At 36.7% G+C, this 576,716-nt stretch overlaps 4 protein-coding genes and 1 long non-coding RNA gene across 26 annotated transcripts; 3 read left to right on the forward strand and 2 right to left on the reverse strand.

Annotated features, from left to right (window-relative positions):
• The first annotated feature begins 9,025 nt into the window (after positions 1-9,025).
• On the forward strand, positions 9,026-9,238 carry LOC112133139 (small ribosomal subunit protein eS21-like). The gene has a single exon (XM_054554112.1). The coding sequence runs from the start codon at positions 9,026-9,028 to the stop codon at positions 9,236-9,238; it is 213 nt and encodes a 70-aa protein (XP_054410087.1).
• A 7,685-nt stretch (positions 9,239-16,923) lies between these two features.
• Positions 16,924-157,115, forward strand: BMP2K (BMP2 inducible kinase). 3 transcript variants are annotated; one of them, XM_002814909.6, is made up of 16 exons: positions 16,924-17,237; positions 67,017-67,135; positions 74,686-74,791; positions 83,474-83,616; positions 86,010-86,131; positions 88,261-88,342; positions 92,009-92,141; positions 100,679-100,782; positions 102,477-102,556; positions 106,629-106,792; positions 111,832-112,067; positions 112,906-113,004; positions 113,671-113,855; positions 119,827-119,984; positions 128,256-128,366; positions 151,544-157,115. In XM_002814909.6, the coding sequence occupies exons 1-16, from the start codon at positions 17,060-17,062 to the stop codon at positions 152,965-152,967; spliced, it is 3,444 nt and encodes a 1,147-aa protein (XP_002814955.1). In that variant the 5' UTR covers positions 16,924-17,059; the 3' UTR covers positions 152,968-157,115. The 3 variants fall into 3 exon arrangements, with proteins under 3 accessions (XP_002814955.1, XP_009238400.1, XP_054410084.1); XM_054554109.1 differs by lacking the exon at positions 16,924-17,237 and adding an exon at positions 57,603-57,654; XM_009240125.4 differs by lacking the exon at positions 128,256-128,366 and having other exon boundaries at positions 16,925-17,237.
• PAQR3 (progestin and adipoQ receptor family member 3) lies at positions 152,812-180,001 on the reverse strand. Of its 11 annotated transcripts, none has more exons than XR_008524578.1 (10): positions 179,666-180,001; positions 175,751-175,913; positions 170,895-171,050; positions 167,252-167,449; positions 164,596-164,686; positions 161,277-161,424; positions 159,107-159,198; positions 158,523-158,642; positions 157,055-157,231; positions 152,812-152,997 (listed from the first exon to the last, which is right to left on the reverse strand). XR_008524578.1 is itself a non-coding variant. In XM_009240128.3 (7 exons), exons 1-6 carry the CDS (start codon positions 179,848-179,850, stop codon positions 158,557-158,559), a joined length of 879 nt encoding a protein of 292 aa, XP_009238403.1. In that variant the 5' UTR covers positions 179,851-180,001; the 3' UTR covers positions 152,812-152,997; positions 158,523-158,556. The 11 variants fall into 11 exon arrangements, 3 of the variants coding, with proteins under 3 accessions (XP_009238403.1, XP_063579542.1, XP_063579543.1); XR_008524582.1 differs by lacking the exon at positions 157,055-157,231 and adding an exon at positions 163,571-163,725; XR_008524577.1 differs by lacking the exon at positions 157,055-157,231.
• A 33-nt stretch (positions 180,002-180,034) lies between these two features.
• Positions 180,035-359,054, forward strand: LOC129059015 (uncharacterized). 4 transcript variants are annotated; one of them, XR_010139734.1, is made up of 7 exons: positions 180,035-180,362; positions 189,142-189,255; positions 189,366-189,458; positions 204,763-204,864; positions 243,697-243,787; positions 284,794-284,947; positions 358,073-359,054. It is a non-coding gene; the product is annotated as an uncharacterized LOC129059015 (long non-coding RNA). The 4 variants fall into 4 exon arrangements; XR_008524591.2 differs by lacking the exon at positions 243,697-243,787 and having other exon boundaries at positions 358,073-358,516; XR_008524593.1 differs by lacking the exons at positions 243,697-243,787; positions 358,073-359,054 and adding an exon at positions 351,445-352,070.
• Positions 359,055-466,602: 107,548 nt separating this feature from the next.
• Positions 466,603-562,642, reverse strand: NAA11 (N-alpha-acetyltransferase 11, NatA catalytic subunit). Of its 7 annotated transcripts, none has more exons than XR_008524586.2 (4): positions 561,616-562,512; positions 530,471-530,571; positions 498,324-498,415; positions 466,603-467,418 (listed from the first exon to the last, which is right to left on the reverse strand). XR_008524586.2 is itself a non-coding variant. In XM_002814911.4 (2 exons), the coding sequence occupies exon 1, from the start codon at positions 562,315-562,317 to the stop codon at positions 561,628-561,630; it is 690 nt and encodes a 229-aa protein (XP_002814957.1). In that variant the 5' UTR covers positions 562,318-562,531; the 3' UTR covers positions 553,355-554,241; positions 561,616-561,627. The 7 variants fall into 7 exon arrangements, 2 of the variants coding, with proteins under 2 accessions (XP_002814957.1, XP_054410086.1); XR_008524588.2 differs by having other exon boundaries at positions 530,463-530,571; XR_010139733.1 differs by lacking the exon at positions 561,616-562,512 and adding an exon at positions 532,952-536,116.
• Between the last annotated feature and the right edge of the window lie 14,074 nt (positions 562,643-576,716).

The raw sequence follows: 576,716 nt of genomic DNA on the forward strand, positions 1-576,716 counted from the left end.
ATGAACTCAGACAAATTTACAAGAAAAAAACAAACAACCCCATCAAAAAGTGGGCAAAGGACATGAACAGACACTTCTCAAAAAAGAAGACATTTATGCAGCCAAAAGACACATGAAAAAATGCTCATCATCACTGGCCATCAGAGAAATGCAAATCAAAACCACAATGAGATACCATCTCACACCAGTTAGAATGGCGATCATTAAAAAGTCAGGAAACAACAGGTGCTGGAGAGGATATGGAGAAATAGGAACACTTTTACACTGTTGGTGGGACTGTAAGCTAGTTTCAACCATTGTGGAATTCAGTGTGGTGATTCCTCAGGGATCTAGAACTAGAAATACCATTTGACCCAGCCATCCCATTACTGGGTATATACCCAAAGGACTATAAATCATGCTGCTATAAAGACACATGCACACGTATGTTTATTGCAGCACTATTCACAATAGCAAAGACTTGGAACCAAGCTAAATGTCCAACAATGATAGACTTAATTAAGAAAATGTGGCACATATACACCATGGAATACTATGCAGCCATAAAAAATGTTGAGTTCATTTTTTTATGAACTCATGTCCCTTCGTAGGGACATGGATGAAGCTGGAAACCATCATTCCCAGCAAACTATCGCAAGGACAAAAAACCAAACACCGCATGTTATCACTCTTAGGTGGGGATTGAACAATGAGAACACATGGACACAGGAAGGGGAACATCACACACCAGGGCCTGTTGTGGGGTGGCAGGAGGGGGGAGGGATAGCATTAGGAGATATACCTAATGTTAAACGACAAGTTAATGGGTGCAACACACCAACATGGCACATGTATACATATGTAACAAACCTGCACGTTGTGCACATGTACCCTAAAACTTAAAGTATAATAAAAATAAATAAATAAAATAAAAAAATAAAATTGAACAAAAGAAAAAATCCAGTTCTTTAGTTATACTAGCAATATTTTGAGTGCTCAATGTAATGGTAGTCTAGTGGCTACCATATTGGACTGTGCAGATACAGAACATTTTGAGCATATGTGAAAGTCTTTTGGACAAAGCTGACTTACTAATGAACAAACATAGTTCATGATACCACTAAATATTGATCTGCCACAAAAAAATATGGGAAGAACCCAAGCGTGGTGGTGTGCACCTCTAGTTCTAGCTACTTGGGATGCTGATGTGGGAGGATCACTTGAGTCTAGGTGTTTTAGGTTGTAGTGAGCTTTGATCAATCAAGCCACAGCACTCCAGCCTGGGTGACAGAGCCAGACCTTGTCTCTAAAAAAACAAAACAAACAGTTAAATAATACTATAAGACAGATGAGTGAATAAATGACACTGTGAAGGACAGAAATAGGAGGGATGTGAATTTATTCACAATGCAAATTTCCAAAATGAACACCTAACCCACTAACATACCATAAATTATATTTTTAGTGATTATAGCTTGCTTAGGTCTGTCTCTAAGACCATCCCTTTTCCCATAGGTTGATGCAATTTGGAACAATAAAAACTGATGTAGCAGCTGAGAGTAGCCTGTATTTACTTTGACATTGCATGTCATGTTCTGGTGTCATCTGACTTCAGCAAATGTTGGACATATTCAGTCAACATCATTTTATTTGATAGAGGGGATTCATACACTTTATAGACTTCAGTATTTTTAAAAAAGAAACTGAAGCGATATAGCGGCAACTTTAGCGAGACAGGACAATTTCAGAGCAGCAAAACCAAAATACAAGGAAAATACATGCAAATAAAATAAGAGATGGTAAAAAATCACAAAGATGTCAGAACTGGAGGTTCTTATTTAACTTATTCAATAACTATTTATAAAATGCATGGTATTATAGTTGAATAATCAATTGCTCAAATGAGAAATTGAGCTACAGAGAAATTGGCTTCGTTGTTTAGTGGAAAAGTAAGGAAAAGCATTTAGGCCACTCCCTTCTACATCAAGCACTCTTCCCACTTGTACTATATGGCCATCAAAAGGTCTTTCCTAGTCTTAACAGCCACACTGGATCCTTTATTATTTGAAAAAAATCTGCATTTCCTGCCTCAATGGTTTACTTATGTTTTCCTCTCATTAACTCATTCCACATATATTTGTCAAGCATCTACAATGAGCAGGAATTAGTAGGCACCAGTGTACATCAGTGAACAAAATGAAAGTGTCTGTCAGAATATTCTAGTGGGGGTAGGCAGACAATAAATACGATACATTGTAAAATATGTTAGAAGATGAGTGCTATGGAATAAAGATGAACCAGAACAGGTTATATGGCGATCAGATGTGAGGTATGGGCCAGATGGAGTCAGTCATATAGAATTGACCCATCATCACCATTTGTTGACATCTTAGCTCTTCTTCATTCTTCATCTCAAATGCCACCTCCTCCATAAAATCCTGCTCAATACCTTATTAAAATTAATCCTTCCCTCTATGCTCCTATCATACTTCCCACCTCCACTGCAGCACTCAGCACCTGCTTTGTGTTAGACGTGAATGCATTAAACTCTTCATCAGAGTATAATTCCTTAATAAAGAGAATGTGCCTTATTAGTCATTTAATCAATGTGCAGAGTCACATATATGGGCTAGCTTAATAAGTGTGTGCTGAATAATGAATCCTAAATTAAACACGAATTGACAAAGTGCTCAACTGTTTATAAAAGAGAATCTTGATATTAGGATTCAAAAATATAAAGTCAGTATGTAGATACTGAATGCCAATCTTCCATTCACACTTACATTGGTCCCTTCTGCTAACATTTATATGGCCAGAGAGATAATAAATGCTTGTTGGAGAAAGTTTTTATTTTCTGCTCTTCCTGGATTTCTAATAACAAATACCAGATATTAACATGCCAAACAGATCAAGCAAAATAATGGCATAATCAAGAACTTAAATTTGTCTTCAGAGCTAAAATGCATTATTCATACAGCCTACTAAATTAACCATTAAACATTAGAATTTAGGCACCCTAAATAACACCATTGCCTTTTTATAGTATCATGCTTTTATTCAAGAAAATATGACTTATGTTAAATTGTCAACCTTTATTTTTCTCTTTGCCAATGAATAAAAACCACAGAAATAATCAAGTTATATTCTTCTCTGTTTCTTTCACAAAATATATTGCTTTACATGCACTACAACCAGTAAAACTTGTTGGCCAAGAAATTGTATTTTTTACAAGATGATAACATACTATCTTGAAAGCGCTGTCACAAACAATATCCATATACTCATACTACCAGATAAAGCATAATATAAAACTGAGTTTGATTACACACTCTGTAGGTATGCTGATGAATAGGTATGAACAAAAGCCTTCCCCTAAACAATCATATAACTAAAAGTACAATGTAGTTTTTGCATTTTAGTTCTTTTTAAAAAATCAGTTTTAGAATTTAAAGATTTAATTAGTACCTAATTAGAATGTGTTTATAAATTCTTAGTAATTCAGTAGATTGAATTGGTTGAATTAGTGATTAATGTTGCTTTTTTGAAGAGAGATGTGACAATATGAAATATTAATGAATGTTCTACTAGAATTGCTGATGATGGATTCTTCTGATGAAAAAGAATTTAAAGCAAACCTCTTTTAAATAAGGAAATGTGTTCGCATTCTTATTTTATTAAGCTGAAACATTGATGTTTCTCTTAAAGCTACTTATTTTTTATCCAAAATGTACATACAGTATATATCTTAATTAAATTTTATTCCTGATACGCAGGGCATTACTATAGAGTACAATCAGGAGGAGTTTAATTGCTAAGGTTAGCATTCTCATTATTAGACAAACATTATTATAATTATAGGGAAGCAAAATAGTTAAGTCATAAGTGGGAAACATAGCAATGGTGAATGAAAGAAAGAATGTATGGTCAGAGGCAGAACAAATGCAAAAAAGGTACAGGATGACAACTAACACAAGAGATCATGCCTCTACTCACTAGATTCAATGTTTGGCAAAGAATATGGCTATGTCTTATTTCTATTTTCCTACTGTGACTAGTACAATGCTGTGTGTGTGTGTTGTGTGTGTGTGTGTGTGTGTGTATAGACCTGCATTAAGTACATATTTAACTAATTTAATTATGTACATAGGGCCAGCCAAGTAGCTGGCCCTAGTTACTCTATGTCTTTGAGGCTGTAGGTCAATCTTATCAAAACAAGTGATAAATTCAACGAAAATTAAATTGTTGTGTAAAATTATTTGAAACAATTTTAGTTGTTTGACTTAATTTTTAAATGTTTTGATCACCTGTTTGTTGTCATATTATTATGAGAAAGTTCAAAGTTTAAGTGGGCCAAATCTATGATTAATCCTCTTTGGCACAAAATATTGACATTAATTTTTCTCATAATAATTATTTTGATTTAAATGTATTGTTAGGCACATTTTCAATGATGAAGTGTGTTCATATATGTACATAAAATTTGAATTTAGTATCTGTGAATACAGAATGTGCTTTTTAATGCATTGCTGCCTAAATACACTCATATACACAGACATACATATATCTATATTAAGTTTATAAGTTTGGTCAGGCACAGTGGCTCATGCTTGTAATCCCAGCACTTTGCAAGCCTGAGGCATTAAGATTGCTTGAGGACAGGAGTTTCAGAACAGCCTGGACAACATGGCAAGAACTTCATCTCTATAAAAAAATTAAAAAATTAGCTGGGCATGGTGGCATACACCTGTAATCCAGCTACTAAGGAGGCTGAGGAAGGAGGATTGCTTGAGGCCAGGAGTTCAAGGCTGCAGTGAGCTATGATTGCACCACTGTACTTCTGCCTGGGTGACACAGTGAGATCCTGTCTCTAAAAAAGAAAAAAAAGTTTATAAGTTTAGAAATTACAAACATGCTTGTCTATAACATGGATACGGTATAGGGACTCAACAGAGAATATTTTATTTGTGTAAAAGTGACAAGAATTTTTGTAAAATATTTACATTATATGAGTTTATTTTAGCTACACAATTTCACGTTTGAATTAAAGTTAACTCAGGAGTGCAAATTCCCCTTACATTTTGTAGATGCTCTGACTTGCTGCTGCTAGTTTATCAGTAAACATTAGTTGGGTGTTGTCACAGCAAATGGAAAAAATGTTATCTGTCAGTATAAGTAGGCCCACTAGTGTCAGCAGATAACAGAGAGAAGAGAAATAAGGTGTCATGTTGAAGTATGAAAAACTAAAAGACTTTTAAAAAGTATATAATAGTCCCCTCCTTATCCTCAGGGGCTATGTTCCAGGACTCCCAGAGGATACCTGAAACCAAGGATAGTATCAAATCCTATTATATACTATGTTTTTTCAATCTGATAACCAAAAAGCCTGTTAAGTGACTAATGGGTGGGTAGCATATAGAGCATGGATATGTTGGACAAAGGGATGATTCACAGTGGTGTGGGATCACGTGAGATTTCATCAGGCTACTCAGAATGGTGTGCAACTTAAAACATATGAATTGTTTATTTATGAAATTTTCCATTTAATATTTTTGGCCTGAGATTGACCACGGGTCAATTAAACCTCAGAAAGTAAGACCACCTATAAGGGGGAACTACTGTACTTATCCTTTTAAGAGTGACTCCTTTAAATATTATTTTTAGGGCAATACACAAATAGCATAATTGAAAACATTCAATAAAAAGCAATTTGCAAGTAATATAATTTAAGAAGTGGGTACATATAGTTTCCATTGTAACTGGTAATATACACTAAGGTGGTATATGATCTTCATCAAGATGAAAACAAATAATAAAAATCGTTTTTAGGTAATATCTGCTCATACTTCATGGAGATTTTTTCAAGAAAAGATCTACAATAGGAACTTCTTTTTTACCTTTAAACACCAGTGCAGAGAAATTTATCTCTGCTTATCTAGACTCTGTTCAGTTGTAAATCTCCCTTCAAAGTATTTGTCTTTAATTCATTTTATTCCTGTTAATCCAAAATGCAATTAAAAAACCCCACATATCTCAAAATGTCAATTCAAAGTGGCATTTACTATCCAGGCACTTAAGTATTTAGCACCTGCAATATCCCTAGTATTGGGCTACATACGCAATGGGATTACTTAAAAATAAAAACCATGCATTTTGTTTCATAGTCAAACAAAAAGCATGCATTTTGTTTCATAGTTAAGACTTATGCATAGTGACCAATTAAAGCACACAGTATGCCAGGCTTTGTATGCAGACAAAAGTGCTATGGTAATTCTGAGAATTGTTGTGTGACTATGAAGTGAGGAAGTTGGGAAAAAACTTGGAGAAGGTAAAGCAAATTAGGAATGCTGTAAATGCCTAAAGTGGATGGTGAGGAGGAAAAGACAGTGTTCAAGGTTAGGGAAACAGCAACAACAAAAAGAGTGAAAAGGGTGAGATATTTTAGGCAGGGGAAAATTAATCATCATCTTAAAGCAGATTTGTGTGTTTGGAGTGGTGGGGACCAGGCTTTTTTTATATCCCCAAGCTTTGCTTTCAAATTTACAACTGTCAAGTTTCAGAGTTTCTCACCTATCTTTATCTTGTTGATGACTTTACTTATAGCATTCTCTTGGTCATGCTGTCCTGATTTTACCTTATTGCATAAGCTTTTCACTCTAGAATCAGAATATCCTTTCTTATATAGTTCCATACACTGAACAGTTGCCCATTTCCTGATTTTTGTTTTTTTTCTTTTTTCCTAGCTGCCAGCATTTTTTCTCTTAAGACTAGCATCAAAGATTCGGGAAATGATCCAGGCTTAAGTTGGCCAATGCACTTCACTCCGCAAACGTTTATTAAGCCCTTACTGGGAACAGACATATACACAGATGGAAAAGCCATGGTTCTTGCCCTTTGGAAGCTTTTAGCCAGGGCAAAGCCTCTTTCCTGCCTCCAGTCTGCCTATATTGTTTTCAACTACAATCGCAATTTTAAGTTCACCAAAACAGGAAAAAATAAAATGAAATGATAAATGTTAAGAAGGCTAAAAACTCACCAAAAATAAGAATGAATAGCTTATATCTGTGAGGCACCTGTGATGAAAGGGTAGCATGGTAGAGTAGTTTGGGTCTTTACTCTGTCACTTCAAGTATAACTTTGAACAAGATGATACAGGGAAAGCAGAGGGGAACTGACATTTCTTGATTATCTATGATGTGTCCAGAACTGTGACTGGTATTAATTATATATTATTATTTAATATTCACAGATCGTACCACCTCCAAACCCCCTTAGAAAACCACACCACCACCACCAAAAACAAAAACTAGATTCTTCCTCTTTTAAAGATGACCGAAACTTAGGTGCAGATAGGCTAACCTTGGAGTTTCAGACAGACCTGAGATTTCACCCTGGTCTCAACTCCTTAGCTCTACCACTTATTAGATTTTTGGCTAAGTCATTCATTCATTTATTCAATGCCTAGTATATGTCAAGCATGCTGCTTGACACTGGGTTTTTTGTTGTTGTTTGTTTGTTGGAGACGGAGTCTCACTGTTTTGCCCAGGCTGGAGTGCAGTGGCACGAACTTGGCTCACTGCAACCTCCGCCTCCCAGGTTCAAGCAATTCTCCTGCCTCAGCCTCCTGAGTAGCTGAGATTACAGGCGCAGGCCACCATGTCCGGCTAATTTTTGTATTTTAGTAGAGACGGGGTTTCCCCATGTTGGCCAGGTTGGTCTCGAACTCCTGACCTCAGGTCATCCACCCACCTCGGCCTCCCAAAGTGTTGGGATTACAGGCGTGAGCCACTGCGCCTGACCGACACTGGGTTTTAAGGCAACATTGTGGCATGCTCCCTTTCCTCAAAGCTCTTACAGTTCAGTAGAGGCACACAGGCATGTAAGGAAGCCCCTGTAGTTAAGTGACAGATGTAGTTCTGAGGGTCTGTAAACTGTATAGGGGGTACAAATTAGAACCTAGTCCATTCTAACCCTGGATTAGCAGGTGGCAGAGCTCAGGAAAGCTCTCAGAGGGGAGGTTGCCCTGAGATCCACATAGTCACCCATTGAATCAGGTGATCATGAGAAAGAACAAGACATTCTAACCTAAGTGAGCAGTAGGGGCTGAAACAGCTTGGTAAGAAATGTAAGTGTTTCAGGTCTGGCTGGAATAGAGAGCTGCAAGGTAGGGGTAATAAAATCTACTTCCCTTGTTAGAGGATTAAAGAGGTAACATATAGAAAGTGCTAACTGTAATGTTTGAGACATACAAGGTGCTCAATAAGTGTTTCTATTCTGCTTCCTTTCAGTTTCTCCAATTGATTATATCATTTTCCACCTCTGAAATTCCATAATTTTTATCACACTGTATGGGTTCTTATTGTGAATTGGTTCACACACTACTTGGCACACTGTTCATGTTCAGTTAATAGTCTCTACCACATTTGATAGAAGGCTGGGTAAAACAAGATGTAAATTTTAATACATGATTGAAGCAAAAGCTGAATTGAACTTCAATACTTTCTTCTTCTCTGTCCCTCCACAGTAACTACAGTAACTTGAATCGATTATTTTGCATGTGTATATGTGTGTCATGGATGTATAGAGCTTCAGTATCAGTTCAACACATTGGGGCAGAATTTAATATGTTTCCAGGGGGATTTTTCATTCGCTTCCAAACCGACAAGAGCTGCTTTTCTGTCTCCAGAAGTTTGTAAGATCACAACATCAACCATACTGCCAGGAGGAGACTTGAAGGCAACGCACCATAATAATATGACCTTAGAGCCCATCATTTATATATAACTTAGAGTCAGCCTTATCTCCACTCCCAATTTGACTCCGTCTCTTTTATCTGGTCCTGTACATACTCTTATCCACTCCAAAAGTGTATAAACTTTGAAGCCACAATTTGTTTTATTCAACTTGTTCAGCTGCTCCTAGCTGCCCCAATCTACAGTACTTTACACTTTTTAGATACTTAGCAAATATTTGTTAAATTTTACAGATACCCAGTTGTTTTCTTTTCTCTGCTCACATGCAGTGTCGTGGCCGCAGGCGCGGTCTTGAGATGCAGAAGGACAGCGGTGAGCTTGTGGACCTGTACATGTGGCAGAAAGTCTCTGCTAGTAACCCCATCACTGGTGCCAAGAACCATGCATCCATCCAGATGAACGTGGTGGAGGCTGACAAGGTCACAGGCAGGTTTAATGGCCAGTTTAAAACGTATGCTGTCTGCAAGGTCATTTGCAGGATGGGTGAGTCAGATGTCTACATTCTCTGATTGGCCAAGGCCAGTGGCATCATCTGAAAAAATGTTTGACAGGAGAGAATCATGGATATGGAATATTTGTCATAAATAAACAGTATAAACCTAAAAATAAAATTAAAAAAATTTTTTAAATACCCAGTTAATCAGAAATTAAACATAATCCCACTTATTATAGCACGGTTCCCTGAGCTGTGGTGGCACACATCTAAGATAAGTAGACGGAGGGTACAGCAGGAGGTACCTTCTCATTTCAGACTGTAGCTATCATGTCATTTATTACGTATTTTCAAAGAATCCATACGGTGTGGTTAAAAGCATGAGCCATAAAGTCATAACGTGTTTTTGAACACTGTTTAAAGTTGAGACCTTGGGCTTGTGACCTAATCTTTCCGTGCATCAGTATTCTCTTCTGCAAAGTAAGAGAAATCATAGAAGCTATTGTATAGTGTTGTCATAAAGATTTACTGAGTTAATACATGTAAAGCACTTTAGAGTAGCACGGGCACATTGCAAGTGCCCAATAAGAATTACTTCTTACTTTATACTCTGCTTAAGTTTTATATAAATGTTAACAGGAGAAAAGTAGTAGCTTGTCTACAGGAAGGAAATGCAGGGCTATAAAGAAGAGGGAGGGCTGGGTGCTGCGGCTCGTGCCTGTAATCCCAGCACTTTGGGAGGCCAAGGCAAGTGGATCACTAGGTCAGAAGATCGAGACCATCCTGGCCAACATGGTGAAACCCTGTCTCTACTAAAAATACAAAAATTAGCTGGGTATGGTGGCACACACCTGTAATCCCAGCTACTTGGGAGGCTGTGGCAGGAGAATCGCTTGAACCCAGGAGGCAGAGGCTGCAGTGAGATGAGATCATGCCACTGCACTCCAGCCTGGTGACAGAGCAAGTTCTACCTCAAAAAAAAAAAAAAAAAAAAAAAAGAAGAAGAGTGAGGGTGGGAACATATCCAGAAATGTGTTTGTAATCCTACTCTCTAGGACAGATACTTCTCTAGGGAGAAAGATATCCCTGTCATGAGGTGTGAGGACAAGGTGCAGAACTCCCCTATCCGCCACTCCATTTGCTGGGTAAGGAAGAAAGCACCTCTCTTGGTGGTGAAGATGCCTATATCCTGCAGTCTTTTTTAAAAGCATGGTCAAGCTTTTTTAAAAGCATAGTCAAAACTCTATCATAGAATTGTATTTCATGTCAAATGAGTCATATTTCCTGTTAAGAATATTTGTGAGTATCTTGGTATTTTGCACTATACAATCAGATTTTTTTTTAGGTATATATGAATTTTTACAAGGTATAGGGATGATATTGAGTAGTTTTAACAGAGGATTTAAATATTACTGATATCTTAAAAACATTTGTTTTGATAATGGAGGCATATATATTCTTTTAATAGACCTTAGAACGTTTACTTTTTTGGAAAGCAAAGACATGAACATTTAACTTGGTATAATGTAATAATGTTAGGCAGGAAAAATATTCTTTTAAAAAAGTTAAGAAAATGTTTTGTAGAGACAGAGTCTCACTGTGTTGCCGCCCAGGTTTGTCTCAAATTCCTGGCCTCGAATGATCCTCCTGACTCTGCCTCTCTAAGTGCCGGGATTATAGGTATGAAACATCATGCCTGGCCGAGGAAAAATATTATTCTTAACAGTAAAACACAGTGAGGCTAATGATGATAGAAGACATGTTATCAAAGGAAAACATTGACTTATAAGGAAAAATGATTCATCAGGTATTGGGAGACATGACTTATGAAGGTCACTGTGGCAGTGCAATAAGCCTTTTGGGATAAGCACATTTATTTAATCTGTGTTAGTCTTTCTCACTTCTCATAGGTCTTTGAGAGCCACCTTAATGCAAAATACATGGGGGTTAGGTTATATTTTTCCAGTAGAAAACAAAATGTAACAATCATTCTTTCTTCCCTCATTGTCAAAATTCTTCCTGTTTAAGGATCTCAGAATCCTGTAGTTAGCTACGATGATGTATTGACTTTATCAGAAATGTATAATGTGAAATGTGTAAAGGGAAGCAATCTATTTTTAAAAATAAGAGTCTTCATTATGTGGCAACTTTCCAATTATTTTTATAGTCATACAGCTATAAATATATGATTGATATATCTAAAACAAATTGAAATAAAATTATAATTCTTTTTTTTATTAAACTATCTATATCTGTGTTTTGACTGTAAGTCACCTCAATGCCATTGTTTAAGATGGCCAGAATCTACATTTTTTTTTTTTTGGTAGAGATTTCATTTTCCGACAGGAAGCCACATCTGATGTTCTTCCATGGTCTAATAATGAGTGTAGAACTGGAAGATGGCGCTTTTGTGTTGGTGAACACATCGAGGTGGTGGGAGGGTGGTGCACCTGGAGAAGGTATGGATGCTTTGTGCACTACCACTTCCTGTACCTTGCCCTATGCATCTCATCTAGGCAGCTGTCTCTGAGTTGTATATCTTTTATGATAAACCACAAAACTGGATATGACGTGAGATGGTGACACAGTAATAATCTCATCACTTCTGATGATCTGAAGAATGCCCAATGTGGAAGTATCAGACAAAAGCTGAAAAAGTGCACCGAAAGATTAGTTTGTGCACTGGGCTCATCTTGGTTCACCTGGTCAGTACTACTGGCAGGTGGTTGGGAACATGCAAAGAATGGCATCTGGACATTTGCAAAAAAAAAAAAAAAAAAAAAAACAAGAAAGGTTGCAACTGTTTATAGAACTTGGAATTTGGACTGTAAGTAAGAGAAACAGAAGCTACGTCTCCACCAAAACAATGCCTGAGACTGCCTTCTGCATGGAACTCCAAATACACAAGAGAGTTTTCCTGGATATAGACATTAGAAACATTTCACTTTTCAACATTAGCAATGGTGCCGTGGTGTGATCTCGGCTCCCTGCAACCTCCACCCTCTGGGCTTAAGAGATCCACCTCAGCCTCCCGGGTAGCTGGGACTGCAGGCATGCACCACCACACTCAGCTAATTTTTAAATGTTCTTTTGTAGAGATGGGTTTCATTATATTGCCCAGGCTTATCTTGAACTCCTGGGCTCAAGCAATCCTCCTGCCTTGGCCTCCCAAAGTGCTGGGATTACAGGCATAAGCTACCAGGCCTGGCCTTCCCACATCTTTGTATTCACTAAAATTTCTGCTTCAGAACCACTGAGCCCATTCTTTTTGGCTTCAAATCCAAATAATGGTGATTGGGGCACTCTGAGTATACATACTGTGATGCAACTAGGTTCAGTAATCCTTCCAATATATGCTGGGGAAGATCATCAAACTGTAACCACACACCCACCAACCCAGACACACACACACATACACACACACACAAGAATATTTGGAAAAGATCTATTTACTTAAAGAAATATTCACTATGTTGACTCATTCAAAATGCTAAAGGTTAAAACGTATGGAACCTCTTAAAATCATAAGCACAGATTTTAATAGTCTAATATTAATTAGGAAAGATACTACATGTTTAATATTGCATGTTGATAAAAAAGTTTGCTTTAGGGTCTGCGATTTGACTTCTGTATTTGTACCTCTTGAAATTTCAGATCACGTCATAGCATTTTAGTTTGTTCCAAACACTAGCTAGTGCATTACAAAGGTTTTTAACTCCTGAAGAGGATTTTATGTCCAAGAATTGCATGATTCATTAAAATGAAAGTCTTTACAATACTTAATCTACTATAAGCCAGTAAATAAATTTAAGGTGCAGGAGTGAGAAATTAATATATGGATATAAGATTTTCTCAAAAAAATATGAAAGACTAGAAATTTCAATACAGTTTTTCTGCTGGTTACAGTCTGCCCTTAATATCTCAATTTCTGCCTAAAAATTGATTTCAGGTTACACATTCTTACTTCACAAATTTGTTAGAAGAATATGATTTAACAATAGATGTTAATATCTTTTGGTAATAAAAGTGTTTTTAAATGTTTGGCCTTCTTGTTATTAGTAATATAGTAATCCCCCATCCCCACAGTTTCGCCTTCCTCAGTTTCAGTTACCTGTGGTTAACAATGGTCTGAAAATATTAAATGGAAAATTCCAGAAAAACGAATTGGTAAATTTTAAATTGCACGCTGTTCTGAGTAGCCCGACTGGTAGGTGAATCATCCCTTTGCCCAGTATATCTGTCTATACTCTCTGCCTGTCACTTAGTAGCCTTGCCAGTTTTCAGATCCACTGTCACAGTGCTTGTGTTCAAGGAACCTTATTTTACTTACTAATGGCTCCAAGTGCAAGCATAATGATGCTAGCAATTCGAATATGCCAAGGAGAAGCCATAAAGTGCTTTCCTTAAATGAAAAGGTGAAGTTCTCATCTTAATTAAAAAAAATCATATGCTGAGGTTGCTAAGATCTGCAGTAAAAATGAATCTTCCATCCATGAAATTGTTATAATTGTTCTAATTTATTATTGTTGTTAACCTCTTACTGTACCTAATTTAAACCCTGAACCTTACCAAAGGTATGTATATATAGGAAAAAACATTATATATAGATGATTTGGTTACTATCCTCACTTTCAGGTGTTTACTGGGAGTCTTGGAATGTATCCTTCCTGGATAAGGGGGGAAATACTCTACAACATTTTTGCTTTGTTTTGAGAGAGGGTCTTGCTCTGTCACCCAAGCTGGAGTGCAGTGGTGCGATCACAGCTCACTGCAGTCTCAACCTCCTGGGCTCAAACGATCCTCCTGCCTAAGCATCTTGAGTAGCTGGGACCATAGGTGTGCACTACCACACCTTTCTAATGTTTTTGATTGTTAGTAGCCTTTGCATTTTTAAGTTATATGTTTGTTATTGGGTGTTACAGAATATTGTGACGTTAACGTACTATAAAGATGGAAGGATATCCAAATTTTGTCACATGCTTGGTGAGAAAAATCAAAGAACATATTGCTTGGTGTTACCCTCGTCTTTCAGAGGGGGTCTATACATTATTACACATTTAATTATACATTTATTATAATTATACATTTCAATATCAAAAGTCAAGTTACATTGGTACATACAAGTGATCTTTACCACATTAATTGTAAATTGACTTACTTATTTACTTAGAGACAGGGTCTTCCTCTGTTGTTCAGGCTGGAGTGCAGCTGGTGCTATCATGGCTCACTGCAGCCTCGACTTCCTTGGCTCCAGTGATCCACCGACCTCAGCTTCCCAAGTAGCAGGGACCACAGGCCTGTGCCACCCCACCACGCCCAGTTAATTTTTGTATTTTTGATAGAGATGGAAGGTCTCACCATATTGACCAGGTTGGTCTTGAACTTCTGAGTTCAAGCAATCCACCCACCTCGGCTTCCCAAAGTGCTGGGATTATAGGTGCAAGCCACTTCGACTGGTCAAACTTTTTTTTTGTTTTTAAGAGACACCCAGCCTGGAGTGCAGCAGTGCCATCATACCGCACTGCAGCCTTGAACTCCTTGGTTCAAGCGATCCTCCTGCCTCAGCCTCCTGAGTAGCTGGGATTACAGGTGCACCACCCCCATGCCTGGCTAATTTTTAATTTTTTTTTTTTTTAAAGAGATGAGGTCTTGTTATGTTGACCATGCTGGTTTTGAACTCCTGGCCCCAAGTGATCCTCGTAAACTAACTCTGAAACTTATTATAGCAGGCTTGTTGTGATCAGATGAAGTTATATCAGGTCCAAACTTTGTATGTTTGTCTGACTCCAGTTTTGAATTGCATGAAATGACTTAATCTTTCCATTATTCTGCTTAAAAAACAATTCAAAACAATTCAAATTTAGGAATGAGACTCCACAATGAAGCCCCACAGCAACGAAAGTGGTCAGCTTGTTTCTAAACGGAAATCCCCAACTGCCACACCACATCAATCATCTGACATATAATCTCACTTCCACTAAGCTGGAATCTACTTTAAACATCAGGTCTCTGGATGAAGAATTTTAGTTTAGTGGGTTATGTAGCAGAAATGCCTAAATCCAGAGCACTATTTTAGTGTTGGCAGAAATTGCTTCTCTTCAAACAGCAGAGAAGAACAAGGATTTTAAGTTCAAAGTTTTTGTCTAAGCACAGTTTCTAATGTTTCTACCCGTTATCTCATTAAAAAGAATAAAGAAATAGGGGTGGGGATAGAATCACATTCATCTACTTTCATAGAAGGTGCACACTGGAGTCCTGCAGATACCATTTATTTGATCTATATTTTAAAAATTAGGGAAATGCCACATTAGAAAAAAGTTCCGGGTTTTTGGTTCTCCTAAGAAACTGGAACCTCTGGGCGCAGTGTGTGTGCCTATCTTCTTTTGCGGAAAAGTAGGCTGGAGCTGAGAATTGGCTGCTCTCTTTACACAGGCTCTACAGTTTACCATTCCCTACCACTCCTGAAGGTTTTACACCCATATTTATTTTGCTGCTTCACCCTGCAGTCAGGAGACTCCTGTAGTTTATGAAACTGATGCAACGGGGCTTTTTTTTTTTTTTTTTTTTTTGGTAGGGGGTGCAAATCTCTTTGATTTGAGGGAGACACAGTGGTCGCTTTTGCTTCCAAACAGCCTTAAATCTGCCCGTTTTTCAACGATCTGACCCTACTTTTTCAGGGTGGCCAAAAGCACAAAATTATGAATCAAAGAATAGTCCCCAATTACCACGAGCCAGCTGTGACCTTGGGCGACTCCGTTACGTTCTTTTAGCCAAGAGTGATGAATGGTCTGCAAAACGGCCTTAATACCTGCTCTGAATACCCCCACATGGCTGTGGTACAGCAGGCGTGAGATGTTTAAAGTACTCCTAAATAATTAATAAACTGCAAAACACTTCCCAGCACAGGCGTCCGCTACAGAGCGCGACGACACCGAGACGGTTTAGAAGTCCAGTTACTGGAATCCACTCCAGTTCCGTCCTGCTCCCACCTCCCACGCTCAGGGTGGGCGAGCGGAAGGAGATTCTCAAGGGAGAAGGCCTGGAAAACTGGCTAAGAAACGAAGCGAGAAGTTCCTCAGCAGGGGTAAAGTTGTTGGCGGCATTTTTAAGCCCCTAGAATGGCACAGCGACTCCCGGTCGAGATGACGGACCCCGGTGCGTGACTAGCGCGGGAGCCAGTCCCGGGCCACCTCCCTGCTTGAAGTCGGGCCTGGCCATTACCCTCCCGGCGCAACCCCGGACCCGGGACCCCTGACTTTGCCCTAGTCCCCAACCCCCACAATCACCTCCCCTGGTCCCTCTCCACGTGACAAGAGCCGGAACCGTCACTTCCGGCGGCGCGGGCAGCGCGCCTGCGCGGGGCGCCCGGCCTCAATGAGCGGTTGGCAGCAGCGCCCCCCCCGCCAACGGCCACGAGTGGCAGGCGGCTCGGGTCCGGCCGGGGCGGCGGCGGCGCGACGGGCTGCGGTCCTGCGGGTTTGCGGCCTGAGACGTCTAGCCCACTCCCTGGAGGGGCCGGCCGCCCAGCCTCCTTCGCTCTCTCCCTCTACCCCGGCTCGCGCTCCAGGCGCTTAGTGAGGCGGCGGGGCGCCCGGGGCACTGGCAGAGGCGGCTGTGTCGACCCTGCATTCGGACCCGCCCCCTCGCGCCCCGCCCCGTCCCCGCCCTCCCCACCGCCCTCTGCGGGAGCCGGGCAGCTGCAGCGGAGCCGCGGAGCGGGCGGCGGGGCCCGGGCTGTGCGGTTGGGGAGCGCGGAATGTGAGGCTTGGCGGGCCGCAGCGCGCACGGACGCTCGGAGGGGCCAGGAGCGGCTACCCCTCGCGGACGCCCGGCTGCGCGCCGGGCCGGGGACTTGCCCTTGCACGCTCCCTGCGCCCTCCAGTTCGCCGGCGGGACCATGAAGAAGTTCTCTCGGATGCCCAAGTCGGAGGGCGGCAGCGGCGGCGGAGCGGCGGGTGGCGGGGCTGGCGGGGCCGGGGCCGGCGCCAGCTGCGGCTCCGGCGGCTCGTCCGTGGGGGTCCGGGTGTTCGCGGTCGGCCGCCACCAGGTCACCCTGGAAGAGTCGCTGGCCGAAGGTACGGGCGCCCGGGGAGGCTCGGACAGGCAGGTGAGGGAGGGTTGGGGTGTGGCGGTGGCTTCTCCGGGTCCTCGCCCTCCGGACTGACTCTTATACCCCGTTCTTCCTCTGCTGCCGGGCCGGCGGGGGCTCTTAGAGTGGCTCGGGCTTTCTCTCTTAAGCTGGCTTTTCTTGCCGCTGGCTGCTCCGGCCGGTGCACAGTTCTCTCATGCCTAGTTTAAATCATTTTCTGTGCTTTTTGACGCGAGAAAATAGGTAGTAGACGCGCTAGGAAGTGGGTTGGTGTTACGATTGGGCCAGTGACTCATTAGAGGGTCAGATCGAGCAGGATTGAAGCTCTGTTCTGCCAGCTGTGGCTCAGACGAGTGTCATGCGTTGGCCTTTTCATCTAAGCCTCCACCCGCGCTGCAGGGCATAGGACCCTGCAGCCCCTGGTGTCAAGCTGGGGTTTGCTGCAGCTCAGTCATCTGTTGAAAAACAATGTATTTGTGTGCATGTGTGCGTGTTGGAGGTGATCCTTTGCTCTAAATTCAGTTAGTAGGTTGCACTGAGGAGCAGGTAAACTTGAAGCCCATTTATCTTTGTTATTTAGAATCTTCTGTGTTGGACAAGGTGCTATTCATGCCCTCCCAGTATGTCTCTTTGATAGTAGTTTAAAAGGTAATATAAAAGCAGGTTAACTTTCACTTACGAGGTTTTGTGGTCGGTCCTTCATGACCTGGAACAGGTTATGACGGCAGGTAGAAGTCTACTTACAAAAAAAGTTTACTTCATTTTAAAAGAAGTACTTAGAATTTAGTTTTGTATTTCTGGCATAATTGCCTTGTAGAAAATACTTGCCCTGTGTGCTGCATGCTTCATTGGCCTTTGAGTTTTTAATTGCAAAATGATACTACAAAATAAACACTTTAAAAGAAATACTTTTTGTTGATAAATGGCCCTTTTAAGTTCTATGGTTAAGATAAAAGAAATCGAAGAGTAGATTCAGTTCTCCGAGCGTTAGACGTTGATGTGGTTTGAAAACAGTAGACTGAGATTCTGCTTGTATTTTTTGAAATGCTATAAACAACAGTAAATTAGCACAAGGGAAAAAACCTGAAGATTTTTGTATAAAATATTTGAAAGAGAAAGAAATCGTGAATTATTCAGGTGTACATATCATTGTTTCGTGAATCATTGCTCAGAATAATGATCTTGGCCGAAACTTGGAGAGGTGGGAGAAGGAGGATCCTTAGTTTTTCAGAAGAATGAATATGTGGTGAGTGGTCTTTATAAAAGATTTACTATACTATAAAGTTTTCTAGCTCTTTATTACACATGAATTTCAATTATTGGTTTAGATTGTGTTGTAGGTTTTAAAAGCACATGGCTATTCACTCAAATGCCATATTCTGTCTTTGAATTGTTTTAGTAACTAATTGAAGTGTAGCTTGAGTAGTGTTACACTCACTCATTCCACTAAATTCCAGATGGGTCTTTTATTTAATAGAAAAAAAATACTGACATTTCACAAACTAGATTTTGAATTTGTAACTTGTATTACTCACTACCCTAAGCATATCTTATCACTACCCTAAGCAAGCCATTTTCAATAAAAAAAAAATTTTGGAAAATAATAAAGATGAATTTCAAAAGGAGAGTTCGTTCAACCACAGCGAAGAATAAAAGTTTATTTCAAGCGCTAATGTCACTGTTAGAGTATTCCACTGACTTTTGCCATAAATGTATCATTTCTCTTGAAAAATCAATAATCAAATGCTAGGAGGAAGCAAGGACTGAAGAAATCCTTTTGGAAGATGAAACTTCTCCATCCTGCACCCCAACTTTAATTTCCTGGAAGGGAGGCCAAGGCCTAGGTTTTCTTTCCTTGTATATTTTTTCTGTTTCCATCACCCACACAACTGGAATTGTCTATGTATAATCAGTTTAATTTTGATCCTGGCCGGTCTGTTCTTATTTCAGATGCTTAATACTCCCTTCCTAATAAATAGTGCCACAATTTAGACAAGATGTTTAAGCACAAGTCTAGTTCGCATTTAAGCGTGATTGATCAATAATTGATGGGTCTCCCTAATCATAAGATTGGGTCATGTACTTGTGAAAATGCATTCAAGTTTAGAGTACTTGATTTGGGGAGAGGCATACCACTGAGTAGGCAAAGCGGTAGAAGCTAAGACAGACCAAAGCACAAACTTGGTAGATTTTGCATTTTGTGTTTTGGCCCAAAGTTGTTTAAACAGAGCCAGGAAGACTCAGTAGATACTGTGCCCTGAAGTGTTTTTGCCATGCTCCTGCAAACATTGGTAGTTTACTCATAATGACCTCTGCAGTGTTTTTTTAAAAAATCAGTCTGTCTCTCTGTTGTTATTTGTATATAATTAGTTATGTTCCAAAAAGTCACCGTGAAAACTGGATTAGCAAACACTGAACCACTGCTCCTACTATAGTGTTAGATTCCCGAAAGCTGCTGTTCACAACATCTTTGTCAACTGATCAAGATACAACGTTGTTTTATGTGTGTTGCAGTTTAAACACACCTTATTTAATATATTTGGTTGATTTATTAACATTGAAATCATGGCCAACAGCTCTGTAAATCATGCCTCAATGAAGATTATCTAACACTTGTATTTTCTCTGTAGTCTTTGCTCCTTGAACACTAGACAGCACTTTAGCGCTATGCTTAGGGACTGTTTTCAACAGTGAAATCACCAATAGCAAGCACAAAAATGAGAAAAACATGGCACTAAATAGACCATGAAAAGGACACTTGTTTACGCTATGTAAGCTGAAACAAGAATGTGCACGTCAGTAGACTCACATTTTTCACCATTGTGCACATGTCTGCAAATGACAGTGGAAGTGCTATGAGTAATGATTTTGGGGATACAAATAAATGTTAGTGAGTAGATGAATTTGTAAATATAATATCCCCAACTAATGAGGAGCAACCTTTGTTATAGGTAGATATGTATATGCACATATTATGTCTATAATTTAAAAAGCACATTCTCAGGGGTAGGTTGTATGTTATAACTAAACTGTTAAAGTTTTCTCTCTGAAACATTATATACTTTGTATCATAATGTCTTTGTAGTCAAGCACGTAAGTGTTTGAAAATAGAACCTGTACCTTTTTAATTCCTCCTCAAAGTTTAAAGGACTAATAGCGTAGTGAGGCAGTTCATGTTTTTTTCTCGAAAACTGTTTAGGAGTCTGTACTAAGCAGATCCCAACTTTGGTCTGTAGAAATGAGGGAGAGCTGTATGTTGGTTTTAGCTTCAAACAGTGACAAATTGTCAGGCTCATATAATTAATTCAATGTAACCTTCCAAGTTTTTACTAAAACCTAGGATTGGCTTGTTGACCACATGCATCACCATAACGAGCCTTTGGTCGTCTGAGGAATTTAATACTGATTGATAATAAGTTGGTTTTTGAGTAGGGGACATTGTTTTCCCTAAATGTCCTTGGTACAAAATGGACCTAAAATGGGGTGTTGAGACTGGGAGAGCAGAGATAACTTGTTGAGATAATGTAATCACGAGGTTATGGGGGCTGGGTAGGAATGATAGTGTGAATATGGTGATGTGGGTAAGATTTACTGAGATGGGTGTTGGGGGTTATTGGATTGTTAGTAATTGGAGGCCAGGAATTTACTACAGGGTTCTTTAAAAATAGCTCAGTATTTCTCTTAGAGTTAAATGCTTAGATAAGCTAAGTATTAGCCAGTTCTCGTTGTTAATTTTTCAGAAAGGTTGTACTATACATCTGATTTTGCACTATAAATTAGTAGGGAAATGATAGATTTAAGCATTATATCTCATTTGCAGAAACCACCTGTGGCTGCCCAGTAACTTGTAAGTTCACATTCCCAAGAGAAGATAAGAGAGGATAGAAAAAAGGGAAGGATCGAATAAAAATATCAACAACTGTTACTACTACACAACTTCATTAAATGCCTTTTGTGTGCTAAGCACTGCTAGGTGCTACTTAACATAGTAGAGGACAATAGTGGAGGTATTCTTCTGGCCTATGAAACTTACAGATTAGTGTGGAAGGTAAAAGCTAAACAAGCCAACAAAAATCATCACTATAGTTAAAATTTTTGATATGTGTCGTGAAGACAATGCTCAGGGTTTTATGAGAGAATTCAGTTTAGACTGGGGGGGCGTCAAGGAAGGCCTTTTTGATCTTTTAGCAGAAACCTGAAGGATGAAGAAAGTTAGGTAAAAACAGAGGTGTGAGGTCGGGGTGATTTGAAGTATGTCATGAAGACTGAAGTCTCTATGTGAGGGAAGGAAGTTTCAGAAACTGAAATACGCTCAGAGCTGTGGACTACAATGAATGAATCACATGTAAGAGAGATCCAAGATGATGTTGGCAAGGTGACCAGGGTCCGGGGCTGAGTATACCATGCTGAGGAGTTTAGGTTTTATCTGAAATGCAACAGGAAGCTATTGAAGGGTTTGAATTGGGACAGTGACATGCTCTGATTTGTATTTTTATAAGATCATGCTGATTGCTGTGTAGAGAGGTGTACAAATTATAAGGTTAAAATGATGACAGTGGGGATGAAGATGATAATGCTTAAATGGGAAGACCTTGTGGTGGTCATAGGAAGTGTTAGGAATTACTTGCTTATGTATCTCTCAGGTGAAAGTACCGTTTGGGAACATAATGAAGGAACAGATTTTTTTTTTTTTTTTTTTTTGAGATGTTTGGAGGACAGCCAGTAGTTCCAGACATGTTTAGAGATGTGTTTGGATGAGATATCTGAGAGGAAATATCAAATGGGAAGTTGGGTATGTGGTCTGGAACTCAGCAAAGGTGTTTGGGTTTAGAGATGGTACTTCTGATTGATTAGTGAGCCTTGGCTGTTATTTAAAGCCCTGGGAGAGGATGGATGTAGGGAGAGTGTAGAATGAGAAGGTGCTCACTGAAGGACTCCTATAGTGCATTGGTCTCAGACATTAGTGTTCATTATAAACATTCAGAGGATTTGGTAAAACACAAAGTGCTGAGCCTGGTCCCCAACTTTTGATTATGTCTGAGTGAGGCCCACTCTTCCAGTGATACAGATGCTGCCGGTTCAGGAACCACACCTTGAGTACCGAGTACCACTGATTTCGAGCGGGCGAAGAAGACTAAGAAGAAGGTGCTAGAGAGGTATGAGGAATACCAGGACTCTGATACCTGGAAACTTGAGAGTATTTCGAGAAGGGGAGGGAGTGAGCAGTTGTGTTGCTGCAAAGTCATCTTACTTGATCACATTTTTTCACCTGGCATTCACAGTTATTCATGCTCACTTCTTATCTTTAAAAGTTTACCTGTAATTATTTGCTGGGTGAATACTCTTTGCGCCTGGTGCAATGTGCTCCACTCCCTGTTGGTCCGTGACTGAATCTTGTACTTGCCTAGCACTCTGCCTTTGTCTCTGTAATCCCTGTTTCCTAAGTACTGGTTATGATCACTTCCTCCTTTCTGTGGACACTTGTAACTATTTGCTTTTTTCCCTCTTGTCACATTTAATCTGTCTTGAGATGGAATTATGTAAGCACCTAGAAACACTAAGGTTGTTAACTACTGTTCCTCTGTCATCTCCACTACCAGATAGTAAAATTCTTAAGGCTAGAGAGACTCTGTTTTAATTGATGTTGTATCACACAAGTTGGCCATACCATGAACATTCATCTACTTCTCAAAGGAAATGATGCTTGACTTTTTTATTTTTGATCAGATGATGATCTTCAGTAGAATTTAAGGCCTAATTTGCAAATTGAAGAGCACCAGTGGAGGGCTCTTTACTGGACCATCAAAGGTTTTGTACTTAGGCCAGAGGACTCTGAGTTTTCTAGTTTGGTGAAGACAAACAACAGTTAAGGCAGTGTCATTTCATTTAACAACTTGAAACAGGAAAGAAAAAAAATAACCCAGATGCCCCCTTGTAGTTATCTTGCTTTATTGACATTATATTTTTATTTATTCTACAAAGGTGGCCGAGTTTTTAAAAAGTATGTTACATGCAATTGTGAAATTGTTTTACATTTTTTGGTTGATTTTGACAGCTTTTTTTGGATGCTGAGCTTTTTGGGGGTAGAACCAAGGTCTGTTCACCTGTGCATTCAGTTGTCCAGTAGTACTTACTCAGCATCTTTTTTTGTTGTTGTTTAATTAAGCTCTTAGAAAACATTGTTTCCTCTTCTGAATCTCTATGAAGATTAGAGAAGATAATGTGTGACAGTACCTGACAGTGCATTGCCAAATGTCTTCATAAATATGAGTGAACTTTTAAGTTCCGATTTGGTTATAAGCTTTCAGTGAAATCTGATTTGGAAATTATAGTGACTTTATTATATATTTGGTGTCACATTTGTCCTGAATAAGTATCACATTTGTGTTTGAAAAATATCTGAATAGTTTGTTAGATAATTGTGTGTCCCTCAGCCATATTGAATTTTCAAGTTTCAATCAGCTATATAAAATTTTGACCTATATAGTAGCATATGATTTCACTATAAAATGGAAATTATTTGCAACAAAGGACACTATATACAATATTATTAACAAATGGTTCTCTTTTGGGTTGTTTATGTTATTATTGTAGTGATAGCTCCTAGGATGTAGTTTTGATTGTCCGTTAATGTATTTCCTCTAGAGGTAGTAGTTTTATTCAAGGACAAGCTATTGACACTAAAACAATTATTCTAAATTTTCAGTATTCCAAAACAACAGTGGAAATTTGTAATGCATTTATCTCCAGTAAAGGTGCTAAATTGTACAGGATGGGCATGGTGGCTCACGCTTGTAATCCCAGCACTTTGGGAGGCTGAGACAGGTAGATCACTTGAGGCCAGGAGTTCGAGACCAGCCTGGCCAACAGGGTGAAACCCCGTCTCTACTAAAAATACAAATATTAGCCGGGCATAGTGGCACGTGCCTATAATAACAGCTACTCATGAAGCTGAGGCAGAGAATCCCTTGAGCCCAGAAGGCAGAGGTCGCAGTGAGGTGAGATAGAGCCATTGCACTCCAGCCTGGGTGACACAGCAAGATGCTGTCTCAAAATAAATAAATAAATAAATAAATAAAAATAAAAGTGCTAAATTGTACAAACATGCCAAATATCTTTGCTTTTAGGCTGTAGTCAACTATTGTGGTTAATACTGACATTCTCATGCTGGGCATATTGAAAAGGCTATGTCTTTGATATTTTAAAAATAATGAAAATGAATTAATATTTGTTAGTATGTTTCATCATGGGATGCACAGGAGGGAAACTTGGAAAAGGTCCTTGATGTTGTTAATGTTAGAGAACATACTAGAAAGTGAGACAGATGTCCTTGTGTTGATCCTGGGTCTTTTATAGTGTTCTTTCTGATCTTGTATATTATCTTGGTTTTCTTTCACCATTTCCCTCCTATTTTTTTGTCAGAACTTGAAGTAGTTTCATATACATCCAATAGAGCTCATTTGGTAGCTATCAAAATGATTAAAGCCTTGACTTGGGATTCCAAAATTAAGAGTCCTGAACTACCATTTCAAAGCTGCCACACTTTTCTAGTGGTCGGGTATAATATTTCATCTCCAAAGGATTGGGACTGTTTATTCCTTGGTTTTATCTTGTATGCATCTGGTGAACCATTCATCTACCCACAGCCTGCTATTTTTAGGGGACTAAGTTGGGAAGTTGAGTGGTTAATGACTGAGCTGTTTTAAATAGCTGGGCACTTAGTTAATTTGGAGATTCTTTGTCTATGTGTATCAGCTTTACAAATGAGGTCAGTCAGCACATGTCTGCTAACTGTTTCAAAAGTCTCTCTCTGCAGGAAAGTGGTTGTAAGGCCTTTTCTACAGAGAGACTTTGTTTTTGGTTTATCCTAGTCTTGTAGAATTTCAGTAACATTAGAGGCATTTTGCAGTAAGTATTATTTTAAAATATGGAATGATTGTTGCTACTAGTTTGCCCATTTTAACATTTTTAATTATCTTTGAAATAGTGCCTTCTTGGACGCATCTATCAGGGGGAAAAATACCAGCTGGTAATCCCTGTTCTGTATCTAACTTGCATTGTGACGTTTTGACTTCAGTTTCCTCAAGAAAAAAATGAAGTGGAAAAAATGAATTTGTAACATCTTTTTCCATTTTAGTATTCTTGGATTCTGTCTATGTAACGATTTTTACTGCTCTTTTCGATAAATGAGGAGCATGGGATAGGGAGGAATAGCAATGAACAATTTCAGGATTGAGACCGTAATGAAAGGATTGTGTTTGATCGTTACACAGTTTGAGTTCTTTGACAGACTTCACAATGGAATGGCAATTTATTTTTTAATCCTAAAGTATGAAATTATTTTTATTTTATTATATTTTATTTTATTTTTTCAAGACGCAGTCTTGCTCTGTTGCCCAGGCCGGAGTGCAGTGGTGCAGTTGTGGTTCACTGCAGCCTCTGTCTCCTGGGTTCAAATGATTCTCCTGCCTCAGCTCCCAAGTAGCTGGGATTACAGGTTCTTGCCACCACACCTGGCTAATTTTTGTATTTTTAATAGAGACGGGGCTTCACCATGTTGGCCAGGCTGGTCTCTTAACTTCTGACCTCAGGTGATCTGCCCACCTTGGCTTCCCAAATTGCTGGGATTACAGGCATGAGCCACTGCGCCCGGCCTAAAATTATTTTTTAATCATTGGAAAAAGGTCTTTTCTAAGAAGTTACCTTACATGCTACTCCTTGAGATCTGGGTAGAAGCTCAAATTAAATTGTGGGACATTTCAGAATGCTATTTAGTATCAGTGGGCGTGCCACCTTAATTGCTTATTTTACTATCTTGATTGTGTTCTCTAAGAGACTCATGCACAATATATGTATTTTAGAGAGTATTAGAAAGTAACAAAACAAAATCTTTTTATTCAAAAAGAATATATGAGGAGGAGGTATGACAGTACTTTCTCCGATTAAGTTTACAGATACAAAGTTTACCCATGATATGTGTGGGAAATTGGGTACTTTTTGTTTCCAATGCTGTCAGCCCTAATTTGGATCCTTAATACATCTCATTTAGAGAATTACGTTAGCATTTGGACTGTTCTTTCAGACTCTTTCCTTGACAAACCAATTCTTGTATTCCTTCCAGTTTATTCTTCCTAAAATGGACTTATGCTCATGTCACTCTCTTACTTGCCTAACCAAGTAAAGTACAAACTCGTTCCTCTAGGATTCAGGACCCCCTGCAGTATGACCTCCAACCTATCTCTCTAGCCTTAATCTCTTACTCTTACTCCCTACTTATATTACACTCATGTGCTTGGTATTTTCTGCGCTTCTCTCAAGCTTTCTGCTATCGTCTGAATGTTTGTGACTCCTCCCCCAATTCATATGTTGAAATCCCAACCCCCAAGGTGATGCTATTTAGTGATGGGGCCCTTGGGAAGTGATTAGGTCAGAGAGCCCTCATGAATGGAATTAATGCCCTTATAAAAGAGGCCCCAAAGAGATCCCTCATCCCTTCCACTACATAAGGTTAGAGTGAGAAGATGGCCATCTGTGAGGAAACAAGCCCTCATCAGGCACTAAATTTCCCAGCACCTTGCTCTTGGACTTTCTAGTCTCCATAACAGTAAGAAATTCTGTTGCTTATAAGCCACCTAATGTGTGTGTGTGTGTGTTTTGAGACAAGGTCTCTATTGGCTAGGCTGGAGTGATCATAGCTCACTGCAGCTTTGAGCTACTGGCCTCAAGCAGTCCTCTTGCCTTAGCCTCCCGACAGTTGGGACAATAGGCATGTGCCACCTTGCCACACTTTCCCATTTCTATTTTTTAGCTTATGTTTTTATGTTTGCCCAGAATGCAAATACTGGCCTCCACCACTCTGTTAAAAATTGGGTCTTGTAGGATATATTTAAAATAGTTACTTTTTTGCGATCTTTATTTTTTCCCGAAACCCTATCTACAACCAGATAAGTGTAATTATGTTTTCCTTTGCTCTGCGTAGCAACTGTTACTCATATAGCACTTATCTTAAATAGCTTTGTTCTATTCTAATAAAATGTGTAATTTTCTCTACTTTAAAATTTAATTCTTTTAAGGCTTATCTTGTATTCATTCTTTTTTTCTCTCTCATTGTTTTTAAAATATTTGGTAGAGATGGGATCTTGTTATGTAATCCAGGCTGGTTTTGAACTCCTGGCCTCAAGTGGTCCTCCTGCTTTGGCCTCCCAAAGTGCTGGGATTACAGGTGTGAGGCACCATGCTTGGCCTTGTATTCGTCTTTTATCTCTTGCAGTGCTGTACTCATGATAGTATTAAGTACCTCTGTAAGAGGTTGAGTTTTGGTATTCAAAAGTGATCAGAAGGCTTGCTGCAAATTACTATGAAACAATTGGATAGCAGCCATATTTGACATATCAAACTGTTCAGTTGATATTTAGGAGAAAGCTGACTGTGTTTTTGAAGTTCTGTCCATTTTAAAATAAGGAGATAGAGATATTTGTTAATAATGTAGTTCTAGCATTAAATAGATGGATAAAAAAAATACTACCAGATTTATTTTTGGACTCCTAGCCTGTTTTATTTCTGTTATGGTTATATGTATAGTACATCTTTGTTTTGTGGGTACTGCATTGCTTGTATTTGATGTGACTCTCAAAATATTCTAGCCTGAATTCCCTTGAGCCACTACTGTTAGACACAGTGGGAGCTGGGTAGTCTAAAGTATGTGCTTTGGATAACTGATCTTAAGAAGAAACAGTTTTGGGGATGGTCAGCTGTGTATGGCTTTATCTTGAGTGGCGGATAGTACCACTCAATGGGATGAATGGTGGCTTAAGAGGATGAGGGTATTAGGAAGAAGAAGGGGATCTCATCTCCTTAAGCCTCCTGGGGAGGGAAACAAATGAGAATTAACTTTGGGGATTCCTTTAACTGGGCTGTATGATATTGAAGGTACTTATTTTCTAGGTGGAAAGACATTTAGTTTGCTTTTAGATTAGGAAATTTGTAAGCCTGGCCCCAAAGGTCAGAGGGTAGCAAACCACCCTTGACTATCCTTTCTTTCATTTTCTGGAAGAGAGGGTTCTAGTACACTACTTCCCCTTGCCTAAATGCTGTATTTACTTATTTTGCTTTATTTTTGCTGGTTGGACCATTGTTAGGGCTGCCTGGAGCTTTATACATAAGTATTCTCTTTTGAATGAGATTGTCAGTGGTTAGTTTAGGTTTTACTATTCTTTCTGAATCATAAAGATACTACTACTAAAGTAATTTTTTTTTTTCCTGAATCTTGTCAGGACTATTTTTCTAGGGAGTGGGATTATGCATCACTGGCAATTACTCATTTTTTCATTCTCTTGCCTGCATCACAGACTCTCTTCCGTTGAATGTTAATGGTCTATTTTTTTATACAGGCATAGAAAAAAAAAGTTGCTACTGACTCATGATCAGTAGGACATGTATTCTGAAATATTTCTTCAGAGGTTGGGTATATATATGCTCAGCTGTGCGTAGGCTTTTGATGGTGTCTTCTATGATCACTAACAGGAGTATGTAAGATAGTTAATTGTTATGTGCAGTAATGTGGATCTAAGGATTTTTTTTTTTTTTTTTTTTGTCTACCTAATGGGCCTAAATTGAAATTGGAATAGATCCTTAGTTTCATTAGCACAGTATTATGGTTAACTCATCCAGACAGCACAGTTTAAATCCTAGTGAATAGTTAACTGGATTGCTAAATCTTTGGTAAATTTTCATCTTTTAGCAAAATGTTTATACAACCGAAAGGAGAAATTCTAAGGATCTCAACCCATATTGGTACTTGTTTTTATTTTTAAACAAGTGAAGGTAGCTGTTATGGGTTTTATAGTTTTTCACCTTAGTGCAGTGGGAACTTTAGAAATATTGCAAACTCATGAGTTTTATTTTTTTAAAATATGTGTTTGTGTATGGTATTTTTTGCCTATCCATAGGGAATGTTAGAAGTGCATTTGTAAGGGCTGTATGAATCCATAGTGTTCAAGGTTGGATGTAACTAATGCCCATAAATTCCTAGCTTGAGAAACCCTTATATACAGATTCAAGGTTCAGATTTGCTTTCATCTTAGAATAGTGGCTGTTTTTTTTTAAATTTTTTAAAAATACACTAAAGGTATTTCAAAAAGTTGTAGTGGGCCATTATGGATAGTATAAGGTCAATTTCACTGATTTTTTTCTTTTTTTCTTTTGCTTTGGAAGACAAAATATAGGAAACAATGTGTAAGAACCTGAATTAAAAACAGGACCTTCTCAGAGCCTCTTACAGAAAGTATCCTGAGTATTATGTTAACTGTAATTGGTATTGTTGGACTAATAGTCTTTCTTTGAAAATGCTAGTGCTTCGTTAAATTTCCCATAATTGTAGTAATTATCCAAATTTAGTTCCCTCATTTAACCATGAGAAAATGGAGTAATGAATGAACCCAGAGTCACATTATTAGTGTTGATTGTGGAGAGTAGAACTTAGTTCTCGTGACCAGCACTCTTTCTAGTAGTTATGGCCTCTTTCTTTTATTTTTATTTTTCATTTTGTTTCCTTACGCCTAAGTACTTTTACTTATGGCCTGTTTAATTGGCTCCTATGCTGTATAGGCATTGGCCTGTAGCTATAGGCATAGCTCCTGTATGTATGGGCATTGTCCTTTGATTGGGGTGGGGACTTGGAACTGGTTTAAGGGACCTGGGGACTTTTAATAGTCTGAAGGCAGCTGGAGTATTACTGGGTGTGTGAGGAGTATGAGGTGGAAGAAGTATTCTCAAACATTTTTGCTTGAGTTTCAAAGTTAAAGCTTTTCTGCTTTGTATTTTCCTAAGGCAGTCAAACCATGTGCTGCAGTTACTTGAGCTAAGATGTCACGATTAATTTTAAAAGTTTAAATTCCAGCTTTTCTCCCAGGTTAGTCTGTTCTCTCAGTTTAGAGAGGACAAGTCATTCATGAAATAGTGTATTTGTGAACTGTAAAGTATGTAGCGTAAAGGTGCAATACTTCAGCTTCTTCAGTTGAATTTAGCATAGCAACACGGAGGACCTCCTGTGGGGGGAAGGTAAAAGAGAGAAATAGCTAAGTTCTTATCCTCTGCTTTTCTTCTGAGTTCAAGGTTATGGCACGTGGAGTCTGAAGTGCTGTAATATCAGATCCTTATTTGCATTTTACCTGATAAATTTGTGTGGTGTTCAAAGTAAAAAGAAAACACGATTCTTTTAAATTTCTGTTTATTAGATGACAGCACAAATGCTTTAGACTTAAACTTGGAATACAACACATCTGAATCTTTACAGTGATATAAATTCCTATGATATTATAAAACAGTTTCCTTAAAAATGACATGACATTACTTTTATGATACATTTGGCATATTTTTATACACAGGCAAGTAAAAAGTTGAAATAGAATGGTGCTTGATTTATGATTTTAAAACATTAAAAGATAATGTTTCTAAACTAAACTTACTTCGAAATGGCATTATTGTTTGGGTATAAAACTCAAAAGGATATTGAAAAGCAACTAGGATTTATAAGAAATATTTGTAGAGTAGTAATTACAAAATAAGTAAAGCTTATTGTTTTCTTACATCCCAGTAATAATTAGAAAATAAATTACATTCGTAATAGCAAAACAATGTATATCACCTAAGAGCTAAACTCATGAGAAATGTGCAGAACCTCTGTGAAAAAAAATTATATTGTTTAGTAGAACATAAAATAAAACTTGTCTAAATGGAGAACTATGTCGTGTTACCAGCTAAGAAGACTCAATATTGTCAATATGTTATTTCTTCCTAAATAAACTCAGTACAAAAAAAAGATAATTTTTCTAATATTTTTCAAACTATGGAAGTATCACCATCATTATCAAGAAGAATTCATCTAGTGTCTATACGTTTTTCTGAGTAAAATGAGCTTTTTCATAAGTCAAAATATAGAGCCTGGCATGGTGGCCCACACCTCAGGAGGCCGAGATGGAGTTCGAGACTGCAATGAGCTGTGATTGTGCCACTGCACTCTGTCTTGGGTGATAGACTAAGACCTTGTGTCTAAATAACAATAATAATAATCATAAAAATAATAAATTTTAAAAAATGTAACCTATTCCCCCCTCCCATCTGCCTCTAATAATTGTCTCTCTTTCCAACTTTAGATAGAGGCTGAGCCCCTGGCCATCTTTTCTCTCCCATTCTTTTTTCCATCAGTTATCTGATTTTTCTCTTATTTTTACTTGTTCCTTAATATTTTTTTATACCTGTTGAGGTATACCAGTTTATACCCTTAACAGTTTATATCCTGTTTGGTGTATAAGCCTGTTTAATTTCAAAAGACAAAACAAACACAAATAAAACTTGTGATCTTTCCTACTCTTTCCTTCCTTCATTAATTGACTTTTCTGAAAAATAGATTTTGGTAATGGTTCTCAAAGTGTGGTATGTGGACCCCAAGGGAAAGGGTCCTCAAGACCCTTTGATAGGGGGTCTATCAGGTAAAAAATATTTTCATAATAATGCTAAGACATATTTGCCACTTACACTGTATTGGCATTCACACTGCAAGCACCTTAACACTAATCAAGGGTAGTGAAAAGCATTTCATTACTGTTGGCCCTTGAGTACGTGTCTTTTCTTTTTTGCAAAATATACGTAAGATTCACCATAATAACCATTTTTAAGTGTACAGTTTAGTGGCATCAAGTACATTCAAATTGTTGTGCATTCATCATCATTATTTCCAGAAAATTTTCATCATTTTAAACAAACTTTGTACCCATCAAACACCAACTTTCCACTTCCCCTATTCCTTTAGACCCTGATAACCATGATTTACTTTCCATTTCTGTGAATTTGACTATTCTAGGTATCTTATAGAAGTGGAATCATAACAATATTTAGCATTTTGTGTCTGGCTTATTTTACTTAAAAATGCCTTTAAGGTATTCATCCTTCTTGTAGCCTACATCAGAATTTCATTCCTTTTTAAGACTGAATAATATTCAGTTGTATGTATGTATCACATTTTGTCTGTCTGTGGGCATTTGGGTTGTTTCTACCTTTTGGCTGTTGTGAATAATGCTGCTGTACATATGGTGTACAAATATGTATATGTTTGAGTCCCTGCTTTCATGCCTTTTTGGTATATATCCAGAAGGGAATTATTGGATCATATGATAATTCTATGTTTAATGTTTTTGAGGAACTGCCCTACTGTTGTTCACAGTTCCTGTACCATTTTACATTCCCAACGGCATTGCACATGGGCTCCAGTTTCTCTACATCCTTGTCTCACCAACACTTGCAATTTTTTTTAATAGCCATCCTAATGAAGTGTTATCTATCTCATGAGAAATGTGCAGAACCTCTGTGAAGAAAATCACAATATTGTTATAGAAGAACATAAAAGATGTACGTTTTCCTAATGATTAGTGATTTTGAGCATCTTTTCATGTGCTTATTGGCCATTTTTAAGTATATGCCTTTTTAATATATTATGTGAAAAAATGGGAAATACACACAAAGCACTTTTGCTGCATAAGGAAGCAGTATGGTGTAATTGAGGAAGAGCACTTGGGTGATGGGGTTGTTTGCTGAAGTAGCTGCCTTTTTCATAGAATATCATCTTTACTGGAAACAGTGACAAACTATGATTGTTCATTTAGACTTGGATATTTGGCAGACATTTTCTTAAAAGATGAGCCTGTCACTTCAAGGAAAACAAATTACACATCTTATTAATGTAGGAATTTGAACTTTCAAAGAAAATCAGAATTTTAGAAAACTTGTCTCAGCCATTCTGAGCTTACAGTTCCCTATTACTTTAAAAGCCTTTCTGAGGAGACAGGTGATAATATTAACAAATGTGATTTTTTTTTTTAAATTCTGTAATGGAATATCTGTATAACCTATATTTTCCAAACACATGATCTTACAAAGTACAAGATTGACCACTGGATTTTAATTGTAACGCAAAAAATTCAGTGATGTGGTTTTAGATTCCTTATTACAACTAACCTTTAAGAAAGTACTAATTATCATGTTTTGCTACAATAGCAAAGAAGAATAGGCTATATTCATAGTTATCTGAAAAGATAACTTTTCCTCTACTTACCTGTGTGAGGCTGAATTATCTTTATGTACTTCATTTAACCAAAACAACATATTATAGATTTACTGTCAAAGTAGGTATGAGAATCCAACAGTCTTCTATTAAGCCAAATGTTAGAGTTTTGCAAACATATTAAACAGTGCCACTGTAGTCTCCAAGTTTTTCTTTTGAAAAATGTAGCTATTTTTTATTAAATTGTTATGTAGGCTGGGCGCGGTGGCTCAAGCCTGTAATCCCAGCACTTTGGGAGGCTGAGGCGGGTGGATCACGAGATCAGGAGATCGAGACCATGCTGGCTAACACGGTGAAACCCCATCTCTACTAAAAATACAAAAATTAGCTGGGTGTAGTGGCGGGTACCTGTAGTCCCAGCTACTCAGGAGGCTGAGGCAGGAGAATGGCGTGAACCCGGGAGGCAGAGTTTGCAGTGAGCCGAGATTGCACCACTGCACTCCAGCCTGGGTGACAGAGTGAGACTCCGTCTCAAAAAAAAAAAAAAAAAAAAAAAAATTAAAAAAAAAAGTTATGCACCGAGTTTATAATTTTAAATGAATTAATAAAGGTTTAAAAATTTTCAGATTTAATTTCTAATATAATATGGATTTATGTAACCCATGTAAGCAGAAGCACTCTGTGGTTTTTGATAGTTTTTAGGAATGTAAAGGGATCCTGAGGCCAAAAGACTTTGAGGCCAAAAGACTTTGAGAATCTCTGGGTCTACAATGTATAGTGTAATAAAACTGTCTGATAATAGTAGCTAGTAGCCACGTGTGGCTATAGAGTACTTAAAATGTTGCTACACTGAATTGAGATATGCAGTATGTATAAAATGCACTTGGATATAAAAGCCTTAATGTAAAAAAACATAGAAGACCTTATTAATATTTTTATAGTATTGATTACATGTTGAAATAATATTTTGGATATATTGGGTCAAAAATGTATTAAAACTAATTTTACAGTTTTTTTTTTACCTTGTTAATGTAGTTACTAGAACATTTAAAATTTTATATGTGGCTTACATTATATTGGACATACTGGACAGTGCTGATCTATAGTGTACAGTTTACAGTGTTTAGTGTGCACTTTGCAGTTGGGGTTATTTGCCTGGGGTTCATAAACATCCATGTGCATTTTTCTTGGGAGAGGGCTTATGGCTTTCATCATATTCCCAAAAGGCCATGTGACCAAAGAAAAGTGAGAAACTGCTGTAAAATGTGTAGACTCCTCCCCTGACCTCTGCTTGTAGTTACTTGGGTACTGCTTGTGTCTTGGATCTGAGGGGGGAATCCCTTTCTGACAATTTGGTAGGCTGAGTGAAATCTGTGTTGCTGGGTACAATGAGATGCATCCTTGGCCTCTCATGTTGGAACCTTGAATGAATGTTTTCATAGAAAAGTTTGAACAGACCGTCATTAGGTATTACAGTACTGTTAGTATTAAACTGTAAATGGACCCTAGAACCTAAGAATCACATATAAGACTGTTTCTGTGGGACAATATTCTGAATACCGAAAGTAGACTTAGAAACTGTCAGAACACAATCTACTAGTACATTGGAGATTCATACACTTCATGCTGGGAACCTGATCGAAAGAGTTAATTTTTTTAAACTTGAGCGTTAATAGTGTTTGAAAAGATTAAGCATGTGTTAAAGTGGTAATCATTCTGTTTATTTTTTCTTTATTTTTGAGATGTCCTTGCTCTGTCATGGTAGTAGCATGATCTTGGCTCACTGCAGCTTTGACCTCCCGGGCTCCAGCGATCTTCCCACCTCTGCTTCCTGAGTGGCTGGGACCACAGGCATGTGCCACTGCGCCTGGCTAATTTTTAAAATTTTTATAGCGACGAGGTCTCACTATGTTTTCCAGGTTGGTCTTGAACCCCTGGGCTCAAGTAATTCTCCCACCTGGGCCTCCCAAAGTGCTGGGATTACAGGTGTGAGCCACCATGCCAGCTGTCATAAAGTTATGGGATATTTGCTTACTATATATCTCTAATCATAAGAGGGATTATATAAATAAGCCACTGAATTGGAGGGTATGTAAATTAAGTGTTTGCCTGTTTAGTTTGAATAGGTTGGTGATGCTATGTATGCAGTAGATTCTTGGCTTATGTAATCAGTTCTCATCAAAAAAGACTTCCTAAAACAATGAAATTTCAGGGCTTGTTGAAGTGAAGAGAGAATGCTGGATTGAGGGTATTCCAAACATAATTTCTTCATTATAACCCTTTGTACTTCCGTTATATTTGCTCACATTTATCGCAGTGTGCCATAATAACTTTTTTGTCTTTCTCTCTCAATAGACTACAAACTCACACATACGGTGTCCCATTTAAAACGTGTTCCAGAGACTTTCACAGACACTTATTAAAGTTTATTGACAAAATGAACATGAGAAGAACTCTCTAATTATCTAACTGTTGTAAGATAATTGCAGTTTAGGTGAGATGACCGAGTGTGGTCATTGGGTGAAGGGAACATTGAAGGCGATCTGAGAAAGCAGATGATGGGTTAAAGAGTTGCAGATGCTGTTTAGGAAATCTAGTGGAAGAGGTGAGGTAGTTTTGTACTTAATAGTTATAAGGCCACTTAAAGGAGTCCCAAGGAGAGGCTGGCATAATGCTGAATTTGAACAGCAATATATAAGAGTTCACTAAAATTTAATGCTTTTTTGGGGCCTGATATTCTGATGAGAAGGAAGTTGTGTAATGGATGATTGTGATCTATATCCAGGCTTTGTATTTATGAATGGAGGAGTTTTGATACATAAAAAGGGAGAAGTAATATTAGAGAACTAAATCTGTAGTCTTTTTCAGTTCTGCTAAAAAAAGTTATTACTTCTAAAATGTGACTGTGTTGTAGGAAAAAGTGGATATAAAGTAGGGGAAAGGATGTTGTGACTGGGAATAAAGAAAAGTCAAAAGGTAGTGGCTTCATTTCAGCCTTCATTTCAGCTTTATGCATGGGAGTTGTGATGAGGGGCCCTAGAGACTAGTGATATAGCAGGAAGTTCAAGAGTACTATGAATACCTCTGGCCTGTTTTAAATGTATGAATTTTTTAAAACATTGTAATCTTGGGGAGTCTTAGTCCTTAATACAGTGCTTCTTAAACTCTCATAAGTATATGAATCACCTGGGATTTTTTAAACTGCTTACATTTAGTACATCTGGGTAGGGTTGGAGTTCCTGCATTATCTGCAAGCTCTCAGGTGATGCCAGTTCTGTTGTTTCCACAGGTCGCGTTCTTCCTTAGCCAGTCTCCTAAAAGAAAGGAGAAAAACTTACCCCCAAAGTGATCAAATCAGTCCATTATGAATATCTGCTTTGTTAATGGCCTTCAGATGGATTATTAGTAGCTAACAGGAGTAATGCAAAGATTCTTAAATTTCATCTAGGGTGCTTTATTGAACAGATTCCTTGACTTGAATCCCAGAGATTCAATTCCAGGTTTAGGAAAAGGTCCAGAAAACTTCAGGTTTAATAAATACTCTAGGTAATTCGGTAGTATTGGGATTTTGGTTGGCATTGTATGAAAACTACATATTAATTTGGAGGGATTGGCATATTGAAAGTATTAAGTAGTGCTTTCCAGAAATGTTGTGTGTCTTATCATTTTTATTAAGTTTTAAAAGTTTCTCTCAGTAAAGTTATTCTTCATTTAGGTCTTGCAGCTTTATGAGCTTGTCACATATGTTTTATATTTTTTTGTACATGGGTTGACCTTTCAGCAATGTGAGAAAGTTTTCTGTTGATTATCTTGAAGATAATTTGTCTTTGATTAGGAATGTATTTTTTATTTTAGAGATAGGGTCTTACTCTTGCCTAGGCTGGAGTGCATTGGCATGATCATAGCTCTCTGCAGCCTCAAACTCCTGGGCTCAATTGAGGGATACTTCCTCCTCATTTGGGACCACAGGTGTGTGCCACCACGCCTGACTAATTTTAAAAATTTTTGTAGCGATGGGGGGTCTCACTTCATTGCCCAGACAGGCCTCGAACTCCTGGCTTCAAGCAGTCCTCCTCCCTTGGCCTCCCAAAGTGTTGGTATTACAGTCATGAGCCACTGCATTTGGTGGGAATGCATTATAATAAGCTTATCACTTAGGCCTAAGAATCAAAAAGACAGATCCTACCTAGGAAGGTCTTGGAGTTTGGTATGTTTTTAATGAACTAGTTTCCTCAAGTGCCAGTAAGTCAGGTCCGTAGAGAAAGCCATATTCAAGTCATAAAGGTGAATGTTGCAAGAAATTGTATAAGATTTTGGTTGAAAGAAGCGGGAAATGGAGATACCTGCTGGATGCCTGTGAGAAACTTAAGTGTTTCAAAGGTGGGTCGAAGGGGACAGCCCGATTAGGAAAAGTTATAGAAATACATATGTAGTCTCATCAAGGGAGAACATAACTGGTTTTCTTTCCTTAGCTTCCTTTCTGTAGCATAAAAACAAATTATTTTACTCTGAAAACAATTTGTTCTTAGAAAAACTATGATCATGTGTTCTCAAAGGAATGGCTGTTAACGATAGTCTTCCAGCATATCACTTTAGGATGGGCAGTATTCTTTAGGGAAACTCCAATGAATACTTGGAATTCTGACTTGAGAATTTCACTGTAATCATCATTAACCCAAAAGTACACATAACTACTGTTCTTTTAAGTGAAGTATATTTTAATATAAACCTAAATGTTTGTAAAGCTTTACAATATCACTGCCTTCTTCCTTTTGCTGTTGAGAAGTTGATAGTTACTCCAATTGCTTTTGTGGGTGATTTCCCATTGAGGCTAAGTGCTGAATGAGAGAATACAAGCTGAGAGAATTAAAATCTGGGTATCAGTGCTTTTAAGACAAACTTTGTTCTTTTTGTGGCACTTACTTTGTCTGAAATTTTAAATGTCTTTCTAGACCGTGCTGACACACATGGAAATATCCATAATAGCATTATCAAGTTATTTTATTTTGAGATTTTATTAGAAACCTCTAATTGTCTGGAGAACTTTCTACTCCACAGACAAAGTAATATGCTCAACATTTCTGGAAAAGACAGGGCAACAGTGCCGTTCTAATTTTTACAAGAAGGAATCTGAGGCCAGGTTCCCTTAGAAGCCAATTTACATCAACAGTTTAAAGAAGTGGATATACAAACATATATAGGACCAGAATTAGGAAAAAGTTCTGTTTGCTACATATTTCAATAAAGATACTAAAAAATAACTTGTCTGTTTTTTTTTTTTTTGAGAATATCATGAAAGTTCTGTAGACTGTTTCCCGAGAAAAATTTGCATGTAAAACCTACATATGATTTCAGATAGTGCATAGACTTTATGTAAATACTCTTGCATTATATTCTTTGATTTCTTATAATGTTTACAATTTGAAATTGGCATACAGGTTTTGTATTTTAGTTACTTAGATGTTTTTCATAGTGGTTATAGGTATTTATAATCAGCATGAAAATATTAGAAAGTGAAAGTGTATAAGAATTGTGTTTTTAGCTTACATACAAATGGAGATCCTGGTGCTGATTCAAATGTATGTATTTGTGTATGTAATTAGAGTTTTACATCCAAGTTTTATCTTAGTATGATTTGGCTTTTGTATCAAAAGTACATAAGATGTTTGTAAGGCTGTGTCTAGACTTATCTCTGAGTATCAGAATAATTTGACTAAATCTTGCCTACTCATGTGCTGGGGTTACAGTGATATGCTGTAAATGGGTTATAGGTGTGCCAAGATGATGATTTTCCTTTCACCCCTCAAAGTAGCCTGGTTGTGGTTGAAGGTCCCTGCCTGCCAACTCAGGTTGAAAGTAGACTTCATTTACCCAGTGGGCTGGCCAAGTTATTGGAAAACAACAATAATAACTAGGTGGTTTTTCATTAGTAGGATAAATACAGATTTAGTCGATGGAATATTAAGTGCGGGGAATAGTGAAAGTCGGTGAGAAGGATATGCTGTACTCTGACAAGGTTGAGCTCTCTTTGCAAAGGAGAAATTATACAAACTTTTACTCTTTCAATTTGAAAGTCTTGTTTGTCTTCAGTAACATCAAGATAAACCTATCTGAATAATTGTAGAGTGTGCTTTTCTTTGGGCTCAGGCAGAATGTATAAATATGTATCTGTTTTCTGGGCCATGGTTTGGGTATCAGGTCTTGAAGTAATAGATAGTGGCTCTATGCTGATACTTTGGCTCTGTGATGAGACTTTTCTCAGTAGTCCTCTCCTCCCCTTCTGAAGTAATTACAGAAGGCTGTGTTTACTTGGCACTTGAGATAGTTATACAAAGTGCATGCATAAGCATCAACATGTTAGGGCTAGTATAGTGATACAGGATAGTGTCAGGAGGAGTTAACAAAGCCCATATGGCACATTATCTTCTGTGACTTAATTACCATGTTTCCTAACCTACCCATACACATTCAGTAATACAAATTTTGGTGGTCTTTGTTTGCTAATCTTAGACTGTCCTGTATAGTTTTAATTCTACTTTAATGAGCTGTATACTGGAATGTAGTTATGTCTGTAACTTGTTTAGTGTCAGGTTAATTTCTAGATGTTCCAAAAAATAAATTTTTTTATTTTATATTCTTCTGTAATAATTTCATGTTAATACTTTAAATTGGAATAGTTTAAACTATAGCTGTCTTTAAAGCTTGGAAATAGAGCTCTTTTTAATAAAATTAGAATGTGTATTATAAACATCTAAAAAATGGCAAACTCATGTTAATGGTTTTAGATTGAATTGCTTTGTATACAAGTGTCTAAATACAATAAATGTAATATTACATTTATTAAGTGTCAAATGTAAATACTGAAATTGTATTTCATATAGAGAAATTTTTAGAGGATGAATACATTTAAACATTTAATAGACCTTTCCTTTCAGTGTATTTCAAAAGTTTTTAACAAAGATTTTCTGTTCACCCTAATAGCAGTTGTCTAAAATATTTTAAGATGGAGGTAGCTTATTCCATAATGCTCAATGAACTTGTCTTCCTTTACTTCTTGTTGGTGTTTTACGTGTTGGTTATTCCCCTGCAGTCTCTCTGTGTAATGGATCTATGCACAAATTACCCATAGCTCTATTTCTGTAAACCAGGCTTCCTTGCTTCTATTGTAGACATGATATCTAACTATTAAAATATATTTTTAGATTTTTACAAACCTGAATTTCTCACCAAGTCAGCTTCTCTTGTTTGAATAGGTGGCCCAATCCTAGATACTCAAGTGAGAAATGAATTCACTTGCCATGTCTTTTCTGTGAATTATCTTTATTGCCTGGACGGTTGAAGTAGCTGTGTGTGTGTGTGTGAGTGTCATAAGTAACAGAGAAATAACTTTTCACTGTAAGATAAACAGTGTAAGGCAAAAGTTCTTTACCCTTCCCTACCCCTACTCCCCTCTTAACAGTCGCTATGTATTGTTTTGAGACCTTTTTACTTTATACTGAAATAGCTTTCTAATTTGTCTCCCAATTCTGATCTTGACTCCTTGTCAATCTCTTCAAACGGTGCTTTCTCATTATCGGTTTAATTCTTTTTCTTGCTTTGTTTTGGAATGCTTAAAGTTCTCTTTTCTCCATTTTATTTCTTGCCCTCTGCTATCTGGAAGACATGTATACTTTTTCTGTTGTTTTAGTGGTGATTTATTCCAGTAAAACTAAAGTTATAACTGTGTGCCTCACCTGTGTAAGAACCTTAGAATGCTCTAACTCCTATCACTGTCATTCTCTCCTGCTGAGAGGATATGCCATTGTTCTTAATGATATGGCATTGTTTGTGATTTTACATCTATCATCACTTTTTAAAAAATCTACAGATTAGAAATTAGGCTTATTTTACAAGTCAGTGTTTAACAGCTATGATCTTTGTGACTCTGTTGTATGTTGAGAAAGAAGGTCTTGTATGATCTTCGTCTAGGCTCAATTACTTTCAGTCTGACACTCTCTCCTTTAGTGAAGGCCATTTTTTGTTAGCTTGAGAAGTCTTTATTTTAACTTCATTCTAGAAAGAGTTTTGCTCGATATAGACTTCTCTGCAGATAGTTATTTTCTTTTAGCATTTGAAGGTGTCATTTCACGGCCTTCTTCGTTTTGCTGTTGAGAAGTTGGTAGTTACTCCAGTTGCTTTTGTGGGCGATTTCACATTGAGGCTAAAGTGCTTTGTGGGTCTAGACTTTATGTGGTGATCCCAGTGTGACCTTCTTACTCTTATGTTGGCCTTTGGCTGCCATCCAGTTTATGGATTGATGCTTCTTGTTTTTGTCTTGAAAGAATTCTCTTGATCTGCTTCCATGATTATTTTATCCAGAATTTTAAACACTGCTTTTCCAGGAAAGCTTTTTCTGAACCTGTAATCTACCAAGTTTCTAGGAGCAGAAATTGCAATTTAAATTTTAACATGGTCAAACTTATAAGTTTTCATCTTTTTGATGTTTTTATACCTAAATAAGAAATTATTTTCTACCCTGCAGTTATACATAGTCTCCTAAATATATGTATTAAGACCTGGAATGTTTGTCTTTTAATAGTTATTGTGCACATGTACCCTAAAACCTAAAGTATAATAATAATAATAAATAAAATAAAAATCTAAAAAAAAACTAGTTATATCTTTAAGTCATCTGAAATTTGTATTTGATATATTATGAGGTAAAGATCAAATCCCTCTGTCTACCCCAGTTGTTATAGCCAAATGTTTACTGGTTCCTTCCCCAGTGATCTCTGATGTCATTTATCAACTTTTTGTAGTTTTTATGTATGCAGAACTCTGTTTTTGAGCTTGCTCTATTATATTCTGTAGTACTTTGTTTATCTCTGCACCATTATTATGTAATCTTATCAGCATTTATAATCTTTTGTTTTTTTGTTCTGTTTTTTGTTTTTTTGAGGCAGAGTCTTGCCCTGTTGCCCAGGCTGAAGTGCAATGGCACATTCCTGGCTCACTGCAACCTCTGCCTCCCAGGTTTATGCAATTCTCCTGCCTCAGCCTCCCGAGTTGCTGGGGTTTCAGACGTGAGCCACCACACTGGGCCAGAGTTTACAATCTTGATAATTGTTAAAGTGACTAACCCCAGTTCATCTTATTCCTTTAACATTCCTTTATATTTTATATAAAAATATACATACCCCCCTCCTTTTTTGGTAACTTCTTTAATGTCTTTTATTAAAGTTTTATAATTCCCTCATAAAGCTCTCAAGTGTCTTCTATTTGATTTAATTCTTGATTTTTAAAAATTGCTATTAAAAATAGTAGCTTATTTTTGTTTCAGTGTCTCTTGGTTACTTTTTTTGGGGGGGATCAGAGTCTTGCTCTGTCACCCAGGGTGTAGTGCAGTGGTGCAACCTCAGCTTACTGCAACCTCTGATTCCCATGCCTCAGCCACCTGAGTAGCTGGGATTACAGATGTGTACCACCACTCCCTGCACATTTTTGTATTTTTAGTAGAGATGGGGTTTCACCATGTTGTCCAGGCTGGTCTTGAACTCCTGGCTTCCAGTGATCCACCCACCTCAGCCTCCCAAATCGCTGGGATTACAGGTGTGAGCCACCATGCCTGGCTGTTTACTTTTTAATAGGAATGCCATTACTAGAGAATTACTTTCCTGAGCAAATCTGATGAATATCAACCTTTGATTAACATTTTTCTGTTGTTTTCTAATCTCCTGCAGGGTGAATTATGAACCTAAGAGCATAATATATGATGATCCTTCATGATTAGAATCATGTGTACCTCTTTATCATGCCTCATCTCCCATAACTTCATATTCTGAGATCTGTGCTTCAGCTATATAGAACTAGTTTCAGTCTGGAACTGAATCTCTTATACTCTGATTTTTTAAATTATTGAGACATAATTAATATATCATAAACTTTACCCTTTTAAAGTATAAAACTTAGTGATTTTAGTGTATTTGCTTTGTTGTGAAACACCACCACTAATTCTAGAACATTTTCATCAACCCCCAAAGAAACCCGGTAATCATTAGAAATTACTTTCCATTCCTCCCTCCCCACCCCAAACTCTTGTAGTCACTAGTCTATTTTCTGTCTCTATGGATTTGTCTATTCTGGGCATTGCATGTAAATGGAATCATATGATAATGTGGCCTTTTGTGCCTGGCTTCTTTCATTTAGCATGTTTTAAGTTTCATTCATGTTTTAACATGCATTCATTCTTTTTTATGGCTGAATATTCCTTTATATGAATAATACATTTTGTTTATTAATCAGTTAGTGGACATTTAGCTTGTTTTTGCTTTTTGGCTATTATGAACATTTACATAAAATTTTTTGCATGGATATATATTTTAGATTGTTCTACACTTGATACCTAGGAGTAGATTTTCTGAGTCATATGGTAGCTCTATGTTTAACTTTTTGAGGACCTACCATACTTTTCCATAATGGTTGCACAATTTTAATTTCCCACCAGCAATTTATGAGGTTTTCCAATTTCTTCATATCCTTGCCAACATGTCTTCTGTCATTTTGATCAGAGCCATCTTAGTGAGTATGAAGTGGTATCTCATTATGGTTTTGATTCACCAGTCAGGTTCCTAATGACTGATGTTGAGCATCTTTTCATGTGCTTATTGGCCATGTGTGTATCTTTTTTTTTTGGAAAAATTTCTATTCTGCTTTTTGTAAAATTGGGTTGTCTTTTTATTGTTCAGGGATAAGCGTTCTTCATAGATTCTGGATACTAGATTTTTATTAGATATAGAATTTGCAAATATCTTCTCCCATTATTTGGATTATCTTTTTGCTTTCTTCATAGTGTCTTCAAAAATTTTAAATTTTGATGAATTTTAATTTATTATTTTTTGGTTGCATATGCTTTTGATATGTTAATGTCAAAAAATCATTGCCTAATCCAAGGTTTGAACCTAATCCAAGGTTGAAAACATAGGAAAACCTATGTTTTCCTCCAAGAGTTTTATAATTTTAGCTCCTATTTAGGTCTTTGTTCCATCTGGAGTTAGTTTTTGTATATGATGTGAGTTATAGGTCAAACTTCATTCATTTGCATGTTAATAGCCAGTTGTTCCAGCACCATTTATTGAAAAGGTTAGTCTTTCCTCATTGAATTCTTTTGGTACCCTTGTTGAAAATCAATTGATCATAAATGTATGGGCGAATATCTAGGCTCTCAGTTCTTTTCCATGATCTACGTAAGTGTTACCTTCTACCAGTACCACACTGTCTTGATTGCTGTAGCTTTGCAGTACACTTTGAAATTGGGAAGTGTGAGTCCTCTAACTTTGCTTTTTCTCAGATTGTTTTGGCTGTTTTTGGTCCTTTGAATTTTCATATGTATTTTTGGTTGAGTTTGTCCAGTTCTGAAAGACAGGGATTTGATAAATAATTTCTGAAATATTTCAATCCAGTCTTTCAGTCTATGAGTGAGGAATGTCTGTTTATTTAATAGGTCCTTAATTTCTTTCAATGATGTTTTATAGTTTTCAGCATACAAATTTTTTTAAGTTTATTACTAAATATTTTATTATTTCTGATACCTTTGTCAGTAGAAGTGTTTTCTTAATTTATTTCAGATTGTCCATTGCTAGTGTATAGAAATACAATTCCTTTAGGCTGGGTGCGGTGGCTCACGCCTGTAACCCCAGCACTTTGGGAGGCTGAGGCGGGTGGATCACAAGGTCAGGAGTTCGAGACCAGCCTAGCCAACATAGTGAAACCTCGTCTCTACTAAAAATACAAAAAATTAGCTGGGCGTGGTGGCGGGTGTTTGTAGTTCCAGCTACTTGGGAGGCTGAGGCAGGAGAATCGCTTGAACCTGTGAGGTGGAGGTTGCAGTGAGCTGAGATTGCACCACTGCACTCTAGCCTGGGCAACAGAGTGAGACTCCATCTCACAAAAAAGAAAAAGAAATCCAGTTGCTTTAAATTTTTTTTTTTCATTTTTTATGGCCTGTGACACATCCCCTAGAGATCCTGAGAACATGTGCTCCTACAAATTGCTTATATCCTGCAACCTGCTGAACTTGTTTATTAGCTCTGATAGGGTGTGTGTGTGTGTTTTCTTTAGGTTTTCCTATGTATATATTTAAATTTTTAGGATAATTTTTTTTTTTTGGAGGCAGGATCTTACTCTGTTGCCCAGGCTGAAGTGCAGTGGCACAACCTAGAACTCCTGGACTCATGCATTCCTCCAGCCTCAGCCTTCTAAATAGCTGGGACTACAGGCACATGTTACTATGCCCAGTGAATTTTACATTTTTTTTGTAGAGGTAGAGTCTTGCTATGTTGTACAGGCTGGTCTTGAACTCCTGGCTTCAAGCAGTCCTTCTGCCTTGGCCTACTAAAGCACTGGGATTATAGGTATGAGGTATCGTGCCCGGTCTGTATATATAAGATGACATCTACAAATATAGAGACAGATTCAGTTCTTTTCAATCTGGATGACCTTTTAAAGTTTTTCCTACCTAAATTGCCTGGGCTAGAATCTTCTCCACAATATTGAATAGAAGTGGTGAGACATAAATATATACACCTGCTGTGTATCAACCAAAATTAAAAAAAAAAAGTGGTGAGAAAAGACATCCTTGTCTTGTTCCTGATCACAGGGAGAAAGCTTTGAGTCTTTCACCATTAAGTATAATGTTAGCTGTGGGATTTTTGTAGATTTCCTTTATCATGTTGAGAAGGTTGCCTTCTATTCCTAGTTTGTTGACTGTTGTTATCATGAAGTGGTGGTGGATCTCATCTTTTTTTTTTTTTTTAATATTTTTGAGACAGCGTCTCACTCTTTTTCTCAGGCTGGAGTGCAGTGGCATGTCCTCGGCTCACTGCAACCTCCACCTCCCGGGTTCAAGCAGTTCTTCCTGCCTCAGCCTCCCGAGTAGCTGGGATTACAGGTGCCTGCTACCACCCCCAGCTAATTTTCGTATTTTTTTAGTAGAGATGGGGTTTAGCCATGTTGGCCAGGCTGGTCTTGAACTCCTGACCTCAGGTGATCCTCCTGCCTTGGCCTCCCAAAGTGCTGGGATTATAGGCATGAACCACCGTGCCTGGCTGGGTGGTGGATTATTTTCAAATTTTTTCCCTGCATTTATTGAGATGATCATGTGATTTTCTTCCTTTATTCTGTTAATATGTTTTATTACATTGGTTGATTTTTGGATGCTGAACCAACCTTGCATTTCTGGGGTAAATCTCACTTGGTCATGGAATGTAATCTTTTTTTAATGTATGCTGGATTTGGTTTGCTAGTATTTTGTTGGATTTTAACATCTATACTCAAGGGATGTTGGTCTGTATTTTTTTTTCTTGTGATGTATTTTTCTGGCTTTCATAGAATTTAAGTGACAAAATGTTTCCTTCTCTTCTATTTTTTTGGAGAATTTTTTGAGGATTGGTGTTAATTCATCTTTATACATTTGATAGAATTTATTAGTAAAGCCATTTAGTCTTGGGCTTTTCTTTTTTTCTTTTTTTTAATTACTAACTCAGTCTCTTGTTATAGGTCTGTTTAAATGTTCTATTTCTTGTATCAAATTGATAATTTGTATCTTTTTAGGAATTTATCGGTTTCACCCAAGATACCTAATTTGTTGGCATAAAATTATTAACCCTGTAATTGCCTTATAATCCTTTTGATTTCTTTAATGTCAATAGTAATATCCCCTTTTATATCTAATTTGTTGGCATAAAATTATTTAACCTATAATTGCCTTATAATCCTTTTGCTTTCTTTAATGTCAATAGTAATATCCCCTTTTTATTCCTGATTATATTAATTTGTTTTTCTAGTTTTTTCTTGGCCAGTTTAGCTAATGGTTTGCCAGTTTCAGTTTTGATTTCGCTATAATTTTTTTAAAAATCTCTGTTTCACTTATTTCCACCCTAATTTTTGTTATTTCCTTTCTTCTTCTTTGGGAATAGTATGTCTTGCTTTTTCTAGGTTTTATTTTTTTTTCGAGATGGAGTCTCGCTCTGTTGCTCAGGTTGGAGTGCAGTGGTGTGATCTTGGCTCACTGCAACCTCTGCCTCCTGGGTTCAAGCCATTCTCCTGTCTCAGCCTCCCGAGTAGCTGGGACTACAGGTGCCTGCCACCACTTTTTCTAGTTTTTAACATCAGAAGTTACATTATTGATTTGAGATCTTGCTTCCTTTTTTTTTTTTTTTTGAGACGGAGTCTCGCTCTGTTGCCCAGACTGGAGTGCAGTGATGCAATCTCGGCTCACTGCAAGCTTTGCCTCCTGGGTTCACACCAGTCTCCCGCCTCAGCCTGCTGAGTAGCTGGGACTACAGGCACCTGCCACCGTGCCTGGCTAATTTTTTGTATTTTTAGTAGAGACGGGGATTTCACCATATTAGCCAGGATGGTCTCGATCTCCTGACCTCGTGATCTGCCCACCTCGGCCTCCCAAAGTGCTGGGATTACGGGTGTGAGCCACCGTGCCCGGCTGCTTCCTTTTTTAATACAGGTGTTTTATAGCTATAAAATTCCCTCTAGGAACTACTTTAACTGCATTTTGTTAAGTTTTGGTATGCTGTTTTTTAAATTTTGATTCACCTAAAAGTTTTCTCATTTCCCTTGTGATTGCTTCTTTGATGCATTGGTTATTTGAGCATTTTCTTTAATATCTGTATGCACGTGAATTTCTCAAATTTCTTTTTGTTATTGATTTCTAATTTACTTTTATTGTGGTTGGAACATACTGCATATGATTTCAGTCTTTTTAAATTTATGGAGGCCAGTTCTATGTTCTAACATGCTGTATCCTGGAGAATGTTCTGTGTGGACTTGATAAATGTGCCTTTTGCTGTTGTTGAGGGGAATGTTCTATAAATGTCTGTTAGGTCTAGTTGGTTTATAGTGTTCTTCAAGTCTTATTTTCTTGTTCATCTTCTGTCTCCTTGTTCCATTCATTATTGAAAGAGGAGTATTGAATTCTCCAACTACTATTGTATAATTATCTGTTTCTCTCTTCAATTCTGTCAGTTTTTGCCTCATGCATTTTGGGGCTTTGTTGTTAGTGTATATATGTTTGTAATATATCTTTCTGATGGATTGGCTCTTTTGTCATTTCTTTTATTTCTAATGCATTTCCTTGTCTTTCGTCACAATTTTTGTCTGAAAGTCTAATTTGTCTGATATTAGTATAGCTACTCTAGCCCTTTCTTTGGTTATTATATGCATGGTGTTACCATCCTTTTAGTTTTAATCTACCTGTGCCTTTTAATCTAAAGTGTTTTTTTTGTTGTTGTTTGTTTGTTTTTTGTTTTGTTTTTTCTTGAGACAGGGTCTGGCTCTGTCACCCAGGCTGGAGTGCAGTGGTATGATCTTGGCTCACTGCAGCCTTGACCTCCTGAACTTAAGCAGTCCTCCCATCTCTGCCTCCTGAGTAGCTGGGACCACAGACATGCACCACCACACCTGGCTAATTATTTTTATTGTCTTGTAGAGATGAGGTTTCACTGTGTTGCCCAGTCTGTACTTGAACTCCTGAGCTCATGTGACTTTTCTGCCTTGGTCTCCCAGGGTGTTGGAATTATAAATGTGAGCCACTGTGCCTGGTTTGAAGTGTTTTTTTTTTTTAAATAATTTCTGACTCTTTATTAATATTCTCTACTTGGTGAGCCATCATTTTCATGCCTTACTTTAGTTCTTTAGACATGGTTTTTATTAGTTCTTTGAACATATTTGTTGTAGCTGATTTAAAGTCTTTGTCTAATAAGTCTAACATGGGTTTTCTCAGAGACAGTTTCTGTTGACTTGCTTTCTCTCTATATGGACTATACTTTTCTGTTTCTTTGCATGTCTTATAATTTTTTGTTGAAAATTGTACGTTTGAAATAATTGTGATGTGGCAACTCTGGAAACTGGATTCCTCTACTCCCAGGATTTTTTGTTGTTGTTGCTCTTTGTTTACTGACTTTCCTGTACTAATTCTGTGAAGTCTGATTCCCTACTCTGTGGGTTGCCACTGAAGTCTGCTCAGATTAGTGGTCAGCTAATGATTGGACAGAGGTTTCCTTAAACACCTAGGACTAATAAGTCTTCTAGCTTTTGCTGAGGGTGTGTGTTGGGGCATGAATTCAATACTCCAATGCAGTTTATAGCTCCTCGTTAGCCTTCTTTCTTTTGCAGAGCCTTAAAGACATCCAGAGGTAAGAGGCTAGGTCCTTCTCAGTTCTTTCCTGGGTGTGCACACTCTACTGTACATGTGTGTGGCCTCTAGATTACTAGGAGCTACAGCTTTTCAAAGAGTTTCGAAGCCCCTGTAGATATCTCATTCCTACTTCGATTTAAGTTTTTTGGTCAACCTCTTTTTATCTGTAGCTATTATCACTGCCTATGACAGCTACAATATTATACAATTGCTGCTGATTGTTTTAAACAGATGCCCTGGTGATAGGGCTTTTTGCACAGAGTGCCGGGTCAGGTCACATAAAGACAAACCTAGAGAATGGAGCTTTTCCGGGTGGCTGCCTGACAGGTCTAACAGTGACAAGTCTTGGGCTTTTTGGTGAGCTCTAAACCTGTTTTGTTTCCTCCAGTGGCTGCTAGGTTGGTAGTTTTCACAGCTACTGTGGTTGTGAGCTGTATGGCTTGAAGGCTATCATGGAGCTGGAGAGAGAAGGATGGGAATAAAGCAAGTTAAAATGTTGCAAAGCTTGCTGTTTTTACTGAGATTCACCCAATATTCTTGAATAAAAACATATTGTTACAAGGCTTTAGCTAATTTCTAAGGTTGTGAAAAAGTTGATTTTGACAATTTTTGCCAGTATCCTCATTGCTTTTTTTAATAAAGGAGCAAATTTTTGGAGGTCGTTACTTTTCCATTGTGTAAGTGCTTCACTTCTGATATTTTTATACTTGTCTTTCCTTTCAAGCTTTACCTCTTTGGAAAGTACTATATACTCTTCTGTGATTCAGCTCACATATTAGTACTACTTTTTCAGTGATACCTTTTCTAATTTCCCTGCATGTACCTCACTTTTTGTTTTTGTGTGCCTTAAACATAACTTTTTTACTGCACTTGTGGTATTTCATTTGTTTATCCTTATTGCCTGTTAGATTGTGGGATACTTTAGAATACTTTCTGTCTCTCATTCCTAAAAGCTGAAGAATCCTTGGAGTTTATCTGTAGTTGTTAACATGAATTACAAATGAGGAGGCTGAAGCCTAGAGAGGGTAGGACAGTAAACCCTTGACTGAGTATTTTGTGGCAGGTGTGTCTCAAAAATATGCTTTCTACTAATTGTGTAGTACACAATAATTTTATATTCATTAATGCTATTAATTTATATTAAAGTTATGGTTATATGTACTGCTAGATATTTGTAAATGAAAACAAGTCTGTCTTATTAGAATTTCACATATATACATATGCAGGAAAGACCACGCGATTACAAATGCAAGGCTAGTTAATTTTAAACATATTAGGAGCTTCTCCCTTTTCTTCTTCTTTCTGAATTTTATAAAAGTAACAACAAAATTGATGTATATGTGTGTATAAGGTAATAAGCTTAATCTTTTAGCTAAATGTACAAACAAATGAGTGATGTTTTACCAAGTAATTGTTAGCAAGCAGGTCTATTTTTATCCATTTATAAAGATATTTCTTACAAAACATTTTGGAAGTCATTTAAGACATTTCTCTTGGCCAGTTTATAAAATACACAGCTTAATTTGTTGACTTGTCATGTATTGGCTTACAAAGACCCATATTTCCCCTCCTCCATCAAAAACTATCTCTCCTCATTTAACTGACTCGGTTAGGGATTACTTACAACTGTTACTGAAGTTCCATCAAAAACTATCTCTCCTCATTTAACTGACTCGGTTAGGGATTACTTATAACTGTTACTGAAGTTCTATCTAGTCTCAAGAAGTGGGAAATTTCCCACACTGAAGTTATTTTTTAAAAAGTTGTTTTTTTTTTTTTTTTTTTTTTTTTTAAAGAGTCTCGCTCTATCACCCAGGCTAGAGTGGAGTGGCATGATCTCGGCTCACTGCAACCTCCATCTCCCAGGTTCAAGTGATTCTCTTGTCTCAGCCTCCCGAGTAGCCGCAGGTGTGCACCACCATGCCTGGCTAATTTTTGTATTTTTGGTAGAGACAGGGTTTCACCATGTTAGGCCAGGCTGGTCTCAAACTCCTGACCTCACGTGATCTACCCACCTCGGCCTCCCAAAGTATTAGGACTACAGGCGTGAGCCACCGTGCCTGGCCTTTAATGGGAATTTTTTTTTTTTTTTAAGATGCAGGAATATAACAGTTCCCCTTCTCTCAGCTGTAAATGATGATAGATCTTAAAAACTAAGCTACAAATAAGGATAATGCCCAAATATATATCTCTTATTTTTATCTCTTTTGTGAACTTTACTCTTGGAATTCTAATCACCAATTTCACATCTCCTATTGGATGTCCAGTAGGCATCTCTAACTTGGTATGTCCAAAACTGTGCTATTGATATTCTGCCTACACCTTCTCTGTTGTCTGTCAAGACCTGTTAAAAGTCTGAGATTTTACCCTACTAAGTCTCCTTCCCCAGGGAAGACTTATTACCCATTAAAGATTCTGATTCTCTAAACTCAGGGTTGTTTTCATGTAATGCAACCCACCTTATATGAAGGTATCACCTGGCCCTTTCCCATAACCCTGTGGGAATTAAGGCTCTGAGAAGTATAGCAAAGTGCTGTTAATCTGGCTAAGACTATTATGGCTGTGGTGGCTCATGCCTGTGATCACAGCACTTTGGGAGGCCAAGGCAGGAGGATCACTTGAGCCTAGGAGTTGGAGACCAGCCTGGGCAACATAGTGAGACCCCCCACACCCCCATCTCTACCAAAAAATTAAAAAACTTAGCCGGCATGGTGTTGCGTGCCTGTAGTTCCAGCTATTTGGGAGGCTGAGGTGGGAGGATCGCTTGAGCTTGGAGGATCAAGGCTGCAGTTAGCTATGATCATGCCACAGCACTCCAGCTTGGGCAACAGAGTGAGACCTTTTCTCAAAAGGAAAAAAAAAAAGATATGCAGAAACACATGAGACCCATTTTAAATAAGTCAGCAGTCTTCTCCATCTCATTTAATGACTTTGTTCTTCTGTTTCCTCAGTCCAAAAGCCCTGAAACCTTGCAGTTATTTTAAACTGTTTTTCTCTCATATCCAGTCGTTCAGGAAATCCTATCAGGTCTGCCTTCAAAATGTATCTAGAATTCTTTCATTTCTCACTAATTCCCACTGCCCTGATCAAAACCACTATTAAATTGCAACAAAATTATTGCAGATTTACTGATTTCCCTGCTTCTGATCTTGTCTATCTTCACTCTGTTCTTCACACAGTGGTCATATTAAAATTCTAGTCCAGTCATGTCAGTCCTTTGCTGAGAACCCTCTAGTAGCTTTCCATTTCTCTTGGAGCAAAAGCCAGTGACATTACCCTCATCCATAATAAGACCTTGCATGATCTGGCTTTCTGTTTACTCTGACCTCTCTTATTTTACTCCCCATTATTTATTCTGCTCTAGGCTTTCTGATCCCTTTGCTGTTCCTCAAACTTATCAACCATGCCTCCTGCCTTAGGGCCTTTGCACTTCTGTTCTCTTTACCTGGAATGTACTTGCCTCGAGGTCTGCATGGCCCATTCCCTCACTTTCTTCCTATCTTTACTCAAAGTCACCTCAGGTCTTCCCTATGTACCTTGATTAAACATTTCAGCCTCCTCCATCCTTCTCCCAACACAATTTTCCAAAGGACCATCTAGTCTTGCTTTAATTTTTTTCTTCTCAGGACTTACCGTTGTCTTCTATGTACTGTATATTTTACTTGTTTATTTTGTTTCAGTCACTCTAGAATGTAAGCTCACAAGGGCAGTTCTCTGATTTGCTTGTAGTTAGTTTTGTTCATAGCCTGTAGATCAGTATTTGGCACATTTTGAGCATTTAATATATATTGTTGAATGAATAAATGAATTACTAAATGGTGTAGTTTCTTTGACTTGAAGCAGATGCTCCAGCAGTGTAAGAATGAGTCTAGGGGAGTGTGAAAAAGCAAAATGGGGACTTGGAATGAGAGAAAAATAGTGTTTTGTAGTGGGTGAAGGTAGGGAAATGTTCCTTGGCAGTGGTGACATGGTGTAGACATCTGTTTCCCTCTGTCCTCAAGAATTACTCCTTTTTGAGTTAAAAATGGCATTTTCTTTTTCTCATCTCATGCCATTGCAAATGCTATTTTCTGCCCTGTGCTTGAGCTCTTCCTCCCTTACTGTCCTATTATTATCCATCTTTCAGGTTCTACCTTCTTTAATTGATTCTTTAATTGTGTCATATATTTGTGTTCTTTTTAAAACGTTAGCCTGTTGGTATGGTTTGACTGTGTCCACACCCAAATCCCATCTTGAATTGTAGTCCCTATGATCCCCACATGTCATGGGAGGGACCCGTTGGGAAGTAATTTAATCAGGGGGGCAGTTTCCTCCATGCTTTTCTCATGATAGTGAGTGAGTTCTCACAAGATCTGATGGTTTTATAAGGGGCTTTCCCCCCTTTTGCTTAGCACTTCTTCTTGCTGCTGCCATGTGAAGAAGGACGTGTTTGCTTCCCCTTCTGCCATGATTGTAAGTTTCCTGAGGCCTCTCCAGCCATGATGAACTGTGAGTCAATTAAACTTTTCCTTTATCAATTACCCAGCCTTGGGTATGTCTTTATTAGCAGTGTGAGAACAGACTAATACACTTGTCAAGGGCAAAAAAAAATGATATATTACAGATTTTTCCCTTTCATAACTTTTTAAAAAAAATATAGTTCACTGCTCTTGATGCCTTTACTACATTTGATATTATTATATTCACATCTAGAGACTGGCACTTTAATTTTGTAGTGGTTTAATTCTAAGATTCTTTCATTTGGCTGATTGATAAAGGAGCTTAACTAATTTTTCAATGTTTTTTTCCCCCAATTTGGGAAATTGGATGAACACTCCAACTTTAAGAGCAATGAATGAAATTAGATGAGGACTCCAATTTTCAGGGTAATGATAAGAAAGGATGTATTTCCTGAAAATAAAGGTCATTCCTTTTCTCCTGTTACTACTTTATCTTTAGGCCTCATATTGTTTCATTTTTAGACCACTAAGGTTAGTCGAAACCATATACTTTGGTGTGAAATTGATATTTTAATTCTGGCTCTGCTATTGATAGTCATGATCTTGAAGAACTTGCTAAAATCCTCAGAGCTTATTATCATTTCTATTTTTAAAAAGTAGAGGAATAAAGTTAATACGAAAAATATGTGTGAAGAATTAAATGAGGTAATTATGTGAAGGTATAGCATGAAGCCCGGTACATGAAAACCCATAAAATATTTTGATTTACTTCTTTATAAGTATAAAGAGGTAATTTATCTTCAGGAGGAAAAGAGATAATAGCCTAATTTGAAGTAATATTAAGAATTAATTGGTAAATATGAAGTATTTTTTAAAGGATGGAATCAAAAGGATTTTAATATTACAGTTTGTCATGTAATAATTAGACTAAACATGATATATGTGGTAAAGAAATTAAATTCTGTTTTCAGAATTTGAATAGTATATTAGAAATGTGGTAAATGTCAAGGGAAAATAATGAATCAGAAATTAATTGCTTTTTATTCATAAATGATCAATGTAGCAATTATAGCTTATCAATTAGAAGAACTTCCCAGGAGAAGTAGTTCATTGATTTTAAGTTATTCACTCAACAGATATTTGAATGTCTGACAAAGTGGTAAGCATCGATGATACTGTGATAAACAAGGTGTATGCAGTCTTTCCCCTTATGGAACTTACTTCCTAGTGGACAAGAGAGGCATTGAATAAGTATTTCAAGCCTAAATATTGTTGTGTGTAAATTATTAGAAGTTCTTGTTGTAGGGCCTGCAAACTCAGATGCCTGTAAAGGCCAGGCACATAATGTAAAAGAGTAAACTGGGACAGTGCCCTGAGACAATGGAGGGTAGAGGAGGCCGTGATGAACTGCATACATGCCCTGTGTAAAGGGTTCAGCAACTGATGCCATTTGGTTGATGTCATGTAAGAATGAGGGCCCACTGCTTCTCTATTTCTAAGTTTTTCAAGAAAAATCTAGATTGTCATCTGATACAGTGCAGTCTTTTTTAAGGCACCGAATAATCTAAAGCAAACATGGTTTTTGGCCTGCAGGCCTTTTTTATATAAGGAGTGCTGCCTATTAAGTAAGGTTCTATTTAGAATAAAATTTTAGAGACTCTATTGTTCTCTCTTGATTACTTCATTTTCTTTTTGTTCCTCCTAAATTCTGTTATTCCTACGTCTTCCCATTTGTAATTATGTACCTAGATTTTTCTTCTGGCATAACTCTAATGAGGGTAGTTGTGGACTGTAAAAATCATTAAACTATGAGATTTGTATGGGAAAAGACCTAAAGTCCTTCTGTCTCCATCATATCTGGTTTGTGTTTGGCTAGCTCTTTTCCTTCATTTTCACTGTTTGGTTTATTCTTCATCTGTAAAATGGGGATAACAAGATAAATGCCTCACATGTGTTGAGAATAAAATAAGACAATATATTTTTTGTTTCTTCTCCTTCTCTTCCTGTTCTTGGCCCAGTCAAATGTACCAACTCGTTCCTTCATTGCCTTGTGGGAGATAGCACTTACTGATGTAGTAAGTTTGGTAAGAATTTAAGTTAATAATTACTCTTTAGGAATATTTCCACTTTTAAAAGAAACTCCTGGAGTCATTGCCTTAATCTAAAGTAACAAGGCTCTGATGTGTCACAGGCCAGTGGCCACTGGGTAGGAGGAACTTTCCTTTGGCTCAGACCCCACAGGCAAATAAGTGCTTGTTCCACTTATCTTGAAGATTGTTTTCAAATGACATTGTTTTCTTTGGCAGTGGTTGAAACCAGAAGTTGTGAGACAGCTTGGTATTTCCTCTGTTTTACTGATTTGCATGATGTTTGATGATTAATACAGTGCAGAAAGACCATGTGTAATTTTATCCCTTCATCTATCTCTCTTCTTCAAGTCCCTAGGAAAACAAACTTGATAGGAGTAAATATCACTAACAGCCCAATCTTTAATAAACATACAGTGCTGGCATGTTTTGGGATGTTGGACCTAGGATATAGGAACTATATCCTAGGGATGTAGGAACTATATCCTAGTGATGTAGGTCCCTAGGATACCATAAACATTTTCTGTGGCAAGAGACTTCTGGTGCCTTTGGGGACGTTTCAAGTCTGGATAATCAGCAGATAATTCTCAGTGGTGATAGTGAAGTTGTTGCATGGCAAGAGAGAAATCGCCTGGGGAAAAACATACTTTGTTTCTTGTTCTTTTTCTTCCAACTTTGTTGTGAAAAAAATTAAAATATACAGAAGTTGAAAGAGTGGTACAGTGAATATGTCCATCACATACATTCAATTACTAATAACATTTTACCACATTTCCTTTATACATTTTTACAACATTTGGGTAATTTTGAATAGGGACTATACAAGATAATAATTATTTTCTTAGGTAGGACAGAGGGTACTATAGTTATATAGAATAATATATGGACTTTTAGGATGTATATGTATTTAAGTACTCATTAAGCATTAATGGGTAAATTACAAGAAGTTCATGGAGGATGGAAACTTAAAAAAAAATTGACGAGTAAAGTGACATGATGTGTACAGATTGCTTTCAAATAGTTGAGCACCAACAACAAACATGTTTTACAGTTGTTTCTTTGAAACTGGAATTCAGTCAAGGATTACATATTGCATAGAATGACCTTCAGTTGCTCTAAAAAATGGGTCACATTGACTCTTTTCTAGTTATCTTGTATAGTGTTCCACGTCTAGCTTTGTCTGATATCTTCTTTCTGTAATCATTTTCCTCTTTCTGGCTCCTGTATGTTTTTGGTAATGTGATGTTAAACCTTAAGGTTTTTTCAGGCTAAAGATTTTTTGGCAAGGGTACTTCATAGGTGATGCTGTTTACTTTATACTGCATCACATTAAGAAACGTATAATGTCAGGTTGTCCCAGTGTTAGTGACTACCAGATCTCTGCCTTGTAAAGTGATGTTTTTCCTTTCATACTTGGGTACTATATGAATATCCTGTTTATTAACCTTTCATCTATGATTTTAGCATACATTGATGATCCTTGGTGAATCAATTTTTAAATATTCTACTCATTTTTTTCTACTCACTTTGATACTTTTTCTCCCAATTTCACTAACAGTGTCTTGTCATTTTTGGGAATGAGTAATTGGGCAAGAAAATGCATGGAAAACTACAGTTACAGAAAACATTTAATGGTATCTACTTTTATTTGACTTCTTCCAAGATGGATTTTCAGTTCTTTGTAAATAAAGTACTGGTTAAGACCTGAGAGATGTTCACTAAGTGCAAATTATGCTGGACTAAATTAATTTCTTGTAGTGAATCGATCACTTTTACTTGTCATGTCAAAGAAATTAGTGTATGTTAGTTATAATAAAGCATTTAAAAAATTCCCTCTTATGGGAAATCAGAGGAGCTTGGTTAATTCATAGGTAACTGGACACATTGATTATTCATCGTGTATTTACTATTGTATGAAGCCTTTCTCAAGTTGCTTAATGCATAGCAGAAGAGACATATTGATAGTCAGCTTATGGTCTGGACAGGAATTTGTGTTTTCAAGAAATGCAGTACAACCTGAAAGGAAGTTTAATTGTATGGACAAATATATATTTAAAAATTTATCAAGTACTCATTAATTCATATTACATGTCTCTGAAATATTTGGTATTGATTTTGAGGACCGTTTGGCTTCTTGACAATCAGTTTTGAATATTGGATAGATTTAAAGCTTCTTAATTGTTAGTTGAATGCATACTTCTCATCTTCCTAAGCAGAAGATAAAATACATCCATAACTATTATTCCTGAGTAAATAGCTGTGTTCCAAAAGCAATTCTCTGACACCAACTGGGTATCCAACAATTCCATTCAATTCTGACACTTAACTGTTCAGAGTTAGCACAGACTCCACAGGTTAAGGGACATAGTCCAACAAGACTACCCCCACTTCAAACCACCAGCTCTAAGTCTTGGGGGTCATCTGTACTTCTGATAAACTTAATTGACTACAAATTTGGGGATTCCCTTTGGGTTTGATAATTTGCTACAGTGACTCACAGAACTCAGGAAAGTGCTATGCTTACAATTACTCTTCTATCAGAAGGGACACGAATGAACAAGATGAACAGGTACGTAGCACAAGAAGGTCTGGAAGGGTGCTGAGTGCAGAAGTTTTTATCCCCGTGCTAGGTACACCACTCTGCCAGTACAGCCGTATGTTCACCAGCCAGGAAACTCTGAACCTCATATTCAGAGCTTTTATTGAGATCTCACAAAAGAAGCACGACTGATTAAATCATTGGCCATATGATTGAACTCGACCTCTAGTCTCTCTCCTATCCGCAGAGGTGGGGGGTGGGGGGAAAGGGAAGGGAGGGGCTGAAAGTTCCAACCCTCTCATCTAATCTGTCTAACCTCTAGTTGGTTTTCTGGTGATCAGCCCCATTCTGAAGCTATGTAGGGGGCCCATGATGACTTAACCTCTTAGCATAATAAAGAAATGTCTACCAGGGAATTCTAAGTGGTTCTGAAGCTCTGTACCAGAAACTAGGAACAAAGAACAGACATATATTTTTTCTTATATTATGGTAATAGAGTCAGAGTGTTGCTTAATAAACATAATACAATTTTAAGGCTTTTTCTCCCTAAAATGGATGGGGGAGGCATTCATTTAGATCTTATTTTGAGTAGCTATATTGAATTGCTGTTCCATTAGGCAAACTAAGCCAAAACATAGAGGTGAATTATGATGTTTAAAAAGATGATTTTTTTTTTTTTTAATTTAAGTTCTGGGGTACATGTGCATAACATGCAGGTTTGTTACATAGGTATACATGTGCCATGGTGGTTTGCTGCACCCATCAACCCTTTGGATATATACCCATTGTAATAACCTATAATCCTTCAGGTATATACCCAATCATGGGATTGCTGGGTTGAATGGCATTTCTAGTTCTAGATCCTTGAGGAATCGCCACACTGTCTTCCACAATGGTTGAACTAATTTACACTCCCACCAAAAGTGTAAAAGCGTTCCTATTTCTCCACATCCTCTCCAGCATCTGTTGTTTCCTGACTTTTTAATGATCGCCATTCTAACTGGCGTGAGATGGTATCTCATTGTGGTTTTGATTTGCATTTCTTAAATGATGTTGGAAAAAAGAGATGATCTTGCCTTCATTTAACACCTCACATTTCCAGTTCTTTAAAAAAGTATTTTATAAGCTGATTTTAGGTTTGAATAACTTATTTTGTACTTCTGTTTACACTTTTATCCACATATGCGTTGGGCATGGTTAAGCAGGTAAGTATAGTCTCCTTGAATTTTACTGTGTTTATATTAGCTTGTTTATCAAGCCATGTATTAATTTCCAGTCTTCTTTTTTAGAATGTGTAGTTTAACCTTCGTAAGATGAAGCAGTGTTTTGTGTTTTTTTTGTTTTTTGTTTTTTTTGTTTTCTTCCTGAGACAGTCTTGCTCTGTCGCCCAGGCTGGAGTGCAGTGGTGTGATGTCAGCTCACAGCAACCTCTGTCTCCTAGGATCAAGCGATTCTTGTGCTTCCGCCTCCTGAGTTGTTGGGATTACAAGTGCATGCCACCATGCCTGGCTAATTTTTTGTATTTCTATTAGAGACAAGGTTTTACCATGTTGCCCAGGCTGGTCAGGTTTTGAAGCAATAAGCACTTCTATGTATAATGCCTGGTAAATGAGTAGGCATACAATATTATTTATTGAATGAATGAATCAATGAAAGATGGAAAAAAATGTTCCGCTAAATTTCTTCTTGGAATCTAGCATATCAAGGGAAAGGCGGAAGCAAGGCTTTTGGAGTCAGACATAAAAGTAATAGTAAGAATATCCAGAAAATGGATATTGAGCTCAGGCCATCCACCCTTCTTGGCCTCCCAAAGTGTTGGGATTACAGGTGTGATCTCAGGCGATCCGCCTTCCTTGGCCTCGCAAAGTGCTGGGATTACAGGTGTGAGCCACCGTGCCTGGCCAAGTAGTAATAGCAGCAGCCTAATACTACTAATTGTATTAGTAGTAGTTACAAAAGCTACCATTTATGGAATGAATTGTATTAATGCTTTGCATACAGAATCTCATTTATTCTTTAGAATAGTCCTATGAGGAGACCTTATTATCTCTGCTGAAAGTATAAGGAAACTGGGGCTCATACATAATCTCATTTATTCTTTAGAATAGTCCTATGAGGAGATCTTATTATCTCTGCTGAATGTATGAGGAAACTGGGGCTCAGAAATTAATTTGCATTTGGTCACACAATTAGTAATGGTGGAGTTAGTATTCACTTTTATGTCTGACTCTGAAAGCCTTGCTTCCGCCTTCCCCTTGATATGCTAGATTCCAAGAAGAAATTTAGCGGAACATTTTTTTCCATCTTTCATTGATTCATTCATTCAATAAATAATATTGTATGCCTACTCACTTACCAGGCATTATGCATAGAAGTGCTTATTGCTTCAAAACCTCCAGCCCCCATAATATTCATTGTTAATATAAAGGACAAAATCCTTTCATTTCTTGTTGGGCACTTTGAAATGATTTTGCAATACTCAGTCTTGCTCAGTATATAATATCTAGGTCTTTTTTGTCATCTAATAGTAGGGTGTGGATTCTAATGTATTTTCTGGATATTCTTACTATTACTTACTGGCATTATTAATATTATTGTACAATTATGTTGGTTATCTTACTATAATAACTGAAAATGGAGAAATCTTGAAGCAACTTTAAAAGTTTTTAGGCTAATTTTAGTCTAACTGAAATTTAGAAATTTAGCAGGAAGTATTTGGTAAAATGCCATCAGTATATAATATCCCCATTTAATAATAGTATTAGCTTACTTGTACTTACACATTCATCTATTGCTATGTGAGATGACTGGATATGGATATAGGGCTGAAGCCATTCTAAGGCAAATATGCAACCATTTTCTTCTTCTGGTAATTTTTAGGATTTTCTTTTTGTCTTGAGCCTTCTGAAATTTCATGATGATGAGACTTGATGTGGATCTTTTTGTTCTATGTGCTGGGTATTTGCTTGGTGAGCCCTTTTCATATGGAAACCGATGTACTTCAAGTTTGATGTGTGTGTGAATGTGTGTGTTATATCTTTGATACATTTTTTTCTCCCCTCATTTTCTCTTTTCTTTTTCTGGAGAGTCTGTTGTTTAGATACTGGATCTGGTGGACTGTTTTTTTTCTGAGACGGAGTTTCACTCTTGTTGCCCAGGCTGGAGTGCAATGGCATGATCGTGGCTCACTGCAACCTCTGCCTCCTGGGTTCGAGCAATTCTTCTGCCTCAGCCTCCCAAGTAGCTGGGATTACAGGCATATGCCACCACACCCAGTTAATTTTTGTATTTTTAGTAGAGGTGGGGTTTCACCATGTTGGTCAGGCTGGTCTCGAACTCCTGACCTCAGGTGACCCGTCCACCTCGGCCTCCCAAAGTGCTGGGATTACAGGCGTGAGCCACCAAACCCGGCCTGAACTGTTTTTTAATATTCCAGTCTTTTATCCTCCGAAAACATTGTGGAATATTTCCCTAATTTTATCTTCTAGCTCCTCTGTTGAAGCTTTAACTTTTGATTTCTTTATTCTATTTTGTAAAAGTAATTTCTCATTCTCCAAATATCCCTTTTATAGAACTCTGCTCTTATTTCATGACTGCAATGTCTTTCTTCTACTCTTAAGAATATTTATAGGTTCTTTGGATGATTTCTTTAGCTCCCAGCACCTCTTCAAAGTTCTTTTTTTCTGTTTGCTTGTTTTACTCTCTTGTCATATTAAAGGGTTTCTTTGAACGTCTGATCATCTTTTTATGTCTGTTCTTTTTAAAGAGTGAAGTTCCAAAGTGATGATGCGCTTTGTGTAAATGGGACAAGTTTCTTGACTTGGGGCTTCACTTTAGCGTGACGATGCAGAAAGCCACTTTTAAATTGTGTGACTCCCACATTTCATTATCTGTATGTTTTTTCCAGTTTCCCAGAAAAAAAAAAAATTGTCTCCAATTTCCATTTGTGACTAACCCTGTATGTCTGGCTGCCAGTGTTATTGTAGCTGAACAGTGGTCTTGAGTTGAGGTGGGGGACTTCTCTTTTCAGTAGGCATTTACTTAATTCTTTGTTTTTTTAGGACTACACTCACCTTTCTTCTATTCCCATGCTCCAAAATGTTTCCTATGTCCCATATATACTGCTGGTTTAATTAATACTGCATAGGGGCGAGTGTTGGCCTGGCTGTGGGGAATGGGGTAGCGAATCAAGAGGTCTGACTGACTTTAAGTCAGTTTTCCTATTTGCCAGTGAACTACTTAGCCCTGTTTTAAGGATTATTTTGTTATTGATCAATTTCTACTCCTTTGGGTACCTCTAGTTGATCAATTAATAACTATGCCGAGGAACTGTGGGAAAGATATGAAGGATAGATACATTGGCTTTATCACTTTTCATTCTTTTGCGTTATCTTTTTAAGTGAATTTGAGGGGAGTTACAAATATGTACAGCATCAGTACATTAAAAATGATTTAATTAAAGCATGGAAATGACAAATTAAAGCATGGAAAAATAATTGCTTAATAGAAGGAATAAATAATGGCTTACCAGAAGGAGAAGTTAGTCTGTAGCGGTATATGCCCTATGTTCATATGTAGTTATTACAGAGACCTGGCATCTCTAGAGCAGTGGTTTCCAAGTGAGTGTAAACTATGTTGTCATTATTTTATTACTACTGTACTACAGTGTATAACAATTGAGAGATATCCTGGGTGGGCTGGCACTTGAGATTAGATGGAGGATTGTCCATTATGATTTTTCTTAGTTGAAACAAATTTAGATTGGCTTAACAAAGCTACTCTTTCATTTTAATCTGGTTACCTTTTTTGTATGTGTGTGGAGACCAGAGGTAAGATTTCCATTAGGTGTCCTATGAAATTATTTCATGTGTAAATGTTATATCCTACCCTTGAAAAAAGCTGGAGGAGGCTGAAAATTACTGCTCTTTAAAGAATACGCCTATGAATGAAACTTCTATATTTAGTTATACAATTTTTATAGTTTATAGAGTGCAAAAGATACCAATTATTTTTCTTATTTACTTTTATAAGTACACATTTATTTCCCATTTTATTTCATCAGATCAATATCCCAATTTATTTCATCAGATCAATTTCATCAGATCAATATCTGTCACAGTTTTGCTTTTATGGGATTTTGAGAACATTTAGAATGCTTTATAATACTCTCATAATTTCATGTTTGGAATTATAAAATTTAGCAGTAATATAACAACTATGCTTTACAGTATTAAATTGGACATATATATGTAGAGTCTGTGGTTACTGCCAATAATCTTATGATTTATGTACAGAAATTTGTGGAAAACTGAGGTACATGATAATATAGTCAAATTCTAGATAGAAGTACCTAAGTGAGTGATGAACGTGAAATTGGGTTGGTCATAAAAGAGTTCTGTGAGGAAAAATAAATACTTAAGAATTTGATAAGCTATAGATTGGTGGCAAGTATTACACTCCTCTCTTGGGCTACTATAGTGTCCTAACTAGTTACCTCCCTGTAAGTGCATTCTTCAAACAAATAATATTAGCTTATCAGAAAATTATTGAAAAGATAGTACTGGGGAAAACATAAACATTTATTACATTTTATTCTCAAAGCAGATACAGTTAATGATCACTATTTACCACGTTTAGGTAGAATTTCTTTCTTGAAGTTCAATGTGTCTTCTGTGTTCAGAAAACTTAACATTTGATAAGATCTGTCTAAATTAAGGTTAGAATTGGAAAACTTTCATTTTGGGAATGGTTTTTATGAAGAAAACCTACTTGATACTTTTTTTTTTTCATTTCTCTAATTCATAGGGATAAAATCACATTGTTCTGTGGGTGGGTAAGAATAGGTATATAGGATCCATGGTTCCTCTGGGAACTTAACTTCAGTGACTACGTAACTTGGTTGTGCATCAGAACCATTTGGGGGACTCTTTTCCCTCTTCCGTCTAATAAACAATTTAAAACATATACAAGAGTAAAATAGTATAACAAGTAGGGAGATTTTTAGTGCTCTCTCTCTCTCTCTCTCTCATATATATATTTTATATATATATAGTTAAATCTGTATATCTATATAAATATATAAATGGGGTCCCCATTATAGACCTACTGATTCAGACTTGGGGCCAGAATTTGGAAACTGTTCAAGATAAATTCATACACAGACCACCTCAGGCAATTCTGATGCAAAGCTATGTTTGGGAAAGCATTGTTATAGAGGAATAATCTAGACCTAGATAGATAAATGTCTCAAAACAAATGCTATTTAAATGATTTCTCTCAGCTGTACTCGTACCACCTCCTTATCTAGATAAATTCTTTCTTTCCACATTTTCCTTAGTTTTTGTAACCAAATAAAATTATGGTAGTTTAAGTGGCCCTTTCTATTAGGTCTTTTACTTTCTGGCTTGTTAATATTTACATATGAAATTAGTGCTAAATGAGTTTCTTTTAAAGTAATGCCCTGCATTGTTAGAGATTTTACGTAAAATACCTTTCCCAAACATCATCATCATCTGATTTATTCCTAGAACTGCCTTGTGGGGTGGTTGATTTGATTTCCCTAACACTATATATGTGGAAATCTAGATCTACAAAAGGGAAGTTGTGCAGTTTCTTATAACTGGAAATGGAAGTTGTAGAGAATCTGGAAAGAGTATGTACTGATTCTGGAGTTTCCTAGAAGCTTGTGTTAGTCTGTTCTCATGCTGCTAATAAAGACATACCCACAACTGGGTAATTTATAAAGGAAAGAGATTTAATTAACTCACAGTTCCATGTGGCTGGGGAGGCCTCACAATCATGGCAGAAGATGAATGAGGAGCAGAGTTACAACTTACATGGTGGCAGGCAAGAGAGCTTATGCAGGGCAAATCCCATTTATAAAACCATTAGATCTTGTGAGAGTTATTCACTACCACAGGAACAGTCTGAGGGAATCTGCCCCCGTGTTTCAATTATCTCCACCAGGCTCTGCCCTTGACATGTGGGGATTATTGCAATTCAAAGTGAGATTTCGGTGGGGACACAGCCAAATCATATCAGAACTCTTTTCCCCTATTATGTATTCCTAATAGTTTTTTTCCTTTTACAACTTTGTATTGATCTGAGTGCAGGTGACTTATTATTGCTCAGGATGCTGCTTTTTAAAGGCTATTAAATTAATGCAAGTGACACACCATTTTAAAAAAAAGTAATTGAGCTATAGCATATTCTGTGTCAAGATAAATTTTAAAAACTTCATGTAGAAATCTTTGTTTAGATATGACAGAATTGTTCTTTAGAATACCTACCTAGTGCTTCAGATAAGATGCTTTCTCAGCTGCAGTTAACAGAATTCCCAGCCAGGCACTGTGGCTTACGCCTGTAATCCCAGCACTTTGGGAGGACAAGGCGGGCGGATTATGAAATCAGGAGTTCAAGACCAGCAGCCTGGCCAACATAGTGAAGCCTCGTCTCTACTAAAAATACAAAAAATTAGCCAGGTATGGTGGCAGGCGCCTATTGACCCAGCGACTTGGGAGGCTGAGGCAGGAAAGTTGCTTGAACCTGGGAGGTGGAGGTTGCGGTGAGCCGAGATTGTGCCACCGCACTCCAGCCTGGGCAACAAGGGTGAAACTCCATCTCAAAAACAAAAACAAAAAAACCCAAAAAACAGGATTTCCATATAAACCATGGCTTAAGTAATGAAGACATTTACTGTGTGAGTTCTAGAGGGAGGTGGTTCCAGAGTTGGCTGATTCAATAGGCCAAATGTCTGTGTTTTGGATCATTTTCTTTCTGATTCTTTGTTGCATTATGGCCATAGATGACTGCATTAGGGCTAAACATCATAGGCAACAAAATCAGAAAGCAAAAGAGCAGGGCCTTCTCTACCAGTCTCTTTTACCTATGGAAAATCATTCCCTGCAACTCGGACTGACTTTACATGTTCAATTAGCAAGAACTAGTTACATACCCAATCCTAAATCAGTTACTGATAAGGGGAAATGAGATTCCTGTGATGGGCTTAGAACAATATTGGTTCATCTTCTGGAACTGGAGGAGGGAAGCACCTATCTGATCCCATTGATGTCTCATATTAAATAACGTCAGTGTTTTGTCATCCAAGAGGGAGATTCTGATATGTAGGCAGTCATTTGTATATACCAAACTTTAGTAACATAATTGTGACATTTTTCACTATACTACATAAAAGGTATTCTAGTGCAAAAGGTGAAATTTTAGCCTTTAAGAGAGAAGTGTCTTCATTCAAGAAGCATATTTTCCTCTAAGTACTACTTCATGATTGACTTAGGAAGCCAGTGTTTTGGCATTTAATCTGCTAGTGGCTTATTGCACTTATTTTTGTCTTGGGTACAATCATTCTTTATTTTCCTCCAATATGCTCTACGATTATATTACATAATTTTGGCATTTGTTTCTGTTTCTTTTAAATTAATTGGTGCTTTGTTTTTCTAGGTGGATTCTCCACAGTTTTCCTTGTGCGTACTCACGGTGGAATCCGATGTGCATTGAAGCGAATGTATGTCAATAACATGCCAGACCTCAGTGTTTGTAAAAGGGAAATTACAATTATGGTAAGTGAAGGAGTAGTTCTCTTTCAGAAATTTTGCAAGTTTTTATTTTTTATTTTTCTTGGGATGGAGTCTTGCTTTGTCATCCAGGCTGGAGTGCAGTGGCATGATCTCAGCTCACTGCAACCTCCATCTCCCAGGTTCAAGCAATTCTCATGCCTCAGACTCCCAAGTAGCCAGGATTACAGATGTCCATCACCATACCTGGCTAATTTTTTGTATTTTTAGTAGAGACAGGGTTTCACCATGTTGGGCAGGCTGGTCTTGAACTCCTGACCTCAGGTGATCTGCTTGCCTTGGCCTCCCAAACTGTTGGGATTACAGGTGTGAGCCACCGTGCCTGGCCTGTTTTGTTTTCTATAACATTAACCAGCTTTTAGGCAAGCTGCTTATTTATAATAATCTTTGAAGATCATTAAATTAGAAGATAATCTGGTAATTTGCAGTATAGTCATCCCTTGGTCTTCTATGGGGATTTGGTTCTAGGACCCACTACAGATACTAAACTCTGCAGATGCTGAAATCTGAGAATGCTCAAGGCCCGTATGTAAAATGTAGTATTTGCATGTAACCTACAAACATCATCCTGTATACTTTAAAGCTACTCTGCTTTCTTTCTTTTTTTTTCTTAAATACTTTTTCATTGTGGAGTATTTTCAGGATAGAAATATTTACTGAGTTATATAGTAAACACCAAGCTTATTCATCATCCAGCTTAAGAAATTAAACCCTACAAATACTATCGGAGCCTTCTTTGTGTTCCTTCTCAACTGTATCCCTGTATAGGCATACCTTGAAGATACGAGTTTGGTTCCAGACCACTGCAATAAAGTGAATGTTGCAAGAAAGCAAGTCACACAGTTTTTTTGGCTTCCCAGTGCATACAAAAGTTATGGTTACAGTTTTTATCTTCCCATTTTAGACCAATATTTCAGTTGCCTATTCTACTTCTATATCAAACTATTACTCTGTGGAGGACCTTTCTCTGCCCCATTGTTGAACATTATGGACTGTACATTGTGTTCCTTGGTCTGAAGAAATGATAGTTGGCCCTCTAATTCCATACACTGTCTTATCTTTCTTTCTTTTCTTTTTTTTTATGGCACTCTGAGCATTTTTGTATTCCATTGCATAAGCAAAGCCCAGTCCAGAGTCAATGTCTATTCCTCTCAAGACCTATTCATAGCCCCCTGAGGGCTACCAGCATCAGTCTCACTTGCCAGGTATGTTCAGGGCCTTCCTATCAGGGAATCTCATCCATAGCCATCGGTAGTCTCTGTCTGTCTTGCTGACACTTAGAACAGTTCTCACTGGCATTACGTGCCTGTGAGGGTGTAAAAGGAACGTGTCTTTATTCATCCTATGTCTGCACTGCTGCAATACCCCTATGTGCGCTCATTTCAGATGGCCACCTCCAGGGAGCACACAGACAGACCTGCTTGCTGATTCCAGTCACCTTCCCAGTCTGGAAGGGAGTTCTTCTGATGGGCACTGACTTGTTCTACTTTAATGCACCCCTCAAATTTCCATAGGTTGTGTGGCCAGGCCATTGATTACTGCCTGTCAGTCAGTAAAAAAAACTCAAACACAGGGGCTTCCACCACTGTTCAGTTCTGCCATTACTGTAAAAACAAAACAAAACAAAACAAAAAAACTGCATGCAATTCAGCGCACCTTGCTGATATGTTTTACTTTCTTTGATCAAAGTAGCAGCCGTCCAAACAGAATGTTGTCCATTCACTTTGGAACTGTCGTCTGTAAACCATGTAACTCCTTGTTGGTCAATTAAGAGCTGTTCATAGTGCAAGTGTCCAGTAGAATCCAGCAGCACCTCACACCTCACACAGTTCCAGAGTCACCCTAGGGGTAAAGAGACTCCCTGCTTAAGAGTATCTCCTTCTTGCATTCCCCAGGTAGCACGAGAGCAGACCTATCCTCAATCTGGGTGGGCACCATCTAATCAGCTGCCAGCATGGCTAGAATAAAGCAGGAAGGAGAAGATGGAAGAGCAGACTTGCTGAGTCTTCCAGCCTTCACCTTCTAACTTAAAGTTGCAGTTCCCACCACCGGCTCTTTAGGTTCTATTAATTGGCTGAAGTGGCTCACAGAACTCAGGGAAACACTTATGGTTAGTGGCATATTTTAAAGGATATTGCAAAGGGTACAAATGAAGTGATGCATAGGGTATGAGGTATGGGGGAAGGGGTACAGAGCTTCCTTGCCTCCGTGGGCACACCTTCCCCCAGGAACCCTCACATATTCAGCTATCTGGAAGCTCCCTGAACCCAGTCCTCCTGGGTTTTTATAGAAGCTTTGTGAGGTCGGCATTCCTTCCCCCAGGGTGTAGTGCAGGACTCTTTCTGGGGAGAGTTTTAAGACCCACAATCAGAAAGGTAGGGAAAGATTAGAGTCCTGCCTTGGGGCAGGTGAAAGGAGGGCAGGAGAGATTCTGTTTCCTGAGGCCTAAGACACCCAACATTATAACAAAAGACTATGACTAGGGCTTTGGGAGTTATGAACCAGGAACTGTGGACAAAAACCAATATAGTATCACAACACCACAACACTACACTGTAGTCTATAAAATGTACAATAGCATTATGCCTAAAAAAATTGTATATACCTTAATTTAAAAATATTGTTAAGAAACAACTGATGATCACCAGAGCCTTCAGCAAAGTGCAGTCTTGTTGCTGGTAGAGGGTCTTGCTTTGATGTTGAAGGCTGCTGACTGATCAGGGTAGTGGTTGCTGAAGGAAGGGGCGGGGTAGCTGTGGAAGTTTCTTAACCCATTTATGCTGGAGGTTGCAATTTTTTGAATTTTTGCATGAGTGAAAAATCAGACCTTGGCGATGACCTTGAACAGTAGGATATAAATAACTCCCACATGCTTAGCGTTCCAATAATGGAACACTGGGTAGAAGTGGGTTTTAAACAGCAGTGAAGTTTGCCACATCAGTTGACTTTTCCTTTCATGAAAGCTTTTTCTGTAGCATGCAATACTGTTTGATAGCACTTTATCCACAGTAGGACTTCTTTCAGAATTGGAGGCAATCATGTCAAATCTTGTCACTGCTTTATCAACCATGTTTGTGTAATATTCTTAAATCCTTTGGTATTATTTCAACAATGTTCTCAGCCTCTTCACCAGGAAGTAGATTCCATCTCAAGAGACCACTATCTTTGCTCATTCATAAGAAGCAACTCCTCATTTCACAGCAATTCAGTCAGATCTTCAGACTCCACTTAATTCTAGTTTTTTTTTTTTTTTTTTTTTTCTGTTTCTACCATGTCTGCAGTTACTTCCTTCACTGAAGTCATGAATTCCTCAGCATCATCCGTGAGGATGGGAATCAGCCTCTTCCAAACTCTTGTTGATGTTAATATTTTGACTTCCTCCTATGAATCACAAATGTTTTTAATGGCATCTAGAATGGTGAATCCTTTCCACAAGATTTGTAATTTACTTTGCCCAGATCCATCAGAGAAGTCATTATTTGTGGCAGCTATAGTCTTAAGAAATATATTTTTTAAATAATAAGACTTGAAAGTTAAAATTACTCCTTGACTCATGGGCTGAAGAATGGATGTTGTGTTAGCAGGCATGAAAACAATATTAATTTCTTTCTTTCTTTCTTTTTTTGAGATGATGTCTTGCTCTGTTGCCCAGGGCTGGAGTGTGGTGGTGTGATCTTGGCTCACTGCAACCTTGGCCTCCTGGGTGCAAGTGATTCTAATGCCCCAGCCTCCCGAGGAGCTGGGACTATAGGCAGGTGCCACCATACCTGGCTAATTTTTTTGTATTTTTAGTAGAGATGGGGTTTCACCATGTTGCCCAGGCTGGTCGTGAACTCCTGAGCTTGTTATCTGCCCTCCTTGGATTCCCAAAATGCTAGGATTATAGGCAAGAGCCACCACACCCAGCCATCAGTATTAATTTTTTTGTACATTTCCGTCAGAGCTCATGGGTGACTAGGTACATTGTCAATGAGCAGTAATATTTTGAAAGGAATCTCTTTTTCTGAGCAGTAGATTTCAACAGTGGGCTTAAAATATTCAGTAAACCATGCTGGAAACAGATGTAATGTCATTCAGGCTTTGTTGTTTTATTTATAGAGCACAAACAGAGTATGTTTAGCATAGTTCTTAAGGGCTTAACAGTTTTGGAATGGCAAGTAAGCATTGATTTCAACTTAAAGTCACCAGTAGCATTTGCCCTTAACAAGAGAGTTAGCCTATCCTTTGAAATTTTGAATACAGCATCAACTTCTTCTCTTTAGCTCTAAAAATCCTAGATGGCATCTTCTTGCAATAGAAGGCTGTTTTGTCTATATTGAAAATCTGTTGTTTAGTGCAGCCACCTTCATCAGTTATCTTAGTTAAATCTTCTGAATAACTTGCTGCATTTCCTGCTTTACTTTGTACTTAATATGTGCTGGAAATGGCTTTTTTCCTTAAACCTCATGAACCAACCTCTGCTAGCTTCAAACTACTCTTCTGCAGCTTTCCTCACTTCTTCAGCCTTCATAGAATTGAAGGCAGTTGGGGCTTTGCTCTGGATTAAAGCTTTGGCTTTAGGGAATGTAGTGGTTGGCTTGATCTTCTGTCTAGACCGTTAAAACTTTCTCCATGTCAGCAATAAGGCTGTTTTGCTTTTTTACCATTTGTGTGTCCATGGGAGTAGCACTTTTAACTTCCTTCAAGAATTTTTCCTTTGCATTCAAAATTTGGCTGACTGGTGTAATAAAAGGCTTAGGTGTCGCGCTTCTTTGGCTTTCCATGTGCCTTTCTCATTAAGCTTAACTATTTCTAGCTTTTGATTAAAAAGAGAATTGTGGGACTCTTCAGTATTGTTGTGTTTTATGATGGAGGGAACCCCAAGGAGAGGGAGCCTGAGGAATGGCTAGCCGGTGGAACAGTTAGAACACATATAACATTTATTAAGTTCACTGTGTTATATGGACACAGTTTGTGTTGCCATGAAACAATTAGAATAATAACATCAACCATCACTGATTACAGATTATCATAACTGTTGTTATAATAATGGCAAAGTTTGAAATAGTATGAGAATTACCAAAATATGACAGAGACACAAACTGAGCACATGCTATTGGAAAAAATGGTGCCTATAAACTTGCTCTATGCAGGATTGCCACAAACCTTTAATTTGTGTAAAATGCAGTATCTGCAGAGCATAATAAAGCAAAGTACCACTTTTTAAAAATGCAGCACAATAAAATGAGGTACACCTTTGCTATTCTCCTTATCCAAAAAAATCCTACTGTCTGAATTCTGTTTACTGTTCCTGTGCATTCACTGTATGTGTTTTTATTCACAAACAACAATTAGTTTTGTTTTTCACTTTTAATATCACGCTCTAACGTTGATTGTTTTTCTGTGACCTTTGTAATTAATGGCAAGGCATCTTTAAACAAGGGAAAACTTATTTTTAAATATTAAGAAAAGTGAAAAATATTTTAATAGGCCATTAAAAACTTCAGTGACTCTAACTTAACTAGCCTAAGTAGTTAAAAAAAATGTAGAATAAAAATTTCCTCCTTTTCTAGGGTTGCATATGCTCAGTGCTCTGGATGGCTTCTTATTCTTGTTCTTATTCCTTGTCCTCCCATTTCTCCCCTCCTCTTCATCCTCTTTTCTCTTTCTCCATGGTTTTTTGAGTGCTTACACACAAACACACACACAGGTGCATATATATATTTGAAGATTGTTTTGTTGAGGTGAAATTCACATAATTATAGCATCTTTATTTTTTGTGGCTGAATAATATCCCGTTATATGTCTGTAACACAATTTATTTATCATTCATCTGTTGATGCAGTTTAAGAAATTATTTGATGAGCATTTGGGCTGTTTCTGTCTTTTGGGTATTATAATTAATACTGGCATGAATATGTGCATGCATCTATTTGCTTGAGTACCTGGTTTCAGTTGTTTTGGGTATATACCTAGGAGTGGAATTGCTGGGTTATATGTACTTTTATGTTGAGTATTTTCCGTAGCAGCTGAACCATTTTATGTTCTAAGGAAAGTATTTTTCCGCGTTCTTGCCAACACTTGTTATTAATGTCAGTCCTACTTATCCACCTGCTAAGAGGGGGATTTCTTATTTTGTATCAACGTCTTTACTAACACACATATTACAATCCCTTTTGTTAGCAAATAAGTGCATTTGCACCATCTGACTTTTTTAAATTCTGCTTTTATTTTCTGTATTCCTTAGCTAGATTAGAGATGATTAGGCTTTGGCATTTACTTTTGTACAGGTAAGGCTATTAGCTAGAAGGGTGAAAAGATTTACCTCAAGATGATGGAGAAGCTTAGACTAAGTTCTCTAACTAACTTGAGTCAAGATATTATAGTTTTGTACTATTGTACAAGACTTCTTTCTTCCTCTCAATAGAATTTGTATGATTTTTGAGAGATATATGAGGAGCAGCACACTCAAATCTTACGCTTTTGAACATTTTTTAGGGAGATTAGGTCTTTAGAATGGTGGTCTGTCAACTTTTTTGATGATTCGTCCCCATTATGTATATTTACTTAAAATAATTCCCATGTTCAGTGGCCTTTAGCCCCTTATTTCAAATTACATTGCATAGTTAAAACTAGGTTTATTGGTAACGATAGTTGATGTAAATTTATTTTAAATAATATTTTTAATAGTTGTTTTTAAATTTCCCAGTGGAACAGAGTAGATTATTATTCTTAACCTCATTGTATGCTGATGACTATTTTGTAAAAGATGCAAAAGTTTCAGATTTTTCATTTTCTTAATTTCCTTATATTTGTATTAGCATTATCTTTATGGTTTCTTTTTAGAAATCTTTTTAGCCACTTGTTCATTTTTTTAGGTTATTTAGTTAGAAGTGCATGTATCTATAAATTCATGTAATAGCTACACGTAAATTGCAATACGTTGCAGGCAAAATAAATGAGAATATAATTGTTAATAAATATTGGAGCTTAGTTATTTTATTTTTTAGATAAAAACAAATATAATAAAAGTTATAATATTTTATTCTCAAGTTCTTTGTACACTTTTGGGAGCTATTCCTTTTGAGTGAACCATTTTCACAGTTCAATTTAAAAATAATTTTGATATTTGCTGTTAGAAAATTACAGTCATAGCATTGGGAGATATACCTAATGCTAGATGACGAGTTGGTGGGTGCAGTGCACCAGCATGGCACATGTATACATATGTAACTTACCTGCACGTTGCGCACATGTACCATGGAGCCTAAAGTATAATAATAATAATAGTAATAATAATAAAAAAAAGAAAAAATAAATAAAATAATAATAATAATAAAAAAAAGATAAAAAAAAAAGAAAATTACAGTCACATGCAGGTAAACTTTTTATTGAACCCATAGAAACCTTTGCTTGCTTGAAATATGTTAGATTCTGTACTCATGCTTAATTCTTACCTTTTGAAATTCTTTACATTAATTTAGGCTTCAACCCGTTACTAATTCTATACCTCTAAAATGTACATTTTCTAGTTTTCATTTTTTTTTTCTTTCCAGAAAGAGCTATCTGGTCACAAAAATATTGTGGGTTATTTGGACTGTGCTGTTAATTCAATTAGTGATAATGTATGGGAAGTCCTTATCTTAATGGAATATTGTCGAGGTAAGTATTTTTTTGCATTTGTACTGTAATAAAAAGTTTCTCCTTAAGTGGGTTACTAGGTATATTTTTTATTTCCAGGGTAGCTGCTAACTAATTCTAGTCACTTACTGTAATCTTACCTTTCATTATGTAGTTAGGAATATTGTTAAAACATTATTTAAAACCTAGTCATAGTTGCTGCAGTTATGATATGAGCATGTAAATGCAGAATGAGAAAAGTGATATTGAGTTTAAAATAGGAAATCTAAGCAGGTACAGAGTTACAGTTCTTGCTCTCCATAGAATTCTTTTGTAATCCAACCAAGAAGAGTATAATATGTCAATATTAATGTTGTAAGATTTTTCCAGCACTCTACTACGTTAAATTTGGAGGATGCATTTTGATCTATAGACTTTATAAACCTGTTTTATGTAGTCTCTTGGTGGTGTTTGTAAACATTAGAATATAGAAAATCACATTTTATTTGGATCTAATGTGATGTTTTAAAATAAATATTTACTTGTATAGCATACCTTAATCATCATCATCATAAAAAAATTCCTGACATTTAATTTTGGTTTTTTTTTTTTTGAGACAGAGTCTCTCTCTGTCACCCAGGCTAGAGTGCAGTGGTGCGATCTTGGCTCACTACCAGCTCCGCCTCCTGGGTTCACGCCTTTCTCCTGCCTCAGCCTCCCGAGTAGCTGGGACTACAGGTGCCCGCCACGAGGCTCGGCTAATTTTTTGTATTTTTAGTAGAGATGGGGTTTCACCATGTTCACCAGGATGGTCTCGATCTCCTGACCTCGTGATCCGCCCACCTCGGCCTCCCAAAGTGCTGGGATTACAGGCATGAGCCACCATGTCTGGCCTTAAAAATTTTAATGTGTGGAAAGGTGGAGGCAAATATTCTATTTCCTACAAACTTGCAAGCCATATTTGGCACTTGTGGTTCTAGGGAGCCCTGGTTTACATTTACATTCTCTTCAGACAGTAATGATTGCTAATTATTATCCCAGAAACTCTTACAGTTTCCTGAAGGTTGTGGAAGAAGAGGGAGATGATGGTGATGTTGGAGAAAATATGATCTTGTTTACTGCAGTATTTTAAGGAGGGAAGGATGGGGGAAATGAAGTGAATCAATGTTACAATACCTACTGTGATATATTTGTAACTTATTTCCATACACAATATTTAACAAACACATGTTTCTCGATTGTTTTTTCTTTATGTCTTATCTTCTCTACTATAAAGTACTGTACTGTGATCTCTTTTAGGAGAAGATGCTGATTTTTTTCTACCCCATTTTCCTGAATTCTAGTATTTATAGTGCTAATTCGTAGAGTTTACTCATAGCCCTTGACTACTTGTAACTTTTAAAAGATACTTGAATCAAGCATAATCGTAACCTTGGATAAATTTAATTGTCACTTAGAAGACATCTTAAAAGGGGAATCAAATGACCTTCAAGTTTTAGGGGCAAATTTTATTTTAAAGTAGAAGAATGATCATATCTGTTTTTTGAGGAATGCATTGTTTTATTTTAAAAATTTTTTAGAAATAGTTATCTGGTATTCAAATCATCAAGCTCTGTGGTATATGAAATTTAAAATTTTTATCAAAGTAATTTATGTATATGGTTTAAAAAGTCAAATAGTTGGCCATGCGCAGTGGCTCATGCCTGTAATCTCAGCACTTTGGAAGGCAGAGGCGGGTTGATCACGAGGTCAGGAGATCGAGACCATCCTGGCTAACACGGTGAAACCCTGTCTCTACTAAAAATACAAAAAAAAAAGTTAGCCGAGCGTGGTGGCGGGTGCCTGGAGTCCCAGCTCCTTGGGAGGCTGAGGCAGGAGAATGGCATGAACCCGGGAGGTGGAGCTTGCAATGAACCGAGATCGCACCACTGCACTCCAGCCTGGGCACATAGCAAGACTCCGTGTCAAAAAAAAAAAAAAAAAAAAAAGTCAAATATCTTAAGCTGTGGCTAAATCAGTACCCTCCTGCCTCATCCCTCTTTTCAGAGGTAGTCCCTTTAAAATATTTGAGATGTTTCTTATATTTACTTCCATATTTCCACACTGCATTATATAAAAGAGAATCAGTAATTTTAGTGATTTCTTAAGGGTACAAAAGAGAAAGGACTTAGAAAATCAAGGGAAGTATATAATTCTGTGCATGAAGAGGCTCTTGAAAGTTTTCTAGTGCTATTTTTGATGTTTTAGATATTGTCTCTAAGAAAAGGTAAGAATTTTACTTCTAGTATAGATATTCTCAGGTTTTGGACCAAATCAGTGTTTATTTTCCCATTTAATGGTGTCTGTAGTTGTATTTTCTTATCCTTTTTTTTCCTGGAATTAGTAATTACCTCATTTTTCATTTGCCTAATTTTTTTCTTGTATATTAATATTTTAGTCCCGCATTTTCCAATAGAAGTAAAAATAATTGGCTGGGCACAGTGGCTAACACCTATAATCCCAGCACTTCGGGAGGCCGAGGCAGGTGGATCAAGAGATCAGGAGTTCGAGACCAGCCTGACCAACATAGTGAAACCCCTTCTCTACTAAAAATACAAAAAATTAGCTGGGCATGGTGGCGGACGCCTGTAGTCCCAGCTACTCGAGAGGCTGAGGCAGGAGAATGGCGTGAACCTGGGAGGTGGAGGTTGCAGTGAGCCAAGATCGCTCCACTGCACTCCAGCCTGGGCAACAGAATGAGACTCCGTCTCAAAAAAAAAAAGAAGTAAAAGTAATTATGCAGTATGTTTAGACATTTTAATATTTGTTTTGATTTCATTTTTTTCTTCCCTTAAAAACACCCCTTGGGGAGACTTCGATCATCCTGCTTAATTTTGAACAGCAGTTAGCTGTCCTTCTGGAAATTCCCTTTGCCTCCCTTCTGTCTTGGATTCCCTGCTACTTATGCCACACCTTTGTTTTCACTCCCTAATTTGGAAGACTTTGTTTTTCAGTAGCTTTCTGACTGGATTTTTTGGAGAAGCATTTTTGAAACCTTGCATATATAAATATATTTTTATTCAGTGCCCACATTGATTGTTACTTTGGCTGGCTAAAACATTATAGGTTGGAAATAATTTTGATCCAGAATTTTGAGGACATCATTCCACTTTTTTCTTAGTGTTGTTGGCAAATTGATGTTATTGTGATTGCTTAATTTTTCTACGTGACATCTTTTCTCCATGGACACTTTTAGTTTGAATCTTTCCTTTATCTACAACGTATTGAAATTTCAAGATATACATGCCTTACTGTGTGTCATTTTTGGTATGCTTTTTGTGACGTTTTTGTCTTCCATTTTCTGTTCTCTCTTACTGGACTTCTCATTTTCTTTCAGATGTTCTGAGCTTTCTGGATTGATAATCCTCTGATTTTCTTTTCTTATTTTCCTTTTCTTTATTCTTTTATTGTTGGAAGCATTCCTCTTTTAGCTCTTCTATAGAATTTTGTATTTCTATTATATTATTTTTAATTTCCAAGGACTCTTTTTTTTTTTTTTGAGATGTAGTTTTGCTCTGTCACCTAAGCTAGAGGGTGCATAGTGCCATCTCAGTTTACTGCATCCTGTGCCTTGTGGGTTCAAGCAATTCTCATTCATGCCTTAGCCTCTTGAGTAGCTGGGATTACAGGTGTGCACCACCACACCTGACTAATTTTTGTATTTTTAGTAGAGATGGGGTTTTGCCATGTTGGCCAGGCTGGTCTTGAGCTCCTGACTTCAAGTGATCCACCTGTTTCGGCCTCCTAGAATGCTGGGATTATAGGTGTGAGCTACCACTCCCAGCTTGGCTCTTTCGTGTTCTCTCAGTGTTCTTTGCTAAAGTACACCTTGTTACCATGCAGGGATATTGGGGAAAAAAATACACCTAGTTTTTGTTTTAGCTGCAAATCTTTTGTTGTCTGTGGATATTAATTTCAGTGTATCCATTTTTCTTTCTTTCTACCCCTGACCCTTCTTTCTTTGTTTTTGAGACAAGGTCTCACTCTGTCATCCACACTGGAGTCCAAAGTCAAACTTCAGGACTCAAGTGATCCTTCTGCCTCAGCCTCTTGAGTAGCTGGGATTAGAGGTGCACATGGCCATGCCTGGCCAATTTCTTAATTTTTAATTTTTTGTAGAAACAGGGTCTCACTTTGTAGCCCAGGGTGGTCTGGAACTCCTGGCCTCAAGCAGTCCTCCCACCTCAGCCTCCCAAAGTGTTGGGATTAAGGGCAGAACCACTGTGCCCAGCTAATGTTAGTTTTAAATTTTTTTCTTTTCCTTGCTGTATTAGTCCATTTTCATGCTGCTGATAAAGACATACTCGAGACAGGGCAATTTACAAAAGAAAGAGGTTTAATTGGACTTACAGTTCCATGTGGCTGGGGAAGCCTCTCAATCATGGTGGAAGGCAAGGAGGAGCAAGTCACATTTTATGTGGATGGCAGCAGACAGAGAGGGTTTGTGCAGGGGACCGTCCCTTTTACGTCCCTTTTTAAAACCATCAGATGTCGTGAGACTTATTCACCATCACGAGAACAGTAGAGGAAAGACTTGCCCCCATGTTTCAGCTACCTCCCAATGGGTCCCTCTCACAACATGTGGGATTTCGCGATGAGCTTTGGGTGGGGACACGGACAAACCATGCTTTCTCTTTTTTTGTTCGAAGTTTTCTTCGGATGTTTTACCTGCTAAGGTTACTACATGTATTACAGATCAGTTGGACCCTCTAAGTGGGCAATTATTTCTTAATAGAAGAAATCAAGAATGCCTGAATGGAGTATGCTCAGTTTTCTCAATGGAGTATGCACAATCTCTTTTCTCAGATGAATCAATTAGATAAGTTCCTTTTTCTCCCATGGGGGAGGAGAGATTTGGAAGGGCAGAGAATAGAGGACTAAATACTCTCCACTTACTTCCTCTGTAACAGCTAATTGCATTACATAAAATTGTTTAACAATTAAGGTATTTTAGTAAGGGAACCTATATAATGTATACAGTTCAGGGACATTGGTTTTTATTATGTAGGGATAAAACTGTACAGAGAGTAAAACATATGTTATATAGCTCGTATCCCCTTACGTGGTTTTAGGTATTCAGTGTTTACCATCATCTTCTGTCGAGTGTAATCATCTTTTGTCTTTGTAAATTCATGGTTTGATTCTGCTTTATTTGCTAATATTTTGATACATAGATTTAAAGAGAAATTATGTACTTTAGGTCTCAGACTTCCAGAAATCAGTATTGGTATTTTGAGCACATTTATAGTATTTTATGAATAATTTGTGAGTAAATTATGAAAATTTATGAATTTTTGATGTATGTTTTTAGGAAGTATTCTACATATGTTTCCATGGATTATATATCTGTTAGTATTTGCTTAATTAAAAAAAATTCCAAAACTCAATAGCGTAAAATAACATTCATTTATTATCACCTGTGTATCCATGGGCCAGCTGCTTTCAACTTAGCTTGGTTGGGTGGCATTGCAGATTTTGGCACGGCTTGCTCGCATGGCAGTGGTTAGCTGGGATTAGTTGGAGTAGCTCTGCTTCACGTGTCCGTCGTCCTCTTTCTGGCACTAGCAAGCTGTCCTGAGGATGGTTTTCTCATGTGGATGATAGAAACATCAGAAGGCATGTAGAAGCACATGAGGCCTCTTAAGGCCTAGTCTCGGGACTAGGACACTGACGCTTTTACCGGTTTCTGTTGGCTAAAGAAAATCACATGACTGAGCCCAAATCAAAGAGCAGGAAATTTATCTGCCTCGTTTATTGGGACAGACTGCAGAGTTACATGACAAAGTGCATGTAAAAAGTGAAGTTTGAAAATTTAGGGCCAGTAATGCAATCTACTACAGATAAAATTGAATAATCTTGTTGTATTAGTCAGGGTTTTCTAGAGGGACAGAACTAATAGGATAGATATACATATAAAGGGGAGGTTTATATATATATAAAGTATTAACTCAGGAAATCACAAGGTCTCACAATATGCCATCTGTAAGCTGAGGAGCAAGGAAGCCAGTCCGACTGCAAAAGCTGAAGCAGTTGGAGAGATGTTCAAGGGCAGTAGGCATCCAGCATGGGAGAAAGATGTAGGCTGGGAGGCTAAGCCAGTCTGGTCTTTTCCTGTTCTTCTGCCTGCTTTTTATTCTGGCTGTGCTGGCAGCTGATTAGATTGTGCCCACCCAGATTAAGGGTGGGTCTGCCTTTCCCTGCCCGCTGACTCAAATGTTAATCTCCTTTGGGAACACCCTCACAGACAAACCCAGAATCAGTACTTTGCATCCTTCAATCCAATCAAGATGACACTCAGTATTAACCATCACAGTTGTAAAAATAAAAAAGTCATATTATCAGAAATTTAAATGGAGTAATAGGTTGTATTTATGGTTTTTTTTAACTAAGTGGTAATATGTGTACTCAGATAGGGATGTTGTTGAACACCTTTTTAAGAGGTTAGAAAAATGTTGCTTTTTAATGTTAGTGATGAAATTTGGCAGAGTGTAAAAAGCTTTTGTTTTGGGTTAATGATACCTCTTTGGAAAATATGGAAAGAGTTGAGAGTTGTAGGGATCTCATTTTATTTTATTTTTATTTATGTGTTTATTTATTTATTTGCAGTTGCAAGATTTAATAGAGTGAAAACAGCTCCCATACAAAGGGAGGGACCCGAAGAGGGTAGCCATTGCCAGCTCAAATGCCTGGGTTTATATCCTGATCATTGTCCCTCCCGCTGTGCTCTCAGGCGATAGATGATTGGCTGTTTCTTTACCTCCTGTTTTTGCCTAATTAGCATTTTAGTGAGCTCTCTTTGCTACCTGATTGGTCAGGTGTGAGCTAAGTTGCAAGCCCCACGTTTAAAGTTGGGGTATCTCATTTTAAAAGACCTTCAGTATATAATGTTTGATTTCCATATCTGACTTTTTACCTTTTTTTTTATTAGAATACCTTCTTTTAAGCTTTAATTTTCAGAAAACTCTGATTTTTGAGTAATGAAATTTTATTTATTTCGTTTGAAATTCAGCCCAAATATAGTTTTTAGTTTTCTCTAGGGACTTGTTTTTTGTGATTGAGGATTTCTACTTCAAAGGTCTCTGGATAGAAGAAAGGGAATTAAAGTTTGTTTAAAATTTATTCTGCTTATTTTAACATTGAAAGTTTGGAAGAGGTGGATTGAGTTCAAGGTTATGATTTCTTTAGCTATGATATGATATTTCAAGGATGTGAATGTACACAAAGAAAGCATTTTTTTATTCTGTTTAATTATTCTTAAACTAGAGAAGCCTGGGTTTAATTAAAAGACAGGGAGTCTGCCGAATGAGGGAGTGGTGGAAGTTGCTGCATGGTCAGGTGCCCCAGTCTTGTGAGATAATCTGAACAAGTTACACTTGAGTTTTCTGAAAGTTGGGGATTCATAGGTAAAATTAATGTTCTTTTTGCTTTAAAATTATATGAGAAAAATATTCTCAGAAAAGACAAGATTGCTTAGACAGTAATAATAAAAGGAACAAGTTTATATGTACCTTCTCATAGATTGTAAAATAGCATATGTTCATTTATCTAACCTTGTTAAAGGAAAGTTGCAGGTTAATGAATGCTTTATGTTTTTTTGAATTCCCAAACTCAGTTTTTATTAGACTGATTTCTGTGCGAATCACATATTTACTTGCATTCCTAAAATATAATGATGATTAATGTTTTGTTAATAATTAAGAATCATTATTAGACTATCAATTTCTATATTGTAATATATAACCTTCTCAGGGCTTAATGGTATATGTGTGGCAATTTGATTTTAGTCAATTATTTTGGTCCATTATCTGTTATCTGGATAGATTTTACCTCTTAGCCCGTTTTGACTCTTTTGATTCCCCTAACCCTAGATGAGATTTTTTTGAAAGTCAGATGAGGAAGTTTCTTTGGCTGTTGAGATAGAATCTAAAGTATGGCCGATCCCTGTCTGCCTTGCCAGTCTCATCTCACCTTATTGTCTCCTCTGCTTCCTAGAGCATATCAGCTTTCTTTAAGTTGTAAAGAAAGTCATACTGGCTTTCTTTGAGTTATTCAAAGTCATCAAGCTCTTTCCTAAACTGATGGCATTTGTACATAGTACTCACTATCGCTAGTATATTGTTCTCCCGAGTCTCTGCCTGGTTGATTCCTAATTATCCTTCAATCTCAAACATCACTTCCTTCGACCTGATCTGATACCCTGTCTTCCTCATCTTCCTTCACAGTTTAAATTTAGGTTTCTTATATAAGTTCTTTCATATTATTATGATATATAATTATTACAATATATCTATTTGTGTGATTGCTTCTACCTTTAGACTGTAAATTCTGTGATAACAGAAACCTTATTTTTGTTCACCACTGTTTAGCCCATAAATAGTATGGTGTTAAATAGCTGTTTCTTAAAACCAGTATTATAAGATATACTTTGATCTCAGACATGTTAAAGAAAAATGGGCAATAGCATTAATAAGACATTTATCTATTTTAAGATGATCTCTTGAGATGTAAAATGTGAAAAAATGTGTGTCATTGAATTAATACAATATGATGTAATAAGCGTCCTTACATGAGAATTATGAAAAGCCAATTTCCCATTACTTGAAGCCATAAAGACATTTCTTAATTTGCTTGTGATAGACTTTATTTATTAAAAATATGTCCTCTCAAAATTACTTTTTTGGTTAGCTGGACAGGTAGTGAATCAAATGAATAAGAAGCTACAGACAGGTTTTACAGAACCAGAAGTGTTACAGATATTCTGTGATACCTGTGAAGCTGTTGCAAGGTTGCATCAGTGTAAGACTCCAATAATTCACCGAGATCTGAAGGTAAGAACTTTAGAATTCCTATGGATTAAGTAATAAGTTGGAGTTAAAATGTTCTTGGAGTATTTTCATCTAAATCAGTATAAAAACTGGCTTTGAGATTGGTCTCTCTCTCCCCTTCTACATTTCCTGAGGTCATGTAAAGAATGACTGTAGATTTGAAATTGTGCTTTACTTGACTTTGAGGATTTCTAGCATGGCTGTGGAGGCAGATTTTGTACCTTCTACCCTGCATCCCTGTTTTCTGTAGTAGGCTTCTTTAAAAGGTTTCATTTGAACAGAAATGTGATTTTCATTGACATATGTAAAATGTCTCACCACACTATTGTCTCTCAGTTCAGCCAGCATTCCTCCTATTTCCCGTAATCCATATTAAGCATCAAGGTGTTCTCAAGATATACTGGAGTAGACCAAAAGTGGATCTCTTTTTCTATTTCTTTATAATTTAGTACAGTTTTCTATTATTTTCTATAATTTGGTGGTAGTTATCTTGAAGGTCACTTCATCTTCTGTGGACTCTTGACCTCTTATATTGGTACCCACTTGTTACATTGAAAAAAGTCCCCAAAGAATATTGAATATTCTGGCATTATATTGCTAGAGATAAAATTTATAACTACAGGTGTCCTCTTTCATGCCCACAAGAACACTGAGATTACAAAAATCACTCTTCCTGAATTGCTTTATGCCTAGATATTCCTCTGACTACCCTTTCCACTCCTTCAGGTCTGCTTAGGTTCACCTTCTCAGTGAGTCCCATCACTACAGCCTAACCTGCTGTACCTTTTATTAGTCCATATTACTTCCTGTGATACTGTATAATTTGCTTATGTACTATGCCTATTATTTATTTTCTGCCCTATCTGTCTAGAATGTAAGCTCCATGAGGGCCAGGACTTTTTTTTTTTTTTTTTTTTTCAATTTTTAGTGATGTGTTTAAGCAATTAAAATAGTGCCTGGTACATAGCAGAGTCTTAATAAATATTGAATGATTAAATCCCAGTTCTGACTGATTATACAGAATTTTATGAACGTTTATTATAAAATGCTTGTAAGATAAAAGAGAAAATGTCACTAAGAATATAGGCTGTTAATCATGAAAGCATCATCTAGAAAACCTATGATGGTAGGAGATAAGGCAGGATTGAAATGCTTAACTGCAGGCATCTCGCCTTAATTTGGATAACCAGTGTAGTTCATGTTAGTTCTTTTGAATATGCAGCTTTTCCATTTCCCCTAATAATTTTATACCACTTTTTGTGCTGTTATAGTTCATTAATTTTTTTGCATACAAAGTTGATATCTTCAGCTGACTCTTCTTTAAATTCAGAAGACATTTAACTGCATAATTTTGTATTGTCCATATTTTATATGCTTAGTGCTTTTTATATGTGTAAACTTGTGCAAAAATATATGTTCTAAGTAGATTTCTTTTTGAATCTTTATTTTGTACAATTTTTAAAAAAGTATACTAAAGTGAAATATAGAAGAAAAGTTATAATGAAACAGTATTTCGATAAAATGGAAATAAATGGATTACTTATCTAAGACTATCATAAAAATAAAAGACATTATGGAAAAAACATGTAATAGTAATTTATTAGGTGCTTACCATATTCCAGACTGTTCTAAGCACTTTACATATTTTAACTCATTTAATGTTCACAACAGTTCCATATGGCAGATTCATATTCTAATTGTCCCCATTTTACATAAGGAAACTAATGCACCATGAATGGTTAAGCAGATTGTCCAAGGGTCCATATGCTAGTTAGTAGCAGATTGGGCTCTGAACCCATAGTTTATTGTTCAAGAAACTGACTATAATAATCTCCAAATTAAATCTCCTGATTAAGTCAAATTTGTATTTTTTCAGTGTAGTATTTTAAATAAAAATGGTACTAGAAGTCAAAGATGGAATTCCAGTGGTTTCTATTATTATCTATAGAGAAGCTTAAGTGTCAGAAAAGGAAAAAAGTGGAAGTATAGTAAAAGAGAGAAGCTAGACTCTGCCAGGTACTAGTTCTTCTCTTTTATAAAAGCAGTTTTAGAGAGGATTTAGGGTTTCTTTGCCCCTGTACAAATCAACCTGGGGTGGAAGAAGCATTTCTCTGTTCTTAGTAAGAGAAGCAGTAGACGTAGTATATTTTTGCTCCCATTCATTTGACTTTCCTCATAATTTGGGTATCTTATGTCTATATATGTGTGTGTGCGCTGTGCACATATATGTATATATGTGGCACATATATACTTATTTTTGTATATGGCATATACCCTTTGGTGTTTATTGTGTAAAAATAAGCTTTGTATGTACAAATAACCATTTTTTACAATGGTTGTAAAAAGTTAATTTTCACTTTGAAAATACTACTGATTATTGATTTTCTTTTCTTAAGGTAGAAAATATTTTGTTGAATGATGGTGGGAACTATGTACTTTGTGACTTTGGCAGTGCCACTAATAAATTTCTTAATCCTCAAAAAGATGGAGTTAATGTAGTAGAAGAAGAAATTAAAAAGTAAGTATTTGTCTTTATTGCACTTTTGTCATGGTAATTTTAAGTTAACTTGAGTCTCTGGCCAGCACTGCTAATACAAATTTTAGGTATTTCATTTATAGATTTCTTTGAAATATTTCTGTGCCATAGATGTTGATTAATTCATGTCTGATCTAGCTCAGTAGGAAATATATTTTGCTATAGATGCAGATTTTTTTAGTCTACATTGTAAACAGATTTGTAAAATTTGTTAAATAAGCTGTAGTAATTAGTGAAATTGTTAAAGGGAGTTTGAAATGGTTATTGAATTCAGTTAAACATCTTTGTTTTTACTGATACTGAGGATTTGTCCTTGTTAAGAAAAAGTTAAATTATTTGAAAACATTTAAGCTTTTACTTCTTATTTAATATTAAAAGGATTGACTTTTTTATGCATTGAAAACTGTGTAGAAAATGAAAGTGTTAAGACTGCATCATCACTGTTACTTTGTGATGATATACTGGAAAGCTCTGGAATGGAAATGTCATGTCTACTTTATGTTCTCTTAATCCTGTGCTTTCTGTGGTTGCTAAAGTATCTGTGAGAATCTTTCGCTGACTTTTCTGCTTTCTACTTTTAGCAAATGGAACTATTTGTAAATTTTAGGTTATCTTAATAAAGTGATACAGAACGCAGAAAGATCTCTCAGAATAGGACTTTCTAAATAGTCAACCTTTTCTGAGTTGTCTTTCATCACTTCCTCACAAATTCTCTATTGCCTAATACTATGTCAGAGCCGTCATTTGAACTGCAATGTTTTGAAATAGTTCAAATAGAGCTGATTTTACTCTGTCCCATTTGTATAATACTGTGGATTTCTACGCTACATACTGCTACTCGGGAAACTTAGCCTATGATGATTATGTTAGATTTAATAAAAACAAACATGTTAGTAAATATATAAAGTCCTGAAGAATACAAGAATAATAAAGTATTGAATTGGCTTATTGGAGAATACATGTGTATAATTTTAAAAATTTATTGGATTGTGATGTTTAGTGGCTGCTGTATAGGATTCTGTCCAAGCATCCCTGACCTGCTAGACATTTTATTTCTTGCTGTTGCCTTTTGAAGTATAAGGTTCAATTGAATGTTTTATTAGCGATGAACAAAAGTTCATGAGGGGTTTTGTCTTTTGTGGCTCAATTAATGGACTTACCATTCATTCAGTTGACAAGTATTTATTAAGGGCCAACACTTTTTTGATGCTGGGGTGGGGGTATAGTGAATACAAATCCTGTTTTGGTGAAGTTTATATTTCTGGCTTCTTAGGTCATTCCTCCACAGTAGTAGTATTCAGACTCTCTCGCCAGTCAGAGTGATTTGGAAAAAGTAAGATAGTAGAATGTTGACTTTTAAGATACTTCTTGCAAAATAAAATGATTCAATCCGAATCTTAAATTCTGCCATGATATAGGATGTCCATTCATATTCTGAGCATTTCTGACATGAGATTTGAGCACTACTTCATTAAAATGTTCTGTTCATAATAAATATGGGGGTTTTTTATTGGTAAATATTTATTCATAATACCTTTTGATTCCAAATAGCTTATTATGGCAGTCAGTATTAGAAATATACTTAATGAGTGCAGTTAGATTGTAGCAACTAGATTACTTTTAAAATAATTATAAAAACAAACTCAAAAGAGATTCTACTGTGTCAAGGAAGTATGTTAGAGTCCATAAAATCAAGTTCCTTAGTAAATATATAAATTAAGTTTTTGAGAGGGTGGAAGTTTTACTTTTAAGTTAATAGACTAAAATATTTTGATAAGGAGACTATAATAGCCAAATTGTGTTATTTCACATAAGAAATTCAAGGAAAACTGTTTCCAGTATATTATCATTATTTCATATTTTTATAGTAAAGACAAGCTTTTAGATTATTAGAAATACTGTTGTATTTATTGAATAAAAATGTATATAGATGCTTTCTATTGTTTAATCCTTGACGGGTTTTTAATGAGTTTTAAAAAATAGTATTATTCTATATAATGTTATTGAACCTAAAAGACTTTTTTTGTAGTGTTTTATGTAGAAACAATGTATTATCTGTCTTTTTTTTTTTATATATATATCTCCACTCCATTTCACTCATTTACTGCCAGGTATACAACTCTGTCATACAGAGCCCCTGAAATGATCAACCTTTATGGAGGGAAACCCATCACCACCAAGGCTGATATCTGGGTAAGGCCAAGAAAGGCTGGAACTTGCTCTAACCAAATTAAAAAATCTGAGTTCAGTTTATTATTTTTTTCTCTGCTCCCCAAAAGGCATTTCCTAATAAGTAGAAGAGAGTGATGTACAGTAGAGCTTCTTATTCGGGAGAAGAAAAGTACTAGAACATTTTATCTTCTCAGTCCTGAGATGGAAAGCTTATGTATCAAAAAGCAAATAAAAAACTTCCATATAATGTAACTTTTTAACTACAGTATTTTTTTAGGATTTAGATTATATATGAGTGTTAACATTTTTTTTGAGTGGAATTTTGGTTGATCAAAATACGGAAAAGCTGACATAACTCTTAAGTAATTACACAATAATTTCCTGGAGTATTTTAGGGTCTTTTTAATGGAAATTGGTATGAGTAAATGTTTTTCTAATTACAGTATAAACATACCATTGACTAGCTTCTGTATATTGAGGATCTTTATCATTTAGCCTGTATATATCTGGATATAATTACTGAGATAGACCATATTTCTTTATAGTTGAACTTTGTTAGAATATAGACATCTCTTTAGAACTTATTTTATAAATATGTTTGTGATTGTATTAAATAAACTAGGAAAAGAGTATTTTAAGTGTTAATTCGTTTAAATTCAGCAGTTATTTAGCCTTATCTATCACAAGTGACCATATTAGGAATGGAGAAATAAAATTCTTTGGAAATAGTTCTAGGGTTTATAGAAAAGGTCAGATTTATTTTGTTTTGAAAACGTAATGTACAGAAAATTGTCAAGCATAATGTGTGAAACCAAATGAATATCTCCTTGGTTTTCCTTTCCTGGCCTCCTCCCTTTTAGGGTTGGGGTACCAAAGTCTTGAGAGACAAATATTCTTTTGTAAGGTAATTTAAAAAAATCTTTAATATCTTTTCATCTGTATAACATATATACATTCACCAAACAGTAATGCTTGTGGTAGATGAATTTTTTAAAATCACATGTATAATTTAATCAATTAAAAATAAGTTTATTAATTTGGTACTACTTATAGATCTCCAGCTTACATAACTCAAATTTAGTTTGCTTTCTGCAGCATTAACATTGGACTCATTGAATGGCTTATAGTAAAGATGAAGGTTATTATAATGTAGAAAGCAAATTAAACTGGATTTTAATTTATAAAATGAAGGTATTAGAATAGGTAATTATGGAGGTATTTTCTGGCCTAATTTTGTGACTCCTGTTGAATTCCATATTACTTGAAAAGAGTATTTCAATAGCAGATAAACAAATAGGCATCATACTTTTCATTCTGAAGCCATTGAAGGTTTATTGAAAAAAAATTATTCTCTAAGCACATGACTGTTATCCAATATCTTAACAAAAAGGAGGAGATCCTTTTTTGGGTTATTTTTTCCTCAGACTTAGTATGCCAGTGAGGTAGCATACTAAATTGTCAACGATACTTTTAAAATTTGTACTGTTTATATATTAGTTACAGAGTAGAGATTCTGTGATGGAAGAACTGTAAGCTGTGGGCTTACAAATAGATACGCAAAAAAAAAAAAAAAAAACATAATTAGAGAACAGTGTATTTATATGCTTGAAAGAGGGAGAATTTTAATTTCCATGATGCCATTTTTATGCTGTCTTACTTAGCTCAGGTGAAACACAAGTTTGCTACAATACTTTAGGTGTGAATTCAGTAAATATCCAGAAAAAAATACTAAATTCAAATTGGCCAAGAACTATATCTTTCATCCTGCTTCAGTGTAGTACTGATTCAGAGAGTTATGATATTGAGGTACGATATTGAAGTATTTAGCACTTCATATTTTAGAAAATAATTATTTTAAAAAATAATTTTTTGCTTGGAAGTTTCTGTTTGTTTTAGGTTATTATTTTTATCCCGAGATTTAGGATGCTGATTTTATAAAGTATTAGAAAATTCATTAATAAGTAACATAAAGAAATGCTTTATGTTACCTATTAATGAAGAAAATTGAAGATGGTTATCCTCAGCCTTCAAAATTCAGTCACTGGTTCCCTCCTGTTTCTTGTACAATTCTCATTGAGATGGATGAAAAGGGAAATACCTTTGATGTGAAAAAATTAGTGTACCTCATTGTGTTCACACTTTACAAAGCAGAGTATTTAGATTTATATATTTTTAAAGTATACTTGCATTGCTGAAATTGTTATCTGGGAACCCTACAACATTTACTCTAACACAAGACAAATTCCTAAAGTTTGATTGACAAAAGAAAACTGGCTAAAATGGAGATTTCTTTTGTCTAGACTATCATCTGGACAGTGCAAAGAAAGATGTAGTCTAATGTGGACGTTATACCATTAATAGCATTTTTTTTTTTTAGTGTTGTTAAGGGAGTCTTATGTTCAATTTGATGTATATGAGCTGAAAATATCTTCCTTAAAGAAAAAAGCATCATAAATCTTTTGTAACCATACAGAACCGGTTATCCCTACTTCAGATCTTTATAATTTTGTCATGTAATAACCCAGTAATTTTTCTGAACTAACATTTTGAAATTTTTAGAGCTTTTGAACTGTTTTCATTGGAACATTGCTGCAATATTAAAAACAATCTTTTGTAAATTACTGTTGCTGAACTCACCAAGGGTGTTTAGGTTTATTATAAGCTCCATAATAATTATAAAAATTATTGTACTTGTTAGCTGAGTTTACTAAGTTGATATGTGGAGAAAATTTAACAAAGGAAAGCTGACTTGGTAATTTTTAGATAATAAGTTTCGGTATTGCTGATATAAGTGTATACTAACTTGGACAATTTTATACAATTTGGTTAGAATTGGAAATACCCCTTACAGTCTTAAGGCCTGTAGGTGACTCTTCTTGGGAAAAGTAATGATTTCTTGAGCCAAAAAATCACTTAAAAAAAAAAATCCTTCTCAAATTTGAGCTGATAGCACCTTGGCTAGAAATTTCCTGTGCTACTTTTATAGATGCAATTGGTATTTTAGGGTGTTTTGCCCTCATTGTCAGCAAGTAGATTTATTAGTACTGTGATGGTTATGAAGCCATGCAGGTTAAGCAGACAGAGCCCTTCCCTTTTGAATTTTAATATAGATTACCCAGGTTACAAATACAATTAGTATAATGTGCAGTAGAAGTTGGAGGGTTATATCTAGAAACAGAGAACTTAATTTTTATAGTGTAAAATAATGAGGTGTGCCTGGTAAATAGTAAGAATTTACTGATGGTTGTCTGATAAGTTTAACTGTGCTGGCTAATTCATATTTGGAATCCCAGGACTTTTAAACATGCTTTATAGTGAATTCTTAAAAATGCTGTTAAAGAAGAAGCCTTATACTTTGTTGGTTATATGCTAGTTATGTGCTAAGTATATATTTTCCTTGTGGAAGAAACAAAAGTTTAATTTTTTTCCAAAAGGAACCAGCTACTTCTAATTTTTACGATACCATTAATTCAGCCAACTAGCCACAGATGTGACAGAAGATCATGGAAATGATATAGTTAAATGTCTTTTCAAAAATTAAATATATTAATTTTTTGAAGAAATAATTTGTAAAAAGATTGCTCCAGTATAGAAACATGACTTTTTTAAAGTAACATTGAGTTTTTGGCTATTTTTATGTCTTTCTAACTTGAGCTCTAACGATATTTATGCTTCTTTGGTTTACAGGCACTGGGATGTCTACTCTATAAACTTTGTTTCTTCACTCTTCCTTTTGGTGAGAGTCAGGTTGCTATCTGTGATGGCAACTTCACCATCCCAGACAATTCTCGTTACTCCCGTAACATACATTGCTTAATAAGTAAGTATTTGGAAAAATATATGAAAATATTGTAGGATACTGTACTTAAGGCCTACTATTTACATTCCTTTACTTAAATCTAGTCTTAATTTCATATATGAAAATTTTGTGAAACTATAGTAAAGAAAAAAGAACATTTAAAAAAGTGTTTAAAAACTTATATAAGAATGAAAGCAACCTAATTATTAATTAATATAGATGTTTTTAAGCCCCTGGGTAAGATTTAGTACTTAGCACACACCAAGGGATAATGTCAGAAGGGCTGGTCTTCGAGAGGCCCTCGATTTCAAAAGAATACTTTAATTTTTCTTCCAACCTCCTTTAAGATTTTTTTCTTCCATTTTGGTAGGTACTGTAATTTAACTTTTCATATATCTACAAGGTAAAATTTATTAAAAAGATTTGAGGAGCGGGGAAGACCATCAACTGTTAAATTAGGAAGCTACAATATTTAAACAGCTCCTTTTAACATGGAGTGTGTCTAGCATTAAGTGTGTTGTGTCTAGCATTTCTGCTTTGTTTTCTGCATTCAAGTACCCCTTGTTGTAGCCTCCAGCTCACTGGAATAGAAAAGAGAGAAATAGAAATATTTTGAGGTTTGTATGATGAAGATGGCAGTTCAACTTTCTCAGCCATTTGTGGGCAAAAAATAAGGCTGGATCTCTGTTTCATTCTTTATGCTAAAATTGCAGATAAATCAAAGATTTAAATATAAAAATAAAACAAATGTACTTGAAGAAAGTAAGTGTGAAATTATTTATAAGAGTAGAATGTGGAATTTATAAGCTAGACATTTAATCCCAGGAACTGTTATTAAAAAAAGATTAATCCATTGCCATATAACTTTAAACCATTAAAAGTTCCCCCAGACTCATGAACCCAAACTCATAAATTAGAAATATTTGTTACTCATTTGACAAATGTCTAAGTTTTATAATTTATGACGCTCATGTAAATCATAAAGAAAAGGGTAAAAATTCCAAAAAAGGTCAAAAATGGCCAAAAGAAAAAAGGGAGCATAGAAGAAATCTAGTCTGATTTGTGATTTAATTTGCTTACAGTAGTAGGATCTTATTTTCTTGTGATTAGGTTTTTCTTTTTTTCTCTCTGTGTGTGTATGTATGTATGTGGGAGTGGGGTAGGGTTATGTGTGTTTGTAATGTAAGATGGAAAAAAAATACTACTGATAATTTTAGATCTAATTAGGCTCTAGTTAATTGATGCATTACAGTGTATTATATGCTTCCCTTACTGTCAGTAAATGTGCTAATTTTAGTTTTTATCATTGCTAGTATAAATTTGATTGTGTATTATGTCTTTGAAGTTATTTCTGAGAGCTAGGCAAAAATAACAAAAGGTTGAAAAAACATAAAAGCATTCAAGTCAATCTGAAATTACAATATTCCTAGTATTTTATCTCCTGTCAGAGGGCTTTATGGGCTTTTATTGTATTGAGTAGTAAAAGCTTAATAAAGTACAGATTTTAAAACCATAACATACTTACCTATAATGTAACGTGTTTTAGAAAACATTTAGATTCTTTGCAATTTTTTTCTCTTTCTTTGTCTTCTTCAAGAGACAAGGTCTCATTCTGTGGCCCAGGCCCTGCTGGAGTACAGTGGTGTGATCATAGCTCACTATACAAACTCCTGGCCTCAAGTGATCCTCCCACCTCAGCCTCCTGAGTAGCTGGAACTATGGGCATGTGCCACCATGCTGGGCTAATTTTTAAATTTTGGTAGAGATTGGGTTTTGCTATATGCCCAGGCTGGTCTCAAACTCCTGGCCTTGAGCAGTCCTGCCACCACAGTCTCCCAAAGTGTTGGGATTACAGACATGAACCACCATGTCTGGCCTGCGATTTTATTCTTCATATTTTTCAAATGTGGCCTTTTGTGTCTTTTGCCATTTTATTTCAGTGTCTCTGTGTTTATAATATGTAATTAGTGATTTATATTACTTTTAAATAAATCCTACGTTCAGAAAAATCAGGAATTCCTAGCTTGGCTCATAGTTTTTGAATGTGAAACTTTTGTCAATTGTGTATTCATGCAATGTAGTTGTTTCCATATATTAACATAAAATAAAACATAAGAAGATACACATCGTTTTAGTATTAGTTCCATTTGCATCCATTTTATAACACACAGAAATTTTGAAAATGAAATAGCCATGAAAAATCTTTGTTAAAACTGTATGGTTTGTAGTTACCTAAGAATTTGAATATACTTTTCTTATTACTAATTTAGGTCAAGGGTAGTTACCATTATTTACTCTTCATAAACCTATTAATTTCTTCTTTCTTTCCTGGAGACTTTTCTTCTTAAAAGTAGTGGAGTCAAATATTTAGAACTTTTCTTAGCTTTTGTTAACTCTCCCAGTAGACAAGTAATGGGGCCGACGTGGGGGATGAGGAAAGAAGTACTTTCTATTTCCAGATCCAGGAGTTGAAAAGAACTTAGAGAACCATTTAGAGGAAAATGAGAAGCATAACTAACAGGATTACTGAATAGTTATGAAGAATGTACCGAAAGCTGGCTGCCTCAGTTGTCTTTTGGCTCCTGTGTTGTAAGGTGATTAAAGAAGTACATTGCAGAGATTAAGAGCAAGACTTCTAGAGCCAAACAGCCTTGGATTGCATCTGCTCTGTCCCTGTTTGGTATGGAACATTGAGCACCTCCATTTGTCTCAGTCTTCCCATTTCTAAAAGGGGCATTTAAAAAGTACCCACCTCTTAGGGTTATTGTGAGGATTAAATGAAAGCTGAAAAGTGCTTTTTAGTAAGAGATAGCCTTTAATACTATAGTCATTATTACTATAACAACTAGCGCTACAACTGCTCTTGATATCAATATTACAATTCTTCATCTAACTTAATTTCTGATTTTCTGGATAGGGGCAGGACATGCTGTCAGACACTTACTAGAGCATGCTTTCCCTGCAGAAATGTCTTTGGATGCTTTGAAGTGGAATTTGGTTTTATGGGTTAATGGTGGATCTACCAAAGGCTTACCATAAATTATCATATATTCCAGAATATACTGTTAAATATAACTACTAAGATTATTTTTCTTACCTCCTTATTTTGTGCAGTAAGGTAGTGATGAACACCAGGTAAAAGCTTTTTTTTTTTTTTTTTTTAAACTTTAGGGTCTTCTCGCTTATTGCTTTATGGTTTCTTTATCTTTGCTCTTAAGAACTCATCTATTGGGGCTAAATTTATTATTATTGTTATTTATTTATTTTTTGAGACCATGTCTCACTCTGTTGTCCAGGCTGGAGAGCAATGGTGTGATATTGGCTCACTATAACCTCCGCCTCCCAGTTTCAAGAGATTCTCCTGCCACAGCCTCCTGAGTAGCTGGGACTACAGGCATATGCCACCATGCCTGGCTAATTTTTGTATTTTTAGTAGAGATGGGGTTTCACCGTGTTGGTCAGGCTGCTCTTGAACTCCTGACCTCAGTGATCTGCCTGCCTCGGCCTCCCAGAGTGCTGGGATTATAGGCATGAGGCACTGCGCCCGGCCATTTATTTATTGACAGGATCTAGCTATGTTGCCCAGGCTGGTCTCAACCTTCTGGGCTCAGCTGATCCTCCTGAGTAACTGGTACTACATGTGTGAGCCACTGTGACTGGTTCGATTAGGGTTAAATTTATTTCAATACCCATATTGTGGGAAACCAGGAATTTGCTTGCTTGTTTTTACTACATTTAAATTTGTTATGGAAATTTAATAATCTCTACAAATACAGACAGACTGTGCAATAAATTTTCATGTACCTCATGAAAATACCTCACCCAACCTCATTGGTTATCAACTCATAGCCAATCTTGTTTCCTCTATAACCTCACCCACTCTGTTCTCCTATATTATTTTTGAAAAAAAAATAGCTGCTTAAAAGTACCTTTGAAATGAAAGATTAAGATACGGTTTCCTTGGAGCTTTTCAATCATTGGCTCTGGGTCTCTACTTGTAGAGAGAGGGCTCTGATCAGTAACTTTTCGGGGTAGTTACCGGGTCTATTACAAATATATTATCCTGGCATTATTTAGTGCCACTTAATGTTTTAGTTATGGTTGAACATATTATCAGCTATTAAATTTAGTTTCATTTCAGCACCCATATACTAAGGTATGTAGGACATATATAGTAACATGTAAGTTTCTATAACAATGTCTGTAGGTTAACAGATAGAAATAATGTTGATGCATGAAATATTTATGGTTGGAAAATTAGAGTGGATGTTTCTCATTTCAGGGAAATTAAGGATAATAACTTGAAGTTTGTGGGAGAGAAAAATGTGTCTTTATGGAGGGAAAGCCAAACAAATTTTAAGCAGGAAAATTGTTTTGAGACTTCTATCCAAAGTATTTTCTTTTTAAATTTGTTGAGCTGTTAGATTAGAGATGGTGGCTTAACTTTATCTAGGCCCAGGCATGGATCCTTCATTTTGTGTAACTTGAATGGTAACTACTTTAATTTTTGGCTTGGGTCCTTGACTAAACCATAGTATAACTTGGCTGCTGCAACAAGTAGCTCCTTTAGCTTCTATTTTTGTTGGAATGTGCAGGGATTTTGTGCTTTTCTATGCAATATTGGTATAGGCATAATTAATTCAGTTGCCTCAGACCAGTGTGTACATCAATAGGAAATATTGTTGTAGTTTAGTCTTATACTACCTTCAGTGCTGAAGCTCTATTTTGTGTTCTTAGGTTGTGTTAGTAGTATTTGTGTCAATAGAAAGATTTACACTATTGAGTGAGCAGATAAATATTATTTCTTCGTGGCTAAGTTTTAAAAAGTTGATTTTATATTTATAGTAGAATCAGATTCAGTGGTAATGGTCTTGTGATGATTCAGGTGATCATTTTAAGTTGAGTAAACAAGGGCGTATTCTAGCTTCTCTGCCTTTTTTGTTTTGTTTTTAAACCTAATCACATAATACTACATTTAGGTGAACTGGACACATACATTCCTTAATCCATTTCTTTTCCCCAAAAGCGTATTTTGTTAATAGATGATATGGTTTTATTGTCATGAAGTAGCAATTAATAAAACACTGAACTCGAGGTTTAATTATTTGCAGGAGAAAATGGCTTTAGAAAAACTATAAAAATTGAAGGGTCAATTTCTTTCTTTCTTTTTTTTTTTTTTTTTTTTTTAAAGAGACAGGGTCTTTCTGTTGCCTGTGCTGGATTGCAATGGTGAGATCATAGCTCACTGCAGTCTTGAACTCCTAAGCCCAAGCCATCCCCTCACCCCAGCCTCCGCTGGGATTACAGGCAAGAGTCACCATGCCTGGCTGAAATTGTTCTTTTTGAATCAGTGTTTAGCTGTATTAAATGTGATACCTCTGCACTCTAGATTACATCCTTCAGTAATCCAGTAGTACATTTTGCAACCCATTCTCTTGAAGAGTTCAGTAAATTATATTGTTTAACTTAAGTGCTGAAAGATGCCTTATTGATTTTTTCTCCTTTTTTTTAAATTGCTGATAATATTCAATTTAGAAATATTCGGAGATAAAAATGTAGCCAAGTTCTACCTGTGGGTTTCAGGTATGATTATTCATCTTTTCATACTTTGAATTTAGAACCAAGTCAGAGATGGTCCACTGGAGCTCATCAGATAAAACTGTCAACTTTTTAGTACTGATAAAGCAGATTGCAGAATGAAATTTAGATCTAAAGCCGAAGGAGCCTGTTCCTCTGTTCCCAACCCTCAAATTTATTAACATCCAGTCATAGGCAGTGCTGGAAAACCTTAGACTTCTTCCACAGAGACAGATTACTTATAAAATATGGTTTAGCAGAGAACATGTATGTTCTTAAAATAACCTGTTCTGAAAGAAAGATCATCAGAGAGACTGATGGATGGAGGTGCTTCATTCTTTTTTCTAGTCTAACAATTTGACAAATCACTATGTTTCCCATTGGGGAGAATGAGTTATAGTAGTAGATAGAGATTGTGGCACTACACTAGCACAGTGGCTTCAAACTTTTTGTGACTGTGATTCAATATATTAATAAAAAATACATTTTAGTTATGACCTGGTATACACACCACACACAGGATACACACACGTAAACTCAATCACATTTCATGAAATATTGCTTACATTTACCATATTAATGTACTCTAATATTTTCTGTTCTTCTTTATTAAAATAAATAGTAGTTCTGACCTTTTGAGTTGATTTTATGTCACATAAATGGGATTGGTACAGTTAGACTAAACTGGCTCCAGCAGATATATTCCCACATGAAAACATGATCCAGGGGAATTGGAGGTCCTTGTGTTTGCTTATAAGATAATATCAATTCTACCTGCAACCTAGCTCCCTAATCATTAGAGGATATGCTGTGCTTAACTTGAGAGACAGAAATACCTATACCCATATAGGTTAGGAATCTCAAATTTATTTTTTTCTCCCTCAGTGCTTCTCAACTGCTATGAAAGAAAACAAAACAAAGAAAAACCAGGAATGCCTGAACTATCATTTAATTCCTCTCTGGATACTTAAAAAGTTTTTCTTGGATTAAGCCAGGCCACAAAAGAAGTACATTCTTAAACCATACCCCTTTCTTTTACTGCATGGCATTTAGGCCACTAGTCCATACTGATAGCGTGTTTAAAACATGACCCTGTGTCACTCACTGCTGTTCCTTAAGAATGTTGTTCACTTTGTGTGAGCTATCTTTAGAAAGACTCAACGGAGAATTTGCTCTCTAGCTTTCAGTATCACGAATAGTGTTTTTCCTTAGCACCTGATTTGTTTTTGTATTAGATACACTGTGATTCATGTAATGGATCATGTTGCCCTGTTTATATTGACAGCTAAAAAATGGAGAGCAAATTTTGGGCCTGCATTTAAGACCAAATCATATGTAGTTTGTAACTGACCTCATTATCCTGTCCATCTCAACCCCTAAGCCATTATTTTTCCATTAGTTTTAATTTTCTTATATATTTAAAAAAATCTTAGTTTTGTGTGCCACTTCAAGTTCTTTATAGGACTAAATATGTAATTAGCTATTGTTGAAATTAGATTTTAAAAGCCAAATAAATTTGTTAGAATAGAAAAATAGGACTATATGTTTGTGAATTAGGTAGGTTTCGTGTGATTTGTTTGGTTTTTAAAATTATATGAATAAGTAGTTATTGTTAACAGTATGTTTAAATTTATCCCCATTTTGTGTACTGTTGTTATGTTAAAAACATTTAATATCTGTTGGTATCAAGATAAAATAAATTTTGTAGATTCCTCAAATCTTTTCTGGATTGAGTTTGAATATAAACTAGCAAATATTAGAATTAAATGTTTTTAGTTATTTCAATCTAGCAGTGGTGGTAAAAATTATTAAAAAATCCATTTAATAAGTGATATATGTTAGCATTATAAATATATAAAATCAAGTTACATGCAGAGTTTTCGTATATTTTACACTGAGCTCAGAATCTCTCAAATAAATTATAACTTTCCACATAACTGTGTTTTTAGCCAAAATAAGTTTATCATGTCATTGAAGATGTATCACACATTCTGTATTCAAAATATTACTTAAATTTGAAGGGAAGATTTAATTCATTTTGATTTATAATTTTATTTAACCCATTTACATACTTAGATCTCTCTATACATTATTAGCAAACTTAAGAATATCATCTAATTCTTTAAATTTTACGTTTTAAGTAGTTTAAAAAGGATTTAAAAATTATAACAACTTAGAGTTAATTAATGAAGCAGAGGTAGACTTTGAGATGTCTTAACAAAATGTTTTAGTTATGGAATTGAGTATAAATGTCAACCTTGTGAAATTTAGAATTAAAAATTATCCAAGAAATGGAGTACTACCAAATGTTAGTGGTCATTTTGGTAGAAAAAAGATCAGGGATTTCAAGCAATGCTGTAAGGTTGTTGTGAAATCTGTTCATAAAAACCAGAAAACTCTGCCCATATTTCTGAGCATGATATGGATAACATCTTAAGATACAGAACTATGGTGAATGTTGTTAGCATCAGTATGGGAAGAGAGCATGTTTTTGGAAAACGACAGTGCCAATCCATTACTACTTTGTTAGATTATAACGTACATAATTTAGGCTTTTCTTAATGACTCAGGATCACTTAAAAATTAATATAGGTATTTTGGATAATAGTAATAATTATTTTGAATAGAATTATCTTGAAGGACCTTTTTACTATGGCCTTGGAACTTTCTTGAATAATTCCCCAGTGTTCACTAAACTCACTTTTTCTTTTGTATCACTTTTTCAATAGAATAATCAAGTTTGTCATTCATACTTCTAGTGTAGAGCTGTTCTGTGATTGATCTGCCCTTAGCTTGGGATAATGCTTTATTTATAAAATAGCAATTTCTGCATTTTCTATAGGCATTAATAAAGTTTGCTAGAATCATCACTGATCTTAGAATGGAACAGAAAATATATATTTTTTATCCTTATAATGTGCCCCTAAGTAGTATAATGTGTGTTTCATAAAACTTCTTAACATTTTGATCTATTCTTGCAGGGTTCATGCTTGAACCAGATCCGGAACATAGACCTGATATATTTCAAGTGTCATATTTTGCATTTAAATTTGCCAAAAAGGATTGTCCAGTCTCCAACATCAATGTAAGTAGATTTTCAAGTAGGATATGAATTTAAAATTCATTTTATCGTATGTGAATATATTTACTTTCAGAGTTACTTTTTTTGTTGTTGCTGTTGTTAAAACACAGAGTTTCTTGTTTCATGACAAGTGATCTGATTGTGCGTTTGATATTTGTGGTATAAAGCTTCAGTACCCAAACTATGCACTGAGATACCTTGGGGAGCTGCAGCAGACTCAGGCAGGATATTTTGCATTTTTGAGGAAAACACAGGGACATCTTTCTGACTTAGCACAAAACTAATTTTATTAAGTTATTTGGGCCTAACCATTTAATAAACAGGACTGTTAGTTTTTTTTTTTTTTCTTAGAAGTGTTGTAAACAATTACTGAGACCCTGAGCACTCTGTTAACTGAGTAAGTTCGGGAAACTTTGGTATAAAGAGCACAGGCTTGTTAAGTGGGAACTAAACAATGTGTACGCATAGATATAGACAGTGGAGTAATAGACATTGGAAGTCAGAAAGGTGGGAAGCGGATGAAGGATGAGAAGTTACCTAATGGGTACAATATACACTATTTGGGTGATGGTCATACTAAAAGCCCAGACTTCACCATTATGCAGTATATCCTTATAGCAAAACTGCACTTGCATCCCCTAAAACTATAAAAAAGTTTTTTTTAAGAAAAGCACAGGCAATATAAACAGAGAGACCCAGATTCAGTTTTGTGCTTATGAGTGACTGACTTTTAATCTTTTGGTAAGTTACTTTAATGTCCATTTCTTTTTCTGTAAAACAAGGATAGTAATTATAAGGATTACATGTAAAACCCAGTGCCTAGTCCATGGAAGGTGCTCAGTTGGCAATAGTTAGTATTATTCAAAAGCTTTCAATTTTATTCACTGTCTGTACAGTGCATTTAACTACTTTAGGTGAATCGTGTATGGCAAGTCTCTGCCAATGTTAATAAAGGTTCTGCAATCATCACTGATTATAAGCCATTCTTGACTTTGTAAAGATCATTCTGGCCTGACCTGTTTCTGTAGGGTTTCCTTTATGTGTAACTTAATCTACCCCACTAAGAACAAAGAAAGAATGTGGCACCTTTTTTTTTTTTTTTTTTTTTTGAAGCCCTTGCCATATTGATGTACTCTTTTCTCTGTTGAAGCTGAAAGCTTTGCAGTTCTAGAAGTAGATAAGTAGACTCATTCAACATTTACTCAGCAAGTATTTATTGAGTACCTACAAAGAACTAAACATTGGGTATAGACAAATAAACAAGGCCTTCTGCCCTCATTTTCCAGGACTTACATTCTGTGTCTTGAAAATTATCTGTAGTATGTACAAACAACACAATTCTTATCCTTGGTGTTTGTTGCTTTTTCCAAAATGCAAAATAGTTATTGATTTATGAGTGTAATATAATCTTTCTTTTTACTCAAGATTTACCCAATTATAAATGGATACAATGGTGTTCTGCTTATTTTCCCAGGTTTCTGTGGCACACGAATATGAAATTGACATTTGTGTAACATGTAGTGATATTTGCAGATTAGATCTGGCAAATACATATGAATAATTTATAGGTATCTGATGTGAAAGTAATAGTGTCTCATAGTACTTTTAAAGTTCAATAATATATCCATAGCTTACAAAAACTTTCTGCAATTGAAATAAAAAACTAAAATGAGACGTTTTATTTTTTTTCTTCCAAGAATTCTTCTATTCCTTCAGCTCTTCCTGAACCGATGACTGCTAGTGAAGCAGCTGCTAGGAAAAGCCAAATAAAAGCCAGGTAGGTAAAACTATGCTGAAATTGAAAAGACATTAAAAAAAATGATAGGTCTTGTTTTTAATCCTAGCAAGTGTAATTGATTAAATATCATCTTCATCCACAGAAAATGTTGTGTTGCTTATTGTATGTGGTATAATTGAGATAGCAAATACAAAATTAAGCTTTTAAAAATATTAAAGAGTCTGGCATCATCTCACTGGAACTGTTCACTCTATGACAAGTGATTGTTTAACAGATGATGTGACAGCGGGTCTTTTTTTTGGACAGGATTTGTCATTTTCATCACATAGCAACTCTGGTTTAGGAAATACTATGTTTTGAGTTTATAGATGTTTATTTTTTTAATTTAAGGAAAGAAAAAAATAGCTCTTACAGATAACTAGAATATATAGAATATATATGTACTTTGTAGAATTTGTAATGAGTGGTTATAATACTTTTTAAGGCTGGTAAATATGTTTTCAATCTTATTTTTCAGAGTATTTATTATATTATTAATAATAAGTTTGAACTATATTATGTAAGTTAAGACTGAATCTGTTAATGATTGATTTTTCCCCTCCCTCACACTTTTTTGAATTTAAAAGTTAATAAGCAGGATTATATCTTAGATTATCAGACAGGTATAATACTACATTTGGGGAGATTTCTTGGTCACAGCAATTTTGTATTATATGTTATTTATGCAAAGTTTATTTGTTTACACAATATAAAAATATATTTGTTCATATGCTTTTTATATGCAAGATGTAGACAATTTAAACACAAAGGAAAAAAAAGCAGTTTTTATTTCCAAGGAGTTCACATTCTAATTGACAAGTAAACGATTACAACCTGATAGATATTAGGCTACTTTGAGAGTGTGGAGGAGGGGAAAGACTGGGAACAGAGAAAACAGGAGCACATAAAGGATGCTTTCCCTGCGGGTGGGAGTTGCTGCACTTCTCCTTGAATGATGAATAGTCAGTCACTTGGAAGGGTGTGGAGTGAAATTATAGCAGGCAGTTTAGGTAAGAATGACTCTTGTGAAACTACAAGACTAGGACGAAAGGAGACATATACAGGAGTAGTGGGAAATGAAGCTGGAGAGGTAGATAAATGCCAATCATGAACAACTTTGTTTATATATCATGCTGAGAAATTTGGACTTTGGCCTATAGGTCAGTTAATTTTCAACCTTCTAGTCAGTTCTACTCTTTGAGACTTGGTTGTGACTGTGTTGTAAATGATCTGTTAGTTATAAATTGTTAAAATTTCATTTGTGAATGACTTATTTTAAAAAATGGTATTACTCTAAAAATATCTTCATTCACTTGAATTTCAAAATGTTCTTTTGAGAAGCGATGAAGGTGTAAAGTTATATCTAACTTTCAGGAATCCAGGTTGACCAGCAATTGGTCTTATCTATGACGTAGCTTTAATTAGCATCCACTGTTATAGTTGAGTGGTAATTATGAATTATTGTAGGATTTGTCAGTTGAATTTTATTGTGACTTGTTTTTTAAAATAATTAGTAAATAATTAAATCTTTGAGAAAGTAGGTACAGATTTTTTTAAAAAGTGTAAGTCAACTGAACAAGAATGATTTGATTATTTTTTCACCCTAATGCAAGTTATAGCTGTAGAGTTACAAGACAATGAAATAGTGCTATTAAAATTCACAGTGCTTATTTATAGTATGTTAAATCTGAACATTATGTATATTAAAAAATAAGGTTGATTGGTACTTATTGGTTAATAATATAAATTTACTCTTTATGAATATTAGTGAAAACTCAAAAAAATCTAAATGTATACAAAGCTTAATATTAAAAAATTTAGTTTTTTCCATGTAAAGAGCACATTTTGGGAGGAGAAATCATTTACTAGCAGTTTCATTACCCACATGTTTTCAAAAAGCTCCTGTGGGTTTCTCAGCTGCCTTCAATCTGTGGTATTCTTTGCCTTCTTAAAAGGTCGCTCTCATCTCCCCGAGCTTTGCATCTGCTCTTAGTATGGTTTAAGATGTGAAATTTATCTGACACATGTCTTAAAGATTGAGACACTGAGAATCACTGGCTTGGCAGATGGAAACATTGAAGGATTTTAAGCAGGAGAGTGTGAGTCTGAGTTCTAGGAAAACTATGATGATTTTGTTCAGGTGATGGCAAGGAGAAAAGAAGGGAAGCAGAAAAACAGCTCTGTGACTGTTGTAATAGTGAAAATGAGACTGTGCAGCAGTATTGATGCAATAATTATTGTTTTTAACTTCAGTCAATTTTGTGTCTTCCCTATGCCTAATCTGCCCAGGCATTTTCTTCCCATTCCTTCACATAGAATGCCTGGTTTCTTTGTCACTGCCTAATGAAGTCAAACTTATTAAGAAAATTTTAAACCCCAGTTTCTACCTGAAGCCTTCTGTAGCCAAATTAGGTTAAAAGTACAATTACATCTCCATAAATTCTTGACAGCACTAGCTTGGCACTGATGATTTTTACTATCTTATATTTATTACATTTCCACTAACATGTGCCCTGTCTTCCTAGGTATGCTGTAAATTCTTTGAAGACTGGGTGTTATGCAGTGTTTTGCTGGCTATCAGTAAATGTACAATACATATTACTGCATTGATAAAACAGAGACATCAGAGTGAACAAAGTATACAGACTTTTAATATGCTTCTTAGGGCTTTTGCTATGCCTGCGTGTGTTGTGAATCTCTAAAGAGGGTTTAGACGAGCAACGAGGCAACGTCAGGTCTGGCCTGTACTAGCCATTTCATACAGAATGGATAGTTAAACAGAGAGATTGTGTACAATATTTCCCCCAAATTACTTGAGCTTAGGGAGTATAGCATTGATTGTAATGCTACATCAATAATTTGATGTCAGTAAATACTTGATTATTATTAAAACAAGATATAATTGATTATATATATATACCGATATATATATCGGTGTATATATGTAATATCTGTATATATTTGGCCTATTAGTTAAATTTTCATGTCTTTTACCATCCCCATCCCATCTAGAGCTTAAGTGTTACTTTCAGAAAACAGCATACATATAATTATAAGATCTTTTGATTCAGTGTCACGTTTTTTTGGTTCCTCTTGTAAAGATAGTTGTTAATAGGGCTCCCTCTTGTGGTACACACATATATTGGGACATAACTGGATCTGTGCACTTGTTGATAGATGCAAATGCAGCAGATGTGTGCTTCATAAATCATATGTATGTAAAAATTTTAAGTATTCACTTGAAAATGTGTAAGGGGATTTAATAAAGATATTTTATTGTGAATCCTGTTGGAAAGTGAACATTTGGTCCTATTAACAAGTATTTGAGTTTTTGTACTTAATTTATAGAAAGCAAGTTGATAAATATATAAATATTTTACCTTTTTTGTTTTTTTAAAAAAGCAAATGTTGGTGTCTTCTCAAATTATATTTATTGTCTCTTGATTTCAAAACTGTGTTTACTGCTTAACCACTCACATCTGGGGCCTAAACTAAGTCCTAGTGGGATAAATTTTGTATACTTTCCATTCTGTGTTCTAAGTGAAGCAAAGTTAAAGATTCAAGAAGTTGAATGTGAGCAGGTGGCATCTGTTAAAAGTTTTGGCTTATTTTGTTTAACATGCCCTAGGCCACAGTCTTTTCTTTTTTTATGCCTTGGAGTCCAAGTAAAGGGAGATTATTCCTTGTTGTTTCTTATTTTTATTTCCCTGACAAGTTCAGAAAGTGGCTGTCAGTTTTGTCCAAAACCTTATGAAAAGGTTTCTGTTTATTTCCTTTCGGTATCATTTCATCTCCTTAAGAGCAATTTCTGGGACTATATTCTTTTTCTGCTGGTTTCAGTAGGAGACTATGAATGGTTGTGTACTGTTTTAAGGAAAATTGTTAGTTTTATTTATTTTTCTGTCTTTAGTAAACATTTAATACTTGAAAATGAGCCTTAAGAGAAAGATGAGGACTAATGCGATTATCAGTAGTAGTTAAAATGCATCTATTGAGTTGGATGCTTTATAGAATAAATAGTAAATTAGAAATAATCCCAATATTTAGAATGAAATATATTCTTCTGTTGTAGAATAACAGATACCATTGGACCAACAGAAACCTCAATTGTACCAAGACAAAGACCAAAGGCCAACTCTACTACTACTGCCACTCCCAGTGTGCTGACCATTCAAAGTTCAGCAACACCTGTTAAAGTCGTTGCTCCTGGTGAATTCGGTAACCATAGACCAAAAGGTAATAGAGCCCCGCCAACCTCATCCTCTTAAAGGTTAATGTTAATAAACCTTTTATGGTTTGATTTCCTGACCTCAGGTGATCCTTTATATTGTAAAGCAGATAACATAATGCTTTCAGAAACTTTCTACTGATGTCTAATAAATTCAGCTGGTTTCTCAACAATTCAATTGTTGTAGGCAAAGGGAAGTTACTGGCAATATGAAAGTATGGTACTAAAAACTCACAATTTGCTTTGATACTCTAAATACAAACTCTTATCCCTAGAGTCATCAACTAATAGGGTTTGAGGTTGGGAATAAAGTTCAAAGGTGTGGAAAAAGTCTATGTTATATGAGAAAGAAAGTTGAAACACTAGTCTTACAAAGTTTATATCTTTGTATTGCACCTAGAGCCTTGGTGAAGGGCTATCTTGAACCATCCGTATGGACATTACAACATAAAAACTTAGCTGATTTTGAGAAAAATTTACTCATCTAAAGTATCTCCTAAGCATTATGGTACAGTGTGGTACTTAAAAAAAACTTTTCCCCCCAAAGAAATATCCGTAACATTGGAGTAAACTTATTTTTCTCAAGGATCTGGGAGTATAACCTGAAGACTCACCTTAAAGAAATCCTGTTTTGCACTTTATTTCATGATAAATCTGTTGTGTTTTAATGTTAAAATGTTTCTAATGAGGATACCCTAATGGTTAAGAGCGTACGTTTTGAGTCTCACGAACCTGATTTGAGTCCTATTTCTCCCATTTTTTAGTAATATAGCTTCTAAAAGTACTAGTACCTATCTTAATAGGATTATTGGGAGGATTAAATGGCTGTTTAATGTGATACCTGATACACGATATGCCTTTGATAAATGTTAACTATTAACTACTGTTGTTACTATCAAGTAAAGTATATGTTCAGGAAAGGTGATGTTTTTATTTTTTATTTATTTTTTTTTTGAGATGAAGTCTCACTCTTGTCCGGCTGGAGTGCAATAGCACGATCTCAGCTCACTGCAACCTCCGCCTCCTGGGTTCAAGCCATTCTCCTGCCTCAGCCTCCCAAGTAGCTGGGATTACAGGCGCCTGCCACCACGCCCAGCTAATTTTGGTACTTTTAGTGGAGACGGGGTTTCACCCTGTTGGCAGGCTGGTCTCGAACTCAAAGGGAAGTAGGCTTTGCTCTGTATTGGATACTGTCAAGAAGAGGGCGTATGAAGCTGGGTGCAGTGGCTCAAGCTTGTAATTCCAGCACTTTGGGGGGCCAAGGCAGGTCGAATTGCTTGAGGCCAGGAGTTCAAGACCAGCCTGAGCAATGGCGTGGGGGTGCACACCTGTAGTCCCAGCTACTAGGGAGGCTGAGGTGCAGAGGATCCCTTGGACCCAGTAGATGGAGATTGCAGTGAGCCAAGATCGCACTGCTGCACACCAGCCTGGGCGACAGAATGAGACTCTGTCTCAAAAAAAAAAAAAAAAAAAGAAAGCAAGAGGTGTTATGATATGTTTAGGTTTCTTAATATAAATTTTATCTAGAAAGAAGGAAGCTAAAGCCTCAGTAGCTAAAGATGTTGAGACATTTTTGGGGTTTGGACAATGTTCATGGTTTTGTGGCTGTTCAGACATGATTTTGGAGTGGTCTTATTTTGATCCATCAAAGTCATAGTGTCCTTGTCTAATGTTGTATGAGATTATTCAACAGAAGAGCACCAAGACTTAACTGTGATTGCCAGGCCTAATCCTGATGTCAGGGACTGTGTTTCTGTTTCTTACATGCTTTCAGCTTAAGTTGGAAAAATGTTCCTCTTTTTCCCCCAATAAGTGCATTTTTTTTTTTTAACATTTCTTCACCCTTTAAAAATAATACAAAAATTAACATGTGAGTATTGTATTTTAAAATATTCGGATTATACAGTAGTATTCAGTGAAAATGTAAATGTCTCCCTCCATTTTCTTCCCAGAGTTAACCAGCAGCTGTTTAATGTTCATCTTTCCAGTCCTTTTTTATGTTTTCACATGTATATATACAGATATAAATAATTCATGTTGTATCTAAAATAAATGGAGGCCGGGCATGGTGGCTCACTGCCTGTAATCCCAACACTTTGAGAGGCCGAGTTGGGTGGATCACTTGAGGCCAAGAGCTCGAGACTAGCCTGGCCAACATGGCAAAACCCCATCTCTACTAAGAATACAAAAATTAGCTGGGTGTAGTGGCATATGCCTGTAATCCCGGGCACAAGAGTCACTTGTACCCAGGAGGTGGAGGTTGCAGTGAGCCAAGATCATGCCACTGCACTCCAGGCTGGGCAACAGAGCAAGACTCTGTCTCAAAAATACTAAGTAAATAAATAAAATAAAATAAATGGAGTCATACTATCCATACGTATTAGTTCATTTTCATGCTGCTGATAAAGACATTCCAGAAACTGGGGGAAAACAAGAGGTTTAATTGGACTTGCATTTCCACATGGCTGGGGAGGCCTCAGAATCATGGCGGGTGGTGAAAGGCGCTTCTTATGTGGCGGCAGCAAGAGAAAATGAGGAAGAAGCAAAAGCAGAAACCCCTGATAAACCCGTCAGATCTCATGAGACTTATTCACTATCACAAGAAAGACTGGCCCCCATGATTCAGTTACCTCCCCCTGGGTCCGTCGTACAACATGGGAATTCTGTGAGATACAATTCAAGTTGTGATTTGGGTGGGGACAAAGTCAAACCGTATCATTCCACCCCTGACCCCTCCAAATTTCATGTCCTCACATTTCAAAACCAATCATGCCTTCCCAACAGTCCTCCAAAGTCATAACTCATTTCAGCATTAACCCAAAAGTCCACAGTCCAAGGTCTCCTCTGAGACAAGGCAAGTCCCTTCCATCTATGAGTCTGTAAAATCAAAAGCAAGCTAGTTACTTCATAGATACAATGGGGGTACAGGTATTGGGTAAATACAGCTGTTCCAAATGGGAGAAATTGGCCAAAACAAAGGGGTTACAGTGCCCATGCAAGTCTGAAATCCAGTGGGGTGGTCCAATTTAAAAGCTCCAAAATGATCTCCTACGACTCCAGGTCTCACATCCAGGTCATGCTGATGCAAAAGGTGGGTTCCCATGGTCTTGGGCAGCTCCTCCCCTGTGGCTCTGCGGAGTACAGCGTCTCTCCCGGCGGCTTTCATGTGCTGGCCGTTGAGTATCTGCAGCTTTTTCAGGCGCATGTTGCAAGCTGTAGGTGGATCTACTATTCTGGGGCCTGGAGGATGGTGGCCCTCTTCTCACAGCTCCACTAGGCAAGTGCCCCAGTAGAGACTCTTTGTGGGGACTCTGACCCCGCATTTCCCTTCTGCACTGCCCTAGCAGAGGTTCCCCATAAGGGCCCTGCCCCCGCAGCAAACTTTTGCTTGCGCATCCAGGCATTTCCATATATCTTCCAAAATCTAGGCTGAGGTTCCCAAACCTCAGTTCTTGACTTCTGTGCACCCACAGACTCAACACCAAATGGAAGCTGCTAAGGGTTGGGGCTTCCACTCTCTGAAGCCACAGCCTGAGCTCTACGTTGGCCCCTTTGTGATTTCTTTTTTAACCTGTAAGTTACTTAGGGGGCTGTTGTTATTAAATTTTCAAGGAGATAAAAGATACTAAAGGCTGGAAGGGTAGAGGGAAGTGAGGGGTAGGGAGAGATATACTAAAGGATATAAAATTTTAGCTAGATAGGAAGAATAAATCCTAGCATTCTATACCACTGTAGAATGACTAGTTAACAATATTTTGTATAATTTCAAATAGGTAGAAAGAGGATATTGAGTGTTCCCAACACACAGAAAAAAATGACAATGCTTGCAGTGATGGTTTTGCTAATTATCCTGATCTGATCACTAGGCAAAATATGTATCAAAACATGAATATGTACCCCATGAATATGTACAATTATTATTTGCCAATTAAAAAATAAAAATTTTCAAGGTGAATGATTTTTGAGTAGTTATTTTAATACTCTTTCAGCTGGAAAGAAATACACTTAAAAGGCTAATGATTGTTGTATCTGTGTGGTGGAATTGTGATTTTCATTTTTTAACTTACATTTTTATAAGTATTTTCAAGGATAATTAAAATGAACATGCATTTCCTTATAATTAGAAAAGTTAGAAATAGTTATAAAACTATTTTCATAAAGCTGTTGTACTTAGGTCTGAGGAAGTTTGAGGATACTAACATTGATGAGAAAAGAACCCTTCTCTCCCTCCTTGCACTCTCTCCCCACTCTTTTTAGCCTCTAGGATTGAACAGTTGCATTTGAATGTAGGGTAAGTTATTAGAGGAGAATATAGAAATTATGGTGGGTTAGTGTATTGCATTAAGTGTATATCTTACTTTTTAGTTAATTTTTAAAGTTTATTCATAGGATTTGCCTAGGGTATAATTTATGGAGCTTATAAATAAATATCCATTTAGGAGACAGTGTTAATAGATTCATTACAGTGAGCATTTATTAATCATCTTTTGTATAAAAGGTTTTTTGGGATTCTTAACAGATGAGTAAATCATCATCTCTTCCCTCAGGGTCCCTGGTTAGGAAATAGCCATGTAAGTCATTAACATGTGCAAGACAGACTGAAATGTAATAAACTGAGTGGAAGTGCTAGATGAAGGAACAAGGAAGAGAGGTTTGAGCTAAACTTTAAAGAATTTCACTAGGTGGAAAATGGCATTCTAGACAGAGAATTATATTGGTACTAATACATACTCATGATAGTACATGATATTGTTGAGCAGTGCAGAACAAACTAACATGGATGTTGTGTTCATGGAGAGCCGAAGTATGAAACATGAAGTGTTTCTAAGATGTTGACTTGTTCAGAGTTGTAGACAACAAAATTAAGCTTCTTCGGGACTTATAATTAAAGTAAATCCCTATAAACTCTATGCATATGGAAGTTTTTGTGTTATAAATAAGGATATAAATGCCTTAGTTAAATTATTATTGAAATGAGCATGTTGAAATCCAGCTTTTTAATTGAAATCATTAGTATGTTAATGTAAGTGTTTGGACCTGTCTTTAGGGGCACTAAGACCTGGAAATGGCCCTGAAATTTTATTGGGTCAGGGACCTCCTCAGCAGCCACCACAGCAGCATAGAGTACTCCAGCAACTACAGCAGGGAGATTGGAGATTACAGCAACTCCATTTACAGCATCATCATCCTCACCAGCATCAGCAGCAACAGCAGCAACAGCAGCAACAGCAGCAGCAGCACCACCACCACCACCACGTACTTCAAGATGCTTATATGCAGCAGGTAATTTTTTTGTTTCTTTAGATATGGAAGTAGTGTGAAATTGATGCAGCAAATTGAATATCAGTGAATTCCTTTTTGTATCATGGGCACCTTGAACTCTAGATTTGAGTAAACACTTTCCCAAATTTTCTGATTATGAAAGAATATGTATTTAATTTGCAATCAGTGAAATGCTTAAGAATACTCTAAAATAGGTTGCCTTGTGGCCTTATGAAAAAAGAATGTTCATCTGAAACATTTAGTATTCACAAATAAGCACTGCAGTTTATAATGAATATTATCTGCGGTTACGTTTTGAGTTCACAGACTAATAATGCTGTTGTTGGAAAGGTGATATTAGGCTTTTCAGAAGTAACATTGTCTTAGATTTTTGTCACCCTCCTGGTTTTGGTTGATAGATCCAGAGTGGAGGGTAGTAAGTAGGTGGTACCATGGGATGCCCAGAAGACACCACTGAAGGGGAGATAAAAGGAGAGTGTAGATTTAGTGTAATGGGGCTTGGTTAGAAGTCACTCAGGTGTCTTTATCTTCTAGGAAAAGGTGGTAAATGCGTTTTGGTAGCTTTCTTCTAAACATCCGTAAATTGTGCTAAAAATGGTTTTAATTCAATCTGTTATGTTTTGTTGATAATTTTGAAACCAGTTCTGATAAGCATATTTATTAATAAATTATAGTAATTTAGAGTATAGCTATTTTGTATTGATGTTTGGACTACCATACATCAATACATAATGATTTGGATTTCTCAAATCATTATGGTAAGATCAATACTTTAAAAAAGGGCTCTGACACAAAAAAGGCATAACATTTATTAATTTGTTTGATTTTCTCGTTGTAGTATCAACATGCAACACAGCAGCAACAGATGCTTCAACAACAATTTTTAATGCATTCGGTATATCAACCACAACCTTCTGCATCACAGTATCCTACAATGGTAACTTAAATAATTTCTAGAGATTTCTCTGAGTATACATTATGGTGGTGGAATTCACAGTATGAATCATATTATTCAGAATTTAATAATTCAAAGTCAAGTAAGTTAATTGACATGTATTTTATCAAAGCCAGTCATATATTTTCAAGCAGCTTTAAATTGCACTGAACTATGGCACCTGAATATGGCACTTAGTAATTGACTGATAACGTACTTCTCTTATGTCATTATATAAGGGAAATGATGTCTTACCTATAGTCTTTCGTCACATGTCTCTTTCATTCAGCACATATCTATTGAGTAAAAAAATGAAACCCAAAGGGAGAGTATATTTTCTTCAGAGAATAATTTGACCTTTTTTTTTTTTTTTTTTTTTTTTTTTTACAGCAACCATTGTATTAGTGACTTTAAGCTACTCTTTTTCTTAAAATACTTAAAAGAGGATTTTTGATTCTGGCCAAGTGAGCCTACCTTCACAACTTTTTAAAAAGATTTATTTCATCTTGCTGTAGTTTTCTAGTAATAGAGCTGCTCCCATAGATGATTGTTTTTTAAGTTTCTGATTTTGTCACCAATGTGAAAGGAAGGAACATAGTAAATAGATGCAGTGCTGACAGTGCTGTAGGACTGGAGCATTGTTTTGTATAATATCATTTCTTTTTTCAGATGCCGCAGTATCAGCAGGCTTTCTTTCAACAGCAGATGCTAGCTCAACATCAGCTGTCTCAACAACAGGCATCACCTGAATATCTTACCTCCCCTCAAGAGTTCTCACCAGCCTTAGTTTCCTACACTTCATCACTTCCAGCTCAGGTTGGAACCATAATGGACTCCTCCTATAGTGCCAATAGGCAAGTATTTTTCCAGTGAAAGCAAAGGAAATTATTGTGGAAGTGGAAGTCATCGTTGAATGGTCGGTCATTAAGTTCTCTTAAATTAATTTAGAATTTATCTTTCTGTAGAGCCACCCATTCTCTCTTCCTAGTCCTGTCTTCTGGTCCCTTGGCATCCCCATCCTTCCATTTCCTCAGTTAATTCTGCTAACTGCTATTTGTAGGTAAGGTGTAGCAACATCTAACAGCATTTAGGGCTAAGGATATTATTGGCTTGTATGTAAAGGCATTTTTTGTAATGTAAGTATAAACAACACCCTAACAAGTGACTTCAGCAGTTAAAAAAAAATCCTTTGTAGACTTTCTCTATTTACATGTTATTACCTTTGATTAATTTTACTGTTTACTCATAAAGGTTGTATAATTTAATTTAAATAGGTATAAACATTTTTACATATATGTATTTTAAGATGATATATAGTATACATACTGTTACCATAACATAGTTGGGAATAGTGTATTTTGGCTATTTAGACATATTGGTTAGTAGAGTTATAAATTAAATAACTTTGGTACAAAATTTCTTAAACTTATATACAAAATGGCACGTGCTTTGGCATCTTGTAATTAAGAATCATCATCAATGCCTCCTAATGTTTTTAGACACCTAGGAGGTAGGAGCTGTTAGACTTCTGTTACAGGAACACTGAAGTTCTCATACAATGCTATTTAAGGATTTGAAACATTAGCTGAGAAAAGGTGTCTATAAGCTTTGGCTCAGAGTTGAGCAGGAGAAACAGCAGCATCAGTAGCATACTTGTACACTGCATCTCAAAAGAGAGCTAAAGTATGCAGTTTGCTATAGAATGCCTCCCAACCTCTGTGTGTGTGTGTGCGCATGCATGCATGCGTGTGTGTGTATGTGCATGCATGCATGTGTGTGCATGCATGCATGTGTGCACACATGTGCAAGAGACAGATGGTGGGGCGGGTATGGTAGAGAGGGAGACAAACAAACTGATTTCTTGAACTACTTTTCTAAAGTAAGAATTGGGGTGGATGAATTAGGACAATTTTGTCTAAGGAGAGAGCAGAGTATATGGTCAAAGTCCAGTTTAAAGGTCCAGATCAGGCAGGGTGCGGTGGCTTACGCCTGTAATCCAAGCACTTTGGGTGACCAAGGCAGGTGGATCACGAGGTCAGGAGATCAAGACCATCCTAGCCAACATGGTGAAACCTCATCTCTACTAAAAATACAAAAATTATCTGGGTGTGGTGGTGCATGCCTGTAATCCCAGCTACTCGGGAGGCTGAGGCAGGAGAATGGCTTGAACTTGGGAGGCAGAGATTGCAGCGAGCTGAGATCACGCCACTGCACTCCAGCCTGGCGACAGAGCGAGACTCCATCTCACAAAAAAAAAAAAAAAAAAAGTTCAGATCAGTATTTGCCATACTCTTCGTCATTTATCTACTCTAGTTAAAATTTTTTGCTTTAGTCACATAGTGCTTTTTTTCTTTAATAAATTAGTAACATTATTGTGTATAATAAAATTAAAACATTATACATTTTAAACAAATAAGATCCACTAAAATATAAAGTATGAAATTGAAATAGTAATCTAATAAATTTGCTAAGTCCCCTAGTGTTAAGAATGGAATAATTTTCCTCATTAAAAATCAGATATTCTGCTTGATAATTGCTTAAAGATACTGATGAGGCTATTGTATTAATTAGATGATTGCTTTTTTCCACTTTTGATGCTGACTAGCATAAAAAATGTCAAATCTAGTTTATTTAGTTGGAAAATAGAAAAGGTATTAACTGTCTTCTCTGACATAGCCTATATGTTGTGTATACTTCATATTCTAAAAGTCTATCAGCTCCTGGAAGCAAAGTTATGTCACGATTGAGAATGGGATGTTGAATTGGAAATCTGTCTAACTTCTGATTAGTTACAAAGAAAGTTGGATATCCAAGGATTTGAGGCAGACACTGGCATGCAAGGTGCTGATGCCTGTAATGTATATTAATTACTATAGCACTGCCTGCTTTATTCTCATTTGTAGTGATGCTATTCGACAAATCACAGGTTTGATACATTAGACACTTTTCTTTTAATTTCTGTGTAACTATTAAAAAAAAAGTTATCACAAAAATCATCTTGCATTCCCCAGGTTAGGAAATATTGGGTTGCATATCTGGGAAAGTGCATAAGACTTGTTTTACTCCACTCCTATGAAATTTATATATTTAAGGATATGGTAGAAAAAAATTATACACTCAGCCACTAAAGGTTAGAAATGTGGAACTTCATGTGGGAACATTGCTCCAGCCACACTTGGTACATCAGTGCTACCTCATTAATATTATACCTATTTAACATCAGATTGTATGTTGAGTATAGTATCTTCTCTAACAATTTAAAAAGAGTTCTAATGTTCCTGCTTATGACAAAGTCAGTGGAAGAAGAGAATTGGGGTTAAATGTTTGTCTCTAAGTGGATAAGGGCTATTTGAGTAGAATATAAGAAACCAAGTAGTAGTTCCTTAGACAGAGGGAAAGAGTCACTATCTTTGTTGGAATGATTATTTCCTTTTCTTCTCCACTATCTTTTGCTAAACTTTCTATTCTTCCACCATGTTAATTTATCTTTAGTATGAATATCAGAGAGTATTACTGTGTTATATTCCAATAATAGTTAAAATAAACATCATCTATGGATACATTATCTTCTTATGATATAATTGCCCTGTTATATTAGTTATCTGTTGATGCCTAATAAATTATCTCAAAACTTAATGGTTTAAAACAGCAGTAAACATTTATTATCTTACATACTTTCTTTGGATCAGAAATTTAGGTGTGGCTTAACAGGGTGGTTTTGTCTGGTAAGGCTGGGTTGGCTGTCCTCTGAAGGCTTGGCTGGTGATAGAGGGTGCATTTTACAAGATAGTTCACTCACATGGCTTTGGGCAGGAGGCTTCAGTCCCCTGCCACATAGATTTCTTCAAAAGACTGCTTGAGTTTTCTCTTTGCCAAGGCAAAAATTATTTTGAACAAGGAATTATTGATTCTGGTTTCTCCCTCAATGAGTGATCCAAGAGACAGAGCAAGGAGGAATCTGAAATGTCTTTTTAGACCTAGTCTCAGCAGTCATGGGCTGCTGCTTGTGCCATATTTCATTTGTTAGAATTGAGTCACTAGATCTAGCTCATGTTCAAGGGCAGTGAAATTCGGTTTCACCCTTTGAAGGGAGGACTGTCAGATAACTTGTAGACATATTTTAATACCTGTTTAAACTAGGTTAAGGTGATAACCCTATTGAGTTACAGTCTGCCAATAGGAATCCGTAAATTTATTTTGGGAATAGGAAGAGGGTGATTCACATAGGGAATCAGAAAGTTTTAAAAGGAATGATTGACAGACAGGAGGGGGGATGCCCGTCTCTCTTTGAGTTTTACCCACTGTGATCTGTTTTTTTTTTTTTTTTCCTTCAATTTTCTGGGTAAAAACATCTGATCTGTGTTTTAAGGACTCTGAAAGTCCTTAGAGATAGTTTTGGAATTAGAGATGGGACTCTGTCACACAGAGGTAGGCTCAGATTGGCAGTTAATGCATCCAGAATGGACTTTAAACTGAATTGTTTTTTAAATTAAGATACCTAAGTTCTACTTACTAAGCAAGTCTATTTACTTGTAGGTAACTTACTATTTATTTTCCTCTATTATATGCTAGCCTTCAGTAAGTATTTAAGTATCCTATTCTTGGCTCACATATACTGAAGGGGCTTGGACTAAGGGATTAAATAGATGACTTTTGCCTTTTTTTTTTCTCTTCTAAGACCTGTTTGGTGGCAATGGCAATGAGCTCTCAACGGTTAGGTAAATTTAGGGGATCAGTTAAGACTTGTGAAATTGAGATACTACTTTGAACATTAGGATTCTCCTTTCATTACTACTGTTAAGAGGATTTGCATATGAATTATGAAAGGAACTTAATAGCTTTCTTACATTGTCTCGTTCTTATGCTATACAGTCATGCATTGCATAACAACGGGGACATGTTCTAAGAAATTGCATCATTAGGCAATTTTATCGTTGTATGAACATCATAGAGTGCATTTACACAAACTTAGATGGTATAGCCTACTACACATCTAGGCTTTATTATATAGCTTATTGCCCTTAGGCTGCAAACCTGTATAGCGTGTTACTGTATTTAGTACTATAGACAATTGTAACAGAATGGTAAGTATTTTTGTATCTAAACATAGAAAAGGTAAAATAAAAATATTGTATAAAGAATTAAAAATGGTACATCTGTATAGGGCACTTACCATGAATGGAGCTTGGAGGACTGGAAGTTTTTCTGGGTGGGTCAATGAGTGAGTCGTGAGTGAACGTGAAGGCCTAGGACATTACTGTACACTATTATAGACTTGACTTTATAAACACTGCATTCTTAGGACACACTAAATTTATATAAAATTTTTTTCTTCTTCAATAATGAATTGACCTTAGTTTACTATGACTTTTTTACTTTATAAACTAAAAATTTAAAAAACATTTTGACTCCTTGGTAATAACACAAAACACAAACATGTACAACTGTACAAAAATATTTTCTTTATATTCTTATTCTATAAGTTTTTTCTATTTTAACTTTTCTTTTTAAACTTTTTTGTTGAAAACTAAGACACAAACACACACATTAGCCTGGGCCTACACAAGATGTGGATTGTCAATATCACTGTCTTCCACCTCCACATCTTGTCTCACTCCAAGTTCTTTAGGGGCAATAACAGGCATGGAGCTGTCATCTCCTATGATAACAATACCTTCTCCTGGAATTCCTCCTAAAGGACCTGCCTGAGGCTGTTTTACAGTCGACTTTAAATAAAATAAGTAGAAGGAGTATACTTGAACATAACTCAAAAATATGGTACAGTAAATACATAAAGCGGTAATAGTCATTTATTATCAAATATTATGCACTGTACACAACTGTATTGCTATACTTTTATACAACTGGCAGCCCAGTAGGTGTGTTCAAATCAGCATCACCACAAACACATGAGTAAGCTGTTGTGCTATGGTGTTACAATGGCTACGATATCACCAGGTGATAGGAATTTTTCAGCTCTATTTTAATCTTATGGAACCACCATCATATATATGGTCCATTGTTGAGTGAAAGGTCATTATGTGGTATATGACTATATTTCCAGGCTGCGTTGAGGGAGAGGTAAACAGGAATTCTTGGGTTAAGAAATCTTTATATTCTCATCTTCTCTTAAAAGCCAAGAGCCCTGTAGGATAATTTTCATAGAACCAGCGGTCACAGGCTCCAGACTCTAGATACTTTAAATACTATAATAATTTATTATATGCAAAAATAACCCTCATTTAACTTTAGCTAATTTATAAAGCAGTCCTAGCAATTCATCTTTTGTTGGTAGCTATATATAGGGAATGCCTTTGTCAAAAGGAAAATTACTGTGGTGTCCCAGCATAACCAAGGCATTTGATCACTGTGTTCAGTAGTGATTTTAGAGTGACGCTGTCTGATAAGGTGACTGATTTTTTACTTTAAGTCTTGTTTACTATGATAATAACAGTTAATATTTATTATTTTTACTAGATATTGTTCTCTTTGCTTTACGTGTATTAAATTATTTAATCTTCTCAGTAACCCTATGAGGTGGATACTATTACTCCTTTTTACTGATGAAGTTGAGGCAGAGAAGTTAAGGAACTTGCCCAAGGGTACACAGCTAGGGTACCTTATGTAGGTGATTATGGAGCTAGTATACCTTATGGAGGTGATCTAGATCCCATATGTTCTCCCTCTCCATCTCATGCCCTTGTCTGTCATCTCTGTCATAAGGAAATGATTTGTTTTTCTAAGGATAAAGTAGGGAATTGTAAATTTTTATTTATTTTAATTTTTCTTTCCATCTTCTTTTTTCTTACTCAATTATTACTATAGGTCAGTTGCTGATAAAGAGGCCATTGCAAATTTCACAAATCAGAAGAACATCAGCAATCCACCTGATATGTCAGGGTGGAATCCTTTTGGAGAGGATAATTTCTCTAAGTTAACAGAAGAGGAACTATTGGACAGAGAATTTGACCTTCTAAGATCAAGTAAGGGACACTTGAAGGCTTATTTTGCTTCACAGTAAAATAACAGCTCTATTATTATTCAGCAAGGCCAAAGACTTTTGAGAATGTGTATGGAAAATTCTTTTTGTGCATTTGAGGGCAAAATTCAGGCCATCTTCTTATACATATACTATCAAATTATGTTGTGTGCATTAGAAATCAGTTGCTTGATAGTAGCTATTAAACCCAATATTGCTGATAGTATGCTAATATCCTAAAACTTAAATATTGCATATCTATGAATGTTAAATCCAGAATATCTCTAAAACATGGAAAATTGATGTTTCAATAAAAAGGGAGACATTTTATTATTTTGCCTTACTAATGATTTTGCAGCTCTGTTTTTCTGCACACTCAATAGAAAATATTGTGGGTCTGAGATGCCCTTTGAAAATGCCTGAAAGAAAACATGGGCCACTACATTATGTTAATGTTTTGTAATGCCCTTTTAATGAGTGGTGACATAAAAGGGCTGCTTTGTTGTCCTGATATGGCAAAAATTAAATAAATTCTTTTCACTTTAAATCAGATATCTCAATGTTTTTACTTGGAATCATTGCTTTTCTTTGAACTACCTAATATATGTCAAGCTTCACCACACATATTTTAGAAATGTCCTTTTTTGAAAGAATGATGTGAGTGTTTTGAGTAGGTTGCAAAATAGGAGCAAAAAACTCACTTCTAGAGTATGTAGATAATTTTCAGGTTTCTGTGGCTTTGTGTGTGTGTGTGTGCAGGTGTGCACACAAAACAAGTGTGTTTTCCCCTTTTGCATGTGAAAAGAAGGTCTTAATAGTCCCTAGTTTATAGTTCCTATTTCCTATTTCATTTAGGTAATTGGCCTTATGAGAATGTTTAATAGATGAAATGCTTTGTTCTGAATTGGTATATATTTTATGTAAAATTCCTGTAAGAATAGTTTGGGATTTAAATTTGTATTTTACATATTGGTTATATGATTATGAAAATTAAATTGATGATTAAATGCAGACATAAAAATAAGTTCTGAGCCGTTAATAAAGGTTTCTTAATAAAACCGATCACATATTACTAAAACAATTTTTTTTTAAACCACAAGTTTTTTTCTTTGGCATTTTCCTAGAATTTATGTTGAGTAGGCCCAAAAGCAAGATTTTTTTTTTTTTTTTTTTTTTTTTTTTGAGACTGAGTTTTGCTCTTGTTGCACAGGCTGGAGTGCAATGGCGCAATCTCGGCTGACCGCAACCTCCGCCTCCTGGGTTCAAGCGATTCTCCTGCCTCAGCCTCCCGAGTAGCTGGGATTACAGGCATGTGCCACCACGCCCAGCGAATTTTGTATTTTTAGTAGAGATGGGATTTCTCCGTGTTGGTCAGGCTGGTCTCAAACTCCCGACCTCAGGTGATCCGCCCACCTCGGCCTCCCAAAGTGTTGAGATTACAGGCATGAGCCACCATGCCCAGCTCTTTCAGAGTGATGGAAGGGGTAGATACAAGGTGTAACCAAATCATTATAATTTATAGGATTATATTTAAAGCAAAAGATATTAATTTTAATGTGTACTGACCAGGGTTTGCTAAATCTGTATTTTCAACTGCTTAGGTAAAAAATTACTTTTAAAAAATGAATTTATGAAATGGGTATTCACATTATTTTGTATCTTATAAAAATGTGTTATTCTAAGCTCCCTAGAATTTGTAATGACATCAAAGTAGTTTTATTTACTTAGCATAGGCAAGAGTGACATATGAATATGCCTATATGTATATAACTTCATAAAAATTGGGTTGAGCACGTAAAATTCTTAAGTAGCTATTTTTAAGAATAGCTTAAAACTTCATGATCAGATAATGTGTAAATTTTAAACTTCATGATCAGATAGCATTTGTAAATTGTGCATGTGTCTGTGTGCATATGTGTATGCCAAAGAGAGTTCAGACTTTGCAGTATTAATTATAGAAAGATATTAAGTTCCAAAGGAAAGTGCAGGAGGAATTTTATGTGAAGGTTAGACTTGGAGCAACCTTAGCCATTTGGAAAAACAGCTAGATGGTCCATGAGCTACTGAAATTATTGTCACAAGTCTGATGCGCTTAATTTGGCACACAGTACCAGAAAACATAAATTTTGATCCCTGACAATGTTACTTAACTAGATTGTAATCTCAGATAAGTCACTCAACTGCTGTCAGTCTCACTTCTGAGTTTATAAACTGGGGATAGTGATGCCTACTTCATAGGGTTGTCCAGATAATTAAATGATGTCTTTAAATTTGGGCACTCAATAAATAAATGCCACTTTCTCTTTTCTCACTTTCTGTATAAGCCTTTATGTCATGACTTAAGAGGTTTTTGGCTTTTAGCCAGCATTTAAAAATTATATTTAAATTATTAGTTTCTCAGTGGTAATTTAACAGTCAAATTAGAAGGGGCTTTGTGGGCAAACACATCAAAAGCAGAAGTGACAAATGATAGCAAGGAAATTGATGGAAAAGTGTCTGTTTTTCCCTTAATAATTGATACTCATTGTTCAGTGACTATTTTGGGGTCATTGAACCCACTCTTTTAGGGTTCAAAAAAGGTGAAGTGTCATTAATAAAAAAGTTCATAATTACTATAAAGTTGTGTATAAAATGTAGTTTAGAAAGATTTCCTCTCAGAGTTTAACTTAACTGTAATATTTAGTCATCTTTAGCACCTCTTTCAGAAGCAATAAGATATCTAATATTTGATCTATTTGATGAGTTTATATTATATTGATGGGCAAAAGACCTCTTCCAGAACCTTCAGAGTTTATTAGAAGACTAATTGTTCAATGAAAATTGATAGATGGTCATTATATTAAACTTTCTTAAAGTTTAATAGCTTTCACGTTTTTTGAATTCTGAAATAGTGGGTTCAGTGACTCCAAAATTTTGCCCATCAGTATAATATAAATCCTATCATTTTCCAAAATGAATAAATAAACTGTTGAATCAGTTGAAATGCCATGTAGGATATTTGTACCCTTTTCCTTGACACAGGTATTAACAATTTTCCAAAGTCTTTTCTAAAATAATTTATATTTGGTTTATAAAACACTTTCCAGTGAGAAACAGCCTTTATATGGTCCTTAAAAGTATAGGTATTGCCAATGTAATGATTATTCAGAATAATACATTCACATTTGGGGTTTTATTTTGAATATGATTCATGGTTATTTTTTTAAAAACAAAAAAAGGAAAATAATATGCTGTTTAGGGAATATTTTATGTGTATTATCCAGAAAGTAATTTTCAAATCATAATAGTATTTTGAGATATCAAAATTCTAAAATATTACTAATTGGTAACTTCTTTTTAGTGATCTTTAAGAAAACAGTTGATTTCATATAGTAGGCAAAGGGATTTAATATGTAAAATAAACTAGATTCTTCTTGCTTTCACCCTTCACTATAAATGAATACTATTTATGGTTTAGAATTGTTTTACTTGTTCTTAATTTTAGTAAGAACAAAACAATTAATCAAATTTAAGCATTAATAATAAAGCTTGTCTGAATGATATTTTTTAAAATTTAAGTTTGTACTTTAATTTTTTGTACCAGAACATCCAGAGTAGTATGTAAACTTTAGCAATTTGTCATAATATTTTAGTATTTTAATATTTAATATGACAATTTAAAATTGTCATAATATTTAATACATTAAACAGTAATTAGAACATAGATGCTTGCTTTGGGGAAATTATTAACATATTTGTGCAAATAGTTGTATAGTTATACCTGTTAATTAAAACTATTACTTCATGAAATATATTTCATTTATTGATGGTGGATTTGTTTCTGCTTAAAATTGGATCAAAATAACTAAAAGGAAAAATAGAAGATACTAAAGATTATGATTGCTTTATAAATTCTACTGAATGTTGTTGTTTTACCTATGAAGCCACAGAATAATGGCTGTAAGCATCTGAATCTATAGTTTATTGTAAAATATTGACCCTCACCTTTTGTAGCAAATTCAGAACTATTACTGTTCCTTCAGTGTAGAATAACAGAGCTTTTCAAATATATTAGACCAGTTTCAGGAGTTTTTCATTAACCTTTTAGCCTTTTACACCATTATCCATATAAGCAGCAGAATTAACTTTGTAGACTATTTTAATTTCGTGATAATATTATGGAATATACTTTGATTCTAGGATTTTAAAATCCTATATTTTTGCTATCTGTATCAGTTAAAATTCTTGAAAAGATACTGTCTTTATTCACCAACATAATTCTTTTGTGAAGGCAGGAGGTAAGTTTCTCATATTGGATAATCAAGCTTTGTTCTAATCTAAAGAAAACCAGTCTTTTGAAAATGTAATTAAAAACATTTTAGGGTTGACTATGTATTTACAAAGTAGTTCCACATAACCATTTCATTAGATTTTATTTGTAGGTAATTAATAATTACAAAATTAATGTGTATATTCCTTTTGTATTTTGTGTCCTGAGACTCACATTTTCATGTGAACTTTAGAAACATAAATGATTTTTTAAAAATTCCATTGAAAAGTTGATTCTGTGTTTTGTGGAACAATAACATTATTCATTTTACAATGAATTTATTCTGATTCCTATTTTGAAATAACTTGATAAATGAACTTTGCATAGAGCAGTATCTTCCATATTTTTATTTATAGGGACCCCTATATAAAAATAAGTTACCCTCTACATGATAATGTGTATAGTTTTGTCATAATTTCACAGTACTGTTTATGTACTTACCATAAATTTACCACAGACTGATGGATGTAATATACCAGTGCATGAGGATTTAAAGAACCTTAGTGATAACTTCAGTTTTATAAGCTGGGACTCATTAGTATAGTAGTGGTTTAAATACGTGGAGAGGGTCAGGTGTGGTGGTTCATGCCTGTAATCCTACTAATTTGGAAGTTGAGGTGGGAGGATTGCTTGAGGCCAGGAGTTCGAGACTAGCCTGGGCAATATAGTGAGACCTCGTGTCTACAAAAAATTAAAAAAATAAAATTAGCCAAGTATGGTGTGCCTGTAGTCCCAGCTACTCCAGAGGCTGAGCCTGGGAGGCAGAGGTTGCAGTGAGCCAAGATCATGCCAGTGTATTACAGCCTGGGTGAAACAGCAAGGCTCTGTCTCACAAACAAACAAACGTGCTGAGAGGCTGGGTGTGGTGGCTCATGCCTGTAATCCAGCACTTTGGGAGGATTGCTTGAGTCTAGGAGTTTGAGACCAGCCTCGGCAACATAGAGCTTATCTCTACAAAAAATAAAAAATTAGTGAACGTGGTGGCCTGTGCCTGTAGTGCCAGCAACTTGGGAGGCTGAGATTGGAGGATCGCTTGAACCTGAGAGGTTGAGGCCACAGTGAGCCATGATCATGCCACTGCGCTCTAGGTTGGGTGAAAGAGTGAGACCCTGTCTCAAAACATAAAACAAAAATAAAAACAGAGAGTATATAAAATTGCAGATTCCTAAGTTACTACCTAATGAATCAAGTAGACCTAATGAATCAAGTCTACGGCTGGGTCCAGGTAACTACATTTTATACAGGAATCCTAGCAGTTATGATGCAGATGGTTGAGGCAAATAGTCTGTTTCTAATTCAGACCTAAGTACTTATACTTTTGGTCTTAATTTTCAGGAATGAGGGCCCTTGGATATTGACATGCTGTCGTTATCATTCTGAGTCAGTCTCTTCCATTTGTTCTTTTTCACCCCCTCTTTACTCTGTCCTCAGTGCTTTATACACAGGAATTTGGGAAATGGAGAAGAGTGGGGGAGTCCAGGTGGATTCTGATACAAGGCATAATTACTGGTTTTACAGTTCCTCCATAAATGCATTCAGGGCCTGAATAAATAGGTAACCACGTGTAATCTCTATGACTCAGTGAATCTTAATCCTCACCTTAAGGTTTGATTGCGACCTCCCACCACAATAAGTTAGGGACCCTTCGTTATATAAATTATTCTTCAACCTTTTGCAGAAAGATGTTATGGGACTAGCTTCTCTTTAATGGGTGTTTTGACAACAAAATAATAAAAAGTTTTTAGTAAAATGAGCATTTGTTACTGATTTCCTGCATTAAGTATACAGTTAATATCTTGAAAAATAATACGCAAAATAAATTTTCATTGTTAACCAATGCAGTGTTGGATTTGAAAAGTAGCACTTAAGTTTAGGAAGTTTTGTTTGTTCATAAAACAATTGTCAGATGTATTTAGTAACTCAATATTAGTGCCTCAACAAAATGTTTAATAGTGTTTCAACAAAATTTTAAGTAAAAATTTAAACAATCCAAAGTTTTATGTAGATATTGCAGAGTTCATCTTAGCTGTAAGAGCTGGTAATTGTCCCATTGTCATAAACGTTTTGAAAGAATTAGTTGCCTATAGGAGTACTTATATTTAGAATATTATAGACTCTAGGGCCTTGTTTATTCAAGAGTGTACTTCTTGGACAGCAGTATCAGTATCACTTGGGGGCTAGTTGAAGTGTGGAATGTCAGGATCCTCCCGAAACTCATCCCATCAGAGTCTACATTTTAACAAATCCCCAGGTAACTGAAATGTACATTAAATGTAAAAAGCACTGTTAGAAGAGATGCTGCTTGAACTTGGGGCTTTTTGCTTCACTCCAAAATTAAAAGTCATTTTTAGGGAATTCCGATTCTACTTGTTCCGCCTCCCCTACACTGCAGTCCCTTAGAACTCAGTTGAAACCAGTACAGCTTACCATGGAATTCTTGGAATATAGGTCAGTCTAAACATGATTTGGATTTTTTCAAATGGCTATGGACTGAAGGTCTGCTGGTAGAAATGCTTGAAATATCTGGAAAGGAGGTAGAATGAGTCTCAAATAGAATTTTGATTGCCAAGAATCAGAGGCTAGAGAGACATCCTACAAAAATCAGGACGTTCTCAACTAGTATGTTTCTACTATGTGGAGAGTTTTTTTTTTTGTTGGTTTTAGAGACAGGGTCTCTCTGTCATCCAGGCTGGAATGCAGTGGTACAGTTTTGCCTCACTGCAGCCTCAATTTTTAGTAGTGTTTTTGCATTCTGAAAGTAATGTGTTGTTGACTGTTACAGAATATTATGAAGTTAACATTCTGTAAAGATCGGGAGAGATTCAAATTTTATTACATGCTTGGTGAAAAAAGTCATCTCACTGTGTTGCTCAGGCTGGTTTCAAGAAATCCTCCTGCCTTGGTCTCCCAGAGTGCTGGGATTATAGGTGTGAGCCCCCATGCCTGACCTATATGGAGAGTTTAAGAGCAAGGAAAAGATAATCATTACTAGGGAGTCAGGATATATCAACTCAAAACACACCGGGCCTCTTGCCTTAGAGTCTTCGCTCCAGCTCTTTCTCTGCCTGATTGTTCTTTCCTAGATATTCACTCCCTTGCCTCCTTCAAGTCTTTTCTTACCTAGTGACTAATAGAATCACTCTATTACTAAAACCTCTACCCACTCCCTCAATTCCTGTTTCCCTGCACTACATTTTTCTCTATAGCTTTTAATGCACCATATACATTTCTTATTATGCCTATTGCCTATTATTTGTTTTTTCCACACTAGCATATAAACTGCATAAGGGCAGGGGCCTTTGTTTTGTTTGACATTACATGCCAGTTGCCTAGAATAGTGCCTGGCATATTGGCACATAGTAGATACTCAAATTTACTTGTTGGATGAATCAATAAACTCTGTTTTTTGTAAGTTTTTGTGAGTGTATGTGGGGGGATGTGTGTTTGTGTGTGTGTGTGTGTGAGAGAGAGAATGGTTTGATAATACAAAGTAGTATAAAAAAATGAACAAAAAAGTAAAATATAGTGAATTACTTTTTATTGCTATTGAGAAGTAAGATTTACCTACTTTATGGATGAATGACCATTTGCAAGATTTTTTTCTAAATTTATTTTTGGAGACTGTCTGTTAAATATGTCTCTGTTTGTTTAGCTGGGTTTGAGTTCAGGCCCAAAAGTTGAGGACAAGTAGTATTTAAATGAATCAGACTAAGTTTATTATTAGGTTAATTGTATTTAGTGAAACCTATCACGGATTATATTGTTAAACTTGCTTTTGCGGCAACAAATATGTATTAAATTCAGGACTACTCCCTAATACTTACAATGATAGATTCTGAACCTAATGTTTTTCAAAAAGGCTGGTGCTTTAATTTTCACTTTTATTTATATTGTATATCACTTTTTAATTTAAAGATCATTTTTATTTCATTTCATTTTTTATTTCGTTTCATCTTATTTTTGCAGATAGGCTCGAGGAGAGAGCATCCTCAGATAAGAATGTAGAGTCACTTTCTGCTCCACATAACCATCCTCCAGAAGATCCTTTTGGTTCTGTTCCTTTCATTTCTCATTCAGGCAAGTTACACATGTAACATCATCACTGTCACAAATAAAACACACAAGAACAACAGCAAAATCTTATAAAGTGGAAGTTAAGACTCTGCTGATAGCTACAGAAAGTAGAAAATATTTTAACCTTTAGCCATCCTACTCTTCTTAATGATGTTCTTTGCATTGAGTTATTATTCAGTTGTATCTTTGCCAACATAGAAAAATGCTGATTTATACAATAGAAACATAACTGCTTCTTTTCATCTTTATTATTGGATACTATTGAAAAAATATTTAAAGATATTTTTATACTTGGCTTTTGCTTAAAAATTTGATATTTTCCTAGTTTGTACGTGCTCTCTTGTAGATGCATTTTAAAAGTATTAATAATTTTGTATTTGTCACAATCACTTTGTTTTAGCTACTCTTTTCTTCTTATATCCCTCTTTTGATTTCAATCCAGAATTTAAATATTGATGTTTTTCACTGTTAAAAATTTTCAGTAATAATTTCAAATTACCCAGTTAACACTTGGAAGATACTAGGATGGAATAGGATTGTGCATTGGCATAAATGAATTTTCATGTATGTATGGTTATAGTGGAAAACAAGAGTTTTAATCTTGGCAAAGGGAAATATGTTAGAAGAAGTTATGCTTTATTAGAAGGTAAAAGTTCAATATATTCATGGTAACTGTCGGCCATGTTCTTCAGTTCTGTTCCTTTTGTTTCTCACTCAGGCAAGTTACATATGTAACACCATTTGAAAACTACAGGATTAACAACAAAAGAAAAACTTACAAATGTAAAGCCAAAAGAAGAATTGAGTGTTTAGGATTTCTGCTGAGTATATTGAACAGCTTTTCAACATTCAGACTTGTTTGGTTATCTGGAATATACAAGATAGTCTTTTCATTGCTTTCATACTCCATATTTTTCTCTTTGACATTTATTAAAAACAGTTCCTATTCTTGCTATTTTCTGTTTGCTGCTTTCAAGTTTTCTTTTTCATAAATGACATAATTAACTGGGGAACGTAGCTTACTGTGTCTGTTCACTTATTCTGCATAAATGTGTTCCCTTATACCCCCAATACCCTGGGTAATGGAATTATTACTTTCTAAAATTATAATAACTCAAAATAGTCATTATCAGTTCTCAAGAACATAGTATTCAGTGACTTGAGATACTGATCTCTGTGTGGCAGAAAGCAGTTTCAGTACTAGCTCTTTTACATCCTCTGTTAGGAATTGCATTATCCTTTTCAGGTTTGCATGGACCTATACAACTACTTCTCTGCTGTTTAATAGCATCTGAAAGAACCCTGGGGAAATGAATAGTAGAGTTAGGAGAACTGAAGTAAGCTTCAGTGATTGGTCTTTTCTCTGGACACCCTTATTTTGAGGTTGGCCTAAAGATTTTGTACTTCGCAACATGTTCACAGGTTTGAGCTTGATTGCTGCTATTTTGTTTAACTGTTTACTATGGGTATTTATATTAGATTTTAAGCTTATTGAGGGTGGGAAATATGAATTGTCTATCTTTGAATCCTGCCCAGTATACAACCCAGTAGGTACCTAATACTGTTCATTGAATGTATGGAAAAAAATCATGACTATCTATAAAAATTCATATTCCTTAGATTTAGGACAGTGGCCTTAAAAAAATGCCCATTAATGGGCCGGGCACGGTGGCTCACGCCTGTAATCCCAGCACTTTGGGAGGCCGAGGCAGACGGATCACGAGGTCAGGAAATCAAGACCATCCTGGCTAACACGGTGAAACCCCACCTGTACTAAAAATACAAAAAATTAGCCTGGTGTGGTGGCGGGTGCTTGTAGTCCCAGCTACTCGGGAGGCTGAGGCAGGAGAATGGGGTGAACCCGGGAGGTGGAGTTTGCAGTGAGCCGAGATCGTGCCACTGCACTCCAACCTGGGCGATAGAGTGAGACTCTGTCTCAAAAAAAAAAAAAAAAAAAAGCCCCTTAATATAAATGCTACCTTTTAAAGAAATCTTTTTAAACAGTGTGAACATAAATATTGGACTGGTTTGGTTATGAAAAAATTAAGTATATAGACTGGAATAAAGGAGAGTATGGTCATAGGAGAAATGCATCTCCTGAGAAAGAAGAAAAAGTGATCACTGTGCAATATTAGCACTGTTAATTTGATATATGTCAGATCTAAAATATTAAGTTAAATCTAAATATATTGCTACTTATTATAAAGCTTTGAAATACTTTGTCATGTATAATTTTTAGGTAAAAACGTATTTGGGGACATTCATTTTTCTTTAATAGCAAAATAATTGAACCTACTGAAACAAGAATTAACCTCCCTATAAACTTTAGGAAAAAGTTGGAAAAAGGAGTTCTATCCAGTGAAAATACACTCTACTAGCGTTGTGAGACTGAAAAAGCATCTGGAGATTTCTAGGACTAGGACCCAAGAAAGGCAAAAAACTACTCCCAGGTGTATGTGTATATATACAATACAGAATGATAAGTATATGTGATAAGCCATCTTATTTGAATTTGAGAGTTGACAATTACTAAACAGAATTTAATTTTTAGTAAACCATATAGAGAATGCTACTTGAGAATAAAATGAATTTATGCAGAAGAATGCTTGTAAGAACTTAGTTAAGTTTTAAGTCTAATGCTAATGTTCATTTAAGAGCCACTGTCCTGAATCTAGTGTTCCTTACACTGGTTTTATTAGGAATTGTGCTCTTTTTATTTTAAAAGAAAAAGTTTCTGTGAAAACTTTTAACCTCAACTTTGATACTGTAATAGATTAGTATATACTTTTTTCTGCAGTTTTTCATAATCTTACAAAGTAATTTGTAAATTGAAACTTTATTAAAGTATGTATATAGTTTAAAAAGTCAGATTTAACAAGATTTGAAATGAAAAAAAAAAATCACTTCCCTTCCTGTTCCCTCCCAGTCTCCTTTTCCTACTTAAACTCCTTAGAGGTAATTTTTCACTTCTGGCATTTTAATATATCATGCTAATTATGCTATTTCTTACGTCTGCACTTTTTAAAACAATAGCTATGGACTTTCTATTATGGAAAATGAGTTTTTTTTATTTAGATATTTTACAGTTTATCCGCCTCACACATACACAATCATGCGCGCACACACACACACACACACGTGTCCTGTCCTTACATCCAGCATGTTTTTGACACAGTTTTTGGTTGATTCAGTGTTCAGCGTCTACATTTTTTTAATATGTAATATTTGTCACCACTGAGGTTTATTATCCCATGATCACATTTCCTGTCTTTGTTTTTCCTGGAGTTAATTACTGTGTTTATAATCACTATGTTTTTTGTTTGCTTAGTTTTTTATGTACCCTATCATTGATTAATCTTCATTTAGAAGTGTAAATTTCCTCCCAGTTTAAGGTGGCTATCATTTTCATTCTTCATTACATCTCTCATGGAGCTCTGCAATCAGAACTGGTTGCTTTCTGGAGCTGCCACACACTTAACAATTCTAGTATTTTTCCCACCAATCTTTATGGAAATTCTTGGAGCTCTTCTCGTCCTTTTTCTTGGTTTGTTAGTAAAGCAACTCCTCTAGTTGTTGCTTGAGAAAATATGCATGAGAGGAAGTTCTAAGCCTTGCTGCCTGGGCTAGGTGGGGTGGCTCATGCCTCTAATTTCAGCATTTTGGGAGTCAGGTGGGAGGATTGCTTGCTTGAGGCCAAGAGTTTAAGACCAGTCTGGGTGACATAGTGAGACCTTGTCTCTACAAAAATAAATACAAAATAAACTTTGCTGCCTAAAAGTTTGTATTTTCCCTAAACTGATACCTGATTGATAATTTGGCAGGGCAAATAATTTTAGGTTAGATATAATTTTCCCTGTGAGTTTTAAGAGGCACTGCTTCATAATATTTTAGCTTCTCATATTTCTGTTGAGAAATCTGATATTATTCTCTTTTCTGATCCTTTATTTGTGAACTGTGGTGGGTTTCTTCTTCTTCCTCTTTTTCTTATTCCTGCTCCTCCTTCTCTTCCTCCTTTCTTACCCCACCATGGACATTTTTAGCATCTGTATTAACTTGTTCTGAATATTCAAGATGTTGTACCTTTTATTCATTGTGCTGGGGACCTAGTGGGCCTTATTTAGCCTGGAAACTTGTATTTTCTTGCTTTATATGCTTTGGTAATTTTTTCTTCCTCTTTCTGGACTTTCTTCTTTTAAAATCAGTCCTCTTACTAGGATATTGTGCCTTTTGGATTGAACCTCTAATTTAAATTTTGTTCTCCTCTGTTTTCTAGCTCTTCGTCTTTTATATTTGCATCTTAGAAATTTACTTGGCTTTATATTACAGACATTATTTCTGATTGCAAATAACATATTATTGGATGCAGTATATTTTAATTTGTCTGAGGATACTTTGGTTTTGCACATTTTGCCACACCTTTTCTTCTCTTTATCTTTCACTCTAAGAGTTTCAGCAAAGTATTGTAAATTATTTTCTTCCCAGAGAAGGTAGCCTTAAACTGAGACCTGAAGGATGTAAAGAAGTTTGCTTATTAGATACAGTGTTTCCCAGGCTTGAGAAATCCTTTAGTTTGATACAGATTACTGAGTCTAAAATGTGATGGAGAAGTGGGGAAGGATGAGACTAGTGGGAAATGCCAAACCGACACTGAATTTCTTGGAAACACCCTAGTTGACCATGATTTCTTTTATAAAAAATATTGCTGTTTTCAGTCTTTGAAAGGATGTTTTATTCATGAAGGATATTGAACTTTGGTTTTCTTTCCTTGTAATCTTTGTCAGGCTTTTGTTTGAGAGTTATGTTGGTCTCGTAAAATGAATTGGGAAATGTTACTTCTACTTTCTGTAAGAGTTAGTGTATGATGTATTTTTTTTTCCCTAAATATTTAGAATTCACCTGTGAAGCAAACTGGGCTTTAAGTTACCTTTGTGAAAAGGTTTTTAATTACGTATTTAATATCTTTAATAGTTATAGGGCCGTTTAGATGTTCAGTTTTCTTACATTGTAAATTTTGAAATTTTTAAAGAAATTTGTACATTTCACTTGAGATACTGGGTTTTATTGATATGAAGTTTTTAATAATGTTCCAGTATCATCATTTCAAAATGTGGAGGATCTATTCTGATATTCTTTTTTTATACCTAATAGTAGTAATTTGTGTTTTCCCCTTTTTATCAAACTTGCTAAGGTATTAATCTCTTTAAAGAACCAACTTTCGACTTTATCTGCTCTTTATTTATTGATATATGCTAAAATTTTTATGTTTTCGTCTACCTATTTCAGGAACAATTTGCTACCCTTTTCTCTAGCTTCTTAAGCAAGATTTAAATACAAGCATACTTTGGAGATACTGCAGGTTCCATTCCAGACCACTACAAAAAGTGAATATTTTGCAATAAAGAGAGGGACACACATTTTTTTGTTTCCCAGTGCATACAAAAGTTATATTTACGCTATACTGTAATCTGTTAAGTATGCAATAATATTATGTCTAAAAGAATTATATACCATAATTTAAAAATAACTTATTGATAAAAAATGCTAAAGATCATCTGAACCTTCAGCTGGTTGTAATCTTTTTGCTGGTGGCAGGTCTTGCCTCAGTATTGAAGGCTGCTGACGGATTAGGGTGGTGGTTGCTGAAAGAAGGGGTGGCTATGGTGATTTCTTAAAATAAGACAATGATTAAGTTTGCAAAATCAATGGACTCTTCTTTTCATGAAAGACTTCTCTGTACATGTAATGCTGATTGATATAATTTTTTAATCCACAGTAGAACTTCTTCCAAAATTGGAGTTAATTCCCTCAAACCATACCATTGCTTTATGAATTATGTTTATGTAATATTCTAAATTCTTTGAGTTATTTCAACAGTGTTCACAGCATCTTCACCAGGAACAGATTCCATCTCAAGAAACCACTTCTTTGCTCAAGCATAAGCAACTCCTCATCTGTTCCAGTTTGATTACGAGACTGCAACAATTCAGTCATATTTTTAGGTTCCATTTCTAGTTCTCTTGCTCTTTCCGTGACGTCTGCAGTTACTTCCTTCACTAAAATCTTAAACCCTTCAAAATCATCCATGAGGGTTGGAGTCAACTTCCAGAGTCTTGTTAATGTTGATATTTTGACCTGTTCTCATGAATCACGAATGATTTTAATGAAATCTAGAATGGTGAATTCTTTTCAGGTTTTCAGTTTACTTTGCACAGATTCATGAGAGAATTCACTATAACAGTTACAGCCTTATGAAATGTATTTCTTAAATAATAAGACTTTTAAAAATGGGTCCTGCTTTGTCTTCCAGCTGGAATGCAGTGGCATGATTGTAACTCACTGTGGCCTCGAACTCCTGGGCTCCAGTGATCCTCCCGCCTCAGCCTCCCATGTAGCTGGGACTATAGGCACGCACTACAACACTTGCGAAATTCTTTAAAGTTTTCCTTAGAGTTCAGGTCTCACTATATTGCCCAGGTTCGTCTTGAACTCCTGGCCTCAAGCAGCCCTCTCACCTCAACCTCCAGAGTAGCTGGGATTATAGTGTGAGCCACCACGCCTAGCTAATAAGACTTGAAAGACACAATTACTGCTTGATCCATGGGCTGCAGATTGGATGTTATTTTAGCAGGCATGAAAACAACAGTAATCTTCTTGTACTTCTCCATCAGAGCTCTTGGGTGACAGGTGCATTGTCAATGAGCAGGAATATTTTGAAAGGAATCTTTTCTGAGCAGTAGATTTCAAGAGTCAGTTTCAAATAATCAGCAAACTATGCTGGAAACAGATGTGATGTCATCCAGGCTTTGTTATTTCATTTATAGAACACAAACAGAGAAGTTTTAGCATAGTTCTTAAGGGCCTAGAAGTTTTGGAATGGCAAGTCAGCATTGGTTTCAACTTAAAGTCACCAATTGCATTAGCTCCTAACAAGAGAGTCAGTCTGTCCTTTGAATCTTTGAAGCCAGACATGGACTTACTTTAGCTCTAAAAGTCCTAGATGGCATCTTCAAATAGAAGGCTGTTTTGTCTGTATTGAAAATCTGTTGTTTAGTGTAGCCACCTTCATCAGTGATCTTAGTGAAATCTTCCGGATAACTTGTTACACTTCCTGCGTTACCTGTACTTATATGTTCTGGAGATGGCTTCTTTCCTTACAGCTCATGATCCAACCTCTACTAGCTTCAGATTTTTCTTCTGCAGGTTTCTCACTTCACTCAGCCTTCATAGGATTGAAGAGAGTTAGAGCCTTGCTCTGGATTAAGGCTTTGGCTTACAGGAATGCAGTGGTTGGTTTGATCTTCTGTCCAGACCATTAAAATTATCTCCATATCAGCAGTAACGTTGTTTTGCTTTCTTATCATTCATCACTGATCACTAGAGTATCACTTTTAATTTCCTTCAATAATTTTTCCTTTGTGATCACTCGGCTAACTGGTGCAAGAGGCCTAGCTTTTGGCCTATCTCAGCTTTCAGCATGCTTTCCTCTCTAAGCTTAGTCATTTCTAACTCTTGATTTAGAGTGACAAATGCATCTCTTCCTTTCACCTGAACACTTAGAGGCCATTGTGGGGTTATTAATTGGCGTAATTTCAATATTGTTGTGTCTCAGGGAATAGGGAGACCCAAGGAAAGGGAGAGAGACACGGAACAGCTGGTCGGTAGACCAGTCAGAACACATATAAACATTTATCAGTTAAGTTTGCTGTCTTGTATGGGCTCAGTTTGTGGAGCCCAAAACAATTGCAGTAGTGACATCAAAGATCACTGATCACAGGTCACCATAACAGATATAATAATAATGAAAAAGTTTTAAATATTGTAAGAATTACCAGAATGTGACATAGAGACACAAAGTAATCACATGCTCTTAAAAAAATGGCAGCGATAGACTTGTTCAACATAGGCTTGCTACAGAGTTTTAATTTTTTTAAAAAGTCAATCTTGGAAATACAGTGAAGTCTGGCACAATACAAAAACGTACACCTGTATTTAATTTTACACTGATCTTTTTAAAGCGTAGGGTTTAAGTTACAGATTTCTTTTCAAACACAGTTTAGCTGCATTTCACACATTTTGATATGCTGAATTTGCCACATAGTTTATAATTTTTCTAATTTCTCACAAATTTCAAAAAGTGTTTTGATTAAAGGTTGAAATCCCAGAGGGCTTAGGATAAAATTTTAAAAAATACTTAACATTGAGGATTCCCTTGAAGTAAATCATACTAGAAGAAATAAAAGAACTGACGCTTAAAAAAAAAAAAAGAGGTAATGAAATAAAAGTTGAAAGTGAGACTTGGGAAAAAATAAGAAGATGGATCTATAGATTTATTAATGGAAGTTGGGATGTAGATGGGAATTTAGCTCATATCTATTGTTAAAGAAAAATATCAGAAAATTGCCAATTGTACTCTAATTTTTATATGAACACAGTTTTTGTTGTTATTGTTTTTGAAACAGCATCTTGCTTTTTTGCCCAGGCTGGAGTGCAGTGGCATGATCACGGTTCACTGCAACCTTGAACTCCTGAGCTCAAGCAGTCCTCCCACCTTAGCCTCGCCCAGCTAATTTTTTAATTTTTAGTAGAGACAAGGTCTTGCTGTGTTGAATAGGCTGATCTTAAATTTCTGGGTTCAAGCAATCCTGCCTTGGCCTCCCACAATGCTGGGATTACAGGCGTGAGCCATCCTGCCAAGTCCAATTACAGTGTTTAATTAATTGAAACATAGGGTGCTTTTAATTTTCTTTCCTTACCTTTATGAATCTATAACCTAACTTTTTTGCAGCCAAGATTATAAATGACATTCATTTTTCTCACAACTAATAATCCTACTGTCACTGCCAGAGATGGAATATTGGGCTTGGTGAGCCAATGATCAAACTATCAAATTTTGGCATTTTTTATACAAATGCCTATATTATGAAAAAATACTCAAAGCATGTGTATTGAAAAAGTAGGGATCAGAAATAACATTTAATTGAACTTATATTTAAAAATTATATGAGTAAATTCTTGAAGTTAAAATTATCTGGGTTCAGTTTAAAGTCTATTGATAGCGTTTGACCCAGGCAAATCACCTGCTTGCTGTGTGTATGTTTCCTCATCTATAAAATGGGGGTAATATTCCATAACATGTGACTCAGGGTTTTTAGTGATTAATAAGAAAAATATTTGTGAAGCACAAAAAGTGACTGGCACATAGTTTTTCAGGAAATGGTAGATTTTGTCATGATTATTATACATGGTGAATGCAGTGCAGTGAGATCTCAACTGTCAGACTAATATGTCTACTTGATTTTTACAAATGAATTATCTTTTTAATTTTATGGGAATTTCTAGAAGTTGTTAAATTTTTAATATTTAAACTTTTTTATCACAATATTTCTTTGCTGCTGCTTTTGCAAATCCATCAAGAAGAGTTTGCAATATTTTAAATAATTCTTTAGTGAATATCCTTACACATGAACATTTGGCACATGACATTATTCCTAGAGGAGGACTAATGGCCAAGAGCATGTACATTTACAGAATGGATTTATTGCTAGATGGGCCTACAGAATGAATACACTGATTTATGCTCACACTGGAAGTTTTCAAAAAATGCTCATTTACTTGGGAAACTTAATCTTAGAGTTTTGATAGTTTCCTCTCTTGAAATATATTGCTTAGGGGAAAATGTACAATGGAGCTGGTAAGTAAATACAATTTAGTATGATTTTATGTATATATATATATAATATGTAAATATATATAAAATATATAATATATAATAGATATAATATATAAAATATATAATATATAATATATAAAATATATATATATAAAATGCTTAAAATGTGGAGTAAAATTAACATAAGATATTGCTGATGGCATAAATTGTTAAGACTTTTTTTTGAGAGCAGCTTAAGAAAATGTTTTTTGATTTTTTTTAAGCCTTATTTCTGGGAACTTACCTTAAGAAAGTAACATCTTGGGGAAAAGTGCAGCTATAAAAATGTTCAGTACAACATTAGTTGTAGAAACAAAATTTAAAGCACCCTAAATATCCAATATTAGGTGAAATATTAAATTATGGCTTATTTAGTAATTAAAATTTAGTGCTGTTTTTAAAATGATGGAAGTGAGGATTATGTAGCAATGTACAAATGTGTCTGTGCTATAATTGAATTAAAAATTTATAATGAAAAATTAACTATATCATAAAACTTTGAATAATATAGGAAAAACACAATCTCATCATTATATTAGCATTTTTCTTGCTACTTCTGTGTTTTCATAGCATTTTTTATAGCGCTAAGTATCCTACGATGTACAGATAATTTGTTTTAATTTATATTTGCATTGGTGCCTCTTATTTCTTCTACCTTCTAATTTCCCAGCCTTGATTAATATGGTCATAGTCTCAGAAGTTAATTTAGGAGCTATTTCTATTACTGGATAGAGTTTTATCTGAAAATCTAAAAGGATTATTATAAAGATTACAGCCCCTGCCTCTCAAGGACTTCGCGATTGGTTAGGTTGAGAGAGTCATGAAAACTACATGCAATTAAGATGCAAATGCTACAATAGATAAATTATTCTCTTGGTGCACAAAGGAGAGAGTTGCTTTATTCTGGTTGAGTTGGGATTGGGAAATGAGGAAGGCTTCATGAGAGAGATGTTACTTATGGTAAGCCCTGAGAAATGAATGCATGTGAACTTATAGGAATGAAGAGGGCATTCAGAGCAGAGACAACAGCTGTGAGCAAAGTTCTAAGACAATTCAGTATGTTCAGAGAATTGCAGGTATTTGAGGATGGCAGTATTAGGTTTGGTGAACTTCCTCAATGCTCCCAAAGACCCTAGACCCACCCCATGGGCTTTATTATCTAATAGGAAGTTAAATTGAGTGTAGGATTGGGAAACATTACATTACATAGAGCAAATATTTGTTAGAACATAACATTTACAAATTGTCAGTCCAATGCTGGGCCATTTTATAAGCTACAATAAAGTGTATTGTTTATTTTAGATTCTAGTGTATGATTCTTGAAGAACTTCAGGATGTTAGCAATAATAGTTATGATATATTAAATTAAACTGGAGAGGTTGGCAGGGGCTATCATGATATGGAGACAGTGGAGGTAATAGGCAGAAATGGAAGGACTTTAAAACAGGAAAGGAATATGATTAGATATACGGTCTAGAAAGATTACACTGGAAAGACTGTAATCTTTCTAGACTGTATATCTAATCATATTCCTTTCCTATTTAAAGTCCTTCCATTGTGCGACAGAGGGAGACTCCATCTCAAAAAAAAAAACAAAAAAAACCATTGCTCCTCAAGTGTGGTCTGCAACAAAATGACTACAGAAATCGAAAGCAAGTGAGAAATAACTTTATATGTGTTGAATCACTTGGACAATGTGAATTGGGAATTATTAACAAAAATAAGAAATAAACCTATTGCTTCACTACTTCAAGTTTGAGAAGTAGTGATTAAAAGATTATTGCAGCTGGTGCAGTGGCATGTGCTTGTAGTCCCAGCTACTCGGGAGGCTTAGGCGAGAGGACTGCTTGAGCCCAGTAGTTCTGGACTGCAATGCGCTATGCTGATCCTGTGTCTGCACTAAGTTGGACCTCAATATGGTGACCTGGAAGCGAGGGGGACCACCAGGTTGCCTAAGGAAGGGTGAACTGGCTCAGGTTGGAAGTAGAGCAGGTGAAAACTCCTGTGCTGATCAGTAGTGGGATCATGCCTATGAATAGCCACTGCACTCCAGCCTGGGCAACATAGTGAGACCCCTTCTCTTAAAATAAGTCTATTGCAAAAGACTCCATGCTTGAAATAACAGCCTGAGAGAGATTTAGAGGGGCAGAATATATAGGATTTAGTAACCATATGGGAGGGAGCAGGGGACCTTGAAGGAAAGAGAGGAATCTAAAATGATTAGCAGATTTTTGTTTCGGCAAAATTGGTGAAGTTCTTTTCTAGAAAGGGAGAATATAGGGTAGGTCAAGAAAAGAGTTCACATTCACATAGGTTGAGTTTGAGTTGTCTGTGGGGGAATTGGAATCTTTTTAGTAGGCATTTAGACACAAAAGAAGACATCCAAGACAGAAATCTTGGCCATTGGGTTTACCATCAAGAAAGTGGTAGTTCATGCCAGTTAGAAGAGACTAGAAGAGGGATGAGAAGAAGAAAATTCAGGTTAATTCTAACAGTGAAGAGGCAAGACAAAGGAGATAAGAAAAGGGATAGAAAAAGAAGGACCATAGAAACAGGAGAGGTACAGGAGAGCTGAAGAAAGATTTTTTTTTTTTCCCCCAAAGGATTGAGCATATCTTTTGAAATGTCCACAGGGTTACAGGGTTAGGGTGACTGGAAATAGTCCATTAGATTTAGCATTTAATAATTATTTTATCTTGGCAAGAATAATACGGTTGGAATCCTGATTGCAGTGGATTTGAGAAGTGAATGAGAGTTGAAGAAGTTGAGATATTAGCAACGGATTATTCTTTCGAAGAGTCCAGCTGTACTGAGAACAGAGAAAGGTAGGTAGGTAAGGATTAAGGGAAGAATTTAGATTTTATATGGGCAAGACAAGAAAATTATATGATGTGAGAGTGAGTGTTGATATATACAGTTGATCCTTGAACAACACGGGTTTGAACTGTGTGGATTCCTTTATACACTAATTTTCTTTCGCCTCTGCTATTCCTAAGACAGCAAGAACAACCCCTCTTCTTTGCTCCTCAGCCTACTCAATGTGAAGACAATGAGGATGAGGACCTTTATGATGATCTACTTTCACTTAATTAGTAGTAAATATCTTATTATTGACATTTTGTTTTCTCTTTAAGAATATAGTGTATAATATAACATTCAAAATATGTTATTAGTTGACTGTTATCAGCAAGGCTTCTGGTTAACAGTAGGCTATTAGCAGTTAAGTTTTTGAGGAGTTAAAAGTTACACATGGATTTTTGACTGTGTCGGAGGTTGACACCTGTAATCCCCTCATTGTTCGAGGCTCAACTGTATATAGAAAGATTGAAAGTGAAGGAAGGAGAAGGAATAAACAGTATTCTGGAGAGATAAAGTCAGTAGCACAGATGGAAAAATGAGAGTCTAACAAGACATAAAAATTTTTCTCCTTGAGACTGGGAATAGCTGTAAATAGGTTTGTGATAGGAAATTAAGGATAATTCATGTATTCACAGTCTGGTTCGGTCAGCTGGCCTACCTTTGGCCACAAAAAATGATCTTTCTGATTTATTTGTTGCCTTAGTTTATGATATAATTTCCAGACTTTTAGAAAGATTAGCTGAATATAACATTTTGGTAGACTATGTCTTAAAATGAATCAAGTCTAGTTTTTTCTCTTCTTAATTTTAAACATTGATTTCTGGGAAAATTAAATTTATAATGATCCATTTATGCAAAAATCAAATAATTGTATCAATAATCTGTTTGCTGTATGCAAATGTTATGTTTTATTCCACAAGTTGATATTTTAATTATCATGAATTATATTTGCCTTTTATGGCAGGTTACAAAACTGATGTTAGTAGTGTGGTTTATCAGAAAGACCATTGACTTTGGAATTATAAAACCCTGAGTTAAAAATCTTAGTTCTATCACAGATTAACCATTTGATATTGAGTATTGGCAAACTTGTTTTCCTTTTTTGAGATAAGAGTCTTGCTCTGTTGCCCAGGCTGGAGTGCAGTGGCATGATCATAGGCTTACTACAGCCTGGGCCTCTTGGGCTCAAGCAGTCCTCCTCCCTCAGCCTCCCAAGTAGCTGGGACTATAGGTGTGCACCACCATTCTCAGCTACTTTATTTATTTTATTTTATTATTTTTTTTTTTGTAGAAACTAGGTCTTACTAAGGCTTGTCTCTAATTCCTGGCCTCAAGAAAGCCTCTTACCTCAGCCTCCCAAAGTGCTGGGATTACAGGCAAGAGCCATTGTGCCCAGCCCAAACTTTTTGTAAAATTTATCTTAAATTGGAGATAATACTGGCTACTTGATAAGAAAATTGAAAGGATTAAATGAGTTATGCTAGTTTTCTCTTAACTGCTGAATGAAACCTTTAAAATGTAGAACCTGTTTGTGAGGATTTCCACTACCAGTATCTGTTTAAAATGGTGCTATTCCTATTTTCACTAAAGGATTAACTACCAGTGTTCACTACAGTATACTCATAGAAATCATATTTAAAGCATGGTATTCATTCCCTTTCCTGAAACCCACATTCCCTTTCTTCTCCCCAGGGCACTGTTTTACAGTTAGTTTGCATACCAACATAGGGTAGGTGGCTCTGTGAATTATATAATGTAGTGTGGACCACCCAATTTTAATAAACACCTACAACTTCTAAAACGTAGTTTTCATGAAATTCTAAAATTGTATTTGAAGAGTTTTAGTGACATGTAGGCCATATTAATTAGGTCACTGAAGTTTTAGATTTCTTATATTGCATTTAATTTTTAATTAGGTTTGGTGAACTTCCTCAATGCTCCCAAAGACCCTAGACCCACCTCGTGGGCTTTATTATCTAATAGGAAGTTAAATTGAGTTTAGGATTGGGAAACATTACATTACATATAGCAAATATTTGTTGGAACATAACATTTACAGATTGTCAGTCCAAATGTTGGGCCATTTTATAAGCTACAATGAGGTGTATTGTTTATTTTAGATTCTAGTATACGATTCTTGAAGAACTTCAGGATGTTAGCAATAATAGTTACAATATACTGAATTCCACTGTATACATAGAGTAGAAAATGAGGCTCAGAAAGGTTCACTGACTTGCTTAAGCTTGCATAGTTTATAAGTAGGAATCTGGCTTATATAGGTCTCATCCTAAACCCTATTCTGTAAATAGCAAAACAAAGCATTAACCTATTTTAAAGAAAAATTTATATTAATATGAGAACATAATGGAAATGTCAGTTTTATGGCATTTTTCATCTGACTGGGAAATACGGTTCACAACTATTAGGATTCTCTTCTTATACTCAAACCCTGTCACTTGGCCTGCCTTCTGAGATGCAGTACAGATTTTGATAAAACCTTCTCCTAATCCACTAATCCTTGTGACTAACATGGTAAATTGCTGGGAGATGATGGCAGGCAGTATGCTGCCAATTCAAAGTGAACTTTGAAGTCTTATAGCCCCTCCCTTACACCCTCAATGATGAGACAACAGAAGGCATGTAATTACAATAGAAGTTTCAAGCCATTTATCTTCTATAATCTGATAGGTAAGAAAAGAACATCAAAACAAAATTTCCTTGACACTGGAAGCTTCTTATATGATTAAAAATGTACCACCTGTTTTATAACTAAAAGAACAACTGCCCTCTAAAAGGAAACCTGATTCTAGAAGAGCGGTAATATGCATAGTATGATGCAAACATGCTTCTCTCTTCATATTGGATATTTTCTAAATATTTTGAATTTTTTGGTATAGTTTATAAAGGTTTATATATTTAATAATATATTGCAATATTTGTTTAAAATAGTGTGGCATTAACTAGGATCTCATTCTTTTTATGAAGTATTTGTTTAAAAAATGCTATAACAAATATATGAAAATGTAGCCTAAGAAATGTTGTTTTAGGCATTGACTACAAATTTTAACTTTTGAGTTTAGAATCCTTGTTTGGACTGTGCAAGGCTATGATGTCTGAAATTTTCCCACCAAGGTATTGTATTGTATTGTATGCCATATAATACCTTGCTGAATGAATTCATTATCAAATTTTAACACCTTCATAAAAGGCCTAAAAATAGCCTTTTATGAAGACTCATAAGCACAGAATGGGCAAATTCATGTTCTTACATTTATTTGGTGAATATAAGCTTGTTTTTCAAAATTATCCAATTGTTATTACCTTGGTCACTCATTTTCCAGATCACTAAAGTCAGATTAGCATGTTTCTGAATGCATAAATGTACATAATTATTTCACAACTTTTTAAATAAGTAAGCTTCTTGAAGTCAGGTATTGACTTATTCTTCTTTGTATCCCATACAATACCTTGCTGAATGAATTCATTATCAAAATACACATTACTAATCTAACACACACCCCCACCCAATATTTAGTGAACATTCACTAAATAAGATGAATTATGTTAACATCATACCTATCAGGTAAGTTCTATTATTGTCTCTATTTTCTAGATGAGAAAACTGAGGCTTATTTGGATGTTTATCTCTCATGGATTTTGTAAAGTTGAGCATTCTTTTGTTTGTTGATAAAACCTTAGAGTATTTCTAGAACTTAACCCTATAGAATATTAAAAAAAACTTTTAATACAGGGTACTCGTCATACAGGTTCAACAAAAGAGTCTTCATCCTGTTCGTGACTTTTATTTTTTGGGCATGGTTTTTTAATGATGATACAAAATAAATGCAAGACAGGTCTGTGTTTGTATTTTGTAGTGTGTTGGTGATAAACTACGTTGAATTTTTGCTGTGATAATATTCTACTGGTAGTTTAATTGTAGAATTTACAGATGAGAGTTTTAAGCCAGTGTCAGCAGAGAAGTCATTATGGCTTTGATATATAGCCTTAAATTTAGGCAGGTCTCAAATTTCTTATGTATAAAAAGATGTTGGACTAAATCTCTCAAAATCCTTTCTTATGCTTTCAAGATATAATTGGAGTTATGAAAGAGTATTAAAGGCACCAAAAGGAAAAAGTGCAAAGAGATAAGAGAAAGCCAAGGACTGAGTTTTGAGTATTAGCAATGCATATCTTTGAAGTGATAGGAAGTCATGACAGTTAACTAACATGGAAAACAAAGAAAGTTTCTGAAAATGTGGTTAATAAGATTGAAGAGAAAAAAGTTCTAAGAAAGATCATAGTAAACCTTACAGAGCATTTTTTTGCCCTAAAATTTTGTGGGGGCCTAATAGTAGGGAGATAAGAGGTAATATATGAAAAACCCTTGGCACTGTGCTTCAGGATATTAGTTCCTATTCCCTCTGATTCATTTCTGATTCAAGTACCATTTGTGTCCTCGACACTTATTTCAGTGGTACTTCATTGCTCAGACATTTTTTGCAATACTTGTAATTTCCCTGAGAGACTGTTTACAAGCCACACAAGAGAATTTAAAACAGATCTGCATTGTCTTAGTCACTCACCTTATTCTCAGAATTTAGCTCTGAATGAATTTTGGCGGTTTCCAGCAATCAGACTCAACCTCAAAAGATGAGGATTTGCTCTCATTTTCAGATAGTAGAATTCAGCAGAAGTAAAGAATTGGAAGAGCACTGCATTTGATGTTGAGACTTGTATTCTGTTGCAAGTTCTTTTGTTAAGTAGACATATACCTTCATTTAAGTTCTACTTGAAATGGCTTAATTATTAATTATGGCTCAATTAATAAGAGCATAATTATTATATATTGTGAAAGTCTATGATTTTATTTTAACTAGGCTCTGAAAATAAGATAGTTATAATTCCATCTACAATAATGAATCTTTGAAAATTTGGTTCTTGGTTTGAAAGTAGGAAAAAACATTCTTAGTAACTCTGTACCAAAGCTACCTAAAGAAAATTTAATGCTATATTTTTGTATAAATATGTGGAATATATTAATGTATTCCTATTTTGATTTTTTTTCACTAAAAATCTACTTAGTATAATGTTTTGACTAATGATCTATTGGTTCATTCTTAGTTGGGGAACAGCATTTGAAATAATAGCTCTCAATTAATTGATTAACCCTTTTGTTAAGTTTTGTTTACAGATATTGGTTGATCATATAGATTTTTGCATGGCATTTATTTACTAAATCACTGCATAATTAGTAAACTTGCTTAGTGTCAGTAATTAACATGCAACTTCCTAAGATAATAAAAAAGCTAAAATTTTTAGTTTGTAGTTCCAAAGCACAAAAACAGAAATAAAGAATGTCTTGACTAGAAACCATCAAAATATCATTCTACCATATTTAGTTAAAGAAAAAGAAGAAATACATTACTTAGAGCCAAAAATAAAAACAGTGGGTGAATATATGAAATTTCACAGTATACTAAAATAATGTAAATGAGTTATGATTCTGTGCACCATCTACACAGTTTTTAATGCTGTAAATACATGTTGTTAGTGCTTATTCTAAATATTATACCCCCGTCTCCCACCTACTTTGAAGAACAGCTATTTTTATGTTAATAATACAGATCTCAGTAAATATGGGGATTATTAGGATTTAGGGTATATTGAATTATAAAGCAACATATTTAGGCTTATACTTTTGGGAAATTAACTTTAGCAGTGAAATAATCCTGATTAAATTTCATAGTAAATCAAATGTGTATTATTTAATCTAACAACTAGTGGGAATCTGGCCCCAGACACAAATAGTGGGAATATCTGAATTTTTTTTTTAATTATAGGAATATGTTTAGGCAAAGAAATGGAGTATGAATGTATATGGCATTCTTAGCTAGAGGTCACATTCTAAAGTGCTGTGCATCGTATAGTTACAACCAACTTTATAACTTAAAATACTTATTCTGACAGTCTTTTATGTCTATGGAATAGTTCTGAAAGCCTTAGAATATACTGAAATACTTTTTATTTTTGTGTAATTCACCTTTCTTTCCCAGCTGTTCTGTAGTTTTATAATGAATAGATGATTAAGTAGATCACTGCTACTGCAGAAACTTACCTTGCATTGTGGTAACTTGCAGCCTGGAACCTAACTTTTCCTCAGCAGGAGGTACTGGAGAGATAAAAGGATTAATAGTTTCTCTTAATATGCTTTCAGAGATCCTCATTACTGCTCTTTACTTTTTATAAGTTTATAAAAGCAGCAAAAGTGTAGAGTGAAATATTTAAACAATGTCAATGTGGGTTGCAAGAATATGAGAGAAAACAGGAATTTGGATAAATATTTTTGATTGTTATTTCAGTTTTATGTAGGGGGGCAAAATAAGTAAAACCAGTCTATCTACACCAACAGAAAATTTCCCCAGTTGCCTGTACTGTTTGCAGATGTAATCTGAAAGCACAAAGGTGGTATAGATGATTGTGTCTTTTCTTGCTCTTTTTGAAAGTGTGTTTCCATTTCTTATACTGTGTTCTCAAATATAGCTGTCTAAAAATCAAAAATAGAATTTCCGGGATCTAAAATGTACCCTTATGCTGTGTGGATATACATTTGTTGGTCTACTTACTTCTGGTCAATTCTGAAGTGGATCTCAGCTCCTCTTGAATTAGCCATAGACTTGCTTCTCCCCACACTTCTCCCTCATTTATATTCACCTGCAACCATTGGGCCCAGAAAAGTTACTAGAAGCTTGTTGGGTATGATGGATAAAATAATTGAATTTGGCCATTCCCAGGACATGATGATGGTAGAGTGCTTATTATGTGTCAGGCACCGTTTTAAGTCCTTTCTTCACAACAGCTCTATGATATAAAATGTGTTATCCCATTTTGTGTATAAAGAAAGAGTGGAATAGTGGTGACCTTGTCAGGATTATTATTGGGTTAGCTTTATTAGCTGTGTTAATTACCCATGCGGAGGGAATCATAGTATATAAATAAAGTGAAATTGATACTAAAAAAGGAGGGTTTCCTTTTTACTCCCTGAAGGAAAAAGTGCATGAATCATGGTTGTATCTAAAATGCCAAAAAACTAGAAACAACCTAAATATTCTATTGCTAAATAGTGAACAGTTATATATGCAATATTTTATCATATTTCTATCAGAATAAATAATGGACTGTTGATACCTGAAAAGATGCATTAAAAATAGTAAGTTAAAAACCCACAGATTTATACCCACACTGACAATTATAAATGTGTATTTCTATTAATACAACTTTGATAAACTGACAAAGGGCCAACAGAATGAGAAGTATAAAGTGACAGATGTCTTCTGAAAAGTAATGGTAGCCAGTTGAATAATGAAAATAGTAAATTTTAAGAAGACTAGGGAGTACAATGTAATAATTTTAAAAAGAAGGTGAATTTAAATTCACTTCCAAGTGACACTCTCCAAGATGAATTATCTGTCCTACGTTAAATGTTCCAGAAGACCTTCAGGAACACAACTAGAAATGGAAAATTTCAAGATAAGTTGTATAGCAGCATTTCCCCAAAGTACTTTTGCATAGTTGGTTTTAAAGGTTAACAGGCATTACATGTAAATAAAAGGGTAGTGAAGATAATTTAGGAAATCCTAGGGTTCATAAAATTAGATTCTTTTGTGTAGGACTCATTAGCACCTTTAATGAGCATACTCCAGGTGAGTAGGAGTGGAGGCAGAATGCAGAGTGCACCATTTCATAGACTTGTTTGCTTGAGACCACAGAACTGTTTGGCTTGGTTCTTGTTAGGGAAATAACCTCTGCAGAATACACTTTGGGCAACATTGGAATGTTACTTGGAGGTGTCCATGAGCAGGCGTGAGGTGTGAATGTTGTGGCTGTGGGTGGGTATGCAGCTCGAGGAGTAATACGTTAAATGTTCCACATTCAGGAATGATGGGAAATCTTCTGGAACCGTACATATTTTGTTTTATTTTTATTTTTCTCCTCTTCCCATATTTTGCTTTTGAATAAAAATTCATGAAAATAAATTCACTAAAATTAACTTTGTTTTTAATATCATAAATACTCTGTATAGGGAAGAAGTCAAACTTGAGAATCTGCATTTGATTTGCTTTTAATCTGGAAGGATAACAAATACAGCATGTAGCTTTTGGCTGGTTTTAAGGAACTGGCAGAAGATTATATTTGCATTTAAGTATAACCTGGTGGTATTCTTCACATACTTGTCTCCCACACATTCTTTAGCACCACTACTCGTGTCAACATTGCCAACAAACTATACAAGATGACCAGATCCAGTGGCCATTTTATGTCCTTAGTTTACTGGACCTCTTTGCACCATCCAGCTCAGTTGTCTGTTACCTCCCTCAAACATTCTCTCTCCATTTCTGTGACATTGCACTCAGTTGTTTTCTTCCTTCTCTCTGGCTGTTACTTTGTAGTTTGTTTTGCATGTTCATCTTCCTCTGCTGACTTCTGAATGTTTTATACTGAAGGCTCAGTTTTGGATCTTCTTTTCTTCTATGTTTTCTTCCGAGGTGTTGCCCTTTAGTCTTGTGGCTCTCTCTGCATACCAACTGCATGGTGATAACTCCCAAATCTATTTTCTTCAGCCAAAAACTAACCATTGGTTTCAAATCACAGATATCTAACTGCTGTACACTTAAATGTTGTCTCACACATATGTCAAGCTTATTGTCTCCAAACAAAATTTTTAGTACTCCTCTTCACTTTCCAACTTACTGATTTTTAAAAAATTTATGCTCATTAAAATTTGTGTGTGGGTACATAGTAGGTATATACATTTATGGGGTACACGAGATATGTTGATACAGGTATACAGTGCATAATAATCACATCAGGGTAAATGGGTTTCTATCACACCACTCATTCTTTTCTTTCTGTTAATGGTGCTACCATCCACCAAGAGTTTTCAATCTCTATTTTTTCTACTTTGACCCACCCTGCCACCACTGTCATGGCATCTAGGCCACCAAAATCTCTAACTTGCATTACTATAATTTCCTTTTACCTGAACTCCCCTTCTTACCTTCCCTTAGTCTTTTTCTTTTTGAGACAGACTTTCGCTCTTTCGCCCAGACTGGAGTGCAGTGGCGCGATCTTGGCTCACTGCAACCTCTGTCTTCCAGTTTCAAGCAATTCTCCTGGCTCAGCTGGCACCTGCCAACATGCCTGGCTAATTTTTCTATTTTTAGTAGAGATGGGGTTTCACCATGTTGGCCAGGCTGGTCTCAAACTCCTGACCTCGTGATCCACCTGCCTCAGCCTCCCAAAGTGCTGGGATTACAGGGGTGAGCCACCGCACCCGGCCCCCTTAGTGTTTTTCTGTAGAGCAGTCATTTTTTTTTTTAATGTAAACCTAATCATGATACCTATTTTAATAATAGCTTTCCATTATACATCGAATTTTGAATTCGGTGTATAATGAAATATACGCTGCTTATCATGGCCTTAAAGGACCTTCACAGTCTGGCCTTTTCCAGTCTTCCTTACCTCATCTTGTACCTGATCCTCCCTTGCTCACTATGTTCCAGCCACAATAGCCTATTTTCAGCCCCTTAAATATGTCTTTATATATGCCATTGCTTTTATTGGAAGCTGCTTCCAGCTTATCCTTTGCATGGCTGGGCTCCTTCTCATTGTTCAATCCTAACTGTCATCTCCTTAAGGTCTTCACCACTGTCCAAAGTAGGTTTATGCGCCCATTTCCCTGCTCTCCTTTATTTCAGAGCACTAGTCATAATTTGTGTTTACTTACAACCTCTGACTGTAAACCCCTGAAAGCAGAAACCATGTTTCGTTTACTCACCAATGTATAATCAGTGTATAGCAAAGTGCCCTATATTTCTTTTGTTGAATGAACTCAGAAAATGAAGTGACTGAATGGATTCTGAGCTAAAAACATCTCCAGATGGTTTAGATTTGTTTTTAAAGGCATCTCGGTTTTTTAATGTAATATATAGATATTATAATTAAAGGAAGTCATATCATCTAGAGAAGGCAGATGTTCTTGGTACAGTCTCCATTTAGTATTGGGTCCTTAGCTTTGATGAGGCCATTCATGCTAACTCAATTCAAAAGATAGTGGTTTATAAAAAGTACAATGCTGATTTTAAAAAAATAGTGAAACAAATATGTAACTGAGCAGGCAGGCTGTTCATGCTTGTTGATCTCTATGGGAAAACTTTACAAGAGTTGAAATATAAGCAGAAGGTATTTGGTGAATGTGAAATCTGAGCTTTCAGAATTAGCAGAATAATGTTATTTTGGTGGTGGGGTGAAGAAAATTTGCTAGTTTACTACATTCTGTGTGCTATAAATAAAATTTGGCTGTCAGTGAGAGTATGATGAGGCAGGGTGTAGGGTCCAGATATGAGTAAGTCTGTCTACATTAAGACTTAACTATCTACTTGAGGTCACATGCATTCTCTAAGTCTAATGACAAAGAATTGACAACATTATTCTTTCCTCTAAGGGAACTCGTATGAGGGATTTGTAATGCCATGTGTAATACATATTAACATTTAGTGCAAGAGAATTCTGAAATGCATTGGAATGCTGTAATAATATTTCTTTGAACTTGCAGGTTCTTCTGAAAAGAAAGCTGAACATTCATCTATAAATCAAGAAGATGGCACTGCAAACCCTATCAAGAACGGTAAAACAAGTCCAGCATCTAAAGATCAGCGGACTGGAAAGAAAACCTCAGTACAGGGTCAAGTGCAAAAGGGGAATGATGAATCTGAAAGTGATTTTGAATCAGATCCCCCTTCTCCTAAGAGCAGTGAAGAGGAAGAGCAAGATGATGAAGAAGTTCTTCAGGGAGAACAAGGAGATTTTAATGATGATGATACTGAACCAGAAAATCTGGGTCATAGGCCTCTCCTCATGGATTCTGAAGATGAGGAAGAAGAGGAGAAACATAGCTCTGATTCTGATTATGAGCAGGCTAAAGCAAAGCACGGTGACATGAGCTCTGTCTACAGAGACAGATCTGGCAGTGGACCAACCCGAGATCTTAATACAATACTCCTCACCTCAGCCCAGTTATCTTCTGATGTTGCGGTGGAGACTCCCAAACAGGAGTTTGATGTATTTGGCGCTGTCCCCTTCTTTGCAGTGCGTGCTCAACAGCCCCAGCAAGAAAAGAATGAAAAGAACCTCCCTCAACACAGGTTTCCTGCTGCAGGACTGGAGCAGGAGGAATTTGATGTATTCACAAAGGCGCCTTTTAGCAAGAAGGTGAATGTGCAAGAATGCCATGCGGTGGGGCCTGAGGCACATACTATCCCTGGTTATCCCAAAAGTGTAGATGTATTTGGCTCCACTCCATTTCAGCCCTTCCTCACATCAACAAGTAAAAGTGAAAGCAATGAGGACCTTTTTGGGCTTGTGCCCTTTGATGAAATAACAGGGAGCCAGCAGCAAAAAGTCAAACAGCGCAGCTTACAGAAACTGTCCTCTCGCCAAAGGCGCACAAAACAGGATATGTCCAAAAGTAATGGGAAGCGGCATCATGGCACGCCAACTAGCACAAAGAAGACTCTGAAGCCTACCTATCGCACTCCAGAGAGGGCTCGCAGGCACAAAAAAGTGGGCCGCCGAGACTCTCAAAGTAGCAATGAATTTTTAACCATCTCAGACTCCAAGGAGAACATTAGTGTTGCACTGACTGATGGGAAAGATAGGGGGAATGTCTTACAACCTGAGGAGAGCCCGTTGGACCCCTTCGGTGCCAAGCCCTTCCATTCTCCAGACCTGTCATGGCACCCTCCACATCAGGGCCTGAGCGACATCCGTGCTGATCACAATACTGTCCTGCCAGGGCGGCCAAGACAGAATTCACTACATGGGTCATTCCATAGTGCAGATGTATTGAAAATGGATGATTTTGGTGCCGTGCCCTTTACAGAACTTGTGGTGCAAAGCATCACTCCACATCAGTCCCAACAGTCCCAACCAGTCGAATTAGACCCATTTGGTGCTGCTCCATTTCCTTCTAAACAGTAGATACTTCTGATGGATTCTTGGCATCAACTCCTGTTTCAAAAAAGTGTGAATAGTTTTATGAATTTGAAAGAAAATTTGGTAGCTCTTTATATCATTCATTCTTAAAGATCAGTCAGAATAGGTGATTTCTAAATAAACCAAATAGAAAAATGAAGTCTCTCTACAGGGTAGTAACTTGATTCCTCTTCAGGAGAAAAGGGAGCTAAATTGCAAGCTCTAACTAAGGGTTTCTGCTACTGACATCACAACACAGAAATGTAAGTGTGGTACTTCCAGTGAAAGCACATGGCACCTTTCTAGGTGTGTAGCCACTGAGAAGAGACAGTGAAACTTATTTTTGATATCAGAATGTCATTTTTATGTGCATATCCCTAAAATTAGGGTTATTTGTACATACACTAGTTACACTTGTGAATTTTTTTAAGGTCTCTTCTAATTTCCAGACAGTTAAAAACAATCTAGTTCTCTTAAAGCATTAGAAAGTTATTATCTGGAGAGTGCAGAGATTTCAGTCCGTACACCTTTCTCCACAAAGCAGAGCCAGAAGTAACTGACTATTGTGCCTAAAACTGTTTCATTTTTAAAAACAAGTGCCATTAATATGGAATATCTAATGATAAGCATATGAAATAATGTGTAATTAGCTCAATTTAACTATTCCACAATTTACATATTCCAAAACAATGTTATTCATGATAAATATATATAATTTTTGTCAGTTAAAACAAATTAAAAAAAGGACTATCGCATAGAAGCCTAGAACAAAAATATGAAGAGAAACATCTGACATTTGTAAAGAAATTATAAGAAGAAAAAATGATACAGAATAGAAAACATTCACTACTTTAGAAACACTTTATGCATGGCTTCTTGCCCCAAACTTTTATTGTGATGGCCCTAATAAAGCAGATTATTGGAAAAATTGGAGTGAGGACAAGGGTTGTATAAAAATTTTATTTTATGAAGAAAATATGTAGCGGAAACTGAATTTTCAAGACATTTACAATGTGAAATCATGTTGCATATAATAATGTACTTTATTAGCAACTTCACCAAATATTCCCCAAGTCATAAGCAACAATTATTTTTATTAGGTTTGGGGGGTGGAGTAGTTTTAATAAAGTGCACAGAACGGTGACACCCACAAAGCCTTATATTAAAGGCAGGATTCATGCATCCTGCTGCAAGTACCTCTGCACTAATACACCAGATCCTAAAATGCATATAAGGTGAACTAGCATCTTAATTCTGCTAGTTGATTGTGTCTTTACTGAAAAGAACCCAGCTACCAATTTGCCTTTTTTGTACACCACAAATCCTAATTAGAAACTTGAGGTTTTATAGAAATCATTTAATGATAGAGATTACATATGTGAATTAATGTGAATATAGTATCTGTGCTTCCTGTGTCTATTTTAAGATATAATTGTGCTGCGCTATCAGATTAACATTTGGAAGTTTCTAGAACAGTTAATGCTATTTACAGAAAGGAGTGGAAACTCATCAACTGGCACTGTCTTTGATTTTTATATTTTAAATTAACTCTCTTCGATCTCAAAGTATATTTTATGAGTAATTTTATTAGGAATCTCTTAATTATAGTGCCCCAATGGGATAAGCTATTTGCCTATTTTCACAGTTCTGAACTTGGAAAGAAGCAAAGTATATGTAACTAAACCACATATTTGTCTTTTTATTGCTTTTTCCCTTCTTTTATATGCTAAATCAAATACAGATTTGTGGACAGGGAAGCAATATGTGAATCACAATGTAGCAGAGGCAGACCAAGCATTACGTTATTATTTAGAGCTGGACTGCACCAATTACTTGTCCTCGTGCCAAAGGCAAATATGTTTGCACCTTTTTTTTTTTTCTGATTCTCAGGTTGATTAATACTGCTAATGCAAATGCTCAAGTAGATGTTTAAAAACTTTACAAAACAGATTCAAGTGATACTTTCTTTTAAAAGTGAAGAGTTGATGATTACACATAGTAAATTCATGAACTACAGTAGGTTTGTATCAAACAATTTTTTTAAATGAAAATCTGTTGAGGTGTACACAATATGCTTCTTGATTGTATTAGTCCTTGGTCTCTGCTAGACCTCATGAGTTTCATCATTTAGAAAAGAGGTAGAGGATGAACTAATGCGGTCTCCTTCAGATGTAAGCATGAAATACCTAGAGTTTTACTTGCTTTTCAATACACTGAATAATTTTAAATGATTCTGACGCTGATGTAGACCCTTATAAATTCTGAGGAAACAACTCTGACAGCATAAAATATTTACATTCTTATAACACAGCACAGTGACTTTCTTCTTTCAAGATTGTAGCTCAGAGAAAAGATACAGGATTCAATTGGGGGTTCAATAGGATAGAAATGGAGAGATTCCTTTGTGTTGTAGTAGAGGCATTTTCCTAAGGAGTATAGATTTATACTTTGCATTTTCATTCATCATCCCCCAGAATCATGGTCAAGGTATAGGTCACTCCACACAGCTGATGCTCAGGTTATTCCCTTGTGAGAATTACGAGAATAAAGCTCCCAAGATATGTGAAAGTGCTTAACACAGTACCTGGCACACAGCACTCAATAAAAGTTTGGCTGTATTATGGGATGGTTCAATTCTGGTTTAAGGAAGGAAGAAAGGTTATATATATGTACCACTAAGCAAATATATATATATATATATTTGGGATTTTTTTCCTAATATTATTTGGGTGTCCCCTGTGCTTCTTTAGGATGTAGTTATAACTAAACCTGTTATACTTGAACATCACTAAGAGAAGTAAATTATTATGAAGCTAGCAAAAATCGAGGCCAAAGTTGTTTCCTAACAGCTTTAATAATGCTTGTTGATTTTGAATAATCCTTTAAAAAGTGGACCATTTGCTTATTTTAATATCACATCAGTAAAATGTTAGTATTAAAAAGATCAGCTTTTTATGGCATTGAAGAATGTATCTGCTAAGACACAAAAATTCCATGGTAAGTATATTAGGTGGAGGAGGAAAGGTTGCAGGCCAGATGAAAATTTAACTGACTAGAACATTTATTCAGGAGTGTAATTATTTTCCCTTACCCCAATCCCTGTGTACGTGTTGGGCATAGTTATGACATTATCCAGATTTGCTTGGTACTTCACGTAAGCACTGTTAGAAGGTACAAGTGTATTAATATCACTAGTTTTGAGGAGCTTGGGTACATTTGTTTTTAATATATTTAGAATGTGCAGTAAACTTTTTTCTCATTTTTTTTTCTTTTAGCAAACTTGTTATTTTAGGTCCAATTATTGAGTTGACAGTCTACTGTGAGAATGAGATGACATATCTACTGTGAGAATACCATAAATGATGAATAGTTTATTTGAGAACTTTTATACTCAGTGGTGTTTTATATATTAAGATAAAAATATGTACACACATGCATGTCACATCTCTCTACTGTGGAGTTAATGTGAATTTTTTAAAAATGGAATTGCAACCACAATCATATCTAAGAGAACATTCACTCCTAGTGAGGGTTTACAAAAGCTACTAAGAGAATAAGGTAGATGATAATGCAAAGGGTCATGATTTGGGGTTATTTTTGTTTTATTTTAAAATTTATAGTGCTACTTTTGAAAGGATTGTTTTTATGACTATGCTTTTTGTGATTGAAAAGTCATCTAATAGAAGCATATAGAAGCTACTTTTTAATTGCTGGCAAACAGCTTTAAGTGCACTTTCTTTGATTACACTTCCATTTTTTGTTAAACTTGAATTTTCTGAAGCCTTTTATGTACCACTAAGCAAATAACTTTAACCTTTAAATAAAGCAAATTTACATCTTTATTGTATTTCTACTTGTTACAAAACATACTTGCTAAAGTAACTTCAGTCCTCAAATATAGCTGGGAAACAGTTATGAGATAGACTCAGTCTCCCCCTCCCACCCCTTTCCCCCTGCCGTATCTAATTAAGCACTAACTGATTTTATTACTTTATTGCCTTTACATTGCTTATTCTTTTTGACTGAATTCTGTCCCTGATTCACTATGTTTTGTTTGAAATTTAAAGTTATTTTCTTACTGTATTTATCATACCTGTTTTAATCTGTTTTCTTTAAATGCAATAAATCCCAAATGGATTGCATATTCTTTATAATCAGTGACTTTGGAGTTTTTCATTATTTGTCTTATTATGACTTTTGGATGCAAACTTCTATTCAAATTCAGTTATTTCATTCACACCACAAACATTAAGCACCTATTATGTAGCAGCTAGTGGAATAGAAAAGTGGGTAAGATTAGATCCCTATTCTTAAGGAGCTCAGAGTTTACAATTTAGGTAAGAAAACCCATTTGACTTAAGAGTTTTTGCCACAAGAACACTTAATAGCACGACTTTTTCAGTGAGTCATAATTACTGATACTCAAGAGTGATGACAGGAAGGCAAAAACAATATTGTGTAGTGCCTTCTGAATAACTTATTTTACAGCTTCCACATTATAAATTTTTAAAAATCTTTAAAACTGGTAACATCTTTGGTTGAATTAATATTGGTTATTTGGTTAAATAACATTGTAATCCTCAATTATATCAGAAAAGAGGCTATGACACATTAAAGAAAGAGAAAACCTATTTATTGGATTGATGGACTAAGCTTGGCATCAAGGTTATAATATGTATTATTCCACAAACTGGAGTCTTTAGATTGGTAGCCTGTGGAAAGGTTCATCTTATTTTTATGAATGAACTTTTTTTGAAGTTGTAACATTTATCTAAACTTATGTGAAAAAAGGGGCTTTATCTTTTTAATGAATGGTACAAAGCAAAATAACACAAATGATTAGAAAAGTTCTATTAACAAAGAAAGAATAGTTTGCAGTGTATTACTGTTCAAATTCAGTTATAGTTAACTTATTTGACATGAATATATGCTGCAATTTGAGCTATTTATTTTGGATAATGAATACCTTTTTGAGGAAGCCCAGGTCAAGCATCATATGTAACATGTAGTTAATATTCTCATATTGAAAGCTTGAGCTTGTATTTGTTGTTACATATTAAATGAGATAGTTCAGATGGTTGCCACAATTGAGATTATATGCAGGTTAGGTAGTATTTTGATCTCAGATTTTATAGAGCAGGACTAGAACCTTGGCGGCTGTTCATTTCCGCTCTCTTAAGGATGGAGGTTAATTTTTCACAAGAAACCCCCTACTGCTATTTACCTCTCCCTTCCAAAAATGTTTTCTTAAGGGTAGTTTCAGTTCTGGATCATTATCTCATTACACTACTTGGGAATTCTGGTACAAAATTTCAGAGGACCGTATTTATACCTCTTCATTGTAAACACAGTTATTGTGATAATGCACACAGAAGGTATTTCTACCCCTTCTCTAATAGTTGAGCTGATTCTTCACACACTTGGGCAGAAGTAGAATTCCCAGGAATGATGATTTACGAGTGGACAGGGACCTAATGCAGCAAAGCAACCAGCAGGAATTCACAGGAATAGGCTTTGCCCCTTGACATTTTATACAGGGCAAAGTATTATCTAGTAGGTACCTGCCAAATGGAGAGTTGTAGAGTTTTATGGAAGTCAATCACAATCTTCAAATCGGATATTCTGTCCAGGTGGGATGCCATAAGATGTGACAGACATTCCCTGAATCTTCGTTCCTGATTCTAAAATATGATTTTAAAGCTGTTATGTATTACAAAGAATGACAAGCAGCAGTTAAAAATATTTAGTAAACCCGGTTTATTTACATAATACATATTTTGTCATGCAGCTTACTGAATTGCAGTTAGTGTAATAACAAAAAAAGACAAGCACTGTCTTGCTATTTGAAAATGGCTTAATATAGAAAGATAATTGTTTCTTAAATGAGTTAACCACAACCATATAAATTGCTAGACAATTTAAAACAGCCATAGATAATTTTAAAATGTAAAATCTGTAGGCAAAAAGCTTTTATAGTTCACACATTGGTAAAATTAAAACCAGTCTTTTTTAGTACTGAAACTGGATAGTATATTTTAATCTTAATCTATAAAAACAAAAATAACTTAAATATACATTACAAGGCTCAGATTTGTAGACAACTTTAAAATATTTTTTAATGTTAACAATGTCTTCAAAATTTTACCAGTAGTGCTGTGCACACAGTAGGTGGTCATTAAATGCTGACTGACATACAGAAGTGTTTCTAGTTGACAGCAATCCATATTCATTCATTCCCTATTTTATAATAAATACATCATAGCAGTGAAAAAATGAGAGGATAACTTTCTTACAATATTTAACATTTTCATACAAAGTTGAAATATTTACATGGAATAATTTTCCCTGCAGAAAGACCTGTACACCCTTTAAATTCAAAGAAACACTGATTTAAAAACACAGTATACTCTTTTCATGTATTAATTCAAATGGCAAGTATGTATTCATATACTAATACAGGGATTGCAAAAATTGAAATGATTCAATGTTTTTTTATTTTGAGAATGTTTTACAATAAAAATGGCTCCACACCTAAAATAATGACTTTCCCCTCATTTTTAACTTAAGTATAACTACTCAGTGTCTTTTGTTTGGCCAAAATGAGAAAATATCTATTTAAAGGCAATAAAATAATGTAAGCCAATAAGGGATGTTCTAGGAGAAATATATCCTACTACTGTTGCACCAAAATCTTCTATCACTTAACATATGGATCAAAATTTTAACCTTATAAGGTAAAACAGCCATTTTCAAAGCAGCCTTCCATCATAATGATGGGTAAGACACGGTATTCCTTTACTGAGCCTCCTGGGGGGAAATTCTCTTTCCTAAGATACTATACTAGCATGGGGAATTTATATTCCAAAAACACTACACTGGAAAAGAAACACAACATTTTACTGATGTATTAACTGAGGCACATTAAAGTGACTTTCCAAATATCATATGCACAAAAGGCATTTTGGGAATAAGCTTCATTAACATTTTTTCTGATATTCAGTAATTTTACTGTTCTGAAAATACACTAGTATTTAAAACAGCTCATGTCAACTCATTAAGAAACTTGGGTAATATTTTATACTCCAATAAACAATGTAAGTTTTTATGAATGTCTGCTTTAAGGGATTTAACTAATGCATATGAAAGACCAAAGAATAAGAGGGCTACAATGTATGATAGGGCAGTGAGTTCTATTTTTTAAGTATATACAATAAAAAGAAATTTTAATGCTTCAGGTCCAAATATTAAGTGTTTATCAAGATTCTGAGTTATCAATGCAATGCTAACACATGCAGAAACCGAGGACCAGAGCACAGGTGAATAAGATTATTATCAAATGGGGCACCTGCACGACTTTGTTCTAAGGCTTAAGGTTCATTTCAGGGTCAAGACAGGGCCATCTAGATTCTATGGCCTTGAAAGTAGCACCCATAATGCTGGGAACCCCCACCACTGGGATATTCAGGACTACAAATTTAAAGAGTTGAAAGCTCTGGAATTTTGGGATCAAAAACCTGTAATCCACTCACAAGAATTCAGTTATATGGAATTAAATAATATCTGGAATTAAAATGTTTAGGTGGGTAATGACTATATTATTTGACCACATAATCTGTTGTCTAATTTTGTACTTAGTTTCTAATGTGATTCTTATCTGATAGAAAATGAGAAGTTCTTTTCCTCTTCTCAACCCTTCTCTCAACTTACAGGAGAAGTTTAAAGCTTTTGTTCTGGAAAACTAAAATATCTAATGTTCTTAGGGAGAGAAGAACCTATAGCTAAAGGATATAATATCTGAAGTGCCAGTTTCTCACAAATCATTTTAGTGATTATTTAAATCTAGTGATTTTAGTGATTATTTAAAATCACTATCCTAGCTTGCATTAAGCATAGGCTGAAACAACACTTGCCTTGATTAGGCACTTAAACTTGATAATTAACTGAAAATAATTAAGCACATAAGATGACTCCATTTTCTAATGGAGATGAGCCCTTCCTAAGGAAATTAAGCTGGTGCCAAGTAAAATGAATCCTATTTCAACACTAGTTTCCCATTCATCGTTGTTATTCAGATGTTTCTTATGATTGCCAACTAATTTTCACTTTCTGTACAAGCAGCAAATTAGTAGATTTAAGGATTTTGTAAAGCAGTTATTACTACAGATCCTTAAGTATACTTTTTTTCCCCCATTTTTATAAAGCATTACTCATATTAAAAAGGAAAAAGGGAAAACTAATGGGAATCTTAGAAATAGTGGGGTATACAATTCCCCATTATATATTGCTTAACAACTGAATTCACCAGGTGGCCATACCTAATTCACAAATGTGAAACATAGTCAGGACAAGGCTTGCTATGTCTGTACTGCATGACATACACTGTTGACTGATGCCACCAATATAACATCACTACTGCAAGGATATGCCATATTTGGTGGCTTGATCCGAGGTAGTTTAGTTGTCCTGGAAAGAAGGTAGAAAGAAAATAATATTGATTTCAATATGTTGACACTAAAGGGAAAATATATTTCTTGGAAGTATAGCTTAGCAGAAAAATTTTCATAGTCTCAGAGTACCTAGAGACTAACTGGAAGATCCAAACGTTTTTAGAAATGGATCAATTCATATTTGGGTCTAATTTTAAGGTTTTATTTATTAAGTACACAGGTGAACTTTAGAAATGCTATTCCAAGTGTGTTTTCAAAATCTAACTTAATTTCAGGAATTTGACCTTATGCCTCCCACGTCTCAACTCACATTTGACGGAATGAACAACAACAAAAAATTACTGAGAGAGGCAAAAGAAACCAGATGTTAAAAATCATGGGGTGATTTAGGTATAAATCCGCGAGAAGCAGATACACTGCTGGGTTTAGATATAAACCTACTAGAAGCACTTTTTATTTCAAGCAGGTGTGCAAAGAAAAAGTGCTGACCTGAATTCTGTGCTAACTAATGGAATAATCTGCAGGGTGTAATTAGTAATGGATTAATTAACTAAGGTTGGTTAGTTCATATACAACTTAAGAGAACAATTTAATCTCTTTGTGGTCAAATGTTAAATTCTAAGAAGATTAAACAATTAACATATGGAAAACTTCTTGATCTCTCTCATTAAATAAAATACAGAGCTATAATAATTTCAATGTAAATAACATACTCATGGTGCTTCTATGGTCACATAATGTAAATATTCTCTAACCTCTCTTTTTTCTTACCAATCAGTACAGTACATAGATTTTAAAGTGTATGTCAACAAGATTCTTAGCCTTTTTTGTATCATGGACTCCTTTGGCAGTCTAGTGAAGCCTACAGACCCATTTTTTAAAAAACAAAACACAGAGGATTACAACAAATATTGATTATCTAATACAACTATCAGAGATCCACTCAATTCTATCCATGGACACCTTGGGGACCCTTGGACCCATCAAATGCCACTGTGTTGTGTATACATTTTTAAACATTCAACCTGAGCTGAATGAAAGCTTTTAGGTTAAAATTCATTTTATTTCCCAGTGGCCAGGTCATACATGAGAACTTGCCAGAGACAGTTTCTAAGGCATTTATACATGAACATTTGAGACTATCACTTTTCACTGTAAAGACTTTTAATTTTTTAGTTTCCATATCTCCACTGCTCTCACGTACCCAAACTCATCATGTTCTGCTACATAGGGCACATTTTATGTCAAGTGTGTCTTGGGGGAGGTTAAGTTACAATAAGTTTGATTGTTTATAGATGTCCTATATTAAACAATTGGTAACTCCTGATCTGAATATTTTAAGGCCTAAAACCCACTATGGTCATAATCACATAGAGAATTTTCATGGTTTAGTGTTCTACTTGTCTTATTATAAAGAAAATACAGAATTTTAAAAAGAATTATTAATAAAGTGATACAAAAATATATTTTACCAGAATTGTTTTCTGAGGGAAATTCTGGCCCTGCCTGGAAGATGGGTGGTCTTCAATTCAGTGGCATGTCCTAGATCTGTTCCCGAATCCTCATGTTTACAACTCAGGTTTTCCCTTGTATTTCCATTCTTATTTAAAGCTCAGTGGTGAAAAATCAAGTACACAAAGGAATGCCTGAGGATCTGTGGGATGGATTGTTTAGGCCAGGGTTTCTCACCCTTTCTTCTTCCCCAACATACATGACCTGTGGTACAATCCCTTCTCTGATTAACCGTGGAAGTGATTCTTAACCCAGGAAGAAGAGGGGATAAATTTGCAGTTTAGATTTAAACTGCTCCCTGACTTCTAGCTCTCCAAACTGAAAAAAATATCAGTTTTATGTACTCTAAATGTTATTTCTGACCCATGCCAAAACTTACCTGGATTTGCATCACTTTGTCTCTTACTAAACCACATATTTCACTTATAAGACCAGGGCTGGGGGACATAGTAATAATTGCTGTCATTTATTCAGTCCCTACTAATTGCTAGAAACTTGGTTACATGATATGTGCATTTTCTCATCTAATCCTCATTAAACTGTGTTATATGCATTTTCTCATCTAATCCTTACCATAACCCCAGGGGAAAAAAAAGTATTTCCATGTTTTAGATAGGAAAACTGGAGCTGAGAGCACTTAAGTAACTTACTTAGCTCACGTAACTAGAAAGTGGTTGATGTGGGTCTTGAACCCAAGCAGTCTGACTCCAGAGCTAAAGTTCTCAAACAAGCAAATACAGGTTTTGGAGACTGTTGTTCACTCCACCCAGTGTCCTCTTAGTTATTTTCCATCTGAAAATATTTTCTTTGGAATGAAGAACAAAAAAATCTATTGGCTTGTGTATCTTGGAAACACAAAGACTCTTAATTTTCACTATTTTCTTCCTAGTGCTGAGTGCCAGGAAGCCTAAAGCCAGCTTTGTCACCATTATCTATTTTATAGACCCTTTTGATGTACATATTGTGAAGTGATCCTACACCTCACTTCTTTTCACTATCTTTTTCTGGAAACATAAAGACTCTTAACTATTTTCTTCCTAGTGCTGGGTGCCAGGAAGCCTAAAGCCAGCTTTGTCACCTTTATCTTTTTTATAGACCCCTTTGATGTACATATTGTGAAGTGATCCTACACCTCACTTCTTTTCACTATCTTTTTTTTTTTTATACTTTAAGTTCTAGGGTACATGTGCACAATGTGCAGGTTTGTTACATATGTATACATGTGCCATGTCAGTGTGCTGCACCCATTAACTCGTCATTTACATTTTCTTACTGTCCTTTGCTTATTTCTTGCTTTATATATCTCTGCATATATAAATTACTTTTAAAGAACCAGCTGACATATAGAGAAGCAAATGGTAGTTGACGGTGTTCTACTTTTTAAAAGAAATAGTGGTTGGGAGTCAGAAGACTCAAAGTCTAATGTCAGCTTTGTCACTAGTTCATAACCATAAAACAGTGACAACGCCACCTACTGGACTCAACTCACATGATCAGGATGAAAGCAAAAGTTGTGAAAGCCCTTTGAAAGTTTTAGGTAACATTTGGAAAGAGAGGAATCATTTCCATAATCAATAATATTAAAAAATGAAACTAAGTTTTGATGCTCTGATGCATATACCTTGGGCATATATTTAGACTAACAATACAAAACTGCTATAAAAGAGATACCTACCTGGAAAGTACCGCTCTGGGACTTTGGAAATGTAGAATAGGAAAGCCAGAAGAGCAATCATATACATCACAATTACACGGGGTGCAAAGTCCTGAAAAGCAGAACATGTTTTTTTTACAGATCTTCCTACTGTTACTGAACTCTAAATTTATTATGAATCTAATAGTGGGATTTAAGATTGTTAAATCTGAACTGTTTTGCAGACTGTCTCCAATAAAAGAAACCTTGTCCTCATATGCAGGAAGCAGTCTGCAAGAATGGAGCACAGAGAATGCTCTAACGGTCAGGCTCCTAAAGGGGCTACAGCTTTAACATGCTGAAGTTCCTAAGGGCACCCAACTCCATCTACAATGTAGGTATATGGGTAGAATGCATATGGAAATGGAGTTGGCAGGTAAATAAGCAAAGACACTGAAGACCAGGAACTTATGGCTGGAAAAGACCTAAGGGGTCTCCCCAGACAGAAATCTGTTCCAATATCCCAGACAAATGGTCCTCTTGAATACTACTATATGAAGCACTTTGTCTCACTGCTGACACAGTATTGAAAAGACTTTCCTGGCCCTGAGAAAATCCAGCAAGCTATCCTTATACATATTGTTCCTAATACTGGTTATAAACCTAATTTACCAAGAACTCATTTAAGAAATAAGGACAGGCTGGGTGCATGGCTCATGCCTGTAATCCTACCACTTTGGGAGGCTTTGGCAGAAGGATCACTTGAAGACAGGAGTTCAAAACTAGCCTGAGCAACACAATAAGACCCCTCTCTCTAGAATTATTATTATTTTTTTAATTAGCTTAAGACAGGAGTTCAAAACTAGCCTGGGCAACATAGTAAGACACCTCTTTCTACATTTTTTTTTTTTTTTTTTTTAAATTAGCTGGGCATGGTGGTGCACACCTATAGTCCTAACCTACTTAGGAGGCTGAGGTGGGACAACTGCTTGAGCCGAGGAGTTTGAAGGCAATAGAGAGAGACTCTGTTTCAAAGAAATAAAAAATAAAGACAAATTTCTCCTTCCTCTTCAAATATGAGAATCATCATAGCCCTCCCTAACTCCTATATTTTTCAGATTAATTAAACTCAGATTTCTCAAACATTCTAGAACACAACTTGATCCTGCCTCCCAAGATTAACCCTTCCAGAACTTTTTATCTTTGTTAAAGTGCCTGTCTTTCCATCTTTTTAAAATAGAGCTTATCAAAGAATTTCTGTGAAAGCTTCCCTTTGCTTCCTCACTGGAATGATCTGTGATCATATTAGGATTCCATCTTTGAAAACTATTAACTAAGCCATCTTTCCATTTTAAGATTTCTGAATACAAAAAAAAAATCCCTTTTTCTTAATTTCTTTAAAATTCACTGACTTAATGGATCTTATTCTTTTTGTCATTATAAGCTCAAAAGGAATGTGTTTATCACATCCAAAAATTTTGGTCACTTCTGTATCAACAACCAATTATTCCAGCTGGAATTTATCTACAGTGGCAGTTCCCCATTCCATTTTCTTATTATAAAGGAATCAAAATTGTCAGAAAGATGTTTTCACAGATAGGATTACTGATGTCCCTCATCATTACTGTCTCACCTTTCTCCCAATATCCTAATTTATGAAGACATCATCACCCTTGTCCTCACATTGGCCAAGTAGCCAGATTATATCACTCAATTCACTCTGTCACAGAACTTCCTTTCTTTTCAGCTGTACACCCAACTGTTTTCCACTATGCTGCTGCCAACTTCATGCAAATAAATGTAGGCCCACTAATGGTCCCTCCTCTTCTAATAAAATCTGATTCTTTTGAATGAAACCCCCCTTTAAAGTCACACATTCTAGACAAAGGTACCATTGCAATGAGTGATATGTGATTTCTGTCAGATTTCTTGGCCTATTTCCTTGTATTAAAAATTCTCAAGTTTACTCTCTATGTAGAGCATTTTTGTAACGATCTCTAAGAATGTAAGTCTCATTTCTAATCCTTTTCTCAAGAATCCTGAGTTCTCACTGAGAGTCTTCCTAATGCACATCAACTGTTCCCCCATAATACCTGATTCTAACAAATAGCTCTTCTTTTATTTCTCAATATATTCTCCTTGGTGGACTGAACATGCTTCCCTGGCTCCAGCCACCAACACGATGATTTCCAAATCTTTATGGCCAGTCTCAAACTCTGGCTGAAATCCCAGATCCTATCCCTACCTTTACATCCAATGGGTACCCCAAACTCATCGGGTCCAACAAAAAAAATCCTTCCCAACCTCCCTTCACCCCCTAAAAGATCAACTGCTCCTATTTCTATACTTGCATTATCATTGGCATTATCACTGATCCCGCAGACAAAGCTAGAAACTTTGGAGTCCTCCTCCACAAATAAGGACTTGGGTATTTATATACTAAGGGTAATAGAGAATAATAATTTATTTTTTACAGAAAGACAACTCAGAGAAAAGCAGTATTCAGATTTTACCTCAACTTCTGCAAGGTATGCTTATTTATATGGCTGTGAAAATTATGGCTCAATATGCAATTACAAATATGTTCTCAAATGACAAACATCCACCCACTTGGCCTGATTATACTACTTTACCCAAAAGGAATAAAATTGAAAGGAAAAAAAAAAAGAGAGAAAAATATTAACTACACTCAACCTACCTGTACAATCGGAGCATCAATTCCTCCATTGAGCCAAACCCAGTGAAGAGTAGGAATCACTCCATATCCCGAAACAGAACAAAAGATGATAGAACGGAGCCTTTGCCATTGCTGCGTGAGGTAATTGGGATGAATCTGCGCAAAGAACACTGCCAGGATCATAGCAAGCACTGTGATCAAGTACACCTGACGCCAGTACTAGAATGAAAGGAAATCACATTTTAATTCTGTTATTAACAATCAAGGAACTGAAAAAATAATTTTGACTTTTACACTACAAATTCCAAACTCTATTTACTTGGTATTTGCATTTCAAAATAGGATTATCTCTCTTCGTTAAAAAATATGTTCTATACAACTTTTAGGTTTGTCAGAATGACAAACCAAATTCTAAAATGAGCTGGTAAAATACTACATTTATTCATACAAAAGCATTTTCTGATTACCTATTATATGCCAGGCACAGTTCAAGTCCTATAAAAGCAAAGATGACTATGACATGGACTCTCCCAGCAGTGAGCTCACAGACTATGGGAGGGGCAGAATGTGAACAAAAGATTATAATCTTATGGTAGATACTGTAACTGAGGAACAGAACATTGTAGAACCACAGAAGAGGGAACAATTAACTTTACTTGGGGTAGCTAAAAAATGCTTCACAGAGATGACACATCTAAGATTTTGTGGGAAGACAGAGCTCTCAAGGAAAGAGAACAGCAAATGCAGCAGGAAGTTTTGAGAAGAAAGGCTAAAAAGGCATACTGTTAGGCTAAATGTTTTGAACTTTACCACACTGGCACTGGAGGAATAACAGAATTCTTCAAGAATAGGATGACATGGCTGTCTTTCAAACAGACTTATTAGAAAGACAACTCTGACATCAGTGTAGAAAATAGGTGACAGGAAACCAGCTAGAAAGATATTAGTTTAGTTTATTCAAAGAGAGAGTGGGGGCTTGGACTCCTGTTGAATAAAGTAGATGTGAGCACCAGATTTAGGAGGCATTTTTGAAATAAGCTTAAGTCTTAATGGCTGACTGGCTGTGTGAGAGGGCAGTAGAGGAAAGCCTGACTGTTTTTAGCCTGAAAGGCCACATAAATGGCTTCTATTAATGAAGCAAATGAACAAAGATGTTCCAGGTTTGCTGTGTGATGGGGGAAGAGAACAGGGGCATGAAAGAACACACACTTAGCTTAGGTTTGAAGGGCTTATGGGATTTGCAGGTATTTAAATAAGCAGTTAGCTGGTCTTAAAGTCAAAAGTCACGTAAGACAAGAGTTCTTAATCTGGGCTCCAGGACTTCTTTGGGGCTATTAACTTCCCGAAATCAAATGTCAGACAGTTTGTTTAGGGTGTGCCCAAAAGTACATTCTACTGGATCTAGGGTCCACAGTTTTCAATCTCATTCTGAAAGCAGCTGTGTTCCTTAAAACGTAAAACGAGTCTTTTATAGGTCTACAGCAACTGAGTATTTGAAAATGATTAGAAACCAGATGGAAGAAAGCAATTTTTCAACGATCATGGACTGACGGTATCAGCTCCAGTAGTTCCCTTATCTTTTTAATCTATCTTGGACTTTTAGTTTTTCTGGTAAGAGATTTACAAAAAGTATCTCACTTTGATGTTTAGCAAGAGGTAAACAGAAAACAGTTTCAGAGAAATACAGAATAAGATAAGCAAAAAAATTCAAATATTACATGGCTGTACTCATAAGCACCTGGTTATTAATATGTTCTAATTTTTTTAAAGATATAAACAGTTTCATGCAAAATGAGTAAGTTATGAAAGCTGGGCAGAAATAAATAGCTTAATACTGCTAAAATTAAGTCAATTTACAACAAGGTTACCTGCATAAATTTTTAATTATGTGCTTATGTTCCAAAGTGATTAGGCCTAAAAAGCAAATGGCTCACGTTTAATTGGCTAAAATTAATAATGTTCTTACATATTCAAATCATATTTATGATTTTTCTCTTCATTAATTTTCATACCAGATATGTTGACAGTATTCTCTGTTATTGTGTAGAGACAAAGGTCCTACTGAAAAATCCCAAGCAATGTGAGAAATTCTACACTGCGGCCGATCTTCCCAATAAGTGAAGGCTGGGGACTGTGCCCTCAGAGCAGTGGTCTCCAGCGTTTCTGGCACCAGGGACTGGTTTTGTGGAAGACAATTTTTCCATGGATCATGGTGCGGGGAGGCAGGCAGAGATGGTTTCGGGATAATTCAAGTGCATTACATTTATTGTGCACTTTATTTCTATTATTATTACATTGTAATATATAATAATTATACAACTCACCATAATGTAGAATCACTGGGAGCCCTGGGCTTGTTTTCCTGCAACTAGACGGTCCCCATCTGGGGGTGATGGGAGACAGTGACAGATCATCAAGCATTAGATTGCACAACCTAAATCCTTTGCATGTGCAGTTCACAATAGGGTTCGCGCTGCTATGAGAATCTAACGCTGCTGCTGATCTGACAGGAGGCAGAGCTCAGGTGATAACGCGAGCCATGGGGAGTGGCTGTAAACACGTATGAAACTTCCCTGGCTCGCTGGCCCACTGCTCACCTCCTGCTGCATGGCCTGGTTCCTAACAGGCCATGGACAGGTTCTGGGGGTTGGTGACCCCTGCCTTAGAGCACCTGTTACGTGGTGGGCCTTGGGCAGGACAGGCTCTATTCTTTGTGTCTAGGACTAGAAATAACTAGTAGGTATACTGCTCCTGAGGGAGAAGCTCAGTCTTGGTTCTGAAAGGGAGGTAACTAAAAGGGCAAAAGAAAAAACAAGGGCATGGTAGAAAAACAAGAAGAAAACAAAGCAGAGTCGAAGGGGACTTTCTGAAAGGGAGAACTTGAGATGTACTGAAACCATGGGAACATTCAATTTGTCTTCTTGGCTGGAACATGAGGTGATGAGTTAAGGGTTCTACTCCATAAGGTTTGGTTGGCCAATATTTTTAGGTCAGGTGCTGTATTATCTGATTACAGTGTTGCAAATGCTGCTTTGCACAAGGCAAAAACTGACTTTTGTGTGAACTTAGTGACAGAAAGCAGAGTTGATCCAGAATTCAGAAAAGACACATCTCACATTTGTTAAAGACACTGACTCCTATCTGGTCTGTCTTACAAGCCTACCCCCAAACATAAGACTGAAGACAGGAAAACATATTTTATAGAAGAATATGGGCTAATAAATTCAGATATATTTTCCTGTATTTTTTTTCACTGAGAGGAGAAAAAAGAAATGGAAAGCAGTAACCAACTTCATAATTTTAACAAGTGTTAATTTTAACTTCAATTCTATAAACACACAAATAAAAGATATATGTGCATATCTGAGGAACCATGCAGCCATATAGATTTAGTGAAAACATTAATAATTTAATGTCTACATTAAGTTTCAGAAAATAACTGTATATATATTTTCCAATAGAAAATTAGTAAAATAAGTATGGAACTGATAATAGATGTTAGAGATGACAGGGCCATTCTGAAAAATAAGTTTATGCTTATACAAGACTCTCCTATTTATTCTATAAGTTAATTATGTACTTATTCAGAAATTCAGAAGAACCAAGGCAAGAAAACCCACGACCAATATGAAAGGTAGAATGTAAAATGTTTTAATCTACTTACGTTATTACAATAAAATGCGTAAAATACTCCTGAAACATAGCAGCCCAGTATTCCAATAGAAATTCCTGCATAATCTAATGCCATCCATCTTCGACATGTTTTTTCTGACCGATGGCAGGAAAAAAGATGATAGCCCACAGAGCAAAGCATACAGACCTGTGAAAAATAAAAACAAATTAACGAAGTGACTAAAGAAACTAAAGCAACTTATGCATGATGTTCAGGGAAGTAGTTAAGAGGCTAGGCTTTCAATTCAAACATTTATGGGCTTGGATTCTAGCTCTGTGCCTTACAGTAGAGTGAGCCATGTCATTACTCTAAAGCCTCAATTCCCTCATGGGTAAAATGGAGATAATAATAATGAAGGAGAAAATTTAAAATAACTATATTACAAAATGAAAATTATAAATAAATAGCACAGTAATGGGAAAGTTATACAATGCAAATGTTTTAGAACTATCATCTGAGGCTTGTTTTGATCCATGAATTAATTTGTTTTTAAAGAGTATTTACTATAGAAGCAATACATATCCTTAAAAAAATCAAAGAACATAAATATAAGCCCCTCTTACTCAATCTATTTCCCAGAGGTAGCCAGTGATAACATTTTTTATGTGTCTTTCCAGATATTTTCAATACATATATCAAACACCTGTGATATATTAGTCTATACACATGCACACATTATATATATATACACACATTTTAAAATTAAATGAAATCACACTACGCATTCTGTTCCACAATTGGCTTTTTTTCAGTTAAGAATGTTCATGTCTGTATGAGATTCATTGTATAGAGTTTACTTTTAATTTCTAAGGTAAACACAGTTTTATTGCCTTCAGGAAAAAACAGGCTGGTGTAGTAGTGGCTCATGCCTGTAATCCCAGCACTTTAGGAGGCCATGGTGGGAGGATCGCTTGAGCACAGGAGTTCGAGACCAGCCTGGGCAACATAGGGAGACCTCATTTCTTAAAAAAAAAAAAGAAAGAAAAATTAGCGGGCATGGTGGCATGCACCTGTGGTCCCAGCTACTTGGGAGGCTAAGGCAGGAGGATTACTTGAGCTTGGCAGATCAAGGCTGCAGTGAGCCGTGACTGCCCCACTATACTCCAGCCTGGGTGACAGAGTGAGATCCTGTCTCAAAAAATAATAATAATAATTTAAAAAACAGTCATGACTTGCTAACTTTATATGGTTGCCAAACTGAGAATAAAGCTAATCTGATTCAATCAGCTGTTCTGATAATTGATAAGGTTTCTATGGCAGAATGCCTTTCAGCCATCAAGTACCTGCTGTATGTCATACACTGGAGGTGATACAGAATCAATGAACAAACAGTACAGTAACAAATCCTACTGTACTTCAGTGCACAGCATAATTGGAAAAGGCGGGAGGATATTGACTGTGTGGGGGTACATGTGCATTTGGAGGGAGCGACTGGTGGGAAGAAAAGAGTATCAGAGAAAGGCTGTTCACCTGAGGCAGATTTTAAAAGTTGGGCTGGCATTCACCAAGAACATAAAAAAAGGTGTGCACATATTTATGGCTGGGGGCAGGGATTAAGGAAAAGCATCATATTCTTTATAATATGATTATGACATGTCCTATGCATTAATGGGTTTTAACTTCAATATTATGGGTATGATAAGATACTCCTGAAGATTTTAAGTGCCCCCTTACAGAGGTGTGGACTAGAAGGGCGGAAACAGGAGGTTATAGAAATAGCCCTGGAGAGCACATACTGAGACAGTGACAGTGGGGTGGAGGCAATGGGACAAATAAACAGTATAAAGTAGGTACAAATGATAAACATGTTGTAAGCTATTGCTAAAGCAGTAACATGGTCATCTAGCTATTAATATTTTATATTCTGGTCATTAAACAAATCTAGTTACTATAGACTCAATATCAATATTCAATAACAATGTACTTTGCCACAACTTCATTGCTTCATTGTCTAAAATCCTTAATAGTCTATAGCTTTTTGGTTACTAAGCAACCAATCAGTAACTAATTCTAAGTTAGTTATTTAAACGTAACTCTAAGAAGCTTGGTTATTTGTTTTCTCAGATTATCCTTGAGATTAAGCACCATAAATCAGGAGAACATAAAAGTGTATATTTCTCATTGATGGGGAAAGATCCCATTGCCACAATGTTGAATGACACAAGAGCAGGTCACAAAATAGCAAGCAGGGATGACTGTAGCTTGGAAGTAGGTAGACAGGTAAGTGAGCAGGCAGGTAGGCAGGTGCAAGATAGCTATGCATACACAAACATACGCATTTGGGTTAAACTCATTGTTTAACGCAAATGTCCAATGTGGTTACCTCCGAAAAGTGGAATTTCAGGTGACGTTTTCTTCCACAAACTTCTGTTTGCCTAAATTTCTACATAATTATATCTTGTAGTAATAATTAGAAACAAAAATAAAGCTCATTTCATTGTGAAAAAGCAAATAAAAAGAGGAAAAAAAAAACTATGGTATCCAAGGGAAAAATAAAATAGCATTAACAGAAAACCCCAGATTTTAAAGTTAACCCATACCTAGTATGCCCTGTTTAAGACGGAATATGTTATTCCTAGAGTTTAAAAACAGACTGAAAGATAATCTGGCAAATTGGGGATGTTTCAGTTATAATGGAAAGTTTCTTTCTATGGAGGACCTCACTCCATCAAGGTAGACAGATAATTACAGTGTTACATCCACATCGAAACTCCTTGGCATGATAACAAAATACCTCATGATTTGATCCCTGCCAATCTCTTCAGCCTTATCTTTCTCCATTCTCCTAGGTTTCAACCACAAAAACTAGTACCTGCAAGTCCAGAAAGTGCTAAGAAAGTGTGTCTTGCTTCTTTTTTCCTGCTTAAATGCCCTGCCTCACTGTCTCTTCTGCACACCTACGAGTGGCTTGACCTTTATACCAGGTTGGTTCTGTTCAGCACTGTTTTACCGATGCCTTGCATAGTGTCTGGATGTATATAGGACACATTCAACAAATATTTGTTAACTGAATGTAAATGGATCAAATCTAGGCATTATTGTATTCTAACGTTCTTCTCCAAAATACAAATACCCTGGGAAGGTTCAAAGCCCCTGAATTACATTCTATTGTTCAGAATGTACTCTATTAATCTGGTTGCGAGGAAAGCACTAAAGCATATAGAAGCACAGGAGTGAGAAAAATGTTATGTCTTTTAATATTAAATGTAAATAAATATTAATAAATATATCTATGTTTTACTATACTGTCCACTGACCCTAAGAATCTGGAAAACTCAGGTGAACAAGTTCTAATTTGATAAGAAGTGGTCTTTTCAAGTAGGGAAGATGTGCTCATCTGTCTTTAGTAAGTTGTACAGCATGTATTGTAACAATGATCATTGCACTATCAAGTAGGAGAACAGGATTTTACTGCCCTGCTGAATAATCCTGGGCAAGTCACTGTAAAACTTTGACTCTGTTTCTTTATTGGAAATTGTTGTAATTATTTAATCCTTTTAGTTTTGCAATGTATTGTTTTCTTAGGTCAGTACTGAAATTGATACATATTCTCTGAACTAACATCAGCTGTGGGAGGTGGTGAAGGCATAAAGAATAGGCCTAGGGATAGAGGAAAAGAGCAGGGATTCTCAAAGTAGATAATCTGCATATAACTAAAAAGAATAGAAGCCAGTTTTTACTTAATGATTATTAATAGCATGTTAATCTATACTGAGATGCACCTAAAAATTTAAAAAGAAATTGATTCATTTCCATTATAAAATTGGTTATGGATTTTAAGGGATATTTTGGCTGTAATCAGGGCAAAAATTAAACCTCAGAAAGAGTATATTTTTAAAAAATATTTGAAGGAAAAATAATTTTCTAATAGCAAAAATAGATTATGCTTTCCCTCAAAGAAAATTATTATTCCAAAAATTGGAATTAATAAAAAAGGGGAAGAGAGATTTGTTTTGCTGTGTTTCTTGGCCATTTAAGTCCAAATTTTAAACTTGAGTAAAATGATGACACTGAAATAAAATGATACACAATGAAAGCGACATTTGTGCAGCTGAGTTATAAGAGTCACCTCTCAAACTCAGCAGCAACAGGCTAACTGCAGGGAATAGCTACTCTGTGTCTGTCATGTGAAAGGGGGATAAGTTTTTCTTTTCATTTTTGTGTTTTTTTATATTCTCTGAAGCAGAAAAAATTGCTTTAAATGTCAACAGAACTACAGTCCACATTTGTTTTCTGATTCAAAATTATCTGTTTGAAATCTAATACATGTTAACTTTTAAAGACATTTTTACAGATTCTTGAAAATGCCAGTGCTATGGAACTAACAAATACAGGAGGTAGAGAGGAAAAGAAACAAAGTATTTGAAGCCAGGCCAGTGGGTTCAAAATAAATTAATGTTAAAGCAACAGAGTAAAAAATCAATACCAGCAAAACAGGGCAGTAAAATATAGTATGGAAATAACAAATACAAAAATCACAGACACAAACAGGAAAGAGATGAGAAATCTTCCCAAACAAGTTTTAAGTAGGCACTAGTGTTGTACTTCAGCCAGATAATAGAATGCAATCAAAGATTCCTATTTTTTTAATTAATCTTAAAGCAGAGATGCCCCAAAAGAAGAGGAAAGAAACAAATTTTTCTCAATCTTTGTAATTTAATGGATTTCAAACATACTCTCATAAGAACAGATCGTTTGGTGTTTATGTTATGAAAATCAATAACCTGACCAACATGCCATTCCGGGGCTCTTTAAAACAAGCGGTAGCGCTGAGGTAAGGTCACCTGACCAAGCCTGCCTGTCAAAAAGTTCTCTTTACCAACAGCAGTATTTGTGAAATGACTTACCTGGAAGCAGAAAAGACAAATAGAACAAATTACAAAATCTTCTCTGGACGCACTTGCTGAAGGTAACACAGATGTCATGTCATATATTCCCAGGGTGAAGAAGAGAAAGAAACCCAGCAAATGACTCCAGATGTTTACTGTCTCATTAGATAAAATAAACAAACTGGAAAATAAATACACATGCAAATGAGATTCACATTGGCCAACTTACTGTCACGTTCAAAGGTTAGGGACAATTTTGAGGAGTTACCTAATACTTGCTCCTTTAAGCTCTTACCCCACCTGTACCTTTCTAAATTTGATATATTATCTAATTAAATTATTCTAAGTTTTTCCACATCGCCACCAATTCTGGGACCACAGTTTTTTGGGTGCTCACTTCTATTATCATACTTACCATTTCCTTCTCTGTATTAAGAGATTTACATACAAATTCCATCTCATCTTCCAGCCTGTCAACTCCCTAATGGTCAGTACCACTCATCTTTATGCCACTACTGTTCACAATGCCTTGCTCAGATTAGTCTATAGACTAAAGGTCTCCAGAAATGAATGTGCAGAGGAAATCTGGATGTTAACTAGCATACTCTATCAATAATACGTATCTGAAAACCTGCTCAGTGCAAGGTTAGGCATGATCTTAAAATACTTTCCTAGAGCTCATTAAATACAAATGCAAAATTAAATGGATTTAAGAGAAGCAAAATAAATATATACTGATCCATTGGAAAGGTTCTTTAAGATAGGCATGGCAGAACAACTTTGCCGTGGATGTTTTAAAACCAGTCTAGTTTCCAGGTGGCGTTTCTCCTTTTTGAAACTTTTTAGAAACAACTGGACTTAACTTTTAATATGGGTACTATGTGCCCTCTTTCAAAATGCCCTGGGCTAACTGGTCTTGGCAGCACAGGTTGGTAGAGCGTGTACCACCCCGAGTCAAGAGGCTCACTGTCCCCACCCTACACAAGTCACTTAACCTCTCCCGGCTTCAGTTTCTTCATCTATACAGTAATGGAGCTACATTAGATGCTGCTGCAACTTTCTTCCAGCTCCTTTCTTACTTTTCTGAAATGGTTCTCCAGATGTAGATAGGACTCATCTGATTATTTACTGAAAGGTAACATCATGACTAAAGATTAAAATACTCTTGCATTTGTCTGCAAAATCTAGTATTTTTGCTTAAATTTAGGTTTTTGGTCTTCACTGATTCAGAAATCCTTGACATATTGACATATAACTCTAAATTTGTAGCAGTCACTGTGGTTCTCAGGTTCTCATTTTTACAAGAAATGGAATTTCCTATTTACTTTGCTTCTCTTAAGTTCATTTCTTGTAAAAATGAAAGTGAGAACCATAGTGACTGCTACAAATTTAGTTATATGTCAACGCTTACTAGCAAGGATTTCTGAATCAGTGAAGGCCAAATACATGATGTATACAGTAACGTGTCAAAACTATCAAATGATCATCAAAAATAATCTTGGATCATGAATTTCAGGCTTTATCATGTACAAGCATCAAGTGTAAAGACTACTTATAACTGGAGGAAGGGATGCACGAATGCCCTTGAAACATCTAACTACAGGACTGTTTTGACAATCAGTACTATGCTCTGCTTATTACTTCAGAATTTTTCTTTTTGTGAAATCCAGTATAACCTGACTAACTGAACTGAGAGGCGCAGCCTCTCCATGTTCTCTGCAGCTAACAGAGGACTGGCAAAACTGCTATGACATACAAAACCTCCTCAGATTACATCCAAAATCTGTCCCCATCACTCCTGAAAGCCAAAAGGAGAGAGGGCAAAGGCTGAACTTGGAAAAGATAAGGCTGGTGGGAAGGCAAGAACATCTCCAATAAAGAATCTACTCTTACTGTATGAAAAGTTAGGTGTCTCCCACACAGCAGACACACCTGACAGCAGTAACCTAAGCATACCCTGAGAATGACCCTATATGAAAAACACACTTGAATGTGTGTTTACAATTCCAAGCATGGCCAACCCTTAGACTGATTCCTTATCTATGAGGAACATCTGAGCCCCTGTCCCATCTCATGGAATGCTGACTGTACATGGGATGGAGGCCTTTTGTTTTGCAAATGAAGATTACCAGGTGGAGGTTGTTAGGGGGAAAGGTGCTAAGTAAAAATGCTATTTAAACGGCATGCTTTCTGCAGGCGGCAGAGGTTCTCCTGTTCAGGCCACTGTCACTGGACCTCTCTGTAAATTACCCTAGTAAAACCCTATGTCTTGTTTACTGGCTTTGGGTCTCTTCTTCTGTCTTTCGAAACCTGGTGCCATCCTTATTGAAGTTAACATGAGTCCAGCACCACATCTTCATATTCTGTTCAGTTTTAAAATCAATAATCATTTTCATTATCATCATCTGTTCAGCTTCAAAACCATTGGTGATGACAACAATCACCACTTATTGACGGCTTATTAGGTTCCGGGCCATGTATAGCATTTCACACACAGAATCTCATTGAATCCTTTTTTACCTCTGGAAGCAGATACTGTGATTACCCTCATTTTTACATGTGGGTATAATGAGGCTCAGTGAGTTTACATTTTGCTCCAGGTCTCAGAGCTGTTAAGTGGCAGATTTGGATACTAAAGTCTTTGACTCACTAGCTCAAGAGCTAATGCTCTATACTTAATTTTCCACTCCATGAGATATGGACCCTAACATCAGAAAGCAGAAGACCACTGCTAGTTGAGTAGAAAATATTTAAGGCAATTCACTGCTTGCCCTATTCTTGTGGAACTCCAGATCCACGCAGAACTCAGCTGTGTAATTTACTCACGCACAGGAGGCATTGGGGAGGAAAACGGTAATTACACTTCAAGTTGTGAATCCTAAGGGCCATCCATTCAAGCCAAGTAGGGATGGGCACTGATGTCACCTTGTGACCATGAGTCACAGAAACACTTTCATGGCAGGACGAAAGGAAAGAAGGGCAAGAAAAGACAATGCTGGAAAAATCAAGAATCAGACATGTGGTTGCCACTTGAGCAATTCAACAGCCCACATTCTGGCACTAGGGTTTGCCACTACAGCGACCTGGAGCTAACCAACATCTGTATCTTAATTCTCCTGAAGCAGAGGTCCTGTATTTTAGTACAGGTAGTAAGTTTGGACAATTACTCCAAGAACTAGAATAGTTATTTTTCAGTTTTGTTTTTTTTAAACACGGGTTTTCAAGGGACTGTAGTTTTAAAGGTTTAAAATGATAAAGAAATTTCTTTCTTAGAGATGCTTCTGTGGTGCTCTAGTGGAGACTGGGTGCCCGTTATGAGCTCTCTTTACCACAGTACTTTTCCTACACAGTATTTTTTTCACAATGGTTATTATGTAATTGTGTAATTATCTCTTTAATGTCTGTTACCCAGGCTACACCTTAGTAGCTTCATGAAAACAAGGGCCATGTTTGCCTTTTTTTTCTGCATGGGCTCCATAAGTATTTGCTAAATGAATAAATCTCGGGTGTATATGTTAACTTGTTTCCTATTATACAGGCATTTATCTGGCCCAAAGCTACTGAATTCTCACAGGGTTGCTCTAAAAAGAAAGGTATACACCGGGCAAATATGGCTCAGCCCCATTCCAACATATATCTCAATGAGCAGAACAAACCGAATAAAGGATGTAAAAGCCCTTTGTAAAGAGCAAAGCGCCATAGGAGAGTTGTGATTATGATCACTGTTACTATCACGATTATTCCGTGGATCAAGTACCCCGGCCAGGTAAGAGGAGATAACGGGGGAGGAGACGCGGCAAAAAGGGATGAAAAGGATGGGGCGGCGAGGAAATGATGGGCAAGTAGAAAGGCGGGGAAAGCAGAAGGGGGACCAGACAAAAAGGGTGTAGGTGAGAGAAGGGGGCACTCCAGGCGGAGGCAGCCAGACCGTACCTTTTGATACACAGCCTGGACGGCAGGTAGGCCCGGTAGCCGTCGGTGATGTACGGGTTGTCCTTGAGGGACACGGGGATCTGCTCGTAGGTGTACAGGCGGATGCCACGGGGCACCAGGACCGGCCAGTACTGGTAGCTGCCCAGCTCGATGTAATGCGCGCTCTTCAGCAGCTTCTGATGCATCGTTCCCGGCCGCCGCCGCTCCCCGGCTCGGGAGCTCCCCCAGGTCCCGCCTCCCCGGGGAGGGGGCTTCGCCGCTGGCGCCCCCGCCCCGGAGCCCGCGGACGCTGCGCGAGGTCCTACCGCGCCGCCGCTGCCCAGGGCCCTGCTCTGCGCTCACACCGGCCACTGCAGCCAGCGCCGCGGCTGACCCGGCAGCGTCGCAGCCTCCTCTGACGTCAGCGCGCCGCGGCGGCCCCGCCCCTCAGCCCTAGCTGGGAGGGGCAGGGCGCAGGGGCGCGCCCGGGTGTGCTCGAGCGTGCACTGGCGGCTTCCCGGGCGCCCGGGCGTCTCTCGCGCTGTGTTTTGGCGGCGCCCGGCGTCTTCGTTTGCATGTGAGAAGAGCCGAAAGCACAGAGCTACAGGCGAATACAAGTGGATTTTTTTTTTCTTTTTCTGTTTTTTTAATTATAAGTAATAGTTGCTGCATTTTGAAAAATCAAGAGGAAAAGAGTTAACAGGAAGAAAAGTTCGAGGTAATTACCGTTTAGTTTATGCTTGTAATTACACACCCTTAGTGTCAGAAGGGACTTTGAGGATTTCTAAGCTGAAGTCAGCTCTTAGCACGATAGTTGGAAAGAGAGGAAACCTGATGTACATGGAACATACACCAGCATCGAGCACATCCTGAGCCATAAAGGAAAGCCCCCGCGCATTCAAAACTCCGACCCCGTTCAGCGTTATGTCCTCTGATCACAGTAGAAGTAAACTAGAGTAACAAGAAAACTAAAAATCTCCACGCCTGGAATCGGAGCAATACACCAAATATTTCAAGGGCTGATGAAGAAATCACAATGGAAATGAGAATATCTACTTAACTGAATAATAAAGATAGAACATATTTAAAAATCCTGTGGAGTGCGGCTATAGTAGCGTTTAGAGGAAATGTTACAGCTTTGTTTCTGGCTATGTACTGTGATGCAAGTGTTTACTTATAATGGCAACAGGGCAAAACATCAGTTTGAGTATCGTATATGTATAATAGAACCGTTAGTCCATTGTTTGGCATTGTAAGGGCAAGGAAAATATCTTGTCCTCACTCATCACAAGGTTCACAGCTGACATTCCTATGAAAAAAATTAAGAGAAGCCAGGCGCAGATGGCTCATGCCTGTAATCCCAACATTTTGGAAGGCCGAGGCAGGCGGATCGCTTGTGCCCAGGAGTTCGAGACCGGCCTGGGTAACATAGTGAGACGCTGTCGCTACAAAAACAAACAAAAAACAAAAATTAGTCGGGTGTGGTGATGGGCGCCTGTAGTCCCAGCTATTCTGGGCTGAAGTGAGGTGATTGCTTGAGCCTGGGAGGTCGAGGCTGAAGTGAGCCATGTTTGTGCCACAGCACTCCAGTCTGGGTGACAAAGCGAGACTTTGTCTCAAAAAATAAATAATAAAAATTAACAAGAAAAGGAGTAATAAATTTATTTAACAAAGTTTTATGTGACAGAGGAGTCTTCAGAAATGAAGACACAAAGACCCAGGAAAAAATGGGCTTTTTATGCTAAGTGTGATGAAAGGAGTGGATAGTTGTGGAGAAACATGATTGAAAAGGGGCATCATCTAATGATAATAAACTGAGGGGGGAACCTAGCAAGGCCAGTTCATTCAAATTCTTGGCCTCAGAGTATGGGGCAGGAACTCTCTAGAATGAGGGTTTTATGACCTAGTTTCAGGTGAGGTAAGTCAGAATTCCTTTGTGACCACGGAAAGGCAGGGACAGTCAGAAAGTAACCTTACTAGATTTTTTTTTTTTTTTTTTGTGGGGGGAAGACAGAGTCTCACTCTGAAGCCCAGGCTGGAGTGCAGTGGTGCGATCTCGGGTCACGCAATCTCCACCTCCCAGGTACAAGCGATTCTCCTGCTTCATCCTCCCGAGTAGCTGGGACTACAGGCGCCCACCACCATGCCTGGCTAATTTTTGTACTTTTTGTAGAGATGGGGTTTCACCATGTTGGACAGGCTGCCCTTGAACTCCTGACCTCAAACAATCTGCCTGCCTCGGCCTCCCAAAGTGCTGAGATTACAGGCGTGAGCCACCACGCCCGGCCCCTTACTAGGTTTTATGGCTTGCTTTAGGGAGAGAAATTCTAGGTTGTAAGACTCACTTGGGAAGAACAGGAAAAGGAAGAAAGGAGGACGGAAAGAAGTTCAGAGAGACTTTAGTTCTGAGGCCTTCCCAGTCTCCTTTAAAGTACTCAGCATGTCAAAGCACCAAACTTTGGGGTGTGGTGTTCTGAACCCTGACAACATACAATAATCACTCATAATACCTATTATTATTATGCTAGTAATATTGGTTGATTTTTGAGAAGCAGTATGGCTTAGTGATTAAGATCGTGGACTTTGAAGCCATTTACTTAAGTTCGAATTTCTGTTCAATCATTTACTAACTATTAATACATGTCCTAGTGCAGGTAACAACCTCTCTGAGCCTCAGTTTTCTTATTGGTAGAATAAGACTAATAACAGTACTTTGTGTTGTTGAGGATTAAATGACTAAATCCATGTAACAATCTTAGAAAAGTACCAAACATACTGTTAGCACTCAACAAATGTGAGCTATATAGAGAGTTCAAAGAAAAATAATAAAACTGGAAAGGTAAATTGAGATATATCCTAAGTGGACTTAAATGTCCTATGAAGGAAGTGAGACTTATTTTTTAAGTCATGGAGCTAAAAATAATGTTTGAGAACTTACTACATGCTCAGTACATTGTCTCTGCTGAAGGTTACTGTGTATAGAAATTCTTATTTCCTAGTGTAGGACGTTCATGCCTGAGAATGCCTGCTTGCCGCTCCTACAGACCTCTTATAGGAGGTTCCTAATGCACGTATTTCTTGCTGGTACCATATGATACTACCTTGAGACTATTGCTGACCCAAAAGTAGATCAGTATTCCATGACATGCAATGGCACAAATGTCCATTCAAGAACAATGGTAATTAGTTTGATCAATCAGTTACTTCCTTAGGAATTTTACCTGGAGATGTGGGAAGAGAATCCGTAGCCTGTTATTTGAAACAAAGTAGAAAGATGCCCAGAGATTATCAGACACAGAGAAAGTAGCTGAGTTATGATAATGATGGGACACTAGAGTAAAGAACTAAAAATGGCATTTTGGGAGGCCGAGGCAGGCAGATCACGAGGTCAGGAGATTGAGACCATCCTGGCTAACACGGTGAAACCCTGTCTCTACTAAAAATACAAAAAATTAGCCGGGCGTGGTGGCGGGTGCCTGTAGTCCCAGCTACTTGGAAGGCTGAGACAGGAGAATGGCGTGAATCTGGGAGGTGGAGCTGGCAGTGAGCTGAGATTGCGCCACTGCACTCCAGCCTGGGTGACAGAGCGAGACTCCATCTCAAAAAAAAAAAAAAAAAAAACTAACTAAAAATGGGAACTGCTTTGGTCTTCAGCAGTGTACCCATGAAACCTTCTGCAAAATGACTTCTGGATTTATTTCAACAATTTATGGCCTTTTTCAGTTCTCCCTAGTCCATTTACATGATTTAACTTTTCAGTTATGCACTCTAACAACAAGCACTATAAAAACACTTATGAAATGCACGAACAAATATGAAAATGTAGATATAGCAGCAATCCATGCCTGAGTCCTAGAGTGAGAAAGAGATCTATAGGTAAAAAAACGAAATAATAGAAATGGAAAGAGCTCTTCCATTCAAGTCTGTAAGACAATGGAAGCAGGAGCAACACTGCTTTGGGACACCTCTAACAGAGGATAACACAAAGGTGAGAGGGCACATTTCCCCACAGATAACAATGACATTGTGGCACTTTGAGGGCTCTGGCTGTTTAGTCATGGTGCTTAACAGAGATCAACAGCATGTCTGGTGGAAGAATAAAACTTGTTGATGCACTTGGTGAGGTCCCAGCACCTGTGATAGGTAGGGATCAACAGCATCCAGCAGGAGACCTTGGTGCCTCTTGAAGTGGCAGGTTGGGGAACTGAACTGTCCAGTCAAAGATAATGGGAAAATGGCAGCACCCTATCATGAACACCTGTGAGACAAATCCTGGATTTTAGAGATGCTTGAGGTGGTGTGGATGGGAACGGGATGCAGTTCTCAAGGAGCTGAAGTCCTGAATTTCCAAGTGGGAGAAGGAGCCTGGGGACAGGAGACATGGGGGCTGAATGGGGCCTTTGGGGTAAGACAGATCCCCTCCCCTCTCCTCCCCTCCCTTCCCTCCCTCCTTCCTTCCCTCCCTTCCTTCCTTCTTTGCCCTTTCTGCATTTGTTATAATTCAGACATGTTGGAGTGAGATTTGCAGGTATTGGGATGTCCACAACACAGAACTTTACATTTACTGAATTCTGACAATGTGCCACACATTTTCCTATATGCTAACAGAGATGAATAAGACAAATTTTAGACAACAACCTTTACAAATTTCAGCAGCACTGACATTTTGATCACTCTACCATTGAACTCTCTTTTCTGGACTTTTGGGACCACCCTCATCTGGACTCTTTTCCTTATCTTTCTGGCTTGTCTATAAAGTCCCAGGGGACTTTATAGCCACTGTTTCTCTGTCTGACCCTTCCGAGTGTTTTCAGGATTCCTTCTTCAGTGTGGTAAATTCTATTTTTTCCCTTTATATTTCCATGGCTTCAGTTACAATCTTTTTCAGGTAGGATCTCCTTTCTATGCATCTGGATTTGCATGTAAAGCCGGACATAGAAACGTGAAATATTAAAAATGAACTATTATGTTTTCTCCTAAATCTGTTTACATCCCTAAATCTCTATTTACTCAGCCTCTTAAGCCAAAAGTCTTGCAGTAATCTCTTCCATTGGCACAATTTTATTAGCAACCTCCTTTGCTTCCTTCCCCGTCACTGCAACCAGTTCCTTGTCAATGATTTTTGACTCCCCTGCCTAATTAAGCTTGTCTGAAAAAACAAAGAAGCAGTTCATCAATTTAACTATGTCCTCTTTAATTCTACAACCATATTGCTAAAGAAAATGACAGGATGGCATGGATCAGTATTTCTACAAATTGTTTACAATCTCTACAGAACCTTCAACATCATTTGGATATTTTAAATGTTTACTTGATATCATATGTGCCCATCTCCCTCCTTCCTTAGCAGATCAGCTCTTTACTATCTCACAGAGAAAATAGAGGTCATAGAGTAGGAACTCTCTCAGCTTTCTACTACTAGCCTTCCACCTGTAAGTTCACTCACAATTAAAGCCCATTCTTTGTTTCCTTTCCTCTGTCTCAATAGAAATGACTACTTTAACACCTCCTACTTAAGGTCAACCCTGCTACCTATTTTCTGGATCATGCTCCCCTTAGTTTCCTAATGGACCTTGCTCTGTCAATTATCCTTCTCTCAGATATATCTCCAACCTTTCCTTCTCTATTTTTTTTCCCGTCTGGTTCTTAAAACATGTTGCAAACAAGCGTTTTTGAGTAAACAGATTATAGAATGAGAGAAAATATTTGCAAACTATTTTGCAAATAGTTTGCAAAAGAAAAAAAGCCTCTGTAATTTTTTTAAATATTTCAACTTTTATTATAGATGAAAGGGTACCTGTGAAGGTTTCTTACATGGGTAAACTGCATGACACTGAGGCTTCAGGCCATCCAGGCAATAAGCATAGTACCCAACAGGTGGTTCTTTGGCCCACGCCCCCCTCTCTCCCTCCTCGATCTAGTGATCCCCAGTGTCTCTTTTTCCCATTTTTACAATCACATGGATTCAACGTTGAGCTCCAACTTGTGAGAACACGTGGTATTTGGTTTTCTGTTCTTGTGTTAGGTCAGGTCGCTTAGGATAATGATCTCCAGCTCTATCCATGTTCCTGCAAAGCACTGAAAGAATGATTTTGTTCTTTTTTTGGCTACTCAGTATTCTGTGGTATATATGTACCACATTTTCTTTAATCCATTGTTGATGGGTATTTAGGTTGATTTCATGTCCTTGCTATTGTGAATAGTGCTGCAGTGAACATACAGGTGCATGTGTCTTTATGACGGAATGAGTTATTTTCCTTTGAGTATATACCCAGTAGTGGGATTGCTGGGTCAGATGGTAGTTCTATTTTAGGTTTCTTGAGAAATCTCCAAACCACTTTCCACAGTGGCTGCACTAGTTTACATTCCCATCAACAATATATAAACATTTCCATTTCTCCACAGTCTCACTGTATTAGTCTGTTTTCACATTGCTATAAAGATACTACCTGAGACTGGGTAATTTATAAAGGAAAGAGGTTTAATTGACTCACAGTTCCACATGGCTGGGAAGGCCTCGGGAAATTTACAATCATGGCGGAAGGCAAAGGAAAAGCAAGCACTTTCTTACATGGCAGTAGGAGAGAGAGCACGCACGGGAAACTGCCACTTTTAAGCTATCAGATCTTCTGAGAACTCCCTCCCTATCATGAGAACAGCATGGGAGAACTGCTTCCATAATCCAATCACCTCCCACAGGGTCCTTCCCTTGACATGAGGAGATTACAGTTTGAGATGAGATTTGGGTGGGGACACAGAGCCAAACCATATCACTCAACCTCTGTTGTTTTTTGACTTTTAAATAATCACCACCATTCTGACTGGTGTGAGATGATATCTCATTGTGGTTTTGATTTGCATTTCTCTGATGAGTACTGATGTTGAGCATTTTTTCATATGTTTTTTGGCCACTTGTATGTCGTCTTTTGAGAAGTGTCTGTTCATGTCCTTTGCCCATTTTTTAATTGGATTGTTTGGTTTTTGCTTGTTTATTTTTTTAAAGTTCCTTGTAGATTCTAGATATTAGTCTTAGTCCGATACATAGTTTGCAAATATTTTCTCCCATTCTGTAGTCTGTTTATCTGTTGGTAATTTATTTTGCTGTGCAGAAGTTCTCTAATTAAGCCCCACTTGTCAGTTTTTGTTTTTGTCACAATTAACATAAATTCTTTGCCAAAGCCTATGTTGAGAAGTGTATTTCCTAGGTTTTCTTCGAGGCTTTTTATAGTTTGAGGTCATACATTTAAATCTTTAATCTATCTTGAGTCAATTTTCATATACGGTGAAAGGTAGGGGTCCAGTTTTATTCTTCTGCATATGGCTAGCCACTTATCCCAGCACAATTCCCCATTGCTTGTTTTTGTTGATTTTTGTCTAAGATCAGATGGTTGTAGGTATGTGGGCTTATTTCTGGGTTCTTTATTCTGTTCACTGTTGTATGTGTCTGTTTTTATACCGTTACCATGTTGTTTTGATTACTGTAGCCTTGTAGTATAGTTTGAAGTCAGATAGTAGGATGTCTCTGAATATGTTCTTTTTATTAGTATTGCTTTGGCTATTCAGGCTCTTTTTTGGTTCCAAATGAATTTTAGAATAGCTTTTTCTAAATCTGTGAAAAATGACACTGGTATTTTGATAGGAATGGAGTTGAATCTGTAAATTGCTTTGGGTAGTATGGCCATTTTAACTATATTGATTTTTCCAAGCCATGAGCATGCAATATTTTATATTTCCTTGTGTTGTCTCTGATTTATTTGAGCAGTGTTTTGTAGTTCTTATTATAGAGATCTTTCACTTCCTTTATTAGATGGATTCTTAGGTATTTCATTTTCTTTGTGTCTATAGTAAATGGGATTGTGTTCTTAATTTGGTTCTCAGCTAGAACACTGTTGATGTAGGAAAATGCTACTGATTTTTGTACTTTGATTTTGTATCCTGAAACTTTACTCAATTTGTTTATCAGTTCCAGGAGCCTTTTGGCAGAATCTTTAGGGTTTTCTAGGTATATAATCATATTTTCAGCAAAGGGCTAATTTAACTTCTTCTTTTCCTATTTGGATGCCTTTTATTTCTTTCTCTTGTCTGATTTCCCTGGCTAGGACTTCCAGTACTATATCGAATAGGAATGGTGAGAGTAGGCATCCTCGTCTTGTTTCACTTCTCAATGGGAATGGTTCCAGTTTTTGGACTGTTCAGTATGATGTTGGCTGTAGGTTTATCATAGATAGCTCTTATTATGTGGATGTATGTTCCTTCAATGCCTAATCTGTTGAGGGTTTCTACCATGAAGGGATGCTGGATTTTATTGAAGGCTTTTCCTGCATCTATTGAGATGATCTTATGGTTTTCATTTTTGATTCTGTTTATCACATTTATTGATGTGAGTATGTTAAACCAACCTTGCATATCAGAAATAAAGCCTACTTGATCATAGTGAATTAACTTTTTAATGTGCTGGATTTGATTCAGTTTGCTAGTATTTTGTTGAGGATTTTTACATCTGGGTTCATCAGGGATATTGGCCTGAAGTTTTCATTTTTTTGTTGTGTCTCTGCCACATTTTGGTATTAATGTGATGCTAGCTTTGTAGAATGAGTTAGAGAGAAGCTCCTCCTCCTTGATTTAAAAAAAAATTGTTCCAGTAGGATTGGTGTCAGTTCTTCCTTATATGTCTGGTAGAATTCAGCTGTGAAGCCATGTAGTCCAGAGCTCTTTTTGGTTTGTAGGTTTTTAATTACAGATTCAATTTACAAATTTGTTATTGGTCTGTTCAGTTTTTCACTTTCTTCCTAATTCAATCTGGTCTGTTCAGGTTTTTACTTTCTTCCTGATTCAATCTTCGGCATTGTGTGTTTCTAGGAATTTATCAATTTCCACTTGATTTTGTACTTTGTGTGCATAGAAGTGTTCATAACAGTCTCTGAGAATCTTTTGTATTTCTGTGGGATCAGTTGTAATGTCATCTTTGTCATTTCTGATCATTCTGATTTGGATTTTCTCTTTTTTTTCTTTTTTAATCTGGCTAACAGTCTATGAGTCTTGTTTATTATTTCTAAGAACCAACTCTTGGTTTCATTGATCTCTTATATGGACTTTTGGGTCTCAGTTTTATTCACTTCTCTAATTTTAGTTGTGAGAAAACCTCTCTCTCTTTTATTTTTGTATGTTATTCTAAAACTACAGATTTCTCTCCTTCCATTCTCAGCCATGTTTCTAGAAACAGTCTACATTTATTGTCTCCATTTCTAACTTTCCTTTTGTTTGTTATCTCATGGGAATCTGACTTCTTACCCCTCTCTCTCCCCTGGCCTCTATGAAAACTGTAGCATTGAATTTGCCACACTGCATGGGAACTGCCTGCTTTCTTATAGGTGTTTACTGCAAGATTTAATGTCTTTTAAGGAGTGTTTATTCTATTTGTAGTACCAGTGCTTTAGGTGTGATATCTATCTATCTATCTATCTATCTATCTATTTTATTTTATTTTTTTGAGATAGTGTCTCTGTTGCCCAGGCTGGAATGCAGTGGTGCAAACATGGCTCACTACAGCCTCAACCTCCTGGCCTCAAGTGATCCTTCTGCCTCTACTTCCTGAGTAACTTTGGTCACAGGTATGTGCCAGCATGCCTGGCTAACTTTTTTTTTGTATTTTTGTCTTATTTTTATTTCAGAGTTCCCCTCAAAAAATAACCTACTTTTTATTTATTTATTTTTTTTGTAGAGACATAGTTTCCCTATGTTGCCCAGGCTGGTCTTGAACTACTGGTCTCAAGTGATCCTCCTGCCTTGACCTCCCAAAATGCTGGAATTACAGGTATGAGCCACCATGCTTGACCTCTTTTTTTAAATTAAACTTTTTATTTTGAGGTCATTGTAGACTCATATACAATTGTAAGAAGTGACAGAGATCCCTTGGACCCTTTACTCAGTTTCCTCCAATAATAACATCTTGAAAAGCTATAGCACAATATTACAACCATGATATTGACACTGATAACAGTCAAGGTGCAGTATCATTTGCCACAAAGATCCATTATCACAAAGATCCCTTATGTTGTGGATTCAGCCACACATACTGTCTCCTGCCCACCCATTCCTTAACCCCTGATACCACTAATTTGTTCATTTCTATGATTTTGTTGTTTTGAAAATGTTATATAAATGAAATCATACAGTATGTAACCTTTTGGGATTGGATATATCACAGTTTATTCAGTTGTTTACCTGTTGAAGGACATCTGGGTTGTTTCCAGATTTGGGTTATTATACAGGTTTTTGTGAAAATCGAATTTTTCTTATCACTGGGATAAATTCCCCAAAGTGCAATTGCTGGGTCACGGTCAGATGGTAGTTTAATGCCTGGGTTTATGATAAATACCAAACAGTTTTACAATAAATTTTCTATAAATAAAGCAGTGAACAAATAATGTTTTACCAAAATCTTTAGAATGAAGATTGGGCTTGAATAAATGTATTTTTACCATCTGCACAGGCAATCCTGTTAACTGCAAAAATGACATTCTAAATATTCTGAAACATAATACAAAGCAGAAATCAATAAAGCTTAAATGTGAGGGATAAGCTTATTCATTACTCTAGGAGTCAGGGTTTTTTAGCCTAAAATGTATTTATAGCAATAGTGAAGTCTGATTCACCAGAAATGATGAACAGACATTACACTATAATATTTAATCTCCAAATGGCCACACTTTGAAAATTAGATCTAAAACCCCCACAAATGATAAACATAGCTTGATAATCAGTAATGTATATTAAGTAAGTAACCACATGCTCTTTAAAGATGTTTTCCTGTTTTTATAGTGGTCTATTACAGTGTTCCATTTTAGGGTGCTCCATCAGAGTCCTTGCCTTGGGTTACATCATCTCATCCCAATGCCAAGCCCATCTTTTCATTTGAAACTCACAGCCAGCACTTATAATAAGGGTCTTCGTGTATCATAGAAGGAACATGTGCTAGACCCAGATGGACGTGAGGCTGAATCTGAACAATATAACTTACTGACAAGTTATAGAATTTCTCTTGGCCTTGATTTTCTCATCTATTAGATGAGGATAAGTCTAAACAACATAAATAACTTGACAGGGCTTAAAGTCACACGAAATAACATATACAAAGTACCTGGCATTGAAAAAGCATCAATAATATTCAATTCCCTTCTCCTATGGCATTTTAAATTTTCCGAGGAATAAATTCCAAGGTTTATTTATAAATGTTGCCCAAATTTGTAGTGGGTTGTTACAGATCATTCTTATCCAGGAGATTTGAACGTGTAAGTTTAACAACTCAATCATATCCAAGGAAATATTCAAAGACAGTTGATGTAGTTTCCACAGGGCCTTCTTAAAATTAGAGATAGATATTAAAATAAAGAAAAAAAATCTATGCCTCATTGAAAAAGTTTACATTTTGGGATACAAACCCTATCTTCTTATTACTTGTTTTCTTATTTTTTTTTTGGTATGAATATATATACACTCCAGTTCAAGAAAATGAAGGAATTTTTTCTTAATTTGGGCTGATGTATTTTTATTTTTAATAAATGCTGTCAGAAGCAGGACCACCATTTGCAGAGCCCAGAATTAAACAAACACCATCTTGCAGAATGGTTAAGAACATGCATCAGGAACCACTTATAGTAGAAATCACCTCTTAGACAGGAGTAGTAGCTTGCAATAATCTCATATCTGATTTGAACTTATAAAATTGAGGAAGTTCAGTGGTGGCTTCATCATCTATTTGCTATGTAAAATTTGGGAAAATATGTATAAAAGATGAAAAATGCAAGTTAATGTAACTTCATTTTTCAATGGGGTTTTTCAATGGTGTTTTGAATTATTATTGGGAGCCTGTTTGTATCAGAGAAAAGAATGAGAAGAGACATTTATCAAGAATTTAAAGGAGCTACTCTATAGTAAAAGATGATTGGGTACATCTTCAATAGAATTCTTTAACTCTATTGTGGCAAATTGAGAAATAGGTTGAAATAATGGCATAAAACCAAAAAAAATCAAGGTTGGCTCTGCTCTTTGGAGTACCAGGTACCATATGCAGCACAAGGCCCTGCCTAACTCAGAAGATCATCTCCATTAGTCCAACACAGAGACCTAAATGATTGTTGTGTCTTCAGAAATACCTCATGAAAAAGTGTTCAAATTACTTTGGTGATGAGATCAATTAGCATTTGTCATGAAATCATCTACCAGATTAGCTAGTCACTACCTAGATTAGAACCCTGAGAAAACAAAGCCCAGGCAGTTTAGTTTTGTTGAGAGCAAGGGGGATTATGAGAGGTTCCTAGCATGAAGTATTTATACGGAAGAAGGAAGGAGGAGCTGAAAAAGGAGGTGGGAGACAGGGAAAAGGAAGCAGGAGCATCTTGGAGTCTTAGAGGATCAACTGGCTGTAAACTTTTGAAAGACAGGAAATATGGTGGGTTCACCATTGTATGCAGGTTAAATATCACAGCACCCAGAACATAGCAGGTACACAAAAAAATATTTATTGAACAGATGAAAGAACGTGTGTTCTAAAATGAGGGCTGGTATAGATTCTGAAAGGGGAGGAAGGAGAACATTCCAAACTAAATTTACATAACAAAGTTTTCCTGGCCCTGGCCCTGCTGAAGCTTGTAGAGCCATGGGTATGAATATAAGAGGCTGTGGGATTTCCTTCTGTAAGACCTTTAAAAATGGTATAGATTCTTACATATCTGGAAGAATCCTGATATGTATTTTCATAGATTTTCCTATGAAAACCAGGAGAATGATTTGAATAATCTGAATAGCCTCTGGTTCTTTCTTCCTTGGGCTTTTGATTTGTTTTTGTTTTTCAATTTCGAGAGATGCAGTGCAAAATTATATATTGCCATAATTACTACCATGCAAATAGCAATAATAATTTATTGAGTTTACTGTATGCCAGACAACTTGCTGAGTGTGGAATCTCCACTAATGAATTGTCTCATTTTTATTAACTCTGAGGATTTTGTCAGGTATTGTACAGTTCTCCTGCAGATGGCACTCTTCTCCTGCAGAATTGTTACCTCTTGCGCTCTGGACTTGAGCCTTACACTGAGCTAGGGATGAGAAATGAGTGATTTTAAGGTTGGTACACTATGATTTAAAAAAAATTATCTATATATGATTTGAAATTCCTAAATATGAATAATCCAGCCCATTAGAAATTTAAAGAGTTTTTAAAATGCAAAACTTAGTAATTAAGTTCACAAAATTTTTCAGTGGCTTTGCAGCTTTGTCTTTATCACAACAGAACATAATTTGCTGTTCTATTTTCCTCTGGAAAACTAAACAAAGAATGTTTTTTGACAGGCAAGCTTCAGCTCAGAAGATGGATAAATAGCTCTTCCCCTCCCCTTTGCTTCACTTTGAACTTCCCTCTCTACCTAATCTCTGGCTCATCTTTCCTCTTTTGGAGGGCCCAGGGTGATTGAGCCTGGCGAGATGAATAGTTGGTGAAATCTGACTGGTTCTTGGGCGGGCCACTGTTCATCAGGCTCACCTGGTCCAGCTGGGACTCAGCTTTTCCTTCTACAGTGTGGCCACAGCTAGCGCTGAGTACAGGCCTTCAGAAACCTGCAGGTATAGATAGATAAAGCAGAATTAACAACATGCCCAGAAATAGCAATTTCGTTATTACTATTCCATGGTATTTACAAAGACACTGTTTTGTGCTTGCATAGCTTTCTTTATGCTTCTGGGCAAATGTATAAAACATTTTTAGCTCTTATGTGGCTCTGGCAAGTCAATATGTCACATCCAGTGATAGCATCTAGTTGTCTGGCACACGTGAAACATTTAGAATTATATAGCTCAGAGCTCTGGAATTGGTATTACCTATTTTATCAGACGCCTGGGTATAGCGCTATAAGGCACTGCTTCTTAGAGTATGATCTATTGATCATCTGCTTTTGAATCACTAGGATGTATGTTAAAAACAACAAAAATAAAACAAAATCTTAGACCTGCCTTTCTTCCCAGCTACATAACCAGACTTTGAAGGATTTAAGAGAAACTGTCATTCTTGCCCTCAGAACCATGAGAAAACAGTGCTTTCAGGAGCTAGCAGTTCCCTGAGCACAAATTAAAAGTCTGATTTTAGTACTGGCCTCCAACTACTATCCTTTTCCACTTGGGGATATCGTTAGTGATCTCCCACTCTCTTTATTCTCAATTAATTAAAGCTTATCCCCAGAGTCTTTATTCAGTAAAGATGATCTGAGAATCCCCCTAAGTTTAGTGCATTTAAAATAAGGTCTCCACTGCTTGCTTAAGGGAACTCTAAATTCCAGCATGCTTCTTTCTTCGGGATTAAGGGCTGGCACAGTCAGGATCTCTTGTGTAACTTTGTCCTCCTGCTACCCACATCTGTCTGGTCTCTTCTGGCCACCCTCTTTTCCTTCGTACTAGCAAGCAATGATTGTTTAAGATCTGATCCAGTGTCCTTCCTCAGAGGAGAATTCCTCAAATCCTCCTGGAAGAGGTGGTTGAGCAGTCAGAGCAGTTACTGCACTGCTCTGTAACTTGTTTCCTATCATCTTGGAAGTAGTTCCCATCTTGTTTGAATCCCGGTATCAAGTCTAGTGCCTTCCAAATAGTAAATGCTCAGTAGATGTGCATTGACTCACTCAAAGATAAAAAAAAAAAAAACACACCTTTCACTTCTGTTCTTGTATAAAATTATAAACCAAATGTTAATAAGTGAGCTCCTTGAGCATACACCAATGGCTTTTTCGTCTGTTAACATGAACAGATGAACTTGTGAAAGAAAATGTTCTTTTCCATATACAAACAAAATGTTATTTCCATATACAAACTTGAGACACCGTGGACACTAAGGATAGGGGCCATATTTCATTCATGTTCATACCTCCAGCTCTTAGCACAGTATGTAGCACATAATAGCACTTGCTAAATGTTTGCTGAAATAAAATTCAAGAAGTTACCCACGAATCACTCTATGTTACCTCATGAAGTACAGGAGAAAAGGCAGCCTCACTTTTACATATGTGCCTGGAACGTTCTCACAAGCAGAGAGTTAGAGGGCTTGTCCCAGGTGCTGCAGCTATTTAGAGGTGGATGCCAGACTAGAAATCAGGGCTGTTCAGGTTTAGAGGAGTCATGCCTCAGTAGGAACAGGTGGAAAAACAATCTTTTTGAGCAGGCTGTAATGCAACATATCGTTGGTAGGGGGCAAAGCTGGCACACAATATACATGAAAGAGGCCGACTTTCAGAAGAGGAGACTTGGGCAAGTTTAGGGTATCCTTTGGAATCAACGGATGGAACCATGACCAGTGTAACAGCAACCACAACCAGCACCAGAGCCAGAACTAGCACCACAACCACCACCAATATTAATGGCCATTTATTTCATGATTGGTGAATGGCAGCACTGATTTTTAGAACCGAAGTCTTCTGATTTTTAGTTTGATATGGTTTTTGTTACACTGTGCTATTTTTTAATAGAGTGTTTTGTTTGTTTGTTAAAAAGTTATATATTTTCCTTATAAGAATGGTACATTATCCTTACAAAAAATTAAACTTAGAGACATGGATGTTTAAGAAGGTTAAAAATTCTTGTTCCAGCCCCTTCCCGTATACAAATAATGTTTTTAAAAATAGTTTTTCCTATGCATAAACTAATATCTATTTCTTTTGTAGAAATTAAAACATTATAGATACAGCTTAATGCTTTAGGCAGAGTGGACTTAGACTTGCTCAATAAACTAACTGGACTAATATGTTATCTAATTTTATGTGTGGCTTTTTTAGACTATTGTATGTGGGTTCATTTAAATGTTGGTCCTACAGCTCCTAAAATTATTTTTCTCCTATTTTTTCAAGATTAGTGTTATTGTGATGTTAGCCCTTTTAATTTGTAACACATGGTGTGATTCAAACCACTGAGTCTTAGCATCTGTCAATGATAAGATCATTCTTTTTAGTGACAGAAGGATGGTTGCCAATAATGTGGCAGAATTTGGCTTTTCATTGTTATGTTATTAATGACTACACAGGAGAAATTATGGAAAATATATTTTTTCTACTTAAGCTTCAACCAGTTTTCTGAAGTCTCTTTTAAGTTTCCACATCAAATTAAACCTAAGGAGATCTTGGATTTTCCAAAGTAAAACTTTTCCGTATCTCCAAAGTTGGTATTTCAAGTTGTTTATGTCGGACTAGCTAACGTTATCTTCTTACTCCTTGAGATGTTGAGGTTGTATGTTGCAATTATAATGATGGGAAAGGGTAGTCTGGGTTAAGCAGAAAATGGTACCTAGTAGATTTTATCTCAGGAGTACCCTGGCCAAAAGGCAGTCACTTGTTATCTTGGATACTGTCCTTGATGCTGATGATTTAAGGGTCTGGTTCGTTTTTTTTTGGAACTCTTTCTCTTACTCTACTTAGAACTATTTATTTTTTATTTCACTTCTTTTAACTATAATTTTGTGTCATTTTTTCCTTTTGTATATTATGTCTGTCTATATTTACTGTATCAAAATATTAACATTGTTATATATATATTATCTATACATGCAGTATATTATTATGATAGTACTTATTTGTAATTTATAAACAAGTAAATATACATTTGTGGTATTGGGTATATATGCCCAATTTTTTTAGCTGATGATGGTGTACAATAAAACATATTTGAGTCTACTGTTCAATATTGTGTATTTCTTGAGGACACAGATTATTTCTTTTCTTCTTGATAGCCTTAATTGCTTAGGGCAATGTCTGGTCTATATTAGGTAGTTAGTAAGTATTATTGGCTGGCTGGCTTGCTGGATAGATAGATAAAGGAATAGATCATTTAATTATGCCTCTCTTTATGAATAGGAGGTAATTTTAACTTACCATTTACTAAATACTTAAATGTACTAAGGACACAGCTGGGTAATCAAACAACTAGACTAGTAACTCCTCTAGATGTTATGTTTGGATGTATTAGAAACTGATTCAATTTGCCACATTTTTCAATAATACACTGGATTGATGGATTAACACAAAATAAATAGTGAATATGATTGAGAAATTTTATGTAACTCTGCTTCAAAGGATTCATCTGTGCTAGATATTATCAGAATCACATTTAGGTTTTAGCAAGTAACTTGATCTCCACGAACCTCAAAGTTCGGATTTCTTTGTATTTCTTCTCTCTTTGGTGAAAATGACATGTGGTTAGAATAATACAATGACATGATTAGGGATGAAGTAAGGGGAGAAGAAAAATTCTAAAAAGATTTGTGGGCCTGTATTCAGTGGACATTAGTTTCCTATTCCCCAGCTTATTAGGGTGACAGAGATGGGACTGACTGGGAGGGAGCACTATGGCTTGGCAGTGACCACTTGGCAAATGGTCACTGCCAAGCCATAGTGCCCCCATACAGTCTCTCAGATCACGTCTCCTTTGTCTGATTTGTCCCTACCTCACTGTCAATCTTGATATCCATTTTCACCACTGTGCAAAACCACTGTGCAGTGCATTGTAAGCACTTACAATATATTGTTGACCTACTACATGCAGGACAGTTCTCCAGGTGGCCTTGGACCCACCCAGTTCTCCCTCCTTTTTCATGTGTAGTTCTCAAGAGAAACTGTAGAATGTTCTGGGAATGCAACAGCCTGAGATAAGGAGGGGCTGACCTGAACAGTCCATTGTGCCAGTCCCCTCTATAAACAGAAAGTCACTTTAGCCCAGCATGTCATACTGTCCCTACGGTATAAAACCCAAGGCAGGCTGCCTGTTGGGGGTCCCTCGGCTGTGGTGCAAGTGGGGCACATACTGATGAGATTTTATCTTCCCCAGGCAGCTTTCCTGAACCTTGAAGGGACAGGCTCGTCATGAATCCTAGGCTTTTTTTTTTTTTTCTCTTGCTGCTTATCTGTAAGTAATAAATCCACTTATGTAACTTGTTGTATGTGTGGGTGTTCTGTCTCACTGGACTCAGACAAATTGGTAGCCAGTGCACAGTGAACGTGCTTCACACACATTCCCGTGATCTAATTTGTGCCTGTGTATATGTAAATGCATGTCTTTGATGGTGGAGGTAGTAGTCATGGTGCTGGCAGGGCAGTGTGGGAAGGACAGTGTGACACTACAGGCTTCACTCTGCTCCTTACTCAGGGGTGGCTTGTTTAGTCAGTTCTGCTCACCACCACTCAGCCTGCCGGTCAGTGAGGGAATGACAGTTTTGTCTTCTTTCATTTTAACTGCTTTATGATAGTCCTCCCTTCTGCAAATAGATAAATAGATTTTTTAAAAAGACACGTTGACTACTATAATAAGCCCTGTGATTTTTTTTCCATCAGAATTTCCCACATCAGCTTGGGGTGTTGCTGATGTTTTCTTATTTTATATGAGTTTTTTTTTTTTTTTTTTGAGTCTCAATCTGTCACCCAGGCTGTAGTACAGTAGTGCGATCTCAGCTCACTTCAACCTCTACCTCCCAGGTTCAAGTAATTCTCCTGCCTTAGCCTCCTGAGTAGCTGGGATTACAGACACTCGCCACCATGCCTGGCTAATTTATATATATATATATTTATTTATTTATTTTGTATTTCTAGTAGAGACAGGGTTTCACCATGTTGGCCAGGCTGGTCTCCAACTCCTGACCTCAGGTGATCAACCTGCCTCGGCCTCCCAAAGTGTTGGGATTACAGGCTTGAGCCACTGTGCCTGGCTTTAGATGGCTATTTTACTGCTGTGGATTAAAGTAGAAGGAAATGTGAATTGCTATCAATGTGGGCATATTTGGGGGTTCACTTATGAGTTATATGACTTTTTATTTTTTGTTGATGAGACTATTTTCTTTCTCTTGACCTCTCCTCTTTTGCCTTTCTCAAAATAGTCACATACTAAACATGAATGCTGTTTCTCAGTGTTAGTACCATGATATATCTGACCAGTTTTGCAAGAGAAGAAAAGCGCATGATGCAGAACAGTTTCTCCTCGCAAGTGAGGTGGAAGTTCTTCGTACTATCTTCCTTTTATTTGAACATAGTTATTTTTTTCAAAAAAGGGTTTAAGTACTAATTATATGTGTCAGTGATTTTCCTTCATAGTGGATGGTTTAACACATGTTATGGCGTAGCTGAAAGAAGAATCTAAATCTTTCTCAGAATCATAGTAGAGGAATGGTTTATTATTGAAGATCTAGAATATACTATTTTTAGCAATTGCTGGTATGGTAACACTTTTCCTTATTGCCTACGATTGGTACAAACTTTAAATTACAAACTCAGGCAGGCAAAAGATATAACTATTTTTCTAAAGCTTGCTTAACTTCTGTTACAGCTTGAAATGTGTTAAATATCTGCCTCTCCCCGTCCCCCTAACCCTGACAAATTGATGTCCACCTAGAATCTGTGACTGTGACCTTATCTGAAAATGGAGACTTTGTGGAGGTAATCAAGTTAAGGTGAGGTCAAACTGGGTGAGGATGTGCCCTAATAAGAACAGGGAATTTGGACACAGACACACAGGGGAGACAACCATGAGAGGATGGAGGCAGAGATTGGAGAGATTCATCTACAACTCAAGGAATACAAAGGAATTTTGACAACCACCAGAAACTAGAAGAGGCAAGGAAAGTTTTTTTTTTTTTTTTTTTCCCCAGACTTCAGAGGGAGCATGGCCCTGCCGACAACTTCAGACTTCCCGTCTCCAGAACTGTGAGAGGATAAGTTTCTGTTGCTTGAAGCTACCCAGTTTGTGGTAATTTGTGTGGCAGCCCTGGGAAACTAATACAGAGTCCCTTTTTAAATTAGAGTGGCAGACAGTTAATCTTATTTGATTTGGAGAATCCTTTCTGTTTCTCTAGAGTCGTGTTAAGTAGCAGTAAGATGTGATGTTGGGACAGGGCCCACAAATTCTTAACATCACTAAGCTATCCTGGTGTCCCTGAGCATCCCTCACTTGATTCCCCATCAGTGCTCTTCCCTGGATGCTGCAGAGATGGCCTTTGCTCCCATTGACATGGCCCCTTCTGGTCTGCCATTTTCTCCACTATTTCCAGATCACTCTTGAGTGATCAGGAATTATTCCGCTGCTCCCATGTCATACTGTGGTTTATATAGATAGATTTTGCAACTATCTCTTGTCTGGAATATTGACATCTCCCAGTCCCAGCACTTTACTAGGACAATGGATTGCAAGTTGTCTCTGCCTTTGAACCCCACAAACCTATCTGGGGGTGTTGCCACCTCTTCAGGACTTGATCCAAAGAATGGCTCTGGGTTTGTTGTTGATGCATGTTCTCCTTACTTCCTCTCTGACTCTGTTCCCATCACTCTGGCCGAAGAATATTTTTCTAGCCTTGTTTTGAAGGTAGGGTGGGGGAGTAGCAAATTCTTGCCGACTCATAATGTTTTCTCTAAGATCTTTTGTCTGTGTCTTGATTCTTTTCTCTTCCCTTAACATCCTAAATCAACAGTTCTCAACTGGAGCTCATTTAGCAATGTCTAGACATTTTTGGTTGTCACATCTAGAGAGCTGAGGGGTTTTATTGACATCTAGTGGGTTGTGGCCAAGGATGCTGCTAAATATCCTACAGAGCACAGGACAAACCCTTATAACAAATAATTACTGGCTCAAAATGTCATTAGTGCCACTGTTGAGAAACAAGCCTAGATCCTTGAAACAAAAAGAGTCTGAAAGATATGTCTTTTTCACTTTGCTTTCTGCCATCATAAATTCCTTTTTTTGTGGCAATGAACACAGAATATTCTGCTTTGCAATGGGGAGAGTTAATGGTGAATAGAAATTCACCTTACGTCAGAATTGTTCTGATTCTTCTAGGAAAGGCTATTTAAAAATCCTTTCAACTTCCTCTGTCACGTAAATACATTCTTTATATTAAAATATAAAACAGAGCATTAGCAGTTACGGGGACTTCTGAATTGGCTAGAAAGCCAAACCATCTAATTTGGCAGGGGACAAAAATCCACTTTAGAGTTTAAACCATTTTGGTTGACTATCTAGAGAGCTCATATGACTTTAGCAAGTGCATGATTTAGCGAATTCATGCCAGGCTTGAGAAGAATGTGTAAATGTGGGTTGCAGTCTTGCTTCTCTTACCAGCTGCTTGAGAAGGCAACTTCATTTATCTGGGCCTCATTTTTCTCTTGTGATAGAGGTTTACTCTAGATTATTTCTGAAATTAAAAATTATCATTGAATTTTTTCCTAGGATAGGACCAGATTCTGAGCAGAAATAATTATTCATATACAGACTCAAAATGTACTATATAAAATCATCTTTTTTCACGACATTCCTTAGAAATTCTTTGTTGGATTTCAGTTGTCCAACAAAAGTTGTTCTCTTCTTTTTCTATGCGCCCTTAATTAGGGCAAAAGACTAAGCTGCTACAGTAAGGAGACCCACCAACACAGTGACAAAAAACAAACAAGCAAACAAAAAATGAGGCTACACCACATTTCTCAGACTCCCTTGCATCAGGCGTGATTAAGTTTTCACCAATTGAATGTGAGGAGAAGTGAGGTGTCTAAACCCTGATCCCAGTCCTGAAGGCAGTGGAAGTGCCTCTTTCATGTGTTCCCTTTTCCTCCAGCTGAACTCTGGGCTTCAACTGTGCAGGTAACAGTGATGCCCAAGGGGGTGGAACAAGATGAAAGGAGTCTGAAACCCTAATGACAAAATGGAGCAGAGCCACCCCACCAAATTGGATTGCTTTCCTCAGAGCTGTTTGAGAAGAGATACATACTTTTGTTTTTAAAGTATGGTTCAGTGTTTTATTTTAGCTGGTTAGCCTTTGGCCCTAATAAATCAAGGAATTCTTCATGTAATGGTTAAAGCAACAAACTTAAAAAAATGCATTTTTGTTATACTCAGTATGAGGCCTGATGTTTCCCTGCCTCACTGTCATTCTTGATATCCATTTTCACCACTGTGCAAAAACCACTGTGCAGTGCATTGTAAGCACTTAAAAAATATTTGTTGACCTACCACATGCAGGACAGTTCTCCAGGTGGCCTTGTATCCACCCAGTTCTCCCTCCTTTTTCGTCTGTAGTTCTCAAGAGAAACTGTAGAATATGCTGGGAATGCAACATCCTGAGATAAGGACGGACTGACCGGAAAGGCCCAGGCTTTGTGCCAGTCGCTTCTATGTTGTCTTCTAATATCTCATTACTAGTAAATATAAGTGATTTTTTTATTTTAAGAGACAGGGTCTTGCTCTGTTGCCCAGGCTGGAGTGTAGTGGTGCAATCACCACACATGGCTAATGTTTTAATTTTTAATTTTTTTACCTGTTACCCAGGCTAGTTTCAAACTCCTAGCCTCAAGCAGTCCTCCTGCCTCAGCCTCCCTAAGCACTGGAATTACAAGTACGAGTCACTGTGCCCGGCCATAAGTGAAATATTTAAAGTAAGAAGAGGATGTGAACAAGTTTTGGTCCATCTTGTTCACAATCTCTTCTTTTCTCTGTACTATTTTCTCTTGTAATTTCTGTACTAAATAACAATCCTCATAATCTACTCCAAGTTGGCATTTGTTGTTTTCAGGGATGACCTGTGCACCCAGGATGATGAGTTTCTATAATCTAAATGCAATGGCTCACATTTTAGACTTAAAGTATTATATTTCGCACTGTGTTGTTCCTCTTATTGCTCTTTCTATTTCATTGCTTTGCTGGAATGTAGGGTATATGGCTCTCTTCCCATGTGTCTAGGCACAATTGTCTATTGTGGTCACTTGGAAAGAATACTTGGGAAACTCTTCCCTTTAGGGTGCAGGAGGTAGAAGCAGTGGTAGAAGTGGATGGTGGTTTAGATCGTCTTGGTTTTTACTGAGAAGGAAGCCATTTCTTGCCAGAGTTCTGCTCAAAAATCACTGCTTGCTTTCTAGCAAGTGTTCTCTCTATTGTTACAGCCACTCATCTGTAAGTTATGGTAGTAGTGATTATTAAGTATCATTTCAGATATCAACCAAATTCTGACTGTGAACTATTTTTGTGTTAAATGAAATATCATTTGTTTTAACTATGCAAGTAGAAACTATTTCTTTACAATAAGTATTAATTTAATTATCAGATCTTGAATAAGAGAAAGACTGTAAATTGAATACCCGATTTTGTATATGTTTAAATGTGGACAAATAGGTTAAACATTCTCCTGTTAATTTTTTTTCTCTCTTAAAAGGCAAAGGTGATTAGCTGATCTGTGATCTGAAGGGAAATGGCTTTGATCATCTTATCAACTTTTCCATTTAGCTTTCTTTAAATGGACCCATCTTATACAGTTGGCTTGGTACTATTTGCAATATACTTGCTATTTGAAATCAAAATTCTTCCCAGATGACTAAGGAAATTTGGGTTAAAATGTTAGTTCAATGACTTTTTTCTCAATGACCTGGTGAAATAACTTTACCTCAAAATTTTAAATTGGTCTTTTGGAAAGAAAACTTGTTTGCACATTTTAATGTTGATATTAGTTCATGCAGGCCTATATATTTTTCAAGGGGCAAAAGTCCAAACTTTAAATCCATAACCCAAGTTTAAATCCATACTTGCTTGCTGTGACTTCACTTGGATTTGAATAGGAGACCCACCTTTCTTCTGATGTTTTAAGTAGGCAGTTGTGGATGGTTTCCCGGGAAGAAAATCCCCAACAGGGAACTTTTTGAAGAGTTGTTGCATTTGCTCTGTATGCTCTCTGTGTTTTGATACACTGAGCAAGGAATGTTGATGAGACATGAGGCAGAACAGCTTGTTCCTCCACAGCTATTTTGACTTTGCAATGCTGGCAGTAGTAAAAAAAAAAAAAAAAAAAAAAAAAGAAAAAAAAGAGAAAAAAAGTTTAGTGTGTTAACTAAGCAAACACATGGGGCTTGGAAGAAGGCTAGGGAACAGCTAGGCTATTCTTGGTATCCAAAACCCTATTGCTTAGGAACTTTTAATTCCAGTTTATGAATGCATAGTACTTGGAGTTCTACATTTCTCTAGATGTCCTTTGTCTCTGGGAGTGTTAACAGGAACAAATGGTGTTGCTAATGAAGTAAAATTGTTTTTGTGTTCAATAATTAGATTTTAGTACAAGGAAGATGACTTAGAAGAATAGACACCTCAAAGGATTCAGAATGTGACTGTGAAAACCAAATTAATTAAGAGAAATACTCATACTACTTTAGGTATTGATGAGTGTGGATTATCCTGAAAAAATGAAAATATCAAAGATGGAAGTTTGTTATATTGGGACACTGCAAGGCATTGTAGAAGAATGTGGATTATAAACTTGAGTTTTGTGAGTTGTTGTTGCTGTTTTTCACAGAAGTGCCAGCATGCCAGCTCTGAGCCAATGCTTTAGGAGGCATGGAAAGTTTCCATTGGCCTCTCTTATGCTCCTACCATCTGCCATGAGAAGGACACACCATAGTTAGCAACAGCTCCTTTTGCCTGGGTCCCAGGATCAGAGATACAGGAAACCAACCTGAATTTGAGCCAAGCTGAGCCTAATTGAGCCCAGCTAATCCACTGCTGATCTGTGGACCTCTGAGGGAGAAGTGGAAGTGAATACTTTTTTTGTTTTAAGCCATGGAGATTTGGCAGTTGTTTGTTATGCAGCAAAACCTGACTAATACACCTTTATTAGAGGTCTCTAATTACAGGTTGTTGACATGTGAGGACCAGAGTATATATGACCCAGATCTTAGGTCCTGCTTTAGATTCCCTTAGCAGGTTTGTTTCTCAGCCCATGCTGTCAATGGTTTGACAGTGATACTTGCTGTCACTGGGCAGTAGCTACAGGACAGTCAGGTTTACTGGCTACGATTCAGAATTTCTTACTCCTCCCATCACGTTTTTAGACATTTGAACTTTTAATTCCAGTTTATGCATGCATAGTTGAAATTCACTCTGATGAAATTGCATAGTACTTGGTGTGGTGACTGACATCTTGAGTGGCCACCAGAAGAGCTAGATGACACAACTCAGAAGTGTGATGGTATTAATTCCCATGGAGCAATATTTGACTAATGGGAAACTGAAGATGGGAGGAAGAAAGCAAATACCTCTCTCCCCTTCTTACTCCTTCCCATGTACTATTCCAATTACAGATACACAAAGCTCATTTGAAGTCCTGTATGGCCAAGCAGGTGCTTTTGCTGAGTGATCCACTATGCCTATTTATGGCTCATTGAGAAGCAGTGACCAGCAAGGTAATAGCATTTTACATGGTTTTCCATCCTTCTTTGCTACATCTCCCTTTCCCCCCCTGGTTTGTAGAACCCAAAGAAAGCATCAACACTTAATTCTTGATTCAGGCTCTGTTTTCTAGAGAACCTAAGCTAAGACCTTGACCTAGACCATCATGTCAAGGTGAAGATGATGAAACTGATGGTTAGGATTATGTCAACTAATACCTACTGATCACCACTGACTGTATCAAGCAATGTATAGAGTGTTTTGAATTCATTTTATTTAAAGTTCATTACAACTCATGAGCTGTGTAGTAGTATTAGCTCATTATATAGATGTTTGAAAATTTGCCAGGATCACATAGCAAGTAAGTGGAGCCAGGATAAAAACCCAAATATTTCTGATATCATATCTTATGAGTTAAACCACTAAGTAACACAAATAAATTGCGGAATAGGTCACTGGGTGCCCAGTTTCAATGTGTGCCTGATACAGTGTACTTCACATAGCGTACATTCAATATGGAGTTTTGATTTAATAAATAATTTATTAGTTTTCTATTAATAATATTCTGGTAATGCTGGGTGCAGTGGCTCAGGCCTATAATCCCAGCATTTTGGGAAGCAAAGGTGGGAGGATTGCTTGAGTCCAGGAGATCAAGACTAGCCTGGCCAACATAGACAGACCCTGTCTCTACAAAAAAAATTTTTAAAAATAACATTTTGGTAAACCTAGAGTTATTCTACTTAGGACTCATGGTTTGTCAATTAAAAAAATTAGAGTAAAAAAGCCATATTTAACCATAAAACCTAAGTTAGAAGACTATTTAGAATTTTTGGGGGCTAGAGAGATACCATAAAATTATCTTTGTATATTGTTTGAAAATAGTCTATTTGAACCTGATGGATTTAGGATAAAGGCATATCTATTACAGTAGGAATGCTTTTTTGTTTTTGTTTTGTTTTGTTTTTAAAAACCCATCCTTGTTGCTTTATGGAGGCAGATGATTATGTAGAAAAGCAGTGAACTAAGAATAAGTGGACTTCAATTCAGCCCTTGAGTTTTTCATGAACAAGTTTATGATTTTGTGAAAGTCAGTCTGGGCTTGGGATTCAGATACAACATCTGTAAAATGCAAAATTGGTTGAAGAATATTTCCAGCTCTGACTAACATCTGTGATTTTCCTGAAGTTACTAGGACTTTATGTCCAGATGGTATCTGAAGAGACAGTTGCAGCTACACTTTTGATGATACGTTATGCTCTTTCCCTCTTCTAAGACTTCCCTTTATCTGTTACTTAGTTTGGCAGATTACATGTTCTTTAAGATTCATTTCAAATACCTTTTTTTTGGTTTTTAAATTTGTGAACCTCCCTTGACATTCTTAGGCAATTTCCTACTTTTTACCCATAGGATAGCTTTATATACCTACGCTGTAATTTTTACTCCATCATTTTGTGATTATTTGTATATATGTTTCTCACTATACTGTGGACATTTAAAAAAACACAACTAAGTATTTATTATACTTTAAGAAGGGAATCAATTGCAGTAGTGTTATAGAAGCTATATATATTTTTCCTAATGCCTTATGTGTTCATAGACTTTAGGTACAAACACTTTGATCATCAAATTCCACTTTTTGCCTCTAAAAATATACTAGCTCATGTGCACGAAGAGATTTGTGTAAGTTTCTTTATTGTAGCAGTGTTCGAATTATTTTCTTAACTGGGACTACAGGCACATGCCACCATGCCTGGCTGGATTTTTTTTGTTTTGATTTTTTTTTTTTTTTTTTGGTAGAGATGGGATTTCACCATGTTACCCAGGCTGGTCTTGAACTCCTGGGCTCAACTGATATACCCACCTTGGCCTCCCAAAGTGCTGGAATTACAGGTGTGAGCCACCATGCATAGCCTGTTTTCATTTTAATAGCTCCAGTGACGTATAATTGACTGTATTACTTTACTACGACTGCTATAACAAAATACCACAGACTGAGTGTCTTAAACATACAGAAATGTATTTATTCACATTTCTGGAAGCTAAAATTCAGTTGAAGGTATCAGCAGGATTGATTTCTTCTGAGGCCTCTCTCCTGGGCTTGCAGATGGCCACCTTCTTGCTATGTCCCTACATGGTCATCCTGTGGTCTGTGTCCTAATCTCTTCTCTTCCAAAACAACAACAACAAAAAAATTCCAGTTGTATTGGATAAGGGCCCACCAATATGACCTTATTTTACCTCAATTCTCTCTTGAAAGGTCTTATCTCGAAATATAGTAACAATCTGATGTAATGGTGGGTAAGACTTCAACATATGAATTTTGGAGGATACAATTAAGTTCATAACATTGACCTACCATAAAATGCACATAAAGTGTACAGTGTGATGTTCTGAGATATACATTCATCTACAAAACTATCACAGTCAAGATAATGAATATGTCATTGTCCTTTCATATTTTCCATGGCCTCTTTGTCATCCCTTCCTTTAGCCTTTCCCTACCTTCCTCAATTCTTATGCAATCATTGATCTGCTTTTGATCACTGTATATTAGTTTGTATTTTCTAGAATGTAATACACATGGAATCATATAGATTATACTCATTTTGTTATTCAGCCTAATTATTTTGAGGCTCAGCTATAATGTAGCACATACCAATAACTTATTCATTTTGTTGCTGAGTAATATTCCATTGTATGGGTATGCCATAGTTTCTTTATACATTCATCTGTTTATGGACATTTGGGTTCTTTCTAGTTTGGGCCATTAAAAATAAAGCTGCTATGTACATTTGTGTACAGGTCTTATGTGGACATATTCTTTTATTTCTTTTGGGTAAATACCCAATAGCAAAATGGCTGGATTTTGTGGTAACCTTAAAAAAAACTCTACTGTTTTTCAAAGTAGTTGTAGTATTTTATGATTTAATTTAATTTACAAATCTGTATCTTAAATGACAAATAAAAATTGCATACATTTATGGTATACAATGTGATGTTTTGATATATGTATAGATTGTGGAATTATTACATCAAGCTTGTTAACATATCTATCACCTCACATGCTTATTTTTTTGTGGTAAGAACAGTTAAAATCTCTTTCAGCAATTTCAAGTTTATATTATTATTAACTATAGTCTCCATGTTGTGTAATCATTCTCCAAAATTTATTTCTCCTGTCTAACTGAAACTTTTTACTCTTTGACCAACATCTCCACATTGTCCCTACATTCGCAAGCCCCTGGTAACCATCTTTCAATTCTCTGCTTCTATGAGTTCAACTCTTTTAGATTCCACATAAAAATAAGATCATACAGTATTTGTCTTTCTGTGCATGGCTTATTACACTCAGCATAATATCCTCCAGATTTATCTATGTTGTCACAAATGAGTAGATTTCCTTTTTTATGGCTGAATACTATTCCACTGTGTATATATACTACATTTTATTTATTCCCATTAATAGACACTTAGATGGAGTCCATGTCTTGAAATTGTGAATAATCTGCAATGAACATAGAAGTACAGATATCTCAATGACTTACTGATTTTATTTCCTTTGGATAAATACCCAGAAGTAGGATTGCTGGATCATATGGTTGTTTTATTTTTAATTTGTTGATTAACATCTATGCTGTTTCCTCCAATGACCATGGGTTATACTATTTTATAATTCTGCCATCAAGTGTATGAGAGTTCCAGTTCTCCTATATCTTTACCAATACTTGGTATGGTCAATTTCTACTTATTTGTTTGTTTATTGATATTTAAAATTTTATCCATTTACACAGGTATGAAGGGGCATCTCATTGTGGTTCCAATTTCCATTTCCATAATGACTAATGATGTTGAGACTCTTTTCATGTGTTTATTTGCCACTCATTATCTTTTTTGCTGAAGTGTCTGTTCAAATCTTTTGTCCTTTAAAAAATTGGGTTATTTCTTTTGAATATAGTGATTCAATTTATTTTGAATCATTATGTATTCTGGATACTAGTTTTTTAAAAAATCATATAAATCATTTGGAAATATATTCTTCCATCCTGTGGCTTATTTTCTTATTCTATTAGCAGTATCTTTTGAAGAACAGTACATTTAATTTTGATAAGGTCCAATTTGTCAGTTTGTTCTTTCATAGATTATTTTTGCTATATCTGAAAAATCTGCCTATCATATGGTCACAAAAGTTATTCTCCTATTTTAAAAAGAAGTTTTGTCATTTTATTTTCAGTTAAGTCAATGATTCATTTTAAGTTAATTTTTGCATGTGGCAAAATAAACAGATATATTAAGGGGCAGATTCAAGTTTCTTTTTTGCATTGGATATCCAGTTGCTCCCCCATTGTTTTTGAAAAGACTATCCTTTCTCTATTAGAGTTTCTTTGCATCCTTGTGGAAAACATTTGCTCATGTATGTGTGGGGGTCTCTTTCTTTCTTTCCTTTCTTTTTTTTTTTTTTTTTTGAGACAGAGTCTCTCCCTGTCGCCCAGGCTGGAGTGCAGTGGCACAATCTTGGCTCACTCCAGCCTCCACCTCCCAGGTTCAAGTGATTCTCCTGCCTCAGCCTCCTGAGTAGCTGAGATTACAGGCACATGTCACCATGCCTGGCTAATTTTTCTTTTTTTGTATTTTTAGTAAAGATGGGGTTTCACCATTGGCCAGGCTGGTCTTGAACTCCTGACCTCAGATGATCCTCCCACCTCGGCCTCCCAAAGTGCCAGGATTACAGGCATGAGACACCATGCCCGGCCAGGTCTATTTCTTCATTGATCTACTGGTGTATGTTACAAGTACTACATTTACTTGATTACTTATAAGAAGTCTTGAATGAAATAGTGTTAACCCCCCAACTTGTTTGTTATTTTTTAAAATTGCTATTGTTTCTTGCCACTGAGCTAAAAAATAGTTGCTGTTGACTATTTTAGGTTCTTTGCATTTTCATATGTGTTTTGTCAATTTCTACAAAAGTCCTCCTGGGATTTTGATTGGAATTTGCTGGACTCTGTAGAATAATTTGGGAAGAAATGACATCTTTAAAATATTGAGTAATATTTTATATATTACTGGCTAATTAATATATCTATTTTGTTTTTTCTTTATTTTTTCTCAACAATGTTTTAAGATTTCTGTTTATAGGTTTTCCACATCTTTTATGTACGTTATCCCTATTTTATGTATTTTTATGTTATCATTAGTGACATTTAAAACATTCAATTTCCAATAACTTGTTGCTAGTATATAAATTCAGTTGATTTTATATGCCAATCTTGTATCCCAAAATCTTGCTAAGCTTACTTATTAGTACAAGTAGCTTTTATTCTTGATTCCATCACATTTCTATACAAATGATCATATTGTCTGTGAATAAAGACAGTTTTATTTCTTCTTTTCTGATTTCTGTGCTTATTTATTTTTCTTTTCTTTCTTTATTGTACTAGCTGAAACTTCCAGGACAAAGTTGAATAGAAGTGGTGAGAGTAGAGATTCTTGTTTTGTTCTGGTCTTTTATCTTTCAGTATAATACATTTTCATAGGTGCTTTTTTTCGGTTGAGAAAATTCTCTTCAGTTTCTTTTTCACTGAGTCATTTTATGAGGAATGGGTGTTGGATTTTGCCAAATGGTTTGTTGTGCCTATTTTATATGCCTGTTACGTACACGTTGAAGAATTTCTTTTCTTTTCTTTTTTTTTTTTTTGAGATGGAGTCTCGCTCTGTCACCCAGGCTGGAGTGCAGTGGCATGATCTCGGCTCTTGGCACACTGCACCTCCTGGGTTCATGCCATTCTCCTGCCTCAGCCTCCTGAATAGCTGGGACTACAGGCGCCCACCACCATGCCCGGCTAATTTTTTGTATTTTTAGTAGAGACAGGGTTTCACTGTGTTAGCCAGGATGGTCTCGAACTCCTGACCTCATGATCCGCCCGTCTCAGCCTCCCAAAGTGCTGGGATTACAGGCGTGAGCCACCGCGCCCGGCCCTGAAGAATTTCTTTTAGCATTTCTTGTGTAGGTCTCCTGGAAAAAAAATCTGATTTGGGGAGAAGGGTATGAAAATGTCTTTATTTTTCATTTTTGTAGGATATAGGACTATGCTACAATTTTATGTAGACTCTATTTAGAATCCTATACAGAATTCCAGACTAACATGTTTTACTTTCAGCTCTTTAAAGATGTCATTCCATTGTTTTGGCCTTCATTGTTTCTGAAGAGAAATCAGACATAATTTTTATCATTGTTTTCTTCTGTGTAATGTTTCTTTTTTCTCTGACTGCTTTTAAGATTTTTGTGTCATCTTTGGCTATCAACAGAGTGAGTATGGTGTGCCTAGTTCTGTTTTTGTGTTTATCCTCTTTTGGGGTTACTATGATTCTTGATGCTGAGGTTTGATATTTCTAATCAATTCTGAGAAATTCTCGGCCATTATGTTTTCAAGGATTTCTTCTGACTCATTTTCTATCTCTCACAGATGCAATTACATATTTACTAGGCTACTTAATATTGTCCTAGGGATCATAGACTCAACTTTTTCACTCATTCCCCCTTTTATTTATTTATTTATTTTTGGATAATTGACCTGTCCTCAGGTTTACTGCTGCTTTTTGCTGCTGCTAATAGGCTACTGTTGTGTTTTATGGCCTGTTAGACTCCTAATATGTATTCTCTTTTGATGACAGTGTATTTTAAAAACAAATTTTGACATTTCAGTTTGGTTTCTTTTCATACTTTTCATTACTCTGCTGAAATTCTGTATATATTCATGCATGCTCTCCACCTTTTCCACTGAATTATTTGACATATTTATCATAGTTATGCTAAAGTTACCCCCTGATAAATCTAAGGTCTGTACTTTGTAGAGTCTCAGCCTGTTGACTGTTTTCTCATTTGATTATTGCTCACATTTTTTCTCTTTGTGTGTCTCAAAATTTTTTACTGTATGTTGGACATTGTGAGAAAAATAGTACAGATTGAGAAAATTAATATTTATTTACCCTAGAAAAGTGCATACTTTTTTTTTGTTAGACCTTTTCTTGGGAAAGTTGAGGAAATCTGTTGTATGTTTGAGGTATGTGGGATTATTTCAGCCTTTGTTGGATTAGTTTACCACTGACTTCAAATGTTTTGAAAACAGAATAAGGTCTTTTCTATCACTAGGGCTTGTGATCTGAGCACTGGCAAGATTTCAGAGATCTCTGTGTGCTCCCGGACTGTTTTGGTTGCTAGGGAGTTCTTTTTCCTTTCCTGTTTCTGACTTTATTAATCTCAGGAGGTCTCTCTTCTTTTTGCTCTGCTGCTTCAAGCCTTTAGCATCCAGTGCCTTGTACTTAACGAAAGTTTACAACACTCTGAGGAACTGTTCTCAGTTCTTCTGCCTTATTTCTGGCCTCTGTTGCGACTGTTTTGACCTAGTGAAGGCCTAGACTTTCTCAGACAGATTTCTTTTAACTCTTCTGTCCTGACTCCAGCCTTCACTGGGATGCTGCCTTGCACTTAGGGAAGGTTCACATGCCTCAAGGATCTCTCTCTCAGATTTCTTGACTTTCCCTCAGTCTTCAGTATAGTCCTCTTCTGTGCCTGATGAAGACCTGTGGTAAAGTGCTGGCAGGTGAGTACAGCTTGATGGTGTGGGTGGGTTCCTTGGGACTCCAGCATGTCAAGCCAGTTCACACACAGGTCTTAATAGTTGTCTAAGATTCATGTAGTTTCTCATTTTCTTTTCTGTAGTAGATTCTGTTTCCTGCTGCACCACCGGGGATGAAAAATTCACTGGTCTCCTCTTTTATAGAACAGGATCATAACTATACAGATTTTAGTTAAGTTAGCTTTATTAGTATTCTCAGCTTTTTTAATGGAATAAAAAGCAATGATATTATGGATTATCTGACTTTTCCTTTAGTATTAGGTTTGCCCAATCATCTCCATGATTTCTAAATTCCAAACTTCTTGAATAAATAAAATTTAAAAGAAAACACTGTACTAAAGTCAAAAGAAGGATTTTAAGGCATAGTTCTACTTTTTACTGTCCATGTATCCTTGGATAAACTGCTTCTCTGAAATTGTATTGCTTGCTTTTTCAGCTTGTTGAGTCTTTCATAAATTTAAGGGTTGGAATATGTCTCTCAGACAGAAATTGTTAGAGCCTTGCAAGTCTTCAGATGTATTCAAGTTTGGTAAACACTGGGTTAGGCCATGGATAAAAGATTGGTTTTTGTGTGTTCATAAGAAAACCTGGATAGGAAGCTCTTCTTCTTACAGAAAGCCTAGATTGAGAAGTAAAGCTGGGACTATTAGTCCGTGTTCTGCATTGAAATAATGGTAGCCATGCCTAGATTGATTTAAGATACCTGTCTTAACACAGGTAATAGTCACATCAAGGGAAAGAGCAACAGGCAGAACTCTTGGCTTTGTGTAAGAGCCCAAGGAAAGGGCCTGAGAGAGTATACACTGTATCAAAATGTAGTGTTAATGTGAGGTGTTGGGAAAAAGGTCTTGGGTGTGTGTGTGTCTGCATAATATATGTGTGGAAAACTCTCAGTGCTGGTCCTTTGAGATATGTCTGTGAAAACTCTTTCAATTAACAAAAATAACCAACATTAATTGAATACTTTTTATGTGCCAGTCACTGTTCCAAGTTCTCTACAAAAGGTAATTCTTTAGTCCTTATAGTAATACTGTGGTGGTGCTGATACTATTTTTATATTCATTTTTCAGAGAGGAAGCTAAATCACGTAAAAGTTAAGAAACAGCTCAGCGTTTCACAGCTAGTAAGTAACAGAGATGGGCTTGAGACCCAGATTGGCAGGATCCAGGTCTTGTGCTGGTAACGACTCTGCTATGGTGCCTCCCTTGAAAGCATCTTAGTGCTTTCATTGTTGTTTTTGTTATTGTTATTCTTACTATTATTTTGTACCCCCTTGGTGGATAGTGGCTGTGAATTTGTAGTTGTGTTTCTTCTGGAGCTGAAGCTCCTGCCTCCTCTATTGTTAGCTAGAGTTTTTGTTACCTTTGAAATAATTGCTGAATCAACAAAACATCTGTTACATTGCTGCTGCTCGAATGGCTATCTTTTAGAATTAGCACTCTTCTTTCTGAATCTGATGCCACAGTATTTTGAACTTAAGGTATTTGGATGTGTCAGTAAAGGGGCTGTGGTAGCCGTGGTGACAGCCGCTCCAATGATGGTGACCGTAGAGAATGTGGCAGAGCTGTGAATGAGATGAAGAGATTTAGTGATGGCAGAGGAAACTGGGATTTCACAACTTTCTTCTCCCAAAAACTATTTGAAAGCAGATATGAGGAGTGGGAAATACACAAACAATTCCAGCCTTTGTGTACCTTACAGCATAATGAGTGATGCTCACAGCTGATAAATAATAATAGCAAATACCTGTATAGAACTTACTATGTACTGGACACTTTCCCAAATATTTTACATGCGTTATCTCACATGTTCCACTCAATAATCCCAGAAGATGGAACTCTGATCTCTAGTTTGCAGTTGAGGAAACTGAGGCAAAGCAAGGTTGAAGAGCTTGCTCAAGATCCTACAACTAGTAGGTGACAGAACTGATATTTGAACCTAGGAAGATTGGCTTGAGAATCTGACACTTAAACACTGTCCTATTCTGCTAACAAATAATGAGTCAGTTGGCAACTGTGGTAAGAGCTACAGAGACAATGAGAAGATGAGGGGGATTGAGCTGAGTCTAGAGAGTTTGGGAAGACTTGCCTGATGAAGTGATGAGGAGTGATGAAAAAGTCAGCCAGGTGAAGGGGCTTGTGTATATGTGCATGTGTGTGCCTGTGTTCCTCTGCCCATGCATGTGACATGGTCAGGGAGACACATTTTTAGGACTTGTGTAACACATCTCTGTAAATAGTCTCAAAATAAAATATCAATTTGTGATTCTTGTAATGGAAATTTACTTCATACACAACTTTCAGGCACTGTTTTGTAGCATAATTCAAAGTGATGCTCTCTTTGTATACAGCTTTAAGACAATGTTTGAGTACATATCTCTGTGTGTCTGTGTCCTGCTTTATGGGCAGTAAGAAGCTTGGGAATCCTGGAAAGCTGAATTCACATTCCAGCTTTTTAGCACTGGTCATTGCTCAGTTATTTGGGGTTGTGTTCTCTGTTTGTTGATTAATAGAAAATGCATTCAAAGTGCATAAAATAGAAAAATTACCCCCAATCAGTGCAAACGTCCACATATCTGAAGGCTTCTATTGCAGGTGCCTGGTAATCATCAGAACACCTCTAGTGAGACCACCAGGTTATTTCTGGGCTCCATCCCAGAGTCAATGGTCCCTCAAAAAGGAAGCTTTTATTTACTATAAGCAAAACCAAATAGAATTAGGAGGGCCATGGATTCAAGAACTCTAAAGACAGGGTTGAGAAATTAAGTGAGAAGGAGGAGACAGAGGAAGATCTAAGCATTGAGATTACTCCTCTGCCCAACTTAGTTGTGTTCTAACATTTTTAAAAAAGAGATTAACTGGGAAGAAAATAGAAATTAGACTATTTATTAGCAAGCCTTTAGCAGTTTCTCATCAAGTGACACATTTGGCATTTAGTGTTCCTAATGAGTTGCACTAGGGTTATTTTTACACTTTTGGGCATCTGTGGAGTGGTAAATGTGTTCCTAAATATTAGATATAATTACAATAAAATATGTTTATATAAATTTACTTGGTACCAGATTCAGACTAGTTTTGTTTTAATCAGGCTTTAGAATTACACATGACTTTCATCTCTCTTCACCTTTATCCTCGTTAATCAAGAGCTGACTATATCAGGTGTCTGCACTTGAGTGGACACACTGGATCTCTTTGTATTTTGGTTTTTGAATGATTTTAATCCTTTTTTTCTTTCTTCCCTCCTTTCCTTCCTTCCCTTTTTACTTACTGCCTTCGTTTCTTCCTTCCTGGCAGTGGAGCAGAAGATAAGGAAACCAAGTCTCAGGTTTGCTACTCAGAGGCTAGTGAGCTTGACTTGATCTTTCTCCTCCATAGTTTTCTTGCTGGTAAAATGAAAGAATTCATTAAATAGATCCCCTAAGAGCCCTGCAAGTTATAAAAGTCCACATTTTCATTTTTTTGATTCTTGAGTTATACATGAAAATATTTGACAGTACTTTCAGTTAAACAGTTTCAGTTTTTGCCTGTTTAAAAGAAGGTTGTAGGCCTAGCTCTCCACCCCTCTAAACCTGGGAAAGGATTCCCACAAATACAGCTTCACCAAATTTATAGGCTCCCAGCTGAGTTAGCAGAAACCAGGCAGCTGAGTGGATAAGCTTCTATTAGCACAATGGTGTTTGGTTATGTAGCTGAATGGATGAGCTTCTATTAGCACAATGGTGTTTGGTTATGCAGCTGAGTGGATGAGCTTCTATTAGCACAATGGTGTTTGGTTATGCAGCTGCAGAACTGGGGAGAAAAGCCTGAGCCAATATTTATGAGGTGCGACTGTGACCTGAACTTTAGAACTAGTTCTCCTGGAGAATGCAGGTAATTATTTTTTATTTCCTTGGAAAAATAAATAGCTATGTAAGGTAGGCTGAAAACTGGCCCCCCAAAGATGTTCATGTTCTAATCTCGGAATCTGCAAATATGTTAATCTACATAACAAAAGGAACTTTGCAGATGTGATAAAGGGTTTGAGATGGGAGGTTATCTTTTATTTTATTTTATTTATTTATTTATTTATTTATTTTTATTATACTTTAAGTTTTAGGGTACGTGTGCACAACGTGCAGGTTAGTTACATATGTATACATGTGCCGTGTTGGTGTGCTGCACCCATTAACTCGTCATTTAAAGTTAGGTATATCTCCAAATGCTATCCCTCACCACTCCTCCCACCACACAACAGGCCCCGGTGTGTGATGTTCCCCTTCCTGTGTCCATGTGTTCTCATTGTTCAATTCCCACCTATGAGTGAGAAGATGCGGTGTTTGGTTTTTTGTCCTTGTGATAGTTTGCTGAGAATGATGGTTTCCAGCTTCATCCATGTCCCTACAAAGGACGTGAACTCATCATTTTTTATGGCTGCATAGTATCCATGGTGTGTATGTGCCACATTTTCTTAATCCAGTCTATCATTGTTGAACATTTGGCTTGGTTCCAAGTCTTTGCTATTGTGAATAGTGCCGCAATAAACATACGTGTGCATGTGTCTTTATAGCAGCATGATTTATAATCCTTTGGGTATATACCCAGTAATGGGATTGCTGGGTCAAATTGTATTTCTAGTTCTAGATCCCTGAGGAATCGCCACACTGACTTCCACAATGGTTGAACTAGTTTACAGTCCCACCAACAGTGTAAAAGTGTTCCTATTTCTCCACATCGTCTCCAGCACCTGTTGTTTCCTGACTTTTTAATGATTGCCATTCTAACTGGTGTGAGATGGTATCTCATTGTGGTTTTGATTTGCATTTCTCTGATGGCCGGTGATGATGAGCAGTTTTTCATGTGTCTGTTGGCTGCATAAATGTCTTCTTTTGAGAAGTGTCTGTTTGTATCCTTCGCCCACTTTCTGATGGGGTTATTTGTTTTTTTTCTTGTAAATTTGTTTGAGTTCATTGTAGATTCTGGATATTAGCCCTTTGTCAGATGAGTAGATTGCAAAAATTTTCTCCCATTCTGTAGGTTACCTGTTCACTCTGATGGTAGCTTCTTTTGTTGTGCAGAAGCTCTTTAGTTTAATGAGATCCCATTTGTCAAATTTGGCTTTTGTTGCCATTGCTTTTGGTGTTTTAGACATGAAGTCCTTCCCATGCCTATGTCCTGAATGGTATTGCCTAGGTTTTCTTCTAGGGTTTTTATGGTTTTAGGTCTAACATGTAAGTCTTTAATCCATCTTGAATTAATTTTAGTATAAGGTATAAGGAAGGGATCCAGTTTCAGCTTTCTACATATGGCTAGCCAGTTTTTCCAGCACCATTTATTAAATAGGGATTTGTTTCCCCCTTTCTTGTTTTTGTCAGGTTTGTCAAAGATCAGATGGTTGTAGATATGCGGCATTATTTCTGAGGGTTCTGTTCTGTTGCATTGGTCTATATCTCTGTTTTGGTACCAGTACCATGCTGTTTTGGTTACTGTAGCCTTGTAGTATAGTTTGAAGTCAGGTAGTGTGATGCCTCCAGCTTTGTTCTTTTGGCTTAGGATTGACTTGGCAATGCAGGCTCTTTTTTGGTTCCATATGAACTTTAAAGTAGTTTTTTCCAATTCTGTGAAGAAAGTCATTGGTAGCTTGATGGGGATGGCATTGAATCTATAAATTACCTTGGGCAGTATGGCCATTTTCACGATATTGATTCTTCCTACCCATGAGCATGGAATGTTCTTCCATTTGTTTGTATCCTCTTTTATTTCATTGAGTAGTGGTTTGTACTTCTCCTTGAAGAGGTTCTTCAGGTCCTTTGTAAGTTGGATTCCTAGGTATTTTATTCTCTTTGAAGCAATTGTGAATGGGAGTTCACTCATGATTTGGCTCTCTGTTTTTCTGTTATTGGTGTATAAGAATGCTTGTGATTTTTGTACATTGATTTTGTATCCTGAGACTTTGCTGAAGTTGCCTATCAGCTTAAGGAGATTTTGGGCTGAGACAATGTGGTTTTCCAGATATACAATCATGTCATCTGCAAACAGGAACAATTTGACTTCCTCTTTTCCTAATTATATACCCTTTATTTCCTTCTCCTGCCTAATTGCCCTGGCCAGAACTTCCAACACTATGTTGAATAGGAGTGGTGAGAGATGGCATCCCTGTCTTGTGCCAGTTTTCAAAGGGAATGCTTCCAGTTTTTGCCCATTCAGTATGATATTGGCTGTGGGTTTGTCATAGATAGCTCTTATTATTTTGAGATATGTCCCATCAGTACCTAATTTATGGAGAGTTTTTAGCATGAAAGGTTGTTGAATTTTGTCAAAGGACTTTTCTGCATCTATTGAGATAATCATATGCTTTTTGTCTTTGGTTCTGTTTATATGCTGGATTATGTTTATTGATTTGTATATGTTGAACCAGCCTTGCATCCCAGGGATGAAGCCCACTTGATCATGGTGGATAAGCTTTTTGTTGTGCTGCTGGATTCGGTTTGCCAGTATTTTGTTGAGGATTTTTGCATCGATGTTCTTCAGGGATATTGGTCTAAAATTCTCTTTTTTTGTTGTGTCTCTGCCAGGCTTTGGTATCAGGATGATGCTGGCGTCATAAAATGAGTTAGGGAGGATTCCCTCTTTTTCTATTGATTGGAATAGTTTCAGAAGGAATGGTATCAGCTCCTCCTTGTACCTCTGGTAGAATTCGGCTGTGAATCCATCTGGTCCTCGACTTTTTTTGGTTGGTAAGCTATTACTGATTGCCTCAATTTCAGAGCCTGTTATTGGTCTATTCAGAGGTTCAACTTCTTCCTGGTTTAGTCTTGGGAGGGTGTATGTGTCAAGGAATTTATCCATTTCTTGTCGATTTTCTAGTTTATTTGCATAGAGGTGTTTATAGTATTCTCTGATAGTAGTTTGTATTTCTGTGGGATCAGTGGTGATATCCCCTTTATCATTTTTTATTGCGTCTATTTGATTCTTCTCTCTTTTCTTCTTTATTAGTTTTGCTAGCAGTCTATCAATTTTGTGGATCTTTTCAAAAAACCAGCTCCTAGATTCATTGGTTTTTTGAAGTGTTTTTTGTGTCTCTATTTCCTTCAGTTCTGCTCTGATCTTAGTTATTTCTTGCCTTCTGCTAGCTTTTGAATGTGTTTGCTCTTGCTTTTCTAGTTCTTTTAATTGTGATGTTAGGGTGTCAATTTTGGATCTTTCCTGCTTTCTCTTGTGGGCATTTAGTGCTATAAATTTCCCTCTACACACTGCTTTGAATGTGTCCCAGAGATTCTGGTATGTTGTGTCTTTGTTCTCATTGGTTTCAAAGAACATCTTTATTTCTGCCTTCATTTCGTTATGTATCCAGTAGTCGTTCAGGAGCAGGTTGTTCAGTTTCTATGTAGTTGAGCGGTTTTGAGTGAGTTTCTTAATCCTGAGTTCTAGTTTGTTTGCACTGTGGTCTGAGAGACAGTTTGTTATAATTTCTGTTCTTTTACATTTGCTGAGGAGTGCTTTACTTCCAACTATGTGGTCAATTTTGGAATAAGTGCAGTGTGGTGCTGAGAAGAATGTACATTCTGTTGATTTAGGGTGGAGAGTTCTGTAGATGTCTATTAGGTCTGCTTGGTGCATAGCTGAGTTCAATTCCTGGGTATCCTTGTTAACTTTCTGTCTCGTTGATCTGTCTAATGTTGACAGTGGGGTGTTAAAGTCTCCCATTATTATTGTGTGGGAGTCAGTAAGTCTCTTTGTAGGTCTGTAAGGACTTGCTTTATGAATCTGGGTGCTCCTGTATTGGGTGCATATATATTTAGGATACTTAGCTCTTCTTGTTGAATTGATCCCTTTACCATTATGTAATGGCCTTGTCTCTTTTGATCTTTGTTGGTTTAAAGTCTGTTTTATCAGAGACTAGGATTGCAACCCCTGCCTTTTTTCGTTTTCCATTTGCTTGGTAGATCTTCCTCCATCCCTTTATTTTGAGCCTGTGTGTGTCTCTGCACATGAGATGGGTTTCCTGAATACAGCACACTGATGGGTCTTGAGTCTTTATCCAATTTGCCAGTCTGTGTCTTTTAATTGGAGCATTTAGCCCATTTACATTTAAGGTTAATATTGTTATGTGTGAATTTGATCCTGTCATTATGATGTTAGCTGGTTAGTTTGCTTGTTAGTTGATGCAGTTTCTTCCTAGCCTCAATGATCTTTACAATTTGGCATGTTTTTGCAGTGGCTGGTACCGGTTATTCTTTTCCATGTTTAGTGCTTCCTTCAGGAGCTCTTGTAGGGCAGGCCTGGTGGTGACAAAATCTCTCAGCATTTGCTTGTCTGTAAAGTATTTTATTTCTCCTTCACTTATGAAGCTTAGTTTGGCTGGATATGAAATTCTAGGTTGAAAATTCTTTTCTTTAAGAATGTTGAATGTTGGCCCCCAATCTCTTCTGGCTTATAGAGTTTATGCCGAGAGATCCACTGTTAGTCTGATGGGCTTCCCTTTGTGGGTAACCCGACCTTTCTCTCTGGCTGCCCTTAACATTTTTTCCTTCATTTCAGCTTTGGTGATTCTGACAATTATGTGTCTTGGAGTTGCTGTTCTCGAGGAGTATCTCTGTGGTGTTCTCTGTGTTTCCTGAATTTGAATGTTGGCCTGCCTTGCTAGATTGGGGAAGTTCTCCTGGATAATATCCTGCAGAGTGTTTTCCAACTTGGTTCCATTCTCCCCATCACTTTCAGGTACACCAATCAGACATAGATTTGGTCTTTTCACGTAGTCCCAGATTTCTTGGAGGCTTTGTTCATTTCTTTTTATTCTTTTTTCTCTAAACTTCTCTCCTCACTTCATTTCATTTATTTGATCTTCCATCACTGATACCCTTTCTTCCAGTTGATCGAATCAGCTACTGAGGCTTGTGCATTCGTCACGTAGTTCTTGTGCCTTGGTTTTCAGCTCCATCAGGTCCTTTAAGGACTTCTCTGCATTGGTTATTCTAGTTAGCCATTCATCTAATTTTTTTTCAAGGTTTTTAACTTTTTTGCCATGGGTTTGAACTTCCTCCTTTAGCTCGTGGTAGTTTGATCATCTGAAGCCTTCTTCTCTCAACTCGTCAAAGTCATTCTCCGTCCAGCTTTGTTCCATTGCTGGTGAGGAGCTGCGTTCCTTTGGAGGAAGAGAGGCACTCTGATTTTTAGAGTTTCCAGTTTTTCTGCTCTGTTTTTTTCCCTATCTTTGTGGTTTTATCTACCTTTGGTCTTTGATGATGGTGACCTACAGATGGGGTTTTGGTGTGCATGTCCTTTCTGTTTGTTAGTTTTCCTTCTAACAGTCAGGACCTTAGCTGCAGGTCTGTTGGAGTTTGCTGGAGGTCCACTCCAGACCCTGTTTGCCTGGGTATCAGCAGCAGAGGCTGCAGAACAGTGGATATTGGTGAACAGCAAATGTTGCTGTCTGATCGTTCCTCTGGAAGTTTTGTCTCAAAGAAGTACCCGGCCGTGTTAGGTGTCAGTCTGCCCCTACTGGGGGGTGCCTCCCAGTTAGGCTACTCGGGGGTCAGGAACCAACTTGAGGAGGCAGTCTGTCTGTTCTTAGATCTCCAGCTGCGTGCTGGGAGAACCACTACTCTCTTCAAAGCTGTCAGACAGGGACATTTAAGTCTGCAGAGCATTCTGCTGCCTTTTGTTTGGCAATGCCATGCCCCCAGAGGTGGAGTCTACATAGGCAGGCAGGCTTCCTTGAGCTGCGGTGGGCTCCACCCAGTTCGAGCTTCCTGGCTGCTTTGTTTACCTACTCAAGCCTTGGCAATGGCAGGTGCCCCTCCCCCAGCTCCACTGCCACCTTGCAGTTTGATCTCAGACTGCTGTGCTAGCAATGAGCGAGGCTCCGTGGGTGTAGGACCCTTTGAGCCAGGCGCGGGATATAATCTCCTGGTGTGTGGTTTGCTAAGACCATTGAAAAAGCACAGTATTAGGGTGGGAGTGACCCGATTTTCCAGGTGCCGTCTGTGACCCCTTTCTTTGACTAGGAAAGGGAATTCCCTGACCCCTTGCGCTTTCCGGGTGAGGCAATGCCTCGCCCTGCTTCAGCTCATGCCCGGTGCACTGCATCCACTCTCCTGCACCCACTTTCCAACACTCCCCAGTGAGATGAACCTGGTACCTCAGTTGGAACTGCAGAAATCACCCGTCTTCTGCATCGCTTACACTGGGAGCTGTAGACTGGAGCTGTTCCTATTCAGCCATCTTGGCTCCACCTCGGGAGGTTATCTTTTATACTAGGGAGACAGGAGAGTCAGAGTAAGCAAATTGTGACAGAAGCAGAGAGACAGACTTTTGAGGATGCTACACTGCTGGCCTTGAAGATGAAGGGTGGGGCCGTGATTCAAGGAGTGTGGGCAGCTTTTAGAAGCTAGAAAAGGTAAGCTCAACTCTCTCCTGGGGCCTCCAGAAGGAACTCCACCTTGCCAACACCTTTATTTTAGCCTGTAAGGCATATTTCAGAGTTTTGAACTACATAATTGTGAGATAATAAGTTTGCATTGTTCTGAGCCACTACATTTGTGGAAATTTGGTATAGCAGTGATAGGAAGCAAATGCACAATGGCTACCAAAGTAAAAACTCTACATTTTGAAACATTTATTATTTCTCCAAATAAGTCTTGATGAACAACTCTAAGGATGGAAGAATAATTTTACTTATTACAACCTGGTAGTTGGAGAAAAGACTTGGTGAGTGGAGGTGATCTAGACCTTCCAACAGGTAAGAAAACTTCAAAATTGCTAGTTCTTGTGACATTCCAGGTCGGCCACAGCAGACAGCTTCATTCAAGGGAGTTACTGAATTATAAAGGTGAAAATTGGTTAGAATTGGCCTATTTCCTTTGGACGTATTCATAAACGATTCCATTTCAGGTCTATTTTTTATTTTTATTTTATTTTATTTTATTTTTTTATTATTATTATTATTATTATACTTTAGGTTTTATGGTACATGTGCACAATGTGCAGGTAAGTTATGTATGTATACATGTGCCATGCTGGTGTGCTGCACCCACTAACTCGTCATCTAGCATTAGGTATATCTCCCAATGCTATCCCTCCCCCCTCCCCCCACCCCACAACAGTCCCCGAAGTGTGATGTTCCCCTTCCTGTGTCCATGTGTTCTCATTGTTCAATTCCCACCTATGAGTGAGAATATGCGGTGTTTGGTTTTTTGTTCTTGCGATAGTTTACTGAGAATGCTGATTTCCAATTTCATCCATGTCCCTACAAAGGACATGAACTCATCATTTTTTATGGCTGCATAGTATTCCATGGTGTGTATGTGCCACATTTTCTTAATCCAGTCTATCATTGTTGGACATTTGGGTTGGTTCCAAGTCTTTGCTATTGTGAATAATGCCGCAATAAACATACGTGTGCATGTGTCTTTATAGCAGCAGGAATATGGCCACAATTGCCTGAGGAAGGGGCATGAATAAGATGGTATTGAAAGGAGATATGAAACAATTCTCTCCTGAGTTCAGTAGAGAATTAATCCCACTTTTCTGTAAAATCAATATGATTTGTCTCTGTCAGTAAAGGGATGGCTATTAGCAATAGAGCATTCCTCAGGTGGAACAATAGAGATCAACTGCGCACAAAAAAATGGCAATGGGTGGACATTGGATAGCTTTCAATGGGGCTTTTTCTCTCTAGGTTTCAGTCAAATTTTGCTGTAAGTTAAAAGAGAAACCCTATTATACGTCAGGTTCTAGGGGGTTGTATCCCCACACTGACTACTTACTGGCTGTGGGGCTGCCTCATGGGAAATTGCTTAATTTGGGGTGAGGCAGCTCCCTTCTGTTGAGGGTAATACCCAGGGAGGAACTCAGCTATGAACCAATGACAGCTGGAACATCCAGGCAGCTGGGGAAATGAGTGCCTCAAAGTGAGGAGCTGGGAGGAGCTGGGAGGTGTACTCCGGTGTTCTTACAGACCCCTGGATGCATGTAGATAAAGGCAAAGCAGAGACATGGGATCAGCACCAAATAGAGCTCTTAACTGGATTCCAGAAAGATAGATTTAGAGCTTCTATGCCATTGGCTTTGCGAAAGTTACTTGGTCAATTAATTAGTTCCATTGCTCTCTAGGTTTCAGTTGAATGACCCTTTCCATTGCTTCTACATCACGATGATGGTGAAAAACAGAGAATTATAATAGTTGAAAGTCAAAGATAAGCCTTATTCTAAATTTCATTTTTCAACTTTGTTGAAAAACATTTTCACATGCCTTGTTACCTTTACCCTCTTGGAACATTTTCATCTCTACCGTTTTTGGGGTTTACCCGATGGAAATAGTATTAAGGCAAAATAATCGTGCAAAGTTGGTGGCAGAAAGGAAAATAAGCACAATTAAAGGACTTGGATTCAGTGAACCATGTGTTTATGGAAACTCTACTGGGTTCAGACCAAATATATATATTCAGCTATTTATTTTAGATGATAGACTATCCAGAGATTAAGTAATCTACTTTTTAAACAAGGGTAGACATCAGGATTGGACTAATGGTACATTTTTAAAAGGCAGGAGTTTTTCTTTGGAAATTCTTTATCCCTACAAGTTGCTCTTAGTTTGTTACTGTTGGTGAAAAAATTATCTTCCTCTATAAGTTAAGCAACATTGTGAGAACTACTGAAGGTAGATTGTAGCTTAATTACATGAAGTTACCAGTCTTTCTATATGTTTTTTTCAGTCCTTGTAACACCAGTTACTAGTCTTCCTTATTTTCCCTGGTGCACTTTTCTACACTTTACAAATATCAGTCCCACTTACTGTATCTTTATTATTAATTCATTTAACTTCTGTCACAAAGAGATCAAGCATTTATTCCTTTTTGAACATTTACTTCCCTACATGCTTAGAAATATTTGACTGACAGCAATGGCTACCTCCCTGGAGCCTGTGTAAACATGAGTTTATGGGCTGCTGTTCAGGCACCTTTGGTGATTTACTTTCTGGTTATTGGGATTTATTTATTTTTTGATGGACTGGTAAATCATGAGGCTGTGGACCTTGCCAGGTTTTCAGGTATCAACTCAGCCCTGCTGGAAAAACTGTGGTTGGCACTGCAACACAGAGAATGACCAATGAGGCATCATATATTTTTAATAGATATATGTTTTAATAAACATTCTCCTCCTAAAGCAATGGATTTTAAAATAGGCTTTTGCCTTGAGCCATGTAGCTACCCAGCTGTGAGTTTTATAAGGCAACAATCTCCACATCATTAGATGTTGTGACTAATATTCCAGCAACTGAAATAATAGCTATTTACATGCACATAAAAAGTTAAAATGACATTTAAAGTGCACTTCCACTCAGAAAAGTATGCTTATGAAAGCAATGCCACAAGTTTCTCCTTCATGTTCCTTTTATTGACTTGTAAAGATCCCTTGCAAAGCAAAAGGTAGCTTAGAAGTCCTGTTTCAGACAGACACCTGGGGACTCTCCAAACTTGAGAGCAAGGTAGGATAGCCTCTAACCTCGAATCCCACTGCCCTTTAGGGTTCTAAGCTTCTTGAAGATTTCTGCTGATTTCGTTGGTTCATGTGCTTGTGATCTGTTCCTGCCTTTGCAGAGGCTTCGCTATTTTCACCTCAATTCACTGTTTTGCTCCTTTGTTTGTTTCCGCATGAAATTCACTCACATCAAACATTTAGTGAGTTTGTTGTGGATTTTAGTGGCAAGTCACTTTGTGCTCCTCACAGCATTCTGCCATTTCTCTGGTCCCACCTGCTCCTGCTCCCCACCCCCGCTTTATCTTCCTCTCATTGTTAGAAAGACAAACACATTTGTCTTTCCTTGTCATATTCAGAGCATAGCCTAGTCCCCTGAGATCTCATATTCTATTCCAAGTACTTATCAGGGTATCCCTCACACCCCACAACAAAGAGTCTGGTGCCAATTTTAAGTATAAAATTATTTTCCCATCTCATTATAGGACTGAAGACTTATTTTCTATTCCTACTAAGTATTTTGATCACAGGCATGCACCTGTTATGTGGACATGGGTGGGAAGTTTCTTCTGAACTTTCTCCTGATATTCCTGTCCTCTGGGCAGGTGAAGAAAAGAAGCAAGCAAGGAAGAATAGCATTAATAAGAAGCTCAGGATGGACAACTGTTTTAGAGGGGGAAATGTTGGTATATCAGTTTCCTCTCTCTGGTGCAACATGAGAACGTGCAATCAAGAGAATTCGCCTCTATTCAATCTACCTGGCTCAATCCCAGAACCATACAATCCAACCTCATCTATTTTTTGACCTGTAAATCTCTATTATTCAAAGGACAACTAGGTAGCCACGTTCTTTTTCCCTTGCTGTTTTGGCCCATTACATAAAAACTTTGGCCTTTGGAAATATGAAACAGATTAATTTTCTCTCCTCCCTCCACTTCTCACTTCTCCTAGGTGGTCTGTCCTATTAGAAGAATGAACAGTGTATTTGACTCTGCCTCTGCTGAGTTTTCTTTAAATAAAATATTTGAATATAACTTAAATATCTGGTTAATTTATGATTGTAGTAAAGGTAATTTATTTCCTGAACTGAATCTTGTTTTAGTTACATAATCTAGAAGACTGTACTTGATATGAATTTTATGTAAAAATCATTTTAAAAATAATAACTTGGACTTCAGTGGATTCTCTCATACAATAGTATTTAGAAGATTTAGGTATTTCCCCATCTCTGGATAACATGGAAAAAACTGTCTCAAGCTTCTTCAAAGCTGTTATTCACCTTAAACTATAATTTTGGGAGTTTGCAGAATCACATTCGTTTAGGTTCATTGCAATTTGAGTGAATCTGATGGAATTTTCTTTCATCCAGTTCTATATTCTAATTTTAATCTGAATTTCAAATTTAAGTAGTCTGCCCCCAACCTGTACTCCACACCTTCCATGGTATGCATAAGTTCCTGAAAGGACTGAGACTGGGTCTCCTTTATCTCTTTCCCCCTTGTAGTCTTGCCTGTTACAGGTACAGTGAATTATTTCTCTCTTAATTTGATAAGAAAGCATTAGCCTCTGAAACAGTTTCATGCAGTTGATGGTTGGTACAGAAGAAAACATGGAGTGAGCTCCAAATCTCCAGACTCATACTGAAACTAATATATATATATATACACACAGATATTATATATATATATAATATATATTATATATATATACACACATATTATATATATGTGTGTATATATATATATATACGTATGAGGCATCCAAGAATTTGGACTTCCTTGTGTAATTATTATGTGAGTATCGTTGCACACATCTCTTGCTCCTTAGTCATTTAAAATTACTAGGGCATTTTACAAAGAATGGGGGAAACCAGATAACTTCTTAATTCTCTATAGTTTTATTAATATTAATGAAACAGCATGAAAGAGTTGCTTAAAGAGCAATGAGACAGTGAGACACTGAGTACCAAGAAAATGCACTTGCCTTCTTGTGGACATGTAACTCTCATATGAGTGAATCTGGTTGTTTCAAAAACAAAGAGAGATATTATTTCTTTTGATTTGATTTCTCTCCCATCTTATCTGTAGGAATCTCAGGATTCATAATAGAATCATCCTAGCATATGCTTTTTCCTTCAGTGTTTTGATACCGAAAGGAATACTGAGTTGCCTTGTACCGTGTTTGCACAGCACGCCCTCAGCTTCAGCTGAAGTCTTGAAAGACTTTGCGGGTTATGACATTCCCCTAAATGTGCTGAGCTTTCTTTAACCTTTCATAAAACATTGTGATCTTTATGGACTGTATCATATTGTGCAGTAATGTGCTTTATTGTCCACAGAATAAGCTTTTCTTAAAGATAATTGGAAAGCTGGAAATGGCTGCTATCGGCTGATTTTTTAAAAATACATTATTTCTGAAATGGGGCTGGTGTAATAATGACCCTATCTGTTCAAGATTTAAGATTTGTCTTGGCAGAGAAAATTGATCCATTTCACCTTTGTCTAATGGAAATTTTTATCTAGGATTATCTGTTTATGTAAATGAATGTTCTTCTGAAAAGGGAACTTCAGGGGACTGTAAATCTTGGTGACACTTCAGTTTCATAGGGGAGAAATTGGAAAGGATTCTAGTATTTATCTGCCTGAAATTGGTTATAAAAACAAAATTATCTTCATGTACCTGCAGCATCTGATGTTTCCTGGAATTTCATTATATTTTTGAATAATTCAGTGCAATAGAAAGAATGCTGTTTCTATATTACCTCATTCAGAAGTTGTTTTTACTTTTTCTGTTTTCTGGTTGCTTTCTAATGCTGACATTATAGAGGAGGAGAAGCTTTTGCTTACCCATTCTTTTAGGGATGATATTTTTTTTCTGCATAATCTTAATAGTCTTCAGCTATTGTAGGCTCATTATCTACAGTTATATGCAATGTATTAGCAGAATATCCATCATTTCTCCTTTTTAAAAAACATAGCTTATATAAATTCTGATCTTAGTGTCAGAATTGCTCTACATTGAAAATAAATAATTTGTTTTTTAAGGTAATTTTTTGACCAAGTTTGATCCGGAAGCTTAATTTGGAAGTTGTAAGGTGATAACTTTGAAAAGTCAGCAGTGTCTGACAAATTCTTTTTCTCCAAGTCAAAGAGAAAGTGGTGAGTAAGATCAACCCACTTAAATGTCAGCTAATTAGAGAAAACAAAGTGAGGCAAAAAAAAAAAAAAAATCATTTGCATTAACTTTCTTGAAGAAAGGTATAATTTCTTTATAGAGACCACTAACTTTATTACCTGGTAATTATCAGAATTATACTGTTTTTATGTTTCTCTTGCAGCTACTTGCTTGGAAGTTTCTACCCTTTACCAATATTTGAGCTATTTCACCAGGATTTGAAAAAAAAGTTAGCAATATGTTGCATTCCAAAGATGACATGAATGTAATTATTTAGCTGTGTGACATTAGGACTGAAAATTGGTAAGAATTTGATTTTTGCAGCATGATTCCATTCATAAGAAGGGGTAGAAAGGCTACAACAAGGTGTGGTGCTTGCTGCCTGGAATATTCTTATAAAAGCCATATTTGGACATCCATATTCAGGATGATCATCACAGCTTTCTGTTAGTATTAAATAGACACGAACAAGAAGTATGGTACAAAATCATCTCTATTTTCCAGAAGACTGAAGGGAAATGTAGCAGTATGGGATAGAAGACAGGGCACAGGACTGGAAATGAAACCTGGATCTGGCAGACTGGAGAATCGTGTGACCATGGAAGGGTCACGGCAGCTTCATGAACCCTTGGCTCCTCATCCTTAGGATGAAAATTGAACTTATGCCAAAACAAAATGTGATGTGAGGAGTCAGAATAGTGGTTACCTTGGAGGAAGGAAGTGACAGGAGAGGTGTTAGTAGCTGCAGGGCTTCTGGGATGCTGACAGTGGTCTCTTTCTTTTGGGCAATATTCACACAGGTGTGTTCACCATGTGCAAACTCCTCAAGCTATATGTACCTTATGATCTAGGTACTTTTCTAAATGTATTTTAAATTATCATGTATAATATTCAGTTCAATTAAAAAGTTGCCTCAAATGCCTGCTTGTTATAAGATCACTGGGGGAACTGTGTTTGAAATTATTTTAAAAAATAACATGCATTCCAATGTTAGGTATAAACCTCTGCAAAAATGTGTAGCTTTTCCAATAGGGATCACATATATTGCTTTCTGCATACCTCTAATCTGACCTTTTGTTACTATTTTTCTTTTTATTGTTTGTTTCAGCACAATTATTAATATCCAATAAATTTATATTCTACTTATACATAATAAACTCCATTATATTTAGAGCACTGGTTAAGAAAAAAAGGCTCCCAGATACATCAGATGCATAACATCTCAAACTAAGTGCCATTATCACAAACCGAACCTTTTAAAATATTTTCTTCTGTGTGGAAGATACACTGAACCCTGATCATTCATTCCAGCATTCACTCAATAGCTTTTAAGGACATAGAAGAAAACAAACTTTAATTGCATCTGTACTGACTCCCAAGCTGCTCACTATGTTTCTTACTCAGAGCACTGAATGTTCTTAAATGGTTCTAACGTTCTCTCGGCATGCCTCAAGTGTCTTTGGCTCTTTACTCCTTCCTGTCTCTGTAGAATAGCCTGGAACTGCATTTTGAATAAGGTGCAGAAAGAACTTTGTCTTCAGGGCCAATGACGTGTATGTGTGTGTGCACGTGTGTGTGTGTGTGTGTGTGTGTGTGTGTGTGTGTGTAGGAATGGGGTAGGGTGCTGGGCTTCAGGGCTTGGGCAGGTGGATCAAATTTTGGGGACCTTGATTCTGAATGTCAGTCCAAATCTTGTTTCATGTCTCTGTTTAAAGCCTGTTTTTTTTTTCCTTCTTTTCTTTTTCTTTTTTGTAGCTACAGAAAAACTCTCCCTCAGCAGTCCTGACTATTGACTGTCTAATCTCAGTATCTAAATTGATTGCAAGCACTATATGCTGGTAAATCCACATTTTCCCAACTGTTGAAGAGAGAACTATTTCTCAGCATAGATCCAGAATTCAAGAGATACATTTCAAAACCTGAGCTCTCAGCTTCCCTTATCTGCAACCTGAGCTACATTACAGAACGGGCTGAAACATATTTTCTCATTAAGAACAGAGAGATAATAATAGCTGCACTCTGCTTCATCAGGGCTGTTGTCAGGATTTAATGAGAGAATGCATGCTAAAATGTTTTGACAACTGTAAACTGCTTTGCAAAGTTAAGAAATTAATAAATAGGACTTTTATGCTTCATACAACCTTTTCAAACATCTATTTCAAATCCAACCTTGTAATTGTAAAGATAAAGAAGGTACAACACTTCAGTTTTTATATCAATGTTAAAAAGTAACTCTGCAATAAAAATAGTTACAGAATTGATATGTCCTAATGAAAGGAACACCATCATTTAAATATTTAAATTTATAAAAACATAAATGATAAATATTTGAATTACTGAAGAGTGCTTTACTTTACAAATAAATAGCAGTCCTCCTCCCTCAGTATATTTAAAATTATTTCAGTATATATGTGTCATATGAAGCTACTACTACATACTTAGATTTGTTACTCTGAAGAACTATAAAGCCATGATGCTTCCCAGGAACATGGCAGAAATGTCAGGCTTTCAGGAGCCAGGCTAAAATAGGTTGTGGCTAAGCTAGAGCTCCTCAAGGGCAGTGACTCTCTACTGTTTATCTGTATGAGATAGGGTAATGCAGAGGGAGACAAGAGTTTCTGCAGCAGGCAGACCTGATGTTGAGTTTGGCTTTACTGCTTGTTATTGGTGGTTCCAGGCACATAACTAAGCTCCATTTTCCATAGCAGCAAAATAGGAATGCTAGCACTGACCTATCACCATTGTGAGAACTTGCTGAGACCTTGGTAAAGAGTCAGCTTATTATAAATGGAACAATGAGTTCTCTTCTCCCTATCCACAACCTCAGAGTCCAGTGTTGGGTCTGAAGGGATCCAATAAAAGAATATCACCTTTTCCTGCCTGAGAACCAATTCAGAGCCAATTGCACAATAAATGTGTGTGTGTGTATATATGCATGTGCATATGAAGTTTATACGTAAGTATATAAACTTTATTACTAACAAAAACTGGCTTGGGGGGATGACTTACATATGCAGTAACAATGAACTTCTTAATATAGCATCCCAGAATTAGACTGAACACTCTGTCACAGACAGTACTAACCAGACATAGGCTTCCCATGTGGGTGCCTGCACTTATAAACTTAGGGTGCTGAGAAGAAGAGAGTGTTAGTTCTCCTTGGCCAGCAAGCTTTCAGGAGGGAGAGTGGAAGGGGCTAAGCTGCTCGTGTTTCGTTTCTCCTTCCAAATTCATCGGTCGGATAAATAACCTCACCTCCCTTGAGAAGTGAGAGAGCAGCAGCAGGAGGCTGGGGATGTTACACTAATGGATGCATCCCTACTGGGAAGGAAATGTCAGCTGAGAAGATCAGGGTTTCCCTCAACACCCAGCACAGCAGGCATGGTGCATGTTTGATGGATAAATGTGTTTGTGTGTATCTCTAACAAAACTTCGTTTTGCTACCTACCTGAGGGCAATCATTTCAGGCAGTACAGAGCGCTTTGGATTCTGGTTCTCTCATCTGTGGGACAGATCATCCTAATTCATGTGCATGTTAGATTACCATAATCAGCACCATCAATGCCTGATTTGAAGCCAGATATTTCCTAGTGGTGGGCTATAGGTTGGGGTATGGCTTAGTACAATCAGCTTGCCTTTCAAGGTACCGTTGTTCATTAGTTGTCAATGTTACTAAACCATTTAGTGATCTCCTTGGCCACACTAGCTAATCTAATGCAGAGATGTCTATTTTGGCCACAAAAGGATGAAGAGATGCTTTACTGAAATCCAGGTATGCTATAGAACAGAGTCAGTTTGGCGTAATGGAAAGTTCAGAGGTAAATCCCCACCCTGCCATCACTTAAAATTTAAGTTTTAAATACAAATTTAGGTAACAAGTCTCACTTCTTGTGATAACTAAGAGCATGTTTTTATCTCAAAAGCAACCTGTAAAAATCACACAAAATTTTGACCTACTTTTTCACTGTCCACAGAGACTTGTTGACAAACGTAATTGTAAGCACATGTGTATCTGTACTCTGTAGACATGGATGAAGCAAAGCCCCAGACAAGCTTCTTGATAGATCAGAATTTAAAAGGAACAGCAGGGATGCTAGAGGCTAGTCTGAGTGGGAGAGACATACTCTGCATGAACTCTTAATTTTCATCAGCCATGCTGAGAACAAAGTCACTGCCAACTGGTTAAATCTAAAATACATAAATATTATGTGCTTGGTAGAGTAGAAAAGTCATGCATTAAAGTAATAAACCTAACATATTTGTCACCCCAAATGAAAAAGGCATACTCCTTTGAGGTTTCCCAGGTTGGAAAGATCAGAGAGCTTTATATTAGTCTATGTTGCCTCAGTGCAACTTTCCTCAGTGATAGGAGGCACAGCTTGGGTGGGTTTTGGGAACCCATCCTACTTTGGAAGTTGATCCAATGTTCCCATGGCCGAGTTTTCCTTAGAATGCCCTTTGAAGTGTAAAGGGGGCACAGAGACACCAGGGAAAAAGAGAGAGGTCACAAAGAGTCTGTTGATTTCTCTTTTTTTCCCCTACTTCCCAAATCCTAGGGAAGACTCATCATCTGACATCTACATTATGCAAGTTATAGCTTTTCTTCTATTTGGTGTACTCTACTTACAGCTGTTCCTGAGTTTTCTACATCATGGTGTAAAGTGACTCCCTGTTTTCTACTTATCAAATGCAACATCTCTGGATTTCAAATCACTCATAGTCTGGTCACCCCCTCTTAAATAAAATGAATGATTAAATGTTAGGTTTGTATCTAAATAATGATTTAATGAATATGGTTGTACCCATCATCTGCTTTAAGAAATAACGTATTACAAAAAACCCGAGTACCCCTCCTCTGTTGAATTCCTCTCTTAGTCCCAAAGGTATCTTAACAGATTTTTAAGGGTACAACAAAATATTGTTAGCTATAGGTACAATGTTGTATAGCAGATCCCTAGAACTTACTCATCTTGTATTACTGAAACATTCTACCCATTGAACAGCAACTTTCTATTTCCCTTCTCTCCTGCCCTTGGCGACCACTGTTTTGTTCTCTGCTTTTATGACTTTGACTATTTTACATATCTCATCTAAGTGGCGTTATGCAGTATTTGTCCTATGACTGGCTTGTGTCACCTCCAGGTTTATTCATGTTGTCATGTATTGCAAAATTTTCCTTTTTTAAAAAAAGCTGAATAATATTTCATTTTATGTATATGTCATGTTTTCTTAATTCATTTATCCATTGATGGACATTTAGGTTGTTTCCGTACCTTGGCTATTGTGAATGATGCTGCCAACATACATATTTTCTAACATTAACCCTTTTTATTGTCAGTCTAATGGGTGCAAAATGTATCTCACTGTGGTTGTAATTTCCAAGGCAGGACATTTTTCATATGTTTCGTGGCCAATCTGGTTTCTTCTTCTGTGAATTACCTGTGTGTAGATCAGGTTTCAGTACCATTTCTTGAAATATTGATTCATTTTGCTGTTGATAGACATTTTATTTATTATATATGGCTATTATGAATAATACTGCTTTGAAAATTTTTTACATGCCTTTTAATGTACAAATATATTAATTTCAGTTGAGTGTACTCCAGACATAGAATTTATGGGTTAACACTAGTAGGTATAACGAAGTAGTCTTTCAATGTAGTTATACTAGTTTTTATTCCCACCAGCCATGTGTGAGAGTTTCAATATTCACCTATCTTTGCTAACACTTGGTATTTTCAGCCTTTCAAATTTAGTCAATCTGGTGTCCATCTAGGTTGGAATTTGAGCATCTTTTCAGAAGTTTACTAGATATTTGAATATCTCTTTTTGTGAAATGCATGTACATGTTTCCTGTTCATATATATTTTTTGGCCTGTATGTCTTTTTAATATATAAGGGAGTTCTATATGCAAATGATATATATGCCTTTTTTCATTTCTGACTGTTGAAAAAATACCTTCTTATACATATATTTGCCTTCTTGCCATCATCATGGTGTCTTTTTGGTGAACAGAAGTTCTTAATTTTAACATTGTCATATTGATGAAAAATCAGCATCTGCATGCTTTTTAATAAGTCATCCCCACCTGATGTCATCAAAAGACTCTAGTAACTTCTGGAAAATTTATTGTTTATCATTCATATTTACATCTGTATTCTACTTATTAATTTTTAGTGTATGTTGTAAGGTTGAGGTCAAGTTCAGTTTTTTTTCGTGTGGGTGTCTTATTGGCTAAACATCATTTGCTGATTTTTTATTTTCTCAATGCCTTACACATTTGTTGTAAATTAAGTGTACATTCATACATGTCTCCTTTGCAATATCTGTTTGTGTCAATCCTTGCACAATACCATACTTTCATAGTTATTTTAGCTTTATAAAAGGTATTGATATCTTATAGAGCAGGCCCTCTGTATAGGTGTGTTGCCTTTCTTTCTTTTGTTTAAAAAAAAAAACAAAAAAACAAACAAAGAAAAACATGTTTCCTAGATGTTTGATAAGCTAATGCTACTGTAAATGGGATTTTTTTTTTTTTGACACAAAAACTCACTCTGTCACCAAGGCTGGGGTGCAGTGGTGCAATCTCAGCTCATTGCAACCTCCACCTCCTGGGTTCAAGCAATTCTCCTGCCTCAGCCTCCCAAGTAGCTGGGATTACAGGCATGTGCCACCATGGTTTCACAATGTTGGCCAGGCTGGTCTCAAACTCCTGTCCAAGTTCTGGTCAGGAACTCAAATTATCTGCCTCTCTCAAGTGATCTGCTTGTCTCGGCTTCCCAAAGTGCTGGGATTAAAGGCATGAGCCACTGTGGCTGGCCCTTTTTTTCAGATTGTTAAAAGAAAATAATGTTTAGCTTGTTACTGGTGTGTAAAATAAAATTAATTGTTGACTATTGCTTTTGAATCCAGTAAACTTACTAAACTCATTTATTTTGATAATTTATCTGTAGATTCTTTGGATATTCTAAATATACAAGTGCATCTTTTTAAAATAATATTTTGTTTGTTACTTTCTATTCTTATACTCACATATTATTATTTTCTTCTCATCTTATTGCACTGGTTGGGACCTTCAGGACAGTGTTAAATAGAAGCCATAATAACAGAAATTTTTATAGTTTTTCTGATTTAAGCAAGGAAAGCTATCAATATTTTGAACGTAGTGTTTGCTGTAGATATTTCAAAGTTAGCTTAAATCTTCATTTCTTTCCAGATCTACTCTATGGTTCTTCACTCTGATTTTCCCCAGTAGACTGATCTTTATTTCTACCCCGTGTCTACAGGGCCCCTTGTCTACTGGTTTCTAGTTGTGCTTGGCTGAGGACAGGCGGTGACAGAAAATCAGGAGGATGAAAGGAAAAACAGTATGGTCTTCATCCTTCCAGAGACCTCCCCGTTGGGTTTGAGGAGGCAGTAACTGCATTTATCTACCAAAGTCATAGTTCCTTTCAGCAGAACTCTTCTGCAGCTACAAGCTCATCTCATATTCTTGCAGGAGTAATAACAGCTTCTCTTTCCCATTTCCTATTCTTAACCTTATTGACTGTGCTATTTTCTGCTGTGATCCTGACTAATACAGTACATTTGTCAATGTAAGAAAGTTTCTTTCTATTCTTTTTGCTTATATTTTAAAAAATAATGATTAGATGTTAAGTTTTGTCATTGCCTTTTGTATTTCTTTGACAATCATATGATTTTTCTCCTTTATTCTGTTAATATAGATTACATTGATTGATTTTGCTGTCTTCCCAGTTAGGATATATGATGTAGGGATATATGTCAAGGTATGTTTTAACCTCACTTGTAATAGTTCTTCCTTGTGAGGTTTTTGTGGCCATTCCTTAAACATGAGATGGATCTCCATCCAAAATTTGGTTTGGGTATTGGGACCAATAAAACTACATGTACTCCAAGAGAATATAAAAAGGCTTACCACTCTCATTGTGAAGCTTTTTGAGAGAGTAGAGCAGTCTTTCCAACCTGGTCCAAAAATGACTTGAAAGAGTAAGAAGACTGGCTTGGAGTTTTGATGGTGGTTAGAGAGTGGGCAGGTATAAGGGCTTCCATGCATGGGTAGGAGTTTGCAGGATTTAAACCTCCCACTGGTGCCAAAGGAGGAAGCAACTGAGCTTTTTTTGTCATTTGTCCAGATGTAGGGCAGATAGACAAGGGGGAAGAGTGAAGCTTAAAATATGTCAGCAGTCAAATACTTAACACATGGAGTCAGACTGTTTATTGCAAGGTTTATCCCACTAGATAGATATCAAATTATATTATTTTATTTTAATTTTTTCATATTTTAAGACTAATTTTTGAGTATATTTAACTATCTTTTGAGAGTTCATGAGTTATTTACAAGGAAAAAAATCAGACTGTCATCAGACTTTTCAGCAGCAAATACTTTGTCTTTTCAGCATGTAACTTCAGGTCACCTGTTACTTCAAGAAATTTTTCTTGATTTATGGTTTTTAGTATTTGTTTCATTCCAATGCTTTGGTTTTCTTTTCCAGAGTCTGCTATTATATTCATGTTGGATCTTCTTTACCTTTAAAAAACACCTAACCTTTTAAAAAATCTCCTTATTTCCTTTTGATTTTTGACATTTTCATTCTTTCCATTTTCTACTAAGGCATTGCCAAATAGGATTATTCACTCTTGTGTTCTTTAAAATTTAGTTTTCTTTTCTAAAATCCTAAAATCTAAAAATGATAATTTTCTCTTTTATTTCTATTTTTTTCTAAAGTTCTGTTCCCTCTGTTTTCAAATGTTCCTTTCCATCAATGACTTCATATGTATTTTTTTAAAATTCCGATTTGTGTTTTTCAGTTATGCTTATGTCACTTATCTTCATTCTTTTTGCTCTATTAAGGTTGCAGTTTTTACCTATTTTGCGAACACATCTTTCTGGCATGCTTTCAATTTTTGGAGGAATATTATTTTGATGATGATTATTACTTTCATAAATAACTTTGTGATAAATTTGAATATGACCCTTTACTGTTGCTCATTTTATGGGTTTTATCATAATTTTAAGAAAGAATGATGAGCCAGGATACTTTTATTTAGGTCCACTGCTCTAGATTTCTCTCTTCTACTGTTTTCTTTTCTTTTTTCTTTTTTTTTGAAACAGAGTCTGGCTCTGTTACCTAGGCTGGAGTGCAGTGGCGTGATCTTGGCTCACTGCAAGCTCTGCCTCCTGGGTTCACGCCATTCTCCTGCCTCAGCCTCCAAGTAGCTGGGACTACGGGCACCTGCCACCACACCCTGCTAATTTTTTGTATTTTTAGTAGCGACGGGGTTTCACCGTGTTAGCTAGGGTGGTCTCGATCTCCTGACCTCGTGATTCTGCCTGCCTCAGCCTCCCAAAGTGCTGGGATTACATAAGCCACCGCACTCGGCTCTTCTACTGTTTTCATACCATGATGTCTCTGTACATCTTGAATTGTTCTTCTGCTTCCTCTCACACTTTTATCTGGGCCTTCTTTATCTTTTCCTCCTATTATTTCTATTCTGCTCCATTAGATTATACTCCAAGCAGATTTTTCTTAATTATTTTGTTCTGGAAATGAGAGTCAGTATACAAATTTTGATAGTTTATTGAGCCAAGACTGTTCCAGTACTGCCATATCTTATCACTGTCCACTTGAATTTACCCATGAATTAGGTCCTATAAAACATCCTTCCAGTTTCAGATGCTGTTCTCATATTGCCTCACTGCATTTACCAGGGAGTAATTGTTGGAAAACTTGAGAGTTAGTCTAGGGCTAAGGTGAATTTGAGACTTAGTCTCTTGGTCTGAAGCTATCAGAATCCTTATTGCTTTCTCTTTGTTTCTTCACAGGCTTTTTCTAATACTACAGTGGTTGTGTAGTTGATATTACAGTGGTTGGTGATTTGTCTGTACCTACTTACATTTTGAAGTTTCTGAAGATAACATATCACTTAGTTTTTTGTAGATGTTTTATGTGGGTTTTTGGTTTTGTACTCTATTTTATGTGTCTATTTTTTTTTTACAAGAAAATTAGAGTAAATTAAAAAAGAAAATGATCCTGCCCCAGGTTTCTCTTCTCAGAATCCTTCTGGTCCCTCTTCTACTCTTCTATGGAAGAGGCTGTGTAAGGCTGATGTTATTGCTATCTAAATGTTTGGAAGAATTCTCTGGTAAATCCACCTGGTTCTGGAGAATATTTTTAAATGTTTTATTATGGAAAATTTTAAATATATACGAAGTAGAGAGACTATTCTAATGAACTTGGTATAACCAAGACCTACTTTCAACAATTTCAAAGCATATCAAATATTATTTTACTATAAAACCCTACCAATGCATAACAGCTGATCATTTTGAAGTAAATTCTATGCCTCATTCAATTGTGCATATTATAGTATAGATCAATAAAGGCAAAGAATATTTTTGAAACATAAACACAATATCTTATCACACCTAAACAAGCTTGTTTAACAATAATTTGGTAACATTATTCAATACTAACACAATGTTCACATTTTCTACATTGTCATATAAATATCTTATTTAAAACTTACTTTATCCATACATTGTGATTGGTTGATAGATCCCTAGGGATCTTTTAATTAATATGTTTCCTGTCTTTATTTCCTGGAAATAATAAACTATAGATTTAGTCTCTTGTAGGATTATTCAGTTTTTAAAAAAGTTTTTGTTGTATTAATCTTGGTGAGTTGTGTTTTTCTAGAAATCTATTTCTGTTATTTAATTCCTTTTCAATATTTTGTTCACAATATCTTCTTTTTAGCTTTGTAGTATCTGTAGGATCTATAGTACTGTCACTTCTTTTATTCCTGACTTAAGATATTTTCCTCCCTTTTTTTTCTTGCTCTCTTAGCAGGGGTTTAGTAATTTTAATAGGTTCTTTTTCCCTAGGAACTAACTTTTGGCTTTGTTGGTCTTAATGTATATTTATTTTTATTTCATTAATTTATGTTTTTCTTATTTCCTGTCTTTTTAACTTATTTGTATTATCTTTGCTATCATTTTATAATTTCCTGAAATGGGTCTTGGTTCAGTGTTTTTCAGTCTTTCTTTTTTTTTTTTTCAACATGCATTTAAAGCTAAACACTTTTTATGTGTGGGTTTAGTCACATCTCATAAATTTTGATTTTTTATTTTAATTATCATTAATTTCAAAATATTTTAAAATTTCTATTGTGAGTTATACTTTATCTGTGGATTATTTATAAGTGTATTGCTTAATTTTCAAGCATATGAGAGTTTTCTAAATATCTGTTTTTCACTTCCAGATCATTTCAACTCTGACCAACTACTCTTTATAACTTCAGTCCTTTTATATTTATTGGGCCTTGGCTTATGGGCCAGTATATGGACAGTTTTGGTAAAAGTTTATATATTCTTGTAAAAAATATGTTTTTGATATGCAAGTAGCATACTTGCAATAATATGTTCTATTTTTGTCAATTAGGTCAAATTTATTAATTTGAAATTTTGGTTTTATTTTTTACATGCTTTTAAAGTTTTTGGTCTACTAATTCTTTCAGTTACTAAAAGATATATATTCTCCTTCTGTGATTGTGGATTTGTATGTTTCTCCTTTCAGTTCTGTCAATTTTTTTTCATATATTTTGATGTTAGTAGGTATACACAGTTTTAGGACAGTTATGTCTTTTTGGTGAGCTGTTCCTTTTACCATTAATGCTCCTTCTCATCTCTGGTAATACTCTTTTATTTGAGGCTTCCTATACCAAATAGCTGTACCAACTTACTTTTGGTTGGGGTTTCTTTATAGATGCTTTTCCATTTGACTTTTTTTTTATTATACTTTAAGTTTTAGGGTACGTGTGCACAACGTGCAGGTTTGTTACATATGTATACATGTGTCATGTGGGTGTGCTGCACCCATTAACTCGTCATTTAACATTAGGTATATCTCCTAATGCTATCCCCCCCCCACACCCCCCCCACACAACAGGCCCTGGTGTGTGATGTTCCCCTTCCTGTGTCCATGTGTTCTCATTGTTCAATTCCCACCTATGAGTGAGAATATGCAGTGTTTGGTTTTTTGTCCTTGCGATAGTTTGCTGAGAATGATGGTTTGCAGCTTCATCCATGTCCCTACAAAGGACATGGACTCATCATTTTTTATGGTTGCATAGTATTCCATGGTGTACGTGTGCCACATTTTCTTAATCCAGTCTATCATTGTTGGACATTTGGGTTGGTTGCAAGTCTTTGCTATTGTGAATAGTGCCACAATAAACATATGTGTGCATGTGTCTTTATAGCAGCATGATTTATAATCCTTTGGGTATATACCCAGTAATGGGATTGCTGGGTCAAGTGGTATTTCTAGTTCTAGATCCCTGAGGAATCGCCACACTGACTTCCACAATGGTTGAACTAGTTTACAGTCCCACCAACAGTGTAAAAGTGTTCCTATTTCTCCACATCCTCTCCAGCACCTGTTGTTTCCTGACTTTTTAATGATCGCTACTGTAACTGGTGTGAGATGGTATCTCATTGTGGTTTTGATTTGCATTTCTTTGATGGCCAGTGATGATGAGCATTTTTTCATGTGTCTTTTGGCTGCATAAATGTCTTCTTTTGAGAAGTGTCTGTTCGTATCCTTCGCCCACTTTTTGATGGGGTTGTTTGTTTTTTTCTTGTAAATTTGTTTGAGTTCATTGTAGATTCTGGATATTAGCCCTTTGTCAGATGAGTAGATTGCAAAAATTTTCTCTCATTCTGTAGGTTTCCTGTTCACTCTGATGGTAGTTTCTTTTGCTGTGCAGAGCTCTTTAGTTTAATGAGATCCCATTTGTCAATTTTGGCTTTTGTTGCCATTGCTTTTGGTGTTTTAGACATGAAGTCCTTCCCATGCCTATGTCCTGAATGGTATTGCCTAGGTTTTCTTCTAGGGTTTTTATGGTTTTAGGTCTAACATGTAAGTCTTTAATCCATCTTGAATTAATTTTAGTATAAGGTATAAGGAAGGGATCCAGTTTCAGCTTTCTACATACGGCTAGCCAATTTTCCCAGCACCATTTATTAAATAGGGAATCCTTTCCCCATTTCTTGTTTTTGTCAGGTTTGTCAAAGATCAGATAGTTGTAGATATGCGACATTAGTTCTGAGGGCTCTGTTCTTTTCCATTGGTCTATATCTATCTCTGTTTTGGTACCAGTACCATGTTGTTTTGGTTACTGTAGCCTTGTAGTATAGTTTGAAGTCAGATAGCGTGATGCCTCCAGCTTTGTTCTTTTGGCTTAGGATTGACTTGGCAATGTGGGCTCTTTTTTGGTTCCATATGAACTTTAAAGTAGTTTTTTCCAATTCTGTGAAGAAAGTCATTGGTAGCTTGATGGGGATGGCATTGAATCTATAAATTACCTTGGGCAGTATGGCCATTTTCATGATATTGATTCTTCCTACCCATGAGCATGGAGTATTCTTCCATTTGTTTGTATCCTCTTTTATTTCATTGAGCAGTGGTTTGTGGTTCTCCTTGAAGAGGTTCTTCACGTCCCTTGTAAGTTGGATTCCTAGGTATTTTATTCTCTTTGAAGCAGTTGTGAATGGGAGTTCACTCATGGTTTGGCTCTCTGTTTGTCTGTTGTTGGTGTATAAGACTTTTTTTTTTTTGAGATGGAGTCTTGCTCTGTCACTCATGCTGTAGTGCCATGGTGCAATCTTACCTCACTGCAGCCTCCACCTTCCAGGTGCAAGTGATTCTCCTGTCTTAGCCTCCCAAGTAGCTTGGACTGTAGGTGCTTGCCATGACGCCCAGCTCATTTTGTATTTTTATTAAAGACGAGGTTTCACCATGTTGGCAGGCTGGTCTCGAACTTCTGACCTCAAGTGATCCACCAGCCTTGGCCTCCCAAAGTGCTGAGATTACAGGCGTGAACAACCATGCCCAGCCCCCATTTGACTTTTAAACTTTATGTTTCAGATTTTTTTTCATGAATAATATATAGTTAAAATCTTTTAATTGGAGTATTTAGTATGTTTACATTATATTAATACATGTATGTGTGTGTATTTAAATATATTTTATTAAGTATTTCTTATATGTCTTACCTTTGCAAATGATTCATTTTATTTCTTTCTTGCCTTGTTTTTATCATTATGATTAGAAATTTAATAATTTTATTAATATTTTCCAAAGAACCAGCTTTTGGTTTTTCTTGCTTTTCAAATTGAATTTAGAAAACTATTCTACTTTTTTCTCTGTTAGCTTGAATGTTATATTCTTTTACTATTAGTAAATATTATATCATGCATACTTGATATAAATATATACTATTACTTTGTACTGCTATTATCTTTCTGGACAATAGAGGGACCTTCTAACTTTGGCTCCATTTATTACACTCCCAGCTTCTATACCATTGCAACTTCCGTTTTAATTATGTTTATATTTTAAAGGCCAAAACACACTGTTAATATTGTTTTATATAGTCAATGTTTATTTAAATTTATGCATATATTTGCAATAGTTTGTTTTTTGTTCCTTCCTGCCTCTCTAATCTTCAATTTTTGGTCATTTTTATTTTTTCATTTTCCTTTATTGTATCCTGCAGGTGATAAATATTTTGTCTGGAAAATATCATTTCACACATTTTCTTGAAGAATATTTCCACTGTGTCTAGAATTCTGGATTATTTCCTTTTGGTATGTTAAAGATATCATTCCCTATTCATCTTTTCCTGGTGTTTTTATTGCAAAGTGAGTTGTAAATCTATATGTTGTTCTTTTGAAAACACTCAGCTGAAAATTTAAATTTGGCTCCTGTAAGATAATGTTTCATTTTTTCTAGCTATTACAATTTTTATCTTTATTTTTGATTTTCAGTAGTTTTATCACAATATGCATAGATGTGAATTTCTTCTTTGTATCCAACTTTGGGAGAAAATCCCACTTGAATCTGTGATGTCATATCTTTCATTAGTTTTTAAATGTTTTTAGTTATTATCTTTTTAAATACTGCTTCTGTTCTATTTTCTCTCTTCTGCCTTCTGTGACTTCAATTATATAGGATAGATCCACTCATTGTATTCTCCATGTGTCTTAAACTCTTGTCTGCATTTTGTATAATTTTTCTCTTTTTGATTCAGTTTAGATTTTTTCTGACCCATTTCTTCTCAAACAATTCTCTTTTCATCTGTCTAAATCTACTAATCTTATTTTTAGTTTACGTATTTTTATGTTATTGAAATTCCATTTGTTTTTAATAGTTTTCTGCCAAAGTTTTCAATTTTTTCTTTTATTTTCTTAACATAGTAAGCTTAGATATGTAAAGTACGTGCCTGACAATTATTAAAAAGTCAAGAAACAACAGATGCTGGCGAGGCTGTGGAGAAATAGGAACACTTTTACACTGTTGGTGGGGAATATAAATTAGGTCAACCATTGTAGAAAACAGTGTGGCAATTCCTCAAAGACCTAGAACCAGAAATATCATTGTACCCAAAGGAATATAAAACATTCTGTTATAAAGATACATGCATGTTTATTGTGAAGCACTATTCACCATAGGAAAGACACGTTATCAATCCAAATGCCCATCAATGATAGACTAGATACAGAAAATGTGGTACATATACACCATGGAATACTTTGTAGCCATAAAATGAAAGCAATTATGTCCTTTCAGGGACATGGATGGAGCTGGAAGCCATTATCCTCAGCAAACTAATGCAGGAACAGAAAACCCAACACTTCATATTCTCACTTATAAGTGGGAGCTGAACAATGAGAACACATGGGCACAGGGAGGGAACAACACACACTATGGCCTGTTGGGGATGGAGTGAGGTGAGGGAGAGCATCAGGAAAAATAGCTAATGCATGTTGGGCTTAATACCTAGGTGATGGGTTGATAGGTGCAGCAAACCACCATGGCACACGTTTACCTATATAACAAACCTGCACATCCTGCACATGTATCCCAGAACTTAAAATAAAATATAAAGCATGTGCCTGAAGATCGTTAACATCTGGAGCCCCTGTGGGTTCGTTTCAAATTTTTTTGTGTGTGTCATTTCTTTTGGTTTTGGTTCAAATTACATAATATCTTGCAGGCATATTGCCTTAATTTTGTGGGTTATTTCAAATTTTGTGCCAGATGACATATTTGCAAAATTGTACAACTATCTTAATGACTAGGATGAAATTTTCTTTCTTCACAGAGGATTTCTGTTTGCTTTTCCTAAGCACATAGAATGTTATCAATTAGGATACTTTAATATAATTTTATAATCAGACATGCAGCAAGAACTTGGATATTTATAGGTTACTCAGATGATGGAATTTTCACAGAGACCCTGTTGATTGATTTTAGATTTCAGTATCAGTTCTGCCAGTCCACGAGTCTCTGTCAAAACTCTTCTTAGCCTCTCAACTATTCTGTGAGAACTGAATTGCTTTCCAGGGTCTCCATACCTGATTCTGAGCCAAGTAATCCCTCACTATTTCTATTAGCTTTCCAATGCTTTCAAAGAAATTAAAGAAATATTTTGTCTAGTTTTCTAGTTGATTCACTTAGCCCGAAAGTGCTAATGTAACATCATTGGAAGGAAAAGCCCCACTCATTGTTCTTCCATTTACTTTTTGAGCAGTTTGTAAAGTTCTTTGAAATTGCCTGTCAATATTTTGATAGAATTATATTAAATTCCTGAATTGATTTTTAGAGAATTAACATTTTCATATTTAATCTTTCAATCCACTTACAAAATATCTCTCCATTTATTTGAGTCATTACTTACAACCCTCACAATAATTAAAAAATATTCTAATGGTTTTTCTGCATCTATTAATATCATATTTTTTCTTTTTTAATCTGTTGATGTGGTAAATTACATTAATATTTGTTAAAAATGATGGGCCACCCTTCCATTGCCTATGCATTGCTTAATCAGTTTGCTAATATTTTACTTAAAATTTTTTCTATTTGTCACATATACAACAACAATCTATGTGAGATTAGCATGTAATTTTATTTCTTACACTGCTTTGTATGGCTTTACTTTCAAGGTTGTATTAGCTCCATAAAGTAATTAGGGAATATTCCCCATTTTTAAATTCTTTGCTAGAAATTTTAAATATTGAAATTATCCATTTCTTGATTTTCTGATCTAATTCACCTATAAAACATTCTGAGAATATTAGTTTGCATGTACGTGGTGGGGAAGAGGTGGAGTAGGGTAGGAATAGTATTTCAGCTATAAATTTAACTTCTTTTATGTTTTAGTGAGTTTTTTTTATATTTTCTGTTTTGTGAAAGCTTTCAAATAAACTGGCATAATGTTGTTCATAGTATTCTTTGTTTTTTCTCTCTGTAGTCAAGTCCTTTTTTCATTTCTAATATTATTTAGTTAGAATTTTCTTTTTTTTGATTAATTGTGTCATGGGTTATTTTTTAGTTTTTATCAGTTGTTTTAAAGAGCCAGCCTTTAGTGTTGTTGATTATTGTATCACTCTTTAAATATTATCTCATAGAATTCTTGGTATTTTAACTTTTTATTCTTTATAGTTTCAAAAAAAGTCTAACGGGCACTTGAACATCATTTACTTTCTCACTTAGTTGCTTTGATTTTGAAACCCACGTGTACTTTTAGAATGGTCCTCAGACTTGGTGTTTAAAGCCCACAGTGTAAATCATGACTTTTATCAATATTCCAGTTGCTGTCTCTTTTAGCTCCTAAATGCAGTATTTCTCAAAGTATGGTTCCTGGACAGTCTATCAGAATCATCAGGAGCACTTGTTACAAATTTAGTTAGTCTCTGCCCTAGACCTATATCAGAATCTGTTGGTGGAGTCTGTGAAGTCAGCCTTGAGTTCATTTCCACAGGTGGTTCTTGTGGACACAATACAGTTTAGAACATCAGATATCCTCATATTTTTATTCTAGTTCTCAATCCTTTCCTTACGAAGGAATAGAGAGGAAACTTTACAATTCTTTGAGAGCACAAAACTCAATCACAAGTTTTCATTTGAGATCAAGTAGAAGAATGGCCTCCTCAAATAGCAGATTTTTATTCAGCCAAAATTCATAATGTGGACCATTAAATCTATTTTACATGCATCTGTAATTAATTAATATGTCTTTTCCACATCAAAATGATTTTTGAGATCTTTTTGGACAGAAAAAATGCCCATTTAAAAAATTGCTTATTATAAAAAAATTCAACTTAAGTAATTTGAAAGTATAATACAATAAACTACTGTGTACTTTTCCCTTAGCTTATCAATTTTTATAATTTTTCTTCTTTTGCTTTATTGTTTTCTCTCTCCACACACACATATTATTATTACTGTTATGTTTTTGCTAAACAACTTTAGAATATGTTTCAGATGTCATTTCCCTTCATCTTTAAAAACTTCCGTCTGTCCTCAGGAATGACGAAGTTCTTTTACATAAACACAGTAAAAATGATCAAATTCAGGAAATTTAATTTTGAAGCAGTGCTAATGTTTAACATAGTCACATTTATTAGTTACACAAATAATATCTTAATTTCCCAAATTCAAGATCCAGTTCAGGATCTCACATTGCATTCAGTGATTAGATCTCCTCAGCCTCTTTTAATCTGATTCAGGACTCATATTTTCTTTGTCTCTTTGTCACAACACTTATCTCCTTTCTTAAGGATGAAGGCCAGTTATTCTGTAAAATGTTCTTCAGTTGAGGTTTGTCTGATTGCTTCCTCATGATTACGTTGTGCATTTTTGTCAGTGATAGGACACAAGTGATGTTATGTCCCTCTCGTGTATTTCATCAAGGGCAAATAGTGTCAGTTTGCTCCATTATTGGTGATGTTAATTTTGATTGCTTGGGTTTACATGTTCATTAATTTTTCCACTGTATAGTTATGATTTTCCCTTTTCAATATAATAACTGATCTGTGGAGAGATAATCTAAGACTGTGTAGTATTCTATTTCCCATCAAGGTTTCACTCAGTGGCTTTAGCATCTATTTGTGGTTCTTGTCTGAATCAACTATTGCTATGATGTTTGTAAAATAATGTTTTCTAACTACATGAGTTTTTCTACACTTGTTAGTTGGCATTTTATTATAAAGAAGTTTCCCTTATACCATCTTAAGTAATTATTATAGCAATATGGTCTTAGGTATTTTTTATAATTAAATTGGTTATAATTAATTATGATCACTATTCACTTTTATGCTCAAATTGTCCCACATTTGGCCAATGGGAGCTCCTTTGAGCTGGCTCTTTTTTTATGTTTCCATAGTTTTTCAGGACTTTCTTACTTTTTGGCACAAAAAGATACTCTTGGAATGTCATGTTCTAAGGAATCTTGATTCTTTTCAGTAGGGAATGATATTTAGAAACCAAGATCTGGGTACCAGATATACTCATGGCTATTACAATATCATTTTTAGATCCACCCCTGACCTTTTTTTATTTTTTGCAGAAAGGGCTAGGATATATATCTCTCTTTTTATTTCTGCTTCTTTCTCTGTTTCTTTCTCTCTCTCATCTTGATACTTTGAATTCCAACCCAACAGTACAAAGTTATTCACTACCTTGACATGTTACTTATTTGTATAATATGTCTTTTCTCCCACACTGAAAGCCCTGACTCCACAAAATATCAATTTATTTATTCTATTTACTCAATTGCTTAATTCTACAATATAGATTAAGCAATCTTAGAAGCCTTCTTCCTTACCTCCACTGACATCAAATTTACTAAGTAGATTTCAATATTTTTTTAATCATTCTTTTTGTTTTTTAGACTGAGAGGATACAGGCAAATTCATTTGCTCAAATGTTATTTGGACTTTTTTTTTTCTTCTACTTTGGTGTGGTTGTTATTCATCTAAGTAGAACTGGTATTAATTTTTGAATGAATAAAGTTTACATTTATTTTTTGATACTTTGTTATTCTTATTGATTTAAATATATTTTTGAATATATAAAACACCAGTATAGTTCCAAATATCAACACTATACCAAAAGAACTACTCATAAAAGTTACCCCTTTCTTTTCATCCCTTTTACCTTGTTCTTGACATCCTCTCTTACCTGCTGCCCCCACACACTACTAACCAATTTGTTTTTTTGTTTCTCTTTCCTTTTATTTTTGAAAAATGAGTGTGTGTGTGCGTGTATGTATAAAATTTCCCCCACCTTTCTTACACAAAAGCACATCTCATATACTTCATATCCTTTTATTTACTATATATCCTTTCCCCCACTCAACAATATAGCTAGCAAATCACTTCCTATAAGCTCATAGAAATCATACTCTTTTTGCATTGTGTGGTTTTATCATAGTCTATTTAATCTCTCTATATAGACATTTAGGTTATTTCCACGTTTCAAAATTACAGACAAGGACACAATGAATAACTTTTTAGATACATAGTTTTGCAATGTTGGAGGTGTGTCTTCTAGTTAACTTCCTAGAAGTCTAATTGCTGAATTATAGGGTAATGCATATGCAGTTTTCATGAATATTATGAAACTTCCCTTCCCACATTGTACCATTCTGCATTCCCAATAGCAATATATTAGAATGTCCATTTCCCCATAGCCTCATCAACAAAGTATATTCAACATTTTGAATGTTTCCCAATCTGGCAAGTGAGAAATATCAGCATAGTTTTAATTTTTATTTCTTTAAAAAATATGTGAGGTGGAACATCTTTTCATATGTCTGTGAGCCATTTCTATAATTTTTGTGAATTGTTTACTTGTGTATTTCGGCCACTTTTCCATCAGGTGCTGGGTCTTTCCCTGGATTGTAAGGGCTCTGTGTTTATTAGGGACAGTAGCTTCTTTTTCCATTTTATATATTACGAATATATATTTTCCCTGTTTCTTATTTGCCTTTTGATTTTGCTTACGTTGTTTCATTAAAATTTTATGTATTAAAATTTATCATGGTTTACCTTTATGGAATCTGGATTTTAAGTCATAAGTTAGCTTTTCCCCACCTGCTTTCTTTTAGTATATGTATAGTTTCATTATATATATTTACATCTCTTATCCATTGGAGTTTATTTTTGTGTATGGTGTGAGATAATAGATCCTACTGTATCTTTTTTCAAATAGATATTTTGTAGTGCCAAAATAATTTATAAAAAGTTTTTTATTTCCATGACTTGAGATGTTACTTATATTATGTAGTAAATGTATTTGAGCCTATTTTTGAACTTTCTATTCTGTTTTTCTTGTCTAATTATTCATGTGCTAGGGCCTTACTGTTTAATTTATTATGTATTTAGTATCTCTTATGTCTACTTCCTCTGATAGCTCTATTTTAAATTATTTTTGTAGTTATTCTTGCATGTTTATTCTCGCATATTTTATTTTGAATATGAACTTTTGTATAGACTTCTTTTATAAAAAATGTTGTTCGTATTTTTATTGGTATTGCTTTGCATTCATGATTGACTTAAGGCCACCTCGATTTTTAATTATTGTGAAATTCCAGTATCTAACGTTTCCAGACACAAAACAGACATCTGACAAATATCTGTGGTTTGAACAAATGAATGAGGAAATGAGCACTTTTATGGTTGACGGCTTTTATAACTTGACTCAAAAGGACATGTCTTTACATATATTTTTTCAATCAAAAGTTTAAAAAGTTTGTTGGAATAGTTTCAGTAGAAATGGTACTGGCTGTTCTTTGTACCTCTGGTAGATTCAGCCGTAAATATGTCTGGTCCTGAGCTATTTTTTTTTTTTTTTTTTTTTTGGTGGTTAGGCTACTTATTACTGCCTCAATTTCAGAATGCATTATTGGCTTATTCACAGATTCAATTTCTTCCTGGTTCAGTCTTGGGAAGGTGTATGTATGTAGGAATTTATCCATTTCTTCTAGATTTTGTAGTTTATATGCATAGAGGTGTTTATAGTATTCTCTGAGGGTTGTTTGTATTTCTGTGGGGTAAGTGGTGATAACTCCCTTATCATTTTTGATTGTGTTTGATTCTTCTCTCTTTTCTTCTTTATTAGCCTAGCTAGCAGTCTATCTATTTTATTAAGGTTTTCAAAAAACCAGCTCCTGGATTCATTGGTTTTTGAAGAGTTTTTCCTGTCTCTATTGCCTTCAGTTCAGCTCTGATCTTGGTTATTTTTTGTCTTCTGCTAGCTTTGGGATTTGTTTGGGGTTTGGTTCTCTAGTTCTTTTAGTTGAATTGTTAGGGTGTTGATTTGGGATCTTCCTAGCTTTTTGATGTGGGCATTTAGTGCTGTAAATTTACCTGTTAACACTACTTTAGCTGTATCCCAGAGATTCTGGTACATTGTATCTTTGTTCTCATTAGTTTCAAAGAACGTCTTGATTTCTACCTTAATTTTATTATTTACCCAGGAGCCATTCAGGATCAGGTTGTTCAATTTCCATATAGTTGTGTGATTTTGAGTGAATTTCTTAATCTTGAGTTCTAATTGGATTGTGCTGTGGTCTGAGAGACTGCTTGTTATGATTTCAGTTCCTTTGCATTTGCTGAGGAGTGTTTTCTGATTATGTGATCAATTTTAGAGGACTCTAACTCATTCTATCAGGCCAGCATCATCCTGATACCAAAACCTGGAAGAGATACAACAAAAAAAGAAAACTTCAGGCCAATATCCTTGATGAACATTGATGCAAATATCCTTAATAAAATACTGGCAAACCAAATCCAGCAGCACATCAAAAAGCTTATCCACCATGATCAAGTTGGCTTCATCCCTGGAATGCAAGTTTGGTTCAGCATATGCAAATCAATAAATGTGATTCCTCACATAAACAGAACTGAAGACAAAAACCACGTGATTATCTCAGTAGCTGTAGAAAAGGTCTTTGGTAAAATTCAACATCCCTTCATGTTAAAAACTTTCAATAAACAAGGTATTGAAGGAACATACCTGAAAATAATAAGAGCCATATATTACAAACCCACAGCCAATGTCATACTGAATGGTCAAAAGCTGGAAGCATTCCCCTTGAAAACTGGCATAAGACAAAGATTTCTTCTCTCACCACTCCTATTCAATATAGTATTGAACGTTCTGGCCAAGAAAATCAGTGAAGAGAAAGAAATAAAGAGTATTGAAATAGGAACAGAGGAAGTCAAGCCATCTTTTTTTGCAGAAGACATGATCCTATATCTACAAAAACCCCATAATCTTAGCACAAATGCTTCTTAAGCTGATAAGCAAATTCAGCAAAGTCTGATACAAAATCAATGTGAAAAATTCTCTACCATTCTTATATAGCAACAACAGGCAAGCATAGAGCCAAATCATGAATGAACTCCTATTCACAATTGCTACAAAAAGAATAAAACACCTAGGAATACAGCTAACAAAGGAAGTGAAGGACCTCTTCAAGGAGAACTACAAACCACCGCTCAAAGAAACCAGAGAGGACACAAACAAATGGAAAAATGTTCCATGCTCGTGGATGGGAAGAAACAATATTGTGAAAATGACCATACTGCCCAAAGTAACTTATAGATTCAATGCTATTCCCATGAACCTACCATTGACATTCTTCACAGAACTAGAAAAACTATTTCAAAATTCTTACACAACCGAAAAAGAGCCTGAATAGCCAAAACAATCCTAAGCAAAAAGTACAAAGCTGGAGGCATCATGCTACCCAACTTCAAACCATATTGCAAGGCTACATTAACCAAAACATCATGGTACTGGTACAAGAACAGACACAGACCAATGGAAAAGAATAGAGAACTCAGAAATAAGACTACAGACCTAAAACCATCTGATCTTTCACAAACCTGATAAAAACAAACAATAGGGAAAAGATTTCCTATTTAATAAATAGTTCTGGGAGAACTGGCTAGCCATATGTAGAAAATTGAAACTGGACCCCTTCCTTACACCATATACAAAAATTAACTCAAGATGGATTAAAGACTTAAATATAAAACCTAAAACTATAAAAACCCTAGAAGAAACTCCAGGCAATACCATTCAGGACATAGGCACAGGTAAAGATTTCATGATGAAAATGACAAAAACAATGGCAACAAAAGCCAAAATTGACAAGTGGGATCTAACTAAAGAGCTTCTGCACAGCAAAGGAAACTATCATCAGGGTGAACAGCCAACTTATAGAATGGGAGAAAATTTTTGCAATCTATCCAACCTGACAAAGGCCTAATATCCAGAGTTTACAAGGAACTTAAACAACTTTACAACAAAAAAACAAACAACGGCATTAAAGAGTGGGCAAAGGACATAAACAGACACTTCTCAAAAGAAGACATACATGCAGCCAACAAACATATGAATAAAAGCTCAGCATCACTGATGATTAGAGAAATGCAAATCAAAACCACAAGGAGATACCATCTCACTTCAGGCAGAATGGCTATTATTAAAAAGTAAAAAAAAAATGCTGGTGAATTTGTAGAGAAAAAGAGACACTTTTACCCTGTTGATGGTAGTGTAAATTAGTTCAACCTTTGTGGAAGACAGTGTAGCAATTCCTCAAAGACCTAGAGGCAGAAACACCATTTTACCCAGCAATCCTATTTCTAGGTATATACCCAAAGGAAGAGAAATCATTCTATTATAAAGATACATGCACACGTATGTTCATTGCAACACTATTCACAATAGCAAAGATGTGGAATCCACCTAAATGCCCATGAATGATAGACTGGATAAAGAAAATGTGGTACATATACACCATGGAACACTATGCAGCCATAAAAAGGAATGATATCATGTCTTTTGCAGGGACATGGATGGAGCTGGAAGCCATTATCCTCAGCAAACTAACACAGGAACAGGAAACCCAACACTGCATGTTCTCACTTATAAATGGGAGCTGAACAATGAGAATACATGGACACTGGGAGGGGAACAACACACACTGGGGCCTGTCGGAGCAGGGGTTGTGGAGAGGGAGAGCATCAGGAAGAATAGCTAATGGATGCTGAGCTTAATACCTAGATGATGGGATGATCTGTTCAGCAAACCACTATGGCACACATTTACCTATGTAACAAGCCTGCACATCCTGCACATCTCCCTGAACTTAAAACAAAAGTTGAAGGAAAAAAAGTTTAAAAAGTACATTCTCATAAACAATCAATCACAATATTAACAAATGTATTTTTTATCTTAAAAAGGTCTTCATATAGAATTACTAAAAAAAAGAAAACAAACTAACTCCTATGATGACTTTGAATATATTAACAAAGGCATCCTTTCCTCAAAACCTTTACTATCATTTGATGGAAAATTATCATAATATTCTAATTTTTTAATAGGATAACTTTATTATTTAAATACATACAGAAATATGTGAGCTCTGTCACGTGAATAGTTCCCTTAGGGTTGTGCTGTGTACTACATGCACAATTGAACAGGGCTGTCTTGTGGAATAATGTTTAAAACAGATTTGAGGTAGGCTAATGACACGAGCAATAATAAAAGTGTTGTCATTGTTAATACACTAGATAAGAAAATGTGGTACATATACACCATGAAATACTATGCAGCCGTAAAAAGAAATAAGATCATGTCCTTTGCAAGAACACAGATGGAATTGGAAGCCGTTATCCTTAGCAAACTAATGCAGGAACAGGAAACCAAATACTGCATGTTCTCACTTATAAATGGGAGCTGAATAATGAGAATGTGTGGACACATGGCAGGGAACAACACACTCTGGGGCCTGTCAGAGGGTGCGAGTTGCAGGGAGGGAGAGTATCATGAAAAATAGCTAATGGATGCTGAGCTTAGTACCTAGGCGATAGAATGATCTGTACAGCAAACTACCATGGCACACATTTACCTATGGAACAAACCTGCATATCCTGCCCATGTACCCCTGAACTTAAAATAAAATTGGGAAATAAAAAAACTTAAATTAAAATTTAAAAATGTTTCATTGTCATGTGAAGATGATAAGCCTAATCACTAAGAGTAGGTCAATTGTTCAGAAGTTTCTATTTAAGGTTTTCAACTATCCTATATGTACTTTCTCTTTTGGAGAAGGTTTATTTATATCCTCTTCTGTGCATGCACACAGGTATACAATTCCTTCCATCGTAAGAAATCCCAGTAGGCTTTTCAATTTCTTTGTGCCTCTTTCACTGCTGAAATGCAGCTGCCTCAGCTATATGGAAGATAGCAGCCAACTGGCACATAACAGGAAGTACAACAGTTGGCTGAAAGGAAATTTTGCTAATGACACCAACAATGTGAGTCAATTTTCTTGTGAAAAACTGCACGATTAAATTTTTGATGGAGAAATGGCAAACTTTCAATCATGACTTAACATATGTATTAGTCTTTCTTATATATATTTTACTACCAATATTACTTTTTTGCACAGAAGGGAATAGGGGAAACAACCCACCAAGGAAAGGTAAAACTTATAAGCATTGACTGCCAAACCTTTTTGTTCATGTGTATGAATATAAACTATTGTCATTTGCTGTGTCAGGTGACCTATTAAGAATCTCCCTGTATTTACAGGAAGTTTTCCTTACTCATGATTCTGGGTACAGTTAACAGTTATGAGGTTTGGGAGCCAATGACTAACATAGCTACCAAAGCATGTTTCTTTCTTGCATCATAAACTCCATGGAAGATTTAAGGAATCGTAATATAGATGTGCTCACTGTCCTTTGTTTGGATAAGCTCCTATGAGTTTTCATAAAGCACCTAACTCAGCAGGAGGCTGTCTAGTGCAGCGGCTGGGGGCAACAGGTTTGTTGTCAGATAGACCTGGTTCATGTCTTGGCTCTGCTGAATTATTTTTACAAGTTAATTAACCCCTCTAAGTGTTAATTTTCTCATTAATACAATGGGATGTAGATATAATAAGAACAATACACCTGTCTTGAAAATATTTTGAGGATTAGAATAGGGAATGATTAGCATTTCTGCTACCTATTACATTCCTTAAGTAAGATAAATCAGGAAATTTTTCCCAGTTAGTTGTTTACAAATGTAAACCGGCCAGACAAGGTTGAGAAAGTTAATGCAGTAATACATTTGTTCCAAGTCTATATGTCATCTCAATTCTGCAGAGGAAACGAGAGTCTGAAATGTAAAATTCAGTTGATTAACTGCCTAGAGACGATGGGTCACCATAGATTTTCAAGATATGTTAGGAGAGTCACTATGGTGCCTTATAAATGGGAGCCAAAGATCCTCTTGTAAAAACGTCTTGCAGGATCTTTGTGGGACAGAAAAAAAGCATTGTGCAAGTTTGAAGGTGTTAAGAGTCAGTAACAATTATGGCAAAAATATCCACTGTTGATAAATCTATTTTCCTCAGAGAAAATTTCTGTAATAATAGAAGTATTCATTTCTGTGCTGTCTAATACGGTAGCCACTAGCCACATGTGACTATTGAGCACTTTATATGTGTCTAGCATCATGGAGAACTAAGTTTTTAATATTATTTAATGTTAGTTACCTTAAGTAGCCACACATGACTAGTAGCTACCATATTGGAGAGCACAGCTTTGCAGCACCTAGGTTATAATTGGAGGTGTAAATTATTCTAAAAGAATAATTCAACAATTTTTAAAGATCAATAGTATGCAGTGAACCAAAGATGACTTTCTGTTAGGCAGTGTTAGTATATATTTGCAGCATATTTCTTGAGACATGGCTTGCCAGCACTGAATAAGTATAGCTCTGTCAATTTGTAGTTTGGATGCCCTGTAGTTCAACAGGCCTGAACACTCACCTGACTAGGGCAGCTTGGCTGTGAAACCTTCATTCTCCCCACCCCCACCTCCAAGAGCTGTTATAAACACTGGAAAAAAATTGTGGACCATCTGTAGCTGCAGATGGGGATTTGTGGACGGTGTACAAGTTGCAGTCATGGAATCAGCAGAGATGCCCAAAATATGTCATCCAAATTGACCAGTCAGAATGGTGAGGAGAGCATTATCTTGTTCAGATACTGCATCTCACAAACCTACCATGGTGAATGGGCCCCTCATGGGATCACAGACTCATTGTCTTTCCTCATTCTCTGATAATACTACTGTTTTAACTTACAGCAGGCTGGACTCAGAGACTCAGGGACTGTTTGGCTGCACGACTATGTGAAGCACTAGAAAATGCATTGCCATCATCATTCTCTACCATTTGATTTTTACTGTACAGCATAGGTTCTGAGCAAGTAATATTTTGACTTATTTGAAAAGATGAGTACCGTGGATAAATGGATTCTGTTGATTTGGTGAAGTAAATTTATTTTTTTATTCATCATCCTTGAGTTTTTGTGCATTTTCTATACATAATCTTGCAATACCAAACTAAAAATCACATTGAGTTTGATAGATTAACCTGAATTTGCTGAGAAGGCTACTACAGTTAAATAAGCAGTTAATAGCTTCAGACCATAAGGACCATTTAAGGAAACTCAGTTTATTATGAGGCCAACAGCCCCTTTCTCTCAGTTCTAGAATTTTTTAATTTCTAAGATGGCTTGGTTTGATAAGTTCAAATATTGCACTTGTTTAATATGCATTGCGATAATATTGCAACACAGGCCAATCTGAGCCCATGAGTCGGGTAGATTGATCCCACACAGAATACCAGTGTGGAAAAAGAAACCCAGAGCACCATTGGTCTAAGGTTTTATTTGAGAACACTGGGCTTGAGGAAACTCTGAAGGAGTATTTTAACTTAGAGAAAGATGTGGGATGTTAGCAGGATGAGACCAGTAGAAGTTGAGCCAGTTTCTGGAAGACTTGGTTAAGGATGATTCTTAGAGGAGGTAAAAATTGTTCTGTGAATGAACAACCATTATTGGGCAATTTGTATCTTTTAAGAGGACTGGAAAAGAACAGAGACTAAGCCTGTGTGTGAGAAGGGTAGGGAGAAACAGCTTGAGGGGACAAGGATATGCAAGGGCCACTGTGGAAAATTACTTGTCTTTTGTGTCTTACACTAATGTATACAATTAAACCGTTTAATAGTGCTCTTTCAAGAAAGCAAAGTTAGATTAATGAAGTACACAGTTCCATGAGATTTTGTGGACTGAAGACATGTATATTCTAAGGTAAGTTCTGAGCCAAGCATTTTAGGGCACGGTGGTTGCAGCCATCCTAGGTGGGAGAACTTACTCCCCACTTCTCTTGTCTCTAGGGAAGAACTTGATCAGAAAACCCTACCAGCCTCTCTCTGCACCTGGGGCAGGAGGAGAGCCTGGCCTGATGTTTAAGTTGGGAGAAGTGGGCAGTGTGGCCCAGTCCCTCTTAGGCCCACATAGAGAATGCAGCCCAGCCAGCTTTCCTACTCGGCGTGAACTTGGCAGCACAGCTTTGAGCTGTGCTGGTCCAGGTGCAGGTGCCCAGGTGCCTGAGTCGAATTCAGGGGAGTGTTAGCCAGCCTTGTGGCTGCAAACCTCACCCAGGTTTTCCAGCCCAACTTTATCACTAACACAATTGACATTTTGATCTCCATCTGTCTGAACTTTGCATGATTTTTTTCTATTAGTTCTAAATTCAGAAGGGGGACAGGGTGATTTCATTACTGACCTACCAAATCTCAACAGGCCTAAGAACTGTTGTAATAAATCTTAATTATGTAGCTAATACTACTGTTGGTACATGAAGACACACATTTTATGGATGTGATCTGTGCAACTTTTTAAATTTCAAACTAAATAGTAATAATCATAATAATAATTACTGTTAATAATTAAACACTTATTATGTGCCAGGTTATGACCTAAGCACTTTGTGTACATTGTCTCAGTTCCTACCATAAATCTACTAGATATATACGATAATCCTGTTTTTTTCAGGTAAAAAGGAAGAAGTTTAGACAGGTTGAGTGGCTTGTTCAGGGTCACACTGTTAATAAGTAGCCATAAATACCCTACAGTTTCTCATACACTTGACCTGTGCATCTGTCTTTTTAGGCTGGGCTGACCCATACTGTCAGTGTTCCCTGGTGACTTATAAAAATGAAGGGTACCCTAAAACTTAAAATATAATAATAATAAAATAAAATAAAATAAAATAAATCATTGAAACATATTAAAAAAAAAAAAAAAGAAGAAGAAGGCTCCAGGACACTGCCTTAAGACAGCATCCACCTTCCTTTTGATTCCTTTGCGCTTGCTTCGCTCCTTCTCTGGCTTCCTACCTGGACTTGGATAGATTCCTCTCATCCCACTCTGTTTTGATGATCTTCTGAACTCTGCATGTTTCTTTTTACACTTTAGCTTTGCTATGCAGCATTTTACCTTGCTTATTTCCTTGGCTTTGTAGTCCAAGTTACCTTGGTTATAAATATCAGCTACTGTCCTAATATGTTTTGTGCAGCTATAACAGAGCATCTGAGACTGGGTAATTTATTAAAAAACAGAAACTTACTGGCTCACAGTTTTTGAGGCTGGGAAGTCCAGTGTCAAGGTGATGGCCTCTGGTGAGTGAGGGTCTTCTTTCACTGTCATCCCATGGAAGAAGATAACACATGGCAGAAGGGCAAAGAGAGAGAGAGAGAGAGAAGGACAGGCAGACCGACAGACAGACAAAAAGGGGCTGAGCTTGTCTTTTAAAAGGAACTCTCTCCTGCAGTAATGAACCCACTCCCTTGACAATGGCATTAATGCATTCACTGTGCCCTGATGGCCTACTCACCTCTTTTTAGGCGTCATCTCTCAATGCTGTTGCATTTGGGATTAGGCTTCTAACATGTTTTGGGGGACACACTCAAACCATAGCAGCTGCAATTTTGGATCCTCAGAACTTAATCTCTCTCTCTTTCTTCCTAGGAGAGAAATGCAATTCAAAGGTCTGTAGACAGTAAATTCATATATGCAGTGTTCAAAGTAACTATGTGATTCTTTAGTCAGAAAATAATTACTCCTCTGAGATGGCCTTTTGAAATTTGCTTTATTTACAAAGCAATGACCTTTTGTCTTTCGGAGAAAAAGGCCCAGCAGATGATCGTACGCTGCTGTTGGTGCATAGGTAGGAGTAGTCAAGGTGAGGCTAGGATATCTGTACCCAGAGTTAAATCAGGGAGAATGTGGAGGGCACCAAAAACAAGTCAGGATGTAAGCACATTAGTCACTGCATTGGTGAGTCCCACATAGAAATCAGTTTCACATGGGTAAACATCAGGACAAAGCTTGGGAAAGTGTGCAGTTAAAGACAGCAGATATACATAAAGAGGAAGATTTTGAAAGGGGGAAGAGTCTCAAGAGCTCTTTTGAAATCTGGGACCTATTCTGTCTTGAAGGCACAGCCCTGTCAATGTGCAGTCTGACAACCATCTCCTAGCTATCAGGACTCACTGTTAGTTTTAATCCATTTTGCTCATCTAAGCAATCAATAAATATTTCTTGAGTGTTTATTGTGTACACAGCATGAGCATAGAGTAGAGAATATAATAATGAACAAACTTTACATGTTAGTGCCAAAACATCAGGAGATTAGCCATCAAAATACAATGTGCTTTTTATAGTGCCCAGTAGGAATACCAAGGATGGAGGGACATCTCACCAGCTGTCCTTGAGAAGTCAGGGAAAGCTTCCTGCAGACAATGATGTCTAATCTTAGATTTGAAGGATGAGTAGGGGTCAGCAAAATTTTGGGAGAGGAGTAGGAGTATTCCAGGTAAAATGCTTGTGCGCTCAAAGGTAAAAGAGACCAAGGTAGATTAAAGTTACTGAAGGCCGTTCAGTGTGGCCTTATCCTAGAGTGATATGGAGAATACGAGGGATTTAATATAAAGAGGAAAGCAGGAGTCAGGTCATCTGGGGTTTGTAATGCATGTTAAGGGTTTTGGAAGCCACTGAAGGATTTTGAATAGGAGAATGACCTGGTCAGCTTTTTGTTTTAGGGAGATTGCTGGGGCTGCTTAGTAGAGAACAGAAGAACAGAGTGGAAAACTACAGGTTTGGATGCTGGAAAACCAGTGAGTGGTAGGTTGTGGATTAATCAAGATGAGATGTGACAGTGCATTGAATTAGAGTACTAGCTTCATGAAGAGAGAAGTGGATGGACTATTTGGAAGATAAGATCTGCAGAATTCCACTGTTCACTGGATGTGAGCATTAAGGGCCAAGGGCAAATGAAGTGTTAAGAATGACTTTTAGGGTGGCGATTGGGCACCTGGTCTCCTGAAATAGAGACTATGGGAGGAGCATCAGATTTCTGGGGGAATCTCGTGACTGGATTTTGACTGGCATGTGCTGAGTGTGAGGTACTCATGAGATCAGCAAATGGACCTGTCCAGTGAGCAGCTGGATATGACCAGAGAGGGGCTTGTGCAGTCCGCAGCATGCAGGTGGCAGGTGAAGCCATGGGACAGGATATGATAGAGAACGAATGTATACAGACAGACAAGGTAATTTTTAGTCTCCTTAGTAATGGAAAGTAATATTTACTCTGTGATTAAAGCTTTAATGTTTTCTGTGTTTTAACATGAACAAAAGATTTCTAATCTCACTACCAGTTCATGCATTTTCAAAAAGATCAGTGGATTAGTCAGCTTCCTTTATTGCCTAGGGATAGCTGAGGTGGTGTTTTTCATTTGAATACATTGAACATTCTCATTCCAACAGGAAAGACTCCTTTCAAATATGAGAAAAACTAAAAACTGATGTGAATAAATGTTATGTTTTATTATGGTAAGACAATGATTATTAAGTATGTATTGATTCCACCATGGGTGCTTGTGTAATAGTACTTAATCATAAAGCATGCTTCTTGCCCTTTTGGCTATCAATCTTAAATAGGCACATCTGCCATGGAAACTCACAATGAAGATTTATCAACAAACAGATAGAAAGGCATATAGCAGGGCCATATTTCTCTCTACCTATGCTCCCAACCTCTGAAAGGCCCGCCTTGCCCCAACGTTCAAATATGTTTCTGAACAACAGAAACATATTTGAACAGTATCACATGCAGTATTCTGGTAAATGTTAAATAACTGGCTCCCTGAGAGAACAAAACAAAATGTTAAACAAGTCTTTATTTGTAGCATTTGCCGATTTCAGTGGTGTCACTATTTCCACATTGGCCAATTTCAAGCTTCCAGTCTGACTTCATTGACCACAGAGCTGGGAAAAGATGTTTAGCCAGCTTCAACCATGCACAATGGTATCTTGTAAGAGATGTTAAGACCTTGTTGTATTTTTGACCAAAAAAAAAATATTTTGCCATATTTGCTACCAGATATGTTGGCAGTGGTCCCAGACAGGAGGAAGGTACTTCTAAGAAAGAACTGCATTCAAGGAGGACACCAGTTGTGGAAGGAGGAAAGGTTGAAAAAGGAGAGATTAATTATAGGCATTGAGAGGCAGTGGGGATAGATACTATTATCCTTTTCCTTAATTTTTTTATAGTGCCTTGCATTGCACGAGCGGGTGGGCGTTGATGTTTCTCAACAGACTGGCCGTTGCCTGTCACTGCTTGGTGAACTGGCTGAGCATAAGGCAGCTGGCTGGGCTGCTGTACTGCACAGGTGCTGCTGCTGCTGTCGAGACCCACTCTCTGGGTACTCCATGTAGTGCTGGAACCTGGGGCGTTTTGTCCAACTGCTCTTTGGTAACAAGTGTCCAGACCTCAAAAATCAGTGTCAGTGTTTGGCATCTTCAGGTTTTGTTTTTCAAAATCCCAAGTTACCTACCTATAATTCTCAATCGGACATTCACATTCAGCATATTAAGATTCTGAACCATGGGAACAATTATAAAACTTCTCAAGCCAATCCACATCCCCCTAACACAGAGCAAAGAAAAAATGCTCTCAACTTAAGAGAGTTCAGGAAATATTTTTTAATTCTTATTTTTAAGTTAAAAATCGAAAAGGCTTTGATTTTAAGTCTATAGAGTAGATAGTTTGAGGAACTGAATGGCTTTTTAAAGTGAGGCTGGTTTAAGATAATATTAGAACTTTGCATTTATATTCTTCAAACACCAATCCACGTAGAATTTTACTTCAGTTATCTGGCTACATGAATTTTTTTTAAAAAAGGATAAGTGCTTGAGGGGATGGATACCCCTTTCTCATCATGATTATTTCACATTGCATGTCTGTATCAAAACATCTCATGAATCACACAAATATATACAACTACTATGTACCCACAAAAATTAAAAAAATTTCCTGTAAGACTTTTTTGTCAGTGTAATTTCAAATACACAAAAATAATAGACAGAAAAAATTATTTGCTTTGTTCAAAGATTCTTTGTGCCTGAATAGTCTATATACTAAACTGTTACATTCCTTTTGCAGCCTAAATTTCACTAGATATGAGTTCTTGCCTGTTCAAGGTTTATGTGCTGAGCCATGAGTGTCTGTAGAAATATGAATCTCTGTGTGTTTAACTGTACTAAATAGATATAAAATATAAATATTCACAGGGGCCACAGTTAAGAATTGATCAAACAATACACTGAAAAAGAATGTGTGTTATTTTCTCTCTGCTTCCCCTCTTACTCCTCGTGTCTCTGTCTTTCCTTTCTGCTCTTTATCCCCACACCTCTCACCCTTAACCACTGGTCCTGCCCTGCCAAATAAAGCCTCTGCACCTTCTTGCTTGTAATTTGTCGCTAATCAGCTGTCACTGTCATCGCCATGATGAGAGGTTCATCTCTGGCTGAGGGTAATGGCCTTAAAAGTCACAGAGTCAATGTCAATGGGATCGCTCCAATTCAATCACTGAGCTGAATGAGGGATGGCACCTGCTGACATTAGCACTCATTTTGAGCTCAAGCATCTGGGCCCCAGTAAATAACCATCAGTGGGTGGGTCTGGGGGACAGGTCATTAGCCCCACGAAAAATAAATATCGCTTCCCTTGATGGCTGCAAGTAATTTAGCTCAGACGAGGAAATTTCACCCTAGATTAAGTATGATGAGCCAATATCAGTCAGAGGAGGCCAAACAGTGAGAGCTTGATGAGATAGAGGGAAATTTATATTCAGCTGGCTGCATGTGAGATGAGCTCAAAGAAATGACATACCCTTCTGGCCCATCTTCATGTGCACACTCAATGGTGGGCTTATCTCATTGCTTGCCTCTTCTTCTTGTTTAATATGTTTTGGGGAGGAGGGGGTTTTGAAGACTCCACTTTGGGAAACTGAAGGCTAGATTTTGGAAGGATGAAAAAGGAGGAATGAAAAAGGAGGGCAGGGTTTAAATTTTTCTCCACGTTGCTTTTGTGACTTTGTCCTCTAGCATGTAATGTCCTAGCTTAGCCCTTTTGCCAACACTTGGCTGGTGGAAGGGGTTTGCCTTGCCCGCAGGCTCTCACTTGCAGACCTCCCTTCCTGAGAAAGCAGACCTAGCTTTAATTGTTTTGGAGGCCCTGGAGGCTCCTTTCCCACTTGTAAATGGGGTGAAAGTGACAGGTTGGGTAGGCTGGATCACTCCTTTTTGATTTTTAGGAAGGAAGAACCACCACATTTCATGTACAAGAACATCATTTTATTTGTCCCACTGATGTGATCCATCAAATCCAGAAGGGTTATTAATAGAAGGTCTTTATTAGAAGCAGTTTAGCTCACTTTAGAATCATATTTTATATCTGTAGGGACCTGCCCTCGGTCCACCCTCTCCCTCATTGAACTAGATGTATCTCAAAGCTGAGTGGATCAGCTTCCCAAGCAGTTTCTTAATATAGATATTGTTTCTCGTGGTGCTGCCTCCTTTCATAATAGACTGTGGTGAGGGTTTCAGTAGGGCATATACTATCTGCCACTAAAATATTTTCTAAGTCATATGTGCATCTGATAATTAGCCAAAAATTTAACAGTATTTTTTAAAAGCAAGGTTTTGTTACCTGACTCGTATATCCAAATTTTGTTTTTATGATTTTCAGACCAATTTTATTACAGAGAAATTGGTCACAGCAGCAACGGTCATGGTAAAGAATGCATGCATGTAGAGTAAAAGGGCATCTTGGCAGAAGCATGCACAGGTGCAGCTGGAGAGCTCTCACCTGGGAGAGAGGATCAGTTGAGGTCTCTGTGAAACCTCTCACCTGTGTAAGAGTTCAATAGATATTTCTGGATTGAATTCATAAAGACCTGCTGTGATAACTAAGTGCATCACATATATGAACTCACGGCACCTTGTTTACTTTATTAAGAATGATGATTACAATTGTAAATATAGAAATACTGAGTAATCATTTGTTCCTGACCTACAGTGAGTGCTCCACAAATATTTGATGAGTGACTGTTAAACAAATATTTGCTTTAAGTCTCCTAGACTGTAAATTTTGTAGGGATAGAGAGACTGAGTCTGTGTCCAAGTGCTGTATTCCTGGCGCCAACTTAGGAGATGCCACATAATAAGTGCTCAATACATATTTGACAAATAAATAAGTAAAAATTTTTGCTGTGTACTTTTATGTCAGGCACTATGTGAGGGTCTAAAAAGTATGGTCTATGCAAGATGGACTTTATTATTTGGCTGCAGAAAAAAAGGTATCCACATACATGATAGTTAAGAAAGAAAGCTTGTGAAAGAGATACCCATTTTTATATTATAATCTGGTTGCTTCTGTGTTTACCAAAATGTAAAAGGAATTAAAGAAGAGAGTACCATTGTAAAACTAAGGCTCTTGAAGAATTCCTATAGAAAAGAAAATGTGTTCCTGGATCTATGGGAATCTGTGTACAATGATTTTGTTTGGCTCTTACTAGGTACATGTCACCATGATATGTTCTTGTGGAATACACAAGACAGTTAAAGCTCTTCTGCCCCTTTAGTTAGTAGATGTTTGTCAAAATAAATTGAGATTCACAATTTTGTGATATATGTAGAGAAGGTATTTTATCCATTGTACAGATGACAGAGGTAGAGGAGATAAAGAGACTTGGTCAGCATACCAGACAAAGCTGAAAATAGAGCCCAAGTCTTTATCTACTAAACAGGTAAGGGAATAGAGAGAGACACAAGTGTTAAATCAATCAAGTCTAATTTAAATACAATATCGTCATTGTTGTCATTAAAGGTATCCACACAGATAGAAACGTGATATTGCATTTACAAAATAATTATTGTATTATGGATTTTTATTATAGATACTTTTGTGTGCTTCTATCAAGAAAAATTACTAATCTGCCAATATGTTCTGGAACCATACAGGATAAAGTTTTCTGAGTCAGGTTATTTGAAGATACTAGCTGTGCTTCCAGCAGGCAAAGTGAAGAGGCGATTAAAACAATTATCCCCATACTCTCTATTTCAATAATCTGAAATCAAAGAAAATTTCTTCTCTACCAGGATTTTTGGTCTGAGCAGATTATATTAATCAGAATATTTATATTTTTATTTTTGAAGGAAACCAGGTGACTCAGATTCTATACGTTCAATTTTTGGAAGAAATAAATCCAGAATAATTTGCATAACTGGTATTTCTAAAATGTAGAATTGAATATTTCTATAAATTAATAAAAATCATTTCATGCTAATTTTGGGAATTAAATTATTTTCTTGTTATTAGAGTATTTCCATGGTAAAATTTCTTATAAATCATATTTATCTTGAAAGTGTTTATATTATTCTAATATTTTAGAAGATGTATACATGCAGATACAGATGCTTCATATATCAAAGTGGAAGTTGTTTCAGAATCAAATGCTGCTGTTTGTGTGACTAGCAGGTTGTTGGTTTTCTCTGATTCCTCCCCCCATTCCAAAAAATTATAGTCCAATTTTTACTGTCTTTCCATGTACCATGTCTTGATGTGAAATCTACAGCAGCCCAGGGATTTAATTTCTTATATATTTGTTTGTCTTTTAATGCTTAACTGTAATCACGTGATTTGGCCTCACTTGGTAATTCAAAAGCGATTTTTCTTATTTGGTTTGTCTCTTTTTGAGAAGGTTTTGTTGCTAAAGATAAGAGGTACTAGAGCCAAGGGTTTAAGTCTGCTGATAGATATAGATGCAACATTGGTAACTCAGATTTGGTCACTTTGGTATATGGGCCAGTGTTACAGCTTAAGAGTCTTATGCTGCTTAGAGTCATTTGAATGAATTGAGGCCAGGTAGTAAGTGTGTGTGAGTGTGTGAGTATGTCTGGTAAACAGATGAAAGAAATGGAGGATTAATTGGCTTAAAGTTTTTGTTGATCATTTTTTACTAACTCATTGTCACCACATTAAGGTGTTGACTTTCACTTGAGAAAGAAAGAAAAATTTTGGCAAGGGGTCAGGGTGAAACCAAGAATGAGAAGAAAAAAGTAAAAAGAATCAAAAAGGAAATAAGAGAAAGTATATATATATATATACACTTTCCTTCCAAGGAAAGAAATATTTATCTTTCAAAGATAAATATTGTTAATCAGAAATTTTGCATATATATTTTACATCTATAAGTATAAATGTATGATAAATAGAACAATGACAAACTAAGCTTGTCTAAAGGCTCCTGTAGTGGGTGGGAGTTCTATATTCTAGAGGTCAAGAAGCAAAATGCTGATAACTTACATACATTATTCTATCTAATCTTCACAATAATAATCTTATTATTCCAGTATTACACATGAGCAAACTGAGGCTCAAAGAAGTTAAGTAAATTGTCCAAGCTCACGTAGTTACTAAAAGGCTGAGTCATACTTGGAACCCAGGTCTCTGATCACAAAGCCCTCTGCTTTTAACCACTGCATTTAATGAACGTTTGTTCAGTTGGAATGAATGTCTGGAAATGCAGATTTTGCTTTAGGCTTTTGGTTTATGTGACTGCATATATAGGTGGCTCATGCCTGTAATCCCAGCACTTGGGAAGGCCAAGGCGGGTGGATCACGAGGTGAGGAGATCGAGACCATCCTGGCTAACACGGTGAAACCCTGTCTCTACTAAAAATACAAAAAATCAGCCAGGCATGGTGATGGGCACCTGTAGTCCCAGCTACTTGGGAAGCTGAGGCAGGAGAATCACTTGAATTGGGGAGGCAGAGGTTGCAGTGAGCCGAGATCATGCCACTTCACTCCAGCCTGGGTGACAGAGCGAGACACCCTCAAAATAAATAAATAAATAAATAAATAAATAAATGAATAAATAAATAAATAATAAAGAAAAAAGAAAATGGCTGGAACGTATCTTTGGAATGACTTTGGGAAATATATCTTTTAGGTCTCATCATGGAAAGGAGGAGGTTTTGCTGAAAAAATAGGAGGCTGCAGTGTATTTTGAGTTTGGCAGAGAATTTGGTGTAAACTTGTAATATTAAACTGTATGAAATGACACCACCGTGGAAGAGGTGAATACCTCTTCCTTTAGTCTTTGATAATAAGATTATTCTGTCTTCCTTATCTTTGAAGAAATGCACACAGCGTAAAAATAAAGGATGAGAATGAAATAGACCTGTATTTCTCAGAACTTAGTAAAATGTAGCTACCTCTAGGTTATTTAGGATTTTTGGATTATCCATACTTCACAGGCTCTTTTTTAACTCTTGTTCTGAATTTCAGATGTCACTTTCATTTCTTATTGGTCACTACAGAAGAAAGAGTAACATTTGGCTTAGCTAGTTGTTAGCAGGTATTAGTAGGAGAAGGTAATGTTAACATTACATGGTTAAATGAGGTTTAGGGATGATTCCATTTTTTTTTTCTTTCCTCTTTGCGTGGGTACCTGAGAAATCTTGATTATGCAAGTTTGAAAATAAGCTTACACATTTGGTTTTTTGAAATAGAAAATAAAATGGGAAAATTTTATTTATAGTGGCAAAATTATAGAAAATATCTGGTAATAATTTTTAATTTATGTTTAGTTTTTAATAATTTCAACTTTTATTTTAGATTCAGGGAGTACATGTGTGGGTTTGTTACATGGGTATGTTACATGATATTGAGGTTTGGAGTATGAATGATGCCATCACCCAGATAGTGAGCATGGTACCCAATAGGTAGTTTTTCAGCCCTTCCCCTCCTCCCTCTCTCCTGCCTCTAGTAGTCCCCAGTGTCTGTTCTTCCCATCTATGCCCATGTGTACCCAATGTGTAGCTCCCACTTAAATGTGAGAACATACAGTATTTGGTTTTCTGTTCCTGCATTAATTCACTTAGGATAATGGCCTCCAGCTGCATCCATGTTGTTGCAAAAGACATGATTTCATTCTTTTTTATGGCTGCATAGTAATCCATGGTGTATATGTATCATCTTTTCTTTATCCAATCCACCATTGATGGGCATCTAGATTGATTCCATGTCTTTGCTATTATGAATAGTGGTGTGATGAACATATGAATGCATGAGTCTTTCTGGTATAATGATTTATTTTCCTTTGGGTAAATAGTAATGGGATAAGCACTACATAATTATCAGTCAACATTTGTAAGTACACACATGCATACACACACACACACACACAATAAAAACAGCCCTTTGTCCTTCAAACTTACTTTACAGAACAGAGCTCATTAAATTTTCAGAGCTAGTATTTTTCATCTTTAATTAAGTGGACATTTGCTATGCTGTGGTGATAATATGGTGGACAGGACCTAGGTCAGAGCAATGATCTAAGTAAACCTGTAGGTAATATGACTAAATCATGAATTTTCGTAATGTTGGTTTTAGTAGTAAATATATAAGTTATATTTAAAATGCTTTTCAAGTTAAATCCTATACTAAATCCATTGGGAGAATTTTCAATTAAAAAATAGTCCTCAAACCAGCTTATAAATATCATAATCTTAAAGGGAATATTCTCTAAATCCATTGGTTTTGGAAGTACCATTTCCATTTATTTTGAGTTTCTTTCAGCAGAATATGCTATAAATATGATGATGAATATTTAAATGATGTAGATAAAGATTAACAGCATTAATACAAGGTCCATCAGAAGGATAATATTAGTATTAACAAATTACTGTAGCAATTTTGTTATAAATTTTTAAAATGGGATTTTTGAGGTGTGGAATCTAAAAGTCTTTATCACGGGAAAAAGGTTTAGATTTTTACATTTTTAATATTTTTTTACATTCCTTTATTATTTGAAAGTATTGTTTGCATTGTCCCTCCTACCCTTTAATAGCTGGCATTTGTTATGATCTGGTATCTGTCTGCAGTGTTTGTGCATGAGAAACTAATGAATAAACGGTTGACGAAGTCATCATGAAAAGTGGTTGATGATGAATTGATTGCCATTACACAGGTATTATGTGCATTCTACCAGTTGACATTTTGAATTTCTCCCCTAATGCAGGTTGCTTTCTCTCATCTAGGAAACAGATCAAAGGCAGGCATTTCCAATTAAGCCTGGTAAGGTCCTGTACCTCCAAATTATAGGCTAACTTACTGTGTCTAACTATAACAGACATTTTGTTAGCAAATTTCTTTGAACACACAAATATGCCCAATAAAGCAAATAGGAAAATATTAGAATTACTAGTAAAAATGTTCAGTGTGTTGAATTCTATTACTGAACAGTTTATGTTAATATTTTAGAGTCAGCTACTTTTTCCCCCTTTTCTTTCTAGAAGATACTTTAGCAGTAATAGCAAGACTGGGAATTAAAAGTGATAGGATAGAAAAAACAAGCCAATGACGGCTGTCAATTAAAGAAATCATAAGAATTTTACACAAATATTGTAGGGAGGAATTCAAAATTGCAGTAATTAAAATGTTGTTGGGGAGACTGGTACCATAAACAAAATCCACATAAATTTCATCAAATTGTATAATCAGAGATCGTTGCAAGGGGTGGATTGGACACTGAGTTTTTGTACACAGAAAAAAAGTTTTCTTTTACTTTTTGAAACTTTTCATTCTTTTGCATTTTTTTCTGTTTGAATTTTATGTTGACAGTGAGCCCAATAATTCAGATTTATGTCATTGTAATACTGACATAATGGCAAAATATGAGATTATGGAAAGTGGGGCTCATAAATGAATTCCAGTTGTTTTACTTTCAGGCATTTTACAGAAACACAGATGAAGCATTGATAAACCAGAGAACAGCTGTTGTTTAGCCATCTTACACAATGTAGTTTTTCACTTATTTTTTTCTATTTTCATGAACATTTTTTTCTTGCTGGATTCTTCACTTTATGGTTATTATTAGCATCAGAGATACAAGACTGTTATTCACTCTAGGTATCTTTGGCAAGTTAATACTTTTTGGAATGAACTTGTGAGAAGAATTCTTTAGTAGACTCGTTGTTATATAGATTACACCTTTATTTTACATAACTTTCTGAACCGAGTTCCTTTGGTTCCAGTAATTTAAATTTAACCAACATATATTGAGAGCCTATTCCTTCTCTTTCTGTACTTTGCAGTTTAGAGGTCAGTGTATATTGCTGCTTATAGTTTATAAGGAATATAAAGTCAGTAGAGCTCTTTGCAGTTTATAACTAATTTTCATTTGTATGTCATCTCATGCTGTTGTTTATATATATACATAGATGAATGTCATGATCCCTACTCTTAAGATCCTTACAATCAAGTTGAAAGAGTAAACATAAATGACTTATTTATTATGGAACTTCAAAGTCACCCTAAATAAAGATTTGAAAAAGATTAAGTATAAATGTATTTCAAATTTGACACTTGCTTAAATTGATGCATGGCCTTGCTTTTAGGCATTTGGAAAATTTTTATCTAAAGTGCTTTCTATTTTAAAATTTATACATCAGACACTTTGTATTAATAATGGAGATAATAATACCTAATGCTTATAGAACATATAATACTTTTTGAGGAGCTTTTAAATCTTCAATTCGTTTTATCCTCATTAATTTGATAATCTGCTGAGGTTCTTTTCTGTCCGTTGATTTGATTACAATTGCTACACAGCAAAAAGAGAAATGGAATTACACTATATTAGATCTTGAAGGAAATATAAGGACAATCTTACCTAATGCCTTTATTTTAAAATGAAACTGAGGTTAAGGCTGTTACTTGTCTTAGGTCACAGTGCTAGTTAGGGGCAAATCTTTTGACATCAAATCAATCATGTTTCTACCAAATCACTGCTTCTCTCCAGTATAGGCTTTTCAACACTTGTGCCCATGAGTTTAGGCATGAATTATCCAGTCTGATTCCTTATACTACCGAAATGGACAGCTGACTGTTTGCTCTCTTTCCTTCTCTCCTTGTTTCTTTCTCTCTCTCCCCACTTCCACCCTCTCTCTTAATACTCTCCCCTCTCCCTGCCTCCCTTCTTTCCTTCCTTTCTCTCCTTCCTTTCCTTCTTCTGTTTGTCCAGATATTCAGTCATTCATCTTCACTGAACATTTATTGAATCTGTTTCATCTTTGCTTGCCAATGTACATGGCGTCTGAGATTATGTGACCCTGGTACCATAATGTCAGAATGCTTATTCCGAGTATTTGAATATTAGTCTATTTCTAGAACAGAGAAAGTAGGTTTATGAATGGAGATTGGGCCAGGGATGGAGAGGCAGAGGTGGGAGGATCATGTGACACAAAGAGTTTGGGACCAGCCTGGGCAACATAAGAAGACCCTATCTCTACAAAAAAGAGAAAAATTGGCTGGGCATGGTGGTGCATGCCTGTAGTCCTAGCTACTTAGGAGGCTGAGGCAGGAGAATTGCTTGAGTCTAGGAACTTGAGATTACAGTGAGCTATGATCGTGCTACTCTACTCCAGCCTGGGGGACAGAGAGAGAGTCCTGTCTCCATTAAAAAAAAAAAGAAAAAAAGATTGCATTTCTAACATTTCAATGAGGTCCTCAAGAAATTTTGCTGCTACCAGGGCATATTAACTCTGTCTACCTAAGAGAATAAATACGAAAATACCTCTGATCCTTGGTTAATCTAATGCGATATTCTCTGTCTGGCAGGGACACCAACAGAATTTTGTTGTAGAGTCTCGTAGTAACCTTCAGAAAGTAAATGTAACCCAAAAGCTATCACTGTGGTGGGATGGGGGCACTCTGGGCTCAGATCTCCAGTACATAAATGGTCCCAATTTGGGGGACCTATGTATTTAGGTTCCATGCTGGCAACAGTGAAGGGTGGTCACCACAAAACCTCAGTCTCTTATCTATCAGATCTCAAAACCATACTGTGTTTTAAAATTCTGTTACTTTCTTGTGACTAGCCCAGTCATATTATGTTGTATGTTACTCTGCTAAACGTGTTAATTTGTTAAATGTGTGCATTTTATAAATATGTTACAATTATTATTCCTCTACTTTGGCATTTTTTCTCATTTTAAAAAGTGCTTAGTTACTGAAAAAGACGCAGCAAAGATTGTTTTGAACTCTGAGGTTCCATTTAATTTGTATTTAGCTATTCTTATATCCTGTTACAGATGTATCTGTAAATTGGTCTCAACTGTTTCTTATGTTTAGATTCTGAGTTCTCATAGTTTCTTTCAAAACATCCTCAGTAGGATAAATTATACCGCTGCTAGCTATGTTGAGGAGTATCTTATTTAATTTAAAAGCTTCCTCCTTTTGCTTTTGGTGAGATTCAGTCCTATTTTTTCAAGGTATGGTAACTGAATCCGTGGTCATCTGTTTATACCCTTTGCAATTTTATAAATTTGACTGATACATCCCATCTGCTCTGTAGTTACAGAATGAAATATAACTATGCCTCTCGTTTCTTAGGTGTTCATCCCTGAAACTTTTGAAATATCATTAGGTTTATTCTGATGTTTTTTGATCCAGAGCCACAAACACTGTCCCAGAAATGAACAGACTATGGCTGTGGAGGAAAGTATTCTTTGCTAATTGCTCTTTTTCACTATGCAAAAGTAAATTAGCCAAGTTTTAGAAATTGCTGGATCCAAACCAATTTTAAAATGTTGTGAAACAATGAATCTTCTATAGTGTTTGAGTTTCAAAGTTAACACAGTTATAGCAGTAAGATGGTTGCTATAAAAATTCAAACCATGCAAAATATTCAAGGTAAAACATTAAAGTTGCCCTGCATTCCCCAGTATAACATTTTGTCATCAATAACTTGATGGTAGTATTCCCATGCCTTTTCGCACATTGATATATGAAGTCTTGGCAGGTCTTATTGTTAAGCTATGCTAGACATTTGTTTTCTCAACATGATTTATTTGAAGATGGTCAAAATGAAATATTGCATAAGGCAAGAATTTAGTTTTTTCTTTCACCCAAAGGAACTTGTATTTGGTAATTGTTTTCTTCCAAACATGCTTTGAAGTCATTGACTAAATAGCCAATGATGGAAACAGTAATAATGTAGTAAAACAAGCCCCAAATTATGCAGCAAAAATCTTAGATTCTGGCACTTACTACCCTCACTAGTGGTGTACCTTTGAGTAAATCATTTAATTTCCTTTTGTTCATTTCTGAGATTTTTTTCATTTCTGCGATTCTATTATTCTTTTACTAAGGGAAAAATATATGTGGATTTTTCAAGAAAGAAGATGAATATTTCACAAATAACTAAGAATGCAAAATTTAGAAAATTTTTGCCTAAAACAAATATGTGACAAAAATAAATTAGAATAATTTTAATGGGAAGAATAGTTTAGTATTGACTATTTTGCAATAAAGTAGATAGCTTTATTTATTTATTTACAGACAGGGTCTTCTCTGTTGCCCAGGCTGGAGTGCAGTGGCATGATCATGGCTCCCTGCAGCCTTGACCCTCTTGAGTAGTTGGGATTACAGGGGCATGCCACCACATCCAGATAATTTTTTTTATTATTTTTTTTTACAGATGATGTCTTGCTATACTGTCTAGGTTGGTCTTGAACTCCTGACCTCAAGTGATCCTCCAGCCTCAACCTCCCAAAGTGCTAGGATTAAAGCTGTGAGCCACTGTGCCCTGATGGGAGATAGCTTTATGTTATGATCCAATGTAACACCTAGAATCATTACACTATAATGCTGGCCTTTAATATACTTTAGGTTTCTCAAAATAAAAACAAATGAAAATAATTTTCAAGAGATAAGTCCAAACATAACTGGAGAATTTGATTATGAAAGAATTCATTTTGCCTACATTCTTGTTTGCACGGTGGCTCTCCCTGTACAGCCATTACATAAACTATACAGGACTGTAGATTATAAATTCGACTTGTATTTAGAATTCATCTGTGATATGAATATAAAGTTTCAGTCTGTTTTATGCTATAGTGTTAGAAAATAAAATCAAGAAGCAGAAAATGGATATGTCCAAAGAATTCTAGGTAATTAAAAGGCAGCTATGTTTTAATCTAATAAGTAGATATGCCTGTCAGTATTTTATGAATTGTGAAGATAGAAACTACATTATTTATCTCAAATTTCATTAAAAACAATGTTACGATCTTTTCCTCTAGAGACCAGTATCAAACTTGATGTCTTGCAGAGTTATAAAACAACATTGCCGATATATTTTTGGGGGATATTAAAACTGGGTCTAGCATGATAGAAGCGTGAATGATCTGATGATATAATATGTGTTAGAGGCATTCTAGCTTTGGAGAGTCAGGTTTCATTCTTCTTCTGACATGCTCCAGTCATATAACTACGACAGTCAACACAGTGTTGTTAGTTTTTTCTTAACCAGTTTCAGGCAAAACCATAGGCATTAAGATACCTACAGGAGGCAATCTCTTCTTCAGTGGTGGCATACTGCAATACGGTTCTGAGACTGACCACCCAAAGTGAGCACCAGACTCCACAGTTTTAAGGGCATGGTCCCTGACATGATTGCCCTCACTTCAGATACCAGATGAAAAATTGGGGGGCCCCAAGCCACCTGCATTGCTAACCAACTGGCTACAAATCCAGAGGATTCCCATGACTACAACTCAGGTTTGACAATTCCCTGGAATAACTCATAGAACTCAGGAAAGTGGTATACTTACAGTTTTATTGTCAAGGATGCAAGTCAGGACCAGACAAATGAGGAGACACAGAGGGCAAGGACTGGGAGGATCCTGATTGCAAAGCTTCCATGCTCTCTGTGGATTCAGAGTGTATCAAACTCTTGGCCCATCAATGTGTTCATCAACCAAAAAGCTCCCTCAAGCTTCAGAGTTTGGAATTTTTACTGGGGTTTCATAATGTAGGCATAATTGATAAAATCATTGTCCATGTAATTGAGCTCAATCTTCAGTCTTCCTACCCTCCCTGAAGGTCCAGAAGTTGGACTGATATCACATGATTTAAAGCCCCAATCTTCTAATAACATGATCAGCCCCCATTCTGAAGCTATCTGGGGTCCCACCATGAGTCACCTCAACACAAATTCAGGTGTGATCCAAGGAACTTATGAATAACAAAGGCACTTCTTTTACTGGGGAAGTTCCAAGGATTTAGAGTCTTCATCCCAGGAACAAGGAACAAAGACCAGTCAAATTCCTTATTATACAACAAGTGGTGTGGTCCAAAGCTCTTTCTTAAAAAAGTTAGTAGTTATTTCAAATACGTATGCACCATAAATTAGTCATAAAATCTGACATTGTAATTGTTTTCTTATAGGATATCTGGAAGTACGTAATTCCCCTCTTTTCCAATCCACTCTTTGCCTCTCATAGTGGTTGGATTATATAATAATTTTATGTTCCAATGCTGATAATTTTCTTTTTCTGAGAAAACTGTGGAGTCAATATGAATTCTTATTTTTAGGCAAAACCTAAAGGATTAAGGCTGAGAACATCTTCTGATTTTGATAAAGATTAAAAATACATTTCCTTTTGCTGGCCTATGCTTCTCTTAATATTCAATGACTTCAAATACATATTGTGATTGTTACTGTAAATCATAGCAAAATGGTTTATGGTCAGAGTTTATTTGATTTGGCTTTACCTATCCATGTGCTGTTAGAATAGGAGAGGTATGGAAATACTGGAGTAGGCCTAACACTTTGATTTAAAACTTTTTCAGAGAAACAGACTGATAAAATCAAAGGGTTACTTGTGGTTTGCTTCCAGCTCCATCAATATAGCCTATGGTATAGAGTAAAGTTAAGAAAATTACTGACAGATTTGATTGTTGAACTAGGTCTGATTGGCTCCCAGACCTGATGTATTTCAGTAACTTGTGCTGCTTCAGGATGAAGAGTTGCTTTTCCTTTTTAAGGGAAACATAAAAGCAGGGAAAACTATAAGAATACCTAAAAGTCTGAATTTCTCATGGAGGTTTTTTTTAACTTTAAAGGAACCAAATTAAGATTTTAAAATATGCAAATTTCATTTTCTATTTTTGAAAGCCATTTTCTGATTTGTACCACCAGGTGTTTTCTCTTGGTTGTAGTTGGATGGTAATAATCTATGCCTTTATGGTGCGTGGCATTCTTAGAAGTCTGAAATATGCCACATGCTGAGTGTTATACTAGATAAAAACACAACAACCTTAATGTTGGCCACAGAAATGTGTTAAATGCAGTGATCATGAAAACGCCTTTTTAGATAAGACAACAAATAGTAGATACCTGTTATCCATGCAAGACTTGTGAGATAAGGTGAGTGGGGGAGAGGTATGTGCTATATACTGAAATAGTTTTTCTGTTGTTAACAAGTAGCATCACATCTATTGTTTAGAATGGTGTTTTACTTTGCTGAAGAAATTCTCCTGAATCCCAAAATAAAAAAGAGCATAGAGGAAATATTTAGTTATCTAAATGTTTGATAAGGACTGAATCTCAACAACCACTTTCTGTTGTGGGTAAGAAATTATTATTTAGGTTGGAAAAATGAGACAAAATATACCAATTTGGGGAGAAGTAAAGAACTGCATTTATTTTGTGTTTGGTGACTATATTACTCAACACTGTAAACATATTTTTTTTGTATGAAAATAAATGTTTCTTTTGTGGGAGAGTGCCATTTTATGTGCTGCTGAAATTATTCCCCTACAAACTGTATTTTATCTGGAGAAGTGATTGGTGTCAAAAGTATTGCTTGTATCAAGATATATGTACAGAGTGGAGGTTGCTCAGTAATATATAGTGTCCTGATGGTTTATGTTGATGGTGCACTGACATAATTTACATCAGCCATTCTTTTTTACCTTGAACTATAAGGTGCAATAGCTTCTGGATTTATATTTGTAAGACTTTTAACCATTTAAGGAGTTATTGTTAACAAATGCACACATATTTATGATATTCTAGTTCTGAGATGAAAACAAATATAGAACAATGTTGCTTGTGAGAACAGGAACTGGTAAGGAGCTCTTTGACAAGCAGCACTGTTGATGCAAGTCATAACAACTACAATAACAGCAACAATAGTTATTATTTCTAACAACTTCCATTTGAATGATGCTCTTATGAAGTAGGCTGGTGTAGTGATTGAGCACCAAGGCTCTGGAGTCAGACTACGCAGGTTTGAATCTCAGCTCTGCTGCTAGGTATATGACCTTGGCCAACTTGTTTGACCTTTCTGTGCCTTGATTTCCTAATTTTTAAAATGGAGAAAAGAATAGGATTGTTCTGAGAATTAAATGACATGATAGAGAGAAAATACATAGAATAGTAAATTATTTTAATGGTGATGCTTTACAATATCTTTAGTCCCTACAGCAACTCTGGCAAGTTATTTTTTTCCCTCAAATTAGGGAAAGGTACAATTTTGCACTATTAATAGATATGAAACTGAGCATCAGAGAAGTTAAAGTCTTGCCCATGAACGCAGATTTGAGATTGAAATGTAGGTATGGTTAGCTTTCATGCTGTAATTCATTTCACTAAGTTTTGCTGCCTCAATATTAGAACTATTATCATTCCTCTGAAAGGGAAACTTTAAAAAGGGAACAGTTATAGGAATACTTGAGTCCAAAATTTTCATGGAAAAATTTTTAATCTTAGTGGAACCAAATATCTTAATAGTATGCAGAAAGGAACCATTCTCTAGCCTACAAATATGTTCTTTGGGGGAAGAAGGATTAATATTATCACTGAGTCATAAGTGTAAAATTTATGCAATATTGTTAAGTTGAAATTAGTTATAATTTGGAGAAATTTGGAGGAAGTTATGATCATGGATACTGCACACAAGCTGTCACACACTTTCTAGATCTAGTACATGCACATGGATTATCCAATCTGACTATTAAACCTAGTAAATACTACATTAAGTTCTTATTAATATAAATACTTATTTTGCTTAATTAAAGAAGTTATGTAGATTATAAAAATATATTTCTCTTTCAAGCTATTCCTCATATTCTCAAGACTTTTAGTGGCAAAATCTATTGAAGCATAAACAGTTTCTCACATAGTTATACTCCTCTTGCTATCCAGTTGAGTGCTATGTGCACTGTAGAGGGTTACTAATTATTTGATGTTTTTGGCAAGCTTATCTTTTGTACGTTCTTCTTGATTCCTAAACCTTTTAGAACACTCCCGACTTGAGCTTTCAGTGCAGCAATATATGGATATCTCTCTGCATCTCCATGTAGCTGCAGTTTTACATTGAACATAATTTCAACGTCAGTAGATTGCATGGTCTGCTATGTCAGAAAGAGGCAAGATATAGTGAGCTTTCCTAATACCTAAAATGCTCCTGTGGTAGTAGTGGGGACCAAAATCCAATGGGATTAAGAAAGATGGGTATTAAGCAGACTGCTTATATTGATATTGGAGAGAGTCAGGTCAAATTTCCACCTTTTCATGTGTATTACCTAGTTTGGCAATGGCCTCCCCTACTCACCCAAAACCTGAGCAGATATCCTGGGCATAATCCAGCGCTCACGCCTATTTCCACACATGCTTTTAGTAACAGGATCCTATCCCATTCCTCTAAATCTTAAATTATTCTGTCATTCATCCCTGTCTCCTCATTCCCATTGCTATTTCAGTCTTTATAACTTTGGTCCCACAATGTTTCTCTCTGTCTCTCTCTTTATGAATGAGCATTTCCCCACATTATTAAATTTCCTTCAAAATATGATTTTTATGCTCAACATCACTAATCATTAGAGAAATGCAAATCAAAATCACAGTGAGATGCCATCTCACACCAGTCAGAATGGCTATTATTAAAAGTCAAAAAACAACAGATTCTGGCAAGGTTGCTGAGAACAATGTATGCTTATATACTGTTGGTAGGAAGGTAAATTAGCTCAGCCATTGTGGAAAGCAGTTTAGTAATTTCTCAAAGAACTCAAAACAGAATTACTATTTGACCCAGTAATCCCATTGCTGAATATATACCCAAAGGAATATAAATTGTTCTGCCATGGAAACGCATGCATATGTTCATTACAGCATTATTCACAATAGCAAAAACATAGAATTAACCTGAATGCCCATCAATGGTAGACTGGATAAAGAAAATGTGTTATATATACACCATGGAATACTATGCAGCCATAAAAAAGAATGAGAACATGTCTTTTGCAACAACATGGATGGAGCTGGGGGCCATTATCCTAAGCGAACTAACACAAGAACAGAAAACAAAATACTGCATGTTCCCACTTATAAATGGGAGCTAAACATTGAGTACATATGGTCACAAAGAAGGAAGCAACAGACACTGGGGCCTGCTTGAGGGTGGAGAGAGTGAGGAGCGTGAGGATTGAAAAACTACCTATTTGGTACTATGCTTATTACCTGGGTGGCAAAATAATCTGTACACCCAGCTCCCATGACACTCAATTTCCTATATAATATACCTGCATGTGCATCCCCAAACCTAAATAAAAATTCAAACAAACAAACATGATTTTTATGTTTTTGTGTTACTTTATCATATGGTTGTGTCCGATTTAAAAATCCCTCTATTTTGGCCAGGTGCAGTGGCTCACGCGTGTAATTCCAGCACTTTGGGAGGCCGAGGTGGGTAGATCACCTGAGGTTAGGAGTTCGAGACTAGCTTGGCCAAATGGCAAAACCCTGTCTCTACTAAAAATACAAAAATTAGCTGGGTGTGGTAGGGGGCGCCTGTAATCCCAGCTACTCACGAGGCTGAGGTAGGAGAATCGCTTGAACCCGGGAGGCAGAGGTTGCAGTGAGCTGAGATCACACCACTGCACTCCAGCCTGGGCAACAGAGTGAGACTCTGTCTCAAAAAAAAAAAAAAGAGTACCTCTATTTTTACTTAGATTATTTCCCCTCTTGGGCTCTTATAAATAATATTTCTGTACACATTTATATTTAAAAACATCTCTGGTCATTTCCTTAGGCTAAATTTCTAGAAATACAAATTCAGGGGCATAAGATCATATTTTTTAAAATAATGAAATATTTATTCTCCCATCAAAAGTATGATAGTATCTGTCTCACTAGAGTCTTGATTATTATTATCTAAAACAATCTTGTTAATTCAGTAGATAAAAATTTTATGTTATTTTAATCAATGTTTTTGAATGTTAGTGAGATAGAACATTTTTTGCATGTGTGTGTGATTTGTATCTGTAATTTTTGTAGTTTGTGATGTTTTGAATAGACATTTTAAATTTTAATGTAGTAAAATCTATTTTTTCTCATTTTCTACTGGTTTTATATTGATAAAACAGTTACGTAAGTTAAATATTTATCTTTATTTTCTTCCTATTTTATAGTATTTAAAAAACCCAAAATATTTAACTCTTTAAAATACATTTTGGTGCACCTTGTAAAATGAGCATTCAAAATTAAATTAGATAAATTTAATTTTTTTAAATAGGTAATAGTTTTCCCTCTAATTGTTAATTTTTACACAGGTTCTTGACTAGTTTCAAATACTGAGGTTTTAAATTTCATTTTATATTTGATAGACTGAGTACTCCTTCATTAATTTTTTTTCCAAAATATCTTTGTGTGTGTGTTGATTTTTCATCCAGAGAAATTTTAGAAAAATGTTATCTACCTTCTTCCAAAATGTTACATTGGAAAAAATCGACATATTTAAGTATTTTGTGTTTCTTCATTTAGTCAGATCTTATTTTACATTTTTTTCAGTAAAGTTGTCTATTTTTAGTCAGATAAGTTCCATACATATTTTTGTCATGGTTATTCATAGGCATTTTGTATAGATTGCTACTCTGAATAAGATATTTTATTCTACTGTATTTTCTAGCTCAATTTACTGGGATACATCTTTAAAATAGTTTTTCATAGTCATTTTTAATAGTTCCCACTGTTAATTTCAGCACCAGAGGGAGCTGTAGTGTAGTGGAAAAAGCCCTCATCATTGAGAAGGCCTGAATCTGAGTCCAGGCTCTGCAAATTATTTCCCATGTAGCCTTGGCCAAATTATCTACGAAATGGGAGAATTCTTCCTACCTCTCACAGGGTGTTGGGAAAATCCACTCAGAAGAGTAGGCACTCTTATTATACAATGTGGGCAGCTGATTAATTTACCTAGGTGTGAGGCAGGACTTAACAGGCAGTAGTTTTTATCTGGAGATGGGGGAAAAAAAACCATTAGTAGCATTTCCAGGATTTGATATTAAAGTCAATTTCAGCTTCTCATTTTATGCATTATAAATATCACCTGAAATTGGATGACAGATTATTAGAATGGTATTGCGGGACAAACAGTGACTCGGAAGCCAGGGAACATGAGTCCTGGTCCCCACGGTGCCACTCTGTTGGATGATCCTGCACCGTTCAGTCTTTTGGGACCTCAGTTTGCTAATATGTAAAATAAAAATTCAAATGTAAGTCAAGACGCATAAACTAATTCAAGATTGTTTCCACAAATAAAATTAGTGTACTCAGTGGAATACAGGACTTATTCTGGACATGCTTTATGATTTTCTGGATTGGTTTCCAGTGTCCTGGTGTAGACTTATGATACCTGATTTGGGTGGGTTTCTTGCAGTCCCTAAAGTTATCATAATTGACAGGTTAACAAACATGAATCTTCCAGGAATTTTTTAAAAAATAAATAAAACGATGGTGAAAGCACTGCAGTGTTTCTATTTCACATATATACATATATTTAAAAATTCTCAAGCTATTATGTCTTTTAGACTATGAAAGCATTGGCAGACCCTTAACTAGAGCTTTGTGAAGGGCAGCGCTGCAATCCAATGAATAACATCTGAATCCAGGATCACATTGGATATTATCACTCATTACCATTGTGAGAAGAGGACGATTAAACTAATAGTTACTGGGAGACACTTCTGATAACAGGAGGCTATGATGAAAATAAACTGACTTCAGTATACATTTAGAACCGGTAATAATGGGATGTGGCAGGAAGCCAATAAATGAACATGGCCCTCCACTCTGATCAATGAATTACTTTCCCTTCTCTTTCCCTGCTCTTGAGGGCAGCACAGGAACCTTAATGAAAAATCAATAGCCCTCTGTAATTCAGAAATGGAATCAATCATTTGACCTGACTTTTTCTTTTTCCTTGCTAAGAGAGTGCTTAGCTCAAGATAGAATTCAGTTGTAAAGAGCTGTTCTTCAAAAAGCCTACAGAAGACACCTGATATCAGTCCACAACAATTTATACCTGCGATGGGTAGGACTTTTCTTCCTTGCCATCTTAAGGAGTAATGAGTCTTTAGATTTATTTTCCCCCATAGTTCTTCCTCATAATCCCTATCTTAAAAATTATATGCAACCATTAGTTGTTTTGTTTTTTAATGGTTTTTGTGGCAGTTACTGCTATCAGTGCTGCAGATACTTTAAAACATAGGTTGATAGCTGTGGATGCTGTCTTTAAACCCATCTGAGATCAAATGGGAATCAATTTTTCCACAGCTCTCTCTGCATACTTCCTCTAGCATCTGTTAACTACTAAATTTGTGCTCAAAACAAGCCAGGGCCCACGTGCCCTTGACCTAAAGGCAATTAAGACAGGCTGAAAGGAAATTAGGATGTAGGTTTAAAAATAGTGTTTTCAGGTTTTTATTGAAAATCTCTTATGACCTAGGACGAGTTCTCAGGGCCTCTGCTATCCCACATGCTGTGGTGTACTGGTGAATCTTTGGCATCTGGTTTTCTTGGTGGGGGTGGCCCTAATTTGCAGGTTTTGCTGATTTCCATGGTGCTAATAGTCCCACTATGGCTGATTTCAAACCACTATTGTGACTGTCACTGAACATGGAGTTGGGAGGAGACTACACAATGTACTCAGCTTGAGAGCTGGTGTGAGCTGGCCCTAGTATACCACTGTTGGCCATTTGGCACCTTTGTACAAATGAGAAAACAAACTCCCTTCTGTGTGGACACCACATGACTTGATGAGTGGTATGGGGGAATAGATTTTAATCCCTACTTTGCCTCCTGGCCAAGCGTTATCGTGCAGTATTTTAATCTGCAGAAGCACATGTGAACTCTGGGAGTAACTTGGGGCCCATAAATCCTTAAGGGCTCATGGATGGACTTCAGACAATCTGCAACTTCCTGTACAGTCAGCTGTGTGTGTATGTGTGTATGTGCATGCATGAGCCTTTATCTGGGGAGAGGATTAATGACTTTTAACAGATTTTCAAAAGGACCCCTAATTTAAGAAGTTAAATTCTTGAAAATTCTGGTTACATTGGTAGAAATCTGGGGACTTTGAAACTACATTTAAATGCAATTCAAGGGATATAAAGCCACAAGACCTAGTAAGAGTCTTGATTTTGCATCTTTCTAGGAAAAAAGGGCACAATTTTGAAATTGGAGGCAAAAATGAAATTTTGATAAGCCTGGGCATTTTTGAATACCTCATAGATACATGCAAGTTTACATTCCGTATAATGATGCAGTCAGAAGGCAACAGGATTTAGTATTCTTGCCTTCACCATATGCTAATCCCAACAACATGCATTACGAAAATAGGGAATTATTCATCCCTTTTTGTCCTTTATAATGCAGAGCACTTCAAAAATTTCCAACTCCTTTTCTGTCTTTTTCCCAGGGCTGGGCTTACACCCAATTTATGGTCATCTTGCTCATGTTCATCCTGCACAATTTCTAGCATTTGGAGAATGTTTCTCATGGTAGCATCTAATGCCTGTGGCTGCTGTCTGAGAGAAAGCAGTGATGAGGGGAAGACACTGACCTCTGTTTGGGTGAGTATTTTAGTGTAAACCAGAGAGTTACCACCTGAGAGTATCACGTAGCTATATAGGCTTAAAACATTCATTTCTGGAGTGTTTTATATCATATTTTTCATTTAATCACCCAATGTCAAGTCTAATAACATAAGTCTCTTTGTCACCATTTTGTGGAGATTTAGAAACCGAGATTCAGAGGCATGAGAACATGTGCAAGGGAATCAAGAATTAGAAACCTAGTCAGGCCCCAAACCCAGCTCGTCTGAAATCTCATCCAAGGCTCCTTCCAATACTCCCACTGTCGCACTGTTGTGGTGCCCCTGCTTGTTCCAGTGGATGAAGGTTCAAGCAGTCATGAGTGCCAGCCCAATCATGGGTGCACTGAGGGTAAACCTCAGGACTGCTGTCTGGAGTGTAGTTATTTTAATATTTCTAATGACAATTCTGAAGGCAACAAGGGCTTTGGATCCCAACAAACCTGTGGTGGAATCCTGACTCTGCCGTTTCCTGGCTCTGTAACCTCTGTCAGTCTCAATTTTATTTTCTGTAAAATGGGGGTACCAGCACTTCCTTCAGGATTTTGTGAATATTAATGTACATAAAGCACTTATACCATGCCTGAAAGGTCCACAGTAAGTATTCCCTAAATGATAACTATATTAATTCTTAGTACTATACTCAACATTCTGATATAGTTACCACAGTGAAAACCAACACTACTTCATCTAGAAGTTGAAGGTCATAATTTATTGGAAGGCTTTATTTGAAAACACCTGTACCAATATAAATGTAAAAGGTTCCAAATAGGGTCACATGGATAAAGTCTTTGTTTCTACTCTTTAAAACACTAGACGCAGCTACCCCAAAGGAGCCTAATGTAACAAAGAAAAAAGAAAATAATTAAAACAAACCCTCGGCTCCTTCAAACCTCAGCACTCTCAGGCATCTGTGCTAAAGCTTCTGATGGTCTTGATTTCCTGGTCTGCCTAAGTCCAAAAAACAATGACTGATGTTTCTGTTATTTGTGTGGTCTGCTTCTCTGAGTTTACACTGAATGACGTGTTGTTCCCCGGTATTTCTGTTCCCAGTCAGCATTACTGCTGAGTTTCAATTACTTTCTCTCATCACAAACACTCTGCCACTATTGTCAGCGTTAGTCTATTCTTCCCATCGTGTGTATATTTTTTTTTCCCATGGATGTATGGAAGATTTCTCTTCTGGTGGACAGATCCCTTCTGCTTCTGTGCCTGCTGCTTCTGCTGTGTGGTCTGTTTGCTGAATGTCTGGGCTGCTGGCAAGAAGGCAGGCTCCACTCCTTGGCATGAAGCAGAGCGCACTCACCGTGGCAAAGTGACCATGCATTACCACAATTGCATTGTAGATTTCCAGGTATCTTATTCCTTGACATCTTCTTAACGCCAAGCAGAGAGGAGTATTGATTGAAATGTTTAGGATTCTGGAGCAGATGGATACATTCATGAAAGGGAGGCCCTGAGAGCCGGCACAGACAGACCAAATCTGCAGTCATTTCTCCTCTACCTAGCTCCTCTCATAGCAGGTTCAGTTGGCATCAGACACACCTCTTTCCTCCTTTTCTCCAAAAAGACCTGTTCTGGTTTTCAGAAAGACTTGCTTTCATTCCTCAAGAACGTTTTTCAAATTTCCCCATTGTGTTATAGAGGCAGTACCCCTTCCTCCCTCCCTCCCTTCCTTCCTTCCTTCTTTCCTCTTTTTCCTTCCTTGATTCCTTTCCTTCCTCCTACCCTCCCTCCTTTTCTCCTTTCATTCCTTCATTCGTTCTTTCTTTGTATTATCTGTATCTGTAACTTTAGTTCAAGAGCATGGACTTTGGAACCAGACAACCTGAAATGAATTCCAGCAACCCCACTTAACAGCTGTATATCATATGGCAGGTTATTTACCCTCTCTGTGACTCAGTTTACTCATCTGTAAAATTTGGGAAATAATAGGGTTAATTCTTAGGTTATTCTTATGATTCAATGAGTTAATATATGTGTAGTTATTGCATAGTGAGTTGTGTTGGCTATTATTCACTCATTTATACACTTACTTATTTTATAATCTACACCCATATCACATTGACTGGAGACATTTTAGGATTCACTGTGTTAGCTTTTAAACTTAGAAATGAGAAATATAAATGCAATGCATTAAAAAAATTCTGTGTACATTCACCCCATAAAAATGTAGAAAAAATAAATAAAAAATATTTAAAGAAAAAGGCATTTTCCAGAACATGCTTTGGTGTTGACATTTCTAAGAGCAAGAAAGCACAATTATCCAACTCTGAATACTGTTGGCTTTGGTTGCATGCACCAGATTAAAATGTGTAGGTAACTAAATACAACTGTAGGTTTTCATTGCAATCTGCTATATGTATTTTTTGGGTTTTAGTCCCAGCTGTTAAATGTATATTTAGTTAAGTAATGTAGCTATGTAAGAACAAGTGTTATGCCTATTTATAAAGGCACATTGTTTTAATTGACTGCACATGTATGTTTTATTTTACTCTGGGTAGAAAGTACCCAGACTCAAGCCCATTCTGCATGGCTACCTCCAGAATATGTGAGCACACTGGAAGGCAGAAAGTTGATTTTCTCCCATGCTTTTTCCAAAGACAAAGGCCTTGGGATGATCTTGGACATTGTTTTTCTAGTGATATTTGTTTTTGTTTACAATCATGTAGGTCTTCCTGGAGTTCTGATCACAGCTTTTTTGCATTCCACGTAGTGGATACCCACTTGTAGGAGCTTTAAATATATTATGAAAAAATTGTTTGATGATATTTCTCTATCTTGAACTTATTAACATCAGAATCCCATCTGTAAAGTGCAGAGAGTATACCTATACTTTCTGCCTCACCAGGATTTTTTAAGCTCCTTCAACCATTGGTCAGATGTCTTTAAAAAAATTTAAGGATTTTTTTTTTTTTTTTTTTTAAATAGAGCATACTTCCAAGTGCTCTTTGTCACCATAGGTAGATTTCCAGGTAAGGTCCATTTTGTTGATATGCTGGGAGAAATGCATATTTAGATTCAAAGCCAAATTATCGAGTGGAATATAAGCAGAGCAAATATCAAAGTGTATTTTTAGTACCTTGGCATTTTGACATGAATTCTTGCCAATCAGTTTCTTTTTTGTGGTTATAAGCTGATTTTCCTTCCCTGTTAAGAACAAATGCCCTTTATTTTAATGTTTTCACTTGCTGACAGCTTTCTTTTATATGAATTTCAAGTGCACTATATTATGTGGAGTTCCTGTTTGGCAAACTGTACCCATGTAAAATCATATTGGTCCTGTCAACTGATAGACATAACTTACAAAAAGAAACTCTGATTTGGAAAGCTGCAAAGCTGAAAGTTGGCTATTAGTAAGATTTCATTTGCTTCCATATCTGCATTCTGTTTTTGATGAAATAATTAAGGATAAAATTTCAGTGAAACATTTTTTAAGGGTACTGAAATACACACTACCTGCCTAATTTATATTTTGCTCCAAGAAGTAAAATTCCCATTGCCATTTGGGAACTAGGAAGAAGGAAGGCGAGAAGTCTAGATGGTACTGGACATGGATATCAAGTATAACAATCAAACCACCTAGAGAACTATAGGCATAGAAATGGGACAGAGGGTCTTTCATTGCCAGATTACTCAGTAAAATCTGGACTGGGTCAGAAGTACTCTCAAGCCATTTGCATCGTACCCTTGGCAAGGGGCCTACTGAGAGTAAAGTAAGTATGAAATGGGCTGTTCAGCTTCCCAGGGTCACAGCCCATTCATATATCAATGCTGTACTCATTAACAACGTCTTTGGAAATAGAAATGTAAGCAAACCGTGTTCTGACCATTCCCTTCTGAATGGACTGAGTTGGCAGGGTGAGACTTGTCTCTTGCTTCTGTTGACAATCACACAAGTGGAAAATCCCAATGTTCAGGCTAGTCAGTCTGTCATCTGTGGTGAACACCATAAAACAAGCCGTGATGTACTTAGCAAAGCTGCTGACCTTTTGTGAACTAAGATGGACGATGTCCTTACAATTGGAGGATGAGCTCTGGGGAAAAAGAGTCATAAAGATCTCATTAATATACTAGATTTGGGTAACAGTTGCAATGAGTGTATGGAGACAAAAGAGAAGGGAACTAGCCTCTGTTGGAATCTCAGAGGGCTGGAGCTCTTAAGTGGTTGTAAGAGCAAGGCCGATTTTTCATGCATGAATGCATTGGGGTTCCTTGTGTATAATATCCATGCATATACATATGTGTACTATATGAAGTCAGGCGTTCCTCTATGATATGAATATAGTTGTAAAAGTGTGACTATACTGAGGCTAATTCCACAAGCTCTGAACAAAGGTCTCATTCTTTTATGATTTTTTTTTTTTTTTTTTTAATAGGGCCGTGGGAACTACAATATTAGTTAAAAGCATTGCGGTCTGAATTGAGATGCTGGTTTTTGGAAGGCTGGTTGATAGAATGGAAAGAGCTCTGAACTGATTACTAGGGGACTTTTCTCTCAGATTCAGGTGCACCACCCTAAAAGCTGTGTGACAGGAGGAGGTTTCCTAGTCTTTCTGGGTTTCCTTTGCTGGTAGGCGAATCAGAAAGCTGGATAGATGCTTCTGGTCTCCCTTTTTTAATTTCGTGCTTCTCAAATAATTGCTATGGTGGTGATGTTGGTGAGAATCTTTACCTGGATTTTTATGGAGTTACTCTAATTTCTGAGAGCCTTTGTCTTCTCCTACCCAAGAAATCCTCCCACTTTGTGTTTCTTTGAGTATTTTTTAAGAAAGGAAAAAGTGAGGAAAGTGATGAAAAGAGCCAGGGCAGTGCGCTAGAGAAGGAGAGCATACAGGCGCCGGCAGGGTGCCAAGCTGGCGTCCACGCGGCCCGTGCTCGCTCTGTGCCGCCTGGCAGCCAGGCAGGAGCACCTCTCGAGAGAGGCGACTGCCCTGCGTCTCAGGCAGGGAACAGCCCAGGGTTATAGCTTCACTTTATTTGTTAAACAAAAGGAGATAATTAAAGGAGCTATAAAAAATTCCCTCCAGAGCCTGTACTTTCTCGGCACACTGGCTTGGTTTATTAATTGATACAGATTTCCGGTTCAGTTCACCCTGCGCCCGCGGTTGAGCAATGCTCTGCGTGATCAGAGTTTGTGACTGCGGTGGTCTCGGGGGCGCAGGGCTGTCCGCCATGTGAGGCATGGCTCTTCTTCCCAAGAAAGCCAGTCACGAATTCAGATATTCAGGGCACGCAGGACAGAGCAAGGGAGGAAGCCACTGTCGCCGATCTCGCCTAATGCCCCTCGCTTGCCCTCCTCCTTCTTCATCTGGTTCCTGTTTTCCTGGTACATTTTATTCCCCTCTTTTCTTCTCCCCCATTCCCTTAAGCAGAGGTGACACAGATCAATACCTTTGATGGAAAGTAATAATCAGGCCTATTAAGTGACAAAGGTTTACTCTGTAACAGCTGTGCTGGCGGGAGAGGAGAGCTTGTCTGACTAATGAATCATGAAACAATCAGGCAGTAGCCATTTGTGTTTAGATCTGTAAATATGGTGTGGTTCAAGTGCCAGACCATTGCCGGAGCTCCAGCTGGGGGCACAGATGGTCCGCATTCAGAGCAGCACGAGTGTGAAGAAAGGGTTTTTTCCCTTTCTCTGTCCCACACCGCACCTCTCTGAGCCTACACTCGGTTATCTGCAGGAGGAACTTCAGAGAAAGAAAGGAGACCCTTTCAGGGGAGGAAGCCCTTCCAATGTGGGTTTCAATGCAGGTCACCAAATACTCCAGGCTCCTCATTGCTCCACCTGGGAGGAAAAACATGATAATAGAAGATGTCACTGTTTTTTATTCCCATGAGAAGGTTTGATATGTATGTGACTCTGAATGTCTGTTTGACTTGGCACTGTCAACTATATTCCTTTATATTTTTCCTACACGTTACTATACAAGACCCCCTGTTTTGTTCTTAGCTATAAATGGAACAAGTTGAGAGAAAAATATACATTCCAAGATGAGAAATTCACATTTATATACAAAGCTAAAAATGTTCTATATAAAATTATGCTAATAATGTCTGCTTGGATTCTGTTTCTCCTAGCTCTTGAAGTAAGGAACCTTGTCTTCAAGGGATGAGATTATCAAGAATTAGTTCTCCTAACCCACTATGAAACAGGGTTTGGTAGTTTTTTGTTGTTGTTCACATTAGCCAAGAAAGTGTCACTCTTTACTAGAGCTGGATGCTGAGCTGACATTAAAAAAAAAAAATCAACGTCTTAAGTCATTGATATTGTTTGAATCATTTATGCATCTATTAATGTACCATAATTTCTTCCGGTGCTCTGATAGCTTTGTTTCTTAACAGTTTCTACTGGAGGCTTTATAGAGCTTGCATTGTGGCACCCTTTCAACCATGAGAAATACATTCTTCACTGTTTTTTCTCATCTTTAAAACGTGCAGTAAGAAATGGCCAGTAGGGGGAAATTATAAATGTTTAGGAATATTTAGGAAAGACAGATATTTCAAAATATATTCTAGAATCTATTAATACATTTTCCTTTTAAATTTGGCCTCTTTTATGGGAGGGCCCCACTTTCTCTTGCTTCTCTTGTTTGGATAAATTAAAGTTTATTAAATAAACAAAGAAGACATTTTTCAGGATGAGCTATTTATACAACGATGGAAATAAGTCCCATCAATGTTTCAACTAAAGTGCTAAGTTGTAAGTTTGCTTTTGAAATTAAAGATATTTATGGGAGTACTGAGTTGTGATAAAACAGGCCCAAAGCAATCTCCATATAGCTCTGCAGAGCTTCCTGGGGCTGGCTGACTCTTGGTTCCCTAAGGATTGCCTGATATGAAGATGCTTTTGATTGTTGGTCTAAGGTTGCTGGTAATTTCAGTTTATTATTGAATCAGAAAACAAGTAGTGAAAAGGGCACAATGAGATTAGGAGTACAAGTGTGTGAAAATGGCTCTCCTTTCCCCGCCTTTTCCTCAGAGATACACCCAAGGTTTGGTGGTCAGGGCAGCCCTTGTGGAGACAGGAAGTCAGTTAGGCACGCTCACCACCATCTATAATGCTTAGAATCTCATTATGTGATATCAATCTCATTGTCTTCAAAGGGAAATCTTGCTGTGCCATGGTGACATTTTTTCTTATACCAATTGCTTCTTTGCCTACCAGGTCTATAATAGATCTGGCCATGGCTTATCAGAAGTCTGTTTTGAAAAATGCTGGTGATAGGACCATGACTTGCTCATTATAGATTCAGCTCAACACTCGGCCCCTCTGTTCTAGCTACCTTAAGTACAGCATTGTTCCAATACTTGACAAACTTGGGACACTGCCTATACAGAGATAAAGCTTTTGATACTTTCAGTTAACTAGTTGATCTGGCTCATAGTCAGCAGTATTTAAAAATTTGAGGTCACAAATCTCTGAACATCTGATGGGAGCCAGGGATCCTCTTCTCAGAAAAATACTTGCTCTCATACTTGCATATGTAATATTTTATCACCTGGTTTTAAAGGTTTAGTAATCACCCAGTACCCACTCATGGTTCCCAGGTCAAGAACACTTGTTTCTGTTCTTCTATGCTTAGTTAGCAACCTAATCAGTCAAGCCCCATCTTGGCACTAGACCCTTCAGCTCCATCTAAAAATCGTAAGTCACCGTCTTGTTCTCCATACTTCCTGACTCCTAATTTTATTCCTATCTCCTTAATTTCTTCTAATCAACTCTTTACTTTCCAATTCATTTTTGCATTATTATCATTAATACCATTCTTGTTTTTGCTAATCTTATAATCTAATTGTTTCTCCATTTTCTCTTTTAAAAAACTTTTCTGTTGTTTTTCTCTGGGTTTCATTAATAAAATAGTTTTTGTTAAGTTTGGCACATGCTAGGTACTTAAAATACTAATAGTAATTATGTTAGTTAATAATTATTGAAAACCTCATAGGCATTGTGCTAGATGATTTATAACCCCCATTGCTAATCATCACAGCAATCCTGAAAAGCAGGTTATATTCCATTGTACTCATTAGGATCCTGTAGATTAAGAAATTGGTATCCTTAATTTTTTTTCCTTAGACTGATTTTGTATTTTTTCTTAAATAAATGTTTAAAAATTTGAAACTCTCTATCACTCATGGAAATACAAAGCAAAAACAACTTGCCAAAAGAGAAAACAACTGTAAAATTAAATACATAAATATATTTAAGAATCTGTGTACTGCCAACAATCACCTACTCTATACTCTGTGACATAGCTTCGCTCTTATGCCATTCTCTTACCTTCAGTTTGTACTGTTTTTTTTCCCCATCTTTCACTTCTCCCTGCTCTGCCTCTTTTCTTCTCTTAATTATCCCTATTCTCCTACTCCTACATCCCATCTGCTTGTCTCTCTGAGGCCTTCGAGTCTATCTTCCTCAAATGTAACATCTGATCACCGTGAGTCACTAGACTGTCTTCAGTCAAGAAACCCAAGCATGTATGCCCTATCTGTGAAGTTTCTTCAGTGCAGATATTAGCATTGAAAAAGCTTAATTCACATCATTCTTGCTCTACCTCTGGGCAGTTGGAAGAGGGTGGTTATGTCCAATTCCCACATAATGTTCAGATATAGAGACTCCTACTACTTGTTGTATTTGGCTCATTGGCCTGAGAGTTAGGGCAGCAGACTAATTCCAGTTGCCTTCTCTCCCATATCTTTAAACTTTGGCAGGTTCTCTCCTCAGCCCTGCTTTCTACTAAATGTAGCATTTTTCTTCAGGTGATCTCAGGCAGTGCCGTGACTTTAAACAATTTTTAAGATGTACTGTTCTCAAACTTCAATTTCTGGCTTGGCTTCTCTCTTTCTCTCTCTCTCTCTCTCTCTCTCTCTCTCTCCTTTTACACCATTTCTCTTATGCAGCAGAATGATTTTTCTAGAGTGGAAATAAGATCACATTACTTACTGCTTAAAGACATCCAATGACTTCTTTTGTTACCAGAAAAAATTCAAGCTCATTAGTAAAAATCCAAGCTCATAGAGCTGTGGGTCTTATGTATTTTAGTCTTGCTTATCTCTCTGACATTATCTCCCTCAATGTCTGTCTTGTCCGTGAAGCTACAGCTATACTGACTTTCTTGCTGTAAATGGAACATGCACAATTCATCTCCCCTTTCGGAACTTTGCACTTGCTGTACCTTTTTCTTGGAAAGTTCTTTTTCCTGGTCTCCTTGTGGTTGTTTTCTTCCTGTCCCACTCATCTCAACACAAATGTCACTTCTTCTCTCTATAGAAGTTCACCCAGTCCTCCTTATAACTATTTTGTCTTCATAGCATTTATCAATCTCAAAAGTTTTTCTTAATTAATGTAAGTACTCATTGTTGGCTTCTACTTAGAATGTAACCTCCTTGAGGACAGAGTCTGCTTGTCTTGCTCCCTGTAGTAGTCTGGAGCTTGGAACAGTACCTAGCAATAATAGGGCCTCAATACATATTATTTGAAAAGCTGATTCTTTCAAAAATTCTTTGGTTTTTTTTTATCATAGAGACGTGTGAAGTGTTTGATATAATATCTTATTTCAGGAATATACCAATGGCTTATAATTCCAAGATGATTTCAGTTGACAAGCTGGGAGAGAGGCACAGTGAGAAACAGCCTGTTCCACCCAGTAGGTAGCCAGACAGCTGAATAGGGAAAGCTGTAACAAAAGGATAAAAGGATGGGTGATGAGCTGGGTTGGGAGCTGGTGATAGAGAAAGGTGTTGGGTGAATTGAATTCTCTTTTTGCCCTCTCTATTTTTGCATCTATTGAGTAATTTTTCTAAAGATTATTCTGGAGGCTAGAATCTATTAGTTGATTTCTGTAGTATTTTTAAATTGCACTTTGTTTATATGTTATCCTTGACTACCTGGTTCCAGTTTTTAGCTTTTGTTTACTAAAATCTTTCAATTAGTGATATTCATCTCTTTTTTTGTCTTTCTCCTATATTCACTTTTATTTGCTAATTATTTGAAACTTTCAGTGAAAAAACACACTTAGCATAGTAAAAAGAACCAATTTTGAAATTCCAGCCTTGAGGTTTACTGTTGTTTTTACCTCAGGTCAAACTGAGCCTCAGTTTCTCTGTGAAATATGGAAACCTTGTGAGATTATTACTTCCACTGTAGTTGAGTGGTACTGAGTGGCCATGGGATATTTGGAATATGGCTGAGGGAAGTTAAGTTGGAGACACATTTTGTTTGGGTTTAGTGGGACATAGATATGTAGTTTGCAGTCACTTCTAGGGGTAGTTAAATTATTGTAGGATGTCTTGGTATAAAAACATCTTCTGATGCTGAGCTGATTTATCCCTCATTATGACACAAAAGAATAAGGCCAGAGGCTGTGTTCTATGAAGCCTGTCATTAGAATATGTGGGTATGAAGGAGATTTAAAATGTATGGAGTCAGAAGCTAGACTGGATTATTCTAGATTCTGTGATATTTATGGTGTTTGTCAGCTTTTGAATTATATAATCTGCTTTATTTTATTTTCTGATTTACATATTTATTCACTTTTATATCTAATTCTTGTTCATATATTAGGATTCCTTTTCTTCCCAAATTATATATGTGTTAGGCCCTATAAAAACCTCCATCAACTCCCATTTAATGGTAAACATTTTTAAGGCATCCAGGCTGTCTTTAGGTTTAAACTTGTTTTCATAAAACCCATTTCAGGTGTGGAAGAAATTGAATTTGAAGGAACCCCCAACATACTATAATTCCATGAATTTTGTGCTATTGGTAGAAGAGATTTTAGTTTTTCCCTAAAGTTCTATTATTTTGTAATTGACAAAAAGAAAGTGTTTTTGCAGCAGGCCATCTCTGTGTGGCTCCAGGTCAAGAGCAAGAGGTTGCAGGGGTTTCTGGCATTGGAGTCAACTGAGCAACTTTTATATGCATTTGTCATCTGTGTAACCCTAGTCTTACACCTGCTGGGGCTGAAGTAAAGCTTGAAGGCAGCATTCGAGATAAGGAGACAAGGCCTGGAATTCACAGCTATTCATTGCAACCATCCTCACTACCTACTGAACTTGCAGTTGCCCTTTCCTACTGAATTGTTCTCCAATGCACTTATCACCAAGCCTTGTTTTATTAAATGATTTAGTGTTTAGTGTCTATTTCCCTCAACTAAATGTAATTCAGTGATGACAATGACATTTTACCTGTTTTATTCACTGCTAATTCTCAGTTCCTGGAAAAATACCTGGCATATAGTAGATGTTTAAAAAAATTGTCGAATGAATGAATGCCAACATTAGTAGATGACATATCATGTGATGCCATTCCATATCTTTTCAAGATAACACCATTTATTTTCTCCACTTGCATAGGTTAAGTCAAGGTCCAGATTAAAAGGTACGTACTCCTCATTTTTTTTTCTTTAAACCATCTTTGCAAAAATTTCCTCATTTTTCATATTGAAGCAAGCTCTATAACATTTTTTATCTCCATCTCTTCACCTTATCTTATCACTTCTGCTATTCATTAATAAGGCAGGAGTGTATTTGGATTGGAACATTCAAGGTGAACATTAGTGTGCCTCTTCAGATCTTCCTTTTCTTTAAAGATTATTTTACTTTTTTTATTATAAAAGAATATATTATCATAATTAAAAAGTCAAACACATCAGAATTATGTAATAGCTCCACTCCTCTGACTCTACTTCTGCAAAAATGACCACTGCTTGGAAATTGTTTTATAGCCTTCTTATATCTCTTCTTTTTTCCTCTTTATAAACTGTCAACTATTTTGCTAAACATTCACATTGAACGGAGAGGCTTACTTTGAAGAAATGCAAAGAGTCAATAAAACACATGGTTCCTTGACCTTGAGAAATTTAAAACTTCGGTATGGAGATAAGAAAAATATATGAATAAGACAATACTTCTGAAGAGGAATACAAGCAATTAGTAATTAATTCCATGAAAATGGGAAGCACAAGTGCTGGAAGACAAAGAACAATTGAGCAAATGTGGCCAAATGATATGAATTGAGGAAGAGTACCTACTGGTATCACATGATAACAACATGGAAATAAGCAATCGTTTATCTTTCTATAATGCTTTTCTTTCCAAAAAGTTATTTCAAAAAGTTTAACTAAAGGATATTCTTTTTACATGTATAATATAAAAAAACAGATTATTCCCCCTTAAAGCAATGACCGCCACTGCTTTAAACTGCATTTTGCATTTTGGTGATTCTGATGGCTATATTGATATAAGTCTGTGTGGAAAGATAAACAAAAGTCTGTTCATATCAATGTAACCAAGAAAGGAAAAAAATATCCTTTTGGGTGGCAGGAATAAGGATTTACATGCATATAGATTATAATTTAAAATTGACTTCTGAATTTGTCAAGCCTTTTGACCTGTATTCAGAACACTCTGAGAGGGCTCATGCCAGCAAGTTACAATACTGTATTTATCAGCAGCCACCTACAGAGCTTTAGTGTCCAGCTGCTACTTTTTTTTTCTTCTGATCCATTGGTACTTTTTATCTAAAATGCCTGTAGACCAAACAGCATTGACTAAGAAAAGAGAGCAAAAGTGTTTTCCTGCAATCATTATTTTATTGGGACAAAAGAGCAAAGTTTTCTGAATCAACCTTAAGAAGTACAGATATTGAACATGTTAACAATACTAGTGTTCTTCCTAAAAACCACATTACACCTCACCTCACTGGCTCTATTGAATGGAATGTCATGTCAAATGAAAGGAAATAAAGAAGCCTGAACTGCTTATTCGAACAAGGTGCCATCAATAATGCCCACATGGGCGATTGTTCCCTGATTTAAGAGCTTGTCTACTTCATGCATCCACTTAAAGGCCTTTGGATAGAAGAAAACACACCACCCAAACAGAATGTTAAATTAAGAAAGATTCATTCCCATTCTACTGCCCCATTCCTTATGCAGCCAATTTCCTTTGCCTATCTCTCTCTCATAGCATTCATTCTGTTGACCATTTGTAGTATTGAATTAACGATGTGCAATTTGTGCTTCTAAACTTAGACCCTGTGCATATATATTTACATATAATAGGACCTTTGTTCTAATTTTTAAATAAAAATGTTTGCTTTTGGAAGGCGTCTTAGGAAGATCAATCAGGGAAGAACACAGCTGGCTTTTGAAAGTTGAGTTTCTACTTAAAGTTTCCTGCTATTATCTTGACAATTTTATTATTATCAAAGCATTTGAATATTAGATATGACGATGAACACTCACTGCAGGGAAGAGAGGAGCAGGAACGTAAGTGGGAGGGGGCCACTAACAACTGTGCCCCCCGTTGTAGCCATAATAATTTAATATTCTTCATACTGGGACGCTCCATTTTTCTTGCCCTACATGGAGCTACTCACTGGATGTGTTGTTTCCTTTTGGCCAAACTATCAGGGTCTCCCTTGAACAGCGTGTAAAGACTTCAAATAAAGAATCATGCTGATAACTGCCTAAGGGCAGGATTTTTGTTTTGCCTAGGAGTCGGTAATTTAACTGTTACACTGAGGGAGGCTTCTGGGTTTTGAATAGAATTTCTTTCAAGGTTGTATTAAAGTTGTTGGTAGATCAATAGTTTTTCTTCTTAGTGACTACTTGTCTCCTCTCAAAAACTAGGGATTACACAGTCACTAAGTGATACAGACTCTAGATGTATTGGAGCTGCCACATGCCGATGGCCCTATTCTGTTTGTTCTGTACTTTGTGGCTCGATATATATATGTATAGTTTATGCAGTGGATTTAACTCTTTCATCTAGATTTTTGCTCAATATCAGATAGGATTTAAAGCTGTTATGTTAAACATGTTAAACAGAAGAGGCAGATTATTTTTTCATGTAATTCCTACTCTTGTATTTTTCCTGGTATCAATGTAGAGGATAACCTCCCTGAAGTCTTTAAGGCATTATCGTTTTAAAAAAGATTCACGAGCCCAGCTGACTTTGGCATAGTATGGTATAGAATATACTATAAATAGGATTTGTCTCAGTCTTTATCCCTGAGTACATGAACGATTTTGTTGTATTTTTTACCATAACATTGTACTGCAACAAACATGGGGAAAATAGGTGTTACAATGAGCTCCGGGGTATTTCTGAGAGATAAAAGGAAAAATAAAGATTAATACAGTTTCTTCTTTGCAAAATTGTTTTAGACTGAGAAATGGGGGTTTATCCAAGGTTATGAATGTTAGGGTGAAGTGTTAAATTAGGGGAACCTAATCACTATGTAGTTTTTGATTATCATTAGTTGTCTCCAAGACACACTTAAAAAAGAAAAAGAAATATTAGTAGAGCTATGAAGCATTTGGTTCTTTGTTTTTATTGATTTCAATCCAAACAGTAGGAAACTCTCAAAGAAAATGCCTAGCTTAAAATACCACATTGCCATGGGAAAGTGGATATTTCAGTTATTTATTTTTTTCAACTGCTGAATTTATTTTACGATTTCAAAATCTTTACCTGTTGATAAAGAGATGTTTTTCTTTTGACCATAACTTAGAGTTTAAGCAATGTGAGCTCATTAAGAAATGCCAGGTTATGGTTAGAAATGTCTCTTTGAGATTCCCATGACCACATGGGTCTTGTCTCTTGTTTTGGAGCCCAGTGACCTCAGGCGTGAAGGTCAGAGGTCATCATGGTGTTCTGTGTACTTCTGTTGTCTGCATCTTTACTCAGGATGGTGAAAAGAGTTATCATTGCTGGGGCCAGCCTTCATCTCCAAGGTAGGTTGATAGAACATCTGAACATGAGTGATTATTATTGGTATATTTATGCTGAGTCCCCATAGAGAACAAAGTCTCTTTAAGAAATAGGCCTGACCATTAATATGACCGTTATCATGATAACAAAGAGGATAGTTTAGGTTAAGGAGCAGACCATCAAGGTTAACACCCTTGTATGCATACGTGTGTGTATTAAGTGCTAGACAAAAAAACAACAAATGAAGGAGAGCATGAGAGCAATTATTTTTCAATAAGAGCCATAAATGCTGAGGTGGACATTTGTCTAGATATCTGCATTTCTTTATAAATATCCAAAGACATCTAATTACCAAATTTTAAAAATGAATGTGAAATAGACACATAGACTCTTTCATGTGGTATTTGCATTTTTAACTTAATGGCACAATGTTCCAAACTTGGGACTAAGGCGAGCAAGAGAGAAGCAAAACAAAACATACAGAAGGACTTTAATAATTGAATTAATTTGGGCTCAAGATGATTTAAAAGTTCTTGTATAGGATTTTATTAGGGAAAGTATAAGATAAAATTTTCATAAATTGCATTCGCTAAGTCCTTTGTGGTATTTTAAAATTCTGATTGAATGATTGGTGCCAAATATGTGTAGCAGGGCTACTGTTCTCTCCTGAGGAGCTCACACTTTCTTTAAGGTCTCACTAGGCAATTATCGTCCTACTTTACAGTGCTAACTTGGCACAGATATTGCAGCTAAAGGAGGCAGAATGGCATAGTAGTCAGGAGTGTGGACTCTGGAACTGATTGCCCTGGGCTCAATCCCAGCTCCATGACTTACTAATTGGATGAACAAGAGCAAGTTATAGCTCCCTGTGCCTCAGTTTCCTTACTTGTAAAATAAGGTTGTTATGAAGATTAAATAAGTTAACATACGTAGAGTGTTGCAGTCCTTGGAACACAGTAAGTTATTTTAGCTCTCTATATCTCAGTTTCTTTGCCTGTAAAATAGGGATAGTAATTGTATCTCCTCTATAGGATTATTGTTAGAATTTAATTAATTAATTTTGTATGTGTAAAGTGCTTAGAACAGTGCTTGGCATTGTGTAAGTGTTAGCAATTATTATTGTACAGAATAAATATCAAATTTTTTGAACTTCAATTCTTTTTTTTTTAGAAACATGCATAGCTAACTTCATGAGGGTGGTTGTTTCCTTCACATACAATTCATTTACAAAATAATCAAATAAAATGTGTTAGTCAAAAATTCTGGCACGTTTCCATTTATATCAAAAGATTTTCTAATCCCATGTTGGAAATCATCAGGGTAGAAAAAATAAACTTCCATCAAAACAATAGTGAACTTCTTTAGGGACTTACTCTCGACGTATTTTTTAATTCCGAAAAAAAATTTGTACTTCAGAAGTTGTCCATACTTTTTTTTTTTTTATTATTATTATTATTATTATTATTATTATTATACTTTAGGCTCTATGGTACATGTGCGCAACGTGCAGGTAAGTTACATATGTATACATGTGCCATGCTGGTGCGCTGCCATACTTTTTTAAAAGTAAATTTTAAGTACTGTCCCCTTACCTTCAGTAAAATCTTCCTGAGAACATTTTGTCCATTCTGACAAGTGACTAACACTGATATTCTGTTAAATTCTGAGTACATTCTGATGAACCTGGTGACAAACTGTAAACTGAAGATCATGAAGTTCTTAGAGTTTTGTTTTGGCATAGAAATGCACAACTTGAAGTCTTTATGCTTTGGGCATTTAATTTAATTACGTTCATTCATTTATTCAACAAATAATATTAGGATGCCTGTGTGCCTGGCATTGGGCAAGGTGTTGTATACCTTAGAAAGAACATGTGTTTTTTTCAGCTGGTCTCCATGACCCTGCCTCAGTGTTTTCTATACTGTGGACTGTGACCTATTAATAGGTTGTAAAATAAAATTAATAGATTATGACTAGAATTTTTAAAAAGTAAAATTGAGAATAGCAGAGTACACTGGATATAGTATTGTTTTATGAAACTTTGAAATATCTCTAGTTCAGTATCTCTAAGACACTAATATATAGCTATAAGGTATATTTGGATCATTATAAAAAAATTGAAAAAGCCTGTTCTCAGTATTAATCTGCATCTCTCTGCACTCTACTCTACCTGCCCTACCTTCTCTCTTGTTTACTCTGCTCCAAACCAGCCTCTTCGCTTTTCCTTCAACTTGCCAAGCACATTTCCCTCTCAGGATCTTTGCACCTGTGATCAGGTCTGCTTTGAAAGCAATTCTTCCGTACCACATGGCTCTTGTCCTCTTTTTTTTTTTTTTTTTTGAGATGGAGTCTCGCTCTGTCACCCAGGCTGGAGTGCAGTGGCGCGATCTCGGCTCACTACAAGCTTCACCTCCCAGGTTCATGCCATTCTCCTGCCTCAGCCTCCCGAGTAGCTGGCACTACAGATGCCCGCCACTACGCCCAGCTAAATTTTTTTTAAATAGTTTTAGTAGAGACAAGGTTTCACTGTGTTAGCCAGGATGGTCTCAATCTCCTGACCTCGTGATCCGCCCGCCTCGGCCTCCCAAAGTGCTGGGATTACAGGCGTGAGCCACTGCGCCTGGCCCTCATTTTTTTTTTTAATTTAAATTTTTGGTCTGTGCTCAAATACCACTTTCTCAGAGATTCCTTGTCTTCACCACTCTATAAAATAGTACACCGTGTTCCCCATTCCCACACCTCACATTGCTCTCCCATTTATTCAGCCTTAATTTATTTCTACAGAGTAGAGCTTATCATCACCTGACATACATTGTCATTGCTGTTAGTTTCTTATCGTTCTCATGCCATCCGAATGAACACGCCATGAGTTCAGGGACTTCGTTATTATGTTCACCGGCATGCCACTGGCAACTAGAACAGTGCCTGGCATGTAGTAGATGCAAAACATGTTTTTTTTAAATAAATTTTAAAAAATGGATAATGGCATTAAAGTGCCATATTGTTTCTTGCTTTATTGCATATTAATTATGTTGGAAAGACTACTAATTTAAGCTCTTTACACAGCCCCCAAAGTCTGTATTGTCCCTAGCTTTCCAGTTTAATAAGTTGTCTTTTTGTTTCCTTTCTTGTCTCCCATGCTTATGATTGCTAGGCTTGGACAACTTAGAGATTCCAGTGGTTCTCTACATACATATAACTGTCATGTGTCTGTGCCTTAGCTCATACCATTCCCTCTGCCTAAGATACCCTTTCCTCTGCTTTTGCTTCTTTACCTGGATAGCTGTGCCAGCTCTTCAAGATTTAGTTTGTGCCTCATATTTCCCTCAAAGTCTCCATGACCTTCCTGGCTGGGGAAGGTGATTCTTCTCTGTGCTTTAATTTTACGCCGTGAATTTTCAGTATCTGTTTTTGCCTCCTTGCTTTTAAGCTATTTGAGAGAAGAAATGAGTCCTTCATCTCTATATTTCTGCAATCTCCCAAAGTACCTGGAATGCAATAGGAACTCAATAAATGTTTGTTGAACTGAAAGAAAACATGTTTGAAATTTCAGATGGTTTATTTCTTAACTGATCTGAACTGTTACCTTGAAATTGACAACTAACTTTTTGGCAAGTTTTATAAGATCTTCAATCCATTAACAAAGGCAGACATTTTCATGGCTGTTTAGTTTTCACTTCTCAAAAGAAACCATTCTTAAAAATTGATTTGAGCAAGAGGAGAGGTTAAGTGGTCTGGATGAGGGAAAGATGGAAAGGAATACAGATGCAAACGACCCCTCCCCTAATCATGTTTTCCCATTGCACATCTAAATTATCTGGGGATCTGTATTCAATGAGTGAGTTTTTGCCTTTGCTTTTTCTTCTTCTGCCTGCATCCTGAGAACTGATCCCTGGAGATGAGAAAGGAATTTGAGTAAAATGTGAAGTTGTCTTTTAGATCTTGAGAATACTCTGGTAAAAGATTCAACCAAAATGAAGATTTTGGATTATGTGTGGTTTTCATTTATATTTGATGCTTTGGGCACTTTTTACTAGGGATAATTCAGAGTTGGCTGAACACATCAACTATCCAACTAAATATACCCTCTGAGGAAAATTTATTCTTTGCACTCCTTTGCCTTTTTATTGTGATGAAAAGAAAAAAAAAAAAACAACCAGAGATTCAACGGGCTGTAACTTTAATAGGTCATTCCAGCCAGTGCTTACCTTCACAAAATTCTGATAATACACGGAAGACAATACAGTGATCAAAAGCAGTGATGAGATTTTTTAGCAGCATTAACCGTCATGACCTAGCAAAATGGAAGAAAATGGTTTAACAGAACTGTCAGCTTCAATACAGCTAATAAAGGCATGGATAAATGTTTATTACATACCGGAGACAGATCATTTCTGTACAGAAATTGAGGATGACCTTTACTGATAACTCTTATCTGCCTGATATCCTGAGAGAGAGGAAAAGAGAGGGGGAAGAGAGAAGCATATTTACTGATATTTATGAAAGGAGAAATTATCATTTGCAAATAAAACATTTTAACAGTGATTATCTCAAGTCACCCTCTTGCCCTCACTTCCACCCGCACAGACATACCTCATGAAGGTATAGTAGAGATTCCTCTCTAGGGGATCAAATGTGCCTGAAAGTGGCTTTGGTAAATTCAGGGAAATTCTAACTAAACTCACTGTCTTAAAAAGTAAAGAATAGGAGCACATAGATATGAATAATTGTAAACTTTGACTTTTATTCTATGATATTACAAAGATATTGCAATTATATAACACTCTTTCAATAAAATGGTCTCAATTATAACTATGGGTTTCAAAGGAATTAATAATAATAAACTCTTGTCCCTTCTGCCATGATAGACAAATTAGCTGATATCCATAACATGTTTAGAACTTTCAAAATATGTCGTTATTTAGGTAGGATTAGTTTTGTTCTTGCTGTTAAATTGTTAGTGGTGGTGATGGCAGAAGGGTTTTATTTTGCTTTATATTTTTTCTTTTTCATTCCAAGAGGAGATTTTTTGATAACTTAGTTCAAACTGTTTATAATTTAAGTTGAATTGTTATCAAAACTGTAAGTGAACATTTGATGCAGTAATTTGGGTAATTTAGAGAAGAAAAAGTAAAAGATTTGACTGAAATATTTAAACCCTAAGCTTGTTTTTTGTTTAGAGACACATGTCAAATCTTATTATATTGTTCCTGGAATAGTTCTATGCATCTGGTGGCTGCCCAGTACATTTTAATTAATGACAGTATTTATGACAGAAACGGAAATCTTAGACATTTGGGGATTTTCCTACATATTCTCATTTTCGGATATGTTTATATATAGGACTAGTTTCACTCTAAACTTAAATTTTTCTCCAGAAGGCATAAAACCTAACATGCAGAGTAAAGAACAGATATGTGCTGAATGAAACTCATTTGACATTGAAATGGACCATTCTTGTTTTTAAATTATATTTGATTTAATAATAGACGTGGCACTAAACATCCCCATATCATCTTAGCTCTATGGCTAAAGAAAATGTATTTTCTTTTACTTTTTCTTTGTATGTTTTAAACAAGCTGCCAACAACTATTTTATACACCTAGTATATAGAGGCTCTGCTAAAGGGTTAGTTGAATTGAGGAGCCATCATAGGCATTTTATGCTTAGAAAAAGAAAGTGTCTCTTCTCTCACTCTTTCAGCTGCAGCTGTCATGAGTTCCCTTGGCCCATGTGGGCTGCTCTGAGTCACTGACTCTGCCACTATTAAGATAAGATGAGTTTTCCAGAATGTCAGGGGGGCTTGTTTGGCATTTAATATTGAATATAGATTCCATTGAGGCTGAAAAAGAAAAAAAACAAACAAAAATCTTGCAGATGAGGGAAAACAACAGTTTGTGCCTTGTCATAACCATGTAATTTTATGCCTCTGACCCATTTCCACACCAACTTTTCCTCTAAGTACTATTTTTCTCTTGACATGCAGGAATTGTTGGGGACACACACATACACACACACACACACACACACACACACAGAGAAAGAGGGAGAGCAAGTACAAGCATCAAACACTAAAATCTATCTGTAGCCTCTCTTTGATCCTGATAGTTGAGTTAGTGTAGAAATTATAAGTTTGCAAATACCTAGTAGAAGAAAGGAACTAGAAAGAAGTGTTTTAACTATTTTTGTCTATAACCTTAAACTATCATTTGTTAGCTCTATAAAGAACAATAAAGATAAAGCTGTAATTTGATGAAGTATTTTGATGAATAATAATTAAATATTTACCATGAAAGTTTCTCAATAGATTACCCTCTGTTTTAGATTCATAATATTCTGTGTTATTCCAATTTGGTGTCCAAATCATGTGATAAAAATTAGGTTGACTGCTTTTTGTGCTTACGTAAAATTAAAAGCCTTGAAAATCTATTTAGATTTTATTTAATTTGTAAAAGATTTTTTCCAATGCATGTTTATGAATGCTTTGTCAGGATGGATTAGTTAACCAAACCAGCATATATGCCTGACAAAGGATCACAGATTATGGGGCCATGTTTGTGATAAATGTTAATCAAAAACTGTATTTGCTGTATGTCCTGGATATACTCTTTTTCCTTTACCAGCACCTTATATAGCCCTTATTATAGGCTGTTTTAAGCACATCCTGCCTGTACTAACTCATTTAATCCTAACTACATGCTTATTTTATACATGAGAAAACAGGCACAGAGGACTTATGTAACTTGTTCAAGGTTGTATAGCTAGTAGAGGTGGAGCCAGAGCTTTATCCAGGGAGTTTGAGAAGCTTGTTCTTCATCACTGTGCATCACTGCCTCTCAAGTACCAAGGGATTAGAATTGGGGTAATTATATGGTACAGTCCATGTGGCTTTCAGAGGTGTGATCTGAGTACCAACTTTGTAAATAGAATTAAGTGATTGAAAAATATTAATTGCTCTTATTCTTTTAATGCTTGAAGGAGAAAAGGAAGGCAAGCATAAATAATACATATTTACACTTATCTGTGCTTCTAGGGTAGGAGTGTAGGTAAAAAAAAAAAGTCCCTTTGCCACCTACTTTTCTTCTAGTGTTTCTTGTATGGGAATACTTCACGTTTCCTCTCCACATTTCCTGTATGGTTCTAGGACCCCCATGGATACCAAGTTCAAGGATGCTCAAGTCCCTTATATAAAATGGCATAGTATTTGCATATAACCTACACACATTCTCTCACATATTTTAAATCATCTCTAGATTACTTATAATACCTAATACCGTGTAAATTCTATGTAAATAGTTGTTATACTATGTTTCAAAATTTGTATTTTTTATTGTTATATTGTTACTTTTAATTGTTTTCCCCCGATTATTTTTGATCTGTGGTTGGTTGAATCTGTGGTTGTGAAACTCATGGGTAGAAAGGTCTGGCTGTACTTGCCTTTCTGCCAGTCTATTTCTTCTTCTCAAGGAACTAGGAAAGCAGGAACAAACCAAATCCAAGATTAGTTGAGGAAAGAAATAATAAATATCAGAGCAGAAATAAATGAAATAGAGACTGAAAAAATACAGAAGATCAACGAAATGAAAAGTTGGCTTTTTGAAAAGATAAAATCATCAACAAACTTTCAGTTAGACTAAGAAAAAAGGGGAGAAGACCCAAATAAATAAAATCAGAAATGAAAAAGGAGCTATAAGAACTGAGACCACAGAAATACAAAGAATCATTAGAGATTATTATGATCAATTTGTACACCAACAAGCTGGGAAACTCAGAAGAAATGGATAAATTCCTGGATGCACACAGCCTACCAGAGTGAACCATGAAGAAATACAAAACCTCAACAAAAAAAATGAGAAATGATATTAAAGCCATAATAAAAAGTGTCCTATCAAAGAAGTCTAGGACCTGATGACTTCACTACTGAATTCTACTGAACATTTAAAGAAGAACTAATATTAACTACACTAAAACTCTTCAACAAAAATTGAAGAGGAGGGAATACTTCCAAACTCATTGAACAAGGCCAGCATTATCCTGAAACTAAACCAGACAAGGACACGACAAAAAAGAAAATTACAGGTCAAAGTCACTGATGAACATAGATGCAAAAATCCTCAATAAGAAACCAGCCAACTGAATCCAACAACATGTAAAACAGATCATTCACCATGATCAAATAAGATTCATCCCAGAGATGCAAGGCTGGTTTAACATACATAAATCAATAACATGATACATCACACTCAGAGAACCAAAAAGAAAAACCATATGATCATTTCAATAGATACTGAAAAAAGCATTCAATAAAGTTCAACATTCTTTTATAATAAAAACACTCAAAACACTGGGTATAGAAGGAACATACCTCAAAATGATAAAAACTACATATGACAAACTCAAAGCAAACATTGTACTGATTGGGGAAAAATTGAAATCCTTTCCTCTAATATCTGGGACAAGACAATGATGCCCATTTTTACCACTTTTATTCAATATAATAATGGAAGTCTTGGCCCGAATGATTTGGCAAAAGAAAGAAAGAAATGGCATCCAAATTGGAAAGGCAGAAGTCAAATCAGTTTTGTTCACAGATGACATGGTCTTGTACTTAGAAAAACCGAAAGACTCTACCAAAAACTATTAGGACTTATAAATTCAGTAAAGTTGCAGGATGAAAAGCCAATGTGGAAAAATAAGTAGCATTTATATATGCCAACAGTGAACAATATGAAAAAGAAATAAAGAAAGCAATCCCATTTACAATAGCTACAAAGAATATAAAATATCTAAGAATTAATTTAATCTAACTAAATTAAAGATCTATACAAGTAAATCTATATAAAACACTGATGAAAGAAATTGAAGGGGACACACAAGAAAGAAGAAAGCTATTCCATGTTCATGGATTAGAAGAATTAATATTCTTAAAATAGCAACTCTACACAAAGAAATTTATAGATTCAATGCAATTCCTATTAAAATACCAATGACATTCTTCACAGAAATAGAAAAAAAGTCCTAAAATTCTTATGAAACCACAAAATGACCCAGAATAGTCAAAACATCCTGCACATAAAGCACAAAAGTGGAGGAATCACATTATCTGACTTCAAATTATACTACAGAACCAACATGACACCGGTATAAAAACAGACTCATAGACCAATGGAACAGAACAGAGAACATAGATTTGAATCCATGCATTTACAGCCAACTCTTTTGATTAAAACACTAAGAGCAATACAATGGAGAAAGGTCAATCTCTTTAATAATGGTGCTGGGAAAACTGGATGACCATATGCAGAATGAAACTAGACCCCTATGTCTCACCATATACAAAAATCAAATTAAAATGTTGATTAAAGACTTAAAACTATGAAACTACTGGAAGAAGACATTGGAGAAGCACTTCATGACATTGGACTGGGTAAAAGTTTTTTGTGATAAAATCTCAAAAGCACTGACAACCATAGTAAAAATAGACAAATGAAATTACATCAAGCAAAAAGCTTCTGTACAGCAAAGGGAACAATCAACAAAGTTAAGAGACAAGCTACAGAATGGGGGAAAATATTTGTAAACTATCCATCTGACAAGGGATTAGTAACCAGAATATATATGGAGCTCAAACAACTCAATAGCTAAAAACCCCAAAATTCAATTAAAAATGGGCAAAAGATCTGAATAAAGCATTTCTCAAAATGAGACATACAAATGTCCAATAAATAAATGAAAAATGCTCAACATCACTAAACATCACAGAAATGCACATAAGGACTACAATTAAATATTATCTCCTCCTAGTTAAAATGGTTTTTATAAAAAAGACAGGCAATCATGGGTGCTGGTGAAGATGTGGAGAAAGGGGAACTCTTGTACATGGTTGGTGAAAATATAAATGGTAAAGCCACTGTGGAATACAGTATGGAGGTTCCTCAAAAAACTAAAAATACAACCACCATATGATCCAACAATTCCACTTCTGGGTATATATTCCAACATAATATCAAAGATATATCTACACTCTCATGTTTACTTCAGCATTATTCATAATAGACAAAATATGGAATCAACCTAAGTTCCCATCAGAGTCCCTAATGGGAAATAATATGTAGTACATATACACAATAGAATATTATTCATCCATAAAAACTAATGAAACACTGTCAATTACAGCAATGCTGAAGGTCATTATATTAAGTGAAAAAAGCCAAGCTCAGAAAGACAAATATTACATCTTCTCACTCATATGTGGGAGCTAAAAAAGTAGATCTCAGGAAGATAGAGTATATTGGTGGTTACTAGAGGCCAGGAAGGGTAGAGGAGGTGATGAAGAGGGGTTATTTAATGGGTACAAATATGCGGCTTTTATAGAAGAAATAGGACCCAGTGTTTCATAGATCAGTAGTATGACTATAGTTTAATATAATCTACTGTATATTTAAAAATACCTAGAAGAGAATTCAAATGTTTCTAGCATAAAGAAAAGATAAATATTTTAAGGTGATGCATATCCCAATTATACTAATTTGATCTTTAAAAATTACAGGAGTGCATTAAATTATTACTTGTACCCCCAAAAGTATTTCAGCTATTTTTAAAAGTTTATTGCTACTTATAATGTTTAGAACAATGTTTTTAAGTTCCAAAAACCAAACTAAACCAAACCAAAACTCAACGTGGAAAATAAAAACAAGATACCGTTTGGAGAGTATTTTTAACCTAGATTATATTTATAATTTAATATGAAAAAAATTAAACATTGTAAAAATTCAGTCTTGCTATTTTATATAACAAATTATTTTTATCTTTTCCTCAGTAAAATTTAAAACTTTTATGGGTAGGAATTTCTCACATATCATGTTAGGGTTATTTATAGGTATTTAATATTTTCAGTTTATTGAGGGTTGAATTTTTTTTAGTTTTACAAATAAAAAATATATATATTTATCAAGTACAACAAGATGTTTTGAAATATGTATATATCAGAAATGGCTAAATTGAGCTAGTTAACATGCGCATTAGTTCACATATTTATGATCTTTCTGTGGTGAGAACACTTGAAATCTATTCTCCTAACAATTTCCAGAATACAAGATGAAAATTGAATATTTTTCAGTGGTTGTTGTTGGTATGTTGGAACGTCCTTGAATGTATGTATGCTTTATAAGTGGCCATCGTATTGAATTCTTGTATTACTTTTATATACTTTTTCGGTGAATCTCTTCCGAAAAAGACTTTTTTTGCCTTTCCAGCACTCATACCTCTTATTTGTTGATTTTTGTTTCACTGTATTGATTCAAATTTCCATGACAGTGTTCATAACAGTTCTGATACACTCATTCAACTTGAATGGAAATCTTTCTATTGTTTTGCCATTATGTGAAGTGTCATCTTTAATTTGAGATTTACTTCTTCAACATATTAAGAAATAAGTTGTTTATTCATAGTTTAAAATGTGTAAGTCGGAACTGTATCTCTTTATCTAATGCCTTTCTGGCCATTGATTAAAATGTATATATAGTTTTCCTGTTTTTGCTTATTTCTGTGATAAAACAATGTTAGGATACTGAATAATAATTGAATTCTTTTAAGACGTCTTGCTTGGTCAGAGTAGGATTTTGTTTTGTAGTTTTATATGGATTTAATATTGTTACCAAATTTTAACTTTATTTTTTTACTAACTTGACTAAATAAATTATGTTTTTCTGCGCTATGGAACAGACACGATCAGTTCCTGAACAGATTGGAAGGAACTTCCCCATAAAACTGTCTTTGGGAATTAAATCTTTGGAAATCTAAAAATGTACCTTTTTCTTATTTTCTAGAACTTTGTGTCCTCGATTTTGATCATTTACATATTTTCTTGTAAAGTATTCAATATCATAAAGGTTTTAAAATTAATTTTCATAAAATTATTGACACATTTTTTCTATAGAAATTATTTCAAGTTTTCTATTTTTTAAATTAATTTTGGTAGTGATTTTTTTTGGAAAACTGGTGATTTGTGAAGATTATTTTAAAATAAGCTTCATTGACATATAACTTAGATACAATAAATTCATTCTTTAAAGTTTGATGCATTTTGGCAAACATATACATGATCACATCCATAGTTAAGATATTGAACAATTCCATCATGCCAGTAAGTTTCTTTTTACCCCCTTTTAACCAATACCCACATCCCTCACCCCATCAGTGTTTGTTCTACTTTTATAACTATGAACTAGTTTTGCCAATTCTAGAATTTCATAGAAATGAAATCATTCAGTATGTAGTCTTTTTAGTCTGGTTTCCTTCATGTAGCATAATGCTTTTTAAGTCTTCCACATTATTCTGTATATTAGAAGCTAGTTCCATTTTATTGCTGAGTAGCATTACATTATATGATATACCACAATTTCCTTGGCCATATCCCTGTTTATGGGCATTTGAAATGTTTCCAGTTTTCAGTTATTATAAAATTGCTTAAAATATTTGAGCACAAATCTTTGTGTAAACATTTCTTCACACACCAAGTGGAATTCCTAGTCCATATGGTAAGTGTGTGTTTACCTTTTTAAAGAAATTATCAAACTGGTTTCTAAAGTGATTTTTAACATTCAGATTTCTATGGCAATATACATGCAAATTCCAGTGGTTACATATCACCACTAACACTTGGTATTGTCATACGTATTTAGCTATTCTAGTGATTGTATAGTGGTATTTCATTCTGGTTCTAATTTGTATTTCTCTGATGATTAAAGATGCTAAGCATCTACTTTAAAATCAGCTTTATTAAGGCATAATTTGTATAACAAGTTATACATATTGCAAGCATACAATTTGATAAGTTTTAACATATGTATACATTCATTAAACCATCACATAATCAAGATAACGAACATGTCTATACCCTAAAAGTTTCCTTGTGCACCTGCGAAGTAATTTTTCCCTCCTGACATCTATCCCCAGGCAACCACTAATCTTTCTTTTACTATAAACAGTTTGAATGTTCCAGAACTATATATAAGTAGAGTCAAATATTATGTACTTTTGTTTTTCACTCAGCATAATTATTTTAATTTTTATCCACATTGTGTGTATAATAGTTCATATCTTTTTATTTTGGGATAGTTGTACACTGTATGTCCATACCGCAATTTATTTCTCCATTCACCTGATGATTGGCATTTGGATTGTTTCCACTTTTTAGCTATTGCAAATAAATTGCTACAAACATTTGTTTTCAAGTCTTTATATAGACACATGCTTTCATTTCTCTTTCATAAATACATAGGAGCAGAATGACTAGGTCATGTCCTAGGAGTATGTTTAGCTGTTTAAGAAACTGCCAAAACAGTTTTTCAGAGTGGCTGCTAGATGACGTGATCTTATACGTAGAAAATCCCATAGTCTCATCCCAAAAGCTTCTTAAGCTGATAAACAATTTCAGCAAAGTCTCAGAATACAAAAAATCAATATGCAAAAATCACTAGCATTCCTATACATCAACAACAGTCAAGCTGAGAGCCAAATTAGGAACAAACTCCCATTCACAATTGCCACCAAAAGAATAAAATACCCAGGAATACAGCTAACTAGGAAGGTGAAAGATCTCTACAAGGAAAATTACAATCCACTGCTCAGAGAAATCAGACATAACAAAAACAAATTGGAAAACATTCCATGATCATGGATAGGAAGAATCAATATCGTTAAACTGATCATACCACCCAAAGAAATTTATGGATTCAATGCTATTCCTATTAAAGTACCATACATTTTTCACAGAACTAGAGAAGACTATTTTAAACTTCATATAGAACCAAAAAAGCGCCTGAATAACCAAGGCAATCCTAAACAAGAAGAGCAAAAGCTGGAGGCATCATGCTACCCAACTTCAAACTATACTTCAGAACTACGGTAACCAAAACAGCATGGTACTGGTACAAGAACAGACACATAGACCGATGAAACAGAATAGAGAACCCAGAAATAGGACTGCATACCTACAACAACCCGATCTTTGACAAAACCTGACAAAAACAAGCAATGGAGAAAGGATTTCCTATTTAATAAATAGTGCTGGGAGAACTGGCTAGCAATACACAGAGAATTGAAGCTGCACCCCTTCCTTACACCACATAGAAAAATCAACTCAAGATGATTTAAGGGCTAAAATGTAAAACCCCAAACTACAAAAACCCTAGAAGAAACTCTAGGTAATACCATTCAGGACATAGACATGGGCAAAGAAACAATAATGCCAAAAGGAATTGCAACAAAAGCAAAAATTTACAAATGGGATCTAATTAAACTAAGGAACTTCTGCAAGGCAAAAGAAACTATCAACAGAATAAACAGCCTACAAAATGGGAGAAAATTTTTGCAATCTATGCCTCTGATAAAGGTCTAATATCCAGCATCTATAGGGAACTTAAATAAATTTACAAGGAAAAAAAACCCCATTAAAGAGTGGGCAAAGGACATGAACAGAAACTTCTCCAAAGAAGACATACATATGGCCAACAAACATATAAAAGGAAGCTCAACATCACTGATCATAGAAAAAGGCAAGTAAAAACCACAGTGAGATACCATCTCATACCAGTCAGAATGGCAATTACTAAAAAGTCAAAAAACAATAGATGCTGGTGAGGTTGTGCAGAAAAAGGAATGCATTTACACTGCTGGTGACGCATTCATGTGTATGTTCATTGGACCACTATTCACAGTAGCAAAGACATGGATTCAACCTAAATGCCCAGCAATGATAGACTGGATAAAGCAAATGTGGTACATATACACCATGGAATACTATGCAGCCATAAAAAATGAGATCACGTTCTTGTGGGAACATGGATGGAGCTGGAGGCTATTATCCTTGGAAAACTAATGCAGGAACAGAAAACCAAATACCGCCTGTTCTCATTTATAAGTGGGAGCTAAATGATGAGAACAGTTGGACACATAGAAGGGAACAACACACATTGGGGTCTTTTGGATGGTGGAGATTGAAAGGAGGGAGAGCATCAGGAAAAATAAGTAATGGGTACTAGGCTCAATAAGTGGGTGATGAGATAGTCTATACAACAAACTTCCTTGACACAAGTTTACCTATGTAATAAACTTGTGCATGTCCCCAAAAGTTAAAAATAGATAAATATAAATAAAAAATGAAAAGAAAAACAACAAAGTGCTGCAGAATATGAGATTTCCCCATCAACACCAGCAGAATATGAGAATTCCTGTTGCTATGCATCTTCAACGACACTTGGAAAGGTCAAGCTCTTTAATTTTAGTATTCTAACAGTATAGAGGAGTGTCACATTGTAGTTTTCCTTTGTTTGTCCATAACTTAACAATTAATAATGTTGACCATCTTTTCAAGTGTTTATTTGCAATTTGTATTTTCTTAGGTGAACTGTTTTTCAAATTTTTTGCCCATTAAATAATTGGATTGTTTGTTAGCTTATTATTGACTTTTGTGAGTTCTCTGCATATTTGGGATATAATTAGGTGACTTGCAAATACGTTCTTCTAGTTTGTGGCCTTTTATTGTCTTAATAATGTCATAGCCAGAGAAAAAACTTTTAGTTTTTACACAATCTATTTTATCAATTGTTGTTTGTGCATTGTGCCTTTGGTGTCATAGCTAAGAAATCTTTATGTAACCCAAGCATACAAATATTTTCTCTTATTTTCATCTGGAAGGTCTGCAGTTTCAATTTTTTTTTTTTTTTGCAACTTTTATTTTAGGTTCAGGGGCAGCTGTGCAGCTTTGTTACATGGGTAAATTATGTGTCACAGGGTTTGGTGTACAGATAATTTTGTCACCCAGGTAATATGCATAGTACCTGGTAAGTAAGTTTTTGATTCTCACCCCACTTTCACTCTTCATCCTCAAGTAGGCCCCAGTGTCTGTTCTCTTCTTTGTGCCCTTGTGTACTCAATGTTTAGCATCCACTTACAAGTGAGAATATGAGATATTTGATTTTCTGTTCCTGCATTAATTCACTTAGGATATTGGCCACTAGTTCCATCCATGTTGCTGCAAAGGTCATGGTCTTGTTTATTTTTATGGCTGCATAGTATTCCATGGTGTATATGTATCCCATTTTCTTTATCCAGTCCCCTGTTGATGGGCATTTAGGTTGATTCTTGTCTTTGCTCTTGTGAATAGTGCTGCAGTGAAAATATTCATGTGTGTGTCTTTATGGTAGAACAATTTATATTCCTTTGGGTATATATCCAGTACTGGGACTGCTAGGTGGAGTGGTAATTCTGTTTTAAGTTCTTTGAGATATCTCCAAATTGCTTTCCACGGTGACTGAACTAGTTTACATTTCCAACAGCAGTATATGAATTTTTTTTTCTCTGCATCTTCTCTAGCATGTTATTTTTTGACTTTTTAGTAATAGCCATCCTGACTAGTGTGAGAGGATATCTCATTGTGATTTTGATTTGCATTTCTCTAATAATCAGTGCTGTTGAGATTCTTTGTCATATGATTGTTGGCCACATGTATGTTTTCTTTTGAAAACTGTCCGTTCATGTCCTTTGCCCACTTTTTTATGGGGTTGTGTGTTTTTTTTCTTGTAAGTTTGTTTAAGTTCCTTATAGATGCCAGATATTAGACCTTTGGTGGTTGTTTGTTTACCTGTTGATAGTTTCTTTTGCTGTGCAGAAGCCCTTTAGTTTAATTAGATCCAATTTGTCAATTTTTGCTTTTGTTGCAATTGCTTTTGGTAACTTTGTCATGAAATCTTTGCAGTTCCTATATCCAGAATGGTATTGCCTAGGTTTTCTTCCAGGGTTTTTATAGTTTCGGTTTTTACGGTTAAATAAAATCCATCTGGAGTTGATTTTTGTATGTGGTGTAAGGAAAGGGTTCAATTTCAGTCTTCTGCATATGGCTAGCTGGTTATCTCAGCACCATTTATTGAAGAGAAAGTCTTTTCCCCATCAGTTATTTCTGTCAACCTTACCAAAGATCAGACGGTTGTAGGTATTTGGCTTTATGGGTTTGTAAACCCATTCCATTGGTCTACGTGTCTATTTTTGTAGCAGTATCATGTTGTTTTGGTTACTATAGCACTCTAGTATAGTTCAAAGTCAGGTAGTGTAATGCCCTTGGCTTTGTTCTCTTTGTTTAGTATTGCTTTGGCTATTTGGGCTCTTTATTTTTTGTTTCCATGTGTATTTTAGAATAGTTTTTTTTTAAGAATAATTCTGTTAAAAATGTCATTGGTAATTTGATAGGAATAGCATTGAATCTGTCAATTGCTTGGGGTAGTATGCCCATTTTAATGATGTTGATCCTTTCTATCCATGAGTATGGAATGTTTTTCCATTTGTTTGTGTCATCTCTGATTTCTTTCAGCTGTGTTTTGTAATTCTCTTTGTAGACATCTTTCACTCCCCTGGTTAGCTATGTTCCTAGATATTTTATTTTTTTGTGGCTTTTGTGAATGGGATTGCATTCTTGATTTGGCTGTCAGCTTGGACATTGTTGGTGTATAGAAATGCCACTGATTTTTGTATATTGATTTTGTATCCTGAAACTTTGCTGAAGGTGTTTATCTGATCCAGCAGCTTTTGGGCAGAGATTATGGGGTTTTCTAGATATAAAATCATATAGTCTGTGAAAAGAGATAGTTTAACTTCCTTTCTTCTTATTTAAATGGTTTTTATTTTGTTTCCTTGCCTGATTGCTGTAACTAGGGCACTATGTTGAATAGGAGTGGTAAGAATAGGTATTCTTGTCTTGTTACAGTTCACAAGGGGAATGCTTGTGAACAGTTTTTGCCTGTTCAGTATGATGTTAGCTAGTGGTTTGTCATAGATGTCTCTTATTATTTTAAGGTACGTTCTTTGAATGCCTATTTTGTTGACGGTTATTATGTTTAGAGATGTTGAATTTCATCAAAAGCCTCTTCTGCATTGAGATAATCATGTAGCTTTTGTTTTTAGTACTGTTTAAGTGATGAATGACATTTCTTGATTTGTATATGTTGAACCAACCTTGCATCCCAGGAATAAAGCCTACTTAATCATAGTAGATTAGCTTTTTGTTGTGCTGCTGGATTTTGTTTGCTAGTATTTTGTTGGGGATTTTTGTGTCTATGTTCATCAGTGATATTGGCTGAAGTTTTCTTTTTTGGTTTTATCTCTGCCAGATTTTGGTATCAGAATGTTTCTGGCCTCAAAGAATGAGTCAGGAAGTCTTCCTCCATTTTTTTTTTTTTTGGAATTATTACAATAGGAGTGGTTTCCAGCTCATCTTTATATGTCTGGTAGTCTTTGGGTGTGAATCTGTCTGGTCAAGGGGTTTTTCTGGCTGGTAGGCTTTTTATTACTCTTCATTTTTGAAACTCGTTATTGGTCTGTTCAGAGTTTTAATTTCTTCCTAGTTCAATGTTGGCAGGTTGCATGTTTCCAGGAATCCATCCATTTCTTTTAGGTTTTCTAGCTTGTGTGCATTGAGTTGTTCATAACAGTCTCTGAGTTTTTTTTTTTAAATTTCTCTTGGTTCATGGTAATTTTTAGGTTTTGAAGGGAAGGCGAGGGTTAAAGATATATACAGAGAGGGTGGCTCAAACAGCAACACAGGTATATTGCAGAAACCTGCAGAAGTGGAGGACCAGCTTAAGGCCAGAGCCACCACTGCTTACAGGCTGTACTTGTAGGTATGGGTGGGAGGAGTCTGGGCCGTATGGTTTGCTGCCCGTCAGGATATTGATAAGATGTTCCCATGTTGAGGCGGTTCTGGCCCTTGTTCCAGCAGAATGTGGTGTTCCTTGCACTTTCTCCCAGCAGAATATGATAGGGATGTTTCTTTAGTTGGGCCTTTGCCTAGCAGGATGTCATAGGGATGTTTCTTTAGTTGGGCCTTTGCCTTTAGCTGGGCCTTTGCCTGCCTTGTGGTCAGGTGATTAGGCAGGCTGTTTCTCATGGCCCGAACCTGCATGAAATGTTTCACTTTGACCAAAGTCTGCAAAAAAGCAGGGAGCTTACATAACAATGCAGTTTGGACTAACGGTAATGTCCCCTTGTCATTTCTAATCGTGTTTATTTGGATTGTTTTTTCTTTCTTAGTCCAGCTAGCAGTCTATCAAGCTTATTTATTCTTTAACATAACCAAGTTTTGGTTTTGTTGATTTCAGCACAGAAGACTTCTGTGAGCAAATCTATGAGATTGTTTTCCTTGCACACCAAGCAAGCAATCAATTCTGCAGTGAACACCAGCTAGATGTACTCCAATTCAATTCTGACACTATTTACCTGAAGATAACATTAGTCATAAGCCCTCAGCCCCTGGAACTTCTGATCAACCAGCTTCAAGTTGTCATTTCCACTTTGGGTTAAATTACTTTGCTAGGGAAGCTCACAGAGCTCAAGGAAACTTACGTTTACTGGTTTATTATAAAAAATATTCCAAACGATACAGATGAAGAGATGCATAGGGTGAGGCATGTGGGAAGGGGCATAGAGTTTCCATGCCCTTTCTAGGTGCACCATCTTCTAGGAACCTCCATGTGTTCAGCATTCCAGACACTTTCCCAACCCTGTCTTCTAGGGCCTTTTTATGGAGACTTCTTTAGATAGGCTTGATTGACAACCATGTAGAAATGTGATTAGACAATAAGGGTATCATTTTATGCTAATAGACAGAGTGGGGAAACCCAGCAAGGTTTGTATGTTCAGATTTTTCTTGGCCTCTCTGTGCAGCATTCCTTCCTCCAGGGTATGGGGCAGAATTTGTTCTGAAATGTGAAACTTATGACCTACAATCAGAAAGACAGGGGAAGATTAGTGTCTTGCCTTGGGCTGGTGAAAGGAGGCCAGGGGAAGGTCAGAGAGAGAGATTTTGTTTTCTGAGGCCTGCTTCTTAGGCCTAAAGTGCACCGTTATAATAAAGACTGTAACAAGGGCTATAGAGGTTGTGAGCCAGGGATTGTGGACAAAACCATATATATAAAATATCACATATTGCTTTAGTTGCATACCACAAATTTTGATGATTGTGTTTACATTTCTATTAAAGCCAAACATTTTTTATTGTTACTATTTTTAAAAAGTTTTAATTGATCATTATTTGAGCATTTTAAAAAACTTTTATTCTAGGTTCAGGGGTCCATGTGCGGTTTGTTATATATGTAAACTTGTGTCACAGGGGTTTGGTGTACAGATTATTTCATCACTCAAGTACTAGGCCTACTACCCAATAGTTATTTTTTTTCTGATCCTCTCCCTTTTCCCATGCTCCACCCTTGGGTAGGTCCCCATGTCTGTTGTTCCCCTCTTTGTGTCCATGTGTACTCGTCATTTAGCTCCCACTTGTAAGTGAGAACATGCAGTATTTGGTTTTCTGTTTCTGTGTTAGTTTGCTAAGGATAATGGCCATTAGCTCAATTCATGTTACTGCAAATGACATGATCTCATTATTTTTTATGAATGCCAAGTATTTTATAATTTCCCTTTTTAACTTCTCATTTGATCCACAGATTATTCAGAAGAGTGTTGTTTAATTTCCAAATATTATAGCATTTTCAGATTGTTATCATTAATTTCTAATTCAATTACATTATAGTCAGAGTACATTGTATAATTTTAATAATTTTAAGTTTAGGATTGCTTTTTTGGTTTGAGTATTCTACAACGTCAATTATGTCAAGATGGTTGATTGTGTTGTTTAAGGCTTATATACTCTTATTATTTTGTGTCTACTTAATCTATTAATTTATTAAAATGAAGTGTTGAAGTCTGCAACTATAATTCTGGATTTGTCTCCTTATGGTGTTTTTCAGCTTTGCTTTATGTGTTTTGAATCCCTGTTATTTAGAGCATATATAATTAGGATTACTCTGCCTTAATTAATTGTCACATTTGACATTTTGAAATATTTATTTTAAATTCTGTAGTATCCCTTTTTCTGAAGTGTATTTTTCCTGATATTAATATAGCTACTTCAGTTTCCTTTTGATCAGTATATGAATTTTTTCTAATTTTTAAAATCTTTTTATTTTTAATCTGAATCTTTATATTTTAAGTGAATTTCTTGTGAACAATGTATGGTTTAGTCATGTTTTTTATTCAGTTAAAAAATGTTTGCTTTTTATTGGAAACTTTAGATAATTTACATGTAATATAATTATTAGTATGATTCAGGCTAGGTTTACCATTTTCTTATTTGTTTTATTTTTGACCTATATTTTCTCTTCTTCTCTTTACTCTTTTTCTGCTTCTATTTGAGTTAGTCTGAATATTTTACAATTTTTATCTTTAGCAATACTTCTGGATTTTTGAAAAAATATCTGTCTTATTTCATTTAGTGTATATGTTTACTTTATTATAATCTACATTCATGTAAATTACATACTTCCATTTCCTTCTTCCAATCTTTTGTTCTATTGTTAGCACAAACTTTTTCTTACATGTTATAAACCTCAAAATACTATCACTTATCTTTTTTAAAAAAATTTTTAAATGACAAAAATATCTGTTATATTTACCACATATTTACCATTTTGGCACTCTTAAATTTCTCTGTGTGTATTGAAATTTCCAGATGAGTTTATTTTCCTTCAGCCAGAATAATTACGTTTAACGTTTCTTTAATGGAAGTCTGATGCCAAAAAATTGAAGATTTGATTTTTCTTAAAAAAATGCTTACTTTGCCTTCATTTTTGAAGATTTTTTTTCCAGATGTAAAATTTTAGTTTTATCATTTTTTTCTTTCATTACTTTAAAGAGGTCATTGCATTGTCTTTTCAAGTGCATGACTGTTGGTGTTTGAGGTTATTCTTATCTTGGTTTCCCTGTTGTATGTAACATGTTTTTTTTCCCTCACTGGCTGGTTTTTCAATTTTCTCTGTATTACTAGTTTGAGCAATCAGATTATGATGCTCCTTAGTATAGTTTTATTTGTGTTTGTACTTCTTTTATTTAAAATCTTAAAATTGAAGGTATATAATTTTCATCAAATTTTGAAAAATTTTGACAATTATGTTTTTAAATATTTTGTTTCCTCTATTCTGATAGTTGCTACACTAGATAGAAAGTGATAGACACAAAGAAATATATATAATACGCTGTGATATACTGCTTGTTTTCAGAAATAAAAATAGTAAAAAAGCAATAATTTTGATATTGCGGTATGGTTCTTGCAAATTGCTTTTACCTATATTTAATAAAGAAATTGTAAAAATAAGTCCATTTACTCTGTTAGTTCATGATCTAATTGAGGGTGATTGACACAAAAGAAATAGTAATAATATGTTGTGATAAATTCTTTAATGGAGGTTTTCATTGTGCACTATGTAGCAAAAACAAAATTAAATGTCGTATATTGGGGTTGCTGGTCAGAGAAGGGTGGTGACATTTCAGCTGGGTATTAAAGTATGAAATAAGTGAACTAGTTAGAGAAATGGGGAAGAGAGATATGTCATATGGAGAGAAGAGCATTTTTCTAATGCTCAGAGGTTTAAACAAGCCTTATTTTTTTGAGGAAATGATGAGCCATTTACTGTTGCAGAAGCTGAAAAGCAAGAGTTTCTGAAAAAAAGAAGTGTTAAATAAGCAGGTTTGCTGCAGACTGTGAAGGTCCTTGAGTGCTACATTAACAAATTTGGATTTTGAAATAAAAGTAGTATATTGTGGTTCCTTTATATGGTGATTTATTTTATATGATATTAGGAGAATGGTGACTTAAGCAAAGTAGCAAGTAATAGTGGCATTTTAGCAACTTTGATACTGAAGTAGTTACAGGGGCACTCTCTTGTTTCCAATTTTCCAAATCTGTCTTAATTTTATACAAACAAATAAGTATGCAGTAGACTTTCATTTACATGCTTTTATGGTCACCTAAGTGAGGAACTGTGACAGATAAGCTTAAATAACTGCCTTAGTCTTACTCACATGGGACAGAATTCTGTCTTGGCCTTTTGAGTTTGAGATGTTTGGAATGTTGGTGACGTTTTTTAGTTCAATGATTTAATTTACTGAGCTAGGAAGGAAATATCTGAAACTGGCATGAATTCTTGCCAGAAGATTACCTAGGGAAATATTAGATTTCCTGAATCCAGTCTCTATCCCTTTTAAACAGATAATTTAGAGGAGAATAAAAAATCTTGAAAATTAATGGCAATTTTGAAATAGAATATTTTGTCAAAATCAAATTCATTTCATTAAATGCTTGAGAAGAATGCAATGAGTAAATGAGGTATGAATAACTGTAAGATGTGACAATTACCACCTCAGAAACAATATATTTGTAAAGTTAATTCTTCTCGAACATGAACAATCCCCTTACAGTTGACCCCTTTCTATTGCCTCTTCCATGCTTGAACTCTCCTTGAACTTTGAAGATCCATCTTGAGAGTATGATACGGCCATCTCTTTTGCATCTGGTTATTTTAGCTCCAATTTGCAGCCCTAAAATGGCAATTATGGTGATATATTGCTCAAGTCACCCGACATGGATTAGTATCGGGATCAGCACATTTACGCACAGGAGTAGTGAATGGAGACTGCAGCTATGATTTTAAATGACTTGATTAATTCTGAAACAACATTTCAGAGTCCATTAGGTCCAGCAGGTGTTGGGGTGCAGACTATACTTTTTCCCTAAGCAGCATATTTGATTAAAGTGCCAAAGTATTTTGGATTCATACATTATCTTTCCCAGAATAGTTTACTTTCACTCTGTTAAATTTCCTAAACACCCACCACTCCTCCTGAAAGAGATCCTCTTTCTGTTTTGTCTCTACTCAAGTTCTCTTGTGTCAGTTACTGACTGCCAGCTCTGTTTGAGCAACCTGAACAATGTGTCCTGTTCTTGTTCAAGAGGGCATTTACATGACAGAACTCCAAGTACCCCACCGCTAAAAGCTCCTGCTGACTCAGGTCAAAATAAGGCCAATTGTGCTGTTTATCCTAAGGGCCATTTTATCAGCAACTTGTGTCAAGGTTAGAAATGTGTCTGGTTAATGCCTTGGCTCAATGCTTTCTTTAACTACTAAATATACATGTATATGACATTGGCATCTCCCCTCCTCCCTCCATCCCATCTGGGTGTCCCTGCTCTAATAAAATGTATAGGGCTGGGTTTTTTATTTAAGTTCTTTAGGGTTTTAAATTCCTAGATTCTTTGTTGATTTCCATGTATTCTAAAGTGATTTCTTTTAAAAATTCTTACAATGAGCCATGCATGCTTCATTACTCTCAATTATTTTCTTTACAACATAAAGAACATAACAATGGGTCTATAGTACAACATTTATAGAGCGATCTTAAAATGTGGTATACTATGAATTGTTCTGTCATCTGTTCCCCTGGTATAATGTACCTATCTCTATTATAGTACAAATCAACATGTATTCTATCTATTTGTATGTTACCACATTTGTATTCCTTAGGAGTCACATCTTATTCTTCTATCTTTATGCCTATCATATATTTATCCGTCTACCCGTTCATCCATCCATCCACCATTCCATCCACTCACCCACTTATCTATTCATCTATTTAACGTATTTAGAGCCTCCTGTTATTTTTATTACTATTATTATTATTATTATTTAGATACTCAATATTTTTAATTACGTTGAATTAGTATGTTCTTGGAAGCCAAACAAAGAACAATAAAATATTTTGTCCCCACTATCCTGATGGTTGCTAGATTAGACAGAAAATGATAGATATAAAGAAATATCTATAATATGCTGCAGATAATACTGCCTTTAGTCCATGCAAGTAATGCTGCCATTATAAGTATATAACATAATAAGAACATAAAAAGTGTATAAACATTTTGCAGAAATAGGAGGCAGGGCTAGGCACAGTGGCTCACACCTGTAATCCCAGCACTTCGGGAGGCTGAGGCAGGTGAATCACCTGAGCTCAGGAGTTAGAGACCAGCCTGGGAAACATGGCAAAACCCTTTCTCTGGATATGGTGGCATGTCCCTATAGAACTGTAGTTCCAGCTGCTCTAGAGGCTGGGGTGGAAGGATGACTGGAGCCCAGGAGGCAGAGGTTGCATGCAGTGATCCAAGATCATGCCACTGCACTGCAGCCTGGCATGCTGTGGGGAGGGAAGGAAGGAAGAGAGAGAGAGAGAGAGAGAGAGAAGAAAGAAAAGAAAGAGAAAGAAAGAAAAAGAAAGAAAAGTGAAGGGAAGGGAGAAAGGGAAAGAGAGAAAGGAAAAAAATAGGAAGCTGGACACTTGGGCACTGGAATCAGCTCTATCACTACTGGCTGAGTAACTTGAGGAAGTCACATAATCTCTCTTTGTGAGCTTTTTCATCATTAAAACATAGATGAAACTACTTATTCCACCCAATTGATGGGGATGTTGAAAGGCTGAATAAAAGAATATAAATGAAAATATTTTGAAAACCATACAACGATATGTGTTGAGATGATGGTGAAGATGATAATTGAAAGTATATGGTTATGTTTCAGATGTGGTGTGCCTTGGAATAATGTCACCAATAGCATAAGAATTAATGTCTACTATGTTGCTGAAATAAATAAACTGGTAAAACTACTCTGCTGTCTAAATCCCCAAGTTACAAATTTACAGGTACATTTGATATACTGACTGATACAAATTTCCTTTGCAAGAAATAGTACCAAGTTTAGCAGTAACAGCAGTAACAGTTCAAATTTTTCTTTTTTTTTTTTTTTCTTTGACAGAGTCTTGTTCTGTCACCCAAACTGGAGTGCAATGGTGCAATCTCAGCTCACTGCAACCTCTGCCTCCCGGGTTCAAGCTATTCTCCTGCCTCAGCCTTCCAAGTAGTTGGGATTATAGGCGCCCACCACAATGCCTGACTAATTTTTGTATTTTTAGTAGAGATGGGGCTTTGCCATGTTGGTCCGGCTGGTCTCGAACTCTTGACCTCAGGTGATCCGCCCACCTCAGCCTCCCAAAGTGCTGGGATTACAGTTGTGAGCCACCATTCCTGGCCCAAATTTTTCTGCTTTAATAAATGGAGTATATTATAAAGATAGAATACAGATTATTTTAATGTTGAATGAACTTAAGTTATCTAATAATTTTCTATACTGGTTTAAAAATTGATATAATTTTATAGAACTGCTCATATTACAGTTCTTTAATATATGAGCTTAGAAATTGAAAGTTTCTTTATTCCTTTCATCTCTTTCTCCTTGCAAATTTTGAAACAACTGAGAGATAGGATATAGGGATCAGACAAATAGAAATCCTTATTACTCACAACAGCTTGAATTAGTGAATATCGCTTTAAATTTATGTCCAGAGAGGGCTTGCTAATATATCACTTAATATGAACCTTTCCTATCTCCCAGAGCTGCTGGCTTCCCCTTGAAGGAATAGGAGTAGACCTGCTAAACTATCACATGAGAGAAGAGGCCCAAAAGCTTGCATACTGCAGTCAAGCTGGCCTTTAAAGAGATGGACCTAGAAGATGCTGAGCCAGATGTACTCAGTTACTTCTCCCAAATTCATCAATTAGATAAGACACTGTTCCCATGAAAGGAGGTAGCTGGGGGAGAGGCTGAAGTAATCCTTCCATGCTTTGTTTGCTAGGGAATAGAGTGGAAATTTCCTGCTCAAGGTGGAAAATTGTGTAGTAATAAATGTCCTCAATACATAATTATCATCTATTACCCAGTGGGCAAATTCCATCACTGCAGAGACCCAGACTGCAGTACTAGAGGTAGCCAATATCTACACAACTCTCTGAGGAAGAGAAAAGGGCCTTGCTCTTCTATATTTCTCCCGTAACCCCTATGGTACTCATATAGCAGACCCGAAAGAGTGCCAATATAAGAAAATCATGAAGTTGCTCAAAAATCAGTCTTACTCTTTTGGTCAGGCTTTTTTCTTCTTTCTTCTTACATTCTGAAAAACCAAGATTATTGATTTCAAATGACAGATGATCAGGTACTTTCAATGTGTTAATAGATGTCAGTAGTAAATTGTTCAATCACTGTTGAAATGGATGAAGAATAACAACATTTTTTAGTACATGATATTTTGTAAATATCATTATTTTGGCCTTGTGTTACTTTTCTAGGTAACACTTGGGTAGAAAAAACAGCTAATTGAGTTTTATAAACCTTGGTTGAACATCTATTGTGTTCAAGCCATTATGCCAAGTGCTGTGAAAAATGCAAAAAGACTAAGACATACGTAGTTCCTACATATATATATATGAACAATTTCATCCATAGGCATTTATATTCTGGTAGAAATATACTGAAGCAAATTCCAATACTGGGAAAGCAAAGATAGAATACGAAGTCCAAAGTAAAACAGAACAAACCCTAAACTGCCTAGATTAAAAATAATGGAAAGGAGACGGTAGTTCTAAAGACATGTATTCCAGCTGGTGGGAGGTATATCTGAACAGATTGAACCACAGAATCCACCAAAGTGTTATACAGCTGAACAATAGCACAAAGCCCTAAGGAGCCGGAGAGGGAGCTTTGAATAGCTCAGCCAATCTTTCACTTTGAATGGATAGCATTGAGCAGAAGCTTCTTGGGCCTTGGCAGAGTGTGGGAGGGAAGAGGATATATTATTAATATCTTATCCCTTTGCTTTAAAATGGGAACAATGGGCTGCTTATTCAAACTGAATTCAGATGACTAACCTGTTCCAAATAGGCAAGAAACTCTTAATTTTAAACCTAACCATCTTAATGCCACAGAGTTTCCACAAATGGAATTACTTTGCAGAATAGCACACTGTCATTTCTTAATTTTTAAAGAAGTTTCTTTAAACAAAACTAAAGCTCATGTCAACGCACAGTTTAGAAGAGAGACTTATGTCCTAGTGAAATTGCCAAACAGGACTCAAGCCTCCCTTGAAGATGACAATAGAGAAATAAATATATGCTAATTAAGTTTCTTATTTGTGCACTTTGCAAAGTGTCCTAGCTCCCATCTCATCTTAAAGTTAGAAATGTTTTTTCAAATAATCCAAGAATAATCTCCCACTTATTTCTTCTCCTAAAGCATCCCTCTAGTCATAGGAAGCACATTTACCTCCTGAGGAAGCCACAGTTTGGCACTTTTTATGATTACAAAGTCCTTTTTTTTATGGTGAGACAAAATTTACTACCTTCAACTTCTATCACTAATCCTGTTTCTGACCTTTAGACAAAGACAGACCAAATCTACACTTATTCTTTGCATGACATATTTTCCAGGAGGGTATCTTAGAAATAATGTTTCGGTCTGTTTTATTTACTTACCAGTGATATCCCATCCTACTGCCACAAATTCTTTTGAATCTTTTCCACATCTCCTTTCCCATACAATATTGTTGCAGGGTGACTGGGGGGCATAAACAAGTGGTGGGCATTGCATGAACAGATGGATGCATAGAGTTTTAAGGTTTGAGAGAGGTTCAGAGGAAAAGCTATCTGTTGTAAATAGGGATGCTTTGCAGACCACTACTTTATGCAGTTTGCCCACTAAACAATTTCTGAGTTGGCAAGAAAAACTGGGAGCCCATTTTCTTAGCATTTAGTGGTGAATTTTATGTGGTTATATTTGTGTATCGTGGACCTTATCTTTATAGATGAAAGCAGGAAAAACATATTTCTCTGTAGAAAAGTGCTTTATTCCAGGGTTAATTTATCTAAATTTTGTGTGTTTATTCATTGTACAGGGTAATTTCTCATTTGTCCATTGTTCTTATTTTTCTTGAATTGGTATTGCCTAAGGCACTACAAATTGTTGAGGTGCAAATACCAATTATTACTCAGAAATGACCACCTAGTTATCTTCAAGAAACGCAAGCTTTGACTTGAATTATTTTATCATTTGAAACTCTATTTTCCTATGAGTTTTAAGTGGTAGCAGGGTTATTCAGGCAAAAAAATTAAGGATTTCCTTAACGTCTAATTTTAAGGAAGGGGATTATAAAAGAAAGTGAATGGTTGTTCTAATTAGCTAGGAAAACTTATACATTGTAGGTTAATATAGGAGTGATGCCAGGGATGTGGAGTGGAGTGCTGAGTCTATGTGAGGACCCTAAGGAGGTGGTGCATGGGGCACTGTGTTTTAAGAGGACTATCCTTCATTAGATCTTCTGCAACTCACATTTTCCTCAAACACCAGCAACTTGTTAACATGTTTTGCCTGAGAAAATGAGTAACCAAATCTTCACACCCTTTTAAGACTGGAGAGTAGGCAGACTTCATGCCTTGATGCACCACAGAGGGACCCTCTTTTCAAGTTTGCACAGAACTCTTCTGGTGCCTCCCACACCATTCTTTCCAACCTCCAGCCCTTTGAGACACCAGCCTGACACTAGTTGTGTCTATAATGAATGAGGAGGAGTGGCAACATCCCATTCCCTGTCACAGACCTGAAAAATTCCATTGAAATATTTTATCTGAAGCAGAATCTGACCTCAGGCATACAATATCCTTTGTTCACATTTCTCACTCTGCTCACCACTGAAGTGGTGAATTTTAACACAAGAAGCTCAAGAAAGATGTGCAAAATAGGGCATAGGGATATACAAATCCTTATTTTATTAACACTGTAAATTCCACTTCCTCAGAATTTCCAATTTTTCCCTGCCTAGCAGCATAAAGACAGTTAAAGGGACTTTTGGTGACATTCCCCTTGTTTAATGAAGCTTGGAGTTATGGGCAAGTGCCTTGAACTGCTGTTATTATCTGCATGAGTGAATAAGGACTGAGGGTCCAGATCTGTGCAAAAGAGTTTTATTGCAAATAGGCACATTGATCATTCATAATCAGACCTACCAGGTCAGCAGTGCTGCAGTGCCAGCAGGCTCTGAAAAAGCTGACCAAGGGAGCAGTAGTGCTCATAGGTTAATGTAATATTCAGGCAGAATAAGATCTTTCTTATATACTCATCTCTTTGCTTTTTTTCTGGCATAGTGGGAGTGAAAGCTAAAACACACTTGAACTATATCTTACATAACCAATTGCAGAGCCATCCTCTGTTCATTGAGGGTTCTACCTGTTTCCAGAGCCTTACTTCTTTTAGAAGTGCATTTCTTCTGCGTAAAAGTTTGTGCTTTAGATCTCCCATTGCCATACTGTTTAGCGTATTATGAAACTGCTTTGTTGTAAATATATTATCGTCTGATTCCCGATGTTATCTCACATGAGAGGTCACATTTAGAAGACAGCAATTACAAGACATCACTATTTGAACCTTCAGAGTGAATGTCATACCAAACGTTTGTTTCTTCATCATTTCCTCAGCTAATAAGTATTAAAATATACATTTGAATACATCAACATCTTATTTAAAAATTTAGCTTTGTGTAAATTACTGTATTTATAAGGACCTGATGAAAATATTACTATCATGATCCATTAGAGTGGTATTCATTTCACATCAGCATCTTTGTGTGTATTGTATTGTGGATGCAACTGTGTCCGGAATTGGTGGGTTCTTGGTCTCACTGACTTCAAGAATGAAGCTGCGGACCCTCGCGGTGAGTGTTACAGCTCTTAAGGTGGCACGTCTGGAGTTTGTTCCTTCTGATGTTCGGATGTGTTCGGAGTTTCTTCCTTCTGGTGGGTTCGTAGTCTCGCTGGCTCAGGAGTGAAGCTGCAGACCTTCGCGGTGAGTGTTACAGCTCTTAAGGCAGCGCGTCTGGAGTTGTTCGTTCCTCCCGGTGGGCTCGTGGTCTCGCTGGGTTCAGGAGTGAAGCTGCAGATCTTCGCGGTGAGTGTTACAGCTCATAAAAGCAGCGTGGACCCAAAGAGTGAGCAGTAGCAAGATTTATTGCAAAGAGCAAAAGTACAAAGCTTCCACAGTGTGGAAGGGGACCCAAGCGGGTTGCCAATGCTGGCTCCGGCAGCCTGCTTTTATTCTCTTATCTGGCCCCACCCACATCCTGCTGATTGGTAGAGCCAAGTGGCCTGTTTTGACAGGGCGCTGATTGGTGCGTTTACCATCCCTGAGCTAGATACCAAGGTTCTCTAAGTCGGGATCAGATTAGTTAGATACAGAGTTTTGACACACAGGTTCTCCAAGGCCCCACCAGAGCAGCTAGATATAGTGTCAACTGGTGCATTCACAAACCTTGAGCTAAACACAGGGTGCTGATTGGTGTGTTTACAAACCTTGAGCTAGATACAGAGTGCCGATTGGTGTGTTTACAATCCCTGAGCTAGACATAAAGTTTCTCCAAGGCCCCACCAGAGCAGCTAGATACAGAGTGTCGATTGGTGCACTCACAAACCTTGAGCTAAACACAAGGTGCTGATTGGTGTGTTCACAAACCTTGAGCTAGATACAGAGTGCCGATTGGTGTGTTTACAATCCCTGAGCTAGATATAAAGACTCTCCACCTCCTCACCAGACTCAGGAGCCCAGCTGGCTTCACCTAGTGGATTCCACAACGGGGCTGCAGGTGGAGCTGCCTGCCAGTCCCCTGCCGAGCACCGGCACTCCTCAGCCCCTGGGTGGTCGATGGGACTGGGCGCCGTGGAGCAGGGGGCGGTGCTCATCGGGGAGGCTCGGCTGCACAGGAGCCCACGGAGGGTGTGGGAGGCATAGGCATGGCGGGCTGCAGGTCCTGAGTCCTGCCCCACGGGAAGGCAGCTAAGGCCCGGCGAGAAATTGAGTGCAGCGCTAGTGGGCTGGCACTGCTGGGGGACCCAGTACACCCTCCGCAGCCGCTGGCCTGGGTGCTAAGTCCCTCATTGCCCGGGGCCGGCAGGGCCGGCTGGCTGCTCCGAGTGTGGGGCCCGCCAAGCTCACGCCCACCCGGAACTCCAGCTGGCCCGCAAGCGCCGCATGCAACTCTGGTTCCTGCTGGCGCCTCTCCCTCCACACCTCCCTGCAAGCTGAGGGAGTGGGCTCCGGCCTTGGCCAGCCCAGAAAGGGGCTCCCACAGTGCAGCGGTGGGCTGAAGGGCTCCTCAAGTGCCGCCAAAGTGGTAGCCCAGGCAGAGGAGGCGCCGAGAGCGAGCGAGGGCTGTAAGGACTGCCAGCAGGCTGTCACCTCTCACAATCACTTGGGGACAATTGAAAAGGTGAGTGCCTTCTTCTAGGTGTACAAATTTTGCAGAACTAGAAATAAATATGTTTTAGGTTTTCTGCTTCCCAATTCTTCTTAAAAGAGTCACAAAAGTAAGGAGGTATTAATCACTGAAGGGCACAGTGGTACTTGTAGGGATGTAAAATCTTAGCAGAGTCTCAAATCTAAGAGGAGGATTTTGAGATTAATAGTATATGCTGAGAGCACCAGAAACCTAATTTGATATCCTGTGTTCATACAGCAAAATGGTGTTGCTAGCCCATTGTGAATTGGATGTGCTTTGTGAATTGTTTTCCTATTGGTGATGAATTTGCAGTGATATATCCGCATACAATCATTCAATTGACCTTGTTACCAATGACAAGCATATGTCAGATGGTTGGCAAGGGTGGGAGTTTACTGTCATTTGAATGATGATTCCATGAGCTTGTTAGTATGATGATCTAATCAGCTATGCTAAGTGAGCACAGGGTACATCAAAGGGTTAAGAAGAAAAATGTGACCAGTTCATTAATCACTTCTTCAGAGACCTGATTCAGGAAGTCGTTGGAATTCAACTGAGGGCATGATTCTCCCACCTTGTGTTGAGAAATGAGACAGAATTCTTTACATATGGAAGTAGTTTTAGATTTTTTGCCATGATGTCAAATAAACTTTACGATCATCCTAAAATCATCAAATCCCAACAGGCTTTGATTATTGATTTTTAATAGCTAAATACTTAGTCAATATTTAAGGTAATGGTGATTTGATTTAAAGTATTATTTGGGAAAATTTGAATCCTAGAGTTTTATAAGTTAAAGGGACTTGATTTAATAACTCAATAGCTAAGTTATCTTGCAGCTCAGGAAAGTTAAATGACAGTCCTGAGGCCATTCTGCTGGAGATCTGAGATTTAAGCCTTGGGAGTCCTAGTTTTTAGCTCGGTGTTCCTCACTTTATGCTCTGTAGTAATTTGCATCCTTCAGTTTTGCACACATGAATATGAGTTTTTGATGCCAAAAAATGTGAAGAATAAAACCATTCTGGTAACCATGGTAATTTTATATGAGACTTCTGTTCTTTTTTATTGTCTTTTCATTTGTTTGGCTAGTAAGCTTTTTAAAAACATTTTCCAATACATTCAACACAAACTGCACTTTTAAAAATATTGTGTTTGAGAATTATTTTATACTTACAGAAAAGTTACAAGAATAAAACAACTAATCCCCACATACTCTTTACCCAGCTTCTCCAATATTAAAGTTTTATCATATTTGCTTCATTCTTTCTCTATTGTATAAATATACTTCTTACTTATTTTTTAACCATTTGAAATCATTGCAGATATTGAAGCTTGATATTTCAGTGTGTACTTCCTTAAAACAAGGGCATTTTCCTGTATAACAACAGTACAACCATCAAAATCCAGGTATTAGCATTGATAGATCCACCGTGTAATCCACAGTCACCATTCAAATTTCACCTTTTATTCAAATTATATCTTTAAAACGTCCAGGATTCGACAGAGAATCATTTGCTGTATTAAATGTCATGTTTCTTAAATATCCTTCCATCTGCAAAATTTCTCAGTCTTCTCTTGTCTTTCATGATCTTGATAATTTTGAAGAGTATGAGCCAGTGGCTTTGTGGAACGTCCCTCAGTTGGGGATGGTCTGAGGTTTCCACATAACTAAATTTAGGTTATGTATATTTGGCAGGAATGCAACAGAAATAATGTTGTATCATTTTCTGTTTGTAACAATAGGTACCCTCTTACAATTTTCCTGTGTTTGGTAGCTACACTTTGATCACTTGATTAAAGTGTTGTCTGCCAGGCTTCTCCACTGTTCAAGTATTTCGTTTGTATTAAAAAATAATTATTAAGTATTTATGGAGATAGTTTTGAAATTGTATAAGTATTGTATTTCTCATTAGACTGTCACCTGTTAGTATTAACATCCATTGATGATGCTTTTCTGATACAATTTTTTTCATAGTTGCCAAATAGCTATTTTCTTATACTGTTGTTCCTTCTACATTTATTTGTTGATAATTGACTGTAAGGAAGGCCTTTCCTTTCTCTCCCATTTATTTATTTAATAATTATCTATTTATATCAATATGAACTCAAGGATATTGATTTTATTCACTGACTTATATTTTATGATTATTATTTATTTTGATGCTCTAATTGTCTCGTGTTTGACCAGTGGAAGTTTCTTGAAAGATACTCCTATGTCTTCTTGACATGTCCTCTTCCTCTTTCTAGCACTTATTTATTTTCTGAGAAGCCGAGATGTTTAAGGATCATCTTAGACTTTTTCTGCCCAAGCCTTGAATCAACCAGTTCTTTAAGGAGCCCTAGTTCTTTTTACTGGGGAGTGGTATTCACAAACCACAATCTGTGCACTGGGTGTGTTCATTGTTATGGTTCATTATTGCATTATTACTTCTAGCATCTCTCAGAAAATCAACCCAGGAAATATATGTATATTTATATCACATACATACATGCATGCATGCAAACATCTATGTCATCTATGTATGTCTATCTATCATACGTCTTTTTTTTAAAAAAACAACTTGAGTTTAAACTGATACTTCCAATTCCAATCTAACATAACATATTTAGCTTTCTCTCTTTTCATATTTATAAATCCCTTCTCCAACAGTGAGAAATCTGGCTTTTCGCCATCATAATATATTTACTAATTTGCTTAATCCCCTGTATGTAACCAGTCTGGAAACATGCAAGCCCTGACACACACTATGGGCCTCAACCACATGGGATTCCTCCTTATCTCTGGCCCCAGATAATATACTACACTGGTAAAGTTCCCAACTAAACATGCCAGGAAAATCCCCAGCTGGGGTGTCATATCCTCCCCATCCCTGATGAGTCTCTGTAAAATGCTTGTGGAAATTCATGGCCAAGACCTGTCTGTCCCAGACCCTGGTTCAATGCAGTCTACAAAACCGATGAATTCTTGTCCAAAAGTTTAATTCTGACTTTATCCCTGTCACTGTAACCATGAAAGAGAATCCCTGGCCTGGCTGCACCACACCCTGCCTCAATCCCAGCCCTGGTGAACATACCTACCAAAGTTTTGGCTCCGATTAAGGAAGGGGAATAGAAAACTCATTCTATACCCTTTGATTTCCTTTTTTTGATTATTGTTTAACAGGAAATAGAGCTAGATCTTTGCTAGATGGCCTGACTCAACTATTGAATCTAAGTCTTCACATGTTACCACATTTTGGTCTTCGATGTTTAATTTAAGTATTTTAGCTTGTTATTAATTTTTGTTGCATTTAAAAAATTGTGAATTCTCCCTTTCCTTTTTATATCTGCCATTTTTTTATTGGGGTTTAATTTATACACATTAAAATTTGCCAATTCAAAATGTACAATTTAACGAGTTTTGATAAATGTGTACAGTTACGTAACCTCCACCACAGTCATGATATAGGCTAGTTTTACCACCCTTAGTTTTAACACTCTGTGTTTCTTTGCAGTCAGTGACCTCTCCCCACATCCTGCCCCTGGCAACCACCTATATGCTTTATGTCACTGTAGATTTGCTTTTTCTAGAAATTCATATGAATGGAATTATACAGTATGGAGTCTTTGTGCCTGCCTTTTTTTTCACTTAGCTTAATACTTTTGAGACATATCCATGTTGTTGTGTATACCAGTACTTGATTCCTTTCTATTTTATTTTATTTTGTTGTGGTTAGAATACTTAATTTGGGCTCTACCCTCTTAACAAATTTTTGAGTGTCTAATACATTATTGTTGACTATGGGTGCAATATGTTACAGCAGATCTCTAGAGCTTATTCATCTTGCTTAACAAACTCTGTTGATTAGTAACTTTTGATTTCCACCTCCTCTCAGCCCCCGGAAACTACCATTCTGCTCTTTGATTTTATGAATTTGACTATTTTGCATATCTCATATCAGTGCAATCATTCAGTATTGTTCTATGACTGGCTTATTTCACTTAGCATAATGTCCTCAAGATTCATCCATGCTGTCACATATTACAGAATTTCCTTCTGTTTTTTTAAAGTTGACTAATATTCTATAACAGGGTTGTTTCTAAATCTTAGCTATTGTAAATGGTGCTACAATAAACATAGGTGTGTTAATATCTTTGTGAGATCCTGATTTCTTCTCTTTTGGATAAATAACCAGAAGTGAGATTGCTAGATCATGTGGTAGTTCTACTTTTTTTTTTTTGTAACATCCAAAATACTTTTCATAAAGCCTGTACCAACTTTTAGTCCAGCCAACAAGGTATAAGGTTTCCTTTTATCCACATCCTTGCCAACACTTGTTATCTTTTGACTTTTTGATCAGTTATCCTAACAGTTGTGAAGTGATAATCTATTGTGATTTTGATTTGCATTTTCCTGATAATTAGTGATGTTGAACATTTTCTTTAATGTACTTTTTGGCCATTTGTATGTCTTCTTTGGAGAGATGTCTATTCAGGTCTTTTGCTCATTAAAAAAATTGGTTATTTGCTTTTTTTGTTTTGCTATTGAGTTGTATGAGTTCCTTGTATATTTTTGATATTAACCCTTTACCAAATATATGGTTTGCAAATATCTTCTCCAATTCTGTGGGCTGCCTTTTCAATTTGTCAACTGTTTCTTTTGCTGTGCCAAAACTTCTTAGGTTGATGTAGTCTTACTTGTTTATTTTGCTTTTGCTTTTTGATCCAAAAAATTCTTACCCAGACTAATGTCATGAAGCTTTTCTCTTAGTTTTCTTTGATTAGTTTTACAGTTTCAGGTCTTATCTTTAAGTGTTTAATCAATTTTGAGTTGATTTTTGTATATGGTGTGACATAAGGGTCCAAAATTATTATTCTGTATGTGGCTATCCAGTTTTCCCAACATAATTTGTTGAAGAGACTATCATTTCCCCATTGTGTATTCTTAATACCTTTGTCAAAAATTAGTTGCCTACATATGTGTAGTTTATTTTTAAGCTTTCTATTCTGCTCCATTGGTCTATATGTCTGTTTTTGTGCCAGTACTATGCTGTTTTGATTACTACAACTTTATAATAAGATTTAACATTAGAAAGTGTGATGCCTCCAGCTTTGTTTTTGTTCAAGATTGCTTTAGCTATTCAGGGTCTTTTCTGGTTTTATACAAATTTTAGGATTGTTTTCTATTTTTGTAACATATGTCATTAGAATTTTGATAGAGATTGAATTGAATTTGTAGGTTGCTTTGGGTAGTTTGCACATTTTACAATATTGATTCTTCTAGATCCATGAACATAGGATATTTTTCTATTTATTTGTGCCTTCTTCAATTTCTTTCATGAATTTTTATACTTTGTAGTCCATAGATCTTTTACATTCTTGGTTTAAATTTATTCCTAAGTATTTATTCTTTATACTATCATAAATGGGATTGTTTCTTGATTTCTGTTTTGGATAATTTATTCTTAGTGTATAGAATTGCAACTAATATTTGTATGTTAATTTTGTGTCCTGAAACTTTACTGAATTTGTTTATTAGTTCTAATAGTTTTGTGTGTGTGTGTGTGTGTGTGTGTGTGTGTGGAGCCTTTAGGACTTTCTCTATATAAGGTGATGTCATCTGCAAACAGTGACAATTTTTCTTCTTTTTTTTCAATGCGGATGTCTTTCATTTTATTTCCTTGCCTAACTGCTCTGGCTAGCACTTGCAGTTCTATGTTGAATAGAAGTGGTGAGCATGTGCATTATTGTCTTGTTCCTAACCTTACAGGAAAAGCTTTCAACATTCCATCATTGAGTATGATGTTAGAGGTGGGCTTGTGATATATGGCTTTCATTGTTTTGGCTAATTTGTGGATAGTTTTTATTATAAAGGAGGGTTGAATTTTGTAAATGCTTTTTCTGCACCTGTTGAGATGATCATATGATTTTTATTCTTTCTTCTCTTAATGTGGTGTTTTATATTTATTTGTGTATGTTGAATCACCTTTACACCTTACATTCCAGGGATAAATCTCACATGACATAGTGTATGATCCTTTCAATGTGCTGTTGAATTCAGTTTGCTAGTATTTTGTTGAAAATTTTTGCTTATATTTTCATCAGGAATATTGGCCTGTATTTTTCTTTTTTATATTGTGCTTGCCTGGTGTTGTTAGCATGACAATCCCAGCCTTGTAAGTTTTACAACCATAAAAATGAAAAATTATTACATTTTATTTATTGTTTTATAGGGTAAACAGACATAATATTCATGACAATAGGCTTAAGAAGGGGAATACAATGGAAATGTTTACTGATACAATGATCCTACATTTTACCAGAAGTGACTTAAAATTATCCATAAATAGATTGGCTAGGTATAAGCTACATATATAATTTCTGGTTTAACCACTACATGCAGAGATAGAAATAGAAAGCAAGTGAAGGTATTAAAATAGCTTTTTAAATGCAATAGATTAATATACAAAACAAGGCAAAAAAAGATGAAGAGAAAAAGAAAACTAAATGAGAAAATTAAAAAACGAATGGTAAAATAGCAGCCAAAAATTTAATCATATCAATAATTACATTAAATGTATAATTTTTGTTTATATAGTTATATAACTTTAAAAATCCAGAGAAAAAGTTTTATATTTATTTATAATTTTAACATTTCTAATACTCTTTATTTTTCTCTATAGATCTGAGTTGTCATTAAGTGTCATTCACTTTCATACTGAGGACTTTTTAAAGCATTTTTTATAGTGCATATCTATATATGCAGCATATATGCATATACATATATATGCATTTTAGCTATCTGTCTATCACTATTATCCCTGATAGTTTCTCTCATTTTTTGTTTATCTAAAAGTGTGCATATAATTTTTTATCCTTCAGTGTTTTCAACGTATTATTCCAATGGCACCTGGCTTCCACATTTCTCATGAGAAGTCAGCCATTAAATTTTGTCGTCTATTCCTTTCTCCAAGCCCCTTGAAATATTTTGTTTTGGTTTATTTCAAGATTGTCTCTTTACCTTTGGTTTATAGCAGTTTGTCCCTGATATGGCCAGGAGATTTCTTTTTATTTATTATTATTATTATTATTTTATATTTTTTGAGACAGAGTCTCACTCTGTTGCCCAGGTTGGAGTGCAGTGGCGCAATCTCCGCTCGCTGCGATCTCCGCTCGCTGCAATCTCCGCTTCCCAGGTTCAAACGATTCTCCTGACTTAGCCTCCCAAGTAGCTGGGACTACAGGCACCCGCCACCACACTCGGCTAATTTTTTGTATTTTTAGTAGAGATGGGGTTTCACTGTGTTAACCAGGATGGTCTCGATCTACTGACCTCATGATCCGCCCGTCTCGGCCTCCCAAAGTGCTGGGATTACAGGTGTGAGCCACCGCGCCCAGCGAGATTTCTTTTTATTTATCTTGACTGAGATTTGTTGACCTTTTTGAATCTGTAAATTATTATATTCTACCAAATTTGTAAATTTTTAGTTAATGTTCTAAAAATATTTCTCCTACTACTAATTTGCCTCTCTCTTTTCTTTCTATAATTCTGCTTCCACGCATGTTACATGAATTAACCAGGGTCTGTTATTTTTTTTCTCTTTTCTTCAGAGTGGAGAAATTATTTTGATTTATTTTAAGCTCACAGAGTGTTTTTCATTATCTTTCTTTCATTATCTACTGTTGAGCTCATCTAGCTAATTATGTGTATTTCTCTATAATTTCCAGCTGCTCTATGACTTTTGGGCTCTGTACTCTGACACATTAAGCTTTCTGTGGTCAAGTTGTGCACAATTTGAAAATATACTCAGATAAGATAAGTGTTACACTCAGATTCTGTATGGTTTTATCTTTTAACAGGAGATTTCTCTTTGGTGCCTTCCCTTCCTGTGTTTTTTACCATAATGTCAGCCTGGTATTTGGACAATGTATGTTTCCCTTACCGTCAGGATTCTCCTTTAAATTTCTAGCTGCTTTTCTTTCACTGAACTCTGGGATCTGGCACCTTACCAGTCTGCCTATGGTTTTTCCCTACATCATTTGCTGTAGCTGTGGAGATTAGGTTGTGCCCTCAGGCCAGAAGATTTGACAAAGCCAAAATTTATACTTCTTCAGGTAATTTTTTTTTAATGTTGAATTATTAAACTGCTTCTGTCAGCTTTTGAATGCTTTGTGGCATATTTAAATAATTATTATTTTATTTTTTCAGTTCATATAAGTATTATCTGTGGAGTATTTGTATACTACATCATTCCTCACCATCTACCTTCTCTTGCATTATTTTAAAAGAGTGGTGTTCTATGTTGTTTATTCTGTATTAATCCAGGGCTTTGGCTTTCTATCTTCTAAAATGTTCAACACTTCTTGCCCTTATGGCATCTTTTCTTGTTTTTCAGAACTATTATTTATTTTTAAATTTTTCCTGTCATGTTAGAAAATTTGGAATGGGAATAGACATAAATATAAATACTACGCCTCCCATGTTGACCCAATCTTCTCAATAATGTTACTTACTTTTAAATTTCATATTCATAAATCAGTTCATTATTCTAAGCAAGCAAGAATATTTTGAATTTTTTTCAAAAAATAAGAGTAAAAATCTGTAATTAAAGCAAAAGGTTATTTGAATTTAGTTATTCAGGATAGAGTTTAAATTAATTGGCAGTCTGAATATTTTTGGTTTTTCTCTAAAATTTTTCTATAATATTTGGATTTTCTAGGTCTTTATTTCAAGTGCATTTACAAAAAGACTCTTATTTGTATTCTTGACTTCATTTTCAGGCCTCATTTACCCATCAAGATGTAAACTTCTTGTAGACATAGACTTTGCATACCCAGAAAAACAAACTTGGGCCTTGGCGATGTTGACTAATCTACATTTTTTTTACCTTTCTCCATTTCTCTCTAATTGAAGTAGATGAAGGAAGGTTGTTTCACTTAAGATGATTAAGCTGAGCACTTCATCCTGATCTAAATTTTCTTAAGGACACTGTTTATAAAGGTACAGATTTTTATTTTCCTACTACCTGGTTAGGTATATAATATCCATATTTTATCTTTATTATTTTATTTTTTTAATTTCTATTTTAGATTTAGGAGTAAATGTGCAGGTTTATTATACAGGTAATTTGCATGTGATAGAGGTTTGGTGTACGGATTATTTCATCACCCAGATAATAAGCCTAGTACCTCATAGGTAGTTTTTTGATCCTCACTGATATGGTTTGGCTGTGTCCCCACCCAAATCTCATCTTGTATTCCCACATGTTGTGGGAGGGACCCAGTGGGAGGTAACTGAATCACTGGAGCGGGGGTGTCTTTCCCATGCTGTTCTCTTGATGGTGAATAAGTCTCACGAGATCTCATGATTATTATAATGGGGAGTTTCCATGCACAAGCTCACTTTTTGCCTGCTGCCATCCATCTAAGATGTGACTTGCTCCTCCTTCCCTTCTGCCATGATTGTGAGGCCTCCCCAGCCACGTGGAACTGTGAGTCCATTAAAACCTCTTTTTCTTCCCAGTCTCAGGTATGTCTTTATCAGCAGCATGAAAAGATGGACTAATGCACTCACCCTTCTCCCACTCTCCACACTCAAGCAGGCCTCAGTATATGTTGTTCCCTTCTTTCTGTCCATATATACTCCATGTTTAGCTCCCATTTATAAGTGAGAATATGTGGTATTTGGCTTTCTGTTCCTGTGTGAATTCTCCTAGGATAATGGCCTCCATCTCCATTCATGCTGCTGCAAAGGACATGGTCTCATTTTTTTAAGGCTGCATAGTGTTCCATAGTGCATATGTACTACATTTTCTTTATCCAGTCTACCATTGACGGGCATTTAGGTTGATTCCATGTCTTTGCTATCATGAATAGTGCTACAATGAAGATGTGTGTGCATGTGTCTTTGTGACAGAACAATTTATATTCCTTTGGATACATACCCAACATGGGATTGCTGAGTAAAATGGTAATAATGTTTTAAATTCCTTGAGAAATTGCCAAACTGCTTTCCATAGTGGTTGAACTAATTTAAATTCCCACCAACGGTGTATAAGCATTCCCTTTTCTCTACAACTTTACCAGCATCTGTTATTTTTTGATTTGTTAGTAATAGACATTCTGACTGTTGTAAAATGACATCTCATTGTGGTTTTGACTTGCGTTTATCTGATGATTAGTGATGTTTAGCATTTTTTTCATATGCTTCTTGGCCACATGTATGTCTTCTTTGAAAAGTGTTTGTTCATGTCTTTTGTCCATGTTTGAATGGAGTTGTTTGTTTTTTGCTTGTTGATTTGTTTAAATCTGTTACAGATGCTGGATATTAGACCCTTGTCAGATGCACAGTTTGCAGATGTTTTCTCCCAGTTTGTAGGTTGTCTGTTTACTCCACTGATAGTTTATTTGCTGTGAAGAAGCTCTTCAGTTTAATTACATCCCATTTGTTGAATTTTTGTTTTTGTTGCAATTGCTTTTGGCATCTTCGTTGTAAAACCTCTGCCAGTTCCTATATCTAGAATAGTATTTCCTAGGTTATCTTCCAGGGTACTTACTCTAGTAGATTTTACATTTAAATCTTTAATTTATCTTGAGTTGATTTATGTATATGATGTAAGGAAGGGGGTCAGTTTCAATCTTCTGCATATAGCTAGCCCATTATCCCAGCACAATTTATTGAATAGGGAGTCCTTTCGCCATTGCTTGTGTTTGCAGATTTGTTGAAGATCAGATGGATATGCAGCATTACTTCTGGGCTCTTTGTTCTGTTTTTTTTGATCTATGTGTCTGTTTTTGTACCAGCACCATGCTGTTTTGGTTACCGTATCACTGTAGAATAGTTTGAAGTTGAGTACTGTGATGCCTCCAGCTTTGTTCTCTTTGCTTAGGATTGGCTTGGCTATTCAGGCTCTTTCTTGATTCCATATGAATTTTAAGGTAGTTTTTTTCTAATTCTGTGAAGAATCATTTCGGCAGTTTGATAGGAATAGCATTGAATCTATCAATTGCTTTGGGCAGTATATCCATTTTAACAATATTGATTCTTCATATCCATGAGCATGAAATGTTTTTCTATTCATTTGTGTCTTCTCTGATTTCTTTGAGCAACATTTTAGAATTCTTATTGCAGAGGTCTTTCACCTCCTTGGTAATCTGTGTTAGTAGGTATTTTATTCTTTTTGTGGCTATGATAAATGAGATTGCATTCTTGAGTTTACTCTCAGTTTGGATGTTGTTGGTGTATGGGAATACTACTGATTTTTTATTTGATTTTATTTTTATTTTTTTGAGAGACAGCCTTGCTCTGTTAGGCTGGAGTGCACTGGCATGATTACAGGTCACTGTAGCCTCAAACACTTGGGTTCAATAAATCCTTTCACCTCAGCATCCTGAGGAGCGAGGACTATCGACATGAACTGCCACATCTGGCTAATTTTTGTATTTTTTTGTAGAGACAGAGTTTTGTCATTTTGCCCACGCTGGTCTCAAAATCCTGGGCTCAAGCAACTCACCTTCCTCAGCCACCCAAAATGCTGGGATTACAGGCATAAGCCACTACACTCAGCAGGAATGCTACAGATTTTTGTGTATTAATTTTGTACCCTGAAACTTTGCTAAAGTTGTTTATTAGATCAAAGAGCTTTGGCAGAGACTACAGTGTTTTCTAGATATAAAATCATATCATTTACAAACTAGTTTGAAGGAGAGTGCTTCTAGCATTTGCCTATTCAGTATTATGTTGGCAGTAGGTTTTTCATAGATGGCTCTTAATATTTTCAAGTATGTTTCTGCAATTCCTAGTTTATTGAGGGTTTTAATATAAAGGTATATTGAATTTTAAGAAAAGCTTTTCTGCATCTATTGAGATGATCATGTGGCTTTTGTTTTTTGTTCTGTTTACATAGTGAATCACATTTATTGATTGTGTATGTTTAACCAACCTTGCATCCCAGGGATAAACCTTGATTGTGGTGGATTTGCTTTTTGATGTGCTGCTGGATTTGGTTTGCTATTATTTTGTAAAGGGTTTTTATGTCTATATTCATCAAGGATATTGGCCTGAAGTTTTCTTTTTTGTTGTGTCTCTGCCAGGTTTTGGTATTGAGATGATGCCAGCCTCATAAGATGAGTTAGGGAGAAATCCTTCCTCCTCAATGTTTTTGTGATGGTTTTACTAGGAAAGGTACCAGCTCTTCTTAATTCATTTGGTAGAATTTGGCTGTGAATCCTTCTGGTCCTGGGCTTTTTTTTTTTTTTTTTAAGTTGGTGGGCTTTTTACTACTGACTCAATGTTGGTTATTATTGGTGTGTTCAGTGATTCAATTTCTTCCTTGCTCAATCTTGGGAAGTTGTGTGTTTCCGGGAATTTATCTCCTTCTTCTAGGTTTTCTAGCTTATGTGCATAGAGATTTTCGTAATAGTCTCTGAGAGTTTTTTCTATTTGTATGGTAACAGTCCCTTTGTCATTTCTGATTGTGTTTATTTGAGTCTTCTCTCTCTTTTTTATTAGTCTGTCTAGCAGTCTATATATCTTATTAATTCTTTCAAAAAACAAACTCCTGGATTTGTTGATCTGTTGCATCTCAATTTCTTTCAGTCCACCTCTGATTTTGATTTTCTTTTTTTTCGTCTGCTAGAGTTTGGGTTGGTTTTCTTTTGTCTCTCTAGTTACTCTAGTTGTAATGTTAGGTTGTTAATTTGAGACCTTTCTAATTCTTGATGTGGGCATTTAGTGCTATAAACTTTCCTACTAACATGCTTTAACTGTGTCCCAGAGATTCTTGTATGTTGTATCTATGTTCTCATTAGTTTCAAAGAATTTCTTGATCTCTGTCTTACCTTCATTATTTAGCCAGAAGTCATACAGAAGCGGGTTGTTTAATTTCCATGTAATTGTATGGTTTCCAGTGATTTTCTCAGCAGTGAGTTCTATTTTTATTGCACTGTGGTCCAAGAGTGTAGTTGGTATAATATTTTTCTTTTTTTTTTGGAATTTGCTGAGGATTGTTTTATGCCCTTTTTTTATGGTCAATTTTAGAGTATATGCTATGTGCAAATGAGAAGAATGTATATTCTTTTTTTTCGGGTGGAAAGTTCTGTAGTTGTCTGTTAGGTCCATTTGGTCAAGTGTAGTGCTCAGGTTAGAAATATCTTTGTTAGTTTTCTGCCTTGATGATCTGGTTAATACTGTCAGTATTGTCTCTCACAATTATTATGTGGTTATTTAAGCTCTTCATAGATGTCCAAGAATTTGCTTTATGAATCTGGGTGCTCCTGTGTTGGGTGAATATATATTTAGGATAGTTAGACCTTCTTGATGAACTGAGCCCTTTACCATTATGTAATGCCCTGCTTCTGCTTAAATTTTTTTGGTTTAAAATCTGTTTCATCTGAAATTAGAATAGCAACCTTTGCTTTTTCTGTTTCCTGTTTGCTTGGTAGATTTTTCTTCATCCATTTACTGTGAGCCTATGTGTGTCACTGCATGTGAAATGGGTCTTTTGAAGATAGCATACAATTGGGCTTTGCTTCTTTATCCAGCTTGCCACTCTGTGTCTTTATTTGAGGCATTTAGCCTATTTACATTGAAAATTAGTATTTATATACTGTCATCATGTTGTTAGTTATTATGAAGACTTGTTTTTGTGATTGCTTTATAATGTCACTGGTCTATGTACTTAAGTGTTTTTGAAGAGGTCAGTAAATATTTCCTTTCCATATATAGTGTTCCTTTCAGGATCTCTTGTAAGGCAAGTCTGGTGGTAATTCAGTCCCTTAGCATTTGTTTGTCTGAAAGGATCTTAATTGTCCTTCACTTATGAAGCTTAGTGTGGCTAGATACGAAATTCTTGGTTGAAAATTCTTTTCTTTGAGGATGCTGAATATACCCTCCCACCCCATAATCTCTTCTGGCTTGTAGGGTTTCTGCTGAAAGGTCTGTTGTTAGCCTGATGGGATTCCCTTTGTATGTGATTCCCTTTGTAAGTGATCTGTCCCTTCTCTCTAGTTGTTTTTAATGTTTTTTAATTTATTTCAACCTTGGAGAATCTTATGATTGTGTGTTTTGAGGATGGGCTTCTTATGTAGTATTTTGCAGAGCTTCTCTGCATTTCCTGAATTTGAATGTTGGCTTCCTTAGCAAGACTGGCAAAATTTTCATGGATGATATCCTGAAATATGTTTTCCAAGTTTCTTCCTTTCTCTGTCTCTCTCATGAGTCACAGATTTGGTGTCTTTATATAATCCCATATTCATCAGAGGTTTTGTTGATTCTTTTTTTTATTATTATTTTACTTAAAGCTCTGGATTACATGTGCTCAATGTGCAGGTTTGTTACATAGGTGTACATGTGCCATTGTGGTTTGCTGCACGTATCATTCTGTCATCTAGGTTTTAAGTCCCACTGCATTAGGTATTTGTCCTAATGCTGTCCCTCCCCTTTCCCTCCACTTGCCAACAAGCTCTGGTGTGTAATGTTTCCCTCCCTGTGTCTGTGTGTTCTCATTGTTCAACTCCCACTTATGAGTGAGAACATATGGTGTTTGGTTTTCTGTTTCTGTGTTAGTTTGCTGAGGATGATGGTTTCCAGCTTTATCCATGTCTCTGCAAAGGACATGAACTCATTCTTTTGTATGGCTGCATAGTATACCATGGTGTATATGTGCCACATTTTCTTTATCCAGTCTGTCATTGATGAGCATTTGGGTTGGTTTCAAGTTTTTGCTATTGTAAATAGTGCTGCAATAAACATACGTGTGCATGTGTCTTTATAGTAGAATGATTTATAATCCTTTGGGTATATATCCAGTAATGGGATTGCTTGGTCAAATGGTATTTCTGGCTCTAGATCCTTGAGGAATTGTCACACTGTCTTCCACAATGGTTTAACTAAAGTCCCACCAACAGTGTAAAAGCATTCCTATTTCTCCACATCCTTGCCAACATCTGTTATTTCCAGACTTTTCAATGATCACCATTCTAACTGGTATGAGATGATATCTCATTGTGGTTTTGATTTGCATTTCTCTAATGACCAGTGATGATGAGCTGTTTTTCATAAGTTTGTTGGCTGCATAAATGTCTTCTTTTGAGAATTGTCTGTTCATATCCACCATCCACTTCTTGATGGGGTTGTTTGTGTTTTCCTTGTAAATTTGTTTGAGTTCCTTGTAGATTCTGGATATTAGACCTTTCTCAGATGGATACATTGCACAAATTTTCTCTTATTCTGTAGGTTGCCTATTCACTCTACTTTTTAAAAAATTTGTCTGATTGAGTTATTTTGTAGAGCAAGTTTTTGTGCTCTGAGATTGTTTGCTTAGCTTAGCCTATTCTGCTGTTAATACTTGTGAATACATTGTGAAATTCTTGTATTGTGCTTTTCAGCTTTATCAGATCAGTTTGGTTCCTTCTATAATGGACATTTCATCTATTAGCTCCTGTATCATTTTACAATAACCTTTAGATTCTTGAATTGGGTTTTGACTTTCTGCTGAATGTCAAAAATCTTCATTTCTATCCATATTCCAAATTCTATTTCTGTCATTTTAGCCATTTCAGCCTGGTTAAGAACCATTGCTGAGGAGCTAGTGTTTTCATTTGGAGGTAAGAAGACACTCTGGCTTTTTGAGTTGCCAGAGTTCTTGCATTGGTTCTTTCTCATCTTCACGGGCTGATGTTCTTTTAATATTTGAAGTTACTCTCTTTTGGATGAATTTTTTTTTTCTTTTATCCTCTTTAGTGTCCTTGGGGGTTTGATTATGCTATAAAGGTGGGTTTAGTCAACTGGCTTCATTCCTGGAATATTTTATGGAGCCAAGGCTTATCTCAGGACTGCTACACTGTGTGCCCTAACTCTGAGAGGCTAATATCAGACCCCTTGCTTTGTTCTCGGGCCCCTCAAGTTTAGGAATCTGCTGCACTGGAGGGGCTGAGGTGTTCTCAGACCTCTGGTTACAACACTCAATGGGTGGTGCCAACCAAAGTGTTTTATTGGGTGGTGGGAGCCTGCCAGCATCCATACACATATTTGTGCTGGTGATGGTCAGCTTGGGGGTTGTTGGCAGGCCTGGAGCTGGCACTCTCCATTTACTCATTCATGTGGGCAGTAGCAGCTATGCAGGATGAGGGATGAGGCTGTTGGTCTCTGTGCTTAGGTTTGGACTGGAGGTTGTGTCAACATGGGGGTGAGGTACTCAGGGGTGTGATACTGGTGATCTCCATGTGCATATAAATACACAAGTGGCAGTAACAGCACAGAGTAGGGGGGTGGGGCTACTAGTCTCTTTATGCTCCTTCATGTTGGACAGGGTGTATGAGGTGTGCTTATGCTGGCAGCAGTGTCATGATGGGGCACACATGCAGATGCACACTGGCAGGGAAGAGAAGGTGAAGTCTTCCTGCACACACTCACTGGCAAAGTGATGTGGTGGGCAGCCATGGACAAGTGCACACAGGCAAACCAGCATGGCCGAGGCTGTGGTGGTGGGTGGGAGCAGGTAATTTGGTACCTGGTAGTGGGGGCTGCTCTATTGGAGCTCCCTGATGCTCAGGCATGGTTTATCAGTGCAGGAGCTATGATGCAGGCACCTGGGAGTTACCTCAGCTGAGCATCCAAGGCTGCACTACAAGCAGGTGCATCCAGGCTGGGATCCTGGGAGAGACCGGTAGACAGTGCGGCTCTCAGGTCAGACTGGCTTCATCTCATGGACAAGATTGCCCTTCACTGTTCAGGTCCAACAGTTTCCCTAGGGCTAGAGTCTCCTAGGAGAGCAAGGTGAGCCTAGGGGGATGGACATCCCTTGCTGGGCTTCACTACAGACACTCCCACACCAAACCCTCTGGGCTCTGCACTGGCTGGAATTCTGCCTCTACCATCTCTCTAAGCAGCTCTCCCTGCTAGCTCAGGTGTCCATGGGGGCCATGGGGTCTCCTGCCACCAGGGTTCCAGAGGTGCCTGGTGGGTTGCTCCTTGCCTGCTCAACTCACCACTTCCCCAGGAGTAGTTGGGGGCCAGGAGCAAGTCCCAGTACACGGTAGCCCCATGCAGGGTTCCCAGCTTCCTCCACCTTCAGCCCAGCTTATGTGTCTTCCCTCTGTCCACTGACAGTGCTTGGAGTGTGCCAGTCTTCCTAATGTCCTGTACCCTTGGTGGCAGATGTTCCTCCTGGATGCATCTAGTTGGCCTTCTTGAGAGCGGTTTTATCTGTTATTTTTGAGAAAAATTAAGCACTATTCTTTGAAACCTTTCCCTTGCTTAAAAAACATTTTAACCCATTGTCTTTTATATTCAATATATAAAGATCCCGCTATTTTATTATAATTCTGTAGAATTTAAAGAAATTTTTCAAACAGGATTTGTAAGATGTGGTTATGTAAGATTGCAAGATTTCATGAAAGAACTTTAAGTATTTATTTATTGCATGTAGCCATGGTGTGTCCCATTGCTTTTAAGTCTAATAATTCAAGTAAGTAAATAACTTATTGCCACTAACAGCTATAAAGATGACACAGTGAGGAGCCCTAAAAATATTGAGATTAGTTGGTTGAACACTTTGCATTATATGTGAATTATAATCTTAACAGAAATAGATAAGAGATATATACCAGCAATTACTACCCTGTACAGTAGTTTATTTATGAAACAGTAAAGAATATGGCTATATATTTGTAATTAAGTTACTGATTGAATGCTGTGTAAATAGTAATATATTATCTGAAGGTTTTCTAAATGATAAGTATTTGAAAGAATTATATAGAAACAATCCTACCTCATCTTTGTTCAGAAAATTATTTGATACATTTTATTCTTCCATATCATTGACTATCATTATCTTTTAGACAGAGCAATAGGGACATATCAATAATTTTAAAAGATCTTGAGATTACATTTTTTGTTCATTGTTTTCAGTTTGTGATTTGGTCTGACAACTTGAATTAATAACTTGAGAATCTTACACTGGGTGTACATGCCTTTTTTGAGGAATCCTGTATTGTTTTTGCCATTTCACCTCTTTCTATTCATATTATTTGTAAATATTGCATTAGCAAAATTATAGTAATAAGCAAAAGAAGGAAATAATTATTTAATTCTGTCTGTTTTCAAATGCCATTAGTGTAGGTCACCAGATATTTCTGGCTCTCCCCCTGCGTGCATAGTAAGATTGCACTTACCTGTCTCCATTGATATTAGGCATGATTATGTACTTGCTCTAGCCAAGTGATTTTTGTCAGTTCCTTGTGAAAAACCTAAAAACCTATGCATGATTTTCCATGTTACTTTCTCCTTAATGCAGGAATTTTAAAAGTATATGTTAATATTAAATCTCTATCATTCCAAGTCCTTAGGAGACTGATGAACACAGCCATTGCAGACTCACCTTGGACATGGAATATATGTTTATGTGATAAGCCATGAGATTTTTGTTTGTTACTGCAGTGTATCCTAGCCTATTCTGACAGATACAAAAATTGATATTCAAAGAGAAATGTCAAAATATGTGACACAGGCTTAGCTTTCTGGTCCGAGGCAGTGAAAAGACTATTTTGAATGCTGAATCACAATCAATGTTATTCAATAGCAAAATATTTGGTAAAATTATTTTTGATAAAGATGTGAAAATAAGATAATGTACCTAATAAACCTCTGTAGTTCTCAGAAAAGTGGTTAAAATAGCTTTAGTAGTGTGTGTTGGTTGATGTTGGCTGCATTTGATAGGGAATTATATAAAGTAAGATCAGGAAAGAATTAGCTTACAAGTAGGAATGAATAGAAATAGAGTACCTGATTTCAAGGTCTTTCAGTATCAAAGACGAAAGTTTTTCTCAACTCCAACTGATAAAATATAAAACTGAGAAGAATTTTGAGTCACAAGAGCTGATTAAATCTCAGTCTCATGGCAACAATCAAATTAAGGTATATAGCTTTTCAAATTGTTTAGAACTTCTGAATGGATTAAGACGTCTTAGAGTAAAATTTCCAACTGAGGGAGTGACACCGTTTAATCATTTCAAATGGACAAAATAATAATGGTGTGTCTTTTTTTATCAAAGCTTATTTACAGACCCAAGATGCCAGTAATTAAGTTGAAAAATATGATAAAGCAAAGAAATGTAGCAATTTTAAGAAATAGTACTAAAAAGTACTGTGATCATGGCTATTGGCACTTGATACTGACTGAAATATAATAGATAAAAAGCTTACTAAGTTTTTTCTATGAATTTTAATAGAAATGTAAAATGATAGCTCGCTGCTGTTGGAGAAGCCTTGTGGATTCAGATAACCTAGTGGACTAATCTGATTTATTAGTGATTCATGCAATTCAACATCATCTTGAACTTGCAAGAAAATTCATGATACAATCCTTTATCATTAACGATTTTCTACTGACAATGTTACTGTGTTGCATTTGTAGGTATTTTGTAACAGAGCTGAAATAATGCCCTGGATCTTTTCGTTACATTGCCAAACTTATCAATAATTTACCAATTGAATCAAAGACTATCTTTTAAAAGCAGGTAAAATCTATATGTGGAACATTTTCCGTGTACATGTCAATAATAAGTACCACAACACTTTAAAAACATTCAATTAATATTCTCTACCAATAATGACTCATATAATTTCCAGCCAGTATAAAGATTATATTCAATATAAGGCTTGATTTCCAGGTATTATTTACATGTTTCTTTACTCTGTCTTAATAGTAAAAGAAAGAACTCAACACTCTAACCTCGTTTTATTTTTATTTCAAGGGTCACACAGCTGCTAATTGTTCTGTGTGGGAAACATGTGAGGGGAGAAGAAAAGACACACATACAATACCTTTAAGGGTAAACAACCTTTATCCCATGTAAATGGCAATGCAGATATAATAAGCAAATGATATAATAAGCAAATTGATATAATAAGCAGATAGATATAATAAGCAAATTGCAATGGGAAGGGGAGAAGGAAAAGATACATACATACATATATACATGTATATATATGTATACACATATACACTCACCAGACCATGGCGGATTCACCACCAGACTGGGAAGCAACAGCCTGGGCTCCAGAGTCGGACACCACACTCACCAGATTATGGAGGATTCACCACCAGACTGAGAAGCAACAGTCTGGGCTCCAGAGTCAGAAGTAACAACAGCCTGACCTCAAGCGTCGGACACTAACTCACCATACTATGGAGGGGATTCACCACCAGACTGGGAAGCAACAGCCTGGGCTCCAGAGTTGGCTACCCATCCATGCACAGATGAGGAGAGGTCTCATGAAGCTTTGGTATTGTTTGGGACCCTAGCTTTTTTTGTAAAAGTTGTTTGGCATGAGGCCCAGTCACAGTGGCCCTTCGCTGTGTCATAAACACTTTTCATGTAATTATTTGTGGTTTTATGATTGTTTTTATAATTATAGCAAATTTTCCACTTTATAACAACAATTTATACATTTCACTAATAGGCATACATATTGTGTCTGTTTTTTTCATTAGTGTAACTAATGCTACACCAAACATCTGTGTGCATAAATCTTTGTTTAAATATGATTATTTTCTTATTATTAGAAATAAAATGGTGATGAGAAGATAAAAGTATTTCTAAGGCTCTTGAAGCAAGTGATCAAACTGTTTCCTCAAATTTTGCCATTTTATTCTGAACAGGATACCTTTTTCATTTTATACTCTGTATTACACTTTTTAAATATTTGCTAACTTTACAGTTGAATGATACCTCAATAATATTTGCATTTTATAAAGAAATTAACATTTTTTTCTTCTTATAGTTTCTAATCCATGGGTAGTTTAAACTATTCATTGATATTCTTTTTTTTTGCATTTCTGTGCTTCATTATTTATAGAAAATTTTTACCATTTTATATTTCATCAGTTTTGTGTTACTCTTGATTTTCCATATTATGTTTTTCCATACGAATATCTTTTATTGTTATGTAGTTAACCAAGTTGTGTCTTCCTTTATTTTTCTTTTACTGTTTGAAGCTTGGAATTATTTCCCATGGAGAGATAAATATTAGTCTATCTATTTTTTATACAAGTATTTTGATTTTTTGAATTAGCAGTTTAATTCATTGAAAATTTAATTTTGTCTAATATATGAGGTGAATATCTAAAGTTTTTCCACCTAGCTTATATTTGGTTGCAAAATCATTGTTTACATTTCCCCATTGGTTTGTATTGTTGCATTTCCCACATGAACACTTCTGAACCACTGTTTTGTTTCATTTACTTGTCTTTTCCTCTCTCAGAACTACACTAACTTGTTATTATGACTTTATACCATTTTGTAATACTCAGTAACATTATTAATTCCTCATCAATCTGACTTTTCAATAGTTTTAAAATTTAATCTTAAACATCACTAAATCTTGAAAAAAAACCCCATAAATTCCATTGGCATTTTGACCAAGAGTATATTAATTGCACAGATAGCTTTGGGTGAAATTAACCACTTTGTAGGCTCAGTCCTCCTATTTGGAAAATGTTAATTATCTCCATCTATTTATGTTATCTTCTGTACTTTCCTTTCTTCCTATATTTTATACATGTCCTGATAATGTTACTCCAAAGTATTTTATGATTTTTTCCCCACTGCACCACACTGCATGTTTACTCATACAAACATTATAATAAAATTTCTTACTTTTAAAATAACTTCTATTTTAAAAATAAAAATAAAAATAATTTTTACTAATTTGATGCATATCAATTACTGATACTAATGTAACTGTTGAAGAATAAGTTATTTAGAATAGGATTTATTTAGGAGTTTTAACTATTGTCAGTCATTATTTTATATAACATGTAACTCATCCTAAAACGATTCTTGGGGAAAAAAGCTATTGGCATGATTTCTGCATTCAATACTTTGGGTCCTCACAGCTTCTTGGTGACCCACCCTTTTCAGCAGCTGCCATTGTCCATCTTTTCTTAGTAGACCTGGTTTCTCCATATTCCTCCTCAGAGAAAAAGCCTCAACACATCTTTTTCTACATTAACACAAATGGCTTACTGTAGTCATGGGGATATCCTAGGGAAGACACAAGTCAGAACTTCTTTCATTTTAGTTGACTGATTAAGCAATAAACCAAGCCTCATTGTATCTTTTAAAAACAGCTTGTTAAACATGAAACTCACCCATTGAAACATGAAAGCATTTTATCTTCTTGCATCATGCTGATTAATCTTGCATCTTAAAAATCCTTTTAAATATAAATAATCCATTTTGACACAAGACACATGATCAGGAGAATAATCATGTGAGACAGTAAAGAACCCATGTACTCTTTCCTCAATTAAAGCCATAGTTTATTTGTATGTGTGTGCTTTTTAAACATCCAGAATTCTAATCCAACTGTCTCAACTATCCCAGAGGAGACCAGGCCTAAAAAAGCCATCTGTCTCAAATATAATGTCCAATGGTATGTAGGTATAATTTCCATGTGCTGCTTATGGAATCACTTTATTTATTTATAATCATATATCATTTATGTTGACTGTCATTGTATAAAAATGCAGAACTTCGCTGGGGAGAAAGGACATAATAGGTTGGAGAAGAAAGGTGAAGAAAATCTGAAAGGTTTCAACACTGTTAATCTAAGAAGTTTAAAATAAGAACTGTGGGAGCATGTTTTAATATTTTCCTCCTAGGCTAGCTACTTCACACAATTCATTTGTGTATCCACTTTATATTTTATGCCACAGGCTTAATTACATTTTGGATGTTTGGTGTATTCAAAAAATGGTATTTTTTAAATAATATAAAGAGTTATCAATACAGATTTTTTTTAAAACTTCTTTTTAAGTGGTTAGTGGTTTACAGATCTTAAGTTAAAATGGAAGACCAAAAAATTGCAGTTTTCCACTATTACTCAAATCCCTAAAAATGACAGAAAATTTATAAACAAAAATAAATAACACAATATAGTGTTTGATTTTGACTGGTGTCACCAATGTTATACCAAAATTTTATTAACATATTTAAAAAATGTTTTCCTTAAAGTTTATCTTATCTGACTCAGGGAGTTTAGATTTTTTTTTTTTCTGTTTACTGAGAACTGGAGAGTATAATTTATTGAAATACAAAGTATCATTGAACAAGATTTTCTTATACACCATTTAAACAACTACACATACAGTGTATTTTTGAAGGAGCTTTGATTTTTTCCAATATTTCAGCAGTCATATGTAAACATTACTGATGACCAGTTCTTAGATGCAAGCCACAGCTTTTAGAACTTTCTCTGTCTCTTCCTTATTCCCTGTTACCACATTGTTTCCCTTAGCATAATCACCATTCCCAAATGCAAATGGTAAATTTAAAACTAGAATTTTTCAAAGTCTGCTTCAATTTTAACTACAAATATTCACAGAAAATGGATCTTTGTTGGATATCCAGTTAGGTTAGTTATAACTTCTTTTGTAATTTAATTTTAGAGTGGTTTTATCTTTTTTTTCTAGATATTTTAAATTAATATAGTCTGGCAATTTAATGCAACTATACTAATGGGAACTCAACACCATGAACTTGAGGTAGAGGTGACTGAGAGTAAATGTGGAGACTATTGATTACATGATCATAAGTAAGACAGGGAAATTAAAGCAGCGGTACATTGTATTTTCACGATAATTACATGTGTGTCTATAACAAATAATAGCAAATTCAGGTCAATAGTTTCAGTGATGCTTTATGTTTCCTTGTTTCCAGTATTAGAATGAATTTTAAATCACTAGCCAAGTAGCTATGGGTGTCATAGTCTGAAGTAGAAGTTAAGAAGTTTTTGTTGGTAAGAATTAGTCTGACTGACATGAACCATTTGTTTGTCCATGTTCCTTCTCAGTTCTTTTCCCTGTGTGTTAATACAACCTCTCCCCTTTTCTCTCCCTCATTTTTGTCTTTCCATTTTTATATCAGTGCTGGAAGGCCCTTCTGCCTGCCAGGGAAGCAAACTGGCCTGGCAGCCTTGCTGCTGGGAGCATTCACTCAGCTCCTGAGGGCCTGGCGTGCTGCACCATCTCTTACCTTGCTCATGCACTCCCTCTGGTAACTTTTGTTTCCGTGAGAACTTTGGATAGTTCTCCTGCATTGCATTGGGTTTTTAAAGTATTGCCCCCAAAAAGCATCTACCAAGGAAATGAAGCTGAGAAAGGCCTTTATTGTATGTTACAAATTAATTGTGCCAGTTTTCTGCTCTTGGCAATAATACTTTAAATTGCAGATGGTTTCTACTGAAATATCATCATATTACGGAGATTAATTGTACCAGAGAAAATTTTTTGTTAACCCAAGAAGTTGATACATTTAAGATGTTAGAAGCGTAGATTTGCTAGAAGAATAAAAAGAAACATGCACTTTGAAGGCAAAGTTTCTGACAGTAGAAGAAGAGAGAACAAAAACAAGCAAATCTATAGTTTAAAATATTTGAGAGAAATGTAACTCATAAGTATTTGGGCAGGGCAGTATGATTATATTTTTCATGTTGATGAAAAATTATGTTTTTGGCTAATATTACAGAATATCTGAAATGGTTTCATAATTTTTGTCTGATTTTAGCTACTATAAATAGTAGCTTTAAAAAAGTGATAAATTTTAAATTTTTTAATAGTTACAGGGGTGCTAACCTGCCCAGCATCTCTCTCCTCAATAGCAAATATATAATGTTTGTGATGAGGCATATCGGTTTTCTTTCGCCCATCACATACTTAGTGCTCCTGAAGTATTTATTATAGAGTGAGGTCGAATTAGAAACAGCTTTATTTGGCAATATTACCCCCAATTCTGGATAATTTAAAACCACAGCACCAGGGGCCAAATGTACAATATTGTACAAGTATATAATTTAAAAAATATGTAGTACTTTAAAATATTTATTGTGGGGAAATGAGAATATTAATCATAATTTAAAATCTTATTATATTGTACTATAGCTAAGCACTTTGACCTACTACCTTTTAATGTTAAAAATCCTGGAAAAATATCTCATTGGATAATTTGGAAGAGTAAATGAATCACCATGGAGATTTATACTTTTGTTAAAGTAGCATTATGAGGCATAAGACTTGAGTACACTGCCTCCAATAACTCAATTTTTATTTGTTGTTCTACTCTATGTTTAATTGTACACAAGGAAATAAATGGAGCATTTTGCTTTCCCTAAAAAAGCCAATAAAGAAAAGCAGCCTACTGTAGAGTACAGGTGTGATTTTAGACATAGAATTCCACTTTCCAGATACATATTCTTATCTGTATAATTAGAAAGTTTAGAGGATCTGATGAAGCTCAACTGTCTGCTAATTTATATAATTGCTGGGTGCCAGCAATTATATAATGTACAATGATGATAATAGTGACACCTCTCATGTTTCTCAAAGGGTTCTCTTTACTTGTCAAGTGGGGAATCATATTTCCTGCCAATTATGGGAGCATGAATGACCCAATAGCAAAGATGACTCTCTTGCACTTACTCATAGTGTAAGGTCATAATTACATTTGGTTATAAGTTTGTAGATGGCAAAACAATCCATTTGAAAATCCATTAACTTTTAATCTAAGCTTTGGAAGGAGACAGGTGGCATTTCTCCAAGACACAATCCCTAAAACTTTGTATAATTTACTTTTAACATGTCCTGCATTTCTGGGTTACATACCCCACATCTCTTTATCTTTCTGATTATGAAGGGTGAATAAAAGGGGTACCTTCTACAATTACATCATATGGTCTTGAGATTTTGTGTATGTCAGTGAGGACTTAGTAAAAATACTAATTCTTTACAAATAATTTGTTGATAGAAGAAGCAATTTCCTTTTTAAAGTGTTTATTTTGAATTATGAAATATTTAAGGATAAAGTTCCCAAAGTTATGTAACATATGTCTGTAAGCACACAACCCTGATGAAAAAGATGTCAACATTTTGCTATATCTGCTTCAAATTTCTATTTTAAAAGCCATGAAATGATACAAATAAAGTTAATGCCCTCCTCATCTATTTGTCTTTCTCTCACTGGCATAACATCACTCACATGGTGTTGGTGTGAATCATTGCTATTAAGCTTTACGTTTTCACTACATAATTCATGTAACCAAAAACAGTATATATGATTTGCTTTAGCTATTTTGAAAATTTACATAAATGACATCCTTCTGTATACATCCTTTTGCAAATTATTTTTTCATTCAACATTGTATTTTTAAGATTTATTCATGTTCATAAACATAGCTCTAATATCTGTTTCAACTGTTTTGCAATATTTTATTGAATGAATAAACAATTTCCCAACTGGGGACCATTTGAATTGTTTCACTTTTTCTTTTTTTATAAACAGTGCTACATTAAACATCCTTATATATATGCCTCATTTCTTACAGCTTCAGAGTTTCTCAAGGTTAGAAACATAGAAGAGAATTTGCTGGATCCTGAGTATGTACATCTTCTGTTGTGGGAAGTCAGGGACCCCGCATGGAGGGACCAGCTGGAGCCATGGCAGAGGAACACAAATTGTGAAGATTTCATTTTAATATGGACATTTATCAGCTCCCAAATAATACTTTTATAATTTCTTATGCGTGTCTTCACTTTAATCTCTTAATCCTGTTATCTTCGTAAACTGAGGATGTACGTCATCTCAGGACCACTGTGATAATGTGTTAACTGTACAAATTGATTGTATAACATGTGGGTTTGAACAATATGAAATCAGTGCACCTTAAAAAAGAACAGAATAACAGCGATTTTTAGGGAACTAGGGAAAACAACCATAAGGTCTGGCTGCCTGCGGGGTCGGGCAAAAAGAGCCATATTTTTCTTCTTGCAGAGAGCCTATAAACAGATGTGCAAGTAGGAGAGATATCGCTAAATTCTTTTCCTAGCAAGAAATATTAATACCCTGGGAAAGGAATGCATTCCTGGGGGGAGGTCTATAAACGGCTGCTCTGGGAGTGTCTGTCCTATGCGGTTGAGATAAGGACTGAGATACGCCCTGGTGTCCTGCAGTACCCTCAGGCTTATTAGTATGGGGAAAAGCTCTGCCCTGGTAAATTTGTGGTTAGACCAGTTCTCTGCTCTTGAACGCTGTTTTCTGTTGTTTAAGATGTTTATCAAGACAATACGTGCACAGCTGAACATAGACCCTTATCAGTAGTTCTGTTTCGCCTTTTGTCCTGTTCCCTCAGAAGCATGCGATCTTTGTTCTGCTTTTTACCCTTTGAAGCATGTGATTTTTGTACTTACTCCCTGTTCTTCCACCCCCTCCCCTTTTGAAACCCTTAATAAAAACTTGCTGGTCTGAGATTCAGGTGGGCATCACGATCCTACCGATATGTGATGTCACCCCTGGTAGCCCAGATGTAAAATTCCTCTCTTTGTATTCTTTCTCTTTATTTCTCAGCCGGCTGTCACTTATGGCAAATAGAAAAAACCTACATTGAAATATTGGGGGTGGGTTCCCCTGATAACCTTCCACTTCAGCATTGAGTGGGTGTAATAGGAGATGCTCAAGGAGATCCATTGCATGGATCCAAACGATGGATGCAAACATACTCCTCCCTGCCCCATTTTGGAGCTGCAACTCTATTTTCCCTTTTAAAGACCAGTCATTCCAGACCTAGAGTTATATGGACCACTTAGGACCAAAGTGGGTGGCCTTCTGTGTCACTCTGAGGGATACCAGGATCAACTAGTCGCAGCCAAATATTCTTGTGGTTCAAATCCTCCTGATTACCATGCTGGCCCAACTGCCTTGTGTACATATGTCTGTCTGTATGTCTGCCTTGCCTCTGGTAATTAAGTGCAACCTCTCCTATCTTTATTCCCAGAGTGCAGTCACTACTCTAGGGCTTTTCAAGAATGCTAATGTTCCCCAGGCCAAAGTAACTTTCAGTGTTTTGGTGAAGAGAGTGTTCTCCGAACCCTTTCAGAGTACCTAATTAGACATGAGTAAACTGGTTGCACATGGTAAATCCACTCCAACATTTGTATCTTTTAAATTCCCTCTTCTACATAATACCCAAAATCCTGCCATCTCAACTTCATTCTGCATAGGCCATTATTGAACCCAGGTGTTAGTAATTCAATTGAAGTGGTGGCCCTAGAGCTGTGCTGCTCAGATTTTCCTTCAAGAATTTGCTGAGGATTCTACTTCTAGAATGGTGGCAAAAGTAGCTCCATGAACCCACTCCCCAGAAAAACAACCGAAAGTGAAGAAAATTATATATATTACATATGACCTAATGTCTTCTAAAATTTTCCTAAGGGCATACAGTAAATAAAGTAATATTTATTCATTGAAATCTACTAAATCTCCATAAAGACAGATAGTTTAGCAGAAAGAACAGCATAAGAAACAACTAACAAGAGCTCTTCTAGAATCAGAACAAATCTCAAAGACTGGCTTTAAAAAGTGCCCATGCAAAGAGACCAAATTTAATTGAAAGAGATTGTAGAGCAATGAGTGTCCCAGAGAATTTGTCCAAAACAGTAGAGCAACTAGCAAAATTAATGGAATCTAGTAGCTGGTTTTGGCATCAATGGGAGCAGACATTCTAACAGAGCTCAGAGAAGAGATAGTAATAAAGAATCCTGCCAAAACTACAGTCACCTCAGGATGACTAGAGAGCTGCAATAGCAGATTTAAGCCAGTAAAAGAAAGAATCGGTGAACTTGAAGATACATCAACTGAGGTTATCCAGTATGAGAAACAGAAAGAAAAAAATAATGAAGAAAAATAAGCAAAGCCTAGAGTAATGTTAAGGACCATTAAACATACCAACATACTAATAATGGGAGTAACAGAAGGTGAGGAGAGGAAGGTGCAGAAATACATTCAAAGAAATTATGGCTGAATTCCGTTTGAAAACCAGCACAAGACAAGGATGCCCTCTCTCACCACTCCTATTCAACATATGGTATTGGAAGTTCTGGCCAGGAAAATCAGGCAGGAGAAAGAAATAAAGGGCATTCGATTAGGAAAAGAGGAAGTCAAGTTGTCTCTGTTTGCAGATGACATGATTGTATATTTAGAAAACCCCATCATCTTAGCCCAAACTCCTTAAGCTGATGAGCAACTTCAGCAAAGTCTCAGGATACAAAATCAATGTGCAAAAATTACAAGCATTCCTATACACCAATACCAGACAAACAGAACCACATCATGAGTGAACTCCCATTCACAATTGCTACAAAGAGAATAAAATACCTAGGAATCCAGCTTACAAGGGATGTGAAGAACCTCTTCAAGAAAAACTACAAACCACTGCTCAAGGAAATAAAAGAGGACAGAAACAAATGGAAGAACATTCCATGCTCATGGATAGGAAGAATCAATATCGTGAAAATGGTCATACTGCCCAAAGTAATTTATAGATTCAATGCTATCCCCATAAAGCTACCTCTGACTTTCTTCACAAAATTGGAAAAAACTACTTTAAAGTTCATATGGAACCAAAAAAAGAGCCCGCATAGCCAAGGCAATCCTAAGCAAAAAGAACAAAGCTGGAGGCATCACGCTACCTGATTTCAAACTATACTACAAGGCTACAGTAACCAAAACAGCATGGTACTGGTACCAAAACAGATATATAGACCAATGGAACAGAACAGAGCCCTCAGAAATAACACCACACATCTACAACCATCTGATCGTTGAAAAACCTGACAAGAACAAGCAATGGGGAAAGGAATCCCTATTTAATAAAAGGTGCTGGGAAAACTGGCTAGCTATATGCAGAAGGCTAAAACTGGATCCCTTCCTTACACCTTATCCAAAAATTAACTCAAGATGGATTAAAGACTTAAACGTAAGACCTAAAACTATAAAAACCCTAGAAGAAAACCTAGGCAATATCGTTCAGGACATGGGGATGGGCAAAGACTTCATGACTAAAACGCCAAAAGCAATGGCAACAAAAGCCAAAATAGACAGACGGGATTTAATTAAACTAAAGAGCTTCTCCACAGGAAAAGAAACTATCAGCAGAGTGAACAGGCAACCTACAGAATGGGAGAAAATTTTTGCAATCTATCCATCTGACAAAGGGCTAATATCCAGAATCTACAAAGAACTTAAACAAATTTACAAGAAACAAACAAACAACCCCATCAAAAAATGGGCGAAGGATATGAACAGACACTTTTCAAAATAAGACATTTATGTAGCCAACAGATTTATGAAAAAATGCTCATCATCACCGGTCATTAGAGAAATGCAAATCAAAACCACAATGAGATGCCATGTCATGCCAGTTAGAATGATGATCATTAAAAAGTCAGGAAACAACAGATGCTGGAGAGGATGTGGAGAAATAGGAACACGTTTACCCTGTTGATGGGAGTGTAAATTAGTTCAACCATTGTGGAAGACAGTGTGGCGATTCCTCAAGGATCTAGAACTAGAAATACCATTTGACCCAGCAATCCCATTACTGGGTATATACCCAAAGGATTATAAATCATTCTGCTATAAAGACACATGCACACATATGTTTATTGCAGCACTGTTCATAATAGCAAAGTCTTGGAACCAGTCCAAATGCCCATCAATGATAGAGTGGATAAAGAAAATGTGGCACATATACACCATGGAATACTATGAAGCCATAAAAAAGGATGCATTCATGTCCTTCGCAGGGACACAGATGAAACTGGAAACCATCATTCTCAGCAAAGTAACGCAGGAGGAGAAAACCAAACACCACATGTTCTCACTCATGGGTGGGAGTTGAACAATGAGAACACATGGACACAGGGAGGGGAACATCACACACTGGGGCCTGTATAGGAGTGGGGGTTCTGGGGGAGGGATAGCATTAGGAGAAATACCTAATGTAAATGACAAGTTGATGGGTGCAGCAGACCAACATGGCACTATGTAACAAACCTGCACATTGTGCACATGCACCCCAGAACTTAAAGTATAATAATAATAATAATCATCATCATCATCATAATAAAAGAAATCATGGCTGAAAACTTTTCAAATTTGACAAAAAACATTAATCTGCACACATCCAGGGAGCTCAACAAACTCTAAGCAGTATAAACACAAAGAGGTCCACAATCAGACATACCATAGTACAAATGTTAAAAGACAGAAAAAGTCTTAAAATCTGCAAGAGAAAATTGACTCTTCATATACAAGGGAGTCCCAATAAGCTTAACAGGTGATTTATTATCAGAAACAGTGGAGGCCAGAGAGAATGGGATAACTAAACGAAAGTGCTGACAGACCAAACAAATGAAAACCCCACAAACCCACAAAAACTGGGAATCTTATATTCAGCAAAGCTACCTCTGAAAACTGAAGGTAACATTCACAGATTTAAAAAAGCAGTGAAAAAATTAATTGCTACCAGGACTGAAGGAAATTCTTCATGCTGAAAGCAAGCAATTTCAGATACCAATTTAATTTCCTTTGGATATACACCCAGTAGTGAGATTGCTGTATCATATGGTAGCTTAATTTTTAATTTTTCAAGAAGCCTCCATATTGTTTGTCATAATGAGAGGTGACAGCGTGCCGGCAGCCCTCACAGCCCTCACAGCCCTCGCTCGCTCTGGGCGCCTCCTCTGCCTGGGCTCCCACTTTGGCGGCACTTGAGGAGCCCTTCAGCCCACCGCTGCACTGTGGGAGCCCCTTCCTGGGCTGGCTGAGGCCGGAGCCTGCTCCCTCAGCTTGGGGGGAGGTGTGGAGGGAGAGGCGTGGGTGGGAACCGGGGCTGCGTGCTGTGCTTGCGGGCCAGCACGAGTTCCAGGTGGGTGTGGGCTCAGAGGGCCCCACACTACTAGTGGCCAGCCGGCCCTCCTGGCCCTGGGCAATGAGGGGCTTAGCACCCGGGCCAGCGGCTGCAGAGGGTGTGTTGGGTCCCCCAGCAGTGCCGGCCCACTCGCGCTGCGCTTGATTTCTCACCGGGCCTTAGCTGCCTCCCTGCAGGGCAGGGCTCAGGACCTGCAGCCCGCCATGCCTGAGCCTCCCCCACCCTCCGTGGGCTCCTGTGCGGCCACAGCCTCCCCGACGAGCGCCGCCCCCTGCTCCATGGCGCCCAATCCCATCTACCACCCAAGGGCTGAGGAGTGTGGGCAAACGGCGTGGGACTGGTAGGCAGCTCCACCTGTGGCCCCAGTGTGGGATCCGCTGGGTAAAGCCAGCTGGGCTCCTGACTGGTGGGGACTTGGAGAAACTTTATGTCTAGCTAAGGGATTGTAAATACACCAATTGGCACTCTGTATCTAGCTCAAGGTTTGTAAACACACCAATCAGCACCCTGTGTCTAGCTCAGGGTTTGTGAATGCACCAATCAACACTCTGTATCTAGCTACTCTGGTGGGGACTTGAAGAACCTTTGTGTTGACACGCTGTATCTAGCTAATCTGGTGGGGATGTGGAGAACCTTTGTGTCTAGCTCAGGGATTGTAAACGCACCAATCAGCACCTGTCAAAACAGACCGCTCGGCTCTCTGTAAAATGGACCAATCAGCAGGATGTGGGTGGGGCCAGATAAGAGAATAAAAGCAGGCTGCCCGGGCCAGCAGTGGCAACCTGCTCAGGTCCCCTTGCACACTGTGGAAGCTTTGTTCTTTCGCTCTTTGCAATAAAACTTGCTGAAACTCTTTGGGTCCACACTGCCTTTATGAGTTCACCGTGAAGGTCCACAGCTTCACTCCTGAGCCAGCGAGACCACTAATCCACCAGAAGGAAGAAACTCTGAACACATCCAAACATCAGAAGGAACAAACTCCAGATACGCTGCGTTTGAGAACTGTAACACTCACCGCGAGGGTCCGCGGCTTCATTCTTGAAGTCAGTGAGACCAAGAACCCACCAATTCCAGACACAATAATGGCTATAGCAATTTACATTCCCACCAATAGTATATGAGGGTTCCCTTTTCTCCACATCCTGGCCAACACTTAACCTTTGGTTGTTTTGATAATAGTCATTCTAACAGGTATGAAGTGATGTCTCCTTGTGATTTTGATTTCCATTGCCCTGCTGGCCATTTGTAGGTCTTCATTTGGGAAATGTCTATCAAGTTTTTTGCCTATTGCTATGGTTTGAATGTTGGTGTCACCACCAAAACTCATGTCAAAACTTAATCTCCAATGGAACAATGTTAAAAGTGGGGCCTTTAGGAGGTTTTTAAGTCATGAGGGCAGAACCTTCCTTAATGGAATTGGTAACCTCATAAAAGGGGTGGGGGGGACTAGCTTACTCACTTTGCCCCTTTTATAAAACCTTTCTGCCATGTAAGGACACAGCATTTGTCCCTTTTGGAGGATGCAGTGACAAGGCGTTTCTTGGTAGCCGAGAGCAGCACTTACCAGACACTGAATGTCAGCACCTTAAGCTTGGACTTCCAAGCATCCGGAAGTGTAAGAAATTAATTTCTATTGTGTATAAATTACCTAGTCTCAAGTATTATGTCACAGGATCACAAAAAATCTAAGAAACCAATTTTTAAATTGGGTCATTTGTTTCCTTGCTGTTTAGTCGTTTGAGTTCCTTTTTCTGATTTTTAAAAAAATTATTTTAGGTTTAAAAGTGCATGTGCAGGTTTGTTATATAGGTAAACTCATGCCATGGTGGTTTGATACTAAGATTATTTCATCACCCAGGTACTAAGCCTAGTACCAAATAGTTATGTTTTCTGCTCCTCTCTCCAGTCCCACCCTCCAACCTCAGTGTGTGTTGTTCCCCTCTATGTGTCCGTGTGTTCTCATCATTTAGCTCCCACTTCTAAGTGAGAACATGCGACATTTGTTTTTCTGTTCCTGTGTTACTTTGCTAAGGACAATGACCTCCAGCTCCATCCATGTTCTTGCAAAGAACATAATCTTGTTCTTTTTATGGCTGCATAGTATTCCATGGTGTACATGCACCACATTTTTGTTATCCAGTCTACCATTGATGGGCATTTACGTTGATTCCATGTCTTTGCTATTGTGAATAGTGCTGCAATGAACATATGCATGCATTTTTTTTATAATAGAAGGATTTATATTCCTTTGGGCATATACCCAGTAACGGGATTGCTGGTCAATTGGTAGTTCTGTCCTTAGGTCTTTGAGGAATTTGCCACAATGGTTGAACTAATTTACACTCTCACCAGTAGTATATAAACATTCCTTTTTCTCCACAATCTCGCCAGCACTTGTTATTTTTTGACTTCTCATAATAGCCATTCTGACTGGTAAGAGATGATATCTCATTGTGGTTTTGATTTGCATTTCTCTAATGATCAATAATATTGACCTTTTTTTCATATGCTTGCTTGACACATGTACGTCTGCTTTCAAAAAGTGTCTGTTTATGTCCTCTGCCCATTTTTTAATGGGGTTGTTTGTTTTTCTTTGGTAAATTTGTTTAAGTTCCTTATTATAGATGCTGGATATTAGACCTTTCTCAGATATATAATTTGCAAATATTTTCTCCCATTCTATATATTGTCTCTTCACTCTGTTGGTAGTTTCTTTTGCTTTGCAGAAGCTCTTAAGTTTAATTAGATCTCATTTGTCAATTTTTGCTTTGTTGCAATTGCTTTTGGTGTCTTTGTCATGAAATATATCAAGTTCCTATGTCCAGAATGATATTGCGTATGTTGTCTGCCAGGGTTTTCATAATTTGAGGCTTTAAATTTAAGTGTTTAATCCATCTGGAGTTGATTTTTGTATATGGTATAAGGAAGGGGTCCAGTTTCAATCTTCTGCATATGGCTAGCCAATTATCCCAGCACCATTTATTGAACTGGGAGTCCTTTCCCCATTGATTGTTTTTGTCAACCTTGTCAAAGATCAGATGATTGTAGTATTTGGCTTTATTTGTGGGTTCTGTAACCCATTCCATTGGTCTACATGTCTATTTTTGTACCAGTACCATGCTGTTTTGGTTACTGTAGCCTTGTAGTGTAGTTCAAAGTCAGGTAGTATGATGCTCTTGGCTTGTTCTTTTGCTTAGTATTGCCTTGGCTATTTGGGATCTTTTTTGTCTCCATAGGTATTTTAGAATAGTTTTTTCTTTTTTCTAATTCTGTGAAAAATGTAATTGGTAGTTTGGTAGGAGTAACACTGACTCTGTTAATTGCTTGGGGACAGTGTCCATTTTAACAATATTGATTCTTCCTGTCCTTGAACATGGAGTGTTTTTCCATTTGTTTGTGTCATCTCTGATTTCTTTTAGCAGTGTTTAGTAATTTTCTTTGTAGACATCTTTCTCCTTCCTGGTTAGCTGTATTCCTAGGTATTTTATTCTTTTTGTGGGAACTGTCAATTGGATTGTGTTCCTTATCTGGCTGTCAGCTTGGTTGTTATTTGTATATAGAAATGCTAATGAATTTTGTATGTTGATCTTGTGTTCAGAGATTTTGCTAAGGTTGTTTATTAGATTAAGGAACTTTTGGGCTGAGACTATGGGGTTTTCTAGATAGAGAATCACGTTGTCTGCCAACAGGGATAGTTTGACTTTCAGTCTTCCTATTTGGATGCCTTTTATTTTTTTCTCTTGCCTGATTGCTCTGGACAGGACTTTCAATACTATGCTGAATGGGAATAGTGAAAGGGGCCATTATTGTCTTGTCCTGATTTTCAAGGGGAATGCTTCCAGCTTTTGACCATTCAGTATGGTGTTGGTTGTGGGTTTGTCATAGATGACTCATTATTTTGAGGTATATTCCTTCAATACCTAGTTTGTTTAGAGTTTGTAACATGAAAGAATGTTGAATTTTATCAGAAGCCTTTTCTGCATCTACCGAGATGATCATGTGGTTTTCTGTCTTCAGTTCTGTTTATGTGATGAGTCGCATTTATTGGTTTGCGTATGTTGAACCAAACTTGCATCCCAGGAACAAAGCCTACTTGATCATGGTGGATTAGCTTTTCGATGTGTTGCTGAATTCAGATTTCTAGTACTTTAATGAGAAGTTGTGCAACAATATTCATCAAGGATATTGGCCTGACATTTTCTTTTGTTGTTGTCTCTCTGCCAGGTGTTGGTATCAGGATAAAACTGGTCTCATAGAATGAGTTAGGGAGGAGTTCTTCCTTTTCAATTTTTTAGAATAGCTTCAGTAGTAATGGTACCAGCTCTTTTTTGTACACCTGGTAGAATTTGGCTGTGCATCCACCTGGGCTAGAGCTTTTTTCAGTTGTAGGTTATTACTGATTCAATTTTGGAGCTCATTATTGGTCTGTTCGGAGATTCAGTTTCTTCCTGGTTCAGTCTCGGGAGGGTGTATGAGTCCAGGAATTTATCCATATCTTCTAGATTTTCTAGTTTGTGTGCATAGAGGGGTTCATAATAGTCTGTGGTGGTTGTGTTTCTTGGGACATCCTTTTTGTTCCTTTTATTATATTTATTTGGATCTTCTTTCCTTCTTATTAGTCTAGCTAGTGGTCTATCTATTTTATTAACTTCTTCAAAAAAACAAGCTCCTGGCTTCATTGATCTTTTGAATGGTTTTTTTTTGTGTGTCTCAGTCTCCTTCAGTTCAGCTCTGATTTTGATCAATTCTTGTCCTCTGCTAGCTTTGGGGTTGGTTTGCTCTTGATTCTCTTGTTCTTTTGGATATAGTGTTAGTTTGTTAATTTGACATCTTTCTAGCTTTTTGATGTGGACATTTGGGGCTATAAATTTCCCTCTTAACCCTGCCTTAGCTGTGTTCCAGGGATTCTGGCTTGTTGTATCTTTATTCTCATTAGTTTCAAAGAACTTTTTGATTTCTGCCTTAATTTCATTATTTTCCTAGAAGTCACTCAGAAGATGGTTGTTTAATTTCCATGTAAATGTATGGTTTTGAGCAATTTTCTTCATATTGAATTCTATTTTTATTGTGTTGTGGTCCAATTGTGTTGATGTTATTTTTGTTTTCTTGAATTTGCTGAGAATTGTTTTATGTCTAATTATGTGACTAATTTTAGAGTATGCGCCATGTGCAGATGAGAAGAATGTGTATTCTTTTGTTTTTGGATGGATAGTTCTGTAGATATGTATCAAATTCATTTGGTCCTGTGTCGAGTTCAGGTCCTAAATATCTTTGTAAATTTTCTGCTTGGGTGATCTGACTAGTACTTACAGTTGGGTGTTGACGACTCCCACTATTATTATGTGGGAGTCTGAGTCTCTTTGAAGGTCTCAAAGAACTTGCTTTATGAATCTGGATGCTCCTGTGTTCAGTGCATATATATATATATATAGGATAGTTAGGTCCTCTTGTTGAACTGAGCCCCTTAGCCTTATGTAATGCCCTTCTCTCTCTCTCTCTCTCTCTCTGTGTGTGTGTGTGAATCTTTGTTGGTTTAAAGTCTGTTTTGTCTGAAATTATGATTGTAACATCTGCTTTTTTCTTGTTTTCCACTTGCTTGGTAGATTTTTCTTTATCCCTTTATTTAGAGCCTGTAGGTGTCACTATATATGAGATGGGTCTCTCAAAGACAGCATACCACTGGGAATTGGGTCTTGCTTTTTTATCCAACTTGCCACTCTGTGCCTTTTAATTGAGACATTTAGCCCATCTGTATTCTAGGTTAGTATTGATGTGTGTGGATTTGATCCTGTTGTCATATCATTAGCTATTTATTAGGCTGACTTGTTTGTGTGGTTGCTTTAAAGTATCACTAGTCTGTGTACTTAATGTGTTTTTTGTGGTGACTGGTAATGGTGTTTTCTTTCCATATTTAGTGCTTCTTTCAGGAGCTCTTGTAAGGCAGGTCTGGTTGTAATGAATTCTCTCAGCATTTGTTTGTCTGAAAAGGATCTTATTTCTCCTTTGCTTAGGAAACTTAGTTTAGCTGGATCTGAAATTCTTGGTCAGAATTTCTTTTGTTTAAGAATGTTGAATATAGGCCCTCAATCTCTTCTGGCTTATAGTGTTTCTGTTGAGAGGTCCACTCTTAGTCTGTTGAGCTTTCCTTTGTAGTGATCTGTACTTTCTCTCTAACTGCCTTTAACAGTTTTTATTTCATTTCAACCTTGGAAAATCTTATGATTATGTGTCTTTCGGATGATCTTCTTGTGAATTAATTTGCAGGGTTTCTCTGCATTTCCTGAATTTAAATGTTGGCCTCTCTAGCTAGGTTGGGGAAGTTCTCATGAATGATATCCTGAAATATGTTTTCCAAGTTGTTTCCATTCTCCCCATCTCTTTCAGGGACACCAATGAGTCATAGGTTCAGTCTCTTTACATAATCCCATATTCTTTGCAGTTGTTGTTTGTTCACTTCATTCTTTTAAAATTTGTTCTTGTCTGATGCCTTATTTCAGAATGCCAGTCTTCAAGCTTGAGATTCTTTCCTCAGGCGATCTATTCTGCTGTTAATACTTGTGATTTCATTAGGAAACTTTTATAGTGTGTTTTTCAGCTTTTTTAGGTTGGTTACATGCTTTTCCATACTAACTGTTTTGTCTACCAGCTCCTGTATTGTTTTATTGTGATTCTTAGCTTCTGATATGGTTTGGCTGTGTCCCCACCAGAATCTCATCTTTAATTGTAGCTCCCATAATCCACACGTGTCATGGGAGGGACCCAGTGGGAGGTAATTGAATCATGGTGGTAGGTTTTTCCCATGCTGTTCTCATGATAGTGAATACGTCTCATGAGATCTAATGGTTCATAAAATGCAGTTCCCCTGCACACACTCTCTTGCCTGCCACCATATAAGATGTGATGTGCCTTTGCTCCTCCTTCACCTTCTGCCATGATTGTGAGGCCTTCCCAGCCATGTAAAACTGTGAGTTCATTAAACCTCTTTTTCTTTACAAATTACCCAGTCTCAGGTGAGTATTAGCAGTGTGAGAACAGACTCATACAGCTTTTTGGATTGGGTTTCATTGTATGCCTGAATCTTGATGATCTTCCTGTCTATTCATATTCTGAATTCCATTTCTGTAATTTCAACCATCTCAGCCCAGTTAAGAACCCTTGCTGGAGGACCAATGTGAAAATTTGGAGAAAAGAAGACATTCTGGCTTTTTTGATTGTCAGAGATTTTGCACTGGTTCTTTCTCATCTTTGTGGGCTGAGTTCCTTCAATCTTTGAAGTTGCTCTTTTGGATTTTTTTTTTCTTTTATCTCATTGGATAATGTTGAGTGTTTGATTGATATATAAAATGGGTTCAGTTGATTGGCTTCATTACTGAAAGCTTTTAGGATACCAAGGCTCAGCTCAGGACTCCTGAACTGCATGTTCTAACTTGCGGGAATAGTATCAGGCCCCATCTTTGATCTCTGGGTCCTCAAGGTTAGGAATCTGCTGTGCTGGAGGGGCTGATATACTCTCAGACTGCTGGTCATAGCACCCCAATTGGTGGTGCCAGCCAAAGCACTTCATAGGGCAGTGACAGTGGGATCCATCATCACTCACATGTGCCAGTGGCAGTGGCAGTGGCAGTGCAGAAGGTTGCATGCTCATCAGCTGAAGCAGGGTGCTAGCAGGTGTAGGGGTGCTGGCCTCAATATGGGTGTTCACAGCAGCAGTGGTGACAGTATGGCACAAGGGATCACGGGTTCTCACTGGTGACTGTGTGTACATTCACACTGGTGGTGTTGTTAGCATGGGGACAGGGTGCTTGTGGTCACAGGACTATGTGTGCCCTTTGTGCATGTTCACACTGATGGCAGTACTGAGTTCTTTGTATGTTTTAGCTATTAACCCCTTATGAGATATATGTTTTATAAATATTTTCTTCCTTCCCAGAGGTTGCATTGTTGCTTTGTTAATTGTTTCCTTTGAGTGCAGAAATTTTTTATTTTAATGTAATGTCGTTTGCATTTTTTTGTTTTGTTTTTATTGCCTGTGCTTTGGGGCGATATCAAAAAGATCATTGCCCAGACCAATGTCATTAAGCTTTCACCCTAGGTTTTCTTCTAGTAGTTTTATGTGTTTTTATATTTTACATTTAAATCTTTAATTCATTTTGAGTTTATTTTTGTATATGGTGTGAGATAAGGGTTCAATTTTATTCTTTTGCATGTGGATATCCAATTTTTCCCAGCACCATTTAGTGAATAGACTATTCTTTTCTCATTGTACATTCCTGGCAATATTGCTGAAGATCAATTGATCAAAAATGTGTGGGTTTATTTCTGGAGTCTCTGTTCTATTGGTCTATATGTCTGTCTTCATGCTGGTACTATGCTGTTTTATTTACTGTAGCTTTGGAATATATTTTGAAATCAGAAGGTGGGATGCCTCCAGCTTTGTTCTTTTTTCTCAAAATAAAAAATTCTTTTGAATTCAGGGTCCTTTGTTTATTTTATATTTGTAAAAAATGCCAGTGGAATTTTGTTAGGTATTTCGCTGAATCTTTAGGTCACTTTAGGTAGTTATAGACATTTAAACAATGTTAAGACTTCAAATTTATGAACATAAGATGTGTTTTTATTTGTGTCTTCTTTAGTTTCTTCAATATTTTATGTTTCAAGGTTTATGTGTTTCACCTCCTTAAATTTATTTCTGTGTATTTGATTCTTTTTGATGCTGTTGTAAATATGCATTTTTTAAACTTTGTTTTTAAATACTTTATTATTAGGATACAGAGCACAAATAATTTTTGTTTTTTATATATTGAACCATCCTTGTATCCCAGGGATAAATCCCACTTGATCATGGTGAATGGTGCTTTTAATGTGCTGTTGAATTGGTTTTCTCATATTTCATTGAAGATTTTTATATCTGTGTTCATCAGGGATATTAACCTGTAGTTTGCTTTCCTTCTAGTGTCATTGTCTGTCTTTGATTGGTATCAGAGTAATGCTGTCTTCATAAAATAAATTTGGAAGTGTTCTCTCCACTTCAAGCTTTTATAGTGGTTTAAGAATAATTAATGGTAGTTTCTTTTGAGATAATTTATGAAATTTACCATTGAAGCCATCTAGTTCTGTGATTTTCTTTGTTGGTTTTTGATGACTTATTCAGTCTCCTTACTGATAAATTATAGGTCTGTTCAGATTTTCTATTTCTTCATGATTCTGTCTTAGTAGGTAATATGTTTCTAAAAATGTATATTAATTTCCTCTAGGTTACCTTGTTACCAGATTAAAAATCAGCCATTATAAGTATAAAATGTTTTATGTAAGCCCCATGGCAGCAACAAAGAAAATACTTATAGAACATACACAAAATATCGGAAAGGAATCAAAGTACTTTAATGCAAAAAATTAACAGAAACACAAAGGAAGACAGCAAGAGAGGGAAAGAGGGACAAAATAACAAGACAGACAAAGCAATGAACAAACTGGCAATAGTAAGTCCTTCTCTATCATTCATTGCTTTAAATATAAATGGATTAATTTCATCAAATACATAAAGTGGCTGAATGGATTAAAAAAGACATTTTATAATAATAATAAGATCAATTCACCAGGAAGATATAACAATTACAGGTATAGATGTCCCCAACATCATTGCATCTAAATATATAAAGCAAACATTGATTGGTAGAACTGAAGGGAGATATAGAAAGCAGTACAATAATAGTAGGAGACTTGAATATCTCACTTTCAAGATATGCAAGATTATATTTGTGGATACGCAAGAGTGTATTTGTGGAATTATATTTGTGGAAATATGTGGAATTTAAACATATTTCAATTTTCTATGAAATATGTTTTCATATTCTCATATTCATATTCATATTTTCATATTCATACTCCGTATTGATAAGTCATTAGAATTGAATAATACTATAGAAGTCATTGGAATTGAATAATACTATAGACTAAATGGGCTTAGTAGTCATATATCAAACATTCCACTTGACAGCAGCAGAATACATATTTTTCTAGGTGCACATGGAACATTCTCTGGAATAGATCACATATTAGGTCACAAAACAAGTCCTTAAAAGTTTAAGAAGACTGAAGTCAGACCATGTATTTTTTTCTGACTACAATAGAATGAAACTGGAAATCAATAGTGGAAGAAAAAGAAGAAAATTGAAATATGTTTAAATTCCACATATTTCCACAAATATAATTTCACATATATACTCTTGCATATCCAATGAGTCAAAGAAAAAATTAAAAGAGAAATTATATCATATCTTGAGACAAATGAAAACATAAACACAACATATCAAAACTTATTGGATGCAGCAAAAGTAGTACTAAGAGGGACGTTTATAGCAATAAACACCCACATTAATAAATAAGATCTCAACCAAACTTTATACCTCAAGAAACTATAAAAAGAAAAATAATCTAAGCCCAAAATTAGCAGAAGGAGGAAATAATAAAGATCAGAGCAGAAATAAACAAAATAGAGAATAGAAAAACATTAAACTATAAGTTGTTTTTTAAAAATATAAGTCAGTTGACAAACTTTTAACAGAATGAAGAAAGAAGAGAAATTTCAAATAAAATCAGAATTGAAAGAACAGACATTACAACTGATGTCACAGAAATATAAAGGATCATAAAAAACTACTATGAACAATTGTTTTATGTTTTAATCTTAACTAATTTGTTTCAATTTCCTTAGGTTTATTTTGCGGTTTTCTTTCTTTTTTAGCGTAAGTATTTTAGGGTGTATACATTTTTTTTCTGGCCTTTCAAAGGTGTAGATCAGATACTGGACAGTGTTGACTCAAATAAAATATTTTCTCTTTTCCCTTCAAGTAAATAGTCAGCTAGCTAACATCATTCGTAAATGCAGCAATGGTTTTCTTCCAAGACAAATGTTAAAATGAAGATATGTTATTTAGGTGGTACACCCATTACACCAGTAGCCACAAGTAGCCCAAATAAATGCATTCCTTTATTATATTAGCTTTAGAGACAAATATCTTGAAGAAACAGATTACTTGGCAATTGCATTGTGACAGAGGTGCAGTAAAAAGCAGTGGTAAAATCTAGGCTCTGTTGTCAGGTTATCTGATACTAATTTTGGCTCTCACATTTATTTATCTGTGCAACTCGGCGAGTTAATTGACTTCACTAAGTCTCAGTTTTCTCATTTGTAAAATGTTTTTAGTATTGAATGAAGTAAGTCATTAAAGCATTTTGCACAGTATCTGGCACAAAGTAAATATTTAATTAATCTATTATTACAATATCCTAAGGAAACAAAAATTTCCAGACAATCTGGAGAGGACTCGCCAGCATTCAGAACTAGCTGGGAGACACTTGGGGAGAATGTGCCATGGGTAGAGACATTTTCTGACCCTTCTTGTCCTGGCTGAGTGATAGGTTAGGCTTCTTTCTTATATGTGGTCCTGATGCTCCCATTTGTCCTCTTAGTATTCCTCACATTTTAAACCAATTAATCCTCTCTCTTCTTGGCTACATTTTAAATTCTATGAGGCCAAAGGTCATATGTATCATACTGACCTCTCTATCCCTGGCATCTATAATAGTATGGATAATCAATAAATATTTCTGAAATATTCAATGAATGAATGGGTGAATAAACCTTGAATGCTTCAACCACTTCACATTTTTAATTAAACTATTTATTTTGAGGTAATTATCGATTCACATACAGTTGTAAGAAATTATAGAGAAATTCCCTTATACCTTTTACTCAGAGTCCTCAATGATATTATCTTACAAAACTGTAGCACAATATCACAACTGAGATACTCGGCTTTGAAATCTTGAGGTGCAGTATTGGCTAGGCATATTAGAATCAAAATGTCTCTTTTACCTCTAGCAAATTCTGAGCAGCGTTTTTCAGGTTTGCACACCTGGAGCTGCAAGGCCAGGACCCAGGTCTGTATGCTGAACTAGCTGACCACCATGCTCTTTGCATGCCCAGGGTCGAATATTGAGAGGTAGCATTGATTTCTTCTAATACATTTGAAGGCTTTCAAAGGACTTAATAGGAAAGATCTTTTTAATGTGACTGATATTTTAAATATGTGTTTTCTTTTTTTTTCAGGGCTTTCCATAGTAGTCAGATATATTGGCCTGAAGCGAAAGAAAGGGATTTAGTTTGTGTTCTGCATATGGCAGATCAGTTATCTCAGCACCATTTATTGACTCCCAGCACAATAGGGAGTATTTTCCCCATTGTTTGCTACTGTCAACTTTGTCAAAGATCAGGTGGTTGTAGGTATTTGGCTTTATTTCTGGGTTCTCTATTCTGTTCCATTGGTACATGTGTCGTTTTTGTATTAGTACCATGCTGTTTTTGTCATTTTGGTTATTGTAGCTTCATAGTACAGTTTAAAGTTGGGTAGTGTGATGCCTCTAGGTTTGTTCTTTTTGTTTAGATTGCTTTGGCTATTTGGGCTCTTTTTTGATTTCATATGAATTTTAGAATAGATTTTTCTAGTTCTGTGAAAAAATAATATTGGAAGTTTGATAGGAATAACATTGTATCTGTCAATTGCTTTGGGCAGAATGGCCATTTAAACAATATTGATTCTTCCTATCCGCGAGCATGGAATGTTTTTCTATTTTTTTGTGTGTCATCTGATTTCTTTGAGCAGTGTTTTGCAATTCTCATTGTAGAGATCTTTCACCTCCTTGGTAAGCTGTAGTCCTAGGTATTTTATCCTTTGTGGCTATTTTTTGTAGGATTGTATACTTGATTTGGCTCTGACCTTGGATGTTATTGGAATATAGAAATGTAATAATTTTTGTACATTGATTTTGTATCCTGAAACTTTACTGAAGTCATTTATGAGTTCAAGAAGCCTTCTGGCAGAGTCTTCAGGATTTTCTAGGTAAAGAAGCCTGTTGTTCATGAAGAAAGATAGTTTGACTTCCTCTTTTCCTATCTAGATGCTTTTTTCTTTCCTTCTCTTGCCAGGTTGCTCAGGCTAGGCCTTCCAGTATTACATTGAATAACAGTGGTGAGATTAGGCATTTTTTTTTGTTCAAGTTCTCATGGGGACTGCTTCCAGCTTTTGCCCGTTCAGTATGATGTTAGCTGTAGGTTTGTCATATATACCTCTTATTATTTTGAGGTATGTTCTTTCAATGCTTAATTTGTTGAGTGTTTTTAACATGAAGAGATGTTGAATTTTATCAGAGGCCTCTCCTGCATCCATTGAGATGATCATGTGATTATTAATAAAATTTTGTTTGTGTAGTGAAACTCATTTATTTATTTGTTTACATTAAACCAATTATTTATTTATTCACGTTAAACCAATCTTGCATTGGAATAAAGCATACTTGATTGTGATGAATTAACTTTTTGATGTCTGTTGAATTTAGTTTGCTAGTATTTTGTTGAGGATTTTTGTGTCTGTGTTCATCAGGGATACTGCCCTGAAGTTTTCTTTTTTGTTGTTGTGTCTCTGCCAGTCTTTGGTATCAGAATGATTCTGGCTTCATAGAATGAGTTAGGGAGAAGTTCCTCCTCCTCTTTTTTTTTCTTTTCTTTTTTTTTTTTTTTTCAGAATAACTTCAGTAGGATTGGTACTGGCTCTTTTACATCTTGTAGAATTTGACTGTGAATCCATCTGATACAGGCCCTTTATTGGTTGGTAGGGTTTTTATTACAGATTCACATTTGAAACTTGCTATTATTTTGTGCAGGACTTTAATTTCTTCCTGGTTCAATTTTGGGAAGCCATGTATTTCCAAAAACATGTCCATTTCTTCTAGGTTTTCCAGTTTGTGTGCATAGAGGCATTCATAATAGTCTCTAAGGACTTTTTGTATTTCCTTGGGGTCAGTTGTAATGTCACCTTCATTGTTCCTGTTTGGGTTTATTTGGATTTTCCCTTTTTTCTTTATTAATCAAGCTAGCAGTCTATCAGTCTTGTTTAATCATTTGAAGAACCAGCTTTAGGTTTTTTGATCTTTTGTGTGGATTTTCATGTATCAATTTCATTCAGTTCAGCTGTGATTTTGATTCTTTCTTTTCTTCTGCTAGCTTTGGGGTTGGTTTGCTCTTGTTTTTCTAATTCCACTAGATGTGCCATTAGGTTGTTAATTTGAGATCTTTCTAACTTCTTGATATAGGTGTTAGGTGCTATCAACTTTTCTCTTAAGACTGCTTTAGCTATGTCCAAAAGATTCTGGTATGTTGTGTCTGTTTTCATTAGTTTCAAAGAATTTTTTTTTGTTTTTGCCTTAATTTAATTGTTTACTCAAAAGTCATTCAGGAGCATGTTGTTTAACTTCCATGTTATTGTACAGTTTTGATAGACCTTGGTATTGATTTCCTTTTTTCTGCATTGTGGTCTGAGAGTATTATTGGTTTGATTTTAATTTTTAAAAATCTGTTGGGACTTGCTTTGTGGCTGAGCATGTGGTACAACTTAAAGCACATGCTGTGTAGATGGTAAGAATGTATATTCTGTTGTCTTTTGATGGAGTATTCTGTCGATGTCTATTAGTCCAAGTGGTCAAGTGTTGAGTTTAGGTCCAGAATATCTTTGTTAATTTTCTGCCTCAATGGCCTATTTAAACTGTTAGTGCAATGTTGAAGTCTGCCATTATTATTGTGCAATTGTCTAAGTCTCTTCATAGGTCTCTAAGAACTTGTTTTTTGAATCTGGGGACTCCAATGTTGGATGCCTATACATTTAGGATAGTTAAGTCTTATTGGTGGATTGAGCCCTTTATTATTATGTAATTTTCTTCTTTGTACTTTTTGATCATTGTTGGATTAAAGTTTGCTTTATCTCATGTAAGAATAGCAACCACTGCTCTTTTCTGTTTTCTGTTTGCCTGATAGATCTTTCTTGATTCCTTTACTTTGAAGCTGTAGGTGTCTCTTGAAGATAGCAGACAGTTGAATCTTGCTTCTTTTCTAACTTGACACTCTATGCCTTTTAAATGCGGGATTTTGACCACACATCTACAACCATATGATCTTTGACAAACATGACAGAAACAAGCAATGGAGAATAGATTGCCTATTCAATAAATGGTGCTAGGGAAACTGGCTAGCCATATGCATAAAATTGAAACTGAACCCCTTCCTTACACCATACACAAAAATTAACTCAAGATGGATTAAAGATTTAAATGTAAAACCCCAAATTATAAAAACCCATTGCCCATTCAGGACATAGGCATGGGCAAAGATTGCATGACAAAACATCAAAAGCAATTGGAACAAAAGCAAAAATTGACTAAGGAGATCTAATTAAACTAAAGACCTTCTGCACAGCAAAATAAACTATTATAAGAGTGAACAGACAACCTACAGAATAGGAGAAAATTTCTGCAATCTATCCATCTGACAAAGGTCTAATATCCAGAATCTACAAGGATCTTAAACAAATTTACAAGAAATGAACAAACAACCCCATTAAAAAGTGGGCAAAGGACATGAACAGGTATTTTTCAAAAGAAGTCATGTATGTGGCCAAAAAACATATAAAAAAAGCTCAACATCACTGATCATTAGAGAAATGCAAATCAAAACCACAATGAGATACCATCTCACACCAGTTAGAAAGCGACTATTAAAAAGTAAAAAAAAAAAAAAAAAAAAAAACCAGATACTGGCAAGGTTGCAGAGAAATAGGAACACTTTTACACTGTTGGTGGGAATGTAAATTAGTTCAACCATTGTAGAAGACAGTGTGGTGATTCCTCAAAGACCTAGAACCAGAAATACCATATAACCCAGCAATCCTATTACTGGGTATATACACAAAGGAGTATAAATCATTTTATTATAAAGGTACGTGCATGCATTTGTTTATTACAGCACCATTCACACTAATAAAGACATAGAATCAACCCAAATGCCTATCAATGATAGACTGGATAAAGAAAATGTGGTACATATAAACCATGGAATACTATGCAGCCATAAAACGGAAGGAGATCAGGTCCTTTGCAGTGACATCGATGAAGCGGGAAGCCATTATTTTCAGCAAACTAATACAGGAACAGAAAACTAAACACCACATGTTCTCACTTATAAGTGGGAGCTGAACAATGAGAACACATGGACACAGGGAGGGAACAACACACACTGGGGCCTGTGGTAGGGGGGAAGGGAGAGCATCAGGATAAATAGCTAATGCATACTTGGCTTAATACCTAGGTGATAAGTTGACAGGTGCAGCAAATCACCATGACACACATTTACCTTTGTAACAAACCTGCACATCCTGCACATGTATTCTGGAACTTAAAATTAAATTAAATTAAAAATTAAAAAATAGGCCAGGCACAGTGGCTCATGCCTGTAATCCCAGCACTTTGGGAGGCCGAGGCGGGCAGATCACGAGGTCAGGAGATCAAGACCATCCTGGCGAACATGGTGAAACCCCATCTCTACTAAAAAAATACAAAAAAAAAAAAAAATTAGCTGGGCACGGTGGCAGGTGCCTGTAGTCCCAGCTACTCAGGAGGCTGAGGCAGGAGAATGGTGTGAACCTGGGAGGTGGAGCTTGCAGTAAGCCGAGATCGTGCCACAGTACTCCAGCCTGGGATACAGAGTGAGACTCCGTCTCAAAAAAAAAAAAAAAAAAAAAATTAAAAAATAAATGGGGCATTCTTCTTGTTTACCTTCAGGGTCAATATTAATATGTGATGATTTTATCCTGTCATTATGCTGTTACCTGGTTTTCATGTAGACTTTATTGTATAATTGCTTCATAGTGTCAATGGGGTATGCCCTTAAGTGTGCTTTTTTCAGGGCAGATATCATTCTTTCATTTTCATGTTTAGCACTTCTTTTAGGACTTCTTGTAGGGCAGGTGTAGTGGTAACAAATTTCCTTAGCATTTGCTCGTTTGAAAAGGATCTTATTTCTTTTTCGCTTATGAAGCTTAGTTTGGCTGAATATAAAATTTATGGTTGGATTTTTTTTTTCTTTAAGAATGCAGAATGTAGGATCCACATCTTGTCTGACATAAAGGGTTTCTGCTGAAAGTTCTACTATCAGCCTGATGGAAGTATTACTATTCCCTTCGTAAGTGAACAGCCCCTTTTCTCTAGCTGCCTTAATTTGTTTTTAATATTTCAGTAGGTTTTTGGGGAACAGGTACTGTTTGGTTACATGAATAAGTTCTTTAGTGGTGACTTCTGAGATTTTTGTGCGCTCATCACCGAGTAGTGAAATCTAGAAGAAAATCTAGGCAATACCATTCAGGACATAGGCATGGGCAAAGATTTTATGGGTATTCATTTTATAAATTTGGGAGCTCCATTGTTAGGTGCATATATATTTATGATTGTAATATTTTTCTGTTGAACTAGTTCTTTTATCATTATATAGTGTCTCTCTTTGTCTTTTTTAACTGCTGTTGCTTAAAAATGTATTTCATTTGATATAAGAATAGCTACTCCTACTCCCTTTTGGTGTCTGTTTGCATGGAATATCTTTTTCTACGAACCCTTTAAGTTTATGTGAGTCCTTATGTATCAGGTAAGTCTCTTCAAGACAGAAGATACTTGGTTGGTGAATTCTTATCCATTCTGTCATTCGGTATTTTTTAGGTGGAGCTGCAGTAGTGTAGGGAAGATACAAGCTTGCCCTAGTGTCAGGTGGTGGCTAGGGCCATAGAGGTCCCAAGAGATGATGTCCTTTGTCTTTGGCTACCAGGGCCAGTAGAGAAAGACCATCAGGTGGGAGCAGGGTTAGGTGTGTCTGAGGTCAGACTCTCCTTGGGCAAGACTTGCTGCAGCTGCTGTTGGGGATGGGGGTGTGATTCCCAGGCCAATGGAGTTATGTTCCCAGGTGGATTATGGCTGCTTCTGCTGTGTCACACAGGTAGCTAGAGAAGTGGGGAAAAGCCAGCAGCCACATGCCTCATCCAGCTCCCATGCAGCCCATAGCCCAAAAGACTGGTCTCACTCTCACCATGGCCCTACAACAGCACCAAGTTTACTTCCAGTCAGCCGGTAGCAGGGCTGAGAACTTGCGCCAGGGTACAAGCCTCCCAGCTGAGAAAGAAAGCCAACTCACAGTTCCTCAGCTGTCCCACAGAACCTGCAGCAGCAACCCACCTTCTTCAAAAGGGTCTGCAGATTCTCTCAGCCTTCTTGGTATGTACTTGTGGTAGCTCTTGTAGCAAAAGTCCACGATGTGGGTCTCTATACACTGCTCTGTCTGTCCGAGTGGGAGCTGCAAGTTAGTCCTGTCTCCTATCTGCCATTTTTCCCCTTTTTTCTCTAGCTGCTTTCAGATTTTTTCTTTCATGTAGAACTTGGAGATTCTGATGACTGTGTGTTATGGGGATGGTCATCTTGCATAGCATCTTGCAGGGGTTCTCTGAATTTCTTGAATTTGCAGGTCAATTTCTCTACTGAGATTGGGAAAAATTTTATGGGTGGACTGTATCCTTAATTATGTTTTCCAGGTTACTTGCTCTCTCTCCTCTTTCGGGAATGCCCATGAGTTGTAGGCTTGATGTCTTTACATAATACCGTATTTCTTGGAGGTTTTGCTCATTTTTAAAATTCTTTTTTCTTCATTTTTGTCTGCCCATGGTGCTTTAAAGGCGCAGTCTTCCAACTCTGAGATTTTTCCTCAGCTTGGTCTATTATGTTGCTATGGCTTCCAGTTATATTTTTAAATTTATGTAGCAAATTTTTCACTTCCAGAAATTTAGTGTTTTTTTCTTAAAATGGTTATGTTATCTTTGAATGTTTGGATCATCTTACTGTTTTCCTTGGATTGGGTTTCAACCTTCTCTTGTATATCAATGAGTTTCCTCTCCATCCACATTCTGAATTCTATGTCTAAAATTTTAGTCGTTTCAATCTGATTAAGAACAATTGCCAGGAAGCTAATGCGATTGTTTGGAGGTAAGAAGACACTCTGGCTTTTAGAGTTGGCTGAGTTCTTACACTGGTTCTTTCTCATCTGTGAGTGCTGATGTTCCTTTATCCTTTGAAGTTACTGTCCTTTGGGTGGAGCTTTTGATTTTATGGTCTTTCTTGCCCTTGAGGGATTGACTATGGTGCAAGTTGTTTATAGTTGAGTGACTTTGCTTCTGGACGCTTTCAGAGGGCCCTAGGCTCAGCTCCATACTCCTGGGCTGCATTCTGTAACCCTGGGTCTACAGCTTTGTCCTCTGGTCCCTCAAGGTCAAGTCCTACCTGGGATGGAGTGGCCAAGTTATTCCAATACTGCTGGCAACAGCATTCTTGGGGGGATGGTGTGGGAGCCATGGGCATAAATGCTCTGATGGTGACAGGGTGGCACCACAGGTGGGAGGTGTTCCTGAGGTGGGTGCTGTGGATGGGAGACATTCCAGAAGGGCCACTGCAGGTGCTCCAGTTGGGGCAGCAGGGGTGATGCTGGTGGGAGGCACTTGGGTGGAAGGCCACCCGGGGTGGAGGTTGTTGTGGCGTGAAGTGCACTGAAGGGGTGGCAGTGTCACTGTGAAAAAATGTGCTTTGAAGTGGTGGTGGTGGAGTTTCAGGCAAACATGTTTTAGTGGGAGGCTGTCAGCAAAAGTGCTCTGTTGAGGCAGTGAGGCCTGTGGCAGAATCACTGTGGTGGTGTCTGCTGGGAAAAGTGCTCCAGCAGGGTAGCTGAGGCTGTGCTGCATGCAGTCACGGCTAGGCAGTGACTCTGGGAGTAGCTGGCAGACAGCAGGTTCCACAGGTCACTCTTCATGGTCCTGCAACAAAGACAGCCCTGCTCTTTCCAGGTCCAGCAACTTACACAGGGCAGAGCCACCCCATTTTTAGGGAGCTTTTCAGGGCCTGGAATGTGTCCAGATACTTGGCAACCCTGTGCAGGGTTCCCAGCTTTTGGGTCATCTCTCTTCCACTTCATCTCATCTTCCCCTTCAGTTCCAGCATCTGGGTCATCTGTCTACCCTCTCTCAGTTTATTCTCTCAGATGGTCTACTTGGAGTATGCTGGTTTGCTTGATACTCTGGTCTGTCTCAGTGGGAGGCAACTTGTCTTTTTTTGTTGTTGCTGTTGTTTTTAATTAGAGAATGTTGTTAGAAGCCAAGATCTGGGTGTAAGGTGCACTTGTTGCTATTGGAATGTCATTTATTTTAGGCCCTCTCAGTTGACAGAACAAAGAAATATATGTCTGTAAATATGTATGTAGCTCTATCCATATGAAATTATATGCATTCATATATATTTATATGAAATGATATATATTCTTGGTAATGTCTCCAACACTAATTCATTACCACGTGAATTATTCTAGCTCCTCTGCTTGCTGTATCTATAAATTCCTACTCCATCAGTGAGAAATCAGCCTCCTGCCTTCCATCCATTTAATTACTTATTCAGTTCCAGAATACAGGCATATTTCAGAAATATTGCAGTTTTTTTCCAGACCACTGCAGTAAAGTGAATATTGTAATAAAGTGGGTCACACGAATTTTTTTATTTTTCAGTGCATATCAAGGTTATGTTTACATTACACTATATTCTATTAAGTGTGCAATAGCATTATGTCCATAAAAACAATCTACATAATTAAAATCATTTATTGCTAAAAAATGCTAGTGGTCATCTGAGCCTTCGGTGAATTGTAATATTTTTGCTGATGGAGGATTTTGCCTCAATTTTGATAATTGTAGACTGATGACGGTAGTTGTTACTGAAGGCTGGAGTGGCTGTGGCAATTTCTTAAAGTAAGACTACAGTGGGCTAGCACACAGCTTGTGGCTGCAATCCCAACTACTCTGGAGTCTGAGGCAGGATCTCTTAAGGGCAGGAGTTTGAGACCAATCTGGACAACATAGTGATACCCTGTCTCTCAAAAATAAATACAAAAAATTAGCTGCACATGGTGGCACACACCTGTAGTCCCAGCTACTCAGGACATAATGAAATGCTGTTTCTTAAAAAAAAAAAAGACTAAAATAACATTTGCCACATTGATTGACTCTTCCTTTTATAAAAATTTCTCTGTAGCATGTGATACTGTTTGATAGCACTTTAACTATAGTAGAACTTCTTTTAAAATTGTAGCCAATTCTCTGAAAGCCTGCTGCTGCTGCTGCTTTATCAACTAAGTTTGTGAAATATTCTAAATTCTTTGTTGTCATTTCAGCAGTGTTTGCCAGGCATCTTTACTAGGAGTAGATTCCATCTCAAGAAACCACTTTTTTTGCTCATCCGTAAGAAGCAACTCCTCTTCCATTAAAGTTTTATCATGAGATCTCAGCAATGCAATCATATCTTCTGGCTCTACTTTTAATTCTAGTTCTCTTGCTATTTCTACCATGTATGCAGTTCCTTCCTCCGCTGAAGTTGTGGACCCCTCAAAGCCATCTGTGAGAGTTGGAATCACTTCTTCCAAACTCCTGTTAATGCTGATATTTTGACCTTCTTCCATAAATCACAAATGTCCTTAATATCATCTAAAATGGTGAATCCTTTCCAGAAGGTTTTCAATTTACTTTTCCCAGATCCACTAAAATAATCACTATCTTTTGGCAGCTAAAGCCTTCCAAAATGTATTTCTTAAACAATAAGATTTTAAAGTCAACATTATTCCTTGACCAATGGGGTGAAGAATGAGTGTTGTGTTAGCAGACATGAAAACAACATTCATCTTCTTATACATCTCCATTAGCACTCTTGAGTGACCAGGTGCAGTGTAACATGCAGTAATATTTTAAAAGAAATCTTTTTGTTTTTCTGAGCAGTAGGTCTCAACAGTAGGCTTAAAATACTTAGTAAACCATGCTGTAAACAGATGTACTCTAATCCAGACTTTGTTGTTTCATTTATAGACAACAGGTAAAGTAGATTTAGCATAATTCTTAAGGGCTCAGGATTTTTGGAATGGTAAATGAGCACTGGTTTCAACTTAAAGTTACCAGCTGCATTAGCCCCTAACAAGGGAGTTGTCCTGTACTTTGAAGCTTTGAAGTCAGGTGTTGATTTCTCCTCTCTAGCTATAAAAGTCCTAGATGGCATCTTCTTTCAATAGAAGGCTGTTTTGTCTACATTAAAAATCTGTTTTTTTAGTGTAGCCACCTTCACCAATTATCTTAGCTAGACTTTCTGGATAACTTGCTGCAAGCTCTATATCAGCACTTGCTGCTTAACCTTGCACTTTTCTACTATGGAGATGATGTATTTTCTTGAACTTCATAAAGCAACCTCTAGCTTCAAACTTCTCTTCTGCAACTTCCTCGCCTCTCTCAGCCTTCATAGAATTGAAGAGATTTAGAGCCTTGCTTTGGATTAGTCTTTTTGCTTAAGGAAAAGTTGTACCTGGTTGAATCTTCTAGACAGAGCACTTAAACTTTCTTCATATCAACAACAGAGCTGTTTTGCTTTCTTATCATTTCTGTGTTCACTGGAGTAGCACTTTTAATTTTCTTCAAGAACTTTTCCTTTGCATTCCTAACTTAGCTAACTATTGGCACAAGAGGCCTAGCTTTCAGCCTGTCTCAGGTTTCAACATACCTTTCTCACTAGGCTTAGTAATTTCTAGCTTTTGATTTAAAGTGAGAAGTGTGGGACTCTTCCTTTTACTTGAACAATTAGAAATCATTGTAGGGTTATTAATTAGCCAAATTTAAATAATGTTATGTCTCAGGAAATAGAAATGTCCAAGGCAAGAGAGAAATAGATTGGGAAATGGCTTGTCAGTAAGCAGTCAGAACACAAACATTTATAAATTGTTTGCCATCTTACACGGGTGCAGTTTATGGCCTCTCAAAACAATTTTGATAGTAACATCAAAGATCGCTGATCACAGATCACTAAAAACATGAAAAAGTTTGAAATATTGCAAGGATTACAAAAATGTGACACAGACACAAAGTGTGCATATGCTGTTGGAAAAATGGTGCTGATAGACTTGCTTCATGCAGGATTACCAAAAACGTTCAGTTTGTAAAAACTATAATATCTGTGAAGCACGATAAAGTGAAGTGCAATAAAATGGGGCATGTCCATACTTGTATAACAGTATCAGCATCATTAATTCTTACACCTTTAAGAAACAATTTTGTCAACCAAAGTACATGCTTGTGTGCAATTTCTGTGCATTCCGCCTTATAAATACTCTTTTCCAGAGTTACTTAGGTCAGTACGTCTTCTACTACCCTCTTGAATGAGGTTGTTTTATATACTTCTATTACAGTTATACTCTTTTGTCACAGTCTTCATTCCTTCCCGAGGTTCCCTAATCTAAGTGATTGTTTTAAAAAACTTCGCTATATTAAGGTTCACCCTTTGTGCTGTCAGGTTTTATGGATTTTGACAAATGCATAGTTCATGTGTTTATTCATCATTACAGTATCGTACAGAATAGTTTCACTGCCCTAATATAGCTTCTGCATTTTATCTCTTTAATGCCCCTCCCCCCACAAATCCTTGGAAACTACTGTTTATAATTTTACCTTTTCCACAATGTTGTATAATTAGAATCACATAGCTTTTTCAGACCAATTTCTTTCAGTTAAAAATATGCATTTAAAATGTATCTGTATATTTTTGTGACTTGATAGCTCATTTGTTTTTAATCACTAAATAATATTGTATTGTAAGGATATACCACAGTTTGTTTATTCATTCACCTATTGACAGATATCTTGGTTGTTTCCAGCTTTTGGGAATTAAGTTTAAAGCTATAATTCCTGTGCAGGTTTTTATGTGGGCATAAATTTTCAAATTAAATAGGTAAATATCTAGGAGTGATTGCTGGATAATATAATAAGTGGCACGATCATGGCTCACTGCAGCCTCGACCTCCCAGGCTCAAGCAATTCTCCCACCTTAGCCTCCTAAGTAGCTGGGACTGCATGCATGGGCCACCACACCTGGCTGATTTTTGTAGAAACAGGATTTTGTCATGTTGCCCAGGCTGGTATCAAAATCCTGAGCTCAAGTACCCCACCTGCCTTAGCCTCCCAAAGTGCTGGTATTATAGGGATGAGCCACTGTGCTCAGCTCCTACTTTGTGTTGTTTAAAGTACAATGTTTTTAAACAATTTTCCCAAATTACTCTTGTGACAGAATAAGTTATAGAATTATTGTTTAATGGTTAACTGCACAGGCTCTGGAAGTAGAAGGCTTGGGTTCAAGTCTAGATTCTATAATTTACTAAGTACATGATTTTTAAGCATGTCAGGTAATCTCTCTATACTTCAGTTTCCTCCCTTATAAACTGTGAATTATAGTATCTCTTAGTTATTGTGAGGATTAAATTAGATAATGTGTTTGGCACAGAGGAAGAAGTTAACTGTCATCTTTTTTCTTTCAATACTCTAGATTCATTTGAAAGGAACTCTATTCTTTCTCTTTCCTCTGTCACCTACGATAGCAACCAGGTCTTTACTTCTAAAGTCCAGCTTCTTAGCAAGGGTAGGGAAACTGTGATGGCAGGAAGGGCTTAATACTTCTTTATGGTCCAGTGCCATTAAATGAATTAAAAGTGGATTATCCAAGAAAGGAATCTACCCAAGAGGTTGATGAGAGAGTGGCTTAAATCTAGAGGATGTTATTCTGTGCGGCAGGCTTATTACTTACTGACCTATACCAGCTTTCTGTGTAAATTAGAAAAAGGTTCACTCTGGGCAGATGCAGCCCAGGACAAAGTCACAACCTTAGCCAGTGGAGCATAGCTAGATTCCAGTCCTCCACTGGCCACTTATGCTAGGTTCTATTGTTCAGTGTCCACACTACACAACTATAAATATCATCTCTGCCTGGTAGATGGAAGGGAGTATTGTGGGTTCCATATGGGACAAGCACATGGATCAAGTCCATTGGAACACAGCATCTCAGAAATGCTAGAACATCTATCCCATGGAATTATTGTGGAAAAACAGGAAATGATGTATCTAAGTACTGGGCTTTGAGAAAAAAAAATGATGCCACCAGCAAAGCCATCTACCATGGCTGACATAAGGATCATGTTGTCCTAGCAAGAAAGCCAAGCAAGTGAGAACACTGCAGACAGAACCAAAAATTGGGTGGATAGTGAAAAACCAGTCTGAACAAGGCACAGAGTCACCATATGAAGAAAAGGTAAAGTTGAGACTGAGAGTCTTCTCTTGTGATACACCTAAGTTTTTAAGACTCTCATATGATGTTAGAAAAATGAAAGGTGCCCCCAAAGAATGCTGATTGGAATTCCTGTAAACTTTAGATGAGGAAAATGTATGATGGAAAACAAAGGTAAATAGGAAGTTTCTTTCATCCAAGTATTACACCTTAGTGTAAGGAAAATATGGACATACATATTTTAAGCAGTCTGTATGAATCCAATGTGCAGTATTTGCCTGCACAGACAAGTTGAGTTCCCCTAAAACTCGACTTCGGCTTTCTCCAAAGTATTGTCATTTCTAAGTTACTGGAATCCTTCCTTAAGCTTCTTGCTCAGTGGGAAGTGTAATGCAAATATTTTCAGATGAGTCACCTCCCTTTATAAATGGTTCCTTAATATTTTGACTGTCTAGTTGGGAGCCTGTCAAAGCAAGGGTGTCTCATAGATTGTCAGGGGATAGAGGGGATAGACATAGAATATCTTACTTTTCTATAAAATGGTCAGACACCCAACTCTAGCTGAAAGCGTCAGGAATTCTATTATTCCCATAATCTATTTTTAGTTCTATTATATAAATATATTTTAAATGGAGAAAGTTTTATTTCAATTTAAGCAAAGATACTTTTTCCCCAATATTAAAGAAATGTCATTTTGGGGTATTTGTTTCTCATTGCATTGCCAAGCCAAACATCTATTGTTACATTCACAGCTTACTGCTTTTTTTTTTTTTTTTTTTTTTTTTTGACAGTGGAAGTGCAAGAATTCAGCTTGTTATTGGTGCCACAAAGATTTTTGCATAAATCTTTAAATATGCTCCTAGGGAAGACATATGGCTAGACCATCCAGGAGCCCCAATAGCCCATAGGCAGTTCTGCAGCAGAAACACATAGCTCATGAAAGCCTGTGCAAGAGTGTAGCTCTTTTGTATTTCAGTCTATACATACTATTTAATGACATGAGCCTAGTAAATTCCTTAATAAATCAGTTTGGTTGCTGTAAATTCTCTCATCACTATGAAAAATCTTGTTTTTATAAGAAGGTTTTGACATTAGCTTTGATTTCTGACCACAACACACAAATTGAGTCTTGTAAATGAAAATGCTACCTCAGATACCCCAGCCTTTATATCTGCATGATGCTCTGAATGTACCTTGTTATTTATGTACCATCCAATGCAGCATATGGTATGTGTAGAAATATTCACATGTGCTGTAGTTTAAATGTAAGGAGATAATATTCACTGACTAGAGACTCACTCCCAAATAGTACTGTTTGGGGGAATTACAGAGAAAACCCTTTATACACAATTTCAAAACTTCGTCATTCAGCATTAACCAAATTATAGTAGAAATTGATTATATTTGTTTGAAAACCCATCTGTTCTTACCAGATAACACTGTATTTTACTGGATGTGGTTAGAAACAGACTGAGGAGAATGTTTGAAAGTTCACTTACTATCTTTAATCTGCTTGCAACTTTGTTTTTATTCACACGTGTGAAACTGAGTTACCCATGCAAAACAGGTCTTTTTTCCCAATACAAATAATTCATGCAAATAGATGCCTGTGAACCTCTAGAATAAGTGAAAAATCAGCTAGGCTAAGAAGATGCAAAAGAGTGTATATCCAGCTAAAATAATGTTTATGAAAGCATAGAGGTGAGAGAGAAAAACACACATATTTAAGAAGCACAAATTCTACATTTCTTCAAAGGCCCATTTACAAATATTTTATAAAGGAAATCAGGAGTCAATTCAATACTAATTCAGGTAAAGAGTCCTGAATTTTCAGTTCTAATGCCATCTATGATTGATTTATGCAGTAATTATGAAATGAATATATACTATATGTTTCAGACACTATGCCAAATTCTAGCAACCCCACAGTGAACCAGGCACAGTGTCTCCTCTCAGGAAATCACAATCTAATTAAGGAAGTAGGGATGTAGAAATAATCCTACAAAAATCTCTAGGCCTCACCATCTCTTAGATGTAGATAAATTTATATTAAACTTAATGTCTGAATTTGTTGCCTCAGACCTTCCTAAGTTATGAACATCTGTTTTCCTTCTAAGCTTCCTGAGTTACTCAGGAATTCCCAAGGATACCTCATATGTGTTCATGGAATCCTTCAATTTTCTTTTTTGGGCTCCCACAAAGGCACTTCTGACTGCTAGTGGTACCGCTGCATGTATGTTGCCCCTCCCACTCTTCAATGTCCTGTATTCCAAACCTTGCAAATTCCTCAGGGCACCACGTTGCCATTGGGTTGGTGTAACATGCTGTTTTCAGCAGAATGTGAAAATGCCCCAAGCCTTACCTCTAGGTTTTGCTTTGTCACCTGAACTACCAAGCCTTGCTACTTACGCCCCAGGTCTCACAAAGTTCTGCCCAATCCAGCCTCTGGGGTTAAAGCTGGAGAAGAGATGCACATTCTCGTCTCCATTTCCCTCTCTTATTTTTGGCTCTGATAAAACATTTCTTCTCACAGGTCTCTGTCCCTCAATACAAGTAATTAACCCAAATAGATGTCTGCAAACCTCTGCTAACATTTTTAGCAGACACAGGAACTTCTCAATTTTATTGTACTTACTACAGACTATGGTAAAAGTTACAGCAAAGTTTACTTACTAGGGTTTTGGGGGCATACATAGAAAAAGCATTTAATTCAAGCTCAGGGAAGTGAGCATGGGGAGCTGGAAGGATTCCTGAAAGACAATACAACAAAACTGAGAACCTAAGAAAAAGTGGCAACTAGCAAGGCTACACGGACACTTAAGAGTGTATATGTACTTAAAACAGTGTTTATGACAGCTCAGCGGTAAGAAAAAAGAACACATTTATTCACGGAGTTCACATTCCACCCTTCTTCAAAGGCCCAGCCCAAACATCTTTTATAAAAGCCTTCTCTTTTCTTTTCCCATTCATCCATTTATACCCCTCTTTTGCATTTGTCACATTAACCTTCTGTTATAACTATTTGTGAGCATATCCATCTCCCCTTACTAGAAGAGAAGCTCATTGTGGGTTCTGCCCAATTATTTTTTCATATCCTGCACATTAATAACCACAATGGCTTGCATAGAACAGGTGCTTAATTAAAAGCAATATGCCTAAAGAGGCTGAAAGTGCTTGGAATACGCAGACTCATGTTTCATAAATGAATAACAGAATGGCATCAATGATTCAAGCAAGTAGATGTGATAGCAACCTCACTGGTTCTAGATAAAAAGGAAAGGCTGGACAAGATCTTTCTTACCTGTTGGAATAATTTCTTAACTTTGTTGGTATCACCAGAGCACTTGTGAAATAGTGATCAAGAGAATAATTATTCAGTTCCTTGTATTCCACTTTTAAGTTTACTAATATTTATTAAAAACCAATTGTGCTAGATGCTTTTTTATTTAAAATATTAATGAAATAAATGATTCATACAAAATACTATTACATACTTGTGACACTTAAAGGCTGATAAAACAATTATGTGCCTGCCAAACAGCTGAAGAAATAGACAACTAAATATTACAATGAAACGTTTCTTATCCTAACAAAATGGCAAACCAGTAGAGGCAGCTGGATTCCTCCCTCAGCTCTGGGGAAATTTTAGAACTCAAAATAAAATTACAGACAAAATTAACATAATAGACAAGAGGAGTATGTAGGAATATGCCAGAATGCTGTAGTACTTGTTTCATTAGGCAAAGCAATGTAAATGGGTCTTAAGTCTATTATAAGAGCAAATGGATAAAATATTATATAAACAGAATAAGAACACTAAATTTATGCAATAGAAAGCATAAATGAAGAAAAGAAGTGCAAGGAAAGTATAAAAAATGAAAAAACATTTTTAAAATGATAGCAGTATTAGGTCCTAAAACAATAGAAGCTGCAATAAATATAAATGGGTTAATCTAGTCAATTAAAGTCAGAGACTCTAAGATTTTATTTAAAATATCTAACATATTCTTTGCAAGAGAAAATATGAGGATATAAAAAGAAGAAAGCACATATTAACAACAACCTGGAAGTCCACACTGTGATGCCATTAGTTACATCTCCTTCCTCCAGAGGTATTAATTACTCCAAAGTTTGTGTCTATTATTTCAGAATTAGTTTACTATTACTGCGTAACAAATTATCACAAGATTAGTGGCTTAAAACAACATACACATATTATCTCACAGTTTATGTGTGTCAGGGATATGGGCATGGCTTAGCTGAGTCCTCTGTTCAGTTTGACAAGGATGCAATTAAGATTAAAATTGGCTGAGCTGTGTTCTCATCAAAGGTATAACCAGGGAAAGATCTAATTCCACATACCGTAGGTTGTTAGCAGAATTCCTCTTCATGTGGTTATAGGATTTAGATTTCTGTTTTCTTACTGGTCATTGGCTTGGGGACACTTCCAACTCTTGAGAGTCCTTTGCCACATAGGTTTTGCCATAGACTTACGACATCACAGTGTGTCAACTTACTTCAGGGTCAGTATTTACTGAGAATATTTAACTTCTGCCTGTGAAAATAGAAGAATGACATTCCACCACCTTTGCAATAATCTATTGGTTAGAAGCCCATACTGCAAGGGAGGGGACTATACAATGGTGTGACTCCTTGAGGGTCATCCTAGGATGTGTCCACAATTTACATTGATTTACTTTTTCACTGTATATGTATATCCTAAAATAGATATTGTTTAGTTTATATATGGTTTTCAGTTTTATGTAAGTGGAATCCTCCTGTATATATTATTCTTCAATTTCTTTTCCACTCATAGTTATTTTTGCTTTATATTTATATGTTCCACTGTAGTTGTAATTTTCATGACCATATAGTAGTCTATTTTAAGACTGTCACAAAATTGATTTTTCATTGTATTGTTTCAGTTTTTGCTATTATAACCAATATTTCTGTGGGCATTGTTGTTCATATTCTCACTGTAAATGTGTAAGAATTTCTCAAGAATTATAATCCTTTCTTTACACGGTAGCCAGAGGAAGTAGTCTTTTTACAACATAAATTAAAACCCTCCAGTAACATTTTGCTATACTTCGAATAAAATCCAAACTCCTTAAACCATAGTTTACAAAGCTTTACTTGCTCTGGCCTCTGACCATATCTGTTACTTCATCTTAAACTGATATTACCCTTTCCCACTATGGTCCACAATGGCCTTTTTTCTTTTTCTCAATATTCAGTTTTTTTATTCATTCCTGCCCTAAAGTCTTTTTACCCTGTTACTAGAATACCCTTCCTTGGGCTCTGAATGTAGACTCCATTTGATGTTGCATGACTAAGCTGACATATCTCCAGAGTGGCTTTCTGTAGCTACCAAATTCAAAGTAGACTTCTACTCACTGTCAGTCCCATAACTCTATTTTAATTATTTTCACAGAATCTATCCTTTTGATATATTTTTTAATGTATTGTCTGCCTGTCAATGTGTTTAACTCTCTATTTTAAATGTAACTTCCCTGAGAACAAGTATCTTTTCCTACTACTTACCTGTATATGTATAATATCTAGCAAAGTGTCTGGTACATAAGTAAAATAATAACTACACTATCAGATTTGGCAGAAGCAAAGATATAAGGTAAAATGGAGTATGAAACAACTTTTCTATAGAAAGCAGGTGAGCTTAAGTGACATGCCTGTCCATTGTCTTATTAATACTTGTTAAGAAATATTGCCAGAAACAAAAAATAAAGAGTTTTCTGACAGTTTGAATTCTGAACTAGGAGGAAATGACATAACAACACTGGATGAGTGAGTCTGGGGAAGGGTTGGGAAGTGCTGTTTTTCCAAGCCAATCATTTGGCATTTAGTTGTTGACAGCCTTCTTGGCTCACTAATTAGAACTGTAAAATTTCAGGTGAGTGACAGTAGCTTAAACACTAATTCTGCTTTTTGCAGCTGCAATCATTGGGAAGCTAATGGTATAATTGATAGATGCTGCCAGTTGCTGAAAAGGAGTGGAAATTAATACTTAAATTACCATTGTTAGAGGTCATAATCACATTTTCAGTTGCATCCAAAAGCAGTACCTCAAACAATAAAAGTGTAATATAATTTTGGGGAGCAAACATGCCATTAGTACCTTAAATGCTGCTTATTATAAATACAGGTATAAATGTGTACATCAAATTTTACATTTCAATCTGTAATGGATTCAAGTTCTGCCCCATCCCCCAACTAACAGCCCTTAAAGAATAACAAAGAAAACTAAGATTTATCTAAACAGATAAATCCTCTGGAATAAAATATTTTTTCCACAAAAGGCTTCAGTTTCATCTTGGACCTCTTATAATTGTTGAACACATCTGCTTAGTTTTAAAATAATGTCTGCTTCACCATGGATTAAAGGAATTAAAACTTTTGGAAACCCATTTATAATGGAGCATAACCAGCTAATTGATTTTATAGTGGTAAAATGGACTTGAGCTCTTGAAATGGGATGTTATTGTGGTGATCAATGATTTCTGAAATGATAGAACATCACAGTATTTATTTTTAAAACAATTTTTATGTCATATTCATCTTGTTCTAGTGAATGCAATTGAGACTATGGAAGTAGTGGCATTATTTTTTTTCTTCTGGTTTCCTTCATACACTTCTGTCCATTTCTTTTTGGTTCATAGGCATGAAGAAAAAGTCGTGGGCTTGCCTTTATCTTTCCTTAATGTGATAATTCCAGATCCTGGCTGCACCTCATAAATTCTGATTTAAGTGGTCTGAGGGAATCCTTGACATAAGTATCTTTTCATTTGATTCTAATGTGCAGCTGGTGTTGAGAATCAGTATTTTACACTGTCTCCTTGGGTAGTTCATTCACTCTCATGATTTGAACGACTATCTTGATGACTCCCAAATGTGTATCATCAGCTCTAATTTTACCTGAGCTTTATGTTTGAAGGTGCAGATGCATGCTTGTCATCTCTCCTTGGATGGCTTCAACATGCCAATACTGAACTCATCAACCACCAAGTGTCCTCCACCTGTTTTTTGTTCTATGTTTACTTTCTAGAATCTTGGAAATAGCTACCGTCTTTTGTTTCCTTTGTCTCTCCGACTATATTCAATTATTCAACAGTCTTGGCAATTTATCTTCTAAATGTTTCTCAAGTCTTTTCCTTTACCCTTACCTGAACTACCTTTGTTTAGTTACAATGTTACCGCCTTGGCTTTTGTGACAATTTCAGCATATTTTCCTTGTTCAGATCCTCTTCCCCATTAATAAAACCCACCCTATCTATCTGGGATGATCAATTTAAAACACCTGTTTAGCCACATCGCTCACAGTCAAAATTCTTCAATGGCTTTTTATCATTTACTGAATCAGGCCCAAGTGTCTTAGCAAAGTTACTTAAGGTAATTTCACCACTGGTTCATGTCTCTTTTCTCATTACTTGATTCTACATGATTCATACTTTAGGATAGAGGATACGGAACTACTTATGGTTGTCCCTAAACATGAAGTTCTCCTAATTCTTCACGCTTTTGTTCATATTCTTATTTTGTCTAAAATTACCTTTACTTTTTCATAAAACATTTAACTTCTAATCATCCCTTACTACTTTACATCACCTCCTACTAAAAGGCTTCTCTTACTTGCCAGACTTGAATAAATGTCCCTCTCTCCTCTCCTAGCACTTTTGGAATTCCCTTGTAATAGAATTAGCCTTGTTAAACTGAAATAATTTACTTACTTATCTGCCTCTCCACTAAAATGTAAGCAGGAGCTGTGTCTTACCATCTTCATATCCTCAGTGCCTACCTCAAGCTCTGTCGGAAACTTAGTAGGGTTTAATTGCATACTTTTTGAATGGGATGATTGCTGACAGCACCACGAAATCAACATATATCCTTTAGACACTACCACTCAATGAAGGTGTTTTCCCTACTGTGAAATGGGTTGAGGAATTACTGTCATAATTTTTTTTTTTTTTTTTTTTTGAGACGGAGTCTCGCTCTGTCGCCCAGGCTGGAGTGCAGTAGCGCGATCTCGGCTCACTGCAAGCTGCGCCTCGCGGGTTCACGCCATTCTCCTGCCTCAGCCTCCTGAGTAGCTGGGACTACAGGCGCCCGCCACCACGCCTGGCTAATTTTTGAGACAGGGTTTCACCGTGTTGGCCAGGATGGTCTCGATCTCCTGACATCGTGATCCGCCCACCTCGGCTTCCCAAAGTGCTGGGATTACAGGCGTGAGCCACCGCGCCGGGCCCATAATTTTTTATGATCATTTCTCTTGAGACATTTCAGAAGGCATCAGGCAGCATTAACAAGAAACATCAGCTTGTTTTCACAGGTGCACGTTTTTATTTGGTACTGCCTTTAAAACATTCCTAGTGATTTTATGTGTGAAGCTTTCCTTATCTAATGCCTAATTGCATTCTGTGCTCTTTGCACAGTGAATTCTTGATTATCCATGGTCATGGTAGAAAGGGAGAGCGTGGATAATCTAAAAATCTCATTTGCATCAACTGCCTCTCTCACCAAATCTTTTGCCAGAGATAGTAATGAGTGTATCAAAGCTAGTGGAAGTACAAATGAGCTGTGAAATGGCAAAAACACATGTTGCCAAATGAAAAGCTCTGAGTAATACACATCTGGATAGTCAGTTACAGAATAACACAATTAACTATATTTTAAAACTAGGAACTTAGTGTTTATGATTGATGACGAAGAAGACTGACATCTCCTGCTCTGTTATCAGGACTCATTTTATCCATGGACAAAGTAAATGGTTGTATACATGCTATTGTTTCAGGTGTGCTGGGTAGGTCTGGCTATCCTTAAACCCTATGAACATATACTTTTTATTCTGATCACATAGACTTTTAGGAAACATATTTCATTCTCAGGTTTGGAGGACAGTTACAAGGCAGGTGAGTCAATGTAAGCATTATTTCTGTAGTCAGTTACCAAATGGCTATCTTTTCTCAGTGGAGTTGATAAGGTCAGTTGGAACTTCCAAAGTGCCCTGGATGTACCTGGAGTTTTTAATACCTATATAGTTTAAAAACTACAGTAAAACCCATATGTGTATATTTGTAGTAAGACCTGCATATGTATATTTGTAGTAAAACCCACATATGTATATTTGTAGTAAAACCCACATATGTATATTTGAAACCCATATGCTGAAATTGGTGGAGATGTCAAAAACCTTAGAGCTTTACAGGGCATACTCTGTATATTAGATATTAGAGTTATAGAACCAATAGGATGTGTGTGTGTACATATATATATTCATATAGAGGTATATATATATATTTATATATATGTGTGTATATACAAAGTGATTTATTTTAAGTAATTGGCTCACACCATTATAGAGGCTGGCAAGTCTAAAATCTTCAGGATGGACCAGCAGGCTGGAGACCCAGGAAGAGGGTCTTCATGCTGTGTCTACAGGCATAATTAATTCTCCTTGCTCAGGGAGGTCAGCCTTTTGTTCAGTAAAGGCCTTCAGTAGATTGGATGCAACCCATTCTAATTATGAAGGGCAATCTTCTTTACTCAGAGTTCACCAATTTAAATGTTAATTTCATCCCAAAACACCCTCACACAAACACCCAGAATAATGTTTGTCCACATATCTGGGCACTGTGGACCAGACAGCTTGACGTAAAATTCACTATCGTACATCTGTTAGATGATAAAAGAAGCCCAAGAAAGTTAAATAATTTGCCTGAGCTTCTGGTAATTGAGCTCAGACTTGTATCCAAATCTTCTTATTTCTTAATTGATGTCTTCTGCCACAGACTACTGATTTTTCACAACTGTGGTAATGAGAAGAAAAAGAATTTAGCTCAGAAATAAATGGCTCAGAATTAAATACAAAGTGTTTCATTTTAAAAAGTCTATTGAACAGGACTCATGACATTTCAGAATGTCTAGCGTACATGATCCCTGACTAAATTGACAGTAGTAGATTCCTATTTTTTTAAATGACAGTAATATTGAAATATGTCACATACCATAAACATCACCATTTTATTGTTTTTTAGTTTTTAGTTTTTATTTCCATAGGTTTTTGGGGAACAGTTGGCATTTGGTTATATGAGTAAGTTCTTTAGTGGTGATTTGTGAGATTTTGTTGCACCCATTACCCAAGCAGTATACACTGAACCCAATCTGTAGTCTTTTATCTCTCACCCCCTCCCACCTTTTCCCCTAAGTCCCCAAAGTCCATTGTATCATTCTGATGCCTTTGCATCCTCACAGCTTAGCTCCCACTTATGGGTGAGAACATATAATGTTTGGTTTTCCGTTCTTGAATTACTGAACTTGGAATATTAGTCTCCAGTTCCATCCAGGTTGCTGCCAATGCAATTAATTTGTTCCTTTTTATGGCTGAGTGGTATTCCATCATATATATATGATGGAATATATATATACACACATATATGCATGTATATATACACATGTACACATATGTACATGTGTGTATATATGTATATGTATGTATATATACATATGTGTGTGTATATATACACACATATATATACACATATGTATTTACACCAAAACCCTCACCAAAATTGGCATAGAAGGGACATACCTCGAGTTAATAAAAGCCATCTATGACAAAACCACAGCCAACATAATACTGAATGGGGAAAAGTTAAAAGCATTCCCACTGAGAACTGGAACAAGACAAGGATGGCCACTCTCACCACTTGTATTTAACATGGTACTGGAAGTCCTAGCCAGAGCAATCACACAAGAGAAAGAATTTTTTTTTTTTTTTTTGAGATGGAGTCTTGCTCTGTCACCCAGGCTGGAGTACAGTGGCGTGATCTCGGCTCATTTCAGGCTCCGCTTCCCGGGTTCACACCATTCTCCTGCCTCAGCCTCCTGAGTAGCTGGGACTACAGGTGCTCGCCACCACGCCCTGCTAATTCTTTTTATTTTTTATTAGAGATGGGGTTTCACTGTGTTAGACAGGATGGTCTCGATCTCCTGACCTCGTGATCTGCCTGCCTCGGCCTCCCAAAGTGCTGGGATTACAGTCATGAGACACCACGCCCGGCCTATGATGATATGATCTTATGCCTCCAAAAAGCTCCTAGAACTGATAAATGAATTCAGCAAAGTTTCAGGATACAAAATTAATGTACACAAACCAGTAGCTCTGCTATACACTGATAGCAAACAAGCTGAGAATCAAATCAAGAACTCAACCCCTTTTACAATAGGTGCAAAAAAACCCCAGAACTTAGGAATATACCTAACTGAGGACATGGAAGACCTCTACAAGGAAAACTACAAAACACTGCTGAAAGAAATCATAGACAACACAAACAAATTGAAATACATCCCATGCTCATGGATGGGTAGAATCCATATTGTGAAAATGAACGTACTGCCAAAAGCAATCTACAAATTCAATGCAATTCCCATCAAAATACCACCATCATTCTTCACAGAACTAAAAAAAGTTCTAAAATTCATATGGAACCAAAAAAGAGCCTGCATAGCCAAAGCAAGACTAAGCAAAAAGAGCAAATCTGGAGGCATCACATTACCTGATTTCTATATATATATGGCTATAGTCACTGAAACAGCATGGTACTGATATAAAAATAGGCATGTAGACCAATGGAACAGAATAGAGAACACAAAATAAGCCCAGATACTTACAGCAAACTGATCCTTGATGAAGCAAACAAAAGCATAAAGTGGAGAAAGCACACCCTATTCAACAAATGGTGCTCGGATGATTGGCAAGTCACATGTAGAAAGAATACAAAAGTCAACTCAAGATGGACAAAGGACTTAAATATAAGAGCTGAAACCATAAAAATTCTAGAAGACCACATTGGAAAAACCCTTCTAGACATTGGCTTAGGCAAAGACTTCACGACCAAGAACCCAAAAGCAAATGCAAGAAAAGCAAAGGTAAATAGGCTACACTTAATTAAACTAAAGAGCTTCTGCACTGCAAAAGGAACAGTCAGCAGAGTAAACAGACAACCCACAGAGTGGGAGAAGATCTTTGCAATCTATAGGTCTGGCAAAGTACTAATATGCAGAATCTACAAGGAACTCAAATTAGCAAGGAAAAAAGCAAACAATCACATCAAAAAGTGGGCTAAGGACATGAATAGACAATTCCCAAGAGCAGATATACAAATGGTCAACAAATACATGAAAACATGCTCACCATCACCAATGATCAGGGAAATGCAAATCAAAACCACAATTTGATACCACTTCACTCCTGCAAGAATGGCCATTATTAAAAAATAAAAAATAATAGAGTTGGCTTGGATGCAGTGAAAAGGGACATTTCTACAATGCTGGTGAGAATGTAAACATCACTATTTTAAAGTATACAGTTCAGTGATTTTTAATATATTCACAAACTTGTACAATTACCATGATCTATTTCCAAAACATTTAATCACCCCCCAAAGAAATACTATACTATTAGGTTGGTGAAAAGTAATTGCAGTTTCCTCCATTTTTAAAAGCAATGGCAAAAACTACAACTACTTTTGCACCAACCTAATAATTAGAAGTCACTCCCCATTATCCTTCCCTCTATTCTTTGAAAACCGTGAATCTACTTTCTGTTTGTATAAATATACCTTTTCTGGACATTTTATATAAATGGAAATATATAATATGTGTCCTGTCGTGACTGACTCCTTTCACTTAATATAATGTTTCAAAAATTCATTCATGTTGTAGAAAGTGTCAATTTTTTTTCTTTTTTTATTGCCAAATACTATTCAATTATATGGATATACTAACTTTTGTTCATCTGTTAGATATTTGGGTTGTTTCTACTTTCTTTTTTTTTTTTTTTAAGACAGAGTTTTGCTCTTGTTGCCCAGGCTGGAGTGCAATGGCACAATCTCGGCTCACTGCAACCTCCGCCTCCCAGGTTCAAGTGATTCTCCTGCCTCAGCCTCCCAAGTAGCTGGGATTACAGGTGCCTGCCACCATGCTCAGCTAATTTTTATATTTTTAGTAGAGACGGGGTTTCACCACATTGGCCAGGCTGGTCTCGAACTCCTGACCTCAGGTGATCCACCCGCCTCGGCCTCCCAAAGTGTTGGGATTACAGGCATGAGCCACCATGCCCGGCTGAGTTATTTCTACTTTTTAGCTATTATAAATAATCCTGCTGTAAACGTATGTGTACACATTTTTTATGGACTTATGTTTTCAATTCTTTTGATATATTATTAAGAGTAGAGTTGCTAGGTCCTACGGTAACTTTTTGAGAAGCTGTCAGACTGTTTTCCACAGCAGCTGCACCATTTTCCACCACCAGTAGTGCATTGGGTACTAATTTCTCCACATGCTCAACACTTGTTATTGCCTGTCTTTTTTATTACAACAATGACTGTAGATGTGAAGTTGTATCTAATTGTGGTTTTGATTTGTATTTCCATAATGACTAATGATTTTTAGTATCTTTTTACATGGCTATTAGCTGTTGGTATATCTTTGGAGAAATTTTTATTTAAATCTTTTGTCCATTTTAAAATCGAATTTTTAAACGGTTGAGTTGTGAGAGTTCTTTATATATTTTGGCAATAAGCCTGTTATCAGATATATATTTGCAAATATTTTTCCCCATTCTATGTACTGTCTTTTCACTTTCTTGATGATGTTCTTTGAAACATAAAATTTTTAATTTTATATATTATTTACATGAAAATTTAAGGAATCCAGAATAGCAAAAAAACACCCTTGGAAAAAAAAATGTGGGTGTTTAAGTAAATTTGGGGTGGTTAAGTCTGATTACTTATTTTTCTTTTTCTGTTTGTGTATTTGGTATCATGTCTAAGAGATCATTGATTAATCCAAGATTACAAAGATTTAGGTTTTCTTCCAAGAACTTTATACTTTTAGCTCTTACATTTGTTCTGTGATTCATTTTGAGGGTTTTCTTTTGTCTATGTTGTGAAGTAGGTATCCGACTTCCTTCTTTTGCAAATTCAGTTGTCTCCGCATTATTTCTTGAAAAGACTATTCTTTCCCATTCCCATTCTTTCCCTGTTGCCCAGGCTGGAGTGCATTGACACGATCTTGGCTCACTGCAACCTCCACCTCCTAGGTTCAAGCAATTCTTCTGCCTCAGAAGAATCCTGGAGCCCTTGTCAAAAGTCTGTTGATCTTAAGTGTAAGGGTTTATTTCTGGATCTAAATTCTATTCCAATTATCTGTATGACTGTCCTTGTGCCAGTAGCATACTGTTTTGATTACTATAGCTTTGTAGGAAATTTTGAAGTCAGAAAGTATGAAACCCCCAAATTTATTTTTTTCCAAGGGTGTTTTTTGCTATTCTGGATTCCTTAAAGTTTCATGTAAATTTTAGGATCTTCATGTCAATATCCACAAAACAGGAGGTTGAGATATTAATTGGGATTGCATTGAATCTGTGGACCAGTTTGGGAAGTATTTCCATCTTAGCAATATTGAGTCTCCTAATCCATGTACATGGGATATCTTTCCTTTTACTTAGTTTTTTTTTTTTTTTTTTTTTTTGAGATGGAGTCTTGCTCTGTCGCCCAGGCTGGAGTGCAGTGGCATGATCTCGGCTCACTGCAACCTCCGCCTCCCGGCCTCCCGGGTTCAAGCGATTCTTCTGCCTCAGCTTCCTGAGTAGCTGGGACTACAGGCGCATGCCACCACCCATGGCTAATTTTTCTATTTTTAGTACAGACAGGGTTTCACCATACTGGCCAGGCTGGTCTCGAACTCCTGACCTCATGATCTGCCCACCTCGGCCTTCCAAAGTGCTGGGATTAGAGGCATGAGCCACCACACCTGGCCTACTTAGTTCTTCTTTAATTTCATTCCACAGTGTTTTGTAGTCTTTAGTAGAAGTGCATGTATTGCACTTCTTTGAGAAACTTATTTGTAAATATTTCATTCTTTTGATGCTATAAGTGGAATTATTTTCTTTATTTTATTTTTACAATGTTTATTGCTAGTATGTAGAAATATAACTGATTTTTGTATATTGGTCTTGTATCTTGCCATCTTGCTGAACTTGGCCCCTGTAATTTTAATAACCAGTAAATATTCCCATGTATTTCCAAAAGCTTCTAGGTTGGGAAAGGTGGTATTCTGCCTAAGTGAAGAGAGCTTGAGCATGATCTGAAAGGTAAGTGTTGAATCCTGGAGAACTAAATAGTTCTGCCTAATAAAAAAACTGGGGGTCTTAGAATTGTCAGTGGTTAAAATTGGGATTGATAAGCCTCTTGACATGGAAAAAGAGAGATGGGTGAAAAGGATACACCTACAAGAGTGACCCAGCTGCACTCATGGTGATTAATAAGTACTAAAGAGGAGTGAATTCGAGAGAAATTTTTGTGGTGAGAATGGCAGAAGAATTGTAAATGGTCTTATGGTGTATTTTTATTTTATGCTGTCCACAAATATCCCATGATTATAACTAATCCTTTAGTGAGAGTCTATGACACCTTTGTGTGTGTTTTACATTTTACAAAAGAAGAAAAAATGTTGTTTCTTAACTGAGTCAACTTGAGATTATATTAATCTGTCATGGCATGGGAATGAAATACTCTGGTTAATCTTAATCTATTTAAAAGGAGAGCCAGCATTATGTTGCATAGTCTACTGATATCCAAAGAGCTGGAATACTGTAAAATGTATCTCCATTAAGCTTTTCCTAAAGAGGCAACATGGTAGTGTCCATTATAGGAAAGGGAAAGATAAATAGAAGTAAATACTCTAGGAAGTATTTTTCATATATTATTATATACTAACAACATATGTATTATATTTATGAAGTAGGAACTGTCATTACCATCATCCCATCTTACAGATAGGGAAACAAACTTCAGAGAAATTTAAACATTATTTAGAGTAATGCAGATAATATAAGTGGTAAAACTAAGTCTCTGATTTCAAAGCCACTCCTATTTCCACCATATTGTTGATTTTCAGGACATCCGTGTTGCCCAAATTCAGGAGTGCTGTTCACACAGGATATAATGTGAATGGTGTCTTTTAGAGTTGGCAGCACAGCAGCCCTGAAAAGGAAAGAAGACTTGGGTCCTAGCTATGTAAACTGAGAAAGTCACTTACCTTTCCTGAATGTGCATTTCCACAGTTGAACAATGGGGATTCTAATATCATCTCTTGACTACTGCGTGAGGCTTTGCTGTGAACTAGAAGAAATCATGTGAAAGGGCTTCATAAAAACATTAAGCAGGCCCTTTCTTCCATGAGAACTGTGGGGCTGTGGGGAGGGTTAAAAAATTAAAAAAAATAAATAAAGCAGATAGAAGTAAGGAATGGTGAAGAAGAGTCAGAATGGACATCAATTTCTTAGCCTGTCACTGGGTCATCATTACAAACATTAGCATTATACTAGAGGTGTGTGCTGGCATCAGTGCTTGGGAATTTTAGTTAATAGAATGCTGACTGACACAAGGTTTGTTTCCAGGTATTTCTGCAGAATGAAAGCCTCCAGGAGTGCAAGGCCATCCAGCTACATCCAGATTCTGTATTTAAAGGTGGATGCTTGGAATACAGCTGGAGAGGCTGTGCTTGACTAGGAGTCTGGCAAGCTGCTTAGTATCCTCCTGAAGACACAACGAAAAGATCCTGTAGCACGTTCTGTCAGGGGTTTGCAGGAGATAGGAAAGATTACCCTATTTGTTATATTTATTGGAGATATTATTATTTGTTTTATGCCGTGTGGAAGGAGGGCCAGAGCTATAATCTATTGATCATTTAGTTTTATGAAGTTCTCAAATGGGTGATCTGGTATTTTTCTGACAGAGAGGCTATGGTTCCTGAACACCAGTAATAAGGTTGTCATGTCATTTTCTTCTCGGTCTTTTTATTGCTTTTTATCTCTTTGCTGATATTACCTCTCCCCAACCTCACCTCCCTCTTGCTACTGTATCTTTTTTAGGGCCATGTTTAGGACCAAGGTTGATTCATTTCATAGAACCCATCCTGTGCTTTTAAGAAATTACTCATCTTGGTTTTTCATGTTTCATCCTGTGATGAAACAGTCTGCCCACTGCAGTCACTATTGTAAAGTCTTCATAGTAAACACAGGAATTTACTGGGGGAGAAATAGGTCAGGGAAGCAGAGACCAAATGTTCATTTTGCAGCCACGGCGTGAGCAGATGGGTAACAGAATGAAGTAGCTTTCTTTGTGGGCCTTGGTTTTCTGTGAACACTTTCAGGATCTCCTGGGATTCATGATCCTTCAAAATTCCCAAGTGTTTTGAGTAGACAAACATTGAGGATGGTATCTTTCTAAGAAAAGACACCAAGGTTATTACCTTCCTATCTCCTCTCTTATCACACAGAAAATGCGCTTGATGAGATACACTCTTTCACCCACTTAGTTATCTAGAAATGTGATAAAGAACACAAAATCTCCTTGGGAAACACTGCTAAACAGCTTGGCTCTCAACTGGTGACGAATAGCCCCAGGTGGTCACCAGTGGCCCCAACACAGACAAAACTCCATTCTTCCCTCATGCCAGTCAGTCAGCCAGGTGAAGTGGTTTCAAATCATTCATAAGCTGGCAATACATGACTTTGCTCCCAAGGAACACAGAGTTAAGAAAGAAGATGTTAACAAAATGTATCTACCTTTAAGGGAAAGAGTATAATGTGTGCAAAGACAGCAGAAAGATTAGCAATGGCATCTCATACCCAGGCTAGTGAAGAGTTAAGCATTGAATGACTGTGGGAGGCTGGTGTTATAGCTGGGGAACAACTGCCTAATGTCTTTCAACCGGACTGTTTAGCAAAGCTTCATTATGAACGTAATTGTGTGCTTGCACAGGCACACCACACGGACGGAACACTCACAGTAAAGGTATGATTGTATTGCCTGCTGCCATGCCAATTACTGGATATTAATGGCAGGATGGCATGCATATGCCGGAGCTGGGAAGCAGAAGGTTAATAGACGAACAGCACCAGAAGAGCCCATTTATCAGTTTCTATTTATCTCTCCTTGGGAGGTGGCAGGTTTACAGTAAATACCTTCTGTCCTCCTAATTTCCTAATGATGGGGATAATGATGGAGAATGGTGAAGTCATTAACTGGGACAGGCTCTGTGCATCACTCTGTCAACCACATCTCCCCAAGACCTGCAATGAGAAGTGATGGGCCCCAGCTGTTCACCAGAATCTGAGCCCCTCCTCCCATCCCCTCCACTCCAAACTGCAGGCTTGGGAAATGGTTCCCCAAATGAAGAAGCTGGAGGCCCAGGGTATGCAAAGAATGAGAGAAAGAAAGCAAGTCTCTTCAGACAGGAGTAGAGCTCTTCCTGTTACTCTCCCTTTGCATAGAACCTGGAGGAAGTTGTGTTGACACATGCTGGAGTGCTTCTCCAGTGACGCCAAAGCTACCATGAAATATATGTAGAATTGGATAATGAATCAGTAATTAAAGTGAGTATGCTAGGGGAGGGTGGAGAAGCACATTTCACCAAATGTTCTTCTTTTTAAAAACTGGGAGACATCTACAAAATATATAAAGCATTTTCACAGCTCACCTCAAAATGGGCTGCAGAGACTGGAGGAAAATCTCTTCTGCAGAGGTAAAGGTTTTTATTTTACAATCCTGAAGGTAGACGGAAACAGCTTAGATTGACTTGGCTGTGATTTTGAATTTATTCCTAATAGTGATTACAAAGTATCTACTTCATCTAACTGTTTATACATAATCTTTTGACTTAGTTATTGCCTAAAAGTAAGTGGTAACTTGGTTTTGCCTCAGTAATTTACAGAGCCTTTAAAGAAGGATGACTTTCTTTTCTATCTTTTATTTGGGAAACACATTATCTGTTTCTAGAATTTACTCTCTATTAATTGAGGAAAGCTGTTATTTTACCTATAGGTGGTAGGATTATTTTGCTAGCAATAATGGAGAAGTGCTTAAGCCAACAATAGCAAAACATGAAAGTATATCCTGGTGGCATGCAAGAATCTCAAGCTCAGAGATATAGTTGGGCCTCAGGAATAGACTGAGAAAACTGATAACTGAAAATTGTAGCACCATCTTTCTCTTGCACGTCTTGCTGCTTTCTAACCACGTTTTTTTCCCCTTTCTATACACCTATGTTCTATTGTCCTTAGAATACAGGATGGGAAATAAAGTTTCTTACAGTGCACAGTTTTATTATTTCAGGTCCAGCTGAACAACTGAATTTTTTTTTTAAGAGGCAGGGCTTTACTTTGATGTGGGGGCTGGAGTGTAGTGGTGCAAACATAACTCATAGCTCATTGCAGCCTCAAATTCCTAGACTGATCCTCCTCTATCAGTCTCCCTAGTAGCTAGAATTATAGGTGTGCACTACCATACCTGCCTATTACTTTTTTTTTTTTGAGACAGGTTGGTCTTGAACTCCTGGCCTCAAGTGATCCTCCTGTCTGGGGTCTCCCAAAGTGCTGGGATTACAGGTATTGTAATTACGGGTATTGTAATCCCAGCACTTTGGGAGGCTGAGGCGGGTAGATCACAAGGTCAGGAGTTCGAGACCAGCCTGCCTAACATGGTGAAACCCCGTCTCTACTAAAAAATACAAAAATTAGCCAGGCGTGCTGGCACGCACCTGTAGTCCCAGCTACTTGGGAGGCTGAGGCAGGAGGATTGCTGTAACCTGGGAGGCGGAAGTTGCAGTGAGGCAGGACACCCCACTGCACTCCAGCCTGGGCAACACAGCGAGACTGTCTCCAAAAAATTACAGGCATGAGCCACCATGCCTGGCCAGAAATCATCTGATCTTTATCATCTGTCTCTGTTTCTCTTTCTCCTACCTCCCATTTGAGGGGTGAAACTTTGGCCCAGTTTTGTCTCTTATAGCTAGGGTACTGGAATTAGTCACATGATTATGGGTGCTGGAGGATGGAGGTATGAGGTATGGGGAGTCACCAAGTCAGCAAAGAAGGGGAAATGGAAGGGAAATTGTGAGCTATTAAGACAGCTTATTTTATATATATATAGATAGAGAGAATAGACAACTTATTTTATATATATATACATACATATATATATATACATATATACACATATATGTATGTATACACACACACACACACACATATATATCTATAGAAAGAGAGAGAGAGAGAGACATGTGGTAAGAAATCAGGGAAGAGTACAGTCCCATCAGGACTTATGTTTTGGGAAATTTACTTCAACAACACTTAACAGTTATAAAAGCTCTTAACATCAGTCTAAATCAAGTCCAATGATAGGGATAGATATCAAGAACATCAGTTCTATGATAGGGATAATAGTATCTGCACCGTACCTATTAAATGGGGAGTCATGAGGATTAAATGAGATGATGTTTCTGAAGTGCTCAATCAGTACCCCACCTAGAAAAAGTTTCCTAATATGTGGTAGCTATTATAGTTGTCAGTGTGAGTTTTCCAAGTTTGATAGTATCAGTCCATTCTCTCATTGCTATGAAGAAATAACTGAAGCTGGGTAAGTTATCAAGAAAAGAGGTTTAATTGGCTCATGATTCCACAGGCTGTACAGGAAGCATGAGGCTGGCATCTACTTAGCTTCTCAGGGGGCCTCAGGAAAATTACAATCATCATGGAAGGCGAAGGGGAAGCCAGCACTTCACATGGCTGGGTCAGAAGGAAGAGAGAGATGGGGAAGTGCCACACACTTTTTTTTTACTCTTTAAATTTTATTTATTTATTTTATTGTACTTTAAGTTCGGGGATACATGTGCAGAACGTGCAGGTTTGTTACATAGGTGTACATGTGCCATGGTGGTTTGCTGCACTCATTAACCCATCATCTACATTAGGTATTTCTCCTAATGTATCCCTCCCCTAGCCCCCTACCCCCCCAACAGGCCCTGGTGTGTGATGTTCCCCTCCCTGTGTCCATGTGTTCTAATTGTTCAACTTCCACTTATGAGTGAGAACATACAGTGTTTGGTTTTCTGTTCCTGTGTTAGTTTGCTGAGAATGATAGTTTCCAGTTTCATCCATGTCCCTGCAAAGGACATGAACTCATCCTTTTTTATGGCTGCATAGTATTCCGTGGTGTATATGTGCCATATTTTCTTTATCCAGTCTATCATTGATGGACATTTGGGTTGGTTCCAAGTCTTTGCTATTGTGAACAGTGCCACAAGAAACATATGTGTGCATGTGTCTTTATAGTAGAATGATTTATAATCCTTTGGATATATACCTAGTAATGGGATTGCCAGGTCAAATGGTATTTCTGGTTCTATATCCTTGAGAGATCACCACACTGTCTTCCACAATGGTTGAACTAATTTACACTCCCACTAACAGTGTAAAAGTGTTCCTGTTTCTACACATCCTCTCCAGCATCTGTTGTTTCCTGACTTTTTAATGATTGCCATTCTAACTAGCATGAGATGGTATCTCATTGTGGTTTTGATTTGCATTTCTCTAATGACTAGTGATGATGAGCTCTTTTTCACATGTTTATTTACCACATAAATATCTTCTTTTGAGAATTGTCTGTTCATATCCTTTGCCCACTCTTTGATGGGGTTGTTTGTTTATTTCTTGTAAATTTGTTTAAATTTTTTGTAGATTCTGAATATTAGTCCTTTGTCAGATGAATAGATTGCAAAAATCTTCTCCCATTCTGTAGGTTGCCTCTTCACTCTGATGATAGTTTCTTTGCTGTGCAGAAGCTCTTTAGTTAAATCTCCTTAAGCTGATAAGCAACTTTAGTAAGGTCTCAGGATACAAAATCAATGTGCAGAAATCAAAAGCATTCCTATACACCAATAATAGACAAGCAGAGAGCCAAATCACGAGTGAACTCCCATTCACAATTGCTACAAAGATAATAAAATACCTAGGAATACAACTTAAAAGGGATGTGAAGGACGTCTTCAAGGAGAACTACAAACCACTGCTCAAGGAAATAAGAGAGGACATAAACAAATGGAAAAACATTCCATTCTCATGGATAGGAAGAATCAATATCATGAAAATGGCCATGCTGCACAAAGTAATTTATAGATTCAATGCTATCCCCATCAAGCTACCATTGATTTTCTTCACAGAATTAGAAAAAACTACTTGAAATTTCATATGGAACCAAAAAAGAGTTCGTATAGCCAAGACAATCCTAAGCAAAAAGAACAAAGCTGGAGGCATCATGCTACCTGACCTCAAACTATACTACAAGGCTACAGTAACCAAAACAGCATGGTACTTGTACCAAAACAGATATATAGATCAATGGAACAGAACAGAGGCCTCAGAAATAACGCTACACACCTACAACCATCTGATCTTTGACAAACCTGACAAAAACAAGCAATGGGGAAAATATTCCCTATTTAATAAATGGTGTTGGTAAAACTGGCTAGCCATATGCAGAAAACTGAAACTGGACTCCTTCTTTACACCTTATACAAAAATTAACTCAAGATGGATTAAAGACTGAAGACCTAAAACCATAAAAACCCTAGAAGAAAACCTAGGCAGTACCATTCAGGACATAGGCATGGGCAAAGACTTAATGACTAAAACACCAATAGCAATGGCAACAAAATGCTACATGCTTTTAAACAACCAGATCTCATTAGAACTCACTCACTATCATGAAAACACCACCAAGGGGGACATCTGCTCCCATGACCCAATCACTTCCCACCAGGCTCCACCTTCAACATTGGAGATGACACGAATTGTATGTGACATGGATCCAAACCATATCAGACATGTTTCTGTTCTCCAAAGGTGAACAAGTCGTTTATAGCAAACGTGGCAGACTGTATTTTCAGAAATGGCCATAGCAGTATTTCTGACCCTACATGCTCTTCTGGATCATAACCATGCCCACAAGAGGTGGATTTATTTCCCTTTCTTTTGAATTTGGGTGGGTCTTTATGACTGCCTTGATGAACAGAATGCATCACAAATGATACAAAGTGATGCTAGATCCTAAGATACAATACATTCCACCTAGGGCCAGCTTCATGAGCATGGGATTTGTGCAATCACACAGGGTCCTGCACTCAGAAGGGCCTCACATTGGTTGAATGCTCTACTGTTATTGTTTTGAAATTCTTGGTATTTTTGGACAAGGGGCTTTCCATTTTCAGTTTCCACTGGGCTTTACAAATTATGTCACCAGTCTTGCTTCCACCTGGCTCTCTATCACTTGGGACACATACCTTGTATGCCTGTAGACATCATGCTGGAGACATGGAGAAGCCATGTGGAGATTCCATTATAAAGAGAGGACATTCCGATGTTTCTCCTCTCTGAAGAGCCATATTTTTGCTAAGACTTGAAGTCTATAAAACAGCTAATCAAGTGTATACCGGGGAAGCTAGATACCCTGGCAGAAGCTAGAATGTTCAAAGACCCTGAGGTCAGAAAGGACTTTGCATTTTGGCTCCATTTCAGGGACTGTGTTAATGTCTTTTTGTAATTGGTGGAAAGTTTGCATATGAAGGCCTAGAAAAACTTCAAGAAAACTTGAGAAAATATATTTATTTGTCTTTTCAAAAAATTAAGGCTTAGAAGTTTTATTTCTTCATTACCAGCCTCAGGCTTTCTCTCCTTTTCCTCTGTTCCTCCCTCTGAATATTTTTACATCTGTGATCTAGGTTTTTTTTTAAAAAGTAATCTTAAATGTTAGAGAAAAAACCAAAACACTTGTTTTGTGTAAATACAAGAAAAATTTATCTTTGATTAACTGAGATGGCTGTGTAAAGTAATAGTTAAATGATATAGCATTCACAAAAAAAACAAATAAAAAAATAAATAATATAGCATTCACTAAAATCCAAGCTATGAAAGATTCTTTTAGAGTTTGTTTATACATTCAGTTAATATATATTTGTTATGTTCCTCTCATGTTGATAACATAGTGCTTGGCCCTAGAAACACTCTCTGCTCTCTTGAGATGTTAAGAATCTAGAGTATAGCCATGGTTTGAATATGTCTCCAAAAGTTCATGTGTTGGAAACCTAATCCCCAAGGCAACAGTGTTGAAAGCTTGGACTTTTAATAGGTGATTAGGTCATAAGGGCTCTGCCTTCATAAATGGATTAATGTCATTATTGTGGGAGTGAATTATATACTGTGGGAGTGGGTTAGATATTGCAGGAGTTGGCTCTTGATAAAATGATGAGTTTGGCCCTCTTTTCTCTCCATGTCGTGTTTTCTCTCTTGCCCTTCCACCTTTCACTGTGGGATGACACAGCATGAAGGTCTTCACCAGATGTGGGCCCCTTGATCTTGGACTTCCCAGCCTCCAGAGCTGTAAGAAATAAAAATCTGTTCTTTATAAATTACCCAGTTTCGGGTATTCTGCTATAGCAGCATAAAATGGACATTTAGACTGTAGATAAAATATGGGCAAGTACAGCAGTAATTATATAGTTATTATATAGTAAAGACTCTGAAGGGGGAGGTACAGGTGCTGAAGCATCTAATATGGATTTATAATGAAGTCAGGGATTATTTCAATGTGAACATAGCACCATTATTGTATAAGATAACATAGATCTTATAATTTCAGAGAAAATGTTACTATGGATTATTTACTTTGTGGCTTATTTATGATCAATATTTAATCTTAGGTTGCCTATCTCCTGGTTCTGTGACACATATTTAGGAGTACTTAGCAAATTATTAAAGGGACAAATCTACTATAAAATACTGTTACCCAAAATGAATCACAAAAAGTAATACAAATAACATTTGGTTGATCTGCTATTTGGAGATTCTGTAAGGAAAAGTGCCTAGCACAAATTCTAGTAAGTATGCATTAATTATTGGTTTATTTGTTTCTACTTTTTTTATTTTATGAGTGTAGAAAGTTGATTAGGTTCAGGAACTTAGGACATTAAGAAGAATATGAACAATAGGAAAGGCAGAAAATAATAAAATTGACAGGAAAAGGTATGAAATCAGGAACTTGTCTATTTTGCTATAAGTTTATATTCTTTTCTTTCATTCTGAGTCATAATCTGTGATTTTTATCACACGTTGGAAAAACAATGCTTTCAAAGGCTTCATGACTACTCTACAGAATATAAAATGAAATAAATCAGTGAGGAGATGCTCCCTCCTAATAATAAAAATTTCTCTCTCAAGATCTGTTTACTGATATTGGAACCATTTCCTTGAACCACTCTCAAAATTATGTATTTTTTAAAAAAATTAATAAAACCCCTAATTGTATTGTGAAACTACATATTAACTTTTTTTTCAAGGGAAAAATCAGTTTATCTGAGAACACAGTTGGCACTTTAATTATATGCTTTAAACACTTCCCTACAGATGCCAGGCAGCTATTTATCTTCTGGATTTTTTTTCCCTAAGTCTCTGGTTGTTCACACAGATGAGTTTTATTTAAACATATGATGAAAGTCAATAACACTCAAAGTTTATTTTAAGAATGTTTCCTTTACAGCCTCTCCTTCATGTACAAAAGGGGGTCTCTACGTGATTGGGATGAGGGTGGCAAAGGTTACCAGAATTACCTGGGGTAGCTTTTTCAAACTGTCCATATCCTTTGCTCTTCTCTAGATTTACAAGCACTTAAATAAATGTAAAACACCCTACCTCACCTTTAATTCCTGAGACTGAAAACTATACGTCAGAATTAGTTGAGCAGTTACATAACAATCAAGAAGAAATAGAATAGCAATCATAGAATACTAGTAGATTTAGAAGGGGTGTTAGAGGCAATCTTGCTCAACTGTTATTTTACAGCTAAGAATGCAGAGGCACAGAGAGCTTAAATAACTCAAATTTGGCAGGACTTTAACCAGAACTGCTGTCTCCTGGCTCCACATTTCATTCTTTTCCATAAGACCACACTTGTTGCTCTCTTAGTTCATATTAGATAGTGCAAATAACACCAATATGGAAACTCCAGCAAGCCAAGATGGATATACTTTCGTGGGTAGAACGAAAAGGAGATTTTGAAGATAGTTTCTGCTAATAGAAGAGAGAATGCTTATTGTAACCTCAGTTGATGTAATTATATGAACTTGAGGTTAGATGAAAAGGTGAAGGGTTGTGGGGATAGTGGGACAGGAAGCGTGAGTGGCTCAGGCAACATTAATCTGTTGTAGTGCCAGTCTCTAATCATTCAATCAGCTATGTATTGAACTAGATTCTACATGAGCTAATAAAAGTGTTACGTGGTGGTACTCTATGGCTGGCACCACATTTTATACTCACTGGGAGATGGAAAAACACACAGAAGGTATATTGAAACTAGGTGGATTGGAAACCTTCACAAGATCCTTGTGTGTCTTGTTTACCATCTCATCTCATACATAGAACAGTACCTGGTATATACTAGATGTTTAATAAATATTGATCTAATAAGTTATTAATATATGATTAAGAATGTAGATAAATACAACAACAAATAAAGTCTCTAGGATTTTGGAAAGATGCTGTAACCACCTGGGAAAACTTCATAGAAAATGGGAGTTTAAGATACTGAGAATAGAACCACTAAGAAGCAGAAAAGAGAAGATATTCTCATGGGGGAGAACAAGGGCTGGGAGAGGAGGAAGCATGGCCAAGGCAAAGAGGTGGGCATTAATAAGGTATGTTCCACGTTCTGGGGCTAATGAGAAGACAGTGTTAGCTTTATTTCTTTTTACCTGGAATGATATATGTTATTTATAAAGTTAAGCGAGATTTTACAGAGCCTTAATGCCTAGGCTGGCCCTGGACCTGGAAATTTGAGCCATTGAAGTTTGGGGGTTTGGTAATGACAGTGAGGCCTTTGAGCTGCACTGAAGTTGGTCTCTTAGGACAACAACGTTTAGAGGAGAAAGGAAGGTAAAAGAGGCCTAAGACAGTCAAGGGGAGGGAGACTCCCCATTCACTGACCTGTCAGTTCAGGCCTGGGCTCTTGCCACCTGTGATACTGTTCATCATTTGGTTAGGTATCCAAAGCTTATGTGAAGAACAAATTGTTTGGAATAAATTTGTGGGAACCTCTGATAATCACTGTATATGAGATAGAATACAATTTTGAGAAAAAATCATTAGGTTTTGAAGAAAAGTTAAAATGTTTTTAAAGAATATGAAGAATTGGAGCAATTTCTCTGAGAATTAGACATTTTGAAACTATATATTAATATTTACTCATCTGCTCCTTAAATGCAGCACATTTCTGATGCTAAAGTATTAAGATGAGAGCAAAGTGAGAGGGGGGTGGGAAAATAGTTTCTTAGTCATATGTTCTCTGGGTGTCCACATCTTTGAAAGCCTGTGTACAGGATTTTATGTTGTGGATCACTGGCAGTAATATACAGTCTCATAGAGAGTATGAAGGTTATACCCTGCTGTGGCTTCTTTTTCTTACAATTTACTGGCCATTCCTACATAGAAATCAAGTCACAATGGAAATATTTATATTTAAAACTCCAGACTATTTCAGGAGCAAAATTACTCATGACTGAGTTACAACTGGATGCATCAGCTCATTTAGCAGTTGCCTCCTTAGCTTTGAAACATCAACTGTGACATAAATCAAGATGTACATTAACAAGGATGGTATAAAACATCTGTGAATTCTAAATAAGTGAAAATCACATTAGTCACCATGCAAACAATGTGTATGATAATTTACATAAAGGCAGGAGGTAGCCAGGAACTCAAACAGACCAAAGAACTGAAATAGACCTCTCATCCCAATGCAAATAGTATACAAAAGGAACTATCTGTCTTTTCATTTTTTTTCCTGAGCATGTAAGGAATAGTTATACAAATTGAATAATTTTATTTCTATTGAATTAAGAGAAAAGGGCTCTTCTTGAAAGAAGGGAACATAATTTCTTCTTGAAGCATGTAAGTCCTGGCAGGTAATCCTCTGAGTGTCTAAGCCATCACATGCTGCCCCTGTGGAGTCAGCTGGAACAGTTTGCTGCTCATTTCTGAATGCAAACTGTGTCTCTAAAGTTCTTGACTATGGTCAACTTCAAAGAAAGGCAAGTCCTAAATACCCCATACAAAAAGAAATCGGCCTTCTAACCCCAAGCGTGGTCATTGTAAGTACCTTTTGGCATCAAATAACTTATGTGTCTGATTGCATTATGTCCTGAGCTGATGTATTTCTACTAGCAGTAAATAAAAACTGAAGATGGCTGAGTGTATGCATCACGAAATATTAAGAGAAATTTTCAAGTTATCATGCCCTTTATTTTCCGTGGATAATGACACATGAAATTAATCAAGTAGCCTAAGGAATCACAAATGCAGGAAGTTGTGGAGCTAAGAAACAGGTCTTCTTTCTTTGTCCTCCTTAACATCATAAAAGTTCTTATTTCAGCAAGCAGTGTACCTGAAGTTAGCAGTTTGTTTCATCTATAATTTGTGCTGTATAACAATGGAATGATGTTCTCGTTATTCTTGGTATATCAGGCTGTTCCTATCCTTGCCCCCATTAACAATAAAAACCCATGCAGTTTTCAGCCGTTATCATTTTTCTCCTGATAAACCATCTGTGACATGGAGACCTTGAAGCTGGGAGTTCTGGCCGCAATGCTCAATAGACTATGCATACAGCTTTTTCAGAGGTAATCACTGTAAAAAAAAAAAAAAAAAAAAAAAAAAAAAAAAAAAAAAAAAATACCAGCTCCAGTGTTATTCTTCTCTCTTATAAGTTTTGTCTTACTCCTTTTTATACATCTAAAGTAATGTGAGTTCACGTGAATTCAGCACAAGGCATTTTGCCTGACAATAGAAACTACATCTAAGGCTAGTGCTTAACTAGGTGCTAGAGCTGTCTTTTCCCTTAATTCCAGCTGCTCTTGATGCTATATTTAATGCAATAACTAGAAGGAAAATGTTCTCACTACAGAGCTGCTTTGTCCCTATTTCATTGTCTTTCCTTACAGAGTTCAGAAATCATCTGTCTTTTGGATAGACTAGGTCCATGTAAATTGATCTTGACTCAAATAAAAAGGAATCAGATGACAAATAAACTCGTATCCCCACCAACTGGTTTCATAAATAAATAAAAACATGTGGCTCTCCAGAGCCTGCTGGTTTTGACCTCAAGGCTTTATAAAGCTGAAGGCTATTACAAAGTGATATGCAGATAATATCTAAAAATCAGTTATAGAAGTAGATCTAAAATAGAGGTTAATAGATCAATTCTTTTGTGTATGCATGTATTAATCAGGATTCTTCAGAAAAACAGAACCAATGGGATATGTATATGTATATAGAGAGATTTATTTTAAGGAATTGGCTCATGCAATTGTGGAGGCTTGGTGAATCCAAAATCTGATGGGCGAGGCTGGCAGGCTGGAGATTCAGGAAAGAGTTGCAGTTTGCATCTGAAGACAGTCTGCTGGCAGAGTTCCTTCTTTCTAGGGGGAAATTGTCTTTGTTCTATTAAGGCCTTCAACTGATTGTTTGAGGCCCACCCAGATTAGGGAGTGTAATGCTTTACTCAGGTCCACTGATTAAAATGTTAGTCCTATTCAAAACACACCTACACAGAAACATCCAGAATAATGTTTGACCAAATACCTGGGTACTTCGACCTATACATACTGACACATAGAATTATCTATCATAGTGCACATATACTCCTTAATGTTAAATAAACAACACCCATACTTCAGTATCCCTTCAGAGATTTACAAAAGCTCAGAAAATCATTTGAGCAGGCAATGCTTCTATTTTCCATTCACATCCCAAGGACAAGAGATTACTTTTTTAAATTGTAGCTGTGGACTGTTACTGCATATAAAATCAGAAGTCCTCCACTGTCCACCCTCAGGTGTCATACCTGGTGTTCTGTTGTCCCATGCTATTTCTTGGGGGAGTGGAGCTTTCTATATTAGTGGACATCTGTAAGCCCTATAAATAGTCCCTTAGAAAGTAACTTTAATGTTTATCTTGAAGTGAGAAATGAGGTTGTCTCACAGATAGAAATAATTTTTTGAAATTATAAAATATGAACACTCTATATGTATATGTGTGTGTCTGTGGGTATGAATTTTTATTTTTTACCAAGGCAGTACGTATCTATAAATAGAAAAAAAATTATCTTCAGCTCATAATGCTTTGGGGGTGAACTACATTTTATCTTTTTAGTTGAATTTTCTCTTCCCTTTGGGAGCATCTGAACCAACAACAAAACTAGGCCCAGAAGACGGTGTCTCCCCTGTTAACTTCTGGGCTTCCTCCTTTGTTCTTATCTTTGTTAATCTGAGTGCAGAACCCCCTCTCTTTTTGACTTATCAAAAAAAAACACAACAACATAAACATGGAAAGAAATATCAAGCTGAATAAGGAATGTGCATTTGAAGGAAAAAAAACGTCCTTTCATGCATCAGTTGAAAATGGAAGTCCAGGGCTCTACTGTTCTTAGAACGTGAGCTGTCCTCAGCTTATTTGAGTCATACTATTAATATGAATGGTATGAAAATGAGGTCAGTGTAATTATTTCTTTAAAGTGGGCTTGTACCAAGCCTAATTTTGTTTTGTATCCCATGAGATTTTTACATTTTTAGTAATAATAATAACAGGTCAGAGTATACTGTAGAAAGTGAGAATTTAAACTGTATCTTACTGGCAATAAATTGTTCCTTTGAAGTAAATTATCTCTTATAGGTAGTTTGGCTTTTTGGGAAAGATAATTTCCCTCACATGAATTAAGAGGAGAAGTTTCTTACTTGTCTTATTATGCATGAGATCAGTTCCCAAAATAACTATGCTAATAACCAGATAAAAATCTTACAGAGATGTAAATACTAATATCATATGGGGAGAATTTTATAACTTTTGGAGATATTTCTCATCTAGTCTAATTTAATTGTTCTCATAGCTGGGAGATGTTATCAGCATCTGAATTGAACATTAAAAGTAAAACTGAGCAAAACAAATGAAGCAAGATATCTTTTGAACAATAATATTTAGAAATATTTGCACTTAACTTTCACAACAAATTTTAAACTTCCTTTGCTGGCTGCCATGGCCCAGAAATTTGACTAGAGACAAAGCTTGTTTTATTTTTAGTTATGTCCATATTTAATGGTAAGGCATGCCTTTGAATCACAAACATTTTTTCATTTGCAAAATAGGTGATACGAGTTCAATGTATGAACTGGGAAAACGGCAAACAATATTTAATAATTGCGTGCTCTGGGAAAACATATTATGATACAGACGTTAAATTCAGAGTATTTAACTTCTCCAGAGAATATGAGAATTACTAAATCAGTTACTGGATATTTTCAAATGTTCAAATGCTAATTTGATACAAGTCCTAGAGAATAGTTCAAATAATGACCTATGTCAAATACTCTGGAGATATATATTAGGAAGAATAATCGTAGGTCAGAAAGAGCTTCCATTCATCCAACAAATATTTATTGATGGTTTACTATGTGCTTTATGTCCTGTGTTAGATACTATGAATATCATTTTATATAGCAGAAACATGGTCCCTGCTTTTGTGGGACTTCAAGCCCAGTGGAGAAGATACATAGTATACACACATACATGCACACATGTACATGCATGCCCTTTGTGATGAGTGCTATAAAAGAAAAGTTTGGTGCTGTGTGAGAGAATAACCTTGGTGGTGGTGGTTGGGATGGTGGACTATATACAGGAAGATAATGAAATGGTCTCTGTGATTTGAAATTTATGCTATGATGTGAAGGTTAAGGAGACTGCTGTGCAAAGAATGAAAGAAAAAGCATTACGGGGAGAAAGAAGAGCATGTGTGAAAGCCCTAAGACAGGAAAGAACTTGGCAAGTTTCTGAAATTGAAAGGCAGCCAATGGGACTGGAGCCCAGAGAGCAAGAGGGAGAGAAGGGGTTTGGACTTGTAGTGTCTGTATCATCATGACCATTGCAGGCATTAGGATCTTACCCTAAATGCAAGTGGAAGCCATTGAAAGGTTTATCAAAAGGACATGTATATGACCATTCAGGCAAAGGTGAAAGCTCATGCTGTTTATTTCATGGTTTTAAATGTAGTGTATTTTGTTATTTTTTGACATATGTTATTCTTGTTTTTTGTTTTGCTTTGTTTTGTTTTTTGCTTTAGAGTCAATTTTGGTAGATAAGTAGCAGTTATCTTTAATAATTACCTAAGAGAGAGCGGAAATTCTACAGTTTGACCTCGAGAAAGTTGCTTATCCCTTCTTTTCCATGCCAGAACTCTGAATTTTAATAAGATATGGTAAAGCTATTTTTAAGGCAGTGATCCAAGAAGATATACTTTGAAGTGTATTTCGTTTTTGTTGTATTTCTGACTATATATTTTCTAAAGGTCTATTAAAGAGTACTATTCTTCAAAGATAATCTATAAATATACACAATGATTTTCAAAATATCATTCCCAAACCATTTTATCAAAGTTATTGTTTACTATTCTGTTTGATTGCACAGTGGTGTAGTTCCTTCAGAGACTTTTGGGGAAGGCAGGAGAAGGACAGAGCATATGGAAGATGTCATGATGAAACCATGTTTCCCAAAGAAGTATAAGGTAATATTTCTTTGGTACTGTACTAGGCAGAAACCCAATACAAATGAAGCATCAAGAGCATTACTATTTCCCAAGAAAGATCATGAGTGTATTTCATGGTTCTATTAGTTCATTTTCACACTGCTATAAAGAATTGCTTCAGACTGAGTAATTTATAAAGGAAGGAGGTTTAATTGACTCACAGTTCCACATGGCTGGAGAGGCCTCAGGAAACTTACAATCATAGCAGAAGGCACAGAGGAAGCAGACACCTTCTTCACAAGGTCGCAGGAGGAAGAAGTGCCAAGTGAAGGGGGAAGAGCCCCTCATAAAACCATCAGATGTCATGAGAACTCACTATCACGAAAACAGCATGGGGGAAACTGCCCCCATGATTCATGTACCTCCACCTGGTCTTTCCCTTGACATGTGGGGATTACGGGGATTACAATTCAAGATGAGATTTTGGTGGGGACAAAAAGCCTAACTATGTCAATGGTGATTCTGTTTGTATCTGTTCTTTAAATTAACTTGTTGTAAATGAAAGAATGGAGTTTGTTGCTTCAAGTGGAGGAAAAAAATCATAATATTCTATCCTTTAAAAAAGGAGGTGTCTTATACTGATAAAATACATTATAAAATATGACAGGAAATGTATATGGACCACATGTGTTTTCTCTAAAAGTGAAAAATATTTTTTGTGTTCACAAATCTATAGTTTATATAACCAGAGTCTCGAATAAAAGCAAACAACCACATCAAAAAGTGGGCGAAGGAGATGAACAGACACTTCTCAAAAGAAAACATTTATGCAGCCAACAGACACAGGAAAAAATGCTCATCATCACTGGCCATCACAGAAATGCAAATCAAAACCACAATGAGATATCATCTCACACCAGTTAGAAAGGCGATCATTAAAAAGTCAGGAAACAACAGGTGCTGGAGAGGATGTGGAGAAATAGGAACACTTTTACACTGTTGGTGGGACTGTAAACTAGTTCAACCATTGTGGAAGACAGTGTGGCGATTCCTCAGGGATCTAGAACTAGAAATACCATTTGACCCAGCCATCCCTTACTGGGTAGATACCCAAAGGATTATAAATCATGCTGCTATAAAGACACATGCACACGTATGTTTATTGCAGCACTATTCACAATAGCAAAGACTTGGAACCAACCCAAATGTCCATCAATGATAGACTGGATTAAGAAAATGTGGCACATATACACCATGGAATACTATGCAGCCATAAAAAAGGATGAGTTCATGTCCTTTGTAGTGACATGGATGGAGCTGGAAACCATCATTCTCAGCAAACTGTCACAAGGACAAAAAACCAAACACCACATCTTCTCACTCACGGGTGGCAACTGAACAATGAGAACACTTGGACACAGGAAGGGGAACATCACACACCGGGGCCTGTTGTAGGGTGGAGGGAGGTGGAGGGATAACATTAGGAGATATACCTAATGTAAATGACGAGTTAATGGGTGCAGCACACTAACATGGCACATGAATACATATGTAACAAACCTGCATGTTGTGCACATGTACCCTAGAACTTAAAGTATAAAAAAAAAAACAAACAAAAAAAACCCATGCAGCCTTTGTCCACTTCTCTGGTTCTCAGTTTTCCCATAGGCAAAGGCAAAGATGAAGCGGCTAGGGAGGTGCGTTCTTGCTCACATCCCGTGTGACTTTCTTGCCCTGAGTTGCTAAGGAAATGGGAGTGGCTCAGTCTAGGCACTGCTGTCCAGCTGCAGTGGACTCTCTGCTCTTGCCGCTAAGGTTTAGAGTAGAAAGTTACAGCCAGCTCTGAGATTTTCCTTCACTCCTTAGAAAGTTCAAGGAAGAAATTACACACGCGGTGGTCATGATTGACTACAGTGAACGGGAAGGAGACTAAGAGACCATAAGGTGGTTTCCATTAAGGGGAAATTTTACTCCAGGGGCACATTACAGTTAAGTTTCTTGGTTAACAGTCTCGTAGTTTATTAGTCTCTGACCTTGTGCTGCTGATTTGCAGCTTTCTAACCTGCTCCTGCTTCAGTGTCCTCTTGCTTTGCCTGCTTTTGAAAGAAGAAAAAGAATAAAACACCAAACTTATGATGACACTGATTTTACACTAAAATCTGGGGTTGAAGTTGGTGTGTAGGGGATGTGGCCACTTCCATCTGTGGCTACTATTGGATTCATTTTTTTAAAAATGTAGTTCTGTTGAAAATCATCTTCCTACATTTATGCAGCCAAAAAACACATGAAAAAATGCTCACCATCACTGGCCATCAGAGAAATGCAAATCAAAACCACAGTGAGATACCATCTCACACCAGTTAGAATGGCAATCATTAAAAAGTCAGGAAACAACAGGTGCTGGAGAGGATGTGGAGAAATAGGAACACTTTTACACTGTTGGTGGGACTGTAAACTAGTTCAACACTTGTGGAAGTCAGTGTGGTGATTCCTCAGGGATCTAGAACTAGAAATTCCATTCGACCCAGCCATCCTATTACTGGGTATATACCCAAAGGACTATAAATCATGCTGCTATAAAGACACATGCACACGTATGTTTATTGCCGCATTATTCACAATAGCAAAGACTTGGAACCAACCCAAATGTCCAACAATGATAGACTGGATTAAGAAAATGTGGCACATATACACCATGGAATACTATGCAGCCATAAAAAATGATGAGTTCACGTCCTTTGTAGGGACATGGATGAAATTGGAAATCATCATTCTCAGTAAACTATCGCAAGAACAAAAAACCAAACACCGCATATTCTCACTCATAGGTGGGAATTGAACAATGAGAACACATGGACACAGGAAGGGGAACATCACACTTCGGGGACTGTTGTGGGGTGGGGGGAGGGGGGGAGCGATAGCATTGGGAGATATACCTAATGCTAGATGACGAGTTGGTGGGTGCAGCGCACCAGCATGGCACATGTATACATATGTAACTTATCTGCACATTGCGCACATGTACCATAAAACCTAAAGTATAATAATAATAATAATAATAATAATAAAGAGAATAGCATGTACAACCAATTGCCAACCATGTTGAAGACTTAAACAAAAAATTGTCATGTGCAAATAAAAATTATGAAAAGTGATTTTTATATAAAAAAATAAAAAAAAATAAAAATTGCAGTGAATGAAAAAAAAAAAAGTGAATCGTACCCCTGGCATATGTGGTGGAATGGTATTTTATTGTTTGAAGCAGTGAGTGTTGGTTAAATAAATTGTGGATCAGCCATAAGAAAAAAAAAAAAAAAAAAAAAGAAAATCATCTTCTGATAGACATATAATTTTACCGCAAACTCCAGATAAAGCATCTGAATGGAAATACTTAGAGATATCTTCACAGAAGTCATTTCTTGTGTTTTCTGAACTAATTGTTAAATAAATTCTACAAGCTAAATAATATTCCAATTTTAGGAACAAAACCAAGGCTCAGAAAAATTAAATCACTTATTCAGAGTCACAAGTAATAACTATTAGGGCAGGGAATGTCTTATGGGTGAGTGAGATTAGCAGTCATAGACCTGTCGGTTTTTCCCTTGCTTTACCAGCATGCTAAACTCATCATTTTTGCAATATTAAATACAGAGATAACGAGGGCATAGCACAATCAGAATAATAGCATAAATGTTTATCTTTAACGTATTAAAAATATGTCTGTTGTGTATTCATGGCAACAATTAAGCTCCTGGTCAGGCCAAAGGGTGAGAATGTTTAAATGAGTATTTTTCTGCCATCCATTATCAACTGGGAAAATCAATACTAATGGGGGAAGCACAAGAGCAATGACTAAGTTCGTTACACGTGATCAGAAAGTGAAACACATCTACCATGTTAATGCAGCTTTCAATTTATGGTGACATTTACTGAAAATACTCTGCAATATTTGGCAAAGTTAAAAGAGAGATTGTTCCCCAATTAACGAGAGGATCAAAGAGTGAAGATTAGGGAGGGAGGTAGTGCCTTTTTTTTAAGAAGCAAAATGTTTGGAAAGGTCAGGCTTTGAGTGAGCTAACCTCCACCACTTTTAGTATTCAGGTTGACTAATGAGTGCTTCACTCATCATTCTAATGGATGCATTTATGCTAGGAAAGAATAATAAAATGCTCCTCAACAATGGGGGGACCAATGGCAACTTTATACAGACAGACACATAATATTTCTCCATTATCTAAGCTACCCTCAAAAATTAGAGTTGAATATAAGCTGCCATCCTATACTATAATCATTTTATTCAATATTTTGGATTGTTTCATCTAATCAATCATTTAACAAATATTTATTGAGCTTCTACTATGTCAAGACCTGTTCTAGACTCAGGAAACTAGTATAAAAAGCCCTCGACCTCATGGAAACTTTATTCTGAGATATCTTTACAGGAATTATCTAGATATAGTTTAGAAAATTACTTTTCTTGCATCTGATTCTTCTTCTTGGGGTGGTAACATTTTCCCCCTCTGAACATAGAATTTACAGTCTATTAAAGCAACTGCGTAGATCCTAGCAATATGTTATGCAATATGTGAATCCTCTCTATGTGAAGAAAATTAACAGCTGTAAAAGTTTAAATCTGTGGGAGGTTACTAGGATGAATAATGTAACTTCTACCCTCTCCCTACTTTCTTCTTATACATTGTGTCACCTTGGGAAAAAAAGTTTCTGTTTTGGCATTGCATACAATTTCAAGGATCTAAAATGCAAGAAACAAATTTTGTGCCGAAGGATACTATCTGTAACTTTAATGTTTTTTAAGTGCTTGCTATTCAGGTGGCAAATAAAGTTTTGTTAGAAATAGTGGGGCCTAAAAAAATACAGTATTACTTACTGTTTTGTTTGTTTGTTTTAGTGAGTCCCATGAAACACTAATGTCTTGGGAATATTTTTTCCCCATGTATTAACAATTAACATTTTGGGAGAAATTCTTCTCTTAAAAAGATGAACTCTTGACCATTGCAGAAATTGGATTCCCTCAAGATTTTGCTAGGATGCTCTTGTGTTATATGTTCTAATAACTTGAAGAAGTGCATAATTATAGTATTGTCCACCTTCTTTTTTTTTATCATTGGATTTTATTCTGTCTGCCGTCTTTTTCTGAATTTGCAAGCATATTTGTTCAACCTCCTCTTGCTACTGAACAGTTTGTTTTCCTCTTCCTAAGGAACATATGATCTGTTTTATCCTACTATTTTCTATCTTGTTTGCAGTGTACCTGTTCCTCTAGGATTCTAAGGATGTTTTAAATTTCTCATTGTGATAATATAATATTTTCAATTTCTAGTTTTCACCAAAAATAAGTTTAAATGAGGACCAAGTCATGTCACATGCTGAGTTTTGTCTTTCACATTTGTGCTCTACCTTGACAACAACATTTACTTGGAAGAAACCAAAATGCTAGCTTTCCCATTCTCAGTGTTATCGACATTTCTATTAAGAGCCACATAACACAGAGATGGCTTCTGTTTTTTTATTTAAAGACCTGATGCTTCTTCAACTATCAAAACATATCCAAAGGCTGCCTCTCCTGGCACACTAACGTCTACAGAACACTTTTCAAATAAGAAGTAAAATATTGCAACTTGTTTTGATAAAGCCCATATTGTATTAAGATAAATGTTAATTTTAAGTGAACCTTGTAATGATTTCTTCAAATAATAAATAGAGATTTAAAAACAGCCCTTTTCTAATGTCAAGGAGGTTTTAAAAATATGCTGAACTGCCGCAAGGATGCTGCCTGGATTCCTTGGTAAGTAGCCTAGAGGAAACAAATAAAACCACTAAAAAGAACTCCTAAAAGATAATCACATGTAAAATAGGAAAGATAAGCTAAAAGGGCAATTTTGTCTGTAAAGAAGTTGAAATCATAGGTGAAGCACTCAGTAAGTAATATAAGAACTTCTGATTCGGTTTGTTCTACTCACTCAGACTTCTGTGGGTATGAAACACTTTAGGACCTGTGACTTCAACTGCTGGATGCTAGGTAGAGGTTGTTTTCTTTGAGGTCCTAATTTATACAGCATTGCTTAGAGCTTACTCAGGCTCTGTGAGTCTGGGGGAGCAGAGTGGAATCCTGGAAGAAGAGCAGCTGTTTCCTCGCAAATGTACATAGTTTTACGCTAGGAACTCCCCTTCCCCAACTTTGGCTGTGAAAAACGTCTTTTGTGGAAATAAGTATGTGTATTTCCGGAAGAGAAATAAAAGCTGGTATATAAATTTACTCTCTATATAGCACATAGAGACTGAGATTTACCTGACACATCAAACTAATTATATCAAATTAATTAATTGGCAAAAAATAAAGTTTTTTTATATTTTGTAGATGAAAATTATTTTATTAACTACATCTTTTTTCTTTAACATTTGGACTTCTGAGTGCTTATTTACTGCACTGAAATTGAAAAAGCTGTACATAAAATTTATTTTTAGAGTTTAGATTTTGTAAGTGAATTTTACATGCCTGAGTTTGTTTTTTTAATTGAAATATTGGATAATATATTCCATTTGACAGGGCTACTATAAGAGATTTTTTATTCATTGTAGGTTCTCTCTCTCTATTTTTCTCCAGTAGTTAACGTTGTATACCTTTCATGCCTTATCATGGGCCATTATGTTTGATAAAACATCAGTTTTATTTTTTCTCACTAAAGACATCAGCTAAATATTCTAATAAAGTCACAAATCTTTCACAGAACACACAAAGCCAGGACAGCTGGTCTCTTCTATGTTTCCTCAGACAGCACCTTTTTTCCCCATAATTCTCATGCAGGAGTCATTATTTTGGGTTTCAAGATTTAATGGCTAGTGAAGACATGATGGGAAGATTGTTTGTCTTTAGAAGGCAGCCAAAGTGGCACTTTTCAAAGCTCTAGTTGAAAGGATGCTGAGATGTTTGGGAGTGGAGTTTGGAATTGGAAATTTCCTAGATGATCCTATAACTCTTTGGGGAAAGTTGCTATTTTAATGGATAAATAATTCCACTCGTTTAAAAAACAGACATGTTACTTCTTTAAAAAGCTGTTTCTACATCTTTCCTCCCCAATTAAAAGTCTCTCATTTTGTAGATGTGGCTTTAATTTGAAGCAATATGGTATTCTCTCCCCACCCCATTCTAACTAAACAAACTCTGTAAGAATTAGCTTTGAGTTATTCCATCTGTGGACTTTTAATTTTGTCATAAAAACACAGAAGCCTGGCAGGGAACTCTTTCCAACTGGCTACATGTATCATCTTGTCTGAAAGCTGGTTAAGTAAGTATGGCATTTAGAATGAAATAAAAAAAAAAAACTTCATTTATGGAACTAGTTCACACGAAGTGTTTGCCCACTTCTTTGACCATCTGTTTATGTTGACAACCACCGCCCCACATTGTGCCAAAGTGCCCTTGGCTATTAAAAACAGTGTTTTGTGTGTGAGTGGTATGTGTGTCCTCACACATGTATGTGTTTCTGGGGTGCTGTTTTCTTGAGAAACATCTTGTTAAAGGTTGAATATGGTCTATGTGGAGATATTTCAGGTCAGTTGCTGTTCAGAAAACATTGTGCTGAAAATGCTACAAGCCCACTCATTTTAAAAGGTGTTCCCCCCGCCTCCCGAATATACTGAAATTTCTTTTAAAAGGCTATGAATATATTATCAAAATACCTGTTGAATTTGGCTACAATGGTAATGATATTATATGTTGAAGGTGAATCAAAATATGAATCTAAACATCTCTGAGTACAGAAATACTTTGGAATGATTCAGGAATTCGAAGCTGTTGGCAAGATTCCTTTTGCCAACAGGAATATTGGAGTTGACATTTAATTCACCAGATGATAGGGGAAAACTTCCTTTCTATTGAATAATATAAAGACTTTGGGGACAAGATGGCCTCCTTAGAGATGAAGGACTGTGGACAGGGGCATCATTGTCATTTTTATTGCTTTGAATAACTGTATATTAAAGGTTTTAAGCCACTTATTAAAAGCCAATCAGTGAACAACACTACTTCAAGCACTGAGCTGGAGAAATAAAAAAGCGCATTCTCAGCTGTACCAAAACTGTAATTCTAGTGGGGAGGAGGAGACACTAATGATAAGAAAGATAAAAAGAAATGGATTTTGTCAAATGGAGATAAAATATTTATAGGAGGTCCAAGGATAAAGAAGTCTTGGTGGGCTGCTGAGTACCAACCACAAGCCAGCTTCAATTCCTTAAATCCTGAAATTATCTGGAATGTACATGGCAGCACCTGTGAGGTTCCAAACCTCCACTGAACATTGAAATGCATATAACACCTGAGAAGCACGATGAACACAGTGAGGTTCATATACTTGAGTAACTTACAGGGATAGGATGCAGGCTTAGAAACAAATTAAGTGTGTGGCTTGGGGACTAGTGTAATAAACTGTCACAGGACTCTTTTAGGTAAGGTTGAGTGCATATCCTTTGTCTGGCTCTAATCTGTAATTATTATTTTTATTATTACATTTTAATCTTCCAAGACTGATTTTCTTTTTTACATTTGGTTTGCCAGCTTTTCAAATAGGTTTGCATTTTCTCAAATAATTTCCCATGTTTTATCATCAATTGCTTTAGAATTCTTTCTCAGAGCCTGAGTCTGGGCTGAATAACAGATATCATTTCTGACAGCTGTAAAGTGAGGCTAACGAACATCCCAATGAGGATGTACCGTGCCACGTTCATCCATCCAGCTGAATTTGTATTGTGAGTGCAAATAGCTGCATGTCATGGCCCACTGCTGCCTAGGGCTGGAGTCATTTATTTAATAACTCAGTTCACAGGCATTACAGGGGAACTGTAGCATTTCATATTATTCAAGACAAATAAGAAATCAAAAAATGCTACATGGAGAAAAGTAACATTTCAGTTCTTCTTCCCATTGACTGAGGCTGTTTAAATACTAACCGTGACAGTTAGTCCTGAGGTATAAAACATTAACAATTTATATTAGGTTTGGAAATGGTATCTCCAACTGTGTCATTTGACGGCATGTAGTTTTTCTTTGGATTTATTGGAGAGGAATTTTAAGATGTGTTTATTTCTCTAACCTTCAGTTATTTAAAGTGCAAACCATTCATGCAGTTTAGCAAACTGAACTTGCTTCTAGTTGTTAATACTTAGAAATGCTTGTGAGGCTGTAATCCCAGCACTTTGGGAGGCCGAGGCAGGCTGATCACGAGGTCAGGAAATCGAGACCATCCTGGCTAACACGGTGAAACCCCGTCACTACTAAAAAATACAAAAAAAATTAGCCGGGCGCGGTGGCGGGTGCCTGTAGTCCCAGCTACTCGAGAGGCTGAGGCGGGAGAATGGCGGGAACCCGGGAAGCGGAGCTTGCAGTGAGCCGAGATCGTGCCACTGCACTCCAGCCTGGGCGACAGAGTGAGACTCCGTCTCAAAAAAAAAAAAAAAAAAAAAAAAAAAAAAAAAAAAAAAAGAAATGCTTGTGAGGATATGCATTAACAACAGGAAAACAGAATTCCAGTTTTAAATGTGGATTGTTTATGTTTTCGATTGTAACAAATTTTCTCCCTTTTTGAATGTTTTTTCCTCTTTTGTTTAGCTAAAATTAGACATTCAGCTTTATTTTGAATACTACAAAGTTGTCACTGAAACAGCAAGCTGCAAGTAAAACGATGAAAATTAATTTTATCGGGGGCGGGGAGGATGTAGAAAGAGCGTTAAAATAAAAACATAAAGACAAACTTCTGGCCGGGCGCAGTGGCTCACGCCTGTAATCCCAGCACTTTGGGAGGCCGAGGCGGGCGGATCACGAGGTCGGGAGATCAAGACCATCCTTGCTAACACGGTGAAACCCCGTCTCTACTAAAAATACAAAAAATTAGCCGGTTCTGGTGTCGGGCACCTGTGGTCCCAGCTACTCTGGAGGCTGAGGCAGGAGAATGGCGTGAACCTGGGAGGCGGAGCTTTCAGTGAGCCGAGATCGCGCCACTGCACTCCAGCCTCGGCGACAGAGCGAGACTCCACCTCAAAAAAAAAAAAAAAAGACAAACTTCTGTTTAAAAAACATAGTCATAACTTAATGGTGACAAAATTTTACACTTCGGAGATATAAATGTGATGAAAACTTACTATTGTTCCTATGATTCATCTCTTGACACGTTTTATTTTACATAGTAGATTGAGAAATATTTAGTCAGCAAATGAATAAATGATTTGCTGTTGAATTTCAGAAGAGAGTCTTCAGCCTCTCGGTAGCAGTGGAAGCTTGGGGGGGGGCCTGAGCTCACCCAAGACAAAATGAATGAAGGGCAAAGAAGAAAATGCCAAGTCAGACCCTGCCCTGGGCATCACCAACAGTGAGAAGAGAAATATAAGAAACCTGTGAAGGCCGAGCACAGTGGCTCACGCCTGTAATCCCAGCACTTTGGGAGGCCGAGGCGGGCGGAATCACGAGGTCAGGAGATCGAGACCATCCTTGCTAACACGGTGAAACCCCGTCTCTACTAAAAATACAAAAAATTAGCCGGGCGTGGTGGCGGGCGCCTGTAGTCCCAGCTATTTGGGAGGCTGAGGCAGGAGAATGGCGTGAACCCGGGAGGCGGGGCTTGCAGTGAGCAGAGACCACACCACTTCACTCCAGCCTGGGCGATAGAGCGAGACTCCATCTCAAAAAAAAAAAAAAGAAAAAAAAAAAGAAACTTGTGAAGGAGGCAGAGATATTTCAAGGAGACGAGGAGAACTGAGATAGGTGACCTGAGAACCAGTGAACTAGAGAGATTTGAGAAGAAAGGATGCAGGATGTAGCAGAAATCAATTAAGCCAAGGGATCCAAAGGGTCTAATGGATTGCTTAGAGGGAAATATTGGAAAGAACAATGTTGGGGTGTTTCTAAAAGGGATGGCTAGATGTGAACATTTTGAGGAAGCAATAGGAAGTGAGGAAAAAAGACAATTTAAAAAGCTATTCTTTCTAAAAGACTGGCTGGAACGTAAGGAGAAAGGACAGACATTCACAGTAGGCAGAAGTGGAATTCGGAGTGGGAATAGTAGACATGACTAGTGGCCTTTTCATGTTCCCTGAGCTCTCACCATGTCCCTGCAGGTAATTCTGAGACCTACATTGTGTTCTGTCTGCCAGAGTCCCCAAGAAGGTGTAGCTGCAGGTGCACACTGTATCCTCTTACTTGATTAGAAACTTGATTAGTAACACCCCCTTTGTTGACTTCCTGCATTCCCTGTGTCACATTGCCATCCCCTATCTGAATACTTATACCTGACTTCTTGTCTAAGGATTTGTTTCTAAGGATCCCAGACGGAGACAGAATTTGTTGACAAGCAAGAGTTAATGGAAAGGGCAAGTCTGAAGATATAGAAAAGAGAAGAAATAATTGGTAGAGCAAAGACTTCATGAATTGAGAGAGCAAGGTGGTGAGCTAGGAGTCTTGATGAGCGTGGTGGAGATAGCTATAACTGAGACCAGAAAAGTGTGGAGGGCTTGCAGAGAACTATAAAAAGTCTCAAGTCAACTGGATGCTATAATTGACATTGGGTAGCAAAACAAAAACAAAAAACCACCCACACAAACAAAAACAACAGCAGAAACAAAAAACCCGCACAAAGCTAAATTATCATGTGTAAAGCACTTCAAACATCGTTTGTCTTGTTGATACTGATATTTTACAATTTCAGGAAAAATCCACTTCAAATGTAATAGAAACTTGAAAGTTATTCTTCTGTGCACTGCAAAACTAAAGGACAAAATTGAATTCGTTTGAAGAAAAAAAAAGTTCTTAATCTTCTTGGATTTTTTCACAGAGATGAGATTTTGAAAAAGTATTTTAAAATAAACTTAATTTTCTGTGGCCTCATATGTAAAATCATTTTCTAAAAAGTTTGTATATGAAGAGCCTTTCAAATACAAGAATAAAATATGGATAACGAATGGAGTATGGCAATTTAAAACATTTACCACATTTTGCTTCCTTGTCTCTCCCCTTTTTTTTTTAAAAAAAAAAAAAAAAGCATAGCTTAAACTGTTAACAACTTAGCAATTAAAGCCTGATGGCAGGAATCTGTGTAAAGTGATCCCTTCATTCACCCAACATTTGCTGATAATCATCCTCTGCCAGTTGCTGTGTCAGACGTTAAAGATAAATGAAAGACCCATTTATCCCCCTGGAGGAGCTGACACTTTATTTTTTATTTTTTTTAATTTTTTAAGTTATTATTTTAGGTTTGAGGGTACAAGTGAAGGTTTGTTACACTGGTAAACTTGTGTCACAGGGGTTTTTTGATACAGAATATTTCCTCACCCAGGTATTAAGCCCAGTACTCAATAGTTACCTTTTATGCTCCTCTCCCTCCTCCCACCCTCCACCCTCAAGTAGACCTCAGTGTCTACTTGATGTTCATAATTTCTTATTATTTAGCTTCCACTTGTAAGTGAGAACATGCGGTACTTGGTTTTCTGTTCCTGCATTGTTTTGCTAAAGATAATAGTCTCCAGCTCCATCTATATTCCCGCAAAATACATGATCTCATTCTTTGTTATGGCTGCATAGTATTCCATGGTGTATATGTACCATATTTTTAAAATCCAATCTGTCATCGATGGGCATTTAAGTTGATTCCATGTCTTTGCTTCTGTGAATAGTGCTGCAATGAACGTTCGCGTGCATTTGTCTTGATGGCAGAATGATTTATATTCCTCTGGGTATATACCCAGCAATGGGATTGCTGGGTTGAATGGTAGTTCTGTTTTTAGCTCAGTGAGGAATTGCCACACTGTTTTCCACAATGGCTGAACTAATTTACACTCCCACCAACAGTGGGTAAGTGCTCCCTTTTCTCTGCAACTTCATCAGCATCTGCTATTTTTTTTTTTTTTTACTTTTTAATAATAGCCATTCTGACTGGTGTGAGATGGTATCTCATTGTGGTTTTGATTTGCATTTTTCTAATGATCAGTGATATTGAGTGTTTTATTGCATAGGCTTGTTGGCTGCATGTATGTATTCTTTGAGAAGTGTCTGTTCATGTCCTTTGCCCACTTTGTAATGGAGTTATTTGTTTTTCTCTTGTACATTTGTTTAAGATCCTTTTAGATGCTGGATATTAGACCTTTCTCAGATACGTATTTTGCAAATATTTTCTCCCATTCTGTAGGTTGTCTGTTTACTCTGTTGATAGTTTCTTTTCCTGTACAGAGGTTCTTAAGTTTAGTTAGATCCCACTTGTCAATTTTTGCTTTTGTTGTGATTGCTTTTGCAGTCTTTGTTATGAAATATTTGTCTGTTCCTATTTTCAGGATGGTAATGCCTAGGTTGTCTTCCAGGATTTTTATAGTTTTGGGTTTTACATTTAAGTCTTTAATCCATCTTGAGTTAATTATTGTATACAGTGTAAGAGGGGGGTCCAGCTTCAATCTTCTGCATATGGCTAGCCAGTTATCCCAGCACCATTTATTGAATAGAGAGTCTTTACCCTCTTTCTTGTTTTTGTCAGCTTTGTTGAAGATTAGATGATTGTAGATGTGTGGTATTATTTCTGAACTCTCTATTCTGTTTCATTGGTCTATGTGCCTGTTTTTGTGCTAGTGCTATGCTGTTTTGGTTACTGTGGCCCTGTAATATAGTTTGGAGTTGGGTAATGTGATGCCTCCAGCTTTGTTCTTTTTGCTTAGGATTGCCTTGGCTATTCAGGCTCTTTTTTGGTTCCATATGAATTTTAAAATAGTTTTTTTCTAGCTCTGGGAAGAATGTCACTGGTAATTTTTTTTTTTATATACTTTAGGTTTTAGGGTACATGTGCACAATGTGCAGGTTTGTTACATATGTATACATGTGCCATATTGGTGTGCTGCACCCATTAACCCATCATTTAACATTAGGTATAGCTCCTAATGCTCTCCCTCCCCCCTCCCCCCACCCCACAACAGGCCCCAGTGTGTGTTGTTCCCCTTCCTGTGTCCATGTGTTCTCATTGTTCAATTCCCACCTATGAGTGAGAACATGCGGTGTTTGGTTTTTTGTCCTTGTGATAGTTTGCTGAGAATGATGGTTTGCAGCTTCATCCATGTCCCTACAAAGGACATGAACTCATCCTTTTTTATGGCTGCATAGTATTCCATGGTGTATATGTGCCACATTTTCTTAATCCAGTCTATCATTGTTGGGCATTTAGGTTGGTTCCAAGTCTTTGCTGTTGTGAATAGTGCCGCAATAAACATACGTGTGCATGTGTCTTTATAGCAGCATGATTTATAATCCTTTGGGTATATACTCAGTAATGGGATGGCTGGGTCAAATGGTATTTCTAGTTCTAGATCCCTGAGGAATCGCCACACTGTCTTCCACAATGGTTGAACTAGTTTACAGTCCCACCAACAGGGTAAAAGTGTTCCTATTTCTCCACATCCTCTCCAGCACCTGTTGTTTCCTGATTTTGTAATGATCGCCATTCTAACTGGTGTGAGATGATATCTCATTGTGGTTTTGATTTGCATTTCTGTGATGGCCAGTGATGATGAGCATTTTTTCATGTGTCTTTTGGCTGCATAAATGTCTTCTTTTGAGAAGGGTCTGTTCATATCCTTTGCCCACTTTTTGATGGGGTTGTTTGTTTCTTGTAAATTTGTTTGAATTCATTGTAGATTCTGGATATTAGCCCTTTGTCAGATGAGTAGACTGCGAAAATTTTCTCCCATTTGTAGGTTGCCTGTTCACTCTGATGGTAGTTTCTTTTGCTGTGCAGAAACTCTTTAGTTTAATGAGCTCCCATGTGTCAATTTTGGCTTTTGTTGCCATTGCTTTTGGTGTTTTAGACATGAAGTCCTTCCCATGCCTATGTCCTGAATGGTATTGCCTAGGTTTTCTTCTAGGGTTTTTATTGTTTTAGGTCTAACATGTAAGTCTTTAATCCATCTTGAATTAATTTTTGTATAAGGTATAAGGAAGGGATCCAGTTTTAGCTTTCTATATATGGCTAGCCAGTTTTCCCAGCACCATTTGTTAAATAGGGAATCCTTTCCCCATTGCTTATTTTTCTCAGGTTTGTCAAAGATCAGATAGTTGTAGATATGCGGCATTATTTCTGAGGGCTCTGTTCTGTTCCATCGATCTATATCTCTGTTTTGGTACCAGTACCATGCTGTTTTGGTTACTGTAGCCTTGTGGTATAGTTCGAAGTCAGGTAGCGTGATGCCTCCAGCTTTGTTCTTTTGGCTTAGGATTGACTTGGCAATGCGGGCTCTTTTTTGGTTCCATATGAACTTTAAAATAGTTTTTTCCAATTCTGTGAAGAGATCATTGGTAGCTTGATGGGGATGGCATTGAATCTATAAATTACCTTGGGCAGTATGGCCATTTTCACGATATTGATTCTTCCTACCCATGAGCATGAAATGTTCTTCCATTTGTTTGTATCCTCTTTTATTTCCTTGAGCAGTGGTTTGTAGTTCTCCTTTAAGAGGTCCTTCACATCCCTTGTAAGTTGGATTCCTAGGTATTTTATGCTCTTTGAAGCAATTGTGAATGGGTGTTCACTCACGATTTGGCTCTCTGTCTGTTATTGATGTATAAGAATGCTTGTGATTTTTGCACATTGATTTTGTATCCTGAGACTTTGCTGAAGTTGCCTATCAGCTTAAGGAGATTTTGGGCTGAGACAATGGGGTTTTCTAGATATACAATCATGTCATCTGCAAACAGGGACAATTTGACTTCTTCTTTTCCTAATTGAATACCTGTCATTGGTAATTTGATAGGAATAGTATTGAATCTATAAATTGCTTTGGGCAGTATAGCCATTTTAATGATATTGATTATTCCTTTGCATGAGCATGGGATGTTTTTCCATTTGTGTTTTCTTTGATTTCTCAGCACACTGACACTTTAATAAACAAAACATACATGTAGTGAAATAATTACAACATAGTGTGTTGAATAAAAGTTAAGAAAGGCTTTCTGAATGATGTGATGTCGAAGGTGAAGTGTAGGTCTTTAAGGATAACGGAAAGTGTAACAGTGTGACTCTGGGTGCTTAGGGCAAGTGTCCAGAGGTGAGAAATTGGGCATAGGAAGTAGAAAGGCCAAAGAGTAAGGAGAAATGAGGTTGGCTAGGAACTAAAAGGCCTGATTTTGAAAAGCCTTATCTGGCACATGTATCAACTAAGATTATATTCTGGCATAAGTAACAGAAAATACGCTAGGGGCTTAAGCCGGTAAGGAGTTTGTCTTTCTCACATACCTGTCAATCCAGGGGTGTTTATTTAATAAAGACTTTTCATAATGCCTGGTTTCTAAGCATAGGCTTGTTGCAGATATTGACTTATCTAACACTTATTACAACCCTTTGAAGTGTGAATCATTTTTATCCCTATTTTACAGATGACAAGATCTAAGACATATAGTAGTTGAGTAACTTGCTCAGTGTCACACAAATGCTGGAGATAGGTTTAAGTCCAGATGGTTTGTCTCAAGAATGCTCTGAGGAACTCCATGGACTCCACTCTTCTGTCCTGTGGGAGAGGCTCAAATCTTCAAGAGAGCAGAGAAAAAAGGATGAGACAGAAAGAAAAGTGTCCTATCTAATCTAAATACTTCTTCAGTAGATAAAAGTGAGAGATTCAATTAAAATCACACATTCCCATCATTCAAGATATTGGTGTTTTTGGTGAGAGATGAAATAATGTTAATGGGCAATTAGCTACCCCAGAGTTTGGACTGTAACTACTAAAACAAAGAGAATAAACAGAGCCTACAGAATTGGAATCTTGAGAACGACTTGTCAATAAGAAGTTGATAAATAAAGCAAATGCTCACTTAGCATGGGGCTGAGTGTAATTTTGGGTTGGAAGTGTATTTAATTCTCTCAACTCTATGTGGGTGCACTTACTCAGTTTGTATAATTCTATTTTTAAAATATAGTTTTAAAATATGTTTTTATTCTAAATAAATATTTTTTTTTACATTTGAAGACCACTGGTGAGCTGATACACAAATATTCTTTATTGTTTTTCCCTTTGGCTTTTAAAATATTTAAGAAAATCTAATCTGTGGTATCCGGTAAGCTAGTTTAATGCAATACTATTAGCTAAAATGTTAAATAAAATAAAGCAGCTAAAAACCGCCCTCTCTCATTATTCTTGCATTATCTTTGTAAGAGACACAAAACCTATTGATATGATTTGGCTGTGTCCCCACCCAAATCTCATCTTGAATTGTAGTCCCCATAATTCCCATGTGTCCTGGGAGGGACCAGTGGGAGTTAATTGAATCATGGGGGTGGTTACATCCATGCTGCTGTTCTCGTGATGGTGAGTGAGTTCCTATGAGATCTGATGGTTTTATAAGGGGCTTTTCTCCCTTTTGTTCAGCACTGCTTCTTGCTGCTGCCATATGAAGAAGGACGTGTTTGCTTCCCCTTCCTCCATGATTGTAAGTTTCCTGAGGCCTCGCCAGCCATGCTGAACTGTGAGTCAGTTAAACCTCTTTCCTTTATAAATGACCCAGTCTCGAGTATGTCTTTATTAGCAGTGTGAGAATGGACTAATACACCTGCCATGCCTGTTCCTTACTTACTAAAAAAATTTACTCCCCTTTCTCCATAGAATGCACACAATTTGACCTTATGCTACACTTCCAGTCTCTACTCTTGCCTCTTTATGCTTTGTCCACATGTGATTTCTCACTATTCTCTGCATGGCTTGTGCCCCTATAAGGTTTGTGCCCTTCATTTCCTGTGCCCTCTACCTCTGGTTCCCATGCTCAGAATATCAGTGTCCTTAACTGCAGGGGTGTATAAGCTCAGATCTCACCTCCTCCATGAAGCCCCTATAGACACCCAGAGAGAATTAATAATGACCCTCCTCCATGTTTCCATAACACTGCTAGGCTTTCTCCTGAATTTTTGTTTTTAGGCTAATGAATTAGGCTTTAATCTCTTTTAACTCTAAGGTATAATTAGATGTACTATATTCACGGAATCAAGGGAATTTGAGTTGGAAAGGGCCCTAGAGATCAGCTAGAACCACCTCCTCATTTCACCAGAAATAATTGAAATTTTAGGAGACTTGTCCAATTTACTATTTTTGGCTAGTTGTAGGACTCAAACTAGAACTGCTTCCTGGATCTGTGCTTTTTCATTAGAATATGTTGTAGCCATGTGGTAGACAGAAAAATCTGCTCCCCTCCCCTCTTCAGATGTCCATATTCTATTCCATGGAACTTGTGAATATGTTAGGTTACATGGCAAAGAGAGATTAAGGTTGTAGATGAAATTGAAGTGGCTAATTAGCTAAATTTAAAATAGGGAGATTTTCCTGGGTTGTCTAGGTGGGTCCTGTGTAATCACAAGAGTCCTTTAAATGTTGAAGGGAGAAACAGAAGACTGTCAGAGCAATATGCTATGGAAAGGTTTGGCTGCCATCACTGGCTTTGAAGATAGAAGGGACCATGAACCAGGGAATGTGGGCCTCTTTTGGAAGATGAAAAAGACAAAAAAAAAAAGAAAGAAAGAAAAAGGATTCTGTCCCAGAGCCTCCAAAAGGTATATAGTCCTGCTAGCATTTTGATTCTAGTCCAGTGAGACACAGATTTCTGACCTCCATAACCATAAGATAATAAATTTGTATTGTTTTAAGCTACTGAATTTGTGGTAATTTGTTACCATAACAAGAAATGCATGTACTTAAGTCCAAACAAGGTTAAATTGATAACTCAAAGCTTACTAAAGAGGAATTTGAGTATTGACTTTTTTTTTTTTTTTTTAAGGCGTATTTTATTTCCACAAACTTTGAGATTTACTCTGAATGTTTTGGGTTCTATTTATTCATTCATCCAATGAATCTCTATTGAATGTGTGGCATTTGCTGTAGTAGACATTATGGTAGGTTTAATTTTATGCCTCAGTGTTTTCAGTCTTCCCTGCATCTATCTTCTTACCATGGACTCATTATGGATGAAGGGTACTTTCTTATGCTTTGACTTTGGACTTGGCCATGTGACTTGTTTTGGCCAATTATATGTGGGCAGAAGTGAGTGTGTCAGTTTTGAGCCAAGCTTAAGGGCCATGCCATTGCTTTAGAGAAGCTTCTCCTTGTCATCTTCTCCCTAGCCTGGATAACACATGGAACACTTGAAACAGAATATCTAGCTGAGCCCCAAACCTGTGAGTAAAGCAAACTTATTGGTCTATGCTAGTAGTGTTACTGAGTTTGTTATACAACCTTATTATGACAGTTCTTGACTGGTATTGTCATGTAAGCACATGATCTAAACACACCTGAATAGAAGCATAGGCAGTATCATAGAGGTATTTCAAGTATAAAGGAGAGTTGTGTCAAAGCACCTGACTCTTTCTGGGAGAATCAAGGAAGTCTTCAGAGATGAAATGACATTTGAGCTGAATCATAAAGGATGAATATGATTTCTTTAGGTCAATAAAGGCTGTGGGTGAGTAGATAGGAAAGGTTGTGTGAGGTAAGTAAAATAACTTTAAGCAGATTTAAAGGTAATTTAGTTTCAGCTGAAGGAGCTGGTAAATATGCCCTTAATTTATTTGGAGTTTGTTTTTTTGATACTTTTTCTATAGAATGTGAAAAGTAATATTTCCCAAGTAGTTTGTTAAACAGATCTCATGTCTGCTTTCTGAGGTGATAATTACAAGATTATGTCAAAACCTGTTTAAGAGAGTGAGAGAGTGGAAGAAGCAAGAAATAAAGAGGGACTCATTTTAAGAGGTCTCTCATGGTCCAGGTAGATTCTATGCCTCCTTCGTGGGCAGAATCAATCTCCTGTCTCTCTTCTTATGTGTAACAGGATGGTACCAAAATCATACATCTTTTTCTGAGATGATTTTTAATGCAAAATTGTACTTTCCATCTGAATTGTTCTTGGCTCACTTGGATTGTCAAGTGGTCTTAATTAAGCATGGGAATCAATAACTAAGAAGAATTAAGAGACTGTTGGGAACGTCATGACTATCATTTGTAAACTATATCATGAGTGGTGCTTATGAGACCAAAGCCATTGTTTTATTTCCTCAGTGTTTTGGTGTTTTCTGAGGTCTGGGGTATCCTCCTGTACCCTAACCCTAGTTGGCCATTTTCCAAATGCACACTTTCAGCAACAAGGGAAAGAAGAGCCAGTGTAGAATCCTTTCCTTCTAGAGAGAACAGCGACATTTTCCAAATGATCATGGGTCAATAGTATCTTTGTCTAAAAAGATTGATATATGTCATGATTTCAACAGTTTTTGAATTTGTTCAACAAGAGCGGTCTTGGGAATACTTAAGAGCATGTGCACATTGAGATGTGTGTTAACACCTCTCACTATCATATCTGAAATTTCCAATTTTAATTCTTGTGTAATATATTCTTGTTACTTAAAAAATTTCATATTCACATACCCAAATTCTATGCAACCTGCAGGAAAACATGCATACTCTTTCTCTATGGCAAATGGCATGCAATTCTGGCATGAGCAGGGTTAGAAATGTTAATGAAGAGGGATCTGCAAGTGTAACTAATATGATCTCATATTTAAACAATTCACAAATAAATACCATGGTTGGATTTAGATACCAGATGTCAAACCACATAGTAATGCAGATACAGTTGCTTGCCTCCCTGTAGCTGGTCGCCAGAAAGAAACAGATGGTTAAAAAGATATGTAGCCGAGGCAAGGCATGGAAATAGGAAACCACAGAGCAGAAATTCTGCCATTTAAGTAACAGTAATTTTCTAGTCTGAAAAACCTGGCTGTTTTATACCTCCACTTATACACTTAAGCAGTTTAAATGTGAAACATAGCAAAAATAGTCCAAGCAAGGCTGGCAACTTGCAAATTTTGCAATGCATAATTGCATCTCAAAAATCTCATAGGCAGACGCACAGCAGTAAAAAGTAAACACTTGTATGCAGTTGAACACAATTATGTGGTGGTTATTACCTTAGCTCATTATGGCTTCAGAAGGGACTCTGTGAACTTGTGCTCTAACTAGCAGGTCAGGCAAAATGCAAATAAGTACCAAATTTGAAAGCAAGTGACAAAAAACAGATACAATTTAGACTGGGAGTCTATAATTTGGCTTTTAAAAATAATCCTCAGCAAGAATTATCCTCATTACAATAATGGCTTGTTTATTCTGCACAACTTGTTTGCAATTACAGACCCTCTTTCAAAGCTGATTTCAACAAGAAATAAGAGCATGCAAAAAAGGGAGAGCTTTGTGGCTGGTCAGTTGTTATAATTAGAGTTGATGCATATATGTGTTATAAAACCATTTACGCCTTTTCTCCAAATCTTTTAATTTCAGATTTCTGTCACTAAAATCTAAAGTCTCAAATAGTCTATTATTCTAAAGAAATCATTATAATTGAATTTCTAATGAGGGTGTCTATGGAGCTTTGTTCGTGGTATTCCTATTACAGGACTGGAGTCCTCTGCATCTATTATGGTCAGGTGACCATGAAATGATGAGCTACAGCTGTTACAGGGCATGTCTCTGCTGGTGCTTAATTCATAGCAAATACACATTTTATTGCTAATGTGCTTCCTCATTCATTTCTTCAAATATGTATTCAAATATTTATGGGGTACCTACAATGAGAAGGCATAGATCATGGTTAAGGATGCCAGACAGCTTGGGCTGGAATCTTGGCCCAGACATTTACTAGTTGTGTGACCTGGGATCTCTGTGCCTCAGTTCCTCCCTTTTTAAAATGAAGACAATTATAACTCCCTTATAGGATCGTTTTGAAGATTAAATAAATTAATATACCTAAAAAACTCAGAAGAACACTTGACACATAGTAATGTGCTGCCTGTTGTTATTTGCTGGGCCTTGGGGGCAGAGTAGTGAACAAGATAGAGTTGATTTCTACCTTCATAGAATTTTTGTTCTGGGAAAGAGGGAAGAAGGCATTCAGCAATGAATCATCCATTTAATTATTAAATTACATTGGAATTAAGAGCAATAGGGAAGGATAAAACTGCGAAGCTATTGTATAAAATGGGAACTTGACCTGTTCTGAGTAGGTTTCTGGCTTCCTGAAAGAAGTGATATTTGAGATCTGAAGGATGGGTAGGAGTTACTTAGAAGAGATATTAGAAGAATATTTAGGGAAGTTGCTTTCCCTACAGAAGCCGTAGGAGAGATGAAAGGTTTAACATGGGAAATTGCACAGTACTTGCAATTTAAGACCCTGTGGCTGGAAATGACTCAAACAATTATAAAAATAGTTTAATTATAAATGGAGTTTTCCTGTCATTGATTCTTGTTGTTCTTCCAGTGAGACCCTACCATGCTTTGCAAGCCTTTCACCCATGCAACTCACAGTGAAATCCTGGGCTTTTCATTGATGCAGATGTTTCTGTTTTATTTTCCTAGGTCATGACAAAGTTGTTTTCCACTGCACTTTGTTGTATTCAGAGAAGTCAAATAAAAGTCCCATTTGAAAAATACATGAAAATAGATGTGTAATAAGCCATATATATTATACATATATGTATTTTTATGTACGTACATAAAATTTTATGTTAATAAAATTATAAGTTGCTTTTATACCATATATAGCATTTTATATTCTGTTTTTTTCTTAAGATTCTTCACAAATTTTTCTTTATGTTTCATGCCATTCTTTGAAAATAAGGTTTTAAACTATTTTAAAATATAATGCATGGCTGTTTCTTAATTTATTTACCCATAGAACCTTTAGATTATTCCCAAATTTCCTATTATAAATCATGCTGTAAAAACATCTTTCTAAAACTCTTTGGGCAAATTTCCTTATAGTAGATTCTCAGGAGTAGTATTACTATGTCAAGAACAATGAATTTCTGTTTAAGATTCTTTATACACATAGCAAAATTTCTTTACAGAAATACTACATTGAATGTACCAGCAGTAAATGAGATTGCTGATTTCAATACTTTTTCAACAATATTGAGTATTGATAACTAAAACATAGAATCTTGTTTTAATTTACATCAATACTTGCTCTGTTCATATTTATTTTACTTTCTTTATGAATCTGATCTTTGCCAGTTTACGTACCAGGATGTTAATTTTTTCACACTGATTTTTTAAGAGCTCTTTTTATATTAAAGGTAAAAACCCTTTGCCTGTCATATGTATGTTTCAGTTTTTCACTTTTATTTTGACGTTGCTTATATTTTTGGTGTTTGGGACTTTTTAAATTTTTACGTGATTGAAATCCTCCTCACTTACCTTAGATACTCCCTGTAAATATTCCACGTGAGCCTTGCAGTTCTCTAAAATATTACTGTGAACTTTAGGCTCAAATTTATTTACATAAAATAAATAACGAATTTTTAAAGCACCTTCAAATAGCTATTGAGTTATTTAGAGAAGTTTCCCAATGAGGAATATTAGCAATATTGTAAAGTAAAGTTACCAAAAAAATAATTTCAACTTCATCCTGTAAGTCTTTTCTTTTTTTAAGTTTTATTTTATTTATAATTGACACATAATAATTGTACATATTGTGGGGTACAGTCTGAAGTTTCAGTGCATGTATACATTATATGATAATCAAATCAGTGCAATTAGCATCACTTTAAACATTTATCATTTACTTGTGGTGATAACATTCAAAATCCTCTCCTACTCCTTCCCTTCCATCTATCCTTCTCAGCCTCTGGTAACCACCATTCTACTTTTTACTTCTATGAGATCAACCTGTTTAGATTCTGCATATGAGTCAGATCATGTGATGTTTGTGTTTCTATGCCTGGCTTATTTTTTATGGATGAATGGATAAAGAAAATATGATATGTATGTATACAATGTAATACTATCCAGCCATAAAGGAGAATAAAATTCTGTCATTTGCAACAACGTGGATGAATCTGTAGGACATTATGTTAAGCAGTGTTCTTTCTAATACCATTTTCCTCATTATATTTTTGAACAGATGAGCCTAAGACGTGTAGGCATTGTTTACCCTTCCCTGAGTTTATAGTGTTTTTCTCAACTGGACCTAAGGTCTTTGATTTTATGAACATAAAGTGGAGTTCATCTTCTGAAAGTCTTTTCATTGGCCATAATGTAAACTTATATATATATATACACACACACACACACACATATATATACACACTTATATATATATACACACACACTTATATATATACACTTATATATATACACACACATATATATACACACTTATATATATACACACACACACACCCTCATATGTAGTTATACATATATGTAGTTTTATATATAGTTATATATATATCTATATCTATCTATCTATATATCCATATATATATATCTGTGTAATTATTCAGGATAGGTGAACCACCAAGTAACTGAACATGACTTGATTATTAATATATAGGAATCTTTCTAATAGATTTAGAATTATTATGTATTTTCATTGCATTGTTGCACTTAAAACAGGTGAAAGCTAAAGTTCATTTCTATGGCTATTTAGATTTCTATTAGAGCCATACAATCATTTGGTACGCTCTTTAATGTAGTCTTCTCATTAGTGAGGTAAACCTACAATCTTTCTATTTAAGTACTGTGAATTGTTATGCATATAGAATGTAGGTATGTTGAAAACATTGCATGTGTGTATTAGAAGCCAAATTTATGGCTACAAGTTGATCTGTGAAAGTATAATGCTGATTTCAAACATATATGTAAAGCCATAATTAAAATTTTTGTGCTTAATTTTTTTCTGGAGTTTCTAAGTATTTATTCTAATGATGTAAGTGTTTTCATTTATAAAGCTTTGCTTGCAGAATTATCTTCAAACCAGTTTATAAACCATGGAAAAATATCCAACTCTCAAAAAAAAGGCTTCAAACTTAAGCTGATTTCGTTTTATTTATTATCTTTGATCAAGTAATGAAATTTTGACTCCATTAAGGGTAGTCAAATGAATGTATTCTAAACTCTGAAGGCATTTGAAGCATCTTGCAACACATACATGCACCCGCATGCACACATGCACACACATTAGGAAAGTATTGTAAATAGTTAAGGAAACTTTGATGAGTGGAAATAAATGTAAGAAAATAATCCTTTGTATTATCCTACAGAAGTACCCATACTACATGTTTTATGTAGTTGTTGGAGGTAGGTTATAAATTTCTTTCTACTTGTAGTCAGAGGAAAGAAAGAAACAAAATGAATTATAAGATGCACAGTGTTTGTAAGACAAAAACACACCATTGTTCTGGAGAAGCACACTGTTTCTGACACTGAGACCTAAGCAAAAGCTTTTCCCTGATTTTTTTTTTTTTAAGAGGACACTAACTATGGCACCTCTTCTACATATAACCACAGGGGCAGACATCATAGTGAAAAAGTTCAGTAGACAAGTTGTTCAAAAATATTAAAAATATCAGAAAACGTTATATATATAATAAAAAGCAAGTAAACTGAAAATATATTTGAAATAGATGTGGCACTCAGAGTTAATAGTTCTCACATATTTCAATGACAAAAAGATGAACCTTTTAATAGACAAAGAGACAATGGACATGAACAGGCAATCTCAAAAGAGAAAATACAAATGACTAAAAAAATTAGAAAACTCTGTTATCATTAGAAATAGAAGTGCAAATTGGAACATTAAATGGAAAATGTTTGCATAGTAAATGGGCATAAATTAAAATAATATTCATTTTTGTGAGGATTCAAGAAACTTGCAGTCTCAAGCACTGCTACTGAGTATGTAAATTGACATAACTTTTCTGAAAGGTATTTTGACAATGTATATAAAAAATCTTAACAGCCCGCTTACTATATGACTTGGTAATTCTTCTACTAGAAATATGGTATCAGGAAATAATCCAAGATACAGGCAAATATTTGGTAGCTGCAAAAAGCCTCATGACAATGTTGTTTACACTAAGGAAAATTCGAATGTACTCAACACGCAACAATGAAGATTTTATTTTAGTAAATTACGGTACATCGCATATTATCAGAAAATAAAACTATAGATAATATTTCTTGTCAGGACAAGATATACACAATATAATGATTAGAGAAAAATCAGGTTACAACACAGTATATGAAGTATTATTCTATACCTAACATATGGACTGAATTGTGTACCCCCAGAATTCATAAGTTGAGTGTCTGAACTTCCCTCCTTTCCCTCTTTTTTCCTCCCTCCCTCCCTTCCTCCTTCCCTCCCTTCCTTCCTCCTTCCCTTCCTCCCTCCGTCCCTTCCTTCTCTCCTTCTACTTTTATTTCAATAAATTTAGGTGTATAAGTGGTTTTGGGTTACACAGATAAATTGTTTGGTGAAGTCTGGGCTTTTAGTGTACCTGTCACCCTATAGTGCACACGGTACATAATAGTTAATTTTTAATCCCTTATCCTCCTCCCACCCAGTCCCCTTCTGAGTCTCCAGTGTGCATTATACCATTCTGTATGCCTTTGCATACCCATAGCTTAGCTCCCACTTATAAGAAAGAACATGCAGTATTTGATTTTTCATTCCTGAGTTACTTCACTTAGGATAATGGCCTCCAGTTCCATCCGGCTTGCTGCGAAAAACATTATTTTGTTCATTTTTATGGCTATATTCCATGGTGTGTATATATATACACACACACATTATTCCATGGTGTGTGTGTGTATATATGTATATAAAGAAATTACATATATATGATTTCTTTCATCTGTGTTATATATACACACACCACATTTTCTTTATCCACTTACCAGTTGATGGGAACATAGGTTGATTCAATACCTTCCCAATTGTGAAATGTGCTGCAATAAATATATAAGTGAGGTTGTATTTTTGATATAGGTGATTTATTTTCCTTTAAGTCGATACCCAGTAGTGGGATTGCTGGATCTAATGGTAGGTCTACTTTTTGTTCTTTGGGAAAGCTCCACATTGTTTTCCATAGAGGTTGTACTAATTTACATTCCCACCAACAATGTATAAGTACTCTGTTTTCACTGCAGTTGTGCCAACATCTATTTTTCTTTTTGCATTTCCTGGATGATTCATGATGTTGAGCATTTTTTTCCTATGTTTGTTGGTCATTTGTATATCTTCTTTTGAGAAATGTCTGTTGATGTCCCTTACCCCTTTTTAATAGGATTATTTGGTTTTTAAAATTTCTGATTTGTTTCAGTTCCTTGTAGATTCTGGATATGAGTCCTTTGTCAGACGTATAGTTTGTGAATATTTTGTCCCAGTCTATAAGTTGATTATTTATTTTGCTGTGCAGAAGCTTTTTAGTTTAATTAAGTCCCATTTATTTATCTTTGTTTTTGTTGCATTTGCTTTTGAGGGCTTAGTTATAAATTCTTTGCCTAGGTCAATGTCCAAAAGAGTTTTTCCTAGGATTTCTTCTAGAATTTTTAGGCTTCAGGTCCTACATTTGGATATTTAATTCATCTTGAGTTTCACTTTTTGTATAAGGTGAGAGATAGGAATCCAGTTTTATTCTTCCGCATGTGGCTATCAAATTTTTCTAGCACCATTTATTGAATAGGGTGTCCTTTTCCCAGTATATTTTTTGTCTGCTTTATTGAAGATAAGTTAATTGTAGGTATTTGGCTTTCTTTCTAGGTTCTCTATTCTGTTGCATTGGTCTATGTGTCTACTTTTGTAACAGTACCATGCTGTTTTGGTTACTATAGCCTTGTAGTATAATTTGAAGTAAAGTAATGTGATGCCTCTTCATTCGTTCATTTTGCTTAGGATTTCTTTGGCTGTTCAGGTTCTCTTTTGTTTCCACATGGATTTTAGCATGTTTTTTCTAATTCTGGGAAAAATGACATTGGTATTTTGATAGGAATTGCATTGAATCTGTAGATTGCTTTAGGCAGTGTGGTCATTTTCCAATACTGATTCTTCTAATCCATGAGTATGGGATATTTTTCCATTTGTTTGTGTCACCTGTGATTTCTTTCATCAGTGTTTTGTAGTTCACCTTGTTAAGATATTCCACCACCTTAGTAAAATATGTAAAAAGTAAAGTAGAGGTTCTTCTTCAAAGACTTTCCTCCATATCTAATTAAGAATAAATAGTAACTTCTCTTAGAAGCAAAATTTATTCAAAGACTTGTGCTAACATTCTTAAATGTCTGCTAGCCGTAATAGAGAAATCAATGTACTTTATGTTCCTAGCTCCCACAATTTAGCCTAAATATTTGCCCTGGCATGCTTATACTAGTCCAAGCAAGCATTAGGTCATATCCTGTGCCTCTTCCTTATTTGAAGGTGTTTTTGCCTTTCTCAGCATTCCACAAGTTACTTCCTCCTTCCTTTGTTCTCCTCTGCCTTTGCCTCTTTTAAAAAGTTCTAAGTTGCTAGCCAGTCAAGACAAATACAGAATATGAAGTCCCATTCCAACCAATGGAAACCGGACACAGCAATAAGGTAGGTGCGTCAAGTTATAAATGATCCTCTTTTCTTTTTTTAGTGTACTCTCTTAGCAAAACTGCTAGCAAGTGTACCCTTTCTGCAGAAAGTAAAAATAGCCTTGCTGAAAAAATTAAATTTATGTTCAAGTGCTATTTCTTTACAGCATCAAAGAACAAGAATTTCAAACAGCTATATTCCTGGGTATTTTTTTTTGTAGCTATTATAAATGGAATTAAGTTCTTAATTTGATCTCATCTTGGTCATTATTGGTGTATAGTAGTGCTACTACTGATTTGTATACATTGATTTTGTAACCTGAGTCTTTATTGAATTCATTTATCAAGTCTGGGAGTTTTTTGGAGGAGTCTTTAGGATTTTTGAGATATGAGATTGTACCATCACCAAATAGATATAGTTTGACTCTCTTTTCTAATTTGGATGCCATTTATTCCTTGCTCTTGCCTGATTGCTCTGGCTAGGACTTTCAGTACTATGTTGAATAGAACTGGTGAAAGTGGGCAGCGGATATTTGCATTGTGTTTTTTAATCCATTCCAGAAGGTCTAATCTTTACTATAACTGTGTTTGGTGATAGGGCCTTTAAGGAGGTAATTAAGGTTGAATGAGGTAAAAAAAAAAAAAAAAAAAAAAAGCAGAATTCTAATCCCCTAGGATTGTTGTGCTTTGGAAGAAGAGAAAGAAACACAGAGCTTTCTCTCAATGCATGCACACAAGAGGCTCCATGCAAGCACACAGCAAGAAGTCAGCATCTTCAGGCCAGGAAGAGAGGCTTCACAAGAAACCAACCCTGCTGGCATGGTGGTCTTGGACTTCTAGTCTTCAGAGATATGAGAAAATAAATTTCTGTTGTTTAAGTGAAATTTTGTTGTGGCAGCCCAAGCAGACTAATACACCTAACATGCTCTTTAATATGTTAGCATACTAAACTGATCAAGAAAGTTACACTTCAAAGGGTTATCATTAGTGACCACTGGATGCTGGGGATTATGAGTGCTTTTATCATTCATTTGTCCTACTCTCTTCTAATTTTCCTTCAATGACATATTGTTTTATAAAGAAAAAGAACATTGTTCTTCATTTAAAAAAACAAAAAAGTAGGACTGTCTTCTATGGGGTGGATGATATCTTCAACATCTTCTCTATGTTATGAATTTTATATGCCAGTTGTAATATGATCCTCAGTGTAGGTGGGTATCAAACATTGAAGGATAATTCCTTTTAAAGCAATTGTACAAAGTCAAATTATGATTTGTAAGCATGGCATATTAATAAAGTTGGAACAGAATATTTACAGAAATAAAATAACTACCTGACTTCCAGACAGTCTTAAATAAGTACATTTTTGCAAAATTTGACTTTCAATAGGAATTGGACAGGAGGAACAGAATGTTGCGAGAATCAAGGGCTCCAACTTTGGAATAAGGTGGCCTGGTTTTTTCCTCATTTGGCCTCTCTCTAGCTAAATGATTTCCAGAAAGGCATTTAAACTCTATAAGCCTCAGTGTTCTAATCTGAAAAATAATACAATAATATTAACACTCTTAACAAGTGTTTTATTAAGAATTAAATCTGATAATACTTAATGAGAACCTACCATAAGACTTAGCTGCTAGGGTGCAACATAGTTATAAAGTACCATGCTTCTTTGAAAGTTCAAGGTTATATTTTCTATAAAAGACTTCCAATACAGATATTTTGCATTTCTGACTGAAATAGATATACATGCTTTTCATTTCTATTGGACAAAGGGTGGGCTTTTAGCCCACATATGAAAGAAAAGCCTCTAAGCTAAATTTATTCTTGCATAGATGATTACTCTGCATCTATAAAAGGAGAGATTAAGTCCAGGAAGTAGTTCTAGATTTTTTTCCAAACTCAGTTTTGTTCCTAATCGAATATTTATTGCTTACAACTTAATATTTTATATTTAAAGTAATAGTCACATTTGTATAGCGTTATACATAGTTCGTGTATGAATATTTTGGCTAAATAATACCTCTTTATAGAAATTTAGATTATAAGCTTTAAAAAAAAGAAGGAATTCCCACTAAAACTAATAATTTGGATTTTGTTCGAGAAAATAAAAATAAATAAATTAAAATAAATTCCCCCCAAATCTGGAGATTAGTAGATTGAAAGTGATCTCAAAAAATTATATAACTGCCAAAAAAAAAAAAAAAACCCAAAAAACCAAAACTGCCCTTTGCTTCTGGAACACAATTTTCAGGCTTGCATAATTTTTTTCTAATAATAATGTATTTTATATAGTTGCAGGGATTATGTACTAAACTTACTGTCTTAACTGCCTGAAATTTGTAAATGGACAGGCTGGTGAGAAGTTTGTGGGCTGAACAATTTTTGAAACTGTCGGCTGAATTGCATCTTTTCCTGAAATACATTTCTCAAGTCTTAACAGCACCAAGTGGCCTAAATGAGTTAGGATCACTCCTCAAGCCCTTAAATTAATATCAGGAAGCAATTTAGACACCAAGGAGAATTAAGCTCAATGTGTTAGTGAGATGAATAATTGAAGCATTTGAAGTGGGTGATAGATCTTACTAAGTGATTACTTCCTTATAAATTCCTAAACAAGAAGTCTTCATTGAGAAATGGTTTGGGATTGCTGCCATTTGTCACTTGGCCTATGAATGCTTAATCACCTGCGTTTTCAGGCCATTAAAGGCTATTCAGTGTATTGTGGTGGCCCAAAAAAGTTAATACATCTACTGAACACCCAACCCAACTCCCTAGAGGGACCATTGCAAATGCTGGGAAAGTATTCGGCTTACTGTTGTCACTCTAAGTAAGTAAGCCACTATTGTCCTGATAAATTTTAATAGAAGAATATATAAGTAGGAAAAAAAGGATTTTTTTTTTTTTTTTTTTTTTTTACTATTTTAATGCTTATTTAAGTTGCACACTTGTAGTTATTTTAAAATTTGAGTTAAACATTACATCAGATTCATTGTAACTGAACCCTCAATAACCCAGTTTAGATTACATTGGTCAGGGCCGGGCATCGTGGCTCACATTGTGTCCGGAATTGGTGGGTTCTTGGTCTCACTGACTTCAAGAATGAAGCTGCGGACCGTCGCGGTGAGTGTTACAGCTTTTAAGGTGGCGCGTCTGGAGTTTGTTCCTTCTGATGTTTGGATGTGTTCGGAGTTTCTTTCTTCTGGTGGGTTCGTGGTCTCGCTGGCTCAGGAGTGAAGCTGCAGACCTTCGCCGTGAGTGTTACAGCTCTTAAGGCAGCGCATCTGGAGTTGTTCCTTCCTCCCAGTGGGCTTGTGGTCTCGCTGGCTTCAGGAGTGAAGCTGCAGACCTTCACGGTGGGTGTTACAGCTCATAAAAAGTGTGGACCCAAAGATTGAGCAGTAGCAAGATTTATTGCAAAGAGCCAAAGAACAAAGCTTCCACAGTGCAAAAGGGGACCCGAGCAGGTTGCCCCTGCTGGCTTGGGCAGCCTGCTTTTATTCTCTTATCCGGCCCCACCCACATCCTGCTGATTGGTAGAGCCTAGTGGTCTGTTTTGAGGGGGCGCTGATTGGTGCATTTACAATCCCTGAGCTAGACACAAAGGTACTGTACGTCCCCCCAGATTAGTTAGATACAGAGTGTGGACACAAAGGTTCTCCAAGGCCCCACCAGAGTAGCTAGATACAGAGTGTGGATTGGTGCATTCACAAACCCGGAGCTAGCCACAGGGTGCTGATTGGTGTGTTTACAAACCTTGAGCTAGATACAGAGTGCCCACTGGTGTATTTACAATCCCTGGGCTAGACATCAAGGTTCTCCACGTCCCCACCAGACGCAGGAGCCCAGTTGGCTTCACCCAGTGGATCCGGCACCAGGGCTGCAGTTGGAGCTGCCTGCCAGTCCCGCGCCTTGCGCCAGCACTCCTCAGCCCTTGGGTGGTGGATGGGACTGGGCGCCATGCAGCAGGGGGCGGTGCTCATCGGGGAGGCTCAGCGGCACAGGAGCCCACGGAGGGTATGGGAGGCATACGCATGGCGGGCTGCAGGTCCCGAGTCCTGCCCCACGGGAAGGCAGCTAAGGCCCCGCGAGAAATCGAGCGCAGCGCTGGTGGGCTGGCACTGCTGCGGGACCCAGTACACCCTCCGCAGCCACTAGCCCGGGTGCTAAGCCCCTCATTGCCCGGGCCAGCAGGGCCGGCCTGTGCTCCGAGTGCAGGGCCCGCCAAGCCCACGCCCACCCGGAACTCCAACTGGCCCGCAAGCGCAGCGCGCAGCCCCGGTTCCCCCTGGCGCCTCTCCCTCCACACCTCCCTGCAAGCTAAGGGAGTGGGCTTGGGCCTTGGCCAGCCCAGAAAGGGGCTCCCACAGTGCAGCAGTGGGCTGAAGGTCTCCTCAAGTGCCGCCAAAATGGGAGCCCAGGCAGAGGAGGCGCCGAGAGTGAGCGAGGGCTGTGAGGACTGCCAGCACGCTGTCACCTCTCAACATGTATAATCCCAATACTTTCAGAGACGGAGGTGGGCAAATTGCTTGAGGCCAGGAGTTGGAGACAAGCCTGGCAAAAACGGCAAAACCTCATCTCTACTGAAAATACAAAAATTAGCCAGGCGTGGTGGCACACACCTGTAATTCCAGCGATTCTGTAGGCTAAGGTAAGAGAATCGCTTGAACCTGGAAGGGGGACGTTGCAGTGAGCTGAGATCACGCTGCTGCACTCCAGACTGGGCGACAGAACAAGACTTGTTCTCAAAAAAAATACACTGGTTAAATTTGTTATGCGTGCGTCTAACTGAAGAGACAACCTGAACAGGCTAAGTGTGAGCAACAAGTCTGTTATTCACTCGGGTGCGAGTGGGCTGAGTCTGAAAAGGGAGTCAGTGGAGGGTGGCAGGATTGGAGCTAGTTTTGTAGGTTAGGGCTAAGGAGTGGAAAGTTACAGTTAGGGCCGTTTATTGCGGGCAGGGGAAGAATGTCACAAGGTACATTATCACAAGGTGGGAGGGGTCACAGGGCACAGTGTCACGAGGTTGATTGATCAGTTAGGGTAGAGCATGTTACAATCGTAGAATGTTGCAAGGTTGGCTAATCAGCTAAGACAGGAACTAGCTGTTTTTTCTTCCTTTGTGGTTTTCCTGTTGTCCCAGACCTTCTGGCTCCAGGAGACCTGGATGTGTACGTGTGGGTCACAGGGGTCATAATGGCTTCACCACGGCATAGCCTGTTCAGAGGACCTTACAAAATTGTGGGTCATGAAATTTATCAACTACTTATAGTAAAGGAATGACAAAAACAAATTTAAAAGGAGGGGTTAGCTTCCACCACCTAGACGACTATTATATGCTTTTATATTCCTATATGCACAGCATATGCTTCTATATATGTTAGACGTCTTAATATACCCTGGGTTAGCGGCAGCATAAGATGGTGTTTAAGAAGAAAGGCTCTGTAAGACTCCGTCTCAAAAAAAAAAAAAAAAGAAGAAAGGCTTTGGAGGCAGACATACTGTAGCCAGATCCCGGCCCAATAGGTCAGTTATTTAGTTTCTCTAAACCCCGCTTTCTTTATCTGTAAAATGGCGAGAGTGATGGTAATAACTGCATGGGGGCAGGTGAGGGTTAAACGACAAAGTAGATGCCCGGGTCTTTTGTGCAGTGACTTGCACATAGTAGTCATTATACACGTTTGTCTATTATGGAATCCTGTCATCTTTTTGTTTGCTCAGACTATACAGTGCTTTTTTTTTTGCCCAGTAATCTACTTAACCATCATAATTCAGCATTAAGTATTTATTATGTTTCTTTAAACCTTTTGATTACATTAGTTGTCAGTCCAGAACCAGCTTAAGTGACTGGCTGAGCTTGTGTAAAACATGAGACTGAAGGAAAAGAGTTGGTTTTGTATGCATGCAATATAAAACGCTAGATATTTTCTTAAGCTACATGAGCATGTTCTAATAAAGGCAGGCAGCAGATGAGAAGAATTTATAATAGCTACATTCCATATATTCTTGTTTCTGCTTCATAATTTGTCTTCGGTGAGTATGTAATTTTTTTTCACAGTAGTTATTCCCAGCTGCATATGTGTGCTGCAGAAAGAAAGAGCATATGGAATATATACCGTGTATATATACATATAGAGATATTCTGGCACTGGGCATGTGGATTCACATGCATATACATGCACACACTCGTACTATCAGTCTATGTATGTCTATATGTAGAGAGAGACAAATATATGTATAGATATACATTCCTTCTGCTCTTTTCATTGTGTTATGCATGTCAGAGGCAGGGAGAGTTCTGTTCTCCTCCCTATTCCCCACCCCCCACAAGCTGGAGGGCCAGAAGGTGGGGCGGTACCTCAGGATAATGGCAGCAGAAGGCAAAGGGAGCAGACAGCTGGCAAGCTCTGTCCCAATATGCTTCCCTGAAAGAGGCGAGGAAATTTCAGAAGATGCAATGCCTGAATGGCTCACTTTGCAGGAAAACAGAAGAACCAAGGTAAATTCCTTAGAATGTCATCCATTTTAATGGGTCTAGAATTGACCATCTTCTTATCACCATTTGGTAAACTTCCCCAAAGTTGTGAGTTTAAAAACATCTCATCTTGGAAGATAGTCTAGAAAGAAATGTCAACTTTTCTGACTCATGAGAGCTCTTCTCATAAGCTTAAAAATACTCTGCCAATGCCAGGTGTCTCCCTGGAATTTTCTAGAACAAAAATATACAGTGAAACCTCTGCTACGTTAAACACTGGGAGCATAAGAAATTCTGAATAGCAGATGCCCTGTCATAAGCAATACAACTTAACTGTTTTGAATGAAACATTTTCAAAAGACATTTTACTTGCCTCCTTGCCATTTTAAACAGATTATTCTAATTTCACACTTTCCTGATTGATGACTTAGGGTCAACATTATGAACAATAATTTTTATTAGTCAAACATAGTGCTCTTTGAAATGCTCCATTAAAATATACAGGACTATTTCCCCTATTATTAAAGTTTTTCTTTTAGTTTTACTCTGGGCCATTATTTCTCCCAAGGTCTGTTTTGATATTTTTAAATCAGTTGTTGGCTTGAATTACATAGCCTAGTTTGTTGGGATGTTATAAAAGTAGGAAATAATTGCCAAGTGAGCGCTCAAGGCTTCCTTTCTTGCAAAGGCCTTGTCATGTACATAGCCTTTGCAAAACCTTGCAAAGGTTTTGCTTGTTTGTTTGCTTCCTGGGTTGTCAGAGATGAGGTTAATGAAAGGCTGAATCTTCCTTGAACACAGTAGTCTGTTCGTATCCACTGTTTCACTTTACATGGTTTCAGTTACCCATGGTCAACTGTAGTCCAAAAATACTAAAATATTTTGAGAGGAAACAGAGAATTCATAGTCACATAACTTATAATCCAATATATTGTTATCATTGTTCTATTTTATTATTAGTTTTTGTTGTTAATCTCTTACTGTGCCTAGTTTATAAGTTCAGCTTCATCATAGGTATATATATATAAACAGTATATAAAGCATTCAGTACGCTTCACAGTTTCAGGCATCCACTAGTGGTCTTGGAACATATCCCCCAAGGATAAAGAAGGACTACTGTATTATAATTGTATAGTGTCATTTTGTCCATAAAGCTTAATCTTATCTCCACAATTAGATTGTAAACTCCTTGGAACAGTGATCATATTATATACCATTTTCTTTATTCTTCATAACACCAAATACAGTACTCTACTTGTAAACTAGACACTTACTTACTTTTACATTGATTCCAAGGTATAAAAAATTTTATACTGGTTCATTATTATCACAATGAAAGAGCAATGTGTTGGGTGGGGCTATCAAGCTAACAAATTAACTTGAGCAACTGCCAAAAGCACAGGGTGACAACTGTATTCATGGGACAGATAGTAGTATTAATGAACGAAGAGCTTCGGGGGTTCAGTTATTTTGCTACATGCTGAAATATTAATATGTACAGGCAGGCAAGTACATGTGGATCAGAAATGTAAGCAGTAAAAGTGATCAGTTGATGTGATGTGTAGTTGATTTCGGTTTTTTTTGTTGTTGTTGTTGTTTTCTTTAGGGATTCTGATAATCAGAGCCATGGTTTGAGGATATCATGTGGTCTGTCATTTCAAAACTTTATAAATTCAGATTTGGAAAAACCCCTTTTCCTAAAATTAATATTTGAAATTTTATCAGCATAAACTATCCCATTTATGCATAATATGGTAAGAATAGGAAGCTTTTGTTTTACATTTTATATGACTCATATAAAATGAACTTCATATGATTAAAATGTAGTTAAACTCTTATTTTTTGTGTGTTTCAATTTAGTTGATTATCTTATAGTTTATATGCCAGAATATCATGTGGGAGAAGACGTCATTTATCTGCTGATCTTTCTAAACAAAATCTAGCTATTTATTTTCTTTTTCAAGCTGGTTCTAAACTAGATGATGGTCAAGTACATGGAATCCCTTATGTCCTTTACTTCTCCACTTGTTTTGGTTACGCTTACAACTAGCTCTATTCATTATAATTGCTCACCTTCACAGAAATACTGATGACATCATTTTAGAAACACAAGTCATTGATGTTTCCACTTATTTATGGAGTGCCCAGTTTGTAGCACATGCAGATAGGCCCTTAATAAATACTGATATCCTGGGGTTGGCTAGTACTGTTTCTTACTATCTGACTGTTATATTTTCAGGAATTTTGCATTCTAGTTGGTAAATCATTGGTAGCTTTAAATTAACCATGGTGGGGTTATTTACACCACCACAACACAGGAATTGACAAATGTTCCAAACGCCCCTCTATGAGCCAGTTGCTGAACATTTACCAACATACCATCATGAGTATTTTTTATGGTGATGACTTGCAAAAGAACTGCTTGATTTTCAATACACATTGTGATACAAGAACATATAAAATAGAAATACTCCTCTACTACTGGAAGGAAGTAGTAAGGACTCTTGATTTTGATAACAGAAATGTTAATGCAATGGAGACCAATATGACAGAATTTAGTTGGATCTTTCACAAGTATTTGATACATATGTATGCTACTGGTTGAATGAACCACCCCCCGGCCCTGCAAAAGGATGTATTAGAAACTTATTCCCCAATGCAACAGTGTTGGGAGGTGGGGCCTAGTAAGAGGTGATTAGGCCATACGTGGTCCCCCCTCATAACTGGATTAATGCCATTAGTGTGGGAGTGGGTTTATTATAAAAGGCCAAGTTCAGGATCGGGCTCTGTGGCTCATGCCTGTAATCCCAGCACTTTGATAGGCTGAGGCGGGCAGATCACAAGGTCAGGAGATTGAGACCATCCTGGCTAACATAGTGAAACCCTGTCTCTACTAAAAATACAAAAAATTAGCGGGGCATGGTGGTGGGCAACTGTAGTCTCAGCTACTTGGGAAGCTGAGGCAGGAGAATGGCATGAACCAGGAGGCAGAGCTTGCAGTGAGCCGAGATGGCGCCACTGCACTCCAGCCTGGGCAACAGAGCGAGACTCCATCTAAATAAAAATAAAAATAAAAATAAAAGGCCAAGTTCAGTCCTGTCTTATTTCTCACCCTCTCTTGCACTTCTGCCTTCCACCAGGGGATGATGCAGCAAGAAGGCCCTTGCCAGATGCCACCCCCTCAATCTTAGACTTCCAACTCTTCCAGAACAGTGAGCCAAATAAATGTCTGTTCATTATAAATTGCCCAGTCTATCATATTCTCTTATAGCAGCACCAGCAGACTAAGAGAGTGTATTTATTTCCTTTTGCTGATCATGAATTTCTCATATTGTTCATCAAAGTCAGTGATAATTTTCTTCTAAAAATTATTTTTTAAGTGATACTAATGCTTAATGTGTATAGTACCTGCTCTTTTCTAAATATTGTTCTTACCAATTTACACATATTTACTTAGTCAATAGTCCTGCTAAATAAGGATTAATATGTCTCATATTACAGATCTAGAAACTGAGGCACAGAGACATTGAGTGACTTGTTTATGTTTGCAGGGTAGTTCTCTGGGTAGCCTTGGGCCAACCAGTTCCCTCCCTTTCCTTACTGGAAGTTCTCAAGAATAACTGTAAAATATGCTGGGAATACAACATCCTGAGAAAAGAGTAGACTGGCCAGAACAGCCAAGGCTGTATTCCAGTCCCCCCTAAAAAGAGGATGTCCCTGTATACTTTGTCCCAGCAAGTCATGTTATCCTGGAGTGTAAAACCCTGGTTGGGCTGCTTTCTGGGGTTCCTCAGCTGTGGTACAAGTAGAGCATGAAGAAGTGAGACTCTATCCACCCCAGGCAGCTTTCCTGAGCCTTCAGGTATTGACCCACAATTGTCGCTTTCTGCCTGCTGCATGTAACCTGTCATCTATGTGAGTATTCTGTCCTACTGGATTTAGGCAAGTCAATAACCAGTAAACAGCAAATCTGCTTCAAAATGCTCATGCAGCTAGCGAGCGCAAGAGCTGGGACTTGAATACAGGTAGTCCAAGTAGTCAAGAACTATAAAATTAGGATAATAGTAGTCCTTATCTCATAGAATTATTGAGTGAGGATTAAATAAATGAATATGTACAAATTAGAAAAATACCTGGTAAAGAATGAGTATTATACACATTATCTCTAAGTATTATTTTTAGAATGTATTTTTAGAAGAATTATATTATTGACTATTATTGACTTTGATAAACCATAACTATTACGGATTCATAATCATCAAAAGAAAATAAATACACATGTATTTCATGCTCTTAAGTACTCTGTTCTATTCTTTATAATCATTTATAAGCACAAATAATAATTTTTATTTTAAAAATATTATCTCAATTATGTTTACTCTTTATCTCAATTATTTTACTTTTTAAGCTGTATCTAGTCCTTTGGGGAGCAAGGTAGGAGATAAGTGAACAAAAAATTGTATACTATAGAAAAGTTGGGAAATATGAGTAATAATGAAGCAAATAAAACCATCCAGAGTCCCATTTTCTAAAATATGTTAATATTATTATAGTTTATTTATTTGCACATTTTTCCTGAGCTTGCTTTTGTATGTTTGAGATCATAGTATATCTCCTTTACTCATTTAATATTACACTATAAGCCTGTGACCCAGAACATCTCTTACATTATTTTTAAAAGTCAATACATTTTGAAAGATTTCTTTTTGGTGGGTAGAGTCAAAGTTTATTTTTTAATTAATGCTATCAATTAGCAAAGCTCTCTTCTTTAATAAATTCATCAAATGACTGAAATGGTATTGTATACACTTGATATTTGTAGAGGAGGGCTGAGTGACATTTTTGGATGTCTTAGGCTGAAATTCCCAAAAAGTATCTTAAATAATCAATATTATATTTTCTAGATTTGTTCTTTTAAATGACATCACTAATCATTTAAAAGAATAGATTATTATATTGACAGCAAATAGAAAGAAAATCTATGTTCATTGTTACTAGTTTATTGACCACCTCTTACCGGAACTTGACTTCATGAGCTTCCTATTCACCTAAGGAGTGGTGGATGGCCGGTAAAATTTAGTACATGCCCAAGCCAGTTTTGATGGAATAAAAATGGCTTCAATACAAGGCCTCTATTAACATGTATTCTGTTTTCCTCACAAATTTATGGTTTTTTTCCGCCAAACATATGCATATCTGAAATTCAAATTGAGTGCACCTTACCTCATGCTCTCCTCCGTACCTCTAATGAGGTGGAAAAATGTACATTAATGACGGAAAGTTATTTAGTGCTGAACAGAGTTAATTGCTTCTAATCACTGCTTACATCCATCTGGTTTTATGGTAGACAACAAACCTCTTCATTGGGTTTGCTCATTAGACATATTGTAAATCACAGAGATGCACTGGCATCTTGCATATTGTGCTTCTATTAGTGAGGCAGCATTTTCATATAGCCCCAATGGCAGGCTTTGGGATGCAGATCAACTTGTCTGTGTTCTGTTAGAACTGCAGGGAGTCCTGGTGAACTGGCCTCCTAGGCTCATTTGGAAGGCAATGGAAAGCTACTACCTATCAAACTCTAGATGGAAAGCTATGAAAGAGCTGCCAGAGACTAGGATAGCAGATACCTTTGCCATGATTTTAGATGGTGATATTGGTGACTATCTCATTTTCCCCCAAAAGCTTGGGGTTAAAACTTCCTTCTACTACTGTTATTTGGCAGAGTAAACAGAAAAAGCATTGTATGAACAAAAAATCAAGGTTTAAAACAGAGGTAGATGCAATCTTTAATCTTGTGTCTAACACTAATAGCTTCTTAAATTGTAAAGAGTCAAGCAATATTTTATCAGAATTTTGGGAAGATCAAAGGAAAAATATAGGCACATGAATTATTATAGTGAATAGCTTTATCATAGCAAAATTACACTTGAGCTAAACTAATTAAGATGCTGTGGTGCAACTGTGCCATTAGCTGATATCGGTTGATGATAAAAGATTTAGAAAATTCATATGGGAAGTAAGACCTGCAAATTTTGTGACAATGTAGAACATTTGACAGGATATTATAATTACCATAGTATCTTACATTGTAGGTAATTTTATCAGTTAAACAAGAAATAATCCCTAAATCTTAAAAGAGAGAAGAGGAAGAAACGAAGGGAGGGAAGGAAGAGAGAAGGAAGGAAGAAATAATACATGTGTAGAAGTGTCTGATATTACTTTTCCTTTTTTGGTGCTTGCCTAATTCCTTCCTGTTAAGGTAAATGACTTTAGAGGGAGGTAACTAGGTCATGAAGGGTGCAGAATTTAAAACTGAGTAGTAACCTAGGGATTGTCTGGTAATACATACTCTCCTCATTTCATAAATGACATAACTGAGGCCCAGAAGGATTGAGTTGTCAAAGATAGGTCAAATAGTTACTTTCATGGCAGCAGTGGGGTTAGAGAATACAGATCAATATCATGTGTCCTCACTCAGCTAGACATCCATTAATTTGTAATCAAAATTAACAATATAACTTAAACATGTATGTAATGTGCTCCCCACCTTCATATTCCCCACTTCTGTACTTTATTTAGGAAAGGAGGAAGTGACAAATAAGTTATTAGTTTTTTTTTTTTGGTTGGAGAAACAATTTAGACAACATAGTCTATGGTGACTATATATTTAGCTCTATTTTTACATATACAACTCCATGAAATACTAAAAAGCTTTCTGAGTCATTAAAGGTTTGTGAATTTTGAAGTACATTTAGGTCTAATTTAAAACCTAATAAAACCAAGAGTTATTAAAATTGATAACTCACATATGTTATATATGATAACTATTAGTCCAAATACTTTATTACCTATCAGGAGTATAAAAGTGAAATTTCACCATAGTTCAATTTTTTGGAGTAATTATCCCAACCTCAATTCCGCTATTTTCTAATATTATAATGTCTAGATTGAAATGGATTTCTATGTCTTCTTTGCTTCTTCTGTTACCTTTACAATTGAGGTGTAATTGAATAAAATCAACCTGATTTCAAATTACTTTGGAAAGATTTTCAACATAGCTACAATCTTGGTCTCAGGATTTTGCTTAGATTCTTTAAGGATCAAGAGATGTATATGCTGAATTCAATTCATATCAATGGTCTTCTTTTAATTCTGTACTAACATGCAAAATTTTTGCACTTTAGCAAAATATTCAGAGATGTTCGCTTTTATTACACCTTTTTCTGTTGAAAAATATTCACAGTATATACATATATAATACATGATATATAACATATATACACACGTAAGTATAGAGTTAAATCATTAAGAAACATATTTATAAATGGGTTATGCCCTTTTACTTTTTTAAGTCCCTACAATATTTTCTTTATAATGTGTCATCTTACTACTGATTTGATTTGACTTTAAATTGAAACAAGATTTTAAAAACTGTTTTGGAAGTATTTTTTCTCTCCTTCCACATCTTTAGCATTCAACATGAGTGGAAGGCCAATATGAGCTTGGTTGATTAGATGAGGGTTAAATGAAGAGTAGCCATTATTTCCGTTGCTTTAATTATGCCATCCTCACCATGATGGACCTTGCTCCATTTCCCTCCGGTAGACCTGACAGACTATAACTGACCTAATTGATACCAGATGACAGCTCAAATAAGGCCTAATAAAGAAGTAATCACACTAATAAGCAAGCTGTTATGATATTGGCTTATAGAAAGCTGTTTTTTAATCCCTCCATTTTTCTTTTATTATCTGTAACCACTATTCTCAATCTCCTTTTCTGTGATTCTAGAATCAAAGGACTAAAATGGACCTTAGGGGAAACATGAGCTTGATTTCCTCTTATTTGTGCTATTTGATATGCATTGACATATTTTTTTCAACTCTTAAATGTAGAAATGCCAAACAAACTGAAAAGTTGAAAGACTAATACAATGATCACATATATACCTTCATTTCACATTCAGTCATTATGAATATTTTGCTATATTACTTTGTATTTATATGTATATATACATTTTTTCTGAACCATTTGGAAGTAAGTCACATGTATCACATTTCATCCCTGAATGAATATTTTCAACATATATTCCTTTAAAATAAACCATTCTTCTACATAAGCATAATAGCAGCAGCAAATTAACGATAATATCCGGTCTATATTCAAGTTTCTCCAACTGTCCGCAAATATCAAACCATATCCAACCAATATTTCATTAGTTTTTGAGCCTTGCTTTGCTTTCTAACATAATAAACTATTTTGAGCTCACCTTGTACTTTCTTGTCCTAGGCGCGAAGTCAGCCATTGTCCCAAGAAGCCCAGGAGTAAGATCTGGGCTAGCATGCTCATTGCTACAAGACTGTCATTACTTCTGTGACTTTTTTTTTGAGACGGAGTCTCACTCTATCACCCAGGCTGGAATGCAGTGGCATGATCTCAGCTCACTGTAACCTCCGCCTCCTGGGTTCAAGTGATTCTCCTGCCTCAGCCTCCCGAGTAGCCAAGATTACAGGCATGCGCCACTACGCCCGGCTAATTTTTGTATTTTTAGTAGAGATGGGGTTTTGCCATGTTGGCCAGGCTGGTCTTGAGGTCCTGACCCCAAGTGATCCACCCGCCTTGGCCTCCCAAAGTGCTGGGATTACAGGCATGAGCGACTGTGCCGGGCTTTCTGTCTTTTCAGTGGAATAGGTTTGTGTGCGTGCGTGTGTGTGTGTGTGTGTGTGTTGAATTTCTATGAATAGTTACATTTCAAATGTAATATTATAGGATTTTCTTAACTTTTAAGATATATATAAACAATATATATGATTATATATAATCTTTATGCTGAATGTCTGAAAGTCTTGGTACCTAATAGTATTAATTTGTTTAATTGCATTTTTCTATAATACGCATAAAATAGTTTCTAAATTACAACACCAATATTGTATCTAAATCAAGTTTAAGATTTCTCTGCCTGTTGCTATTTTTCTCTTTAGACTACATCCCACCTGGGAGGTATAGCCAGAGTATTGTGCTCAAAAGTCACTTGAAATAATTTTTTTTTGCATGGTTATGTTACTGATTTGAGTACATGAACAGTTAGATTTATTTGCTTTCAATTTTGGGGTTTGCTCCTTTATCTAAATATATGTTTTGTGTAAAAAGATTTACATGGTTCAAAAGTCTACATATATATATGACAGTATGCATAGAAATTCTCACTTTATTTTTATATCTCTCACTATATTTCTCTCAACTTCAGCCACTGTAGATAACAGTTTTAGTTAGTTTCTGTTTCATCCTTTCAGTATTTTCTTATGTAAAAATAAGCAAACAACTCTTCATAGGGTGCCAATTCTTCTGCACTTTGAAGTTGCACATACACTTGTGAATGGCAGGGTTCTGTATCTGGAAGTCTAAGAACCACAGGGCAGTAGTCAAGAGTCACCAGGTATATGTGTGAAATGAGAGGTAAAGCATGTTCAGCAGGCAAGAATCTGAAAGGATGTGGCTCCAGGTGACAGAAGTCCAAGGGCAGCCGCTGCTATAGACTCTAGCTATTGCTAGTGTCACTGGGGTCAAGAGGCAAGTCACAAAATTCAGTCCACTACCAATCTCAAAAATCTTCAGTATAAACAACATAAGCGCTGTTTCTGTTCATGTTGCTGCTTCAATAACATCTCCTACAGTTCTTGCTCACATGGTGTTCAGAGTTTAGTGGCAGCAACAGAGTTAAGTAATTACATGATGATTGAACCAGGGCAAACAAATAAGTACACTAAACATGATTCTATGATTCTACAAAAATGTAAGACAAAAAAAGCAACCAACCAGAAAAACAATATAAACCTGACTTGGACTGGGGCCTTCTGAGAAGTATTTGCTGAGAAAGAGACAGGAACAGAGATCAGAGGGGTGATTTGGTGCTAATAATGTGGAAGTGGAGGCTGGAGAAGTGAGTACTCCAGGGAGAGGGAGCAATATGTTATGAAGGGATTGTGGTGAGTCTGAGCAATGTATATGATAGAATTTTGAGAGATGAGGAATGGGACAGAATAATACTGGGATCAGATGAACGAGGTCAACGTCAACAGTGATCAATCATGTTGCTAGTATATGATGAAAATGGCATTTTCCCACTGTAGTCTTTCTAAAAATCCACAGCCCCAGACTAATCATGCAAAAAATATCAGACAAATTCAAACTGAAAGATGGTTTACAAAAGATCCCACCAGTACTTCTCAAAATTGTCAAGATCATGAAAAACAAGGAACTTCTGAGCACTTGTCATAGTCAAGAGAAGCTTAAGAGATAGGACGACCAAATATATGGTGGTTTGCTGAATGGGACCCTGGAATAGTGAGAGGACACTAGGAAAAAAATAAGGAAATCGGAATATAAACTTTAGCTAATATTATATCAATATTAATTTATTAATTGTAACAAATGTACCATACTAATGTAAGATATTAAAAATAGGGGAAACTCGATGTGGGGTAGATGGAAGCTATGTACTGTTTTTGCAATTTTCCTGTAAATAGGAAACCGTTAAAAAAATAAGTTTATTAAAAAGTATGCTAGAGGGGTGGCGGTTGGGGGCTGGACCTTGCAGGACTTCATATACTGTTTAAAATTTTAGCGAAATACACTTACTTTAAGAGCTGTGATTTTTTTAAACAGATGGATTACATTTTACCTTATGTAAAATGTCATGGTGGCTGAGGTGCCAAGCACTGAATGGCAAGTGTGGATGCAGGACATTCAGTTTTAAAGCTCTTTTAATATTCTTGGCAAGAGATGATGGTAACTTGAACAAGGATCAGGCAGTGGAGAGAGCATGGCATAATCAGAGTTGGTATCAAGTTTGTGGGTAAAATTACAGCAGTGGTAATTTGATACCACTTAAAATTATGGGTTTGAGAGAAGAAGCAACACATTTAATCTTATGTCTGCCACTGAGCCAGGTCACATTTTCTGGCCTAGAGGACTTAGTGGGTTAAAAGGGAAGTCTTCTTTTCCTTTAAGTCTGGAGTCTTACTTTCTGCTCTTTGGTGAGTAGAAGAAGTTGGCTTTTCCAAATCTGCAGGGGAATAAGTTAATTGCTTCTAGTTAATACAGATTATAGGCTGCAGGCATAGGGGGACCTCCCGTTAAAAAGCTGCCGGCAAACTGGTCAATTGTCAATCTGTCTATGTCTTATAGCATCTTATAAAAATATCAAGGAACTGTCAACACACACATTCTGGCCCTTTCCAATGGTTTGCCCCCATACTGTAGATTCTGTGGAAAAGTTATATCCTTCCCAAGTTAGCTCATGTCAGTTTTATAGAATATTTTACCATAGCATAACCAGGGTTAGCAGCTTTCCAAATTTCAAAATGTGCATGTGTAAGAGTGTGTGTGTGTGAGTGTGTGTGTGTTTTGCCACTAAATTCTTGAATACTAAGTGAATGCCACATATTTCAAGATGGGTAAACAGCTCTGCTCCATGAGATCATTCATGGACCCAGGTTCTCCATCCTGTTGTTCCCCCATTCCTTAGGTTGTGCTGTCTCAGATCTTCATTGGCTTTTCATCTACAGAAGGAGAAAGAGAGAGAGTAGAGGTCAAGGACGTTCCTTTTAAGAAAATAGCATGAAAATTGCACACATCTCTTCTCATCATCACGTGCCCAGAGCTAGCTGTAGGGAGGCTTTAGTGACCATATGCCCAGCTAAATCTTTATTTTAATGTATATATTTTTTATTATACTTTAAGTTCTAGGGTACATGTGCACAACATGCAGGTTTGTTAAATATGTATACATGTGCCATGTTAGTGTGCTGCACCCATTAGCTCATCATTTACATTAGGTATATCTCCTAATGCTATCCCTCCCCCTCCCCCCACGCCACAACAGGCCCCAGTGTGTGATGTTCCCCTTCCTGTATCCAAGTGTTCTCATTGTTCATTCCCACCTATGAGTGAGAACATGCGGTGTTTGGTTTTTTGTCCTTGTGATAGTTTGCTGAGAATGATGGTTTCCAGCTTCATCCATGTCCCTACAAAGGACATGAACTCATCATTTTTTATGGCTGCATAGTATTCCATGGTGTATGTGTGCCACATTTTCTTAATCCAGTCTATCAATGTTGGGCATTTGGGTTGGTTCCAAGTCTTTGCTATTGTGAATAGTGCTGCAATAAACATACGTGTGCATGTGTCTTTATAGCAGCATGATTTATAATCCTTTGGGTATCTACCCAGTAAGGGATGGCTGGGTCAAATGGTATTTCTAGTTCTAGATCCCTGAGGAATCGCCACACTGTCTTTCACAATGGTTGAACTAGTTTACAGTCCCACCAACAGTGTAAAAGTGTTCCTATTTCTCCACATCCTCTCCAGCACCTGTTGTTTCCTGACTTTTTAATGATTGCCATTCTAACTGGTGTGAGATGGTATCTCATTGTGGTTTTGATTTGCATTTCTGTGATGGCCAGCGATGATGAGCATTTTTTCATTTTGCCATCAGAGTGAACAGGCAACCTACAGAATGGGAGAAAATTTTTGCAATCTACTCATCTGACAAAAGGCTAATATCCAGAATCTACAAAGAACTCAAACAAATTTACAAGAAAAAAAAAAACAACCCCATCAACAAGTGGGCGAAGGACATGAACAGACACTTCTCAAAAGAAGACATTTATGCAGCCAACAGACCCATGAAAAAATGCTCATCACTGCCCAGCTAAATCTTGACTTCTATTGAAGAAGTGAAGGATGGATTTTGTAAGCCAACCAGCAGCTAAAGGAGACTTAAGAGGAGTCACTGAAGAATATAAGGGTTATGAAGACAGTGGTGTCCCAGAAACCAAGGAGAAGAGGATGTTGCATGAAGAAGGAGATGATGGTTTCACTTTGGTTACATTTATCCGAATGCCCTGTCCAACTCTTCAGTGTCCCTAGCAAAATCTGGTATAGAGATGGACACTGTTTTTCAGGTGAAACCTGCTGAGTGTGGAGAGTTGTGAAAAATTTTTCCCTTAAATTGAGAATGTTTTAAATAATGCAGCCTATGTTTTCTTTAAGTAACAAGGCCATCCCACTGACGCACTGATGTGGTTCTCAGCAAAAAACTCCCTGCTCTTTCTCATATTAATTGCCATAAAAACAAGTCACTTCTATCATGCATTTGGCTCACTGAGTTATGAAAATATGTAGGTATTTCATTTCTTTTTATGTAAATTTATGCTGGTTTTAGTCCATCATTTGAAGTCCAGAAGTCTTCTGGAACTGGACTGTGTCTGTATTAGTTGTCTTTTCCATCTTGTGGTTTATGGTAAAATTAATAAAAGGCCTTGCAAATCAGTAACAACAGCTGCCATTTACTGTGTGCCTATTGCTCAATGCCTGTTGATAGAGTGCATTGAGGTGCTGGCTGGCTGCCCTCTCATTTAATTTTTGAACATTCTTATAAGGTCATTTTGTTTGTTTGTTTTCTGGCCTGAGTATTGTATTAATTACATAAAATAAAACACTTTGGGGAAACATTGTTAATTTTTGACAGGATTTTCCAACACTAATACTAGTACTGTTATTACAGCTACCATACAACTCTGACCACTAAAGAATTGTTGTTTTTAAGAATTTGGAAATTATTTTATTATGGTATCATTTACATACATTGAAATTCATTCTCATTGCTGCACAGTTCTATTTGTTTTGACAAGCTCACACAATCATGTAACCACCACCACAATCAAAATATAGAACAGTTTTAATAACAATTTCTTTATGATCTTTATAGTCATACCTTCCCTCTCCCACTTTCTGACCCTAACATTTTGCCTTTTCTAAAATGGAACATAAATTGAATCATATTGTATGTAGCTTTTTGTGTCTGGATTGTTTCATTTAGGGTAATACATTAAGATTTGTCCATGTTTCTGTGTGCCTTAGTCTATTCCTTTGCATTGCTGAGGAGCACCCATTGTATGGAGGTATCACAGGTGTTTTATCCACAGGAGAATATTTGGGTTGTATTTAGTTTAGGACAGTTATGAATACAGTTTCTATAAACATGCATGTACCATTTTTTGTATAAACATCAGTTTTTATTTCTCTTGGGTAAATACTTACGGGTGGAATTACTGAATTATATGGTATATGTATGTTTGTTCAACCATGTAAAAAACGACCAAACTTTGAGACTCATTTGGAACTGGAAAATTATTTAATAGCCCTAGATCCATAGTTCTACTCTCCCATCGGAATTAGCTATACTAAAAAAACCTAAAAACCTTCCTTGACTCCCAAAATTTTATTAGAGCCCCCTGTTGTGTATTATCATAAGACCTTTACTTTCTTTTCAACACTTTGCACATTTTGTTTCTTTATCTTCTTATTTAATGTGTATCTTCTCTAAAACACTTCATGAGAGTAGGAATGTATCTGTGTTTTCAGAGTTTAGTACAATGCATATACATATTAAATGTTCCAGAAATGTGTTTCAACAGACAAACTGACATAGAGAGCAATTGGGTCCAGTAATTTAAATGGCTCCTTCAATACTTTTTCAAGAAAGACTAATTCTTGGAAATGGTTTGTTATTCTAGAAGAAAGAAACCTATTGGTCTGGCAGTGATAGTCTAATAAATAGGTAGAATTAGCAATTTTCCCCTGGTGAAACAATGAGGGAGAAGATTGGGAAGAGAGGGAACTGCTAGTGGAAGAGGTACTGGATTGGCCTTTAATTTCTTTACAATACTAAAAAGGATATATCAGAGAAAGTTGTCCTCCCTAGTTATACTGAAAGACCTCAGAATTTTTTATCCTCTCATTTCAGAATCCTCACAACAAAATCCTGTGTCAATAGACTGCAAAACAGCATAGCTGGTAGCAGGGACACAGCCTTTTCCAAAAAGGTATTGGTCCTTTTTGAAACTGTGAGGACTTATACCTTGAAAAAATTATATGCATGCCTAAAAGGAGTCCCACATTTTCTAATGGAGGAGTCAGGTGGACCACAGCTGAAAGTATTAATCAATCATTTAGCATAAAAAAGGGACAATTAGATAATATGTGCATCCTAATGAGATACAGTAGGGAGACAAAACATATAATTTATATGTTTTATTATTGTCAAAAATAATGAAACCTAAATGTGACCAAACTTCTAGATCCACCACCAGTTTACAGGAAATACAAGGCAAAAAGGAACTTGTAAAATAACACCATGGGGATGCATTCAGCAAAAATCCTGAATATGGAACATTTTCTAGGACAAATCATTCATATATATATATGCATACACACATATATGTATGTACACATATATATGAAATAATATATATGACATAACAAGATGTTTGACCAATACATGAATATTTAGTGACATTAAAAATTTATTAATTTTTAAGATTATGATAATGCTATTGCAACTCTGTGTGCTTTCTAACAGATTTCTTACCTTTTGGATAAATGTTTTTGAAGAATTTATGGATGAAATGATATGATGTCTGAGGTTTGTTTGAATAACTCACACTGGGCACAGTATTGTTGAGGTTTAGATAAAACAAGATTGGACACATATTGATAGTTGCCTAAACTGGGACTAAGTACATGGTATAAATAATTCTTCTCTGCTTTTGTGTATGTTTGAAAATTTCCATAATAGAAGTTTTTTTAAAATCATCAAAATAATGATTATACATTTGAAATTTTCTTTAGCTCCAAAACAACTGTTCCCTTTTCCACAACTCTCCCTAGTTCTATTTTCCTTCTAAAATTTTGTGGCATGGCATTGAAACACATAATGCCTTCCATAACAGCCCAAGTTTCTTTCCTATGTTAATGCTCACAGCATTCTTCAGAAGCATATAAAGCTTCATCCACATGTCAAAAACAATAGTTTGTTGGCTTTCACATTTATGCAGCAGAAACCTGGGAAAGCCAGGAATAGAATCCAGTTCTTTGGTCTCTCAATCAAGTTCTCTATCCACCTGTTTAGGTTACTACTATGTTGTGAGCCAAATGAATCATGTAAACTCCCAAATCCTTTAGGCTCCTGGCATATCATATGAAATAAGAATTTGTTCATGAGGGATGACATCTGTTAAAGAGACCTTTGTATAATATTTGACAGCCCCAACATTCCTTGAATGCTTGACAACTGCCATGGGGATAAAACTGAGCATAGCACTAGAACAATCAACTCTAGATTGAGTCATGCTCTGTTAGCCTCACCACGAATTATTATTTATTTTTCACAGGGAAAACAGTATAATAGAGTAAGAAGAAACATGGATTCAGATACTAGTTCTACTGCTAACTTTTATGGCCCAGGAAAATTCTTTGTCCTATTTTAGCTTATTCTGTAAAATGGTTATAATAATATCTACCTCATAAAGTTGATGGTGGGGATTAGATGAGAAAATATATAATAAGTACCTAGTACAATGTCTGCCACGTGTCTAAGCTATCATCACCTGGCCTTAGTCATTATTAGCTAAGTTTTTTTTCCTGTTTTTTAACTTGTACGTCAATGCCTTGATATTACTTGATGTGAGTTGGATTCAAGTGTTTCATTATCTCTGCCCCTTCTCTTGAGAACAGAAAGCTAGCCACCTTTCCATGTGTATACAGAATGACTGTACTGTCAATAAGTGACTGTAGAAGACAATTTTTGAAAATCAAACACTATTTTTTAAGATGTCCTCAAAAATCAACTCTACTAGTTATGTGACCATATCTTTTGTAACCATTTTGTCTTGTAGGTATATATTGATTTTGTCTGTATAGCATTTATTTTACTCATTTTTTAAAAAAGGAATCTGTTGTTTTTCTTTTGACAACCACTCATTCCCATTTTTGGTTTATGTAAGGGGTTAGAAAATTTTTTCTTAAAGGGTCAGAGAGTAAACAGTTGAGAGTAAACATGGCTTTTCAGGCCATGGTTTTGGTTGCAACTATTCAACTCTGCTATTGTACCCTGAAAGCAACCACAGACTATTCACAAACAAATATATACATGGCAATACTTTTCAACAAGCCTTTATTTTCATAACCTGGTAGCCTACTTGTGGACCATAGTTTGCCTCTGGTATATAAAATTTAGATAAAATTACCTTTTCCTGCACTCTATTCTGCCACATGATCCAGAACTGCTAACAGTATACTATATCCATCTGGCCACTGTGGTTGCCTCATGATGGGAATTTTATATAAATTGAACCAATTAGAAACAGGCCCATAACTTTTGCTATTATGGTTAAGGAAGATGCACTCTCTTTTACTTGGGGTAGCTAAATTGGTAGAATATATTTCTGGGATGTCTGGTGGTCATCCTGTTTCTTGGGGAATGTCACTTGGGGAATCTGTCATCTTGTCAAAATGGGGAAGTCTACCTGAAGCTGAAACCAGTGCAGAAGAACACAGAGCTGAGAAACATAATGGAAACTGCGATCTTTTGTGTCAGTAAGACTAAGTTGTTTTCTTCAAGAACACTTTGCCAGAAAAGATAAGACTGCAAAACCAATAAATAAAACAACTCTTCATGTGAGGTGATGTTTCTTCAAAATCTTCCCTGCCTAAAATGATTTCGAGGTTATCCTTTGATGTAGAAAATTGGGGCTTTTTATTACCAATTCTGTCTCTCTCTCTGGATTAAATCCAGAATTGTTAATTATTTGAGTAAAGTTTCAGTCTTGTAAGCAGCCATCCATTTGCCCCTTGGCACATTCTCAAGAAGTTCGGTGGCTTTGTATTTAAGCAAATGTCTAGTTAGTCTTTTCATATTTTCTAAAATGATGTCAACCCTAATTCCAGGATAAATGACTATCAGGGCATATGGTCTATGCTTAATTGGCCAAGAAACAGAACTACAGTCAGGTACTTTGCAGACAGTATAAATTCAAACTCATAGACACCTTTGTTTTTGGGTTCATGCTGACAATAGAAAGCAGTGAATTTAGGCCACATTGCTTTACTTTTGTTAAACTATATTCCAAAGCATTGCTATTAGTTTACTGAGTGCCATTATTAACAATAGCCCCATAAAACTTGTAGTTCCTGGATGATATTGTTAAGAGTGCATTCTCTACTCCATGCAGTGACCTTTTAATAAGAATCCATGAATATAATTTCTTTCAAATCTCAGTGCTAGGAATGTCTGGGTTTTTTTCATATCAATTGATTATTTTTTAAAATGTTATGAACACCATTAATCATGTACATTTTCTCTTTGAATAAACTACTAAGGTACTCAGTATTCAGTTTATGACTTAATTCTAGTAAGGCTAAAGGATCTTTTTTTACCAGTTATTTTTATCCCAATTTCCTAACTAATTTTAATTTATCACATAGCATTGTGAAACAGTTTGTAAATATCTATATGAAGAGTCCTTGTTAATTAGTTAATAATGAAATGTAGGCCAAGAAGGGAGAAAGGGGCAAGAAAAGGAAAGTGGGAGGATACCAGAAGCTGATCTTTTTCATTTAACAGCTTAATCCAGTGCCTTGCCTGGACTGCCACTAGCTGTCTTTTGGTCTAGAAGAAGCCATGAGCAGGTTCCAATTGTATTGCTTCTAAACACTTGCAGACTGTCAAAAAGACCCCATCCCTTTGGGGACATAAGCCCTAGAGTTGAGAGCACCCACAGGATCCACGCTTCCCTGACTCTGGGGTTCTCTTTAGGGCTTTACCAGATGGAAAACTAGCACCTCGGAGCCAGTGAGGTGGTGAGTTAACAGGCTTTATCGACAGATGGAGGACCCCAAGTGTGAACGAAAACAGCTTCAGCTTGAAAGAAAAAAAAATTCAGAATCCAATCTATGTAAGCAAATACCCATATAAACCAATTATTCAAAAAAAACCTGGGGTACAGTGACTAGCTTGGTGACTCCACATAGAGATATTTACCTGTCCCATATTTTGTTAATGCTTTTAAATCAGTTATACTATGTTGAGAAAGAATGATGCTTTCCTGTTTTAAATGTGAACTTAATGTAGTGTGAATAGTTCCCGTTTGTTGCTGTTAACAGGATAGTTACTGACAATTTTGGGAAAACAGAACTTTAACAATTTCACCACACATTGTTTGGAAAACCTTAAGTGTGTCTTTCTGCTTGTGCTTTCTCTGAATGTGAAGATATAAATGTGTGGTAATTGGATCAGATAGATAGATCATAGTTCCATTATATGGGAATATTACTGGAAGTTATGAAGTATTTGTCTCCAGGTTCATCCAACACTTCTAACCATTTAATTTTTATCTATTTCTAGAAATAATTTATACAAAGCAGCTACCTCCAGTACTTAGCTTCTTGTTAAAAAATTATTATAGGCTAATTTTATAACCTACTTATAACTACATAAGTCTTGTAAAATGTATATTTCTTTGGTTAACATTTTATATTTGTTCTATCCAATGCAAAGAGAAAGTATTGACAAAATTACAGATATTTTACTTACTAAGCCTCCATTTGTTTTTCAGCTTAAAAATAAGTTCATATACATCCGTTGCATTCCACTGGCCACAATTTCACATCTTTTTGTTTTTTTAAGTGTCAGAAAAATTTTCACCAAATTATTTGAGAAGTATTTATTTTAGGAACTCTATGAATGTAAATAAGTTTCAGATAAAAATAACAAACCTCCTCTTAAATTTAAAAGGACATCTTATTTCAATTTGAAGAATTTGCAAAATGCATTTTATGGAAAAAAAAGATTTTTCCTCCTTAGGTTTAGAATATCTAAATTCATTTTAAAACTGATTTTTAAATTCAGAAGAAATTATACATCAATTGGAATGCTAACATAGACTTGAGAATTTTTAATTTGAAAAAAATTTATGAGTTAATTAAAATCTTAATTGTATCATTGCTGATACATTTTTGATAAGTCAAAAATCTATTAAAACTGAATTAAAGTCTTCAAAGTTGATTTTAACGTCCAAGTTTCGTTATGACGTGTCATTCTTGACATTAGGGACAGATAATTAATACAGCAAAATTATAAAGGGTTGCACAAACAGAGCCATCTCTGAGGTGGCAGAGGAGCTTAACACTTCATGGGACCCTTTTGCACAAGTGACAACATTGTATTGGTCATAATGGTGCATAGTCCACCATCTGTCTGATAAAACAACTCAGCATGCTAAGTATTATTGACAGGAAGGTGGGAAAACTGCCTTCTTGTGGGGGCTCTGGTTGACCCTTTCTCAAAGCCTGGCAAACTTTCAAAGGTCTTTTCTTCAGTGTAAAATACCATCAATCTGCCTGACTCAGTATTTCCCCTTTCTTAGAGTACATGCAACATTCTTTATGAAAGGAACAGCTATGAGTGTATTCCAGTGATCTAAAATGTTGAAACACAGGTGCCTAAATTGGGTAATGTAAAACTGTCTTTTATTTATGGCCAAAATTTACTGTATATCAGGGAACATCTGATCAGCTATAGAGGTTACCAACGTGAGGTTTCGGTGATTACAGCCAAGTTACAAGGATGGTGAACTTAGGAGTAGTCTGAAAACAGCCACTCCTAGCTGCTCATTCACACAGTGGTATGTATGTGGAGTTAGGTGTCTAGAGATGGTTTTAAGTGGCTAAGACACAGATGTTGGAATTTCAGCCTACAGAAGGTGTGCGCACACATGTTTGAGTGTGTGTATGCTCCCATATATCTACTGTTACAATAATCTGTAATTTTTAAATTCTATTTTTATAAAAAGCTTTATTGAAGTATAATACACACCACAGTATTTACCCATTTTAAGTATAGAATTCAATGATTCAAACACTGACACGTATCACCTTTTACTTCATTTTGACAGTGTTTGATAACATATTGTGATGAGGATTGTGTTACTCTGATTTCTACTTGCTCGTTAAACTAAATTGTTAAATTAGTATTACTGAGGGCAATTTTGTAATTATTGATTAGTGCAAAAACTTAGGTCTAAACATTGACGAAAAGCTGTTCATGAATATGATCTTCAAACGTTTACTTCCAAAGTAAAGCTTCCAAGCTACATGTGGGCCATATTTTCTTTGTCATGACAAAATATGTACAGTTTATTTGATCCCATAATTTGTATTATTCATTATATGCCCTGTTTCCATAGATCTGCAAATCAATGCATATGTGTATATGTGTAGATTAGAAGCTATATTGCTAATTTAATGTCGACATAGGTCTTGCATTAAACAAAAAAATCTTTTTAAAGGCTCTGCAGGATCCCAGTTTACAAAGTCTGTATCCTAGGCAACTTTGAAGCTTTCTAAGGAATATGCCAAGTAGACAGCTGCTGTAGCTACTACCAGAGAACAAATCTTTTTCACCTTGGCATCTGGGTTTTCCATTTCTTGGCCAAAAGAAGCACAATTTTAGCATTGTCTTTAGCTATTCAATAAATGCCAGTGGGTAAAACCATTGGGAATACTGGTGAAGAGCAGTTGTTTGTTAAATGCCATAAGGACCTATTATTTTAGCTGTTAAAATCAATTTTCTGAATTAAAAAAAGTAAACTATGATAATCCATGTGATTTGATTTAGATTTTCTGTAAATCTCTTCCTCCTTTTCTGCCCCCACTGAACCACTGTTGAGAAGATATGTTATAATTTAAAAATCATTATAACTTAAAACTTGGAATAAACTGTAGAATGAGATTTTGAAGTACAACTTATGGAAATCTAATATAACAGACAGAGTAAGTGAGGAACAGGTAGCAACACACAAGATTCATCATAATTTCCCTTTTAAAAAATTGCCTAGAATATGTATGATATATATTAGCCCAGATTACCTAGAACACAGAGCTTGAGACAAAGCATATATGTTAATAATGCTTTCTTGGGGAGTACAATCTCAGGGTAATAAAGGTGAAGGAAGAAGGGAAGTGAGATAGGGAAAAAGGAACACAAATAAAAAATGGTTTCTCAACTAGTCAAGTACAGGTTCACACACCAAAAATGGCAGCTGTTCAGTCATAAGAGATGTCTCCTGAGATCGTCTCTAGAATCTCTGTGCCTTGGAATAATCAGCAGCAGGAGGAAATGAACAGATTTATTTGCCAGTGTATACTTGCCTCTTGTAGTTCTCTTGGTCAAGGTTTATGCCATAGACACTAATGTCATTGCAATTCTGAGTCATATTACCTGGCCACTTGGAATTCTATTGGGAAATCCAGGTCATACTTCCCATAGTATGGTATTGTTGAGTTGGACAGGAGCTGGTAAATTTGCTGTGATTTCTTCCATGGCAGGAGCCATAGACTTATGTCTAAGTCTAGACATCACTCTGGGAAAGATTGAGAGAGTGATAAATATTAAGTGAAAGGTGACAATGACAGCTGGTAGGATTCCATTGAGCAAGTTGGCAAGGCTTGGGAATCAGCTAGTACTAAATGAATCTAGGGAGTCTTGTAGCTGGATTCAGTATGAAGTGTCATTCACTTATGAAATTCAATTTGCATGAATCATTAACATTATATGAACATAACTATTTTGGTTGTCTACTATGCCTTGAGCAAGAGATAGCCAGAAATAAAGATATACATTAATTTATGTGCAGTTGTTAATAGTTTAGCTGGATGATCAGGGTCTTGGAAGGAAGAGAATTGGGAGATCGGTGACAAGGAAGTCTGAGAATAAGTATGTGAATGGGGCTGAGCACAGAGGCTCACACCTGTAATCCTAGCACTTTGGGAGGCTGAAGCAGGTGGATCACTCCACTCGAGGCTAAGAATTCAAGACCAGCCTGGCCAGCATGGCAAAAGCCCATCCTACTAAAGAAAAATACTAAAATTAGCTAGGTGTGGTAGTGCATGCCTGTAGTCCCAGCTACTCAGGAAGCTAAGGGATGAGAATCGCTTGAACCCGGAAGGCGGAGGTTGCAGTGAGCCAAGATAGTGCCACTACACTCTAGCCTGGGTGACAGAGCAAGACTCTGTCTCGGAAAAAAAAAAAAAAGTATGTGAATGGACCTCTTTATAATGGACACAAACTGTTAAGATATTTGTTTTCTATATTAATGCCCACCAAGGGATGTCCATTTTAATAGTCAGGAGGATAAGATGACATGTTCTCTAGTGGTCAGTCAGCTAGATTTCCCCAGCTAGCCCACTGCTTGTACAACGAGCCTATGAGCAAAGTGGTCATGATGTCAGTGATGGAGGTGTGCATGGGCTCAACATCTTGGTGTGCACTTACCAAGGGTGACCTGGCTGCACTACTGCTGAGTGCCTAATCTGCTAATAACAGAGTGCCTAATCTGCTAACAACTCCTGGGAGTACTAGGAAATGGTGCCAGATTAATTACATTGGATGTCTTCCATCATAAAGGGGGAAGGTATTTGTCTCTTGGAATAGACATATTTTTGATAACAGATTTGCCTCTCCCACCTTTAATGCTTCTGCCAGCATTGAACTCACAGAATAATTTATCCTCTTTATGGCATTCCACATATAATTGTGTGTGATCAAGGAACTCATTTCAAAGCAAAAGAAATGTAGCAATGGGCTCATACTGATGGAATTAACTAACCTTACCACATCCCCCATCACTCAGAAGTGGCTGGACCAATTTAAAGATGGAATGGCTTACTAAACCAGTCAGGTATAGTGTCAGTTGAGAGATAATACAGAAATGAGGTTCCATTTTATAGGATGTACTTAGTATATGCTTTGAGTTAGAGATCATTATATGAGGATGCCTTTTCTACAGCCAGAATACGAGGGTCTGGAAATCAAAGAGTAGGATTGGCAATGTTCTTCTCAAAATATCACATAATAACCTACTCATGGAATGTTTGCTTCCTGTCCTGCAACTTTGCATTTCGGTTGTTTATGGATGCTGGTCACTAAAGGGAATGAGGCATGGAAGATACTTCCATCAGTGGAAACAGTAATGATTCCATCGAATGGGGAGATGAGACTGCCAACTAGTCATTTTGGGCTTCTTATGCCACTGAAGAAACATATCAAAAGAAAAAGAAGTTAGTTACTTTTTCTGGTTGGAATGATCAATTCCAATAATCAAGGAGAAACTGGGCTGCTGTTACACAATGGAGGTAAGGAGGACCATGTTTGAAATATGGTAGATTCTCTGTGGTGTCTCCTAGTATATTCATGCTCAATAGCAAAAGTCAACAGAAAAGTATAGCAACTAAAAAACAACAACAAAAAAAGGCAGGGTAACTGAGGACTCAGACACTTTGGGAATGAACATATGGGTTATTCCACCAGGTGAAGAATCGTCAACCAGCTGAGGTTCTGGCTAAGAGCAAAGCAAATACGATATGGCTAGTGGAGAAAGGAAGTCTTAGATATCAACTAAAGTAGACCCTTGAATAACATAGGTTTGAACTGTGTGGGTCCACTTGTACATAGATTTTCTTCTGCCACTGCCACCCCTGAGACAACAAGACCAACCCCTCCTATTCCTCCTCCTCCTCAGCCTACTCAACGTGAAGATGACAAGGATGAAGACTTCATGATTCACTTTCACTTAAATATATTTTCTCTTTCTTATGATTTCCTTATTAACATTTTATTTTCTCTAGCTTACTTTATTGTGAGAATGCAGTATATAATACATATAACATACAAAATATACATTAAATAATTGTTAATGTTATTGGTAAGCAATCCAGTCAACAGAAGGCTATTAGCTAAGTTTTGGGGAAGTTAAAGGTTAGAGTAGATTTTTGATTGCATGGTGGAGGGTTGGCACCTCTAACCTCTTTGTTGTTCAAGGGTCAACTGTACAAGTGCAGAAACAAGGACCATAGTAATTTTGCATATATGCTTTTTGTTTCTAATATTTGCATATATTAACTTTCTTTTCGCTTTCTTCTTTCCATTTACTTTTATATACTAGTCGGTGGAGATTAACTTTATAATTTAGTCTTTAAGTGACAGCATATTCAGTAGAGCTATGGAGGAACTTGAGGAATAACTAGTATAGTAGGTGGTAGATACAATGACTGCTGGGACTATGTCTCTCCTCATTTTGGGGAAAGGGTAAGAACTGCATCACTTGTAAGTAAAATAGTTGAATCTTGTTAGATGGAAATTTAGAGTTATTTTAATGTGGTATGGAAGCTCAAATGTGTTAGAAGGGTGCATATGGAAACTGAGTAGCCAAAGAGGTAGTCTGGTGATCTGTGCTAACTATCAATTTATTACCTTTCAGCTCCAAATCCACCTATCACTACATGCTTTTTGATAATGGAGATGGAACCTATAAGCATTTATCCTTTGTAGCTGGCATGATGTTAAACGTTGTCAGTAGAGGGCACTGGAGGAACAGCGAGGAAGAAGGGGCTTTTCTCTGCTATTCCAATGTGTTTCTTGATGCTGCTTCTTGCTCCTCATGCTTGTTTGCCAGTGACACATGTGAGAGGCATCTAGTGGTACTCATCCCCTTCGAGTTTAAGTGGTAATTGTGTGGATGGCTTCCTGTCAAGTTCCATTCATACCTCCATGAGTGCATTCCTAGTGAGTCTTGTAAGCACTGCAGCAGTCAGCTCCATAGCTGTGGCCCACCTGCACCTTGGAGGGGGATATCCTTCTTGTTAGTTCCAGCTGTAGTTCCAGCTCTAGTTCCCTGCCTACCAGTTTCAGTCCACCTGCACTTTGGAAGTGCATTTCTGGCTTGCCAGGTCTAGCTGCAATTGTGTCTGCCTACTTCAACTCACTTGTACTATGGAGGGGCATTTCTTGATTACCCAGCAATTGTGAATTAGTCTGGCCTGGGGAAACCCAGTGAACTTCTCTGCCATCCAAAGGGTACCAACAATATCTTTTCCAATGACGTCTGAACCCCAGACTTAGAGAAAGGAACTTACAAATTTATTTCTTCATTGGATATTCTTCCTCTGCCCTGGTCCTCCTTAGTCCTCTGCAGTTAATTTTGTTCATAATCTTTATATTAAAATTCCCTATTCAAATTACTATGTTTTCTGTCTCATTCCATCTTAATACACTACCTTGTATTTGGTAAAAAGATTGTATGAATCTTTTTTTTTGGTAAAAGATTTGGAAAAAAGATTGTATGAATAAGAGAAGATATTTTATCCCAAATATTTTAGGGATTTTACTATCCACTCTGGGGTTCAGTTGTTAGTCTGGAATAGAAAACATCAGGAATGCAGTAGACCTATTGGCTATATGGTAGTTACAGCATTCATATCACAGCCATCAGGCTGGGTTACGTCTAACCTGTGCAATGCTTTTCAGGAAGGAGAGGAGCTTAGGGTTCCCTTGAGCTACTTCTTATTAGAGAGAAGAATTAGGCTTTGGATAGTTTAAGGAATCCCACTGCTTACTGGACATAGTCAAGAATGGGATCTCCTCTAGTCAGGAACTAACCCTGGAGGTTAAATGCTTCTTTCAGTTACCCAAGTGATTTTCTGGAGTTGGGTCAAGTTTGAAATTTCTGGGTAGTGGTCTGAGATTGACGAAAGGCTTCCTCAGATGCATACATGGTAGAGAGAAAACCTTGGAGCACAACCCATCAAGAAAGATGTCCCCAGGTTTTGAAGACCTTTTCATTGACTTTCATAACATGTTCTCAATTGGAAAAGGGCCAACTGGATGGTTATTTATATCCTGCACAGCTTCAAATAATATAAAGAAATAATGAAGATGAGGAAAGGTGCTCCCTTTCCTCAATTATCTTGAAAAGATCTTGACAAAATTGTGGTATGGGATTCATGTCCATGCCCCACATATGCGCTTACACCAATAATGCTTGAAAGATAGAGGATTAGGAAGTAATTGAATCTTTCAAATTATCTCGTTCATTTTTTTAACTTGCATGTTCTCTACCCCTTCCCTCACCACTAAACCATAAACTCCATGAGAGCAATCTCTCTTGTGTCTTAATCACCACTGCATTTATTGTATGTTTACCGTCTTTTAAATAAAACAAGTTTACTGATGTGTTAGCAGTTGAAGAGATCCAAGGTACCTCGAGTTACCAGTGGCGAATCCATATGTGTCTGCAGCAACTTCAATTCTTGCCTCCTCAGAAGAAAGAATTCAACTGAGGGGCATAAAACAGAAAAAGAGATCGAAGCAAGTTTCAGAGCAGGAGTGGAAGTTTATTTAAAAGGCCTTAGAACAGGAAAGAAAGGAAAGTTAACTTGGAAGAGATACAAGAGGGTACATGAATGTCAAAGAGAAAATAAAAAGGGCCTTTAACCTCGATCCTGGGACTTTATGGGCTGGCCTCTTTCCCATGATTCTTCCCTTAGGGTGGGCTTTCCGCAAGTGCAGTGTTCTCCTTACCCTTGGGAACTGAGCATGCGCAGTGTGTTTAGAGAGTTATACGAATGCCCAACTGAGGCTTTCTTTCTTTTTCCAATGGAGTGTACATGGAAGATCATACTATGCCATTTTTGTATCTTAAGGTGCATGACCAGGAAGTTACTTCTCCCTGGGGTCAGCCTTTAATTAACACTTTAATGTTAACAGGTGTGGACCATCAGGAAATGGCCTCTCCCTGGCTCTGGCTGCCAAGTTATCACTTTTAGAGAGGGATTGCGATAATTGCCAAACCATCACCTGACTTTTCTAGCGGGTGGGGTGGGGAGAGCCCTCTCCTGCCCTGCTCATGCCTAACTGCCTGTAACAGGCCCACCAGTCCGCTTCATTGCGCTACTTCCAGTAATACTAAGCCATAGGCATCAGTATGTCTGTTAACTGAATGAAAGATATATTGCCCAATTTTTCATTTAGTACTTTGCCTATTTGTCTTTTTCACTTTAGTATTTATTTGTTATCTGATTCTTGGTAAAACAGTATTTGGGAAACTGAAATTGGAGTAAATGTTAATGTTCCCATCACTATGTTTCCAATATAAAATTTTTAAAATTAACTGGTTTACTACTAAGTAAACTAAAATGTAAGCATTTTATTATAGCTCTTGAAAATAAGAATTTGAGCACTTTTAAAACTTAGAAATACTCCAAATATTAATTTAAAGAATCCTTTAAAATACAATTAAGTATTTAAGCTAAATGGATATGTAAAAAGAAAAATTTAGTGGTATCCTCAGGAAAAAGAAAGGATCAACTTTGTGAAAAGTAACTAGCAATTAAAATTTTAAAACAGACTTATTTAACACACTTTGAAAATGCGATTAAATCCATCAATTGAACCTGATTACTTCTGTTCCTAAGGCAGTTTACAATAATATACCAATAATCACAGTAAGTGCTAAATAGTGAGCTAAGCACTTAAAATGCATTCTTTCATTTAATTAATTAATATATTATGTAAAGAATGCAGAGAGGCCTGGAGTGGAACTAAATCCACTGATCATTACTTTCTAAATTCATTAGCAATTCACTTAGAATTCAAATTCCTTTGATACAAAAGTTTGGTTTTTCTAATCAGAATCACCCTCTCTCAAGGGAATCAGGGCTAGTCCAGGGAGCTAGTGGCTCTTTGGGCCCCAGTTTTGGTTTCTTGAGGCAAATGGTAGAGCAAGAAGAGTCTCACTGAAGGTCAAGGGCTGGAGGGAGCTGGAGTTGTAAGTCAAGTCAGGAATGTGAGTGAGGTCAAACGTCAATGGTAGTGGTGCAGAAGTAAGACTTGAGGCTAGGGTGCTAAAGCCAGGAGTTGAGAGGTGGATATGGCTTAGAAAACAGTGAAAAACAGATGGCAGGGCTGGAGGGATTTGGAATAATTGTTGAAACTATCATTATGTATTTCGATAGCTTGACTTTATAGGTCCAGGGGAGAGTGGTGTATTTATCTGGCTTAGGAAGCCATATACGAGAAAGGTGATTGCTAAATCTATATTATAAACATTTGATTATCCACATTGAAGCTTATTTTTTCCAGATTGTTTTTTTGTTACCTTCTTCACTACATTTCTGAGAATTTCATATCTCCCCTGCATTTCAGTTTTCCCTGTATTGGCTTCCTCACAATCTATTCGTCACAAAATTCCTTTGCCATTTGCCTGTATTCTTCCAAACATCTACTTCATAGGAAGTTGAGACACAATAACAGTTTTTATGGAGACAATACTTAATGATTCAGAACCACAACAACTAAGAATAAGAAGAGACCTTAGGCTTGGAGGCAACATAGCCAACTAGATACAGCCAGGAGGAACATCTGCCACCAAGTGACCAGAACATCAGTAAGACTGGCGCACTCCAAGCAGATCTTCAGAGGGAAGGCATTGAGAGCAGACAGAGGGAGGACAGAGATACTGGGTTGAAGGGGGAGAAAGCTGGGAACCCTGCCCAGGACTACCATGCACTGAGACTCATTCCTGGCCCCAAGCAAGTCCTGGGGAAGGGGTGAGTTAAGCAGGTGTGGAGCAACCTGCTCTCACCACTGGTCTCAGGAATCTTGGCAGCAGAAGACCCCATGACCCCCGCAGACACTTGAACTGGTGGAGAGAGCAGCTTAGAGAGGTGGTAGGGGCAGAACTCCAGCTGGCACAGATCCCAGAGGATTTGGTGTGGGAGTGTCTGCAGTGGAGCACAGCCACGGATGCCTGTCTCCCAAGGCTTGCCTTGCTCCCCTAGGAGACTTTAGCCTTAGGGGAACTATTGGACCTGAACAGAGCAGGGAAATCTTGCCTATGAGATGAGGCCAGTCTGACCTGAGCACTTCCCTGTCTACTGGCCTCTCCTAGGGCCCTGGCCTGACCACACCTGCTTGCAGTGCAGCCTCAGATGCCAAGCTATGGTGCCTCCCTAGGGCCCACATCATAGCTCATGCACAGGTGGACCGGGCCTAATTGTCAGAGAGTTCCAGCAGAACGGCCTCCCCACTGACATTCACCAGCCCGCCTGCACCCTCCCCCAACTGCAACCTCCCCCATACTGCTTTGCCAGTAGATGCACACCCATGACCAACCCCCAGAATCGTTTGATGGGTCATGTGGGATCAGGTGGACCTCCCTTCTCTTCCCCTACCACTGGCAGGTATTTGCATATATACCCCACCATGCCATTGCTGCCAGTGTGAGCACACTCTGCCCCCTGCTGTGCCACCATTGACAACATGGATGCACATAAGACCAGCAGCCCTGCCTGCCATTCTGTGCCACCATTGCCACTGGCACAATTGCAAGTGTGGAGACCTCTAGCACCACTTTCACCAGTGCTCTACCCCTGCATTGATACCACCGGCATAAACCTGTGCCTGGAGAACAATGGCCCCACTCCCCACCCTGTGCCACCATTGCCACCAGCATGAACATGCGCATAGAGGGCAGCAACCCCACACCTACCAGTTCCCCACCCCGTGCCAATACTGCTGCACATGGAGAACAGTGGCCATGCTGCCACCACTGCTGCTATGAACACCCGCAGGAGACTGGCACTGACTGTACCCACCAGCTCCCTGCCTTAACCCACAAGCATGCACTCCGCCATGCTGCCACTGCACTGACACATGCAAGTGAGCACAGATCCCACTACCTCTGCCTAAAAAGCACTTTGGCTGACACCACCTATTGGAATGTTGTGATGAGCAGTCTGGGAGCACTTGAGCACCCCCAGTGCAGCAGGTTCCTAAGTGTGAGGGGCCAGAGAACAAAGCAGGGAGCCCAATACCAGCTCCCAAGAGTTACAGCACATGGCCCCAGAGTCCTGAGTGGAGCCCTGGGCCCCTAAAATCTTCCAGAAAGGAACCAGTCAACTGAACCCGCCTCACAAGGTTGAGAAAGAACCAGTACAAGAACTCTGGCCACTCAAAAAGCCAGAGTGTCTTCTTACCTGCAAATGACCACAGTACTTCCCCAGCTATGGTTCTTAGCCAAGCTGAAATGTCTGAAATGACAGATATTGAATTCAGAATATGGATAGGAATGAAGATCATTGACATTCATGAGAAATTTGAAACCTAATCCAAGGAATCTAAGGATTAGGATAAAACAATACACGAGCTGATGAACAAATGACCATTATAAGAAAGAACCAAACTCATCTGATAGATTTAAAAAACTCACTTTGAGAATTTCAGAATACAATTGCTAGTATTAACAGCAGAATTGACCAGCTAAGGAAAGAATCTCTCTGAAATAACCAGCTCTCTGAAATAACACAGTCAGACAAATATAAAGAAAAAACAGTAAAGAAGAATAAACAAAACCTCTAAGAAATAAGGGATTGTGTAAAAATACCAAATGTAAGGCTTATTGGTGTCCCTGAAAGAAAGAGAAAGCAAACAACTTGGAAAACATATTTCAGGATATCGCCATGAAAATTCCCCAAACCTTGCTAGAAAGACTAACATTCAAATTCAGAAAACACAGAGAACCCTGGCAAAATACTACACAAGAATACCTTCTCCAAGACACACAGTCATCAGATTCTTCAAAGTTGAAAGAAAAATATTGGGTGGGCCAAGATGGCCAATTAGAAGCAGCTATGGTCTGCCGCTCTCACAGAGAAGGACAAAATGGTGAATGAATTCTACACCTTCAACCTAGGTATCCAGGTTTTTGCATTGGGACTGACTAGGTGGTCAGCATGACTCAGAGAGAGTGAGGAAAACTAGGGTGTGGCTATGGCCCACTCAGGAGCAGCACAGAGCAAAGGGAGCTGTCATCCCCAGCCAAAGGAGTTGAGTGATTGTGTGACCCCCGCCCAGGAAACCACATTTCTGCCACAGATCTTTGCAATTCACCCCCTATGAGGCCATGCCACCAGGGCCTTGGGTCTGAGGCAGAGAGCTGTGTAGATTCTCAGCGGCCACTTGGGCGTGCACGGAGATGCAGGAGTTTTTGCAAACTCCGGCCCCGGGAATTCTAGTGAGGCAGGAGATCTGTCCATTCCCATAGGAAGAGGGCTGAAGCCAGGGAACCAAGAGGCCACGTTCAGCAGACCCCGCTCCCATGGCACCTCACAAGTTAAGACCCATTGGCTGGAATTCCAGCTGGCCAGCGGCAGCAGACTGGAGACCGCCTGAGATGATTGAGTTCCACAGGAATTCGGAGACTGAAACTAGACCCCTTCTTTATACCATATGCAAAAATCAACTCAAGATTGATTGAGACCCAAATGTAAATCCTAAAAGTATTAAAACTCTGGAAGGTAACCTAGGATATACCATTCTGGACCTAGGACCTGGGAAAGATTTCATGATGAAGACACCAAAAGCAATTACAACAAAAACAAAAAATTGATATGTGGGACCTGATTAAAGTAAAGAGTTTCTGCACAGCCAAAGAAACTATCAACAAACAGGCAACCTAAAGAATGGGAGAAAATATTTGCAAACTATGCATCTGACAAAGGTCCAATATTCAGCGTTTATATGGAACTTAAACAAAATTACAGGAAAAAAACGCCACCATTAAAAAGTGGGCAAGGGACTTGAAAAGAGAGTTTTCAAAAGAAGACATACATGGGCGCTACAAGCATATGAAAAAATATTCAACATCAGTAATCATTAGAGAAATGCAAATCAAAACCACAATGACATAGCATCTCACATTAGTCAGAATGGCTATAATTAAAAAGTCAAAAAATAACAGATGCAAGTGAGTTTGCAGAGAAAAAGAAGCACTTATACACTGCTGGTGGAAATGTTAATTATTAATGGCTTAGCCGTTGTGGAGAGCAGTTTGGCGATTTCTCAAAGAACTGAAAACAGAGTTACCATTTGACTCAGCAATTCCATTATTGGGTATATTCCCAAAGGAAAATGAATCACTTTACCAAAAAGACGCATGCACCCTTATGTTCATTGCAGCACTATTAACAATAGGAAACACATGGAATCAACATAGATGCCCATCAGTGGTAGACTGTATGAAGAAAATGTTGCATATATACACCATAGAATACTACATGGACATAAAAATGAATGAGATCATGTTATTTGCAGCAATAGGGATGGAGCTGGGGCCATTAGCCCAAGCAAACTAACACAGGAACAGAAAACCAAATATCTCATGTTCTCACTTCTAAGTGGGCGGTAAGCATTGAGTACATATGGACACAAAGAAGGGAACAGCAGACACTGGGGCCTACTTGAGAGTGGAGGGTGAGAGGAGGACGAAGATTACAAAACTTCCTATTGGGAACTATGCTGATTACCTGGGTGATGAAACAATCTGTATACCAGACTCCCATAACAGGCAATTTTCCTGCATAACAAACCTGCCCATGTACCCCTGAACGTAAAATAAAAGTGAATGGAAAAAAAAACAAAACACCTTTTGTTAGCTTCTAAAACAAACAAACAAAAAATAAATGACCTGGCCAATTGTGCTGCACATACTTGTCTTCCCACTTATAATAATTTATGTAGTGTGCTATACATTTTATTTTCCCTTAACCACCAGATCCATATGAATAAAACTGATTATGCCTCTTTCAAAAGAAGAGAAACCTTATTAGATTATTTATCCCTACGCTTTCATTTTAAAATTCCACTCATTCAAAAAAAAATCTGCACTCATATGTTTATCATGGCACTATTCACAATAACAAAGTCATGGAATCAACTGAAATGTCCATCAACAGATGATTGGATGAAGAAAATGTGGTATATATACACCACGGAATACTACTCAGCCATAAAAAAGAATGAAATGTGATTTGCAAAAACTTAGATGGAACTTGGGACCATTATTCTAAGTGAAATAACTCATAAATGAAGTCATGAGTTCTGACTTATAACTGGAAGCTAAACAGTGGGTTGCATGAACTGAGAGAGTGCAATGATAGACATTAGAGACTCTAAAAGATGGGATGGGGGAGGCGGAATGAGTGATGAAAAATTACCTACTGGGTACAGTGGATACTACTTCAGTGATGGGTACCCTAAAAGCCTAGACTTCAGCACCAAGCAATATATCCATGTAACAAAACTGCATTTGTACCCCTAAATCTATTTTTTAAACCCTACTCATTCAACATTATTTATCGAGCACCTAAAATGCACCAGGCAGTCGTCTAAAAACTGGGGAAATAAAGGTGAATAAAAGAGGTCAAGCTCCCATCCTCATGGGACATACATTTTATTGGGGTAGATAGATAATAAGCAATAAAATAAATATAAAAATGTAATATAAATGGCAGGTAAATGCTTTCAAGGAAAAAAAACATCGTAATGGCATAGAGAATGATAGGAGAAAGGAATGTGATTAGGGAAGTCTTCTCTAAAAAGTGAAATTTGATCAGATAATTAAAGTGAGAAGAAATTCATGTTGCAGCTCTGAGGGAAGTATGTCCAAAGAAAATCCAGTGAGAACAAAGTTGGAGGGGCAGAAAAATTTCAGGATTAGCAAGGAGGCCAGTGGCACTGAAGAGGAGTGAGAGAAGTGGGAAGAGATGATGTTAAAGAGATATGCACATATCACACAGGTCCTTGAGGGCCACAGTGAAGAGTCTGAAACTGATTCTCATGCAACAAGGAACCATTAAAATGTTTAAGCAAGGAAAAGGCATGATATATACTTTCAAAAAGTATATATCAATAAAGAATACACTGAAGAAAGGCAAGAGAGAATGCAGGGAGACCAGTTAGGGGTCTCTTGAATTGTCAAAGGGAGAGGCGATAATGGCTGGGATCAGGGAAGCAGTAGTAGAAGTGGTGAGAAGTAGCCAAACATGGAATATATTTTGAAGTTTAAGTCAACAAGACTTGGTTGATTTTATAGGAAGTGCAGTGAGGATAAGAGAAGGTTGAAATGTGACTATAAGGTTTTCAACATTTGTGTCAGGATATGTAACATTTGCCAAGATGGTAAAGACTAGGAGATAAGCATGTTTTGGGGGGAAACCAAGAGTTCTAGTTTGAATGTGTTACACTTAGACGCCTCTTAGATATTCAAATAGAGTCATCAAATAGGCAGTTTAATATAAAAATGTGGAGTTTGGGAGAGGTCCAGGCTACAGTTACCAAATTGTGGAATCTGTTGCACAATACTAGTATTTAAAGCCATTGGACAAGATGAGTAAGTATAGAGAAGAGAAGAGTTCTGGAGGGCTGAGTTCTGGAGCATACCAACATCCAACCACTGAAAAGACAGAAACCAGCAAAGAAGATTTAGAAATCGGAGGAGAACAAGTTGAAGAGAAGAGAAGTGAAAGAAGTGATGACAGAGAGAGAACTAAAGTTTAGTTATTGAGCAGGGCAAGAAGGGTGTCATTAGTGAGCCAACATGAATGATTTCAACAAAGAAATAGAAGTCCTACTAGAGAATATTCAAGAAGAAATGAAAAGTAAAGAAATGTTCTTAAAAATAGGGATCAGAAAATGGGCAGTAGTTGTAGGAGGCTGTCATCTCTAGTGAAAGTTTTATTATTTTTTAAATGAGCGATATTAGAAAATGTGCTTATGCTGACAAGGATGATCTGTCATGCCTAGACTTTTGAGTTTGAGAGGAGGACACATTGCCAGACTTTTATTTGTCAAAATAGATGAGCTTTGTGTCAGGAGGGGAGGTAGTTTTTCGTTGACATCTTCATTAGAATCAGTAGCATTGAATAAGAATAGCTTCAGATTCCCTTTTTTAAGACAAACATAAATAACTTCACAGGGCTTGCTCTGCCTCACATAGATTTCCAGGAATCTAGGCATGTGGCAGGAGTGGCAGGCCTGCCAAGCAGTGTAGCTGGTTCTGTGTGATGGATTGGTGAGCTTTGATGAATGGCCTATGCCAGGCAGCACCATTAGAGCTGACTCACTACAGCAAGATTAATTGTATTAGATTGTACAGACATCTTTCAAGAGAGAAGCATTTCTGTTTATCTATCGCATGTCCATCACAAAGGGAGTCCCTAGCAGCCTGTCATAATCCATAAAGAGGAACAAAACATTTTCATATCTATCAAGGATGCTTTCAGCGGTTTCCTCACTTCCTGTTGCATCCTCATGGCCAATAAAAACATACTTTTTGGAGTTATTATGGAGTTATTAAATTCTCATTATAAGTTATCCTTGGCACTAAGAGAGAAAATTAAAATAAAATGGTCTAAAGAACAAGGTAAACCATGGATTAATCTAGTTTGTATAACATAGCAATTATTATATTGTAAATATTTGTCCACATGGTGTCCCAGATTCCCTAAGAGATAGTATACAGTCTGAAATATATTGTGTTTTATGTTTTTAAGTGAATTAATTTGTGAATAAGATACATAACACTATAGGATTAATGGGAACTTAAAGAAATATTTAAAAAGGATTTGTCCTTTTTCTTTTTTTTTTTTTACTTTTTTGCTTTTAGTTAATTTAATTAATTAATTTATTTACTTTTTAAATTATTATTATACTTTAAGTTTTAGGGTACATGTGCACAACGTGCAGGTTTGTTATTGATGAAGAAAATATATAAGTCCAAATGACACATACACCATATATTTTTAGTCAAATGTTTACATAGAGCTTGCTATATGACAAGTAGTGTAAAAATTGCTTCACAAATATTAGTTCATTTAACTTCATAAGTTGGTATTATTATCAGTATTTTACATATGAGGAAACTGAGGCAACTAACAGTGGCATGGAACATAAATGTGGAATAGTCATGTAACTAAATGATATACAGAAATGATAATTAACTATAATTATATACAATAATGTCAAAGAATCTCCCAAAATGTAGAGTGAAAAAAGGAAGACACAAAATACTACATGCTGTATGGTTTCATTTATAGAAATTTCAAAGACAGGGAAAACTGATCTATAGTTTCAGAGATCAAGATAATGATCACACTGGGGTTGGTGGTGATTGGAAGAGGGAGTGAAAAGAGCATACATTATAACAACTTTTTCCATTGTTGATGAATACTTGCATTGTTTTTAATTTTTGCTATTATGAAATGAATTGCTCTAAATATTTTTGCACATGTCTTTGGTGGGCATATATGTCTCAGTAATTTTTTAAACTCTTCTTTACTGATATTAATATCAGTATTCTATATTACTATCAGTAATACCAGTATTTTTATTAGTATTTGTGTGCTATATGTTTCTTTTTCAAACTCTTCTTTGATATTAATATCAGTATTCTATATTGCAATCAGTAATGCTGGTGTTCTTTTGGTTAGTATTTATGTGCTGTAGCTTTTTATCCTAAATGAGTCCTTAAATGACTATCTCTTGTAAACTGCATTTAATTGTCTTTTTACCAAAAAACAATATTAATCTTTTATTTGGATTGTTTAATTCATTTATATTCAATGTTATTAGTGATATAGCTGTGATGCAGGGCAGACAAGCCTCAAAGTGGAGTTTACCTGTGATGGTTCTTGGCTTTGCCCAGGAAAGAATTCATGGGCAAGTTAGAGGTGGAAGAAAGCAGCTTTATTGAAGACACATTGTTACAGCTCTAGGACTGCTCCTGCAGAGCAGGGCTACCCTGTAGGCAGAGAGTAGCAGCTTAGGGCAGTTTTACAGTCACTTTTAATGGCATGCAGATTAAAAGGTATTGTATGCAGAAATTTCCAGGGAAGGGGTAGTAACTTTGGGTCATTGCCATGGAAAGGGGCGGCAACTCCCAGGTGTTCCCATGGCGATAGTAAATTGACATGGCTCGCTGGCGGTTGAGTCTCATTGAAAGCTGCTTCCACCAGGGCACTAATTTAACTAGTCCTCAAGTTGGTCTGGTGTCTGAGCCCCACCTCTGGAGTTGAGTCCTGCCTCCTACTTCAGTTGGGTTTTTAAAATTATCTTTCGATTTGCTTTTTATTTGCCCCAGGTATTCCTTGTTTCTCTGTTCCCTTTTTCTTGCCTTATTTTGGAATTATGAGATATTTTTACAATTTAATTCTTTTCTCTTACATTAAGGTTTTAGTTATACTTTCTTATACTATTTATTTCATGTATTTTAAGAACTACAGTAATTTCTCCTGTATGAAAAAAGTGAATGGAGGGGTAGGAAATGTTCCTTGTAGCCCTCAATGTTGCAGTTATAACTTTGAGTATTATTTCACCTACAGTTCAGTTCAGTGTGTTCCTTTATCCTGCAGATGGGCTTCTGGATCTAGAGATTTGATCAGACACTGGTTGCACCCCTTTGGCAACACAATAAATGGTGCTGGGTTCTTTCATCAGAGACAAGTAGAAAACATAAAATTCACTCTGTCTTTATGTTAGCAGCTATTGATGCTCAGTGATTAGATCCATTAAGTCTTTGAGGGTTCTAAAATGGTAATATATTAACTCAATTAAAGTGAACCATATATATAAATATATATATTAAAAATATATAAATATATATAAAAAATATATAAATATATAAATATATATATAAAATATATATATATAATATAAATATATATAAATATATATAAAAATATATATAAATATATAAATATATATAAATATATATAAATATGTATAAATATATATAAATATATATAAATATATATAAATATATATAAATATATATATAAATTATATATATATATTTTTTGAGAAGGGGTCTCACTCCATCACCTAGGCTTGAGTGCAGTGGTGCCATCTTGGCTCACTGCAACTTCCACCTCCCGGGTTCAAGCAATTCTTATGCCTCAGCCCCCTGAGTAGCTGGGACCACAGGTGCATGCCACCACACTTGGCTAATTTTTATATTTTTTGTTAGAGACAGGGTTTCACTGTGTTGACCAGGCTGGTCTCAAACTCCTGGCTGCTTTGGCCTCTGTAAGTGCTGGGATTACAGACATGAGCCACCATGCCCAGCCTGTAAATACTTTTGTAGCCATGTCAGAAAAGTTTAAAGAAACTTGTAAAATTAATTCTAGTATATTATATACATATTTCATTAACTCAACACCTCACAAAATACTATCATTTCAACATGTAATCAATGTAAAATTGTTAATGAAATATTTTCTTTATTTTTATTAAATCTTTGAAATCTGTTGTGTTCTTTTGCATATGCCCTCTCTGTTTTTCCCCTATGTGTTACAGTTGTACTATTACTACATTGACAGAGCACATAGCCATTACATTAAATACTCTTAAATTCTCAATCTTATTTACACCACTAGCTTCATATTTAATGCTCATCACCAGTCTTTTTGTTGATCTTTCTCTAGTCATTTTGGTTGTCTGAAGCATGTTTTCTAGATATATCTTGGTGTAGGTCATTCTGTTTCAATATTTTGGGGTATACAGTGTGAAGTTTTAAAGTGTAGTTTCAAAAATTTAAAAATACTTTAATTTGCAAGAGATTTTTTTTTAATTGTTGCTTTTAGTTTAGTATTTAGTTCCTTTGCTTTGGTTGTCTTCTTTAGGTCACTTATTATCTGTAAGAGGATTCTCTTTGCCTACATTCAAAATGTGCCACTTTCAGAACCATTTTATTTCTTTCATTTCTTTTTGATTCTGAAATTTCTTTTTACTGCATATTTCTCTGAAGCCACTATTTCTGTGTACATTCGTTTTTGTGTTTGATCTTTATTTCAAAAGCTTTTTAAAATTTCTAATTTCTTCTTGAGTTCTGTCACCTAATTTCTGAGTTTTTCTAATTTATTTCATATATTGTATCATTTTATTAATACACTTTAACTAATTTTGGAATGTATGCTGCCATTTTAATCTATATTTGAGCATATTTTTGTGGCATAATTTTATTGCCTGAAGGATGTTATTCTGCTTCATAGTCTCTGTTAAAATTTTAGTTTAATCTTATTTTTAAATAGACAGATAAATTTGTCTATATGTAATCATGTACAACATGAGAGTCGCTATAAGACAATATGAAGCAAATTAACATATGTGAGGTAATGCATATGATAGCAGTAGTGGCCCATCTGGAGTGGCTACTGCCATTACGCCAGCTGCAGTGGAAAGGTGTGGCTAGGGCTGCACATGCCATAGAGCCAGTGGGAGCCAGGAAAAAGTAGGAGCCCTGTCCCTTCCAAGTTGGTGGGGCAGGAGCTCCCAGGGGTCAGCTACAGGCCTCCCTGTGCTCTTGGGGGTTCTGGGAGCAGGCAGATGCCCGGCTGTCCTGGACACAGCTGCAGCCTTCCAAGTTGTGGCTGCAGACCCGGGTCTCTTGCTCCACAGAGCAGGACCCCTGATCCTGGGAGCAGTGGCAGCTACCCAAACTGTGGTTGCAGACCCAAGCATCGTTGCACTGTGGGGGGCCTGGGAAGGCCTCCCTTGCCCTCACAGGCTCAGAAATGCCTGCTCCCACTGTCTGCCTTCTCCCTGCTGTCAGCACCTACTTTGATCTTGGAGCAAAGTTGGGGCTGAGCCCAGATGCTGTCACAGCCCATCTGGGTGTGCACATGGTCAAGGAGTGCTGACGTGACAGCCCCCTGCTGCCTTGGCCCCTTCTGGACTTTGGGTGCTGATGAGCATAGGAGGGAAGCTGATGGAGGAACTGAGGGTAGCTTGGTGCTGGCCTGCAGGCACCCCTTGGCACCTATAGCCTGGGGGCCATGAATGGCAGCAGGAGGTAGACAGGGTCCTGGCTGGAAAAGGGAAATGAGGCCCCACCTTCAGACAATGGAGGGCCTGAAGGCTGGGGGCCAGGCTGCCAGTCCTGCAGACAAGAGTGGGAACTTGTGGTGCCTTTTCCGGGCCACCTATGGCTACCCATGGACCAATCGGCACATACTTTCTCTCCTCTGAGGCCCATAAAAGCCCTGGGCTCAGCCAGAACTAAGCAGATATCTGGATGACCAGCTGCAGAGAAGAGCTACTCATTCCAGGGCCTCCTCTCTGCTGAGAGCAGCAGACATCAGGACAACCAGCTGCAGAGAGGAGCTACCCACTCCAGGGCCTCCTTTCTGATGAGAGCTGCAGAGACAATGGGACAACCTGTCTGCAGAGAAAAGGTACCCACTCCAAGGCTTCCTCTGAGCTATTCTGACACTCAGTAAAGCTCCTCTTTGCCTTGCTCACTCTCTGCTTGTCTATGTACCTCATTCTTCCTGTATGCAGGACAAGAACTCAGGACCTACAGAATGGCAGGGCTGAAAGAGCTGTGACACAAACAGCTGAAACATGCCCCTTGGTTGCCACATTGCAGGTGAAGAGGAGAGAAGAGCTTTGGCCCTTTGGTGAGCCCAGACCTGGGAGCTCCCTGAGCCAGGGTTGTGACTCTCTCTTTGGGGCCCTGCAGTTCCTGGAGTCTCCAAGCTTCTGGGCATCACCACATTCCCTGGTGGCAGCTGTGGAAGCTGCTTGTGGTGCACCTGGTCCAGCCACAGCCTCACAGAGAGCTGGCACCCATGCTGGCACCTAGAGCTGCATGCCCTGCTGTAGCTGCCAGTGTGCCTGACTGTGAACCGTGGTCAGACACCATGCTCACTCACTCACACTACCCCTCACTGCTCCCTGCCTGGCTCACCCTTGGCAGGCATGGGATCCAGACTGGTAGCATGAGCCGAATGCAGCCTGCCAGGCCAAGTGGGCAGAACAAGCCCAGCAGGCCCAAGCAAAACTTAGGGAAACACACCACCAGCCACAGAGGTTTCCAGCCAGAAAGGTGACACCTCAAGGATCCTTCAAACATACACATTAATTTGCGTCGTATTATCTTATAATGACTTTCTGTAAATACAGAACTTGGTACTTTCCCCTTTCTCATAGTTAGGAATATTTAGTTTCCCTGAAATCATAGAAAAAGGCTTGGTGCAGATAGCTTTCTGAGATTTCTTGGTTTTGTTCTTCTCCCTGACTTTTATCCAAACCTTCACATTCTTCATTTCAGGTGTCTCTGTGCTGCTCGTTTTTATTTCTCTCAGAAGTTTCTTCTCAGTATGAGGACTTGTCTTTGATGGAAGCCCTAATGGGTTATTTTTGAGGGTTCATAGAGTCCAAAGTGCAAAAGACTCTTATGCTTAATTGTAGGGTTGTTAGTTTCACCCTCTATGGGACTGGGCAAAATTCTTCACAGTTTTATATTTTGTGTTGATTTGGCTCACTGCAGTTTCCAGTGAATCTTTGCTTGGTATTTGGCGGTTATCCTAATCTGAGGTCCCCATAAGATATCCCATTTCTTTCTCTGCTTTTTCCTCTGCAGATGCCGGTAACACATACATTGTGTGACTGTTGGTGGTTTGTCCTCATCCACTTTTATTTTGAGGTTAATGGGAATACTTTGTCATTTAGTTTTGTTGCAAATGTCCATTGGTTTTGGTTTTGCCATCTGTTTTAATGTGAGGATCTTGGAAGGTGGAAAAACTATGCTGCCACCACAGCTGCCATCTTTCCATAATGCAATCCTCTGTTTTAAATCAGTTTCCAAATTATCCAAACCCCAACAACAAGCATTTGATTGGCATCCGACTAGGCCATTTTGGGGCTCTCTGTAGGGAAAGGTAGGATGGATTTGAATTTTAGGTACAGTGTACATAGAGTCCCGCTTTTAACTGTCCATCCTCTAGGCTAGGAAAGCATGTGCAGGATTGTAGCCAGCTGATTTCCATCTCTGCTGAACACTGATTGAAACTAACCTGAACACAGGCTTGGCCTGGAAATAAACTTTAACAAGAAAGAAAGGGAAACTCAACTTTATCTAGAAAATCAGAACTGAAATCCTGATGATGCACTTACTCTTTCTTTGACTTTGAGGGTGTCATTTATAGTCCTCCAAATGAAGAAACTTAGTTTATTTCTCCATTTCAAAAAACACTGTCTTTACTTGGCTAGAAACATTGGGGGAAAGAACAAAAGATACATTGTTTTAGAAAGCTCCTTTAAAACCAGCAAATCATTTTCACATTTATATTACTTTTGTAAAGTCTTTTTAAAATATTACATCTATGGAGTTATAAAAACCAATTGTAAATCCCCTTTGGCCTTAGAGCTACATGTCATTTTTTAGAACTATATCAGTAGGCCTTGAAGTGAAAATGAAAAAGAAAGGTTAATAATTACATTAGTGAGCACATTGATATATAGTTTAAATTAATGTCTTTTGAAAGGGCTAAAATAAAGTGGCACCATTAAGACATTTGAGGATGCTCTGACAAAGACTTTATTATACACAAAGAATAGCCTAGTTATTATTATTTTTAATGCAGTCCGCCTTCTTGATGACATTGGAAAATTTGGGCTTTTCTACTTTTAGTGTGTCTGGATACCCTTGGACCACATGACAATCTTCCTTGTATGCTTCAGGTATTGTTTTGGCTGAGTGTGAAACCAGGTGACTGAAACCCCTTCTAAGATTCTACTATTTCAGTCGGCAACAGTGTGAATTTTCAGAGAGTCGTATGATACTGTAGTCACCGTACTCTCCAAGTCAACTATATAAAGAATAGGGTATAAGAATCGGTGGAATAGAAAATCTCAGGCGACCATGATTTTTACATTAATTTTTAATACTGATTTGGGAGGAGAGGCAGGGGTAGAATTGGAACACAGTGCACCTGTACCCTGGGCTAGAGCTAAAAGCCGTGTACATGGATCAACTGGGAAATAGATAATTACTCAGAAGTTGAACATAGAAGCATATAGTGCTTTTGAAACCAATGAGACCATGAGGTTTAAGCTAGGTAGTATAATTGTGTTCTGTGCCATTTAAAATAAAGTCCTGAGTCCTCATGTGACATCCAAGTGTGTAGAAATATCCAGAGCAGCATTCTGCAAGGATTTTTCCTTTAAACAATGGTTCTACAAAATGCCCTCTGAAAAAGTAAATCATGCAGTTAAATAGTGGAAAACAATGGATATTATATACTCCTTTTGAAGAGTTGACTAAATGGTAGCACATAAAAATAGCTGAAAAATATTAAAGTTAAGAAGCATTAAAAAGTCAGGAAACAACAGGTGCTAGAGAGGATGTGGAGAAATAGGAACACTTTTACATTGTTGGTGGGACTGTAAACTAGTTCAACCCTTGTGGAAGTCAGTGTGGCGATTCCTCAGGGATCTACAACTAGAAATTCCATTCGACCCAGCCATCCCATTACTGGGTATATACCCAAAGGACTATAAATCATGCTGCTATAAAGACACATGCACATGTAAGTTTATTGCAGCACTATTCACAATAGCAAAGACTTGGAACCAACCCAAATGTCCAACAATGATAGACTGGATTAAGAAAATGTGGCACATATACACCATGGAATACTATGTAGCCATAAAAAATGATGAGTTCATGTCCTTTGTAGGGATATGGATGAAATTGGAAATCATCATTCTCAGTAAACTATCGCAAGAACAAAAAACCAAACACCGCATATTCTCACTCATAGGTGGGAATTGAACAATGAGAACACATGGACACAGGAAGGGGAACATCACACTTCGGGGACTGTTGTGGGGTGGGGGGAGGGGGGAGGGATAGCACTGGGAGATATACCTAATGCTAGATGACGAGTTAGTGGGTGCAGCGCACCAGCATGGCACATGTATACATATGTAACTTACCTGCACATTGCGCACATGTACCATAAAACCTAAAGTATAATAATAATAATAATAATTTAAAAATTCAGAAACAGCAGCAAAAAAAAAAAAAGAAGCCTACATATCCGTCTATAATCTAGTGTTTCCCGATGATACCCACTTGCTCTCATTTTTTTTTCTTCAAAAGACTATTAAAACATTAGAGAAAACTGGATATCTGAGGAGAACCTAACATCTTTTGAATATGATGGTGTGGACTGAAAGTTTGTGGGAATAAAGTGGTCAATGGATTCATATCCAGTCTTTAAGCAATTCTAATGATACTTAGTGCCTAAAATTGTATAATCAAGCATGAAAAGTATAATTTCCAATTATGTTAGTGGATCCAAGAAAGAACTAGAACCTCTGCTGAAAAACATGCAAAGACAAGCTAGTAAAACATAAGAAAAGAAGTTGTAGATATTGGAAATAGAATAGTGTGATGTTTTAGACTTAGAGATCTATGCAAAGAATTAATGAGTTTAGAAGAAACAGGCTAAACAAATATTGCAAACAAACAAATGTTTGATCAATGTAGCTGTTCTTCATAATTCCTTCTGCCTTTGCCACATCTTTAATGAGGGCTGAACATATCTAGTCACTTTTCTAGTCTCACTTGCAGCTATGGGTGGCCATGTAACTAAGTACTTGTTAGTAATATGTAGGGGGGAATAGGGAAATTTGTGAAAAACATCTTCTTATTCAGCAACAAGGAGAAATCTAACTTTTGGCAAGTATTCTCAGTCCTGCATTCTTTCTTTGCATGAGTCTTGCTACCAGAAGCCTAAGGACAAATGGTAGTAGAGTCTGTGTTCTTGAGTGGCTGAACCAATTATGAGTACTGCCTAATTATGGACTTTTATAATAAAAAGAAACTCTATTTGTTTAATTCATTGTTGGCTGAGTTTTTGTTGATAGAAGCCAAACACACCCAAGTTTATATAGTAAATGTGTTCTAAAGGGCATAAATATCAGGATATTTTGTGAGCCCTACTATTCCAAAGACATGCAGTTCTCAAGTCCTAATAAGGTTATAGAGTCACCAAGTATTTATTAAATGAGTATTATATATCTATCACCATGCTAGTACTATAAAAGAAATACGAAACTGTCCCCACCTTGTAGAAACTTACATATAAAAGGGATGACAGGATTTAAATAAATAAAATGGCTAGAGAATACCTGGGGCATAAATAGTCAAAATACATAGATGCGTGTTAAAAACTATGAGTAGCATAATAATTTAGATAAGGGAGAGAACAATGATTGCCTGGATCAAAAAGACAACAAGAAAAATCATGGTATTTTTATTTCTTTTGCACAGTGACTGGTGCATAATAGATATTCAATAAAATTTCATAAAATTAAAATATGACTTTAACAATCTTGAAGGAAGTACAGGATATGGATGACATTTAGAAGCATGAAAACTTTCCTGTAGGGTATATATATATATATATATTTTCCTGTAGGGTATATATATATATATATATATTTTCCTGTAGGGTATATATATATATATATTTTTTTCCTGTAGGGTATATATATATATATATTTTCCTGTAGGGTATATGTGTATATATATATATTTTCCTGTAGGGTATATATATATATATATATATATATATTTTCCTGTAGGGTATATATATATACACATACATATATATGTGTGTATATATACACACACATATATATACACATATATATATGTGTGTGTATATATACATATATTTTCCTGTAGGGTGTATATATATATATATTTTCCTGTAGGGGGTATATATATATATATATATATATATATATATATATTTTCCTGTAGGGTGTGTGTGTGTGTGTGTGTGTGTGTGTATATATATATATATATATATATATATATTTATTTATTTTCCTGTAGGGTGTGTGTGTGTGTGTGTATATATATATATATATATATATATATATATATATATATATATATATTTTCCTGTAGGGTATATATATCTATCTATCTATCTATATATATATATATATTCTCCTGTAGGGTGTGTGTATATATATATATATATATATATATATATATTTTCCTGTAGGGTATATATATATATATATTTGCATGCATGTGTGGAAGGATGAGTGTGAATGTGTACAAGAATGAGATTAAAAAAATTAACAATGAGCAATGACTAGAAGAAATGACCTAGTGCATGCTCAAGAAAGTGAAAGTTTGAGCTCTGGGAGTTCCTGAACAGCAGGCAGAGCTTGTATCTGGAACAAAAAGAAAGCATTGAGAATTCCTGGGCTAACTGAATGGTACCATAAATGTAGAGTTCTAGCAAGACTAATGTGGTTGTAACATGCAGAATATATTGGCAGAGAAAAACTAGATTAACAGTGAGTGCTTTTACAAGAGTGCTGACAACAGGATTGTAGGATTATGAATTTATCTGGGAGATGTTATCAAAAAACACTTTCTCCTCCCTTGCCTTCTTTCCCTCTGTCATATTCTCTCTGACTCTGGTTAAATACAACCTTTCTCCTATTCCATTCACTTAGCACTACTTGGAAATCTCTGTATATTTTCTTAGTCAATTTATACTCTCACTTTTCTAGACTATTTTCCATCTTCTCTCTTCCGAATCCTCCAACACCCCATCCCTCATCTTCACTTCCACTTTATCTTCACTGAGGAAATAAAAGCCAAATGAAGACAACCTTCACATGCTTCTAGAAGTCTACCATTTCTATCTTTTCTGAGCCCATATACTCTGCCTTCCATATATTCTGGTCAGGCTGGTCTCAAACTCCTGGCTTTAAGCAATCCCCCCACCTCCACCTCCCAAAGAATTGGGATTATAGGCATGAGCCACTGTGCCCAGCCTTGCCCTCCCAATATTTAACTTTGCATGTATTGTCTCTTCTCCTGTTTAAATCAACACTTCCCCTCATGCACTAGATCAGCACTAAAGTACAACCGTGAACCATTGCTGGTCATGGACTAGTAAACTGTTACTAGTCTGTGATGAGACAGTACAGAAATGGAGAATAAATGTATAGAAACTTGACAGAGTTGATTTTATGTCTGTTGAATCTTAAACTACAGGTTCTATTCCTTTTGAGGACTTCTCTCCTACAATGACTTCGTCTCCTATAACATAAAATTTTTAAAAAATTTGTATCATTACCGTCACTACAAAAATAGGCTGTAAAAGCTCCCGTCTTAAAATAAACTTGCTTTGATCTATCATTCTCCTTCAGTTCCTACTCTATTTCTCTTCTCTTTTTACAGCAAAACTAACAAAAAGAGTTGTCTATTCTCACTGTCTTTCACATACTTTCTTCTTATTCTCTTTGCATGATTCTGACTTTTATCTATACCACTCCAAAATACCTGACTTTGTCAAGCTCACCAGCAATCTTCACATGGCCAGATCTCATGTGTAATTCTTTATCTCAGCATTTGGCACAGCTCTTCAGTCTTCCTCCTTGAAACTCTGCCTGTGTTTGCTGGGGCAGTACTCTTTTTTTGTTTCCTTGCCACACTGGGCACTTCTTTTCAGTCTCATTTAATGGACCATCCTTACCTTTCTCTAAATGCATCGGGTCTCAATCCTTGAAATTTTTCTAACCTACACTCATTTCATAGGTTATCTGATCTGGTTTCATAGCTTTAATGACCATCTCTAATCTACTGAAACTCCATGTCCAACTTCCTTATTATTGCTAGATCCCATTGATAAGGTCTCTGCATTTTGAATTCCATATTCAAATACCCAATTGCCTACTCAAGTTCTCTGTTTGAATATCAAATTGGCATTTCAAACTTAAAATGTCTAAACTATGCTTCTTAATTGTCTCCTAAAACCTTTCCTTTTACAATTTTCCCTATCTCAACAAATGGCAATCCCATCCTCCCAGTTGGTTGGATTAAAGTATCTGGAGTTATCCTCATGCCTCTCATTTTCTTAAACTCTGCATCCAATTTATCAACAAATACTGTTGGCTTTACCTTCAAATCATATTTCAAGTCTCCCCATTTTCCTCTACTTCTGTTAATACAACCCTGCTCCAACTCACCCTTATTTCTCTAATGGACTTCTCCAATGACCTCCAAACTGGTATTCCTGTTTCCACTTTTGCTCTCCTGCAATCTGTTCACCATACAGCAGCAGAGTAATTTCTTTTAAAACTTAAGGCCAAACAAGTTTGTCCTCTGTTTCAGAACTCTCTGCTGATACTCCTCTCACTGAGAATAAAACTTCAGATTACTACATTGGCCCCTGGCTCGACCTGATCTGGCCCCTGCTGCCTACCAGGCTCTCCCCTATTGCACTTTCTTTAGCTTACACCTATGGGGTATCTTGCTGTTCTTTGAATAGCTCAGCAGCCATTGCATTCCTGCCTCAGGGCCTTTGCATTTACTGTTTCTTCTTCTTGAAATTCTTTCTCCAGTTAAATGCATGGCTTACTCCCTCACCTCATCAGTCCTTGGCTCATTTCAATTTATCAGAGAGAGGTTTTATGACCAAGTTTTAGGAAATAACACTGATCTGCCCTGTCTCACTCTCTTATCCCCAGATTCTGTGTTTTATCTTTGTTTTTTGGTGGTTTAAATTTTTTTGTAGAGATGAGGGTTTTGCTTTGCTGCCCAGGCTGGTCTCAAACTCCTGGCCCAAGTAATCCTCCTGCCTCAGCTATATTTTTCTTTAGAGCACTTTACATCCACTTATTAAAACAAGTGTTTCTTTATTGTTTGTTTCTCCCGTTTAGAATTATGACGGATGTTCCTTTGAATTAGTTGGGTCCATGCTTGGTCCTTTTGCCAGTTGGGAAAACTCAGTATCAACCTCACATTCCTCTACTCCCTCTGTCCAGGGTGGCTGTCTATGCCACTGTACACATAACTCTCTCCCACCCACCTGCCCACACATCCCCACTTCTCCTTAGCATCCATTACATTGGCACTCAGTTTTATAACAGAATGTGGGACTTGCAGGGCCTCTGTCAAAGCCCTGCACATCCAAAGTCATTTAGTGAAGGAATCCATTATGATCGGCACTTGCAGAGATAAATCCCCCGTGATGGAGGCAGCTCACTCACACAGAGCAGTGGCCACAGCTCTCTTCCTAATGGCATTCTGCTCTGCCTGGCAGGCAACCTGATGTGCACTCTCCCCCTCTGGAAAAACAACAAATCACATAGAAACATCCAACAACAATAACAACCATAGGAATAAAAAACAAATACTCAGGACTGCCTGAAGAGAGATAAAAGAAACCTAGATTTCAGTCACAGTGATTGTTCAGGTTTTTGCCCCTCAGCATGATGGAATTGCTAGTTCAGGCACCCCAGGGCCCCTGCTCTCTTACAGTTTGGCGTGCTGGTCCCTGCAACTGGCTAACAGAGGCAGGCAGAAGCAAAGCTCTCACAGAAGCTGATGGTTTTCACTCTCCAACACAGAAGAATCCTTTTGCACAAGGGAAGAATAATTTTATAAAACGTATTCTTCCAATTGAAGGCACCTGAAGAACTCTTCCAAATAACTGGTATAAGAACTTTCCATTTTGGGGGGTAAGTGAATCACAGAAGATTCATCCCTTACTATTCTCTATTAGCTTTTTTGAGTCACCGTTGCATTTGGGAGTAGAAAGCAGAGACCAAGAGGAAGGAAAAGATACATTTATTGAATGTAATTAGGGCTTCACTCTTTCAATGAAGAATTTTTCCATTAAACGAGTAAGGTGTTTTCTAATAACATATTCCACAAAATCATAGATTTTAAACTGTTTGTTTAAAAAGCACAGTGAAAGACAAAAAGCATGTTTAGCTAAATTATCTTTGTATAGTATATTTCATAGAATTTGGATAATTTACCCACATTGTATCAAGCTTACATTTTAAGCAAATAGGAATCCTTTGAGTAGATATAAATATAGTCAAGAACACAGACCTATTTCATAACCTTCTTCCTGAAGCAAATTCATTTACATAGTTTGATGAAGGGAAAGCTGAGAAAAATTTAATAATGGTCTTCAAAAAGATGTGAGTTTATTACATATTAAATGTGCTTTTCTGCCACAGAGAATAGAATGAAGAAAATGGATTTCAGTGGTAGAGATTTAGGAACAAGTTGGGTGAATTTTCAGAGAGTGAAGATTATTACACTTGGGGAGAGGCTTAGTAATGAAGGATGAATTGCTTTAGCGGTACAATTCTAAAAAAGTGGAAAGCCTTGAATATTTAATGAGATTCAGACTGAACATTTGGACAGGTCATAGAATGCTTCTGTTTTCTCTACTGCAAAATGAAGGTGGTAGTTTCTTCTAGTTTTAAGCATATACTTGTTTGGAGGCAAAGGAGTAAACTATTTGAGTGGTTGAAGTTTTCCCAGGTAAAAGCTTCTTTATAATGGAATCTCATAACTGCAACTACAAGTCTCCTAGATTGAACTCTGACACAAGAGCTTCAGTGAGAACTTCTGGTTGTGTCCTCCTCTTCTTGGGGGAACAGACTTTCAGTTCCTATAGCTGTTGGTGTGACACCACAGGTAAATTTTATTTCCCATCCTGATGACTGGGAAATGGCATGGGCACTAAGCCCCCTACAGCACTGGAGAGTTTTAGGGTGTGTGTCTTCAGTACTGTGGGAGCTGACGTTTGCGTTGCTGTTTCCTAGGAGGAAACAGCAGCTTCTGCCTGCCATATGTTCATATAACACTGCATGCCAACTTGCATGCCATATCATGCCAGCCTGGAAACAAGTATGTTCACCAGTACTATATTAGCATCATCCTACTTGCAATCTAATTAATAACTAGCTGTCTTCCTGCAGCCCTTGAAGATAAATGTGAAAGCAACTTTGTCATGTTTATTAAGAATGTACTTATCTTCTGGTATTTTAATATGGACAATGGAAAAGGGAAATTTCAAAATCTGTGGAGCATTGATGAATCTGAAGGAAAGGTCCAAAGGATTCTTTTTACTGTTTTGAAACTTCCTGTGAATCTGTAATTATTTCAAAATAAAATGTTTAAAAAATATGATACAAACTCAGGGATGGCCTTACATATCAATAGAATAATCAGTAGTTTATTTAACATCAATTCTGGTATTTACAAAGTTTACAATTGTAAAGTTCATATCAAAAATTGGAACTCTGATTCCATTAGATCTTTTAAAGATCACTTTAGTATGAATGAAAGATTGAGGGTTAAGTTACAAGAGGTGAATATTGACTTGCCAAGGAGGATAATCAACAGATTGAACAGCTGAAGCAGAGGCTAGACCTTTCTCTGCTTCATCACCCTGTCCAAAGTTACCCTGGAGAAGAGTTCTTTACTGTACTCAGATTGGGCAGTTGGTGAGTAAAGGGTCCATGTTTTATTGGAGCACAAGTAATTTTGCAATTTCAAAAGAAATACTGACTCCAAAAGAAGTGACTATGTATCTTGGACATCTTTACTTTGAAGACTCTCAATGTAGGGTCAAATGACTACATGAGGAATCCTTTCTTCCTCTAAATTGAACTATATTCAGGAGTAATTAAGGACACTATGCATTTTTTTTTCTCATTAAACTTTCTTAATGGGTCTCAAAATTCTGTGACAAATTTTTGGTCAAGTTGTTTCCATTAAAAAGTACTGATTTTAAAAACTAATAACCTAAAACTGCCACACGCAAAAAAGAAAACCAAAGTGGTCCACAAAACATTCTCCTTTCCTTCTGAAGGTTTTACGATGCATTGTTATCATTAACCAGTCTTTTATTACTAAACTTAAATGGCCAATTGAAACAAACAATTCTAAGACCATTCTTCCACCACTGATTAAGAGTGGGGTGGCAGGTATTAGGGATAATATTCATTTAGTCTTCTGAGCTTTTTGGGCAGACTTGGTGACCTTGCCAGCTCCAGCAGCCTTCTTGTCCACTGCTTTGATGACACTCACCGCAACTGTCTGTCTCATATCATGAACAGCAAAGTGACCCAAAGGTGGATAGTCTGAGAAGCTCTCAACACACATGGGCTTGCCAGGAACCATATCAACAATGGCAGCATTACCAAGGACACTATGCATTTTTTTTTTTTTTTTGGTAAATGAGAACATAAAAATTTGTTTCCTTGTGAACAATAAATGGTGCGATTTCTTGATGGTTTAAGAAAATGTGTGCCATTGATAAATATTAAGGGGGAAATAATTCTTTTCAACTTAAAGAGTGAGCTAATATTGGTACTTTAGCACCCTAAAGTTATTAAGAAGAAACTAACTAGCTGTTTCCTAATTTTGCTACAAAATTAGACCAAATTAAGAAAACAATGTTTAAGTAATGCTGAAATGCTGAATTTCTTACTAAAATATTGTACAGTAGAAATTAGGCTGTGTAAATTCATTTGGCTAATGAAGTGAAAGGGAACTCATGGTATCATGCCAGTCTTCTAAGAACCAGGTAGGGGGTGTGGTAGAGAGGCTGACATAGAGACCTGGAATCCAGAGAGTCTGTGTTCTAATGCAGTAGTCTTCTCATGATCATTAAGCAGATGTAAAGTGACTAAATGAATGCCATGAATTTGTTAATGTATATTATAACTTCCTGACAAACATATATATATACACACACATACACATATATATATACACACACATATAGAGATATATACACACATATAAGATACACACATACATATACAACACACACATATATATTATATATGTGTATATATATACATATATAGTACGCTATATACAGAAATAAGGCTCCACAGATTTTGAACTTTCCCCTCTGTTAATAAAAGAAGATAAAAGAAATGTATTTGTAAGTAATACAATAACTTCTTTAGGTTTCAAAACTCATACTTTTCCCAATAGCATCTACAGATTCATATTTGATGTTGTGAAAAGAGAATTTGTACAGTTTTCCAAACTTGTTGGAGTTCTATTAAAAGAACTAAATTTCCTGGAAGGAAGTGAGGATTTTATTCTAATTTAAACCAGACTGTCAGATATATATTTAGACCAGAAAAACTAAGTACAGTGATTTGAATTGATATCCTGTGCAGAAGCAGGGGCCTAAAATATATAATAGCTTGTTTTATGGGCAAAACTATATAGTAAACTCTTCATTGACAATGGAATGAGACACAGATTTAGAGGAAAAGAAAAGGAGTAAGGTGCATTATAAGCGCTTAACTTTTGTCTTTTTGTTTCTTTTGATTAGAAACTACAATGATATTTAGTGTATGAATTATGATTTAGTAAAGAGGTTTTTATCTCAGGAGTTATGTCATCAGTATTATAGAGTAATGCTAAGAAATTAGCAGGGGTTCATAGAAAGTAAGGTGGGGGCTATGTTCCAGTTACTAATTGTTACTTAACATTGAACATTTTTTCCAATGCTCACATTCTGTGGGTCAATAATTCAAGGACAACCTGTCTATACTGCATGATATCTAGAGCCTCTACTGGACCGGGTTGAATTGCTAGAGATGGTTGGAATGGTTGGCATTCTTGAGCGGCTGGAACAGTTGATGGGGGCCGCTATTACCACTTTTTCTCCATATAGTTCTTCTGCATAGCTACTCTGGGTTTCCTGACAGCCTGGAGGCCTCAGGGTAGTAAGGGCTCTTACATGGCATTTGGCTTCCCTCAAAGACAGAGTTCCAAAAGAGGAAAAATAGAAACTGCCAGTCCTCTTAGGAATTAGGCCCAGAACTGGCAAAGCAGCACTTGTGGCAGATCTTGTTGCTTCAAGCAATGAGAGGCCAGCCGAGATTCAAAGGACTCCATAGATTCCACCTTTCAATGGGGGAGTGACATACAAGTACATATATAGAAGGCAGGAATTGATGGTGGGCCCCTTGGAGATAAGCTACCACAAACCACAAGGAAATTTTTTAGTTAATATAGCTTTGTAAACACATGTATAGTTTTAAATAGATGAGGTTCCATTATTTTTAGTAGGTTAAAATCCATGCACTAAAAAATATGTCTAAATGTATAGAAAGCCAATTTCAGACATAAATTCAGGTGCAGCAGGAACACAGAAAGCTGTATTAGACTCTGAAGTTGTCTCCATGGAAAAAATAATACAGACCAAATGCCTGAGTCACTTTAAACTAGTCTGGAAGAAAAATATGCAATATGGGTCAATGTTGTATCGGCAAGGAGGTACTACTGGTCTTTTTAACCCTAATATCTATAATGTGTTTTAATATTTGTCTTCTTTTGTAGTCAATAAAACTATGTGATAAAGTTTATTGAACTGTGAACATTGTCCATTTTGGGGATTGTATCCAAGCATATGACCAGGTCCCTGGGATGCTACTGAACTGCATAATCTATCACCTAATGCAATTCATGGGTGCATTAAAGAAGTTAAGCATATTGCAGCTGTGAAACTCCTCTAAGCAGAACATGTATTCCTCTTCTTTTAAAAACGTGCAGAAATTCTTTCATCAGGCTATTTGCAAGTCACTTGCTTCTCCATGTCAGCTGCCCTTGGCTGCAAGATAGCCATAAAACATTTACTGCAAAGCCATGAAGAATCCATATGTCCATTTGATGTGTCAGGCCACCAAGAAGCCAGAGCTTGTAGGGAAGCATAAGGATATCTGAAGGTGACACATGCTGTCAGTTGATGAACAGAGATGCAGAAGGGAATTCTGGCAGCCTCTATCTTGGCCTTGACAACTTGTGATGGTGACCAGGTGGGGTGTGTTATCTTAATAGTCTGGAGCTCTTGTGAATTATTTGCTGATAGATGTAAACAGCTGTTATTCTTGGTAATGGAAAGCAATTAGAAACATCTGTACTCTTGGCTATGAGTAATGCCTCCTATCCTCACTGCTCCCAAGTGCCAGTTGGAAATAACTACATCATCGGGATGGTGTTGGCAATTCTACACTGCATTATGGGCTGATGATTAGTACTGAGCTGTGAAGAACAAGAGGTGAAGTACAGCGGGGAAAGGCTTTACCTGAAGTCTACGAAGCAAGAAGGAAAACTTACTGCTTTATCTGGGTAACAGAAGGCAAGCACTATGGCTTTGGAAAAGGTACATTTGCGTCAACCTCAGAACCATCCCAGTATAAAAAGTTACTTGTTCCTAAAGGGCACAATGTTAACCTATTCATTCAACAAGCCTAATACAGGGATTAAGGGATGGGCTATAATGTTGGACTGCTCAGATTTGCATCTTAGCCCTCCTACCTATGTGACCTTGGGCAAGTTACTTTACTCTCACATCTTAGCTTTAGTTTCCTCTACTATAAAATGGAGAGTATAGTATCAGTATGAGAATAAAATGAATTAGCATATGAAAGGTGCTTGGAACAGTGCATGGCATGTAAAAAGTACCCAGCCAATCTTAGTTACTGTTATTATTATTGAACATGTACTGTGTGTTTGGCATGACTAAGCTCTGGATATAGTCTCGAGCAGCACATTCAAGATGGCTGCTCACATAGGGATCACAACTTAGTGTAATATTCATAAAAGTACCTAATCTACAGCCAGGTATATAGCAGAAATCTAAAATAGTGTATTTACCTTTTTTCTTTTGCTTTCCAAGATAAGGTTTATGTGCTAGTTTCCCAAAGACTGAAAACTAGGACCTATGAAGCAGGCCAGATCCTACTTCAGGTCTTAGTTGTTGATGACTTGATGGAACTATGAGTCTGTATGTAGTTCAAGATGAATAAAAATTACTCAGAAAAATTTTGTTGTTAGATCTGTTAAGTAACCATATTCTAATACTTATTTTCTCCACACAAGGAGAATACTTATTTTTCCCCTCCTACAGGATTCCTATAGATTTCTTCTTTCTGATGCTCATGAAGTTATCCAGTACACACAAACATTGCCAAGATGAAATATAGTATTATCTATGTGCCTCAGGATTTAGAGAAAATAGAGACCAAGTTCTGTCTCTGAATACAGTTGTCATGGTATATCGTTTCATGATAGGGATTGCCAAAGAAGATAAGTAGTTGCCATAGGAAGAAGTGATGAAGAACTGGAAAGAATTCTGGTAATAAGAAAGGGGAAAATTGAGGCAGATTTTTTTGCCCTACAAGTTTAATATCATTTTAGAAACTATAGTCCACCAGATCTAGACCTTGCCCTGAAGTAAGGCAACACTTTCACTCACTCATTCAAAAAATGTATAATGAGTTCTTCCTTTCTGTCATATGTATAGTAGGAAAATGAACAAGAATGGGACATAGATCCTGCAAAGTTACACTGATTTTCATGTGCATTCTATCAATTTGAAATTTATATTTGATATTTATGTCAAGCTAATGGGTTATCCTGAAATCTCAGTGTGCACAGATCTAGAGCAAGGCTTTAGTTTCCTAGGGATAAGGATTATAAAACTGAGATGTGAAAACTAATGGAAAGGAAAAGTGAAAGGGCTTCAATAAAAATGTGACAATTTTCAGAGCTTGGTGAGTTATAACTTAAAAGGATATGCTGTAAGCAACATCCTAAATGCCAGTGAGTCTGGCATGTTGTTGGATACCAACAAATGCTTGTTAATTTAAGTATGTTTAAAAACCTTACAAAATAGGGGGAGGAGACCTTAACTAAACCAGTGCTTAATCACCTTGACAATACATTTGATATTTTAAAAGGACAATATTATTTTAATGATTTTTGTTATTGTTCTAAAAGTTCTTACATGTCTTGCTCAATTGCTCAACATGAAGGGAAGGCATGGATTCTACTATTTTATCAGCCATAGAAACTGAGGCTAGAGTATGGAATCCATTTTACAGTACTTAATAGAAAGAAGAATGACTTTCAAATCTTCTGGCTCATACTCAGAAATTTGTTTCTTTTGATCTTTTTCTTGTATTTTAAAGAGAACACATTTAAAATGCAAACCCTGCCCATAAAAGACAGTAAAAGACAATGGAGACTGGTAAGTCCTCAAACACATGTCTGTGCCATCAGAAAGAAGAGACAGGTATATGATACTATAAGGTCAGCTGAAAATGAACACTGTCCACAGCCTGGAGTAATAAGTCTTACCAACCTCTCTCTCTGCTATATCCCGAAGTTCGGCACCCTGTGGGTCAGCCCCTGAGGGCCATCCAGCTTCCATCTCCCAACACTAATTTCACTTTGTGTCTCCCATGACAGGGAGGAAACTTAGCGTTCCTTGGAGACCTGAAGGGATGCAGTAAGCTTAAGAACTTCCAAGAGCTTACCAATAAGTCAGCCCTTGTTCATCCCCAAGTGGATGTGTGGTGGTATTGTGATGGACCTTTACTGGACATTCTGCCGAATAGCTGGAGTGGCACTTGTGCTTTAGTCCAATTGGCTATGCCTTTCACCCTGGCATTTCATCAACCAGAGGGAGGAAAAATAAGACATCATAAAGCGAGAGAAGCCCCTTCTGGGTCTTTCGACTCTCACGTCTATTTAGACACAATTGGAGTCTCATGGGGAATACCAGATCAATTTAAAGCCTGAAATCAAATAGCTGCAGGATTTGAGTCAACAGTTTGGTGGGTGACAGTAAAAATGTAGGTCGGATAAACTATATCTATTACAACCAACAGCGATTTATTAACTACACTAGAGATGCCGTTAAAGGAATAGCTGAACAATTAGGGGCTACTAGCCAGAAGGCTTGGGAAAATAGGATAGCCTTAGACATGATATTAGCAGAGAGAGGAGGAGTTTGCATCATGATTAAAATTCAATGTTGCAGCTTCATCCCAAATAACACTGCCCCTAATGGAAGTATAACAAAGGCATTGCAAGGTCTGACTGCTCTATCCAATGAGTTAGCCAGCATCTCAAGGGTAAATGACACTTTTACAAGATGGCTAGAAAAGTGGTTAGGTAAATGGAAAGGAATAATAGCATCAATTCTTATTTCCCTCGCAGCCATAATAGGTGTACTTATTCTTGTCGGGTGCTGTGTCATACCACGTATCCGTAAGTTGGTGCAGAGGCTCATAAAAATGACACTTACTAAAACCTTCCTTAACTATCCTCCACCTTATCCAGAGAGCTTCTTCTTTTAGAAAATCAGGCAAAATAACTAAGCTAAGACATGTTAAAAAAGTTTGTAAAGAAAGCTGTAAGGAAATACAAGAGGAGGGGTTGTTAAATATGAATTCTAAATTTCTTTTCAAAGAATTAATATGTCATTATGTTCAATTCTTTGCCTTCTACTTTTAAACTTAACTTCCTCATTAAGCAATCTTTTTCGATTACCTACTCCACCCTGACTCATTCCAATTACCTGCTCCACCCTGACTCATTCCAATCACCTGCTCCACCCTGACTCATTCCAATCACCTGCTCCACCCTAACTCATTCCAATTACCTGCTACCTGCTCTGCCCTGACTCCCGCCAAAGCACTCACCAGGTCATTCTCTATAAATTAGCCAATCGGAATTAGTTTAGCCTGCGTAGTCTAACCCTAGCCAGTAGGGGAACAACACAGCAGCAGGGGCCACGTGCGTCAGGGATAAGAACCCCTTCCCCTCTCTTGTCCAAGTGTGTGCTCACCATTGTTCCATCTGTAAGGGCACACCCTTCTATATAGAAGTATCTTGCCTTGCTGAAAATTAAAAAGAAAATTAAAAATAAAAAAAGAAGAAAAGAAAATGAACACTGTCTCACCAGGTGTCCTGGAATTATTTATTTGAAAACAGCTTTGGAAAGAATTTGGCCAGAAGGAGCTTCCCTTTTCAGTGCTTTCATTTCTTAGACTCCCCATGACTACCTTCCTTACCAACTTCAACCTAAACCCCATTCCATTAGCCAGTCCTAGGGATTTAAATTTTTTCTTTAACCTCTCCTTTCCTCTCCACTGCCTTATTTTTGTCCCTTGTTGTCTTCTACTTTGACTTTTGTAATAACTCTCTAATTGAAATCTCTGTTACCTGATCTTGTCCCCTCAAATTCATCTTCCATGCAGTTACCAGTGACTCAGCCAATGAACGTCTCATTATGCTGTTTTCTTTCTTAAACACATCTTATTATTCCATATTGCCAAAAGAAGAAAGTTCAAGTTTTCAAACATCTTGTACTAAGCCCTGAATTACCTAGTTCCTACCTCTTCAATCCTATCTCTCACTTTCCCTACTTTGAAAATTTTTCTCTAAACTGCTTGTAATCATCTTGCACTTTATTAATCCTATTATCTTTGATGACAATGACTTGTTCATATTTCTTTGCCTGAAAAACTCCTAAATAATCCTATGGATATCTCTCCAGAGTTACGTCTGCCAGGAAGCCCTTCTAGACCACTCAGGGCATAATAGTGTTCTTTTCCCTGTGTTGTATTTTGGCCTTACCCTTATCATATCATATCAAACATATCCTATCATATTACATTATATTATATCATATCTTGTTTTTAGTTTATCTGTTTGAGGTCTAGACTGTGAGATACTTGAAAGCTACTATAAAATCACATCTTATTGATATGAGGATTCTCAACATCCTTTATAATACATGTCTCAGTACATTTATCCTGCTATAACAGAGTAACACAGACTTGATAATTTATAAAGAACAGAAATTTGTTTCCCACAGTTCTGAGGTCTGGGAAGTCCAAGATCAAGATGTCAGCATCTGGTGTGGTCCTTCTTGCTTCATCCTTACATGGTAAGAGACAGAAGTGCAAGATAGGGTGAACCTGCTGTTGCAAGCCCTTGTTATAGTAGCATTAATCCATTCATGAGGGTAGGGCCCTCATGACCTAAACACCTCCCAAAAGACCTAACCTCTTTACACTGTTGTATTGAGGGTTAAGTTTCTAACATATGAATTTTGGGGAACACATTTAGACCATAGCAGTAGGTCCCCAATAAATATTTGTTTGATACAAATATAAATGCTGACTATTATAGTAATATATATCATCTTTCTATGTGCCAGGCACTATACTAAGTGCTTTGCATTCATTTTCTTATTTAATTCTCCTAACAAATCTAGGAGATGAGCACTATTTTATTTTCATTTAGGAAATGAGAAACTGAGGCTCAGATAAAATATGTAACTTGCTTTAGGTTACAGCAAGTGGTAGAGCCAGGGTTATAATGCAAGTCTGACCGGCTCTTTTAAGTGCTCTGCTAAACACAACTAGAAATTTGGGATACATCAGGCAACATAGTAACTAAGCTAATTGTATAGTAGATTGGAAGGTGATATTGGGGATATCTCAACTCTGGGTCATTGCTTTGCTACTCTAATGACCAGTCTTGGCTTTGTGAATCCAGGGCTGGCCAGAGCCTCGGGATCCCTCTGTATGTGCCAAATAGAATATTTTGGTGAAATGACATGATTAAATGAGTTAATAAAGGTGAAAATATGTTGTAAACCTGTTTCATACCTGATTATTGCAGAACATCACTGTTTTCTAAAGTGTTAGCTGGCAAGCCTTAGAGGAGGCAACCCAGGACTCATAGATACTAAGCAATACCCCAGCCTTTCTGCCTAAATCAAATCCCTGGTGCTACTGGGGAAATGGGAGAGGATGGGGGTGCACTTGAAGAACAGAGCAGAAATAAAAGATCTGTTCAGAGAGATGTGTCTATTTCCCCTCAGATAACCAGTATGGGCAACATTCATGGATGTTTTGCCACTTTGCTCTTTGGGTGCACGAAGAAAAGTTATGAAGATATAATAATGCTGCTCCACAAGGAGGCCACAACTGAGTCATTTTTTAAAGGACCTATAATATTTACATAAAATATACAAATTACAATATGAGCAAGTAATGCTAAGTGCTGAATGTCAGGTACAAATTAATAACTTCCATAAAAGTTTCCAGAAGACAATGATGATTGAAATCAGGCAGATTGTGAAGGCTTTAGAGAGGCAGTAAGGTTTGAACTGTGCCTCAAAAAGAGGCACAGTTCTTCCTCCAGATACAATGTTGGTAAGACCAGGAATCACTGTGCCCTCCCGTAACTAAAGAGTGGGCATGCAGCCCAGTCCAGGTTAACTAAATGTTATTTTCCTGGGATTTGGCTCTTGAGACAAAGAGTGATGCAAGGCGGAAAAGTTGTTTATACTCACTTTTTCTGGTAATAGGACTCTGAGAATACTATCTTTTAGTTCCTATAACTTAGGTTCTACTTTGGTTGTTATCCTTTCTGAGTCTGTCATGGTTTTTTGTTTGTTTTGTTTTGTTGTTTCTTCTTGCTCTAGCTTTTCCTTCAATTTTGATACATTTTGATACTTTTTTTTTCCTATTAATTTTTTGAGAGTCAGTTTCTGTTTCTTGTGCCTGGAGAATCCTGACTGATATAGGGGCTTTAGGAAACTCTGTGGAGTTTGAGGACAAAGGCGGTATCTTTCATTTTTGTGTATATCCAGCAACAATGCCTGGCTCTAACACATGATTTTAATTAATATTAACGGAAATAAAATGTGTGTGCGTGAACTGGACTGAGTGGAAGTGTTCATATGATGGAATGAAGAAAAGTAATATAAAGAAAGTTATACGGACTACATTGAGGAAAGCCTTGAAAGACAGATTGAAGCCTCAATTTTGGGGGCACTGGGAAGTCTTGGAAGTTTCTGCACACAAGGTTGCAGGGTGTGGTAAGTGAGGGAGTGATATAAGAACAGTGTTTTAGGAAGGTTAACTGAAGAGGCAAAGAAACAACTAACACTTATCAATGCTTTCCAGGCTCCAGTGCAAATGCTTCCTAGCAATTAACTCACCAATTCCTCACAACTGTCTACAGCTGGGTACCATCATTATCCTATCCCCAGTTTACAGACGAGGAAGCAGAGGCACAGACTTGCCAAACAATTTACCAGTCAAACAGCAAATGACAAACATGGGCAGTCTGAAAAGCATTTAACTATTACACTCTACTGCCTCCCTCCATAGTATGGCCATGCAGATGGAGAAAAAAAAAAAAAAAAAAAAAACATTCTCAAGGAGACAGTAAAGAATCCAACTGTAGAAATGATGAGGCATAGATAATAAATAGATATCATAAAGTAAGAGTTGTCAGGACTTGGCATCACTGGATGTGGGCTGATATTGGATAAAATCAAGGCCCATTAATTACATAGCTAGCAATTTATCCATTAATAATTGTATCAACATTTATTGAGTACCCACCAAATATCATGCACTGTTATAACTGCTAGTGATACCACAGTGCACAAAGCAGACAAGTTCTTTGTTGTCGAGTCTATATTCTACTACAAGATAAGTGATTAATAAATAAAAAATATCAGGTAACAATAAGTGCTATGATGAAAATAAAAGAAGGCAATAGAGACTAATTAGGATCTGATTACATAGACAGTACTCAAGGAAGGCCTCTGTGACTCTAAGGAATTAGCATGTACACAATGACGAATTACATCCCTATTATCTGCCACAGAGCCTATCAGGCTGTCCAAGGGAGAGAATACAGTCATGGGTTCTTAGTTTCTGTTTCTGATTAGGCCAGTAAAGCTCCTTCCTCAGAGAGACAGAAACTAAACACCATGGCTGCAGGCTTCTAAAAGCCTAAAACAAAACAAAACAGAACAACAACAAAATAAGGTGGGTTGGACAAGCTCTAGGTCCTTTAAAAAATATTTGCTGAATGAGTGAATGAAGTGATTTGAGGAACTTGAAAAGCAAGAAATTACATTTTTCCAGGATGGGTGGGACTGTCATGAAAGAAACAAAACTTCTTTCAATGACCTGAATGATGGGAATTAACCAACCTTCTAAAGATCTAGGGACAAAGTGTCCTGGCAGGGGGACCAGCAAACACAAAGCCCCAAGAAAAGAATGAATGGCATGCTTGGCATGCTTGAAGAATGCAAGTAAGGCAAATGTGTCTGGGATGTAGTGGGAAAAGAGTATAAGAGGTGAAGGCAGAGAAGTAAACGCAGCCCACATTATACAAGGTGTTGGATGACAGGCTTAGGGGTTTTAATTTGGAAGGTTTAAATAAAGCAGTTACATAATATAAATTCTGTTTTTTAAAAAAGTCACTCTAGCCAACCTGTGAAAACGGAGTTTTAGCATGATAGGAGTAGAAGCCAAGCAATATATTAGGAGACAATAGAAGAAGTCTAGTTTGTAGCTACTGAGATGGAGTTCACAGAAATATTTCAGAGGTAGAATTGACAAGACTGGCTGATGGGTTAGATATAGCAAAGAGAGGGAAGGAAAGGTTTTCTAAATGTTTCCTAGACCAACTAGATATATTGTGATATATTGATAAATTTCCTAGAGCAAACAGATTGTGATATATTGATGATTGTTTAAAAAAACAAGGAGAAAGATAAGTTTTGCAAATCTCAGAAGTTTTGTTTGAGGCATGTTAATGAATTGCATATTAGAAATTCCAGTGGAAATGTCAAGAGGTCAATTGGATCTAAAAGCCTATTTCAGGTGAGGTTCAAGGCTAGAGAAAGAAATTTCAGATCACTGGAAATACGGAATTCTTTAACTCCATGGAACTGGATGAAATTGCCTAGTGAGAGAGTGTAGAATAAAGAAGAAAAGGATCCCCAGCTACAAACTCTGAGGCTTTTCAGTATTTCAAATGTAGCAGAGAATAAGGAGCCAGCAGAGGAATGGCCAGTAAGGATGGAGGAAGTAGAGTGAAGTATCTGAGAGCCAAACTCAGAGAGGCTTTTGAGGACAGAAGGGTTCACTATGGCCAATGCTGCTGAGAAGTCTCTAAATATAAGAGCAAAAGTGTTACTGTTGGATGTGAAAACATGCAAATCATTGGTGATCTCAATGTGCAATCTCAGTGGAAGGTGAGGCAGAAAGCCTACAGGAATTAGTTGAGGAGAAAATAGAAGGTAATGCAATAGAGAAGAGACTACAGACAACCTTGTCAAGAATTTTCACTGTGAAGGGTGTAGTATAAAGGGATAGTAGTGAGTAAAATGTCAAGAAGTTTTTTTTTTAATGCACAAACCTACAGGTTTTTTTATTGCTAATGAAAATGATCAAATGGAGGAAGAAAAGTTAATAATGTCATAATTATGGAAGGTAACTTTTTTTAGAAGGCTGGAAAGTGGTGGAGTGTACAGGGGAGACCTAGGCTTTGATAAGAGGACCACATCTTCTATTGTAAGAGCAAGAAAGGCAGAGATTACAGGTAGTAATGCAGGTAGATTGGTATATTTTGTGTTGGTAAGATGAAATTTCTGTTTGATTGCTTCTATTTTAATCAGAAAAGCAAAGGCAGAATTTCAAGTCTGGGTAACTAAGAAAATAATGGAACAAATCACACACACCAACAAAAAATCTCTAAGGGTATATGCTAATTTCAAACATATATAGAGAAGCAGAGGGCTTAGAAGAGCTGTATAGTCACTGTATCTGTCTGTGATAAAATGTGGTCTCAAAATCTATGCATATCATTCAAGTGGTAGAAGTTGGGGAGGGAGATATATAATTTTGCAAAATTCCAAAAGTTTTTAAAAATATCTGTACTAGAAAATTGGTTATAGTGGTATGCTTTAATTCTTTGTGGAACCACAGAACATATAAATAAATAAATATATTTAATCCTGTTATGTTAATTGGAATTATATTTTTTCCTTACCTATCCGTCCCTTTTACCTGCCACAGAGCTTAGGGCTTTTAACAAATATTGGTTGAATGAATGAATGAATGAAGTGATTGAGGAACTTGGAAAACAAGAAATTACATCTTTTCAGGGTAGATGGGGCAGTACATGAAAGAAACAAAACTTTAATAAATGCAATACTTTGTCTCTAAACCTAAAAATAAAACTCCAGTTGGGAGGCAACAGCCCTAAGGCAGCAAACTCTTGAGAAATTTTGCTCAACTTTTATCCAACTCTGTAAATTACTAATCATATTAATTTGAAAGGTTCTACAGAGGTTGTGACCCTAAGTAACAATCCCATGTCCCTTTCAGGGCTATAGTGTCCCACCAAAGTCAATGCTTAACCATGGCTCTGGAGTAATGGAAGGTAATATGAATCAGTATAAAGGAGTCTCATCAACAAAATATTTTTCTATTTAGTTCTTAAATCGAATCTTGACTGTCATAGGTATCTTCCTCTGAGGTACAGCATAAATTTTGATATCCATGTCTATCAATCAAGTCTGATTCAAGAGTATCAGGTTGATTATTTTTTAAAAATCTACCATTAGTCATCATAGGTAACAGCCTCTAGCATAACAGATTCTAGTTATTGTTGTTTGTTAAAGAATGATTGATGTCTTGAAGAATGATTGAGGTCTTTAAGAATGTACACACTGAATATTAAAGTATTGGTTAGGAGGTAGGTGACTAATTTAGCAAATTTTTGAAAGAGTGCTGGTAGATTCTTTAGTGGGGTGCATTTAAAATCAATCAGTTAGATATTACACTGTAGCTTTTGCAGCATTGGACAGAACCAGTAGATGGTGGTCTTAAGTTGCAAGTTGCTTTTACACTAACACCTGTCAGCATGTGAAACAACTACTGCTTTCAACAAAATGTTGAAATTCACTTTTCTATTTATCAGATGCCATAAATTGGATGAAAGTGGCACATGAGAGCATTCTGAAGTGACATGTTAACTGTTGTTTATTTTTCAAAAGCACTGATCTGAAAGAACACACAGACTATTCATCACAGCACTTTAAAACTATGCAGTGTTTTTATCAGAAACAGATATAAATGGCTTTGTCTATTGTTTATCTTTTCTTCAAAAATTAAAAAATTTCTGATTTAGAATGCTGTCTGTTGGAAGTCTGAAAAACCAAGAGCAACTCTAAGCTGCAATACCTAAATGAGATATTCACTTAACATTCCCTATTGTTAAATGCACTTCTGAAATTCAATTGCAAGAGTATTACAATACCTTGTAATTATGCAGACTGACTAGAGTTAAAGACTTTGGAAATTAATTTTGAGTTGAAATATTAAATTAAGTAGAATGTTTTATCATAATGGCATAATTTAAAACTAAAAATAGCATTAATAATAATCACGATCACTCTCCTTTCATTAAAAGAAGAGATTTAGTACTAAATTATTAAATGATCAAATTTACAGTGCCCAAGTTAGTAAAGATTTTGTAGTAGTGTAAATCATGCTACATGATTTCTGTCTAGTAACTATAGCAAATTAGTCACTATAGTAAATTTTAGAGGGTGTTAATAATACAAACACTTCAATGTTGGAAGCTTTGGTAGAATGATACTGCATGCATCCTTAGGCATTCAAATATTCCATTTTTTTCTCCCAACAGTGTATTATATAACTGCCATAGGTAGCATCAAGGATGGACAATTACACCTTGAACAAAAGCAAAGGATAAGCATTTTATTTTTATAAGCCAGTGATTTATGAGAAGTGATTTCTGCTTCCCAACATTAACCTTTGTCCTCTTTCTATTCAACAGTCTCTTGATTTTACTCTGAAATTGTACTGTCTGTATTCTAAGCAGAACATATGTTGCTCATTTTCTTTAATAATCCTCAGATCAACTAAATTTAAGAGAATTCTACAAACCCACAATGGCTGAAATGATTACTTTTAAACTTACTTAAAATCATCCTAATATACACACTTGATTTCTTAATAAATGAATAAACTGTGCCAGTATACAAATTGTGACACAGTAAGCAATCTAAAATAGAAAGCAAATACACACCAACCTCTTAATAATAAATGCTTGAGCAATGAGGATGAGGTGGGCGAATAAGGTGAAGGGATGTTTGCCTTGTGTATTCTACATGTTTCTTAAAGAAAGTGTTTATAGATGTTTCAAAGTATATGTGTGTTATAGATTTGTGTTTAATATATCTGAATGTCTCCTACTTCTTTAGTCATGAATGTAATTTTTAATATCTGAATCATATTTCAGAAAGTTAACAGATCTGAGAATCTCCAGTCACATGAGATTACAATTGATTGATACACATGTAAAAATGCTGTGACTCACTCAAATAACTTTTTAAATTTTTATTTCTTTTCGAGTATAATCACTGTCAATAAGGGATTTGTATTATAAAGAATATGTATTACATATCTGCTAATACATAATGGAAATTTTTGAAAGCTGTGGGCAAATATTTCACCTCACCAAATTTACCATTATAGAATAACTTCTGAGATTGTCAGAATTATTTTGGACTGGGTTGTTAATTTAGGGTAAACCAGCCATTTGTTACTTTTCTTTGACATCGTAACATTTTGCCCATGAGTTCTTTACCCCCATCACCCCCAAAACATTTTGGCACATGGGAATACAAGTTGCTACAAAAAAATTCTCATGAAAAATATGGATTAAAGATGGTATGGTACAAAACCAAAGTAGTGCACTCTCCTTCACAAGGCTTTGAGGTGTCATTAACAAGAGGCTAGTTATTAATAGTCACACATTCTTGGTCATTTATTTAGCATGTTTATAGCACTTTACAAAGTGCTATGTTAGTGAATTCAATATAATTGCTATATTTATAACCTCAAACTCACTGTAGTTTGAGATAATTGTGTATGTGTATTTTTGTAACATATTAATTCCACAGCTGGGATATTCAGTGGAGAACCACATATGTCATATTAAGACATTTAATTAGACTCAGGAGTCAAACAGACATCTGAAAACATCTATCGACTCATTAGTATAGTTCCAGTAGCTCCTTTGGCTTTGACATAACTCAGGAAATAGGAAATCATAACATCATAAATAGTGTTAATCTGAACCTTTCGATGTAGCCAGAGCAATTTTAAGCCAATCATTTCTCACTAGGCTAATACTTGTCAAGTCTCTTATTCAGATAAGTTTTTTTTCTTTTTTCTTCTTTTGGCTATTCAGTGGCCAATGAGGTGTAATAAGTTTTAGCAAATTGAGGCTGAGATCTCTTAGGTTAGCTTTATTATTTGCTGTAAATTACATCAGCTTTATAACTGCTTAACACAGCTCTTGAATCAAGAAATGTCACACCTGAATTTTTCTGTTCAGGCTGAATGACTGGCATGTGTGTGTGTCTGTGTGTGAGTGAGAGAAAGAGGGAGAGGGAGAAAGATAGCACCCCTGGAATTCAGGATTAAAACTGCTGCTTTCAGATTGTCATACTGATTTATATTTTAACTGTTGGACAGCTGAAGTGACAACTAAATAGAATCTTAATAGACTAGCTTTTCCCACATTTTTTTCTCTTTGCAGATTATAATTTGGTAAATTGTTAAATATTTTAATTGCACTCTGTATTCCATCTTTGGTTGACACTGAGTTGAACTTTGGATTTTGGATTTTATTTTATATGTCAGGCTCAAAACAATGAGGTGTGACTTCAGTGACTTGCTTCTCAAAATTCACATCTGTTATTTTAAACACAAGAAAGCCAGGCTCCACTATGAGAAGGCCCCTCACTTGCTAAGTAGCAGGCTTTACAGAAGGAGACACTCTCAGCAGAGAGAACTGGTGCAGAAGATTCTCTTTCTTCTCTTAGCAGCTTTCGATAGGTCAGCAAATCAGAATTGTTTGCTGTTTTCCTTCTTTCCCCACTGACACCTCATTACAGAATGGGGTGTTTTTTCCCCCAGACTGTATTAGCAGAAATAGAAAAGTAATTAATACATAAAGTACAAAATATGAAATATTACTCTGCACAGAGGCATTTCACACTTCATTGATTTCATGAGTAGGCCAGAGGTGCCAGAACAATAATTAATATGTTGTAAGAAAAAAATTATTATGCAAGGTCAGCAGCATTTGAAGACTTTACAAGGAAGAGGCATTAAAAGATATGCTGCAACTATTTCTTAAATACAGCTTTAAATTGGAATTTAAATGAATATTTGAAGAAACACACAGATTTTCTATGAGAAATTGGTAGGAATTTTTCATCTGTTAGTATGCTTGTGTATGCAAACATAGTATGTACCAATATACTGGCATTTTAGAGAAAATATGAATAAATGTGTGTGGATAAATTTGTGTGTGGATTTATGCTTGGCTTTATAGACATCATTATTTACATTTCTGAATTTTCAATGAAATAGCAAAATTTAAAACTCAAGTAAATTTATTTTATATTATTTAAAAATTACTAAACAATACATGTTTGTTCAAAACAATCATTTAAATTTCAGAAAATCAAGAACAGAAACCTTAAAATAAAATCATTCATAATCCTACCATGCTGATGTAAGATGTTAATATTTTGGTGTATATCCTCTGAAGACTTTTTCTCTGTGAAAAACAAGATACTGTAATATTGTCTTCAGTATACTTTTTCACTTATTAAATGATTATTATTTATGTCATTCAATATTTTTCTACAATATTTTTAATGGCTACATAACATTCCACTGGTATGATGTATCATAATATATTTAAACAATCTTCTGTCAAGGGACATAGAAATGGTTTTTAATTTTTTAAAAATTGCAATGAATATCACTAGAGCTATATCTTCATAATGCCCTTTGGCACATCCCTAGAAATGAAATTCTGATTGCTTTGACAGACATTGCCAAATTGTCCTCCAGAAAGGTGTCTCAGTTTATTCCCAGCACAATGTGGATTTCAAATTCCCTCTCAGTTGTGATTATAAAGCTCTTCTTTCTAATCTGCCTTCTACATGACTCTGATATCATGTCATAAGTAATGGATTTTTCAGGATAAATGGAAGGCAATTGAGAGAAAAATCTCAAAACAATTTCAAAAGCAAAATATTTGCAGTGATTGTCTTAAGGCCAAAGTAAGCAAATTCATTTAACATCATACATTTATCCCAAATTGAAAACTACTAATAGCCATTATTTACTAAGTGCTTACCATGCAGCAGTGATAACTTTGCAATAGTTCTATGTGCTTTACATCAATTATCTCATTTTTTTATCCTCACGAAATTACCCTGTGAAATATGTTTTTGATGTTCCTTGTGAAGAAAAAGCCAGAACTCAGACAATTTATAAATAAATTGCTCAGTCACACAGCTAGTTGGTGGGAAGCTGGGATTTGAATTCAGAACAGTATGATTCAAAAGATTATATTTCAGCTACTAGAAGGATCATAAATTTGTAGTTCTGAAAATGTTTTACCTCAAAATAGTACACAGTATAGCTCATTTGTAGATTTGCAACAGCAACATTTTACCTCAATTTATTGTCATTTGGTATTACGATTGAAGATATCTGCTTGGATAAACTTTGGATTTTTACCACCTGGACCTGTGATAATAAACAGTAGGTCTCTCATTTCTCAAACACAAGGTGTTAGGAAGGCTGCTGCTGGGTTGGCAGAGGAGGTTCTCAGCCGTTCTCAGTGCATATGGCTCTTTGGGGTAGAAAGCGACCACCAGGCCCTCTCTTGTGCTCTCCTTTTCTCACAAATTGTAGTCCATATGATAGATATTCTCACTTTCTTGTTTACTTCCTTTTTGAAGGTGAATTTAAGGTGATATAAAGAAGCAAAGGGTCAGGAAACTGACAGCAGAGAATGCTGGGTCTCTCCAGGAAGGTTTCCTTGGTCCCAAGATTTTATGTCCAAAATTGAACCAGGAGCCTCTCTAGTAGGATGTTTCTTTGGTTGACACAGTTATGGGAGGGTTAGGATGGGGAAATGGGAGGAAGATATGGCATAGATAATACTCAATCCCAAATGTAATGGAACTTAGAACAGAAAAAGGAAAACGGTGTGCTCTATTCAAGATATGAAGCTCAACAAAGTAACATCATCAGGGCCAGAAATTGTCCTGTTGTGGCATTCCAAAAGCATATGAGCCTCTGTCCTACTCATTATGAATCTTTATCCTTTCCTCTCCCTCTGCTCTCTCTCTCATCAGCAGGCTAAAGAGAGGATACATCTCTCGCTTAAGCTTGGGGCTTTTTGGCACGAAGCTTGATTGTCTCGGTTTCTTCTTGGCAGATTTAAATTGTTAGAGAAATGAAACTCGTTTGAAAACAGTAGGCCCTGGCAGGCACTCTCCCAGGCATTGCCCAGGACTCCAGGAACAGTTGTCAACTTGCTGCATGGCATTTGTCTAGGTTGGGTTTGATCTTAGTCTCAGATCCCATATGGTAAGAAATAATTCTGTTTTAAAGTTTTGTGTATGATTGAGGTCAGAAGAGGGAGAGAACTTGCTGCATATGGAGTTTGCAGATTTTTTATACTGAAATTAAGATTTAATGAAGATGGGGGAGTAAGAACAAAAATTATTTGCATGAAAATGAGACAAAACTGAAAAGGGTATTTTTCTTTTCTCTGAATGTAAATCTCTATTTGACTATTAAATTCCTTAATTTTAAGATATTTCTATCATTGTGGAAGTACAATACTGACAACTAATATGTATGTACAATATGGCATGTTAGAAATAAAAAGCACATTCACATATATTACTGAGTTTGAAAAAAAGTTTTACTACAAATGGGGAAACAAAATAAAATAGTACCATTTCTAGTAGTATTAGTTCTTATATAATTTATTATCCAAGTTTTTGGTTTATTTTAAAAGAGCGTGTACAGCACCATATAAAGAATCTGGGCCAGGTGCGGTGGTTTACGCCTATAATCCCAGGACTTTGGGAGGCTGAGACCAGAGGATTGCTTAAGACCAGGAGTTGGGGACCAGCCTGGGCAACATATTGAGATCCTGTCTCTACAAAAAACACAAAAATCAGCTGGGCATGGTGGTGTGTAACTGTAGTCCCAGCTACTAGGGAGTCTGAGGCAGGAGGATCACTTCAGCCCAAGAGATCGAGGCTGAAGTGAACTATGATGGTGCCTGTCTACTCCAGCATGAGAAAAGAGTGAGACCCTGTCTCAAAATTAAAAATAAAAAAGAATTGGGCCGGGCGTGGTGGCTCATGCCTGTAATCCCAACACTTTGGGAGGCTGAGGCGGGTGGATCACCTGAGGTCAGGTGTTGGAGACCAGCCTGACCAACATAGAGAAACCCCGTCTCTACTAAAAATGCAAAATTAGCTGGGCGTGGTGGTACATGCCTGTAATCCCAGCTACTCGGGTGGCTGAGGCAGGATAATCGCTTGAACCTGGAAGGCAGAGGTTGCAGTGAGCCAAGATCACCCCAATGCACTCCAGCCTGGGCAGCAAAAGTGAAACTCTGTCTCAAAAAACAAACAAACAAATAAATAAATGTAAAATAAAAAAGAATCTAGTAGGCAATAATATGCTTAGACGTTCTGATGAAACATGTTATATAGTATTTTCAAGTTTTTCTTTAGACTTCCAATATGACATAGTAATAGTAAATAATTGAAATTAAAATGCTTCCCCAAAATTTGAGATGTGGGCAGATAAGCATAAGTTTTTGAATCAATTTCTAGTTAAATCCATACTGTAATTTGATTGTGCAATTACAAATTTCATCTTCTTTTCTCCATCTCTATACCACTATTTGGAGAGAGAGATGGCTACTTGAACAGCTGGAACTGTGAAAACAGAATAAATTTCAGAGCATCTAAATGTGTGTGCTGCTCCAATAAATATTTTAGACATCAGAAACAGTTGGTGTTGTCAACCCCTAAGTCTCAGGTCTACTTCCTCTGTTTATTTTGCCCCTACCACCCACTATTGTTTCTCTTTGACACACAGACTCTTCTTATTGCAGAATCTCAGAGGAGCAAACACTAGGCCCTTTTCACAGAATCAGTTTAATATAGACTAGTATGAATGATGATACACAAAGAACTGTTAATGAAAACTTTCTATATCTGGTGGTTCATGGGTTAAACTCAGTTGTCACCCGACATCTCCAAACTGATTTTTGACCTGGATTTGTTCCTTACATATATGACCATCTCTTTCCATTAACTCAGGTTAAATAGAAGCTAAAACAGAATAGACTAAACCAGGGGTAGAGGACCAATCTGATTAAATCTAACAATTTGTACATCTGTGCCTGACTTTCATCACTTCTTATGATTGCGTATAAAGTACCTGCTGTTGAATGAGGGATTAAGCCCATTCCAATTATTGATGCTTTTTAACTTTACAGATGTCAAAGGCATTCCTTCAAACCTGTTCATTTCCAGAGCAAGGCTTTTCCAGATGGGAATTAGAAAGCAAGATTTGACAAAATCTGCTTCTCTGTTACTCAATACAAAGGAATATTACAGTAACGCTCCCATTTCTGTTAATCCATTCATTTCAGGTTTGATTTACCTTTTTTGCTTTGATCTAAAAATCTCCGTGGCTTTATAGGATTATATGTTGCTATATTCAGGTTTTGAATGAATCACACTGTATGCATTTTAGTATGATTTCTCTGACTCCAAAGCCAGGATTAACCTGTTGTTTTTGATTAAAAAAATGCTATGTTTAGATTTCAGAGGAGTGTTAAATTTCTCTGCTTATCTACTGTTTTTCTTCTTTTTAAATAGACAAAAGAAATTATTTGTTGTCTATATTGATGAAATAAAGAAAAAAGTATAGTTTTTTAAAGAATTTAAATATTAACACTCAATATAAACTGTTGTATAAATAAGAGTGAAAGTTTTTTTTAACACTGTGTTTTGCATTCCCTCTGTTGACTTCTTGCTAAATTGTGATTACTGAAGTAGACCTCATTTAAACCACAGGAAAGAAAAACTTTGGTGACTGGTCATGTCATAGAAATTAGACATTTTAAAAAATGGTTACCTTAGTGTTTAAAAACAAAGGGAAAGACTCTGATCTTCTCTTATTTCGTGCTGCCAACTTTTCTTGGCTCTACTAATATTGTATGTGAAGCAAAAAGTTACAGTAGAGAATCCCAATAATATTTTAAGGAATAACAATATAGTAATGGCAAAATCTTAGAGATGCTTAAAATGGACAGACACTGCTCTAAAAACTTTACCTATATCAAGTCAATTAATTTTCCCAAAGCATTTGGAAGTTGATACCATTATTTTAATTATACAGACAAGGAAAATGAAGACAGAAGTGAAGAAAATTATTCAAGCTTATATGGCAAAAGCATGGTTCAAACTTGGCAAATTTGGTTCAAGTTCATGTTCTTAACCACTATGCTAGTTATGTTTACATGGTCAACCCAGAAAATATATCAAATGGATTAAACTCAATCTAATGAGAATATGGTAATGAACAAGTAAGAAATCGAATGACCAACTGGTCCATTTTTCTCTCCTCCACAAACTTCCTTTTTAAAGGCATGGTATGGTTTAAATGTGTCCCCCAAAATTCATGTGTTGAAAACTAAATTCTCAGTGCAACAGTGTTAAGAGGTGGGATCTTTAAGAGAGGATTAGATCATGACATCTCTGCCCTCCTGAATGGATTAATGCCATTATCTCAGGAATGGATTAGTTATCTCAGGAGTGGTGTCCTGATAAAATAATGAGTTGGACCCTTTGTCCCCATTGCTCTCAAACCCTCTCTTACCTTCTCACCTTCATGGGATGATGCAGCAAGAAGGCCCTTGCCAGATGCCACCACCTTGATATTGAACTTCCTGGCCTCCATAACTGTAAATCACTCAGTCTGTGGTATTCTGTTGTAATAGGACAAAATGGACTAAGTAGAAATTCCAGATATGGGTTCCATAGTACATCAATGCTGAGCCCATTTCTAAATTTTAAGCACAGCTTATCTGCCAGTTGCTAAGGTTTTAGCCTATGACTCATAAGCCCTTTGGACTCATTACCACATGGTCTCCCTTTGAACTTACTCTACAATCAACGAACAGAAATACAGGGTAAAGAAGAATCTAGCTGCGAAAACTAGATTCAAACAATTAACCAATTTTTGTGGAGGGCACATACTGATTTTCCTACATCAGTGATTGGGAAAGAAATAGAAGTTTATATACACATTGCTAAATAAGGATAGAGACAATGCATATCCAAATCAAATTTTGGCAATCATAAAAGGCATGTTTATGAACATGTCTAAATGTGAATTAGAAACAAATCATTGTTTATTAAAATCAGTTTCATTTAATCTTTGGTATTTCTAATATTTGCTAGGAAAGATTCCTGTCTTTTGTTTCTATCTGGTGGCTTTGTTCAAATCACTCTCTAAGGTTCTTTTATCCAGTTTATTATAAATAAATTAAACATTACTCTGTATCCTTGAGGAAAGAGGATTTTAAATTTAAATATCTATAAGCATTTCTATGTATCTGAAAATAGACATGATGCTAAAAATGAAAAATGATGATCCATAGTTTTCTAATAATATACACTTTGTGTACTCTTATTTATATTTTCAACTAGATTCTGAACTCTTGAAGGAAAAACCTTCTTATTGCCTATTTTTGTGTAATTTATGCCTATAGTTCATCCCCATTCCCTCACCTCATATTATAGTGATTTCAGTGATATGGATATAATAAGTGTTTAATAAATATTTGCTGTGTGAATAAATTGCTTTCCATTACTGAAGCTACTTTGAGAATTATTTTTGAAACAATAAAGAGTCTCAGAAAGAATATAGTAGACAGGGTTTGAAACAGGGTTTGCATGTAAATTAAGCATCTTTCTTCAGGTCTCTGATTTTGACATAAACCAAATACTGCTTCACTGTAAAGCAAAGAGGCATGTTACTGCACCTTATTCTGTCTTAGGGAGTCAAAAGGTGCAATGCAATAGAAGAGGTGATGCTGGAACTTGCTTTTTGGCTGCATGCTTTGCCTTTCAAGCACTGACTGAGCTGCAGCATAAGGTGTGAAATTAGGACAAATGTTCCAAGTCCTAGAAAATGAGTGTTTTATTTAACTCCATCTTGCTCAGGAAATCTGTTTCAGGATTAAAGGCTTTCAGAAAAGATTGTTGACTAAGGGATATTTAGGCTGATAAATAGAAACAAAAAAACTGCATGATCTTTGACAACAAAACTAAAATAAATGCTGACATACAAAAGCAACTTTGATAATGCTACTCGCAATAGTACTCCAGAGTTTACTTTTAGACACATAAGGAAGGACCTGGAGATAAACTTAAACTCTCAGGAGCTGGTTTTCCCCCCAAACCATAGTATCCCCTGTGCTAAACACTGGGAAATTGTATTACTTTAAAAAAGCAGGAGAGAAAATGTTCAAAATGCTAGACATTAAATGGGTAGTATAAACAATCTTCAATTGCAAAAACTCCTTGCTGTTCAATTTAAAAAGACAGCTTAGAAAAACTAGTCAAGGATAAAGTATCATGCTTCTCATAGTATTTTCTATCTCCATCATTGATAAAGTAATGCAGAACAGATTGAGTTATTATAACCATGAACTTCTTATTGATTTAATATAAAATATATAATTTGTTCTTCTGCTCTGAGAGTTCTATTCCTCTGAGAAATAACATGTCTTTAAAGTATTAGATTAGGTGAAGCCTCTCCAGTTGTTTATATTCATTCTCGAGCTAAGCTAATATTAATAAATGGATCCTTACCACTTTTAAAAAATATCCCTTTTCTTTTATTTTGCTATTTGAAATATCTTACTTTCACCAAACCAAATTCTTCCTTCTGAAATTACTTCATTCTGTGTAATTCTGTGTGGAAGTGGAAGTAGAAGTAGCAAATATATACTGAATCCTGTATTATATGACAGAAAATCTTCTGCCTTACATTGACCTAGTTAATCTTCATCATAATAGTTTGATGAATGTTACTAATTATCCCCTTTTTACACATAAGGAAATTAAGGCACAAAGAAGGTAAGCAACTTGTCCAGAGTTACACAGCTTAAAACTATGAAGCCAAGCTTCAACTTCTGGAAGTCATCCTTTTAACCAATAAGCCATTCTTGACAGAGGACAATATTTTGTTCATCTTTGTATTCCTACACCTTACCCAGTGCCTAGAACTTATTAGGCACTTACAGAACATTTATAAAACAGAGCGCTTTAGAATGTACCTCCCTTTATTTCTGTTCTTACCTCTGCAGCCAGATTCACACCTTGGCCTTCCTTATCTGGGAAAGCGCTCCTCATTAATTTCAGCATTCAATCTTCAATTGATACTCAGTTTCAAGTACAGTTTTAACCTTCTCATTTAATTCCCTTGCTCAAAAATTGACCATGGACCCCATTACCTCTGAACTCTTGTGTCTGGCATTGAAGGCTCTCTTTTCTTTGTCCTAGCCTATCTTAGTTCTTGTCTCCCAGAAGCCAGTATGCCAAATTCTACTGCTCAGTGTTGTCATAGAATGCCCTATGATTTAACATTTATCCCCACCCATAGACCATTGAATGTTTTTCCTTTGTTATTGTGTGCTCCTGAATTCCCACTCCCATCTAATCCCCATTTATGACTAAGGCTATTGATTCTTCAAGGCTTAAATTAATGGCAGCGGCACACCATACAGAGCAGCTGCTGTCATCAGGGAGGCACAGGCAGTGGCAGCAGGAGCGGCTGTGGGAGCATCATCAATGGCAGCAGTGGGTCCCCTGTGCCCTGTGTCCCTGAGCAGCGGACTGCACTGCTCCCACCTTCCTGAGGCCAGGCAGGACGTGCTCCCAGGTCCAGAGCCTCTGCTGCTCTGCACCCTGGCCATGCAGTTGCTGCTGTCGCCTGCCACCGCTGTGGGGAGGGTGTGGGGAGGAGGCAGAACTGGGCCCGGAGTGGTGCTGCACTCCACAGAGCTGGCGGGAACTAGGGACAAGCGAGAGCCTCCGTGGAGCCCACCGCGCTGGGAGCTACTGTGATGGAGCCAGGCTGAGCCACCCACTGGATGGGGAGCAGTGTGGTCAGGCACAGAGGAGTGGGCAGAGAGGGCCTCAGCGAGGACCTGGAGCCCTGGCCCCGGATTGTAAGGAGGTGCAGCTGGGGCTGCCACACACTCCATGGAGTGGGCGAGAGCTCCATCCTCCCAAACGCAGGGCCTGGGCATCTCTGCACTTTGCACCCTCAGGAGCCCAGGAAGGCACCCCTGTCCCCTCAGGCTTGGCAGTGTCTGCTCCCACTGACTTGCCTCTCCTCATTCCTGTGCCTGCTCCAATCTCAGAGCAGGGTTGGGGCCAAGCCCAGGTGCTGTCACACCCCATCCAGGTGTGCACTCACTCGGGGTAGTGCTGACATGCCAGCCCCCTCATGCCTCAGCCCCCTGCAGACTTTAGGTGCCAATAAGCATGTGGTGGGGGGAGTGGAAGGGAGGGTGAGGGCAGCTGGGCGCTGGCCTGCAGGTGCCCCTTGGCTCAAGCAGCCTGGGTGCCATGGACAGCAGCAGGAGGCAGACAGGCTCCTGTGTGGAAGGGGGTGGGTCCCTGTTGAGGCCCCACCTTCAGGCTAGGGAGGGCCTGAAGGCTGGGGGGCAGGCTGCCAGTCCTGCAGACCACAGTGGGAATTTGTGGGGCCTTTTCTGGGCCCACCAATGGCTGCCCATGGACCAATCAGCATGTACTTCCTCCCCACTGAGGCCGATAAAAGCCCAGGGCTCAGCCAGAGTAGAGCAGATGATGGGAAGACCAGCTGCAGAGAGGAGCTACGTTTTCTGCTGGGAGCTGAACACTTGTTGGGACTACCTGCCTGAAGAGAGGTGCTATCCTCTCTGCTAGGAGCTGAACACATCCGGACACCCTGGCTGCAGAAAGGAGCTGCCCCCTGCAGGTCTCCCCTGAGCTGTTCTATTGCCGAATAACGCTCCTCTTCGTCTTGCTCACCCTTCACTTGTCTGCATATCTCATTCTTCCTGGTCACATGACAAGAACTCGGGACCCACTGAATGGTGAGGCTAAAAGAGCAGTAACACGAACAGGCCTGAAACATGTCCCTTGCTTGCCAGGTTGCGAGAGAAGAAAAGGAGAGAAGAGTTGTGTCCTAGGTCTTGGGGATCCCAGACCTAGGAGCTCCCCAAGCCAGGGCTGTGACTCCCTCTTTGGGATCCTGTGGTTCCTGGCATCTCCAAGATTCCAGGCACCACTGCATTCCTTAGTGCCAGCTGTGGAAGCTGCTTGTGGTGCGCCTGGTCTGGCTGTAGCCTTGCAGAGAGCCAGCATCAGTGCCAGCACCTGGAGTTCCCACCCCACTGCAGCAGTTGGTGTGTCTGACTGTGCACAGTGGCCAGACCCCACACTCGCTCACACACCCCTCACTGTTCCATGCCTGACTCGCCCTTGGCAGGCATGGGATACACGCCCTTGGCAAGCATGAGACCCAGACCAGTGGTATGAGCCGAGTGCAGCCTACTGGCCAAGTGGGTGAAATGAGTCCAGTGGGCCCAAGCAAAACTGGCAAAGGTGTCATCCGCCACAGAGGTTTCCATCCAGGAAAGGGACATCCCAAAGATCCCTTAACAAAATCAAATGTTAACACTTTAATAACATGTTCTCCACTGATTTTACTTGACTATATTTTATTTCTCTTTGGATTCAAGTAATAGTTGATTACATTTTGCTTTATGTTAAATGCCTTTGTCTTCTTCTACTTACTAGGTTATAAACGTCTTGAGAGCAAGGACTAAATCTTACTTATCTTTATTAAGAACTAACAATGGAACACACAGAAAGTCCATGGATATACTGTCAGACTGTCACCAAATATACATTCAACATTTTTCTTACTTGTGAGACTGATTTTGAGAAAATTTGCTATCACAGAATCACTAAACTTTAGAGCAGGTAAAGACTCCTGCAATGATTTTATTTACCTGCTATATTTTACCAATAAGAAAACTGAGGCATAGAGAAGTTGAGACTTTCTACACACCAGTGCCTAGTCTTCATGATGCTTATGCCCAGCCCTGAGTCCCTTGCTCTATATAATGCTGCCTCATTACATTTCTGAAAGACGGAGAAGTTTCATAACAACAAGATGAAAGACTTTGGAAGTTTACAGAGGCTATCAGGCTATCTTCTCATAGACCCATCATTTGTCCAGCAGAAAGAGACTAAAAAGGCTTATAAGAATATCAAGACCCCAATGTTGTACTTATGGTTTGACTTTATACCTCTGACTAATTACACAATTTGATTATTTTAAAAAAGTTTTTTATATCAAATGTTGGTTTATACTTTAAATTTTTTTGATATTTATTTTATATCAGTTGACACTTCCTCCTCTCCACTCCAAACAAACAAAAACCCCAAAATAAAAACTGTTGGATAGCGCATATAAGCATTGTTTCCTCATTTTATGGATAAAGAATCTCAAAGGAAGCAACTTTGTCAATATTAGGATTGTGACCTTAACCTGGAGAGTAGCCAGGAGGAATCTATTCTCATATTGTAGATACCAGGACATTCTGCTTCCTCAAGAGATGGTAACTCTAACATCTTGATGTGACTCTACAATATCTAAGGAATGATTTTGTTAGCAATGGAGACTGCAAGTGACAGGTGCTAGTAAGTCTGAACCAGCCACCACTGCCAATGAGCTCTGGCCTGGTTCAGCTTGGTTTCCCCATTCGCTTTCAGGTGATGGAAATGTCATGCTTTAACATGCCCAATTATAATACTAGTGGCAATCTGTTGTACCTTCTCAAAGAGACATTGATGCTCTTAGGGGCAATTATTCACAGGCACTGAAAAAGTAGAACTATCTTGAGAATTTGTAAAAATGACATGGAATAACATTGACAACTGCTTCATTCACAGGATGTAGGCAATGATTTTCCTAAGGTGTTAGGCAAAATGCATGCCATTTGTATGTGGGAAGAAAGAATGGCAACAGAGGGAATATTACAATGAAATTTGGTTTTATACCTTGCCATATACTTTAACATGTTTCATCTCAAAGCACATTTTGTTGCCTATTTCAAGTTAAAGTCCCAACTTCTGACATTGATCTTTGATGTGCCCCCACAATATGGCCCCCCTACCCTGCACTTCTATTGCTTCTTCCCTTCATATCTTATCTGCCTTAGTCAACACAAACTACTCATTATGCTTACAACATGCCGATTCAGCAAAATTCAAAGAAGCAAACATTTGATAAATGTCCACCATATGTTTGGAATTTTGCTAAGAACTATACAGGGCAGGAAGAGAAGGCATTTCTTCTATCCTTAAGTAATTGGAAATCTAATGGGAAAGACAAGCAAGTACATAAATTAATCTGATATGAAGTAGAGTGAGCAGTAGGGAGGGCAAAAATGTTGAGAAGTAAATTGGGTTACATGAGGACATCAAAAGAGGTTATTTAAGTGTGTGTGTTTTTTTAATGCATTGGGAGCCTCTAAAAGGTTTTGAATAGGGAAAGAATGAGCAGAACATGAGGTGGCCATTATGAAGGATAAGCTAGAGAGATGGATATTAAAATTAGAGAATCCATATTTTAAGAAGGTTGTAATAGCAGTTCATGTCAGGTATGATAAGGGCCTGAAAGGTAATCACTGATAGTAGAAGTGAGATTCTCAAAGGGATGCGCTCCATGACTTTGCAGTAAGAATGTCCTTATATTACAGTGGTTAAGCATGTGAATTCCAGAGTCACACACGGGTTTGCATCGTGTCTCTGCCACTTATTAGCTATGTCACCTTAAATGAATTAGCAAACTGATCTATGCATCAGAATCCATGTATCTAAAGTGGAGATTATCTTGGCACTCAAGTCAAAAGTGTATTGTTAGTTCACATGAAATAATCTTTATAAAATGCCTGCCACAGAGTAAGTACTGAATAAACATTTCATATTATTGTGGAGAAGTTTTAAGACAGATGGTTGAAGAATTTGATCAGAATATCCTCCCCTCCAACTTTATTTTTCTTTCCACTTGCTTCTCTACCTTGTTGAAATCTGCCCATCTCTATTGCATTCCACTATGAAGAGTTCCTTGAATAGTCCTGTGCACAATGATCTTTCCTACCTCTGTTTCTAAAATATTGATCATCTATACTAATCAAGAGACACTTAGCATTTACCTCATGCTGTTGAATATATTTCTTTGATACAATTTTTTGATCGATAATATGTCAATTCCTGTTTATCAGCATTAAATAAATTGTAATGCAGATTAACCAGAGGAAGTGATTTTACTTCAGGCTCATTTCTTGGTGATAGAATCCACTTCTAGCTCCTCAGTTCAAGGTCTTTAAGAAGAAAATACAATAAGTTAAAAATACTTCTGTACATGGCAGTGATAAAAGCTGGGCACCCATGGAAAAGCAGAAGAGCTCCAGCATGGGGACCAACAAACACAAGGGCTCTAGCTAAACGAGGGACCAAACGTGGAGGAGCCACATCCATTTTATAATAGCTCACAAAAAAATACTTGAATTTAATTTAACTTTGCAGGGCAAAGTTACCCTTTACAACAACAGCTAATTTTATCTTACAATTTACTGTATTCTAAAAGAGGTTTAACATTATTTTGTCTGGAATGGAAGGCAGTCAGCCTTACTTTAAGGAATCTTCTATTTCTTTTAAAAACGATAGATGCTAAAATGCTTCCATAGCAGAACTAGAGAAAAATAAAAGACTGGCCAAACTAATTTCCTCTTATTCTATTTAGTTGGTTTATTTGGCCCTGCATTCGTAGAAATACATAAATAATTTTATGAAATGACATATGGAACATTTTGAGAGTATAAATGTGTATATGGGATACAAGGGCATCAGAGGGATTTTGTTTTGAAATATGCACTTAATGTAGATTGATACCATAGAATAGAAATTGAAATGATATTACAGATTTCTGCTTTGAATAACTTTGTGAATTTTTCACAAAAGATCTAGATCTTCCTTCTCTTCTGAAGATCTAAATCATATCTTCTCTTTCCTTCTGTCAATCTTCCCAAATGTATTGGTATTCTTTTCTGTGAGAGGTATTATTAATTCTTCTATACAATAAGTATTCAAGGAAAATGTCACTGATTTATTCTTGTTAAGTTTAGGTTGCAAGTGTAAAAATCTATAAACAATCAAAATGATGGTAGGACAAAATGAAAAGGGATGTGCAGTTGCTGACTAATATTAATCTGACAAATTTTAAATATGTTTTCTACAAAGACACCCAAATCCTTCATAACAAAGTCTCATTTTTTTGTGTCATTTCATTCTGAGACTGTATAAATATATGTGTATATAATGTATATTTCTTAATTCTAGATATGTATATTTGCATTATATATGTATATATATTTGTGTGTATACATATTCACATACATTTCATATCTATAGCATCAACTACTTCATAATAAAAGTGATATGTGTAACTTCCAAGTAAAATGGTTTAAAGAAGAAATTGCTTGCTTGCCACTTAATCTCTTTTTCCCTTCTTACAAAATGGAACATGGACTAGTATGTGTAATCCAACCTCAACCAATACAGAGAAGAACACTGGAGGAAATGGAAGAGTAACAAGATATCTATAGGGAAGGAGCTTCCCTGCTGGCCTGGAAATTCTCATCCCTGGATCATTAGATAAGACAGAAATAAAATTCTATTTTGTTTGAGACTTTGAATTTTAGGGTTTTTGTTGTTGTTGTTGTTGTTGTTACAGCTGCTTAAAATATACACCAAAAGTAATATATTTGCCATCTTGACTTTTTAATTTGTGCATCCTTCCCTTTTCATTCCTGTTCTCTCAAGGCCTTTTTTTTTTTATTATTATATAAACCTCCCAACATAAATATTTTCAAAAAGCATGCAAAAAAGCAGTCCTAACTGGGAAGGAAACAACGTAAGAGATAAATGTACGGGTCAGTTTTTACTGCTAGGATGGACCATCTGAAAAACATTGCAAAGACACTCACTTTTCTTTATTTTCAGATGCAAATTTGATCATTTCTTCTTGGCCTTTGTTCATTTATTATTTTATTTTACATTAATTTGAGTAGGGGTCTTGCTCTATCACTCAGGCTGGAGTGCAGTGGCATAATCATGATCACTGCAGCCTCAAACTCCAAGGAAGCCTGGGACGATAGGTGCGCATCACTACGCCCGCTCTTCTTGACCTTTGTTAATCACAGTGATGATCAAGATAACATAGTGAGAGAATTGGTGAACTGGGAATTTTTAAGGGGAGACGGGAAAGGAACACAGTGCCATTTGAAAGTAGCTAGCTGTTCAGATAGGAAGGCTCCTTGGAGCAGATAGGCTTTGGTCTGAGATAAAACATTTGGGCAACCTTCTAGAATTAAGTCAATAATGCTTCCCTTTTTGTTTTGGGAGAAGAATGTAATTGGTATTCTTTTGACTTGGATAATGGACGTTACCACTCTGTCAGACTCCTTGGTAGGTTTAAAAGTTGCTGAGAATAAGTTTGCAGATTGGCATCGGAACCAAAAGAAGTAAGAGTATGAAAACACAGACCTTTTCACTTAAAGATCAAAATGATTAGAATGTCTCTAATGAGCCTGGATGGCCTCACTGAGAAAGAAATCTCCACACATTTTCTGACCTCTTTCATCTTTATATCACATTTTTGTTTTTAATATATGATTGTTTTACTAATTTTTAAAAACTCATGTTGATTCATTTTGTTATTTTTCCTCTGCTCTATGGCATACTTTTCTTAGTGACAGCTCGACAGCTCTTCAACCATCATTTGTTTTTCTGTTTTTGCACCTCTTTTGTCTTTTAATTGTTAACATATTTGGACTGAGATATTTACATATTTCAATAAAATTAGAATTGAGAAGATCCTTTATTTAGCCAAATTTTCTCTGATCTTATCACGAACCTCAGCATCTGTAGATAGTAGTTTCTCAGTTAAAAAATTATGGTCTACAGAGCAGAGTCAACTTGAGTGTCAGCGATTTAAACTGTATTCATCACAAAATACAAATTTGAAGAAAATTGCAAGCAATTTTATTAAAAAATGTAAAACAGCACAACATTGCAAAATATATTATTCAGAAAATTGCCAATGACACAATGTTAGAAACAGGTACAGGGTAAGAAAATGATTAAGAATGTGTATGTGAACCAAAAATAATTATCCCATTTATTTTTTAAGGTTCAAATAATTCATATAAAGACATTTTTAATTTTGCTTTAATAACAGAAATGTTAGTTCTATATTTTGGCAAGAATATTTTTATATTTTCAGCAATGAATAAAGTTCATTGAACAGCCAATGAGATAATGATATTAAATTGTAAGCCCAATATACATATTTCAAAGAAATTATATAATTTTTACTACTTTTACTGCTCCATTTCATCCTCAAAAATATCCTTTTTGGGATTTTTATATGGTCACACTACCTAGAAATTATGTGTATGAGAGTATTAAACCCAATGAAACACTTGAATCTAGGTAGTGACGGTGGGGGTGCTGGTTTCAGGCAGACTGTAAGAGTGATTTGAGAACCCCTCTTGAGCCCCTTGCCCTAATATCTTGAGTATGCTATACCTGTTTTGGTGCAAATTAAAAGAACTCTGTCAGTGAAAAGGTGTCATAATGAGATGCCAGGGTTCCTGTGGCAAGGAGCAGACATAGGTGAATATAATCCTAGGAATAAAGAGACTACATTTCTTTCTCTACCCACCACGTCCCACGTGATGCACTAAGAAGCTGTCCCCAGACTGGCAGTGGTACCTCATGTCTCTGTCATAGTAGCAGTCACCTGTCTTCACGGGCTGAATTCTTTCTCAGGATGTTCTTTGGTTCTTCATGTAGAGAATGCTGCCGGGACTGACCCATGTCTTTTCTGAATCACCTCTGACATATGACCAGGTTAGGCCATAGATAGACTTTATCTTCAAATAGAGGCTCTTCCCCCACCATGTATGCAAATAAAGTGGTGATTAATAACTAAGGTAAAATACTTTACATAGAGCTTAAATATTTATTCAAAAATCTTGGAAAACAAGACTCCTAATACTATACTGCCTTTTAGAAAATTATATTCCACATATTTCACAAAGTAAAACATGACTGCCATGGCAGTACAGTCATCAGTTCATTTCTGAGATCTAGAAGTTTTATGTGCCTAAAATTTTACATATCATTTGAAAGATTGTTCAATTTCTCTAGAAAAGCTGGTATGGCTCAATGAACAGGGCCTTCTTCCTAAGCTGTGCATCTGGGTAGGATGCTGGCACATGTTTGTTTTACCTGTGGGATGTCCTGGTTCACAAAAGCTTTTTTCACTTCCTGCTCTCATTTGATAGGAAGCAGTGAGATGGGGAATCTTTTCATATGAACATAGAAGCAAGAAGATGTGATCTTATCATTTGATTATCTATTATAAGGACACTTAAAAGAATAGAATGGTGAGAAAAAAGCTTTCTCCTCTTTAATAAGAGGATCTCAAACAGGCATCTTCCTCATTTTCTAGGTATATTGAAAGACTCTCAAATGGTATAACATAATAATCCTCAAAAATCTAGTTTTCATCATTTTTTCTACTAGTAATTTGTACATTTCTCTTCTTTACATCCCCTTTGAAATTAATTAGCCTATACTACTTACATGTCTACTTCTTCAGAGTTAACTCATTTATAAAAACAGATGTTTCCCTGGGGAATATGCTTTCATGCTTGCTTTATGCAGCTCTGGCAAGCCCTGTTCCAACTATCTGACATTTCACTCTTCTTAATAGAGAAGTTATGATGGAAGAATATTCACAGCCAAAATTCAAGCAATTAAGGGAACATTGATTTCCATATGGAATCAATGAAAAGCTGGATGTCTGAGCAAGTTAGAGATGACTTAACTTTGGGCCTTTCTATCTTCATTTCCTTATTTATCTTTAAACAAGAAAGAGAACTGTATTGCATTTGCTTTTAAGGGCTGTAATAACAAAATACCACAGACTGTGTGGCTTAAATGACAGAAATATATAGTCTCCCAGTTTGGGATGCTAGAAGCCTGAGATCAAGGTGTTGGCTGAGTTGATTTTCTAAGGCCTCTCTCCTTGGCTTGCAGATGGCCATTTTCTCCCTGTATCTTCACACAGTCTTCCCTCTCTAGGTGTTATCTGTGTCTAATCTCCTCTTATTATAAGGATACTAGTCAAATCAGATTGGGCCCATCCTAATGGCTTCATTTTAACTTAATTATTTCTTTAAAGGTGTTATGTCCAAATAGTTACATTCTGAGAGAGTAGGAATTAGAAGTTCACACATGAATTTTGGGAGGGACAAAATTCAGCCCATAACAGAAATCATGGTTATAACTTTTATTTTTCAATAACAGTACTTTGAAAAATGACATTGTGTCTGTTTCTTACATTTTAAAAGGAATACAACATGTTTAAGACCACAGGACATCTGCATAGGTAAGTATAAATCTTGTTGGCATTTTAATTTTCTCACTGGAAACCTTGTTTTCATGGGCAAGTGCTGAAGGTTCTGGAAGATTTTTTCGTTATTGCTCTCCTTATGAAAGCAGCTGTTCAATGAACACAGCATATTTTGTTACCTCATCAAGAAGCAGAGGAAGATTATGTTGTGATCAAGTTTTGTATGGCTATAGTCAATGCTTTTCTGATTGTTTGAACCTGGTGATTGATTTAATAGGTATACTCCAGGGCAGTTACTCATCCCTGATATATGTCCAACCCAAAACTCCAAGTTATTTATGTAAACGATGCTTTATATGCCTTCCATGCAGATAAATCCCAGTTGACAGAACTGTTTAAGAGATGAGTGTGCTCTCAATTGGGATTACGGACACAGTATTTATCTATATCAACTTTCATGTTACTTCACTGGCAAACTGGGAGCTTTGGAGGATAAGAGGATAAGATATGATTGGGAGAATCTATTTTCTGCTCTGAAGGTAGTATCTCAACATTTCAGTACACTGTGCATCTAGGAAGACATCAGAAAACAAACAAAGAAAACAGTCTTGAGAACAGATGATTTGTCTTTGAAAAATAAAAACATCTCTAAACCATGGGGAAAATCTAAAACTAGAGCCATTCAGATATACTCAGAAGTTGGAAAATGTTCTTATGTGTAACAAGTTCTGCATTTTTAGCTTTGGCTGAGGATTTTTTCTTTTATACGGTAGAATATGAGCCTTATATGTTCTTTACATACACATGATTATTAGAAGATCAAAAAGCTACATATGATTTCTGGTTTAAAAATTATGGAGTAGGAACTATGATCTTTCCTCTTCTTTTATAAGAAATCACCCAAAAGCTAAAAAATAATGAGACAAAGGTAAAACAAATGGTAGAGATACATAAAACCTGATAGAGCTGGGAGACACATAAAACCTCAAAACAATAACCACAATGTAAGAAGGGAGTATATTGCTTGTTTCCTATGGCGAATTCAACTATAATATCCTTTGCTAAGAATAATTTTGCACAAACAATTTAATTTTATTTATATTGTAAGAGACTAGAACAATCCAGAAAGAAAATTCTATTTTCTTAATATATTTCTAAAACATTCAACAGCATTTTACTTCTTTGACCATGTAAAGGACATATGGAACCTATATTGAAAATATATGGACCTAGTTTCCATATATCCAAATAAATTTCCACTATGTTCTAGTTTTATAACTTTGCCCCTAGGTAATTCCATGGATATGAAATTATATATGGGAAACACCAAGATAATTATTTTATGAAGGGAAACTAGTGCGCTCTCATGCCCTATATACTTTACAAAAATTAAAAGAAGAAGAAGGGGAAAAAATCCTCATTAATGTATGCTTGCAAAACAATGGCAGTCATTTTCCTGGCTGAAAACTAAATTATTGTGCATTATAGTGTGCATGTCTATGATAAGTAGATTACTATAGATCATTCCGAGAGGAGGTAGAAGGAAGATTGCACTAACATTAGCTTCTCTGGTATTTGCAGGCTGTAAATTTCGTTAAATGATGGATGCAAAGATGGAAGACAGATGGAGAGAGGAAAAGACAGAATCAGATACTGGATGAGTTAGTACTGCTGCCTGTGCTTCAGAGCTGTCTTGTTACCACAAGGCCGGCAAGCATCAATGTCCCCACATCCCCCTCTGCCTCCCCCTGAAATGTACCGATTTATATGAAAATTAAGATTACAAATTAAAGCCTGGCTATCCTGGAGTTTTCCAGTTCATCAGCCATCCAATAAAAATGATGTCAAGCCTGTATGCATAATTCCCAGAAGATTACTTTCGTCCTTACAGCTAAGCCCTGTCCCTGATATGAAAGATCTCTATCCACTTTTATTGAAATAAAGAACTAACATCATAATCCCAATATTGAGGTATAATCTTCATTATCTCCTGACCCTCTTGAGGTTCCCCCAATCTATATTACTTCAGATTTGGTTTATGTATAATCCTTATGTATTTACTTTTATTGAGATAGGATTAAAAACTAAAAAAAAAGCTTCAAAAAATCCTTATGATCTCATGATTGAGTTTCATTTCACCAACAATCAACTAATGTGTTAGACTGAGTTTTTTTTTAAGTGCTTCTTATAGTTATATAGTCCAAGCTTGCAAAGGCATTAATTGGTCCCATGTGTTTCCTGTTTCATTACATTAATTATTTCCAATTCAACTTGGTTTGTGAAATAATGGCATCATCTTCTTTTCCTATTTATTAGAAAAGGTATGGGAGGGGGATGTATGAAAAGATAAGCATACACATAAAATAATCCAAAGTAACTTTAATCTCTTTTCTTAGGAAGTTTTGATTCATACCTATAGTTAATTACTGGTAAACCACAATCTACCAACCTTTTCTTTCCCCCAGAGCCTTAACAGCCTCTGGCTATGCCTCAGGCTGTTAACTACCAAACTAGTCACTAATGCTGGTCAAGATGATTTCTTGGAGATTATTGCTCATTTATTTTTTTAACAGACAAAACAGAATTTGCTTTGCACATGGACTAAAATAATACTTTAGCCATTTTTTTCCTTTCAAAAACATAAACACCGATGAAAATCACATTGTACTGTGGTATTTTCAAAGCATTTCATAGGTTATTTTAGCTGTATTTTCCAACTGAAAACTGGATTTGCAATGCTCAGGATTTCGCTGGTAATCATCATGTTTGCTTATTGTTTCCTATTATATTTGGTAAAACACATCTTGATTAAGAGATTTGATGTGTTCTCTATTTACCTGTACCTCTTATTTTTACCTTTTGTCCAAGGATATGTTAGGAAGATATTTGTTTTTTTATAATTACAAACAGGGTATGGAAATAGAAATACTTCATTATTGGTATAAAACAGCACTGAAGTGTTTTCTTCTTAACGTAGTATTTGTTTGAAAAGAATTCTTATTCTATCGGTTTTTTTTTTTTTTTTTTTTTTTTTTGAGACAGAGTCTCGCTCTGTCGCCCAGGCTGGAATGCAGTGGCACAATCTCGGCTCACTGCAACCTCCACCTCCTGGGTTCATGCCATTCTTCTGCCTCAGCTTCTGGAGTAGCTGGGACTACGGGTGCCCGCCACCACGCCCGGCTAATCTTTTGTATTTTTAGTAGAGACGAGGTTTCACCGTGTTAGCCAGGATGGTCTTGATCTCCTGACCTCGTGATCCGCCCGCCTCAGCCTCCCAAAGTGCTGGGATTACAGGCGTGAGCCACCGCACCCAGCCTATTCTATCGTTATTGATATAAAATGGGATTCATTATAATTTTTATTGGCTCAATTATTCCTCATCTGTGAACCACTCATTTTCATTCATTCGTGCTTTTACTTGAGCACCTGCTATTGCCTGGGCACATTCAGAGACAAATTAGAGAATGGAGAAAAAACTAGAAAGACAAAAACAATCTATGATCACTTAGTCATCTTTCTGCCAAAAATAATATTCAAACATAAAAACACGTATTGGAATGATTAGACTTATTAAAATGTTTACTCAACAACTAAAAAGGAAATGGATGAAACAATATTTTGGTACCCTTAATATTTTCTGGTTATCAGTTTATTTCTGTGAATTTCCTTATTTTACTCTCGCAACAACTCTACAGTTCCTTAAAGCAACCTTATACCTATTTTGTGGATGTGGAAATTGAGACTTTAGAATTGCTGAAGATATAGAAGAAACAAGAAGGTACTGGAAGAAAGATGCAGAAAAGAAAGCTTCAGGGGTTCAAATACAACAATGCTCATTTACTTAGCACCTTAATTCCTGCACTTGCTTATAGACAGAAAATGCCTCCTTCCTTTCTTTTGAAAACTGTGGCTCAAGATGGCAGGACACCCCATGGAGTCCCAGTTTACATCTTGAAACAGGTAGAGTAAGAATGGTTTTGGTTAGGTAGGTTTAACCTACCAACTGGAGGTTTATTTGAATTAAATATAAATATTATTTACAGGAACAAGTCTGCCAGTTACTAATAATTTATAAAAGTTGCTTATTACCAGCTATAATGTAGGTTTTATTGACCGATAGATTTAACTGTGGGAAGAAGTAGCAGAAAGAGAAAAGGAAGTGAAAAGGTGATATGGGAGTGTGGCTTATTTTGAAGGAATTCTAGTTTTGGCCAGGGTGTATAATGTAAGCTAGAAAAGAATAACACTGGACACCAGGGTTGAGTGAAGAATTCATTTACGTCTTTGGCTTAGCCCAGTGCTATTTGACTTAAGACAGTGTGTATGGTGTCCTGGAAAAGGTTTATAATTTATAAAGCTTTGAATTCTCAGGGATAAGCCATGAATTACAGGGTGATTTCAAAAGCTTTACATTCTAAGATAAGCCACTATTATGCTTTTTCCTCATTAAAGACAGGAACTTGTTTTTTAGCAAAACTGACCCAAATGTTTTTTAATAAGAATTGTACTGGCATGCAAAAATTTAAACTATAAATACAGTCTTTTCATTATTCAGGGTACCCAATTATTATAAAAACTACTTTATATTATGAAAATAAAATTCAAGTCAGTAATAAAAAATACTTTTTTTCTTGAACAAAGAAAACAGAAGATCCAATACAACTGTCATAAAGTCTTTTTTTCACCTTGCCTTTATAAAAATAGCATCTTTGACTTTCTAACAGCTGACAATTTTCTCTTTCATACATTGTCACTCCTAAACCAGTTTTCTAACTCTGAATTCAGATTTCTATCATCTGGTGACAAATGACAATTTCAGGTTATTTCATGGCACTCCTACTAGCCTGCCAAGGATAGTTTTGATAGGGTTGCTGTCTTTATAAAGCAAGGTATATGCAATTACATATTTCAACATTTCCAAAGCAGGTACCTTAGGGTATAACTCTAGGTATAACCTAGAGTGAATGAGTTTAACCTCTGTGATACTACTACCTATTAACTCAATGCAATTGAGGCAATGATGCTAATTAAGCACACAAAAGCTGTGACGTTTCAGCTTAAATACCTACTGGATACAAGCTTAATCTACCCCATCCCTAACAATTATAAAGATAATAAAATTAAAGAACATGTATTAAATGTTGAAAAATATATATTAGATTATTGCCTTTCAAGGGCTACACAGACATGAGTACTTTTTAAGGAACTCAAATTCTGCATTCTCAAGTTCCACATGTATGCCTTTCTAAAATGATCTGCCTAAGAGCAGTTCTATGGGGCTGCCTCTTTCTCACCTTTCTTTCACATTAATCTATCTGCCACTTTACAAAAGAGATGTACCTCTCACCCACTGGGAATCTTACTATGCGACACTGTCCCAGGATGCAAAAATGTCTTGATTGCCAAAGGAGCAATTAGAAATATTTGTTTCCTAAAAGCCTCCTTATACAAGAGAGTACATGATTTTTCAAAATTCTTTATAACATTTATTATTTAACAAACAGTCAAACTTTTAACTTGTGTACCAGCTTTCAGGAATAAAAGCCAGACTTAACACTCTCGTTAGAGTTATGGTAATGAAAAACCAGCCAGATGCTTGCCCTAATGTACTATCATGGTTTACTAATGTTTTATTTATTTATTTAAGAGTTGGGGTTCTTGGCCGGGTGCGGTGGCTCATGCCTGTAATCCCAGCACTTTGGGAGGCCAAAGCGGGTAGATCACCTGAGGTTAGGAGCTTGAGACCAGCCTGGCCAACATGGTGAAACCCCATCTCTACTAAAAATACAAAACTTAGCCAGGCGTCGTGGCACACACCTGTAGTCTCAGTTACTCGGGAGGGTGAGGCAGGAGAATTACCTGGGAGGTGGAGGTTGCAGTGAACTGAGATTGTGCCACTGGACTCCAGCCTGGGTGTGACAGAGACAGACTCCATCCCCCAAAAAAAAAAGTGTTGGGGTCTTGCTTAGGCTGCCCAGGCTGATCTCGAACTCCTGGCCTCAAGAGATCTTCCCACATCAGCCTCCTGATTAGTTGGGATTACCGGTATGAGGCACCACGCCCAGCCAGTTTACTGAAGTTTTTGAATATGTAAAAATTTTGGTCACTGTGTGTATGTGTGTTTGTGTGAATTTCTTTTACTCAAAACCATGTAAATAGGAGATTAAGTACAGTTCGCTTTACATGAAAAGTATATTACATATGAATGCTTAGGTCATAGAGAGTAAAAGGTAACTTTTATTGAGTCTTTTCTTTTTAAATGAATGTATAGAAAGCTGGCTTGCTGTATTTACAGGAATTCACCTTCTCCATATTTTATCCCTTAAAATGTCCACATACATGCATACATTTGTCATTGCTGACACAGTTATTGTTTGATAATACATTCTCTGAAACACTGGTTCTTTTCGGGACCATCAAAGAGGAAACAAAAAAAATGATCACTGTTACTCTACACCCGTTTAAATTGAGGGGTAAAAATGTCTAAAAGTAAAAATGTTTACAGTAACATTTTTTGCAAATTACAATGCAGGTTTTTTTTACACTAACTCATTACACAATAACCCTGAAAGCACAAAAGTTATTTTTATCTCTATTTTGTAAATGAGAAAACTGATGTGCTAGAGGATATCCAGGTGGTAATAAGCCAAACTAGGACTAAAATTTAAGCTGTTGGACTCTGCACCCTGTGACTTCTCAATCTATTGAACCACCTCTTGTGAAAATTGCTCAACTTGCTAAGGACTGTGTTCTCCAGGTAAGCTCCTGTAAAATGCAGTTGAGGTGATGACACCATTCCAAAGGTGTGAAATCTATCTTAATTTTGGTTAGGAAAGCATGTATGTATGATTTAAAATGAAGAGTTTTTTCCCCAGAACTTCACAAAACGTAATTCCCATGCCCTAATAAGGAAACATAGTGTTTAAATAACCCTTCAAGTGCACCTCAAGGAAATGATCTGTGTCTTACTAGATTTCAAAGAAGCATTCATGTCTAGGAAAAAATATTAATATAAAAAAGGACCTTGATAAGTCACTTAGTCTGTTTCATTGGATTTTGGCTGGGTACTGTGTTCTTAAAAGCTCTAACTCAAGACGCCCAGATGGTGATGGGATATGAGGAGCTAATGACATGCATGGAAGGACATGTGGTTCCAGACATGCTAGGTGTCTGGTTCCTAACAAGACACTGCAGAATTTGAGATTTTTGCTCTGGAAACAAATTGGGACAAATTTCATGGTGTGATTTGTGAATGTTCTCATCCTTTAGGCTTGTGCTGTATACTGCCATTGCCAAGTTGTAGCTATTGTTTGCTTGAAAAGAAAGGATGAGGAGGAAAGTAATGACCAAAAAAGCCCTAAAAAATAACATACAAGATCTCACATTTATGTAAAATACATACGGAAGAATGTGTGTCAAATGTTCACACGTACTTTTAAAATATTTTTAATTTATAAATTATTTTTAGAACAGTTTTAAGTTTACAGAAAGTGAGCAGAGTTCCCATATACCATCTCACCCTTTCCCACGTTTTATAATAAACAAAAATTTGTTATATCTCCTCTGAATTATTTGCTTCTTTTGATGAATTAATTTGTCTGGAGAGTATTACCATGGAAAAAAGCTCCCTTCTATTATCTTTATGAAGAATTCAACGCCTTGTACTGATCAGTGATTTTCAGATGACCGTGTGCAAAACAATCAACTGGAGGGTTGTTAAAAATACAGGACTGATTTTGTAAATCTGAGCCAGAGACAAAGAAACTGCATTTTTAACATAGCACCCAGGTGATTCTGATGCACTAAGCATATGAACTACACTTTGAGAAACAATAGGCTAGAAATTCTTATCCCTGGATGGAAAATCTCTATTAGACCACCTGAACCCATACATAGGTCTGCTGCTCCTTAAAATTAAAAAAAAAAAAAAAAAAAAAAAAAAAAAAGACTCAGTCTTTTTCAAATCCTGTCAAATGTTGTCAGCATGGAAAACAATTTCAGTGTCTGAGCTAATTTATCAACCAATGAACACAATAAATTGAGTGAGAATTAGAAGTGAAACTTTTAAAAACCTCATACACCATTCACTTGCCTAGAAGCCAATGAGGCAAAATTGGTATATCAAAGCATCCTAATAGATATAATGTTGATTATCAATACATTTTATACTATATACACTTTTTTGCTGTACACATTTTTAACGAACTCTATTTTTATTGAAATTATTAGGCCATCAAGACATAAACTCAAACAGGATTTATGTAAATGTATATTTAAGAAGGGGAATCTGAATTATTTAGGGTCTAATCTATTATTAAATGACCTAATGGACAGTCACGGGTGTTTTGGACCCCAGTCCAAGGGTTGGAGATGAGCTTTAAGACCCTTACTAGTCAAAGTGTGGTTCCGGGACCAGCAACATGAGCAATGTAGGAACTAGTTAGAAATGCAGATACTCAGACCCCACCAGACATACTGAGAAAAAAATCTGCATTTTTTAACATAATACCCAAATGACTTAGCTGCACATAAAAAATAAAGAAAACTTTCTTTCCAGTGTTTCAGTCCTGATCCTTTCTAAATTTTCCTGGCTGTGGACTAATTCCCAGTACTATTCCCCATTTCTCCCATATATCCACACCCCATTATTTTTATTTCAGATGTTCATCTCTAGCTTCTTGCTCTTATCTCCAAAGGGAAAATCACACAGACTCTAACTAGGAACTCACAGGCTTCATTCACAAGTTTTCCTCTTTTAACCAAAGAAAACTTAGTGAGCTGATCAATATCTTTGAATAATCTGCTAGCAGACCTGAGCACAACCAGTTTATTTAAAGCTGCAAGTGAATAAAATATAGCTAGTACAAGGGTATTCACACCATTAACTGTCCTCCCTCCTTGCTTCAAAGCCTTGCTTTGCTCTCTCTAGGACTGTGCCTCAGTAAAAAGTAGTCAGTCCCCTCAGAATTTAAAAAAAAAAAAAAATCACTTTTCCTGTGTAAAAAGAACAATGCTATTACAAAAAAAATGGTGCCACAGACTCCCACAATTTGTGTTTCAAAAAGCCACTGCTGCTGCTAAATCACCACTACTATTCTGGAACCATTATGAACATGCTAATCTATGCCCAAAGCAATATTAGTATTATTGTTTATTTTATTTTCATTATCTAAACAGGGATAGCCCAAACCAGATAAGCTGCTATAATTCTGCTTCCTCCTGGTACGAGACTGGGAAAGAAGATATAATGATAACAAAGAAATGCAGCCAATTGTTTTAGTAAATAACACTGCAGAAGTCATATATCATTTCCTATTTTCCAATTGCTCCAACTCCTATCAAGTTACTAGAGACAGCAAGTCAATGTGCCTGGTGCTGGAGAAAAATCATTCAGGTAAGCTGAGGCTACTCCTTCTGTTTCTCCATCTGCTAAGCTGTTAACACAAAGACATATTGACAAAAGCTCAAGGAAAACATGGAATACTTCATCAGTAAGATTATGCTGCCCTAGAGACAGATGTTAGAAAGCTGTAATATTTAAAAATAAAGAGATAAACACATGGTTGAAAGCAAAGAATAAAATAATTTAGCGTTGAGATAGAATATTAAAAAGAAAAAAGGAAAAGATGGAAAGATAGATTTTACCATACTGTATTGGCACAAGAAACGGCAAATCCTTTCATGTAGGGAAAAACTTTTATATCTGCCTCAGGCAATCATTTACCACTAGGTAGACATTCTTAGAGAGCAATGGGGTAGATCTGTAAGAAGTGCTTAGCAGGGCTAATTATGATTACACAGAAAAGACTTACCTCTTGTCACCAGATAAAGTCCAGGCTTTGACTTAAATCCACACACACCAGTTTTCATAAAAGTTTAAACATGAAAAATGTTATATACTTTGGTAATTCACATTCAGTAAACACAAAAACAACATTAAGTAATGATAACTCTGGATTTATCTGGTAACTTTTACTGCAGAGGTCAAGGTACTTTGTCTTCACTTATTTTTACTAGAGAAAAATAATAAAAGTAGATTGTAGGTTATATAAATATTTACAATTGACATACAGTAGCCATGTATTAAGCAAACACATTTTTAAACAGCAGAGTCTCCATTTTTGCTAAAATTTTAACACATTTATAAATAAAATGCAAAGAGTAGGAACAGGAAAGTAGAAGGAACTTTGGCTTTGAATTCAAACAGAATTGGGTTCAGATCCAAGATATTTAATTCACTTCTCTGAGCTTCAGTTCCCTCATCTGTGAAATGGATAATACTACCTACTTTACAGGGTTGCTGAGAGGGTTAAATATATAACTAATGAAGGCCCCGGCATTGTGTGTGAACACTGCAGGTACTCAATAAATGCCAAGTGACATCATCACAAAAAAACTAACACAAACAAGCACATTAGAGATTCCAATTTAATTACCGTTTGTCCTTTTCTTAAAATCTCCAAGTTCTGATTGTACAGTAGAAGCTCCTAACTTAACACCTTTTCCCACTGGGAAGGTGATGCCCTCCTCCCCCAAAAAAAAGGGGGGGTGGGTGGGGGGGTGGAATAGTACAAAGGAGGAGTTCCCAGAGAAAGGAAAAGGAAACCGAATACTTCTTCCAGGAAAGAGGAGGAAGAGGGCATGAGGTCTGACTTCATGGTCCTGACTACTTCACCTCCTCAAGGATGAAAACTCAGGTAAATAATGGTTAAAAAACAAAAACAAAAACTAAAAGCTGGAAAGCTTTAAGAGTTTGCCCTGCTTCCTGTTCATCATTCTAAAAGAAGAAAAACTTGCAGGATAGCCACACCCAACAGAGGACTACTACAAACAGAATAAAATGGCAGCGTAGTGTGAGTAGGCCAAGAAAGGTTCTGTAATGGCAGGTCTCAAAGTGCCTTGGCTGTTGTGCAGTGGCTCTTGTGTCCAGGTATTCCTTCATGATCCCAGCAGGATATGTGAAAGGTGGTTGTTTATAGAGTTGAGAGTGAGAAGCCATTCTGATCACTGTGAGATGATCCCCACAGCAGATGCTGCAGAACAGACAGACTAAGCCAGGGTTCACAGGGTAGATGTGGTTGAGACATGAGGACCTGAAATGCTGTTGAAAAATGAGAAGAAAACAAATGAGAAAGGGAGAGCTATAAGGTCTGACAGCTCTGAAAGAATACTGGTTTAGTTAATGATAGACTGGAATGGCAGATAAAGAAACCCAGTAACTAGTTTGGACTAGATATATCTCCATGGAAGTCAGTGAGAATTCAGATAACTGCACAAAGACCACACACAGATCTGGGGCTCTCTCCCCTCCCTGCCATAAGAACACATGAACTTTTCCTGACATCTAAAGGACATTTCTGCCAGGAGAAAGGGACAGAAAGAACACCAAAACACTGTGATTTACCCCCAAAGAACCTATTTGAAAACTAAAGAAACTGAGATAATTTTGCTTGTCATCTTTAAATTCTATCCCATCCTACTCCACTCAAAAAAAAATTTATTCCAATTCTAAAGAAATGAAAGGCCTTTTTAGCTCTTGATAAGTTAGATGCAATGTGTCCAACTCTATAAGTCATATTTTCTTTCTGTAAGGCCTGGACAGGAAACCAAAATAACTATAATGTTCCTTTATTCACAAATTAAAGTGCCCTAATTACATCAGGTAAGAGGAAGTAGTATCACACATACATTATTTTTCTCTCCTTTAAAAAAAATTATTATATGGGTAATTTGAGAGGTCCATTCATTCATTCATTCAATAAATATTTACTCAGTACCTTCCCATCTATCATATGCACACAGAAGTAAATAAGATTGAGGTTGACTATTATGCACAGAGCAGTTAAAAAGCATTTTTGTACAAAATCATTGTTATAGAAAATTCTGTTGCCAGAATAACAAGTGAAGCCAGTTGCAAGAGGTAATATTATGTAAAATCTTATTTTTTAAAGTATATTTGCTATAACAAAAGAGACACAAGATATGGAGGAATAGGTCAGAAAGACTATCATCATTGCCTTTTTCATTTTTGCATGAACAGGCATGCAAAAGAAGTTATATAAAAACATTATATAGCTGTTTTAGTTATCTCAGTAAATACTGCTTGAAAATTTTAAGAAATTAAACTGAAAAAATCAAATAACACTGTAATAAAGGCTATAGGATAGTTTGTTGTTTAAGAGTATAGGTATTTTTCATAAAGATTCCCTTTAAAATGTTAGTATTATAGTCCTTTTTTTGAGACAGGGTCTTGCTCTGTCACCCAGACTGGAGCACAGTGGTACAATCATGGCTCACAGGAGCCTCAAACTCCTGGGCACAAGTGATCCTCCAGCCTCAGCCTCCTGAGTAGCTAGGACTACAAGTACGCACCAGCATACACCACCACGCTGGCTAATGTTTTTTAGTTTTTGTAGAGACTAGGTCTTGCTATGCTTTCAAGGCTGGTCTTGAACTCCCGGCCTCATGCAAAGCTCCCACCTTGGTCTCCCAAAGTGCTGGGATTACAGGCATGAGCCGCTGTGCCCACCCCAAGCCCTTAATGTCTTAGCTTATTAAGTTCAAAGTTTTACATTATCAGGTTTTCTTAAAGGTGGGCTATGGAAGCCTGACAAATATATGCTATTTGTCGATATGGTGTTATAAACATGAAACAGAATATTATGGCTTTACTTTAAAAAAAAAAATCCTATAATTTTCCAAAGATATTTATCTAATAGAAATGGCATTGTAGAATATTTTCAGAAAGGCTTTTATGCTGGCTCTTTGAATCATTGCCCATTCAAATAATTTTAAATATTCTATCTAACCTCCTGTACCATAAAGCTCACTGGATTTCATATACCAGAGCATAGAGTAAAAAATTTAGGAAAAACCTCTGCTTTTATCAGTTACTTCTGACAAAGTTGGTATTTCAGTCATCCTACATGTACATCATACACTGATTGAAAGGTGACATTGTTAGAGGTTATAAATAATTCAACAAATGGCATCTATCTGATTAGTATTTCAAAACAATATTTTATCTCTTCCCAACCCCCTCTTTATCTTCATAGAGCGCAGTCGCATTTGAAATCTATGGTTTCTGGCATATCTGGGGTAAGGTTATACTAGGAATTTACCAGACCTGTCAGTCTGTAGGTTTCTTCCATATTTCATTATATCATTCCAATTATAATTAGTTGTCTGGTAAAATTAAGAACAGTCTATTTCAGTGAATGCTCATGTGAACATTAACAACTTTTTGTTAGAATGACAGTTTAGCGACAGAAAGAATAAACCAGAAAGGGAGAGTCACTGAAGTAACCTTACTTAACTCAATGTTGCCAGCTCAATTGAAAATGCTAAGATTTTGCATTTTTTTCATTTTTGTTATTAATCATCAAGCACATATTTCTTGTCAGGAGATAAGCAGCAGTTTGATGACATTCCTGCCTCAACCAGCATGTTTTGAACTGACCTGTCTTCATTGCTATGGCTCCCAAGAAACTGCCGTTGACGAGCATTGATTCAGCTGAATGCTTTGACATTTAACTTGTCAGTGAAAGCTATTTTAATCATTAAGATGCATTTCCCTTCCAAGATTGCAAACTGTTGCTGCTCATACACAACATTCTATCATTTGATTACCGTGGAGAAGAAGAGAACCTGAAAAGTTACTCTTACTATCGATTATATTAAGAGCTAAAATTTATTATTTTACTGTGTGTGAGGAGTTGTGCTTAGCAATTTACATAGATTGACTCATTTAATCTTCTCAATCATGGAATCTGACCACCTGAATTTGCATCCTTGTTTTCCACTTACTATCTGTATAACATGCAGCCATCTCTGTGATATGATTTCCTCAATCACAAAATGGAGTAATAGTACCTACCTCACAGGCTTATTATGAGGAATAAATGAAACACATCATTAACAGTGCTTAGAATTAATACCTGCAAAACAGTGCGTTTTCATAGTGTGAAAAGTAAAAAATGACGAAATCAACCAGTTCTTCACCAACTGTCCTGCTCAGCATCACTTCTAACTCTGTCTCTGTTCCCAAATCCAAATGTACAGATAGGGAAAATGAAAAAAATTTTTTTAGGACATTTTCCTATAGGTATTTGAACTCCAGCTCCACAGGAGGGAGAACCACAATTGTAGAAGGATAGTACTTTGCAGTATGAGCCTTTTAAATGTTTTTCCTCTTCTTTCTTTCTTCACTGTAGCCTTTCTTCACTCAGGGAGCTAGACCAATGTACTGGTGAATCCCTATTAAATGGGATGGAAGTGAAGATTTAGACAGTTTTGGGGACTTCAGAGGAGAGGGGTCATTTGTTCCAGGTTTTAATTAGCGGCATAATGGCAGCAAGATAACAGAATCCCATAGTTTTCCATGCCCAAGTTTGTGAAGCAGCAGAATAAATATATGTCAGGTGTTTATATAGACAACCTTAGACAGCCTAACAGAGTTCCCTGGGCCATGTCATGGAGTGAGAGCAGCTGTATGATCCCATTGCTCCTAACTGGGCATGGAAGCAAAACTTCTCATAGTCCAGAGCACCACTAGGATGTTTCCTATTGTGGCAGAAACTATGCTGTGTTGTCGCTGAACTCCTTCCTTTCTTTCCTGAGCACAAAGCTAAACTAAATATCATAGCCTCCCCTGCAGTTAGCTGGGTAAGACTTGACTTTTAAAACCTTTATGAACCACTATATACATTCTTTTCTCTCATCTGCTAGTTGAATGTATATGAACCAGTTGAAGGTCTTATGATTATAGAAAAAAGACAAGAGTCATTGAATTAGGAGCTCTTAACCCAGGATCTATTTAATAAAATGTAGAAGAACCATGACCTTGGATTTGGAACAAAAACAATTCTGTATTTTCATCAACCTCTAACTGAAATCTGGCAATTCTTTAAATTATGAACGTAGGAATCAATGCATAGTAATATTAGCAATACTTGAGACTTTGTCACCAATAAAAATCATAGGTATTTTCATATCACATTATAGATACTTAAGGTATCTTAAATATCATTTATACTAAAATTTACTTTGAAATAATAGTAGTTATTAGGCTATTCAATATGCTAACAAAAAGCACATATATTACAACAAAAATATTTTTAAAATAGTTTGATAACTATATCAATGAAATTGTTTTCCTTTGTAATCTGGTATAATTTTTACATCTTCTAAAAGCATTTTTCTGCTTCACCAGATTGCCAAAGGGAGCTACAGAAAATCAAGAATCCCCGTTCTAAATGATGCCTGAATGATACCATGGAGTAGGGTCCATCTTTTCCCCTTCACTCCACATCACCACCACACTGATGACCCACATTGTACTATGATGTGAGAAATAAGATTTTACTGGGTTAAGTTACTGAGATTTGGAAGTCAATTTTTAGAGCAGTTAGCCTGTGCAGACTAATACTCATACACCCTTGCTACCAAAATGGTAAGAGACCTCTGGTTGGAAAAGACTCAGAAGTGAATCCTGAGGATCAAAGCTTGGATGGGGCCATTGAATATGTCTCAGCAGATAACAACTCAGAAAGACGGTGAAGCTCAGTCTAGGAAACACTTCCTTCAACTTAGAAATAAAGTTCAATTACAGTATCATAAAGAAACAGTTCAATTATTCTTGAATTTGTATGCTGAAATTTATAACTGTGACACAACAATGAATTTTCTTATTTATTATTTCTCTCTTCTTTTACTAGAGTGGCAGTTATTTTGTTTCTCATAGCAGATATTAAGTGCTTTTGAATTCATCAAAGTTTTATAGGTCTATGTGTGTATATATAAATATATATATATATGGTTTTAAAACAACCTCTGATTAGCTCTGTTCTCAGCTAGAGATTAACACTGAAGAGAAGCAAATAACTACAAAGATGAGATCAATATTGTGTAAGTCCTTCTACGAAGGAATGTGAAAGCTGAAATTTTTTTTAAAAGGTTTGTTGATTCAAATAGTCTTGAGAGAGCCCTCCAGCGTTTTCAAGACAGGTGTAAATTTGACAACGCTTTCTCAAGGCATCAAGTTTTGTTTAATTTCATCTTTGCTTTTAGACTGTTCTGCTGCCTCTATTTTTTAGAACAAATGAATCAGTCACTGTGAAACTTTCAGGCTATTAAAAGTCAGATGCAAAATCTCCTCTGAGGACAGATTCTTTCTAACCACCAAAGATTTACTGTATCTAAATTTTTATAACATACTGAACTGTAACTGAATGAAAATAAAAAGGGATTAGTGTGTTATAATTTGGGTTTCGGCATTAAAATGCAAAAAAAATAGTCCATTTATTCTTAAATGCTATATAATATAAACATCAGTCTGTCTTGATCACTGCTGTATACTCAGCTCCAAGCCTAATGCCTGACAAATATTTTTATGAATGAGTACACTAATCAAACAGCACTTACTGAAATTATATACAGAATACACTATTTATGACTAGACTTTGCCATGAGAAAGTTGCTGCCTTTCATATACGTAAGGATAAGGTGACTAGATTAAGATGTTAAAGCCTGTAAACTGCCAGTAGCTCACTGACCCTTGAAATTCCTAAGGTGATACAAAGTCCTTTGATGGAAGAAATACTGTGGTATTATATTATTACAATTAAGTTGTTTCTAACATACCAATCCTTTAAAACTTAGTTCAGTGGTTTCTTAGTATTAGCATAAGTGTGTATTAAGAAGTACAAGAGCTGGGCGCGGTGACTCACGCCTGTAATCGCACCACTTTGGGGGGCTGAGGCAGTCAGATCACAAGGTCAGGAGTTCGAGACCAGCCTGGCCAATATGCTGAAACTCTGTCTCTACTAAAAATACAAAAATTAGGCCGGGCAGGTGGCTCACGCCTTTAATCCCAGCACTTTGGGAGGCCGAGGCGGACGGATCACGAGGTCAGGAAATCGAGACCATCCTGGCTAACAGAGTGAAACCCCGTCTCTACTAAAAATACAAAAAAATTAGCCAGGCATGGTGGCGGGCGCCTGTAGTCCCAGCTACTCGGGAGGCTGAGGCAGAAGAATGGCGTGAACCCGGGAGGTGGAGCTTGCAGTGAGCCAAGACAGCGCCACTGCACTCCAGCCTCGGCGACAGAGCTACACTGCGTCTCAAAAAAAAAAAAAAAAAAAAAATACAAAAATACAAAAATTAGCCGGGTGAGGTGGCGGGCACCTGTCGTCCCTGCTACTTGGGAGGCTGAGGCTGGAGAATAGCTTGAACCCAGGAGGCGGAGGTTGCAGTGAGTCGAGATCGCGCCATTGCACTCCAGCCTGGGCGACAGAACGAGATTCTGTCTCAAAAAAAAAAAAAAAAAAGTACAAGAATTGTTTTGGCTCTTTAACTTTTCATGCTAATTTTCACACATTCAAAAGAGTAAATGGCATAAGGAACCCACTAAGTACCCATTTCCCAACCCACAAATTATCATTGCCATTCTTATTTCATTTTCCCTCTTCCAATCTTTTTCTTTTTTTGCTGGATTATTTTAAAGGAAATCCTAGGCATCCTATTATTTCAGCTATAATTATTTCTGTATGTATCTTTAACAGATAAGGACTTTCTAAACATAATAATACCATTTAGCTCCTCTAATAAAATTATTAATAATTCCTTAATATAGTCCCTGTTCAAATTTTGCCTGATTATCTCAAAAATGTCTTATACATGGTTTGTTTGAATAAGTATCCAAACAATGTCCCTAACAGTTGAGTTTAATGTATCTGTAAAGTTTAATAGAAAATGCTTCATCTTTTTTTGTGTGTGCCATTTATTTGTTGAAGAAACCAGGTCATTTGTTTTGTAAAAACCTCTCATTCTGGATTGGGCTGTTTGCATCATGGTATAATTTAACAAGTCCCTCTATTTCCTTTAAAATGGTAGTCAGGTCTCATAATTTTCTTTTGGAAAGAATATTTCATAGGTAGTACTGTGCACTTCCTGTTGCATAAGGAGACAGGTATTTGTCTCCACATTTAGTGAAGACTGACTACAATGACTTCAAGTGTTGTCAGTCTGATCCATCATTACAAAGTGCTCCAAATTTTACCTAATGCTATTAGCCACTGATGACTCTTGGCTGGGTCCATTATTTCATCAAGACTTGCAAAATGATGATTTTATATTTCTATCATTATTACTAACTGGAATTCCATAAAGAAAAAATGCCTTTCATCAACTACGTGGTTACCCTGAAATACAACTCATGCCCAGAAAGCAGGATAAATGCTTGTTTCTTCATTGAAATTAATCTACTTTCAGCATGAGTTGGTATCCTATTTAACTTCCAATAGCGTGTAATGAGTCTCCCTCAACTCACTCTAACTTCTCCCTAAGGTCACCAGGTGGTTTTTACCGTAAAACCTCGCAGGGCCAGAATGGGATAAGACAGGATGGAATTGGGCAGGCCAAAGCAGGATACAGGGATTTAGGAGAGGGGGGTACTGGGTCAGGGAAGACAGAATACCTTAAGCGTGCTCTAGGAGGTGGAATCCGAGCTTTCTGAGCTGTCCTGGACGTTGGTGCTCTCCACAGACTCCTTAGGTTCTTTGCTGTCACTACCACTTTCTTCGGTAGCCGGGTTCCTTTGCTGACAGGCCTCTTCAGAACCAGAAAGTGTGCTGCCCTGGGTCTCCTGGTTCTCCCTGGAGCCCAGGACCACATACCCGCCCTTCTTCAGGTCCACTTGTCGTCTCAGCTCATCTGCCATCTGCGAGAGATCCCGCTTCATAGCATAAGCATCTTCCCCATCTGCATAGTATTTAGGTTCCACCTCACTAATCTGAAAGTTGAGGGTGTTAGAATAGAGGTGCAAGGCTGCCCGGTTACTCTTCCTGACGTGCAGAGACACATATTTGGTGTTAAAGTTCTCTATCATGGCCCTGGAGGCCTGGTCCATCAGCTTCTGGGCCAGGCCGAGGCGCCGGTGTGAACGCTTCACGGCCAGTGAGGTGATATGGCCATGCGGGACATCATCTGGGTCCTCCTCCATTTTGGCCAGGACATAGCCCACAATCTTCCCGTCCTCATCCTCAGCGATGTAAGAAAGCTGGGGCCAGGAAAGGCCATGATATAAATAGTATTTCATCTGGTAGTTCTCAGGAAGGCAAAGGAGGTTGCAGTGTTGCATATTCATCAGGTCGTCTGGCCGAGCGTTGCGGATGTTCATAATGGCGGCGGGTAGGGAGCCGGCTGGACTGCAGTGAACCCAGAAGAGGCTGTTGCCGACCTTAAGGGGCACTGTTTGCCTCAGGAATCGAGTCCAGGGAGCTAACACCACCGGGCTGAATCGTGTGGAGGCCGGATGGCGGAAAGGCGAAAGGAGGAGGAGATGGAAAAGATGGTGCCAAACTGCGGCTTTCAGAAGTGCGTCACTGATCCCAGCCAATGAGGTTTTGCTTCATTGTGCGTGTGCGTGCGCAGGGGTTAGGGGGCGGGGAGAGAGGAGTTCATTGTGATCGCCTTGGTTGTAAATAAAGTGATCCATTGCAATTATTATTTTTGTTTCAGTTTTAACTTTTTGGTTTGGGCACATCTGAATAAATTTTCACAAACTGGAGAAAGCCATATAACAGGAACTTAGAGGAAATAAAGAACATTGCATCCCAGAACCCCCACTCCTGTCCCCTTCCAGTACCCGCTTCCAACGTCCCAAGAATTACGATTACCTAGACTTCTGACAGACTTTATATAAATGAAATCATAGTGCATGCATTATTTTTGTGTCAGGTTTTTTTCACTCACTCTTTGTATGTTTCAGCCACCTCGTGTATAGCTGAGGGTTCTTTATATTCTTCCTTGTTTGATATTCTATTGCCTAAATATGTCACAATTTTTTTTATCAATTCTACTGTTACTGGCCATTTTGTCGTTTCCAGTTTGGGAATAGTACCCCTAGGGTAGCTGAACATTCTAGACTTATCTTTAGTTGGAACAAATGCATATTTATCTAGGATTAGAATTATTGGGTCAGTGACTATAATAATGTTCAGCTTTTATAAATACTGCCACTTTTTCAGAGTGGTTGCTCCACATTCTCAACAGCATTTGCTATTTCCCCGTTGTTTTATTTTAGCCATTCTTTTGTAGGGGTAGAAGTATTACATTGTGGTTGTATTTGCATTGCACTGATGAGTAGTAAAGTTGAGCACTTTATATGCTTATTAGCCATACTGTGTTCTCTTTTGTAAATGGCTGCTCAGATTTTTTTGCTCATTTTTCTACTTGTGTGTCTTTTTCACATTAATTTTTGAGTTTTATCAAAAATATATTCTGGGTATAAGTCCTTTGTCAGATATATTTGTAATGAATATCATTCTTGTCTATTGGTTGATATTTCCCTTTCTTAATGGTGATTTTTGACACCAAGCATATAGTTCAATTTTTCCAGTTTTAAAATTTGGTGGTTAATTCTTTCTGTGTTCTGTTTAGTAAATCTTTGCCTACTCCCTGGTGACTGAGGCATTCTTTTATATTTTCTTCTAAGATTGTTAGTTTTACATTTTATATTTAGATCCGCAATTGACTGAAATTTAGTTTTGTGTATGCTGTAAGGTATCGGTGGACCCAATATTCTTTTCCTGTGTGGATATACAATTCATATAGCACCATTTACATCATTTTGTGAAAAAAGATTATCATCCTTTCTTCACATTACTGCATTGTTACCTTTGTCGTAAATCCTAAGTTTTATTTCTAGATGCATTTAAAAATGTTAATGTCATTTTAGCTGGGTGTGGTTATTCATGCCTGTAGTCTCAGCTGCTTGGGAGGCTGAGGCAGGAGGGTCACTTGAGGCCAGGAGTTTAAGGCTATAGTGAACTACGATTGTATGACTGCACCCCAGCCTGGGTGACAGAACAAGAACAAGAATAAGTAAATAATTGTATGCCATCTTGATAAAGCAAGATTTGGGGTATTTAATAGTGCGAGGAAGTCACATTTTGTTAGCACTACTTGCACAAATGGAATTATCTGTATGTCTCGTACAGTCTTTCTTCCCAGTTTCCTAGCAGACCTCAGAACTCAAGTACCAAAATGAATTATGTTGCAATTAGCCAGGTCATGGATACACTCTTAACTCATCTAGAATATGTATGCAGCTTTCTTTCCAATGAGGGGACACACTCCTTTAATAGCTAGAGTAACCTAGAGCCATGTGATCTGTGAAACATAGCTTGAATAGCCACTATTTTTGTTGTATTTTGACAATTGGCAGTACCTATTAATATATTTTTAAGATTTAACATAAGCATTTTAGCTCCCTGATTTTTTGATAGGCTGTATACATTGGAAAAGTTATTCACCAGTATTATTTCCCTTCAGAAATTTCTTTCGTGTTGTGCCTGACACCATGGATGGGGATCTATAATTTGTAGTGATATAGCTCTAAAAGCATGATCCAGAAGAGTCATTTTGTTGATTCTTCTATAGTGGGTTCTTCTTTTAAAAAGCATAGACTATTGAAACTTGAGTGCACTGTATTCTTTGACAGGGTTAATTTAAATGCAGCCAGGTTCATTACAGATACTATATCCTTCAACATAGAATAGTTGCTGGCTTAATGCCCAAGAGTTGGGAAGTATACTTAACTTATTCCAGAGTAGGCATGGTACCAAAACCAATACTAATAAGCATGGTTTTTAATATACAATAATGTGATCTTTATTCATATATAATCATAGAAGGAATATGATGACAACTCCTCTGTCATGGAAGAAGGGTCTACCAGTTGCAATGACCACAGTAGCTAAGACAAAAAATGCAAAAACTGGTTATATTCTGATAGGCTCTCTTCTTTTTTGACAGAGAAGTTGCTATCATATATCCTCAGCATTTGCATATTCATTTCAGCTGCAGTGGAAAGCATGGATCCAAAACTAAAACTCTGACACTTAAGGTGGTGTTGGTAGTAAGTAGTACTTAATTTGGCCCTTCCGACTGAGGTCAAGTATAAATGTTCTCTGATGAATTACAATGTGCCTCTAATTTCTGGACTATCGATCTAGCATGTCTTGTCAGGTTTTGTATGTGGTATGTTTTTATCATAAGTAAAGGGCATTGGCAATCTTCATTAACATTTTGCAAAAATTTAGCAAAAAGTCATCTAATACATAAATGTTTTGTAAATGAGAGCTCCTGGAGTTCTAGTCAGGTATTATGCCATATCTATAATATTTCATGTGGAAAAAGCTCCCATCTTCCTAACTGGCTTTATATCTCATGCCTATAGGATCTAAGGGCAAGACATATGATTATTTGAGCCTGGTTTCTGCACAAATCTTAGTCAAGTTATTTTTCAACCTTATGTTTCTACATCTTATCTGTCTTTTGTATGAATTCTACATGCCACTGAGGTGCTATGGATGAATAAATAATTTCTATATACACTTCCTTTACAATATGACTTGCAAACTAATTTTCTTCTTACTAGTAAAAAAAAGTTTATTCCAAATATTATAAAGAGATTTTAAATAGCTTTTTATTGCCCCCCTCACCCTGAGTAATTTTATCAGGTTTAGTGTAAGAATATATTATGTACCTGAAAAAAAATATATAACATTTCCTAAACACTTTCATTTGAACAACTTTTCTTCATATGTGTGAATAAACAAACCTAATACTCATAAATGACCCTAGCAATGATGGGTTAGCCATCCTTTGTGTCTTTACTGGACTTCCTAAAATATAGGCCCGACAAATGGGGAAAATGTAACAAAATAGACCAATTTGGAAGAATTAGAAGCATATCAACTGTTATTTTTACTGTCATCTCTTTTGTCTGCCTTTCTTATTCCATGAGCCATTAAAGCAAGATGAGTATTCGTGGGTTCTAACAAGTTTGGAAAGAAAAGGCACCCTATTAATCAGTAAGGCTTTGTTTGTTTGTTTGCTTGATTCTGTTTAATCCTGAATCTGAGGACTAACCTTAAAGAAAGTCAAACACAGAAATAGTTTTCAGGCTCGGTACAGTGGTTCACGCCTGCATTCCCAGCACTTTGAGAGGCCAAGGCAGGAAGATCGCTTGAGCTCAGGAATTCGTGACCAACATGGGCAACGTGGCAGGGCCATGTTCCTGCAAATGTTAAAAAAAAAAAAAATTAGCCAAGCATAGTGGTGCACACCTGTGATCTCAGCTACTCAGGAGGCTGATGTGGGAGGATCACTTGAGCCCAGCAGGTGGAGACTGCAATGAGCCGTGATTGCACCACTGCACTCCAGTCTGAGCAACAGAGAAAGACTGTCTCAAAAAAAAAAAAACAGAGAGAGAGAGACTTTTCAGAGGCAACTGGTTGAACCCAGAAAGAGAAAATGGCCATTACTTTGGCTGCAGTGAGAGTCAAACATTTTCATGCTGAACATGTTTGGAGAGCAACAGTTTATAACAGCTATATTATAAAGGAATTGTATAACATATAAAAAGATTATCAATAAATGGACAGACAGTTTTAATACCTACTAAGAGGATAAATTCTCATTGTTTTCTCCATTGTCTATAATCATAAACAATATCAGAGATTATAAATTCAGTCATGTAGATAATAAAATATTTTCTGCATTCTCATGTTACTGCATATTCCAAAACAACTTCTTTTTTCTCATGATGCCACTGTCAGGGAATGTCTATATAAATATGAGATCATAATTTTGAAAAAACAGTTTAGAAGTTAATATTGGGTTTGAAGAGTGGACAGTGATGATAGGGAACTTCTCTTCCATTGAAACACAAGAAAAGAGGCTGAGTTTAGTATAAGCCAATGGCAAACGGAGAATGATACAATTACAGCTTGTTAAGCTAGCATTAAAATATGATTGTGTGTCTTTTTTAGTAGGTAGCTAGGCAGACGTGAGCAGGGTAAGAGAAAACCCCTGTCACCTGTAACCATCAGGTGACAGTCATGTGGTTGTTAAACTGTCTCGCTAAAATAATAATTGGTTGCAGCTGGCACCAGGGAAAGGCCGGCTCCTAACAGAGAACACCTAAAGCTGGTGATCAGCAGCTTCCCAATAAGATCTCTAGGAGTTGGGTGAGCAAGCTCAAGCATGTAAACTAAGGGGCAAAATGTCTAACCAGTCAGAGTTTAACTGGTATATGACCTTCCTGTAGGTACACTCAACTGGTAAGGGAAAGACATCTCAAATGAGCATGTGCACAACTTCAGTAAACACTGTGTGCATGTGGCCCCTCCCAATTGCTGGCAGGCAACTGTGCCTGTGGACAGTCCACTCCAAGGAAAAAATCAAGAGAGGATAAACTACAATCCCTGAACCATGCCAATGTATAAAACCCCAAGTCAAGGGCCGTACAGTGCATTTGGATCTGTAACTACCCAATGGGTTCACCTTGCCTGCTGCCTAGACAGAGCCAATTTATCAAGACGGGGGAATTGCAATAGAGAAATGCTAATTCACACAAAGCCAGCTGTGAGGGAGACTAGAGTTTTTATTATTACTCAAATCAATCTCCTCAGGCATTCATAGATCAGAGATTTTATAGCTAATTTGGTGGGTTAGGGGGCAGCCAGTGAGTCAAGAGTGCTGATTAGTTGGGTTGGAGTTGAAATCATAGGGAGTTGAAACTGTCTTCTTGTGCTGAGTCAGTTCCTGGATGGGGGCCACGAGATCAGATGAGCCAGTTTATTAATCTGGGTGGTGCCAGCTGATCCACCAAGTGCAGGGTCTGCAAAATACCTCAAGCACTGATCTCAGAAGCAGTTTAGGGAGGGTCAGAATCTTGTAGTCTACAGCTGCACGACTCCTGAACCATAATTTCTAATCTTGTGACTAATCTTGTAGGACTAATTAGTCCTACAAAGGAAGTCTAGTCCCCAGGCAAGAAGGAGGTTTCTTTTGGGAAAGGGCTGTTATCATCTTTGTTTAAATTATAGACTATAAACTAAGTTCCTCCCAAAGTTAGTTCAGCCTGTGCTCAGGAGTGAACAGGGACAGCTGGGAGGTTAGAAACAAGATGGAGTTGATTAGGTCAGATCTCTTTCACTGTCTTCGTTATAATTTTGCACTGGTGGTTTCAGATCTCTCAAGTCATCCACTTGGCCGTCTTCCAAGTGTACTTTACTTCCTTTTGTTTCTGCTCTAAAGCTTTTTTTTTTTCTTTTTTTTTTGAGACAGAGTCTTGCTCTGTTGCCCAGACTGAAGTGCAGTGGTGCGATCTTGGCTCACTGCAACCTCCACCTCCCAGATTCAAATGATCCTCCCACCTCAGCCTCCTAGATATAAAGCTTTTTAATAAACTTTCACTCCTATTCTAAAACTTGCCTCAGTCTCTCACTTGGCCATTTGCTCCTCAGCTGAATTCTTTCCTCCAAGGGGGCAAGAACTGCGTTGCTGCAGACCTATACAGATTCATCACTGCTAACATCTTTAGGAGTGCTGTTAGTGTGTGGGAGATAGCTATAGTCAGAGAGGTGCGCAAGGCAAAAGTAAAGGAAGTCTCAATCACAATAGCAGCTGCAGGAGAGGAGACAAACCAGCCGCTTGAGTCAGGGGAGAACTGACTTATATTAAGCAATGGGTCACTGTCTTGATGAACATATGTTCATACCTAAAACAGTTTCTTTGTGAAAAATGTATTGGCTCAATGATTATCAAGGAGACTTAATGCTGGAGCTCTCTACAAGGTTTCTTTAAAAGAGTAAAAAGCTTCTTTGGCTTCCTGTGACAAAAGTCATGACTCTGGAATAGTACTTTAAATTGGATGCACTTAGAATCATCATATTAGAATCATATTTAGTATACCATGTCAGTAATAGCTGGCCATATGCAAGAGAGTGGACATCTGAGAAATTTGGGTGGATCTTAGGACCTTGGGATTGCTTTTTCTCTTAGGAGAAAATCTCACTTCTGAATAGGTATGAAATGTTCTAAGTGATGAATCTGAGACAGACAAAACCATATGTATTTTAGAGTTTTGTAGCACAGGCCAGGCACGGTGGCTCATGCCTGTAATCCCAGCACTTTGGGAGGCCAAGGCGGGTGGATCACCTGAGGTCGGGAGTTCGAGACCAGCCTGGCAGCATGGCAAAACCTCATCTCTACTAAAAATACAAAAATTAGCCAGGCGTGGTGGTGCATGTCTGTAATTCCAGCTGCTTGGAGGCCGAGGCATGAGAATCACTTGAACCTGGGAGGTGGAGGTTGCAGTAAGCCAAGATCACGCTACTGCACTACAGCCTGGGTGACAGAGTGAGACTCAGTCTCAAAAAAAAGAAAAAAGTTTTGTAGCACAGAAGGTCTATACAAGAAGGTTTAGGTATCTTATCTTCCAGTGAAGGAGTGGCTAGCAAGAGGCCATCAACATCTTGGATAAGGACAGATTTCCAGTGATAAAATATCTAAATCCTTTTTCCAAACGTGGGAGAAGAAAGAATGGCTTTCATTATAGCCTCAAGGAATTTGCCTTAATGTAAACTGGAGGTCTACATGGCTGTTGGGTTTTACTAGGAAAGAAAATAAAGTAGATCAAAGAGCACTTAGATAAAATATTTAGTAATTTCAGGGATGCAGGATAGGAAAGGGATGGGGTTATGAAAGACAAAAAGAAGGTAACGCTGTGGCATGTACTATTCGAAGAGCTTATGAAAGTTTTAGAGTAAAAATGAAGTCACTTGTGTTAAAAACCGTGAGAAATGGAGCCCAGGAAGGGCATGAAGGGAGGGTTCTCATGCAGGAATGCCTGATAATAAGAATGATCACAAAGGACTATGCAAAAATCACAACCTTGCACAAAGGCCACCACAACCTTAAAGAAAAGCAACTGCCTTTCCAACCCCAAACTGGTGCCACTCTTGTTATTGATCCTTGTAGCTAAGAATAATTATTTCAAAACAATTATGTAATGCACCTCATTTCTTCTTTAAAAACATCTGTCCCTGGGAGGCAAAGGCAGGCAGATCACCTGAGGTCGGGAGTTCAAGACCAGCCTGACCAACATGGAGAAGCCCCGTCTCTACCAAAAATACAAAAAATTAGCCGGGCATGGTGGCGCATGCTTGTAATTCCAGCTACTTGGGAGGCTGAAGCAGGAGAATTGCTTGAACCTGGGAGGTGGAGGTTGTGGTGAGCCGAGATTACGCCATTGCAGTCCAGCCTTGGCAACAAGAGTGAAACTCTGTCTCAAAAAACAAACAAACAAAAAATCTGTCTTATTTTACTTTACTGAATATGCACATAGTTAACTATGCCACTTGTATTCCCATTGCAATGCCTATTCCTGAATAAATATAATTTTCTTTTACAGAGCCGCTCTCGGTCAGTTGTTTAGGTTGACAATCTTTTAAATTTTGAATATATCTGCTAGGTTTCTTGCATTGCCAAGTGGATGGTAATGTGATGGATTATTTCGAGAATTTTCTTAAAGTATCCAGGTAATTATGCATTACAGTTGATCCAAAGTAATGATCACTGTTATGTATGGGACAGGAGCCTGAGCAGGCTTCAGAGAGACATAGCAATTGATTTGGTTCTTCCTTATCTTTTCAGATTTGACTAAAATGTCACCTTTTATGTGAAGCCTTGTCTGACTCCCTTCCCCCCTGGAAAAATGAATTGCTTCCTGATTTGTGTACCACTTTAATGTGTATCTATGTCATATGTGTATTTCATGCTACAGTCTTAATTTGTTTGCTCTCTGTTACTTGAAGACATGAGCCTGTCTTATGAAAATAGTTGTTTCTCTAGGGACTAGCCCATTCCATGCTGCATAGTAGGTCTTGCATGACTGCTTATAGCATACATTTGTAAATGGAGGCATAAATATATTAAGACAGGCTACACAAAACTTTTCTTTATGAAGTCCAAATAAATTGCATAATTATACTATGTATTTTGGTGTAATAATATCCATTATTATTGTTTAAAGAATGTAGTGAGAAAATATAATGGTACTTCTGCTGCAGAACTTCTTATATTTAGCAGTAGTTTCACTAACCAAATACATTATCTACCAAATGCTACAATGTCTAAGCTACTCAAAGATTTGCAATTCATTTTAATTATTTAAAAGAAAAGTAAATTGAACATAATTTAGTAATTAGTTAACAGCTCTAAATTTCTCTTTTATGACATGGAAAGTGAGTTGGTCATAGTTTATTCTACTGATATTCATTTTCAATCCTTTACCTACAAACTATGGTTCTCAGATTTCATTGCCAGCTGGCTTCTAGGTAGATTAGCTCATGAGAGGTTGGTGGGTAGGGTGGTAGAAAAGAGGAAGAATGGAAAAAGCCAGGGTATTTCTCTCCTACAAGTTCATCCTCAGTAGCATTTTACAGTAGTGGATGGTTTTCCTCTGTGGTTTTAGTTCCCCACTAGACAGCCTTTGCTCAGTTCTAGTCCTTACCAGGCAATTCTGGCTTCCAGTCTCTGGTAATAAGACTTTTACCTTTGCCACCCCAGCCTTAGACGTGGTAGTGGCTTTATACAATTGCTCATCTTTTGGTTGCTTCACTGTCCTCTGTTGGCTTCTCAGCTCTTTCTTTGCATATTACCTATGTATTAAAATTTTCTCAATTTAACTACCTAGAATGGTTTCTGCCTGGCCCCTGACTGATATAAAAATTATAGTAATTGACTATGTTTCTAATAAATTTGTTTTATAATTATTTTTCCCAGTTCAATATATGGGACCTAAATAATCTAGCCATTAATGAATGATACAATATGGCAAAATATTCAGAAATAATGATGAATCCATGGTTCTTGAGCAGAAGAAGGGAAATCCCCTTTAAATTCACATAATTCCTGCTAGCAGAGGTACCAGAAATTTCTTCCATCAGGTCCAGATTATTTCCATGTAAGTGTTCCAGTGGCACCTAAGTGCCATTGGGAAGTCAGCTACTACAAAGGCTTTGAAGATAGAAGTCACTGGTAGTTTGTATTGTTGTCACTATCAATTTGCATAAGAGCTCTTAAATATTATTGCATGGAAATATATGTGGGAGTGAAGAGTGACAATGGAGAGGGAGCGATGAACAAGGACCAACTGACACAGCTAAAGAGACAAGGTGGCATTAAGAAATCATGCTGGGGCCAGGCGCAGTGGCTCACACCTGTAATCCCAGCACTTTGGGAGGCCGAGGCAGGTGGATCATGAGGTCAGGAGTTCAAGACCAGCCTGGCCAACATAGTGAAACCCCGTCTCTACTAAAAATACAAAACTTAGATGGACATGGTGGTGCATGCCTGTAGTCCCAGCTACTCGGGAGGCTGAGGCAGGAGAATAGCTTGAACCCGGGAGGTGGAGGTTGTGGTGAGCCGAGATATGCCACTGCACTCCAGCCTGGGCAACAGAGTGAAACTCCATCTCAAAAAAAAAAAAAAAAAAAAAAAATCATTCTGAGCATTGTGAGAAGAAACTTGACTTTTATTCTTGGTTCAATCACTTATTGAACTATGATCTGCAGCAGGCCACTTAACTTTCCAGGCTCTTTTCTCTCATAGAGAGAGTGGAAATCTATATACCTCTGCCACTTTGCTTTGAGAATAAAATGTGGTAATGTATATGACAGCCTCATATAAAGGATTATTATTGGATTTTTTTTAAGGGAAGAAGTCATCTTGAAGCCCTGAAAGTGCTGGCTGATAGATATACTTGATAAGAACAAAAATATTGACCAAAGCACAGTGTATATAGCAGGTGCAGCATAGCAGAAATTATGAATGGGTTTATGGGTTTTGAAACAATTAGATTAGAAAAAGTAATACTGGAATGACAAAAAGGCAAGGAAACAATAGTCTCTAGCTTTTGAAAACATACAAGAGGAGAAAACTAATTGATCTCACATTTTCCTACTTAAATCTTACAATGTGCTCCATCGTCAGTTATTGGACCATTCTTGTTTAAAACCTTACTGACATATTTTATTCCAACGTCCCCTTGGAGCATTGGTTATGATCAAATGCTGTCATCTATATTGTGAAGTAGGTAGTAGAGTGATTAAGTCAGAGCAAATAAAACCACTTGAGAAATTAGTCATAGAATTTTAGAGAGAATCTAGGATGCCAAACTCCTACATAAATTGCTTTTGGTTTCCTGGTATACAACTGGTTGCCAACATTTATAAATGTTGTTCCTTTATAATCTCCATTCTACATGGTCTTGTCACTTTGATAGTTGACTTAATTATTTTGTGTGTGTGTGCCAAAATTTAGTTGCTTAAAAAGTGATTTTTTTCTCAAACTCAGGGAGTTAATAAACCTTTTAAATGACCATCTACAGAGAATATTGTTTTCTTTTCTAGTGTTTCTTTCAAAAAGAAATTTTGTTTAACAACCATGTCTAATATAATTTTATTGTTGGGTTGAACCACATGATAGTTTGGATCTTTTCTAGCTCTAAAATTCTGTGAATATTAGTTTAGCATAGATAAATGTTGCTTTTGCTGGAGTGGGCTGTTGGGAGTGAAAATGGAGAGGGATGAAATAGTGGCATAGTGCTTTAATAGTAAGTTGGAATTTACTAAGTAAAAATAATGTCCATAAACCCTACAGCAAAATTATTATGAAAATTTTTACACTGAAAAATTGATGGATATTTTTCTCTCAGTTTCAGTGACAATTCTTTGTAATAAATAATTTTCTATCTTTTTCAAGCCACAGTAATAACAGTTACACAGTATGACTCTGTTTACACTAACTTCCCTAGTTCTAGCCTAGAGTTAATTTGCAAAGTAGAAAGTGCTAATAATGTCTAGGAATATGGGCATACATAATGATCCTTGCTTGCTGATCATGGGGATTAGGTTTTGGGAAATATTATTTAGCATTACTTAATTACAAGAGATAAGAGGCCGGGCGCGGTGGCTCACACCTGTAATCCCAGCACTTTGGGAGGCCGAGGCGGGCGGATCACGAGGTCAGGAAATCGAGACCATCCTGGCTAACATGGAGAAACCCCGTCTCTACTAAAAATACAAAAAAATTAGCTGGGCGTGGTGGCGAGTGCCTGTAGTCCCAGCTACTCGAGAGGCTGAGGCAGGAGAATAGCGTGAACCCGGGAGGCGGAGCTTGCAGTGAGCCGAGATTGCGCCTCTGCACTCCAAAGCCTGGGCGACAGAGCGAGACTCCGTCTTAAAAAATAAGATGAGAATGCAAGAGATATGTGTATATCTATCCAAAGTCTTATTGCAAAGTGTTTTCCTGTGATGGGTCTAGGTCAGATCAGGCACATTAGCCATAGTGATCACCAAATTCAGAACTGGCTTTGGAGGAGTAGAACTAGATTTGGAGAATTGGTGTAAAAACGTAGAAATGCTTTGCATTTCAATCGCTCATCAAGACAATTCAGGAATACAGATTTGATGGAGTTTCTCAGGGCCCTTATTAAGGTAATTCTCCTGAATCAAGGAGTACCCAACACAGCAGTCAAGCTGTATAAGCAAAACAGCTCAATATTATGAACACAGGCTAAATATTCAACTGGATATCCACCCATAGTTATATTGCCAGTTAAACTCAAGTTTATGATTCACTTTCTAATTAATTCAATAAATGTAAGGCATATTTATGTTTTTTCTTTTCCAATTTTCTGCCCTTGTATCTTTCTCTGTCATTGTCATTAACTCCTTGGTTTTCTCTCAGTTTCACTTCCCCAACACAGTACAGATTGAACATGCAAAGCATACAACACAAAAGAAAGATGACACTTGGGTCACTAGTCTCCTGGCTCACTTTGCTAATCTATCTCAACTGCCATCACTAATTAGGGTGAAGAGATGACTACTACCATGGCTGTTACTGCTTTTGCTGTATTTAAATGAGTTTGGAGAGCCTTACATAATTTTTTCCACTTGATGAACTTATTACTCAATGTATAATCTGGGAAGACAAGAGATTAACTTTCTAGAATTTGGGTACTTTTTAATAGATAAAATATGTCTTCCATATAAAAGAATGCATATAATATATAGGCAGAGTTTAAAATGTAATAAAATAAACACCTGTGTACTCAACACTGAGTTAAAAAATAGACTAATAACAATACTTCGGAAACTGCTTTAATAACTCTCTTAAAATATCTTTTGCCTCTACATGTAATCTCTATTCTGACTAGTATATTAAAATTACTTATTTATTTATGTACTTGATAAATTATTCAAGTTTTTGTGTTTTAATAATTATGTAAACAGAATGATAATGTGTATACTTTTATGATTTTCCTTTTTTTTCTCAACTGATTTTAGATTTATTCACATTAGGCATACATAGCTATAGTTTATTTAATTTTTGCATGGTTTAGGTTTAGTGTACCATTGCATGCCTTTATTGAAATAATTTATTATCCATGTGTCACGCACAAACGTTTGGATTATTTCAAAGTTTTTTTTTTTTCTATTACAAAATGTGTTAGTTTTCCATTGCTCATATTATCTCAAACTTAGAAACTTAAATACCACAAACGTATTATCTTGCAATTTTGTGAGTTAAGAGTCTGGGCACTGCATGGCTCAGCTGAGTTTATTTGCTTAGGGTCTCACAAGTCCAAAATAATGGCATTGGTCAGGGCTGCGGTCTCCTCTGAGGCTCAAGCTCCTCTTTCAAACCCGTTTAAGTCATTTGTAGAATTAATTTCTTTAGAGTTGCAAGACAGAGATCCCCACTTTTCTTGCTGCTTGCCAACTGGGACCTTGCACAACTTGGGGGACCACTTACTATTTTCTGCCATGGGAACCATTCTGCAACATAAATGTTTGCTTATTCAAGTACAGCAGAAAAAATACCTCTAACTTTGAGTCTCTCCTACTTCTTTTAAGGGCTCTCTGATTATATGAGTGATATTCCTTCTGATTAACTCAAAGTCAACTAATTACATACCTTAATTGTCTCTGCAAAATTCTTCCTGCAATAAAACATAATAGAATCATAGGAGTGAAATATCATATTCAGCAGTACTCCTCACACTCAAGGTGAGGGCATTATACAGGGTGTGTACACCAGGGGGTGAAAATCATGAGGACCATTTTGAAATCCTACTTACCATACAGACAATTTTATAAATAAATATTCCTGAATATGCCTCTTGTTTCATTTCTTATAACTGTAAGCATTCCTTATATGTTTTCCAACTCTATTAAGTTAGGCTAAACAGTTTCCAAAAAGGTTTTATCACATATAGTTGCAATTAAGATATGAGAATTTATCTTGTATACAGTCTCACCAACAATTTGAATTTATATTTAAATGCAATTTTATAATTTTTTATTTGTCTTACCCATCATTTGTTAAACTTATTTCTAGACAGCTTATTTTTATTGATATTGTAATTTTTGAATTACATTTTCTAATAGTTTTATATATTAATATCATATTCGATGGACTCACAAAATTATCTTATTACTTTTAATAATTTATATGTAAGGGTTGTTTTCAGCTTTACTATGTGGACAAATGTGTCATTTCTTTTTTTCCATTTTCACCTTATATTTTACATTGTCTTTAAATGTAAAACCCAGCCCCCACCAGACTGCATCCTGCCATAGGGTTCAAAAGCTGTTGCATCTCTTCATCTCTGGAGCCCCTTTGACATCCCCTGCCTGCAGCCACCACCACGGT

This window comes from Pongo abelii, chromosome 3, assembly GCF_028885655.2.
Source record: "Pongo abelii isolate AG06213 chromosome 3, NHGRI_mPonAbe1-v2.0_pri, whole genome shotgun sequence".
Lineage (NCBI taxonomy): Eukaryota > Metazoa > Chordata > Mammalia > Primates > Hominidae > Pongo > Pongo abelii.

What these genes read in the sequence shown, in the direction of transcription:
- BMP2K (XM_002814909.6), top strand. Translation starts at nt 17,060, where the DNA reads ATGAAGAAGTTCTCTCGGATGCCCAAGTCGGAGGGCGGCAGCGGCGGC. An exon ending in CTTAATGGAATATTGTCGAG is followed by an intron (nt 74,792 to 83,473) that starts GTAAGTATTTTT and finishes TTTTTTGGTTAG; the next exon opens with CTGGACAGGTAGTGAATCAA. An exon ending in CGGTAACCATAGACCAAAAG is followed by an intron (nt 106,793 to 111,831) that starts GTAATAGAGCCC and finishes ACCTGTCTTTAG; the next exon opens with GGGCACTAAGACCTGGAAAT.
- PAQR3 (XM_063723472.1), bottom strand. Translation starts at nt 179,850, where the DNA reads ATGCATCAGAAGCTGCTGAAGAGCGCGCATTACATCGAGCTGGGCAGC. An exon ending in TTTGTCTTTTCTGCTTCCAG is followed by an intron (nt 171,051 to 175,750) that starts GTAAGTCATTTC and finishes TATTTTTCACAG; the next exon opens with GTCTGTATGCTTTGCTCTGT. An exon ending in CCCAGAGCGGTACTTTCCAG is followed by an intron (nt 161,425 to 164,595) that starts GTAGGTATCTCT and finishes CCTTCTTTCCAG; the next exon opens with GACAACTAAACTACCTCGGA.
- NAA11 (XM_002814911.4), bottom strand. Translation starts at nt 562,317, where the DNA reads ATGAACATCCGCAACGCTCGGCCAGACGACCTGATGAATATGCAACAC.
- LOC112133139 (XM_054554112.1), top strand. Translation starts at nt 9,026, where the DNA reads ATGCAGAAGGACAGCGGTGAGCTTGTGGACCTGTACATGTGGCAGAAA.